Source organism: Hyperolius riggenbachi, chromosome 1 (genome assembly GCF_040937935.1).
Source record: "Hyperolius riggenbachi isolate aHypRig1 chromosome 1, aHypRig1.pri, whole genome shotgun sequence".
In the NCBI taxonomy this organism is placed as follows: domain Eukaryota; kingdom Metazoa; phylum Chordata; class Amphibia; order Anura; family Hyperoliidae; genus Hyperolius; species Hyperolius riggenbachi.
The window spans coordinates 476402804-476979519 of NC_090646.1; the positions used below are offsets into that span (position 1 = coordinate 476402804).

A 576716-nucleotide genomic window follows, 5' to 3' on the forward strand; every position below is an offset into this window, starting at 1 on the left:
AGTCCACCAAGCAATATATTGCAATAGTCCAATCGAGATATAATAAGAGCATGTACTAACATTTTGGTTGTGTCATGAGAGAGAAAAGGTCGGATACGTGCTATGTTTTTCAGTTGGAGATGACAGGAGCTGGTTAGGGAGTTAATGTGAGGAATAAATGAGAGAGAAGAATCAAATACTACCCCTAAGCACCGTGCTTTGGGAACTGATGTGGTGTGATGCTGATTAGCGCCGGTAGTAATAATTCATCTGTTGGGAAAACGCCTGCGTTGGGAGATTAAGAGCTCCCGGGTGCGTCGAATCGCAACGCACCAAAACGCAGCATTGGTTGTGAAAGGTAAAATGAAAGTCTATGGAATTTCATTTTACCTTGATTAACCCTCGGGGCGATACAATTATATCACCCAGGAGGTGGCGCAGCACTATTTTAAAATTTTTTTTTTTTTTTTAAATCATGTACCGAGCCCAGAGCTCGCTACATGATAGCCGCAGCGCAGCAGCATCCCCCCACCCACTCCGATCGCCTTCGGCGATCAGAGTAAGCAGGAAATCCCGTTCAGAATGGGATTTCCTGCTGGGCTTCCCCGGTCGCCATGGCGACGGGGCGGGATGACGTCACCAACGTCGTGACGTCAGAGGGAGTTCCGATCCACCCCTCAGCGCTGCCTGGCACTGATTGGCCAGGCTGCGCAAGGGGTCGGGGAGGGGGGGCCGCGCGGCACCGGCACGGCGGGTAGCAGCGGATCGGCGGCGATCGGAAGTTACACGCAGTGTAACAAAAAAATTATGCAAATCGGCCCATCAGGGCCTGAGAACTACTCCTGCGCGACATACCCCGAGCTCAGCTCGGGATTATCACTCAGGAGGTTAACGTGAAGTATTGACTTCGTGTCAAAACACAGTAAATGAGCGCAGATGTGAAAGAGCCCTGAGGAGCAAGTGCAAGCCTGTCCCACACAGAGAAGGGAGCTGGCAGAATCTTACATAAAAGCTTCCAGTTTTCTCCCCAGGCTTTTTTAGCTGTGTGCTCCACCCGGCTAGTTTTGGTGAGCACCCGGATGTCATCAGCTCATCTCCTCTGCTGTAAGCAGAGAAGCGCCAGCCCTGCATTCTATCATCTCACCCCTCCCGGCTACATTTTCATGCCACCCGGCTAAAAAAAAATTCTGGGGAGAACACTGGCTTCCTTGAAAGATGACAAGTCTCTTCTGTGTGCACCATAGGAGATGCACACAATATAAACAGGTACTGTGTATTGCAAGCAGTTTTCGACTTGGTTCACTCATAAAAGGTGTGCAGTTCCATTCCAGTCCTGTCAGTCTTGTATGAGTTTTCTATGGCTGGGTTCCCACATAAAAAAGTGTACAGATCCATTCCCGTCGGGCAAAACTGATTCAAAACGGACAGGACTGGAACGAAACAGTATGCATTTTATGTGTGAACCCAGGTTAAGGCCACGTTTGCAGTGGAATGTTGCTTTATGTTCCCAGTATAACACAAATGCAGTGGATTGAAAAAGTTGTATGTTGCTGTGTTGCATCTTCTTCAGTAAAGCATACAGTCAATGAAAAGTATGCTTCACTGTACTTGTTTATGCGTGCATTTAGCAGTAATGCAACACATGCAGTGTATTACCATGCTGCAACCTGTTTAACCGCAGCACTACCGCCTCACTGTGAACACTGCATAGGTGGTGCAATTGCAGTGCGCTACGCCATGTTAAAAAGTGTCCGTTACCGTTCGACCGAGTCCACTGGATATTTTTGGAACACACTTTAAAGAAGTTCGGCTTCTCAGGGAACATATTGAGGGGTATAATGGCGCTTTACTCCTGTCCGTCTGCAAAAATTAATGCCTCTGGCTATCATTCTGATACTTTCCACATCTCAAATGGGACTCGGCAGGGGTGTCCACTCTCTCCGCTCATTTTCACGCTGATCATGGAGACCCTTGCCGAGTCCATAAGATCTAACGGGGATATTCAAGGGGTTAATATTGGTGGTAAATCTTACAAAATCGGATTATTCGCCGACGACGTAATCCTCACATTAACAAACCCTATGTCTTCCCTACATAATACAGTGCTCGCCTTACAAGCTTTTTCCAATGTGTCATATTACAAAATTAACAACTCCAAATCCTTATTGTTGGATCTAAATTTATCTCAGGAAGTTAAAAATTTAATCTCTACCAGATTTCCATTTCCGTGAGCTTCCAAGTCTATACAATACCTAGGAATCCACTTAACCAACTCGGTAACGGGCCTATACGATGTCAATTATGCCCCCTTAATTTCCTCAGTGAAGAAGGAATTAGAAGACTTGGTTAAGGTGGAAATCTCCTGGGCGGGCAGATTGAACTCTTTCAAGATGTTAATTCTCCCTAAAATATTATACATATTCCGCTCAATCAATATCCCTCTTAAGAAATCCTTCTTTGCTACCTTAAATGCCTTAATATCCAAATTTATCTGAGCAGGTAGAAAACCTAGGCTCAAAATGGAAATCTTACATATACCCAAAATTAAAGGAGGCTTAGGCCTCCCCAACATGGAACTCTATTATCATGCCTGTATATTAGACTTATCTAAGAATTGGTGGAACAACACACAAGACAAACCTTGGGTGGACATAGAAAGTTCGGCTTACCCAATTCCACTTAAAGATGCCATTCTGGGCACAATTATGGATATCAATATCCCTCCCCCCTCCCTAATCACCGGTAAAGCCACTATTAAATCATGGCAATTCTTTAAAAAATATATTTCCCAAATGTCATCCAACAACACCCAAATTAAAATTGATTTAAGAACAGTTTCTAACTTAATGGGACAAATTGATTTCTCCAAATGGATGAAGGCGGGAATCTCTTATTTAAACGACATTTATGAAACAAACAAAGTATGGAAGTTTGACAGACTCCAACGAGTGTTTAACCCATTCAGGTTCCGTGATTTTCACGAGAGAAATGTTCACCTCCCATTCATTAGCCTATAACTTTATCACTACTTATCACAATGAACTGATCTATATCTTGTTTTTTCCGCCACCAATTAGGCTTTCTTTGGGGGGTACATTTTGCTAAGAGCCACTTTACTGTAAACGCATTTTAACAGGAAGAATAAGAAAAAAATGGAAAAATTCATTATTTCTCAGTTTTCAGCCATTATAGTTTTAAAATAATACATGCCTCCATAATTAAAACTCACGTATTGTATATGCCCATATGTCCCGGTTATTACACCGTTAAAATTATGTCCCTATCACAATGTATGGCGACAATATTTTATTTGGAAATAAAGGTGCATTTTTTCCATTTTGCATCCATCACTATTAACAAGTTTAAAATAAAAAAATATAGAAATATTTCATCTTTACATTGATATTTAAAAAGTTTAGACCCTTAGGTAAATATTTACATGTTTTTTTTTTTTTATTGTAATGTTTTTTTTTATTTATAGTAAACATTTTATTTGGGTAGTTTTGGGAGGGTGGGGGGTAAACAATAGATTTATAATGTAAATGTGTGTTGATTTTAATTAATTTTTATTTTCAGGTGTAGTATTACTTTTTGGCCACAAGATGGCGGCCATGAGTTTGTTTACATGACGTCACTCTAAGCGTAACACACGCTTAGAGTGGCGCATCAGGAAGTGAATGGCCAGAAAAAGCACAGCTTCCGAGAGAAGCTGTCGCTTTTTCAGCGGGGGAGAGGAATCAGTGATCGGACTTCATAGTCCGATACATTGATTCCCTGACTACCGAATCTGCGGCCGGGAGTGCGAGTGCGAGTTTCTACGTCCAGAAACCAAAATAGGTTAAATTAGATGGGTCACAGTTATTTTCATACTTAAGACTACAACACTGGACAAAGACAAAGAATTTCTCCCTTCCATCTCTCCCTAAACACATCAATGCTTTCTTAAACAGCTCAACTCCCCTAAAAGGAGGTATCTCAATGTGGTATAGGTCCTTCTCTAAGGATACGCAGACACTATTATCAAAATATACTAAATGTTGGTCTTATGACCTTAAGGCCAACATTGAAGTAAGACATGTAATCAAGGCTACACGGGTCGCGTCCAAGCTCTCATACTGCCTCACCCACTGGGAGACACTTCAAAAAATCTTCTTAAAATGGTATTTAACACCCAGGAAACTGGCTGCCATTTACCCCTCACAATCTCCACTCTGCTGGAGGCAATGCGGACAGGTGGGCACCTTGATTCATCTCTTATGGGATTGCCCAAAACTAGACGACTACTGGTTCGAAATACAAGAAAAAATAACCTCCTTTTTACATCATCCATTCTCACTTTCCCCAATGCTAGCAATCCTTAATATAGGCATAGAAGAGGTGGAAATTAAATACAGAGTAGGAATCTTCCACATCCTAGCAGCCGCAAGACACCTCATTATGACCAATTGGAAGTCCACGGAAATACCGACGATAACCCAGCTAATAAACTTAACACAATACAATCTCTCCCTGGAAGCGAGATTAAGAGCACATAGAGATCAGTTGGGTCCGGAAAGCATTATGGAATTTAACTAAAAGGTCAATTGTTTACCCCAAGTTCCAGCTCGGTCGAACAGGAGTAAAAGGGGCCTATGACGGATAAGCATTAATTACACTTCATATACGCTGTACTCTAGTACAGTCCAGGTACACCACCATTCATACCCACAGAGGTGATAGCTGTGTTATTAGTTATAGTAGATAAGTTCCTGTTTTATGTTAATTAATCTACGAGGAAGTGCTCCTCTACCATGAACAGATTTGCTTTTTCCAGCAATGAAACCCTTCAGCTCGCCTGGCTGAGGTTTCCCAGACCAGAGGGTTTACCTTAGTTACGCTACCGATGAGATGGCAAGGCCAGACGCTATTAAAGTATGTAATGGTAATCCTCTGTATAGAGTGGCCCTTAACCTCCTTGCCGGTCTAAAAAATCCGGCAAGGAGGCAGCGCTGCACTTTTTAAAAAAATATTTTTTTTTTAAATCATGTAGCGAGCCCAGGGCTCGCTACATGATAGCCGCTGAGCGGCGGCATCCCCCCACCCACTCCGATCACCTTCGGCGATCAGAGTATGCAGGGAATCCCGTTGAGAACGGGATTTCCTGCAGGGCTTCCCCGGTCGCCATGGCGACCGGGCGGGATGACGTCACCGACGTCATGGACGTCGTGACGTCAGAGGGAATCCCTATCCGCCCCTTAGCGCTGCCTGGCACTGATTGGCCAGGCTGCGCAGGGATCTGGGGCGGGGGGGGGGTGGCGGCTCGGCGCGGCGGGTAGCGGCGAATCGGCGGCGATCGCGTACTACACGCAGCTAGCAAAGTGCTAGCTGCGTGTAGGAAAAAAAATTATGCAAATCGGCCCAGCGGGGCCTGAGAAATCCTCCTGCGCAGGTTACCCCGAACTGTGTTCGGGATAACCGGCAAGGAGGGCCCTAAGCTATGCTATATGCATCACTGCATGCATTGTATTTGAAAAAACTCAATAAAAATTTATTGAATTAAAAAAAAAAAAATATTGGAGGAAAAAAAAAAAAAAGTGTCCGTTACACCGCACCACTTTGAACGTGGCCTTAACCAGTTAAGGACCACGTGGATTTTTAATGATCGGTGCTGCGCGGGCTCTCCAGCCCGCAGCACCGATCAGGTAAAAGGCAGGGCGATCAGACTTCCCCCCTTTTTTCCCCACTAGGGGGATGTCCTGCAGGGGGGTCTGATCGCTGCCGGCTGCCTGTGATTTGCAGGGGGGGCTCCTCAAAGCCCCCCTCCGCAGCGATATTGTGCGCTCCCTCCCCTTACCTCCCTCTCTCTTCCCCTGTGTGAGGCGCAGGACGGATATCCGTCCTGCGCCGGATAGGATAGGCTTCAGCCTATCAAATGACGGCGATCCCCGGCCAATCAGAGGCCGGGGATCTCCGTCACGGCGCTGCTGCGTAGCAGCGCCGTATTGATGTAAACAGCGGGGATTTCTTCCCCGCGTGTTTACATTACGTGTGCGAGCCGCGATCGGCGGCTCGCACGCTGTTCACGGAGACAGCCTCCGTGAACTACCATGGAAAGGCCGCTCGATCGAGCGGCCGTTTCCATGGGAAACCACTATCGACCCGCCAACGCCTATCGGCGTTAGGTGGTCGTTAAGTGGTTAAGGTACATACACGCTTGCCTGAACTTTTGTCTGAAATAATATTTGCGGGTTGTTTTGGATGGCGGTGTTTGATTGCTGTACAGACATGCTGTTTGAGTCCTGGCTGGAGTAGTGACTACTGCTCTGTGGGGATTTGGAGTACTCCCAGGGAACAAAAGGCATTATTTATACGTAGCCTATAGTTACTTGTATACAATTTCTATTTAGGGCTCGTTTCCAACGCATGCGGATTCACACATGTAATGCAAGTGGTTGGGCCTGTCTCCACTGTAGCGTTGTTGAGGTGCGTTTTTTTTTTCAGCGGTGAAGAAACGCACAAAAGAGCCGCAGAATTCGCCTGCGAGTGGAATGCATGCGAATCGCATGCAATGTATTTAATAGGGAAATTGCGGTTTCCCCATGCGTTTTTTGCCACGAATTCGCATGCGAATTCGCATAGGTACGAATGTAAATTCACACAGGCGGTGACATGGTTAAAATCGCATATACCATCACCTATGCGAATTCGCGGCAAAAACCGCATGGGGAATCTCATCCGCATGCGATTTCATCAGCGGTGGAATCCAGGCGATTCTGCACCGCAATAGTGGAAACGAGCGCTTACCGATACAAGGATCAGAGATGATTATTTTAACCGAGGGATATCTAAGGTGTGAATGTCATGAGAAGAACACTATTCATACATATCTTTACTAAAAAGGAAATGAGCAGATTTACAGAAAAGATCATTCGAAATTCAGTAAGCCAGAAATCTTACCAAACGTGAACTGGATGCATAAAACACATTTTATTACACCTCAAAAAAACCTATCCAATGTACAATGCAGAAAGTAAAACCATATTGTGTATAGCACAAAAAATGCTTATCTAGAGGAAACTCCCCAACAATCACAAATACAGTAATAAACGGAATTCCGGCAGAACAGACTTTCCTGTCTCATACAATTTTTAAAGGAGCCATAGCAGGAGAAGTTTTTACCTCAGTGTTGGATAGAGTGGGAAAGTAACCCTTTACCAGCCAAACTTCCTCTGGATTTGGTTTGCTGTGTTTCTGCATGGAAGAAGTTTCCTCACTTGTAAATAAACAGATTTGTGTTGGCGTCTCCGAGGAAGTGAGGTAACATTTACAACATGAGGAAGCAAATAGCAGAAGTTGATCTTGAAAACACAACCTGCGTGAGAACTTGTTTCTGAGCCTCTTTTAGACAGGCAGCTCACCGCCTGTCAGCTGCTCTACTGCAGCAGTTGGGCTCTTGTTAGCACTTGGTACCTGGGCTGGACAGGCGACCCCCGCCCCCCCCCCATGGAGTCACATCTGAGCGAAGCTGTGCACAGACACGACATGTCGCGGCCCTCCGCCGCTGTGCAACACCAGCGCGTGTCAGCGCTTGACGCATTGGGGCTTGATTCACAATGCATTGATAACTGTTATCATGGCTGTGAAAAAGTGCTTTGCATGCGTTTTAGCGCGTCGCATGAAAAATGGTTATCGCATGCAAAAATTCAAGTTCACGCATTAACGCAAATTTTCGTGCGTTATCTTCATAGGCAGCCGGCGGTATAGGCTTCCTCTTCTTCTGCTGTGACTACACAGTGCGTCATGTGACTAGCCACATGACGTGTCATGTAGTCACATGACGCAGAAGAAGACGGAAGCATCTACTGCCGGCTGCCTATGAAGATAAGGTATGTATAACCCCTCCCTAGCCCACCTGCCCGGCTGCTGCACCCGCCCGTCGCTAGATTCGCGTCGGCCCATGCCCCTATCACCCGTAAAACGGTCCGTTTCTTCACTAGTGTGAAGAAACGTTTTGTTTCTCATTGCCCCCAATACTGCAGTTTTTTTGTCCGGATCCGTTTTGCTAGGCAGAATGGTCCGGAAAATCAGGGCCTGCAGCATTTTTCAGATCCGGGGAGCGGTAGGTATCCATACTAACGGACGCATGTGAATGGATCCATAGGTTAACATTGGATCCATTCACATGCGTTCCGTTTGTACAGTATACGTTCCGGGAAAAAAATGCAGATATGAACCGGGCCTAAATGTGATAATTAGTGAGATGCTAAGTAATTAGTGAGATGCTAATTATTATGGCTTGCATGCAGATGAATTGCGAATTATGTACAGTTTAGAATGGGACTTGTCAAAATCAGCAGAAGGTACACTACAATTTTTAGCTGCATATGCATTTTTATTAAAATGTACCTGTAGGGAAAAAAGTGCCCCATTTTGACAGTTATCCAGATAGTGGTTAATCCAGAGGCTTCCCCTCGTCGCCTCCACCAATACACCGCAGGGCCCCCCAAACCTTATCAACAAGGGTCTTGTTGGAGAGTGCATGTGGCTCTGCTCCCACCTATGTACAAGAGCAGCTGCTTTTTCCACCAAGCCCAAATGACTCCATGGTACTGAGCAGGTGCGGGGCATCCGGCCCAGTGTGGCCACACTCATTCACAGATGGGATCCCTGAGCGTGACTGCTAACTTCCAGAGGGTCCCAGTGCTGGATTGGTGGTCTCAAGGAGGCTGTGGTAAGTATGTGGCCTTCTCTTTCTTCAAAGTCACAGGTTTCCTTTAAATCTATATTAAGGCTGTATTCACAGTGGGACGTTGTGGGTTAATGCGACGTTAAAGTCACAACGTGCCTGCGTTAAGAGGTAATGCACTGCAAGCAGTGCGTTACCACAACGCAACATTTTGTTTTTTTAATGTGACTTTACTGTTGCACTGTGAACGGCCCATAGGATTAGCAGTGCAGTAAGCTGCGTTATAAGACTTTAGAACGCGCGAACATAACGTCCCACTGTGAATGCGACCTAAATCTGCACGCAAGATAAAATTATTAGCATCTCACTGACCATCTCTAATAATAACTGTTGGTTCTTCTTATGCTGAATACACACGGTGCGTTCCCGCACTCGATTTCCCACTCGATTCCCGTCTATTTGTTTATTTCCAACATGTCCGATTTTCATTTCGATGGATCGTTAGGTAATTTTGGCATACTTTACATGTGAATCAACCTAACGATCCACAACAAGTAATTATGGCTGTATCCTATTTTAATTATAAAGGGCAGTGGAGGGACACTGTATATGTGCTTTAAACACTAGTACTGTAATCATAATAAACTGTACCGCTCCCCTAAAACACTCTGACACTGCAGCTGTCCGTGGCAGGTTGTGATTGTATCAATTGTTAAAGTAAACCTGTCTGGAATAAAAGTGCCCTGGGGGGTACTTACCTGGAGAGATCCTAATGAGGCTTCCCCCGTCCTCCTAATGAGGCTTCCCCCGTCCTCCTCAGCCAACCGGATCCAGCGCTGACTCTCCCAAATCGCTCTAGCGACTGCTCGGGCTTCGGCGGAAATAACTGAGCCAAATCGGGTCCACTCTACTGCACAGACTGCTCGCCGCCTGTGCACTGCAGTAGAGCCGACCCAATTGGGCTCTGCTATTTCTGCCAGAGCCCAAGGGGAAGCTAATGCTGCACCTCCGTGAGGCACCCGTCAAGCTGCAATAAGGGGATTTTCAGGGAAGCCAGCACTGGTTCCCCTCTGCTAAGGAGGAAGGGGGAAGCCTCTTTCAGGATGCAGAGGCTTCTCTCTCCTGAGGTAATTACCCCCCAGGGGCACTTTTTCTCACTACAGGTGCACTTTAAAATGAACTGCACATTGTTTTTGTTTTTTCTCTTTTTAAAAAAAGAATCCCATAAGGGAATCCCATAATGGTGTGTGCCACAGGGGGTTGGGGGGAGCACCATTGATTCTTTGGGGTGCTGCTCCTCTGGTACCTGGCCCATTTGGGACTCTCCATCTTCTCAAGCCGACTGCAGCAATGTATTTGCATCACTTGGATTACATATCCCAGCGTGCATGCGCGCATGACATCCGCTGAGAATTACAAATGCTGGCTGAAGCTGAAAAAGTGTACCTGAGATGTTAATGGGTGTATTTATACTTACCTGGGGCTCCCTCGCCATCCTCTCCGTTCACTTGTTATCCCCCCTGGTAATCTGGCCAGTCGTGCGCTTTTGTGCATGCGTGGCCTGGTTGGGCGTGTGCCACGCTCTCATTCCGGGACCATCCTGCGCAGTACTACTGTGCATGCACAGAATGCTCCCTGCTGCGGGAGTGCACATGCAGCCGTGAGGAAGGCCACACATCTGTTGGGGCTGAAGGAAGCCCCAGGTAAGTATAAATACACCCATTATCAACATCTCAAGTTTCCTGTTTCCAGTATAGAGTGCTTGAGGGAGCCCTATATAAAACTTACACTCCATAGCTTCTTGGCTTACAGTGGATACACTCCCACTCTGGCATAGTGTGAACCAACACACACATTACGGTTCTGTGCACCATTACAGTGCTGCAATACCAGGGGCGTAGCAATAGGGGGTGCAGAGGTAGCGACCGCATCGGGGCCCTTGGGCCAGAGGGGCCCCGAAGGGTCCACCCTCTATCACAGAATTAGCTCTTTATTGGTCCTGTGCTGGTAACAATCACTTCTATAGATGCTTTGAATAGTAGTAATCCTTAACAAACTGTTCCTCATCCCCTTCTTGCAACTCTGACACTGTGGTTGTCCGTGGCAAGTTTTGGTGCGCCGTATCAATTGTTATGTGTAAAGTTCTTGGGGGGGCCCCATGTAAAACTTGCATCAGGGCCCACAGCTCCTTAGCTACGCCACTGTGCAGTACACATTTTCTTGAACAGCATAATGTGTTACCATTCATCAAATTAACTACACACAAATCTGCACCTGTTAGTGCAACACATATATGTGAATTTTCCATGGCAGTTTGGGATGGACTATTCTCCACACTAGGGACGTGCACTGAAATGCTGTGATGGTTAATGACCAGGCAGCTGATCAGAACACCAGGGCCAGCCGCTCTCGCAGCTCAGAATGAGGCGCGTGCATAGAACGTTACGGGGCACGCGCTCTGATATAGGATGCCGGGGATATAGCTTTTTCTGTACTGGTGCATAAGTGCGTGGGCGCGCCCTTTAATATGCGGCATGAACGCGCCTTGTCATCCGTACATTATTGTGCTCGGCCAGCCAGAACGCGCAGAGCTGGTACTAGCGGCAGCAGACGATGTCTGGCGGGTGTGATGTGTTTGTAGCGCGGTCCTGGGGAAGGTGTAATAGCGCTGCACTAATGTAAATCTGTCTACTGGGTTGCACTGACACTACAGTATGTTGCATGTGGTTAGGAGAGGAAGTGCAGGATGGCATAATGGAACAAGCTTCTTATATTCCTCTAGATTCTGAAGATGATTTTTTTTTCCATTTGTTTCTTTTGATTTAAAGTGAACCCAAGGTGCATTTAAAAAAAAAAGATACTTAGGCCCCTTTCCCACTTGGCCACATTGGGAAACGGAAGTGCCAACACAACAAACGGTACTTTTCCATTAGCCGGGCGCATCCGATAGGTGGCACTAATTGTATTAAGGGCCCTTTTCCACTAGAGCGTTTGCAATTGCTGAATCGCAAATCTCTAGCGATTTTAAAATCAATACGGTTTGCTAAATAACAGAAATCGTGGTAGGTAATTTCCACTACCGCGATTCATTTTTTACTAAATCGCGCCGCGGAACGCTTTTTGCCACGATTTTGCTATGCAGTGCATAGCATAGCAAAATCGCGATCGCAAACATCAGGAAATCACTGGGAAATTTTGGACTTTTTCTAAATTGCCAGCGTTTAGCGCGAACGCTAGCAATTGCTAATGGAAAAGGGCCTAGTCACTTAACAAAAGTGTAATGTAACCAATTCTATTGTGTTTTTTACTGGCTGTCTCAAAATTATCAAAAGTGAGTTAATTTAATTAAATTAAGCCGCCAGCTTTGGCTCTGCCTCCTCTCCTCCCCCTGCCTCTCTCCTATAGAACAGTGGCAGCCGGGGAATACTCGTGTCTCCGAGAGTCGTTCGTCGCAAGAAAATAAGCAGGGAGGCTGCAGACATTGCTTCTGCCAGCACCCGCTCTGCAAGAATGAACGGCAGGATTCCCTGCCGCGACGAATGACTCTGGGGGTACACGCATATCTCCGGCTGCCAGTATTGTATAGGACAGGCAAGGGGGAAGAGAGCGAGAGCCAAATTGAATTAACTCAATTTTGATAATACATTTGGCTGCAGCGAGACGGCCAGTAAAAAAACACAATAGAATCGTGACAATGTAATTAGCGCCACCTATTGGATGCGCCGGCTAACGGAAAAGTACCCAACAAACTTCCATGTTTTTTTTTTTTTTTGTCAATGCGATTCAATTATTGGAAATTGCAATGCATTTGCGATAACTTGTCGGTAACTGTGTTGCAATTATGCAATGAATCACAACACATGGATGGTGTCGTCTGTGCACTTTTGTTGTCCCTACAAAGCAAGTTACCGCAAATTGCAACAAAAACTGCAAGTATGGGTAAGGCGGAGCAGTGCTTTTCAGCGTTGCTAGATTTGGGCGCAGCCAGCGCCGCCATAGACTATAATGGGAATCATTGAGTAACATCGGCGCCGTCAGAAGACGGAGCCGAAGTTGCTTAAAAAAAACATAATAATTCAGCCTCAAGCAATCGCTGGAAGCCGAATTATATCATTCCCCCACTATCCATGGCGGCCTGGAGGGGGAATAGTAATTAACACGGCCCGGACTTGTGCAGAAGCAGGATCATATAATAGCTGTATCCTGCGCCCAAGTCTACCGACGCCGTTTTCATATGTATGCTGGGTAAGGGGCCCCACCTAGATAGTCCAGAGTCTTCCCTTGTCTTCATCCCCACCGTTGCTGAGCACAAACCCTCTGACCATATCCAATAAGGGCTTGACATATACATTCTTGAGGCCATATGGCGTGAGTTTGCCACACTTGTACAGTAAGCCATTAGTTCAGAAACGGCTTTGTACTTTTGTGCATGCCTGGCTGTACTCATGCAGATGCATTACAGCCACACTCGTGCAAGAAAGGGAACCTATGTCCAGTCTCCATTGCATTTCACACTCATTATAATGCAAGGACGTCAAACCGGTTCTACGAGGGCCGAGGTCCTTACACATTTTTGACATAGCTCAAATGAATTGATGGGTCTGAATCAGGGATGGTGTGGTCTATCAGGTAGAACACGTTCCTCTCTTTCTCAGTCCATCCTAAACACTGGCATGGATCAGGCCCTTTCAGGCCTGGAGTTCGACACCTGTGCATTATGAAATGGACCACTGGGAATCCACATGCAAGACCCTGGGTTCACACAAACAGTACATGATGGCATGTTCTTGTTTCTAATGCTGGAGGAACACTGGGTGGGGAACAAAGTTCTGAGACTACTTGACAAATTGTTAATGTCTGACTTTACAAAGGTTTTGGTCATGTTTGGCAAACACTGCATGCAGTATCTTCTGTTCTTTAAAGTTCTTGATAACATTAATTTCCTCTTCTGAAAAGTTGTAGGGCAGCGTTCCCCAACCCTGTCCTCAAGGCCCACCAACAGTGCATGTTTTGTGGAAATCTACAGAGGTAGTAACACTAATTACCCCCACCTGTGTAAATGTTTGTGGTTTCCTGCAAAACATTACTGTTGGTGGGCCTTGAGGACAGGGTTGGGGAACTCTGTTGTAGGGTATCTGTAACTTCTAAAAAAGAACAAAAATAGATACTTAACTTGGGAGGAGGAAGCCTCAAAATCCCAATGGTGCTTCCCCCCCCATCATTCTCAGCCAACCTGATCCAGCCCTGGTACCCCCTAACGATTATAGCAATCATATCAATATCAGTGACATGCCTGCGCAGGTACACTAGCGACTTTCCGCTCAGGCGGAAATAGCCAAGCCGGAATTGGTCCACTGTACAGGCTTGTACCTGTGCAGTACAGCAAACCCAATCGGGCTCTTCTATTACCTCCGGAGCCTGAGCAGAAAGCTGCTAGTGTGCCTGCATGCAGCTGCGACAAGCAGACTTTTGGGGGTTGCACTGCTTGATTGCCTTCTGCTGACGATGGGTGCAGCTTCCACCTCCCAAGGTAAGTACCCCTTAGGACATTTTTTTTTTCCTTTCAGGTTTTAACATGAAAAATTGACAGAGCAGTTGCACAGTAGCATCAATACTGCATTTCTTTCTTCTTGATATTCTCCAGGTCTCTAATGTGAACCTTACCTGAATCTAGCCATGCACAATAACTGCAATAAATCTGACCCATGCACCATCTTGACACCCTTAGGCAGTGGTCCTAAAACTAAGGCCCGTGGGCCGAATGCAGCCCTCTGAGGCTTTTTTACTGGCCCCCCCCACTTACAGAAGGTATTATTTATAGATGCAGTCCACTGCATCTTTATATATTAGTTGCCCCGTATATAGAATAGCAGTGCTGTACCACCATAAATCAAAGGTCAGCACAGGTTTAGAAAGTAATTTTCTAAAGGTTTCGCAGTCTTGCGTCATCAGGGGAGAACAGGCGGCAGGCACCAAATTTATAGCTTTTAGTCTGGGAAAAGAGGGTGGGGTGAAAGAAAACTCCCTCAGAAGGGCATCACTAATCAAAGTAGGAAAGAGCCACCCAAATGTGTAAATAAAGTGAAAAACAGACCAATATACAAATAGCATATTAATAGCAAAGAATGGTGTAAAAAAATATAATTATATCAGTAGTAAAAACAAGATTACAAACAAAAACCACCTAGACTTTAAGATCAATAGGCAGCATGATTACTCTAGTCTGCACAGGGAGCAGAGCAAGGGAAGAAAAAAAAAAGGGGGGGGGGGGGGAGGGAATATTGGAAGGGAATATTGGAACATACACTTCCTCTCTACACAAAATAAGGAAGTGTCTATTGGGACATACAGGCACCCCTGTATATCAGCAGAAGAGGCATATAGAACACCCAAAAAGAGATTCATTTCCACTCTGCAAGTGCAATGGTCAAGGGCTCAGACTACGACACAGGAGACCCGGGTTCAACTCCCGGCTCCTCCAGCCCAACAAACTACACCCATCAAGCAAGGGACTCTCGAAGACAAGTGGAAAGCCACATGGGGCACAAAAAAAAGCCCCCAATTTTAAGGGGGAGGGGGGGGGGGGAGAAAAAAATTACGGGAGTAAAAGCGCTAATAGTGCTGTACCACCCCCATCAATAGGGAAGCCAGTGAGCAGTCATTCACTGGCTTCCAATCCAATTCTGCATCAGTTGACACTGCTGTCAATTGGACAGCATGTTGTCACCTGGGTATTCTTCAATGTCTGACGCAGACTTTTTCAAGTGCTACGTGAATGAATGGCTGCTGCTGGGAGCTTTCCATTGGGTATGGAATTTGGGGGGGGGGGGGGGAGTCAGAGGTAATGTAATAAAAAGACTGTAGGTAGGGGTGGTTCATTTGCAGTTCATGTGATTATTGGGGAAAGGGGGTGTTTTTTTTGGGGGGGGGTACTTTAAAATATGTATTTTAACCACTTGAGGACCCACCCTTTACCCCCCCCTTAAGGAACAGCACAGATCAGGGTGCACGCAGAGCGATCAGATCGCCCCCCTTTTTCCCCCCTATGGGGATGATGTGCAGGGGGGAGTCTGATCGCTCCTGCGTGCAGGCTAGTTGCGGGGGGGGCACCTCAAAGCCCCCCTCCGCGGCAACATTCACCCCCCTCCCTCTCCTACCTCTCCCCCCGGTGATCCGGGCTGCACAGGACGCTATCCGTCCTGTGCAGCCAGTGACAGGACGTCCCGTCACATGGCGGCGATCCCCGGCCGCTGATTGGCCGGGGATCGCCGATCTGCCTTCGTACAATGTAAACAAAGCGGATTATTTCCGCTTGTGTTTACATTTAGCCTGCGAGCCCCCATCGGCGGCCCGCAGGCTATTCACGGAGCCCCCCGCCGTGAATTGACAGGAAGCAGCCGCTCACGCGAGCAGCTGCTTCCTGATTAATCAGCCTGCAGCTGGCGACGCAGTACTGCGTCGCTGGTCCTGCAGCTGCCACTTTGCCGACGCACGGTATAAGCGTGCGGTCGGCAAGTGGTTAAACACTGATTGCTTTGCGTGTGGGGTTTGTGTGGAGCGGATAATTAAAAAAAAAAAAGTATAATCATGTATTTTGGTAAGTGATGTGCTGGAATTTTATGCTTACTTTGCAAAGGAGAGACAGAGGGTTGTGCTTTACATGTTGTTTCAGTGATTATGTGTGTATGGGAAAGATTGTGCTGCAGGCTTTTGCATGCCATTGGGAGAAATTTAGGCTCACATGTGACTTGCTAAGTTAGGGCCCGTTCACACTTAAAACCGCAGAACGCCGGCGGCTGCGGGAGTGATTTTCCCGCGATCATCGCGGAAAAATCACTGGACACTGTGGCGGGTTTGGAGCGATCGCGATTAGCATGCTATGCACGCTAATCACAATCGCAAATCGCGGAACGCTCGTCGCCGGCAAACCGCTGCATGCAGCGCGGTTGCGGTTATCGCTAACCGCGGCAGTGAGAACACTGCCACTCGCTACATTGTGTAGCGGTTCTTGCAGAACCGCTAGCGGTTTGCCGTGAGCGGGAATCGTGCGATTCCCGCTCAGGTGTGAATGGGCCCTTAGGGTCACAATAGCTGCACTTGCTGTGTTGTTTTTTTTTTTTTTTTTTTAGGCTATACTGCCACATTTCTGTAAAACTTTACAGCCAAGCTGACATCACTAGGGAGGGATTTTATGTGCCAGAGTTGCCTTCCATTGCAACTACAGCAAACAGATAAATGCTGCACATCTAAAAATACTCCTATTTCTTACAGCAGCAAGCCAGCAATGTTTGCCAGTCCATTTGCTATTTGTGTCCCCAATTTGCCAACAACCTCAGCGGTTACTGACAGAGTAAAAATTTGTGTTAATCACTATAAATATGCAAATTTCTACTGACCCAAGAAGGGGATTCAATACAGCCTCTGGCTGCAAATTAATGAACCAGCTAAGAGCTAATTAGTGGCTTGGAATGATCTCTTCTTGGGGGAGTAATGCTGGGCATACACAGTAAGTTTGTTTCATTATCAATCGAGCTGCTGATGCCTCGATTGATAATAGCCGACAGGTGCAATGACCTGCCGGATAGATTCCCCGCTCGATCCCCACGGGGGGACAATAGCAGGGAATCAAGCGGCTGATAAGGCATGCCCGCGTGGACGAGCGAGAATCGATCCGCGCGGACAAGCTGTGACGAGCTGGCTCGATACCAGCGCATAAACTTAGTGTATGCCCAGCATAAGAAAGGCTTGCTCATCAATAGTGTATGAGAACAGGTTTACTTACATAGTATAGCGCATTCAACAGTGGACTCAGTCAGCAATCTGCCCAGAAAATAACCTGAGAGTAGTGATGTATCTGTACAGTATCGGTGCTGCTACGATACCCAGGGATGGAGTCCCCAATCCCTGACAGACAACATGCCTTATGATCATGTATGAGGCTTAAGAACCTAAACCAATCTACTAACTGGCTGCACACTTGCTAGTTATTATTACTGGTAGCAGCTTTAACCACTTTACCCCCGCGCGTACGGATTTCTCCGCCCCTTTTTCCATCCTTTCACCCCCAGGGACGGAGAAATCCGTACTCTGCGCACTCCCGCCGCTGTCCGCGCTCCCGCTCGTAAACACGCTGCCCGCCGCTAGTAAACACGCCGCCGCCCGCTCGGCCAGAGATCAACGAACGGGAAAATCCATTCCCGTTCGTTGATCTAAGCCCCGCAATGATCTGCTGCCGCTCGGCTGAGCAGCGCGATCATTGTGAGCAATAACAAACTCCCAGCCTCTTTCTACTTCCTGCAAGCGTCCGGAAGGACGCTTGCAGGTCGCATGAAACAAATTGGTAATGTTGCCATCTTGTGGCCAAATAGTAAAACTACACCCCAACCATTTTTTACACACAAATAAACTTGTTTTACACAAAAAATTAACTCCTTACCTCCCACACTCCCCAATTTTTTTTTTTTTGTAATTAAAAAAAAAAATGAATAATTTACAATTTCAAAAAAATACATAAATAGTTACCTTAGGGACTGAACTTTTTAAATATTTATGTCAAGAGGGTATAACACTTACTTTATAAACTATGGGCTTGTAATTAGGGATGGACGCAAAACTGAAAAAAATGCACCTTTATTTCCAACTAAAATATTGGCGGCAAACATTGTGATAGGGACATAATTTAAACGGTTTTATAACCGGGATAAATAGGCATATACATTTAATGGGTTTTAATTACTGTACCATGCATTATTTAAAAACTATAAAGGCCGAAAACTGAAAAATAATTTTTTTCCCACATTTTTTCCTATTTTCCCATTAAAACACATTTAGAATAAAATTATTCTTGGCATAATGTCCCACCTAAAGAAAGCCTAATTGGTGGCGAAAAAAACAAGATATAGTTCATTTCATTGCGATAAGTAATGATAAAATTATAGACGAATGAATGGAAGGAGCCCTGAAAGGTGAAAATTGCTCTGGTGGTCAGGGGGTAAAACCCCTCAGTTGGGAAGTGGTTAAAGCATGCACCTGTCAGTCAGAATATCAAATTATACATGTCAGTGAGCTATGGAGGCTGCCATTTTACCATTGGTCTATGTAGCTCTTCACCACCTATAAATTGCTGGGTTAAAGGTACCCATAGATCTAGCGATGTATGGGCAGTTTTAACCAATGGACAAATCTCTTATCAAATCTAAGAGAGATGTCTGCTGCCTATACACCACAGGCCGATTCATGATCAATTTCCACATGAAATAAATCCAGAATCGTCCGTGCGCCACCTCGCCCCCTAATGTAATGTCCCCCCTCTGCTCTTGTTCCCCCGCAGGCTTCTGGGATTCCTCTTCCGCATACACCCGTGCCACACGTGGTTTCCTAGTAAGGGCATGCGTGTGACGCCACATGCCCTTACCAGGAAGCCACGTGGGGCATGTGTCTGCGGAAGGGGAATCCCGGAAACCTGCAGGGAACAAGCGGAGGTCACAGACAGGTAATGTGTACTTTATACGGAGCACATTACACGCCGGCAAGGTGGCGGATGGTTTCATCGACCTTCAGGAAATTGCGCGCCGTTCCCGCCACGCACCCGACCAACCAACTTTGGCCCTTATCTTGCAGCAGGCGCAAACAATGCAACCAATTTTCGTCCCAAAATTGGTCACCTTGTTGGTCGGGTAGGCACTTAGCAGCAATGATTATCATCCAATTCGATTATAATAATCGAATTAGATGGTCAATCGGCTGCCAAATCGCTTGATTTATGGCCACCTTAACTTACCGGACTGCTAATGTAAACAACAGATGTGATAGCACCACTTTGTGAAATGCTAATAGGAAACATTGCAGACAAATCACAGGACATTTGTATTTTATAGTTCAAATTTCAATTTACAGAAACTGAAACATTTCCCCATAATTGTATGTTATAGGATTACTGTATAAAATGAAATAGGATACAGATTCATAAAATGTATTGAAAATTATGTAATTGGGTAGGACAACTGCAGTGAAATCACCAATAAAGAAATCTTGAGTACAAAAGTCTCTTGAGAAGTCGATGCATAAAACTAAGAGGCCTGCAAACGTCCTCAATCCAGAAAGTCTTTCTGCATACAACAAAAGCTGCCACTTCTGAAGGCTCACAGGATGGGTCTTGGTTGCTGTGTTAGAAGCAGACCAAATCGTTTCTTGATAGTAATGCGATGGCGTGAATACTTGTCATCTGGAGAAAAGCGTGCTGGATGTGCCGAGGACGTCGGCTGTCCATCTGGGCATACTTTCTAAAAAAGGAACAAAAAAATTAAAAATGTTAGACATCGAAAAAAAAAATCTAAGCCCATTAACTGAAAAAAAAATATTGGAGAGTCATAATTCTATAGCATGGTGGTGGTGGGGGGGGGGGGGGGGGGGGGGGGGGAAGAGCGGTGGTGTGGGGACACAGAAGAATGTTATTTATAAGGCAGATCTGTCCCATCTGCCCACGTCTGGTTCTCTTTAACTACTTTGGTCTCCTGGACGTACTAGCTACGCCCAGGAGGCCATGTGCGCGTCCGCGGATCGTTAGCCCATGAATCAGTGAATCGGGCTTTGGTGCCCAATCACTGATTCCTCTCCCCCGCAGAAAAAGCGACAACTTCTCGCTTACGCTTAGAGTGACGCCATGTAAACAAACTCATGGCCGCCATCTTGTGGCCAAAAAGTAAAACTACAACTAAAAGTAAAAAAAATAAAACTCAACCCACATATTTACATTATAAAAGTACTGTTTACATCCCACCCTCCCAAAAAAAATACCCAAATAAAAGGTTTATTAAAAAAAAAAAAAAAAAAAAAAAAATTTACCTAAGGGTCTAAACTTTTTAAATATCAATGTAAAGATGAAATATTTCTATATTTTTTTTTATTTTAAACTTTTAAATAGTGATAGATGCAAAACAGAAAAAAATTCACCTTTATTTCCAAATAAAATATTGTCGCCATACATTGTTATAGGGGCATAATTTTAACGGTGTAATAAGCGGGACATATGGGCAAATACAATACGTGAGTTTTAATTATGGAGGCATGTATTATTTTAAAACTATAATGGCTGAAAACTGAGAAATAATGAATTTTTTCAGTTTTTTTTATTCTTCCTGTTAAAATGCATTTACAGTAAAGTGGCTCTTAGCAAAATGTACCACCCAAAGAAAGCCTAATTGGTGGCGGAAAAAACAAGATATCAGTTCATTGTGATAAGTAGTGAAAGTTATAGGCTAATGAATGGGAGGTAAACATTGCTCGGATGCATAAAGTGAAAACGACTGAAGGCTGAAGTGGTTAAGCTTTTTCTACCGTCAATGAATGCCCTTGATTGGTGCTGTATTATTAGGGTACCATTGCGTAGAACAAGTACTGACCAGGCTGCTTGGCTACAGTTGAACAGCGAAGCAAGTACTGCACACATTGAGCTCATTCATTGCTTGTTGTTAAGTAACTACCAGGGTGGATCACTAAATGCCGTTGAAAGGCAGCCGAACACAGATTCTCAGAGATGGTGCATAACGACTGCTTCAGCCAAGGGTTATCTATGGAGATTACATTAAGATCTCATTATAGTAAACTTATTGTCCAGGTCCCGACTAAGCAAGTATATGGGAGTAATGCCGGGCATACACTGCTCGTTTTTTGCACCGGATCAAGCCAGCGGCTCGTTGCCGGCGCATCCCCACCGGCGCTTCCTTATCACCGCTCGATTCCCTGCCATTGTCCGCAGGCGGGAATCGAGCGGGCGCGGGTCGAGCAGCATGATTGGGCCAGCTGAATATTATCAGCTGGTCGATACACGGTACAGAAACGTACCATGTATCCCCAGCATAACACCCTGTATAGTAACCTCTAATATAATGGAACTTGTGTTGTGTTAGTGTAAAAACTTTACTGCACAAGCTGTAATCCACCTTTGGCCTGTACCATTCACTATTATTTATATTGTATTGTTATACAGTCGCCACATAAGATGCAGGTGCTATATAAATCAACAACTATCTGTTTTTGTCCCCTGTGGTATTCTGTATCCAGATATACCAAAAAAGTGGGTGCGCATGCATCTGAGTCAGTCTTAGGCCACATACAGACATCAGACCATAGTCTTTGGAAAATGAAAGATCACAGACCAATCTTACCACCCTTCCTGTAGTATAAGAGCCATACTCTACACAGTCTTTTCTATGGAGCTGAACTCCACATCAGGAAAAAATCTTGGCAAGATGCTGCACACACAGATGCTGTACAGACACAAAAGATCAGTATCTGCAAAAGATCTGTTCCTGCCAAAAATCCATTCCTGCAAATTGCAATGATAGTCTATGAGATCTGCAGATCATCATACACACAGGATTTAACTGACATTCATCTGCAGATCTGAAAATCCATCCTGGTGGATCTGATCTGCAGATGAATGTCAGTTAAATCATGTGTGTATGATGATCTGCAGATCTCATAGACTATCATTGCAATTTGCAGGAATGGATTTTTGGCAGGAACAGATCTTTTGCAGATACTGATCTTTTGTGTCTGTACAGCATCTGTGTGTGCAGCATCTTGCCAAGATTTGTTCCTGATGTGGAGTTCAGCTCCATAGAAAAGACTGTGTAGAGTATGGCTCTTATACTACAGGAAGGGTGGCAAGATTGGTCTGTGATCTTTCATTTTCAAAGACTATGGTCTGATGTCTGTATGTGGCCTTAGACCCATGAGCAGTGGTCGGGATGGCAGACATTTGTAGTCTGCTCACGATCTGCACATTATTCTGTGCCAGAGTGGATTTACCTCAAAAGCACCAGCTGATGAGACCTATGCTTACTGTGTAAGCTCCTTCCTAATTACTGAAATTCTGTGCATCTGTAAATTATTCACAGCACATCGCTTTTTCCACATTGTTATGGTTACAGCCGTATTCCAAAATGGATTAAAAGAGAGCCCGAGGTGGGCTTTCGTGACCTTTGGGTCACAACGCTGGAAAGAGATTAATTCTCTCACCTGCACGCAGGGAGGCGGAGGAGAGCAGCAGGGGGTGCAGCTAGGGAGACCAGGTAGGAAAGCCCCTGGCGGGAGTTTTGAACAGGAAGCTCTCCCCTGAGATAGCGACAAATACTGTCACTATATAGCGTGGCGGTGGGGGATACACAGGCATGTCATAAGGCAGAGAACATGCCTCTGTGTCCCATCTGCACCCCCCCCCCCCCCCCCCACCTCCTCAGGACTAGCTCAGGTTCTCCACAGAAGCCTTCCACAGCTCTGACAGAGTGGCTATTTTGCTCACTGGGACCTTTGAAGCATTTCTCTATCCTTCCCCAGAATGCTACAATTGAGACAATCCTGTTTTGGAGGTGTATAGACCATTCCTTTAACTGCATGCTTGGTTTGTGCTCTGACATGAACCCCCAATCGTGTGACCTTATATAGATAAGTGTATGCCTTTCCAAATCATGTCCAATAAACTGAACTTACCACAGGTGGACTCCAATTAAGATGCAGAAACATCTCAAGAATGATCAGGGCAAACGGGATGCATCTGAGCTCAATTTTGATCATCATGGCAAAGGCTGTGAATACTTATGTACATGTGCTTTCTTAATTTTTAATACGTTTGAAAAAAACCTCAAGTAAACTTTCACGTTGTGTATAATTCTGAGGAAACTGATCCACTTTGGAATAAAGTTGTAAAAAAACAAAAATGGGGAAAAGTGATGCGCTGTGAATACTTTCCAAGTTTGACAGCGCTCTTCCACTCAAATAATCACTCACCAGATGTATTCGACCCAAAAGTCAGGTGGGTCTAACCTTAATGTAAGTCACAGCAGGGATGCCATCACTGAAGATCCAGCTCCAATATTTTAAAAAATAAAAGCATAAACTAATCATAGCGTACCACATTATAGTACTGTTTAAGTAAACTGCCTGCGCTAACTAGCACACTTTCCCTTGCTGAGCTTGTACACACTCACGTGTGTACAAGCTCAGCAAGCCTATCAACATGTGCCAAGCAATGACTGCTAATGATGATGTGGCTCGAACACCCTTCGCCACTCATTAGGCACGCAGGGTTCAGCAGTAACCAGCCAGTATCCTCCTTCCACCTTGGTAACGTCAGACACCTAAAAAGTATTGATTTCTCCTCATTTCCTGTACTCACTCCTAGGGCTAATTCACATTGCTGAGTAAATCAAAGCACTCCAGTAACCCTCAATAGAATTAGCTCCTACTAGTGATGTCATTGAAATACAAAAAATGCTGGCTTACATGCAAATTGTATGCTGCTTGAAAACTAGGCAAATCAAAAATGTACTCGCTGCTAATTTTGACTTGCCCAACCTCACACTCCATTAAGTTTGAAGGCCCGAATTAGTTAATTGACCATCTCTAGTTCCTCTCGCCATTAGATGCACTATATATGTAACAATTGGGTACTTTTCCGTTAGCCGGGCGCATCCGGCAGGTGGCGCTACTTACATTAATAGTTTGCATAACAAAAGTGTTAATGTAACAGATTGTATTGTGTTTTTACTGGCCGTGACACTTTTCAGACTCTTTCCTATAGCCAGGATTCCCTGCCGCGACGAACAACTTTGGGGGGACACGCATGTCCCTGCCAGCTGCCAGTATTGTATAGGAGAGAGGGCAAGGGGGAGGAGAGCGAGAGCAGAAGCCGGCGGCTTCATCTGTTACATTGCCGCAAGCTTAAAGGGGTTCTGTGGGGGTTGTGGAAGAGAAAAACTGACACTTACCTTGGGCTTCTATCAGCCCCGTGCAGCGGTAATGTCCCACGCCGTCCTGCTCCCATCCGCCGTTCCCCGCAGCCGGCACCGGGCTATTATTCGTCTGACATACAGACGAATAATGCGCGTTGCCGTGCCTCCGCTCACGTCATCTGAGGCTTACTGTGCAGGCGCAGTACAACTGAGCCTTGTACTGCGCTTGTGCAGTAAGCTTCCGATGACGCAGGCGGAAGCGAGCGGGTGCGCGGCCACTCTAGCGCAGCCGCAGTTGGATCCCATGCCGCTTAGACCGGGGCCGGCGGCGGAGAACGGCAGATGGGAGGAGGACGGCGTGGGACATTACCGCTGCACGGGGCTGATAGAAGCCCAAGGTAAGTGTCCGTTTTTCTCTTGCACAACCCCCACAGAACCCCTTTAATTTTAATTCAATTAACTTACCTTTTTACAATACATTTGGCTACAGCGAGACGGCCAGTAAAAACACAATACAATCTGTTACATTAACACTTGTTACGTGAACTATTAATGTAATTAGCGCTACCTGTCAGATGCATCGCTCAGCTAACGGAAAAGTACCAACAATTGTAACCAAGTAAAAAAAATAAAAATAAAAATGCTTTAGCCCAGAGTTCCCCAACCCTGTCCTCAAGGTTCACCAACCGTTCATGTTTTGCAGGAAACCACAAGCATTCACAGCTGGGGTAATTAATGTTCCAGGAGAGCTGATTAAAGTCGATCCGAGATGAAAAACTAACTATACCAAGTAACTAGTCTATATATCTTATCTAAAGTTTAGATAGTTTACACAGCATATCTATCTGCAAACAGCTTCAAAAGTTTATGATTATTTATTCCTGTGATACATTGGCTATCATTCATAGAAGTGCTGTCGGTAAATGAAATCGGAGCAGTGCTTTTCAGCGCTGCTAGATTTGGGCGCCTGCCAGCACCGTCAGACTGTAATGGGAATCAGTCTATAGCGGCACTCAGTGAGTAACGTCGGCTCCTTCAGAAGACGGAGCCAAAGTTGCTTAAAAACACAATAATTCGGCCTCCAGCAATCGCTGGAAGCCGAATTATTTCATTCCCCCACTATCCAGGGTGGCCCGGACTTGTGCAGAAGCAGGATCAGCCATATACAGCTGTATCCTGCGCCCAAGTCTACCGGCGCCAATTTCAAATGTACTCAATGAAATCCGTGCGGGGAAACAACGCTGTCGGTATTTCAGCCTTCTGGGTGGTCATTCATAAAAATGTTGCCCGTTGCGGTAGGAGTGCAGAGATATCCCGCTGTAGGCATGCGGAAACAGAAGCTGGCCGAGCCCCTCCATGCGGTGTTCTCTCTGCTGCTGCTTGGGAGGTCTGTCCCATTAACTTACATATACTCCACATGCCTATCGCTACATCCAGGGGATCGGTAATCCCCGTCCACATACCGCCTGTGTTAGTTTTTATGAATTGATATTTTGTTACATTTCCGCTTGGAATCACCGCATAATGCGGTAATTTATCGCTCTGCTCGAGAAAGTCCGCTTCGCATGCGTAAACAGCCTTTATGAATACACATTTTGCTTGGTGGTCGGTAAAGTCGGCTGTTTTTAGCATTTCCGCATGCGGGAATGCTTTATGAATTATAGCCAATGAGAGTGGCCATGTTCTGTTTGTCACAGGCTGAGGGCTGGAGATGCTATCACCTTGCCTGTGTGTAAGCTCAGTCCCCTCTCCTCCTCCCCTCTGCCTCTGAAATCAATGGCTAGTAACCTCCTGCTCCTCCTCCCAGACTGACTTCCCATAAGCTCTTGCTACAGTGCCAAGGCACTGTGAAAAGCTGTGGGTGAGGCTTATTTATTTTATAGGAAATTGGAGTATTAAAACAAAAAAAAATTGGCTTGAGGAATGCCCTATAAACTATATGAAAAGAACACAATTATGCAATGAGTAAAAGTTTATCTAGGATCCACTTTAACTACCTCTCTGCAGGTTTATACAAAACGTAGTGTTGGTGGGCCTTGAGGACAGGGTTGGGGAACACTGCGCTTAGCCAATTGGACCTGTAGAGGCATAGGTAGTACAAAACTGCCGGTGAGCTTGGCACAGGGCGTGCCAAACAACAGCTCATCCTGCTGCCACTTAAATCCCTGGCTGTGTTAAATGCTATAGTAGCAACTTGGTGGGAGAAGTAATTCGGGGACAGGTGTTCCAACATTTTAGCATACCCGTTACAGCGATACCAGCAAAGCAGGTGGTTTTGGCGCTCAGTACCGAGCACCCCTAAAACTAGGCATCATTTATGTTATACTGTGCAGAGCGTGTATATCCTTTTACACCGGTTTTGCCTTTTCAGGCCAGGAACGTCTTGCATAATCCCTGATGCTGATTACCTAATTTACCTTACCTGTAAGAGACAAGACTGCACTACAGCCGAATTATCAAGGGAGGTGCAAAGATATCTGGCGTAAAAGGGAAGATGCTGCAGCTGACTTGTGTAGCTAAGCATGAACTCGGAATTCTAATAGGTTTATCTGCTCCACTTTTCGGGTCACCCTTGTATGAGAAATATCCAAGAAGTAGCAGGATGTGCACGCAGACCACTAACTCCGTCGTGACTAAAAAGAACCGCACAGTGCTGGCCATATATCGCGCTCACCTTCATAGTGTACACCCGGTCTCCTTGCTCGTTCAGATAATACTGCAAGAACATTTTCACACCACTGCGCCACCTGAACAAGCCGAGAATAGGACAATGTGCCCACCACAACACGCTGAGTATCAAAGCTCTTTACACGTGTTTCCGGCGGAACTAATTTATCCACTGCTTCCTCCGTTCCACGCAGCCTGCCAGGACTTTATTTCACCGTTCAATGTGCTTCCGCCCATATGCAATTGACGTCATTTCCGTCACATGCGGTTATGGGTAGTGTAGTTTGTATTGTATTATAGTACGCTGCGGCTATAGCTGTAATGTAATTGACGGAAATAAGACACATAACATTTATATAGCGCTTTTCTCCTGGCGGACTCAAAGCGCCAGAGCTGCAGCCACTAGGACGCGCTCTATAGGCAGTAGCAGTGTTAGGGAGACTTGCCTAAGGTCTCCTACTGAATAGGTGCTGGCTTACTGAACAGGCAGAGCCGAGATTCGAACCCTGGTCTCCTGCGTCAGAGGCAGAGCCCTTAACCATTACACCATCCAGCCACGATAAAGTAGGCGTTGGACGTTGTTTACAGTTGATTAAAGCTGGCCATCCATGGGACCATTATGACCCAACATGCCTAACCAACCAGCATGAAAACGGTCCAATCAAATCTAACCACTTTAGCTTTTAAGTTTTAACGATGCATTTGCGAAAAATGATCATAACTATTTGCATCTTATTTACCATTCCTGGTTCATTGCATTTCATGAGATTTTATTTTTTCCTAAGATATCCACGGACTTATTGGCCAACAAACAAGTCTCTTTTTTATTACAAATACAGCCAGTAACAGTGAAAAACGACTCGACATATAGGTCACATCAGTTCAAGTAAACAGGGTACTGTTTACACTACATGCGTAGTGCTTTTTTACTTTAATATATTTTAGTGGAGCCCCTTTTCTCCACTCTAAAGGTACCCATTATGGTACAGTCTGTGGACTGTATGCTGCACTGTACAGGTTGCATAACACAGCGAAAGGCTGCAATACGGTGTTACATCACTATCGCATTACAATCCTATTTTTTCAGATTTGCAATGCAACATATATAGTGTGAAAGTAGCCTTGATGCTGTGGACAATCTTTTCTTTCCATTTGATCTAATAAAAAATGTTATAGTTTGCTAAAGCTGGCCACTAACGGTCCAATTTCTAGCAAAAAATCGTTTGAGCGATCAGAAATTCTGATCGGTTTGGTTGTAAATAATATCAGTTGATGGGTAAAATCGATAATGAATGATTATGAAAACAATCGTCCGATTTAATTTTCGTCGAACCAAAATTTAGATTTTCTTGTTCGTCGTGATAGATAGGAAGCAATGATTGGTTAGTTGATGGTGTAGTGAACGATTTTTCGTCCGATCAGAATTTTTGATCGCTCAAACGATTTTTCGCTAGAAATTGGACTGTTAGTGGCCGCCTTAAGAATCACACCATAAAAGTGAACCTGAAGAGAAAATTTGATAAAAAGATTGATACTTACCCTAGAAGGGGGAACTCTGTCCCACAGCCTGTTCATCATGCTCTGAGCCTGGAAACCTTCAAACATACTCTAAAATGGAGGCTCACTGCTTCACAATGCTTAAAGCGGATCCGAGGTGAAAAACTAACTATAACAAGTAACTTGTCTATATATCTTATCGAAACTTTAGATAGTTTACACAGCAAATCTAGCAGCAAACAGCTTCAATAGAATATGATTATTTCTTCCTGTGATACAATGACAGCAGCCATGTTGTTTGTAAACATTACACACAGAAAGCTTATCTGCATCTTGAGCACTCAGCCAGTGAAAAAAACCTAATTCCCCCTCCTCCTCCCTCCTCCCCTCTGCCTCTGAAATCTCTGGCTAGTAATGCCTCCTCCTGCCCAGACTGAGCTCCCATGAGCCCTTGCTACTGTCTGAAAATACCTTAGCTCTCTGAAAACCTGTAGGCGAGGCTTGTTTAGTTTATAGGGAATAAAGGTGGCCATACACTTACAGATTTGCAGCAGATTCGACCATCAGATAGATTTCTGTCAGATGCCTGTCAAGTTGAATCTGACAGGAATCTATGTGATGTGTGCCCCACACTAGGAACAGATTTCCAATAGGTTTCAGACTGAGATCTATTGGAAATCTATTGAAAAATCTATCTAAATGAATTATTGTACCATTAGATCCAATGCAACTCTATGGGCCAGCAGCAGATCGACCTAGATTTTCCATCCTGTCAGATAGATCAAATCGATCTAAATCAATTGCAAATCGATCGAATGGCTGATTTGAAAGAATCGATTTCTGATCGATCGATTCTATAGGATCGATCGACAGATCGATGGCTGAGATCGACCAGTGTATGGGCCCTTAAAGCGGAATATAACCCTGCATTTTAACTTTGCTCTAAAACATTATTTACATCATTATATGCAACCAACATTTTTTTTCTTACTAGACCAGCATTGGAAGGGTTACACACAGAGCTTTAAAGTTCCATGGAGAGAACTGCTCCCCGCAGCCGAAGTTTAGATAGATACATTTAAGTAAACAGAATGTAAGAAGTGAGGAATGTTACACACTCTTTGGCTGTCCTCCAGCTCCTGCACAGTCAGAGAGAGTGAGTCACATTCCACACTTGTTACATTCTGTTTACTTAAATGTATCTATCTAAACTTCGGAGCATTTCTCTCCACGGAACTTTAAAGCTCTGTGTGTAACTCTTCCAATGCTGGTCTAGTAAAAAAAAAATGCTGGTTGCATATAATATGCTGTAAATAATGTTTTACAGCAAAGTTGAAATGCAGGCAGGCTCGGCCCTAGACTTTTTGCCGCCTGAGGCAAGCTTTAAAGAAATCGCCCCCCCCAAGCCGTGGGTGTGGGGGGCAGCCCGAGCTGGAGGGGATAGCGGGCGGGAAGGGGGTATTGGGCCTAGTGGCAGGGAGGGGGGTTGGACCCCCCTCCCTCGCCTGGGTCCCCCGTCCCCCGCTCCCCTCCAGCTTTAAAAAGTTACGTCGCTGGCTGCAGCTATAAGAGGCAACGGGCGGGGTTCACTCACCTCTTCCTCGTTCCAGCCTGCGCTCCACTGATGTCACTTCCTGCTACACCGAAGGAAGTGACGCCAGTGGAGCGCACGCTGGAACGAGGAAGAGGTGAGGGATCCCCGCCCATTGCCTCTTATAGCTGCAGCCAGCGACGTAACTTTTTAAAGCTGGAAGGGAGCGGAGGACTGGGGACTCAAGGGAGGGGGGGGGTCCGACCCCCTCCCCGCCGCTAGGCCCAATACCCCCTTCCTGCCCGCTATCCCCTCCAGCTCGGGCGGCCCCCCACACCCACGGACGGGTGGGTGCCGCCCCCCAGAAGTGCCGCCTGAGGCAAAAATTTCACCCCGCCTCATGGCGGAATGCAGGGTTATATTCCGCTTTAAGAGTATTAAAACAAAAACAAAAAAGTATTTGGCTTGAGGAATGCCCTATAAACAATAGGAAAGGAACACAATTATGCAATGAGTAAAAGTTCATCTCTGATCCACTTTAACTCTTGTGTCTTTTCCCCTAGTGTTTCCACCCTCTAGTATAGATTGTAGGCTCTCAAGGATACTGACCTCCTCCTATTGCTTATTATTTTGCTGTAATTTATCATGTGATGGTGTACCGATTTTAGTGGCATCACTAAATTAACCACACATCAACTATGTATGTATTTGTACATGTATTGCTGGATGTCATCATCGTACAGTGTCTTTAACTTGTCATGCATATTTGTTACCCAATATTTGTTTTCTACTATGTACAGCAATATGTAATATGTTGGAGCTATATAAATAAAGAATAATAGTAATTACCTCTGGATAGTCCTGAGGATTCCCCTTTTGTCCTCAACCCCATCGATCAAGCATGGGTACCCTCTAAGCAAACCCATCCAGGGCTTGTCGGATTTGCTCTCTGGTTGCACTCCCGTTTTCTGTACAAGTGTGACCGCACTGTGTCATGCAGTAGCAGGGAGCCACTTATGCACAGCTTTTTTTCACCAAAAAGCTATTGAAAATGATTTATTGGGCAGTAGAGAGGATCTTGGTCGATTTTGCGGTGGGGCAGTAGTGGTAGTAGATCATGTTGCACTGCATTAAACAGTGTAACGTTGCAATATGATCAATTTTCAATAGTTTCCCTGCTGAAATCTATTAAAGATTGACGTGCAGAGTGTGGTAAGGATTAGGGCTGCTCAAATCCGGTTGCTATCCGGATACCTCCCAGTAAACGTGGGCGGGGGGGTGTCAATCTTACCAGTCTGACGTCTTCTTCGTCAGTCCCTCGTCGCCTCCCACGGTGCGCTCCACATGCGTCACATGATTACAAACACTTCCTCCTTCAACCTGGAAGGAGGAAGTGTTTGTAATCACGTGACCGCCGCTTGGACCACATCGTGGGAGGCGCCGAGGGACGGACCAAAGAAGACGACATACAGGTAAGATTGACCCCACCCCGCACAGGTAACTAAGAGATATCTGGATAGAACTATCCGGATGTCTCCTGGATCCGGATTTGAGCAGCCCTGGTAAGAATCAATGCCTTCCTGAATTCATTTTCACATTGTAACGAATGTGGAACTTTCTCCGTGATCAGCGCACAACGTGTGCGCTGACACGGCGGAAATCCTCCACAAGCGTGTAATTTTGCAGGCACCCAGCAAAAGGTGCTACGCACCCGTAGAGGGAAAATTCCTGTCGGCAGATGGCGCTGGGGAGTGCAGAGGAACCAATCCTCTGTACCTCCACAAATGCCAGACAGGAATTGTACGAAGCGCAGAACGCAATTGCAAGAGAGGCGATTGCGAATGAGATGAGCAAAGGGACAGGTTGTATGTGTGTGCGCCAATCCAGTCGCCACCCCGCGACCGCGCACACACAACAGCAGATATGAAATAGGAACGTGGTCGCGAGAGGTGCGATCGCCAGACATGACACAAGGCAGATCAGAATAGAATACGAGGGTAGCAAAGGCACAGCAAATAATACAATAAGGAGATACGGAAAATAACAAACGCTAGCTAACCACGAACACCGCACTCATTCGCAACAGTGCACGCGGTTATGTGCGATCTCCACGTGATAAGCACAATAGAGACAAGCATGCCTAACTAACCATTAACAGACAAACATGAAACAGAGGACGCGAGCGCTTGCTTAACGGTTACCTCACCGAGCCTCCAGCAAGCGTAGCAGACAGACACACGAAAACAGGGACAAACGAGAGATAGGATCCACAGCACTAGCGAAAAGTGGCTAGCGCGATCCAAGTACAGAGTAGCAGAACAGAAGGATCCCCAGCGCTAGCGAAAAGTGGCCAGCGCGATCCCAGAAGACAGAACAGAAGGATCCCCAGCGCTAGCGAAAAGTAGCTAGCGCGATCCCAGGAGACAGAACAGAAGGATCCCCAGCGCTAGCGAAAAGTAGCTAGCGCGATCCCAGGAGACAGAACAGAAGAGATAGCTGGTAGCAACCGCTGCACCAGCTATACTCCAAGAACAGAGATCAGAACCATTTCCTGTCGACCACCATAGGGACAGGACAATGGCACCAGGCAAGACAAGACAGAACAGGCAATACAGATAATACAATCCTAACTGCACTAGGGAAATCTGCCTAGCGCAGATTCAGGAATTACTCTAAGCTGATGTTCAAACAGAGAGCAAGGCTGACACCCCACCAGGAGTGTTACATAGGACGAAATGCTTATGAACAGCGAAGCATTGTGGGAAAGACATAGTACTTATAGTACACGCCTCCAATGAATGTGGCCAGGCAATTTGCATGACAACAAATGCAAATTCCTCTGCAAGCACAAGCTGCAAAACTGACAGAAGCTGTTCTTTCCAGAGTCCTGCAGCATGCAAACCTACATAATGGTCAAAAGGCTGCCTGCCTGCACAGGCAGCTGAGCAAATCATCACACACATCAGGTCAGGTTATGATGGGCAGATTCGACCAAGAGACAGATCTCTCATCTGAGTGGAGAGAGATCTGTCGGCTGCCCATACACCACAGGCGATTTCAGCATGTGCTGCCTCAACAGTGTATAAATGTGTCCCCCATGTGTGCATTTATACATTACCTGTCCTCCCCCATGTGTGCATTTATACATTACCTGTCCTCCCCCATGTGTGCATTTATACATTACCTGTCCTATGTCACCCATCACACAGTGGTTTCTACCACTTCCTATTCCTTGCGCCTCACATGCCACAAGGAGCGCAAATCCAATTTGTTAACTTAAAGGGACTCCGAGCACCTCTCATGGGTTTGCCTTTAAGACTCTGACCAGTACTGCAAAGTACTTAAAGAGGCATACCTCTATGTAGCTTGTGCTCTCCTCTTTCATTTGATGCCTGAATCGCCGTTCTACACCAAAATCGTTTTCTTTCGACTTCAATTTAAAAATTATGGCTGCCATCTTGGCTATGGTATAACTCCCTGTCTTTTCTGTTAGAGAAGTGCGTCACTGAATGAAGAAGGAAGAGGAAGTGACACGCATGGCCATTGCAAGAGGCTCCTCCAGAGGGGTCATATCACGTCTTTGTTGGAAGAAAGATCTACAACATCATCTTGCTGCAGATGGAGTCACTGTGCATTGTTCAACCATTTGGCACACTTTACACAAGGAGATGCTGTATGCGAGAGTAAAGCAGAGGAAGCCTTTTCTCTGACCACAGCACAAGGTATGTTAAAGCTCATTTGGACAAGCCAGCTTCATTTTGGAATAAGGTTTTGTGAATCTAAAATTGAGTTATTTGGGCAGTACAAGGGGTGTTATGCATGGAGGAAAAACAACACAGCATTCCAAGAAAAACACCTGCTACCTACAGTAAAATATGGTGGTAGTTCCATCATGCTGTGGGGCTGCGTGACCAATGCAAGGACTTGGAATCTTGTCAAAGTTGAGGGACGCATGGATTCCACTCAATATCTGAAGATTCTGGAGACCAATGTCCAGGAATTAGTGACAAAGCTGAAGCTGCACGGGGCTGGATCTTTGAACAAGACAACGATCCTACACAGTGCTCAAAATCCACCAAGGTACGGTGACCATACGTCCCGCTTTGCCCGGGGCAGGTCCCGGATTCGGGGTCCCCTGTCCCAGGCTGTGCTATGTCCCAGGAAACATCCCGCTTTTAGCCACGGGACGTCAGAACTATTTGTGTCTCCAGTACAGGGCTTCGGCGCCATCTACCCGTAGCCCTGCTATTCCATTCAGCACGGGATATATGCAGGAGCAAGATGGCCCGGGGAGCTGCACACCAGAGGCCGGTCGGGAGAGGAGACTTCTGTCAGGTGAGTAAATTCCTTTTTTTGCAGGTGAAATGTTGCCCACTGCGTTATTTTCTGCTGAAATGTTGCCCACTGCGTTATTTTCTGCTAAAATGTTGCCCACATTGCGTTATTTTTTGCTGAAATGTTGCTCACATTGCGTTATTTTTTGCTGAAATGTTGCCCACTGCGTTATTTTCTGCTGAAATGTTGCCCACATTGCATTTTTTCTGGTGAAATGTTGCCCACATTGCGTTTATTTTCTGGTGTCTGGGGTAACTGTTGCTGCATTTATTATTTAATGGTCATAGTTGGCTATTTTTGCTGCTTTGGGGTTACGGTTATGCTCCACCCATACAATGTCATGGCCACCCCATTTTTCGGCGCGCGCCGCAAACGCTCCCCAATCCCCCTACGCCTATTTTTCGCCTTTTTTATAATATATATATATTTTTTTAATTCAGTGACAGTTCCTTTTGAGGGTTTCATGTAAATATGACTTTGCACAGTTTCTACACTCAGATTAAGTACAATCCTGCAGCGCCAAAGGTAGAAGAACTATTGGCTCAGTTATGATGATGTGACGCAATTATACTTTTTTTGCTTGTATATCAAGACGTTGCTTGTACATCAAGTCAACATTTCACAAAAATTGGTGCTGTAGTGGTTAGCATGCTCGCCTTGCAGTGCTGGGTCACTGGTTCTAATTCCAGCCAGGGAACTATCTGCATGTAGTTTGTACGTTCTCCCCATGCCTGCGTGGGTTTCCTCCAGACACTCCTGTTTCCTCCCACATGCAAAAAAATACAAATAAGTTAATTGGCTTCCCCCTGAAAATAGGCCCTAGACTACATTAGATACACTACACATTATAGACATATGACTATGGTATGGATTAGATTGTGAGCCCATCTGAGGAAGACAATATAGTCTGCACAGTGGTGCTGAAGATGTCAGCACTATATAAATACTAAAATAATAATAGAATGAGATCTATAGATACTGTGGTAGATATTAGTACCATCTAGTGGTCAAAATTAGGAATTGAATCAGAATCAAAATCTTCATTTCGCCAAGCACTAGGTTGTGTTCAGCGAAATTGCTACATCTATTATAAATTTCCAGTGACTGTCTTCAATTGAATCCATTGCAGAAAACATTGCGTAAAATATTTCAAATTGAACTCCGTGTCTAAACCTTTTGGCACAGGTAAGTTCATAAATCTAAAAACATTTATTTTGTAGGTGCAACCTATTGTGTCCCTACTTCTCTACCATGGTTGATGAATGGTTGAAATTTAAAGGAGTCCACATTCCCTTCATGTATTTATAAAATGTTCGGCAACTGGACTTTTTGCATTACATATCCACCAAATACTTTGCAATTCTACATTTTAGATTCCTTTTGGTTTTCCCAATGTACAACTTTGGGTTTGAACATGTAAGCATACACAGTAGATCACACCTTTCAAGTTATTCAAGATTTTTTTTAATCTCATATGTTTTGAATGCCTCATAATTCAAAAAATGTTTTCCTACATCCATGTGCAGTCCTGGCCAAAAGTTTAGAATGCCACAAATACTCGTTTTCAAAAAAATTGTTGCTTCATTGTTTTCAGTGTTTTTAGATCTTTTTGTCATTTGTTTCTGCAGTGTATTAAGGTTAATTTATAAGCCTAAAATGCCTAAAATTTTTTGACAATTACATCATGTTTATGCAAAAAATCAATACTTGCAGAGCTCTTGATTTTCAATGCCTCTGCACTTTCCCCTGGCATGCTGTTAGTCAGCTTCTGGTCCAAATCCTGACTGATGGCAACCTCTTTTTTCATAATCAATTCCTCGGGTTTCTCAGAATTCGTGTTTTTTTGGTCCACCTGTCTCTTGAGGACTGTGCACTAGTTCTCAGTTGGGTTAAGGTCTGGGGAGCATCTTGGCCATGGACTTCAATGTTTCATTCCGACGAGCCACCTTGGCCTTATGGCACAGAGCTTGGTTGGAAGAAGTTGCTCTCTGAGGATATTTTGGTACCATTCTTTAGGCCTCTTTTCCACGGGCAGTTGAATGGTGTGCTTAGCAAGCAGTTGCCAGGAAGCAGTGAGCAGTTACCAGGCAGCAGTGAGCAATTACTAGGCAGCCGCGAGCAGTTGTGAGCAGTGGCGTAGCTAAGGAGTTGTTGGCCCCAATGCAAGTTTTACAATTGGGGCCCCCAAGCACTGTATACATAGCAATTGATACGGTGCACCAAAACCTGCCAATGGCAACTACAGTGTCTGAGGTGCAAGAAGGGGATGGGGAACAGTTTGTTAATAATTACCAATATTCAAAGTGTCTATAGAAGTGATTATTATGAACACAGGACCAATAGAGAGCTAATACTGTAGTTGAGGGAGGGCCCTTCGGGGCCCCTCTGGCCCCGATGCAGTCGCTACCTCTGCAACCCCTATTGCTACGTCCCTGTTTGCGAGAGTTTGAGAGGCATTTCACTGCCTATCAACTGTCCGTGGAAAAGAGGCCTTATTCTTTATTCACTGTTATGTCCTTAGGCAAAATTGTAAGTGAGCTTATTCCCTTGGATGAGAAGCATCCCAACACATGCTTTAGGTACCTTTCCCACAGGCAGTTGATAGGCAGTGAAAAGCCTCTCAAACTCTCACAACTGCTTGCTGCTGCCTGGCAACTGTTTGCTGAGCACACAGTTCGACTGCCCATGGAAATGAGCCCTTACTGTTGCCATGAGGCAGAACTGCTGGTATATGGCCATGACCATACTAACAATACATACTCTTTTCACATAGGAATTAAGTTCCTTGTAATTAATCTATCAGAATTATCTCTTAGGTTAGGGGCTCACCATGCTACTGAAGGATATGGGACTACTTTAGCATCATTTGTAGGACAAGAGCAAAGAACATTTCTATATAAGAAAAAAGTACTTTGAGTCCAATGTGTACCATAAGGTGTAATCAATGGTGGTGGGCAATGTTCCTGCACCCTTCTTGCTTTGCATTGATTTAGGCATAACTTCCACTGTTGGTATTTGTTGCACGAGTTAGTTCACATCTTATCTTATAAATGTATCTCTCTCAGAACAACCTCTGTCGAGTGTTATGAATAGGCCCACAAGAATTCCATTCTTTAATGAGGTAGGATAAAAAACTGTTGGCAATCATCATTTTCAATATGCTTGTGTACTCAAACTCTCTTACACTTTCTTGATCATCAAAACTCAAAGAATTTCTGTGAGGAAACGCGGAAAAGCCGCAGCGTGTACTGACGGCAGGATGGCTGAGTCCGCGTCCAGCACAGCGGCTGGCATGCGGAGACGTGCGCCTGGCACCACGAGAGAACGCTGAAAGGCCGCCGCAGGTACTGACAGCAAGGTGGCTGTTTCCGCGTCCAACGCGGCGGTTTGTACGCGGCGGCATGCGTTTGGTGTGGCTGGGTCTGTTAGTTCACATAGGCGGATGGAGAGCTACGCGCGCGCGGCCCAGATTTCAGGACCTTTATACCAGCAGGGGAAGTGTCAGCTGATCAGGAGGATCAGCTGATTCCTGCTGGACTCATGATCGGCTGAGTAGCTTGGGCGGGGCGGCAGACTCCAGCAACTATATATTCAGGTTGCTTGCCAGTTGCTGGTGGTCTGCCATTGCGAACACTTACGTGGAAGCATACAGACCTTAGTCAGATCCTAGTGTGTTTGAACCAGGAGGACCTAGGAATTCACACTGAGCCAGATTACTTTTGTTTATCATTGTATTATTGTATAGACTAGTTCCAGGGTGTTGTGACTACGGACCTCACACCCAAGCCTAGGATACTGTGTCATTGCTATGTTATGCTATAGACTAGTTCCAGGGTGTTGTGACTACGGACCTCACACCCAAGCCTAGGATACTGTGTCATTACTATGTTATGCTATAGACTAGTTCCAGGGTGTTGTGACTACGGACCTCACACCCAAGCCTAGGATACTGTGTCATTGCTGTGTTATGCTATAGACTAGTTCCAGGGTGTTGTGACTACGGACCTCACACCCAATCCTAGGATACTGTGTCATTTCTATGTTATGCTATAGACTAGTTCCAGGGTGTTGTGACTACGGACCTCACACCCAAGACTAGCATTGTGTACTTGTATTACTTTAGCCCGCTTCCAGGGTGTAGAGAGTTAGGATCTCACATCCAGTTAGGGCAAGTCTGTTCATCTTAGCAGCAGGGCATCCTGCAACCTAGCCTAGGCCCCTCTCCTAGGGAACCTTTAGGCTATAGGGATTCACCCACAGTCTGGGGTGAATTCCCTTCTTAATCTAACCTCCAGCTCCTCTGGTGGTCCTTACTCAAAGTGGTACTGTTACACCAAACACTCATATCTCAGGTGTCCAGAGGTTAGCAATATATCTGATTATCGGTGATTCTGCAGATCATCAATAATCGGGTATATATCTGCATTCTTGGTGATACTGCAGATCACCAATAATCAGATTCTCTCTGCGTGCTGACACTGATCGTTACAATTTCCCATGTTAGTTTGTTATGATACTCAATTCGCCCAAAATTGATTCAATTCATCCTTTTCCCCCTCCACACCATCTACATAGCAAATCCACAAGGTGACATCTCCTCAGCTAGAGAGGTGAATCAGAAACTTCATCTGTCATAACGTCAGAATGGTAAGGTTTCCAGATGTACAATTAGTCCAGGTGAATTGTACTTAAAGAGAGTCTGAAGCGAGAATAAATCTCGCTTCAGACCTCATATATAGCAGGGGCACGTGTGCCCCTGCTAAACCGCCGCTATCCCGCGGCTTAACAAGGGTCCCTGTCCCCCCAAATCCCTTCCGTAATGCGGGGGAGCACTTCCTGGTTGGGGCAGGGCTAACCGCCGCAGCCCTGCCCCACGCGCGTCTGTCAGAGCGTATCTCCGCCTCTCCCCCGCCCCTCTCAATCTTCCTTCACTGAGAGGGGCGGGGGAGAGGCGGCCATGCGCGGCTGATAGACGCGAATGGAGGCAGGGCTGCAGCCATTAGCCCTGCCTCCAGGAGCGACCAAGCCTGCGACCAAGTGTCGCAGTGGGGGGTTTGGGGGTGAAGGGACCCCCGTTTAGCGGCGCGTATGCGGCGGTTTAGCAGCTAACTATGAGCTCTGAAGCGAGATTTATTCTCGCTTCAGAGTCTCTTTAATTGCTTCAGGCAGCAAAAAATCGAGAACCTGCCCTGCTGCCCAGGTCCGCTTATTTTAATGGTGACCACGCTCCTCCTAATGCACGAATGCGGCCATAGTGCACCTGCACAAGTAAGGCCTCTTTTCCACGGACTGTTGAATTGTGTGCTCAGCAAGCAGTTGCCAGGCTGCAGTGAGCAGTTACCAGGCCGCAGCAGGCAGTTGTGAGAGTTTGAGACATTCCACTGCCTATCAACAGTCCGTGGAAAAGAGGACTAAAGCTGCTTCTTAGCAGTAGCACAGAGCCACTTGTGTACGAGCTGCTTTGGCTTACTGCATAGGTACGGCCATACATTGCATTCCAGATTAATCAAGCTCTCAGTCTTGAGCAATGGAAAGTTATGATAAAACCAAGTGGAAGAATAATGGTTCCATACTGCATTAAGCAGTGCAAAAGCATGCATACCTGCAGGATCGATTTTATTTCAATTTCTGAAAAAAATACTCTCCAGTTAATAGATCATAAAACACATAAAACAAAAGATATTTGTAATTATTCAGGTTGGAGTAAGCATATGAGGTATCCCAGAGTGCATCACTGCTGAATATGCAAATCATCTCTTTGTTGCCCCTGAAAGCTAAACACACCTCCAAAACCACTGGTATGCAATGATTAGGGATGCAGTTTTTTTAGCAGCTACCAGTATGCAGATGTGGGTAAGTAGTTAAAGAGACTCCGTAACAAAAATTGCATCCTGTTTTTTAACATCCTACAAGTTCCAAAAGCTATTCTAATGTGTTCTGGCTTACTGCAGCACGTTCTACTTTCACAGTCTCTGTAATAAATCAATGTATCTTTCCCTTGTCAGACTTGTCAGCCTGTGTCTGGAAGGCTGCCAAGTTCTTCAGTGTTGTGGTTCTGCTATGAACTCCCCCTTCCAGGCCCCTCTATGCACACTGCCTGTGTATTATTTAGATTAGGGCAGCTTCTCTTTTCTCTTATCTTTTACAAGCTGGATAAATCGTCCTCTGAGCTGGCTGGGCTTTCACATACTGAAGAATTACAGACAAGGGCAAAGCTGTTTGCAGGAGAAACAGCAGCCTGAAACTTCAGTGCATGAGAACTGCAGGGGGAAATAAACACACAATGATCTCTTGAGATTCAAAAGGAAGGGTGTATACAGCCTGCTTGTGTATGGATGTATTTTCTATGTGTGGACATACTGTACATCAACCTACTTCCTGTTTTGGTGGCCATTTTGTTTGTTTATAAACAAACTTTTTTAAACTGCTTTTAACCACTTTTAATGCGGCGGGGAGCGGCGAAATTGTGTCAGAGGGTAATAGGAGATGTCCCCTAACGCACTGGTATGTTTACTTTTGTGCGATTTTAACAATACAGATTCTCTTTAAGGAGGGGGGTATTGCAAGGGTATACCTGCATGTGGTGCCTCCTTTTGGTGACCTAATCTATGATTATGTCTGACCGAACCCTCTCACCTGAATGTTGCTGAACTTATGTTATTTCTGCTAGATTTGGCACTGCAGACATGGGTGTATACCATTACACTTGATTGGCTGACAAGCTGTTTGTAGACCATATAAAATGGTGATTTGCATTCAACATTTAGATAGAGGCAGTGTGGGTGAATCCCCTGGTGGTGGCAGCGCCAGGCAGGGCCGCCATCAGAAATTTTGGGGCCCCTCACAAATCATCAGTCCGGGCCCCCTAGTTGGAGGCTTGCTGTCCACAAATTAATCACGAATAACCACGGTGGATACTCGTGATTCAAGTTAGCTCTAATTGCCACAGCTGAGCGGATAGATGCGGCGGGGTTAATTACACAGAACGCCGCTCTCCGCCCAGCGTTTCAACGAGGTGCAAGTGTCCAAATGGACGCGTTGCAAGCCTCGATATCGAGCACTTCCTCCTTCAAGCCGGAAGGAGGAAGTGCTCCATCATTTTTTTAGAACCTCCCAGTTTTATTTTCTGTTTAAAAAAGCTAAAAAAGTAGGTTTAATGCTATTGTCTCATATGGTAATGATTAAGCTTTTCCCATAGTCTCGCAGTTAGCAATCATGTGACCCCCAACAAGACAAATTCAGCAATCATGAGGCCCCCAACAAACCATGAGGCCCCCAACAAGACAAATTCAGCAATCATGAGGCCCCCAACAAGACAAATTCAGCAATCGTGAGACCCCCAACAAGACAAATTCAGCAATCATGAGGCCCCAACAAATCATGAGGCCCCCAACAAGACAAATTCAGCAATCTTGAGGCTCCCAACAAATCATGAGGCCCCCAACAAGTAAAAATTCAATCATTAGGCCCCCAACAAGACAAATTCAGCAGTCATGAGGCACATAAATAGACAGCATTTCACATAAATAGGCAGAATGCCCCCTTATTATGGTAAACACCTCTCACCTGGATTCTGACAGGGACCCCCAGGTTAAGTAGTGAGTGACATGGAGCCCTTTTAGGTAGTGAGTGAGTGACAGGGAGCCCCTTTAGGGAGTGAGTGAGTGACAGGGAGCCCCTTTAAGGAGTGAGTGAGTGAGTGACAGGGAGCCCCTTTAGGAAGTGAGTGAGTGACAGGGAGCCCCTTTAGGGAGTGAGTGAGTGAGTGACAGGGAGGCCCTTTAGGCAGTGAGTGAGTGACAGGGAGCCCCTTTAGGGAGTGAGTGACAGTGAGGCCCTTTAGGCAGTGAGTGAGTGACAGGGAGCCCCTTTAGGGAGTGAGTGACAGGGAGCCCCTTTAGACAGTGAGTGCCAGGGAGCCCCTTTAGCTAGTGAGTGAGTGCCAGGGAGCCCCTTTAGCTAGTGAGTGAGTGACAGGGAGCCCCTTTAGCTAGTGAGTGAGTGACAGGGAGCCCCTTTAGCTAGTGAGTGACAGGGAGGCCCTTTAGCTAGTGAGTGAGTGACATGGAGCCCCTTTAGCTAGTGAGTGAGTGACAGGGAGGCCCTTTAGCTAGTGAGTGAGTGACAGGGAGGCCCTTTAGCTAGGGAGTGAGTGACAGGGAGGCCCTTTAGCTAGTGAGTGAGTGACAGGGAGGCCCCCCCCAGCCGCCGCCGCTTCCCCTACCTTGCCAGGCTGCCAGCAGCGTCAGACCTCAAGATCAGCGGCGACCCGACCAGTAAGAGCGGGCGCTGGACGCACCCGCTCTATATGCGGAAGTGACGTCACTTCCGCATATCAGTGCGGGCGCTGGGTCCTAGCGCCCGCACTATTGTCGCCGCCTGATCGGGGTCTGATGGGCGGTGCTCCAACGTTTTGTCCTACATTGTCGAAATGACCTACGCTAATGACAGAATGATGGAGAACTCCATCGAGGTGACCAACAAATCGAAATATCCTACTATGGATATAGGGAGATTGTTTATGAGTTTCACTGTATTTTATTGCTATTAAGGTAATAATGGAAAGAAGTATGAAAATGTAGCAGAAATAGATGATTCATCTATGCTCAGGGCGGCTGCACGGACCCTAGAAAGGAGCCTGCTCATTGGGACACACTTGCCGCTGCACTCCCTCCAGCCACAGGCTTACTCTGCACACCCGTAGGGTAAAACGATGAGGGGAAATCAGAAAACCTAAATGCGCATGTGCAGAGTGGGCGTGGAAAGTACTGAGCACGCGCAGAAGGGAATGTAGGCAAAATCGACGCGTAGGTCAAAACGTTGGAGCAGCGGCGGCGGCGGTTAGAGGGAGGGAGCAGCGGCCAGGGGAGGTTGAGCGGTGGCCGGGCGGCACCCGCCAGGGCCGCGGCGGGGATGGGGCCCCCTGCAGGCCCGGGGCCCGTGACGGGAGTCACGGATGTCCCACCCTGATGGCGGGCCTGGCGCCAGGGCTCATCTTCACTCCCCCTCTTGGTGTCGCATAGGGATTTGGGGGTCCCGAGCAGTGGCAGAGCCCCTTGCCCCCTTCTGTCAGGTGCACCAGTGTTTGTGAATGATATGCAAAAATGTCCAAGTTCATGCAAGATTATGTAACTTTTTATGCAAATTTATGTATCTTGAAAATGGACCAACTAAGTTGATTTGGTCTATTTTCAATCTGCATATATTTGCATAAAAGTTACATAATCCTTCATGAACTTGGAAATATTTGTGTCTTATTGACCATCCCTAGCAATTATGTGTCAGCTTGTTAACCTCCCTGGCGGTATATTAAAAACCGCCAGGGGGCAGCGCTGCCGTTTTTTTTGCTATTTTTTTTTTCAAAATCATGTAGCGAGCCGAGGGCTCGCTACATGATAGCCGCTGCTCAGCGGCATCCCCCCAGCCCCTCCGATCGCCTCCGGCGATAGGCGATCAGGAAATCCCGTTCAAAGAACGAGATTTCCTGGAGGGCTTCCCCCATCGCCACGGCGACGGGGCGGGATGACGTCACCGACGTCATGACGTTTAAGGGAGTCCCGATCCACCCCTTAGCGCTGCCTGGCGCTAATAGGCCAGGCAGCGCAGGGGTCTAGGGGGGGGGCTGTATGGCGGCGCGGATAGCGGTGATCGAGCGCGGGGCGGTGGCGATCGGTGTGCTGGCGCAGCTAGCAAAGTGCTAGCTGCGTCCAGCAAAAAAAAAATTACGCAAATCGGCCCAGCAGGGCCTGAGAAAACCTCCTGCGCGGCTTACCCCGAACTACGTTCGGGGTTACCGCCAAGGAGGTTAATATTACATTGCCAAACTAATCCAACATACATACAGTTTCGGATTGGTTGATCCTCACCAGTGCATGGCATGGCTTAATGTGGCTGTATGGGGTAGAACTTAAAACTCCCAGAGTTACAGATTGCCCAGCAAGCTCATGGTGAACCAGAACTCCTAGGAGTGTGTAAAGGGCTTAAAGGGATCTAAAAGTCTCCTCACTAAAATGCTATGTGAAGCAGGCAAAATTCTGTTTTACACAGCATTTTAGTGAGGAGACTTTGTGATCTCTCTCAGCCCTTTACACACTCCTAGGGGTCCTGGTTCACCATGAGCTTGCTGGGCAATCTGTCAATAGAGCGACTTGGTTGTAATGCTTGGGAACAGACAGGTCTTAGCCAGAGCAGGGACAAGGTCCTCCAGCACCCAAGGCTGAGACACCAAAGTGCGCCCCTCCATCCCTCCCACCCCAGCTGTCACACACTGATTGCTCTTACACTAAGAGGGACACAGGGCCCACAACCTCTCGAACACCTTAATATCTAGTTATCTGGCTTGCAGTCACTGCTATGTATCCCCTTTTCTTATTTCTTTATGCTTCATACACAATTAGGAATGACAGCTGAATGAATTGTGCGCCCCCTCCTACACTGCGCCCTGAGGCTGGAGCCTCTCCAGCCTATGCCTCGGCCCTGGTCTTAGCTTCTCTCTTCTCGCTAACTTGTGCAAGCCTTCATAGTATGGTGACTCTAGAGCCAGTGTTTTTTTACATTACAGCTTTCCTGATCAGGCTCTGTAAATCTTATTATCTGTTGAACACAAAAGGCAAGGCCGTCCCTGGGTGGGCTTGAACCACCAACCTTTCGGTTAACAGCCGAATGTACTAACCGATTGCGCCACAGATTGTGCATGCAGTGGCTGCTAAAAGATTTTATGGGGATGTATGTGTGTCTTTTGGAGGGAGGAAGTAAGTCTGCTCCAATAAGTTTAACGGCACTTTTTCCTACAACGAAGCATTTACTGTGTGGCAGCAGAGCGGTGCAGCGGAAGCGTGCTGGGCCCATAACGCAGAGGTCGATGGATTAAAACCATCCTCTGCTAGGTGTACTTTGTTTTTTACACCTTGCTTTACCACATGGGCCAATCGGTGGCCATAGCCCCTTAAGAGAAAGTGTCATTAGGGCCTTGCTGTAACAAAGATTGTAGTGTAACTATTTCAACTAATGTACCCTTCTTAAACTTGAACATTGTATACAATTGTAAGCAGAGTGGTGCAGCAGAAGTGTGCTGGGCCCATAACCCAGAGGTCGATGGATTGAAACCATCCTCTGCTAGACATGATTTCATTTTTGCACCTCGCTTTATCACATGGGCAAAACAGTTTCCATAGCCCTGTAAGAGAAAGTGTAATAAGGGCCCGGCCGCAACATAGATATTACGGTAGCTAAGACTACTTCTGGGCCTTTCTTGTAGTTGAAGAGATGCGTGAACTGTGACACCACACTTAAAAAAAAAAAAAAAAAAAAAACCCAGCAAACAGAGAAGCTTCCCCATATTGGAGCACTGGATTTGGTAAAGTCTTAAGCCAATTTGTTGTAAGCCACAAGTAAGCTTTAGGTTAGTAGGAAGGGTTGCATGGCCACCTAGCTTTTTATCCTTCCCACCATTGCCCTGGAATCATCCAGACTTCAAATTGCTGTCCTTTGCTGTGTGTGTTACACCAGCATCATCCAGGGAGGCACATGATCTTTCTGAAATCTTGAATTGAAGCCTGTAAGCAGTATCACCATATGTCCCACTGCTTTCATCTAGCAAATTATGCAAATAAGCAAGCTCATTTTTCTCGGATATATCACAATGGTACATGCTAGGCTGGCTTCAGCATGTAGTGTTGGTGGTATAGTGGGGAGCATAGCTGCGTTCAAAGCAGTTGACCTGGGGTCAATTCCTGGCCAATGCATGTGAGGTTGCTTTTGACATCCTACAAATCCCTGGAAGACAAGATCCATGAACAGTTAGGGCATCCCCCCACCTGCTGAGGAGAGAGAGAGTGAGAGATTTTCCACGGAATTTGGAAAAATTCAGACGGTATGTAGCAGTTACAGAATTTTGTGTCGGCGTAATTCCGGCGGAACAGAAATTGCATTTTCCGATCATCCCTATCTGTGGGTGGCAGTTCTGATAAATTCTAATGGCTAAGCCACGTGTAACACATGTATGTTTATTTAAAAGCCGTAGAGTGGAGAAAAATGCAAGAAGCAACTCAATAACCTCAAAATAAATACAAACCTCCGTAGCTGCATTTAGACTCGGTTCCCCATTCTAATGGAAAAGTAATGATATATAGTATATTTTAATGGCATGTAAGTTAAAAAAAACAGTTTTGAGTTAAAATTGTGTTTCCAATTAGTGTTTTTGTTGCAAGTTTTTTTCTTTTTGAAATTTGCCTGGTGATGATGTGCAGATCCGGAGATGGCAAGTCCTATTGATTTAGTCCTTTTATTATTGCTGGACAGGGGGTTACATACAGTCCATGCGAGATTCTAACATGACATTGAGAGAGTTGTCTGAGGCAGGCCAGCCTTTTGAAGCAGATGGCATTGCCTCTGTGGAAAGCATAGACTGTAGATTGGGATTGCTGTTGTCTAGGTCATCTAGCTTCTCTGTGTTGTCCTCCCAGTTTATGTGGAATCTCGTTACTCTAGGGTTTGATGCCAGTATGTTTCTTTGCAGCTGTGACAAAACAAAAACATTAGATCATTCCACAAATATAACTGCATTAAATCAGCCACAGCTGGAAGATTAATACATTTTCATAAATTCACTAGTATTAACCCCCTTGGCGGTATGATTCTTTCTGGATTTTAGGGTCTAAAAGCGGCACAATTCTTTTGCATGTTTTTAGACCCTAAAATCGGGGAAAAAAAATCAGGGAGATATGCAGCAGCTCAGCACTCACTCACCTCCCTGGGATCCAGTGCTGCCGTTTTCCCTCCGTCCTCCGGGTGGCGCTGTAACCCTATAGTGAGATTGCTGGCTGTCGTCATTACGACAGACAGCGATCTCACCAGGGGAAAGCAGAGCCTTGGAGGAGAGGAAGGAGAATGGCGACCAACGTCGGGATCCCTCGGGAGGTGAGTGAAAAAACGCCCGCTGTGCGCATTGCTCTGAATAGACTTCAGGAGGCTACCATAGGTTCAGCTCGGGGTTCCCGCTCCTGGCATGTTTTTTCCACCCTGAGCTGGACTCGTGATTACCGCTAAGGAGGTCAATATAAAAAGCAGGAGCTGCCAAGGGACAATTCAATTTATTTAGAGTGTAAGTGCATTTCCCTTTACAATATACATATTATAATCTGTAACAGCATTTACAAGATCGACCTCTGTTTTTGCAATATGGCTTCACTTATGCGCAGTAGTGTGTGTGTGTGTGTGTGTGTGTGTGTGTGTGTGTGTGTGTGTGTGTGTGTGTGTGTGTGTGTGTGTGTGTGTGTGTGTGTGTGTGTGTGTGTGTGTGTGTGTGTGTGTGTGTGTATACACGCACACACACATATACATACACACACACATGCACATACACCGTGTTTCCCCTAAAGTAAGACATTCCCTGAGAATAAGACCTAGCTTGAATTCCTAGCATGCTTAAAATGTAAGATATCCCCCGAATTTAAGCCCTAGGAGCAGCCAACATGACACCAGCAAGTCAAGCTCAATACAAAGCCTGGATGCAGGAGAGCAGCAGTATAATGTGAAGTCTATGTTCCTGTATATGTGTGTCAGGCAATTTGTGTTTTTGTTGGAGACAGCCCTCCTGATCTGTCCTGATAAGCATCAGCAGCACTTCACCTCTTCACCTTTTCCCAAGACACACAGCTTATCCTATCGTAGCTCTGGGGAGCCAGACAGAGTTCTTTGCCTGCAAGAAATAAACTCTTACCCACATGATCAGCAAAATCAATTTCTTGTAATGCTGGATACACACCATGCGTTTCCGCGTTCGATGCGATTATTTCCGACATGTCCGATTCAAGCTTCGATGGATCGTTAGGTCGATTTGCCATACTTTACATGGCAATCGACCTAAAAATCATCGAAATGCGATCGGAAATGCTCGAAAATAATCAAATCGACGCGTATCGACGGACGCATTCGACGCGGAAACGCATGGTGTGTATCCAGCATAAGTGAGAGCCAATATCTGCAAACCACAAGCTCTGTGCATGCTGCTTGTGTTTCAACATGGCATGCAGTATATGCATTTTGTATAGAAATACTACCAGTGTATTCCCCAAAAATAAGACATTTTCTGAAAAAAGGCCCTAGTACATCTTTTGGAGCAAAAATTAATATAAGACAGTGTCTTACTTTTGGGGAAACACGGTATATATATGTGTGTGTGTGTGTGTGTGTGTGTGTGTGTGTGTGTGCGTGCGTGCGTGCGTGCGTGCGTATATACATACATAATTCCTTATACACTTTTACTAACATTGAAAAATCCAGGAGGTTGACCTAAAGCTTTTAGCTGGATTTACAGTGGTCCACTGCACAGTGTGCATGTTACAAATGTGTGTGAACTGCAATGTAGACTGGACATGGACTTTAATTCAAAACCTAATTGTAGCAAGTTAGATTAATGCGATCAGTTACAGCGCAGTACTGTGAATAGCCCCATAGAATTGTATGGGCAGTAAGTTGACATGCAGAATTATTCTGCAACGCAACTGAGCACTGTGAACAGGGTCTTAATTCTAACAAAGCAGAAATAATCAGTAATTTTTTAGAAGAGAAACTGTAACAAAAAAGAAGACCTGGGGGATACTTACCTGGTGGGGGGGGGGGGGGGGGCGCTTCTCTGGATCTTAATAAGACTTCCACCATCTTCCTAAGCCTTAGGGATCCAGAACTGTCTCCCCTGAAATCACTGCCAAGAAGGATGTCGGCTGTGGCACAGGCACAGTAGCGTCTGCAATATTTACCTTCGGCAATCCTGCGCAGGCGCAGTAGTGTCTTTCCGATCGGGCAGAAATAGCTGAGCCCAATCAGGTCCACTCTACCGTGCAGACACGAGTCACGGACCCTATTGGGCTTGACTATTTCCTTCTGATACAGATTGGAAAGTTGCTTCTGCACCTGCGCAGAATCGCGGAAGGTAAATATTTACCTCGCCGGTGTTCGGGGCCTTCCAGCACTGGATCGCTGGGACAGAGGAGGACGGGAAAAGCCTCATTAGTATCCAGAAGCTATTCCCTCCGGAGGTGTGTTTCCCCTAGGGGTTTTTTTTTTGGTTACATATTTTAAGTATCTGCCTGGGATTAAGTGACAAAGAGGCCAATATGGTGCAAAACAACATATACTTGTTGCTAAATTCTGAAAATGCTATTTTGTTACCGTTTTCCACATATCTGCTCTTCCTTCTTTGAAATTCTGTGTTCTACCTTAGTGAAGTATGGTCACATTTACTTGTAACTGCTTTCATGCGGTTACTCCTTAATATGCAGCAGTGGCTTCTGGGAATAACTAATCTTGCAGTTTCCTAGCAAGTAATTACAAGGAAAAACAAAGGGTGCTTTCAATTGATTTCCCTGAATTTCCCTGAATCTATGAATGGCACATGTGCCGTTGCCTGTCATATTCCTAGAATGCCCCATTATAATTCAGAGCAGCTGCAACTGTTCTGTGAATAACGGCAGCCTAGCCATCTTGTTGATCTTCATTGTGTTATTATCTGAGATGGATATACTCTGTTCAAATGAAGTTTACCTGCAAGACTCTTCTGTATTCTGCAGTACAGATGATCAATGAGATGCTCATTTTTCCAAGTTTGTTTCAAATTTACTGCAGCTTGGAATTAGGCCAATTAAATGCAATTGTTGTCAGTCTGGATTGGCTCAGTTCCAGGCTACACAGAAATTGTACCTACATTTGCATCAAGTCAGAATATCAGCATCTCATTAATCATCTCTATTCAGTTTTACACGGAAAATCTAATTCTGATAATGCGCTTAAAGCAAGATTAAACACTAACATATAATTCAATAAAAACGTTTTTATCCCCTCTTTATTACCCATACAGTTATATTTGCTTTTGTGCACAAGTATCATCCCTTTACAAACTACAAGTTCCAAAAGTACAGTTTATCTACTCTGAAAGCTGCCATTGTAATGTACTGCATAGCTACTGTGTTTATATATTATAATGTATCTGCTGCGAATTGGTCTACTGTTTCACTTTCTGCTTGTGTTAAAGGGGTTCTGTGGCCCTTTTTCAAAAAGCAATTTAAATGAAGAGACCTGTGGATTCTCACTGTGACATCTCATTGGCTGTGTTCCGCATTGTCCCTTTAAGTGGGCTTATATATATTTATGAGGTGCCCATATGGGCACTATCCCCATTGATGTGGGATTGTGCGCTTCTGTTGCACTGCTCCACGATAAAAGATGGGCTCAGTTTAGATAGTATTGTTGAGCGGAATGTTTAATACTGTGCTTCATATTTTTAATTGCTTGTCACCTCTGGCCATCACTATTTATGGGTGGTCATTTCTGCATTTTTCTGTTCTGAAATAGTGCGTGTCACGCATTGTGCATATATGTAGTATTTACCCTTACGAGAACGTTGTACGTTTGTGGCTTCCTGCTGCCGCCGTCTGATCTGGCTGCTCTGGCGTCTCCCGCCCCTTCCCCTGGGCCTGATTGGATGGCGGCCTGCACTTAGCTGCAGCGTCATTCATGGTTGGGCACGCCTCCTGAAGAAGCCGGCAGAGCCCGGCGAAATCGATCGAGGACGCAGTCCTCCACCATGTTGGGGTCTCTCTCGCTCTCCTGTGCCGTTTGATCCGGGCCCCCGGCCTCCCTCTCCATATGACCACAGCCTGCTGCTCTGCAATATCCTACGGAGTCTCCACTGACTGAGCTCCACCAGAGAGCCGTACATCAGCAGATATAGTAAGAGCCCATTGGGCACTGCTTTGCTATCCCTATCAGCTGCCACTGCTTGAATGCACAAGGATGTTACAAGGCTGTCTATGCATGCAATTGTGCTAACACTTCATGAGACTGTCAATCTGCCCCTGCTATGCTCGCTATAACCAGCTACAGCTAATCCTTTATGCTGCACTGATGCATGTTGAATCTTTGCTTTATGAGCTGTGTCTAAGCGATTATCTAACTGACTGACTCTCGCTGAGAGTGCGAGCTACAGCAGGCTTTGCCTTTTCAAACTGTTACATACTGCTTTGGCAACTCTTTCAAGCCTGTGGAGAGGTGGTTAGCCATGTCTTGCTCTGTTGGGGGCTTATGTGCATGAACTGTATTGAACATAGAACTCTATGTGGCGTGGAGGACAATATTCATCTGTGTTTGGGAGCCATAGTCCAAGTTGAACTCTGACAGATCTATATCAAAATATTTCCTTTGTATGACACCCACAGGGTCACTGAGATTAATGATCATCAAAATCATCATTGGATGGATCCAACTGTCCCAATTAATTACACTTCTTAATTGTTGGCTGCGCAGCTATAATATCTAACCATGTGCACATGATCTATTGGGAATAATCAGTGGTTAAGAGTGGGAGGTTTTTGGGGGCTCGGGGGAGAACAGGCCTGGTGGGTGTGGGGTGAGAGGGTATCATGGTGGAATTTTTATCTTGTATGTTTCAATAATGAACAAATGTTTAAATAAAGTTTTGTATTTTGAATAAGAGTTGTTTTGTACTCAGTCAGGTCATACCCCTCCTTTTCTCTATCTCAAAGTTTGTTTAAATGAAGAGATATGTTCCTTTCATAAGTACTAATCTTTTTTCCCTGTCACATGTAGAAACAGCTGTGCTGTCTCTCTCCTGCTCCTTTCTAATTATTTGTCTAGTTAGACGAATATTGTGCTGCAGGAAGAGGCAGACAGTCTAAAAGCTGTTCTTCCTCCCTGCTATCTGCCCCCCCCCCCGCTCCCCCTACTGCACGTCATCTGATGAGTCATCCCTCTGCAAGCTCCAGACAGCAGGGGGAGGGAGATCTGCCTCTTATGGCTTCAGCTCAGCTCATCTCTCAGCTCCCAGCAGTACAGGGAGACTGTGTACTGACCTGGAAGCACTTCACATTGCAGCCATCTTGCCCAAAGGTTTTAAAATTATATTTTATTTATAAATTAAGTTATTTATTGGCAGCGGAGAGCAGCAAAAATAGGAGAAATAAGAAGGTGGAATAATGGGGGAAACAGTAATATGTTTATTTTATTGCGCTGTAAATTCACCATAGATCTTCTTTAAGCTAAACACTGCAAGGTATATTTACGAGTTGTGGTTGAAAAGGAAACAAAAACAAGATAATGTAATCACTTCCTCAACTTTGGATTCAGGAGAAATGCTTCTCACTAAAGAAGAAAGTGCTGTGTTTCTGGCAGTAGGTTTTATGCTGTAAAGAATATTTTAGAGCAAACAAGAAATGTGAAGTTTCATACCACTTTAAGAAGCTGAATGCATGTATAGATATACAGTAATGGGCGTAGCAAAATAGAAACAGAGTGTAACGATTGGTGTCAGCACACAGAGAGAATCTGATTATTGGTGATCTGCAGTATCACCAACAATACAGATATATACCTGATTATTGATGATCAGCACAATCACCAATAATACAAGTATGACTAACCTCTGGACACCTGATAAAGTGTAAGTGTTTTGGTGCAACAGTAGGCTGTCTCCTGTGGGGCGGGAGACGCAGATAACAATGAGCATGGACCACCTGAGGAGCAGATGACCCTTGGCTGTGTGTGAACTATCTCCTAGGAAAGGGGATAGAGATAACCTGCGAGCCAGCGATTCCCTGCAATACTGGAAATCAGACTATACTGCAGCCAAAGGACTCCTAAGGGATAGAGCCCCTGACTGGACTGCAGAGAGGCCTCTCTGAGGAACAGGAGGTCTCTGCAGCTACCGGACACTTGGCGGGGTAGTGTCACAGGTAGTACAAACAGACTGAACACTCAAGGTATGAGTGACAGCCAGAAGGGTCGGCCAGGCCAGGTCGGCAACACACGAGCAGATAAGGTACAGAGACAGAAGGCTGATTCGGTAATCAGGTACAGGCAGGGTTTGGCAACAGGTAGGCAGATATGCAAAGGTACCAAATCAGAAAGCAGGAGAGAGGTTGAGAGAGCAATTAGTCATAACAGATAAAGCAGAGGCCTAGTCTAGAGTGTGAGGTCCGTGGTCTCAACACCCAAGAACTGGTCTAAGGTATAACACAGCAATGACACAGTATTCCTAAGCTTGGGTGTGAGGTCCTTGGTCACAACACCCTGGAACTGGTCTAAAGTATAACACAGCAATGACACAGTATTCCTAAGCTTGGGTGTGAGGTCCTTGGTCACAACACCCTGGAACTGGTCTAAAGTATAACACAGCAATGACACAGTATTCCTAAGCTTGGGTGTGAGGTCCTTGGTCACAACACCCTGGAACTGGTCTAAAGTATAACACAGTAATGACACAAGCGTAATCTGGCTAAGTGTGAATTCCCAGGTCCACCTGTTTCTAACACACTGTGGGATCTGACTATGGTCTTAGTGCTCACACGTATGTATTCGCAACGGCAGACAACCTGAGACTGACCAGCGAGATCTATATATAGTGCAGCGCTCCTCAGCGCCACCCAGCGCTACTTAGCCAATGACTGTCTGCGCTGGGATCAGCTGACCAACCTGATCAGCTGATCCCTCTCCTCCTGGCATAAAAGTCCTGCCGTAGCGCTCCATCTGTGTGCACTAGAAGGCTCAGACAAACCAGACGCATGCTGCTGTGCGGAAACCGCCGGTCTGAACGCGGAGACAGCCGCCCCGCCGCCAGACCGCGCGGCGGCATCTCCGCAATCCTTTACACAGAGGTTGGCACTACTTAAGTGCAATTTATTGCAAAATGCTAAGTGCAAAATGTGTTTATGCATCTTCCATGCAAACAGGCACATACTGGCGTAGTTTGTAATAAAGATGGGTGGTGGTTTAGGGGTAAAACATAGCCTGATAGCTGCTGTTTTACGCTGGTGGCGCTTCTTTGGAGACTATGCTGGTGACACTCAGAAGAAGTGCCAACAGCACGAAACAGCTGTCAGACTACTTTTTCTCCTGCATTCACCTTTACACCATCCATGCTGGTATGTGCCTGTTGGCATGGAAGATGTATGCACATGTTATGCATTGAGCACTTTGCAATGAATTGGACTCATGTAGTGCCGACCTCTTTTGCTATGCTGCTTGTGCAGCCTGTACGCACTGCCATTTTGTTAGTGTTTACACAATCCATATAACCTGTGTTGTGCACATCATGCGTTGCTTTTATAATGTGAGCTACCCAAAGCAAAGTGCAACATGCATTGTAGAAGCAACACACGTTATGTGGGTTGCTTAAATACCAGTAAAATTGCTGAGAACTCTATGGGCATTGCAATTTTACTGTCATTGAGTGAATCAGCCCCTACGGCCAGGTTCACAGTGGCCATTCTTCATAGTGCGCAGGAGAGTTACAACGTGTATACAAATCACAACTCTCCAGTGCACTGTGAGCTGGGACAAAGTTATATCGGGAGCGAGCAATCGGGGGCGGTAACTATGCCGCAAGGGGGGGCAACTGAGTGGTGTAGGGGCATTCTTATGGACAGACTGGGCGTGTTCAGAGGAGGAAAACTGCCACTTCCACCCTGCTTATAATCGACATGCGTCCCAGTCCAAAATGTTGGCTGAGCAGTGTGGGGACCCCCGGGGGCAGTGGACGGTGAGATCGCTAATGTGGCATATGGTAAGTCACAGCAACACACACAAAGCGTTATTCATAAGACGTAAACCTCCGCTCTCAGTACAGGGGTATATTAAAGAGACTCTGTAACAAAATTTTCATCCTTATTTCTTCTATCCTATAAGTTCCTATACCTGTTCTAATGTGGTCTGGCGTACGGCAGCCTTTCCTACTTGCACAGTGGCTGTATTATCTCTGCTATATGATCTAATCTTCCTCCTTCTGTCGGCTCTGTCGGGCTCAGGCTGGAATGTGTGGAATGTGCAGGGCTGCTTGTGATTGGATAGAAGCTATACAAACCCTCTCCAGGCCCCCTGCAGGCTCTGTATGACTCACACACTCTGCTTATGTGAGCCTATCACAAGCTGGTTAGTTTGTTTGTAAACACTGCATAAAACTTGGAATTACAAGCCAGGATTGCAGCAGAGAGTGGCAGAAACAGCACAGTGGGGCCCAGGAGAACATAATGAATAGAATGGTGTGCTTTTTGTTGTAAGAATTTTAGAGTACAGATTCTCTTTAAGGTTTTTGTCACTTCATAGGATTTGGACACAAGAGGGGCAAATGAAAAAAAGTCTAATAAAGTTGTTGTACACAGAGAGTGCACAACAATGTTATCATTAACGAGGATGACAAGGTAATTCTTGTAGCATATCTCATGTTACCTGGGTAACGCGAGTGTTGCAAGAGTAAAGCAGCCCATACACTCAGCCGATTTTCTGGCCGGCCAATCGACCGATCGACGGCCGATTTCGATCGATTTCGATGGATTTCCATCGAACTTGCAGGGTGGAAAATTTAGGTCGATCTGATGAGATTGCTTATCAGTTTGCATTGGCCTTAATGGAAATCTGATGGCAAAAAAATGCCATCAGATCGAATTTCAATAGATTTCAAACTGAAATCTATTGGAATTCTATCCTGGTAAAAAATGTTCTAAAAACGCATCAGATAGATCATCAGATGCATTTCTTATCTATCTGCTGCCAATCTGACGAGTGTATGGGCACCTTAATGCGTACTATGCAAGTAGCATACCACATGTTACCCTAGTAACAGTCATGTTACCCAGGAAATGTGAGTCATGCTAATTGTGCTGCCTTAGCAGCGAGGTTAATGATAAAATTGTACTGCACTCTGCACATGGCAAGTTTACCAGACTGTGCATATGCCTCAAGGTGACTTTCAGCTTTATGCACTCATCCCAGACTGACATGACCTTAGTCTTCTAGTACTGAAGCATGTTACGTTTACTTTGCTGGGGTTAAATTAAAACAAGTCTTACCTTACAAAAGTCTGGTTTTACTGGTGGGTTTTCCCGCAGTTCTGTTTCAGTGTATTCATTATTGACATAGTAGCCTACTCTGATGAATTCCTGTCCCCGGTATGTGCATGTTATTAGGACCACTGTAACACCAACAGCATCTGCATCTGGAATAATCCCTGCGTTGGGAGCATCAGCCTAGAGAAACAACAGAAACGTAAATGTAAGGGAATGTTTTTCCACTAAACATACAACATATTTGTGGAGAAAATAGCTGTGAAAATACAGAAGAAGGAAAACTTATAGTGTATCAGAGACGAGAAGCGTCTCAGGTACCATACTTAACTGGGGCTTTCTAAAGCACCCTCAAGGCCACTCGTCCCTCGCCTTCTCCCCAGAGGGTGGCTCTGGTTCCCCATAAAGGGTGTTAACCGTTCACCAGTTATCACTAAAGCAATTGCCAGCAAATAGCAGGCCATGCTTGCTGCCTTATGACCATGTGTTTTGTATGTGAAGATTCCTAACCAATATATATTGTGGGTGTCGTGTAGGGGTCCCCATATGCAGAGTGCACTGCGGAGCTTGTTGCTGTATGTATAGCTACCTATCCTCATTCTGGCTGGCATCCTCTACCGTTCTGTGCAGCTTTCAGAACTGGCCACTTAGAGCTCCAGGCTCACTGCGGTCACATGACAATGAGAGTGGAGCTCTAGTGTCCATTTCAGAAGCTGCATGGGACACTAGAGGATGCCAGCTGGAGTAAGGGCAGGTAGCTATACATACTGCAGCACGCCTGCACACTCCAATGTGGTTTGCACGGGGGGCAATGGTAGTACATTGGGTGTCGGCCAATCAACGGGTCATAGCCAAGATGGGGGAGGGCGTGTGTGAGTGTAGTGGGTATAAGAACAAAATCAAGCAAAATATAAAATGTAACTTACAGTTACAAAAAAATGCATCAAAATATAAAATGTAACTTTGCTTGCATAGATCTAAACTTGCTAGCCAAAGTGCATTTGTAGTAAATATTGTTTGATGAGCTTGAAAAAAAAACACACTACTGTAAAATCAACCACAAGCTCCTATTCAGTTATGTGGAAAGGAAAATATGATGACTTTATTGGTAAATAGGCGTATTAAGAAGATATTTATGGAATATCATGTATTACTGGGGAGAATGAGTAATGTTAACATAAAACAAAGCTTTGTAAAATGTTGTCTTCTAGCCATAAAAAATAACATCATAAAGAAATCTAATATTATAAGTCACTCCTGTGCATCCTGTTGGATTGCATTATTTGTGCGCTGTGAGATGGCAGCAGCTATTCGCCTGGAGAAGTAAACGGAAATATTACACTTGGCTTCTGGGGGCTGCAGTAAATCAGGAATATGTCATTATTCATAAATAAATTGGTGAACTGGATACTGGATACATATGCTCTCTTGGACTACTGTGAATTTTTGACTGGAATATGTGGGTGCGAACTTGGCAAATGTGCAGGGAAAGGAACTGGGGAATCATCAATTTAAGGCCTGTTTCCAGGCACGTATCTGGATAGAATATCTGTCAGCTCAGTAAGTAGAGTGTTCAAATGTTTCCTTTTTACGCCAAGGGAACCTTCTGCAGCTAAATATCATGTTTTGTTCCACAGCAATGTGCACTATAAGGCTACATTTTCACTGTAGCCGATTTGTGACTTTGGAAGCAAAATCGCTGCCTAGTGAAATCAAATGGCTGCTTCCAATTCGCATGTGGGGAAAAAAAAATAGAGCCTGCTGCATTTTCTTTGACAATGCATCCAAAACTCCATAGCATCAACACAAGTGGAAGTGTGGCCTTCACTTTTTCCTTATGTTGCTGTCATTTACGGTAGGTCTTAAAAATCTGGATTAGTTCATCTCCTTATGGAAGATGTTCAGCTTTTCCTTGAGACCCCTTTCACACTTAACCCATTTCCGTGCGTTGCGGTATGCCCCATCACAGTGACCATTAGTTTCTGTGAGACTGCCCACACTAACTATGTAGCGATGTGTCAGAAGTGGTTCCGATTATGCAGAGGTGGCGCAGACTGCAGTGCATTGCCGAGCGGTACTATATGGCAGGCATTTGCATTGGCGTCAATGGCACCGGAACAATTTATTTAGATTGTTGTGGTGCAGCATGCATACACCAATCAGATGAAAACAAAAATTGTGAGGCCTGGCAGATCTCCTGCCTTCCTTCAGTCCTTATGCTCCAATCTACCACAACGCTCTTCACCTCACACCAGACCACACCCCACAGCAGCCACCAGAAAACACTTCCTGCACATCATTCATACATAGCAATGAGCTAGTTAATCAACCACAGTCAACGTCTGCGATGTAATGCATCCTACCTAATAAAACCTAAGTGTCGCTGTGTCCAGCGGTTTGCAGCGTCCCTGTGTCCCTGGTAATTTGTTACACAGCTGGAGGGACCAGGGAGGGAGGTAGGTGGGCGAGCAGTTGCATGCGATCAATGGGTGTGCACTGCGGGGGCGCGCGCATGCGAATTGACTAGTGGTGGAGGCTGCGTTAAAAAAAAAAGACCTTTAGGAGGAATAAGTGATCACACGTGTCCGCCTCTTAGAGCGGACACCATGAGAAGCTCTCCACATGTCTACAGGAATGCAGGAAACTGTCTTGCAGAGCATGCCGTCTGGAATTGCCAAACTATGCAGGCTGTTGCACGTCTGCAAGAGTGCTGGGGATGCCATCTGCAGCCTTAAAGAAAATCAAACTGAGGCCTGGAACCCACTAAGAGCGTTTTTCTGAGCGCTTTGTGATTTGAAAAGCTCTTGCTAATGTAATGCTATGGGTGTGATCCCACTTGAGGGATGTGATTTTATAAAAATCACCCATAGCATTGCATTTGCAAGAGCTTTTTCAAATCACTAGCAATTAGAAAAGGCCTCTAGTGGGATTGAGCCCTCACACTGACTTCCTGAACTGCTAGAACTATCGCAAATTTTCAGAACAGGTGAGTTCATGACAGACGTACTTTCTGTCCAGCAGGGAGTGTGTAACTGTTCAGGGGCAGCGCTATGCATATTACCCTGTTAGTGCACTCTGCCATGGAGTACAGTTCAATGGTGCGGTGCAATTTTCCTGCCTCAGGCTCTCATGCTGCAGGACAATCGCACCCACACTATATGTGAAACTAGCCTAATTCTTTAAAGAATTACTCCATTGAAAGGACCTATACAATGATACTGGCAAGTTTGTCTCCTTGTATGCACACTATTCTAGCGTGTGTACAGCGTGGCCCCTGACTCTCTCCAATGTGTTGCCAATTGATCCGGAGTGCCAGATTTTCTCAGCTGAGGGCATCTAGGCTGAGGGATCATGTTTCGGTGCCTGCAGGCAACAGAAATTGTGCTTGTATACTTACGGCTCAGTGAGAGCAATTGCTGCTTGGCTCAACCTTGCCATGCTGTTCAAATCGCAAAAAGGCGAGACATGGACAGGTCTTTCTCAGAAGCCTGCAGCTTATAACTAAGGAGGTCTGTGCTGCAGCAAGTGACTGTTTGAGGGACCTCTAACCAGGTACTGTATTTTTCCGAATATAAGACAATTTTTCTTCCCCAAACCTGGGGGAAAAAGTGGGTGCGCCTTATATACAGAATATACGGTAAAAATGGTGCAGAGTGCACAGGGACACCCTTCCCGCATCCTGCCGCCGTGCTCCTCTCCTGCTTCTCCTCATGTTCCTCCCACATGCGTCAGGTCATACATAACATGTGATGCACGTTTACTGCTTGGGCCATGCAGTATGGGGGAACCATTCATGTGGAAGTATGAGCCGACGAGGAATGAGGACCAGAACTGTATTGCGCAAGCAGCTGCAATGTACCCTGAAGAGGAGAAAAGGAATGCACGGAAAAGCAGGACCGGAGTGAGGGGGAATGGAGTGCGGCAGCAGGATAAGGGGAGAGCTGAACTACTGACGTGAAAATGTAGTGTAGTGGGTAGTGTAGTTTAGCTGGTGGGGCAGCAGACGTTAGTGTAGTGTAGTTTAGCTGGTGGGGCAGCAGAGGTTAGTGTAGTAGTGTAGTGTAGTTTAGCTGGTGGGGCAGCAGAGGTTAGTGTAGTGTAATGCGTAGTGTAGTTTAGCTGGTGGGGCAGCAGGGGTTAGTGTAGGGTGTAGCATAGTGCAGTTTAGCTGGTGGGGGCAGCAGGGGTTAGTGTAGTGTAGTGCAGTGCAACTTGTGGGGGCAGCAGAGGTTAGTGTAGTAGTGTAGTGTAGTGCGTAGTGTAGTTTAGCTGGTGGGGGCAGCAGGGGTTAGTGTAGTGCGTAGTGTAGTTTAGCTGGTGGGGCAGCAGGGATTAGTGTAGTTTAGCTGGTGGGGGCAGCAGGGGTTAGTGTAGTAGTGTAGTATGTGGCGTAGTGTAGTTTAGCTGGTGGGGGCAGCAGGGGTTAGTGTAGTGTAGTGCAGTGCAACTTGTGGGGGCAGCAGAGGTTATTGTAGTGTGTAGCGTAGTGTAGTTTAGCTGGTGGGGACAGCAGGGGTTAGTGTAGTGTGTAGTGTAGTTTAGCTGGTGGGGGTAGCAGGGGTTAGTGTCGTGTAGTGCAGTGCAACTTGTGGGGGCAGCAAGGGTTAGTGTAGTAGTGTAGTTTAGCTGGTGGGGCAGCAGGGGTTAGTGTAGTAGTATAGTGTAGTTTAGCTGGTGGGGCAACAGGGGTTAGTGTAGTGTAGTTTAGCTGGTGGGGCAGCAGGGGTTAGTGTAGTAGTGTAGTGTAGTTTAGCTGGTGGGGGTAGCAGGGGTTAGTGTAGTGCAGTTTAGCTGGTGGGGGTAGCAGGGGTTAGTGTAGTGTAGTGCAGTCCAACTTGTGGGGGCAGCATGGGTTAGTGTAGCATAGTTTAGGTAGAGATAGTTTGGGGGAAAAAGGTCTATAAGATGCCCCTGCACCATAGACGCACCAGGCTTAGTATTTTTTTCCTGATATTTGACCTCTAAACCTAGGTGCGTCTTATAGTCCAACAAATACGGTATTTTATAAGACATATGATAATTAACCACTTCAGCCTTCAGTCGTTTTTCACTTTATGCATCCGAGCAATGTTCACCTCCCATTCATTAGCCTATAACTTTATCACTACTTATCACAATGAACTGATCTATATCTTGTTTTTTCGCCACCAATTAGGCTTTCTTTGGGTGGCACATTTTGCTAAGAGCCACTTTACTGTAAATGCATTTTAACAGGAAGAATAAGAAAAAAAATGGAAAAAATTCATTATTTCTCAGTTTTCAGCCATTATAGTTTTAAAATAATACATGCCTCCATAATTAAAACTCACGTATTGTATTTACCCATATGTCCCGGTTATTACACCGTTAAAATGTTGTCCGTATAACAATGTATGGCGACAATATTTTATTTGGAAATAAAGGTGCATTTTTTCCGTTTTGCATCTATCACTATTTACAAGTTTAAAATAAAAAAAATATAGAAATATTTCATCTTTACATTGATATTTAAAAAGTTTAGACCCTTAGGTAAATATTTACATTTTTTTTTTAATTATTGTAATATTTTTTGTTTTTTTTATATTAAACATTTTATTTGGGTATTTTTTTGGGAGGGTGGGATGTAAACAGTACTTTTATAATGTAAATGTTTGTTGAGTTTTATTTTTTTTACTTTTAGTTGTAGTTTTACTTTTTGGCCACAAGATGGCGGCCATGAGTTTGTTTACATGACGTCACTCTAAGCGTAACATACGCTTAGAGGGACGAATGGGGGACGCAACAGCCAGAAAAAGCGGAGCTTCTAAGAGAAGCTGTCGCTTTTTCTGCGGGGGAGAGGAATCAGTGATCGGGCACTATAGCCCGATTCACTGATTCGTGGGCTAACGATCCACGGCCGGGAGCGCCCGTGCACGATCAGCCGCGGGAGCGAGCGGACGTGCACATGGCCTCCTAGGCGTAGCTAGTACGTCCAGGAGGCCAAAGTAGTTAATGCTTTGTTTTACTGGCTGTAACATTTTTACCCTTTAAAGATATTAATTCATAAGATATCTAGTGCTGATATTTTTACTTATTGTGAATACATTGGGTCAGGGCCGGGCCGAGGTAGAGGCAAGAGAGGCTCCAGCCTGATGGCGCAGTGTAGAAACTCACTCAGCTATCCTTCCCCTATTGTGTTTGAAGCAGAGAGAAATAATAAAAGGGAATACATGGCAGTGACTGCAAGCCAGATAACTAGAGATTAAGGTGTTGGGGGCCCTGGGGCGCCTCTTAGTCTAATAGCAATCAGTGTGTGACTGCTGGGCTGGGATGGGATGGAGGGGCGCACTTTGGTGTCTCAGCCTTGGATGCTGGAAGACAATGTCCCGGTTCTGCATTGGATGTTTTATGTGAATGTATGCTTATGTTGTGAGTGCTAGTATATTGTGTAGTGCCACTTATGCGATATATCTCATACTAAGGAGTGATGTAAAGGAAGCACAGCATAAATTACTGAACAGGGCCACTGTCACCATGCAGCTGCGGGCTCTCTCCCAAGCCTCAAGTCACCCCACTGCTCTTCCTCCGCTCCTATGTATCAGGGTGGCTACCCCACCAGCTGAGCTGCCTGCAAGTTAACATAGGCAATGCAATGCAGTGCAGACACAGGCAGCAGAGCAGGGTGGCTGGCTGTGGACTAGCGGAGCTGCTTTCTGTTATGGCAGGTGACAGGTATAGTTAACCTGTCATTCGCCCCACAGATTAAGGTGAATTTCGACGCCCTAGCCCCAGGCCTTGGAGGCCTTCCCCCCAAATCTGGCTCCGTTACTGAAAGTGGCTTTTCATCTGTCAGCCAGCCCACCCATATTACTTTGATGGATAAGAACAATTTGTGTTCTTATCCATCAAGCAATGTTCATTCAAGATCTATTGAATGTTGGCTTATTGATCACTAGCAGATTCAATGAAAGTGATGGAATCATGAGACCTGCCACAAATAATTGACCTGTTCATTGTCACTTTAGAGCCCTTTTATACTTAATGCATTGCACAGTGTTGCGTTGTGTTGATTCCCATTCGGCAAAATGGGACACCCTGTGACGCAACGCAACTTAACCCAACGCATTAAGTGAAAATAGGCCCTTAACAAAGATATAAGCTGTGCTGTGTTAATACGTTGAACTTATTATGGTTGATTAGATGCATCCTCACCTGAAACACAAACATGTGTCGTCCTGCTGGAACAGGTCCTACCAACACTGAGTCCAGGACCTGGTCATATTCTTCACTTTCAGCTGAACCCACATAAATGATTTTCCATTCCAAGTCTGTAGGGGAAAAAGCATTGTTTGTTAACCCTTATTATGCGATGTGTAACACTAGAGCTACAGGTTATGGGGCAGCTTAATTTGTACTATGTGTTAATTTCCACAAATCACTATTAGGACATAATTAACATGAATGCCTATTCCTTCCTTCATGTAGAGCAAACTCAAACTCAATTTACCTGGGGGGCCGCAGGAGGCAAAGTCAGGATGAGGCTGGGCCGCATAAGGGATTTCACAATCGCGGCGCATTGCCGCTTCTGCCCGCCCCTCTCACTCTTCCTTCACAGAGAGGGGCGGGCAGAGGCGGCTATCCGCCGCAATTGACGTCAGGAGGGGCAGAGCTGAAGCTGAAAGCTCTGCCCCTTCCAGGAAATGCAGAAGGATTGCCCCCTGGGTGATTTGGGGGCTCTGCAGCCCTCGTTTAGCGGCGGGGATGCGGCGGATTACTTGGGAGCACTGAAGCGAACTATAAGGAAGCTTTTGCCGGTGAGGGCCACAAAATATTGTATCGAGGGCCGCAAATGGCCCGCGGGCCGCGAGTTTGAGACCCCTGATGTAGAGGCTTCCCATCCTCTGTCTGGACCTTTGTTGGACCCCCAAAGAATTCTGACAAGAGCTTGATGCATGCAAGCTCTATGTGTACGAGTGGGGCCATACTGCGATTGTGTGAGTACGGGCGCACCTGCGCAGTAAAACATGCACGAACAGCTCTGTGCTACTGCACAGGCACAGACGCGCTCATGCATGAAGAACAATGGTGCCCGGATGTTCCAAAAGGTCCCAGCGAGTGGTAGCAGAGAAGATAAGGAGGACACAGGAAGCCTACACGATCTCTGACTTACTTTAAAGAAAACCTGTAACTAAAAAAACCCTCTGGGCGATACTTACCTCGGGAGGGGGAAGCCTCTGGATCCTAACAAGGTATTTCCTGTCCTCCGCAGTCCTGGCAACCCAGCGCTGCGACCCCTTGAACAGCGGCTAGGTAAATATTTACTCACAGCGATCCATCGCAGGCGCAGTAGCGGCTCTTTGTTCAGGCTAAGGTGGAAATAGCCGAGCCCGATTGTATCCGCTCTACTGCGCAGGTGTAAGTCCTTTGCACCTGCACAGTAGAGCAGATACGTTCGGGCTCGGCTTAGTTCAAACGAAGAGCCGTTACTGCGCCTGCGCTGGATCGCGGTGGGTAACTATTGGCAGCGCAGGCGCACACTTGTAAAAAAAACTCTTTGGAGGCGATTGTTCTGCAAGTTCTTGAGCAAGAATCTGGTGTGTGTACAGCAGCCATAATGCCAGATCGCTAAATAACATAGTTACATAGTTATTTTGGTTGAAAAAAGACATACGTCCATCGAGTTCAACGAGTACAAAGTACAACTCCAGCCCATCCCCCACATACCCCTGTTGATCCAGAGGAAGGCGAAACAAAACCCACAAGGCATGGTCCAATTAGCCCCAAAAGGGAAAAATTCCTTCCCGACTCCAGATGGCAATCAGATAAATACAATGTTTTTTTTTTTTTTTTTTTTACTTAACCCATCCTGTTGGATGCCAATCACTCATGAGGCACCCTGTTGCTTGTCACCCTTCTTTCCTTGTACACAATGCCAGATGCCATGATCTTCTGGCATAAGTAGTGTCTAAATCAAAACCCTGGAACAAGCATATGGCTAATCCAGTAAAACCTAAGTCAGCCGAGTCAGAGTACTTGATCTGCTGCATGCTCGTTCGGGGTCTATGGCTAAAAGTATTAGACACATAAGATCAGCAATGCTACCAGGCATCTGGTTATTTTTTAAAAAGAAATAAATATGGCAAGCTCCATATCCCTCTCAGCTTAGGTTCCATTTAAGTCCCATTCCCACTTCCTTCCTGGAGACTGTCAGCAAGTCTACAGGCAGGAAGTGGCATCTAAGGAATTAGATTTCAGAAAGCCAAAGTAAAGGTATGTAGCTAATAATATTAATATATAATCAAACCTATATAAAAAATGTAAATAATGTGTGTTCTACTAATACAAGTGGAAAGCAAAAGATGACATTACATAGCAGCATAAAGCTAAATGTAAAATTAAAAAAAAAAAAATACGAAACCTATTTTTGGGTGATTTTTGGTTATGCTGAATAGTTAGTATGTATGCTAATTTATTTATCCTACTACACAATTTACCAGTGCTTCCTACTGCATATAGTGTGTATGGAGATGGCGATAAATTATTGCTCACATAATATAGGTACAGTGATACATTAGATATGAAAGAAATAGTTCTAACTGTTCCTAATCATTAAAATAAAATACAGGAATGTCATTTCATTAAGCAATATGCAGGATTAGTGTCAGTAGTGTTTATAAATAGCAGCTGATTGCTGTCACAGTGCACAACAGTCAGCACTGATGTGGGTAATGTGGCAGGAATAGGTCTTCCTGTTGATTTTCCCCATAGTATTTAGCATGTGCTGGCTATGGAAGGCGGAGTGCAGAGGTCAGGGTTAGCTGTCTCTTCCTGTGTGTGTATTGTCAGCTCTGTCTGCAGCTCATTGCTCCAACCAGTCACACATCACGGCTGCTGCCACCATGGCACTCCTCGTTAAACTTTCCCTGCGCCTGGCATTCCCATACACCCAGAGACCAGGCTGCACTTGTACCCGCCTCTGCTGCCGATGCCCCAGTGTGGCTGCTGTGCTGATGCCAGGCAGCAGGGCTGTGGGAAGGGAAGTTGAACCTCTTGTTTATGAGGCTGCAGGCTGGTGGCCACCATTAAAGCTGAGGCAGTAACTCACCTTCAGACAGGTCCTCTATGCATTCAAAGGTAATTTCGAACTGGAAAGGGTTGTAGAATGGAGAAGGGTTATCCAGCACCACTACATTGTTCACCTGAACCTTTGCCATATTTTGGAAGCAGAAAAACAATGGAGATGGTGTCTGGGAGCAGACAAGCTACAGCAGCGCTGCTCCCTCTGCAGAGTCCTTGTCTGTCACTGCTTCTCGCAGCCCATCCACACAGGAGAAACTTTCCTCCAGCCTCTCTAGTATCTCCAGTCCATGCATGAGCTGCTATGGGAGCCACTCCACGCCGCTTAGATTATTTTAGTTTTCTTTTTCCTCTGCTTTCCTATCTCACTTCACTACAGCACATTCTGCTCTGTTGCTATAACAGCATGTGTCCGTATTGGCTGCTCCCAAGCCCTCCCCTTCTAATGCTAAAAGCTGCACGAAGGAAAAGACAGGCTCCTCGCGGCCAGTGGAGCTGGAAATGTTTAGCTGCTGCTCCACCTGCTGGCTGACAGCTCTGGAGTGGCTCACATAGATTGGCAGACCTGGGTAGCCATCACATGTATTGACTCTATTATAACCTAATAAACACATAAACTGTGCCTCTTTTGGAAGTACTGTCCCTCTTATTTAAGCAAGACTCACTGACCTTCTTTTAGTCCTGCATACACATTTGTCTATATAAGTATGTTTGTTAAAAAGTGGGAATATTTTGTCCAGTATCCAAATTATTGCCTTGCTTATCTCCAAACGCTGATATAAAGTAAAGCTAAGTATCCACGTGAAGATGGATTGGGGATCAGCAGCAACCAATGATCATTCCCAGATCCATCATTACAATTGTGGTAACTAGGTCGCAAACGATTGTTTAACCACTTGCCGACCGCGCACTCATACCGCGCGTCGGCAAAGTGGCAGCTGCAGGACCAGCGACGCAGATCTGCGTCGCCGGCTGCAGGCTAATTAATCAGGAAGCAGCCGCTCACGCGAGCGGCTGCTTCCTGTCGAATTCACGGCGGGGGGCTCCATGAATAGCCTGCGGGCCGCCGATCGCGGCTCGCAGGCTAAATGTAAACACAAGCGGAAATAATCCGCTTTGTTTACATTTGTACAACGCTGCTAACAGTAGCAGCGTTGTACTGGATCAGCGATCCCCGGCCAATCAGCGGCCGGGGATCGCTGTCACATGACAGGCAGGAGCCTGTTAGAGGCTGCACAGGACAGATCCATTCCTGTGCAGCCTCGGATCTCCGGGGAAGGGAGGGAGGAGAGGGAGAGGGGGAATCCTGCGGTGGAGGGGGCTTTGAGGTGCCCCCCCCCCCCCGCCAGCCACACACAGGCAGGAGCGATCAGACCCCCCCAGCACATCATCCCCCTAGTGGGGAAAAAAGGGGGGCGATCTGGTCGCTCTGCCTGGTGTTTGATCTGTGCTGGGGGCTGTAGAGCCCACCCAGCACAGATCAGCAAATACAGCGCTGGTCCTTAAGGGGGGGGTAAAGGCTGGGTCATCAAGTGGTTAAACGATAGTAAAATGTCTGTGGCAATCAATGGGGATCTGCATGATCATCGTTCAGTGATCCAACATGACGGTCGTCATCGCTGCACGTCGCTAAACATTGGTTAACTAATTTCAGTTAAATGATGTTACACGATATCACGAAAAATGGTCGTTCATTGAGGAGAAAGGTCACCCGTCATGAAAAAGTTAAGGTCGTGGGTTCAAACCTTAAAGGGCTGGTTCTCACTACTGAGCAGAAAAGCATTTGGCAATGGTTCCTGGCGTTTCATCGTCACATCGCAGCTTGATCTCATAAGGGGACACAGAAACAAGTGAACACAGCCAACACTGGACAATACAGGTAGCAATACAAGTAGTGGGGCAGCACGGTGGTGTAGTGGTAGTGCTCTCGCCTTGCAGCGGAGTTTGTATGTTCTCCCCATGTCTGTGTGGGTTTCCTCTGGGCACTCTGGTTTCCTCCCACACCCCAAAAACATACAGATAAGTGAATTGGCTTCCCCTTTAAGTGGCCCTAGACTATGATACATGCACTACACAATACATATATAGACATTTGACTATGGTAGGGACTAGATTGTGAGCCCCTCTGAGGGACAGTTAAGTGACAAGACAATATACTCTGTACAGCGCTGCGTAAGATGTCGGTGCTATATAAATACTAAAATAAATAGTGTCAAAAACAAGCTGATGGGATCGCTTCCATACATTTGAATGAAACAGCAGTTTTAAACAATGATTTGGGCTGCCTCTTGGACTAATTTATGGCCCGTGTGAACCAGCCCTAAGACTAGTGATGGAAAAAAGGACCAGTATGATTTGAAAAAGGAAAATGTCTTTTGCTCATAAATCCTTCATGGCATGCCTGACTGAGGGTGTGACTGGAGATGAGGCGGGGCACGTCTTTTACCCAAATATGCTTACCCCAAAAAGTTGAAGCTGGGAGGTATGCATGAAGGCATCTGCTGTGAGGGAGAAATCACACTTGTAAAAATGTGAAGCGTTTTTCCGCATTAGGAAAACGCATGAGATAATGTAAGCAAGGATGGTCTATGGGGTCGCTGCGTTTTCAGGAGGCATCTGCAATTCTGCATAGTGTTAAAAAAAAAAAAACTACCACCTGCACTTCTTTTTGGCACAACGCATGAATTTTCTAATTGAAATCACTGGCTAAAAAAAGCATGCTTTAAATGTACTAATGTACAACACTCCTTGGTGTCTAGATTATTGCAAGTCTCATTTGCATCTGAGCCCTCTGGACTGAGTTGGTTTCTATTATGTTATGATGAGAGGGCAAGGATGCTTTTGGCCTTGAGGACTGATACAAACAATGTCTGATGGTTGGAAGGGAAACAAATACCTAATGCTGGGAATCCACGGGTCGATTTTGCCGCTCGATTCCGCACCCGATCGTTTTCCGCGCTTGATTCTGCGGGCGATTCTCTTATCTTCCATTCGTTTTTCTTATCTTTTCCCATTGTCCTCCATGCAGAATGGAGCGGGGAAACGATCGGGCGCGAGATCAGGCATGTCGGAAATTATCTATCGAGCCATCTAAATGGCTCAGAATCGAGCCGTGTATTCCCAGCATAAGAAGAGAGAGAAGCCTCTGGATCCTAATGAGGCTTCCCTCAGTGTCCTCTGCCACTTGCCAGCACCCTCTTGCTGATTGGGGACACACAAACATGGACACGCCTGCACAGTAGGAGGGAGCCACACAGGCTTACTGCACAGGCACAGCTGTACTCACGCAGGCATAGCAGCCGGCAACGCAGGTAACATAGTGCTTTGCTAGCCAACGCACAAGTGTAGACAGGCTTTTATCTTCACCCTTTACAATCCGTTAATGAGATCACCCATACCCCCCACCCGACCCCCAGCACTTACTTTCCTTCCAACGTGTGTGGGACAGTGAGTGTAAGATCTCAGAGATCTGTTCCAGGGAGAGCTGGTGGGGTCTTTACCTCTACGCCCTAGTGTGAGGGGGTGACCTGTCAGAGGCAATGCTGTAGCTCTGTTCCACAATGCCTGTGTGTCGGTGTAATATGTAATTACATGGGGCAGTGTGGTGCCGAAGGAGATCAATGTGGCAGACGTACTCATACTTTGATCGGAAGGGCCTGATGCCATACTGGAATGCATCCAACGGCTGTGCAGGCAGCGGGAGACCAGAGGGGACCAAAGTGTCGGATTTAGACGCTTTGATCAGAAGGCTTTATGCCCTGTTGGATTAGGCCTGAAGGCGGCATGGCCAGTGGCAGCCATATTTCTCCTTGACATAGTTCGACATCAGGAGCAGGGGAGAATGGTTCACTGTTGGACCAAGTCCGACAGTATAGCAGAAAGAGTCACAAGTTGGGCTAGTGTACATAGGCACAGTATAGTCAGTACAAATTCAGTTTGGCCTGGTTCAGACCCGATTCACACTGGACTGGACGGATCAAAAACTGACAGTTTTTATTAAGTATCAGTTTTTGATCCATGATCCTCCGTTGTGTTAGCGTGAATGCAAAGCCTCCATCAATCCAGAAAAATGTCTCCCTCCCCAAAATTGTGGCCCATTCGGCGGAACGGAGCAATGTGAACAGACCAATCTGTAAGCATAGGATCTGTTCCGGGTTGCTCCGCTAAATGGACCGTTTTAACTGCCAATGTGAACCTGGCCTTATTTACATATCTGGGAAATCAGGTGACATTTCCAGCGAGGCAGTCATGTGATCTTTGCTGCATCTAGTGCTTCACATCCAGCAATTAGTGGGAGGGTACAGTTGCTAAATAATGTGGGAAAAATCAACAGGGGAACCTGTTCCTGCCACATTATCTACATAAGTGCTGGGAGCTGTGAAAGCGATAACCCTGTAAGCTGCTATTTATATAAACACTTCTTATCCTCCCGCTGTCTGAAATGTTTGTTACAGCCGCAATCAAGTTTTTTAATCCTGTTGTTAGGAAGAATTGTGCTGCAAGCCCACCTAATGTGTTTGCAGGGAGATTGGGATTCATAGTAATGGATTATTAAGCTTTACAGTGAAAAAATATAGACGTAATGCAGGGAAGTTCTAAATAGGAATGGTACTATATCTACATATTTATTTCATCATGCTACATGCCAAGTCCCATACATTTTAAATTGGGCTGGTTAATATCCATTGTTCTTCTTTTGGGATACACCTTAGACTAGATCGGTCAGGACTCATACTGGACTCATTTGCATGCGCGCTTTGAATGTGTAATATTCATTGTGCCAAAGTACACAAATTTGTTGATAAAAATAAATGCAGATATGTTAGAAATATTTACCACTGTGATCTAAAAGATATACTGCCATTTTTGCCTTCTACGGTAACTGGAGTTAGTGGTGGCTGAGGTAGAACATTTCACTTTTGGAAAAGTAATGATTAAGTGCATGACAGGAATTGCCTGAGGAAGGGCAGTGTGCAGGAAACATTGTGCCTGTCTGCACTGTGTATTTTGCTGCTATGAGCCCAAAAGTCCGCCACTTTGATCCCCTCTTGGAGCAACAAATGCTGCGTAAAAACGATATTACCCTGGCGCTTGTGCGAGGAGGTGGAGCTGGTGCTGGCCCCACCCCTTCAACTGATGCCGGGCCACACCCCCACCCCTCCCCCAGCTCATAGCTTCCAGGGCCCTGGTTCTGATCCTTTTTTAGTATCACCAACTTCCTCCCCAGTACCCTGGAAAAAAGTAGGTGCTGGGGAGGACGTGGGTGATCCTGAAAAAGCATTAAAAAGGGGGTTAAAGTCAAAATTTCAATTCCTCTCCATTTAGTATGTATGTACCATGAAAAGGATGCACCACATTTGTCTTTTAACATGGCTGCTTCAGTTTTCTTGTGTCGCTGCAGACCAGATCCTAAAATCTTTTTTTTTTTTTTTAAATAAGTATTTATTGGGTCATCAATAAAAACACATTAACAGTTACAGCCGAATAATGCATTGTGCACACTAATTTCACAAAAACATATATCAATTGCTACATTTTGAATTGTAAATACAATCATGGAAATTTGGACTCATTTTTGGCTACATAAGGTATGTAGCAATTATCAGAGGAGGGAAAAAGAAAGACAGAAAAAGAAAGGTAAAGGAGAAGATGTACATAGCATGGAAGAAGTGATGGTAGTTCTTGGGCCTCGGGCTCAGCGGATCCACCCAATTAGATATAGTTTGTGGCGTTAAGAGTATCGAGTCTTAATGGAATGTCGAGTTTGGGCTTTTACCTAGCAGGTGAGGGTGCTAGAAGCTCACCTAGTCTAGTATAGCCTGTGAATGAACCCCGTATATCTATCCAGCAGGCCCAAGTCTCGAGGTATTTTTCAAATCTGTTCTTTGAGAAGTGAACTGGTTCTTCCATTTGCATTATGTGATTGATTGTTGTTATTAATTCAGGTAATTGTGGGGCAACATTTGATTTCCAATGTCTTGCAATTAATTGTCTGTTATTGCTATAGAACCCGGGATACAAGACAGTCAGATCCTAAAATCTTAGTGAGACTCTTTTTGACTCTTTGTTTTAACATAGAGCAGCCACCACACCCTGAGCAGTAATCACAGTGTCGCCAGGAATACTAATGACACATGCCCTGACACATCAGCATGCTGCTGCAGCCATTGTATCCGGCAGTTTGGCTGTAGAAAGAGCACTGACTAAGGTTACAACATTTACGTTACTAAACATGTATGTTATGTATCTGCATTTTACTATGCTTGGTAGTATTCTGGTACAGGTTTTTCAATTTAGAAATGTCTGTTGTGCATTAGTGTACTTCAAGTTATAGTATATGAGATTTTCTATGAGATTTTCCATGTGTAAGATCTACAGTATCTCAAATCTTTTCTCATGTGAGAGACCAATCTTAAAGGTGGCCATACATCTATTGATTTTGCATCCTGAAAATTGGTGTAGCAATAAGCATGCAGTCAGTGTATTGATCGAGCATGCTGTAAAGATCCCAGGCCAACGTGGTTGATAGAGTGCGCGGCGGTAATGAAGTGTAAAATGGCGATGACCGACGAAGGTGATAGACCCCCAGCCACTGTCCACCAAATTGTAAATGTGCCCCCCCCGGTGCCCATGCATCTAAATCCCACTTGTTCCAGATGCCTGGTTCACTGCTTCTTCTGAGCGCCATCACATGTGCGCCATGTGCTATACATGGCTACCATGTGGTATCTGCTTGTGATAGCTGCGCTCATGGGGAAGCACCAGACTAGGAGCAGTCTAAATATCTAAATATGATACAGCGGTTCAGCTGGCCCCTATTCTTATGTTATACGCACAGGCCCAGACCCCCAGATGGGTTGAAATAGAGAACACCCTTCTGGAATGATACACCTGGAAAGGAGCGCTGTGGGCAAAGATCCTTATAAAGATAACTCCTCAAAATAGCATTTTCTCCTTTCATAGTCCATACCCTGAAAATTTGGCAAAATCCAAATTTAAGTTTGAGTTATAATTTAAACCATCCCAAATGATCAAACTCATTCACAACCCCTACTTTCAACCATGATGCTGCCCGTTCTCCTTTTTATAGTGGAAGTCCAATGGCCTACTTACTACACACTATTTTTTGGAAAACTACAGTCTCAAATCTATCACTTCCTACATAGCAACCTTAAGAGTAAACTTCAGAAGTCATATTTCAGAACTCATTTTTTGTTTTTTTTCTCCATCTGATCATCTCTGCAAAGGTGCACTATCCTACCTTTACTCCATAATGAATCAAAAGCCCTCTAATGGGAAACTAATGGGAAACTCAGATTTATGTCCCTTTGGGAGAAGGTTCTTAATTGATCTATGGATGCAGTGGGCCCAATGATGAGCAGTGAGCCCAAAGGTAGTTTACAAATGACTAACATGGAAGTGCCCCTTAGGGTTCTATATAGGACTTATTTGATCCCTGAAAGAGTTCATGAACTTGATCCTTCCAGTTCCTTCTTCAAGGATATATCAGGCAAATTAAACTGTAACTTTACTTGCCTGGGACTTCCTCCAGCTCCCAGGAGTCTCTGTTTCCCTTGCCACAGTTCTGCTTTCTCCCATTCTTCTATAGTACTGTCCGTAGCAGCAACCGACGTGGCCAGGTCGGCAGCTTCTGTGCTTGCACGGTCACCCTCCCTTGGTCAAGAGCACTCTGTATAGGTGCAATAGTCCTGCGCAGAATGCTCCTGACCACAGGAGTAAAACCATGAGCGGCTCGTGCAGGTCAGCAGCTGCTACGGAGAGGACTACAGATGAATGGGAGACAGCGGAACTGCGGCGAGGGGTACAGAGACTCCTAGGAGCTGTAGGAAGTCCAAGGTAAGAAAAGTTATAGCAGTTTAATTTGCCTCATGTATCCTTTAAGTTTAGAGGCAGCAAGGCAACTGGCACAAGCTTCCATGTATGGTGGGCGTGCCCAGTACTGGCCAAATGATGATCTGGGGTACATGGTATGGGAAATGCTGAATATTGCCCTCATTAAGTACCCAATTAAGGACCCCAAGTTGTTGTTACTGGGTTATAAGCTGCCTAAACTTAAGCACACTCAACATAACTTGATCCATTACTTGGCGGCGGCCACTAAAACCTGCATGGCTTCACAGTGACGGTGTAACGATTTGGTCATGCTGATCATTGTCAGGACTAAACCCGACCAACAGAACAATGGTCTTTGCATGCAAATCATTTATTTACAAGAGTGCAATATAGAGGAGCACAGTTTGCACAATAAATGAGCTGGAGAGAAATCAGACAGGCGAGAGTCAAATCAGAATATCAGATAAACAGTAGGCAAGGAATTGTCAGGCTTAGCAAGGTTCAATACCAGGGAGTCAAAGTATCAGGAGCGGGGAGTGAGCGATACAGAACCAATGACAACAATCACAAGGATATGAACAACAACGATCTAGTAATGCGCTGCCGGGAGAAACTGCCTTAAAGCAGATTCCAGCCTAATTTTTTTGTAAAATAGGCCACTGCAGCTTTAAGGCCAAGCTGCAGGGCCGCACAACACAGCACACAAGTGATTCCCCCCCCCCCCCCCCCTCACCAACAGAGCTCTCTGTTGGTGGCGTCTGATCACACCCCAGGTGTTTGTTGGTTTTTTTTAAATAAATATTTATTTTGTTTCTTTTGTTAATGTTTTAAACTATTTTTTTTAATTATATCCTCTTCCCCCGCCAGCCAATCACTGTGATCGGCTGTCATAGGCTTCAGCCTATGACAGCGGATCACTGCGGAGACTCTGGAGGGGACAGCAGTGTCACACGGCTGTTCCCAGTACAGCGCTGCTGTAGATCGCAGGGCTGTACACCGGTAAATAGACGGCGGTTTCGAGGTCTAACAGTCTCCGAGCAGTGGTCTCCGCTGGGAGACTGAAGGCGGAGCGGAGCCAATACATCGTTGTGTCTTGTGACTAAGCTAGTTTACATTCCTTAAGGGCATAATGCCCAATGTTATTATGTCTTGCAAAGGTTTGCAATGTTTTTTATGTGTGAAATTAATTCATTCCAATAAATATCTTTGAAACTAAAAACACAGATGTAAATGCATTAGATAACATGAACATAAGTATGCAAGCAAATAATTGTGAATGGATCTAGCTCAGAGGTGTCAAACGTAAATGCAAAGTGGGCCAAAATTGAACACTGGGAAATAGTCGCGGGCTAACCTCAATGTCTACTGGCCACCATCCTCCCTTTTAAAGTTCCCTGGTGTCTAATGGTTCCCTTCCTATCCCTATACAGTTACCCAATGTCTAGTGGTCCTCCTCCCTCCCCTATACAGGTCTAGAGTGGGCCAAACATAATGAAAAGTGGGGAAACCACTTGGGGGCAAAATTTAATAGCTCTGAGGGACAGATTTGGTCTGCGGGCCGGAGATTGACATATATGATCTAGCTGGACTAAGAACCCAATGTCTATACAGTTATGCACTGATGTCCTGGCCTGAGTATGCTCTGCAAAAGTGACTGGTGGAATTATACCTCCTCAGCCAAGCACTGTGTTATTTCTCAGAGAAAGCAATGCTAGGCAGTGTTTCTCTCATCATGGATAGAAGGAGTAAGGTTGCCTGTTTTATAGCTCAACGACAGGAATTCACTGGCTTTAATGTTATTGGGTCTGATGGTTTTACCTGCTTTGAGGGCTAATGGATTAAATCTGCATATTACCGTTGAAACTCTTGAAACTCTATACCAGGCATAATGAAACTGGGTGTGTCTGCAGGTGATCTGCTGAGACTCTGCTATGGAAGATTTGGGCGTGGCATTTGCCAATCATTGCACACTGTCAAAGGTGCAAATAAGCATGTTTTGAATAATCTGAAAAACCATAGCTAGCTTCAGACTAAAAATATAAACATTACATTACAAAACTTGTTTAACACTTCTATGTGTTTTATCAAATATTAAATAAAAAAAAGGTTTTGTTTGTAAAGGAAACCTATAGCTAGGAATAATAAAGAAAAAAAAATCAAGAAAAAGAAAAGAAAACAGCAGGGTGGTACTTAATGAAGCTGCAGACGCTATAAGGTGCTACTTACCCAAAATACGAACAAGGAGAGGAACAGACAACGCACTGAGGTATGTGGATCCAGCATGAATGTACCTCTGTGCTTAAAGGAATCGTCAGGCAAAAAAAAAAGTTTCACTTACCTGGGGCTTCTACCAGCCCCATGTAGCCATCCTGTGCCCTCAAAGTTGCTCACTGCTGCTCCGGTCCCCCGCCGCCAGCTAGTTTCATTTTTGCCGACCTCAGGGGTCGGCGGGCCGCCACGCGTACATTTGCACGCATTCCCGCTGGTGCATGAACACTAACACATACATTTTTACGCGTTAGTGGTGCAACGTGTAATGTGTAAAAATGTATGTGTTAATGTTCCTGCACCAGCGGGAATGCGTGCAAATGTACGCGTGGCGGCCCCGATGACCCCGAGGTCAGCAAAAAATGAAACTAGCTGGCGGCGGGGGACTGGAGCAGCAGTGAGTGACTACGATGGCACAGGATTGGCTGCATGGGGCTGGTAGAAGCCCCAGGTAAGTGAAACCAATTTTTTTTTTTGCCTGACGATTCCTTTAATTTAGATAGCTTTGCATCAAGTCAGATCTTCTAGAGTAGAATAATAAAATATTTTTTGTGCTTTACTAACAATTGAATATACTGTAGGTATGACAGGCTGCTTCTTACCCAATGTATCAGCATGGAAATATTGCATTGCTTAGCCTGTACCATTGGAGCAGCTAGCTATATGCTGAAATACTCTCCATTTCTGGGTGGTTGTAATTCATTTGGATCACAGCTTTATAATATACATTTTAATTGACTGACATGTAGTGCCAAGGTTCTCAAAATGTGGCATGCATACCATAGGCTCACTTATGGTAGCTCAGTGGGTACTTGAAAATTTCACAGTCTTGACCTATAAAAGTACATCTAATTAAGTATTTTAGTGAATCAAAAGCACAGTATAGGCAAAAACAAATACATGTGCATAAAGTGGTACTTATGATATAATTATAATTTGTATGTGTAGTACAGCTAATAAATAGAACAGTAGCAAAGAAGAGAGTCTCATGTTGTTTTCCAGTACAGGTAGAGTTAAGAAACGTTAATTGTTATTTATACAAAAGAGCTATTGTTATATTGGTGTCAGCAAGCACCGCTATTCTGATTATTGGTGATCTGCAGTATCACCAATAATACAGATGCTATACCTGATTATATGGTGATCTGCAGAATCACCAATAATGCAAATATAGCATGACACGATACAATCGTATGCAAGAGGGTGCTTGGTACAATAGAGTATCTCTATAGGGCACAGAGATACAACCTCCAGCAAGCTGGAACAGCAGATAACAATAATAATATACAGTGTAAATTCAAGTCAGTGGAAATATCCACCACACCGTAATTCCTCAGAGGTGTGGTTACCTCTGAATGGGAACCCTGTGTGTGAGATCCTCCAAATTACGGAGTGGAGGAGTCTTGGCCTCTAGCAGCAAGGGTTTGCTAGTGGCGGTCGTCTCAAAGAGGCAAGCCTCTGATAGAACCCTACAGTGGGAGACGTTCCACTGAAGGGAGAAAGGTCAGACAAAATGAGGATCGGCAACAGATCAGGCGGCAGCAGTACAGAAACGTGAGACAAGAGAATAGTCAGAAACCAAGCCAATAGTCGATAACAGTACGGGCTGGCGAAGTACAGAATCAGGAAGGAGAAGAGTAGTCAAGACTCATACACGATAAATCAAACAGTATAATATGTGTATATATTGGCGATGAACCAATATATAACACAATATCAGAGACAAGGCTGACTAGGTCTGAGTGCTGACACAGGGTATCTCAAACACAGACGAAGTGTGACTGAAAAGCACTTCCTTATATACTGCCTGGGAGAGAAGTCTCCACCCCAGGCAACAACCAATCAGAGCAGGCTAAAATGTCAGCTGACCTCCAGCTCAGCTGACACGCTTTCTAAGAGTATAAAGGTGTGTCTGTCGTGTGCGCACGCCCCCTAGAGGCAAGATGGCAGAGCCCTGGTGAGCAGCATGCTGGTGAGTTTGGAGCAGAGTGCTCGGACGGGTTTGCGCAGCGGATGCGGACGAATTTCCGCATCCCGCGTTGGAAAGTCCGCTTGCCGGATTGGATGCGACCATATTTCCGCAATCCATCCGGCGTTGCGGATTTTTCGTTACAGCTTCCCTGAGCTTGACCAACTTGGGTCAAAGACAGTCTTATTTTCTGAAGCACTTATACATCAAATAAACAGTGAGAGACATGCTGAGATAAAGTTTTAGTGCATGAAAGTTCAAAGGGTCATTATCTCTGTTCTGTTTTATAGTTTAAAATACAGAGTGTGATATGTAAGCTGCAAAAATTACAGAATGATGCAATGTTATAAAAAAGCTATATAACGTAAAATAAAAATATGAGTCTTTACTTTGCTACTAATGTTCTGTTTCTTATATGCAGTACACATACAATTCAATCAATTCATTATATCATACGTTTTATTTTTTAGTACCTGAACTGTGCTTAAACTTTTTATACTTTTACTTACCTAGGACTTCTTTCAGCCCCCAATAGCCTGTGAGATCCCTCACCGTTGACTGGGTTCCTGCTGTTATTCCTCTGATGGCTTCGTAAGATGTGCGACCTGGATGTAAGTCCTGCCTACTGTGCATGGCTGTTGCCCATCTCAATCCTGCTCCCCGTGTCGGGAGCATTCTGTGCATGCTTCTTTCTCCAAAGAATGAACCACGCATGTGCAGAACCCTCCCAGAAATGTGAGCGCTTTTGAGACAGGCTCGCATACGGGGCCACATTTGCACAGTTGGCAAGACTTGCATTCGGGTCACACATTTTACAGAGCCACTGGCGAGAGAACGGAGGGGCCCAGAGTGACCTTACGGACTACGGGAGGCTGGACTATGGGAGGCTGAAAGAAGCCCCAGGTAAGTAAAAGGCTACAAGTTTAAGCATAGTTCAGCTGTGCTTTAAAGGGACTCCAAGCACCTTTCATGGGTATGCCTTTAAGACCCCAACCAGTACTGGAAGGTACTTAGATGCATACCGTTCAGTAGCTTGTGCTCTCCTCTTTTATTTGATGTCTGAATCACCATTCTACACCAAATAGTTTTCGTTCGATTTCAATTACAAAATTGTGGCTGCCATCTTGGCTATGTTATAACTTCTGGGTCACCCCTCTCTTCTCTGTTAGAGAAGTGCATCACTGAATAAAGCAGGAAGAGGAAGTGACATGCATTGCCATTGCAAGAGGCTCCGCTAGAGGGGTCATAGCATGACTTTGTTGGAAGTCGTCTGGCTTAAAGGCATGCCCATGAGAGGTGCTTGGAGTCCCTTAAGGTGATGTTACCTTACCCACAGTAAACAAACACTATCTTTCACAAATAGGCACATTTGTACCAGAAATACATGTCAGTATGCTGCACTCCACACTATCCGTCTTCTAATACAATACCACCTCTTCTTATCAATATATGTTTCCTCCTCAGTATGCCTCAGAGAAAGCAAACATATTTTCATAGTGTAAACGCATATGATTCCCTTCACCGCCACTGGGTGTACACATAAACTCTCCTTCACCATCTAAGGTGCTATCACAAGCTGCTAACCACAAACAATGGCTGCCCCAACTCAAAGACAGCTGTGGTAACATGAAACCATGTGACAGCACTGTGTGCCTGTCACCTGCTCCACAAACCTGTCATTTCATAGTTTTAATACAGCATAGATAGCCTCTCCTTATCCTAATACTTGTGGGGAAACATGAAGCTGGACTGTGTCTAAAATTAAAGACAGACATTAATAAATAATCATCAATAAGCAGGTGTAAGGGACTTACCTAATGGATTCCGCGATACGATTGCTCCCGCCGCAAGTCAGGCTGCTATGTCCATTTCCACAGCTGCACAAGCAACTCCTGCACCTAGCAACCCTGGCGTCCTTCCCAACGGGGCTGCGCAAGCACTCACAACTCCTCCGCATAGTAACCCTGGTGTCTGTTCCAACGGGGCTGCGAGCGCATATCCTAGGGTTGAAAGAGGACGGACATTCGGGTACAAGCGTCCATCCTATTCGCTGAGAAACCAGAAGAGTTAGTGTCAGCTGACATCGCTAGCCACCTGACAATTAGGCAGGATCATTTGCTGTGGTGTGATTGGTGCAGAGTGAGAGTGGCCGGCCACTGCGCATCATCCGAACAGCGGAAAGGATAATTGGCTGTAGCTTACCTTCCCTGCAAGATCTTTACATTAGCAGGTGCAGAAAGAGAGCAACCAAGATTGCCTCTGATCCCTCTCACCTTGCTCACTCCATCTTCCAGCTTTTGCCTTCAGGAGTAAGATCCCGTTCAATCGCAACTAAAACTTCTAGACACAGGAAAAGCTTTTTTCCTCAGGCGGTAGCCATGCTTAATGCAGGACCATGTTAGAGCTGCTAGGACTTGAAAGTAATCAGCACAGAACTAAAAAATGAACAATTCTCACCTTGCTTACTGGCACTATACTTACATACTGTTCTTGACTTGTAATATACATACTGCCTGTCCTTGTATTGTTTTTCTTTGTGTTTGTTAAGCAACTGCCAAGACAAATTCCTTGTAAGTGCAAACTTACTTGGTGAAATAAATTAATTCTGATTCTGATATTTAAAGCCTGTGAGTTCACTCAGTCATTGCCCGTGATAGCATTAGCTTTGGCTCATTGCTGGGTGCGCTCCTGATATTTTGTGGATTGTTATTTGAATTTTGAGCTCTTGCTTATTTACTGGATTTCCCTTGTTTGCTGCCTGGGCCGACCTTCTGCTTGATACTGGATTACTATTGTTTGCTGCCTGGACGGACCTTGGACTGTACTTTGACCTGGAAATGCCTAAACCCTCGGAACTGTGTTTCTCTGATATCAAGTGTATGACCTTGGATTGTTACTGGACTGTTGAACTATTGCCTGTGTCTGTCTGGTTCTGGTAGTTTATTTGATCACCATTTTCAGCTTCAATACCCTGCACATCAAAGGCCTGGGTGTAACCAAAGTCAGGCAGGTGTTATTTCCTCACCTCCTGTTCAAGCGGGGATGGGACACATAAGGTGAAGACTGTGGAGGTAGATTGGGGCATTGGAGCTGAATTGTGGGTGGATATTCTGCCAGGCCTCACAGTAGGCTTGTGAGTAGCACTGAGTGAAGGAAATGGATGTAGTCAGTCAGCACGGATATATGGAAATTATCCCATTCTTCGACTTGGACTCCTCCCTGGTGTGTCTTGTTTTCTAATAGCGATCAGGGCATGGATAGCCACACATGACCTGCGAGCAGCTGAAGAATAGTGTGAATATGGTTTCTTCTACAGCTGCATATTAGTATTTATATCATCAGCGTTTCACACAGGAATATTAATAAGCTGATCTGTGACTGAGCCGTACACACTGCTGTGGTTCAATCACTTTAAAGGATACCAGAAGGGACGTGGGACATGATGAGATAGACATGTGTATGTACAGTGCCTAGCACACAAATAACTATGCTGTGTTCCTTTTTTTCTTTCTCTGTCTGAAAGAGTTAAATATCAGGTATGTCAGTGGCTGACTCAAAGACGGACTGTCCGTACAGAAGCTCTTAAAATAGAGCTGTCCGTACTGCCCGTATTTCCTGGGCAGTCGTCCGTCCAAATGCATACATTTTCTTCTAATCTATTCTGCGCATGCGGCATGCGCGCTCTATTTCCCCCTCCCTCAGTAACTCAGTCTCCCCTCAGCCGCCCTCTCCTCCCCGGGTGTCCCCTCCAATCAGCTAGCGTCTTTTTGCCACTCGCTGCCCAATAAGAGAAGATGCAGGCAGCCGGGAGCCGCCCCAGCCCACTGAGCACAGCAGCCAGCGACTCGAGTGTCACGAGGAGGAGCCGAGGAGTACGGCAGCCAGGTCGGAGCTTAGGTCGCAGCACAGCAGCCGCAGACTGGTCTGGCACACAGCTGCCGAGCCACCCCACCCAGCAGCAGCAGCCAACGACCAGGAGCAGCTCAGCAGCCTGCTGTGCTGAACCTTTGGAAGAGAGAGTGAGTCTACTCTACACAGACAGCAGCTGAGCAGCAGACTGATTGCAGGAGCCCACGCACACAACCAGGCCAGCCCAGCAGCTGCCGCCACCCGCCAGGAGGAGGGACCAGTGACCAGGCCAGCCAGGGTAAGGAGACAAACAAACAGCCGAGTCGACCCAGCAGCCAGCACACACACTCACTGTGTGAGTCTCTCTCTGTGTCTGTGAGGGAGGGGGGAGGAGAGAGGCACCCCTGGGGACTGGTAGTCTGTCTGTGTAAGTGTGTGACTGGTTGGGGGACAGACAGGGGGAGACTTAGTTGCAGCCAGGGACTCAGGAGACAAGCAGGCGACCCAGCACACTCACTGAGTGTCTCTGTGTGTCTGAGAGAGAGAGGTACCCCTGGGGGCTGGAGGGGACTAGGCCTGGTGGGGATTGTATGATAGGTGGGTAATGTAAATGTGAGTATGGTTGTCAGGAATGATAGTGCAGGACAGGTAGACAATGTTGACTGCATGGTAATGGCTGTTAGGAATGATAGTGTAGATAGATAATGTTGACTGTATGGGTGGGCTGGGTTATGTGAGTTATGGCTGTTAGGAATGGGAGTTGGGGACTTGTCGTTCTGTGAGGTAAGCATCATCATGGCATGCCAATTGTAGTCCTGTGCATCATCTGACAGCATGCTGCCTGGGACTTGTAGTGCACTGCCCCCTCTTATTTTACTGACATGATTGCAATGCATGCTGGGACTTTTAGTACTCCTCAGACAGAGCAGGGTACTGAACTTGCACTGCAGTGCCCCCCTGTCATCTGCTACTGACAAAGCATGCTGGCCTGGGACTTGTTGTACCTTTACATCATCTTCTAGTGACAGTCAGAGCAAGAGCGTGCTGCTTTCACCTGCTGCCAGCCAGAGAGAGAGAGAGAGAGGCCACACAGCAGCAGAATTCTATGACCAAGCGAGTGGGTGTCGGTGAGTCTGAGAGTCAGTCAGTTTGGTCACTTCACTGGTGGTGATGCTGGGTCCCCCCTCCCTACCCTGAGTGCTACTAGTGCCACTGCCTGACAGCTAGGCCCACTGCCACAAGGAGTCTCAGACTCAGAAAGGCTACCAATGGGGTACCATGCTTGGTAAACTTAAAGTGTACCAGAGATGAGACACACTTACCTTTTTATACATACCTCCTGGGGCTTGCTCCAGCCCCATGCGCACGGATTGCTACCACGCCGCCGTCCTCCACTGCCTGCAGCAGTTCTGGTACCGGGTCCCATAACTTCCTCCAGTTGCGGCCAGTCTGAGGCTATTTATGTATTTCTCCAGCTCCCGCTGGTGAGATACGTAGAGGGTGCACTTCTCTTGTGCAGAGTGGCTGTGACAGGAGGAAGTTACAGGACTCAGTAGTGGGAGCGAGCGATCTGTGCCCATGGGGCTGGAGCAATCCCCAGGTATGTATAAAAGGTAAGTATGTCTTGTCTCTAATTTCTTTTTACATGTGCGCATGCATACTTATATAACCACTGCAGAACCTCTTGGAGGACAGGAGTTTCCCCAGAACCTGCATAATTTAAGGGAACCTAAACGTAGAATGGTATGGACATTTCCTTTTAAAGTAATACTAGTTGCCTGACTCTCCTGCTGATCCTGTGTCTTTAATACTTTTAGCCACAGCCTCTAAACAAGCATGCAGATCAGGTGCTCTGACTGAAGTCAGATTGGACTAGCTGCATGCTTGTTTCAGGTGTGTGATTCAGACACTACTGCAGCCAAAGATTAGCAGGACTGCCAGTGCCAGGCAAATGGTATGGTTTAAAAGGAAGCATCCACATCCCTCTGTTTAGGCTCCTTGTGAGTATCTGCACTGGACACTCACACTTGAGTAAAACAAATTACGTGTGTATTGTATATGGTAATTTCCAAACCTAAAACCTAATTTTAAGAATTTTACTCTCAGTTTCGGTGACATTTTTGGTTTCTCCATATTTGTTGCACACTGATTAAACAGGTGGTGGCTAAGGGAAAAACTGTTATTGCTTTTGAAAATTGACTGTTTTTGGATGAGTTTATTTTGATCACTGTCAATGTGAAATATTGTTCTCTTTGAACATTCCGGTTATGCTAGGAAATGGTCAATGGAATGCTAATGCTGATCTGATGCTACTTTTTATGAAGATTGAAAATGGTGCAAATGCTGCTTGCTTGATTGGTTAGTTTACAGTTTACAGTGTACATAGTGTTCTATACAGTTGGCATCATCTTGGAATTCTGATCTGCTGCATGCTTGTTCAGGGGCTATGGCTAAAAGCATGAGGCAGAGGATCAGCAGGACAGCCAGGCAACTAAAAGGAAATAGGGCAGCCTCCATATCCCTCTCTACAGTTTGAAACACGTAAGCAGTTACAATCTGACAGGATTTTGGACTAGCACATCTCCTCATGGGGGATTCATAGGGTTTTGTTTGTTTTTAAAAGCACTTTCAAAAATGCATTTGCTCAAACCAAATGCTTAAAATGGTGTGTTAGCAAGTAAGGAGTCTGGCTAGTGACTGGTATCTTACTATTGTGACAGTTAGGGAATGCTTTTGGAAACAAAGAAAACCTTGAGAATCTGCCATTAGATGGACTAGTCCAAAACATGTCAGATTTTTAACTGCTTGCTTGTTTTGCTGTACTGGTCCATTAGGAATTCAGTGCAATTTCGTTTTTATTGAACAATGTTGCTGGTACACTGGTTTCTGCATTGATGCCTGAGATTATTGCTGTTTAAAAGAACTTTTTGGCATTCTGTTAAAATTTCAGTGAAGTTTTGTTCTTATTGAACAATGTTTTTTGGACTAATGCCTGTGGTTAATGCTGTTAACAAGAATAAAATCTGTTCACAACAGTTTTTTGTTTCTCTATTCAGTTTTAGGTTTAACTTTGATAATGCCAAAAAGACATTTGAAAGATTATCTATCTAATCTCTATCTAGGCAATCTTACTTTGGGTAAGAAAGTCTTCTCAGTTCAGGAATGCTGTTTCGCATGAGCCTTATGCAGTAATCACCTGCTTCAGCTATATTTCTCCCCCCCCCGAAATCATAAGAAGTTCCCCAAAAAGCCCGCTACTGACTCCGCCCCTGACTCCGCCCCTGTCCATCCAAAACTTGGGGTGTCCAGATTTTTTGACCAATTTGTCCAGCAAAAATAAGAAATTGGGTTGGCAACCCTGTATGATCCTCACTTCCAGGCGGCTGCTACGCGCGCATGTGCCGCCGCCCCGTTAGCCCGGAGATCAATGAATGGGAACATAGTTACCATTCATTGATCTAAGTCCCTGGCAGAAAAAACGACGGCTTCTTATCAAAGGCTGCGGTCTTTCTGGAAACAAAAAAGTTTCCCGTCCTCCTCATGCTTCCTGGAAGCGAGCACTTTGCTTCCAGGGCTAAAAAAAAAATCTCCAGTTTGCCAGTTTGAGGCCCCTTTCACGCTAGCAGGCTAAACCTGCATTGCATTGCCCTATTTTGCTGTGAGGGGCCGCAAAAGCAATGAAAGTCAATGGAGACTTTCACATTTATTGGGGTCCCTTGCAGTGCACCGGAAGTATGCATTCCGACGCAAGGGCAACAGCACATTAACTCAAGCACCGTGCTTAACATATGGTGCTTGGGGTAATGTAAGTCGTAACCAGCAGGGAGTATGTCACTGAGCGGGGATGGCGCTATGCATATGACCCTGTCGGCAAAGTCTGCTGCAGGATCATATGTTGCAGTGGGATGTGACAGGAGTATTGTATCCTCGCCACAACACAAACAATTAGTGTTTATCCGGCCTCAAGGACATTCTGCGGGCATCCCAATTACTGAAGAGCAGTTAAGTGCCACAGAGAATGTGACAGCTTCACTCACATAGCACTCATTTGACCCCTCTGTACCTTACCCTATATATTGTGTATATGCCTACTTTATGTTTATTTACTATATGCTTATTTATTGTACCATCCCCGACCCTGTATGTGCCCAAAATAATTCCGGGTACAACCCCCGTTGTAAATGACAAAATAAATGATTCTGAGAAACACTGTCTTTTGTGACTTTAATAACACTCCACCTTTCCATGCAGCCACTAGATGGCAATCTATTCCTGTCTTAATTGTTCACTGTAATTAAAATCTACAACAAAAATATTTAAAGGGACCCTCAGCAGCTCTAAAAAAGGAAATCTGGACTTACCTCGGGCTTCCTCCAGCCCCCCCTAGCCGTGAGGTCTCTTGGTGTCCTCTGGGTCCCCTCCGCGGTCCCGCTGGCGGCTCCGTTAACCCAAAAACTTCAGTTGAAGCCATGAATGCATGGCCCATCCGTGCATCTGGTGCGATTATGCACCCATCGCCGCAAGCATCCTGCGCATCTTTCGAGAACCACACATGCACAGGGTGCTTACGGCGACCGGCGTGATGATGCGCCGGGTGCGCGGACAGGCCATGCATGCATGACTTCGGCTGAAGTTGGCAAGTTATCTGAGCCGCCAGAGGGACCACTAAGAGGACACAAAGGACACCAAGGGACCTCACGAGCTACTGGGGGCTGGACAATGCGCCAGGTAAATCCAGATTTCCTTTTATTTGCACTGCTCAGGGTCCCTTTTAAAGGCAATTTTCTTCTTCAGAATTCAGCTTATAAATCTACTTCTCTAATTAAACAGCTGGATAAAGAATAAAGTAGAACTAATATAATGTCTAAAGTAGAGTAATATAAAGTCTTCAGTAGAACTCTCTACTGAAACATTTTCTCTGCAGATTTGAACATCTCAATGGCTAATACGTTTCCCCATCCTGTACACCTCAATAAGACCTTTAGGCTTCAGTTCACAAATTTAAAAAAAATTCAGGTTGGTAAAATACCACATTTGGTATTTTAGACTTTTTTTTCCTAATTCACAAAGATTTTCACAGGAGTGGTAGAAGTTTGGATATTTACCAAAATATATAGCTTCAGTTCAGAAATAACTGTTTGGTAACAGTAGAACTAGCTGTGGAGTAGGTCTCTGTTCTGTTATGGGGATGCTCTCCCACTTCTGTGCTGTGACAGCATTACAATAGTGAGAGGCATCCCTGGCATCCCTTTAGATCTACATGTCCTCTTATAGTCACTCTGAATCTGTCTATCAGTCTTTCTTAAAATTGTATTAATTAGCCAGAGTTTAGATGAACTTTCAGTAAACATAAGACGCACAATGCTTGGATGATTTCACCAGTTGCTCCTCTGCATCTTGAAACAGGTTTCTAAAGGGTTACTGTCTAAAGGCTTGCCGGGGAAACCTCTTTCTGTGCCGGCTCTCTTCTCTGCTGTCTAGCAGAGAGAAACTTGTCCCGCCCGACAGCATATAGCACCAAAGGAAAAAGTAGCAGGGTGGGGAAACTCTTCTATTGGTTCTCTGCTTTAGTCTGTCAATGTTATCACATGCTGATAGATATTTTCCGACAGATTAGAGATGGTTTTAAATACAGAACATCTTACTTGGCTTTAGCACATGCTCTAATCTTTGTGAATTGACATTACTGATGTGTTGAGGTATTTGCTGCACAAGTCGGTCATTTACCTCACTGGTAGGTAATTTTAGTGTGCCATGCTGTAACAGCCTTGGGGCTTGATTCACAAAGCGGTGCAAACTGTTTAGCACGGGTGTGCTAAACAGTTAGCATGTGAAGTGGCGTTCGCGGACTTTTGCGCGCGCAAAGTGCCGCGATTCACGCGATCGCGGACTCTTGCACACACGCAATTTGCCGCAAATTTCGCACGCAAAAGTCAGCGATCGCGCGAATTGCGGCACTTTGCGTGCGCAAAAGTCTGCGAACGGCACTTCACGTGCTAACTGTTTAGCACATCCGTTCACAACTGCTTTGTGAATCAAGCCCTTGGTGTATTAATATTTACTAAGATGGTTGGTAAAATCAGCAGTTTTCTGCTTTAATGCTTTGTGAATTGAAACATTAGTGTGCTGCGTATTTAGAGGACCATTCAGAAGTCAGAACAAAGTGAAATTGTACATATTAGGCAATAGAGGGTTAAGGTATATTGGGGTAATGGGTGGGAGGTTCAGCTGAAACCTAAAAGTTCACCAATATCTACCAAACAGCAATGAAAAAGAAGTGACAAGATGAAACTGGAGCGAATGGACACAGTATAGAGAACATCAGGAGATGGGGAATCCAAATGGCAGCAAGAAGGAATGGCCAGTGAGCACACTGCTAGCGCACAACAGTATTAGTCCCAGTTCACACGGCAAGAGCATATTAAATGTTAGTTATTTGAAAAGGGAGAAGCAGAGGACCCAATGAGCACACAGGTCTCATTTTCCTAATTATGTGTTGAGTTGACACAGAGATATGATCACTTCAGATATTCCATATGTCTTTCTCCCTCTGATGACTGGGGGTGGAACTGGATCATGCCTGCCCATCTCTGATTACATTATCCACCCTCCAGTGGAGAAAGAGTTAAATTGCTGGACACACAGGCTGTCGGTAGAGACCTTGCTTTGCCTATCCATATACCATCCAGGATCTGCGCTTTTACCATTCGGCTATTACCCACTTTATATCTTCTGTTTGGACTTACAATCCCAAAGGAACAGTAATTCTACAAAAATTTTCAGCCTACAACTAGTTATCCAGTTATTTTGACTTTTGATCCCTATTATTTTACTATATCAATCTGTTAACTTCCTGTATTAATTGTATGCATTATTTTAATTATAAAATAAATGAGTACAAACATTTTTCTTGTTCTTGTTCTGAATATTTCTGAAAAGAGTTCCGCTTTTCTGAGGAGAATGTTACCACAGCTGTTTTTATTGAAATTGTAATATTTTGCTATCTCTGAAGAGTTTGTTGAAATAACCCATTTGCTTATAGGACTAGCTAGAATTAGGTTTGTGTATTTGCACGTTAATGAGAATTTGTGGCAACTACCTGATCCCTATAGGAGATCACAAATAGTACCGATTGTGCGTACAAATGAAATTGCATTGTGTGTTGACTCACCAACCAATCCAGGAGGTTACTTTGCCTGCAGTGTTGAATGTCTTCAGGATTCCCTCAGGGTCTGAGGCGGAATGGTAATCTGAGGCAAAGGGAACAGGAATTGGAGGGTGATGTCACAAGGAGATGTTCTTCTCTGGCCATGCCTACCGCTCAGTAACTGGCAAGAACAAACCTGAAGAGTGGGAGTCTGTATGTGTATTGTAACAAAGTAGTCCTAAGTGGGGAATGAGGGGACCATTAAGCACCCCACAATGTGCTGGAAAGCTTTCCAGCATCAGAATAACTCTTATCACTGGCATCAATAAAAGAAATGCTTATATCGATGAGAAGGGTAATTCAATATAATTTCAATTCAATCTCAACACAGGTCAAGCCATCTAGTGCTGATGTAAGGGACTGGGTTTCCCAGACAGATCACAGAATGCCTGAACCGGCTGCAGTGCACAGTGAGGTAACTGACTCTTAATGACTGTGAGGAAGAAGTAAAAAGGTTCAAACTTAACATTGCAACATGGGGACAGAACTAAACAAAACAGTGTGAAATTATGTGGAATCCCTGAATTGGTCTTCTCAGAGAATTTTAGAGCTTACCTCCCCAGACTTGTTAAAGCACTTTTGCCTGAAGTAAACACTTCAAAACCAATAATATCCAGACAATGATTTCTTCATTCTATCATGTCCCTGAAAAAAGGTCTCAAGCCAGTGAGAGGTTGGTTTATTGTACCAATGCCAGAAGATCTTCAACCACTCAAAGGTCCACATACATAACACCTCCCACTAAAATCCAAGAAACAGGCCTAACATTAAGAAGATTATCATCACTTAGAGCAGGGCTTCCCAAGCCTCTCCCCAAGTACCACCAACAGAGCATATTTTGTGGACATCCACAGAGGTAGTTAATCAGCTCTGTTGACACACTAATTACCTCACCAGTGTATGTTTGTTATGCTCTGCAAAACAAGTACTGTTGGTGGGCTTTGAGACTGGGGTGGGAAGCTCTGACGTAAAGAGCATGAAACTTTGATATATTTCTATCCCTTAAAGAGAATCTGTATTGTTAAAATCGCACAAAAGTAAACATACCAATGCGTTAGGGGACATCTCCTATTACCCTCTGACACAATTTCGCCGCTCCTCGCTGCATTAAAAGTGGTTAAAAACCGTTTTAAAAAGTTTGTTTATAAACAAACAAAATGGCCACCAAAACAGGTAGTAGGTTGATGTACAGTATGTCCACACATAGAAAATACATCCATACACAAGCAGGCTGTATACAGCCTTCCTTTTGAATCTCAAGAGATCATTTGTGTGTTTCTTTCCCCCTGTTCTCATGCACTGAAGTTTCAGGCTGCTTGCTTCTTCCTGCAAACAGCTTTGCCCTTGTCTGTAATTCTTCAGTATGTGAAAGCCCAGCCAGCTCAGAGGACGATTTATCCAGCTTGTAAAAGATAAGAGAGAAGAGAGAAGCTGCTCTAATCCTAAATAACACACAGGCAGTGTGCATAGAGGGGCCTGGAAGGGGGAGTTCATAGCAGAACCACAACACTGAAGAACTTGGCAGCCTTCCAGACACAGGCTGACAAGTCTGACAGGGGAAAGATACATTGATTTATTACAGAGACAGTGATAGTATAAAGTGCTGCAGTAAGCCAGAACACATTAGAATAGCTTTTTGAACTTGTAGGATGATAAAAAACAGGATGCAATTTTTGTTACGGAGTCTCTTTAAAACACAACATTGAGAAAAGTTTACTTATGTTCAATTATATTCTCTTTCTTTTGTCACTTATGCCCACCAACAGATGAATTCTGACATTTATACCCTGCCTTTTTATTTGTCTTGGGAGTTAGCCTAACCAAGTTTTTATTTGGGTGTTGGGCATTGAATGGTGGGCCTGATAGCCGTTTTGTACCATGCAGCGCTTCTTTCAACATCACAGCATTGCTAGATCTGTATTTTTTTTCAATATCAAGTTGCTTTAAAAAAAGGCTGTAAACTACTAACAAAACAAAAAAAACAATAAAATCAGGTCTATGGGGGCAAGTTATTTAAATGGTGACAAGAGTCATGATCTGAACTTAAGTAGTTAAAATGCATATTTAAGAATAAAGCAAAATAGCAGGGGCTTTTCTACTTAGGAAAATTAAAGGTAGCTAGCTAAAATCAACACTCTCCCTATTAATATGCCGTGATACTAAACAGAAGCCAAATAACCCACAGCAGATCACTGACACAGGCAGCAACTTTTATAGCTATTTCTACAGTCAATCAGGAACAGGAGACTTCTACTCTTCACAAGTGTCTACTTTGAAGGACCTCTGTCACGAAAATCTTAAAATGTAAAATATATGTAAACTTATACAATTAAGCAGGACATTTCTTCCAGAGTAAAATGAGTCATAAATCACTTTTCTCCTATGTTGCTGTCACTTACATTAGGTAGTAGAAATAAGACAGAACCGACAGGTTTTGGACTAGCCCATCTCCTCATGGGGAGTTCACAGGGATTTCCTTATTTTCAAAATGCACTTAGTGAATGGCAGTTGCTCTGTCCAACTGCCAAAAAAGTGTATGGTGAGCAGGGAGGCTGGCTAGCATCTTTGTATAAGAATAAATGTCATGCTGAGAATCCCCTGTGGAGAGATGGACTAGCCCAAAACCTTTCGGTAATGTCAGATTTCTACTACTTACTGTAAATGCCAGCAACATAGGAGAGAAGTAATTTATGGCTCATTTTACTTAGGAAGAAACTTACTTTTTATCTGTATTTGTTTTAAATTTTAAGATTTTCGCGACAGTTCCTCTTTAAGTATCAATAATTACCATGGAGAAATTCAACCCTAACCAAGCAACATCCAGCAAACTTAAATAAACCATTTACTCCAATGGAGCTTTCAAGAGTAAATTAAATCTCCACCATTTAACAAAACAACTAGCCCAGATGGCATTACTAATGAATACCACTATAGGGTTGGCAAACTGCAGAGTTAATATTTGGTACAACTATTTCAATCTGTTTACACAGTCAAAAAAGTTTCCAAAAGAAAGGTAGAGGGCCACAATTTCAACTCTTCAAAAGCCAGAAGAAGATCCAGGTGAGCCTAGAATATACTTACCCTTCCCACTTCCCAATTGTGACACTAAAATGTATGGTAAGCCAAAAATACATGGACATGATACTGTCTTTGTCGAAACTGAACAAAGCTGGTTTAATTAAAGGCAGACACATCTCAAACAGAACTAGAAGGTTTATCAGTGTGGTCCAATAGACTATTGTAAGGCACCTTGTCTACTCTTCTCTTTGGATGTGGAAAAGACATTCAGCAGGATTCACTGGGGTTCCTTGAGGAGGTACTAAGGAAAATTGGGTTTAATGCTCTTAATAAGCCAGCAATTCCAGCACTGTGTTCATGCTATAACCCTTCTATGGCTATTGCATGTATATGATGTATATGTGTCTCTGTTGCATGAGGCATGTTTTGATTCCATGCAATCATAATGGTGATCCTCTGTTTCTGCTTGTGTTTTTATGTCAGGTTTGGAGTTAGGGAGGAAACTGCTCGGTCTAGAAATGTTAAATAAAATACAAATATGGCTAGCTGTGAGATGAGGTGCTTAATACTGTTTTGTTGAGATATTTATCTAATTTATGAATATGGTTGCACTTCTCCAGTGAGGTACTGAGAGGGTACATCTATTCTTCAATTGATCGCTGAGTAAGCAAATGTCATGCTTGGTAGGAAGAACCAGGAAGCACTGGAAATTTGGAGTCCAATGGTGTGACAGGGCTGGATTGGGAGGGTACTGTCTACAGCCAGCACCATGATGTTGCAAGAAATGTACTTGAATCAGGAAGGGGACAGAGAGTTTGGAAGTTTTACGTTAACTTTACAGCTCTTTTTATTCCCAATGCTCTTTCAGTGCATTGTATGGGAGTGAGAGGCTCTGTGTAGTAGGCCTTGAGAAACTAGAGAAAAATATCCAATTGCATTATGGAAAACTGCCAACATTTAACTGTCTAATTGTTTTGATGAATTGCACAAATCGTGGTGGTCCTCTAGAATGGAATTGTATACCTTGCTATGGCAATATTGCCAAACTCTATTTTTTTTTACATCAATGCATTTCCGCAACTGTCCTGTGGATGGCACAATTGTGATATATCAGTTTTTGTTTTACATAAATAGCCAAGTTGTATGTGAATCAAGGAACCACAAAGCTCAAAACCAGTAAGGCAGGCAGTTATTTTTGGCTGCAAAATGTTTCCATCTCAGGCATTTTCTGTTATCTAGGTCAGTGTGCTTAACCTCGTAGCATGCCGCATTTCAGCTATGAAAAAACATTGTTGTCAGAGTGGATTTTGTGTTAAGTTATATAGAAATGTTTGTTTCCATGTAGGACTGTACAGTGGCGTACCTAGGGCTTTTGGCACCCGGTGCTGGGTATTAAAAGACACCCCCCCCCTTAAAAAATGGGCGTGACCACAACGGGCAAAAAATTGGGCGTGGTCATGACCGCATGAGGGCGGAGCTAACTGTAATTTAAAGTATTAGCTGGTATAGTTGCCCCCAGTATAGCTAGTACAGTTGCCCCCAGTATAGCTGCCCCAGTGAAGCTAGTATAGTTGCCCCCAGTATAGCTAGTATAGTTGCCCCCAGTATAGATAGTATAGTTGCCCCCAGAGCTGCCCCAGTATAGATAGTATAGTTGCCCCCAGTATAGCTAGTTTAGTTGCCCCCAGTATAGCTAGTTTAGTTGTCCCCAGTATAGTTGTCCCCAGTATAGCTAGTATAGCTGCCCCCAGTATAGCTAGTATAGTTGCCCCCAGTATAGCTGGTATAGTTGCCCCAGTATAGCTAGTATAGCTGCCCCCAGTATAGCTAGTATAGATGCTCCCAGTATAGCTAGTTTAGTTGCCCCCAGTATAGCTAGTATAGATGCCCCCAGTATAGTTGCCCCCAGTATAGCTAGTATAGAGATGCCCCCAGTATAGCTAGTTTAGTTGCCCCCAGTATAGCTAGTATAGTTGCCCCCAGTATAGATGCCCCCAGTATAGTTGCCCCCCGTATAGATGCACCCAGAATAGCTAGTTTAGTTGCCCCCAGTATAGTTAGTATAGATGCCCCCAGTATAGCTAGTTTAGTTGCCCCCAGTATAGCTAGTTTAGTTGCCCCCAGTATAGCTGCTCCAGCAGGGGAAGAGCAGCGCTGGAAGGAGGGGTGACAGGGATAGCGGCGGGGAGGGGGGAAAGATCCCCCCCCCCTCCCTCACCTGGGTCCCCTCCTTCCGCCTCTCTTCCCCTCCAAATGACAGCGGGGGGGGGGGGGCAGCGGGCAACTTAGAGTAAGGGCGGGCGGGCAGAGACGACTACCCACTTTACGTCTGGCTGCGTCCCAGCAGCTGGAGCGCTCCGTCGCCGTCACGTGCCTCTTCTCCGCCTCCAATGCTGTGACACGCATTGGAGGCGGAGAAGAGGCATGTGACGGCGACCCAGCGTTCCAGCTGCTGGAACGCAGCCAGACGTAAAGTGAGTAGTCGTCTCTGCACGCCCGCCCTTACTCTAAGTTGCCCGCTGCCTCCGCTGTCATTTGAAGGGGAAGAGAGGCGGAAGGAGGGGACCCAGGTGAGGGAGGGGGGGATCTTTCCCCCCTCCCCGCCACTATCCCTGTCACCCCTCCTTCCAGCGCTGCTCTTCCCCTGCTGCGGCTGCATGGGGGGTCGTGGCGACACCCCCCTGGCTGGCTGTCACCCGGTGCGCCACGCCCCCCTGCGCCCTATTGTAGGAACGCTACTGGGACTGTATTCAATTTCAGATTGCTGCTTTATGTTTTTAGTAGACTGGATATGTTCACTCATGACATCGTTTTACGTACGTACACTCTCTGGGCGGTAGCAGGAAAAAAGGGCACCGGCTGAGGGTGGACGAAAATGGCGCCGCCATAGACTTTAATGCAATTATTGTTAATATGGCAAAAAAGCAGAAAAAAGGGCGCCGCAATAAATATCGTTAACAACATTAGAACATTAAAGTTTTTGAAGTATGTTATCGTTTTAGAAGCTTGCAACGATATAGTTTTTATCATATTATTTTGTTTGTATGTACAGATTTTACGTTATCAAAGATATTAGGGTTTCTATGTGGAAAAGGTTGTTTCTGCAGAGGGAGTGGTTAGGATTAGGCAACACCAGGAGGAGTGGTTAGGTTTAGACACTACCCGGGCGGCAGTTAGTTTTAGGCACCACCAGGGAGGTGGTTAGGGTTAGGCACCATCGGGGGGAGGGTGGTTAGGGTTAGGCGCCACCTGGGGGTGGTTAAAGTTAGGCACCACCAGGGGAGTGGATAGTTTTAGGCACCACCAGGGGAGGGTTCTGTGTGAGAGTAGGGTTGGGTTAAGCAGTATTATTGTATTACGTAACGATTTTTTACGTTGATATCTTTTTATAATTATTTCCCGTCTGTTTTAACAACCGTATTTATCGTTAACCAAGTTTGGCAAAAATGTTTATCGTGATTAGATTTCGTTATCCACTGGCGCCATTTCGTTATCCAGCCCGGGCCCTTTTTTAATGCACACGCGGAACAATGTGTGCCAAGCTTGTGATGAAAAGTGATGGATCTTCTATCAAGCACGTGAACAGAGGAAGAGCTTGAAAATAGACGAAAGCAGGAAATTGTGTCTGTTTTCATTTTATTAAAACGAAATCCTCTTTGTTATTATTTTCTTGACTTAGTTGTGGGAATGGATCTGAAATTACCCAGTTTATTTTCTCATCTCGGTAAGGATGGTTAGTTATTATCTTATAATCCACCATTTTATTACCCCAACAACCCTTTTTAAGGAATGGGCTATGGGGTAGAAAGTCTTTATCTCAGCATACAGTACAAAGTATATTGTCTTGTCACCTAACTGTCCCTCAGCGGCTCTCAATCAATTCTCTACCATAGTCATATGTGTGTGTATGCATCGTAGTCTAAGGCTATTCATGCTACATAATGTTTTAGAGGTGTAACTACAATTATAGGGCCCCCAGCAAAATTTTGATGTGCCCCGAACATTTAGACCCCTTTCGCTGTTTCCCCTTGGTAGCCCCCACTGCCTGTGGTCCCATCTGCCAGAAGCCATATATCAAGTGTGGGCATCATGATTCCTGTAGAAAGTTTTCCCGGCCTCAAGGACATTTGATCATTAATCACGGGAGTCCTAATTAGGTGTTGTTGTGGCTACACTTGTTATGAGTGGAGGAATCATGGTGCTGTAGTGCAACAACCTCCATACAACCCCTGAATTGGATGCCCAACTCAACTGGGTGCCTGATTATGGATACTCTGAGCTGGCGTCAATTAGACACCTTATTCCAATACAAGGATTAAGGATATGTATATCAAGTACATTGAAGAAACTTGAAAAATATATATATAAAAATACAATAAATCTTTATTGAAGACAACACTTGAGCAAAAATATTCATAAAAAGTATCCTTCAAGGAACATTTTCCATGGGAAAGAATGGCAAACATACAGCAGTGATTAACATCAAGATTAGTGCAAATGTAAATATTGAGGCGACAACGTCGACTTGTTTCGGGATAGACCCTTGATCAGGCCTCCACATGTAAAGATAAATCTGTATAGTTAACACTTGTTCTTAAAAAAACATCTGGACAATATGAAGCCAGGTATGACCACTCATCCAATATTCAAATACAGGAACCGCACATGGCAGGAGCTGGAGGAGAATGGCAATTAGACACCTGCCAAGCCACATGCCCAGATCCCCTGTTTTACACTGGAGAACATAAGTGATCCAGAAAAGGTCAACTGTATTTTTGGGGGTAAATGCCTGCTATTGGGTGACATAACTTTGCCTAAAGCCCAATCTACACGATACGATTCTGTGTAAGATTCAATTACGATTCTATTTCCGATTCGATTAAATCTGACATGTGCGATCGGGATTCGATTCGATTCAGTTCGATTTGCAATTCAAAACAAAGGCAAATCGAATTGCGTTGAATCGAATCCCAATCGGACATGTCGGATTTAATCGAATCGTAAAAAGAATCGTAACAGAATCGTACAAAGAATCGTATCGTGTAGATTGGGCTTAAGTCAAATCTGAATATAATGTGTTTGCTGTTTGCTGAAAAGATAGAAAAGTAGCAGTTGTGCGACTGTAGTTATGTGGATGCACCCACAATAATAAAAAAAAAAACTTTATTTTAATAAATACAAGGTGTATTTACAAAAAAAAATCTTGTTGTAGGTGCACAGGCAGCAACTGTTAATAACACATGTTGATTGGACAACGCTTCAGCAGTCTTTGTCGTATTCTGACTTGCTCCAGGCAAGACATTTGCTAGCGCAAAGCAGTCTCTTTTTAAAGAGACACTGAAGCGAGACTAAATCTCGCTTCAGCTCTCATATATAGCAGGGGCATGTGTGCCCCTGCTAAAACGCCGCTATCCCGCGGCTTAACGGGGGTCCCTTCATCCCCAACCCACCCCCCGCAAACCTTGGTCGCAGACTTGGTCGGTGTTTTCTTCTTCCTGGAGGCAAGGGCTAACGGCTGCAGCCCTGCCTCCCAGCGCGTCTATCAGACGCGCATCGCCGCCTCTCCCCCGCCCCTCTCAGTGAAGGAAGACTGAGAGGGGCGGGGGAGATGCGGAGATACGCGCTGACAGACGCGCGTGGGGCAGGGCTGCGGCAGTTAGCCCTGCCCCAATGCGGAAACGCTCCCCCGCATTACGGAGGGAATTTGGGGGGACAGGGACCCCCGTTAAGCCGCGGGATAGCGGCGTTTTAGCAGGGGCACACGTGCCCCTGCTATATATGAGGTCTGAAGCGAGATCTATTCTCGCTTCAGATTCTCTTTAAAAATCAATGTGTGCTGAGGATTCCCATTGGTCCAAGCCTCTAGACCATGCATGGGCAAATTTGGTCCTCCAGCTGTTAAGGAACTACAAATCCCACAATGCATTTGCCTTTATGAGTCATGACTGTGGCTGTCGGACTCCTGCAATGCATTGTGGGACGTGTAGTTCCTCAACAGCTGGAGGGCCAAGTTTGCCCATGCCTGCTCTAGACTAGTGTTGGGCGAACATCTAGATGTTCGGGTTCGGGCCGAACAGGCCGAACATGGCCACGATGTTCGGGTGTTCGACCCGAACTCCGAACATAATGGAAGTCAAAGGGGACCCGAACTTTTGTGCTTTGTAAAGCCTCCTTACATGCTACATACCCCAAATTTACAGGGTATGTGCACCTTGGGAGTGGGTACAAGAGGGAAAAAAAATTTAGCAAAAAGAGCTCTCTCCTCTCTAAAGTCTCCACAAGGGCCTGCTGGTATTCTTCCATTTTGACCTGTCTGGCTCTTTCTTCAAGCAGTTTTGGAACATTGTGTTTGTACCGTGGATCCAGAAGGGTATAAACCCAGTAATTGGTGTTGTCCAGAATGCGCACAATGCGTGGGTCGCGTTCAATGCAGTCCTAGGCCGAAGAGGTCTATGAGAATGAAAGCCTATGGGGGATTTTACCAATTTTGGACCCCTGTAACTCTGGTTTGCAGAGATGTAGGGACCCCATCTTTGGAATCCAAGTCTAACAATATGTCTTCTACCTGCATGAGACATTTCGTGAGATTCAGACGTTGCTAACGGCCATGGCTGAGATTTATGTACGCCACCATCACTACCATTGAAATAGCCCAAATAAACAGGTTTTTGTGACCCTAGGCTATGACCTCTTCGGCCTAGGGGCCTGAAACTCACCAGTCTTGTTCCCCCTAAGGGTCCCTACAATGCTAGAAAATTTGGTACTGCTGAGCCATTGCCCTTTGAAAAGATGTGAGATTTTGGAAAGTGAAATAGGGAGGCAATGAAATCCTATGGGGGATTTTACCAATTTTGGACCCCTGTAACTCTGGTTTGCAGAGATGTAGGGACCCCATCTTTGGAATCCAAGTCTAACAATATGTCTTCTACCTGCATGAGACATTTCGTGAGATTCAGACTTTGCTAACGGCCATTGCTGCGATTTATGTACGTCACCATCACTACCATTGAAATAGCCCAAATAAACAGGTTTTTGTGACCCTAGGCTATGACCTCTTCGGCCTAGGGGCCCGAAACTCACCAGTCATGTTCCCCCTAAGGGTCCCTACAATGCTAGAAAATTTGGTACTGCTGAGCCATTGCCCTTTGAAAAGATGTGAGATTTTGGAAAGTGAAATAGGGAGGCAATTAAATCCTATGGGGGATTTTACCAATTTTGGACCCCTGTAACTCTGGTTTGCAGAGATGTAGGGACCCCATCTTTGGAATCCAAGTCTAACAATATGTCTTCTATCTGCATGAGACATTTCGTGAGATTCAGACTTTGCTAACGGCCATTGCTGCGATTTATGTACGTCACCATCACTACCATTGAAATAGCCCAAATAAACAGGTTTTTGTGACCCTAGGCTATGACCTCTTCGGCCTAGGGGCCCGAAACTCACCAGTCATGTTCTCCCTAAGGGTCCCTACAATGCTAGAAAATTTGGTACTGCTGAGCCATTGCCCTTTGAAAAGATGTGAGATTTTGGAAAGTGAAATAGGGAGGCAATGAAATCCTATGGGGGATTTTACCAATTTTGGACCCCTGTAACTCTGGTTTGCAGAGATGTAGGGACCCCATCTTTGGAATCCAAGTCTAACAATATGTCTTCTACCTGCATGAGACATTTCGTGAGATTCAGACGTTGCTAACGGCCATGGCTGAGATTTATGTACGCCACCATCACTACCATTGAAATAGCCCAAATAAACAGGTTTTTGTGACCCTAGGCTATGACCTCTTCGGCCTAGGGGCCCGAAACTCACCAGTCATGTTCCCCCTAAGGGTCCCTACAATGCTAGAAAATTTGGTACTGCTGAGCCATTGCCCTTTGAAAAGATGTGAGATTTTGGAAAGTGAAATAGGGAGGCAATGAAATCCTATGGGGGATTTTACCAATTTTGGACCCCTGTAACTCTGGTTTGCAGAGATGTAGGGACCCCATCTTTGGAATCCAAGTCTAACAATATGTCTTCTACCTGCATGAGACATTTCGTGAGATTCAGACTTTGCTAACGGCCATTGCTGCGATTTATGTACGTCACCATCACTACCATTGAAATAGCCCAAATAAACAGGTTTTTGTGACCCTAGGCTATGACCTCTTCGGCCTAGGGGCCCGAAACTCACCAGTCATGTTCCCCCTAAGGGTCCCTACAATGCTAGAAAATTTGGTACTGCTGAGCCATTGCCCTTTGAAAAGATGTGAGATTTTGGAAAGTGAAATAGGGAGGCAATGAAATCCTATGGGGGATTTTACCAATTTTGGACCCCTGTAACTCTGGTTTGCAGAGATGTAGGGACCCCATCTTTGGAATCCAAGTCTAACAATATGTCTTCTATCTGCATGAGACATTTCGTGAGATTCAGACTTTGCTAACGGCCATTGCTGCGATTTATGTACGTCACCATCACTACCATTGAAATAGCCCAAATAAACAGGTTTTTGTGACCCTAGGCTATGACCTCTTCGGCCTAGGGGCCCGAAACTCACCAGTCATGTTCTCCCTAAGGGTCCCTACAATGCTAGAAAATTTGGTACTGCTGAGCCATTGCCCTTTGAAAAGATGTGAGATTTTGGAAAGTGAAATAGGGAGGCAATGAAATCCTATGGGGGATTTTACCAATTTTGGACCCCTGTAACTCTGGTTTGCAGAGATGTAGGGACCCCATCTTTGGAATCCAAGTCTAACAATATGTCTTCTACCTGCATGAGACATTTCGTGAGATTCAGACTTTGCTAACGGCCATTGCTGCGACTTATGTACGTCACCATCACTACCATTGAAATAGCCCAAATAAACAGGTTTTTGTGACCCTAGGCTATGACCTCTTTGGCCTAGGGGCCCGAAACTCACCAGTCATGTTCCCCCTAAGGGTCCCTACAATGCTAGAAAATTTGCCACTGCTGAGTAATTGCCCTTTGAAAAGATGTGAGATTTTTGAACTGTAAATAGGAGGCCCAATGAAAGCCTATGGGGGATTTTACCAAATTTGGAGCCCTGTAACTCTGGTTTGCAGAGATGTAGGGAACCCATCTTTGGAGCCCAAGTCTAACAATATGTCTTCTACCTGCATGAGACATTTCGTGAGATTCAGACGTTGCTAACGGCCATTGCTGCGATTTATGTACGTCAGACTCGCCACCATTGAAATTGCCCAAATAAACAGGTTTTGTGACCCTAGGCTATGACCTCTTCGGCCTAGGACTGCATTGAACGCGACCCACGTATTGTGCGCATTCTGGACAACACCAATTACTGGGTTTATACCTTTCTGGATCCACGGTACAAACACAATGTTCCAAAACTGCTTGAAGAAAGAGCCAGACAGGTCAAAATGGAAGAATACCAGCAGGCCCTTGTGGAGACTTTAGAGAGGAGATTGACATCCTCCCCCTCCTCTAGCCAGTTGTACGCCGACAGACTGACTTCCGCAAACCCAGGACGACCAGGAGGGCAGCAAACAACACAAGCCGCAGCTAGTGCCCAAAAGGGAATGGTATCGGCAGTGTCCTTGGAGTGGGAAAATTTTCTGACACCCATGCAGCAGCACACAGAACAGCAAGCGTGCAGATCCACCTCCAACACCGATCGCCTGGAGAAGATGGTCAAGGACTACATGTCAGATGGCGTAGCTGTGTTGAACAATCCATCTGCACCCTTCAACTATTGGGTATCGAAGCTAGACACCTGGCACAAACTGGCAATGTACGCAATAGAGGTGCTGGCTTGCCCGGCAGCCAGCGTTATGTCAGAACGCTGTTTCAGTGCTGCCGGAGGCATCGTCACAGATCGGCGGCGTATCCGCTACTCCACAGAAAATGCAGACCGTCTGACTCAAATTAAAATGAATCAATCCTGGATTGGAAACGACTACGCAACACTCCCGGACCCCAACCAAGTAACATGAACAATGAACATCTGTGATGGGTTAGCGTTTCCGGTCCCTGTTTATTGAACCTCTCATCTGTATTACATTTATGACTGCATGGCGACAAAATGCAAATTGCTATCCGCACGCTTCTTGTCCTCATGCAAGGCCTGGGTTGTTGTGTCTCAAAGCGTGGCCTTCTCCTCCTGCGCCACCCTCCTCCTGTTCCATCACGTGTGCTGCTGCTGGGTTAGCGTTACCGGTCCCTTTTCCTGGAACCTCTTATATGTATTACATTTATGACTGCATGCCGACAAAAAGCATGTTACCTGTGCAAAGAAAACAGACATTTCCCGCATTTAAAAGACAGTTTTCCCTTTGAAACTTTAAAATCGATTTTCTCAAAAACTATAAGCTCTTTTTGCTAAAAAATTTTTCCTCTTGTACCCACTCCCAAGGTGCACATACCCTGTAAATTTGGGGTATGTAGCATATAAGGAGGCTTTACAAAGCACGAAAGTTCGGGTCCCCATTGACTTCCATTATGTTCGGAGTTCGGCCATGTTCGGCCCGAACCCGAACATCTAGATGTTCGCCCAACACTACACGTGACCCGTTCGGCCAATCACAGCGCTAGCCGAACGTTCGGGTAACGTTCGGCCATGCGCTCTTAGTTCGGCCATATGGCCGAACAGTTTGGCCGAACACCATCAGGTGTTCGGCCGAACCCGAACATCACCCGAACAGGGTGATGTTCTGCAGAACCCGAACAGTGGCGAACACTGTTCGCCCAACACTACTCTAGACCAATAAAATACCTCTTAAGGAAGTGCACATACAGTATATATGTTTCTCCACTGCTCTACAACATTAGTATATCAACCTTCATTTCATACGAGAAGTGCAACAAATACCAGCTTGACATATACTAATTAGATCCATGCATTTCAAAAAGTGACACTTCAAAAGGTGTATTCAGATTTGCTAATGCTCTGCTAATGCTATAATTTTTATATTTATTTAAAATTCTGTGCAAACTCCTAGCCTTTGTTAATACCGAATGATTGCTTCAGAGCACTCTGCGTTTTGTTTTTGGCCTGCCACCTGTTCTAAGCATTTCCTGTTGCTAGTAGTTAACCGCTCTATGTGATATACCTACTCAGTCACCAGAGGATGTGGGTTTTTGAAAAAGTCTTCAAAGGCTGCCTTTATAATTTGCCCACACATTACATTAGAAGCCAAACTCCTAGCAGCATCTGTTTATCTTACAGGTAAAGCTCAAAAAATTAGAATATCATGCAAAAGTCCAAGGGTTCCTATTTCATATATTAGTTTCACCTTTTAAGTTGAATTACTATAATACATGGACTTTTGCATGATATTCCAAATCTTCAAGTTTCATCTTTATTCTAAGTCAGCTTACATGCATTTCAAAGTTCATCTAAACGGTAAATTGAAGAAGAAAAAAAAACAACGGCTAGTTTTGCACTTCCCTGTATTGCTCACAGCTCTTTGGTGCGTGTTTCTGTAGGTAGTGGGAGTACAGCCTCTTCCTAGGTGTCCATGTCCTTCATTTGGAACAAGGCACAGGCTGACCCTGCCTAGTTCCAGTAGTCCACACCCCCATAAACTAATGATAACTGATGTATCATACTGGAAAGTTCCATTTACCATTTGTCTATTGGAGCAAGGGCCTGCAAAAACTAGGCAGTTACTACCTGGCACTAGTTTTGAGAGGTAGATGCAGATGCCCAGGAGGGGAAGAGGTCACATGCCCCCATTAGTTGTGCAAATATGCAGTCAGCACTTGCCCTCTAAGGCCTCATTACCACTTGATGTGGTTCCCAAACAAATCCTAGGCACAAACTCATATAAAATTCACATCAGGAGTAAAACCCCATTTGAACTCATTGGGCTGTTTTCACCTAACGTGGGAATTTGCGTACGTCGTTCACATCCAGAAAACAAAATCAAGCTTACTTACAAAATGTAATGATGGTGCATTTGGATCTGTATGTGAACATCTTTGGGGAAAAGCCACATTGGACCTGTAACACCTGCCCCTAGCTAGGAGAGGCGAGCCCTTAGGGTTTTCTTACTCAGCCAGGCCCCTCACTAGCCAGCAACACCAAAATTCTGATCAGCAGCAGCTGTTACCATAATTTCTTGTAATTTCTCACTAACAATGCATCACTGTCAAAGAATTGTCGGTGTGATTCCGGCATTGCTCAAACTCATAATGTTTTACATATAATAGAAATCAATGCAAATATTAATGATTAAACTGTTTATTCATTAGAAAAAAGACCATAGATTATGACTGAGAAAAAAAAGTAGATTCACATATTATGCCACTGAAGCTCAGTTCAAAGACATCAGTACAATTTTGTATATTTATAGAAAAAAAGAGAATAGAATTGATTATATGTAGGGCAACTTGTGAATAGAGTTTCTGTTTGGAATTATACTGGATATTGTGACACAGATCCCAGGTGTGATGTCTTCTATGTTGCATCCTAGAGAGACAGAAAGACAGTTTAAATTCCAACACTGGGTTCCCACTGTGTGGGTTTCCTCTGGGCACTCCCGTTTCCTCCCACATCCCAAAAACATACAGATAGCTTAATTGGCTTCCCGTAAAATTGGCCGTAGACTATGATGGACATATGACTATTTTAGGGATTAGATTGTGAGCTCCTCTGAGGGACAGGTACTTTAAGGTGGCCATACACTGGTCGATTTGCCATCAGATTCGACCAACAGATAGATCCCTCTCTGATCGAATCTGATCAGAGAGGGATCGTATGGCCACCTTTACTGCAAACAGATTGTGAATCGATTTCAGCCTGAAACCGATCACAATCTGTGGAGCTGCCGCTACTGCTGCCCTCCCCCCCCCCCCCCCCCCCCTCATGCTCCGGCCGTCGCGAGTCCCTCTCTGCTGTCTTCTTCTCCGCTCCGGCTCCGCTCCGCTGCTGAACTTTCTGTCCAGAGGAAGTTTAAACAGTAGAGGGCGCTCTACTGTTTAAACTTCCTGCCGGGGCAGGAAGTTCTGTGTAGCTCTGGAGCCCAAAGCGGAGAAGAAAACCAGGGGACTCGCGCCGGCTGGAGCAGGTAATGTATACCCGCTGTATTGCGTCGGTCGTCGGGCATTCAAACGCCGCTAACGACACAATCCCGACCTGCCGGCGACCGAGAACAATCTTCCGCATGGATGGGTCGACGGGAACGATCGATTTCGGACGGAAATCGATCGTTCTGTCAGCGGTGTGCGCGGCGATTTTCACAGCCGTTTCGATCAATGTGATCGAAACGGCTGTATATCGGCGGGAAAATCATTAGGTGTATGGGCCCCTTTATACTACGTAAAGCACTGCGGGAGATGTCAGCGCTATATAAATAATAAATGTAATAATGTAATGTAATAATATCGGCGTCCAAACCAATCATCTTTCATGATAAGTTGACATGAAGAAGTATTTATGCATGAATTTAGAGAGGATTATGTTTTTCTTTTTTTTATACTTTCAACTGTACAAATAACTAGATAAATACAGATGTTAACAGTTTGAAGTGAAAATGTATAAAAGGATATCTGTCACTACAGGAAAAAACGGTGTGATTTAAGCTACCATCTCAGAGGAGAAGTAAACCTATTTATTGAAAATATTCTGGAACTACGCTAAAACGCAGAATTTAAAGGGACCCTGAAGTATATGTAGGCTGCCATATTTATTTCCTTTAAAAAATATTAGTTGCCTGGCAGTCCTGCTGATCTATTTGGCTGCAGTAGTGACAGAATCACACCAGAAACAAGCATGCAGCTAGTCTTGTCAGATCTGACAATAATTTCAAAAACGCCTGATCGGCTGCATGCTTGTTCAGGGGCTACAGCTTAAAGTATTAGAGGCAGAGGATCATCAGGATAGCCAGGCAACTGATATTGCTTAAATGAAAATAAATATGGCTGCCTCTACATCCCTCTCACTTCAGGTCAGGTGTCCTTTAAATAATAATTCCATTTTAGTACAAAATCTCATATAGGACATCACAATACAATCCATTTTGCAGCTGGATACAATTTTATATTATCTTTTAACTTCACTCTACTGTCGCTTTAACTTTCTAGTACATTTACTGTTAACTGTAACTATAAGTAGTCATCGGAACAATTGCAGATATGTCATAGATGTTTTGAAAGGATTTTAGTTTCTTTGGAAAAGTGAAAACTACACTTTTAGGGGACCATTTGTAATGATTTGTGGCCTTTATGTCCTGTGGCTGACCTCACCTGTGTAGTCACAGCCATCAAGGAGATTATGATCTTCCCTGCCTCAATGAGATAGAAAATTCTTATGCAATTGGTGACAAAGCAGGTCATTTTGGCACCAGCATGTTTGGCATCAGCAGAGGGAGGGCTAGTGAGAGAATAGTTAGGATTAGTTGTAAATATCGTCAGATATTGCGTAGGGGTGTCAGGTGGGGTGTCGGTTAGTGTTAGGCATTGATAGAGGGAGGGCTCATTTGAGAAGACCATATTAAAATATCAGTAAAATTTACCAATATTCTACCGTCAAAATTACCAGCTCATCAATACTAGTGGCCTTGTTGCTCTCATGAGTAATCACGAGTGATTATCCCAGTGATTTAAATGAGGCTTAATTGCGCAAGTGTGCAGCGGGAATACAAGGCATTATTTACCCATAATTCCCCCATCCTCCCTGCGTTCCAAACAGCTTGCACACGTCCTATTGGTCGCGTTGCAAGCCTCACACCGGCGCACTTCCTCCTTCCGGCTTGAAGCTTGCAACGTGACCAATATGATGCATGCAAGCTGTTTGGAACGCAGGGCGGACGGCGGAATTATGGGTAAATAACCCCTTGTATCCCCTCCGTACACCTGCTCCAATTAAGGCTCATTTTAATCACGGATAATCACTTGTGATTACTCGTGAGAGCAAACCTGCTAGTAGCTACACCAGCCCAAATTACCGCTGCACTTTTTTTACATACATATGTAGAATTTTTGCACATTTCTGCATATTTTTTGCACACATTTTCACAATGGTTGCATTTCTTTGCACCCATCAATAGCACTTTTGCATGGTAGCAGTTTTTTCTGTAATTGGCCCTGGCCTTGCACCTAATTTTTGCATTTTTTGCACAATTGTTGCATACATGTTATACATTTGTTGCAATGTTTTCATTTCTTGCAAAATGTAATAGCATTATTGCACTGGAGCACCTTTTTCTGTAATTGGCTCAGATATTACTATTTAGGATCGGAACTGTGTAGTCATGTTTTTCTTTCTACACACGCCACTTCAGGCATTGTATCTTTTAAAATAAAAGGAATCCCAGTATACATAAAAGAAAAGTATATTTTCTTTTGTTTTACCTAAGATGACCATAGATTTGCTGTTGTTATTAAGTCTATTACTATCCCCTTGATGACCAGGAATCTCAGTCCAAGTACTGAAAAGGACAATTTGTTCAGGTGTGCATCTGAAAGAAGATAAAATGTTGGAAAAAACAACAACTGTAAGCAGAGGTGAATAATAGCTATGAAATTCCTTATGGCAGCCAAAATGATCTTCATTAAGTAACATTTGATTAAAGAAGTCTTTTCGCACTAAAGGGCTGCCCACTGTTTCCAACCCGTGAACAATGCATAAACATTGTTATTATAAATTATAAAAGTTTAGAAATATAGTATTTTAAAGCTGCACTCTGTGGTCATATCATTTGGGTTGTTCTCCTGTTTTCCTGGGACTGCTAGAATCTAATCTGGACCATCTCCATATGCTTCATTTAGAAGTAAGAAGTGTGGCATCCAGGGTCGGATTTCTGGAAAGGCCACAGAGACCTGGGCCTTGGGCGGCTACAGTGGATGGCAGCCACGCTCCCAGACAAGGAGGAAGAGCCAATGTGGCTACCTTACTAAGGTCCTCATTTTTGATTTAGTCCATCTTTAGTACAGGGTTTCAGAGGAATGATTAGTGCAAAAGTAATAGTCCTTAAAGGGACCCAGAGCAGGTCCTAAAAATACCCTATTGAACTTTCCTGGGGCTTCCTCCACCCCCTTGAGGTCCCACAGCGTCCTCTGGGCTCCCTCCGTTCTTTTGCTGGCGGCTCCATTAGCCACGCAACTTCGCCAGGAGTTGTTTGCAACTGCCCATGCGTGGCCCCCCCAAGTCTTGCTTGTGCGCCATAAGCATCCTGTGCACGCACGGTTCATTCTTTCGAGACATGGTTCAGGTGGTCTGTAAAGCTTACATTTCATGATTTTTCAAGCGGTTTTTCCTGCGACTGGTGATTTATTCGCGAAAAGCAATTGTTTCCACGATTTTGCAACCAGTGTATGTATGTGCGATTAAGTTATTGAGACTGTCAGAGTGGATTGGATATTTAAGATCCCCAATGGCGCACCCGCAAATTTCTGCAATCATTTGAACTGTCATTCACGCCCGTTGTGTGCCGTTTCATGTTCCCACGGGCAGGAAGATGGATCTGGGGATGCTCATTCGTAGAGTGGCATTGCTGTGGAGTCCCTGATCCATCTTCCAGTGAGTACGAGCCTTGAGGCTTTTGACTGCACATTTTGTAATTGGGGGAAAATTGACAATCATTTATTTGGGATTTTGGACTTTGCTTGCATGTACCCTGACTATGAAAAAATCAATCTACAGTGTGTACAGTATTATATTATAACTTTTTTTTTACTTGCATTAAAATAAAATACTTGTTTTGTAAATCTCAAATATTTTGTAAAACGCTTCTTTATATTAAATGCATTATTAGTACACTACGGAGTCTTGAAGGTTCCTACTTAGTATGTGGGGTATGACCAGGGGACCTATCCAAATTATGCCCCAGGTTTGTTCAAAATGTTCAATTAAAAAATACCTGTTTTAACACTCTCATCAACAGATGTGAATTGACATTGCTGAGTGGGTAGATCTGAAAAAAAAACAAGAAATAGCTAGTATAAATAATTTAGTATTGAACAGCTTAAAAATGCTATGCAGGAGAACAGAGGCGCCAAAAGGATAAAAGGAAGCTAAATGAGCTTAAAAACCAAATTCTTGGTAAATAGAGGAGGTAGTGGTGGACTTACCTCCTCCAAGTAGACACACAACGACTGTAGTAAACACAGTCAATATATTTTATTTATGAACTCCAAATATGCAACGTGTTTCGCAGGTTTGATCCCGCTTCATCAGGCAATAACAACGGAGCAATAGCATATGTGGTCAGTAGAAGAGCCAGGCACCTCTTCTAGGTGTCTGGCTCTTCTACTGACCACATATGCTATTGCCTGATGAAGCGGGATCAAACCTGCGAAACACGTTGCATACTTGGAGTTCATAAATAAAATATGTTGACTGTGTTTACTACAGTCGTTGTGTGTCTACTTGGAGGAGGTAAGTCCACCACTACCTCCTCTATTTACCAAGAATTTGGTTTTTAAGCTCATTTAGCTTCCTTTTATCCTTTTGGCGCCTCTGTTCTCCTGCATAATATTGAGTCCACCCTGGGTGGAGGGTTGAACCCCCTTTTTCTCATCTACAGAGATCGACTTCTTATTTCTGAGTGGGGTCAGGAAAATCTCCCCACCTGCCTTTACAGTGGTTGCCTAATGGTAACCCTGGTTTGTGAGTATTAATATTTACTCTATCTAGTAACCATTTACCAGTACATATTACACTATTGGGGCTCTTGGTGTTCCTTGTTTTTAGCTTAAAAATGCTACTTGAGTACTTTAAGCTTCTCCTGTAAGGATTCACCAAATGTATATTTAATTTTATGAGCAGGCAAGCGTCACGGATGAACCGTGAAAAACACATTCACAATCGGTTTTCTGCACTGATTGTGATTCACGTTACAATCCAGATTGTATGTGCAGGGGCTAAGCACTTGGGGTTACTTCAGGAGGAGCATTATATTTAGATGACAGTGTGTCTTTTAATTGCCTGGGACAAAAGCAAGGCACCCTCTCCCCTTCAGCTCCCAGCTGCGTGGTAACTCTAGCATGAAATGGACCATTTGGCATGCTGCTGCCAGATAAAACCACCAGCACTGCAGGAGACAGATGAAGTGGAGATAGCCCTAGCCATATTGAATAGCTGTATTATATTATTGTTGCCTTTTTAAAAAGATACCGTACTTTTGATCTATATGAAAAGTATACGGTTTGTTCGCTAGTAACCTGAAAAACATTTTCCTATCTCTTTTATGTGGTTGACATAAGCCACAATCCCGTTATTCCACTTCTCACTAACAGAATGTCCTATACTATTCATGTCTGTTATTAATGTGATATATATTCTTTGAGGGTGCAGAATTTGCTATTATTATTTGTGTACGATGCATATTGCTGGGGATATGGACCGGTCATATATTTGAGGCTAGTATTTCCCCCCAAATGTAAGGGGTAGTTAACCACCACAACAGGAGTTGCCCCTGAGTTCCGCCCTCAAAGCTGGATCCTACATAAGGAAGAGACTGAAATCTTATCGAAATTCTCTAGTTTAACAACACCTAAGGATTGAAGCTAGGGAGAGAATCCAAGGCTAGCTTCCCTTTTTTCTTAAAGAAGGGAACATTCTTGGACTTCCACACAAAGGACATATTTCTTCCAAATCTTAAAGTATTCATCTTCTTTGTTTTTTTTATTTTATCATGTTGCTACTGTCTTCACAATTATTACTTATAATAATTTTCTGTATATATTATCTATATTCTATTTACAATAAAAAGACTTAAAGAGGAACTGTCGTGAAAATCTTAAAATTTAAAACACATACAAATAAGAAGTACATTTTTTCCATACATTACTTTTCTCCTATGTTGCTGTCACTTATAATAGGTAGTAGAAGTCTGATATTACTGACAGGTTTTTTGGGTTAGTCCATCTCTTCATGGGGGATTCTCAGCATGGCCTTTATTCTTTATAAAGACACTCCCTGAAAAAGATTTATACAAAGATGCTGGCCAGCCTCCCTTCTCACTGCACACTTTTTTTGGCAGTTGGACGGAGCAACTGTCATTCACTAAGTTCTTTTAAAAATAAAGAAACCCGTGAGAATCCCCCATGAAGAGATGGACTAACTCAAAACCTTTCACTTCTGTCAGATTCCTACTACCTACTGTAAGTGACAGAAACATAGGAGAAAAGTAATTTATGCCTTATTTTACTCTGGAAGAAATTTACTTCTTATTTGTATATGTTTGCATTTATTTTACATTTTCAGATTTTTCACGATAGCGGTCCTTTAAAGAGACTCTGAAGTCTCCCGAAAATAAGGTTTTTATTTTAAAAACCTCATTAACATTATTCTCCCTCCTAAAATGCCGCAGAACCGCGGCGGAAAACCCCCTCAATCACCCTAAACTCACCCCTTACTCGGCAGGCAAAATCCACGACTTTCTTGGTCGTGGATTTTGCTGCCACCTCTATGTACGTCAATCAGCGCGTATCTCCGCCTCTCCACCGCCCCTCTCGGTGAAGGCCCAGCCTCTGTTGCTATCCCAAACCCCACTAAGGTCCCCCTGCACTCTGCAATCCCTCATAAATCACAGCCGTGCTGTGAGGCTGTGTTTACATCTGTAGTGTCAGTCTCAGCTGCTCCCCCGCCTCCTGCATAGCTCCGGTCCCTGCCCCCGTCCCTTCCCTCCAATCAGCAGGGAGGGAAGGGATGCAGGCGGGGACTGGAGTTCTGCAGGAGGCGGGGAGAGCAGCAGACTGACACTACAGAGATAAACACAGCCAGCTCTGACAAGCTGTTTGTCAGCAGCGTGGCTGTGATTTATGAGGGATTGCAGAGTGCAGGGGGACCTTAGTGGGGTTTGGGATAGCAACAGAGGCTGGGCTGTATAGGCAGATCCAGCCTCTGTATGCAGATAATATTCTTCAAACCCACCTCAGGTTCTCTTTAAGGTCATTTTTACGGCTACATACTTGATTTGACCACCGCAGAAAGAATCCTAGCTTTTTTTTTTGCTTCCTGAAGTATTGTATTTTTTCAATCAGACTATGTTGTGTTAACAATCCTATCAGTCCTTATACAGAGGTGGTGGCAGCTACCTGAAATATTGTGTATTAAAGTGTTTGTGTTGCTCGCATGCATATCCTTTTAGTCCTGTAAACTGTGAGTTGGGGCTTCCGTGAATTTATTTTTCCAACACATTCAACAGATGTTCAATAGAATTGAGATGTAAGAATTTTGCAGGCCAAAGAAAATGTAATTCATCCACCCCTTTCCATTGCTCTATGGTTCTGTTCTGCTCACGTGCTGATTGCAAGCTCTTTGGTTTGGGCAGGGGAAAAAAAGGGCACTCTTACTGGTCTGCAGCTACATTGTCAGGATTCCTCCTGTGGCGTGTTCTGTCAGTGGAGCTGCAAACGGACAGTTCTGGCTTATTTGCTTGCATTCGGTTGTGCATTTGCAATAAATCTCATTGTCATTTGCAATCGCTCTGCAGTTCTGGGCAGCTCAGGATGCTGTCATCATTCCACCAATTGCTTGTTGCAGCTGAGCTGCGGCCAGATAGCCCTGGATTTCCTGCATGCATCTTGTTACATAATACTGCATGTATTTCTATATGGGAGTCCTTTGCATTCACATCCAGCTAGCAAATGGTAATCAAGCCAGTTTAGGATTGAATGATTACCATTCAGCTGTGTGGAAATTTGCATGCTTGCATCCATTGGTTGATGCCGGCATAAAAGTCTTCCTCCCATTTTAGACTTTGCCTGACATATCGGTCAGTACGCTGGTCTGCTGGACACTTTGTCACTCTGTAAAAGATCTGTTATTGTAGTTCAATGCGACCTTAATACTTGTGCTTTAGCTAGTTTCTTGTTAAATATATATGCAGACTTGCTAATATATATTTATCCATTAGTTTAGCTGTTTGTTATTTTTCTTATCATTGTGTATTGCCTAGTTCCATGCTTGATGGACATTCACTGCATCCGCGGTGGATCAGTGAAGTCCATTATCCTGATAGCTTGGATTCTGCCATCACCACGTTGGTGACTGGTAGTATTCCTGCTACTCTAGTTTCTGGGAACGTAACTATAGGCTGCAGTTGCTATTAGTTACGTTCTATCCTGGAGTCTTGCCTGGGTGGATGCTTGCTGGTGACTGTTGTTAGCCTGCTTGCTCTGCTTCCGTGGACATGACTGTGAGCTGCGGTTGCTACTAGTTACGCTCCGATTTATAGTCCTGTCTTGTACCTGTCTGAATGCTTGCTATCGCTAAGGCAGCGCAACATCGCACTGCGCTGCCATTGTGTCTTATTTGTAGCGATATCGGAAGCCCAGAGCTGCAGTTGTTCTGGGCAACCTGTGTAGCCTCTTCCATTATTCAGCTACCAGCCTTGTTGCTCTGGGTGGTCAAAGTATAACCTGCAGGCATTACATACATGCTTTTCACTCAGATAATTCTGAGTGGAAAGCACATAGATCAGATAATTCTGATCGAATGTGATCGGATTGATTGTAAATAATTTCAGTTAATGGGCACAATTGGTTACTAATGATTATAAAAACAGTCGTCCGATTGGATTTTTATCGACATAAAATTTGGATTTTCTTGTCAATTTTGATAGATAGGAAGGAATATTGGATTTTCATCAATCCAAAATTTGAATTTATTGTCGAATTTGATAGATAGGAAGCAAAGATTGCTTTGTTTATGGTGTAGTGATTGGTGTATTATGATATTTCCCTTCCGAGCAAAATTATTTGATTGCTTGAATTATTTTTTTTGCTAGAAATTGGACCGTTAGTGGCCACCTTTACAGACATCTTTGAAGGCAAGTTGCATCTAAGTGTTCTTCTGTAAGATGAACAGTATTAGACTAGAGTATTTTAATATCTCACTGGCTAATATTTTTGGGGGTTTTAAAGTTATCCTTTCTTTCTTATTCATCTTTAAATCCCTTTTGGTAGGTACTAAGTTAATGCATAATAGAAACACCCCACAAGTTTTGTCATTATTATGTAGAGGGAGAGATAGGTATGCATAAGGATGGGGATGGGGGTGTTTCCTTATATTCTCTGATAGTACAATAGATACAATAGATATTTCAAAATTGCAAGCTGCTCTGTATGCTTGGTTATCGCATTTATACTTAGAGACACCCACTCCCTTCAGTAAACGGCTGACATGCAGGGGCGGGCCTACCATGAAGCCACCTGAATCAGGTGATTCAGGCGGCAAAATGTAGGGGGTGGCATTTGGACAAACAGTTTGGTCGACCTGACGCCTGCCTTCTCCCCACTCTCCCACCTGTCTTTCTAGCACACACACTAAGCCCCTCATTCACGCATCCCCGAATTCCCAACCTCATTGACGGTTGGCACCTGCGCCCCCTCTCTTATGACATCATAGGGTATACTACAGTGAAACCCCATCACCGGCAAGAGATCACCATGGCCAGAGGAAAAGCTTTGTGACGCGACCAATCAGGCGGGGTGCTGGCGCATACTCTAAATTTTGCTTCAGGCAGCAGAAAGTCTAAAACCGGCGCTGTTGACATGTACCAGTTATGGCAGATGCTGTCTTTGGTTTCACTGTTCCACAGATCCCTAAATCTCTGACATAAAGTCCCTCCATCCAACATGGCACATGCTCTTTAAGTGACATACAGGGGTAGAAATGGCTATCCAAGTCTAAAGTGTTAATACTTCCACAGAAGGGTATCAAGGTCCCAAAACACAATACAGGAATTAGGTGGATCTGTGTTTGTCCAAGTAGACACCTGTGCTAACTTCGTATTTGAAGGAGTTGTACGATTTTTACAGATTGAGGTGAAGTGTGTCCTTTCATAGGAATTACTTTTAATATAATTATTATACAATTAATTAATGCTATTATGCAATGCTGATTATGATTTTAATATTATACCTGTTATATCTGGCAGGACAGGTTGTCCATTATATTCCATGTAACAAGGAAGGTTTCTGGAGGGGTTTTCATTATCCCATATGATTGTACTATATCTCCACACATCATTTACAGACTTATCTAGCACAGCTGCTGTAATTAGGTCTACATCACTGCCATCGTGTAACTTTAGGGTTGTATTAGGCGTTGGAAAATCTGTTAAAAGACAGACTGAATCTGGCAGACCAGCAACTTTTTGAGATGACTTGAGTTCATAAACAGAAGGCTTCTAAAACATAAAAAGAGACAAAAATCAATGAGACAACTACATTTACACAATATTATACAATACCACAGGACATAATGATGATGTGCTGGATTTTGTATGATCCACCATTAAATGTAGATGGTTCTGTCTAGCAGGTTTTGAGATTGTAAGCTAAAGTAAGTAGGTTCTTCTTCTCCTTTTGTGTTGTAGTCTATACTGTACTTGTAATCTACATAAGTAATTTACACCCAAGACCATGCAGAGGATCCTTAAAGCGGTATTGTCACCATAAAACTAGGAGGATGCGCGAGCAGCAGCAGCACTGAGTCAGCGCTAGGAAGTGATGCTACTGCTGATGGAGGCGGGGTACAGAGACTGAGCGGCCATAGCGTGATAGCGTGGATAGGATGCAGAGTGAGGCGGTCTACGGCAACGGCTGCGCTGTCATCGTCAGCTGACGGGGAAGGAGGTGGCTGAGGAGGAAGAGGGAGAAGCGGATCGCTTTGGCGTCTGACGCATTGCTGGTCTGGCACATCACCGCGTGCACAGCGGCTCCTGTCCCGACTTCTGGTTTCCAGCTTCCAGCTCCCAGCTTCTTCCACCTTCTGGTGTCCAGGCCTCCGTCTGAGCAGCTGGCCTCCAGCCCCTGTTCCGCCTGTCCAGCTGTCCCCGTTCTGGCACTTCAAGAGATGGTGATATGGGGGTATATTATGGTGGAGGGTGGTGGGCGAGCCGGGCTCGATACATGAGCGTATGAGCTGATTGATAGCTGGGCAGCTGGGCAGCAATAGGGCAGCACCAGCTCCACTGGTATTAATGCCACCTCCACTACCATTACTATTTAGTGTCATACTTAGTGTCATTACTTGTCATTACTTGTCATTATTTGTACTTAGCACGTGTAACCAGCAGCACTTGTATTTAGTGCTTGATGCTTACCCAGTACCGGTAGCTGTATCAGTATATAGTACCAGTATCTAGTAGCTGTCTAGCTACCTGCCTAACATCTATATCTGTGTTTGTATCTGTACCTAATACCTGTTTAATATCTGCATATAGTCTGGTGGCCGCTGGCGAAGAGGCTATGAGGCTATGAGGTTGTGAGGGCACTGGGGAGGTGATGTGATTGAGCACTGTAGGGCTTAGTGCACTTGCTTGCTGAGTACTGTAAGCGTTTATACATCGGTTAATACATCTGCCTAATACCCTTGTATGCTTGATGAGCATTGATGAGCACTGCAGGGTGGTAGGTATCGATATATGCACTATAGCCGTTGCGGTATTGCCTGATCCTTAATTTATATTGATTGAGTGTGTGCTGGTGTGAGCTGGTAGTGCTGTTTTAACGGCTATGGGTGTATTGCTGTATTGCTGGATCTGAGAAATTAAAAATCTGATTTAAACATTAATAGATCTCAATAGATAGAAACATCATTTCCATATACTCAGATTAAACTACTTCTTTACCAGCATTATATACCTATTGCTACCCATTACTACCTATCACTTTTTATTATTATTGCCTACTGCTCTGCCCTATCCACCTTTTGAAGTATTAGAGACCTAATTTAGCTGCTTGGTGGAGGGGGAGGGAGCGGGGGGGGGGGGGGGGAAGGGAGAGAGGAAAGGCCTTCCTCAGACAGAAGTCAAACGCATAGTCGCATTGTGGGGAATCATTAGGAGAGAGCAGCAATGACAACTGCCAGATTTATGACATAAACTTTTTACAACACAGTCATAACATTTAGGCTGTTATACTTACCCTCTTAGGGCACCACCACTTCCTATTGCCATTATTTATTATTATTGTTCAATAAATTACCGTACCTCCCATTGGAATATTAGAAGAACAAATTATTGATTAGGGTAGTCTTCCGCCTCTGACCACTGATACTGTGAACTAAAATAGTCTCATTACTAAATCTTTATTTCAAGGAGATCTAGGCCCTAAGAACTGAAATATCAACGGAGTGGGAGGAGGCTATAGCAACTGCCGGGTGAGGCTGAATTGTTGCTGAGATACATAAGTTCCAGCATGGCAAAAGTAGTTAAAAACAGAACGAGGGCTAATCAGCAGGAAAGAGACCTAAATGATTTTGGGTTCAGTTTAAGCCCTCAGAACGATGGTCAATCTAAACAAACGAAACAAGTAGTTACACCTCCTAGAGCAACTATATCTTCCCCCCGCTTATTGATGGGGGCACATGGTGCGGTTACACCAAAGGAGATTAATACTCATATTAGAAGATTAAATGAAGCATGCAAAGCCCTTAGCCCAGGAGGTACAGAGAGGAAGGGAATACAAACAGCTGAAATACAAACCCCGAACAAGAAACAGACAAAACAAGAAAAAACTAATTTTATAGAAGGAGAAAGAAAGGTTGAAGGAATCTCTGAAATAAAAATGAGAGAAATCCTAAAAGAATTTTCAATAGGGATCCAATCAACAATGGTGGAAACGGTACAGACAGCCATTAAGGAAGCAGTGGTCGAAGAAATGAGACCAATTAAGGAAGCAATTGCAGGAATAACAGAAAGAATGGAAGCCCTAGAAAAAGAGGTGGAGTCACTAGGCCCAGATACTAAACGTCTGTCAGAAAAATTACTGGCACAAGAACAGCAGTTATGGGCCCTAAGCTGTAAAATGGATGATTTGGAGAATAGGGGGAGACGCAATAACATCAAGATTAGGGGAATTCCAGCAACGGTTCCCCCTCAAGACCTATATGCTACTGTGCAAAATATGTTTGCAGAGATTCTGGGAGAAAAATCCCCGGCAGTTATTGAACTCGACAGAGTGCATCGGGTAGGAAAAGAAAGAACTATCAGTACAGGGAGAAGCTTCGATGTACTATGTAGAATGCATTTCTTTAAGAAAAAAGAGCAATTGATGAATACCGCCAGGACCAAGGGGCGACTGCAGTATCAAGGATACAATATTGAACTGTTTCATGATAATTCAATACGAACAATTCAAAGAAGACGGTTATTAAAGCCCATCCTAGAGGCTGTAAAACAAAAGGGAGGTCGCTATAGATGGGGCTTCCCCCTATCAATCCTCATCACAGTGGATGGAAAAAGCTTCTCTATCCAAGATGGTGATCCGATAGTTGAAGTGCTATCATTCTTAGGGCTAGACGATGTGAAAATAGAGGGATGGGAAAGACCACAGAACTTGTCTAGTAGATAGGAGTCTTCCCCTTACTTATCCGACATGCATTTTTTTTTTCTCTCTCTCCCTCTCTCTCTCTCTCTCTCTCTCTCTCTCTCGCTCTCTCTCTTTCTAAGAGGGTATAGTAATATATCCCCGTCATTCCATGGTAGTAGCAATCTATAAGATCAATGCGTGGGCAAGAGTGTCTCAGAGACACAAGTCGACCACTTAAAGAAATCTGGTGCGGCCGACCATTTGATAATGACTTTGCTGTTGGTTGCATGAGGAATGAATGGTTAGTATGTATGAACCGGGTCTGGCCTCTATATCACGGATTTTTAACTTTTCTATAATAAATAAAAATGAATGTTCTAAGAATTGAAACATTGAATGTCAGAGGTGCAAACTCGCCATTAAAGAGGAGTAGAATTTTAGAAGAATTAAATAGAAACAATATTGATATAGGCTTCTTACAAGAGACACATTTTAAAGAAGGGAAGATCCCATCCCTACTAAATAAAAAATACACGACCTGCATAAACAATGCAAATTCAGTTAAAAAAACCAGAGGACCAGAGGAGTTTCGATCATTTTCCATAAGAAATTAAATTTTATGATAGAAGAGATATATAAAGATGTGGAAGCTAGATACGTGATAGTATTGGGTAAAGTTGAGGGTCATGTAGTAACATTGGCTAATATTTATGCCCCGAATAAAGGACAAACTAAATTTATAAAAAAAATTTTGGGCGTAGTAAAACAGAGGGGGAAAGGGAAAATTATTATAGGAGGCGACTTTAATATGACCATGGATACGAGTTTGGACAGCACCGGGGGGATTGGGAACATTTCAAAAAAAGAGAAAGATGTATGCCTGGATTTAATAAAATCTCACAAATTGATGGATGCCTGGCGTATATTTAATCTGGGAATTAAGGATTATACCTATTACTCTGAAACGCATAATATGTTCTCGCGTCTTGACTATTTTCTGATCCCCCAGGACCAACTCCGAGACATAGTGGATATAAGTATTGGTAATAGATCCTTTTCAGATCACGCCCCAGTAAGACTGTCCATAAACGGTTTTAGCGAAATTCATGGTCCCAAAAGTTGGCGTTTGCAGACAGAATTACTAAAAGATAAAGAGGTTATAGGAGAGATTCAAAATGCTATAAAGGAATTTTTTGAATTTAATTGCTCCCCCAGTATATCACATAGTTTATTATGGGACACGCTAAAATGCGTATTAAGAGGCATATTTATTAAAATAAACGCAAGGAAAACAAGAGAAAAAAAAGTGAGCTTAATAAGTTATTGGATGAGTATAATAAATTAGAAATGATTCTCAAACAAAGTCCGGGAGAACCTGTCCGGTCAAAATGGAATACTGTCAGAACTCGGATTAATAAGTTATTAGATGATCAATGTCTAAAATATTATAAAGATACTAGGAAAAAATACAGAATTGGAAGGAATAGATCAGGAAAAATTATGGCATCCTTACTAAAAAAAGAAAAAAGTACAGTGTTTATTGAAAAGATAGAGGATGAGAGAGGTGATCTTCAATTTTCAACGCAAAAGATAGGTACAGCATTTGTGCATTATTATCAAAAGCTATATAATCTAAACAGTAGTTTGGGAACAGAAAATGAGTGTCCTTTTTTAGATAAAACTGACATGCCACATATTACAAAAGAGTCACTGGAAGCCCCAATAGAAAAAGAAGAATTTTTGAGAGCAATTAAGGTCTCTGCTAAGGGGAAATGTCCGGGGCAAGACGGATTCCCATTGGAATTCTTTGAACAATTTTCAGAGTCCTTGGCTCCGTTCTTTTGTGCAATGGTTAATGAAGATGATCGTGAGATGATATTCTCTGATAGAACAAATGAAGCTATAATCTCTTTAATACCAAAGGAGGGCAAATCACTCTTGAGCTGTTCGGACTTTCGTCCGATCTCCATCATTAACTGTGATATTAAGATCTACTCTAAGATACTAACAAATAGATTGGAAGAGGCGGCGGAGTTGGTCCTGGGGGAACAACAGTCGGGATTTAGGAAATGTAGGCATATGAAATACAATATCTATACGGCCATTGATGTCGCACATAGATTTAGAGCCAGTAAAAAAGAAGCAATACTTGTAGCAATAGATGCAGAGAAAGCATTTGATAGAGTGTCAAGATCTTTCTTGATAAACACATTAAAGAAGATCGGACTAGGGCCATTATTTATATCTAAAATAGCTCAATTATATAGTAATCAATCAGCCAGAATAAAAATAAATGGCTATATTTCAGAACCATTTGGGATAACAAATGGGGTACGACAGGGCTGTCCCCTCTCCCCGGTGCTGTTCAATCTCTGTCTGGAATCATTAATCAGGAGTATACAATTGGATTCTCAGATAAAAGGTATTGAAGTGGGAAATGAAGAAGTTAAGATAATAGCCTATGCGGACGACATACTCTTAACTTTGTCTGAGCCTAAAAGTTCATTGGAAAAATGTTTGAGCTTATTTGTCGAATATAGTAAAGAAACGAACTACAAACTAAATCGACAAAAAACATATGTTTTGGACTTGGGCTGTTCGTCACAGACAAAAGAAGCTATCAAAGAGTACTCCGGGTTCCAATGGGAAAAAAAATCGATCAGATATCTGGGGGTGAATGTATGCGCACACTCACAGGATCTGTACAACTGTAATTTTGGGAATATTTTGAGTGAAAGTAAAGTGGCATTACAAAATTGGGATCGCTCAATTTTTAATATTATGGGAAGAATTGCGATTATTAAGATGATGATCTTACCGAAGATGCTGTTCCGATTGCAGTGTGTGCCTATATCCCTCCCCGGTAGATGGTTTGAGGAATGTAGCGCCATATTACAAAAATTCATTTGGTCTAGGACTCGGCGCAGATTGTCGTACTCCATGATCTCGAGAGGTAAGAGGTACGGGGGTTTGGCTGCTCCGGATATATACAGATACTATGTGGGTATTCACTTGCTACGGGTATTAGAACTGAGAATTGATGATAATAGTAGAACTTGGGTAAGACTGGAGGGTGACGATCTGCGCCGTGAGTCATTTGAGTCATGGGTACCACAAAAAATTAAACGAGCTGTTCTATCTACCTCGCATCCATTGTTGACACCGTCATTAGAAATCTTTTCGGGGATAATTAAGCAATGGAACCTTAGTGAAGGTCCTTCCCCGATGATGACTCTTGCAGCTGACCCGGATTTTGCTCCAGCTAAGGACAGAGCTTGGTGTAGGGCCAATAAACTAGATACAGATATGAGATTTATTCACATTATAGGTTGTAAAAAACTAAATATCATATCGGTCCTAGATAGAGGGGAGTTAACAGCCTTTAGCAAAGTACAACTCCTTAGTTTCTGGAGAGAGTATATAAGGAAACACGTAGCGTTAAGACAGGATATAAACACATATGAACAGTGGTTCTTGAGAAAATTTAGACCACCAAAGGCGCTATCAAAGATCAATAATTTACTAGATGAGATCTCACATAGGACATTGCCCGCATATGTGACCAAATGGGAAAAAGAGGTAGGCCTAAAACTGGATAAGAGGTTATGGGATAAGATCTTCCACTCAATTTGGATTACTTCAGATACAAGTACTCAATTAACGCAATACAAACTCATAACGAGATGGTATCTTACACCGGCAAGGATGGCAAGTAGTGGCCTAATAGCAAATGATCTATGTTGGAAGTGTACTAATCAACGCGGTACTTTGGTACATATGATGTGGGAATGTCCTATAGTGAGGAATTTTTGGATGGAGGTAGAACATTTTTTAAAAAACAAATTTACTAAGCAATTAACCATCGATATAATGGGGGCGCTGTTTGGAGTACTGGATGGAGCTCAAGGATTGGGTCAGGTGTGGGAGTCATTGTTGATCCTGGGAACAGCAGTTGCGAGGAAACTTATTATAAAATTATGAAAAACACAAGGAGCACCATCGGTTCAGGAATGGGTATCTGAGATGACAGCAATTTTGGAGGATGAAATAGGTAATGAGGTGGTAGAAGAAGCAGAAGATAGAATACAACCTACTTGTAGAATAGGGAAAGAAATGTGTATACTATGGAATAGTAGGTTATAATTTGAATTTAATGATGGAAGAGGCCAGTCCCTGAATAAATGGATAGTTGGATGGGGTGAATGTATAGGTAAATGGTGAATGGATGTGGTAAGAGGAATGAAGTAGGAGGTGGAAGAAGGGGTGGGAGTTATCTATTGCCTTATGTGTCCATTTGCTACGGCAAAGGAAGCAATAGGCCCTTGTAGCTAGTAATGAAGTGCGGACAGGAATAAGATGGGGGGTCTAAAACAGGTTTCGGGCGGTAGAGGGGAGGGGTGGGATTGGATTCAGAGGACCTAGTGTTTGTTTTTTGTTTTTTAGCTTAGTCGATTATATAATAAAGATGTTAACGCAAACTATGATGCAAATTACTCCCAACTACAGGAGGTCTCTGATGAAGCCAAGTTAACAGGTTGGGACATGGCTTTTGTTGAGCTGCTGATTGTTTGCAAAAAAAAAAAAAGGAAAGGAAAAGAAGAAGGAGAAGGAAAAAAAGGAAGGAAAAAAAAAAAAATTTACACCCAAGACCATGCAGAGGATCCTTAAAGCGGTATTGTCACCATAAAAATAAAATTTCAACAGCAACTGGTCTGAGTGTATTAAGTGATAAAGATGCTAATCCTGTATTCAAAACTTTTTCTGCTGTTATGAGTTGGAGTTATATACCTTAGGAGCACTGGCTCTTTAGTAGTCGGTGCCAAAGAATTGCATGCTGTGAGTTCTTTTTATCTATACTATATACCTCCTCTTCCCTTTATTTCCCTGCCTGCTGCTTATCTGAAACCTGATCCCCTACTCACTTGTGTATACAAGCAAGGCTGAGGTGACTCAGTGATTGGAGGAGACAAGAAAAAAAGTAAAGGGCAGAAATGACATTACGAGTTAGCCTTAACTGTGGGCAAAAGACATGGCCCCCACCAGGAACAGAATTCTCGTCATTTACTATATAATATTCACTAAAATCCAAATGTGGACAGTACAATACATGTGTTATGTAAGTAGATAAAGTATTTATCTACTTATATATAAGTTTTTTTCCCTGGCATAGTATGGCTGATACTACTGCTTTAAAGAGAATCCGAGGTGGGTTCTAAGAATTCTAATAGAAGACAGAGGTTGGCTGTGCATATAATCACCAGCCTCTGTTGCTATATATCGTCCCTCCAGGGCCCCCCTGCGCTCTGCTCTACCCCCATAAATCGCAGCCGCGCTGTCGACACGCAGCGTGTCACCACTCACCAGCCGACTGTTTACAATTGCCTATCAATCTCCGCCGCTCCTCCGCCTCCTCCATAGCTCCAGTCCCCGCCCCTGTCCCTTCCCACCCCTGATGAGTCATGTGTTTGTGACGAAATCAATAGGGCGGAGCTACGAACGGCATGCTTGAGACACTACAGACCAGAGGAGGAAGCTGGAGGGTCTCCACACAGAGGGATTGAGAATACTTGCTGGCCAGACCGGGAGGCCAGACAGGGGAGAGCCCGTGGCAAAAACTCTAAAGCTGGCCATACACTGGCTCGATTTGTGCCCGTTGCGACAGCAGATTCGATCACTGGGATCGAATCTGCTGCCCATCGTTTGCGCTAAACGCACCCGCCGATCCGATTTCCTCCCGAAATCGGATCGGTCCGTCGATCGCGGCGTGTGGGAAATTACCGTCGATCGCCCGCGGGTAGGGAGCGCGTCGTTAGCGGCGGCCGATCCAATCAAGTATACATTACCTGACGCTGGCTCCCGGGCATCTTCTCCGCGCTGCACTGCTCTGTTCCTGCTTCCATCCCAGCGTACATGAACTTCCTGTGTCACTCCAGTGACCATTGAAGTTCATATGGAGGGCGCTCTATTTGAACTTCCTGGTCACGGAGTGACACAGTGTACACTGGGATGCGGTGCGGGATGCGATGCAGCGCGGAGAAGAGGACCCGGAGCCAGCTTCAGGTAATGTATATGGGGGGGGGGGGCGGGGGACAGGCGGCAGGAGCAGCTCAACAGATTGTGATCGGTTTCAGCCTGAAACCGATTCACAATCTTTTTGCAGTAAAGGCAGCCATACGATCCCTCTCTGATCAGATTCGATCAGATAGGGATCTGTCAGTTGGTCGATCTAATGGCAAATCGACCAGTGTATGGCTACCTTAAGCTTTCAAACTCTGCAATATCTGTAAGTGCAAACCTGGAATAAATTTTAAAGTTTTTATACAGTATTGCACTATGAGCGTTATTTTTTTCATTCTGAGGAAATGCTAAGGTGCAAGTATTGGGTCTCAATCTGCATATGGTGACTGCTGCAAGGGTGGAACGGATCGTTCAGGCGAGGGGAGCCTTGAATGCCCCACATGCGCATCTGACCATTGTGATTTGTGGTCCAACAAACTTGGTGAGCCGCTCTCCATTAGGTGTTGGTGGTGGGAGTGACACACTGTTTACTACGCAGCGCTGGTCAAGTTTATGTGGATATATCCCATTGTATGCCTTTCCCATTTAGTGCCCCTTCTCCATGTGATCCCCTTCTCTCCCAGGATTACCTTAGTGTGTTTTCTACCCTTTTTCCCTGAACCAGAGAAAAAAGATTGCATTTGGTACACAAGACTAGACATGGATTAAAAAGAATCTTTTTTTTCCAGGTGTCAGCTTTTAACAGGAATGGAAAAGGAGAACTAATTTACTCCTATGCTTATTCCCGCTGAAGAGCACTGAGCTTTTCGACTGCACCATAGATAACCCCTTAGGGCTGTCTCCACATCTGTGATGGTAGGTACCCACACATCCTCCTGGGAGCCAGTGGTGGGGTTAACCCTTAGTCCTAGTTGATTGTATTGCAAAGCTTCTTGGTATCAAAAGAATGAATACTAGAAAAGAACAGAAAATTGCTAGAAAAAGATGATACAGACAAAGTGCTTGGAAATGTAAAATAAAGTAGGTGAAGGTAGAAATTACCATTGTGTTAAATCCAAGCCCTTAAATGTATTAATTATCTGAGTATTTAAAGGACAGATGCAAGATAATTAAAAAACAAAAAATCTACTTACCTGGGGAATCCTCCAGCCCCTGGCAGCTTTCCTGTGCCACAGCTCTGCTCCCAGCCGGTGGCCCGGGGGTCCCATCTGGTGCAAATGCCGACGGGCATCTACTGCTCCTGCACGAGATCCACTCGCGATCGTGCTGACGTTATCTTAAGTGTTTGGCGCAGAACTACTGTGCCTGTGCAGTTCACTCCAGACCATTTCAGCGCGGCCCCGAGCAGCTCTTGCGCAGGCGCAGTAGATGCTGATCTGTTAGGTTGACATATGCACTAGAGGGGACCCCAGGCCACTGCCTGGGAGCAAAGTTGTGGCGAGGGCACAGGATGGCTGCCAGAGGCTGGAGGAAACCCCGAGTAAGTAGATTTTTGTTTTTTTTAATTACCTCGGACCTTCCCTTTAAACAGCATCCATGGAGATGGACCAAGTCTATGTATATTGCCTATGTCTATCCTTGCCTGTGAGAATAATTTCCTCCATTCATTTCAGTTTCACCATGACAGAAGGAAATACTGATTAGCTGATTAAGAACGATAAGTAATTTGCAGTGCAGCCATTGATCTATTATAATTAAAAAATGTTCTAATAAGTCTAAAATCGGAAATAGTCCCAACCCTGACGTCCCTTTACAATTTTATCCTAGATAAAAGACTGTTCCCCCCAGCTAGCAATGAAGCGTTTATAAAGGTGATACCAAAAAAAGATAAAGATTTATTTGATCCTGGTTCATATCGGCCCATTTCTCTTTTAAACTGTGACTTCAAAATCTTGTCCAAAATCTTAGCTGACCGCCTAGCAGATATCCTTCCTAGGATTATTAACATCTCTCAGGTGGGGTTTATTCGTGGGCGTTCAGCAGTAATGAATATTAGAAGGGTTCTAGCAGTATTGGAAAATCATAGGCTGGTGGGGCCTTCTCGGGGTCCGGGGGCGATTTTGTCCCTGGACGCCGAGAAGGCCTTTGACAGTATAGATTGGAACTGGCTAGATCTGGTGATGCAACAGATGGGATTCAGTGGATCATTCTTAAACTATGTACACCTAATGTACACGTCCCCAATTGCTCGTTTGGTCATAGGGCCCACAGCCTCGCCTACTTTCCCTTTGAAGAGGGGGACGAGGCAGGGCTTCCCCCTGTCACCCCTCCTATTTAATCTGGCCATAGAGCCATTGGCAGAGTATTTTAGGTCAAGTGGGTTATTCAAGGGTATACGTATTGGGATACAGGAAGTTAAATGCTCTCTCTTCGCAGACGACATACTACTTTATCTGGGCAGCCCGGAACATGATCTAGACAATGTCTTTAAGCTCTTAGATAATTTCCGTATGATATCAGGATTGGCCATCAATAGATCTAAATCGGTCATTATGTTTCTAGCAGGCCCTACTGGCTCTGGAAAGGGTCTAGAAAAAGCCAACTCCCTGGGCATCTTCATAGCTCGGAGCTACTTCCAATATTTGGGAATTAAAATTCCAAGACTACCCGCACAGTTATACAAACTTAACATCGCTCCCATTGTAGATAAGGTTGTGTTAGAACTGTTGGGCTGGGAAAATTTGCCCCTTTCTCTACTAGGTCGGAGCCACCTGATAAAAATGATAAGTTTTGGGAGACTACTGTACCCGATACAAACATTGCCTTTACTGATCAAACACAAAGATAATCAACGACTGATAGCAGCATTTAAAAGGTTTCTTTGGCAGGGGAAGAAGGCAAGGATCCCGCTTCGACTTCTACAAAATCCCATAGAAAAGATGGGAGTCAACTTCCCTAACATTCGTGCCTACAACCTTGCAGCGATTCTAAGACATGTCAGAGACTGGCTAGGAAACAGACAATCAGTTACCAATACCCAGCTAGAAGAGGAGATGGTCAAACCATGGTCTCTTGCTGGAGTTTTGCATACTAAACTCTCACACCTTCCCTGGCACATTAAGAACAATGTAATTCTCCGAGACACGTGTATAGCCTGGTGGGAATTCCGCTAATTTCTAGGTCTCCCAGGCCTTTTATCCCCTCTTGCGCCCCTTTGGTCGTCTCCTGATTTTCCAGGCGGGAGATGGAATGCTATGGCAACCTATTGGAGAACTAAAGGTATAACTCATTTGGCCCAAATAACAGGCCCCAATGGGAGAATACTTGATTTTGATTCTATAAAAGCGCAATTTAAGTTGACAGATTCGCAATGTTTCTTACATCACCAGATTAGAACCTATGTTTCCCACACTTTGGGAGGTTCCCCTATGCCTGATCACAGGGGGCTGTTGAAAGTTCTGGGCAATTTGAAAGATCACAGGTCTATATCTGAGTTATATTCTGACTTGCGCTCTTTCAAGATTAAACTCCCAACAAAAACATATTTAAGGTTTTGGGCGGATTCTCTGGGATGTGATGTAGATGACTTAAGTAAAGCAATGGAGATGGGTTGGTTAGACATGAAAAGGGTGGTAAAGGGGGAAACTTGGAGGGAGATGCAGTTGAAAATTATGACAAAAGGTTATTATGCCTTTAATTTCAAGCACCTCCCTCCGAATTCCACCTATCTTACTCATTGCCCGAAATGTAACTTGCAGCTTCCGGATTTGGCTCATTTACTATGGAAGTGCCCTCAGATTGAACGATTTTGGAAAAAGGTAGAACAAATGTGCTCTATAATAACTTCAAAGAAAAGATCTCTGACTTTTTGGGAGGCCCTGTTTCACGCTAGCAACCCCCTAGCTAAGAAATATTAAACCTATAGAACACTTTATTTTTGTGGCAGCAAAAAAATGTATAATGACTCAATGGGTTCATTCTCTCCCCCATCCCATAAACAACTGGTAGACACAATGCATACCTTAATGTACATTGCCAAATTTGATGCAGAGCAACATAAGACCAAGGCAACTGCCAAATTTTTCAAACTCTGGGGACATTTCATTAAGAAATACGTTCCGAGAACGCAATTGTATAATATTATGCAACCCTTCAAATGGACGAGGTGGTACCTACTTGGACGTATAGCCGGAAATCTGGGTATATTTGATGTGGGAGACTAGGATCAATGTAGCATTCCTACTTATTTCCAAATAAACTACTTGGGGGATGAAGCAATATTTATTGATTTCCTTACTGGAATTTGGGGCCTTGGTCTTATTCAGGCTTATTTAGGCCTCTGTTCTGGGTTCTGGACGCCTGCGGTATCAGACTAGAAATAGTTTAGTGGTTTCCTGCTAATGGCTCCCTCAGGTTGAGGTTCTGCCATCTACAGGTTAGTTAAAAGGGAAAAAAATTACTTAAAAGTGGACTGATCTTTGTTTCCATGTAGTGTTATCTATCAGATTAGCCGCTCTAAGAAACAATTTTTCTATATGTCTCAAGTTTATACTGTTCTACTGTTTTGATCATTCGCACTATGTGAACGGATAATTATTTTTATTGTACTGCTTGTATTTCAGTCTAATAAAAAATTTGTTAAAAAAAAAAAATGTTCTAATGATGCAGTTATGAAGAGTGGGAAGGCTGACAAAGATTATTGGTATCAAAAAAATGAGTCCTAGAAAAGAACAGAATATTGCTAGAAAAAGAAGATACAAAGTGCTTGGAAACCTAAAACAAAAGGTAGTAGAAGGGAGAAATTAACCTTGTGCTAAGTCTAAGCCCTCAATTTTTCTATTCATCTGAGCTGGAGTTGATTATTGAACATAGTATTAAGCTGTAGTGTTTTTGACTAGACAGGAAGAGGTGATAGAAAGAGCCTTTGTTAAGGTTTAGGTAATAATAATTAAAAATAAATAAATACTAATGATTAATAAGTTAATAATATTACATGTACATCTATTATAATTTAAAAAAATGTTCTTATGGATGCAGTTATGGAGAGTGGGCTTGGGCTGGACCACTTCCCTTGTGTCGCACAGTAGCTACTGTGGCATGTCTCATAGACATTAATGGCCACTGGGACGAGCTGCAAGGGAGAGTCCCGCGATGGTGTGCAGCAAGTATGAAAGGGGCCTTAAAGGGACTCCGAGCTCTGAAAAAAAAGGAAAGTTGTACTCCCCAGGGGCTTTTTCCAGCCCAGTGCTGGTCGGGAGGTCCCACGCCGGCGTCCTGGCTCCTCTCCTTCTCCCCGCTCCGGAATGGCTGGCAGGCCGCAGCCCGGGCGACACTCTCCCGAGTGTCGGGCTGCTTCTTCCGCATATGACGCGGATTACGTCACACGCCGGCCGCCTCACGTCATCACGGCGGCCGGCGTGAAAGTACTGCGCATGTGCCTTTTGAATAAGGCAGTACTCAAACAGCTGAATTTCGGATTACGACAAACAATTTATTTGCCCACAGACTACCAGGAGAAAGATAATAATTACTGGGGTACGTGAAAAATATTGTTTTATTTCTTTTTTTTGTAACTTGACTTTAATGTATTTTTTACCTTCTGATTTGGTATTTATGTCATTAAAAGCAGAAAGTACAAGATAAAAAATATTGAACAAAAGGTAAAAAAGACTGTTTTTGAATTACTGTACATTTTTGTGTCATTTAAGGATTTCATGATGAGAGATTTTGATTGTAAAACTGCTTGGTGAATTAAGCCTAGAAGGTTTTGCTAAATAGATTTATACATGTTAAATTATTGCTATACACATTAGTATTTACAGGAAGTAGCTTAGATTTTCAGTGAATGCACATGTATATTTTGAAGTGTCCAAATTCAGCGTAAGTGTTTAATATTGTAGATCATATTTCATTCTTGTGAAAAAAATAAAAAATCTAAATCATTTCCATGTAGTAAATACTTACTTGCTGAAACTAGGAGAATGGTACCTTTTCCGAACACAAATCTTGCACGGGCTCCTCCTGAAAGCACAGTGAAATGGTTCTTGACAAAATCTATGGTGTGCATTAATCAAATACACTGGCTGCTTCATTACTGCCTGTTTCAAAATTACAATTTATTTTATAACAAGTAAGATTATAGCTGCAATCACATTATTATTACCTTTACTTTAGTGCTGCATTATCTTTGGGAATACTTAATTTATGTGATCCTAAGGACTATATAGGCTTGTTTACATGGTTAACCTATGTGTTTTTCTCTTTCTTGAAAGCTATATGCACACACACTATATAAAAGTTGGTGTAAAAGTCTGATGAAGTACAGATTTCGCCTTATCGGGCGACAATCATTGTGAAAAAAATTTAACCAAACAGCAACACCGATATCAGACATTTTTGCCTGATTCATCCAGAAGATCAGATATTGTGCAGTGTACAATTTCGTTTAAATGATGCTGTTCTACAGAATGTGCACGTGTTGTGCGTAGTGTTGCTTCTGCTTGCGTACACAGTATATACATAAGTTGGTCCTTTGCAGTATCAGTGTGTGGACAACGTGCAGACTCGTCTTTGTCACCGGTAGTGGTTTCCGCAATGAAGGCCGTTTGTTTGCAATGACCTTTGTATAGCATGCGGGCAGACCTTAAGCTACTGCATTTTGGATTACATGGATAGAATGCATTAACTAAAGTAAATTTCACTTTACCCGTTCCCACTTCAAATGTATCCAGTCAGCTTCATAAACATGTATGTTTTTAATTTTTCCTTGAATTTGGTTGGGTACTTAAAACTAAAATGAGGAAAGTAAAAGTTGTTTTCCTCCATATAGCAGGCTTCATGTTTCCTAAGCAATAGTTTTGTGTTCATTCTGTGTTTGTGGGTGCAAAATTTTTTTTTACACAATTATCTTTAGTTATATCTTTATAAGGCAGTAAAAATAAAGACGTATATACTGCAGAGCAGATTTCATATTCCTGTGTATGTGTGACCTTATAAATACCCCTGGAAGAATTGGTGGTTGTTACAGTCATAATAACAGTTTGACGTTTTATCAAGTAGCACATCCTATATTAACCACTTCACCACTGAGGGGTTTTACCCCCTGAGCACCAGAGCAATTTTCACCTTTCAGCGCTCCTTCCATTCATTCGTCTATAACTTTATTATTACTTATCGCAATGAAATGAACTATATCTTGTTTTTTTCGCCACCAATTAGGCTTTCTTTAGGTGGGACATTATGCCAAGAATTATTTTTTTCTAAATGTGTTTTAATGGGAAAATAGGAAAAATGTGGGGAAAAAAATAATTATTTTTCAGTTTTCGGCCATTATAGTTTTTAAATAATGCATGCTACTGTAATTAAAACCCATGAAACGTATTTGCCCTTTTGTCCCGGTTATAAAACCATTTAAATTATGTCCCTATCACAATGTTTGGCGCCAATATTTTATTTGGAAATAAAGGTGCATTTTTTTCAGTTTTGCGTCCATCCCTAATTACAAGCCCATAGTTTATAAAGTAACAGTGTTATACCCTCTTGACATAAATATTTAAAAAGTTCAGTCCCTAAGGTAACTATTTATGTATTTTTTTTAATTGTAAATTTTTTATTTTTTTTTTAATTACAAAAAAAAAAAAATGGGGAGTGTGGGAGGTAATGAGTTAATTTTATGTGTAAAAGTCATTTATTTGTATGTGAAAAATGTGTAGGGTGTAGTTTACTATTCGGCCACAAGATGGCCACAGTAACTTTTTGTTTTAATGCGACCTCCAAGCTTCCTTCCGGAAGCTTGGAGGAAGTATAATGAGCATGGACACGTGAGTTTTTTCTCACAATGATCGAGCTGCCCATAGGAGAGCAGCTGATCATTGCGGGGCTTAGATCAACGAACGGGAATGGATTTTCCCGTTCATTGATCTCTGGGCGAGCGGGCGCCGGCGGTTTTACTAGCGGCGGGCGGCGTGTTTACGAGCGGGAGCGCGGGCAGCGTCGGGAACGCGGAAAGTACGTGTTTCTCCGTCCCTGGTTTTTAAAGGATGGAAAAAGGGGCGGAGAAATACGTACGCGCGGGGGTAAAGTGGTTAATAGTAACTAGGGCTTACCTAATATTTGTTATCTGCACCAAGGTTGCAGGCCAGAAATGGCCCATCTGGAAGAGCACATGTAATAAGTTGGAATGCTACAATAGTAACTTTTACTTCTATTGTAAAAAAAATAAAAAGGCACCAACAGTAATGAAATATGCCTAAAAAAATAATATAAAAACTTACTTTGCAACCGTTTGGTTCGTTAATAATGTAAGAAACCTCATTATTTGCTTTTCTTTCCTAGTCCAGGTTTTCTTTGTTGCACTTCAGTGTATGTCAGTTTATCGAGTTGCACCATAATATTTAACCTTTTTTTGTGTTCTCAAGCTGTGTATTTGTATATATTACTATAGAGTGTGTATTGGAGGAGACTGCTGACCTACTTTTATCAATTGTATCTGACCTGCTTTTCTCATTTTTCACCTGTTCTTTAGTTTGCTACAGAAAATGTGTAGTTCAACTTTTTAATCAGTTGTGACTTTTCTTTGCCCTTTTTTAAGTCAATGTTCTGCGTGTTTTTTTTTCACTTTAATAATCATGTAAAAGTATGTATAGAGAAGAAGAAGTTGATAACACATACAACACATACAAGGAAAATTGGATGTTGGTCACATACTCAACATAAATATGCAGTGAATATGCAGTGATATGAACAGGGCCGGATTTGTACTTTTCGCCGCCCAAGGCCCACTATCAAAAGCCACCCCCCCCCCCCTCCCTCCTGACCAGCAGCATTGCAGGTGCCGGTGTTCCTCAATGCCTCCGAACGGAACTCAGATTTAAACTGTTGCGCATGTGTGTGTGTCAGGGGGAGATATTTACTAACCCTTGTCACTGCTTGTGTGGATTCTCCAGCTACTTCCTCCTTCAGTCAGGTGGATGTAACTGGAGAGCTGCAACGCAACATGAAGGGCAGCGCACAGAGGCAGCGGCAAGGGTGAGTTAAGCCCCTCCTGCTGCCATGCACAATTATGAGATCTGTTTGTTATCTGTTATTTGAGATCTGTTCAGAAGCATTCAGAACACCAGTACCAATCAGAACACTCATCCCTACTCCCAACAAAGGAAAACAATGAGCTTCAGTTAGTGTGATTTTAAATCATACCTGAGACGGGAAAAATATCTATTTTACTTACCTGGGGCTTCTTTCAGCCCCCACCGTAGCCTTACAGATCCCTCTGTTGTGTCACTATCCCCCTCTGAAAGATCGCCAGTCGTGGGCTACAGCGCATGCATCTCCTTGTTTGTGCTCCCATGACTGGGAGCATTCTGCTCATGCACAGAATGATCCAGGCTGTGGGAGCACGACTGAATAGGTGCACAGCCTGGGTTGCATGCGCAGTAGCCCATGACTGGTCTAGCGGGCAAGCTTTTGGAAGGGGACAGCGGGACAAAGAAATGGACCAGAAGGACCTGTAAGGCTACAAGGGGTTGAAAGAAACCCCAGGTAAGTAAAATAGAACTTTTCCCCCCTGTTTAACCACTTTCCCCACTGCTACAGTATATCTACGTCAGCTGTGGCACCCTCCATGCCACAGCGACATAGATATACTGACCTCCTTGCAGCCCTGCTGTGCACGGTCGGGTGCGCTGCAGAGTGCACCCTCCGGCACTGTCAGCTGCATTACTAATTGGTGGAAGGGAACATGTTCCCTTTTGGCCAATTAGTCCACCCCCCTCCCATGAACGATCGCCGCAGTAGTGAACTGTAGCGATCCTTCATCTGTCCCTCTCGCCGCACAAATAGTTAATAAAAATGCACAAGCAAGCAGCCACACTCACCTACCTCGGTCCTGCGATGATCCTGAAGCCTGAAGCCTGATCCTCCGATCACCGCTCTGAAGTCAGCCGCATATTGCCGGAAACCCGGGTCCCGGCTTGATGACATCATCAAGCCGGGACCTGGGTTACCGGCAATATGCGGCTGGCTGCAGAGCGGTGATCGGAGGATCAGGCTTCAGGATCGTCGCAGGACCGAGGTAGGTGAGTGTGGCTGCTTGCTTGTGCATTTTTTTTAACTATTTCTGCACGGAGGGGGCTGCCTGGTGGTGGTGGGGGGGGGGATCTGGCTATGGATTCTTGGGGGGAGGGGGGGATATGCAAAGGGGGGTATACAAAGTTACTGGGGGACATCTTATTAACAAGGTAAAGGGGAAGAGGCGCCCAGAGCAGATAAAATACGTTAAAAACAAATAAAATGAAAAAAGTGAGGTGGCTTACCTCAATGAAGACAAATTCACGTATTAATAGAATTTTATTGCACTGGCAACGCGTTTCGTGGGTGCATACCCACTTCCTCAGGCCAAATAGCAGTGCCTACAATCATCAGACAAGGCACTTAATGCCACAGCACTAACAGCATATCAAAAACATAACTCTACCTTTAACAAATAGTACAGACAACATTGTATAATGAGAATCAAAAAATAAATAACAGCATTCAAACAAATTTATGCATATAGAATTTGATTTCAACTACCAGAGGCAACTATCAGTGCCAGAGCAGTTACATGCAATTTAAATAAGGTTATAATATGCACACAAAATACATGACTGTAGTGCATTCAACGCTCAAATGCTTTGCATAAATTTGCATGCACGTGTAGCGGATATGGTTCCATTTAAACAAAAGTTATTTTAGTACATGAGGTCATGCTAAAATATGTGCATAATACACAAGTATAAAAGCTAATGCTATAGGATCGCATAAAAAATATATATAAAAGATTAAACATTAAATCTCATAGACTAGGCATACTACACATTAAACAAATGCAGCTGCACTGGAGTAGGTCCCCAGTGTAATACTGCTTATAAAAATAGCATGTCATTAATAAATAAGAACAAAAACATGTGCCTAAAGATAAATGTGCTAAATGGTCCTGTAATGTATGGTTCCAGGGAGGGCTGCATGAATGGAACACTCCAAAAGGGTAAAAGGGGACAGAGCAGTGTGCATCATATCAACAGGATTGGTAAATGCACCATATAAACAGCATTCTGTGGTATGTGCTGCACTGTATAAATGACAGTCTGCGTGACGTAAATGCTTACATAGAATGTTTAGTATAGGGAAAAGGGTATATGTTGTGCTGTATAAACAGCACTCTGTATAAAAAGAGATTAGCATGGCAGTGGAAGGGGATAAACACTGTGGTAATAGTACTCTATGCCCATAGGACAATATAAATGTAGTAGGAGCATAACAACATAAGAGGGAGCAAGTTGATTAATTAAGCAAGTACATTTCTTACCTAATAGTGCTTGTAGCCACAAATAAGGCGCCTCTATTTTTCCAGGTAGTGGTGCCTCTCCTAAATAGCTTTGGATTTAATCAGCAGCTGTCTCAGATCAGAGGCAGACTGCTGTGATTGGATAGTGTCATGGTGTCTGCCTCTGATCTGAGACAGCTGCTGATTAAATCCAAAGCTATTTAGGAGAGGCACCACTACCTGGAAAAATAGAGGCGCCTTATTTGTGGCTACAAGCACTATTAGGTAAGAAATGTACTTGCTTAATTAATCAACTTGCTCCCTCTTATGTTGTTATGCTCCTACTACATTTATATTGTCCTATGGGCATAGAGTACTATTACCACAGTGTTTATCCCCTTCCACTGCCATGCTAATCTCTTTTTATACAGAATGCTGTTTATACAGCACAACATATACCCTTTTCCCTATACTAAACATTCTATGTAAGCATTTACGTCACGCAGAGTGTCATTTATACAGTGCAGCACATACCACAGAATGCTGTTTATATGGTGCATTTACCAATCCTGTTGTTGATATGATGCACACCGCTCTGTCCCCTTTTACCCTTTTGGAGTGTTCCATTCATGCAGCCCTCCCTGGAACCATACATTACAGGACCATATAGCACATTTATCTTTAGGCACATGTTTTTGTTCTTATTTATTAATGACATGCTATTTTTATAAGCAGTATTACACTGGGGACCTACTCCAGTGCAGCTGCATTTGTTTAATGTGTAGTATGCCTAGTCTATGAGATTTAATGTTTAATCTTTTATATATATTTTTTATGCGATCCTATAGCATTAGCTTTTATACTTGTGTATTATGCACATATTTTAGCATGACCTCATGTACTAAAATAACTTTTGTTTAAATGGAACCATATCCGCTACACGTGCATGCAAATTTATGCAAAGCATTTGAGCGTTGAATGCACTACAGTCATGTATTTTGTGTGCATATTATAACCTTATTTAAATTGCATGTAACTGCTCTGGCACTGATAGTTGCCTCTGGTAGTTGAAATCAAATTCTATATGCATAAATTTGTTTGAATGCTGTTATTTATTTATTTTTTGATTCTCATTATACAATGTTGTCTGTACTATTTGTTAAAGGTAGAGTTATGTTTTTGATATGCTGTTAGTGCTGTGGCATTAAGCGCCTTGTCTGATGATTGTAGGCACTGCTATTTGGCCTGAGGAAGTGGGTATGCACCCACGAAACGCGTTGCCAGTGCAATAAAATTCTATTAATACGTGAATTTGTCTTCATTGAGGTAAGCCACCTCACTTTTTGCATTTCATTTGTTTTTAACGTATTTTATCTGCTCTGGGCGCCTCTTCCCCCTTTACCTTGTGCCTTCACCCTCCTTTTGGAGGGGGATCAACCCTCTTTGACCAGTTTAGGTCATTTGAGGTTTGCTTTTTATCAAGAGTACGACCATCACCAGCTCCGTCTGGTCACCCGAGTGAAGTCGGGGTTATACATCTCCACCTGCTTCTAGTGGTCGGTTGCCCTTCTGCAACCCACCTTTGTGAGTATAATACATTCGCATATTTTACATACTTCTGGTACTGTGACATACTGCACCATTTGGGCTCCTGTTGTCTCTGTGTTTTCTTCCTGCAGGGTGCAATTTTTATTATCCCTACTTTTTGTCCATCTTATTAACAAAGGGGAGGAGGGTTACAAATTTTGCACATCTGGGCACCTAGGGGGGGCCCATAACGTAATACTGGGGGCACATTTGGCTATAATGGCGGGCAGCACTAATCCTGGGGGTACATCTGGCTATAATGGGGTAATCCTGATCCCGGGGACACATCTGGCTATAAAGAAGGGCACTATTCCTGGGGGTGCATCTGTCAATCTATTCTAGGGGTGGCAAACACAGGGGACTCATCTGGCTATGCTGGGGGGGCTGATATTAGGGACACATCTGGCTGTACGGGGGGGTTGATACTGGGGACACATCTGGATATCTATACTGGGGCGACTTTAACTGGGGGCACCGTTTTTATGTCAATCGCAATTTTTATTTTTAAACAGAAATTGATCAAAATTGAGAAATAATGAATTTTTTTATTCCCCCCCCCCCTTTTCCCATTAAAATGCATAGAGGGGAACATTTTATTTGGGACCAAATACCCCCCAATGAAAGCTTAGTTTGTCTTGAAAAAAACGATATATAGATCATTTAAGTGGCACGAGTACAGGTGAAGTTATTGGTGATTAAACAGGGACACCGCTAAAGCGTAAGAACTGCTCTGGTCAATAAGGGGAAAACAAGGTCTGGATGCGAAGTGGTTAAGGACAAAAAGCCACTACCCTCCCAGCACTCACACATGCCATGCACAGGGTTCTTGCAGCTTAATGGGTATGCACAGCAGCTGCATTCTGGAATGTAGTGAGCATGCGCAGTTTGGCCACTCTCGGCTGTGGCTGCTGTGTGTACAGCTGAGTAGGAGGGTGATATCACAGGGCATGGAGTGGGTAGAGCATTAGAGGGCCACAGTGTGCCAACAGAGGGGACTACAGCAAATCAGAGTATGGGGAATAGTAAGATTTCCCCAGGGTGGGGGGAAGGGGAGGAGACACAGTAAGCATCACTAAGATAAATATTGTTATTTTAACATGCAGAAGAAGTTCTGTTTACTTACAGCTGGCTGAAGAAGGAAACACCTGAAAGCTGGAGGGCCATGCACAGCGCTGGCAGCAGTTACATTATTTTAATAGAGGCAAGTAGTTCTCTATGTCCTCTGATCCTGCTCACTGGGGCTCTCATGTAACCATCAGCCCCAGCGGCACTGCGAAACTCCCATCTGCTACAAACTCCTGTGAGCCAGGAGCTGTTGTCACATGGTGAAGTCACGTCATGTGACTTGATTGACAGCAGGCGTGGGGCTAAGAGATCCGCCTGTTGCCCACCACAAAACTAGAAGCTGGACTGGCCGTGACCCGAGCGAGAGTCAGCCTGCAGGCTCTCTTGCTCGCTCTGCTCCAGCCTCCAGCTTTACTTCATGCCACACATACTCATCATAGCCGGTAATCACAGCCGCCCCCACCTGACCTGCTGCTCACATGACAGAGTCAGTCACAGAGCAAAGCGGGGCGGGAAGCTGCGGACTTGATGAGACAGAGCGAGCGGCTTACGGGTGCATCATATTTATGAAGGGTGACAGGTGCAGTTAACCTGTCACCCACCCCACAGACTTTAAGTAATTTTGGTGCCCTAGTCCTGGGCTTTGGGGACCTTCCCACAAATCCGGCCCTGGATATGAAACAATAAGTGTGCACTTCAAAATTCCCATTATTGTATATTTTACACACTGGATTGTAATTTTTTTTTAAAAAAAGCAATGTTAGGCAAATGGTAATGTGAATGTACCAAAGTTTTATAATTATTTTTTTAAAAAGTCTCTTCCATTACCCCTCTTCCACCACCGGGTGGCGACACACCACGGACACTATCTTCTGAGCCCCGATCACATGTAATAACATGTAATCAGAAGTCAGAAGAGGTTGTCGGGAGTGTATTGCCGTGGTTGGATGAAGAGAGGAAGCCAGTCCAACGTCCGGAACAGGTAACTTTATAAACTCCCTGTGCCACTTAGCATACCCTGCCAAGCCTGCCAGTCTGGGGAAGGCACACTTATCCAGCAGCAGGAAAAATTTAGCCCTGCAGCCAAAAAAAGTTTTACTTTATATGGCTGCGAAAGGATTAAATGTTTGGCTTTTAATTTCTTTACCTTAAATGTCATGTTGAACTTTTAATTTGCCTTGGATGTGCTATCTTATCTTGTAATTCCAACACCAGATCTATCTTTACTTCACATACTAATTTATTGTATGAGTTATGAAGGGAACAAATACAAAAATACATAAAAGTTATGCATCAGGAACATCTGAAAGCATCAAAGGCAACTCTTATGTTTAAAACATGTACATATTTAAAATATGTTTTATTTTGATTTAAATGTAGACAGGAAGTAACTTAACAAATACAAAAACTCATACAAGTTATGCATTAGGAATATCTGAAAGCATCAAAGGAAACTCTTCTGTTTAAAACTCTTGTAAATATTTAAAACATGTTTATTCTAAATTAAATGTAGACAAGGAGTAACTTTGGATCCATGGCTGTGTACCTATTAGGACTGTTCAAAACAGAAAAGCTCACCCCCCTGGAATTGGGTGTGTGTGAATTCAGCGCTATCGGGCTGGATGGCTATGGGTGCTGAAATTCCACTATGCAGGGTTGTTTTGTTTGGGCTCTCAGTTACGCAATGCTCTTATTTGTAAACGAGCCTGGCAAATGTAATTTGTAAGTAATAAGTGAATTTGTGGATGGAAAAACAATAATGGTCAAAATAATAATAACAACGATGACACTAATAAGTAATACAATGATAAATATCAAAATGCCTTCTCGAAAATGAATGAATGAATTAAAGTGTTTATTACATTATTTTACAATATTACCTGATGAGGCTGTGTCTGCTTCTTTAAAGAGTAACTGTCAGGCTGCAAAAGCTAATTTAAGCCTCTATTCTCCTGTGTTAAACTGTTCAGAAGGAAGCCAAAAAGGCAATACTGAAGTTAAAAATCTCTCTTACTGTGACGTGTGCTGAACAGCAAGGCTGTTATTCCCAAGCTCTGTAAGGAGGCCGGCAGGACGCATAACAGATACTGCAAAGAATTCTGGGGCTGCTTCTCCCCAGTGCACTACTTTGGGTCATCCCCTTCATTTCCCTATCACGCCCTAAGACTTCTTCACAGGGTCATGTTACAGCAGCTTCTAACAGCAGCAGCCTAAACTCACAGCACTGAAAAATCACAGGACACATGTTCCATTAGAGTATACTGCATGAGTCTGCTATTGTTCCTAGCCACATGGCTAATTAATATTCACTGCACAGTAGTGTTGTCCATTAGGATCTTTTTTGTGAGTCGAATCATCAGGAAGCAGGGAGGATATGACATCACAATTGGCTTCACAGGAGACAGACAAACATGGAACCTGCCATGAGCTGTCAGGAGCATCATTCTCTGCAAATCCTATATAAAAATTCTGTGAAATCCAAACGTGGATAGTGAAATGCATATGTAATGTAAGTAGAGCCAATATTTAGCTACTGATATATGTGTTTTTTTTCTCTGAGACCCTATACCTAACAGCTCCTCTTTAAACACAACCTCATCAGTACATTGTTGCAGTCCTCTACTAATGGGCTGGGAAGTTGCAGTGGAGTTGCCGAAGCCACCAGAACATACCAGCTGATGTAATTCAAGTGAGCCAGGTTTTCCGGGGGCCAAGTGAACCTGGAGACTCTGCATCCATGTATATCAAACCTGTACAGCTAGGCACAGCTGGCAGTTATCGAGGTGTGAACTGTGAAATACAGTGGTGTTGTATAAAAAAAGGGTTGGGGGAGGGGGTATAGCAAAAGAAAATGTCTGACATTTTCATACTGTCTTACAAATGATAAACTTTGCCTGCTGTTAAATGGACTAACTTTATGAGAAAGAGGGCTGGGATGAGACTTGTATTGCTCCTGGGTCTCCTGTGTCAGAGTCCGAGCCCTTAACCAGTACACTATCCAGCCACTAAGCCCCCTGATGCCCATCCGCACTGTCAATTTATACAGATGTCTGGAGCTCCATTATCAACATGTTTGAATTTTCTAAATATTTATTGTGATGCAGCATTCAGCATGATCTGCATCACAATAAATATATGATCAGCTACTTGGTGTGCTGAGATTGGATATTTGTTTGATTGACTATTGGCAGTACTGTTGTACACCATTTTGTTGGAGCACCCAGCGTACATCATGGTATATACCCTATGGTGTGCGTGAGTACACTGCATTTTCTGAATTTCCCAAATGACTGGCAGGAATGTCAAACATGACAATGCCACAGTGCCCTCTCAGTAAGGAGGTGATGGTGCAGGGAATTCAGGGTCAATAAGGCCCCTTGGTTGGGGAGGTGGACAAGTAATTTTTTTTTAGTAATACTAAGAAATTATAAAAATAATATTGCCTACAATAGAGTTAGTAAGACTATGGGAGATACAGTAAGTTATCTGTATTGCAAAATATAGCAGGTGAAGTTGTGGACAAACATGCCTAAAACAAAATCTAAAGAGTTTTAGTGTATTGTCAATTCACCTTGTAATATAGGGATTGAATCAGTGGAAAAATGTGTGTGATATTTTTGTAAATAATTTGCAATGCATGATGAGGATTTATCTGTGCTTTGAATTAGGCCTAAGCTCTCCACAGCTCTCAGCTGCTCTCCAACCTTCGTACAACATACCATCCTGAAATAGTCCACATGCCGTGTTCAAGGCAATACAGAATCTGCCTGCTTCCTCTGCTGCTGCTCTGGGTAACTGTGCAGTGCATATATTTCATGATAAAGAGTAATGCAAAAATATGATCAGTGTACTTTGCCCTTTTATTCATTTATCGCCTGGGTGAGCTTATTTTGAAAAGGAGACATCAATAGTAAAAAGATTGAATGTTCAAATGATCCATTAACTGAAGAGAATACTGAAAGGATTATGCCTTTGATAAGGCAGGGGTGGCTCTGCGAGTTTTAAACCTCTTCTTTTCATGCAAAAGTGCTTCAGTTTGGAAGACTAAATGGAAAAAAAAAATAAGAGAGATCACTTCAATTGTTTATATTCAGTTTACAGTATATCATTTACTTATTAGTGTTCTTAAATTAAACACATCCTAACTTCCTCTTTGGTCTTCTTCCTTGTTCACCCCAAAGGCCAGACCATGCCTGCATGCCTTTGTCACTCACAGCAGCTGTTATGCATCTTGTTTACATAGGTCACTGCTGCTCCTGCTGGCAGTTAAATGGTGCTGTACATTTTAGACACGTTCTTGATTCATTTCAGTGGAAATCCTTTCTAGCAAATATAAATAGAGCAGCAATATGATAATTAATCATACGCAACATCCCTCCAGGACCCATTGTGTTATGTTCTCAGGAGCAGGTACTGTAATCTGGATGTAATAGTGGGCAAAATTTAGGATGAAAATATTGGGAAGAAGAGGCATCCACTGTATGACAAAATAGCGCTGGAGCGAGCTGGAGTGTGTGGCGGCAATAGACAAATATCTATGTCCCTGCGACTTCAGATGAAGTTTCCCAGGGCGTAGATATAGTGCACAAGGTGCTGTAAGTGGATAATATAATATTAATTTAAGGTTGCAGTTATGTTTTATAAGCAATGTCCTGAAAAGCAACATTTTCTGCTATCTGCTGAAAATCCATGCAACTGTTACCTGCGGCATAACACCCCACAGTAATTAGTAGGGAGATGGAGATGGGTAAGACATCTGTGATATGGAGTCTGCCATATTTATTTCCTTTGAAATAATACCAGTTGCCTGGCAGCCCAGCTGATCTCTTTGGCTGTAGTAGTGTCTGACTCACACACACGAAACATGCATGCAGCTAATCCAGTCACATTTTTGTCAGAAACACCTGATTGGCATATGGTTGTACAGAGTCTATGGCTAAAAGTATTAGAGGCAGAGAATCAGCAGGACAGCCAGGAAACTGGTATTGCTTAAAATGAAATAAATATGACAGCCTCCACATCCCTCTCATTCCAGGTTCCTTTTATTTACAGAGTGTTATGATTTAGCTAAAGTAACCACCTCCCACAATATCAACAATACATGATAGATATACAGGTAGAAAGATTTAGAGCAGAAGGCAAACAACACAATGAGCATAGAATAAAGGCTATTTTCATGTGACATTGGCCTCAATTCACTAAGCAGTTTAGACTAGTCTACTGATGGTTTTTAATCTACTGATGGCTTGGTCAGTTGCATCAAAGGGAAATTCACTATTACCAAATGTTTTAGATCTGTTTTTAGACCTGGTCTAAACCATTTGGTAATTAGGTGGGTAAAGCAGGGGAAATTATCAAAAGATGCAATTCACAAATGGGTAGCTATGACTGACATACTTCTCTTTTGATGAGCTCTCTTCTGCATACAATTAAACTCCTGCCTAATTCATTCAAAAGGTTCCATCCTCACATCTAAAATACCTCACAGAATTACTTTAGCTACAAAGCAGCAGATTTCTGGCAGCACTACAGGACAATTACTTGACTCAAATGGTAACGGAACCAACTAGGGGGAATGCGTTACTGGATCTGATCATTTCGAATAGACCAGATAATGTATCAAATGTGCAGGTTCAAGAACATTTGGGAAATAGTGATCACAACATGATAACGTTTGATCTGGTGACTGATAGGCCACGGGGCAGCGGGACCACTAAAACTATGAATTTTAGAAAAGCAAAGTTCAATCAAATTAGGCAGGCACTAAGTTTGGTGAACTGGGATAATGTACTACAAGGGGAGGACACTGAAGGGAAATGGCAAGCTTTTAAACGTATTCTCAATCAATATTGTAGTATGTATATCCCATATGGAAACAAAATGTCTAGGAATAAAAAAAGGCCTCTATGGATGAATAGAAAGGTTAGAGATAAAATGAAGAGGAAAAAGAATGCCTATAAGGTCCTAAAACAGGAGGGGTCCGAGGCTGCACTCAGCAATTACAAGGAGTGCAATAAAAATTGTAAAAAAGAAATTAGGCTAGCAAAGATCGAAGCTGAAAATCAAATCGCTAGGGATATCAAATCTAACCCAAAAAAGTTTTACAAGTACATCAACTCTAAAAAAAGAAAGGTTGACTGTATAGGACTCCTAAAGGATGAAGGTGGAAACTCAATGGTGGATGACCAAGGTAAGGCAGAGTTATTAAATGCTTTCTTTGCTTCTGTCTTTACAAAGGAAACAGCACTGTTGCAAATTACAGAGGCGGAAGAGTCTCAATCTTCTAACTGTAATATTAAATACTTAACGCAGGAAGAAGTAAAGGCAAGACTAAATAAATTAAAAATAGACAAGGCACCTGGCCCGGATGGTATGCATCCTCGGGTCCTAAGGGAATTAAGTTCAGTTATAGATAAACCCCTTTATCTTATCTTTTGTGACTCTCTTGCAACTGGCAGAGTCCCAGTGGATTGGCGTACAGCCCACGTTTTCCCATTATTTAAGAAGGGCAAAAAATCAGATCCAGGAAATTATAGACCTGTAAGCTTAACATCAGTTGTATGCAAACTATTTGAGGGGTTACTAAGAGATACTATACATGACTTCATAGTAGAAAATAATCTTATTTCTCAGCATCAACATGGGTTTACTAAAGACAGGTCCTGTTTGACTAACATGCTCAGCTTTTATGAGGTAGTGAATGCTAATATGGATATTGGGAATGCTGTAGATGTGATATACTTAGACTTTGCTAAGGCCTTCGACACTGTTCCCCACAAAAGTCTGGTGCAAAAGATGAGGATGCAAGGACTGGGGAAGAGTCTGTGTGCTTGGATAGGGAACTGGCTAATGGACAGAAAACAAAGAGTTGTGGTCAATGGATCATACTCAAAATGGGAGACTGTTAGCAGTGGGGTCCCACAGGGGTCTGTACTGGGTCCAGTGCTCTTCAATTTATTTATTAATGACCTAGTGGATACAGTAGTGAGCAATGTTGCTATTTTTGCAGATGATACAAAATTGTGCAGAATCATCAACTCTAAGGAAGATAGTGTTATATTGCAACAGGATCTGGATAGGATGGCTATATGGGCACATACATGGCAGATGAAATTCAATGTTGACAAATGTAAAGTCATGCATTTTGGTCGTACCAATGGTCTAACACCATACAAAATAAATGGGATACAGTTGGGGACATCTAACTTGGAGAAGGACTTAGGAGTACTCATCGACAACAAGTTAAATAATCGTACTCAATGCCAAGCCGCTGCAGCTAAAGCTAACAAAATTTTGGGATGCATTAAAAGGGAAATAAAAACTCGAGATGCTAGCATAATATTGCCCCTGTTTAACTCTCTAGTAAGGCCACATCTGGAATATGGAATTCAGTTCTGGGCACCACATTACAAAAAAGATATTGCAGTTCTAGAGCAGGTGCAGAGACGAGCAACAAAATTGATACGTGGGATGGAAGGTCTCACTTACCAAGAAAGGTTAGATAAACTGGGTTTATTTAGTCTAGAGAAAAGACGCCTTAGAGGAGATCTAATTAACATGTATAAATACATCAGAGGGCAATATAATAGCTTGGCGGATGAGCTTTTTGTCCCTAGGCCTTCTCAAAGGACTAGAGGACATGATCTGCGCATGGAGGAAAAACGTTTTAGCCATTTATTTAGGAAAGGGTTCTTTACAGTAAGAGTGATTAAGATGTGGAATGCATTGCCACAGGAAGTCGTTATGGCAAACTCTATACCTGCATTTAAAGGGGGCTTAGATGCTTTCCTTGCGTTGAATGACATCCATGGCTACAATTACTAGGTAATGCCAATGATGTTGATCCAGGGATTTTATCTGATTGCCATCTGGAGTCGGGAAGGAATTTTTACCTTGTAAGGGTTTTTTCGCCTTCCTCTGGATCAACAGGGATATGTGAGGGAGCAGGCTGGTGTTGTACTTTGTACTGGTTGAACTCGATGGACGTATGTCTTTTTTCAACCAAAGTAACTATGTAACTATGTAACTATGAAATCAGCTGGTCTAATCTCTGTCAGAAAAAGTGGGCGTGGTTACGCCTTGTTTGCCTTTGTGAATTGTGTAATTACTGAATATTAGACCAGGTCTAAAAACAGGTCTAAAACATTACACCAAACCATCAGTAGACTAAAAACCATCTGTAGACAAATCTAAACTGCTTAGTGAATTGAGGCCATTGTGGCTAGTTAGTTATTATTTTACTTGAGAAATGAACATTGTACCATAATAGATCTTGTTTCCTTTGTGAACTAAATCAGTTATATTACCTTATATCCCAATGAACTTTGCCGTCATAATAAGATTGAAAGCCACGGCTTTGGTGAAGAGTACTCTAAGTCCCAGCACAGTTAAAGAAAACATATTATTTTTTTCTGAAATGTATAAAAAGAGTTAATTAAACATTCAGTATTATAATTGAGCAAGCTGGTTGAAGTAAAAGACCGCTATCACGAAAAACTGTACAATTTAAAATGCATGTGTAAACATACCTATGAAATATACATTTGTCACAATACAATGCACTATATATTCTGGCCTATTTATTCACTGCACGATTTTTTGGCAGATGATTGTGTGACTGCTGTTCAGGGATACCATTTACTTTTCATGAAAACTCCTACCTATATTTGTGGTGCTCTGTAGTACAAATTATGCCACTAATAAAACATTGACGCCACTGTGTTAACAGTCCAGTAAAGTTCCTGTTGGATTCATTGTTGGGAAATTTAAATATGTCCCAGGTGAGTAATTCAATATTTGCATTTACTAATGATCATTTCTTTTGCACCATTCAAATAAACAACAAAGGACGTAAAATACACAAGAACTAAAGAAGATTTACAGCGAGTGAGGTATGGTTAGCCAATTTAGTAAAGTTAGTCAATAAAACAGACTAAAATTACTTTATTAAAATTACATTAAAACAACACACAAAAAAACCTTTCTTCTTATATTCAATATTCATTTGTACCATTCAATTATTGTCTGTATACTGTGTACTCCTTCTGTATAGGTCCATAATATGTTGTCATCTTCATCAGTATGCTTTCCTTTCCTTTAAATCTTTTGCTGTCATCAAACCAACAGACATTGATTTGAGTAATATCGTTCATCACTTTTGTACATTGGCCTCAATTCACTAAGCTTATCTCCTGTCTTTAAAGAGACACTGAAGTCTCATAAAAATCATCTTTTTATTTGAAAAATGTCTTTAACATTATTGCCCTAACGAAAACGCTGCATTACCGCAGCTGAAATCTAACTAAATCCCCCCTAACTCCCCCCCACCTCTCCCCCGCAAAATCCACGACTTTCTTGGTCATGGATTTTACTGCTGGAGGAGGCAGAGCTTTCAGCCGCAGCTCTGCCTCCTTACGCGTCAATCAGCCGCGGATCTCCGCCTCTCCCCGCCCCTCTCAGTGAAGGAAGCATTAGAAGGGCAGGCAGAGTCGGCAATCCGGCGCTGATAGACGCGTGTAGAGGCAGAGCTGCAGCTGAAAGCTCTGCCTCTCACTGAAGCGCTGTCCGGATTGCCCCCCGGGAGTTTTGGGGGATTTAGTTAGATTTCAGCCACGGGAATGCAGCATTTTAGTTTGGGCTATCGTGTTAAAGACATATTTGAAATAAAAAGAAGATTTTTAGGAGACTTCAGAGTCTCTTTAATAACGTTTCTAGAGTTATCACCATGGTGATAAGGCATGTAGTATTCAGGAAAAATTTTACCTCAGGCAAACCTAAAGTTAACTCTTCTGTCTTTAAGTTACGGTGAGATCTCTAATGTTAACTCTTCAATCCTTAACCTCCCTGGCGTTCTATTAAGATCGCCAGGGAGGCTGCGGGAGGGTTTTTTTTTAATAAAAAAAAAACTATTTCATGCAGCCAACTTTCAGTTGGCTGCATGAAAGCCCACTAGAGGGCGCTCCGGATGCGTTCTTCTGATCACCTCCAGCGGCCAGAAGTAACACGGAAGGCCGCAATGAGCGGCCTTCCGTGTTTCGCTTTCCTCGTCGTCATGGCGACGAGCGGAGTGACGTCAGCCAACGTCCTGACGTCAGCCGCCTCCGATCCAGCCCTTAGCGCTGGCCGGAACTTTTTGTTCCGGCTACGCTGGGCTCAGGCGGCTGGGGGGAGCCTCTTTTGCCGCTGCATGCGGCGGATCCCCGCGCTGCAGCGGCGATCAGGTAGCACACAAGGCTGGCAAAGTGCCGGCTGCGTGTGCTGCTTTTTATTTGAGCCAAATCGGCCCAGCAGAGCCTGAGCGGCAGGCTCCGGCGGTACTGGACGAGCTGAGCTTGTCCAGACCGCTCAGCAGGTTAAAATAACTCCAGAATTCTAAAGTTAAAGACAGGCTTTTAATTAACTGCATGTGAAAATAACTACAGATGAGGTAACTTAAGGACTACAGAGATAAGATAACTCTCTCAATGTGAAAACTTATCTCTACACCTTATTAGGGCAAGATCGATGTGTGGAGGTAAGTTTTCTCTTGCCTAATTATCTCCAGCACAATCTTAGTGAATTGAGGCAATAGTTTTCCTGTAAGTTTTTGAAGAAGTTTCTTCTTCAGGTATAATACAGTGCTGAGTCAAAATTATCCACAGCTGAAGGTTACATGCACAAGCTTACATATGACTTTGATGGTGACTTCAGCAATCTGATACCTACTGATTGATTAATGAACACACATACAAAATCATATATAAGGTGCATGTATCATTCAGCTTTGTATGGTTTTGACCCAGTTTTATGTTAACGTTGAACGTTGTTTATGTTGAAGAAACCTAAAGTTACCTTGCAAGAAAACTATTTACAGTTAATCAATAAAGGTATTATCCGACTCAACGTTTGTTGGTTTGATGTCGGAAGAAGATTTAAAGGAAAGGAAGTGTACTGAATAAGATGATTTAACCACCTTAGCGGTAACTACGAGTTCAGCTCGGGGTGGAAAAAAAATGCCAGGAGCGGTATCCCCGAGTTGAAGGTAGGCGCCGGGAGGTTACTGCAGAGCAATGCGCGCAGTGGCGTTTTAACTCACTTACTGGGGGATCCCGACGTTGGCCGCCATTCCTCTCCTCCAAGGCTCTGCTTCCCCCTAGTGAGATCGCCGTCATTCGTCATGACAACAGCCGGAAATCTCACTATAGGGTTACAGCGCCACCTGGAGGATGGAGGGAAAACTGCAGCGCTGGATCCTAGGGAGGTGAGTGAGTGCTGGGCTGCTGCAGAACTCCCTAACAGCATGATTTTTTTTCCAGGTTTTAGGATCTAAAAGCATGAAAAAAATTTGTACCACTTCTAGACACTAAAATCTGGAAAGAATCATAACGCCAAGGTGGTTAATACTACACTACACATAAGCATAAGTATGCAGATAAAAAAAGAAGAAAAGTATTTTGTTATTAAAATTAACAACATAATTTGAGTGTGTTTTATTGATAATAAACTATTATTGTTTATTGCTATTAGTACTTACTGTTTATTATAAAAACATACTGTAGATGGGGTAAAAATTACCCCTTTTACTGATTTATCCAAAAAGGGGCAGATATCTCAAAGTCACTTTATTATTAAAGGGGCATCTAGATTCCACCTCTGGAAGTGCTTAGAAGACAAGGAATGATATAAACTGAATATCTGAAAAACAAGATTTACTAACCAGATGGCCCATAATGCACTTCTGCTGACACGCATTTTTCTTCTGGCTGTTCCATTGTATCTGATTAAAAAATAGAAATACAATTGTGACTCTTGTTAACTTTTTATACATAAAATTATTTATTTTAATAGTATGTAAAACATAATTACTTTGCAGTAGGCTTTTGCACACAGCTTCTCTCCAAACCATCCACTCACCCTCTCTACATAAACAGACCGTATTGTGAATGCCATTTAAAAAAAATGGTAAACACCATTTTTAAATCTTTCAAAGACAAGTTACATGATAATTCTGGTTTTAGCTTTCCACATATAGTCTATTTATTTTTTGTGAGTGTATGCCATGTACCCTTAAAACTAAGACCAAAGAGTCTACCATCTGAAGCTGATGGTGTTCAGTAGAATGGCAGTGCCATGGCTTAGTTTGTTCCCAGCTTCTATTCAGGGTGACATAGTAAGCTGGACATGTGCAAAAGGGAAGCAACAGAGAAGGCAGTAATTATTCCGAGTGCTTAATTTGTCTCCTTTCAGTGTGGTAAGGATGTTATCACAATTTTAGCTGTCTGATATGCTATCCCTGCTGAAGATTTCTTTAATATATGTTCTAGTAGGTCATACTAATAATTGAATTATTTTGGCTCAACTACTATAAGAGTAGACTGATTCTCTTATAGTAGACTGCACACAGTATTAACTCTCAAAACATATACTTTTATTTTGGAAGTGTCTACAAAAATGTTTAAAACCAATTAAAAATAATTATTTTGAAGAGAGAGTATATGAGAAGAAAACAATATATCCAAATAAGATATTAAAAGTTACTTGTTTGCCTCTACAGTTACTTATAAAATACACAATATGACCGGATCCACACTATAAGCGCTTTTGTGAGCGCTTGCGTTTGATTAGCGCTTGCTGAGTGCTTGTTAAAAAAATCGCTCCCATTCACTTTCATTAAAATCACGGTAAAAATCGCTGTGATCGCGTACGTTTTTTCACGTACACGATCATGGTGATTTTTACCACAATTTTAATGGAAGTGAATGGTAACGATTTTTTAACAAGCGCTCAGCAAGCGCTAATCAAACGCAAGCTCTCCCAAAAGCGCTTACAGTGTAGATCGATTTATGGAGATCCTTGCATGGTCAGAAACATATAAATGTAATTAATAAACAATATAATCAATGGAAAAAAGACAGAGGTTGTGTTATATCATTTGAAATATATAGGTAGAAATAAATAGTAGTTAGTAAATATTATTATATTTTTGTATGATGTTATCTTACAATTAAACTTTATTTATTTTTTTAAGAATCCTTTTGTTTCAGCTTTAAACATTACTGCAATTAATAATAAATATTTTTGTTACTGCCTTACATTCTTTTTGTGCATGCAGATTATGTTGTACCAAAGTTGCTGCCAGTCACTTAATTAGTAAAATATGGTGAAAAAAACAATTGTTTCTGCTTTGTGCAGCATAATTCATTATGTAGAAAGATTATAATATCTCAGCAGCCTGTGCTGCAAACAGTATGGATAACTTGTTTAAAAAGAAGCACTTGTATTTTAAGGTCATGATTTGAAATTCTGGCTGCAAACCGTACCAGATTGGTAAATAATTACAAAAAGAGATTGCACAGCACTGATACATGTGTAGCATTTTTTCTAGCAACAGTAGACTTTCTAATTTCCCAATTCACAATTCATCTATGTCAGATTCAAATCTAGACAATTTCCTTGAAGGACAACTGAAGTTGAGCTATATGGAGGCAGCCATACTTATTTCTTTTTAAGCAATACCAGTTGCCTGGCTATCCTGCTGACCCCCTGCCTCTAATACTTTTAGCCATAGAGCCTGATCAAGCATGCAGCAGATCAGGTGATTCTGGCATTTATGTCCGGTTTGACCAGATTAGCCGCATGCTTGTTTCTGGTGTGATTCAGACACTACTGATGCCTAAAAGATCAGCAGGACTGCCAGGCAACTGGTATTGTTTAAAAATAAATAAATATGGCAGCCTCATATTTTTCTCACTTCAGTTGTCCTTTAACCACTTAAGGACTGCAGTCATAAAACCCCTTAAGGACCAGAGCCTTTTTTTCCATTCGGACCACTGCAGCTTTCACGGTTTATTGCTCAGTCATACAACCTACCACCTAAATGAATTCTACCTCCTTTTCTTGTCACTAATACAGCTTTCTTTCGGTGCTATTTGATTGCTGCTGCGAGTTTTAGTTTTTATTATATTCATCAAAAAAGACATGAATTTTGTCAAAAAAATGACTTTTTTAACTTTCTGTGCTGACATTTTTCAAATAAAGTAAAATTTCCTATACATTTGAGCGCGAAAGTTATTCTGCTACATGTCTTTGATAAAAAAAACCCCATTCAGTGTATATTTATTGGATTGGGTAAAAGTTATAGCGTTTACAAACTATGGTGCCAAAAGTGAATTTTCCCATTTTCAAGCATCTCTGACTTTTCTGCGCACCTGTCAGGTTTCATGAGGGGCTAAAATTCCAGGATAGTACAAATCCCCCCCAAATGACCCCATTTTGGAAAGAAGACATCCCAAAGTATTCAGTGAGAGGCATGGTGAGTTCATAGAAGATTTTATTTTTTGTCACAAGTTAGCGGAAAATGACACTTTGTAACAAAAAAAAACAAAAAAAAAAGTTTCCATTTCTTCTAACTTGCGTAAAAAAAAAATGAAATCTGCCACGGACTCACTATGCTACTCTCTGAATACCTTGAAGTGTCTACTTTCCAAAATGGGGTCATTTGTGGGGTGTGTTCACTGTCCTGGCATTTTGGGGGGTGCCTAATTGTAAGCACCCCTGTAAAGCCTAAAGATGCTCATTGGACTTTGGGCCCCTTAGCGCAGTTAGGCTGCAAAAAAGTGCCACACATGTGGTATTGCCGTACTCAGGAGAAGTAGTATAATGTGTTTTGGGGTGTATTTTTACACATACCCATGCTGGGTGGGAGAAATATCTCCGTAAATGACAATTGTTTTCTTTTTTTAACACACAATTGTCAATTTATAGAGATATTTCTCCCACTCAGCATGGGTATGTGGAAAAATACACCCCAAAACACATTATACTACTTCTCCTGAGTACGGCGATACCACATGTGTGGCACTTTTTTGCACCCTAACTGCGCTAAGGGGCCCAAAGTCCAATGAGTACCTTTAGGATTTCACAGGTCATTTTGAGAAATTTCGTTTCAAGACTGCTCCTCACGGTTTAGGGCCCCTAAAATGCCAGGACAGTATAGGAATCCCACAAATTACCCCATTTTAGAAAGAAGACACCCCAAGGTATTCCATTAGGAGGATGGTGAGTTCATAGAAGATTTTTTTTTTTTTGTCACAAGTTAGCGGAAATTGATTTTAATTGTTTTTTTTCACAAAGTGTCATTTCCTGCTAACTTGTGACAAAAATAAAATCTTCTATGAACTCACCATACTCCTAACGGAATACCTTGGGGTGTCTTCTTTCTAAAATGGGGTCATTTGTGGGGTTCCTATACTGCCCTGGCATTTTAGGGGCCCTAAACCGTGAGGAGTAGTCTTGAAACCAAATGTCGCAAAATGACCTGTGAAATCCTAAAGGTACTCATTGGACTTTGGGCCCCTTAGCGCACTTAGGGTGCAAGAAAGTGCCACACATGTGGTACCGCCGTACTCAGGAGAAGTAGTATAATGTGTTTTGGGGTGTATTTTTACACATACAGATGCTAGGTGGGAGAAATATCTCTGTAAATGACAATTATTTGATTTTTTTTACACACAATTGTCCATTTACAGAGAGATTTCTCCCACCCAGCATGGGTATGTATAAAAATACACCTCAAAACACATTATACTACTTCTTCTGAGTACAGCGATACCACATGTGTGACACTTTTTTGCAACCTAGGTGCGCTAAGGGGCCTAACGTCCTATTCACAGGTCATTTTGAGGCATTTGGATTCTAGACTACTCCTCACGGTTTAGGGCCCCTAAAATGCCAGGGCAGTATAGGAACCCCACAAGTGACCCCATTTTAGAATGAAGACACCCCAAGGTATTCCGTTAGGGGTATGGTGAGTTCATAGAAGATTTTTTTTTGTCACAAGTTAGCGGAAAATGACACTTTGTGAAAAAAAAAAAACAATACATATCAATTTCCGCTAACTTGTGACAAAAAATAAAATCTTCTATGAACTCACCATACTCCTAACGGAATACCTTGGGGTGTCTTCTTTCTAGAATGGGGTCATTTGTGGGGTTCCAATACTGCCCTGGCATTTTAGGGGCCCTAAATCGTGAGTAGTCGTCTTGAACCCAAATGTCTCAAAATGACCTGTGAAATCCTAAAGGTACTCATTGGACTTTGGGCCCCTTAGCACAGTTAGGCTGCAAAAAAGTGTCACACATGTGGTATCGCCGTACTCAGAAGAAGTAGTATAATGTGTTTTGTGGTGTATTTTTACATATAACCATGCTGGGTGGGAGAAATATCTCTGTAAATGACACATTTTTGATTTTTTTTACACACAATTGTCCATTTACAGAGAGATTTCTCCCACCCAGCATGGGTATGTGTAAAAATACACCACAAAACACATTATACTACTTCTCCTGAGTATGGCGATACTACATGTGTGACACTTTTTTGCAGCCTAGGTGCGCTAAGGGGCCTAACGTCCTATTCACAGGTCATTTTGAGGCATTTGTTTTCTAGACTACTCCCCACGGTTTAGGGCCCCTAAAATGCCAGGGCAGTATAGGAACCCCACAAGTGACCCCATTTTAGAAAGACGACACCCCAAGGTATTCCGTTAGGGGTATGGTGAGTTCATAGAAGATTTTATTTTTTGTCACAAGTTAGTGAAAAATGACACTTTGTGAAAAAAACAATAAAAATCCAATTTCCGCTAACTTTTGACAAAAAATAAAATCTTCTATGAACTCATCATACACCTAACAGAATACCTTGGGGTGTCTTCTTTCTAAAATGGGGTCACTTGTGGGGTTCCTATACTGCCCTGGCATTTTACGGGCCCAAAACTGTGAGTAGTCTGGAAACCAAATTTCTCAAAATGACTGTTCAGGGGTATAAGCATCTGCAAATTTTGATGACAGGTGGTCTATGAGAGGGCAAATTTTGTGGAAACGGTCATAAGCAGGGTGGCCTCTTAGATGACAGGATGTATTGGGCCTGATCTGATGGATAGGAGTGCTAGGGGGGTGACAGGAGGTGATTGATGGGTGTCTCAGGGGGCGGTTAGAGGGAAAAATAGATGCAATCAATGCACTGGGGAGGTGATCGGAAGGGGGTCTGAGGGGGATCTGAGGGTTTGGCCGAGTGATCAGGAGCCCACACGGGGCAAATTAGGGCCTGATCTGATGGGTAGGTGTGCTAGGGGGTGACAGGAGGTGATTTATGGGTGTCTCAAGGTGTGATTAGAGGGGGGAAATAGATGCAAGCAATGCACTAGCGAGGTGATCAGGGCTGGGGTCTGAGGGCGTTCTGAGGTGTGGGCGGGTGATTGGGTGCCCGCAAGGGGCAGATTAGGGTCTAATCTGATGGGTAACAGTGACAGGTGGTGATAGGGGGTGATTGATGGGTAATTAGTGGGTGTTTAGAGGAGAGAATAGATGTAAACGATGGATTTGGGAGGTGATCTGATGTCGGATCTGCGGGCGATCTATTGGTGTGGGTGGGTGATCAGATTGCCCGCAAGGGGCAGGTTAGGGGCTGATTGATGGGTGGCAGTGACAGGGGGTGATTGATGGGTGGCAGTGACAGGGGGTGATTGACAGGTGATCAGTGGGTTATTACAGGGAAGAACGGATGTAAATAATGCACTGGCGAATCGATAAGGGGGGGGGGGGGGGTTTGAGGGCAATCTGAGTGTGTGGGCGGGCGATTGGGTGCCCGCAAGGGTCTAATCTGATGGGTAACAGTGACAGGTGGTGATAGGGGGTGATTGATGGGTGATTGATGGGTAATTAGTGGGTGTTTAGAGGAGAGAATAGATGTAAACGATGGATTTGGGAGGTGATCTGATGTCGGATCTGCGGGCGATCTATTGGTGTGGGTGGGTGATCAGATTGCCCGCAAGGGGCAGGTTAGGGGCTGATTGATGGGTGGCAGTGACAGGGGGTGATTGATGGGTGGCAGTGACAGGGGGTGATTGACAGGTGATCAGTGGGTTATTACAGGGAAGAACGGATGTAAATAATGCACTGGCGAATCGATAAGGGGGGGGGGTTGAGGGCAATCTGAGTGTGTGGGCGGGCGATTGGGTGCCCGCAAGGGTCTAATCTGATGGGTAACAGTGACAGGTGGTGATAGGGGGTGATTGATGGGTGATTGATGGGTAATTAGTGGGTGTTTAGAGGAGAGAATAGATGTAAACGATGGATTTGGGAGGTGATTTGATGTCGGATCTGCGGGCGATCTATTGGTGTGGGTGGGTGATCAGATTGCCCGCAAGGGGCAGGTTAGGGGCTGATTGATGGGTGGCAGTGACAGGGGGTGATTGATGGGTGGCAGTGACAGGGGGTGATTGACAGGTGATCAGTGGGTTATTACAGGGAAGAACGGATGTAAATAATGCACTGGCGAATCGATAAGGGGGGGGGGGGGGTTGAGGGCAATCTGAGTGTGTGGGCGGGCGATTGGGTGCCCGCAAGGGTCTAATCTGATGGGTAACAGTGACAGGTGGTGATAGGGGGTGATTGATGGGTAATTAGTGGGTGTTTAGAGAAGAGAATAGATGTAAACGATGGATTTGGGAGGTGATCTGATGTCGGATCTGCGGGCGATCTATTGGTGTGGGTGGGTGATCAGATTGCCCGCAAGGGGCAGGTTAGGGGCTGATTGATGGGTGGCAGTGACAGGGGGTGATTGACGGGTGATTGACAGGTGATTGACAGGTGATTGACAGTTGATCAGGGGGGATAGATGCATACAGTACGCAGGGGGGGGAGGGTCTGGGGGGGTCTGGGGAGAATCTGAGGGGTGGGGGGGTGATCAGGAGGGAGCAGGGGGCAGTTTAGGGACTAAAAAAAAAAATAGCGTTGACAGATAGTGACAGGGAGTGATTGATGGGTGATTAGGGGGGTGATTGTGTGCAAATGGTGGTCTGGGGGGTGGGCAGGGGGGGGGTCTGAGGGGTACTGTGGGCGATCAGGGGGCAGGGGGGGGCAGATCAGTGTGTTTGGGTGCAGACTAGGGTGGCTGCAGCCTGCCCTGGTGGTCCCTCGGACACTGGGACCACCAGGGCAGGAGGCAGCCTGTATAATACACTTTGTATACATTACAAAGTGTATTATACACTTTGTAGCGGCGATCGCGGGGTTAACAACCCGCCGGCGCTTCCGATTGGCCGGCGGGTTGACGTCGCGGGTGGGCGGAGCCTATTGCCGGTGGATGCGCGCGCATCCCAGCGCGCGATCCCCGGCCAGAGAGTGCCCCAGGACCTGACACCAATCTGCGTTACGTGGTCCTGGGGCTGCCACTTTGCCGCCGCCAATATGAAGTAGGCGGTCGGCAAGTGGTTAAAGCAAACTCTTTGCAATTATGAAGCCAAAATTCACCTTAAGTTTAATTGTTTGGGGGAGTTGCCTATTTGCTTTTCTCCCAATATAGTATTCCCAGGAAACCTTGCAAAGGAATCAGAAGATATGGAGCCTGCTGCTAGCAACTAATAGGAATTAGGACAGCCTCACAGGGGCAGGTTTTCTTATTCTAGTTCATGCTTTCACCAAAACTGTAGAAGGAAAGAGATACAGGGAGAGTTGTATTGGAGTGACGGTCAGTGAGAGTATAAAGACAATAGTAGTGAATAGAGTAATTGTGCATTCATCTACAGAATTGCAAAGCTTTTCCAATGTGTAGTGATTTCACAAGTCCGTTTTTTTCTCATCCCTATTAGCTAGTCATAGACAAATAACACGTTTACCATATGTGAAAAAATGAAAATAGAAAATTGTACCTTCTGAAGTTTGAAGATTGTCTTGCATTGTCACCCACTTCTCCTGGTGCTTTGCCTGGCACTGCACATTCTTGGTTCCTAAGTCTGCCACCAGCACAGCACTGTACTTTCCCTGCCGTGTCAAAACTGGAGAAACCTCTATAGGACCAACATTGCGTTCAGTGGAATTCATGTAGATCTGAACATCCTTGGGATAGAAATCTTTTGCTAAGCAAGCTGAAGTGGAAACCTTTGTCTGAGACTTCAGGACAAACATGGAGGGTGTGGAGGGGTCATTATCAGCTAGAAGAGAAAATAGTTTGAAGGGTTGAAGAAGTTTAATGAAGTCACATCTTTCTGACAGTCCTTAGCCTTAAACATAGAATTGTTTGGTCAAATTGATTGATATTGACTAATTTGGCCAGTCATTAGTTTCAAAAAATAGTGATCACTGCCAATTGCAAACTGAAACTGCTAAGGGCTGGTTCACGCTGCAAGAGCTTTTTAAGCGCTAGTGTACTTAAAAAATTCTTGATAATGCGATGCTATGGGTGATGTTTATAAAACAACATTGCTCCAGTGAGATCAAACCAATAGCATCACATTAGCAAGAGCTTTTAAAATCACAAGCACTTAGAAAAAGTTCTTGTGGTGTGAACCAGGCCTAAGTTGTATTTTTTAACACAAGTGTTATTTAGGCATTCTGACTTTGGAATAGCTGGCCAATGCTGCATGGACTTTCCCCATTCACAGCTGCACACACATCCTTTAGTTCTGTGCTGAAACAGCATCAATGTGCATTATTTCAGCAAACAATAGTCTGTAAAATTAGTGGCCATGAACCCTTCATAGCCGAACCACCAACCTACCATTATATAACTGAAGTGTAACATCTATGACTACCTTTACTCAAACTGATTATTTTAAAAGGTATTCAAAACGATGTGCTTACCACAGTTACCCAATGCAATCACTAATTTTATGGTACTCATGGATATAAATGATTATTACCTAACCTTGCCAGTATCAACTGGAGTGTATTTCTATTGACATCCTCATACATTCCCAGCCAACCCTTCTCAAGATATGATCTGATCAAGCAGGTCGCACTTTGCCACCTTGTTGCTATTTTTTACTTTAATACATGCTAGGAACTTCTTGCTTACTTCCCTCCATTAAAAGGTGGAATGTACATGCACATTTGCAGCTCAAATTTAATTATGCTACTGTGATTTAAATCCATAGTGAATTGACCTCTCTGAGCTCACCTGTTTCCACTGTCAGCCTAGTACCCTTTCCAAAAACTAGAGACCTCGCTCCAACATGCACAGTGAATCAATGCTTTGTAGAAATCAGCTTCTTTATGTAAGTTACAAGAACCTACAAGTTTCAACTGATTTACAGCAGGGGTTCAATGCTGCATTCAATGAACAATCCCACTGGATTCGGTTTTTGTTTGTTTAGTAAGTGTTTAAAAAACTAGTTCACATAAAGCAGCAATGTCTATAAAATGACAGCAGCAATGTTTATAAAATTAGGCAGGAATTCTTAACTACATTCTCAGCACTGGTGAACTGAACACCAACCAGTATGTTGGAGTCTAAAATAAATGACAGTGATACGGTGAGAATAGTTTTATATCCTGTACATACTATGCAAAGCTGCCTTCATGTGGTCACATGTGTATCATCTTTCTACCCTGGATGTGGAATAGACCGTTATAAGCCAGGAAGCAGAATTAACCCAAGTAGCGCTACAGAGGAATCTAGCTACTTGTATAATGTGTTTAAAGCTTAAAACACCTTTTTTTCTATACTTTTATGCACAATTTATTCTTGGTACATGAAGGCAGTTTGACCAAAAATAATTTTTACTTGTGAAAAAGTAAACTATACATGATTAAGAAAACTAAAACACTATCAGCAAGCGAACTATTTCATAAAAATATTCACATTAGTGTAAATTCTGTCTTATTTATATGAAATGTAAGGCATATTACAATCACATTGCATTATCCTTTATTTATACATTACAAATCTTTAACAATAAGTGCAGTTGTTACGCATTTTATAAAGAGAAGAAAAAATGACTTACATGGCAGTATCTCCAGGACTGTACCTCTCCGAATTGATGCTTATCAGCCATAGCCCACAGTGAAACACTGTAGTCTAAAAACTGGTTGCTGTATATGAGGAAACACATTTCTGTGGAGAGCAGAACTGCTACTTATCTGCATAATGCATCCACCATAGGATCTCATTTTCTTTTTTTGATGTAGCAGAGAGCCCAGTAAGTAATGTATAATTGGCATCATTAGTGAAGGACTACTTTTGAAGAGGAAACGTTGTTTAAGTGCCATATGACATGAAATGGAAAGAGCCAACATTGGAAAAGTAAGAAGAGTAGCAGTCATTTAGAATGAATTTACTAAGCGTGTGTGTGTATAAAACATGCAATCTCGCTGGGTACACACATCAAATAAAAGTCTTTGGAAAATGAGAGCTCAAAGACCAATTTTACCACCTCCACATAGTATGAGGGCCAACAGATTTTGAATACTAAAGATCAAGTCTGCAGATAATCTTTGTAAAAAAAGTTCACAATAAAAGAGCCAGACCAAAGATATTTATCTCTCACTCTTTCAGATCTATCCCCATGGGTCTGATCTGCAGGTGACTGTCCGTTAAACAAGGTGTGTATGAGGATCTGCAGATATCATAGACTATGAATGCATTTTGCAGGAACTGATCTTTTGCAGATACTGATCTTGCATGTGTACAGCATCTTTAGAAAGATCAGTCTTTCAAACCCCCCCTGACAGACCTCAGTGACAGATAAAATCCTGCAAAGATTTTCATCTGATGGGTGTACTCAGCTTAATAGAATAGACTGGGTAGATATGCTCTTATACTACATGGAGGTGGTAAAATTGGTCTTTGATCTTTCATTTTCCAAAGACTTTTATCTGATGTGTGTACCCAGCTTTAGTTTACTCTATATATATTTTTAGAACATAGGAGGAAGCTGATGTGCCCAGAGGAAACCCACACAAAACACCCGGAGAATATACAAACTCCTCACAGGTAGTGTCCAGCCTGGGAACTGAACCCAGGACTATTGTGCTGTGAGTGCTAGTCCTAGCTATGATTAATTATGTTATGGTATTCTCCATACACTACACAAGATTTACAGAGCAAAGAAAAAAAACAGCAACTTTCCAAAAATAGCACCAATTGATTCACTAAGGGCCCGTTTCCACTATTGCGAATTCGCATGCATTTCCCGCATGCAAATTCGCATAGGCAATATAAGTGGATGGGGCTGTTTCCACTTGTCAGGATTTCTTTGTGGTTTTGTGTGCAAGAAAAATCTGCACGGCAGAGCTATCAGAATTCGCTCACTGCACACCGCTAGACGATTTGCATACAATGTATTTAATAGGAAATTCGCATGCGGTTTCGGTATGTGAATTTTCATGCGAATTTGCATACAATTTCGCATAAAACCAATGTAAAAGCACACAGGCACTGACATGGTTAAATTTGCATACATACAAACATATGCAAAATCGTCTGCGAATGTGCGGTCAAATTCACATGCAAACGCTAACTAATTCAAATCTGCATGCAAATTCGTTAACGCGGTTTCCTGCGACAATTCCGCACAGCACAGTGGAAACGGGCCCTAAAAAATACTGACTCATGATTACACATCAGAAAGATACAAAGTGACATTGATACACGACTGACAATTGCTGTAGCATTTGCCAGCTATGCTTTTATATGAACATACATGGATGCTTTAAACATTTCCCTGTCATATATGATACAGAAAATGTAAAGAGAACATCATTGTAAGTTGCAATAATAATAGTAGTGTAATAATAATTTCTTTAAAAAAAACAAAAAACTATTCCTCCCAAAACTTACTAACCACTTATCTCCCAGGCAAACATGGGACTCCACTCTCTGAGCAAGACAAATACCTGATCTGCATATACTTGTTCAGGGTTTATAGCTAAAAGTATTAGAGGCACGGGATTAGCAGAAGAGCCAGGCAACTGGTATTGTTTAAAAGGAAATAAATATGGCAGCCTCCATATCCCTCTTGCATCAGTTGTCCTTTAACAGATACCAAAACACATGCCCACTGCTATTGCTATCCAGGATACACTGCTGATAATTACAGTTATCGGCAATACACTAAACATTGTTTAAAGGAGATCTAAAAAAAAAGATTCTCTCTTGGGCAGCTGTATATATTTGTAATCATTTCAACAAACTATAGATCCAGACTCTGTGAAAAAGTGAGTTTTGGGTGTGCGGTTCACCAGAGTACTGCCATCATCATTATTATTATTAAGTATTTATATAGCGCCAACATCTTCTGCGGTGCTTTACAGAGTATATTGTCTTGTCCCTTATCTGTCCCTCAGAGGGGCTCACAATCTAATCCCTACCATAGTTATATGTATATATCGTGTAGTGTATGCATCCAGGCCCAGATTGACCTCACAGGGGCCTATAGGCACAGATGTCCTGGCACCCTAGACTCCGCCCTCCATGAACCTACAAACCCCCGCCTAACCGCACTGCACGTGTGCTGGCTGACCCAGATATTCACTTTTTACTTACTTCCCTGGCCCATCATAGGTAGCTACAGATGCCCCTTAGTATTAGGTAGCCAGAGGTACCCTCAATATTAAGTTTTCCCCGACTGAAGGGAGATCACATAAGTGGAATGCTGAGAGCCGGGTGAGTAACCTCTCATTTACACTCTGCTCAGGATTCTACATAGCAAAGGAGGGAGGGAGGCGCTGTGGGAGGGGAGTGAGCCGCCTTTCCATCACCAGGCGCCTGTAGGCACGTGCCTACAGTGCCTTATGGTAAATCCGGCCCTGTATGTATGTAGTCTAGGGTCAATTCAGGGGGAAGCCAAATTATCTGTATGTTTATGGGATGTGGGAGGAAACTAGAGTGCCCAGAGGAAACCCATGCAGACACGGGCAGAACATACAAATGGGCAGGTATTGCCCTGGCTGGGATTCAAACTGGGGACCCAGCGCTGCTAACCACTACGCCACCGTGCTGCCCTGTGCCACTGTGCTGCCCAAATGACTGGAAGCACGTATACCCTGAATCATCTGCCAATTCTGGAGAATCATAGATGGCCGCAGACTGAAATGTTCAAGTCATTTTAATAAAACTGACTTAAGCGGCAATGATGTGTTGAATCAAATTAGGTAAACCACATTGCTCTGATGTTAAAGGTCCATGTGGCATGTGTAACACATAGTGATAGGTTAGTGTGATTGAACAGTTTGCAGCCTTTTACCTGAATGGTTTTGTTCCCTTGTTAATGAATGATATTTAAGGGACATCTGAAGTGAGAGGGATATGGAGGCTGCCATATTTATTTCCTTTTAAACAAGTTGCCTTGCATACTGCTGAACGTTCATGCATCAGTAGTGTCTGAATCACACACTTGTAACAAGTATGCAGCAAATCCAAACTTCAGTCAAATGTTGTTCAGAGTCTATGGCTAAAAGCATAAGAGGCAGAGGGTCAGCAGGACAGCCAGGCAATTTGCATAGTTTAAAAGAAAATATATATGGCAGCCTCCATATTCCTCTCACTTCAGTTGTCCTTTAAGGTAAGGTGGCTTGTGCACGCTGGGCCAAAGCATATGCGGCATTATCCTGGGGCCCTGTGTGTAGGATGGCTTTTCTGTAAATATATGAAAATGTGTGCAGTATGCTATCTTTCTTGGATGCTGTGGTGTTAAAGAAATCCACAGAGCTAATGGATCACTCCACTTCACTTTTTCTGAGATCTTGTAGTTGTATTCCTGTGGGCATAAATTGATTGTTTTGTAAGGGAGACCATGTTCAACACTCATTTCCGACAAGCATTTTGTAGGTGGGTTAGACATACCCAGACATCTCATGGTGACATAGAACCACCTGGAAGGTAGAATGGGGTTAAAAAGCCCAAAAAGCCTTCTATTATGCCTTTCGAAGTCTCTAAATGGGAGTCTGGATACAACCAGTCAACTAGGCAGCTCAACAAATCCACAGTGTAGAAAAGAGAAAAGACAGAGGGCCAGATTTATCAAGAGTGTCTGAGACAAAATATTAGTAAGTTCCTTGAGGAACTGTCTCAGACATCCTAAGAAATCACTAGATAGTGCAGATTCCTTCTTAAACTGTAAGGACTAGAAGGAGCTAGGAACGTCTCTTAAGCTGGCCACTAACGGTCCAATTTCTAGCGAAAAATCATTTGAGCGATCAGAAATTCTGATCGGATTGGTTGTAAATAATCTCCATTGGTGGACACAATCGATTATGAACGAGTGAAAAAGATGTTACCCGTAGACGTCGAACGAAAATTTGGATTTTCTTGGTGGTCGTGATAGATAGGAAGCAATGATTGGTTAGTTGATGGTCTAGTGAACGATTTTTCGTCCAATCAGAATCCCTGATGGCTCTAACGATTTTTCACTAGAAATTGGACCATTGGTGGCCACCTAAGGCAGTGCAGTGTGTGAGGGGAATTGCTGTTGCTGAGGTAACCAACACACCTGCTGCCAGCAAGCTCTGAGTGAGGGGGGAGGAGCCCTTCACAAATCACATTTTGCCTGCACTGTCTTTAGAACTGCTAATGAGCACTTCTTATCAGCAGCAGTTAAGGAATGGATTTACACTTTTCTTAACTGTAGTGTAGCTCTAGAAATCCACCCTAAACTGCCGCTATTACATAGGCTTTGGGAAGGTTCTTACTATCATGCAGAACTGTTCTTCTGCTGGTTAGAACAGTTTTAGAAGAAAAAACTGTCGGTAATGCTTTGATAAATCTGGCCCAGAGAGTGCTCTAAAACAATAGGTACAAAGCACATTTCCCTGTCCAAGACAGGTCTCACCTGGATTCAGATGGCTGTCGGTGAGATGCAGCCTGTGTACGCTTCCGTCCCTTTGAAAGGCCAGGGACCAGGCTCTCAGGATATGTAGCGTGGTGGACTCCTCCAGGGGACGCAATCAGCTTTGGATTCCAGGGGGACTATCCTGATGTCCCATGGGTTGGAAGGAAGCGGTGGCACTTGTCCCACAGTGATACTACCAGCTCTCCTGTGGTGGAGACGGTAGAGCGGTGTTTGTGTATCAAGCGTCATCATAAGCTGTATGCAGGAGAGGTAAGCGTCACACGGTTGTTTGGCAATACCGTGGTGACTGCAGATAATGGGCGAAGAAGTGTAAGAGGTGGTTTATTGGGCAAATAGACAACGCGTTTCTCGGAGGTCATAAAACAAACAATATGGCGGCATGCAAATTTATACATTTGGACAGAATCAATTAATTCAAACTGGCCGATCGGCATAATTTGGATGGGAGGAGAAGAGGAAGTGAGGTAACGGGTGGGAATGGATATGGAAAATAAGTCATTGCATATTCATTAAGAGCTGTGATGCCACTGTTCTATTGGGTGGGGTATGCAAAACACCACATGGGCATACTCGGAAGTAAAAAAATAAAAACTAAGTGTGAAAAAACACTGAAAGATTGATAGAGAACTATATAAAAGGATTAAATGCTGGTATTAAAGGGGAACTTTAGCCTAAACAAACATACTGTCATTAAGTTACATTAGTTATGTTAATTAGAATAGATAGGTAATATAATTTTTTACCCACCCTGTTTTAAAAGAACAGGCAAATGTTTGTGATTCATGGGGGCTGCCATCTTTGTCATGGGGGCAGCCATCTTTTTGGTTGAAAGGAGGTGACAAGGAGCAGGAGACACAGTTCCAACTGTCCTGTGTCCTGATAACCCCTCTCAGCTGCACACGCTAGGCTTTAAATGTCAAATTCAAAATGTAAAAAAAAAAAAATTTGCACCAAAACAGCAGAACGAGAGCAACAACATCAGAAATCCCATCATGCTTTGCACAGCATCAGGGGAAAAAAGCCCGGGCAGTTTTCTTCTGTGCAGCTAAAAATGAGGCTTGGATAAGAGAAACAAAGTTCTGATGCTGTGAAACTGTTAAAGAAACACTAGGCCTTTTCAGTGCTGCTGAGTCGATTTTTAGTCCGGAGGTTCACTTTAAGGGCTTACTTTCGCTACAAAAGTGACCCTTCCTTTTTATCATGTCACCATAACATAAATAGGTTATTTCCAACGGTGCTATTTTAAATGGGTCGTATAGAGAGAGACTATGTAAAGTAAAATGGAATTCGTGCCATCTACAAGATCTCAGAAAATTACTATTTTACATTGCTTTTTAACCTTTTAGCAGCCCTGCCCAAGTGAATTTGATAAAAAGTCTAAAATATTGCATGCGGTATTTTACCATCCTATAAGGCTCGGTTCACACTTGCTTTAAAAAACGTATCTGTGAGAGACGTTTTGAAAGCTCTTTGAAAACACAGGAAAAATAGGACCTGCTTCCATTTGTTAAAAGCATGGATCAGTTTGCCACGGTATGCAAGACGAAGCGTAGTGTCCGGACTTGCCATCTTTCCCTGGACTGGATGGGAAAATGTGTCCAATGAAAGCCTATGAGAACAGACACTGTCCGTTCTCACTAGGCTAGTCGCCACATCCACGTCGTTTGTTTTGCTTGCATCCACACCCTAGTCGTGACATCACACTCACGTGTCCCGCTGCCAACCACCGCTGCTCGGTCCCTTCTGAACAGCCTGGTGGTTGGGGATTCTCCATTGAGCTACAGCAGACCAATGGAGATTCTTTGCAACAGGGAGAATTCTTATTGGTTCATGTTGAATGAAAACTCTCCCTGTTGCTAGGGAGAATTGGCCTGTTGCAGCCTATTGAGAACCATGCTTCTGCAGGCCTCCGGGCTGCAGAAGAGACCGAGCGGCAGGATGAGCGGTGGCGGCGAGACAGGTGAGCGGCGATGTGTACAGGCTGACGTGAGAGACGCTGTAGACACGAAACAGACTCAGAACGGTCTTGAATTTTGCGCAAGACGGATGCAGAATGGATGTAACTTAGCCGCTTTGCGGATGTGCGTTCCGTCTCCGTTCTGCATCCGGACCAATGTGAACCGAGCATTACTTGTTACCATAAAGCCCTTAGTAAATTGACGCAATAGTGAAAGGATTGCTGTATGGAAAGGAAGCTGATGCTGAATTAAGTCAAAACACTGCATCAAGTCCTGACTCCTGGGTGTAATGGATTGCGGAGATACCGCCGCGCGGTCTGGCAGTGGGGCGGCTGTCTCCGCATTCAGATCGGCGGTTTCCGCACAGCAGCATGTGTCTGGTTTGTCTGAGCCTTCTAGTGCACACAGATGGAGAGCTACGCGCGCGCGCTGTGAAGAAGGACCTTTATGCCAGTAGGACAGGGATCAGCTGATCAGGACGATCAGCTGATCCCAGCGCAGTGGGTGATTGGCTGAGTGGTGCTGGGCGGCGCTGAGTAGCGCTGCACTATATATAGATCTTGCAGGTCAGTCTCAGGTTGTCTGCCATTGCGAATACTTATGTGTGAGCACTCAGACCTCAGTCAGATCCCACAGTGTGTTAGAACCAGGAGGACCTGGGAATTCACACTTAGCCAGATTACTCTTGTGTTATTCTTTAGACCAGTTCCGGGGTGTTGTGACCAAGGACCTCACACCCAAGCTTAGGATTACTGTGTCATTGCTGTGTTATACTTTAGACCAGTTCCGGGGTGTTGTGACCAAGGACCTCACACCCAAGCTTAGGATTACTGTGTCATTGCTGTGTTATACTTTAGACCAGTTCCGGGGTGTTGTGACCAAGGACCTCACACCCAAGCTTAGGATTACTGTGTCATTGCTGTGTTATACCTTAGACCAGTTCCGGGGTGTTGTGACCAAGGACCTCACACCCAAGCTTAGGATTACTGTGTCATTGCTGTGTTATACTTTAGACCAGTTCTGGGGTGTCGAGACCAAGGACCTCACACCCAAGCTTAGGAATACTGTGTCATTACTGTGTTATACTTTAGACTAGTTCCTGGGTGTCGAGACCAAGGACCTCACACCTCAGGCTAGGACTCTGTTCTATTTCTGTTATGACTATTTGTTCTGTCGACCTCTCTATTGCTTTCTGATTCGGTACCTCTGCATATCTGCCTACCTGTTGCCAGACCCAGCCTGTACCCGGTTACCGAATCAGTCTTCTGTCTCTGTACCTCATCTGCTCGTGTGTTGCCGACCTGGCCTGCCCGACCATCCAGGCTGTCATTCACCCTTGAGTGCTGAGTCTATCTGTACTAGCAGTGACACCATTCCACCAAGTGTCAGCTGCACTTAGGACTCCCGCTCCTCAGAGAGTCCGGCCTGTTAGCAGCCAGTGGCCTCTTCCCCTGGAGTTTCCTGGCTGCAGTACAGTGTATTATCTGAATTATTAGATATCCCTGGTTGCCAGGTTCTCACTATTCTCCCTCTCAAGGAGATAGTATCTGCACTGCCCAGGGCCACCTGCCCCTCAGGTGGTTCTTGGCCGAGCTGCCTATATCTCCCGCTTCTCGGGAGATAGCCTACAGTTACACCAAACACTTACACTTTATTAGGTGTCCAGAGGTTAGTCATACTTGTATTATTGGTTATTCTGCAGATCATCCACAATCAAGTATACATCTGTATTGTTGATGATTCTGCAGATCATCAATAATCAGATTTTCTCTGTGTGCTGACACAGATCGTTACAGAATGGCAGACCTGAAAAACAAAATGGACGCACTCAACAGCAGTCTTGATGCACTCACCACCTCGGTGGAGAATTTCATCAGGGTGCTGGACGGTCATCAGACCCAGATCACTGCTTTGTCTGGGTCCATACAGGTCCTTCAGACGGCTGTAAATGCAGTGCGATCCCCTCCAGTTACAGACTTGCGTATGTCTGTACCCGAAAGGTTTTCTGGTCATAGATCTGACTTTCAGAACTTTAAGAATCGAGTTATGTCGTATTTTGAGTTAAGACCCAATTTATCAGGAACTGAGGCACAGAGAATTACATTTATTAAGACCCTTTTGTCAGGGGATTCTCAAACTTGGGCATATAGCCTTCAGGTAGGGCATGAGGCTTTAACGTCAGTTGAGGAATTTTTTAAAGCCATGGCCATAATTTATGATGATCCGGACATTGCCTCCACTGCTGAGCGGAAGCTTAAGACTTTGCGTCAAGGCAAGGATCCGGTAGAGGTCTACGCAGCTGAGTTCAGGAAGTGGTCTGTGTCAGCTAGGTGGGGACATTTGCATTGTTAGACTGTTTTCTATCAGGGTTGTCAGACGCAGTCTCTGATTTGATGTTGGGACACCCTGAACCAAAATCTATTGATGAGGCAATCGCTTTAGCAGTACGGGTTGATCGCCGTTTACACTATCAGAAACAAACCCGGGGTAAGAACACTGTAAGGTATGTCTCCTACGCCTCTCCTCCACCCGTCTCACCTCCGCCAGAGCCAATGCAAATTGGACAGTCAAAATTGACATGGGTGGAAAAGAATCGCAGGAAAACAGAACAGCTCTGTTTACACTGTGCAGAGGAGGGTCATAAGGTGCAGAATTGTCCAAAAAAGTCGGGAAACGCTGCCGCCTAGGTGTAGTCAGAGGTAATACCCTAGGCGCGCAGTCATTACCTCTAAACAATAATCGTTTGCTCCTTCCCTGTTCTGTCACATGGGAGGGCCAGACTGTTACCACTGAAGCTTTCATAGACTCTAGTTCAGCGGCTAACTTTATAGATTACGAGTTTGCAAAAAATTTGGGGGTTCCTATACTCCTATTAGACCAACAGGTTTTGGTCACTGCAGTAGACGACTCTCCTCTGCAAAGTAGACATCCCCTGTCCCGGACCCCGAATTTGAGGTTCAGTGTTGGGGTGCTACATAAGGAGAGTCTACAATTTCTGGTCCTGCGTATGGCAACCTCTACCGTCATTCTTGGCATGCCATGGTTACAACTTCACTCCTCTCAGATAGATTGGGTTTCAGGTCAGCTAACGAGCTGGTCTACCCATTGTCATCATCACTGTTTAGCGAAAGTAACCGTGGGTAACACCAAGATTCAGGTTAAAGGTGTGCCAAACCAATACGCAGAATTTGCTGACGTATTCTGTCCCAAATCAGCAGATAAACTTCCCCCCCACCGTACCTTCGACTGTCCCATCGATTTAAGATCGGGTTGTATGCCTCCCAGGGGCCACCTCTATAATCTGTCTGGGCCTGAGAAACTGGCAATGCAGGAATACATCAAAGAAAATTTGGCTAAAGGTTTCATCCGTCCCTCTTGTTCACCAGCAGGGGCAGGATTCTTTTTTGTAAAAAAAAAAAAGATGGAGGCCTTCGTCCCTGCATTGATTATCGAGGCTTAAACAAAATTACAGTGAAAAATCGTTATCCTTTGCCCTTGATTGACGATTTGTTCACTCAGGTTACCAACGCCAAGATTTTCTCGAAACTAGATTTGAGAGGTGCATACAACCTAGTTCGTATTAGGGATGGTGACGAATGGAAGACGGCCTTTAACACACCCGACGGGCACTACGAGTATCTGGTGATGCCCTTCGGGTTATGTAACGCCCCGGCCGTCTTCCAGGAGTTGATTAATGAGGTATTCAGGGAGGTGTTGGGGAAGTTTGTCTTAGTTTATCTGAACGATATACTGATCTTCTCTTCCAACCTCTCGGAACATCGAAAGCATGTTAAGTTTGTTCTAGGAAAGTTAAGACAGAATCTGCTTTACGCTAAACTAGAGAAATGCCTTTTCGAAGTAACCTCTGTTGCCTTCTTGAGGTACATTATCTCTACTTCTGGCCTCTCTATGGATCCTGGAAAGGTTTCTGCTGTCTTGGAGTGGCCTCAGCCTGTGGGACTGAAGGCGCTCCAAAGATTTCTGAGCTTTGCCCACTACTACAGGAGGTTTATAAAGGGGTACTCTACAGTAGTCTCGCCCCTCACCAGTCTCACCAAGAAGGGGACTGATACTTACCACTGGTCAGCAGAGGCACCTGCTTTTGCTACACTGAAAAAACTGTTCTGTTCCGCACCCATATTAAGACATGTGGATGTCACCTTCCCCTTTATCGTGGAGGTTGATGCTTCAGAGGTGGGGGCTGTATTGTCTCAGCGATCGGGCTTGCAGGGCAAACTCCACCCATGCGCCTACTTCTCTCGTAGGTTTTCACCCGCAGAGAAAAACTACGATATAGGCAACTGGGAGCTTTTAGCCATCAAGTTAGCTTTTGAGGAATGGCGACATTGGCTAGAAGGTGCAGAACATACTATCACAGTTTATACAGATCATAAAAATCTGGAGTACATAGAGGGCGCCGAGAGACTTAGCCCCTGTCAGGCCCGGTGGTCCCTGTTCTTTTCAAGATTCAGATTTGTAATTATGTATACCCCTGGTAGTAAAGACATCAAGGCTGACGCCTTGTCCAGGTGTTTCGAGCCCGAGACAGTACAGCCCTCAGCCCCTGAGACCATTCTACCTCAGAAGGTAGTTTTGACAGCCACTGAGACCTGGAAGGATTGGACAGTCACTCTGAGTCCTTACCAACAGGATGTTCCAGAGGGGAAGCCTGATGGGGTCATGTTTGTGCCATTACCTTTCCGTCTACAACTCTTACAGCTGTTTCATTCCCACAAGAATGCTGGTCATTCCGGGCCACCAAAACTCAGGATTTACTGGCCAGATGTGCTTGGTGGCCTACATTGGCAACAGATTGTAAGGAGTTTGTAAGAGAGTGTGCAGTGTGTGCTAGGTGTAAACCTTCTCATCAGGCTCCTGTTGGTACTTTACAACCCTTACCAGTCCCAAGTGAACCATGGACCCATTTGTCCATGGATTTTGTGGGAGAACTCCCCAGGTCTGAGGGCAAGACGGTCATTTGGGTGGTAGTAGACAGATTCAGTAAGATGGCTCATTTTGTTCCTTTGAAAGGACTCCCCTCGGCCCAGGAATTGGCTGATCTCTTCATCCAGCACATTTTCCGGCTGCATGGCATTCCGGAAAATGTAGTGTCAGATCAAGGAGTCCAATTTGTATCTAAGTTTTGGAGAGCCTTTTGCCATCAGCTGGATATGGACCTTGCATTCTCATCAGGCTACCACCCACAGACCAATGGCCAGACCGAGAGAGTTAACCAGTCCCTAGAACAATTTCTCAGATGTTATGTTGCAGATGCGCAATCCGATTGGGTAAAATTTTTGCCATTTGCAGAATTTGCGCACAACAACCTGAAAAGCTCCTCTTCAGGATTTTCCCTATTCCAGGTAGTTTCGGGAAGATCACCTAAGTTTGCCCCATTGCCAGTGGCGTCTACACCATTTCCGGCCCTGGAGGATTGGCAGAGGGCTTTAAAGGAGATTTTGGGAATGGTTAAGAGGAACCTGGGGAAAGCCTTCCAGACCCAGAAAATACAGGCAGACAAAAGGCGGTCCGTAGAGTGGAAGTTCTCTCCCGGAGACTTGGTGTGGGTATCCACTCGGCATTTGGCCTTGAAGCAACTGTCACCCAAACTGGGTCCTAGATTCATAGGACCATTCCCAGTGACCAGAAAAATTAATAATGTCACTTATGCGATTGATCTCCCAGCCAGCATGCGAGGTGTGAGATCATTCCATGTGTCTCTATTGAAGCCAGCAGTGTACGTGGATTCCTCTCTCCCCCCCCCCCCCCCCCGTGTTGGTTGATGACCAACCAGAATATGAGATTGAAAAGATTCTGGACTCTCGGTTAGTGCAGAATTCCATGCAGTATCTGGTCCACTGGAAAGGATAAGGTGTGGAGGAAAGAACTTGGGTGCCAGATTGTCGCATGCATGAGGAAGAATTAAAGAAAGAATTTCATGACTCACATCCTGGGAAGCCTGGTGGGAAGTGTCCGGAGTCCACTCCTCAGGGAGGGGGTACTGTAATGGATTGCGGAGATACCGCCGCGCGGTCTGGCAGCGGGGCGGCTGTCTCCACGTTCAGACCGGCGGTTTCCGCACAGCAGCATGCGTCTGGTTTGTCTGAGCCTTCTAGTGCACACAGATGGAGAGCTACGCGCGCACGCGCGCTGGGAGGCAGGACCTTTATGCCAGTAGGAGAGGGATCAGCTGATCAGGACGATCAGCTGATCCCAGCGCAGTGGGTGATTGGCTGAGTGGTGCTGGGCGGCGCTGAGGAGCGCTGCACTATATATAGATCTTGCTGGTCAGTCTCAGGTTGTCTGCCGTTGTGAATACTTATGTGTGAGCACTCAGACCTCAGTCAGATCCCACAGTGTGTTAGAACCAGGAGGACCTGGGAATTCACACTTAGCCAGATTACTCTTGTGTTATTCTTTAGACCAGTTCCGGGGTGTTGTGACCAAGGACCTCAAACCCAAGGTTAGGATTACTGTGTCATTGCTGTGTTTTACTTTAGACCAGTTCCGGGGTGTTGTGACCAAGGACCTCACACCCAAGCTTAGGATTACTGTGTCATTGCTGTGTTATACTTTAGACCAGTTCCGGGGTGTCGAGACCAAGGACCTCACACCCAAGCTTAGGAATACTGTGTCATTACTGTGTTATACTTTAGACTAGTTCCTGGGTGTCGAGACCAAGGACCTCACACCTCAGGCTAGGACTCTGTTCTATTTCTGTTATGACTATTTGTTCTGTCGAGCTCTCTATTGCTTTCTGATTCGGTACCTCTGCATATCTGCCTACCTGTTGCCAGACCCAGCCTGTACCCGGTTACCGAATCAGTCTTCTGTCTCTGTACCTCATCTGCTTGTGTGTTGCCGACCTGGCCTGCCTGACCATCCAGGCTGTCATTCACCCTTGAGTGCTCAGTCTATCTGTGCTAGCAGTGACACCATTCCACCAAGTGTCAGCTGCACTTAGGACTCCCGCTCCTCAGAGAGTCCGGCCTGTTAGCAGCCAGTGGCCTCTTCCCCTGGAGTTCCCTGGCTGCAGTACAGTGTATTATCTGAATTATTAGATATCCCTGGTTGCCAGGTTCTCACTATTCTCCCTCTCAAGGAGATAGTCTCTGCACTGCCCAGGGCCACCTGCCCCTCAGGTGGTTCTTGGCCGAGCTGCCTATATCTCCCGCTTCTTGGGAGATAGCCTACAGTTACACCAAACACTTACACTTTATTAGGTGTCCAGAGGTTAGTCATACTTGTATTATTGGTGATTCTGCAGATCATCCATAATCAAGTATACATTTGTATTGTTGATGATTCTGCAGATCATCAATAATCAGATTCTCTCTGTGTGCTGACACCGATCGTTACACTGGGCCTATGAAATTCAAACAGCAAATAAAGCCACACTATTTGAAATTATTGAAAGTATTAATTTTAGTCCCACTTTAATGAGTCTATTGTGGTATGTTGGGCGGTGTTACTCTGATAGTATGAATAAAGCACAACAAAGAAAGAAGAAGGGAGTGCATCTGCCACCTGGAAGTTTATATAACAGGATGTAACTGTTTTCTTCTACTGTGGTTATCATAGGATATATAATGTAGCAAGCTGCGTAAAGCAGTGTCCTTTATATCTTCAGTAAGCCATTCAAAAAAGGAAAAGTCCTAAAGGCAGAACAAATGTTTGTTTCAGAGATAGAATTGCCTAGTCTGTATGCCATTTAATCATAAAATATTGAATTTATTAAAAGTGACCAACCTCCTAAGACCAGCCAGCGTCATTTTACTATTAACACTTCAATGCCAGCTCCTTATGTATTTATGAAATCTTCTTTTCACACTCTAATGCTTACCACTACTATCTTTAAAGTGGAGGTAGAGGCACCTTCTGATATTAATACCAACAGACTTTTCTTATGGTAAATTGTGTAATATTCCTGTGTTTAGATGAGCAATTATGCTTTTTTATGTTTATTGGGTTTTTTTTTGTAGAAATTATGATGTTCTGGTTCTTTTTCCATTAAGTGTTACAAGAGAGACTAGGGGCAGCCATTGTTGACTTTTACAAAAAAAATGCTACTTTTCTGCTTGTAATCCTGATCATGTGTCACTAATACTTAAAGCGTTCTTCAGGAGTGAGCATGCAGATCAGGTGTTCTATCACTTCTATCTACATACCTGATTTTTGGAAGGAAGTTGGCTCTGACTGCCCCCACCTGTCAGGGTCCCATTGATCCCGGCACTGATGAAAAACGTGGAGCTTTCTGGGGCACAGTGACAGTGTCTATGTGATCTCTAATCTTCCCCAGAGCATCCCTCAAGGGTCCATGGACTTTGCTGCTAATGATCACCAGGTTGTGTCTCCCAGGATTGCCCCTACCAATGAAGAATAAGATAATATACAAGGACCTGGACCAGTGGGGTGGACTGGATGGACTGCCTGTGAACTAGACTGGCGTAACAAGCCGGCAAGACAGGCTGTGGATTGGGGCTGGTGGAAAAGACTGACAGGACAGAATGTAGGCTGGACAGGTGGGCAGCCATCCACACAAGTGGGTTAAACCATGACTGTGTCACTAACCATGATGAGCCAGATCAAATACGTATTGATCTGAAAGACATCAACGTAGCTCAAATCTCTTCGAAGCTTCAGCCATGTGCTTGGTCAGTAGTCTCAATAAAGACACAGTCAGGAAGCACCTAACTATTTAAAGGAAACCAGAGCTGTGGGATCCTAAAGATTTTATATTCACCCGAATCTTCCTCCAGCTCCATAAGCTCCAGGTGAGTATACAATCTTTAGGGTCCCTCAGCTCTGGTACACTTAAGCACATGTCACTCCAGGGAACCAAACCATTCTCACAGACATATTCCAGGGAAAAAAAATTATACCATGGGGTTTGGTACAAGCAGAGGTAGAATATAATTCCAAATAAATGCTAGACTTCTACATATCGGAGGCTAGTGGCTCGACCCTTATACTTTAAAATCACCTCTATTTAAATATGTTAAAATTAAATTACGAAATTGTGTGGCCTATGTAATTGTTCATATATATACTGAATTACTCATAGACTAGTGTTCAGAAAAGATAATCCCTTCTACTTTGTTGTTATGGTTTTTAACATTGGTTAACTTGAACAGAGATATGTCCATTAATAAAACCAATACTTTTTTGACAAATAAATTATGTAGTTGATCCTGGTAACTGTATGAATAGGATTTTTTTTCCTGGGATGGTCTTTTTCTGTTACAGTTTTTCCTTACAGTTCCACCAATACAATAATGTTGAAGTACAGCATGACCCCCTTACACTTCCCAACACCCCTGGAGTAAAAACATCTTGCCATCCTCAGCCTGTGCCTGTCATTTTCCTCTAACCATAACTGACCACCCTAGCTTGACCCACACCTACAACTTGAAGAATTAAAAGGCGTAACAGTAGCCTCTGCGACCCCCCACTGTCATGGAAAGGGGGGATTACCAAGGGGCTAGGGTAGTCTGGTTGCAGAGGGTGGCAGTGGAAGTGGCATACATTACCTGTCAGCAGAGCATGCAACAATTCCTCTTCACTCCTCTCATTAACCGTGCCCTACAGTGTAACTCCTTGCAGTGCCTGATGCACATGACATGACATACAGAAACAGGAGCCATGAGAAGTTACACTGCATGGTGCAGCTGAAGAGAGGAGTGAAGAGAATGCGTCACTCGCTTTGCTGACAAGTAATGTATGCCGCTTCCGCTGTCATCCTGTGCTTGATCGGGAGGAGGGGCAATTACCTAGAACAAGGGTCCAGAACACAACTTTGAACCGGGGGGGGGGGGGGTATGGGAGGGGGGAGAGGAAGATGGGAGACCGGGGGCGGGGAGTGTTTGGCAGATGGGGGAAGTTGGCTCAGTTTTGCTGGGGTTACTGGCCTGGTCCTAGTTTTGCCTCTCCGACCCATATTTAAATTAACCACTTAAGGACCACAGTGTTAAACCTCCCTAGTGACAGGTCATTGTTTACTAAATAGGCCACTACAGCTTTAACCTCCTTAGCGGTAACCCCGTGTGTGACACGGGGTAAGCCGCCGGAGGGTGTCGCTCAGGCCCTGCTGGGCCGATTTAAATAAATTTTTTTTTGCTGGACGCAGCTAGCACTTTGCTAGCTGCGCCAGCACCCCGATCGCCGCTATCCGGTGCGGCGCGCGCCCCCCCCCCAGACCCCGTGCGCTGCCTGGCCAATCAGTGCCAGGCAGCGCCGAGGGTTGGATCCGGAGTCCCAATGACGTCCCGACGTCGCTGACGTCCGTGACGTCATCCCGCCCCGTCGCCATGGCGACGGGGGAAGCCCTCCAGGAAATCCCGTTCTTTGAATGGGATTTCCTGATCAGAGATCGCTGAAGGCGATCGAAGCGGGCGGGGGGATGCCGCTAAGCAGCGGCTATCATGTAGCGAACCCCTGGGCTCGCTACATGATTTAAAAAAATTTTTTTTTTAAACTGCTGCGCTGCCCCCTGGCGGTATTTTTCATACCGCCAAGGGGGTTAAGGCCCTGCTGCAGGGCCGCACAACTCAGCACACAAGTGATTCCCCCCCCCCCCCCCCTTGTCTACCCCCAACAGAGCTCTCCGTTGGTGGGGTCTGATCGCTCCCCAGATGTTTTTTTTTTTTTGATAAATATTTATTTGCGTTTTTTTTAAATAAAAATGTGTATTTTATTTTTGTGTTCTTCCCTCCCTCCCTCCCCCCGCCAACAAATCAGCCTGATCGGCTGTCATAGGCTTCAGCCTATGACAGGGGATCACTTCCCTGCCTACAGTACAGCACTGCCTTAGATCGCAGCGCTGTACATGATTATTAGTAGGCAGTTTCGCCATCTAACAGTCTCTGTTGGGAGACTGAAGGTGGAGTGCAGCTCCGTCATTCCAGCGGGGATGCACGTGCGATCCGCTGCAATCCCCGCCCCTAACCATTCACGCCAATCAGCGTTGAGTTCGTCCTGGGGCTGCCTCCGCATTCACGCCAATTGGCGTGGAGCGGTCGGCAAGAAGTTATACCACCCAGAATGTTCAAATACTTTTGACATAACATAATAAAGGAGGAGATATTTTACAGTTTTTTCTTAAATGAACAGTGTATTATTGTTGTGTCATAAAAACTGTAAGGTCTAATGAAAAGGATCAGTACCGTATTAATGGATCATATTGATCAATGTCACAATAGGGAAACACGTGTACATGTATACCTGTGTTTGACTATTGGGAAATTGGCTCTTACACCTGCTCTTTTATGTCTGGCAAGTTATAGCTGGTTTCCTGTTCCTGTCACATTATATGCAGAGATCCGGCAGGCTGCACAGAATGTGAGCTCAATGTTTCGGGCGGGTGCACTTTATCAAGAGCCACTTGTCTGTACTATCTGTGCTTGTCTGTACTGTGCACACCGCAAAATAAAAAGGAAATTCTTTCTGCATTGGTAGAAGAGCTCAAGTCATTTTGTCTTTGCTACATTATATAGAACTGTCGTCTACACATCGTCTACACATCCATTTGGTGTGTCAAGCATGACTGATCCCTATTTTCTGCCGATGCCTAATTGCTCAGTTATTTCTGATCAGTCCACAGGAAAATTCTGATACATAAACAATACGGTCATTTCAGCCAAATCCTTCATTGGAGTATTAGCTATATTGAAGTTAGAAGAGTTCTAGTGCTACTCAGACTGCACATTGCATGTGGTGCCATGCTCCAGGGCACAGAAATAAGCCCCAGTGTCTGACAACTGTAGGTTTCTCATTGTCAGCTGAAAGATTTTCTTCTGTGCATCATGATGAGCAGAGATTCGATCCCGGTACTCCTGGTCCAGATCACTTTTCTTGGATTCGTCATGCAGAAGAAATCTGAGCCATCCATCGGGCTTCTGTAGGTACCAGATTAAGACGTATTTGGTGGACTCATAAGTACAGCCCAAGGTTACAGTAGCTCCTTTTTTTGCTGTTATTTCAGAATCTGTTTGGATCACATCTCTGCCTGACACAAAAGCTGTAAATAAAAAGTAGCAGGCAAGGGCTGAAATCAAAGGCAAGCAGTATTTTCTACCCATAGCAGTAAACTTGGTCTATGCAGCTGTGCGCTTCCTGCTCCTCCAGTAGACTTTTTCAGAGTTCACAGCTCTGATCATCTCTCTATAACCACTGTTTACACCACACCTACTGTGAATTGTCTTTGTCACATTAGGGAGGTGTGTAGAGAGATTTTTAGACTTATTAGTTTGAGACTGTTAACCTTCAAATCACTGAAGCATTAGCTAGAGTAGTTACTAGTGTTAGGCAAACAAAGACAATTTTCAAACTTCTGTAATGCCTTTGCTTAAAGTGGTATGAAAGTCAGCATTTCTTCTTTGCTCTAAAAAATTATTTACAGCATGATATCTAGAGTGCTAAAACACAAAAAAATGTTAGTGGAACACCATTCAAACAGTTAAAATTTTCTAAAAACAGTATACGCTTAGGAAGTCCACCTAATGAAAAAGAAGATTGCACACGTGGTTCGCGTTCTCAAAAACTGCCTGTGTAAAACAATATATGGTAAAACAATCAAACTAAGATTGCGCACACAGTCTCAAAGATAAAGAGATACACTCTCTCATAGTCTGTAGCCCAAGAAGATCCAAAAATCGTCAAGGCTGGGTTCACACTGTAATAGATCGACACTTGTTGTCTGTCGCTCTCTAGATGCAGACTCTCACATTGTATGCAATAAAAAACAAACAAATAGCATCACATAGCGTATAACTGCCAGGACCAATCTCCAAACACCTTTCCTAGGTGTCTTACTCTGTCACCAAAAACCTCCACTAGTTCAGGGACGCTCTCCCCCACCTGCCCGCACTCACCCTAGAAATCTCCAAAATATCCGGAGGCAGGAATGACAGTATTGGGGGATAAAGATCCAGCAGGCAGATACTCAGATGCCACTCTTCTGAACAAGTTACTGCAACTAAAAATGCTCATATAGTGTAAAACCAGCGTTTAATTCAAGATAAAAAAGATATTGCACTCACATGCGTTTAGTGGAAAACAGGCACATAGTATACAGTGATGGTCCCCGGGAAACCACTCAAACTGATGCTGCCTCAGGTCCACGCACTTTCAGAGCAAATCTACCGTACTTTGGTCATTTGTAATTTGTAAATTAATAATAATACTTGTGCACAAAAGCAAATATGATAACTGTATGGGTTCTACAAAGTAGGAAAACACATTTTTATTGAATATTATGTCAGAGTTTAATACCGCTTGAAGTTGAAAGTTCTGTAGCAATTTTTATTATACCCAAACACATTTAGTCTTTTTTTTCCAGGACAAATGGGGCTTTATTTTGACAACAAATTAATTAATTATAATAAATCTGTAATTTGCTGGTTTTTATAAGAGAAAAGACGCTTAAAAAAATGAATTTTCTGAAATTTTCAACCAATTTTGAAATGTCAAATTAAGTAGATCATTTATTTTTTAAATATACTGCAGAAACTCTAAATAAAGATAAAAATCAAGAGTTTAAAAGCAAAAAAATGCTAATTATGTGATCCTAGTGATCAGGTGATCAGGAGCCAATCAAAATTCACTCCTCATTTATTCCAGTGCACAAGAATGCTGGAGAAAAAAATCTACTATGGGCATGATTCACAAAGCTTTTTCCCCTGTTTTCCTCAGTTTTCACCTTATCTATGTTACATTTTAAGCTCTCAAAGAGGAAAAATATAATATAATATAATCAGTGTAAGAAAAGTAATATTAAACTGAAGTTAATCAGGAACAACTTACTTTCAGTGATTATTATGCTTATCAATGTGCTGAAAGGTTATTTTTATCAGGTGATAAATAAGTAATTTATAAGAAGTTTTGTGAATAGAGTGTCATAAACTAGCATTCATAGAAAGGCAGTAGATTTTAATATGCACAGTCCTTAAGTGATATTAACTACTTTGGCCTCCTGGACGTACTAGCTATGCCCAGGAGGCCATGTGCGCGTCCGCGCGCTCCCGCGGCCGATCGCGCGCGTGCACGCGCGCTCCCAGTCGCGGTTCATTAGCCTGGCAATCAGTGAATCGGGCTATGGTGTCCGATCACTGATTCCTCTCCCCCACAGAAAAAGCGACAGCTTCGCTCAGAAGCTTCGCTTTTTCTGGCTGTTGCGTCCCCCATGCGTCTCTCTAAGCGTATGTTACGCTTAGAGTGACGTCATGTAAACAAACTCATGGCCGCCATCTTGTGGCCAAAAAGTAAAACTACAACTAAAAGTAAAAAAAATAAAACTCAACACACATTTACACTCTAAGGGCTCGATTCACAAAGCGGTGCTAACCCAGTTAGAGACTTTAGGCATGATAACCATTGCACCATGCTGGTGAAAAGTCAGTTTAGGCGTGATAAGTTTAGGTGTGATAAGTTTAGGCGTGATAAGTTTAGGCATGCTAAGTTTAGATAAGTTTAGATTGCACGCAAAGTCCCGCACGCAAAGCAGCGCCATTAAACTCTATGCAAAGTGCACCAGACTTTGCTAGCGCAAAACTTTTGATCAGCTGTGCACTGCAGTGCTAACCCAGTTGGTGCTTAAACGTATCATGCCTAAACTTATCACACCTAAACTTAACATGCCTAAACTTATCACACCTAAACTTATCACACCTAAACTTATCATGCCTAATCTGAGTTTATAGAAAGGCAGTAGAATTAAAAAAAAATTACAAAAAAAAACATGTAAATATTTACCCAAGGGTCTAAACTTTTTAAATATCAATGTAAAGATGAAATATTTCTATATTTTTTTATTTTAAACTTGTAAATAGTGATAGATGCAAAACAGAAAAAATACACCTTTATTTCCAAATAAAATATTGTCGCCATACATTGTGATAGGGACATAATTTTAATGGTGTAATACCCGGAACATATGGGCAAATACAATACGTGAGTTTTAATTATGGAGGCATGTATTATTTTAAAACTATAATGGCTGAAAACTAACGTTTTTTTTTCTTATTCTTCCTGTTAAAATGCATTTACAGTAAGGTAGCTCTTAGCAAAATGTACCACCCAAAGAAAGCCTAATTGGTGGCGGAAAAAAACAAGATATAGATCAGTTCATTGTGATAAGTAGTGATAAAGTTATAGGCTAATAAATGGGAGGTGAAAATTGCTCGGATGCATAAAGGGAAAACGACTGAAGGCTGAAGTGGTTTTTAAAAGCCGTTTAAAAATTTAGGAGGTAAACCTTAACTTACTTCCTCTCGGGGAAAACAACTCAATGGTGAGGTTAAGAACTGTAATTTTTTGTCCAAATAAACAAAACTCTCATAGATTTCAAGGCGTTTCTCATGACTAGATTCCTGCTTCGTTAGACAAATAAAGAGAGCAAAATTTGAGGAACGTAGTAGACTTGATTTAAGATTATTTCATGAAGTTAAACAATGGCCTCAATTCACTAAGCTTATCTCCTGTCTTTAACTTATTGAGGACCACAGTGCTAAACCCTCCTAAAGACCAGGCCATTTATACTGAAATGGGCCACTGCAGCTTTAAGGCCAAGCTGCAGGGTCGCACAACACACTGCACAAGTAATCTCCCCCTTTTCTCCCCATCAACAGAGCTTTCTGTTGGTGGGGTCTGATCGCCCCAGTTGTTTATTTTTTTTTTACAAATATTTATTGTTTTAAATAAATAAACTCCCCCCCCCCTCCCTCTCCCGGCCAGCCTATTACAGCGATCGCTGTGATAGGCTTCATCCTATCACTGCCGATTGCTCTATTGTGCCCCAATAGCTGCCTCAGATCGCAGCACTGTACCCAGTAAAAATACGGCGGTTTCGCCATCTAACAGTCTCCCGAGCGGCAAGACTGAAGGCGGGGTGGAGCTCTGCCTCCCAATCAGGAGATGCGCGCGCAGGCTGCCGCGATCTCCTGCAGTAGCTGGCCCCAGGACTTGACGCCAATTGGTGTTAGGCTGTCCAGGGGCTGCCGCCGCGGTCACGCCTCTTGGCGTGATGTGTACTTTAGGTAGTTTATAACGTTTCTGAGCTCTTTCTAGTGTTATTATGATGGTGATAAGGCATGTAGAATTCACTAAACAATTTACCTCAGGAAAACCTAAACTTAACTCTTCTGTCTTTAAGTTAAGGAGAGATCTCTAACGTTAACGTTTCAATCCTTAAAATAACTACAGAATTCTAAAGTTAAAGCCCTCAATTCACTAAGCTTATCTCCTGGCTTTAATAACTCTTCTAAGCTGTTTCTAGAGTTATCACAACGGTGATAAGGCATGTAGTATTCATCAAAACATTTTACCTCAGGCAAACCTAAAGTTAACTCTTCTGTCTTTAAGTTAAGCTGAGATCTCTAAAGTTATCGTTTCAATCCTTAAAATAACTACAAAATTCTAAAGTTAAAGATAGGCTGTTAATTAACTGCATGTGAAAATAACTACAGTGGAGGTAACTTAAAGAGAACCTGAACTGAAAATTAAAAGTCAAAATAACCATACACAGGTCATACTTACCTCCTGTGTAGTCTACTACTCAATCTCTTTCTCCTCTCCTGCGTCCTGTTTGTCCACTGTGATCGATGGAATTCTCCGTCCTCCATTTTGAAAATGGCCATTACCCCATAACAGCTTCCTGGTCAGCACACAGTTAAACTGTAATATCGCCCACTTGAGCCATAGGGAAACATGGGCATTACCTTGCACATTCGGTTGTAACTGACAGCAACTGGTTTATTTCAGTTCTGACAAAATCTTGTCAGAACTGGAAGGGATCGCTGTAATAAAAAAAATAGTGAGCTTCTGAGAGGAACTGATGGCGAGGTAAATATGTAATATTCATTTGCAGCTACATCATGTGTTTATTTTAAATAATTTTACTCAGTACAGGTTCCCTTTAAGGACTGAAGTGATAAGATAACTCTCTGACTGTGAAAACTTATCTCTACACCTTAACTACTTTAGGACCTTGATGATTGAAATCTACGCTCTGTTTTGATGGCTACCTGGCTGCCAGGGTGTAGATTTCAATCCACCGACGCCGCGCGTTCTCGCTGCTTCATCGCTCCCGATGATCTCGTCGCTGTCTCCTTGCCGCAGCTCACTCGCTCTGCCGTTTATATAACGGTAGAGCCCTGTGAGCGGGTCAGGAGCTGATTTAATTGGCTACTGACAATGTCTATCAACATAAGCAGCTCCCATTGGCTTACATTGATAGGCAGGTTCATGAGCCAATGAAAGCGGCTCTTGACCGTCTCACAGGAACGGCAGAGTGGGTGGCCCAAGTCCCTGACAGTGAATGCGGTGGGTAAGTGCGGCGATTCGTCGGTATTCATCGCTGTTCCGCCGTTTCTTGTAACTGCGGTCTCTGGTCCTTAAGGGGGCAGAGACCACTGGTACTTAAGTGGTTAATAAGGCAAGATCGATGTGTGGTGGTAAATTTTCTCATGCCTTATTACCACCAGCATGATCATAGTGAATTGAAGCCAATATGTTAACTATGACTGGAGTATTTGCATAAAAAATACAAATTTGTATGATACATAAATATACATATAAAAATATAAAAAATTACACTGATTGATGTCAGAGGAAGAAAAGAGCTTACATATTGTAGGTTGGACTAAACGAAATGCAGTAATACATATGCTAATAAAAATTGGTCTGTAAATGTGGGAACATTCAGTCGAGATAGCAGCGCCAACACAGTCCGCTTGTAGCCTCCACAGGACCTTAAAAATAAGCAGAATACAAGAGGGAAGCCCTCATAGCGAGTAACGCTTTATCACAACACCCCTGTGCTCAAAAGGTAGTGCTGAGATGATCAAGGCTATCACCAATAGGACAGGAGGATATCACACTCCCCCCCGTTTTTCCCTGCTCACCAGATCACTGCTTGGCATATAGCGTATCAATTCCCAAAAGACAGCTTCTAAAAAGTATAGGAGAGACAGCCTCGCATAGTGTAAATCAATTTAATAGAGCGCCCATGGCCCCGCTTAAAATCCACGTACATAAAAACTTCTTGTTAAAAGCATATCATAGTTACACATCCAAATGCAGCTCCGGTCGCCTCCTGCGCGTCCCCGGCTGATGTCCTGTATACAGCGTGCGTGCGTCTCCCAAGCTCCGCCCTACGCGTTTCATCACAGGTTGTGACTCAGCAGGGGCTGGAGTACGCACGCGTCCCACCGCATTAAGTATGCGTGGCCCAACCCTCCCCTCGTGACCCAGCCAACCAGCCTGAGCACTAACTGGAGCCTGGATGACGCAAGAGGCGGGCGGCTCACATAATCTCGCATCCCCTGCATCCCTCCCAACCCATTTGTGGGAACATTGCAGGCGATTTACTCATCTCTATCTCATTCATTGCAGTGTATCTTCACCTTCTCAAAGAGAAAAGAAAAACAACGCTTTTCAGACATATCCGGGTCTCTTCTCAGCAGCTCTGCATGTTATATTGTGAAAACTGCTATGTTTTGTTCTCGGGAGATATGGGAGTAATTACTTAAGCTTCCATGTGTAAAGATCCAGAATGAATCCACATTGATGTGTATGATAAACCTTGCTAAATGAATGCGTTATTACAATAAATCCATCAAAGCAGAAGGATCACGAAGAGATGTAATACATTTTACTTCCTGCTTTGTGAGGCCTTATGAACCACTAAGGGGGTAGAATTCTGAATTTCACTTACACCACACCATATACTCTAGCCGTGTATTCCATTATTCCCCCCCCCCCAAAAAAAAATTCATAATGCCGGGAATACACGGGTTGATCCGGCGGGCGATTAGCCGCCGGGTCGACCCCAGCCGCGTCCCCGCCGGCGCTTCCTTATCAGCGCTCGATTCCCTACCATTGTCCGCAGGCGGGGATCGAGCGGGCGGGAGTCGAGCGGCTTGATCGGGCAAGCTAAATATTATCAGCTGACCGGATCAGCTGGTCGATACACGGTACAGAAACGTACCGTATATCCCCAGCATTATAGCCACTAAAGAGACATTCAGTTAAAAATTGCTTGTGCAGTGATGACATATGTACATTTTTGTGCTAAAGTGAACTGAGCAGTAATGTAGCAACCCCAAACAAGATGGACATCATTCAGTATTACTGATCCTTATTCCGAGTGATACCCCTCATATTACACAGTCCTGTACTTGACTGTCTGTCTCCTTCACGAACCACTATGAAATTCAGCAAGCGCTGCAATGACTTGTGGACTCTAGACTTGAAAGGTATCTGCTACCAACTGTAATAAAAATTTATGTAAATGGATACACTGGGAGAAATTCCAACTATTCGGCCCAGGGGGCCCTGGACCCGCCCTGGTGCTCTGGAGGAGATTTATAGATGACGCCTTTTTTATCTGGCAGGGGAGTAGATCAAGTCTTGATGTTTTTTTTAGGGTGGCTTAACCAGAACAGTTATAATTTGAGATTCACGGACAACTGTAGCCAACAGCAGGTACATTTTTTGGACCTCACGGTTTATATAGAAGAAGACCAAATACTTAACAAGACTTATTTGAAGCCAGTAGATACTAATAGCTATATCAAAGTGGATAGCTGTCATCACATTAAATGGCTCATGAATATACCCGGAGGCCAGTTTTTGAGGCTTAGGAGGAACTGCACTAAGATGACTGACTTTGATGCAGAATCAGAAATACTGCAGGAGAGGTTTGACAACAAAGGATACCCTGGAGAGTTGGTCATGAGAGCAAAGGAAAGGGCTAGGAATACAGCGAGACAGAGATTGCTTGAGGAGAGGGAGGTGCAGAACAATCACAATGACCACCAACCAAGTTTGATCATGCAGTACTCTTCCCAAGCCCCCCGTGTTAGGAATATAGTGGGTAAACACTGGCATTTACTAAGAGAGGACCCCTTACTCACATCCATTTTATCAGAAAACCCCAGAATGATTTTTAGAAAATTAGAGAATTTGGGCAATATACTGGCTCCCACTGTAAAACGAACTGGAATGAACTCAATGAAGAAGCGGAATGGTTATTTTAAAAAATGTGGATTTTGTAGGGCCTGTCGAGAATCAGGCCCACCTGTGGAAAGAATCTACGATATTACATCAACATCTAGTAAGGAAACATTTCAAATTAAAGATGTTACTAATTGTGACACAAAAGGAGTCATCTATGTGCTAATCTGTCCCTGCCTAAAACATTATGTAGGACGGACCAAACGTCCGCTAAAAGAGAGACTTAGTGAACATTGTGCAAACATCACAAAAGGAAACAAAAAACATCCTCTTTCAGCACATTACAAGAATGAACATGGATGCTCCATTAAGGGAACGAAATATTGCATAATTGAGCAGGTAAACAAATCGTGGAGAGGGGGAGATTATCTGGCAGAAATGTCTCGACGAGAGACCATGTGGATTTACAATCTTAATACTTTGACACCACATGGATTAAATAAAGATTTGGATTTATATGCTTTTGAATAAGAACTATTCCATCCAGCAAGGCTTCATAAGAGAGCCTCCTATTCCCCTCCGCAGCCTAGCTTTGAGAAAGGGAGGCGTTCCTCCCGAAACGTCAGCAGAGGCTGCTTCCGTGACGTCACTTACACAGAGGGGAAGGAGGCGTATCGGAGCTACGCGGTTGCATGCACCGCTCGGAAGGAGGACACTCCGGACACCGTTAAAGTGCACCATCATCCGCCACCTCCGCCCTCTAGGGGAGCCGGGCTAACCAGTCTAACCAGCCCGATGCAGCTCAGCCGTCTAGACTCTCTTGCCCTGCCGCCGGCCGGGGCGGGTAAGATCGAGCGGCTCCCGGGAAGAACACCCTGCCATCTACACTCCAGGACTGGTGAGATCGAACCTCTGTACCACTGCACAATATTATTGTCGGAGACATATTGCTACAACTACCAACAGGAGCGAATGACACTACAAATCAGTCCAACTAGCACAGACTGGTTACTATAAAAGGTCCAATTCCATGGACATTGCTCCTTGGACTCTTATCCATAAGTCATTCTGAAGTGCCTTCCCCACAAGGAAATCAAGTTGCAATACATTTGCTGTTAGCATTGTGCAATACAGCCTCCACGCACTGCGTACTTTTCAAGCTATAGGAGATTTACACATCCTCTTAGTACAAGGAGTAATCAAATCCCTTATCCACCTCAAGTTGAAGTTGTTTTAAATTATTTTATATTCCATTATTAAAGTTTTAATGATACTATATGAATGTTCACCTAGCGCAGTCTGTTACGTTTTTATGTAATAAATATTTGTTGGTTGGTTACTATGGGCAACAACACTACACCTTTGTTTGGCACCGTATCACAGAAAGTGTGATAACATGACACTCCTCACAGCAACAGCACAGGAGATAGAACTGCTTAGACGTCTTCAAAGGTTAAAGGATACCCGAAGTGACATGTGGCATGATGAGATAGACATGTGTATGTACAGTGCCTAGCACACAAATAACTCCTTTTTTCTTTCTCTGCCTGAAAGAGTTAAATATCAGGTATGTAAGTGCCTGACTCAGTCCTGACTCAGACAGGAAGTGACTACAGTGTGACCCTCACTGATAAGAAATTCCCCTTTTTATCTCTTTTTTGCTCTCAGAAGCCATTTTCTGCTAGGAAAGTGTTTTATAGTTAGAATTTCTTATCATTGAGGGTCACACTGTAGTCACTTCCTGTCTGAGTCAGGACTGAGTCAGTCACTTACATACCTGATATTTCATTCTTTCAGACAGAGAAAGAAAAAAAAGGAACACAGCATAGTTATTTGTGTGTTTGGCACTGTACATACACATGTCTATATCACCATGTCACATGTCACTTCGGGTATCCTTTAAGGTGTTTATTCAGAAAACAGATATACAGATGTGTTCAGCAATCTTATCTCTTCGATACCTCAGCAAAGCAATCAGTCTGTAGAATCTTAAGCTTTCCATGCAAACTTGGTCTATCCCTGGTGAATAGACCAGGCTTTCTCTTATGTTACATCTATACTAATTGCACTTAGACCTATATACAGTATACAAGTAGATGAATGAAAGTAGAAGTGAAGTCTGAAGTTGAAAAGAAAGTTGGAAGTCAGAAGTGGCTCTCTGCAGCTCATTGGCTGTTTTATACTAGCCTCTAAAGAGTTAAATGGGACATCATCTAGCAGGAATGGATCAATAACCCCTCACCTGCTATTGGCTGATAAGAACACGTGATATAATGACAAGCACAGTCTTTACTGTGCATGCACTGGAAAATTCCATTTTCCAATGACCTGTCGCCTTGTTCTGAGGAGAACGTCAGGGACGTCATCTCCGTGGTTACCCTATCTGGACCGGGTACTCAAACTAGGTATCTGGACGGATTTCCGGATACCTAATATGTATCCGGATTCGCTCAGATACTGCATTCCGGATTTATGCAGCTATCTGGAATCCGTATCCGAGTTTGGATACCAGAAAAGCGTTCAGATATCTGGGTAGTTCGGGTATCTGGAATCTGGATGAGCATCCCTGGCTAGAATATCTTTGTGCAGGATGAGGCTTAAAATGCATACACATGGCCAACTGATGTCGCCCCTCTGGGATCAGGATCCTCTTGGACGACACGCTGTGTTGCTATGCGGGGAGTCGTCAGATGGCCAACGAGCAGCGCATGCATGATGTCACGCGGTGGGTGGGGGATCAACGTGAACAATGGGATGACCGTCGCTGAGGTTGAGTAGTTCCGTCCAGCGGACCGCTCACAGGTTGGGCATCAAAGGTTGTCAGGAGGCGTGCACATGCCAAATTTTTGGCTGAGGCGGTCATTATTGGCTGCCTCAACCGACTTAAAGGGAACCTGAACTGAGTCAAATTATTTAAAATAAATACATGATGTACTTGCAAATGAATACTATATACTTACTTCACCGTCAGTTCCTCTCAGAAGCTCACAATTTTCTTCTTACAATGATCCCTTCCAGTTCTGACAAGATTTTGTCAGAAGTGAAATATATCAGTTGCTGTCAGTTACATATCAGTTGCTGTCAGTTATAGCTAAAAGGGCAACGGATGTGCAAGTTAATGTGCATGTTCCCTATGGCCCAAGTAGGAGATATATTGCAGTTTAACAGTGTGCTGACCAGGAAGCTGTTAGGGGGTAATGGCCATTTTTAAAATCGAGGATGGAGAATTCCATTGATCGCAGTGGACAAACAAGACACAGGAGAGGAGAAAGTGATTGATGAATAGACTACGTGGGAGGTATGTATGATGTGTATATGTTTATTTAGACTTTTAATTTTCAGTTCAGGTTTTCTTTAAGTCAGTCATGTGTATGAGGCTTTAGAAGTTGATTGTCACAACTGCCACTTGTTTAACTCACGCCCAGTGGCGTACCTAAGGAACTTGACACCTGGTGCTGATTATTTAAAGACCCCCCCCCCCAAAAAAAAATCGCCCCCCCCATTTTTTTGATGGGAGGGTTGAAGGGTTGGGGTGCAGAGCGTGTCGCCGCAAATTTTGAGGGATTTTTTGGAGAAAAGGAGTCGTCAGGATGTGGATGGTGCTATATAAATACACAATAATACTATAGTAGGACATTAGACTATGACTATGATATGATGAGATTGTGAGCTTCATGCATAGGAGGAGGGGGGATAAAGAGGTAGAGGCACAAGATAGTGCCATCTCTCCCTGCTAATGTCCCAGCTGCAGCACAGCAATCATTCTCTCTACTCACCCTACTGCTCTGAACATTCACTCACTGCATGCTGTGTCTAGCGTCTGTGTCTATTTTGTACTTCGCTTTTGTGCTAAGGGCCGGCCTTAGGTTTCACAGCGCCCTGAGCGAAACCTGATTTTTGTTTCCCCTCATCCTCTTCAGTCACGTGCACACGCACACACACACACATGCCCGCCCATATGCAATTCACCTTTTTCCTGAGCTACCTCATAGGACAGTGGTTTCCAACCTTTTTGAAGTCGAGACACATCACATATGTATAATAGAAAAATACTATTAATAACCACAAAATGGATGGAAAGAGTGCATTATTCTGAATACACTTAAAACTGAAGGCTTGAACCTTTCAGGAATATTAATAAAAACAATCAGTGGGACAGTTAGCCCCCCCCCCCCCCCCCCGCCCCTTTGGAATGATAACACAGCACCGACAATTTTCACCACGCTTTATAGCCGCTGTGCGCCCCCCCCCCAAAAAAAAAAATGCCCTCAGACTCAGTATAGGTAGGTAGCCAGGTATAGGTGCCCCAGTATAGGAAGTCAGTTGTAGGTCTCCCCAATAGGTAGCAAGGCGTAGGTGTCTCCAGTATAGGTAGCCAGGTGTTGGTGCCCTCAGTATATGTAGCCAGGAGTAGGTGCCCTTCCTGAGTATAGGTAGCCAGCTATAGGTGCCCTTAGTATAGGAAGTCAGGTGTAGGTGCCCTCAGTATAATTAGCCAGCTATAGGTGCCTCCTTGGAAGCCGGCGCCCTGAGCGACTGGAAGCGCCCTGAGCGACCGCTCCAGTCGCTCAGGTCAAAGGCCAGCTATGCATGCACCCATGTTTTGTATTTAGCCTACCTTGTATGGCACTATGTTAATCAATAACAATAGTTTAATTCATAATAACTAGCTAATAAACATTTAAATCACATGCAAATGTCAGTTTCCAGTAGGATGAGCACATCATGCGGTTTATACTGAGCATTTCTTACACAAGTTAGCTGCTATTATAAATGTAATCCAATCCAATCTGTGCAGGTGGGCTTCATTTCCTTTTTGTAGACTGAATAATTTTCTGCCAAGCAGTATAAGCATATGCAAATTGTAATCAAATATCTTATTATTTCTTAATGTAAATTCTGCATCTTCTTAAAGAGTGATCTCTTTATCAGGTTGTCTTTTCATTTGTCTTCATTTTAAACAGCAGCATCACCTGGTGGCCGAGAATGACTAAATAGCCATTATCGAATAGAAGCCACATTGTAAACGTTTCATTTTGTAATATGGCTAATGTGTGTCCAAACCCAAATACCGGGGTAATCATAGGATTTGAGATGTGCCTAAAATACACCTGGGAAATATGCAATCGGTATGCTGATTTGGATATAAAACAGAGACATACAATTCTATGTTTAAATTGAAATTTTATTTGCAGTATTTCGATTTCACATAGAGCCATCTTGTGGAAAGATTTGAGTATAACACTTACCAATCCCAAAGTGAAAGAACCATATTGACATCTTCTACATAACAAGTTTTGAATACAAGATATGTTACTGCTATATGTCTAGATTTAAAGAGGAACTCCAGTGAAAATAATGTAATTAAAAAAGTGCTTCATTTTTACAATAATTATGTATAAATGATTAAGTCAGTGTTTGCCCATTGTAAAATCTTTTAAATCCCTGATTTACATTCTGACATTTATTACATGGGGACATTTTTACTGTTGGCAGGTGATGTAGTTGCTGCAAGTTTTTTGGCTGTTGGAAACAGCTGAAAACAGCTATTTCCCACAATGCAGCAAGGTACCACAGACAGGAAACTGCCAAGAGTACGTACTCAGAATTTCTTTGTGGGAGGGGTTTCACCACAATATCAACCATACAGCGCCCCCTGATAGTCTGTTTCTGAAAAGGAATAGATTTCTCATGTAAAAGGGGGTATCAGCTACTGATTGGGATAAAGTTCAATTCTTGGTCGGAGTTTCTCTTTAAGTGCTGCTTCCATCATCATTTACTAGCAATGTAGATTGTTCAGCAAATAAATGGAAAGGGTTTTAAATAGGCCCAGATGTGTGTGATAAGATGCGCTTTGAGTCGTATGGGAGAAAAGCACTTTAGAAATGTTATTGTGTTGTATATTGTATAAGGCTAGCCACACACAGGGAGATGTGGTCTGAAGACAGATCCAAAATGTTATATTTATTTAATTAACAGACTACAAGCAATCATTGTTCTCACTACAAGCATCAATTGTTTTATCATCTATTAAAGCCAATCTTTTTTCTTGGATGAAATCTTGTCTTCAAGATAATTTTGCTTTTCAATCTGTGTGATTTCTTAGAGATAAGATTAGGACAGATTAAATTTTGGATTTATATTTAGAAAACATCTGTCTATGTGAGTGACCAGCATTAGAAGAAAAACCAAATACACACAACCAATTTTGATTGGCCAATGACTGGCCAATTTTAAAACTTCCAAGTAGTATGAGAGCTTACCAGGCCCGTTTCTACAGGCGTGCAAATAGTGTGACCTCCCGGGGCGCTCGGCGCAGTGGCAGGGAGGGGCAGGTGCAGCGACGGGGGAGAGCAGGCATACCGGAGTTACAACTCACCTTCCGCAATCTCGGCACACACGCAGCCTCTTTCTCCTTCTGTTACCAACGAGTCAGTCACGTTGGTAACAGCGCCTCCTGTGATGACATAACTGCGTGTCATCACAGGGGGTGCTGGTACCAACATGACGGATGCCAGGGAGAGGAAGTAAAAAGAGGCTGCCGGGGATCGCAGAAGGTGAGTTGTAACTCCACTATGCCCACTCTTCCTCGCCGCATATGGGGGTTCCTACCTATCTAACCTATACTTGCACCACCTACCTAGCTAACCTATACTGGGGGCAACTACCTATCTAACCTATACTGAATGCACCTACCTAGCTAACCTATACTGGGGGCAACTACCTATCTAACCTATACTGAATGCACCTACCTAGCTAACCTATACTGGGGGCACCTACTTATGTAACCTCTACCGGAGGCACCTACCTAGCTAACCTATACTCGGGGCACCTACCTATCTAATCTATACTGGGGGCAACTATACTGGCTACCTATACTGAAGACACCTACCTATCTAACCTATACTGGGGCACCTACTTATCTACCCTATACTGGGGGCACCTACCTATCTAATCAATACTGGGGGGGGGACCTATAGCTGGCTACCTATACTGGGAGGGACTGATAGCTGGCTACCTATACTGGGGGCAACTAGACCTGGCTAACCTATACTGCGGGCACCTATTCCTGGCTCCATGGGGGGGTGCAATTTTTACATCCTCGCCCAGGATGCAATTTAGCCTAGAAACTGCCCTGGAGCTAACCTACACAAATTGTTTATATTATTTAAAATCTGTTGGCCCGCATACTACATGGAAGTGGTAAAATTGGCCAATCATGGGCCAATCAAGATTGGATGTGAGTACTGGGGTTAAAGGGACTCCGAGCACCTTTCATGGGCATGTCTTTAAGACAGATGACTTCCGACAAAGCCGTGCTATGATTAAGGACCAGTAGGTCTGAAACATGTTAGCTACAGATGCGTGATTGGTGTTTTTGGATACGTCCACAATAAAGGATCATTTTAGGACATGTGCGGATCCCTTCCTTTTTCTACAAAGCCGTGCTATGACCGCTCTAGAGGAACCTCTTGCAATGGCCATGCATGTCACTTCCTCTTCCTGCTTCATTCAGTGATGCACTTCTCTAACAGAGCAGACAGGGGTGACCCGGAAGTTATAACATAGCCAAGATGGCAGCCACGATTTTTAAATTGAAATCGAATGAAAACTATTTGGTGTAGAATGGCGATTCAGGCTTCAATTAAAAGAGGAGAGCACAAGCTACAGAAAGGTATGCATCTTTAAGTACTTTGTCGTACAGGTCGGAGTATTAAAGGCATGCCCATGAGGGGTGCTCGGAGTCCCCAACTATACCCAAGGTGACAAATGACATGATGAGTTAAACGTGCATGTACAGTGCAAAACATATTAATAACCAGGCTGATTTTATTTTTTTATTTTGCTGCCTGAAAGAGTTAATTTTCAGGTATGCAAGTGACAGCTTCTGTCTTGTTGGTACCTTATAGGGAATAAAGTAAACCTCACTGATAAGCAAATTACAGCCATAAAAGTTTGCTGCCAAAATATAACTTCTGAGGGCAGGGGAGATATAGAAAAAGGTCAATAGCGCATGTATTTTAACCCTGGGATCACTTAATAGACTGCCATTGAGCATAAAATATTTCATCTACTTTGTAAATGTGTAAATATAAAATAAAACCATGGGATATCTAAAAAAAGGCATTTTTAGTAGCAGTAGGATCAGTTCAATTGTTTATCTTATCAGTTGATTTTCACCTCGGGTTCACTTTAAGATTTCTGCTTACCATAGTTAGATCAATTAAGTGATGAATTCTGTCAGGCTTCTCTGGTTTATATACATGTCTTTAGTGTAATTTACTCTGCTTGCAGGTTTATGCACTGGATTACAATCTGTGTTTATAGCAGTGTGGACTCCGCAGCACACAGGTACATGCCTGAATCTTGCATTTCCATTGAGTTCTTAGACAGGACCATTAACCTGTCTTCTCTCATCATCTCCATGTGATACCGATCCATGGTATTGGTAACATGACCAGAGATCACCAGTTCCGGTGGTGAACCATCAATAAGCTGGTACCAGTAAAAACTATTGAAGTGTCTCAAACTGTGATTGCATGTGATGACAGCTGTCTCTTGTTCAATAACCATCACATATGGAGTCTGATCCACTTGCTTAGCATGTATACCTATACAAAAATAGAAACATGAGCATAAGCTGAAAGGAAACTATCTAAACTGTTCTATGGAGATAATGTAAAATCTAACAAAAAAAATTCACAAATCTGATTGAAAAAATAAGCAAGCGTATACAAAGTGGCTGAATGTAAACAAATGAAACAAATACAAGAACTCTTACATATGAAGAGTAATCCTACTGCAGTCCAGGAACATGTTGTGAAGGAATTGTTAGGTGACATTTTGTGTCAGTGGAGATGTAGTTGTGACAGAAATGAGTTACAGGAAGACACACTTATTTTATGCCTTCTAGATGAGGTGGGATGTTACATTGCACTCATTGGCTTCAATTCACAAAGGATTACCTCAGAAAACAAACTATTACCACATGTGTGAAAATCATTGTAAATACTCAGAAACAAAATTACTGCATGAGGTAAATTACCAAATGTGACATTTTTACCACACAGGTCCTAGTGAATTGACCCCATTATAGACAATCCTTTGTTTTCAGTTGTATAAGAAGCAGCTTTAAAGGTGAATTTTACTGGTTGAAAAGGGTAGACCGGAATATTTGCTGCCAGACAGTAGGTTAATGCAAGTGCTGAAGCTTAGCATACATGATTCCTAGCCTGTGGCCCTTATTACTCATGCAAGGCTGGCCCATATGGGTAATCCATACTCTAACAAACAGCATTTTTGCCATGGAGGCAAAGAACTACAGTTTAAGCTTAGCTTCAGTTTTAGAAATTCTTAGTTGGCTGCACATGGAATTGCCAGGGTGTTCTTTTCATAACATTCATTTCACAGATCCAGTGTCGTAACTAAGTAGCTAGGGGCTCCAGTGCACATTTTCCATTGGGCCCCTCTAAAACAATTGAAATTGAGCACTGAAATCTGCCAAAACAGCTGTAGGTACAGAGAGTTGTAAGCAGGAGGAGGAAAACAGTTCACTAATGGTTCCCACTCTTGAAAACACATATAGAGGTGATCATTACCAGTATAGAAATGAAGAGAAAATACAGAAGTGGAAGGAGGGCCCTTGATGGGAACCTCTGGTTCAGGGGCTCCAGTGCGGTCACTACCTCTGCATCCCCTATTGCTACGCCACTGCACTAATAGTTTTTATGGCTAATGTATAACAAACGAAGAGTTTCCCTTTTATCATTACTCTGCACCTCTGTTTAGCCTTATTTTATCATTCTGGTCCCTATAAAATAGTACGGGTAATCCCTGCTTTACAAACACCTGAGGTACGAATTACCCACCAATACTAATGTGGCACCAGGCACAGTGCCACCACTTCAGAGTCAATGATCATGAAAGAGACTGTGATAGAGTGGTATAGGGGTTTCTTGGAGGTGAGTAAGCCCTGGAAGGAAGGGGAAGCCAGTGAAGGCTGGAGGGGGACATTGGTCGGCAGTGGAGACACAAAGGGAGCAAAGGTGGCACAACCACTCATCGAGAATTGCATTATTTAGAGAGCCTTTTTTTTAGGAAAGTATACATGATGTATAAGTGACCCTTTTGGTCTTCTCTGCCCCAAGCCCCCCCTCCCCCAAGAAAGCCCCAAGCCCCCCCCTGCTTCCAGAGAAAGAGACGGATGGAGCACACTGCGCATGCTCTGACTGACCAAGACTGCCCAGAGTTATGGGACCTGGTACCAGAGCTGGGGAATGCTGAGGACGGCGGCGTGGGAGCGATCCGTACGGATGGAGTTGGAGGAAGCCCCAGATATGTATAATACTTTGACTATTGCTCGTCTCTGGTACACTTTAAAGCGGTACTGAAGAAAGTTGAAAAATAAAAGTCTGCCAGCCCCCTGAAGCCTCCCTGTGCCCACGCCGTTACCATACAATTCTCCGTTCCCCCGCCAGGGCTCCTTTTATTCACCTCCGACTTACAAGGTGACGACCACTGCACCTGCCGCTCACGTCGCCGGAGGCATCTTGTGCTAGCGCAGTAGGAGAAAATCTCTACTGTGCCTGCGCAGAACGCTCCCGAGGATTGTGTACAAGGATGCGCGCGGCCAGGGCCACGCAGGTACAGTGGACGGTGGCTGCAAAAGTGAAAGTGATCCACAGCGGGGGCCTGGAGGATTGTATGGTAATGGCGTGAGCATAGGGAGGCTTCAGGGGGCTTGCTGAAGCCCAAGGTAAGTGAAACTTTTTTCAACTCTCTTCAGTTCTACTTTAACCTCTTGCCGACCGCGTCACGCCGATGGGCGTGGCCGCGGCGGCAGCTCCAGGACCACCTAATGCCGATTGGCATAAAGTCGTGGGGCTCTGTTTTGCAGGAGATCGCGCGCAGGCTGCACACGCATCTCCTGTTTGGGGGGCGGAGCTCCGCCCCGCCTTCAGTCTCCGAGCGGCTATTGCCCTGGGGGACAAGAGAGCGATCGGCTCTCATAGGCAGAAGCCTATGACAGCCAATCGCCATAATTGGCTGGCTGTGGGGAGGGAGGGTAGATATTTAAAGAAACAGTTTTTTTAATAGAATACAGCAACAATATTTATTTAAAAAAAAATAAACACGGGGGAGCGATCAGACCCCACCAACAGAGAGCTCTGTTGGTGGGGAGAAAAGGGGGGGGGGATCACTTGTGTGCTGTGTTGTGCGGCCCTGCAGCTTAGCCTTAAAGCTGCAGTGGCCTATTTTACAAAAAATGGCTTGGTCACTAGGGGGGTTTAGCACTGCAGTCCTCAAGAGGTTAATAGGCTGCCACTGAGCAGAGACAACAAAACATTCAATCTACTTTGTAAATGTTTAAATATGAAATAAAACCATGAAATATCTAAAAAAAATACCTAATTTTTAGGCGTAGGAGGAATAAATACAATTATTTATCTCATCAGTTGTTTTTCACTTCGGGTTCACTTTCAGCTTGCATTTCAATGGGTCAATTATTTTGACTCCCAATCAGTTGTACCTTGTCTTGCATGTGTTTTGAGTTAAGTTGTTTTTATCATTGTTAGAGTGGGTTATTTGTTATGAACATGAGGGGAGAGGGGTGGGCCCAGGGTCGAGTCCTGCGTGAATGCAAGTGGACAATGTCCACCTGCTTTTCTTAGAGCGTGGACGTTGTCAACCCTAGCACGTAGAGTGGAGGGAGGCAGCGCAGTGAAGAGGGAGCGTTGGGCACAACGGCGGAGAAGGGGTGACGTCTCCCCCCTTCTCTCACCTTGGGGCTCCCCCTTCCTCACTCTCCCTTCCAGAACTAAAATTTGCAGCCGGCTGGCAGTGGGCGGTACTTACCTCCTCCTCGTTCCAAGGGCCGGGGAAGTTCTGTGTGCCGCTGCTCTTGTCTAGACCAGACCACACTAGTGGCAATGGAGAGCTCCCTCTTGTGCCGCAACGAGGAAGAGGTAAGTCCCTCCCGCTGCCAGCAAATTTTAGTTCTGGAGGGGAGAGTGAGGAAGGGGGAGCACCAAGATGAGGGAAGGGGGGGGGGAGACGTCCCTTCTTCTGCGCCGCTGTGCCCAACGTTCCCCCCCTGCGCTGCCTTCCCTCCTGCTGGGGGACACATAAACTCCTTGCCACCTATTCTGAGGATACCAATAGATCTGGCTACCTATTCTGGGGACATCTATATACCTGGCTACCTATTCTGGGGACATCTATAGACCTGGCCACCTATTCTGGGGACATCTATACACCTGGCTACCTATGGGATATCTATACACCTGGCCACCTATTCTGGGGACATCTATACACCTGGCTACCTATTCTGGGGACATCTATACACCTGACCACATATTCTGGGGACATCAATACACCTGGCTACCTATGGGACATCTATACACCTGGCCACCTATTCTGGGTACATCTATACACCTGGCTACCTATTCTGGGGACATTATACACCTGGCTACCTATTCTAGGGACAACTATACTTATGGCTACTTATACTGGGACACCTATAGACCTGGCTACCTATACTGGGGGTACCTATTTTGGGGGAACTGCTGTCAGATTATCTGTATTTTTGGGGAACTGCTGTTGACAGATTAAGTGTATTTTGGGGAACTGCTGCCAGATTATGTGTATGTTAGGGGAACGGCTGCTGCCAGATTACGTATATTTTGGGGAACTGCTGCCAGATTGTGTATGTTTGGGGGACCATTGTTGCTAGATTACATGTATTTTGGGTGATATGTGTATTTTGAGTGATCTGCTGCCAGGTTTCACGTATTTTGGGGAATTATTGTATGTTGGGGGAACTGCTGCTGCTGCCAGATTGTCTATTTTGGGGGAACCACTGCCATATTATCTGTATTTTGGAGGAACTTCTGACAGATTACGTGTCCTTTTGGTGAAATGCTGTCAGATTACATCTATTTTTGGGGTATACACTACGGCAGAGCTCAAACTTCCCTGGCAGACCTCTTACACCACTGCTAAGATCATGTATATTTGGCCCCACCCATGACCACACCCACATTCTGCTTGACCACACCCGTTTTTCGGTGTAGGGGTTTTTAGGGTGGGACCCCTTGGTGTGTCATTATCTTGATGATTTTTTGTTTGTTGGTGAGAAATATAGGGCATTTTGTTTATCTTTGCTGAACACCTTTTTTAGTATTATGGCCTATTTTGTTGTTCCGCTAGCCCATAAAAACGTTTTTGTCTTGGTACGTACATTTGATTTTTGGGACTATGCATTGAATCAGTGAGGCAGGGGTTTAATTTGCCTAGTGAGAATATTGCTGATTTGAATTCAAAGCTGCATTTCTTGCTACTCAAGAAGAAAGATAAAGTGCGGGAAGTGCAATTTTGGGTTTGTTGGCCTTTGCAACTAGGGTTATGCCCATGGAGAGGGTATTCTCTAAGAAGCTTGCAATGTCTATACTAGGCCTAAAATCCCCTTCTTTGCCTTTCAGGTTACCTTCTGAGGTGAGACGTGGTCTTTTGATGTGGAAACAGTTTTTGGATTGTTACAATGGAAAGGCCTTTTGTCATCCGATTTTCAGTCAAGCTACAATTTTGTACAGATGCTGCGAGTTTAGTAAGGTTTTGTGGCTTTTGGGGATGGTAAATGGTGTGCTGAGTCCTGGTCAGTGTCCTGGGTGGTGCTACACAATCCATTGTTCTCTAGCTGGTTGCCTGGTTATCTGGGGTGAGCATTTTGAAAACCAGTGCATAATGCTGCATACTGATAACAAAGGTGTAAACCTCATAAGGGAGGTTTGTAATTGTGTGTGTTGTTGGGGGTGCGAGGTTTGGGGAGCACCACTTCTTACCTATGGAATGCTGCTCCACTGGCCCTCGGCCCATACGACTTGTGCCATTTTCTCAAACTGTCCACAGCTTCTGCTGGCAGTTGTAATTCCGAGCGCGGGTCACGTATGCGCATACATTGCAATGTATGCCGGAAGATGTAGTCTGGGAGATGCGAGTTCTGGGCTGGGCTTGCATCTCTCATTCTACATCTCCCAGCATGCATTGGGGGCGTGCATGTGATCCCCAGAATTACAAATACCGACAGAAGCTGTGGTCGGCCAGAGGATCAACAGCCCATAGGTAAGTAATGGTGCTCCCCCCAGCTGCACACACCATTACAAACCACCCTTATGGGGATATTTGTTTTTTAAATAGAAAAAACACACTGCTCAGGTCCCTTAAAAGCCAGTTATTTGCCTGGACAAAACAAATGTTGTGGCTGATTGTTTGTAACGTAAATTTTTATGACTTTCTTTTTTGTGAATACAGTGCAATATATCTGTCAGCTAGCTTTGTGTATATAATGTAAATAGTGTATCACATATTACATAGATTGTGTAACTCCCAGTAAAACTTACATGTGCTGTCTGCACACATGAACTTGAATGACTTTGTATAAATTCTTGATTCTTGAATTGCTTCTTTGTTGGATGCAATAAGTGGTTCAACCAGAGCGAGCTCAAAACACCCGAAGCCGATTACTGAATTCTTCTGGGATGGGCTTGATGTAGGCAATGCAGGAGCAGGCAAGCTATTACCAATCATATCCACTTCTGGTCTTCACTCTGGGGCCTGTCCCAGTGTTACCGGCACTCAGTCTCCACAGGCACCCCACCCAGTGCTATACAGTTGAACAAATTCCAGTAAAGAGACGACATACAATAGGTATAGCAACCTTGCTGTATTGGAGTAGGTTGTGAGAATGCACAACTAGTTTCCACCTGAAACTAGTTGTGCATTCTCATGGCTTACTACAATACAGCACGGTTGCTATACCTAATAGGTGCCATCTTGTTATTGGAATTTGCAGGCAAGGTGTGTTGCACAGCAGATGGGAAAACTAGAAAAGCAATTTGAATGCACATTTTTGACAATGCATCGCATGCAGGATTTTGTTCTTATATTCTGCACAGCACCGTTCACTATAGCATGAGCTGTGAAACTGGACACAAAAGTGGACACTGACATATACTATGCACAAGGCCTTATTGATTTTTTATCAATATTATGTCAGGCAGGTAAAAGCAATGCAGAAGATGCAAAAAGAAAAAAGTAGCAGTAGAGCATTGTACCATGTTAGGCATAAGTAAAAGCAAGAAGTTTGGGGTAAGGATGATACCATTAATTAGCTGACGTAAAATAATAAGAGTAAGCTTTCAGCTGGGCAGCCTTTGTCAGACTTCAATCCTGGTAAATTGTTGAAAAAGAAAAAAGTGTTTATAGTTTTGTTTCTCTTTTTTTTTTCCTTTAAAATTGCTAATTCTTGGGCAGAAACATCTTATTGTGTCCCAAAACCCCAAAATATATTATTATGTCACTTGTAGTGGTAATAGAAAGCAATCATACTCTTCAAAATTAAAAGGAGGACTCTTGTATTTTCACAATGCAACTTATACAGTGACAGAATATCAACAGTTCAGAAACCTTTCTTACTATTTTAAGCTTGCAGATAAAATGGTTAACACACTCTTGTCTGACTGAGACAATACAATACTTCTGGTAGAGAATCTTTGGAAAGGCTAGGATTCGTTCTGCGGTGCTCAAATCAGGTATGTAGCCATAAAAATGACCTAAAGTCGTTTTATTTTAAATGCAATATACATAATTCATATATACAGAAAATTATTATAAGTAATAATTGTGAAGACAGTAGCCACAGTATAAAATAAAGGGGAAAAGAGGGAAAATTAATACTTAATGATGATTGTCCAGTCCATGTAGGAGTCCAAGAATCCTTTGTCTTTAAGAACGCATTCATATTGGAAGCTAGCCTTGGGTTCCTTTGCTAGCTCCCAGTCCATAGGCGTTGGTAAAAATGGAGAACTGAGGCTGAAAATGCAGTATTCTCTTTTATACACCCCTGCTCTGAAAGTGTAACTCAGGCTCCTCCCCTAGGCTCGAGGTTGGGCGCCCCCTGACATTTGGGGGCGAAAATTCAATTCCAAATATAGGACTTGTCTATATCTCAGGCAATATTCATCACACACAAATAATAACTGTAAATTCTAAAACCTTAAAGAATATGGATCACAATAATACCAGACATGGATAGGGTGTGAAATTCTATTCTTGAGAAGTTTAATAACAGGGTTGCTGTTTAAGTCAGCCCCTTGAAAGACATATGAAGATGTTTGTCAGGTTACTACTAGCAATGAAACAATATACCTTTCATATAGCTCACAAGTACAGTATCTCTTAAAATGACAAAATAAGAATAGTACATTTATTTTAAATCCGTTCATAGCCAGGTATTGGTGTCTCCGCCCTGCCAGCTGGGACCCAGGTCTGCTAGCAGCATTGTACTCCACCAAATGGCTTGTTCACACATAGTTTTTAGCTGGGGGATGCTACTTCCCAGAAAAGAGATGCCACATTGTTTCTTAGAATATAATCTTCCTTATCTAGCTTAAATAGCCAGACCCCAGTGTTCTGTTACAACTAAACATGCAATCTGGATTGGCCGTGATGGGCAATCGATGTAGAAAACCGATTGTGTTCATGTTTCCTCATGGGTCATCCATAACAGTGAGTACTTCTGAAGACAAGACATCCGTACTGCTCATATGTGAATCTAGGCTCACACATGCACAGTACAGATGCACTTATCTTTGGAAGTATTTGGGGGGACAAGTACTCCTGAAGACTGCCGAGGAGTCCCAAAGGCGCGTACCTTTACTGGGAAGACAACGGAGGAATAAGGACACATAGCGAGGACCAGGAAGGCTCTGTGGGATCCAGAGCCTTTCCTCTCCATAGCTACCTCTTTTGCTTAGTACTGCTTCAAATTTGCTTTAAAATGTATCATTGTTACATAGGTGACAGTTTATATTTAGAGTCTTCAATAAAGACTACAGTAGCAGGTGACAGAAATCATATAGTTTTATGTGGAGATCATAATTTGTCAGGTAATTTTTGAAAACAGAAATATGGATGCAATCTATTTTTCCACAATATACAGTATTCATTCATTGGAAATTAGTTTGTATTGATGAACTTGGACTGTTGCGGTGACAGTTTGTTTCTAAATAATTTCTTGATGGCAGCCTTTACCTCTTGGTTTCTTAGCGTGTAGATAATAGGATTTAAGAGAGGAGTTAACGCTGTGTACAGAACAGACAGTAACTTGTCTCCTGCAAAGTCCCCTGGTGGCCTCAAGTAGATGAATGCTGATGGTCCAAAGAAGAATGCAACAACCAACAGATGAGAGCCACATGTAGAAAAAGCTTTCTGTCTCCCTTCTGATGATCGTATCTTAAAGATAGTGATTATGATTCCAGCATAGGAGAACAGCAGCACCACTAAACAGCTAACCGATATCATTCCACTATTAGCTATAATGAACATATCAATCACAAAGGTGTCCGAACATGCTAATGCAGCCAGTTGGTGGACATCACAGAAAAAGTGATCTATGTTGTTTGGACCACAGAATGGTAGCTGGTAGGTTAGAAATGCCTGGGTAAATGAATGTAAGAAACCTGCCAGCCAAGTAGATGCCACCAACCAATAGGAACATTTGTAGCTCATGACAACATGATACCTTAATGGATTACAGATGGCCACATAGCGGTCATAAGCCATGACAATTAGAAGGAAACACTCTATGCCTCCAAACAGATGGAGGAAGAACAGTTGGGACATGCATTGCTTAAATGAGATAGTCTTTTTGTCTGATAGGATATTGACCAGCATCTTTGGGATGGTGACAGTTGAGTAACATATATCTAGGAATGACAAATTACCAAGAAAAAAATACATAGGTGAATGCACATGTGGATCAGTATGAATTGCTGAAATTATGAGAAAATTGCCAAATAAAGTCAACAGATACAGAACTAGAAACAGTACGAAGAAAGTTATCTCTACTTGATAAGAATTGGAGAGACCACTAAAAAAGAACTCCACGACAAAGCTTTGATTTCCATGATCCATTGTCTTATTTTGCCTTCAATTATGGAAAACAAAGAAATATTGAATAATGTTCACTTGGATCTAGCAAGGAGCAAGAAGGATTGAAATAGTTTATGAATATGTTCCATATTTAAAGGCTCCATTTAAACAACATAAACTTTAGCGTACATGAGTGAATGTTAGTCAGCAAGCTTCACCAGGACAGAGCATATACCCATATTTCCACAAAGTGTGCATTATATATCCTTATATTGCAAATGTATTCAAATATTCTAGGATTTGTATAAAAACTTTACAACTTAAAGATAAACAACAAGAGCACCCAAAACTTTCAAACTCATCCCACAAGACATGAGGATACACTGATAGAACTGCCCTTCCAAGATGATCAATTTCTCAAATTGAAGACTTAATGCACACGCATCTATCACCATTAAATAAAAGGAACTCAACCATTCAAGGCTTAGTGGATATTTAGCACTTAGTGAATACTCAGCAATCAATTATAAAAAACTTACATACAGTGGTAGAAGGGTATGAAAACATTTAGAAATGGCCTTGTAGCTCTTTCCTGACTTGTGAACAGCCACGATGCGCACCCGCAGGTCCTCACTGAGCTCCTTTGTCTTAGCCATGACTGTCCACAAACCACCTGAAAAGAGCTTCTGTTTCTCACCTATTGAGTTGATTAAAACAGCTGTTCCCAATTAACCAGGGTAATTAGGATGCTTTAGAACAGCTTGGACTATTTGGAATGGTATAGAACTTTGGATTTTCCCACAGACTGTGACAGTTTGTGAAGGGTATGGATAATTTTGGACTGGACACTTGTTGCTCAAATGTAAATAAAAGCAGAGAAATGTTTTTTTTTTTCCACAATAACGCCTCTTGTAGATCGTCTTATTTTCTTTTGGTAAACACCTATGTCATTTTCAGTCAAAAAATTACTTCCTGGTTGAATAAAAGTAGCTTTAAGTCAAAATTTGTCAGGGGTATGAATAATTATGGGCAGCACTGTAGATATTCTGGCACCACACCTTACAAAAACATTCAATGGTCTCGGGCATGACTCACCCCAGTGTCTTCCTGCAGTGAACCTGGAAACATGATTACACTCCTCTCTAAAACTGCTAAAGACAACTCAGTATATCTAAGCTGTTGCCTTATCCACCCCTAAATTCATAGAAGAGAGAAAAAGAATCATGGTTGTAGGGGATACTTTTCATCGGCTAACCAAATATATTTACAGTAGCAATCTTCAAAGAGGACTCATCTATCTTACAGGCCTGGTGTTATACAAAAGTCTTGTCTTATCGCCGGGAGCATACTGCGCAGGTGCAGTAGAGATTTTCTTGTGCTGTGCCTGCGCAGGACGCTCCCAACCATGGGAGCGCATACGAGCATGCACACGGCCAGGGCCGCACAGGCGCAGTGGACATCAACTTGCAAGTCAGCGAGAACGAAAGTGAGCCCAGCAGGGGACCCGAAGATTGTTTGGTAACGTCGCAGACACAGGGCGGCTGCAGGGGGATGGCAGAAGCCCCAGGTAAGTGAAATGTTTTTTTTTTTTTTTTTTTTAATTCTTCAGCTCCGCTTTAACTTTTGGGATATTTTTAGTTATTTCTATAGCATCTTGTCTGAGGAGGAAGGTAAACGTTTTTGAAATAATGCTCTTGAAAATATATTTTTTACAGCCAACAAAATGTATCACCTACAACAACAAATCTTTTTCACGCTCTTAAAGGGAACCTTAACTGGCGTGGAAAAAATAATTCACTTACCTGGGGGCTTTCCCAAGCCTCCTGCAGCCGTCCTGTGCCCGCGCCGGTCCTTCGGTGCCCTCCGGTCTCCCTCCGCCGCTAAGTTTCGTTTTCGGACGACTGCCAGTCGTCCTCGGGCAAAGCGTCATCTTCTTCCGCATTCCCCGTCGTAATGAGCCGTAAAGCGCGTCCGCATGACGCCAAACGCGTCATGCGGACGCGCTTTACGGCTCTTTACGACGGGGAATCCGGAAGAAGATGACGCTTTGCCCGAGGACGACTGGCAGTCGTCCGAAAGCGAAACTTAGCGGCGGAGGGAGACCGGAGGGCACCGAAGGACCGGCGCGGGCACAGGACGGCTGCAGGAGGCTTGGGAAAGCTCCCAGGTAAGTGAATTATTTTTTCCACGCCAGTTAAGGTTCCCTTTAAATTTGTGCTAAGAGAATGAAACAGTAATGTTAAATGCTATGCTGCATTAGCAAGCCTTAAGGGCCCATTTCCTCAACAATCGTTTTTGCATATTTTTTGTGCATGGGATTTGCATTAGAATCCATGATACATGAAAGTATAGGGGATAGTTTGCGATCTCTGTGAATTTTGCATGTGTGAAGAGCACAATGCAATTTTCTGGATGCAAATGTATTTCGTATCATGTATTTCAATAGAAAACGCATGTGTAGTTAGGTGTATGCAAATTTCGCATGTGTATTTTTGAGAAAATAACCAGAGATGAATATTGCCCTATGTAGAATTGCATAGTAGAAAAAATGCAACACATGCAAAAAGGCACAAAAAAGCATGGAAACGTGTAAAAATGCATGCGTTTTAAAATCACACTCAAAATCCCATGCATTAAAATGAACGCAATTTTATATTTTGTAGTGGAAATGGGCCCTTATGCATTAGTGTGTGTGATTGTGAGTTCCTTTTTTAAGCCAAAACAAAATGAGGAACATGAATGGAAAAAAAGTGCCTTTATTCCCTTTATTGCCTGGCTGTCATGCAGATCCTTACAGACATCCAATTTTGATTGGTCAATGATTGGCCTAGTTGACCACTTCTATGTAGTTTGAGAGCTTACCTATACAATCTGTTCATAGTATTCAAAATCTGTTGGCTCTCCTGCTAAATGGAAGTGGTAAAACTGGACAGTTGTTGGCCAATCAAAATTGGATGTGTGTAGCAGGCTTTAGGCTTCAGCAGTGTATGAGTCTCAGGCATACAACAAGCAGGCATAAAGTGATTCAGAGGGAAGACCTAAAAGCAGAGGATGTACAGCCAGACAAGTGTCATTTTAAAGAGATGTCTGCAATAGCATTTTCCATATTCCTTTCTCTTTCAGCACCATTAAAATATAGCTTTTTTTGTATTCTGTTCAGTAAAATAAATTCTAAGATGAAAAAAATATTTGCAGCTGATAACACAATAACAGTAATGTACTGAATGAAGGTTTAACAAATATTGAGAAACTCAGTGCCAACCACCAAAAGAAGATCATTGAAATGAACGTAGGCGCTTACATGCTTTAGACAAGCATTACATTGTGGTGTGATTTCTGTGATCTCATATTAATATCATCCTTTATATTGCATTGGGCCTGGTAAAGAATTCCCTTAGAAAGCTTTTGAGAAAAATGACCTATTTAATTAATCTAATAAGGCATGTATTTTTTTTTAAAAAACAGAAACTGTTTTAAATTAAAGCGGACTCAAACCAAACATTTTTTTTAATCAAAATATTTAGTTGCACCACTCTGACCCATACAAAGATAAATAAACACTCCTTCAAGCATTTCAGTGCATGCTTTTCACCCTTCTCTTTTCATAACTAGGGTTATACAGGTGGCAGCCATTAGCAATTCCACCTTTGCTGGACACCACCTACTCCACCAGTTTGCCGGATTATTTGCCGGCAATATGAAAGGAAGAGAGGGGTTCCTCCAATAAATGTAAAATATTGTATATTTGTCATCATGCAGCTGAAAAAAGGCTGCTATTTATTATTATAATTTACAAAATAGATTTTATTTCTGAAATCTTGTATTTTTAATTTGGGTCCACTTTAAAATAAGAAAATAAAAATATTGTTTAAAGCCCAGGTGTGCGGAAAAAACCCCAAAACACACATTTTGTAGGTGTGTAGAAGTGATCCCATTTAGAGATACAGGCCCAGATGCAATTCACTTTTTCTCATAGGAGATATTATTTCAGGTTCTGTTTAAAATAAGTTTTCAGCACTCTTCAAATTAAAAAGTACCAACAAGTAGGGGAAAACGTAATGTCAAAAAATATTCTTTCTTGCTTGCTGGTGGCTAAATGTATTTTATTGAAAAGATGTGAAAATATCAGCACGGAGAAAACTTGGTAGAAAAAGTGAATTGAATAAAGGCCACAGGGCTTGAGCAGGCAAATACATGCTGAGCTGAGACGGCAAAGTCCTTGACCAGTCGTACAGTACTGCAATGGCCAGCCAGCCTTCCCCTCCTCTCTCATCCTTCGGACATTTGTAAAGCTGCAGTGCCAACCCTTTCTCCTTGCTGCTAGCAATGGAACCCACGGACATGTAACTCTCTAGCCAGTACCTATAGTAAACCGTTGTCTAGAAGGGGAATGGGGCTGAAAGAAACGGTTTAATAATGTATTCTTGTGAAGTAAATAATTAAATAAATAAACTGCTTTGTGACTTCTTTCAATACAATACAATACAATAACATTTCTATAGCGCTTTTCTCCCATAGGACTCAAAGCGCTTAGGCTCTCTCAGATTCAGTAATTAGTAGGATGAAGTATTCACACAACAAAAGTTATATTTCTGCAAATGCCAAACTGAACAGGTGGGTTTTCAGTCTGGATTTAAACACGTCCAGGGATGAAGCTGTCCTGATCTGTTGAGGTAAGGAGTTCCAAAACGTAGGGGCAGCATGACAGAAGGCTCTGGGACCAAAAGTTTCCAAGTGGACTCTGGGTATGACTAGATTATTAGAACCTGTTGATCTGAGAATGCGGGGATTGCTACGCAGCTGCAACATATCTTTCATGTATCCAGGGCCTAAATTATTCAGGGATTTAAATGTCAGTAGGCCGATCTTGAATAGGACCCTCCATTCCCAGTGAAGGGAGTGCAGGACTGGCATTATGTGGCAGTGACGGGGTTGGTTGGTTAGCAGTCTAGCAGCAGTATTCTGTATCAGCTGTAGTCGGTACAAGACCTTTTTTGGAAGGCCAGTGTAGAGAGCATTGCAGTAGTCCAGTCGGGATGTGATGAAGGCGTGAACTAAGGTTGGCAGATCTTCTGGGGGTATGAGGTGCTTGATTTTTGCAATGTTCTTCAGGTGAAAATAGGATGATTTCACCACAGCAGAGATTTGAGTTCTGAAGTTTAAATCCCAATCAATTAGAACTCCCAGGCTACGCACATGATCAGAGCTGCGCAGATCCGTGCCTCCTATTCCCAGTGGTGAAGACTGCAAGTTAAGTTGATTTGTTATCATGCTCTGCCCTCCTATCAGAAGGACTTCAGTTTTGTCTGCATTTAGTTTCAGCCAGTTGTCATTCATCCATTGCTGTAGTTCACGTAAGCAGGCGTTTATAGTTAGAGTTGGGTCTGTCACACCAGGCTTGAAGGAAAGATATAGTTGAGTGTCGTCTGCATAGCAGTGGTATGTCAGGCCATGTTTTTGGATTAGTTTTCCCAGCGGTAACATGTAAATCGTGAAAAGCAGGGGAGAGAGGATTGAGCCCTGGGGCACCCCATACCTAAGTGATACAGGGGTGGACAGGAAGGGCCCCATAGACACTTTGTGGGTTCTGCCACTCAAGAAGGATTGGAACCACTGAAGAACTATGCCATCAATGCCGCAGTATTCCTGTAGCCTGTTTATCAAGATGTCATGGTCAACTGTATCAAAGGCTGCAGAAAGGTCTAGCAGTATGAGGATGGAGCACTCTCCTCTGTCTCTTGCCATGAGCAGGTGGTTGCATATTTGGATGAGGGCCGTTTCAGTGCTGTGGTGTTTCCTGAAGCCAGACTGGAATGGGTCATAACTGTTGTTTTGTAGGATTTTGGCTTCTAGCTGGAGGTAAACAGCTTTTTCAATTAGCTTGCCCAGAAAGGGAAGGTTAGAGACAGGTCTGTAGCTGGTCATTGCATCTGGGTCCAGGGAGGGTTTTTTGAGGAGAGGCCTGATGATTGCTTCCTTCAGTAAAGCAGGAAATATCCCTGATTTTAAGGAACAGTTAACAATTTTTAGGAATACCGGTACGAACAGGTCGGGGCAGTTCAACATGAACTGTGTTGGGCCAGGATCTAGGTCACAGGTAGTTAGGCGGACGTGAAGGAGGATGCTTGATGTGACTTCTTCATCAATTTCTTTGAAGTTTGACCAAGGTGTTACATTGTCTCTGCTAATGGTCTTCGGCGCTATATTAGGCTCAGATGCTGTAAGTTGGATGGCGGACCTTATAGCGGAGACTTTGTCTGTGAAGAAATGGGCAAATTGGTCACAGAGGTCCTTTGAAGACTCGATGTTAAGTTTTTGACATGCCGGGTTGCAGCGTTTTTCCACTATGCGGAACAGTTGGGCTGGTTTGTTAACTGCATTTGCAATCTCTTGTGATAGAAAGGATGATTTTTTTCCCGTGATTACCTTTTGGTAGCTCTTCAAGTGGAGGATTAAGGCATGTTTGTCTTCTGGGGACTGAGATTTGCGCCACAGTCTCTCAAGTTTTCGGCCTTGTCTTTTCAGCTCTTTTATAGCGTTATCAAACCACTGTGCATGATGGTGTGGAGTAAGATATTTGGTGCGCAGAGGAGCAATGGTCTCAAAGGTTCAGGACACACATTTGTTGTATTTAAACACCAGAGTATCAGGGTCCAAGCTGGAGTCAGTCAATTAATCAAAGCTAAGGTTGTCTCGGATATGTTGAGGTGTTAGCCCTTTTAAGCGGCGATATTTTATTTGATTCTTGACCTGGTGTTTGACAGCTGGTATTGAGAGGGAGAAGTGGATAGTGTGATGGTCTGACCAGGCAACAGGATTAATTTCCACATTGGCTATTGACAGCCCAGTATGGAATATAAGGTCCAGAGTGTGGCCTTTCCTGTGAGTAGCAGAGCTGATTGATTGGAGGAAGCCCAGTTCATGTAAGGCACGAGGTAGCTCTATTCCAAGTTTTGAAGAGGAGTCATCCACCCATGTATTGAAATCTCCAAGGACAATCCATCTGGGGTGTTCCAGTGTTAGGTTCCATAGGAGGTCTACAAGTTCCTTAAGGAAGTCTGAGTGTTTTTCTGTACTGTACTTCCATTAGCGACCTTCTCTCTACAGTTGCTGGCCAGAGGTGTACAAGGTCACACCAGCGTACAAGGTCACAAAGCTACCCATAGTTCCATTTCCCCTTCCTATTGCAATTAAAGCGATATAAAACCGTGACATAATATTCAATAAAAACATGTTTACCTACTTTTTATATGCCATACGGTTATCATATTTGCTTTTGTGCATAAGTGTTAATATTCATTCAGAAATTATATGTTGCGATAGTACACTTTTTTTGTTCTGAAGGCTGACTTTGCATTATTTTTATAACTGCTTTATTCATGTTCTAACAAGGAGAAATGCTTTCTAAATTGTCTGACTTGGTTCAGGGGACCCAGCAGTGCAGGAGAAGTGTTTATTTACATTCCTCACTTGATACAACTAAACACTAACATGATCTACAACTTTGGATGCATCCAGATTTCTCTGCACTGAACTTTTAAGTCCTGTGTGTAACCCTTTGAATGCTGTTCTAGTAAAAAATGGGAATGGGCATGGTTGGTGATATTAACTTCCTGTTTGTGGCACATTAGTATATGTGAGGGGGGGAAACTTTTCAAGATGGGTGGTGGCCATGGTGGCCATTTTGAAGTTGCCATTTTGAATCTAACTTTTGTTTTTCAGTAGGAAGAGGGTCATGTGACACATCAAACTTATTGGAAATTTCACAAGAAAAACAATGGTGTGCTTGGTTATAATGCAACTTTATTCTTTCATGAGTTATTTACAAGTTTCTGACCACTTATAAAATGTGTTCAATGTGCTGCCCATTGTGTTGGATTGTCAATGCAACGCTCTTCTCCCACTCTTCACACACTGATAGCAACACCGCAGGAGAAATGCTAGCACAGACTTTCAGTATCCATAGTTTCAGGTGCTGCACATCTCGCATCTTCACAGCATAGACAATTGCCTTCAGATGACTCCAAAGATAAAAGCCGAATGGGGATCAGATCGAGAGACCTTGGGGGCCATTCAACTGGCCCACGATGACCAATCCACTTTCCAGGAAACTGTTCATCTAGGAATGCTCGGACCTGACACCCATAATGTGGTGGTGCACCATCTTGCTGGAAAAACTCAGGGAATGTGCCAGCTTCAGTGCATAAAGAGGGAAACACATCATCATGTAGCAATTTTGCATATCCAGTGGCCTTGAGGTTTCCATTGATGAAGAATAGCCCCACTATTTTTGTACCCCATATACTACACCATACCATCAATTTTTTTTGTTCCAAAAGTCTTAAAGGGATCTATCCAATGTGGGTTAGTGTCAGACCAATAGCGGTTATTTTGTTTGTTAACTTCACCGTTCACATAAAAGTTTGCCTCATCACTGAACAAAATATTCTGCGTAAACTGAGGGTCCTGTTCCAATTTTTGTTTTGCCCATTCTGCAAATTCAGTGCGCCAATCTGGGTCATCCTCGTTGAGATGCTGCAGTAGCTGGAGTTTGTAAGGGTGAAATTTGTGAGTAGCTAATATCCACCGAAGAGATGTTTGACTAATGCCACTATCCAGTGACATGCAGCGAGTGCTACGCTGTGGGCTCTTGCTCAATGAAGCTATCCGCCACTGATGTTTCTTCATAAGTGACAGATTTTATGCGTCCACATTTTGACAAATCCAACACTGAACCAGTTTCACGAAACTTAGCAAGCAGTTTGCTAACTGTAGCATGGGAGATGGATGGTCTTGTAGGGTGTCTTGCATTGAAATCTGCTGCAATGACCCAGTTACTGCGTTCACCAGGGGCGGACTGGCCTGGGGGGATGGGAGGCGTTTGCCCCCCGGGCCGCCGCCTGCTCACACATGGAGGGCCGGTGGGGCAGCATTAGTCATCACAGCTGCCACTGCCCCCGCTGGTAGTATTTACAATACCAGCGGATCTGCAGCGTCCCTGCTGTTGCGATGGCTACAGAGCAGAGAAGTGTAGGGGGCGGATGCTTCCAGTCGTCCGGGATCACATGGGGCCGGGCAGCCAATGAGGAAGCAGAGCCTCTCATACCACGTGATCAGAGGGCTCCGTAAGCTGGAGTCCATTGGCTTGTGTGCTGTCCTGCTCTCTCTCTCCCTGGCGCGATATTTAACACTGTGGCCTGACAGGGAGAGAATGTGAAGAGCAGCAGCAGCAGCCTCGCAGAGAATTCCTGGCAGCACAGACCACAGAGTGCAGCTTGTGCTGCTGGAGTCAGGCTGGATTGCACAGGGAGACTGCTGTGAATACACAGCACGTCTGAATCCTGTGTGTAGGAGACAGGAGTTCGCTATAACTGCAAGGATGTGCAGTGAAGGCTGGTGATAAAGTTGTCATTCTTCTGCTTTTTTTTCTCCCCCTTTCATCTCCTGCTCTGTCTCTCCACCCCCCTCTGTTTTCATACCCCCCCCCCCCCCCCCCCTCCATCTCGTGTTCTCTTTTCCTCCCCCTGTGTTTTCATAGCCCCCCTTTACATCTCTACAGCACACTCTCCCTCCCCCTCTTATCCTATACATAGTAATATGACTCCTTGTCTTCAGAGGAGCTCACACTCTAACCCTACCATAGTCATAGCCTAATGTCCTACCATATTATTATTATGTATTTATACATCACTGACATCTTCTGCAGCACATTACAGAGTACATAGTCATGTCACTGACTGTCCTCAGAGGAGCTCACAATCTAATCCTACCACAGTCATAGTCTAATGTCCTACCATATTATTATTATGTATTTATATAGCACTGCCATCTCCTGCAGCACATTACAGAGTACATAGTCATGTCACTGACTGTCCTCAGAGGAGCTCACACTCTAACCCTACCATAGTCATAGTCTAATGTCCTACCATATTATTATTATGTATTTATATAGCACTGACATCTTCTGCAGCACATTACAGAGTACATAGTCATGTCACTGACTGTCCTCAGAGGAGCTCACACTCTAATCCTACCATAGTCATAGCCTAATGTCCTACCATATTATTATTATGTATTTATACAACAGTGTCATCTTCTGTAGCACTTTACAGAGTACATAGCCATGTCACTGGCTGTCCTCAGAGGAGCTCACACTCTAATCCTACCATAGTCCTAGTCTAATGTCCTCCCATATTATTATGTATTTATACAGCACTGACATCTCCTGCAGCACATTACAGGGTACATAGTCATGTCACTGACTGTCCTCAGAGGGGCTCACAGTCTAATCCTACCATAGTCATAGTGTAATGTCCTACCATATTAATATTATTATGTATTTATACAACAGTGTCATCTTCTGTAGCACTTTACAGAGTACATAGCCATGTCACTGGCTGTCCTCAGAGGAGCTCACACTCTAATCATAGCATAGTCCTAGTCTAATGTCCTACCATATTATTATTATTATGTATTTATATAGCACTGATACCTTCTGCAGCACTTTACAGAGTACATAGTCATGTCACTGACTGTTCGCAGAAGAGCTCACAATCTAATCCTATCATAGCCATAGTCTAATGTCCTACCATATTATTATTATTATTATTATGTATTTATATAGCACTGATACCTTCTGCAGCACTTTACAGAGTACATAGTCATGTCACTGACTGTTCGCAGAAGAGCTCACAATCTAATCCTACCATAGCTATAGTCTAACGTCCTACTATATTATTATTATGTATTTATATAGCACTGACCACTTCTGTAGCACTTTACAGAATACTTAGTCATGTCACTGACTATCCGCAGAGGTGCTCACAATCTAATCCTACCATAGCCATAGTCTAATGTCCTACCATATTATTATGTATTTATATAGCACTGATACCTTCTGCAGCACTTTACAGAATACTTAGTCATGTCACTGACTATCCGCAGAGGTGCTCACAATCTAATCCTACCATAGCCATAGTCTAATGTCCTACCATATTATTACTATTATTATGTATTTATATAGCACTGATACCTTCTGCAGCACTTTACAGAATACTTAGTCATGTCACTGACTATCCGCAGAGGTGCTCACAATCTAATCCTACCATAGCCATAGTCTAATGTCCTACCATATTATTACGATGTATTTATATAAATAGCACTGACACCTTCTGCAGACTTTACAGAGTACATAGTCCTGTCACTGACTTACTTTAGTCAATTTAATCTTTGTAATCTTGTAATCAGTAATCGTAACCTGATACTTAATTTCATCCGCTTTTCTATAATTCTGCTCTCAAATTCCTAGCATCACCCTAAGTTGCCCAAAAGCCTAGCCTTTAATCTTTTCTAACCGCCTTTATGTTTCTTTTACCTAACTTTAACTCCCTTTTTTTTTTGTAAATGCCTAACCCTGATCTATCAGTTTCCCTAACCTCCCCCCCCCCCCCCCTTCTGATGACTGTATCCTAACCCTGCTGTTGTCATGGGGTGGCTGGTGATAGTGGTACAAATCTGGCCCTACTGCCGGTAGGCACACAGGGATCCTTCACAGCATGCCAGCAAGCCAGCCCTGAGCCCAGCATCACTGCCAGCTTGGCCTGCATCATTGCAGCATAACCACCAGCCAGGCCGCAGCATAACTGCCAGCCAGGCCAGCACAGCATCACAGCCAGGCCAGGTAGCCCAGCAAGCACAGCATCACCACAAACCTAGCACAGCATAACTGCCAGCCGAGCACAGCGCCCAGGCCAGCTGAGGATAAGACAGAAGCCAGGTGAAAAAAGTCTACCTATTTTAAATACTGCGTATTTATCATATTTAAGTTACACCATTGCTAGGTTCATGTATATTTGACCCCACCCATGACCACTCCCACTTTCTTGCTGCATAACCATGCCCATTTTTTTGGCGCGCCGCACGCTTCCTCTCCCTTCGTGCCCAGGATCTTCCAGGATCCTAGCAACGCCCCAGCAGTGAACCTGGGCACTCTGGCTGTCGCTCAGTTCAATGGGGGGCATAAGGCCACCACCCCTTTTCAAGCAAAATATTTGATTTCACTGGAAATTTTATTTAAAATATGATTGAGCAGCAATGATGGAGCATCAGTTTCCAGCAGATTTGATCACAGTGATCGAATCTGCTGTGGAAAATCAATTAGTGTATGAGCAGTGCACTATATACATTTGGGCTCCAGAAAGATATGGATTGGGGCTGGGACTACCGTGAAAGGGCCTCTAGGTTGTGTTTCCCCCCAGGCCAAAAGGTCCCAGTCCTCAGACATTTAGTATTAACCTCTTGAGGACCGCAGTACTAAACCCCCCTAGTGACCAGGCCATTTTTAGTAAAATAGGCCACTGCAGCTTTAAGGCTAAGCTGCAGGGCCGCACAACACAGCACACAAGTGATTCCCCCACCTTTTCTCCCCACCAACAGAGCTCTCTGTTGGTGGGGTCTGATCGCTCCCCCATGTTTATTTTTTTTATAAATATTATTGTTACTGTTTTTATAAGAAAAAACTGTTTCTTTAAATATCTCCCCTCCCTCCCCCCTCCCTACCCACAGCCAGCCAATTATGGCGATCGGCTGTCATAGGCTTCTGCCTATGACAGCCGATCGCTCTCCTATCCCCCAGGGGGACAGCCATCTAACAGTCTCCCGAGCAGCAATAGCCGCTTGGAGACTGAAGGCAGGGCGGAGCTCCGTCCCCCAAGCAGAAGATGCGCGCGCAGCCTGCGCGCGATCTCCAGCAAATCCTAGCCCCAGGACTTTACGCCAATCGGCGTTAGGCAGTCCTGGGGCTGCCGCTGCGGCCACGCCCATCGGCATGACGCGGTCGGCAAGAGGTTGAGAGAGAGAAAAGAAATCCTGGAAAGAGAGGCTGCACCACCACTAACAATGTAACAAATCTTTATTGAACAATCTGTAAGAACAATATAAAATCATTTAAAAAGAGCTGAACATCAGCAACTCACCAACCCTTGTCCATCATTATTATCAGAGGATGTGTTCTTTGAGCATAACCTTAATGTATATGCACTTTATTTATGCACTTGGGCTTCTCATTTTTTCTAACCTAATCTGATAATAGCACAGCACTTTTTTAGACCCGGGTCTAGGACTAGTGCCCAGTATATAGCTAGTATAGTGCCCAGTATAGTGCCCAGTATATAGCTAGTATAGTGCCCAGTATAGCTAGTATAGTGCCCAGTATATAGCTAGTATAGTGCCCAGTATATAGCTAGCATAGTGCCCAGTATATAGCTAGTATAGTGCCCAGTATATAGCTAGTATAGTGCCCAGTATATAGCTAGTATAGTAGTACAGTGCCCAGTATATAGCTAGTATAGTGCCCAGTATAGTGCCCAGTATATAGCTAGTATAGTGCCCAGTATAGTGCCCAGTATATAGCTAGTATAGTGCCCAGTATATAGCTAGTATAGTGCCAAGTATATAGCTAGTATATTGCCCAGTATATAGCTAGTATAGTGCCCAGTATATAGCTAGTATAGTGCCCCCTCTCCCCCTGCGCGGCCGCCGTTCCTGTTACCTTATGAGCAGGCGGCCGCTTCCTTTCTTAGATTCCCCCAGCCGCTCTCCTCTTAGCAGCATCTCGTATTACAGCAGCGCGTCTTGCGGCTGCTGTAAGGAAGGGAAGAAAACGGGGCAGCGGCTTCCTGTAGCGGCGATATGCATCGCCGTTACCATAGGAACCGCTGCTCTGCTTTCTTCCCTCCTTACAGCAGCCGCAAGATGCGCTGCTGTAATACGAGATGCTGCTAAGAGGAGAGCAGCTGGGGGAATCTAAGAAAGGAAGCGGCCACCTGCTCATAAGGTAACAGGAGCGGAGGCCGCCGGGGGGAGGGGAGGGGCGAGATGATAGACCCGCCGCGGCCCGGTGGTAACTGCCAACGGACCGGCAGTGGGCCGCGGCCCCGTGGTTGGGGACCCCTGATATAGGAGACACACACAGTGATATTTGAGAGGTGAAATGAAGTTTATTGTATTTACAGAAAGTATGCAATAATTGTTTAAAAAAAATTAGGCAGGTGCATAAATTTGGGCACCACAAAAAACTAAATGAAATCAATATTTAGTAGATCCTCCGTTTGCAGAAATTACAGCCTCTAAATGCTTCCTGTAGGTTCCAAAGAGAGTCTGGATTTTGGTTGAAGGTATTTTGGACCATTCCTCTTTACTCTAGTTCATTTAGGTTTGATACCTTCCGAGCATGGACAGCATTTTCAATTATATTCAAGTCTGGGGATTGAGATGGCCATTCCAGAACATTGTACTTGTTCCTCTGCATGAATGCCTTAGTGGATTTTGAGCAGTGTTTAGGGTCGTTGTCTTGTTGAAAGATCCAGCCCCGGTGCAACTTCAGCTTTCTCCCTGATTCCTGGACATTGGTCTCCAGAATTTGCTGATGCTGAGTGGAATCCATGCGTCCTTCAACTTTGACAAGATTCCCAGTCCCTGCACTAGCCACACAGCCCCACAGCATGATGGAACCACCACCATATCTTATTATAGGTAGCAGGTGCTTTTCTTGGAATGCTGTGCTCTTTTTCCTCCATGCATAACACCCCTTGTTATACCCAAATAACTCAATTTTAGTCTCATCAGTCCACAGCACCTTATTCCAAAATGAAGCTGGCTTGTCCAAATGTGCTTTAGCATACCTCAAGCAGCTCTGTTTGTGCTGTGGGCAGAGAAAAGGCTTCCTCTGCATCACTCTCGCATACAGCATCTCCTTGTGTAAAGTGCGCCGAATGGTTGAACGATGCACAGTGACTCCATCTGCAGCAAAATTATGTTGTAAGTCTTTCGTGCTGGTCTGTGGGTTGACTCTGACTGTTCTCACCATTCATCGCTTCTGTTTATCCGAGATTTTTCATGGTCTGCCACTTCGAGCCTTAACTTGAACTGAACCTGTGGTCTTCCATTTCCTCAACATGTTCCTAACTGTGGAAATAGACAGCTGAAATCCCTGAGACAGCTTTCTGTATCCTTCCTCTAAACCATGATGGTAAACAATCTTTGTCTTCAGGTCATTTAAGAGTTGTTTTGAGACCCCTAGGTGGCTACTCTTCAGAGAAAATTAAAAGAGGATGGAAACTTACAATTGATCACCTTAAATACTCTTTCGCATAATTGGATTCACCTGTATATGTAGGTCAGGGTTCACTGAGCTTTCCAAGCCAATTTGAGTTCCAATAATTAGTTCTAAAGGTTTTGGAATCAATAAAATGACAACAGTGCCCAAATTTATGCACCTGTCTAATTTTATTCAAACAATTATTGTGCGCTTTCTGTAAATCCAATAAACTTAATTTCACTTCTCAAATATCACTTTGTGTGTCTCCTATATGATATATTTAACTGACATTTTTTATTGTAACAACCAACCAAGGTTGCCCAAACTTTCACATCCCACTGTATGTGTGAACATGCACATTTATCACAAGAGCAAATAGAGAAAATGTGTGTAGTGCTTCACTGCTATCTGTTTTTACCTGCATGGGGAAAACACATTACAGTATGCACTAGCCAACTGAATAACATTGCTTCTCAGTTTACCTGTACAGAAGGCAAGGGGGGGGGGGGGGGGGGGTAGGAGGCCCCATCCAAAGTTTTGCAGGGGGGCCCAGTGATTCCTAGTTACGCCCCTCCTGATTCCCATCCTCCTGCGTTGTAGTCATCTGTTTATTGCTCACTTTGTAATATATTGGCACTTTAAACTCCTTGCCGGTCCGGGAAGGTTTTTTTTGCATTTTTTTTGTATCATGTAGCTAGCCTAGCGCTAGCTACATGATGCCCCCTCCCTGCGGCGTCCCTCCCACCCCTCCGATTGCCGCCGGCGTACTCGCCCATAAGGAAATCCCGTTCTGAACGGGATTTTCTTTAGGGCTTCCCCATCGCCATGGCGACGTTGTGACGTCAGCGGGAGTCCCGATCCACCGCTCAGCGATGCCTGGCACTGATTGGCCAGGCTGCGCGCGGGTCCTCGACGGGGGGCACTCTAACGCGGCGGGTAGCGCCGAATCGGCGGCGAGCGGCGGCAATCGCAGGTAACATGCAGCAAGCAAAGTGCTTGCTGCGTGATTTTAAAAAAAATTATGTAAATTGGCCCAGCAGGGCCAGAGCAATCCTCTGCGGCGGGTTACCCCGAGCTCAGCTCGGGATAACCGGCAAGGAGGTTAAAAAATACTGTAGAAAACAATAATAATAACCTCCTCCTTCAAGTCTACCTTAACTGGAACAACTGAGGGTGAATGATTGTTGGGTAATTAGATTTATAAGCATGATTTGAATGTTTTTTGGAGAATTTTATTAAATATGAAGTCAAAAATGAAGTCAATCAACAGAAACATTCTACAGAGTTTATGGATTTATGGATAGGGAAGGGAGTAATAGAGATGCTGCTGGAGACATCTATCTTGTGAACAGACCACATACATTTACTGCTCACTACTTGAGTACTGTACTTGACTTGTCTACTGCACTAAGAGGTTCCTGCATCCCTGGAGGTTCACTCCCTCTCTGATATTCCACCAAACATGTAGGTTATCCATTTTAAGCTATAATCTAACTAAAAGGACTATCAGCATTATAAAGGAGTACGTTGCAAATGTGAGAGGTAACACCCTTATGAGGTGCTTCAGCAAGCCTGTGTCAGCCAAAAAGGATGCTGTGGTAATTTAATGAGAGGGGCTTATGGTGCTCTCTGGTCACCTCATTTATCAGCAGCTGATCAAACGGCCCTCTCCGTTCCCTATTGGGGGAGAAGGGGGGGAATCACAGCATTCCATTGTTTCATAACAATTAAAGCACAGACATAATAATATATACTTTATATTACTGACAAAGCCAAATTTACCTGCTTTTAAAAGTATTGCATTAAGAGTAAACTCAACATTTTAACATTTCTATTTTCCAAAATAAATCATTTTCATCTGTATTATTCTGTAATTTTCTTACTTGATCACTACATCTGCTGACCTCTGTCTATATTTGCTGCATCTCCACTACATATGCAGATTAGAATTTACTTCCCATTGGTTCAGACAAATGGAGCCTCACTGAGGCTTGTTTGATTTTCCTACCAGAGCTTATTTGTGTATGACTAAGGCCACATACACACATCAGACCATAGTCTTTGGAAAATGAAAGATCACAGACCAATCTTACCACCCTTCATGTAGTATGAGAGCCATCCTCCACACAGTCTTTTCTATGGAGCTGAACTCCACATCAGAAAAAAAATCTTAAGATGCTTCACACACAGATGCTGTACAGACACAAAAGATCAGTATCTGCAAAAGATCTGTTCCTGCCAAGAATCCATTCCTGCAAATTGCAATGATAGTCTATGAGATCTGCAGATCATCATACACACATGATTTAACTGACATTCATCTGCAGATCAGATCCACCAGGATGGATTTTCAGATCTGCAGATGATTGCTTGATCTGCAGATGAATGTCAGTTAAATCATGTGTGTATGATGATCTGCAGATCTCATAGACTATCATTGCAATTTTCAGGAATGGATTTTTGGCAGGAACAGATCTTTTGCAGATACTGATCTTTTGTGTCTGTACAGCATCTGTGTGTGCAGCATCTTGCAAAGATTTTTTTCTGATGGGGAGTTCAGCTCCATTTTAAAGACTGTGTAGAGTATGGCTCTCATACTACATGAAGGGTGGTAAGATTGGTCTGTGATCTTTCATTTTCCAAAGACTATGGTCTGATGTGTGTATGAGCCTTAAGGGCCTGTTTCCACTATATGCCAATTCTGGATGCAGAAAAGCTAACTCCACTTAATAATAATCAATAGTATCGCTGCGCAAAATATGCAGAAAAGTACTTGACAAGTGTCCCAGCCGCAAGCAGTGTCCTCTGTATAGGAAGTCCAAACGTTATGTATTCAATGCTGCTGCGCTTTAAATCCTCATAGGTTCATCCATTAGCATATGTGGGGGGAAGAAGGAAACAACATATAGTGTGTAACGTTTGCTTAATAACACCCTCAGTGATAAGCACACACTTCCGAATAATGTGATAAAGCCCCCAACCAGGAGAACCTCCACCACTTGCTATAGAGTGGCCGCTCACCCTCAGTTTTCTTGTAAACAAGCCCAACTCCTGGCAGCCATTGCCTCTGTAAAAAACTTCCTAGAGCCAATATAAAGGTAAAACATAGCGTAATTCCGTTTATTAAAACAAAAAGATCCCTGCTAACAAAGCTGCTTACAATGTAATCACTTGGGTATGAGCATATCGTATAGTATACTGCACCAGGTCATCAGCGCGTCCGCCGGCCAAGTGTGACTGTAAACCTCGCTCCTTCCCCAGTGTGCGTGCGTACGTCCAAGCTCCGCCCTACGCGTTTCGTCACTAGGCGTGACTCATCAGGGGCTGGACGCACACACGCAGTCATCATTATTTATACCACCTCTCGCAGTGCACTCCCAATGGCCAGGAGGCGTGCGTCGTGCGCCTATGCATATTCATAACATCACATTGCACACCCCCCGACCCACACATGAGCTGTAATGCAGCATATATAAACCACTCCATTACCATTTATAAACGCGCATACAGCGCTGGGAAAACGCATGCAACACGTGCATATTGCGTCCTATGCCCCATGCATACAAACCTTATAATCTAAACATTAAAAACACCATCATGTAGTCTATCTGATATGGTTCAACTGCGGTTTTCGTTATGTTGGACGTACTACTAGGCAGCTTAAAAAACGCATCTCAGAACATATATACAAAATAAGAAAGGGCCATGAGGACCATAGTGTTTCAGCCCATTTTAAACAGATGCATGCATGTGACCCAAACCAGATGCATTACTGTGCAATTGATAAGCTGGTACCCTCTTGGAGGGGTGCAAACAGGTTGCGGGAATTATGTAGAATGGAAACCAAATGGATTTATATGTTACGTACACTCACACCTGAGGGACTGAACATTGAGGTTGATATCAACTGTTTTATAAGTAACGATTAAAAGTTGGGGTTGTGGGGGGGGGGGGGGTTGAATTTCTGAGTTGTTAAGTTGCACATGTTTAAGTCTTAAACAGTGGGGGGATTAATGGTGGGGAATGCTGACATATAGGGAATGATTACATGGGACTAGATGCTAATTTGTACACAGCTAAGGTTTAACAGTGGGGGGGTTCTCTGGTGGGGGGTGCTGATATATAGGGAATGATTTATGTGCATTTCACTAGATTGGTCATATTGATTGTATATTATGCTATGGGCTGTGGTCCTTTAAGAGATGGTTCATTTAAAAGATGGTTTTTAGAATACCTCTAAGCTTAAATCTTCTTTTTATTAATTTTAATTTTATTTTATTATTTTTTTATTTTTGCATTGTTTTTAATGTTTAGATTATAAGGTTTGTATGCATGGGGCATAGGACGCAATATGCACGTGTTGCATGCGTTTTCCCAGCGCTGTATGCGCGTTTATAAATGGTAATGGAGTGGTTTATATATGCTGCATTACAGCTCATGTGTGGGTCGGGGGGTGTGCAATGTGATGTTATGAATATGCATAGGCGCACGACGCACGCCTCCTGGCCATTGGGAGTGCACTGCGAGAGGTGGTATAAATAATGATGACTGCGTGTGTGCGTCCAGCCCCTGATGAGTCACGCCTAGTGACGAAACGCGTAGGGCGGAGCTTGGACGTACGCACGCACGCACACTGGGGAAGGAGCGAGGTTTACAGTCACACTTGGCCGGCGGACGCGCTGATGACCTGGTGCAGTATACTATACGATATGCTCATACCCAAGTGATTACATTGTAAGCAGCTTTGTTAGCAGGGATCTTTTTGTTTTAATAAACGGAATTACGCTATGTTTTACCTTTATATTGGCTCTAGGAAGTTTTTTACAGAGGCAATGGCTGCCAGGAGTTGGGCTTGTTTACAAGAAAACTGAGGGTGAGCGGCCACTCTATAGCAAGTGGTGGAGGTTCTCCTGGTTGGGGGCTTTATCACATTATTCGGAAGTGTGTGCTTATCACTGAGGGTGTTATTAAGCAAACGTTACACACTATGTTGTTTCCTTCTTCCCCCCACATATGCTAATGGATGAACCTATGAGGATTTAAAGCGCAGCAGCATTGAATACATAACTCCACTTAATGCCTATGGGCCTGTTTCCACTAACGTGTTAATTGTATGGGAAACGATGCATGATGCAGAAATCTGCAAATCGCGTTTAGTGGAAACAGGCTCATAGGCATTCATTGGAGTCAGTTTTGCTGCATCCAGAATCCGCATGTAGTGGAAACAAGCGCTAAATAGGCACATCCAGAAATCTGGATGCAGAACAACTGATGCAGGTCCATAGCTCCCAACTGTCCCTCTTTTGGAGGGACAGTCCCTCTTTGGGAGCACTGTCCCTCTGTCCCTCTTTCCTCCTCCTTTGTCCCTCTTTCAGGACGTTGTCCCTCTTTCTATGTAATTATATAAATTCCTCTACTAAAAAATCAGTAAATCCACATGGAGCAGGCACCAGCGATGAAAAAAGTAATCTCTTTATTGATCACATGGATTAAAATCAGCAGTGATATTACAACGACAGACCGCTGTTTCGAGCCATAGGGCTCTTTATCAAGTTGTCAAAAAACTGCAATACAAACAATCACCTTCCACCATTCCTTATATACACAAGTAGCACCAATCGGTGGTCAGTGTTTGAATCAACGAATCACAGTGCATAAACAGCATGGAGGACCTGATGGGGAACTGTGTAATACACCAAAATGCACACCCCTTTCAGATCAGACCACTCCCACAGAATATGAATTTGGTAAAAAAGTACTTAAAATTCTCACCTATTGTAAACAAAAATATTCTCCAGCTTCCCTGACTTCATGTCTGGACATGGGGAGAGCCTCCAGCCCGCCGCGCAGTTTGCAAGATAAAAACGCCGTTTTCGCCAGCTCCAGCCAATCAAATTGTGACTAGTGTCAACCAATGAAAGGCCCCTATGTCTCCAAGCGGCGACCAATCCGCTTCAACATACGCATCAGCCAATGGGCTATGCGTACGTCACAACGCGTCTCACGCGGCGGTCAATCCGCATAGACCTGCGGCCAGACCAATAGGCAACGCGTATAAAACGACGCTTGGGCGGCGATGACCAATCCGCATGCACATGCGGACCAGCCAATAAACAATGCGTACATCGAGACAAAACAAAGGAGGCGGCCAATCCACAGTCATCAGCAGCGCATATACTGTAAACAATGCGTACTACGTGACGCAACACAAAACTGGCCAATAAGTATAAATGACCATTCATGCGTTCCTGAGGACTGCATAGTAAGCATAAGGAGAGAACCGCCTCCTCTAAATAAAGCAGCCAATAGATTTCACATTAGCAGCTCAGACAACCATATATAGTGACCAGATACTCTCCCCACCTCCAGCAAAGTACAAGCCAGGAATCTAGATCAGGAAAAAAACTAAGAAAAAAAACTAGGAAAAACCCATGTTCTCTTACTGTGTTATTAAAAATTTGACTCAGACACCACACACCGTCTACTACATCAACTAATAAAAATTCCCCTGTAATCAATATAGAGACAAACAAGCCACATGGATCCTAACAATTTCAGATGCAAAAGGACAGATCATAGTCTAAGTTTAAACCTCCATTACCCAGAACACCCAATTTTTTAATCCAGAACGCTTCACGTCTGGATAGCTCTTTATAAAAAATGTGTTTGATTGACACTAAACTTTATTCAACATCCTTAAAATTGATATATTTCTAATTTAAAAATGTTAATATGAAGGAAAATGAACCAAATAGAAAGGACCAGAGTGGTTTGAATTAAAAAACAACATATTATTCTTATGAAATCTTTATGGTATGCGTGACTAGGGGTGTGACGGGGGTTTGAACAGGGGTGTGGCAGGGGCATGGTTTAAGTGTCCCTCTTTCTCATCTCAAAAAGTTGGGAGGTATGCAGATCTAGTGGGAATAGGCCCTTCAAGGGAACCTTAACTGAACGGGGAGTAAAGAGTCTCACTTACCTGGGGCTATTACCAGCCCCCTGCAGCAGTCCTGTGCCCTCGGAGCCGCTCTGGAATCCTCCGGTCCCCTGCTGTCACTCAGTTTCGTTTTTGACGACTCACCAGTCGGCCGGCCAAAAATACGCGTTGCCGCATTCCGCAAGCGTAGGTATGCGGCAACGCGTATCTTTGTACGCGTTGTGGTCCGCAACAGCGCTAATTGCAGTAGGGAATGCGTCCAATAATACGCATGGCGGCCGGCCGACTGGTGAGTCATCAAAAGCGAAACTAAGTGACAGCGGGGGACCGGAGGATTCCAGAGCGGTTCAGAGGGCACAGGACTGCTGCAGGGGGCTGGTAATAGCCCCAGGTAAGTGAAACTCTTTACCCCCCGTTCAGTTAAGGTTCCCTTTAAGATACCCATTGGATCTCTTTATTTTATAATTAATGGGAAGCCTCAGTTGGAAATCAAACATGATGACTGGTGATGATCAGGCAAAGATCACAAAGTCAAATTTGTGGCAAATCGGGCAGATTCACATGAGTCTACATTTTTGTGAATCACCAATCTAATTCACCACTAGGCAAATTGTTTGGGTGGAGCTGCCCATCTCCTTTTTTACATTTAATTAGTTTGCGTTCCGAGGTTTTTACCCCTCCAGCTTCCTAACAATTTTAACACTTTTGCTGTGTTACCTTTGATACAGCAGTAAGTTTTGAATTTCTTATTCCATCGTAGTGATATATATTTTGTTTTTTTTTTCACTACAATCCAGGCTTTCTTTGGGAAATATGTTTTTTCAAAAAATTATTTTTATAGTAATTTTACAGGGAAAAATTAGGCAAAAATGCAGAAGATACAATTTTTTTTTTCATTTTTCACTTTTCCTAATTTTCACATGACAAGCCCCGCAGTTATAAAACACATACAAATATATACTTTGGCCCTTCCTAGTGAAAATGATACCACATATGCCATATGTTATTACTAGCTGGGCACGTGGTGTACTGTTATCCACAGTCTGCGTGTCTGAAGCAATGGAATGCATTTGCTAGGGCAACAGTTCAGGGGTCCCAGTGCTGTACAGATGTATCACTAGGCAACGACAAATCAATGCACCTGTAAAGCATTGAGGCCCCAAACTGTCGTCCTAGTGAACGCATCCTATCGCTACATGCGGCTATCATTAAAAGTGTATAAACAATTATAGGTATTGCAGTGGTAACAAGGGTTTAACCACTTGAGAACCGCAGTGTTAAACCCCCTAGTGACCAGGCAATTTTTTACTAATTGGGCCACTGCAGCTTTAAGGCCTATCTGCACAACTCAGCACACAAGTGATTCCCCCCCCCCCCTTTTTCTCCCCACCAACAGCACTCTCTGTTGGTGGGGTCTGATCGCTCCTCAGTTGTTTATTTATTTTTTTATAAATATTTATTTTATTAATTTTTTATTAAATGTTACTACTTTTTTTATTTATTTTATACTTCCCCCTCCCTTCCTCCCACTGCCAGCAAATCAGCGTGATTGGCTGTCATAGGCTTCAGTCTATGACAGCCGATCACTTTTGTGCCTGACAGGGGGACAGCCATGTCATACGGCTGTCCCCAGTACAGCGCTGCTGCAGATCGCAACGCTGTACAATGTTTAAAGACAACGGTTTAGCCGTCTAACAGATGAAGCGAATCGGTCGGCATGAAGTTAAGAGGCTAGGCTAGGTAGGGTTGACACTTAACAGGGTAAAAAAAAAAATATTTTATTGAGACCTTTTACTTTAATTTTTTTTTTATTTGTAAAACTTTTTATTACTTAACTTTATTGAACAATTGTTTCTGTTTGCTGAAGTGTAGGAACCAATTTAGGATAGAAATTTGATTTATTGCAGAGTGCACTTGTGTCTGTCAATTGTATCATTTTATTTTTAGTTCCTTTTGCTTGTTGTTTGCTAAAACTGTTGTAGAATACAAGATGAAAAGGTAAAAGGTCCTGATGCATTAAACTTTCATCACAAGTTCTCATCTTTGTATTGCTTATTTATATGATAAGAAATCTATCTGATACCTTTATTAAGCCCCATACACACACTCAACAGCGGTCTTTTTAGAGTACAATCAGCACAGTTGAAAGATAGATAGACACAAAGACAAACAGACAATTAAAATACTGATGTGCGCGATAGATACCTTTATTTGGCAATGCCTTTTATTGATGATAGGAACCATATCGCTAACATTTCAAAAATATAAAATACACATGTACATATATTTATAAAATGTACTTTTCTCACAGAGTAAAATGCACTATAAATTATGTTTCTCCTATTTTGCTGTCGATTACAATAGGCAGTAGAATTCTTTACAAAAGCAGTGGCACTCCATGGAAAGGATTGATACAAACATGCCGGCCAGCCTACCTAGGTGCTTGTTCAGTATTTTGGCAGCTGGAATGAGCAAATGCCATTCAGTAAAAGAACTTTAGAAAATAAAGAAAACACTAAGAATCCCTTTGAGGAGATGGAACTGCCCGAAACCTGTCAGGTCTGTCACTTTTTCACAACCTATTGTAAATAACAGTGAGGTAGGAAAAAAGAAAGTCAGTGCATTGTACTCTGGAAGAAATGCACATTATATATACAAGCATACACATGCATTTTACATTTACAATTTTTGACTAAGGTGGTCCTCTAAAGTGTACCTGAGGCGTACAGTGCAAAACATATCGTATTAATAACCAGGTTGTTTTACTTTTTAATTTTGCTGCTTAAAGAGGAGCTGTTAGGTATAAGGTCTCAGAGAAAATAAACACATATATCAGTAGCTAAATATTGGCTGTACTTACATTACATATGCATTTCACTGTCCACGTTTGGATTTCACAGAATTTGTATATAGTATTTGCAGAGATTGATGCTCCTGACAGCTCATGGCAGGTTCCATGTTTGTCTGTCTTGTATGAAGCAAATTGTGATGTAATATCCTCCCTTACCCTGCTTCCTGATGATACGACTCACAAAAAAGATCAGGATCAAAGATCCTAATGGTCCATGATCCGGACAACACTACTGTGCAGTGAATATTAATTAGCCATGTGGCTAGGAACAATAGCGGACTCATGCAGTATACTCTAACGGAACATGTGCCCTGTGAACAGCACATTGATTTTTCAGTGTTGTGAGCTGGACTGCAAGATACAAGCTGCTGTAACATGAGCCTGTAACTTCTCACTGTGAAAGCAGCCTTAGGGTGGGATAGGGTAATGAAGGGGAGGACCAAGGGAGTGCAGTGGGGAGAAGAAGCAGCCCCAGAATGCTTTGCAGTATCTGTTATGCGGCCTGACGGCCTCCTTAGGAGCTTGGGAATATAGAGGCTTGCTGTACAGAAAACATCAAAGTTTGCCTTTTTGGCTTCCTTCTAAATAAACTGTTTAACACAGGAAAATAGAGGTTTAAATTAGCTTTTGCAGCCTGACAGTTACTCTTTAAAAGAGTTAATTTTTAGGCATGGAAGTGACAGCTTCTGTCTTGTCCATTCCTTGTCGGGAATACAGTAAACCTCACTGATAAGCTAGTTACAGGCATAAAAGTTTTCCTGACAGAATACAACTTCTAACTGCAAGGGGAGATAGAAAAAGGTCAATAGTTTATGTATTTTAATTTAGGGACGCTTAAGCCTGAGCAGAGACAGCAAAACATTCAATCTGCTTTGTAAATGTTTAAATATAAAATAAAACCATGGGATAGCTTTAAAAAGGTAATTTTAGTAGTAGAAGGATAAATACAATTGTTTATCTCATCAGTTTATTTTCACGCCAGGTTCACTTTAATCTTCCCTGGGAAATATTCCTACACAATTAAGTAATATAATTAACAAATACATGCTACTGTCTAGCTGAATTAATTTATCTTCAGCATTTTCCTCAGAACTGTTTTCACCTCTTGGTTTCTCAGACTATAGATGATCGGGTTCAAGACTGGAGTGAGGAGAGTGTAAAATACAGCTATGGAACTGTTCCCTGAGGAGCTAGAATCAGGCCTCATGTATATCAGCACACAGGGAACATAGAATAACATAACCACTGTGACATGTGATCCACACGTGGAGAAAGTTTTCTTCCGTGCTTTCAAAGATTTCTTCTTCATAATGGCAATGAGAATATGGACATAGGAAGTGAGGATTAAAATAAAGCAGAGTAAGGCAACAGTTCCAATGTTGGCCAGAGTCACAGTCTTGTTCACGGTGGTATCAGCACAGGCCAGCTTTAGAATGGGAATGATGTCACAGAAGAAATGGTCTATTCTGTTATGGTGACAATAGGGCAGAAGGAATGTTAGGACTGTATGAGACATGGAATGGAGCGATGCTATCAACCAGCATCCAAATGCAAAGCCCATACAAACCTTCCAGCTCAACAGGCTGCTATAATGTAAGGGCCGACATATCGCTACATAGCGATCGTACGCCATGACGGTGTACAGAAAGCACTCACAGCTTGCCAGGAAATGGAAAAAGTATAACTGGCATACACATTCACGGAAGGAAATGGTCTTCACAAATAAAATGTTGGCCAATAATTTTGGCAAGGTGACTGAGGAGAGACACATATCCAGAATGGAAAGATTTACTAGAAAGAAGTACATGGGCGTGTGGAGAGCTGGCTTCTCTTTAACTGCTATGATAATGAGAGAGTTCCCCACAAGTGTGAGTATGTATATCAAACAGAAAAAGCAAAACAGGGGCAGCTCCAGGCTTTCAGTGTGTGGAATTCCTTGCAGTATGAATTCAGTCAACACAACAGAGTCATTTCTAGACATGATTATATAAAAATCAGGCTTAATTAAAGCAGAAGACTTTGAACTGAACACCAGGAAAAAAATGATGCTGCCTGATGATTCTTTCCATGGAAAGTTGCAAAACATTCTCCTCTGTGATCATTTCACAAGTATCTGTGGATGTGAGGTGCTGTATAAGTGTGTGCGTGTGTGTATACAGTGTGTGCAGGGCCGGTTCTCTCATGAGGCAAGGTGAAACATTGACATCAAGTGGCCAAGATTACAGGGGCAGCATGTTTGCACTGTGTTCACACTAACAGCATGCAGTCAGAGTAGGAGGACAAGCGAGAGGAGAGCGAGCGAGGTGAAGAGGTCATCATTGGGAAAAAACAGCTTGTTGTGCTGTGTGAGGAGTCTGACAGTGAGTGAGGAGGGGGAGGCAGGAGAGCAGCAGTGTTTCATTTGACTTGCACAGCAAAAAGGAGGAGGTGGCACTGAAGTACTGAATGAGGAGGAATGGAGGACGGCCAACTGGCTGAGGGTGAGCAGTTTATTTGTCACAGACTCGCAGCTAGTCAGCCAGCCAATGTGTTATTGTGTTGAGCTGTGGCATGCCACTCACATCTCAAGTTATTGCATATGCTTCTTTGCTGACTGAAAACATGAAATTATGCAGTGTAAATTTTCAGGTGCTGTGCGATCATTCCAAATCAGGAAAGGGGGGGGGGGGGTGTGCATCCTCATAAGTTTGCCTCAGGCAGCTAAAAGTCTACAAACGGCCCTGAGTGTGTGTCTGTGTGTGTGTATACAGTGTGTGTATACGGTGGGTGGGTGTGTGTGTGTATACGGTGTGTGTGTGTATACAGTGTGTGTGTGTGTGTGTGTGTGTATACGGTGTGTGTTTGTATACAGTGTGTGTGTGTATACAGTGTGTGTGTGTGTGTGTGTGTGTGTACGGTATGTGTGTTTGTATACAGTGTGTGTGTGTATATGTGTTTGTGTGTTTGTAAAAACAGAAACACTGTCAACACCCTTTTAAAACAATACAATGTGATGGATTTGGACGGAAGCTGTTTTCATTATCCCCTTTCTTGCTTGGTTGTCATGTAGATCCTCAGGCTTTGACAGAGTGTCAGACATACAACAACTTAACAAGCATGCAGGCAGTAAATCACAAAGGCAAATAATATGCACAACAGCCAGACATTTGTCATTTTTAAGGACAAGTCTTGCTTTTGCTTATGGCTACCACTGTACAATACTCTACTGCTAAGGACAGGTCTGCAATAGAATTTTCCATACTCCTCTCTCTTCCAGCTCCTTTAAAGCACATCGACGTGTTCCTTTTTCGGTATATTGTTTAGCAAAATAAATTCTATGTGATAAAATCTTTGCAGCTGGTAACGCAATATTCTATCATGAAAAACAGTAATATATTGAATTCGGGTTTAAAAAATATTGAAAAGCCTCCAACCCCAAAAAGATAATCATTGACATGAACTAGGTGCTTGCTGGCTCTGACAACAAGTATCACGTTGTGCCGTGATTACTGTCATCCATATTAATATCATCCCTTAGAGTGCATTGGGGCTGGTGAAGAATTCCCTTAGAAAGCTTTTGAAAAAATAAGTCATTTAATTAAACTAATTAGGCGTATATTTATTTTCATTAATAGAACCTGCTGTTAATAAAGAGAAAAATAGTATCTGTGTTTAAAAGCTCAGTAGAGGGAGAACAAATAAGAAAACACCAAAAGTGGTCCCATCTCAGGGATGCAGTACAGTAGCAGTCCCATACAAGCTGGGTTGACACCGCAAAATGTTTGACCAATACTACAGTACTGCCATGGAATCTGGAGCTTCAGCTACTATGGCGATGGTATGGGACCCCTGTGGCTACCTATACTGAGGGGGCTATCTATACTGAGGGGAGCTTCTTCTTGTTACCTATACTGGTCTGTCCCTTTGGCTACCTATACTTGGGAGGCTACGTTTGTCTGACTCTACTGGAGGCCTTATTGCTACCTATACTGAGAGGGATACCTCGGACTACCTGAACTGGGGATACACCTATACTGTAGGAGGGGGAGATCTAACCAAAACTTTGCCGTGGGGTCTGCATAATTTCTGGAAATTAGTGTAATGGACACTCTGACTTAGGGGTTTGCGGTAAAGCTGACCACACATGTTTTTAGTGGGGGGTGGAGTGCAATTAGCTTAATTTGCTAGGGGGTTAATCAGGGGGCTAGGGGTTTAAGGTTGTTAACTTCAGGTGCAGGGTGGAACTTAGGTAGGGGAGCCCCCGGGGGTGGGGAGGGGTGTTGTGCTTTGTAGCTACAACCCTGCATGGTGGCCTTGTAACTCTCTGACCAGTACCTATATTGAAGAGCTGGCTAGAGGAGGAGTTGAGCTGGAGGAAACCATTTATTTGCTTATTTCTTATATAAGAAATTATTTTATAAATGAGAATTTATGTAACTATTTTGCAAGCTTCTTTAAGTTGTGCACCTTCTTCAGCCACCTCTTCCCTATAGTTGCTGGCCAGAGGTGGACAAGGTCACAAATAACCCACTTGCTTTTGTATACTACAGTATGTTCCCCCCACTTTCTAGATTGTAAGTCTGATTGGGCAGGGTCCTCTTAATCACCTATTTCATCATTTGCTCTTTTTATGTATGCTGATTTGTCATCTCTATTTATATGTTTATTGTTCATTGTGTAATCCTGAAAATTAAACCTGGATAAAACTCCTAATATTCCCACCCCGTTCTATCTTACCAACTGCAAACACCTTTTGTCACTGTCTATGGTACAACCATCTGCCAAACCACACAGGCCGCTGCCTGGGTGTCACTCTGGATTCAGCCCCCTCCTTCACCCCCCACATCCAAACCCTGACTAGGGCCTGCAATTTTCATTCATGCAACATCTTCAGGATTTGCCCCTTTCTGACCCCGGACACTGCCAAACTCCTCATCCATGCTCTTATCATCTCCTGCCTAGACTACTGCAACACTCTTCTGTCAGGCCACCCTCTGAACCACATTGCCCCCCCTACAATCCATCATGAACGCAGCAGCCAGACCACATGTCCCCTATGCAAATTCCTCCACTGGCTCCTGATCAGCTTCAAGATCCTATGCCTGGCCTACAAATCTATACACAAGTTCTGACCGACCAACAACTCTGACCTGGTCAGCAGATACAATTACCTCCTCCTAACCACCCCACGCATCTTGCACTCCCATGTGCAACTACAAGACTTCAGTAGCGCAGCCCCCATCCTGCGGGAGTCTCTCCTACTGTCCATCAGGCTTGCCCCTTGCTTCAGCACCTTCAAACATGCCCTCAAAACTCACCTTTTCAAGAAGGCCTATTCCACCTCACTGATGCCCTAACTCTCTCTGCCAATAACCTCTCAGTGCAGCCCCCTTCCTATCGTGTCACCAGCTCCTCCCATTAGATTGTAAGCCTTTGTCCCTCCCTCCTTGTGTATCATACTTGATTATGCAACCAGCCCACAGAATAACATGAACTTGAATTACTGGGGCTGCTGCCCCAGTGCATGATCTGGCATTGTGTATTAAATTTCGTATTACCTGTATGGTGTTGTCTGGTCCCCCCTATTATCATTATCTTATAACTTTATTTATTTTCCAGCGCTGCGTAATATGTTGGCACTATATAAATCAAACAACTAATAATACAATACCTGAGTACTATAACACTGTCTTTGGTATTTAGACTAATAAGCGTGATTTTAATGTCATAAGATCATGGATACAGCAGAGAGAAGGTTGCTGATACCACACCTCTCATGAGAGGAACAACAGAGCCTGGGACTGGTTTTGTGAAAAGGCTGCTGCTGCTGGCCTCTGGAGGGAGGGGGCACTGAGGTGACCAGGCATCTGAGGGAGGGGGCAGGGCCACGCCAACTCATGCACTGTAGCTCCACCCCTTACATGCATGCCAGTGTAAAATGATTATTATGTGGCGCAGTATGGGCCTGAAGAAGATCAAAGTGTCGGACAAAGGGTAACCCTGTGCTGAATAAGATATTTACATTACAGTGATCATAAGCATCGGACTTAGTCCAACACTTTGATCTGAAGAGAGTGATGCTGCTCTGTAGTTTATCTAGCAACAGCAACACCTAGTGGCAGTCACTTTTACTATGTTGGACTATGCCCGACATTGAGGCAATGCAAGAAAATGCCAATGTTGGACTGACATAGGTTCGGAAAGGGTTAGCCTTGTAATCAACTATGTAAGTCTTGTGGCCAAGAGAGAGGAACCACTAAATGCATTGGCCTTCCACTTGAAGCCATAATCAACTTATATGGCTTTCAGCAATGGTAAGCGGGACCTTGAAAATATGGGAAAGGGCAATAAAATATTCCCACTTGGGAAGTAGCCTTGTCCCATTCCCCACCCATGTGTGCCCTAAAAAGGATGTGATAATCTAACAAAGGAGGTGCTTGTGGTGTTATCTGGTCACCTCCTTAATTAGGGGCTGATCAAATTCTCCCACTCCCTACGTTGGGGAGTTGTCACGCTTACTGCCCAGTTCTGTTGCATCATACATTACAGCCACAGCATGTGTCCAAGCTGTCCCTGCCAGTCAGTCCTGTCATGCCAGTCCTATCATGTCAGTCCTATCACGTCAATCCTGCCATTCAGTCCTGTCACGCCAGACCTGCCAATCAGTCCTGGCAGTCAGTCCTGCCACGCCAATTCTGTCAGTCTCGCCAATCAATCCTGTCACGCCAGTCCTGTGACGGACGAGCCATGAGACCAGAAAATGCAATCACAATCTGTTTCCTGCACCGATTGTCATTGCGTTGCCAAATCTGGATTGTCTGTCTGTGGATACCAGGCAGTCAAACCTGGGGTCTCTCCCTCCCTCAGCAGAGAAATAGTTCAGTAACCTAAGGTACAGGATGCCTGTGATTTGTAATTAGCATGTGACTGGAATCTGGGCCTTAGCACAGGTGTCAATTGCTTCAGCCATATGGCTGCCTGAAAGGAAGCCAAGAATGGGTGCAGATTTGAATGCATGTGTTGTATGATTTCTGTCTGTTACATGGAGACCGTGTATAGCACAGCTATGATATTCTTATAGTCTTATTCGTTAAAATCTGCCCAATGTGCTGATATAAAATTCATCGCAATATCCCGTCCGGTTATTGGTGTATGACCCTTCCCAGGAACTGGACCCACTGCCCTAATCACGTCTGATGTCATATTAATCGGTATTTTCTGACAATTATGAATCTGCTATCCACCTAAATATGACATGTATCGTTTTATGAGTTACAGCATTTTATAATTTTAAGCCTAAAATCTCTCTCAGATGGAATGAACTGTCATTGGTGGGTAATTCAGAGAGGGCAGGCGTTGCCACGCACCCAAACCAGCTTCATCAAAAGCACATTGCCAGCAGGCAATGTGCTTTTGATGAAGCTGGTTTGGGTGCGTGTACCATCACCTGATCAATCCAGCCAGAGGACCATGTAGCTGGCGGCCATTTTCCTGAACTGAAACAAAGGACATTTTCCATGTGCTCAGATTTTCCCAGAAAGGACATATTTCCACGAACCTAAGTATTTTATTCCATTTTTTTTTATTTCATACTGCGCTATTTTTTGTCTCTATAATTGTTGATTTTAACGATTTTCTGTATGTATTAATTATTTATATTGCATATTTAATAAACAAAGCTAACGTCCTTTATTTATTCAGCTACCCTATTATTCAGCCGCACAAACTGAACCCTGGTTTCTGAAGAGTCGCTACTATTGTTGATAGCTAGATAAAATAGAGTGTGTTTAACCGTTTCTATTTGCAGGTCTAGAGTCAGTCGGTCAGTGGGCTCCTCTGTCCCAAGGTAACAGAGGTGGTGGCAGTTATACCCTGAAATAGTGTGTAATTTGTATTACCGTAACTCACCGGCTCCCCTCTAGTCCATCTGCTGCCAAAATTCCCATGGTTTCTGTGCACCAATTTCGACCACAGATTGCATGGTCTGCGTGCTGAAACTGATTGGAAGGCATTGTGCGGTCCGGCCACTAGGGGCCCTGTGACAAGTCCTGCCAGTCAATCAGTCCTGTCACATCAATCCTGCCAGTCACTCCTGTCACGCCAGTCCTGCCAATCAGTCCTGCCAGTCAGTCCTGCCACGCCAGTCCTGCCAGTAAGCCCTGCCACGCCAATTCTGTCAGTCTCGCCAATCAGTCTTTTGATGTCAGTCCTGTTATGTCAGTGATATCACGCCAGCTTTGTCATGCAAGTCCTGTCCTCAGAGCTGCCTTTAGTCATATCACTTCAGTCCTCTTTCTTGTATTACAGCAAGGTAACCCCTCCTGTTCTTCTGGTCTCTGGTGGGGCAGTCCTGGGGTTGTGAAAGGTGAGCACCAGGAAGCAAAGTAGTGCACCACCCATTAGAGGTGGCTGCCCATCATCTTTTGCGAGGTGTGCTGGTGAAGACCCGTGCTCACTTAGATTCCACGCCCTGGAAGTGCCCACACCAATCACTGGTGCCGAGATGGTCATCCAAGATGGCGCCGGACTCGGACGCCACGGCCACAGGGCTCCGGCTTTATCTCTTTTTTTCCTAGTAATCTCTCACCTTTGCTCACTTCTGAGCCCCCCTGCCTCCGGGGTGAGATGTGGGGATCACGGGCATGCCGGTTTTTCTGCACCAGCCATCGGGTCCAGCTGATTCGGACATCGGCGGACGGGACCCACGTGCTCTGCAGGATAGGAGGCTCACCACGTGGTCGGCTCAGCTGATAACCCACATGGTCTGCCATCATTTCGCCTCCACCGCTGCCTTATTCTCCGCTGCTGCCTGGGGACATCTTGCAGCTTGGAGATGTGACGTCAGGCCAGCTGCTCTGGAGGAATCCGGTCCCTGCTGCCATCGGGCTCAGCTGCTCTGGAGGATTCCGTCCCTGCTGCCCCGCACTCCCGCTTGTCATCGCTGCTGCGGGGAGGATCAATGGGCCACCACCGGGGAGTCCAGAAGAGCCAGTGATGCAGCTGTGCCCGGGTAGCTGCGAGGACTGCGCGTTGCTCCAGCTGGGGAGTTCAGAGGGCAGTGGGATGCTGGCGCCCACTCACTGCCGATGTGGCTGGTCTGCGGATTCACCAGGGGAGGTATGTAGGCCCATCAGTGGCCTGAACAACAGGGGCAAGGGGGCACTCTCTGGCTGGCTGCATGCACTTAGCCATGGACATTGCTGCCTGCCCATCCAGTAACGCAGCGCTCCTCCATCACCACCAGATTGTCCCCTTGGCCTCTCTCCCCCGGCCCCTGTACATCCCAGCCAGGGCCACAGCTCCAGTTGCCTGTCCATCCATCCATCATGGCAGCCACGCTCATCCACCCACCAGCTGTCCCCTCTGCCCTTTATCCTCCGGCTCTTTGGAGGCAGCTCGCTCCAGCCTCTAACAGCCTTCCACTGCAGAGTAAAGGTTGCCAGCCTCCCTTAGCAGCTGTACACCGGCACAAAGCAGCTACACAGGGACTAAGACGATGCCAGACCAGCAGCCGTGGTCTCATTGCTGTTACCGGGTTTTTTGGGACACTAACCGGACAGATCAAGTCACAACCCCAGGGGACTCACCTCATTTTTCTACTTTTTCTACATACTCTCTTTCTTTATCTTTCTCTCTCTCTTCCCCAAGATTGTCCAAGGGCATCTGATTCAAAGTATCGCTATAGAAGCGTTTTGAGTGCCTTAGACGGCAGCGGATGTCCCCTGGTCCTGCTCTTGGGCCCATTCCTTACGAGTTCTTTACCTATGCTTTACTCTGACTGTATTATGCATTGTACCTACTGTATGTATCCGCTGTATATATGTATGCGCTATATGTATCTACTGTGTACCTACTGTATGCTGTTCAATTTCTGTACTGTACCACCACCGACCCTGTTGTGCAAAAACCAATTACGGGTACAACTCACGTTGTACTTGACGAAATAAATGATTCTGATTCTGATTCTGATTCTGAGATCAAAAGACCCCTGATTTGAGTCAAAGCCTTTACTTGTTTACAAAGAGTTAAAACAAAAGCACAGTGAAAAAATATATTTGAATAAAAAATAAAACGTATGTGTAGTAGAAGAATTTTACTATAATCCAACATTGTAACAAGTCTACTTTCCAAAATTTCAACTTCTTTTCTTCATCTGTACTCTCCTGTGTTTTTCTTTCTGGATCATTAGAACTGCAGACTGCTGACCATACTTGCTGCATCTGTGCTGCATTTGTATAATAGGGGTAGTGGTTTTATCCATTGTTTTTTGTTTTTGAACAGAGAAAACCAATCAATTTTTCCACTTGCTATAATCATTTTAAAAATGGAATGAATGTACTTATGATACATTTTTCAAAGATTTCAAAAAATTGATTGAAAAAAAGTTTTTGTAATTTTCTGTGTAATATTTCCAATACATCCAATCAAATATTTATCAATAAATTTGGAAAAAAACATAATTTTTTCCTACAAAATGTTTAATTGGTTAATTTGTGTATGACCACTAGTGTTGGGCGAACAGTGTTCGCCACTGTTCGGGTTCTGCAGAACATCACCCTGTTCGGGTGATGTTCGAGTTCGGCCGAACACCTGACGGTGCTCGGCCAAACCGTTCGGCCATATGGCCGAACTAAGAGCGCATGGCCGAACGTTCCCCGAACGTTCGGCTAGCGCTGTGATTGGCCGAACGGGTCACGTGGTTCGGACCCGAACGCGCTCTGATTGGCCGAACTGTCACGTGGTTCGGGTAAATAAATACCCGAACCACGTCATATCTCCGCCATTTGTCTGTGGGTTTAGCTTTGGGTAGGCAGGCAGGGTAGTTCGCGCTCCAGCCACGCTAGCCAGGGTCCCCCCTGTCATTGTGACACTGCTGGGAACAGTAGTACACCGCTTGCTCAGCCACACTATATAGCATTCTGTTTACTGCCACTCTGTGTACCTCGCTCAGCCACACTATATAGCATTCTGTTTACTGCCACTCTGTGTCTGCTGGGAATAGTAGTACACCGCTTGCTCAGCCACACTATATAGCATTCTGTTTACTGCCACTCTGTGTACCTCGCTCAGCCACACTATATAGCATTCTGTTTACTGCCACTCTGTGTCTGCTGGGAATAGTGGTACACCGCTCGCTCAGCCACACTATATAGCATTCTGTTCACTGTTCTGTGTCTGCTGGGAATAGTGGTACACCGCTCGCTCAGCCACACTATATAGCATTCTGTTTACTGTTCTGTGTCTGCTGGGAATAGTGGTACACCGCTCGCTCATCCACACTATATAGCATTCTGTTCACTGTTCTGTGTCTGCTGGGAATAGTGGTACACCGCTCGCTCAGCCACACTATATAGCATTCTGTTCACTGTTCTGTGTCTGCTGGGAATAGTGGTACACCGCTCGCTCAGCCACACTATATAGCATTCTGTTCACTGTTCTGTGTCTGCTGGGAATAGTGGTACACCGCTCGCTCAGCCACACTATATAGCATTCTGTTTACTGTTCTGTGTCTGCTGGGAATAGTGGTACACCGCTCGCTCAGCCACACTATATAGCATTCTGTTTACTGTTCTGTGTCTGCTGGGAATAGTGGTACACCGCTCGCTCAGCCACACTATATAGCATTCTGTTTACTGTTCTGTGTCTGCTGGGAACAGTAGTACACCGCTCGCTCAGCCAGAGTATATAGCATTGTGTTTACTGCCACTCTGTGTACACCGCTCAGCCAGACTATATACCATTGTTTACTGACACTCTGTGTACACCGCTCAGCCAGACTATATACCATTGTTTACTGACACTCTGTGTACACCGCTCAGCCAGACTATATACCATTGTTTACTGCCACTCTGATTCTGCTGGGAACAGTAGTACACCGCTCGCTCAGCCAGACTATATACCATTGTTTACTGACACTCTGTGTACACCGCTCAGCCAGACTATATACCATTGTTTACTGCCACTCTGATTCTGCTGGGAACAGTAGTACACCGCTCGCTCAGCCAGACTATATAGCATTGTGTTTACTGCCACTCTGTGTACACCGCTCAGCCACACTATATAGCATTGCGTACTCTGCCAGTCAGTGTGTATATTGCTGGGATCAGTAATACTCCACTCACCGTCAACCACTATATGAGCTCAACATGAGTTCCCCAGAGACCTCCGCTGTGAGCAGCACTCCCAACAACAGCAACAGCCAACGCCCCACGCAAGCTATAACATCCACCCCAGCAGCCAGTGGTCAGCAGCAGCCCTCCCCGGAGGAGAACGTTGTGTCCATCAGTCCGTCGCCAGAGCGATTAATGAGGGCTGCCATTGAGGAGATGATGGGGCCTGATGTGGAGGAGGAGGTCTGGCTCAGGCCAGCATCCCAAGTTAATGTTGAGGACGATGAGGGGTCTGTGTCTGGGGATGTTGGGGTGGCAGAGGTGGTGGGTGGGTCAGACTCAGGAGAAGAGTTGTATGATGAGGATGATGATCGGGACCATCTGTATGTGCCTCAGAGTCCGACCCCGGAAAACATGTTGTATCGTGTGTTTAGGTACTAAAATCTGCGTTCCCTCCCAGTAGTGTTGGGCGAACAGTGTTTGCCACTGTTCGGGTTCTGCAGAACATCACCCTGTTCGGGGTGACTATATAGCAGACTATATAGCATTGTGTTTAATGCCACTCTGTGTACACGGCTCAGCCACACTATATAGCATTGTGTTTACTTCCACTCTGTGTCTGCTGGGAACAGTAGTACACCGCTCACCCGCCACTGTATAGCATTGTGCTCTGTGTCACTGCTGACAATAGTGGTACACCGCTCACCCACCACTGTATAGCATTTCTGTACTGCCACTGTACTGCTGCCAGTCAGCGTGTACTTTAAGGATAAGTGAAATGAGGAAGAAATCCGGTGAAAGAGGGAGGGGCAAGGGAAGAGGTGTTTCCCCTGACGGTTCACGTACAGGCCACAGGGGAGCACCCAAGAAAACCCACTCAATACTGCCCATGTTGTCCAGGACAACAACCCTCACAGATCCAAAAGAACAGGACCAGATAATTACTTGGATGACCTCTCAAGCGTCCAGCAGTGGGTTAAGCAGCACCAGCACATCACGCACGAGGTCCGAGTCCTCAGCCAGTTAAAGTCTGGGCTTTCTTTGAAGACTGCACTGAGGATGTTACCATGGCGATTTGCAAGGTGTGCAAGACCCGCCTGAGCAGGGGGAAAAGTATTAACAACCTCTCCACCACCAGCATGAGCCGCCACATTCTATCCAAACATCCCACTCTGTGGGCAAACGCGGCAGGACAGGGTACCACCAGCAACACTGCCTCCCTTGGGTTCACCAGACTCACCACCAGACCCGCCTCAGCAGCAGCAGTAGCCCAGCCATTGCGTGGTTCACAACATTCACAAACATCAGACGATGCTGACACTGTCACTTTCCGGACTAGTGCTCTTGAGGTCTCCCAGTGTTCATCAAACACAACAACCAACAGCCCTTCGGTGTGCAGCGCTACGGTTGAGTTGTCTGTCTCTGAGATGTTTGAGCACAAGAGGAAATTGCCAGCAAATGACCCCCGGGCCGTGGCAGTAACAGCCAGCCAGCATAGCCAAGCTTCTGGCCTGCGAAATGCTGCCATATCGAGTGGTGGAGACAAACAGCTTCAAGGGCATGATGTCAGTGGCCATCCCACGTTACGTGGTTCCCAGCCGCTACCACTTTGCGCGCTCTGCAGTGCCTGAGTTGCATGAGCACGTGGTCAGCTAAATAACCCGAAGCTTGAAGAATGCCGTTGCCTGCAAGGTTCACCTCACCACTGACACCTGGACGAGTGCGTTCGGCCAGGGTCGATACATCTCCCTTACCGCGCACTGGGTGAACCTTGTGGAGCCTGGCAGCGATTCCTCACCTGCTACGGCGCGGGTGTTGCCCACGCCGCAAACAGCTGGATAACAACAGCAGCACCTACCTCTCTGACTCCTTCTCCTCCAACGCATCTCAAAGCTGTACCTCATCCGGAAATGCTAACCCAGCACCAGCAGCAGTAGGATCGTGGAAGCAGTGCAGCACAGCTGTTGGCATGCGTCAGCAAGCGTTGCTGAAGCTGATCTGCCTTGGGGATAAGCAGCACACAGGGGAGGAAATTTGGAGGGGAATAAAGGAACAGACGGATTTGTGGCTGGCACCGCTGGACCTGAAACCGGGCATGAAGCTAGACACCTGGCACGAACTGGCAATGTACGCAATAGAGGTGCTGGCTTGCCCGGCAGCCAGCGTTATGTCGGAACGCTGTTTCAGTGCTGCCGGAGGCATCATCACAGATCGGCGTATCCGCCTCTCCACAGAAAATGCAGACCGTCTGACTCAAATTAAAATGAATCAATCCTGGATTGGAAACGACTACGCAACACTCCTGGACCCCAACCAAGTAACATGACCGATGAACATCTGGGATGGTTTAGCGTTTCCGGTCCCTGTTTATTGAACCTCTCATCTGTATTACATTTATGACTGCATGGCGGCAAAAAGCATTGCTGCTATATCCGCACGCTTTTTGTCCTCATGCAAGGCCTGGGTTGTTGTGTCTCACAAAGCGTGGCCTTCTCCTCCTGCGCCTCCTCCTGTTCCATCACGTGTGCTGCTGCTGCTGCTGCTGCTGCTGGGTTACCGTTGCCGGTCCCTGTTTATGGAACCTCTTATCTTTATTACATTTATGACTACATGGCGGTACAAAGCATGCTATCCGCACGCTTTTTGTCCTCATGCAAGGCCTGGGTTGTTGTGTCTCACAAAGCGTGGCCTTCTCCTCCTGCGCCTCCTCCTGTTCCATCACGTGTGCTGCTGCTGCTGCTGCTGCTGCTGGGTTACCGTTGCCGGTCCCTGTTTATGGAACCTCTTATCTTTATTACATTTATGACTACATGGCGGTACAAAGCATGCTATCCGCACGCTTTTTGTCCTCATGCAAGGCCTGGGTTGTTGTGTCTCACAAAGCGTGGCCTTCTCCTCCTGCGCCTCCTCCTGTTCCATCACGTGTGCTGCTGCTGGGTTAGCGTTGCCGCGTGGTCCCTGTTTATTGAACCACTTATCTTTATTACATTTATGACTGCATGGTGGTACAAAGCATGCTATCCGCACGCTTCTTGTCCTCATGCAAGGCCTGGGTTGTTGTGTCTCAAAGCGTGGCCTTCTCCTCCTGCGCCACCCTCCTCCTGTTCCATCACGTGTGCTGCTGCTGGATTAGCATTACCGGTCCCTTTTCCTGGAACCTCTTATATGTATTACATTTATGACTGCATGCCGACAAAAAGCATGTTACCTGTGCAAAGAAAACAGACATTTCCCGCATTTAAAAGACAGTTTTCCCTTTGAAACTTTAAAATCGATTTTCTCAAAAACTATAAGCTCTTTTTGCTAAATTTTTTTTCCTCTTGTACCCACTCCCAAGGTGCACATACCCTGTAAATTTGGGGTATGTAGCATGTAAGGAGGCTTTACAAACCACAAAAGTTCGGGTCCCCATTGACTTCCATTATGTTCGGAGTTCGGGTCGGACACCCGAACATCGCGGCCATGTTCGGCCTGTTCGGCCCGAACCCGAACATCTAGATGTTCGCCCAACACTAATGACCACGTTAATGGGATATTTCATGTTTAAGGGATTGCTAGGAACGTTCATGTATACATATAATAAAAGTAAGTAAAGAGAGCATTACCCAACACCCAGTGAAGAATCTGGAGGTTGCTGGCTTAAAGAGGCCGCTTTGTGAACACGTGGATCGGGGCTGATTTGTTGGTATGCCCTGCACAAGGTCATTCTCAGCTGACTGTAGAAGTCACGAGACAAAACACCATGCTGCTGGAGTCTTAGATTAAATGGCACATGCAATTGGCTCAAACTGCCACATGAATGCATGAAAATCAGGTGCCAGAAATGACATGAATATACTGTACAAAGTGGATAAAGGGAAAGGGGGCCCAGGTGTTGGGTAAGCGTCAATGAAGTTGGGGGAGGGGGGGGGATTAAGATGGACAATAGCAATTTCTCTGGGGAGACAAAGTAATGCTATGTTTACTTCTTGAGTTCTTGAGTGATGAATAACTATCAAGGAGAATTAGGTATATTATGATTTTTGTGAGTAGTGAAAGATGTATTTCATTAATTGGAATGCATTCACTGGTAATTAAAAACATCTCAAGTTAAATTTAAAGCAAATGTGAAGCAACCTTAAAAAAGGTTAGACACTCACCTATGGCACAGCTGTCACCAACTGAAATGCCTTTGGGAGTCCTCAGAAGGCGTCAGAAGCACTCATGTCCCTGAGTGCATCCAAAAGATGGGCATGTCCACACTGTGGACTCATGCATGTGCAAACCCACTCATCTACGAAAATACTCGGGGGCATGAGTACTTCCAAAGCCTTCATAAGGGACCCCAGAAGATGTATTTGACCAGTTGTTTGAATAATTTAAATGGGGGGGGGGGGCACATGGTGATCGGAGGACACAGAGAAAGAGATCTGGTGAAGGATCTAAGGATCTATGGAATCAAGAGCCTTTCTTCTACAGAGGTGAGTATCTAACTTATTTTTCAGATGGCTTTTATATGCACATTTTTTTATACATACATTTATGTAAATTTTCTTAATGAGCAACCCAGAATTACCACATTTGCCATTGCCATAAATGTTAACCTCGGAATTGGAATTCAGAATTCAACCATCCCCTATATGTGATCAACTGTCCTTATTCAGTGTGTTAGACAGACCACCCAGCCTGTAAGAGCAAGATTATAACAACACAAATGAAACATTACCAAAGGCTACACCCTTCACAGTGTATCAAGGACTTCAGTGATATTCACACAAAACAATCAAATTTGGTGCTTACCAAACAGAAGTGATCTGGACAAAAGAGAATTGTTTCAAACATTCAGCGTAAGTACTCTTCAGCCTGAGCATTTAAATAAATATCTGCAGTCTTATTTCAAGTTTCAGAGGGATTTATTATGCAAATATAATTAAGCCACCGGTAGAGATTTGGGCGCAGGGTAAAGGCGAAAAACGTCTCACCCTGTTCCTGCACAAGTCCCAGCGGGTTAAATTACTATTTTCTCCTCCATGGATAGTGCAGGAAAGATGTAATTTGGCTGCCAGCTATTGCTAGCAGCTGAATTAAAGTGACTTTATAGTAGTTTATGCTTGGTCTTCTGATGGCGCTCAAATTACTCACTAAACGACGCTATAGCCATAATTCTTATTATGGTCTATGGTAGTGCCGGCTTCTTCCTAATCTCCGGCACTGTTTTTACAGCGCTCTGTTAATATAGTAGTCTAGAGAACATGGCGGAGACAGCTAGACGGTTATTATTATTTATATACATCATACTCATTACTACTACTAGTAAAATTATTATCATTGCTATATAACCATTATGGTTATAAAGAACAATATTTATTAATACCTACTTCCATGAAAATAATCTATATATATGTTAATGCATTTATTGGTCTCTATTATTTTTTATTAATTATGTTTTATTTTATAAATTCTTATTTTTTAATAGAGTTTTTTTTTTTTATGATGATTAATATTATTATAGCTTTCATTAGGTCTTTCAAAACTGACAATTTATTCAGGTAGGAGATACATTTATGTAGTGATCTTAAAACTCTTTTTCCTCTGTAGAATTATATATGTACATTTTATTAGCTTTTATATTGTTAGAGAGACACTTACACAGGCTTAAAACTGTGATTCCTTTATGAACTTTTTGTGTCTCTAACTTCCATTTTAACATTGTATTGCTGTAAAAACAATTTTTTATGGAATTCTTCATTAAAGGAGTACTATCGATTGAATCGACTTTTTTTTTTAATACTCTATATTAGTGTACACATTACCACTAGTGCTAGGGGCACTTTATTTATTCATCCAGGTCTCTCTCTCACTATCCCTGCTTAAAAATTCATTTCTCACACAGCTCATAGTAGTTTGGGTCACCCTGAGCTGCTTGGTTACTCTGTCACACAGCTCACAAATATATTTCACTGTGTCACTCACAGCATGCAGAGGACATGAGGAGAAATACGCTGATCTGAGGTGGTAACAGGTAACTAAATGAGCTGTAATATTGCTGGAATATAACTAGCTATTGTGTTTACACTCAGACTGCTTGCCTGGCTGTCTGCTTGAGGTGATACACTCCAGGCTGCATCCACTTTACAAGCTGCTGAGAGGGGCAGATCACTGTTTACAATTAGCATTATTAGTATCTTTATCAGTCAAGAGAAGCAAAGATAATAAACACACATTGCTAGAATCTTTAACCCCTTACCACCATATCAACAAGATTCTTTCAGCAAGGTGATAATTAAACTATAAACTGAGGAGTTAATAGCAACTCCCATGTGCAGACATGGTCTAGCCCTCTGGGAGCCCTCAGTATTTAGATACATTTTGTATCCAACACTGACGCCAAAACTGATGGAGGATTTTACAGCTGAGAGGAACAGCTGTGTGAGGAATCAAATTGCTCCTAGTACTTGCCCTAATGTGTGCTACAACATACAGCATTTAAAAATAAATGCATACATCGATAGTATTCCTTTAATACATTATTTTTTTAAGGGCTAATTATCCCATTGCACCCATTGCTAAAATGCAAGCTAATGGTCTTCTACCACAAAACTGACTTTACTTCTGTTTCTGCTTGCAGGAACTCATTGTGCATACTCAAATGCATACATGCTCACATACAGTTTTCTCTTGCAAATTGTTCCTGTCCATTCTTTGGGATCTCACTGCATATGCACTTTCTATGTTTTTCCCTAAATAAGCAACAGGCTACCACAAGAATTTCTATGAAAATCACTTCGCCCATCCTGTGGCCCTGTATTAGTGGTCAGTGCTAGGATTTGTCAATGAGATGCAAATAATTCCAAGTTGATGCAGGATAATTCACATTTTGCGTGTAAATCTAAGCAACTTAAAAATGGCCTGAATGAATGCCATCTTTGCAGGATTTGATCAGTCAATTTTCAAGCTGCATAAGTTTGGAAAGAAAAGTTGCACAATTCAGTATAACCCAACATCTCATTGACCATCCCTAATAATAATAATAATAATAATAATTAGTCCAAAGGTTTGTTATTAAAGTGATTATTTTCATTTTGCAAGAAAAGAGATATTTTTAACTTGAGATTAAAATGTCAACATTTTTTATTTGACATTTTATTATTTGTACAATGACTTGGCTGATATCAACTGGTATTATTGGATTTGTATTTAGTTCATATCACTAATGTTTCATATTATTTGATATCACTATGTAGTCCTCCCATTTCCAGTCCTGCTAACTATCCCACATATGTCATCTCTACATCCTGGACTCTAGATCCCCTCCTTTTTTTTCCTCTCTGTCCTCTATTTTTTCCTACCCCATCTCTAACCCTCTCACCCCTATTTGTCTCCTCTCAAACCTCCTTCCCCTGTCCCCTCACCTATCATGTTTTCCCCCTTTCATACTCATTCCCTGGGCATGTTTCCTGCCACCATACTTTCCTTCCCTCACCTCCTACCCTACTTTACCAAATTTGGAATCATAGAATCAATTTGAAAATTACAGATTGTAGTTTGCTGTAAATATAAATATTACATGAGTACATGTGGGCTCCCCACTGCCTATGCTGCTGCTGTAACTAGTCCCGCACAGCATCAGGCCCCTCTTTGGCACCACCCATTATGCCAGTGTGTAAGCATTGCAGGGCAGAGCTACAGTGCACAAGGGCACAATCACACTTTCCTTCTCAATGGGCAGTGTAAGGTAATGTTCCCACTAGCAAAAAAAAGTACACATTTCATGAATCTTATGTTATTTATAGGATTTGTGCACACTTGTCAGTCTGCAATGGATCTGTTTGATCCGTTGCGGTAAGCGGAATGTAAAATTGGAACGTGCACAATAATTCCCAGATCACTGATGAAGTGGATGCCGATGGAATCAATGCAAGCCTATAAAAACAGAGTGTCCTTTCTCACTAGGCTTGTCACTAACCCAGGCAGAAGCATCAGGCTCCCGTTGGATTGCAAAAGACCAATAGGAATGCTCAATCCCCAAGAGGATTTTCATTGGTTCACTGATGAATGGTGGACCAATGAGAATCCTCCCAGTTGCTAGGCAGGATTTGCATTGGCCTTTTGCAATCCAATCAGAGCCCGATGCTTCTGCTCAGGCTCACATACCAGAGCTTGTCCTGTGCAGTGGAGCCAAGCGATGGTGGCAGAAGTGGCCGAAGGGCCTCAATGACAGTGGAGAGAGCGGAATGGATGCACAATAGTGAATGGTGGGAATATGTCAATGGACACATGACAGGGGTACAGCGAATCCACTTAGTATCTGCTATAAAATCACTGTTGTTCATCTGCTGAAATGGGAATCTATCCTAATATCTATATTTCCAACCAAGTTGACGTGGGCGACACATGTTCAGGGTACATACAAGCTGCCAGACCATCTGCGATAAATACGGGAGCACAAAGACTGATGGAGAAGTGCACAGGCCAGACAGGTGAGTTTTCTCAGCTGCCAAATACTCTGCGGGGCCCCTGGGGACCACAATTTACTGGGGGGGAAAGAGTGAGAGCTGGGGGTCTGCTTGCCAGTTCTGGGGCACCGGGGGAAGGAAGAATGCCACCAGGGGGTCCACATGCAAATTTTGCCTAGGGCCCCATTGTAACTAGAACCGATTCTGCTGGTAAACCTGACATGTGCTGCCTGAGTTTTCTGGGGTTTGGTGAATGTACCCCATTGTCTCTTAAGGTGTGTACACACACACTACAGAAGCCAACGGCGGGTCCGTCGGACCCTCCCACTGGGCGGACTTTCAGCAGACAGTGGTGCGTGTGTACGCACTGTCAGCGGACTGATAAGGCTGTTCCTGAACGATCCGCTCAGCGGATCGTTCAGGAACAGCCTTATTAGTCCACCAACAGTGCGTACACACGCACCACTGTCTGCTGAAAGTCCACCCAGTGCGAAGGACCGACGGACCCGCCGTTGGCTTCTGTAGTGCGTGTGTACGCACTTTTAGGGTTAATTCGCTACATTTTTGGCTGAAGCAAGTGGATTACCTGAACAAAGTGTATAAAATGTCTAAGAATTTCGGTCACCTTATTAGCACTGTAGAGGTTACTCTGTAGAAGTCATGAAGTGTCTTCTAACAACAGTTGAACCAATTTTACTTTTTTAAGTATACCATGGCCTGGACAAGTAAGAACGTTCACAAAAATACAGTGGTGCTTGAAATAAATATTGTGAATTTAGAAATTATTAAGGGGTTTACAGGCTTTTAAGAATCACTGTATAATGACAAATCCTGTAAAAATGATTATATGTACTAGCCTTGCTTTTAATCCCTTCACCTGAAATACAGTAGTTCTATTCCATTTTGACACATCTCTAACAAGCTTTTGCAAATTGCAATAAGCAGACAGAAAATGTTAAACTGTTTTACGTTATTTACCTGCCGAACACAGGTGACGTATTAGCGATACACATTTCAGAAGTGTTTTAACACTGCAGAAATGTTTTTGTTTTTAATGTGCTTCGGCTGTTGTAATGATAATTTTATTTTAAAAGATTTCTTGATGGCAGCCTTTACCTCTTGGTTTCTTAAAGTGTAAATAATAGGATTTAGGAGAGGAGTCAGCGCTGTGTACAGAAAAGACACTAATTTGTCTTCTGTGTAGTTCACTGGTGGCCTCAAGTAGATAAATACACATGGGCCAAAGAAGAACGTAACAACCAACAGATGAGAGGCACATGTAGAGAAAGCTTTCTGTCTCCCTTCTGATGATTGTATCTTTAAGATTGTGATTAAGATTCCAACATAGGAGAACAACAGCACCACAAAACAACTAAGTGATATCATTCCACTATTGGCTATAATAAACATATCAATAAAGAAGGTGTCCGAACACGCTAATGCAGCCAAGGGGTGAACATCACAGAAAAAATGATCTATGTTGTTTGGACCACAGAATGGTAGCTGGTAGGTTAGAAAAGCCTGGGTAAATGAATGTAAGAAACCTGCAAGCCAAGTAGATGCCACTAACCAATAGGAACACTTGTAGCTCATGACAACATGATACCTTAATGGATTACAGATGGCCACATAGCGGTCATAAGCCATGACAGTAAGAAGGAAGCACTCTGTACCACCAAACAGATGGAGGAAGAACAGCTGGGACATGCATTGCCCAAATGAGATAGTCTTTCTGTGTGATAGGATATTAACCAACATCTTTGGGATGGTGACAGTTGAGTAACATATGTCTAAAAATGACAAATTACCAAGAAAAAAATACATAGGGGAATGCAGATGTGGATCAGTATGAACTGCTGAGATGATGAGAAAATTCCCAGATAAAGTCATCAGATACAGAACTAGAAACAGTACGAGGAAAGTTATCTGCACTTCATATGAGTGGGACACACCACTGAGGGTAAACTCTGTGACTAAGCTTCGATTCCCATAATCCATCATCTTCTTTTGCTGTGAATCATGGGAAATGAAAGACTAAACGATAATAGCTTGGAGCTAGCAAGGAGCAAGAAAGGATTGAGAAATGTTAATTAATATGTTGCATAGTTACCAATTTTATTTATGTAATAAAACAATGGATACCATGTCAAAAATGTTAACCATAAAAGCTTCAAGGTACATGGTGTCCAAGACCATTCTTCAGGTTGTGTTCAGTACTGCCTGGCCTGCACAGATGCCACAAATGACCTTCAAACACACTAAACATGAAGTTCACTCAACTCTGCCAGACAGGGCTCCAGCAGTGTGCACTGATGTTCTGTAAAGAAATATGTTCTAAAATAGATAAATAGTAGTGGCGCTTGAAATTATTGTAGCCGGAAAAAAAAAACTATGTACAGAAACTCTCCAACTGTTTGTTCTAAATATTTCAAGTATAGATTTTAGATCCTACATCTGTTGGCCATCTATGAGACACACAAATGCAATCATCGCCCTTGCTTAGTGGCTGGTGGCATAAAAAGCCATGGAAAAATTGCACATCTGTCAATGTCTATGTGGTACAGTGTTATTCATAATTACTAGAAGAGAGAATAGGTAATGTTGTTGTAAGGGATGAGTTTAATGGCCAACAAATTATTTTGTGTGTGTCCAAGTGTCTGGGATTTATTCAGTCATTTGTAACATCTTGCCAGAGAAGGAGATGTCAGTGGTCTTCAAAAAGTGCTTGTGGAAATATATATAAACAGCAACTAAAATGTATCACCTACATTAACAATTATTTTCCTCTAGATGTGTACTAAGAGAAAGTAGCTGTAAAAGCTAAACACTATTCTGTATTAGAAGATGAGCATAACAAACAGACAAGAACCATTGTATAACAGAAGTCTGTAATAACATCTTCTATATTCCTCATGCTTCAATTTCCCTCAAACGGACACCTGAACTAAGAGGAATATGAAGGCTGCCAAATTTAGTTCCTTTAAAAAAAATACCATTTGCTTGGCATTCTGCTGATCTCTGGCTGTAGTAGTGTCTGAATAGACAAAATAAGACAAGACAAATAACATTTATATCGCGCTTTTCTCCCGGCGGACTCAAAGCGCCAGAGCTGCAGCTACAAGGACGCGCTCTATAGGCAGTAGCAGTGTTAGGGAGACTTGCCTAAGGTCTCCTACTGAATCAGTGCTGGCTTACTGAACAGGCTGAGCCGAGATTCGAACCCAGGTCGCCTGTGTCAGAGGCAGAGCCCTTAACCATTACACTATCCAGCTAACTATCCACTAACACACCTGAAACAAGCATGTGGCTAATCCAGTCAGATTTCAATCAGAAACATTGGATCTGCATGCTTGTTCAGGGTCTATGGATAAAAGTATTAGAGGCATAGGATCAGCAGGACAGCCAGGCAACTGGTATTGTTTAAAAGGAAATACTGTAAATTTGGCAGCCTCCATATCCCCTCTAAGTTCCTGTGTCCTTTAAAGCCCTTTAAAATATTACTTTTTCTGTATACTCTTCAGCAAAATAAATCCCAACATGGGAAGATCTTTGCCACTGATCTGACAATACTCTGTAATGAAACACAATCATTTATTAAATTCAGCTTTAACATACCGGTACATTGAAGAATGAAGAATGACTTCTTAAAAAAGATCATTGGTGTGAACTAGGTGCTTACGTGCCTCAGACAAGCATTACATTGTGCCATGGTTTCTGTGATCTCATATTTATATCATCCCTTATGTTGCATTGGTGCTGGTGAGGAATTCCCTTGGAAAGATCTTGAGACAAAATAACTTAATTAAACAAATAAGGCATATATTTATTTTCATAAATAGAGGCAACTGTAAATAAAGAGAAAAATATATCTGTGTTTAAACCCCAGCTGTAGGACAACTAAAAAGAGAACCCCAAAACACAACTTTTGTAAATGTGGAGAAGTGGTCCCATCTCAGAAATGCAGCGCTTCAGCAGTCCCATACAAGCTGGGTTGAGACAGCAAAATCCTTGGCCAATCCTGCGGTATTGGCGTACTGCATTCTTAACCCCTTGGCCATTAACCAGGCCATTTAAAAAAAATAGGCCACTGCAGCTTTAAGGCGAAGCTGCAGGGCCGCACAACACAGCACACAAGTGATTCCCACCCTCCTTTTCTCCCCACCAACAGAGCTCTCTGTTGGTGGGGTCTGATCGTTCCCCTGTGTTTATTTTTTTTTTTATAAATATTTTTGTTATTTATTTTTTAATAAATATACCTATTTTTTTCCCCAATCATGGTGATCGGCTGTCACAGGCTTCTGCTCTGTAGTGTCCCAGGGCGACAGGCATGTCACATGGCTGTCCCCAGTACAGCGCTGCTGCAGATCGCAGTGATGTACAAGGTGATTAGATGAACAGTCTCCACCTACCAAGCAGGAGATACACTGGGAGCCTCAAGGACCTTACGCCGATCTGCGTTAGGCAGCCATGGGGCTGCCGCTGCTGCCATTCCCATCGCCGTGACGCAGTCGGCAAGCAGTTAAGGAGGGAGTGGCGCCACAGGAGCCCTGGTAAAAAGAGCCCAGCCATAGAGCCTAATGTTAATGGCCATGATTAGTGGCTAACACCGGAAGTGCCTGATAAAAGAGCAGTTATAGCGGCTGCTCACTTAGCACTTGTATAGGGTGCTCAGTATTTGTAGCCACACTTTGCTTGTTTCTATTTGTGACTAAACTATGGATATCCATATCTATTGAATATGAACTACTATATTGTGGCTATTAGAAACTGTATTTATAATAAGATAATGAAATGAACTACTAAAATAACTTTATATTTCTGGCTACTACTGCATTGAATTTGAACCACTACATTGACTATTAAATATGAACTACAATATTGCAGCTACAAAAAACTCTTTCTTATAATAAAACTAAAAAGGATGGGGTGGGAGGGGGCATTAAAGGATACCCGAGGTGAAATGTGACATGATAATATAGACATGTGTATGTACAGTGCAAAGCACACAAATAACTAGGCTTTTTTTCTTTCTCTGCCTGAAAGAGTTAAACATCAGGTATGTAAGTGGCAGTTCCTGTCTAAATCAGGACTGGGTCAGACTACAGTGTGACCCTCACTGATATGAAATTACAACTATAAAACACTTTCCTAGCAGAAAATGGCTTCTGAGAGCAGGAAATAGATAAAGAGTCAATAGTTCATAGATTTTAGCTCTGGCATACTTCAATGAATCTGTCATTAAGCAAGAACAATAAAAAAGTAAAAACTTAAAAAGTAGATTTAAATATAAAATAAAACTGTGGAATATCTTAAAACGTCATTTTTAAGAGAAGGGGGATAGATACAATTATTTTATTTCATTTGTTTACTTTCACCTGGGGTGTCCTTTAAGATTAGGCACCATCAGGGTTGGGAATTAATTTTAGACACCAACTGGAGGGGGCGGGAAAAAGTTAGGGTAAACCACCAATATGGGGGATATGATTAGGCATCACCATGGGGGTTAAGGTTAGGCATCACCATGGGGGTTAAGGTTAGGCATCACCATGGGGGTTAAGGTTAGGCATCACCATGGGGGTTAAGGTTTACAGGCATTAGGGTTAGGCATTGATAAAGGGAGGGTTCTGTGTGAGAGTATATCCTATATCCTATTAAGTTTTCTCTTGCGTTCTCTCCAAGGATATATTTGTAAACCTTACCAATAAATCAATGTTAAAGCTCCCAGCATGCAAGAAAGTATTTAATATGGTATTACTTTTTTGCCTACTTGTTTAGTACTTTTTCAATTGCTAAGTGCTTAAAAGTTATTTTTTGATAAGATGAAAAATGTTCTCTTCTGGGAGAAAACGCAGGAGAAAAAGTTAATTGGATAAGGTCCTTTGTTTGATCTGTCTGAAGAGGACTGAACTGTCTAAATGTTATCGAGATATATGAAACTTGGTTATGTCACTAGAGGTTTTCCTAATTATTTTAGCGCCTTACACACTTCTAGGAGTTCTAGTTCACCATGAGCTTGCTGGGTACTCGGTAACTCTAGGTGTTTCAAGTCCTACCACATAGAGCCACATTGATCCATGCCATGCACTGATGAGGACCAAACAGTCTGAAGCAGCCTGTATGCATGTTAGATTATTGTGGCCCTGAACAATTAACAGTTGAAACATCATTGCATTTTTAGTGGTTCTGGAGCTGTGTTTAGCTTACAGGGACCACAAAGGAACAACTTCCATATTCAGCAGTGATGCATTGTGGGAGACATCATATGCTCAGTTGCTCATGCCAATCTGAATAATCGCAAATACATTATGTTTTAAGAGGGCAAACTTTTGCATAGCATTTTAGTAAAAGGTCTTTTTGGTCCTTTAAGCCCCTTCTGGTTCTGGTTCACCACAAGCTTGCTGGGCAATCTGTGCTGTAGCTCTAATTATTAGGAGCCAGTACAGTATGGGGATTATCTCTAGACTTTGTAAAAATCTGGCAAGAAGAGCATATTGGATATGGAACGTGGACAATGGTAATTGTGCTTGCAACTAATCAGTATGGCTTGACTGAAAGTAAATTACTGGTGTTAAAGAACGAACTAAAATCTCATGTAGACCAAGAGACAAGTTTTCATGAAATATAAAGGTTTTCATACCTTATCCAAGGCATTCAACTATTTAACACTTTTCGGCAGCAGAGAGAATTTTTCTTTCTCATATTGCTTGAAATTGGTCTGCTTAAAAATGTTTAACACCCTTTTTAGTAGTTTTTCCTTTAAATGAGGCTCAACTGGCAAACTAGTTGTCAAAGGTGTCTGAGATTGATTTCAGTGATCAAAAGAGCCCTGAGACACAATACCATCAATGAGTTTAATTGAAAAACATAATATTTAATCTTTATGACACTTAAATAAAATTTTCATAATAATTTGGGGCGCAGTGTATTTAAATGTGGCAAAATGACAGATAACGTATCAACATGTATCTAAATGTAATTTTTTATATATATATGTTCAGAGTATGGGAACCCCCCCCCCCCAAATTAGTGGGGTCCCCCTTCCTGAGCCTCTTTAATCCCTTGTCCCCCATGCAGGCTGGGATAGCCAGAATGCGAAGCCCTGGCTGCGTGGGGATTCACACCCTGAGCTATACCAGCCCACATAGCCCATGGTATGGTGAGGGCTCTGGAGGAGAGGGGCGGCAAATCCTTCCCCTCATTCCCCGAGCCCTTGTCTAATCCATGGACAAGCCTCACCTCCAGTGCCCCAGGAGGAGGTGGGGGCCAATGTCAGCCCCCTCCCCAGGTGAAATGAGTATAGGGGTACATGGTACCCCTTACCCATTTCCACAAAGAGTTAAAAATAAATAAAAACACAACAATGAAACAAATTCCTTTAATATTAATAATTAACCATGAATACTTATCTTTAAACAAATGTTCCCATGTCAATATCCTCAGAAATGTCCCACGCCAATATCCTCCCTTAGATACCTTGATTGAAGATCTCCGCGCACCCCACACCACACACACTGCTCCCACCACAGCTCTATCTATACTAAGGATAGCTAGAGTCTAAGCATCTTTTTTTTTCTCCAAGGAAACAGACCAATGGGATAGGGAGCCCTGGCAGGAAATTTAAAGATGTTTAGGGCACTAGAGCCCCATCCCCAAAAACATAACAGAGCCGAGAGAGATGGATGAGAATGAGGGAGCAGTTTTTAAATGTGTGTCAGCGCTAAGGTATCCTTTAAACTGAAGGCAAAGAGTGGTATGACGTCACCCAATTCACCCGTCTCCAATTCCTGTTCCCTTTACCACAGTTTACCATAGTCTCAGAGGGAATCCTGAAGGCATTCAGCACTGCAGGCAAAGTAACCTTTTGGATTGATTGGTGAGTCCACACACAATACAATTTAGATTGTAAGTACAATTAGTACAACCTGTGATCTGTGAGATCAGGTAGCTGCCACCAATTTGCATTAGCGTGCGAAAATGCAAATATAACTCTAGCTAGTCCTGTGAGGAAAAGGGATTAATTCAACAACTTTTCTAGAGACAACAAAATCAATAAAATGGTTATGGTAACGTTCTCTTCAGAAAAGCGGGACGTTTTGCAAAGCTATTCAGAACAAGCACTTAGACAAACGATTTTTAATCGTTTATTTTATAATATAACAATGCATAAAAGGATTACAGAAAATAAACAGATGGATATAGTAAAATGATAAGGATTAAAGGGGAAAATAATAACTAGTTATAGTCTGAGCAGTTACTAGAAATTACCATGTCCTTTTGGGATTGTAAGACCAAACAGAAGATATAATAGTCCAATTATGGAAAGCCCAGATCCTCGATGGAATATGGATAATGTCAGGGACTCTGACAGCCTGTGTGTCCAGCCATTTAACTCTTTCTCCACTAGAGGGTGGATATGGTATCCAGAGATGGGCAGTCTCTACCACATGATCTAGTTGCACACCCGTCATCAGAGGGAGAAAGAGATATGGAATATCTGAAGTGATCATATTTCTGCGTCATTTCAACACATTATGTGGAAAATAAGACCAATGCTTGCCTTGTGTCCTGGGCTTCATACAGAGAGTAAACGCATATGAATTATGATATTTCATTTCAGAGAATACCATATCTCTGTGCCAGAAAATGGTAGACAAATGCTTCGTGGCTTAAACACCTCCAGATTTGGGTCTAGTGCACATCTGTTAATTTTGATATGGCTGGCATTTATGGAAAGCTGATTAATTTAGTAAAATGAATACTTTTTATTGCAAGATTAATTATAAGGCATTCCCTCTGTCAGAGCATGTGGAGGAATGTAGCTTTAGACAGCCAGAAATTTACGACATGTAATCTGGTTTCTGGGCTCTCGGACTCTCCTTATCAATATCCTTTGAGGTAGACTTAAAGAATGTGAGGGGAGTCATTAGGTGGAGAAACCTGACCCGTTGAGAAGTTAATGGTTTTTACAGGGCTTTCTACAGTGGGGACAATAAACAATCACTTCCTCCAGAGCAGAGGCCTATGCTGAAAGAAACACTCTAAAAAAAAACATGCTAACAGTTTAAGGGGTACTCCAAATCATGCTTTGTGTGCTCGATTGCGCAAGTAGCGCAGGGAAATCTGTGACAAGTGGCGGTAAAACTCAAAATGTGTGGGAAAATGATAGCAGTGGGGTCATGCAAGAGTCAGTCCTAGGTCCAATTCTTTTCAATTTATTTACTAATGATTTAGTAGACAGACTAGCCATTTTCACAGATGATAGAAAATTATGCAGAATTATTAACACTAAGCAAATAAATGTGCAGTCATGCACCTTGGAAATACCAATGGTAAACTACCATATAAAATAACAGGCATACAGCTGAGAACATCATGTTCAGAGAAGGACTTGGGAATACTGGCTAATAACAAGTTACATAACCATATACAATGCCAAACAGCGGTAGCTAAAGCAACCAGAGTCTCGAGATGCTAGTATACTACTCACCCTGTATAAATCACTTGTGAATTCACATCTAGAGTATGGGATACAGTTTTAGCCACCGCACCACAGAACGGACATTGATCTTTAGAACGGGTACAAACACAGGCATCTATGGTAAATTAATCCGAGGGACGGAAGATCTCAATTACCAAGAAATGTTGGACAACTGGGCTTATATAGTTTGAAAAAAAGACAACTGAAAGGTGACCTGATTAATATGTTTAAATACATCAGAGGACAATATAAAAGCTTGGCCTATGAGCTTTTTGTCCCTAGGCTTGTGCAAAGGTCAAGGGGAAGAGGACATGATCTGCGTACGTTTTTGTCATCTTTTTGGAAAGGTGTTCTTTACAGTAAGAGTTAAAATCTAAACTAGAGTTAAAATCTACAATATCTCACCACATTTATAGGTGCATTTAACCACTTCATGACAACACAACGTATATATACGTCATGTGTATTTGTCGAGAGTGCTCTACCAGTTTGTTAATAAATGTGGCACATGTGGTATCATTTTAACCGTGACAAGTTGTAGAATACATTTTGGAGCTTCTTAAACCTTGGATCTATGTCACATAAAAAATAGGTAGGGACAAATGCAATCAAAACAGAAAAAGTACATTTCAAAATTTTAAAAACACTTGGGAAAGTCGTAGGAAAACTACAAGAGACATATATGGTAACATTTTAACCGTGATAGGTAGTAGAATAAAGTTTAAGAGTTTTAAGGTTGAGGCCCATGTCTTGTGCATTCTTTTTAGTCACAAACTTATTCAAAAGCAATAAAATCTTTGCATATCCTGTACCAAAATAAAAATTAAAACAAAGTTACAGAATATGAAAGAAAAAAACATATATTTTTACCCTAGAAACTTGGCTTTTTAAATATGTATGCCATGAGGGTATATTACTACTATTTTTGCAAATAATGTCTTAGATAGACACCTGTATTTCCAAATACAATATTGTCACCATACATTGTACTAGGAACATAATCTACATGTTGTTATAACCAGGATGGATAAGCAAATACAATGTGTGGGTTTAACTTATAGTTAGCACTGTTTATTGTAAGCTAAACCGGATGTAAATTGAGAAATAGTGTGTTTTCTCTATTTTTCCCATCCTTTTCCCTTTAAAATTCATAGAAAATAAGGTAATTACTAAACAAAAGTATTACCCACTAAAAGCCTAATTTGTCCTGAAAAAAACAATATATAGATCATTTAGGAGTGATAAGTAAAAACGACAACTCAGGAGCACCACAGAAAATAATCAAAAGGAATGATGTGCCTGGTCCTCACCCCTGTACCGAGGGGTTTAAACAATAAAGAACCCCAAAGGACCGGCACCACACAAGGTTTAAATAGCTCAGTGGATGTTTATTGCAGCATCTAGCAATAAAAGGGCAACGACAGCCCGCTGTTTCGGCCTGTAAGGCCTTTGTCAAGTTGCACCTTGACAAAGACCTTACAGGCTGAAAACAGCGGGCTGTTGTTGTCCTTTTATTGCTAGATGCTGCAATAAACATCCACTGAGCTATTTAAACCTTGTGTGGTGCCGGTCCTTTGGGGTTCACTAGGAGTGATAAGTAGTAATAAAGTTATTGGTGAATGAATGGGATCAGCGCTGATATGTGAAAATTGCTCTCGTCCTGAAGTGGTTAAAGGCTTGGATTCTTTCTTCACTTTGAAGACATTCACAACTACAATTACTAGGTAATTCCCAGCAGAGTTGATCCAGGGATTTATCTGACTGCCATCTGGAGCCATGAAGGATTTTTTTCCCTTCTAAGGCTAATTGGCCCAAGCTTCATAAGTGTTTTTCACCTTTCTCTGAATCATCTGGGATATGGGCAGGTTTAGGCCAGTGATTTTTTTATTTCTGGATGAACTTTTCAACCAAACTAACTATGTAACTTTGCAACTATCTCTCTCTAAATCTCTGTGTGTGTGTGTGTGTGTGTGTGTGTGTGTGTGTGTGTGTGTGTGTGTGTGTGTGTGTTTGTGTGTGTGTGTGTGTGTGTGTGTGTTAACCTTCACTGAGTTCACCTTTAAATGAAAGGTCCAAAACTCAGGTAATATTTATTTGTTGACTGACAGTGTTCCCTTCCTCCTGATAGTAACGATTGTGTAATTATTTCCGAGGTCAGCGCACTGACACTGCGGAAATCCTCCACAAGCGTATAATCGGAGAGAATCCAGCAATGGTGCTATGCACCTGTAGAGAGGAATTCCTGCTGACAGATGGAGCTGTGGAGAACAGAGGAACAACCCCTCTGTACCGCCACAGATGCCAGATAGGAATTGTACGAGGGGAAGCAATGCAGGACAAGATAGCCCTTAAAGAGAGAGAGCACAGAGACAGGATGTATGTGCGTCCACCAATCTAGTAGCCACCTAGCGACGATGAACACACAACAGTGAAGACCAAGTGGGAAAGCAATCGCAAGAGATGGCGATTGCTAACAGCGACACAAGACTGAATAAGCACAGAGAAGGAATGTATGTATGTCCACCAATCTAGTCGCCACCCAGCGACGGCAAACACACAACAGCGGAAACCAAGTGAGAATGCAATCGCAAGAGATGACGATTGCTAACAGCGAAACAAGACCGAGTAAGCACAGAGATAGAATGTATGTGTGTCCACCAATCTAGTCGCCACCCAGCGACGGTGAGCGCACAACAATGGAAATGAAGTGAGAATGCAATCGCAAGTGTAGCGATTGCCAATAGTGACACAAGACTGAACTAGACAGAGCACAAGTATAAAGAAAGAGGACAGTGACAGAATGAATGTGTGTCCACAAATCTAGTCGCCACCCAGCGACGGTGAACACGCATCCGCAGAAACAAAGTATGAACGGACAAAAAACTGAGCAGGACAGAGCAGGAGAGTAGCAAAATGCACAGCAAGCAACAACAATAAGAACATCAAGGAAAATAACAAACGCTAGCTAAACGCGAACACCGCACTCATTCGCAACAGCGAACGCGTTTAAGCACGATCACCGCGCGTTAGGCGCCCAGTGATAAGCGTGCCACCCTAACTAACCAATGAAACACAAACACGAAATAGAGAACGCGAACGCTTGCTAAACGGTTACCTCACCGAGCGTTCGTACCAGACAAGACAGACAGACAGATGGGGCTACCAGTAGCAACCGCTGCTTTGGCTAGCACCCCTAAGGCGGAATATAGAAGGAACCCCCCGCTGCTACCGCTAGAGCGGATGCGATCCAGACAGACAAACAGATGGGGCTACCAGTAGCTACCGCTGCTCTGGTTAGCACCCCTAAGGCAGAATACAGAAGGAAGCACTGCCACTACCACTAGGGCGAATGCAATCCAGACAGATGGAGCAGCCAGCAGCAACTGCAGCTCTGGCCTACACTCCCAGACAGACAGAACGATTTCCTGTCGACCGCCGCTGGCGACAAGACAATCGAAGCAGAGAAAGAGAACAAGGCAATATAAGTAATACAACCTGACTGCACTAGAGGGATGCCTAGTGCAGTCCCCAGGAATACTCTAAGATAATCTTTAGCAAACAATAGCAAGGCTGACACTCCAGGAGTGTTTAGCAGTAACAAACCATCATGACCAGCAAAGGATCCTGGGAAAACATGGTATTTATACTGCAAGCCTTCAAAGGAGGCGGCTAGGCAATTTGCATGACAAGTGTATGCAAATTCCTCAGTGACAGAGCAAGTCTGAAACTTGCAAAGTAAAGACAGGTCTCTTTTCCAGAGACCTGCAGCCCTTAGACTTAAGGAATGGTCAAACAGCTGTCTGCCTGTGCAGACAGCTGAGCGGATTATTACACTGATCCAATCAGATTAGAGGCAATGCAGAGCAAGGACTCAATAACACAGTGTTCATAAATCTATTGAACCTATCCCAAACTCTTCGGGCACAAGCCATTGATGTGTTTTGCTATTAAAAAACTGTGAGGCTTTAAAAACTGATACCACCCTGTGTTGAAATGTATAATTGTAAAATAAAACATCAACTGAAAATACAAAAATACTAGCCTGTAAACAAAGCAGTTAAAATGGGCGCAAAGCATACCTGGTAGATTGGGTGCCACCATAGGCCTCAATGCAATTTGTGGATATGGCGGCACAGACTGTTTAATTTGGGTGCCAGAGTTTGACCATTGTACAGATGAACTCCAGCTAGCAGTGGTGCTTTGGCAATAGGTGCTTGAAGGTAGTATAGCTGAGGACTGGGGGAGGGGGTAGTTTGGGTTCCGGAGGTTTGGCTACAGTGGGCGCAGAGAGTTTTGGTGCTTCAGCTGTAAAACCGTTGGTTTGCTTTCGGGTGTAGGTAAGGGGGAGGTTAGTTTTAGACATAGGTGGGGGGGTTAGTGTTAGGCATAGAAAGGGGAGGGTTAATGTGCGGTTTAGGTTAAAGAAGTAAATAGTAGAATATTGGTGACATTACTGATTTTCTACTATTGGCAACATTCCAAACCCAAATTAAAAGGCACCTTTATTAAATATACTGTATTTCTGGACTATAAGACTCACTTTTTCTCCCCCAAAGGTGGGGAAAAAAGTCACCGTGTCTTATAGTCCAAATGCAGGGAGTTCCTGACTTGTGAATGCCTGCCAATACGAACCTCCAACCCGCCGCAATGTCATAGGACTTCCTATACTGTGCCCATGCAGAGGAGGACACAGGGGGACAAACGGAAAACACAGGGGGACACAAAGGGGTATAGAGAGGGACACAAAGGGGCATAGAGGGGGACACAGGACACAAGGAGGCAGAGGAGGACACAGGGAGACAAAAGAGGTACAAGGGGGTATAATCCACAAGATGCCCCTTCACCATGGATGCACCAGGTTAAGTATATAGTTTCCCCCCGGGTTTTTGTCCTCTAAACCTTGGTGCAACTCATGGTCAGGAGCGTCTTATAGTCCGAAAAATATGGTATATCCCTGGAAATATGCAAGCATTACAAAATCCAATTAAATAAAATAGAAAAACAGTATAGTTCCATTTAAAAGCCAGAAGAACACATCATTTGGGGGGGGGGGGGGGGTTCTACTGCACTTGAACATGTATCAAACAGAAAAATAGTATTTATTTAAATTAATTTAAAAGATAGTAACTAAGCTTTCTCTTAGTTTTCACATTGCTCCTTAATGTTGGTAGTCATACAGTCCAAGTAGAGCAGAGATCCTCAGTGTTGTTTGATCACTACTCACCTGCAGACACACCTTAACGATCACAATGGCCTGTCTCACTTCTCTCTAATATAGTAGTACTGCAGGTGAGGGATTTGTACTGTATTAGAGCATGTTATGCTGCCAAAGACTGAAGAATAACATTCATATTCTGTACAACGAGCAGAAACTGATGACAGATATAACATAATTTGGTTACACTTTCATTTAAATCATTAACAAAAATTAAACAATATATATTTTGTACTCAAATTATACCAAAAGAAAACTATCAAATACACTTAAGCAGGGAAAAGTTTTATGCAAACTCCAGACTTTCTTTTCTAAAATATAAAGCAAATACAATACATCATGGAAGTTCAAAAATAAGTTTCCCTATTCCATAAGGAAAAAAACAGGCTGGCTCATTGCACAGAGGGATGTCCCAGTGGACCTGCTCTTTGAATAAAGCAGGTGGATATTTGGCATTTGCAGCACATTGCAGAAGTGACTGAAGATCATTTGTGCAGCAAGAAGCCACACGGAGATTCCATCTCATGTCATGACAGAGAGCAGGTAATGCACACTGTCTATCTTCACAAGAAATAAATGTTTGCTCTAAAAACTGATCATTTGAAACGGTTGGTCAGTGACACAAATATTGAATTCAGTATTAAGTTGTGTATATTTTTCAGAAGGCCCCTGAACTGATAAAACATGAAAGGATGCAAAGAGAACAGGTATGGTATTATTAGCAGTCTGCTTTCCCAGGTCTCCACATATACCGGTTATGGTATGGACACTTTCTGGTCAGTATCATAAGTTGTGACGTAATACACCTCCTGGGCGTGCAGCTGTTCTGAATGTATGTAGAGCAATGTATTGTCACCAGCTTTTAGTTATTGGGAAAATATTACTCTGAGAAACTAAAGCCATTCTAGCAGAATCTACAAAGAACAATATCAGTGACCTCAAGGCACAGAAGGCTAATTTGCAGCTCTTAGCAGAATTTTCCATTTATTTCAGTAAAAGGAATTAAAATGGTAAGTACTTGGTACAAACAGCTGGAATAACAGGAAATCTGGAATCAGAAGAATATGGAGACTGCCATCTTTTTAATGTAAAATTTGACTCTCACTATGGACGCTAAATACAAGTATCAGTGTTGCGCAAATGTTTGCAACTGAATGCTTTTAAAATGAAATTTCCTTTCTAATTTGCAGGAGGTAACTATTAATTTCCAAAACGTATTTTTACCCTGTGTTGCATTAGTTTTCATTACAAACAACACAAGTATTCTCATTTTCCGGCATTAATAATTAACTGCACCCAGCAGGAACAATTGTTGCTCATTTCCCAACACCTGCAAAAACTGAATAAGGGTCTGAGCACACTAACGGGCTTCTGTCTACTTTTCAGTAACCCATCAATGTTTAAGATGTTGAAAAAGTGGCATCTTAGTGTGTTCAGGCCCTTAGTGGCAGGAGATAAGCTATGGCACTCTCAGTCTAGACAAAGTCTATTACAATCAGTGTCAAGTGGCTTAGCATTTGAATGTAAATAAACAAGGCAAGTAATCTGAAATAATATTTGCTTTTTATCTTTTTACAATTTTTTTGTCAAAATATGGTATTTAAGAAAAGCTAATTGTCTGGCTCATCTTTGAGTTAAGTAGCCTATCACACAAAGACATCAATAATGCAGCTAGCGGAGTAAGTAAGGACACCTGATTTGCATACATATTCTGAGCCACTAACATATAATTCAGAGGACTGAAATAAAAGTCAAGCAAGTAGCATTTATTTTTAAAAAAGGAAGTTGCCAACGGCAGCTTCTATATCCCACAAACATTGTAATTCTCTGGGCAGAGATGCCATTTATTGGCTAACTCTGGGAGATGATAGTGCCATAGCTTGCGACCTGCCGCTAGATGGGAGTGCCAAAGCTTGCCTCCTGCCACTAAGGGCCTAAACACACTTACCATTTATTAGATAACCCAGAAGAAAAGGAGTAAGCTTTCGGCTATGAAGCATTCCTCAGACTTGATTCCTTTATACTGACATCACAATCACCAAGGCTTCATAGCCAAAAGCTTACTCAATTTCTTCTAAGTTAGCCAATAAATGGTATCATCCTGATTCAAAACTTCTTTCTTTTACTGATGGCTAACACGGTACAGTTTTTGGCCAAATTATTTTTGTTCTCCTTTAAATGTCTATGATATCTTATTAACGCAGAATTGAACCTTGAGTACCTGGTCAGCAACTTCAAAACCACCCAGACACACTCCCATTAGTAGAGTGAAGACCATTCTCTACACCCACAAACGCCCAGCATTAAGCGCTGCACAAGCGGTTGGCTGTAAGCACAAGCACAAACAGGTGACCAGGACACAACAGTACAATGCAAACTATAAGGCTAGTTTCACACTGGGGCGTTGCATTTCATTACAACACATAACACCATCAAAAACAACATGTGTTTTCAAGTGCTCTCCTGCTGCCTCTGCATACTGTCCTAAATTTTCTCTCCACCTTATGTGGTAGTGTCCTCCATTGGAGGATCTCTGGAAGCAGGTAGTCAGTTAGCTATGCATACTTAACCTCACTGATGAAGACTTATCAATATATGACAAATTGTTCCTGACAGAAACTGGGTTTGTCACCAAACAATGTATTGCATTCCAATGGCCATCCCCTCTCTGTCCTCTCTTGAGGACTGGATAATAAAAAAAACCCAACAAACAACGGAAGGGGGGGGGGGAATCAGACCCCACCAACATAGAGCTCTGTTGGTGGGGAGAAAGGGGGGGGGGGGTTAACACTGCAGTCCTCAAGAGGTTTAAGAGGCTGTGTAGCGGCCAGAGGAGCAGGACAGAGAGACACGCTTGGATGTTATGTCACACACACTGTCACACACTTGCATGTTATGTTATATGCTGTGAAAATACAGAAAAGGCCTTAAAGGGAACCCGAAGCAAGTACAATTATTTAAAATAAACACTGCAAATAAATATTACATACTAACCTCACTGTCAGTTCCTCTCAGAGGCTCACCATTTTCTTCTTACAATGATCCCTTCCAGTTCTGACAATATTTTGTCAGAACTGAAATATACCAGTTGCTGTCAGTTATATATCAGCACCTGTCAGTTACAACTAAATGTGCAAGGTAATGTCCATGTTCCCCTATGGCTCAAGTGGTTGATATTACAGTTAACAGTGTGCTGACGAGAAGGCTGTTATGGGGTAATGGCCATTTTTAAAATGGAGGACAGAGAATTCCATTGATCACAGTGGACAAATGGGACGCAGGAGAGGAGACAGAGATTGAGGAGTAGATTACATAGGAGGTAAGTATGACCTGTGTATGGTTATTTTGACTTTTTATTTTCAGTTCAGGTTCTCTTTAAAAGAGGTGAGCATCAATCTCATACCTGCACGTCCCCCCACCCGCCCTTCCACCCATGCCATTTTATGTGGGTGGAGTTCTACTTAAAAACTTTCCACTATCATTATTCATAACTGGTTTGTCATTCTTAAGGTGTGTCGGTTTAGAAATCTTGCACCACCCCCAGGGCCGGTTCTAGACTTTTTGCTGCCTGAGGCAAACTTGTGAGGATGCGAACCCCCCCCCCCCCTCCACCTGATTTGGAATGATCGCACAGCACCTGACAATTTGCTTTGCTTCAATTAACTAGCTGACGACCGCATCACGCCAATGGGCATAAACAAGGCGGCAGCCCCAGGACTGCCTAACGTCAATTGGCGTCAGGTCCTGGGGCCGGCTACTGCAGGAGATCGCAGGGTGCGCGTGCATCTCCTGCTTGAGGGGCGGAGCTCCGCCCCGCCTTCAGTCTCCGAGCGGCAATTGCCGCTCGAGAGACTGTCAGACGGCATAATCGCCGTCTAATTAGCATGTACAGAGCTGTGATCAGCAGCAGCGCAGCACTGGGGACAGCTGTGTGACACGGCTGTCCCCCTGGGGCACAAAAATGCGATCGGCAGTGATAGGCTGAAGCCTATCACAGCCGATCGCTGTGATAGGCTGGCTGGGGGAGGGAGAAAAAATACTTATTTATAAAAAAAAAACAATCGCTTGTGTGCTGTGGGAATCATTTGTGTGCTGTGTTGTGCGGCCCTGCAGCTTGGCCTTAAAGCTGCAGGGGCCATTTTCACAATACAAGGCCTGGTCTTTAGGGGGGTTAATCACTGTGGTCCTCAAGAGGTTACGGTTCTCACATGACATGCTGCAGCTCAACACACTAGCACACTGGCTGGCTGTGAGTCTAGTTCTCTACTCTGTGTATATGTTGTTAGTGTAAGCACAGTACAAAAATGCTGCCCCTGTAATCTCTGCCACCTGATGCAAATGTTTCACCTTGCCTCATGAGAGAACCGGCCCTGACCACCCCTAATTTTCCTCCAAGAATAGTAAGTGTTTTCCATATGGATATCCAGAACATATATGGTTATACATGAACCTTGGCAGAAAAATCTAATTTGTACAGTGTCTTGAGCTTCTCATGTTCTGTATATATAGTATGTTCCCCAATATTTGTTTTGCACTGTGTACAGTGCTACGGACAGGGCCGGATTTGTACCTTTCACCGCCCAAGACCCACTGTTACCGAGCGCCCCCCTTGAGGCTAGTGATGCCTCTGTGCAGCATCAGTTCCCAAATTGTTGCCTGAGAGATCGTTTCATGATCCCCAATGGGTAACAATTGTTGCATGTTGGAAAGTCCAGGACTATCCAGAAGCATCCCACTAAGGCATTATCTATATATAAAAAATAACTAAAGGTAAGTATTTATATATTAATAATGTGCAGAAGTCCTCGACTTTCTGGCAGAACAGAGGGGCATAGCAGTAGAACAAAGGGGCTGAAGAGGACGGCCACTGTGCTCATGGGGCTTGAGAAAGCCCCATGTAAGTATAAATAGGAGCTAATGAACCATCTCAGGTTCACTTTACAGTGTACCTGAGACAAAATAACCTCAAGGAATTATACTTACTGGGGCTTCTTCCAGGCCCCTGTAGTCTGTTAACTCTTTCACTGTCTCCCCACCTCCCTAAGTGTTGCTGCTGTCAGGCCCCTAAATTTGGCAACTTGGCTATGGCACAGGCCATTGCGCATTCACGGTCCTGGCCGTGCACAACCTCTGATTGTGCTCCTGTTGCCAGGAGAGAACTGTGCATAGTCAGTTCTTATAGACGATAGCTACATTTGCGCAGAACACTTCCAGTTATGTGATCCTGATAGGGGTGAGCACGGCTGGGACCCAGACTGCGCCATGGCCCCCAACCCAGGTAAATTGTGTATCCGACTGCAGGAGAACCGAGATGACTGGCATGGAGGGAACTAGCCGACTACAGGGGGCTGGAGGAAGCCCCAGGTAAGCATAACACCTTGTGGTCATTTTGTTCTAGGTTTACTTTAAAGGCTGGCTGTGTCCTGTGTATATGGCAATGCTCATTTTCATTTACAGCACAGGCAGGGGAAACACACCTTTAAATCACCTTACCAAAGGCTGTGCTTTCTTCTTCCTCCACATGCTTGATCCACACTGTGAGTCCCGTCAGCACAGATGCAAGACCTTTGACCTCATCTAACCTGCTGTAAAATGTCCGGACTTCTGAGCAACTTAATCTGGCATAGATAGCCAGTAGAGGGGAGAGACATATGCAAAGCATGGTGAGCTAGGCACAGGGGAGTCTGGAGGTGACAGAATAGTGTCTGTGTCTTTATGCCTTGCAGAGAAGAGGAAGCCAGAGATCGTCAGCAGACACACAGGCAGCAGGAATTCCTTTTCTTTATGGCTCCAGTGCCCTGCAAAGACAGCTGAACGGGAGAAGTTTGTAAAGAGGGCGGAGCTGGATACACACTGCAGCTACAATTACCGTGCAGCCGATGCCTGCTGTTTCCGTACATGCTGCTCTGCTCGCTCTCTATTCTAGTGCCGATTGACTTCCCAGCTGCCCGGTGCACTTGCCTGCACACGCACACAGCAGGTTTCAGTGTGTGCAGCACAGCAGGTGAGGTGACTTTGGACGGACTGGGGCGACATGTGGAATAGTGTGAATAGCTCTCAATCCACAGCGCCCTTTGCATATCCCCGCCCTAGTCCCGGGCTTTGGGGGCCTGCCCAGAAATCCGGCCCTGGCTACGGAACATGTTGGTGCTATATAGCTAAAAAATAATAATAAGCTCAGACTAGGCTTGCACATGGGATTATCATACATGGCCATGTGTCCTTCATATCATAAATTTTCTCCCTATATTTCTACTTTTTTGTTTTTTCTTTAGAAGTCTGCTCACTGGGGATTGCATTTTGGATTGATAAACAATGGCACCACAAGGTAATATATCACACATCCGTATAAACTTGCAAGAGCCTAATGTTGGGTACACAACTATGAATAACTGCAATGCCACCGAAGTGACAGAATTTGTTTTCGTGATGTTTTCCTTTTCTCCCCATATTCAGTACTTTTTATTCTCAATATTCTCACTATTCTATATACTTCTACTGACTGGGAATGTAATGATAATGCAGACCATCAGGATCGATTATCGTCTCCATAACCCAATGTATCTTTTCCTAAGTAAGCTGTCCTTCATTGATCTTTGCTACTCCTCCGTTACTGTGCCCAAGATGTTAGCAGACTTCCTGTGTGACAGAAAAACCATTTCTGTCAGCAGTTGCATCGCTCAGCTATATTTCTTTCACTTTTTTGCTTGTGCAGAATGTTTTATCTTTACCGCTATGGCTTATGATCGCTATGTAGCCATCTGCAAGCCTCTACAGTACTCCACCATCATGAACAAGCAGCTTTGTCTGTGGATGATCGCTGCAACCTGGGCAATTGGTTTTGTCCACTCCAACATCCAAACAACATTGGCCATGGGACTGCCATTTTGTGGTCCTAATATAATAAACAGCTTCTTCTGTGACGTCCCACCTCTAATTAGGTTGGCTTGCACTGACACCACCATGATTGATGCCATGATAATTGCCAACAGTGGTATAGTGTCACTGGGCTGTTTTCTGTCTGTTCTCATTTCCTATATTAGTATTGGAAAATCAATTTTCAAAATAAAATCAGTTGAAGGAAGACAAAAAGCTTTTTCGACCTGTGCCTCACACCTTACAGTGGTGACCTTTTTCTTTGGACCTTGTGTTTTCATCTACATGAGACCTTCAACGAGTTTTCAGTCGGATGAAGTGGTGATGGTGTTCTATACTATCATAGCGCCAATGCTGAACCCCTTTATCTACACGCTGAGAAATGAGGAAATGAAGACAGCCATGAAAAAACTGTGGGGACCAAAAGCTAAATTAAATAACAATGCTACATATAAATAACATTGTAGGACATTGAAGGGGTTGTACTCTTCCTCACCATACCTTTCATGTGTTGAATAAAAGACAGCATAATGTAATCCATCTGTAAAAGAGTAAAAATGTTCTCTATTGTAATAAAGATATTTATTCTTACTTTTCATGGAATTTTTACACATTCACACATACATGTTAGCTATATGTTAGGCTAGGTCATTTACATTTTTAACCAATCTGTTGTCCTGGTTGACATATATTTTTGTATCTATTGGTGTCCATTTGACATTTGTTTTGCATTTTTGACAAAAGGCACTAAAGGTGGAGATCTGATAACAACTTCCTGCTTTTTTGTAGGAAGTCTCACAACTAGACCCCTCCAATACAAAAAAGCAGGAAGTTGTTATGAGGTGCAAGACTTTAGTGTCCCTTGTCAAAAATGCAAAACAAATAACAAACGGTCACCAATGGAAACAAAAATATATGTCGACCAAGACAACAGATTGGTTAACAGGGCTTTTTTCTTTGTTGCTACATTACTTAGGCAGACCAGTCATGGGGCTGCTGCAGCCTTTTTGTACAATATTGTTTTTGTTGTCTCCAATTTCCATTGAAAGCAGTAGCGAGAACAGTGGTAGTGCATTGCTATTAACTTTCATTGATTTCTTCAGCATGTTTAGAATATGGAGTATCCAGAAAAGTCGTATAAGGTGATACTTTGCATTCTGCTAATGTAATGTAACAAAGACACCAGATACACTGCAAATGGACATGTCTCAATGAATCCTATACTCAATATTTTTATAAAAAGACAAAGGGGAGGGGTTGGGAAAAAAACTAAGAGCCAATATGGTGTAGTATGTTTAGGTGCAAGGATAATAAAATGGGAATAGTTGGTGGGGAGAACAAACACAATCCCACTTGGCTTAAAAAGTGCAAAGATGTGCCAAAGACCAAGGGTAACACCCTCCATCCGAGACGGTTACAAATTCTCACTCAATAGTTCAGTGGCGCAAAATAGTTATAAAAAACTATACATAACAAAGGATCTGTCTATTTGTCTATTTATCTGCTTGTCTCTATGAAACAGTCCATTTTTAGATCTAGTGTGAATCTAGCTTTTTTTCATCCAACAAAACCACTAAAAAACAATGTATATAAAAACTGTAAATATCTCCTAGATATGACTGTACTCTACTACATTGTACACATGTATTTCTACCATCACCTGACTCATTTGAAGAACAAAATTAAAGAAGCACTAAAAATACCTTGTGAGTTGAAAAACTGGATACAGTCATTACCAGTGATGTACTATTTTGTTTATCTGTGGTAATGAGACGGTAGGGACTGACGTGTGTCACAGGATGATTATATTCAATATTATACGATAATATACATTATTACAATATCCAGTATTTAAACAAAAGAAATGTTTTTCATGAGTGTGGTTATTTAAAAAAAAATAAAATAAAAAATCCTTTGGAACTCACCTACTGGGCCTCCAAAAGGGGTGTTTACTGGACCAATCAGCTGCCTTTTGCCTAGGAGTTGGGCACTTTACTATATGCTAATTGCTAAAAATGCAGGACCGGTAGGGTATAGAACTGTGCTATGCATAGCACTGAAAGTATGGGGGAAAAAACTAAGCAGGTCATTTTGGTGCCACCGCAGCACCAAATTTGGGTGCCGCTATTAAATCTATGTGATTTGGGAGTCGGCAAAGCTGGACCCTGAATTACTTGCAGAGGGGGTGAAATTAGGTAGCAGAACATATTTTTTATATTCCCCTAGATTACCTTGCTCAGGGAGAGCTAACCTTTGGCTACTCCTTGCACCCAAATCAAGTGCAACGGTAACATACATATGCAGAACAAACCATTGCACTTTACATATTTGGGGTTCCCAAAGTAGAAGCGAGTAATGGCTCTGTCTCTGTTTCTAGCACGTAGCTCCACACATCAGTTCCCCAGGAAGGACAATAATTGGGTTAATTTGAGCACATTCATAAGCTGTAATGTAAATTATGGTTGATAGCTTAAGTACAAGAATTGGATGCCGGCATTCAACTATTATAAATCTAAGTGCAAAAGTAAGTGCTTGACTTTGTAATAGCTGAATGTTGTTCTTGTGCTTTAAAGGGGTTCTTTCGCGAAAAAAGTAGGCAGTTAAAAATGTGACAGATGACAGGTTTTGGGCCAGTCCATCTGTGTAAGGGGGATTCTCAGGGCTTTCTTTGTTTTCAACAGCATTTCCTGAACAGCAGTTCAACTGCCAAAATAGCAAGATACCAGCCGGCCTCCCTAATCACTTGCACACTATTATGTCAGTTAGATTTTGCAACTGTTGTTCAGGAAATGCTGTTGAAAACAAAGAAAGCCCTGAGAATGCCCCTTAAAAAGATGGACTGGCCCAAAACCTGTCATCTGTCACATTTTTTAACTGCCTACTTTTTTCGTGAAAGAACTCCTTTAACTGATATCTGGCACTCTCATTAGTTACTGTTAATATTGTTCGCTATAAATCAACAGAATCTCTGTCTACTTGGGGAGGTAAGTCCACCACTACCCTCTCTTTTTAACCTCTTGAGGACCGCAGTGCTTAACCCCCCGATCGCAGCGCTGTACATGTAAATAGACGGCGATCACGCCCCCCAAGCAGGAGATGTGTGCGCAGCCTGCGCGCGATCTCCTGCATTAGCTGGCCCCAGGACTTTACGGCAATCGGTGTTGGGCGGTCCTGGGGCTGCCGCCGCACCCACGTCCACCGGCGTGACGCGGTCGGCAAGAGGTTAAACGGTTTTTAGACAATTTTATCCTGTTTTGGTGCCTCTCTTCCCATGATAAAGTCAAATGCATCATACATGTTATTAAAGAGTGTTAAATATAATCGCGTTTTGTCAGCCTTTCCCAACTATTACACACATTCAAAACTTGGCCTCTTTCTCATAAACTGTTCAGCTTGGATCCCTTTTTTGAAATTCACCCTTATGGGAAAATACAGCTTTTTCTAATCTATGTAAAATATGAACTGCAAAAACTATGGTTAGACAAGGGACTCAAGTACCAACATCAAGCAACAGACTCATAAATCTTTATCATCTTTGAGCAATTTTGCTCTGAATACAACCTGTCTTTGTTAATGCATTATTTCTATCTCCAACTTCGACATGCACTATATGCCCAATTTGCAAATATCCCAACTGATCTTCCTGACTCTGAACCACTAAAACATTATCAGGGGCCCTTTATCCTTTAAAGAGGAACTGTCGCAAAAATCTTAAGTAGTAGAAATCTGACATTACCGACAGGTTTTGGGCTAGTCCATCTCTCCATAGGGGATTCTCAGCATGGCCTTTATTCTTTATAAAGACATTCCATGAAAATGATTAATACAAAGATGCTGGCCAGCCTTTCTGCTTGCTGCACACTATTTTGGCAGTTGGACGGCGTAACTGCCATTCACAAGTGCTTTTAAAAATAAAGAAAACCCTAAGAACCCCACTATGAGAAGATGGGCTAGTCCAAAATCTGTCGGTAATGTCAGATTCTACTACTTACTGTAAGTGACAACAACATGGGAGATAAGTAATTTATGGCAACTTTTACTCTGGAAGAAATGTACTTCTTATTTGTATGCATTTTAAATTTTAAGATTTTCGCAACAGTTCCTCTTTAAGATGATAGCAATACTAAATGTAGCTCCGTCTGGCCCAAGTGCTAACTACAGTATAAAGCTTTGCTTAAAAAGCCAACATGGGATTGGGTCCTGGGGGTAATTATTGATGAAGAGTGGGAGGATACCACTCTATTTCCCTTTACTTACCTGATAGGTTTACATACCTTGTGGTCCTCAGGACCTTACTTAGTTAAACACTCTCAGATGCCCTAAGGGCCCATTCACACTAGAAGCGCTTTTCTGAGCGTTTTGCGATTGATTAGCATTGTTTAAAATCGCTCCCATTCACTTTCATAAAAATCGTGGAAAAATCGCCACCATTTTCGCATACCCGATCGCAAAATCATGGGGATTTTTCCGTGTTTTTTACCGCGATTTTAATGAAAGTGAATGGGAGCGATTTTAAAAAATGTAAATCAATCGCAAAACGCTCAGAAAAGCGCTTCTAGTGTGAATGGGCCCTTAATGAAGTAATGCACTGGGAGCTTTCTTTCACTTTGGGAATGTCTAATCCCCATTACCAATATTTTTCTTTTATGGTGTGATGGATACCCCAATAGCATGTGATGCTAACCTATGTTTACCAAGCCTATTTCCAGAGGTAAAAATGGGTAAACACACTAAACTCTTTCTTATGCCAGCCTGTGATCTCTACACACTAGGACATGGACTTCACATCTGCCTATACACATTGCCATAATATCTGTGGATAGATTGTACACATGAATACAAGTAAATAGATATTTCCAATAAGAAACTAATACAACAATTACTTTGGAACATTTGTCTGGTCATGGCAACATGAAACCATGAGCTTATAAATAAATATGTGACCATAGAGGCTCATATCCTGCTCATAAACAAGCTGATTCACTAACTGCATTGAGATAAACCATTTACACAAGTGTGGAGCTTTATGTATGCTTACTTATGTAAGGTAAACCCACTGGGTGGTGCACTGGAGGGTCAATTCAGCCACTTCAAAACTTTGGGGTCTTTTTTTTTTTTCTTTCTCTATAGTCATGTGTAGTGCTTTATATGTAAGTCTGGTCAAAATACCTTTATCATGTATATATGATATTTTGGAGACTTACCTTCTTGTTTCTAATGTATATTAAGGACCCGTGCCTCAGTCCCACACTGACCTTTATTCAAACCGTAACCCAAAAATTACTTACTTTTCTAAAATATTACTATTGCCTTGGTTTTGCCCTCATGTTAAACTATAAACACAACTTTCAGTTGATTTTATCCTTATTTATTCTTGTTTAACCACTTCACATTCGCTTAATGCAGGATGGCAGTGGAACAGCGGCTCTTTCATGCCTCCTGGACGCCTATTGGCGTCATCTTGTGAGGAGCGAGATTTGATTGGAGCTCTCGCTCGCACAAGCGCACTCTCCCGTCACTGCACACAGGGGACCCCAGCGATCAGCCTGGCAGCAAGCGATCAGCGCTGGCAGGCTGTTTATTTTATTAACCACCCTGGCATTCTATTAAGATCGCCAGGGCGGCTGCGGGAGGGTTTTTTTTTAATAAAAAAAAAACTATTTCATGCAGCCAACTGAAAGTTGGCTGCATGAAAGCCCACTAGAGGGCGCTCCGGAGGCGTTCTTCTGATCGCCTCCGGCGGCCAGAAGTAGCACGGAACCGCCTTCCGTGTTTCGCTTACCTCGTCGCCATGGCGACGAGCGGAGTGACGTCATGGACGTCAGCCGCCTCCGATCCAGCCCTTAGCGCTGGCCGGAACTTTTTGTTCCGGCTACGCTGGGCTCAGGCGGCTGGGGGGACCCTCTTTCGCCGCAGCACACGCGGCTGGCAAAGTGCCGGCTGCGTGTGCTGCTTTTTATTTGATGAAAATCGGCCCAGCAGGGCCTGAGCGTCAGCCTCCGGCGGTGATGGACGAGCTGAGCTCGTCCATACCGCCCGGCTGGTTAATAAGCAATTTAAGTGTTTATAAAGCGCTCACATCTTACGCAGCGATGTACAGAATATAGTCTTGTAACTTAACTGTCCCTTGGAGGGGCTCACAATCTAATCCCTGCCATAGCCATATGTCTAAGTATGTGTAGTGTAGTGTATGTATCTTAGTCTAGGGGAAAGGGGAAGTCAATTAACTTACATGTATGTTTTATTTTTTTTTACAAAATTTCTGTCTTTTTTATTAATGTACAAAAACTACAAATAGCAGCAGCAATCAAATTGCACCAAAAGAAAGCTCTATTTGTGAGAAGAAAAGGAGGTAAAACTCATTTGGGTGCTAAGTTGTATGACCGAGCAGTAACCGTTAAATTTATAAAGTGCAGAATTGTAAAAAATGGCCTGGTCACTAGGGGGGATATAAACCTCTGGGACTCAAGAGGTTAATGGGTATGTGGATTGAAAAGCCTTTGAGCACAACTAAGGGCTCAACTTAGGCAACGCATATGGCTGTGCGTTCGGGACGCAAGCGCACCCGATCGCACGCCATCTGCGTTGGCATGTGTTGCGCTGGTGATCCCATTCATTATAGTGAATGGAATCAGCAATGCACTTTGCCAAAAATACATGCAGCAGTGCGATAAAATTGCACTGCTGTGCAGCCTGCATAGGCTGAACGCAGAAGTGCAGTCTATTCACTTCTGATGTTCTTGCTGATCGCTCACCATATGTGCTGCCAAAATGTGCAAAGCAGCGTATATAGTGTGAACGAGGCCTAAGTCTGAAAGATGTATATAGAACGTGGTCATTGCTATTATTTTTATCATGTTAGTTTGCATATTAATATGTGAAATTTTACCATTTTATACATATGAAAAATAATTTATATTTATTCCACTACTATCTGGTTTGTTTTTGCTTCCAATCATTATTTGTACACATGTCTATAAAAAAATTAATTGTGCCACTGAATGTAATCCCATGGGTGCCAATTAAGCTGCTTTATATGTTTTAAAATTAGTGTTGCACAGCAGTAAACAATAACATATGTCAGTATATATCCTCTGTGCAGACTTCCTCCCTGTGGTCCAACAATCGCCTCCAGGGAACTGCAGTTGTGACTCTGGATCATTTCTACTGCAGAAAACTCACATTTTTAGTTGCTGTTTTACATACTCTTTCTTTCTAAAATGAAGTGCTCAGTAAAATATAGCTTTTTCTGAATTTTAATTATATTATGGAGTAATACTGTTAAAGAGAACCCGAGGTGAGCATTTTACTAAAAAAATAAATAACATGCTACCTTATCCGAGGGTAGCCGGATAAGGTAGCATCAATTACCGCCACTCCTGCTTTCTGCAATCAATCATTTTTTTAGATTAAAAAAAAAACAATAAACACGACTGCGACCTCTGGGCTCACTACGCTGCAGCTCTGGATCTGTGTATTTCAACACAGAACTGGGAGATGGAGGAGAGGCAGAGCTGCCCAATCAGGGAAGGGGCGTTTCTAATGCCAGAGTGGGCATTTTGAAGCAGTGCCTCACCTGCAAGGGACGCCCCTTCCCCTTTTACATTGCCGACAATCTGCATGCCGGACTTTTTTCTAGGGTGGAGGGGGGTGACAGCACGGTGCAGGGGAGCTGACATAGGGGACACAGAAGCATAGCATAGAGCAGGGAACATGCCTTTGTGTCCCATCTGACACCCCCCCCCCACACACACACACACACACACACACACACACACACAACACCTTGGGTACACTTTAATGTAATTGTATGAAATCCTTGATAAATGAGCAGAGCCCAGTTTACAACAGTAGGTGTTAAGTATCCTGACCTATAGATTGTGTTTTAGCTAGGATGTGAAAGCCTACATTGAAATTAATAATAATAATCAAAATAATAATAATAATCTGAACATTTATATAGCACTTTTCTCCTGTTGGACTCAAAGCGCTCAAGAGCTGCAGCCACTGGGACGCGCTCAAGAGGCCACCCTGCAGTGTTAGGAAGTCTTGCCTTGAACTCCCTACTGAATAGATACTTGACCTAGCCAGGATTCGAACCCTGGTCTCCCACGTTAAAGGCGGTGCCCTTAACCAGTACACTATCCAGCCACTAAATTCTCTGCTATATAGTAATTCTGGTACATTCTTCCATTTCCTAGTAAACAGTGTCTGATTATTTGGCTGATAATGGAATTTTCTTTTACGTTGTTATGTTCCTCTGTTCTCATTGCTGCTCTCGTGGGTTCTTGTATTGCACTCATGTCTGAGCCAATTAGTGGGCTCAGTTCACACATTTCCGCATTGCAAATATTTTACAGCCAACCACATAACACATACCTTTTTGTCAATCACAAAGGTTTTTACATTATGCTTTATTTTCAAGGTTAAATTATTATTTTAAGAATTCATGTGGTCTTTCATACCAGGACATTTGTGGATCTGTGGATGTGTTTCCTTTTCTCCTTGATGAATACTGTGTACTGACAACCAGGGCTGCTCAAATCTGGATCCGGGAGACATCCGGATAGTTGCTATCCGGATATCTCCCAGTTACCTGTGCGGGATGGGCGGGGGTAAGTCTTACCTGTCTGACGTCTTCTTCGGTCGGTCCCTTGGCGCCTCCCACGATGCGGTCCAAGCAGTGGTCACTAGATTACAAACACTTCCTCCTTCCGGATTGAAGGAGGAAGTGTTTGTAATCACGTGATGCGCACAGCGTGGGAGGCGGCGAGGGACGGGTGAAGAAGACGTCATACAGGTAAGATTGATCCCCCCGCCCACCCCGCACAGGTTTACTGGGAGATATCCAGATAGCAACTATCCGGGTATCTCCCGGATCCGGATTTGAGCAGTCCTACTGACAACCTGGCAGCACGGTGGCGTAGTGGTTAGCTCTCTCGCCTTGCAGCGCTGGATCCCTGGTTCGAATCTCAGCCAGGGCACTATCTGCAAAGAGTTTGTATGTTCTCTCCGTGTCTGTGTGGGTTTCCTCCGGGCACTCCGGTTTCTTCCCACATTCCAAAAAACATACGGATAAGTTAATTGGCTCCCCCTAAAAAAAAAAAAAATTGGCCCTAGAATACATACACTACATAATATAGACATATGGCAATGGTAGGGATTAGATTGTGAGCTCCTTTGAGGGACAGCTAGTGACAAGACAATATATATATATACACTGTACAACGCTGCGTAATATGTCGGTGCTATATAAATACTAAATAATAATAATAATAATAATAACAACCTTATAACTTGGCTTGTCAGTGGCTGGTAAGCCTCCTTTCTTACATTTGGCATGGGACAGACTCTTGAATATATTAGTGAACATTTGGGCGTTTGTGAAACTGACATTGCTGGAAATGTATCTATATTGCCTCATGCAAGAATAATTCAGCATGTGTACAAACGGGTCCTGACATCGCCTGAAGGCCAAACCCCCAATATTGAAAAATGTTCAATGACTAAAGATAGTAACATTAGAGCTGTAACTTGCTAAGGGCTCTTTCACATTAGGGCAGATTTTCTGCGTTTCAACGCAAAGGATAAAGTTTGCGTTACCCAAGGTGAAATGAAAGTCCATAGACTTTCATTTTAGCTTTCACATATAACGCAGCCTTTTTGTGCGTTGCGTTCCACTGCACCCAGGCGCAGTTTTTTGGCCAACGCTAGCTTTATGCGTTACAATGTTAGTCAATGTAAAACGCACACTATGCGCGTTTTTAATCCGTTAACGCAGGCAATCAGTCCCAGAATGCAACAGAGGAACAATGTAGAAAGTTGACAACTAAAAGAAAAAAAAATTACCTGCGTTTTTCTATGTGCAGTAACGCATTGAAAACGGATTAAAAACGCACACTCACTGCAGTGCAACGCATATCAAAACGCAGTAAAAGGCATACAACAAAACGTATGCTTTGAGCGTTCTCCAACGCAAGCTCTGATGTGAAAGAGCCCTAAACAGGGCAGAAACTGCATATAAGAGTGTGCTGTACAGCTGTACATCCTCAACATTTTTGCTGTTATAGATTGATACAGGAATCTAAAAGCTTTATGTTGAGGCCTAAAGGAACCCCATATAAACACAAGAAGAACATAGAAATGCTATATAGATTGTGTTTTAGCTGGGATCTAAACCTGGTACCTGGGTGGTGAGTGGTGACTACTCCAAAGAGAATGATGGTAGATTTATACATTTAAGGTTACTGTTTTTCCAATCCTAGCTGAAATCCTTTTTTTTATTACAAATGTTTCCAACCTATCCTCCCCACATTTCCTCTCTGGCCTGGCCTCACTGAAGACTTCATTTATAAATATTTTGGGTAATCTTCCCTTTATCCTCATCTGTGTTAACCCAGCCCCCCCCCCCCCCCCCCCCATTCACTCATGCCTCTCCATATATTCCCCCTCTTTCCTACCATTTTCCTTCCACCATTTCCCCTTCCACCTTTTTTCTGTCTTAGATTTTCCTGTCCATTCCACCATCCCTTCTTTCATCTACTTTTTTTACATGCCTAGTTAGCTAAATTCTTGCTCTACACTTAAAGGGATACTGTAGGGGGATCGGGGGAAAATGAGCTGAACTTACCCAGGGCTTCTAAAGGTCCCCCGCAGACATCCTGTGTTGGCGCAGCCACTCACCGATGCTCCGGCCCCGCCTCCAGTTCACTTCTGGAATTTCTGACTTTAAAGTCAGAAAACCACTGCGCCTGCACGCCCGTGTCCTCACTCCCACTGATGTCACCAGGAGTGTACTGCGCAGACACAGACCATACTGGGCCTGCGCCGTGCGCTCCTGGTGCCATCAGCGGGAGCGAGGACACGGCAACACAGGCGCAGTGGTTTTCAGACTTTAAAGTCAGAAATTCCAGAAGTGAACTGGAGGCGGGGCCGGAGCATCGGTGAGTGGCTGCGCCAACACAGGATGTCTGCGGGGGACCGTTAGAAGCCCCGGGTAAGTTCAACTCATTTTCCCCTGACCCCCCTACAGTATCCCTTTAAGCTTTGTGCTGCCGCAAATAGATAAATGTTCTGCATTGATTATCATTTAATCTGCTTATTGTAATGTTCTGGATTGTAGCTGCACACAATGTAGTCTGAAGATATGCTGTACTAACTGACAGGATGGTTGTTGCCTTACTATGCAGACAACTTTTTCAGATATAAGGGGGTGGGGAGAAAGGTAAGTAGGCCATGCCAATAACACACATTATGATTATTGTGCATTGTGTTACATATACTGCGGGGCAGTGGCATATTTAGGGTATTTGACACCTGGTGCTAATTATTTCCTCCAAGTTTCCTCCTAAAACACGGTTAGGCATTTTTTTCTGACTACGTGGTGGAGGGCCAACTTTAATAAATAGTGTTCTTGCTACCCCGTCAGGAAAAAAAAACAACAAAATCTGTCAGCAGCCTCCCACAAAATACACATAATCTGGCAGCAGCTTCCCACAGAATGCACATAGGCCTCTTTTCCAGGGGGAGTTGACCTGTGTGCTCAGCAAGCAGTTATCAGTCAGCAGGGAGCAGTTATCAGGCAGCAGCAAGCAGTTGTGAGAGTTTGAGAGGCATTTCACTGCCTATCAACTGCCCTTGGAAAAGAGGCCTTTATCTGGCAGCAGCTTTCCACAAAATGCAATTAGATTGGGTGCAGCTTTCCACACAATGGAATTAGATTGGCAACAGTATCCCACAAAACGCATTTAGCTTGTCACCCTCTATATCTCTTGTCCCACTTTTTTTCCCCTGTGCCACCTCTTGTCACCCTGTGTCCCCTATGTTCCTCCTGTGCCCCTCTGTACCCCTGTGCCACCTATTGTCATCCCTTTGTTCCCCCTGTGCCACCTCTTGTCTCTGTTTCCCTTGTTCCTCCTCTTGTGTCCTTCTGTGCCACCTCTTGTTTCCCTGTGTCCCCTATGTTCCCCCTGTGCCACTTCTTGCACCTCTGTGCCACATGTTGTGCCTCTCTGCTCCCCCTGTGCTACCGCTTGTTCCCCTGTGTCCCCTATGTTCCCACGTGCCACCTCTTGTCATTTTGTCCCCTGTGCCACCTCTTGTCACCCTGTGTCCCCTATGTTCCTCCTGTGCCCCTCTGTACCCCTGTGCCACCTATTGTCATCCCTTTGTTCCCCCTGTGCCACCTCTTGTCTCTGTTTCCCTTGTTCCTCCTCTTGTGTCCCTCTGTGCCACCTCTTGTTCCACTGTGTCCCTTATGTTCCCCCTGTGCCACATCATCCCCCTGTATCCATCCCCCCATGCCACCTCTTGTCCCTGTGTACCCTCTGTTCGCCGTGCCTCCTTTTGTGTCCCTACGTGCCACCTCTTGCCCCAATGTGTCCCCTATGTACCCCCTGTGCATTCTCTTGTCCTCCTGTGCCACCTCTTGTGCTCCTCTGTTCCCATGTGCCTTCTCTTGTCAGTCTGTGCCCCCTCTGTTCCCCCTGTGCCACCTCTTGACCCGTGTACCCTTTGTTCCCCTGTGCCAGCTCTTGTCCCAATGTGTCCCCTATGTACCCCCTTTTGCCACCTCTTGTCCCTCTGTGCAACCTCTTGTGCTCTTCTGTTCCCCCTGTACTACTTCTTGTCAATGTATCCCCTATGTTCCCCCTGTGCCACCTCTTGTCCCCTGTGTTCCACCTGTGCCTCCTCTTGTGCCACCTCTTGTCCCAATGTGTCCCCTATGCCCCCTGTACCACTTCTTGTCCCTCTGCACCACCTCTTGTGCGCTTTTAATCTCACTGTCCCACCTGTTGTCACTCTTTGTCCCCATGTTCCCCCATGCCACCCCTTTTCCCCCTGCGCCTTCTCTTGTGCCCCTGTGCCACCTCTTGTCCCTCTTTGCCAGCTCTTGCGCTCCTGTTCCCCGTGTGCCAACTCTTGTGCCTATAAGCCCCCTATGTTTCTCCTCTTGTCCCCCTGTGTCCCTCAGTAAACTCTATACCACCACCTGTGCCACCCTGTCCCCCTCCTTGTGCTCTGCCTCCGTGGCCCCCTTCTGCCATAACTCACAAGCCACCAATCCAGCGTGGAACCTTAACGATCTCCTGCAGGCTGCTATGCTCCAGTCACCAGTTACTCCTGACTGCGCTGACGACATGAGAGACGCAGGCTGGAAGTAACCCTTATTTTCAAAAATAACAATAATATACCCTCATGACCTACATATTTTAAAAAAAGTCCCTAAGGTAACTATTTATGTGTTTTGTTAAATGATGTCATGTGTTGTTTTTTTTTGGGGGGGGGGGTGAAGGGGGTAACTATGGGGGAGAGGGGGTAGGAGGGGTTAAAAAATGTTGGGATTTTTTAATGTATTTTATTGTATGTAAGTCTAAGTCTATGTAAGTATTTTTACTTTTTGTCTACTAGATGTCCCCACGCTTTATTCCTGTGTACAGTGAACAGTACACATGAAGTGTTGTGTATGTGTTTTTTACTTTCATTTTCTGAATGACCATCTTGCTGATGCTGGTGATCATCCAGTACAGGCACTTTGATTGGCTTTGGGACATGTGTTCCCATTCGCCGATCATGGAGCAGCGGGATGGCGACGAAGGCAAGTGGGTACGCATGTGAGCGGCGAGGTAAACAAGCAAACATGCATATATACGCCCCAGATCCGCAAGTGAAGTTTTCAGGGGTGCCCCTGAAAACTTCACTTGTGCATCTGGAGCGTAGATTTGTGGCAAGGATACCGAACCAATTAATGTCCACTTTAAAGCTACAGTATGAGGATTTTTTGTAACTTAAAACTTAAACTGATAAAGTATAAAATATGTAATCGCTACTTATTTATAGTTACAGAACAATCAACCACATTTTTATTTAGCATTGATGTGCACACAGATAAAAGTAAAGAAGGAGTAAGTGCTATCTCTTGTCATCTCTCCCCCCCCCCCCCCCCCTCCATTCTTTAGATTGCAAGCTTGCAAGGGCAGCGCTCTCTCACCCTTTTGTGTCTTTGTTGAATTTGTTGCTTAATTTTTAGTCTTGTGTAGAAAGAGATCTAATGGATCAGATTCTTGCAGCAGAGAATCCTCTATTAGTGTTAGTGAACCATGTTTTGGTCGGAGACTTTCTATACAGATTTTCTTTTTTAAGAGCATTTCTTTTGGAGAGAAATAGAGGCATTTCAAAAAGCACAAGGTTCAGTAGAACATTTTGTGTATCTTCCACAAGGACACATACCAGCTCATAGGCCAGACACAGTGACAGCAGTGCTAGCACAACATGGTGCTTTGAAAGGTAAACAATGGCCAGTGAACATTAAACAATGGAACTGGGACATATTACCTCATTTTCGGGGTATTAACAGAGGAAAAGCCATTTTTGGCTTTTCCCATCTGAGCAGGTGCGGGCAGCGTCACCAATCACATGCTCTTATCAGCTAATTGCAGGCTTGAGATGTGATGGGTGAATGGTCCGCCCCTGCCGATTGATGTCAAAGTTTAACTCTTTAAAGGCTACTATAAAAAGCCAAACCTGAGCTGCAGAGCTGACTTCTAGTCATTTCAACTTCCTGCTACGTCCTCTTTCTGCTTCACTACACTTGTATCTTTGTACATAGGCGGCATTGGTTTTAGGGTGAAGTAACACACGATGAACCTAAAGCTAGTACTAGGCTTGCTTTAAGATGCCATGAAATGCTTAAAGGCCCACGATCACGAAAAAGTAGGCAGGTAAAATCTGACAGAACCGACAGGTTTTGGGCCAGTCTGTCTCCTCATGGGGGATTCTCAGGGTTTTCTTTGTTTTCAACAGCATTTCCTGAACAGCAGTTTAACTGCCAAAAATAGTAAGATGCCAGCCAGCCCCCCTACTCACTCGCAAACTATTTTGTCAGTTAGACTTTGCAACAGCTCTTCAGGAAATGCTGTTGAAAACAAAGAAAACCCTGAGAATCCCCCGAGGAGATGGACTGGCCCAAAACCTGTCAGTTCTGACAGATTTTAACTGCCTACTTTTTGTGCGATAGTGGTCCTTTAAGATGAACTTCAGATTCCTGCTTTGCAGAGTCACCCTTAAAGACATATGACTGCATTTCCTCTGTATATCGATCTTGTCAAATAAACTCCTTAAAGTTTGAAGATGTTTATCAGTTCTATCTCCTTTGCTGCTGCTTTGACGAATGTCAAGTTATCACAGGTTCTGTGATATGGTACCGAACAGAGGTTTGGTGTTGTTGCCCATAGCAACCAACAAATATTTATTACATCTTGCAGTTTGTTATACATTTTATTCATCATGTTACTTTTGTCACTGCAATTGTGAAATTTTGTATTTTGTACTAATCCTGTATTGGTCTACACCAGCGGTGGCGAACCTATGGCACGTGTGCCGGGCCCGGCACGCGTAGCCTAATCTGCTGGCACGCCACCGCTGCTTATGAACTGGCCGCAGCGTCTATTAGACGCCGCCGTGCCAATTCATAGCCCGCAGCCCCGCAGTCTCCCGGGAGGCAGACCAGGGCTACGGCAAGATGGCCGCCGAAGCCCTGTACTGGAGACTATTTGTCTCCAGTACAGGGCTTCGGGCGCCATCTTCCCGTAGCCCTGCACTCTGCCTGTCAGCGGCAGCGCGGGAGACTCAGCTGCAGAAGGAACGTCCGGGGGAGATGCGTGCCAGAGCCCAGCCGAGAGAGAAGACTTCTGTCAGATGAGTACATTACTTTTTTTGCAGGTGAAATGCGGCTCACTGTGTTATTTTCTGCTAAATGCTATGTTTCCCACATTGTGTTTATTTACTGTGAAATGCTGCCCACTGCGTTTGTTTTCTAGGGAATTGTGGCCCACTGCGTTTGTTTTCTGGTGAAATGCTGCCCGCTGCGTTTGTTTTCTGGTGAAATGCTGCCCGCTGCGTTTGTCTTTTGGTGAAATGCTGCCCGCTGCTTTTGTTTTCTGGTGAAATGTGGCCCACTGCGTTTGTTTTCTGGTGAAATGCTGCCTGCTGCGTTTGTCTTCTGGTGAAATGCTGCCCGCTGGGTTTGTTTTCTGGTGAATTGTGGCCCACTGCATTTGTTTTCTGGTGAAATGCTGCCCGCTGCGTTTGTTTTCTGGTGAAATGTGGCCCACTGTGTTTGTTTTCTGGTGAATTGTGGCCCACTGCGTTTATTTTCTGGTGAATTGTGGCCCACTGCGTTTGTTTTCTGGTGCTGCCCGCTGCGTTTGTTTTCTGGTGAAATGCTGCCCGCTGCGTTTGTTTTCTGGGGAAATGCTGCCCTTTGCGTTTGTTTTCTGGTGAAATGTGGCCCACTGCGTTTATTTTCTGGAGAAATGCTGCCCGTTGCGTTTGTTTTCTGGTGAAATGTGGCCCACTGCGTTTATTTTCTGGTGAAATGCTGCCCGCTGCGTTTGTTTTCTGGTGAAATGTGGCCCACTGCATTTGTTTTCTGGTGAAATGCTGCCCGCTGCGTTTGTTTTCTGGTGAATTGTGGCCCACTGCGTTTATTTTCTGGTGAAATGCTGCCCACTGCGTTTATTTTCTGGTGAAATGTGGCCCACTGCATTTATTTTCTGGTGAAATGTGGCCCACTGCGTTTATTTTCTGGTGAAATGTGGCCCACTGCATTTATTTTCTGGTGAAATGTGGCCCACTGCGTCTGTTTTCTGGTGAAATGCTGTCCGCTGCGTTTGTTTTCTGGGGAAATGCTGCCCGTTGCGTTTGTTTTCTGGTGAAATGTGGCCCACTGCGTTTATTTTCTGGAGAAATGCTGCCCGCTGCGTTTGTTTTCTGGTGAAATGTGGCCCACTGCGTTTATTTTCTCTTGAAATGTGGCCCACTGCGTCTATTTTTTGGTGAAATGTGGCCCACTGCGTTTGTTTTCTGGTGAAATGTGGCCCACATTGCAAGATTTTCTGCTGAAATGTTGCACACATTGCATTTATTTTCTGGTGTCTGGGGTAACTGTTGCTGCATTTATTATTAAGGGCTCATTCACACTACAGAACGTATGCACGAATGCGATTTCATGCATGCACTGCCAACGCACAGGGATCGCACGGAATGCACGTTGTGGTGCGCTAAAGCATGGACGTCGGCAGCTGTACCAATCGGGGAAACGTATGCGTTGTGCGTTAAAATGTTCCCAGATGCGTTACAACGTAACGCATGGGAACGCACACCTGTAGTGTGAATGGTAACATGGAAGTCTATTGACTTTCATGTTACCATATAAATCTTACATTATGTGCGTTGCGTCAAAACTGACAGCGCAGCACATAGTGTGAATGAGCCCTTAATGGTCATAGTTGGCTATATTTGCTGCTTTGGTGGTTACGGTGGGTATAAATAGCATCATACAGTTTCTGCACACCCATGATGCGAATCCTCGTTTCACCACATCATGGTGGAAACACTGCTTTCTTATGCCTTGCTGTTACATCATGGCCACGCCCATCTTTCGCGCCCCCCATTGGCACTCGGAGGTAAATAAGTCAGTGTTAGGTCGCAGTTTGGGCACTCGGCCTCTGAAAGGTTAGCCATCACTGGTCTACACCATTGTCTGTATTATTGTGTCCCCTATGTTTGTTTCTTACTTTGTACAGCGCCACAGAATATGTTGGCAGTTTATAAATCAATAATAATGATCTCTTCAATAAAACATTGCTTTGTTTTCTCCCAGCATAAGCAGAACAAATAATGGTAGGTGTCCAAGTACGTTGTTTTTTTTTAACATTTGTTATTTTATTATTTTAGTTTTGTAATAATATCTTCAGCTAGTGCCCCAAGATTCCCAGGAGATCCTTTAAATGAGCCACATGAGTTTGCAGTAACATTAAAAACAGGACTAATCACAGTCCTGGAAATCATTTCCCAAAGGCCAAAAAAATGCATAAAGATACAAGTAATGCTTGTTGCTACATCTCCGTGGTATAGACAACTGAGAACTGAAGCTACACAATCAAATATTGGAAGTGCAACAATAATCATACTACATTACACAGACTGGCAGTCTGAAACTTACAGTGTGTCCATTTGAAGGATGTGTATTTATTCTACATGTTTTTTTTTCTAGTTTATGGTTACATTATAGTGATTAATATATTTAAATGGATATTATTGTAGCTGAAAAGCAAGGTATTAAATTGCATAATATTGTGTAGTGAATCTAGAATGAGATGGAGAGGAAATGATCGTGCCAATAATAGAATTGTGTTTAAACGCAGGATAGAAAAAAAAAAATTAACAATGTTTCTTAATTTCTACAGCTAAAGAGTTCCACTTATAAAGGTAACTATGACATCCAGTTTTCAAAAAAATATCCCAAAGATATCCATGTGTCGCTTTTTCCCTCTTTCTCTTTTTTAAATTCCTCCCTCCCTGAATTTGCCATGGACCAGTGCTGTAGTTTATTATAATACTACCCTAACAGCTACTTAATTGGAAGAAAAAAGTAGATTTTTACTTACTTGGGGCTTCTATGTCTTTCAGGTCCCTCTGTGTCCTCTGGGTCCCCTCCACTGTGCTGCTGTTCCGATAGATGTGAGACTGGAATTCAAGTCGCTCCTTCTGTGCATGCGCAGTCCCATACATGTGCCTCCTTGATCACGCTTCCATGACCGGGAGCATTCTGTGTATGCTAAGTAACAAGTATATAAGAACTGCACGTGCACAGAACGCTCGTTCTTTAGATATGTTACATCCCATTTTGGAAATTCCTTCTGCATTCCTTCTACAAAAATTATTATTCATTTTTCATTGTTTTTTTCCTATGTGTCCATCATCCTTTCCAGCAAAGACATATTCTGCTCTTCTTTTTTGGCTTTTGATTATCATTCAACTCCCAACCCCTACCCATCTCTCTCTTTCCCGTGTCCTAGACACTACTTGATTTAGTCGTTTTAAGGATGGATAAATGTCATTCAAGACAAAGACCCTAAAATGCCCTAAATTGCTTAACAAATGCAAGTTCTGTGGCTTTGAAAAGCAAATTAAAAACTATAAAAGCTTAAAAAGTTGAATGAATGAAATAAATAATCCTACCAAAAACACTGTACATTCAAAATATAAATCTGTATATAAAAAAGGGGGATGGTGGGGAGAATTTTGGGGCATGCCCACTACTTCCCTTATTCCTGTCTGTTGACCAACCAACTATACAATTGTATAACCATAAGCCATATAACTGTGTGTTCATCAATTATCATTCATCATACAGCACTGAACTGGTTCTGTATATTTCCTTCCAGGATTATGTACAATTTGATGGTCATAATGTGGTTCCAAGAGTGCTGGGTGCACACAAACTGGATTTGCCTATCAATTGTTATCAGGAATTAACATCACCTATTGAACACCATGCCAGTGCTTGGGTTTATGTGGCTTTTGAACAATATATTTTCTTACTGAAAGTTTTTTGTCTACAAACTTCGTAGCATAGCTTACTTACCAACAGAAATAACAAAGGTTCTTGACACTAGTGAGGAGCTTATCACAAGTGATAATTTATGTGGCTTTTGGTCTTACGGCTGTACAATTGCAAGACTGGGTGATCAACTGGCAGGAGCGTCAGGAGAACCCACCTCCAAAAATTCCCCTTCCTTCCCACCCTCTTACATATGTTACAGCCAGACCCCAAAGTTCGACTGATGCGGCCACTGCAAGATGAACTTACTCCTTTTGGACTTTGGTTAGCCAGAACGTGGTCTGACAAGAGCCTGCTGGTCAAGTCCTAAAGAAAGGCTTTCATAGAGCACGGAAGCGGAGCAAACAGCAAAGTTCAGCAGCGGCATCTATATTCCTTGGCTCCTCCCTCTGCCTCTGGAATGCAATGATGTGTCAGCTTGTTAATTGTACAGAGCCACAATAATCCAGCATGTATACACTGTTTTGGATTGGTTGATCCTCATCAGTGCATAGCATGGATTAATGTGGCTCTATGGAGTAGGACTTTAAGAAGGCTTTTTGGTCCTTTGAAGCCCCTTACGCACTCCTAGGAGTTCTGATTTACTATGAGCTTTCTAGGTAATCTGTAACTCTGGGTGTTTTAAGTCCTACTCCATAGAGCCCATTAATCCATGCCATGCACTGATGAGGATCATATGCTTGATAAAGCAGGGGTGCTCCTCTGGGAAACGTGTCGCAATAAAGTTTTTAAACACAGCCTTTGCATATCTTTGCGGCTAACACCACTTTGCTTTGCTAGCTGTTTTTAACTCCTACCACACTCATAGCCGGGGAATCAGGCTCATACCGCCCGAACGCAGAAAAACTTTTACATGCCCACCGCAGCGTGTTCCAAATAACCACCATGGAATCCCGACTGGATCACCATCCAAGACCGTGAGGACATCCGTGCAAGCCAGGTCATATAAGAGGGACACAAGCGTGACAGCTGGCAAACCTATATAAGTTTCTCCAGCCTCGATAACCAAGTGAGACCTTTCCTATAGGGCCTAGAGCCCTCACCTACTACTACGGTAGTATCACAGTGTGTGCTTTTTTTCTCCTTTCTGTCTCCATATCCATCACTGATGAGGTTCAAACAATCTGAAAAAAGTCTGTATGTATGTTGGATTATTGTGTCTCTGTACAATTAACAAGCTGACGCATCATTGTATTCCAGTGGTTCTGGCGGTGTGGTTACCTTACAAGGACAACAAAGGATTATTTGCATATTCAGCAGTGATGCATCGTGGAAGACATCATATGCACACTCCAACTTGAATTCCCACAAATGACTTCTGTTTTAAGAAGGCAAATGTTTGTTTTGGGTAACATTTTAGTAAGAGGGTTTTTTGGTTCTTTCTAGCCCCTAACACGATCCTAAGAGTTTTGGTTCACAATGAGCTTGCTGGGTAGTCTATAACAACAAAAATAAGTAATTATAAAACAGTTTTTGCACATGGAGACAATTTTGTTTGAATTTGAGTTGTTTGTAAGTAGGAGACTGCCTGTACTAGAGGAGCCTTCCTAGTAAGGGGGGGGGGGCATTTATCTTCCTATACTAGGTGGGAACTTACTTAATACTGGGGCAGATCTGGCTATCTATAGTGGGAGGGGCATACCATCTTAATACTGAGGCCACATATGCTACCTACACTGAGGTGCACACAATCTGAGGATGGGAAAGTCGCACTTTGGAATCTTCACCTCTAGTGCTGGAGAACCTTATCCCGGCCCTGATTCAAATCAGATGTTTCTGATTAAAGTCTGAATGAATTAGCTGCATGCTTGTTTCAGGTCTGTGATGCCAGAAAGCTCAGGGGGACGGCTAGGTAACTGGTATTGTTTAAAAGGAAATAAATATGTCAGCCTCCATATGTCTCTCACTTCAGTTTCCCTTTAACTAGTCACTGGCCCACCAGTGTGCCATCAGGTAGTACACACCATAGAGCCTACTGACTCCCCTTAAGCTATATAAACACACTATGGGCCTGATTCACAAAGCGGTGCAAACACTTTGCACGCCTGTGGAAAGCCCTTTATCATGCCTAAACTTAGTTTAGGCGTGATCTGAAGGAATTCGCGCGAACTCCCGCGCACACCGTGCTTCGCGCGAAGTGCCCATTAAGCCCTATGGGACTTTGCGCGTACGCGCGGTAAGTTCGCGCGAGTTAGAGCACAAAGCGGTGATAGCTTTGCTGGTGCAAAGGTTATCACGCCTAAAGTCTTTTAGGCGTGATAACTGAGTTATCACCGCTTTGTGAATCAGGCCCTATATGTAAGTTGTCCAAAACGGATGATAACAACCACTTCAGCTGACATCATTCACTCATTTAGTGTTAAGTGGCCGCCCAACTTCACTTAAGGATCTGACATATCCAATTCTTAATGACCCCTGATGCCGAAGCAGCCCTGATCTCGTTGTTGTCCCCCTCCATAGCAACAGAATGCATGCGTAGTCTGAAGGGTTCGCAATGTGTCTGTACAGCATCAGGCCCTTAATTGTCGCCTGAGGGATCATTTCCCGATCCTCAACAGGCAATAATAATCAAATGTGTGTACCTAGCTTTACCTCTTGTTTTCTACCACTTCTTCCCTTAGGTTGGAAGCTGAAAAGGATAGTGCTGTTTTGTTCAGTGATATGTTATCAATGGTGTTATATGAGGTAACTGCAGTGAAAATAACATAATGAAAAAAATTGCTTACTTTTTGCAATAATTATTTACAAATGATTTAGTCAATGTTTGCTCATTGCAAAATCTTTCTTCTCCCTGATTTACATTCTGACATTTATCACATGGCTACATCTTTACTGCTGGCAGGTGATGTCTGTGGAAAGAGATGATGCATTTTTGGCAGTTGGAAACAGCTGTTATTTCCCACAATGCAACAAGGCTCCCACAGTGTAATGTCAGTACCCTGGTGCTGACATCACACTATGGGAGAGGTTTCACCACAATATCAGCCATAAAGAATGCCCTGATGATCCATTTGAGAAAGAGAAAATATTTTTCATGGGAAAGGGGGGGGGGGGGGGTATCATCTACTGATTGGGTTGAAGTTAAATCTGTAGTTACAGTTTCTCTTTAAGTAAATTATGGTATATGACATTAATGTTCTCTATGATGAAAAGGACAGTGTCATTTACCGAAGAGTTTAACAAGTTTTTCTCTCACATCATAGAAGGAAAACTTAGCACAGCAAATGAACCACTCCTTGGTGACTGAGTTTATCCTTATTGGGCTTCCACATCATGAGAAGATGAAAATTCCATTATTTCTGTTCTTCTTATGTATTTACCTATGCACTCTCTTGGGAAATGTTGCCCTAATTCTAGCTGTACAGGGAGATCCTCGCCTCCACAGACCCATGTACCTCTTTCTGCTGAATCTTTCTTTTCTTGACATTTGGTTATCTACAGTCACATTGCCCAAAATGCTGACAAACTTCCTCAATAGTACAGGAACCATCTCATTCCAAGGCTGCATCGCTCAGCTGTATTTTTTCCATTTCTTCGGAAGCACAGAGTGTTTTCTGTATACTGTCATGGCTTATGATCGATTTCTAGCCATTTGTCGACCGCTCCACTATGAAAACTTCATGAACTTAGATCTGTGTGCTCGCTTTGCAGCTGGTATTTGGCTAGCTGGTTCAGTCCATTCCATGATACACACTATGTTAACTTACCGACTCCCATTCTGTGGTCCCAACAGGATAGACTATTTTTTTTGTGATGTTATCCCATTGCTGAAGCTGGCATGTGCTGACACGACCATCAACAAAGCAGTCATCATCACCAACATTGGGGCTGTGGCTCTAATCTGCTTCCTTATGATCTTGGTATCTTATTTTCACATCTTAAAGACAATCTTGATGATCAAAACTTCTGAAGGACGAAGGAAGACCTTCTCCACTTGTGCATCACACATGATTTCTGTCATCTTCTACTATGGACCACCTGTCTTCATTTATCTGAGTCCTGACTCCATGGATTATTTAACAGAAGAAGCTATTGCTGTTTTCTATACTTTAATGACTCCAATGTTAAATCCCATCATTTATTCTCTGAGAAATAATGATGTGAAGGCAGCACTGAAAAGAATGAAATGTAAAAAGGTTGATACATAAGTTACTGAAATATACTATGAAATTACGGTACTTATTTTGGAATTATTCTATTATATATAATATTTATATAATCAAAATATAAATAATAACAAAATAAAAGCTACCTTCAGAATCTTCTGATTTATGGTTCAAGAGTGACTTGTGATGTCCCACACAGAGATGTTCTGTCAGCTATTAAATTGGTTTAACAAGATATTTGTAATCTTCTGGTACGCAGGCTTAATAAATCCAGCAAAATCTCACTTCTAACAGTCTTTATATTCTCTGTGAAAACCAGGTACTGGTCATCAGTCAATACATTTGAGAACCATCAGGAATTTGCAAGAAAACTATTAGATAACATAATATCGTAAATTGTCAAGTGACCCCTCAAGCATGAAACTGATCCCATTATTACTCATGCCTTTTCTGTAGGTATTCTTGTCAGGCATCTCAGAGATTTCTGGATTATCTTATGATGCCAGTGATACATAGATTGGCAAAAATTCACAAATCTTTTTATAATTCCCATGTCTTAATGTGGCTGGTACAAACTCCATCTTCAAGTCTCTGGTCAATGTATTGTATGAAAAGGTGCCCTGTGCAATAGTATCTAACATGACTTCTGTAAATCAAATCCCTCACCCTTCCAACTGGAAGTTGTGCATAATGGACATTAATGAACCTTTACACATCTATTCCATACTCTAATGGGTTATCAATTCTTTGATTTACAGAATACTTCTTTTCTCATTGACTGCTTTCTGACCATACTTCCCCTTGTATACAAATGCAATTAGTTTTGATACTTTACTTCTTGCTATCTCAAATTACAGGGAACAGCTATGAGTGGTAATGTAGTGTCTAGCTGCGCAAGCTGTTCTTGAATGCATATGCAACCCAATTTGTGTGCACACGTCTCCTGTACCCCTACCATACATTACAGGGCATCAATCATTTTTTCTTCATCCTTTAATGTTGTGAGGATTTCCTCACTTACTTTGTCAGCTATCTCAGTCATTGCTTTCAAATGCTTCTCTTTGGGTTTAGTAGAACATACTTCATTGTTTCTCTAATAAGAAACCAACAAACAGAAACATTTATTTTCTGCAGACAGATCCCATCCACGCCATCTTAACTATAATGTACCATCCGCATACCCAGTTCTTGAGGATTAGGAGAGTATCATCAATGTATGAACATATCCCTTTACTTTGTACCTTCTATATTTGAGATTTCAACATGTATACTTCTCTTCTAGACTTTGCATGCACACACTTCTAGATGCTATCACACCTTTGGATCTTCCTATACTTTGTTTCCCTCCACAGCCACCATATTGCTTGGTATACAGCACAATGGCTGGAGTTAAGTTGAGACTGGCTGCTGCTACAGGAAGTGGTGCCAATGTATAGTATAATGGTATAGGTGTCACATATAATGCATCAATCAGGCCATCCCAGGTGATCTAATCCACTCTAATCCACGCTACTGTTTAGAAAATGAATATCTCATTATTTGGATATCAGAAACAAATCATTTTGATAAAGGAGGCCTTAATGCCGGGAATACACGATGCGTTTTTTGCGTTCGTTTTTGCCGTCGTTTTCGCTTTCGATAGATTCTACTCTCGATTCACTGCTCGATTCCCCTCTCGATTCCTCATCTTTTCTTATCAATTACATTCACTTGAATGAGGAGAATCGAAACGAAAGTAGAATCGACCAGATCCGACAGGTTGGAATTTATCTATCGAACCCATCTATCTAAAGTAAAAACTTAACGTGTATTCCCAGCATTAGATGAGTACACACCTTTGACTGTTGGTGCCTGTCAGGGATCAGAACCTGATCCCCTTGGGTGACATCACTTGGCCGGCCAATATAGACATGTGCCAGCTTTGTAGCTGGATGAAGGAGCAGTACATGCATGAGGTCATGATGCAGTGGGTGGGGGAGTAGCATCTTCAAAGAAGTTAGCCATCCATCGGTTGAGTTGATCCGCCGGGCCAGATCACTTGCATGTTGATGGCCGGGGGCTGCCAAATACATGCTTTATTAGCTGATGAGGCTGTCGTTATTGACAACTTCACCCTACTTTAGTCATGCATGTGTACGAGCCTTTAGCCCACTGAAATGAACATTAGCTGTTTTTAATCCTCTTTTGCCTGACTGCTCATATATCTCCTCCTCCATTGGAGCAATGCATTGCAATACATGTAATATTATTTGCATGGGCAGTAGCACATGTTATAGTGTGTTACATAAATCTTATTACCCATATATTGTTGGATTAAAGGTCTACTGCTTTGCTTTTGTCAGAGCTTTCTCCAGGTAGCTGTAGTTTGTTTACCCATTGTGTACATCTATGTATTAATATTTATGTTAGCTTACTATTGTCACTACAGTGCCTACCTGTTGTTCACTTCAGTGCACCCACCTACCTACATGAGCACACGCAGTGTCACTGTGCCTGTCCGGTACCTGTCTGTGTGTGACAGGTGCACATTGTAATACCCATCACTGCATATACCTACCTGTTGTTCACTTCAGTGCACCCACCTACCTATGTCCAAAGAAAAAAGATGAAGCTGGCACACCTTCCAGTTCTGGGTGCTTGATGTAGTAGCAAGGCAAAGCTACTGCGATAATGTCATATAGCTGTAGGTCACATCAGCACACCAGTCTTATTAAGATGCAACGCACATTTTATTGTGCAAAGTTCCACATATCATCCCACCTACCTACGTGAGTGCACGCAGTGTCACTGTGCATGTCCGGCACCTGTCTGTGTGTGACAGGTGCTCATTTGTAATACCAGTCATTGCATAATTGTTCACACTACCTGTGTGATCGTACGCTGTGTAATATACCACTCCAAGCATACCTGTTAACTGCACCTGTGTGACAGCAGCACATTGTATTGTAATACCAGTCACTGCATACCTTTCACTGCACCTGTGTGACTGCACATTGTATTAGTCAAGTCAGTGCATACCTTTCACTTCATCCCCCCCGATATGGACAAAACAGGTAGAGGTAGAGGCAGGGGCAGACCCAGAGGCAGGCCACCCGGCAGGTCTGTTCGAGGTCATGCTGATGTGATTTTGTGCGGCCCTGGCCCAAAGTACAGTGCTTAGAAGAAGGCACGTCCCATCAACTCCCAAGATTGTCAGGACGTGGTTGACTATTTAACACAGAACACCTCATCTTCCGCAGCCACCAGAGCTACTACTAGCACCACATCCACTGCATTTGACACTTTGCAGGAGTTATTTGGTGGGGAAATCACTGATGCACAGCCATTCTTGTTACAACAAGATGAAGGCGCTAAGCAAGTTACACCACCTCATATGTCTGAGTTAGGCGACACTATGGACGTAAGGTGTGAGGAGGAGGAGGATGAAGTACCTGCTGTTGGTGCAGTTTATGAGGTGTCTGAGGCAAGCGAAGCTGGGGAGGATGATTATGATGATTATGATGATACGGATGCCATGTGGGATCCTAAGAGACATGATGACCAGGGGGACAGTTCAGAGGGGGAGTCAGAGAGGAGTAGGAGGAGACGAGTTCCTGTAAGAAGCAGGGGGAGCTTGTCATCAAACAGCTGGTGGTCGTGCCCAGCACCATGTATCGCCACTATGTACAGCCAGCCAACATGCCCTTCAATGTCAGCTGCTGAGGCCACCATAGTGCCCACACCCCAGGGTGGCTCAGCGGTGTGGAAATTTTTTAGTGTGTATGCCAAAGATCAGAGCAATGCCATCTGTACTCTCTGCCACCAAAAATTGAGCCGTAGAAAGGCCAACACCCACGTAGGGACAACTGCCTTACGAAGGCACATGCAGAAAAGGCACCAACTGCAATGAGAAGACCACCTGAGGAAAAGCAGCACACAAAAGCAAAGCCACCCTCCTCTTCCTCCATCAGGTGCATCATTTTCAGTCGCTTTCTCCCTTGCACCTTCACAATCACAGCCTCCCTCCTCCACTCCACCTCTCACCTGCCCACAGCAGCGGCCAGGTGTCCGTGAGGGAAATCTTTGAGCGGAAGAAGCCAATGTCTGCCAGTCATCCTCTTGCCCAGCGTCTCACAGCTGGCTTAGCGGAACGTTAGCTCGCCAGCTGTTACCATACTAGCTGGTGGACTCGGAGGCCTTCCGAATATTTGTGGCCATTGGGACACCACAGTGGAAGATACCAGGCCGCAATTATTTCTCCAAAAGGGTGATACCCAAACTTTACCATGAAGTTGAGAGGCAAGTGGTGTCATCTCTGGCACACAGCGTTGGGTCAAGGGTCCATCTGACCACAGATGCCTGGTCTGCCAAGCACGGTCAGGGCAGGTACATTGCTTACACAGCCCATTGGGTCAACCTGGTGACCGCTGGCAAGCAGGGAGTACATGGCTGTGCAGCAGACCTAGTGACACTCCCATGGCTTGCAGGCAGGCCTGCTGCAACCTCCTCTCCTCCTGCTACATCCTCTTCACTGTCGTCCTCCTCCTCCTCCTTGGCTGAGTGGCAGTTCAACTCTACTGGTGCTGCGATCTCCTCTCCAGCTACACAGACCCAGCTCCCAATGGCCTATACTGCATGCCAGGTATGACAGTGTCACGCCATATTAGACATGTCTTGCTTTAAAGCTGAGAGTCACACTGGAGCAGCTCTCCTGGCTGCTCTGAACAAACAGGTGGATCAGTGGCTGACCCCACACCAACTGGAGATCAGCAACATGGTGTGTGACAATGGCAGCAACCTCATTTCTGCTTTGAATTTGGGAAAGTTGACACATGTACCCTGCATGGCACACGTGCTGAATCTTGTAATTCAGAGATTTGTGTCTAAGTACCCAGGCTTACAGGACGTCCTAAAGCAGTCCAGGAAGGTGTGTGGGGATTTCAGGTGGTCTTACACGGCCATGGCATGCTTTGCCAATATACAGCAGAGAAACAACTTGCCGGTGAGACGCCAGATTTGTGATAGCCCCACTCGCTGGAATTCGACCCTCCTGATGCTGGACCACCTGCTACAACAGGAGAAAGCCGTCAAACAGTAGCTATACAACTATAGTCAAAGGACACAATCTGGGGAGATGGGGATGTTCTGGCCGAAGAACTGGACACTGATGTGAAATGCCTGCAGGCTCATGCGGCCGTTTGAGGAGGTGACAAACCTGGTGAGTCGCAGTGAAGGTGCCATCAGCGAATTGATCCCGTATGCCTTCTTCCTGGAGCATGCCATGCGTAGAGTGGTGGATCATGCTGTGGAGGAGCGTGACCAGGAACAGGAGGAAGAGTTGTGGGATCAATTCTCAGCAGAAGCAGATGATTCCTCAACACCTGTGGCAGCACAGAGGGGGGAGGAGGAGGAGGAGGAAGAATCGTGTGGGGAAGAGGAGTCAGATGATGAGGAAGGTGTTGTTTTGGAGGAAGAGGATGAGGCGGAAGAACAACCACAGCAGGCGCCGCAGGAGGCTCGTGCTGCTCAACTTTCCCGTGGTATTGTTCGTGGCTGGGGGGAGGAGGAGAACTTAGCTGACATCACTGAGGAAGAACAAGAGGAGATGGATAGTATGTCTGCATCCAACTTTGTGCAGATGGCGTCTTTCATGCTGTCCAGCCTGTTGAGGGACACACGTATAAAAAAACTCAAGGGGAATGAGCTGTACTGGGTGGCCATGCTACTAGACCCTTGGTATAGGCACAAAGTGGCAGATATGTTACCAACTCACCTGAAGGCAGAAAGGATGCAGCACTTGCAAAACATGCTGGCAACTATGCTTTACAATGCGTTTAAGGGTGATGTCACAGCACAATAAAGGTACCACTACCAGTAATCCTTCTCCCATGTCCACGCAGGCAAGGACAGGATGCTCCAATGATCTCATGGTGATGTCGGACATGCAGACATTCTTTAGTCCAATGCCTCGCCTTAGCGCTTCCGGATCCACCCTCCACCAATGCCTCGACCGGCAGGTAGACGACTACCTGGCCTTAAGTCTGGATGTAGACACTGTGAGCAGCAATGAATCCTTGGACTACTGGGTGCACAGGCTTGACCTGTGGCCAGAGCTGTCCCAATTTGCCATCCAACTTCTGTCTTGCCCTGCCTCAAGCGTCCTGTCAGAAAGGACCTTCATCGCAGCTGGAGGAATTGTCACTGAGAAGAGAAGTTGCCTAAGTCACAAAACTGTTCATTACCTCACCTTTATCAAAATGAATGAGGCATGGATCCCAGAGGGCTACTGCCCGCCGAAGACTAAGTCAGTCCCCACACACAGCATCTCTGCCTGCACGCCGTGTGACTGGCTGCCTGCCCCAAGACTAACTCGCTCCCCACACAGCACCTCTGCCTGCAGGCCGCTTGACTGCCTTCTCCGCCACCACCAACAGGGTCCCTCCAGGCGGATTCCTGAACTGCTATAATAATTTTTCTGGTGCGTGTACATGCCTGCCTAATTTTTCTGGCTGCAATGCGGCTGCAACAACAAAATAAAAGGCATGTATATGTGTCAATTCCCCTTTGTGATCGTTATCTTGCCACGGTGAAGGGGCTTGCGTATCCCAATGAAGCAATGACCGCCGGTTATATGAGTGTCTCGGGGGGATGGCACACCAAATATAATAAGGTAGATGCTTCATTGTGGACAGACCAAATTCGATCAGCTGTACAGTCACTGTTGTTCTGTCATTTAGCTACCTCAGCCCGACGATCATATGGGCTTGAAAACCGCCATGGCCTGCACTCTCGCCATGGTGCGCACCAGTCCAGCACAGCTGTCACAACACAAACAGCTGTTTGTGGTGTGTTACACAGTGAGTTTGGTGTGTCAGTGTGAAGCAGTACACTAATTACACTACCTGATTGATGTATTCTTATGCAAGATGTTTTAAAGCACTTTAGGCCTCCAATTTAGCATGCAATGTGATTTCTGCCCTTAAAAACCCTCCTGGCGGTTCATTTTTTCTGCCAATTGGGCAGAAATCCATTTATTTATTTATTTATTTTTTTGTTTCATGTAAAGCTACCAGAGTGGTAGCTACATGAAACACCACTAGAGGACGCATGTGTCCCTCTAGTGCGATCGTCGCCGGCATCAATAGCAAACAGGGGAACGCGTATATAACACGTTCCCCTGTTTGGCTTCTCCTGTCGCCATGGCGACGATCGGAATGACGTCATGGACGTCAGCCGACGTCCTGACGTCAGACGCCTCCGATCCAGCCCATAGTGCTGCCTGGAACTCATTGGTCCGGGCAGCGCAGGGCTCTGGTGGGGGGGGCCTCTTCCGCTGCTGCGTGCGGGCGATCGCCGCAAAGCGGCGGCGATCAAGCTGTACGTGCGGCTAGCAAAGTGCTAGCTGCGCGTACAGCACTTTGAATGGGGCAAATCGCCCCACCAGAAGCTGAGATAGCCTCCTGCACGACATAGCCCGAGCTCAGCTCGGGCTTACCGCCAGGAAGGTTAAAACGCTGCTTTGTGTCAAATCCAGATTTTTCCCCAGGACTTTTGGCGTCTATCCCACTCATCCATGCAAAAACTCAGATGTTAGAGCCCTTGAAACATCTTTTCTATCACTTTTGTGGCCAGCATAAATGTTTCTAGTTTTCGAAGTCCGCCTCCCCATTGAATTCTGTTGTGGTTCGTGAACATTCGCAAGTTCGAAAATGTTTGCGGAGGTTCACGAACCCGGTTCGCAAACCTAAAATCGGAGGTTCGGGCCATCTCTAATTTTGGACCATTCCTCTTTACAAAACATCTCTAGTTCATACAGGTTTGATGACTTCCGAGCAGGGACAGTTCTCTTTAACTCACACCACAGATTCTCAATTATTATCAGTTCTCGGGACTGAGATGGCCATTCCAGAACGTAGTGCTTGTTCCTCTGCACAAATGCCTTAGCGGAATTTGAGCAGTGTTTAGGGTTGTTGTCTCGTTGAAAGCTCTAGCCCCTGCACAGCTTCAGCTTTGTCACTGATTCCTGGACATTGGTTTCCAGAATCTGCTGATACTGAGTGGAATCCATGCGTCCCTCAACTTTGACAAGATTCCCAGTCCCTGTACTGGCCACACAGCCCCACAGCATGATGGAACCAGCACCATATTTTACTGTAGGTAGCAGGTGTTTTTCTTGGAATGCTGTGTTTTTTTCCTCCCTGCATAACACTCCTTCTTATGCCCAAATAACTAATTTTTAGTTTCACAGCACCTTATTCCAAAATGAAGCTGGCTTGTCCAAATGTGCTTTAGCATACATCTAGCGGCTCTGTTTGTGCTGTGGGCGGAGAAAAGGCTTCCTCTGCATCACTCTCGCATACAGCATCTCCTTGTGTAAAGTGCGTTAAATGGTTGAATGATGCACAGTGACTCCATCTGCAGCAAGATGATGTTGTAGGTCTTTGGTGCTGGTCTGTGGGTTGACTCTGACTGTTCTCACCATTCGTCGCTTTGGTCGCTATCCGAGATTTTTCTTGGTCTGCCACTTCGAACCTTAACTTGAACTGAGCCTGTGGTCTTCCATTTCCTCAATATGTTCCTGTGGAAACAGACAGCTGAAATCTCTGAGACAGCTTTCTGTATCCTTCCCCTAAACCATGATGGTGAACAATCTTTGTCTTCAGGTCATTTGAGAGTTGTTTTGAGACCTCCATGTTGCTACTTTTCAGAGAAAATTAAAAGAGGAGGGAAACTTACAATTAACCCCCTTAAATACTCTTTCTCATAATTGGATTCACCTGTGTATGTAGGTCATGGGTCACTGAGCTTACCAAGCCAATTTGAGTTCACAATATTAGTTCTAAAGGTTTTTAAAACAATAAAATGACAATAGTGCTCAAACTTATGCACGTGCCTAATTTTATTTAAACAATTATTGCATACTTTCTGCAAATCCAATAAACTTCATTTCACTTCTCAAATATCACTGTGTGTGTCTCCTATATGATATACTTAACTGACATTTTTTATCGTAACAACCAACAATTTATACAGGAAAATCATGACAATTAAAAAGGTTGTCCAAACTTTCGCATCCCACTGTACATATTAAAAAGTTTTGTCCCTAAGGTAACTATGTATTTTTTTGAATTGTCAATTTTTTTTAATGCTAAATTTCTATGTGGGTACATATGGGAGAGTATGGGAGGTAAGGAGATAATTTTAATAATATGTGTAGGTGTAATGATCCGCTCAGCGGTCTGCACAGGCAGACAACTGTTTGACCATTCTTTAGGTCTGAGTGCTACAGGTCTCTGGAAGAGAGACCTGTCTTCCCTTTGCAAGTTTCAGAGTTGCTCTGCTGCTGAGGAATTTGCATATACTTGTCATGCAAATTGCCTAGCTGCCTCCTTTGATGGCTTGCAGTATAAATACCTTTTGCTCCCAGAATCCCGTGCTGGTCATGAAGGTTTGTTCCTGCAAACACTCCTAGAGTGTCAGCTTTGCTGTCGTTTGCTAAGATTATCTTAGAGTAATTCCTGGGGATTGCACTAGCATCCCTTCTAGTGCAGTCAGGTTGTATTATCTGTTTTGCCTAGTTCTGTCTCTCTGTCTCGATTGCCTTGTCGCCAGCTGCGGTTGACAGGGAATCGTTCTGTCTGTCTGGGAGTGTAGGCCAGAGCTGCGGTTGCTACTGGCTGCTCCATCTGTCTGGATTGCATTAGCCCTAATGGTAGTGGCAGTGCTTCCTTCTGTGTCTCGATTGCCTTGTCGCCAGCAGCGGTCAACAGGGAATCGTTCTGTCTGTCTGTCTGGGAGTGTAGGCCAGAGCTGCAGTTGCTACTGGCTGCTTCATCTGTCTGGATTGCATTAGCCCTAATGGTAGTGGCAGTGCTTCCTTCTGTATTCTGCCTCAGGGGTGCTAACCAGAGCAGCGGTTGCTACTGGTAGCCCCATCTGTTTGTCTGTTTGGATCGCATTCGCTCTAGCGGTAGCAGCAGTGGTTCATTCTGAATTCTGCCTGAGAGTGTAGGCCAGAGCTGCGGTTGCTGCTGGCTGCTCCTTCTCTCTGTCTTGTCTTGTACGAACGCATGCTGTAGGCTCGGTGTGGTAACCGTTTAGCAAGCGTTCGCGTTCTCTATTTCGTGTTTGTGTGTCATTGGTTAGTTAGGGTGGCGCGCTTATCACTGGGCGCCTAATGCGCGGTGATCGTGCTTAAACACGTTCACTGTTGTGAATGAGTGCGGTGTTCGCGTTTAGTTAGTGTTTGTTATTTTCCTTATGGTTCTTGCTTGCTGTGTCTTTGCTACTCTCGTGCTCTGTCCTGCTCAGTCTTGTGTCACTTCTGGCAATTGCCTCTCTTGCGATTGCGTTCCCACTTTGTTTCCACTGTTGTGTGTTCACCGTCGCTGGGTGACGACTAGATTGGTGGACACACATTTATTCTGTCTCTGTGCTCTTTCTCTATTAGGGCTATCCAGCCCTACATTGCTTCAACTCATGCAATTCCCATCTGGCATCTGTGGCAGTACAGAGGCTGAGTCCATCGGTACTCCACAGCTCCATCTGCCGGTGGGAATCTCCCTCTACAGGTGCATAGCACCATAGCTGGGTCCTATATAATTACACGCTTGTGGAGGTTTTCCGCAGTGTCAGTGCGCATTCTGTGCGCTGACCACAGAAATAATCCCGCAAACGTTACAGTAGGGTTTTTATTGACAAAAATGTATGTAGGTGTAATATTGCTATTTGACCACAAGATGTCCATGCACATTATTTTTGTTAGCGTACTATAAGTACCCTAAACAGGAATTAATGCGTGGACATGTTACTTCTGACATCACAATCACGCAGGCATCTCATTGATGCTGGCGATCATTGACTTGGGGACTTAGATCAATGAATGGGAACTGTGTTCCCATTCATTGATCTCCGGGCTAATGGGAGTTCATGAGTGGGAGCACGTGCAGCGGCGGGATTGGCAAGATACAGATATCTATGTGTAACGATCGGTGTCAGCTCGCAGAGAGAATCTGATTATTGGTGATCTGCAGTATCACCAAGAATACAGATCTATATCTGATTATGGATGATCTGCAGAATCACCAATAATACAGATATAACGCTAACCTCTGGACACCACTATATATATATATATATGGTGAGTGTTTGGTGTAACAGTATGACTTTGAGCAACCCAGCTGATGAACAGGTGACCCTAAGCAGTACAGAAGATACTGCTATGGAGGGTACAGAAACCTTCCAGCAGCCTGAGACTCTCCAAGGGGTGGAGTCAGGCTGCAAGTAGGAAGGACCAGAGAGTGAGTGACACCTGAAGGCGGATGTCACTGACTGATCTTGGAGACTATCTCTTGAGTGGAGGTCGGGCAAGCCAGGTCGGCAACACACAGACAGATAAAGTACAAAGACAGAAGGCTGATTCGGTATCCAAGTCAGGCAGGGTTTGGCAACGTGATGTCAGATATGCGTGGTACCGAATAAGAAAGCAGAGGGATAGTCAGGAAAGCAACAGGTCATAACAAATATCAAACAATGCCTAGTCTTGGGTGTGAGGTCCGTGGTCTCTCCACCCTGGAACTAGTCTGATGTATAACAGAATGATAATACAAGTTCCCTAGTCTTGGGTGTGAGGTCCGTGGTCTCTACACCCTGGAACTAGTCTGAAGTATAACAGAATGATAATACAAGTTCCCTAGTCTTGGGTGTGAGGTCTGTGGTCTCTACACCCTGGAACTAGTCTGAAGCATAACAGAATAATAACACAAGTAATCTGGCTCAGTGTGAATTCCCAGGTCCTCCTGGTTCAAACACACTGTTGGATCTGACTAAGGTCTAAATGCTTCCACGTAGTGATCGCAACGGCAGACAACTTGAGAGTGGCCAGCAGTATCCATATATAGCGCATAGCTCTCTGGCGCCACCCTGAAGTGATCAACCAATGGTTACCAGCTCTGAGGTCAGCTGACCAGCCTGGTCAGCTGATCCCTCCTTGGCTATCATAAAAGTTCTGCCTTTCAGCACGTGCGCGCGTATTCCTAAACCTGTGTGAACTAACAGGCTCAGCCACACTAGCTGCACGCTACTGCGTGCGAACCGCCGCGCTGGACGTGGAACCAGCCGCCTTGCTGTCAGTACATGCGGCGGCTTTTCCGCATTCTGCCATGTCACTAGATGCACGCTTCCGCGTGCAGACCACCACGTTGGACGCGGAATCAGCCGCCTTGCTGTCAGTACACGCGGCGGCTTTTCCGCGTTTTCTCACACTATGCCACTGGAGCTTAGATGAAGTCTTCAGGTGCGTAGATATACTGTACTAAAAACATAATCTGGATAATAAGGTTGTGAATAGTTCCGATGTAGATACACATGAATGCAGCTAGTCATAAGTAGACTTACATTTTTGTACAACAGCTGAAACAGAGTTGTACAATAGAGTTGACCAGCTGCACATCTATGCAACTTGGGTGCAGCCTGTATTTGGCAGCACTGCCAATATCTCCTGTTGTAAAAAAAAAAAATGTAAGTCTACTTATGACTAGCTGCATCCGAGTGTAGCCGTTTGCATTTAATTTATTTAGATTAGGTTTTAGTGCATCGTTTTGCATTTGATTTGTATTCAAGATGTGTATTTAAGTCCCTGTAGAGAACTGCACACCTCTGTTGGTTTCATTTCAGTTGCAGCCTGATTAGGAGCACTGCCAATCTTTTCCCTGTTCTTTAGAAAATGTGTAGACCATTTATGGCTAGCAGCTTTAGGTTGATACTATGTTTCAACTGTTAGCTAGTGGTTAGGTTTAGCAAGTGGTTAGGTCTCTTCTGTAAGGGTACGTCATCATCGTGGAAGAGTCTAGAACCTAACAATCTGCACGCAAACTGCTTTGGAAGCTAACATCCTCCTTTGCTGCATCTGTTTTGAATAGAAGTTGTTTAATCTGCCCGTGTTTTGGGCTCTGCACATTTATGCAGCTGGTCAACTCGCTCCACTACCTGGGCTTTACTCTATCAGACCTGTAGAAATCAGCATGGCTCACAGTGATGGGTGAGACAAGCGGCGCCCAGCTCCCCGACACTCTCGGCACTGGCCTTGGTGGTCTTCCTACAAATCTGGCCATGAGTCCCACTACAAAGAAGATGGTTTCTTTGCTGGTGGCTCATGCACTATTGCACTGCTCTCAGGTAGAGTTTAACTCACAACATATCACCTTAAAATTAAGTTTCCATATTAGTCTGTCTGTACATACTGTACTTTGATTGACAAATGCTAAGCATTTAGTATTAGAAAGGAGGAATCCACACAACAGTCTTCAGGAACAAAGCAGCAAGTTTATTGGCTCATTGCACACACATGCAATAAAGATCTGACCAAATGGCAGATGATCGTTTTCCGGCCCCTGGGGTCCTTTTTGTCAAGGCACAGGACAACAAAAACATGTACATGTTTTTTATGTCCTATGCCTTGACAAAGGGGACCCCAGGGGCCCTGAAATGATCATCGGCCATTTGGTCAGATCTTTATTGCATTTCTGTGTAATGGGACAATAAACTTGCTGCTTTGTTCCTGAAGACTGTTGTGCAGATTACTCCTTTCTAATACTAGATTGTCACTGCTTTGGAATCCTGCACCAGCTGATTGACACACTAAGGTGTGCTTTTTTTTTTTGTTTTCTTTGCTATGCATTCTGGGTATTTTTTAGTAATAAACAAGATGTTTACGATGATATCTGCCATGCATCATAATTGCAGCTGTAATGATTCCCCTGTTGTATTAGAATATATTTTCCCTCTGGATTTAATACTACTTATAAATCCAGTAATCAGAAGCATGATACTGTCCATGGTACAGTGGCTGCTGCAGAATTCTGTGCTATCTAAAACTCAAATACTGTATTTGATCTTTAGAGATAAAAAATACTGGTGAGTTTCTTCAATGAAAAAAATAAAAGGGTCTTTAAAAATAAGATCAGCTTATAGTTTTCTATATTTGTGTAATCATTTCTGGTAATTTATTACTGCTGTGCCTTGCCACATCCAACAGCACATAACATATCACTCCCTAAAGAAGTCAGGTCACTTGTTATTCAAGTAGCACAACATAAAACTGCATAATGGTAAGAATGGTAAGTACTGGAGCAATGAGGTGGCTTAAGGGAAGAGAAACCATTGGAGATCACTAAGAACATAGGTGATAAAACAAACCTGGACTGGATATTAATAGCTGTCTGTTGTTAGGTGATACAAATTTCCAATGCTACCCGGTGGCATATCAGAAAATAGTGAGACCTGCTGAAAGCTTGGTGAATTAGTAGTTGTGTTCTAGCAGTTGTGCTCTCACCCTCAGTAAGACCTTTTAAATCACTTGTCTTTACCTGGTTTTTACCCCTTCAAGGGAACCCAAGGTGAGAAGGATATTGAGACATATTTGTTTATTTCCTTTTAAATAATGCATATAGCCTAGCTGTCCTGCTGACTCCCTGCGTCTAATACTTTTAGCCACAGATGCTGAGCAAGCATGCAGATCAGATGTCTATGACATGAATCTATGAATCTGACAAGATTAACTGCATGCTTGTTTAATGTGTGTTTTAGATTCTACTGACCAGAAAGATCACCTGGACTGCCAGGTAACTGCTATTGTTTAACTTCATTGGCGTGAACGCGGCAGCAGACCCAAGGCCGCTCAATGCCAATTAGCGTGAAGTCCTGGGGCGGAGATCGCAGGGGATCGCGTGCATCCCCGCTTGAATGATGAAGCTCCGCTCCGTCGTCAGCCTCCCAGCGGCGATCGCTGCTTGGAGACTGTTAGACAGCGAGACCGCCGTCTATTTACATGGTACAGTGCTGAGATTTATGGCAGCGCTGTACTGGGGTCAGCCGCGTGACACGGTTGTCCCCCTTTTCCCCCCATTTTTCACCCTTCCTAATTTTCACATCACAAGATCCACTCAGAATACATTACACTAAACCTTTGACTGAGAGTAACTTGGTTTAAGAACGCTTTGCAAAACAAGGAAACATTTTTGTGGAATTTTGACTTGATATACAAGCAGGGTCGGACTGAGAGCTGGAAAAGCTGAGGAAATCCACCTGTTGGCCAAGCAGCAGAAACCCTGTGTTATCATTCCCAATAGAAAACTGCAGCAAGTCCTCACTGTGAGCAGCAACACCTGATTACTGCTGCATGGCCAGCAAGTGGATTTCCTCAGCTCTTCCAGCTCCCAGTCCAACACTGAAAAAAAGTATACATGCCTCAAATCATCACAACTCAGCCCATAGTTCTTCTTCCATTGGTGCTGCAGGATTGTATTTAATTGTGCTTAAAGTGAACCTCCAGACTAAAAATCTACTCAGCAGCACTAAAAAGGCTTGGTGTTTCTTTAACAGCATCAGAACTTTGGTTTTCTTACCAAGCCTCATTTTTATCTGCACAAAAGCTAAGCTCTACCCCATCAAAGGCATTTTCCCCTACTGCTGTGCAAAGCATGATGGGCTTTCTGATGTTGTTGTTCTCCTTCTGTTGTTTTGCCGCAAATTTGTTTTTTTACATTTTGAATTTGAGATTTGAAGCCCAGTGTGCACAGCTGGGAGGGGTGATCAGGACACTGGACAGTTGGAACTGTGTCTCATGCTCCCTGTCACCTCCTTTCAACCAAAAAGATGGCTGCCCCCGTGAAATCACAAACATTTGCCTATTCTTTTAAAACAGGGTGGGTAAGAGAAGATATTACCTATGTATTTTAATTAACATAACTAATGTAACTTAATGACAGTATGTTTGCTAAGGCTAAGTTTAAATTCCTCTTTAATGTTAGTGTAGAGACTGTGCAAAGTCACATTTCCATGAGATACTCAAAAGGAACTGGCATTGGTTACGTTTCTTGTTAAAGTTACACATAAAAAGGTTGGGTGTTGAAAATATTCTTTGTATCTCTGAATGGTAAAAACTGCTTACTTTGTCCACAAATTCTTTTTCACCTGCTTCCATGTTATGTGAAAAAAGTAGATACTTCATGCATATGTAACTGCTGGTATACTTGGAAAACCTTAATAAAAAAAAAATGTTGGGTGAGCCAACAGATCGCAATGATTCTGATAGTTATAGTCTTGTTTACATTTTTATTTCATACTATTTTACTATAACTGTTTTTTGATTGTGGAACAAAAACCTGGGTTTCCATTAATTCTTATGGGGAAATTTGCTTTGATATAAGAGTGCTTTGGATTACAGGCAGGTTTCTGGAAACGACTTATGCTCGCAAACCAAGGCTCCACTGTATTTGGCCTGTCCCAGTTAAAATAAACACATATGCCATATTTCATCACTAGTTGGGCATGTAGCATACCATTATTGTCAGCCTGTGTTTCTGTAGCGATTGGATGCGATCACTAGGGTGCACAGTTTGAGGACTCCAGTGCTGTACAGAAACATTGCTAGGCAACAACACAGTGATGTCTCCATACAGCATTAAGCCCCAAACTGGTGACACAAGGGATTCATTAGTTAGGTTGGGGTTAACACTTCACTACAGGAAAAGAAAAAACGAAATTCGCTTTAATCAACTTTTTAAAAAATAAAAATTATTTACAGCTTTTTTGTTTTAACTTTAAATGAATGATTGCTGGTATTTACTACAGAGTGCAATGACGATAGGGGCGGGGCGTGCACATCTACTCACAGCTGAAGCTTTTTGTAGAGGATGCGAGTCTCATGTCCTGGAAACTGCAGAATCTATTAATGAATACAGGCTGTCCAGGATTATTAAAAAAAAATTACATTCTTGCAGTAGGTGTGTGCATGTGACAGCAATAGCACAGACATTAAATTATTCACCCTTTCAGCAATCCTTTCTCTGATCGGCTATGACTCAGGTAAGGGCTACCAACTTTAGTTGCCTGATTGCAGACTATTTAAAAAAGAAAGAAACGCAAATCCTGGTTTAGAGGTTTTCTTAGGTTTTCTGGTCATCCTTACTGTTCTCCAGCTTTAGTAAATAAAGGCCCATATCACCACACCATGTTTTTAATTTAATTTCAATAATTTTTATTAAAAAAATTTCATAACAGAGTGATTTAATAACAGACATTATCTACTATAATGTGAAACAGGTAGAAACAATAAGTAGGATAATACTGATACAATTATCACAATCAGGTTGACTGATTGACATAAAAAACAGAACAGCCGAACAGAACCAGGCCAAGTGTGTAATGTTCAGAAGTGATCTATCTAAATTGGAATCAATGCACACACATTAATACGTACCAATTACCATTACCATTACACTAAACCTTCAATTGTAAGATTGTAGGGTCTCCCATAACAGAAGAAAAAGGATGGGAGAGCATATGTAATGTTAGTGTCATATAAGTTGGCGACAGTGGCGTTCCTACCATGGGGCGGCAGGGGGCGCCCCGCTCCGGGTGTCGGGTGTCCCAGGGGGTGTCATGAAGGCTTCCCACAGAGGGGGAAGCAGGGGCGGACATACGCCAGTGCATGCTGTGCAGTAGAGATGGGAAGTTCGGATCTTTTCAATGATCCGGATGATTCGAATCGGATCATTGAAGAGATCCGGATCTTTGATCCGAATCTCGGATCATTTTACTAATGGAAGCATTCGGGGGTGAAATGAATAGCAGGACAGGTCTGTGGACAGGAGAAGGGGAGGGAGTGGACACACAGAGAAGGGGAGAAGATGGACAGAGGGCAGGGAGTGGACAGAGATGGGAGGAGGGACGAGCAGAGAGCAGAAATGTTTGCACGTAATACCCACATGCTGCAATCATATGCTTTACATGTATTTCACCTATATGCTCATCTGTATGCTTTGAAAGAAAAGGTCGCACAGTGAAAGAAAGCATTCCCAGAAGTGAAGTGCAGCTGTTTAGTGCCGAGTGCACTGTCTGCAAAGTTACTGAGCTGTGCTGAGCCAAAAGCTTCCCATGTGTTCACTGTGCAGCACTACGGAACAGACAGCCTATAACGAGCAGCACGTTATAGCCAGTATGTGTGCTCTACACATATCTGGCAGTGGCACCCATGTCCCCTCTCTCTCATCTACCTGTCTCCCTGCAAGGCTGCCTCCCATCCAACAGAGTGATCCATCTCTGCTCTGCTTCCAGGACCCCGCTGCCCGCTGAGAGGGGGCGTGTCGCTCCTGGCCCCGCCCCTTTTGCGATCCGAATCACTCATTTTGATGATTCGGATGATCGACTCATAAAATAGATTCGGATCAAAGATCCGAATCGTTCATGATCCGGACAACACTACTGTGCAGTGACACGAGGGCCCATCCGCCTCTAGGGCCCATGCGGCTGCAGCCTGCACCACCATCTCTCTTCATTCTTCTGATCGCAGCGTTCAGGAGAAGAGATTCTGGGAAGAGCCGACAGCTAGGAGAGGAAGCGGAAACAAACCAGCGGCAATGACACACACACAGGCACGCAGAATTGTGTGCTCCTGCAAAAACTACTGTGTGTGAGAGCTGAAGAAGAATGGCATCGGAATGCCGGGGAGATAAGGGAGCCTCAGGAGGGAGGGGGGAGAAGAGGAGAGGTGTGGAGCCCATCCTGACACTGGACGGGGAGGAGAGGAGCCTGAGATTGAAGGGGGAGAGGTGAGCTGACACTGGAGGGAGAAGGCTGGACGACAGAAGGAGAGAGCATCAACTAGTGTCTTGCATGCTGTGCACTATGTAGGTAATGTAATGTAAGGTAGGTTGATGTAACTCTAAGCCCTTGCCAGCCAGTATATCAACAAAAGCTGGACTTTCCCAGATCATTTCTTATCTACCCCCTAACATATGGCCAGTACCAGGATTATGGGAGAAGCGTACACAGCAGAGACACACTGGCCAGATACCAGTATGCATGCATGTTATATGCTATTTGTTAAAGGAGTCATCAGTTAAATGATGCTACCCCCAGTAATACTTACCCGAGGCTTCCTCGAACCCCTGGCAGCCGCTATGTCCATCACCGCAGCTCCGCTTTCAGCCACTGGCCCCTGACTGTGTGCAGGACGACCTCTAGGTCAATCACCTCCACGTGGTCCGGAGCATGCTGCGCAGGCGCTGTAGGCTCCAGACCATATGGAGGTGATTGACATCAGCGCTTGCGCAGTAGAGGACACCTGGCAAGGCACCGTTGGGGACTGGGAGCCAGCGGCGGAGAGCAGAGCTGCGCCAAGGGACATAGTGGCTGCCAGGGGCTGGAGGAAACCTCGGATAAGTAATTCTGAGGATAGCATCATTTGACTGATGACTGTAAGGAAACCTGAGATGTTAAATAGTGGTATTTTTATACTTATATGGGGCTTCCACCAGCGCCATGAGGTGTGTGGGCTCCCTCGACGTCCTCGCCAGCCGCTCCATTATCTTATTACTGCTGGTAATCTTGCCAATTGCGCTCTTCTGTGCATGTGCGGCTCAGTTGCCCCGGTGCCTGGATGCGTCGCTCTCCCACAACCAGGATCATTTTGCCCCTGCATAGATAGTAGTACTGTGAAAGTGTAGACCGCTCGCATTAACACACGCACAGCACAGCTGCATGTGCACAGAACAGCGCAAATGGCCAGATTACCAGTGGGGATACTGAGATAATGGAGAGGATGGGGAGCCCATGCACCTCATGGGGCTGGAGGAAGCCCCAGGTAAGTATGCATACAGCACCATCAAACATCTCAGGTACAGTTTAACCTTTCTTCTAAGTACTGTACAAGAAAGTCCTGAGGTGAAGATGCAGTGGGATATGCCATTAAGAAATGGGGAATACACATGCTTTATTTCTGCATCCAGGTCATAGAAATCTGTGCGTGAAGCAGGAGAATAAAGCACATGTTTAGTTAGGAACTACTACACACCTAAGGCCTCTTTCAGATGAAAAGGTGAACTGGGCCAGTGTCGTGGCTAAGGAGCAATGGGCCCTGGTGCAAGTTTTAAATTAACCCCCCAAACCTGCCAAGGATAACACAGTGTCTGAAGTGCAAGAAGGGGATAGAGAACAGTTTGTTAACCACCCTGGCGTTCTGATTAAATCGCCAGGGTGGCTGCGGGAGGGTTTTTTTTAAATAAAAAAAAAACTATTTCATGCAGCCAACTGAAAGTTGGCTGCATGAAAGCCCACTAGAGGGCGCTCCGGAGGCGATCTTCCGATCGCCTCCGGCGCCCAGAATAAACAAGGAAGGCCGCAATGAGCGGCCTTCCTTGTTTTGCTTACATCGTCGCCATAGCGACGAGCGGAGTGACGTCATCGACGTCAGCCGACGTCCTGACGTCAGCCGCCTCCGATCCAGCCCTTAGCGATGGCCGGAACTTTTTGTTCCGGCTACGCTGGGCTCAGGCGGCTGGGGGGACCCTCTTTCGCCGCTGCTCGCGGCGGATCGCCGCAGAGCGGCGGCGATCGGGCAGCACACGCGGCTGGCAAAGTGCCGGCTGCGTGTGCTGCACTTTATTTGACGAAAATCGGCCCAGCAGGGCCTGAGCGGCAGCCTCTGGCGGTGTTGGACGAGCTGAGCTCGTCCAGACCGCTCAGCAGGTTAAGGATTACTACTACTCACAGCGTCTATAGAAGTAATTATTACCAGCATAGGACCAAATAAAGAGCTAATACTGCGGTTGAGGGAGGGCCCTACGGGGCCCCAGTGCAGTCACAACCTCTGCACCCCTCTGTTGCTACGCCACTGTGCTTGTCGGGCAGTTCAGCATCCTGTCTGCCGCCCAAAAGTGTAATTTAGGTGAAATTAAAATACAGCTGAATTGCTGCTTTTAAAGCACCACGCGTGTCAGCGCTTAACATGCAATGCCGTTTCCTGGTTGCAGAGGACCACGACATGTCATATTTGAGCACAGCAGGGTGCTCAGATGTGACTCCATGGGGCTGACTCTTCAGTGCTGGTACCAATTGTCAGCAAGCGCTAAGCCAGTGCAGGAGAGCAGCTGACAATTGGTGAATTCACCACCTGTCAGCTCTCTGTCTGAAAGAGGTCTAATGGAGATTATCAGCTATATGTCACTTTGGGCGCAATGCAATTGACTTTAAAGGGGTTCTGTGGGTGTTTGCTTAGGATAAAAACCGCCACTTACCTGGGGCTTCTATCATCCCCCTGTAGCAGTAATGTCCCACGCAGTCCTCCTCCGATCTGCCGTTCCCCGCCGCTGGCATCGGGCATTATTCGTCTATCCTAGCTGAATAATTTGTGCTGCCGTTTGCGTCCTCGGAAGCTTACTGCGCAGGTGCAGTACGAAGTTTTCTTGTACTGCGCCTGCGCAGTAAGCTTCTGATGATGCGGGAGCGAGCACGGCCGCGCAGCCGCAGTTGGACGGCGTGATGTGCTAGACCAGGACCGGCAGCGGGGAACGGCGGATCGGAGGAGGAAGGCGTGGGACATTACTGTTACAGGGGGCTGATAGAAGCCCCAGGTAAGTGATGGTTTTTATCCTAAGCAAACACCCACAGAACCCCTTTAACAACTGTGTATCCAAAATACGTTCAGTTATAGCACTTGGCATTCAGTTAGAGCACTTCAGCTGGGCTCTGGTGCTTTTCTATATTATAGCTGAGAGTTGCACCAAAATATAAATGTGCATACACAAATTAAATTTAGTCAATCACTGGCCAGTTTACCACCTCCATGTAGAATGAAGGCCAACATATTTTGAAACTATGAACAGATTGTTTAGGTAAACTTTCATACTACTTGGAAATTGTAAAACTAGCCATTCATTGGCCAATCAAAATTGGATGAGTGTATGCGCCCTAAGCTTTATCTTGCTGGTAACACATCAGGAGATTGAGTGCCATACACACTGGGATGCTGCCTCTGACATGCAGTGCCCAATGTGTTGCTGTGTAGTGAGGAGGTGGGGCCAATGGTGCTTACATGCAGGAGCGCTTCCTGTGGGCATGGTAAGGAGAGGTAAAGTGGGCTTTTTGCCCCTAGGCGGAAATATGGGCATGCTGTATAATTGTGTGTTTTTGCTGCATTACTGTGTTAATTGGGTGGTCATGCTGCATAACTGTGTTATTCGAGTGGACATGCTGCATAACTGTGTTATAAGGGAGGACATGCCACATAACCGTGTCCATTGCATGGCCATGCTGCATAAATGTGTCAATTGTTTGGCCATGCTGCAGAACTGTTATTTGGATGGCCATGCTGCATAACTGTGTTAATTGGGTGGCCATGCTGCATGGCTGTGTTATTTGGATGGCAATGCTGCATAATTGTGTTATTTGGATGGCCATGCTGCATAATTGTGTTATTTGGATGGCCATGCTGCATAATTGTGTTATTTGGATGGCCATGCTGCATAATTGTGTTAATTGGGTGACCATGCTGCATAACTGTGTTAATTGGGTGGTCATGCTGCATAACTGTTATTTGGCTGGCCATGCTTCATAATTGTGTTAATTTGGTGGCCATGCTGCATTACTGTGTCAACTGGGTGGCCATGCTGCATAACTGTGTCAACTGGGTGGCCATGCTGCATAACTGTGTTATTTTGGTGAACATGCTGCATAACTGTGTTATTTGGCTGGTCATGCTGCATAACTGTGATTTGGCTGGCCATGCTGCATAATATTTGGCTGGGCATGCTGCATACCTGTGTTATTTGGCTGGGCATGCTGTATAACTGTGTTATTTGGCTGTGCATGCTGCATAACTGTGTTAATTGGCTGGACATGCTGCATAACTGTGTAACTTGGGTGGTTGCTGCAATTGTTATTTGGGTGCCTCATGACTGCTTCATTTGTCATTTAGGGGCTTGTCCTATTTTTAAGGTAAGAAAAGATAAAAACCAATTGAGGATTATATTTTTATGACCAACTGTCAGAGACCAAATCTCCTTTACTTTGTCAGCACTTTTGGGGCTCCGGGAAGGTTACCACAGGCTGTTTTCATAAATATGTGTAATGTTCAACTGCACCACGTTCTGTTGTTGCCACACCCACTTTTTGCTGCTTGAGAGGGGGCCCGCAGTTGGTAATTTGCACAGGGGCCCACTGTTGGCTGTGTCTGCCACTGGGGGGAAGCAACACAGAATGGAGGGGTGGTGCGGAAAGCGGCGGGGAGGGGGGACGGACCCCCCACCTCCCTCACCTGGGTCCTCTCCTACTTGCGCTTCCCCCCTCCTAATTAGTAGCAGCTTTAGATATGTGGCAGGAGCGGGCGGAGAGGACTTACTCACCTGCTTCCTGCGTTCCAGGCGATGGCGCACAGCGTCATCGTCACGTGACGCTGCTCTCCGCCTTCTCCAGGAAGCAGGTGTGCGCCATCTCCAGGAAGCAGGTAAGTCCTCTCCGCCCGCTCCTGCCCGCATATCTAAAGCTGCTGCTAATTAGGAGGGGGGAAGCGCAAGAAGGAGGGGGCCCAGGTGAGGGAGGTGGGGGGTCTGGCCCCCCTCCCTGCCACCCCTCCTTCCAAGCTTCCCCCATACCGGGGGCAACTATACTACTGGGGCAACTATACTAGCTATACTGGGGGCAACTATACTAGCTATACTGGGGGCAACTATACTAGCTATACTGGGGGCATCTATACTGGGGGCATCTATACTGGGGGCAACTATACTACTGGGGCAACTATACTAGCTATTCTGGGGGCAACTATACTAGCTATACTGGGGGCAAGTGTACTAGCTATACTGGAGGCAAGTGTACTAGCTATACTGGGGGCAAGTGTACTAGCTATACTGGGGGCAAGTGTACTAGCTATACTGGGGGCAAGTGTACTAGCTATACTGGGGGCAAGTGTACTAGCTATACTGGGGCAACTACACTAGCTAATACCTTAAATTACAGTTAGCTCCGTCCTCATCTGGTCATGACCACGCCCATGTTTCGCCGCGGCACGCAAAACACGCCGCAGGTTGTGGCCACGCCCATTTTTCCAGGGGGTGTCTTTCAATACCCAGCACCGGGTGCCAAAAGCCCTAGGTACGCCACTGGTTGGCGAACGTGAAATTGGTATTAGAAGAGTAATCACTAAGAGGGGTTGTATTTATTAAAGTGACAGTAAGCGTAGGGTGTAAAATCCTGATATAAAAGTCATCTAAGGGCTTGTGCAATCCTGAATAAGCAGTGTTATACAGAAATAGGATTGTAAGTAGAGCTTTTTGCTCTAGCAGAGACATACTTTTCTATAGCAGTGTTAGCGTTGGCATTAGCTATTATCAGATGTATTGTGGGTATTTCCACCACACCATGTTTTATTTTATTAGAGGGAGTAAAACAACAGATCATATAAGTAACAGCTAATATACATTGTGATGTTTCCTCTATATCATTTGATATTGGGATACTAGGGACAGATGGATGGAAAGAACTCAACACTTGTGACAGAATTCATTCTTAAAGGACTCCCGTGTGTCGATGAGTTACGAATTCCTCTTTTTATTTTTCTTACTGTTGTGTACATTTGCACTTTGCTTGGAAATGCTCTCCTTATTTTCACGGTTAGAAGAACGTCATCTCTTCACACTCCAATGTATTTTTTTCTTATAAACCTGTCCCTCCTGGACATCTGCCTGTCCTCTGTCACTTTACCCAGACTACTGAGGAACATAATATACGTGAAAACGATTTCCTTCAGTGGCTGTGCTGCCCAACTATACTTCTTCCATTTCTTGGCAAGTGCAGAGTGTTTCCTATACACAGTGATGGCCTATGATCGCTATATGGCTATATGTCGGCCATTACACTATAATAGCCTGGTCAGCTGGCGAGTTTGCATGTGCTTAGCTTTTGGATCTTGGCTGGCTGGGTCTCTGCACTCCATCACACACACAGTGTTAACCTTTTATCTTCCATTTTGTCACTCTAATGAGATTGACCACTTTTTTTGTGACATAATCCCGGTGCTGAAACTTGTGTGTGCCGATACCTCCATCAACAAAACTATGATACTGGTTAATATTGCAGCCATCTCCTTGAGCTGCTTCCTTCTGACTTTAACTTCATATGTGCACATTGTCATAGCTGTACTCAAAATCAAGACGGTGGCAGGAAGGAAAAAGGCTTTCTCAACTTGTGTTTCCCACCTAATGGTAGTGTCATTATTTTATGCCCCTTGTATATTCACTTACATGCGTCCCAACTCAGACTCTCCATTAGATAAAGCGGTAGCTACTTTTTACACAGTGATCACCCCCATGCTAAATCCGGTCATATACAGCTTAAGGAATAAAGACATGAAGGAAGCCTTGAAAAAACTATGGTGGTATGAACTGTAATTCTGTGAATGAAGATGTGGCTTAACTCCAGGTAACACATTATTATTATTTTTGTTATTGTTATTACACATTTACAGTCATAAGAAAAAGAAAGTATAAACTCTTTCAATTATAAGGTTTTGGGTATCAGGACATAATGAAAAAAATCACCTGTCCCATAACAGGTCTTACATTTAGGATGAGCATTTAACAAAGATTATGTCAAAATGCAAAAGCAGAAAACATAAACTCTTTTATCGCTTCCATGGGAATTAAGGGCTCATTTCCATGGGCAGTTGAACTGTGTGCTTAGCAAGCAGTTATCAGGTAGCAGTGATCAGTTACCAGGCAGCAGTGAGCAGTTGTGAGAGTTTGAGAGGCATTTCATTGCCTATCAACTGCCCATGGAAAAGAGGCCTAAGAGGGAAAGCAGAAGCCAAGTGTTGCTAAACCAAATGCACTTGATTAAGTGATAATGAACAATGTGACCTATTTTAAGGCCTCTTTTCCATGAACTGTTGAACTGCGTGCTCAGCAAGCAGTTGCCAGGCTGCAGTGAGCAGTTATCAGGCAAGAGTGAGCAGTTACCCGACAGCAGCAGGCAGTTGTGAGAGTTTGAGAGGCATTTCACTGCCTATCAACAGTCCCTGGAACAGAGGCCTAAAGCAGGTGCTCTGGCAATCTGCTGTACTGGAGCAATCAAGTGTGTATTAACACAATGTCAAAGAGAAAAGACGTTAGCAAATGTCTTAGATAATCAACTCTTGCTGACCATCAATCTGGGAATGGTTATAGGAACTTTTCCAACCAATATGAAGTGCATATTTCTGTGGTGAAATATTATTCACAAGTGGAAACATTCAAGACAGCTTTTAATCTTTCCAAGAGTGGAATTCCCAGAAAATTCATTCTAAGAGCAAACAATGTTCACATATTTTGCAGAGCTCAATAACTCTGTTTTTATAAGCTAAAGTTTAAAAGCAATTCGGAAGGGTTACCAAGAGAAACCTCCTTTCTTAAAAAGAACATGACTGCACAGCTTAAATTTGCATTATGGTCAGCTGGCCATAATGTCATGTGATGTTTGGCAAGAATCAAACACAGCATGATAGCTCAAACACCTCATAGCAACTATCAAGCATGGTATTGCAGTTGAGATCATTTAGGCTTGTTTGACAGCCACAGTATTTGGGTGTTCTGCACTTGTTTATTTGCACATGAACTCCTCTATAAAGTCAGAGGCACCAAGCTTTTTTTGACAACGCATGAGTTGTTTGTACTCCCTTTTATTGCCTGATGAGGTTGAATGTGCCCACGAAATGCGATGCATCTACCCTGAGTATGTAAATAAATTGTTTATTTGTTGAATTAAGCAACACCCCTTTTTTGTGTCTATCTTGGGGAGATGAGTCCACCACTAACCCCCCCCCCCCCCCCTCCCCCCAGTGTTCTCTTTTAAGAAAAATGTCATCTTCTTGTTTTTTTATACTTCTGGCGCCTCTGTACAACTGTATAACAATTGTGTCCACCCCTGGTGGAGGGGACTTGGTTTCTTTTTCTGACCTAAAGATAGCGACTTCTTAATCCTGAGTGGAAACAGGTCTAATACTCCCCACCTGCCTACAGAGTGGTTAGTTACCTGGACGGTAACCCAGACTTGTGAGTATAAACTATACTTACCTTTCACATCCACCATTTCCAGTACATACTACACTATATCAGGCTCTCGGTGTCCTTTTATCCTCTATAAAGTGTTGTATAATGAAACAGCCTTCTGTGTGACAGCTAATGCTTGCAGAAACCGAGACATACAAGTCAATGATCATGAGCACACCAGTAAAACTACAAAAAATACCTGAAAATGAACAGAATCAATGCTCTGTAATGCTTTGTAATGGCACAAAGTCTAGACCTCAACCTAATCAAATGCTGTGGTGGGACATTAAGTGAGCAGTGTATAAATGCATGCCCATAAACCTCAATGAACTGAAGCAATTTTTTAAAAAAGAGTGCCAAAATTCCACCACAATGGTGTGAGTGAAGTTATTGCTGCTGAAGTGGAATCATGGGGCATACTTAGTTTTCCATACATAGCCTGTCAATTTCGGCTTTATTTTTTTCAAATGACAAGTGAAGGAGCACCCAATGAAGAGGACTGTGTGCCAAGACCCCTACCACAGTGTCTCCAAGGGTAAAAAGATCAATGAGTCAAAGATGGTCGGCACCACCAAAATGTATTATAGCTCTTTTGTGCATAAGAAGCAAAGCAGTGACAGACGCTGTTTTTGGCTAGTATGCCCTTTCTCAAACTGCAAGAAGGCTGCAGTGTGAGAAAGGGCATACTAGCCCAAGGCTGCAGCTCCAGGGATGGTCGTAGGCAGCCAACTTCGCTACGCTGAAACTACGCGTATTTTTACGCAAATACACCTTGCAATCTACGGATCCGAAATCAGCCACTTCGCTACGTTAGCATACTGTAGACTACGCATTAAAATATGCAAGCTTCACGTATTGCGTAGCGTAGTTGATGTGACCGCTTATGCCCTTATGCGGAAAAATTTCCGCAATAATCTGCTAACTATGCGAATACACAAACTAATTTAGGCATACATTCCAACATCCAATGCGAAATTGTATGCGTACAAAGGGCAATAAAATTTCTGCGCATGCGCAATGACCCATATCAATGCAGTTACCGCACGCGTAGTTGACTTTGCAATACATACGTCAACTACGCGTAGCGGACGAAGCTACGCATAGCGGGACTGCGACTACGCGGAAATGCGTAAGTGTAATTCTTAAACTTCGCCTACGAACTACGATGCGTAGTTGCGTACTACGATGCGTAGATTCGCGCTGGCGTAGTTTACGAGCAACCCTGTGCAGCTCACTGGTGGGTGGCACGATAATATGTACGCATTGGCATATGTTGTGTTTTCTTTTACCCCTGAAGTTGGTTTTAGATAATTTTAGGACTTGCAAATGATGCACTGCAATGATTTTTTTCTCAGTATGCCCTGGTACATAAAATTCTTAGAACTAATAGTGGAGATACTTTCTTTATCGGGGAACGATTGTGGAGATCCCGGATCCATCTAGCCGTGATCTGCCCATGAGTACTTAGCTTTAAATTCAGTTTATTAGCTCCAGTGTATTTGTGCTGCAGAAATAATTGCACAATATATGACTGCCAATTGGCTAAGAGGCCTCTCCTGCAGCCCTATACAAGCAAGGTGCTGCTTGGTTTCAGAGCGACTGCATTTTTCACTCTTAAAGAGAATCTGTACTCTAAAATTCTTACAATAAAAAGCATACCATTCTATTCATTATGGGACATCTACCCTGTCCACAAAATAAAGTTCCAGTTTCGCCCTGTAACATGGATAGTTCAGAATACTTCATAGAAAACTTGAAAAATGATGTTCCTGAGGTCTTGCCTGATGTCCTGGAGACCTCCGAGTTCCTCCCAAAGGGTGCAGAACTTGTAGGAGATGTCTCCTGCCCCCCAAGTCCTTCTGAGGTGTTGCCCACTTCAGTAGGCATTGCTGCCTTGCTGGCTACTTTTTCAGCTCTGGTGGAGCTTCAGTTATGCATAGTCAATGATGAGTTTTTGTTAGATACCATTACAGTCACTGAGACTTCTAAGCCTGAGTCCGAGTTTTTTTTGAGAGTCCAGTGCTTGAGACCACTGCTCATGATGATTCTCTGCCCGGTACTGGTTTTGGTCCTGTCGTGCCGGATTCTGAGGTTGGCAGTTCCCCGACATGTTCTGAGGTTTCTCCTGTGCTGGTGTATCCCAATGTGCTCTGTGACCCAGAAAGCCCAAGTGTGCCTCGGTTACCAGCATGCTCAGATGCTTCCTCGGTGGAGACATGCTCTGATATGGCCTGCCTGCTTGCATGCCCAGAAGTGGTCCCTGAAAGTCTTGATCTTGATGGGTGTCCTCGTAATTCTGAATCCAGAATAGTCATTGGTTCCTTAGGAGGGCTTGATAGTTCTCCATGTGAGCCTGGTGATTGTTCTGCCCTCTTGGGATCTCTGTGGAGTTTAAAAGGCTCTGAGAGATTCCGGGAGAATTTTGCTTGGTACCCTGGATAAGATCAACAGTGGCTTTTGTGTTGTAAGGGACACTTTGAACAGGTATTGTGGCAGGTTTGGTATTTTCGGACGCTCCTTGGAAGGTGGTGGGTATTGTCTGGAGGGTGTCGATGGCTTCTTCTCTGGCGTTCACAGTCCTGATGGGTGTTATACTGAGACTGGTAGTACTGATGGATATGTTTCGGTGGCGTTTGCTTCCGATGAGGTCGGTTTCGGCTGGACTGACTCTGGAATTGGGCCTTGTCGGGCTGCCCCGACCTACATGAGTCTTCAGTTAGAGTCTTTTGTTAATATCAGTTTAGAGACTCGTCTGGAATCTGACCCTAGAGGGGGGGGGGGGGTACTGTGAGGATCCGCGCGGCTGCCTGCGCAGGCAGGCAGCCTTTTGACCACTGTTCAGGTCTGCATTCTGCAGGTCTCTGGAATAGAGACCTTTTGTCAGTTGTGCAGCTTGCTGCTGAGGAATTTGCACACTTTGTCATGCAGATTGCCTAGCCACATCCTTTGTGGGCTTGCTCTATAAAGAGCTATGTTTCCCACAGTAAGTGGCTGGTCATAAGGATTAGTTCCTGTGAAACACTCCAAGTATCAGCCTTGCTCTTTGTTTGAAGATTAGTTTAGAGTAATTCCTGGAACTGCACTAGGCAGATTCCCTAGTGCAGTTAGGATTGCATATCTGTTTTGTTTGTCTAGTGACTAGTCCTTAAGAGGGCTGTTATCTGACTTTTATTATCTCAACTGTAAGTGAACTGTTTACTTTTTCTCTGATAGAGGAGAGGTCATTACTTCACAGACTGCTCTGAAAGACTCATTTTGAATGCTGAGTGTTGTGTAATATGCACATATTATAGAATGATGCAATGTTAGAAAAAACACTATATACCTGAAAATAAAAGTATGAGAATATTTTCTTTGCTGCTAATCTTCTAGTAATTATTCATAGTACACAACCAATTCACTATATCATATTTTTTTTTTCGCTTCAGTGTCTCTTTAAGGGAAGAGAAACCATTGGAGATCACTAAGAACATAGGTGATAAAACAAACCTGGACTGGATATTAATAGCTGTATGTTGCTAGGTGATAGGTGAAGTTTCCAATGCTATCCTGTGGCATATCAGAAAATAGTGAGGCCTGCTGAAAGCTTGGTGAGTTAGTAGTTGTGTTCTAGCAGTTGTGCTCTCACCCTCAGTAAGACCTTTTAAATCACTTGTCTTTACTTGGTTTTTACCCCTTCAAGGGAACCCAAGGTGAGAAGGATATTGAGACATATTTGTTTATTTCCTTTTAACCTCCTTAGCGGTAACCCCGTGCTGGACACGGGGTAAGCCGCCGGAGGGTGCCGCTCAGGCCCTGCTGGGACGATTTTCATAATTTTTTTTTTGCTGGACGCAGCTAGCACTTTGCTAGCTGCACCAGCACTCTGATCGCCGCCGGCCCCCGCCCGATCGCCGCTATCTGATGCGGCGCGCGCCCCCCCCCCCTGACCCCGTGCGCTGCCTGGCCAATCAGTGCCAGGCAGCGCCGAGGGGTGGTTCGGGAATCCCAATGACGTCCCGACGTCGCTGACGTCGGTGACGTCATCCCGCCCCGTCGCCATGGCGACGGGGGAAGCCCTCCAGGAAATCCCGTTCTCGATCGAAGCGGGCGGGGGGATGCCGCTGAGCCTCAAATCATCACAACTCAGCCCATAGTTCTTCTTCCATTGGTGCTGCAGGATTGTACTTAATTGTGCTTAAAGTGAACCTCCAGACTAAAAATCTACTCCGCAGCACTAAAAAGGCTTGGTGTTACTTTAACAGCATCAGAACTTTGGTTTTCTTACCCAAGCCTCATTTTTATCTGCACAAAAGCTAAGCTCTACCCCATCAAAGAAATCTGCCCGGGCATTTTTCCCCTACTGCTGTGCAAAGCATGATGGGCTTTCTGATGTTGTTGTTCTCCTTCTGCTGTTTTGCCGCAAATTTGTTTTTTTACATTTTGAATTTGAGATTTGAAGCCCAGTGTGCACAGCTGGGAGGGGTGATCAGGACACAGGACAGTTGCAGCTGTGTCTCATGCTCCCTGTCACCTCCTTTCAACCAAAAAGATGGCTGCCCGCCTGCCCCCATGAAATCACAAACATTTGCTTGTTCTTTTAAAACAGGGTGGGTAAGAGATGATATTACCTATGTATTTTAATTAACATAACTAATGTAACTTAATGACAGTATGTTTGCTAAGGCTAAGTTTAATTTCCTCTTTAATGTGAGTGTAGAGACTGTGCAAAGTCACATTTCCATGAGATACTCAAAAGGAACTGTCATCGGTTATGTTTCTTGTTAAAGTTACACATAAAAAGGTTGGGTGTTGAAAATATTCTTTGTATCTCTGAATGGTAAAAACTGCTTTCTTTGTCCACAAATTCTTTTTCACCTGCTTCCATGTTATGTGAAAAAAGTAGATACTTCATGCATATGTAACTGCTGGTATACTTGGAAAACCTTAATAAAAAAAATGTTGGGTGAGCCAACAGATGGCAATGATTCTGATAGTTATAGTCTTGTTTACATTTTTATTTTATACTATTTTACTATAACTGTTTTTGGATTGTGGAACAAAAACCTGGGTTTCCATTAATTCAAATTTGCTTTGATATAAGAGTGCTTTGGATTACAAGCAGGTTTCTGGAAATAAATTATGCTCACAAACCAAGGCTCCACTGTATTTTATTTTATACTATTTTACTATAACTGTTTTTGGATTGTGGAACAAAAATGTGGGTTTCCATTAATTCTTATGGGGAAATTTGCTTTGACATAAAAGTGCTTTGGATTACAAGCAGGTTTCTGGAAACTAATTATGCTCGCAAACCAAGGCTCCACTGTATTTGGCCTGTCCCCGTTAAAATAAACACATATGGGAGAGCATATGTAATGTTAGTGTCATATAAGTTGGTGAACGTGAAATTGGAATTAGAAGAGTAATCAGTAAGAGGGGTAGTATTTATTAAAGTGACAGTAAGCGTAGGGTGTAAAATCCTGATATGAAAGTCATCTAAGGGCTTGTGCAACCCTAAATAAGCAGTGTTATACAGAAATTGGATTGTAAGTAGAGCTTTTTGCTCTAACAGAGACATATTTTCTATAGCAGTGTTGGCATTGGCACTAGCTATTATCAGATGTATTGTGGGTATTTCCACCACACCATGTTTTATTTTATTAGAGGGAGTAAAACAATAGATCATATAAGTAACAGCTAATATACATTGTGCTGTTTCCTCTATATCATTTGATATTGGGATACTAGGAACAGATGGATGGAAAGAACTCAACACTTGTGACAGAATTCATTCTTAAAGGACTCCTGTGTGTCGATGAGTTACGAATCCCTCTTTTTATTTTTCTTACTGTTGTGTATATTTGCACTTTGCTTGGAAATGCTCTCCTTATTTTCACGGTTAGAAGAACGTCATCTCTTCACACTCCAATGTATTTTTTTCTTATAAACCTGTCCCTCCTGGACATCTGCCTGTCCTCTGTCACTTTACCCAGACTATTGAGGAACATAATATACGTGAAAACGATTTCCTTCAGTGGCTGTGCTGCCCAACTATACTTCTTCCATTTCTTGGCAAGTGCAGAGTGTTTCCTATACACAGTGATGGCCTATGATCGCTATATGGCTATATGTCGGCCATTACACTATAATAGCCTGGTCAGCTGGCGAGTTTGCATGTGCTTAGCTTTTGGATCTTGGCTGGCTGGGTCTCTGCACTCCATCACGCACACAGTGTTAACCTTTTATCTTCCATTTTGTCACTCTAATGAGATTGACCACTTTTTTTGTGACATAATCCCGGTGCTGAAACTTGTGTGTGCCGATACCTCCATCAACAAAACTATGATACTGGTTAATATTGCAGCCATCTCCCTGAGCTGCTTCCTTCTGACTTTAACTTCATATGTGCACATTGTCATAGCTGTACTCAAAATCAAGACGGTGGCAGGAAGGAAAAAGGCTTTCTCAACTTGTGTTTCCCACCTAATGGTAGTGTCATTATTTTATGCCCCTTGTATATTCACTTACATGCGTCCCAACTCAGACTCTCCATTAGATAAAGCGGTAGCTACTTTTTACACAGTGATCACCCCCATGCTAAATCCGGTCATATACAGCTTAAGGAATAAAGACATGAAGGAAGCCTTGAAAAAACTATGGTGGTATGAACTGTAATTCTGTGAATGAAGATGTGGCTTAACTCCAGGTAACACATTATTATTATTATTATTTTTGTTATTGTTATTACACATTTACAGTCATAAGAAAAAGAAAGTATAAACTCTTTCAATTATAAGGTTTTGGGTATCAGGACATAATAAAAAAATCACCTGTCCCATAACAGGTCTTACATTTAGGATGAGCATTTAACAAAGATCATGTCAAAATGCAAAAGCAGAAAACATAAACTCCTTTATTGCTTCCATGGGAATTAAGGGCTCATTTCCATGGGCAGTTGAACTGTGTGCTTAGCAAGCAGTTATCAGGTAGCAGTGATCAGTTACCAGGCAGCAGTGAGCAGTTGTGAGAGTTTGAGAGGTATTTCATTGCCTATCAACTGCCCATGGAAAAGAGGCCTAAGAGTGAAAGCAGAAGCCAAGTGTTGCTAAACCAAATGCACTTGATTAAGTGATAATGAACAATGTGACCTATTTTAAGGCCTCTTTTCCATGAACTGTTGAACTGCGTGCTCAGCAAGCAGTTGCCAGGCTGCAGTGAGCAGTTATCAGGCAAGAGTGAGCAGTTACCCGACAGCAGCAGGCAGTTGTGAGAGTTTGAGAGGCATTTCACTGCCTATCAACAGTCCCTGGAACAGAGGCCTAAAGCAGGTGCTCTGGCAATCTGCTGTACTGGAGCAATCAAGTGTGTATTAACACAATGTCAAAGAGAAAAGACGTTAGCAAATGTCTTAGATAATCAACTCTTGCTGACCATAAATCTGGGAATGGTTATAGGAACTTTTCCAACCAATATGAAGTGCATATTTCTGTGGTGAAATATTATTCACAAGTGGAAACATTCAAGACAGCTTTTAATCTTTCCAAGAGTGGAATTCCCAGAAAATTCATTCTAAGAGCAAACAATGTTCACATATTTTGCAGAGCTCAATAACTCTCTTTTTATAGGCTAAAGTTTAAAAGCAATTAAGAAGAGTTACTAGGAGAAACCTCCTTTCTTAAAAAGAACATGACTGCACAGCTTAAATTTGCATTATGGTCAGCTGGCCATAATGTCATGTGATGTTTGGCAAGAATCAAACACTGCATAATGGCTCAAACACCTCATAGCAACTATCAAGCATGGTATTGCAGTGCAGATCATTACGGGCTTGTTTCCACTGTTGCGACGCGATTTCGCCGGCATTCCGACGCTTGTAAAAACGCATGCGGATGCGTTTCCGCATGCGTTTTTACCCGCGATTTCGCGTGCGATTTCGCATGGCAGGGTGCCATGCGAAATTAACCATGACACTGCCAGGGCAAAATAACATTGAAAAAGGTGCGAAATCGCGGGTAAAAACGCATGTAACAAACGCATGCGTTTTTACTATTAAATACATTAGCGGCGATTCGCATGCATTCCACTCGCAGGCGAATTCGTTGGCTCTTTTGTGCGTTTTTTTACCGCTGAAAAAACGCACCTCAACAACGCTACAGTGGAAACAGGCCCATCCACTTGCATTACATGTGCGAATCCGCATGCATTGGACGCATGCGGATTCGCGATAGTGGGAACGAGCCCTCCGGCTTGTTTGACAGCCACAGTATTTGGGTGTTCTGCACTTGTTTATTTGCACATGAACTCCTCTATAAAGTCAGAGGCGCTAAGCTTTTTTTTGACAATGCATGAGTTGTTTGTACTCCCTTTTATTGCCTGATGAGGTTGAATGTGCCCACGAAATGTGATGCATCTACCCTGAGTATGTAAATAAATTGTTTATTTGTTGAATTAAGCAACACCCCTTTTTTGTGTCTACCTTGGGGAGATGAGTCCACCACTAACCCCCCCCCTCCCCCCAGTGTTCTCTTTTAAGAAAAATGTCACCTTCTTGTTTTTTTTTTACTTCTGGCGCCTCTGTACAACTGTATAACAATTGTGTCCACCCCTGGTGGAGGGGACTTGGTTTCTTTTTCTGACCTAAAGATAGCGACTTCTTAATCCTGAGTGGGAACAGGTCTAATACTCCCCACCTGCCTACAGAGTGGTTAGTTACCTGGACGGTAACCCAGACTTGTGAGTATAAACTATACTTGCCTTTAACATCCACCATTTCCAGTACATACTACACTATATCAGGCTCTCGGTGTCCTTTTATCCTCTATAAAGTGTTGTATAATGAAACAGCCTTCTGTGTGACAGCTAATGCTTGCAGAAACCGAGACATACAAGTCAATGATCATGAGCACACCAGCAAAACTACAAAAAAATACCTGAAAATGAACAGAATCAATGCTCTGTAATGCTTTGTAATGGCACAAAGTCTAGACCTCAACCCAATCAAAATGCTGTGGTGGGACATTAAGTGAGCAGTGTATAAATGCATGCCCATACACCTCAATGAACTGAAGCAATTTTTTAAAAAAGAGTGCCAAAATTCCACCACAATGGTGTGAGTGAAGTTATTGCTGCTAAAGTGGAATCATGGGGCATACTTAGTTTTCCATACATAGCCTGTCAATTCCGGCTTTATTTTTTCAAATGACAAGTGAAGGAGCACCCAATGAAGAGGACTGTGTGCCAAGACCCCTACCACAGTGTCTCCAGGGGTAAAAAGATCAATGAGTCAAAGATGGTCGGCACCACCAAAATGTATTATAGCTCTTTTGTGCATAAGAAGCAAAGCAGCAGTGACAGACACTGTTTTTGGCTAGTATGCCCTTTCTCAAACTGCAAGAAGGCTGCAGTGTGAGAAAGGGCATACTAGCCTAAGGCTGCAGCTCCAGGGATGGTCGTAGGCAGCCAACTTCGCTACGCTGAAACTACGCGTATTTTTACGCAAATACGCTTTGCAATCTACGGCTCCGAAATCAGCCACTTCGCTACGTTAGCATACCGTAGACTACGCATTAAAATACGCAAGCTTCACGTATTGCGTAGCGTAGTTGATGCGACCGCTTATGCCCTTATGCGGAAAAATTTCCGCAATAATCTGCTAACTATGCGAATACACAAACTAATTTAGGCATACATTCCGACATCCAATGCAAAATTGTATGCGTACAAAGGGCAATAAAATTTCTGCGCATGCGCAATGACCCATATCAATGCAGTTACCGCACGCGTAGTTGACTTCGCAATACATACGTCAACTACGCGTAGCGGGCGAAGCTACGCATAGCGGGACCACGACTACGCGGAAATGCGTAAGTGTAGTTCTTAAACTTCGCCTACGAACTACGATGCGTAGTTGCGTACTACGATGCGTAGTTTCGCGCTGGCGTAGTTTACGAGCAACCCTGTGCAGCTCACTGGTGGGTGGCACGATAATATGTACGCATTGGCATATGTTGTGTTTTCTTTTACCCCTGAAGTTGGTTTTAGATAATTTTAGGACTTGCAAATGATGCACTGCAATGATTTTTTTCTTAGTACTAATAGTGGAGATACTTTCTATATCGGGGAACGATTGTTCGTTGGTGGAGATCCCGGATCCATCTAGCCGTGATCTGCCCATGAGTACTTAGCTTTAAATTCAGTTTATTAGCTCCAGTGTATTTGTGCTGCAGAAACAATTGCACAATATATGACTGCCAATTGGCTAAGAGGCCTCTCCTGCAGCCCTATACAAGCAAGGTGCTGCTTGGTTTCAGAGCGACTGCATTTTTCACTCTTAAAGAGAATCTGTACTCTAAAATTCTTACAATAAAAAGCATACCATTCTATTCATTATGTTCTCCTGGGCCCCTTTGTGCTATTTCTGCTTCTCCCTGCTGCAATCCTGGCTTGTAATTGCCAGTTTTAGGCAGTGTTTACAAACAAAAGACATGGCATGTGATAGGCTGAGAGGAGTTCAGTCTGTGACTCACACAGAGCCTGCAGGGGGTGTGGAGAGGGTGTGTATAGCTTCTATCCTATCACAAACAGAGCAGCACATTCTACCTGAGTGCCTGAGCCCGACAAAGCCGTCAGAGGAAAGAAGATTAGATTATATAACAGAGATAATACAGCCACTGTGCAACTAGGAAAGGCTGCAGTAAGACAGACCACATTAGAACAGGTATAGGAACTTAAAGGATAGAAGAAATAAGGCTGAACATTTTGTTACAGAGTCTCTTTAATGCAAAAAAAGAATAAGGTGAAAGCATTGAATCTAATCAGAGAGAGATCTGTTGGCTACCCATACGCCATAGGCCGAATCCCGATTGATTTCAGCTTGAAACCTTTAGTGAAGCGGCTTTGTGATGCAGCCTGGCTGCTTTTTGACATCACACATGGGATGTGAATGCAGATGTACAGAGTTGACACTTGGGGCAGCGGACAGGTAAATATATACATGCGCGCACACCAGGGGGGGGGGGGGGGGGGGCGGTGTTGTATTAACATTTGGAGGGACAGTGGCCAAGGGTCCTATCACCTTTGCTAGTTATCACGATAGCACACCAGCATATCACACAGGATTTACCAGCATTTTTGAGCCGAAACAGGTTGACTCGTTATTCGGGCATGCTTTTGTGGCACCAATTTTCCAATTCGATAATAATCAAATCGCATGGCCGATCGGCCACAAAATCAACAGATGTATGACCACCTTAACATTTTCGTATTGATGATATCTTGAGAAATCTAGATTTTTCAAAACACTTACCTACAATACTATAAATATAGTAAATACAAGTGTTTCAAGTGTTACAATCATTATTTTAGTTAATTACGGTACATTGAAATGCCTGCAACTGAAAAACTGTTTTGAATTTTGCTGTGAAAACTTGAATAAAAAATGGACTAAAAGTTAATAAAATGACTGTTGGCCGAGCAGAGCCTTATATACACAGGAGAGAACACACTGGCTAAAGCAGCAATAAGGATGGTTATCCACAGGGATCCACAACCAGAGCCAAGCTTCTCATGAGCAGGGCCGGATTTGTACTCTTTACCGCCCTAGGCCACTGTCACTAGCCGCCCCCCTTCAGTATAGGTAGCGAGATTACCCCTTCCCTCCAGTATAGGTAGCGAGATTACCCCTCCCTCCTTACCTCTATTATAGGTAGCCTGATGACTCCTCCCCTTTCCTCTAGTATACTTAGCCAGATGACTCCTCCCCCCTTTCACTCCAGTATAGGTAGCCAGATGACTCCCTTAATCCCTCCCTTTCAGTATAGATATGTGAGGATGGGCAGGAAGGCAGCCTTTTGACCACTGTTCAGGTCTGCATTCTGCAGGTCTCTGGAAGAGAGACCTTTTGTCAGTTGTGCAGCTTGCTGCTGAGGAATTTGCACACGTTTGTCATGCAGATTGCCTAGCCACATCCTTTGTGGGCTTGCTCTATAAAGAGCTATGTTTCCCACAGTAAGTGGCTGGTCATAAGGGTTAGTTCCTGTGAAACACTCCAAGTGTCCGCCTTGCTCTTTGTTTGAAGATTAGTTTAGAATAATTCCTGGAACTGCATTAGGCAGATTCCCTAGTGCAGTTAGGATTGCATATCTGTTGTGTTTGTCTGTTGCGATTGTCCTGTCCCAGCAGTGGTCGACAGGAAGTCGTTCTGATCTTTGTTCTTGGAGTATAGCTGGAGCAGCAGTTGCTACCAGCTATCTCATCTGATCTGTCTTGCCAGGATCGCACTCGCCTTGCACTAGTGCTGTGGATCCGTCTGATCTCCATCTCTCTTTCTATACTTGGATCGCACTAGCCTCTTGTGCTAGTGCTGTGGATCCTATCGCTCTCTTTTATTCCTGTTTTCGTGTATCTGTCTTGTCTGCTACGAACGCTTGCTGGAGGCTCGGTGAGGTAACCGTTAAGCAAGCGCTCGCGTCCTCTGTTTCATGTTTGTCTGTTGGTGGTTAGTTAGGCGTGCTTGTCTCTGTTGTGCTTATCACGCGGAGACCGCACATAAACGCGTGCACTGTTGCGAATGAGTGCGGTGTTCGCGTTTAGCTAGCGTTTGTTATTTTCCTTATCTTCTCATTGTATGTTTTGCTGTGCCTTTGCTACTCTCGTGCTCTACCTTGCTGTAGCCTTGTGTCACCTCTGGCAATCGCCTCTCTCGCGATTGCATTCCTACTTCATATCTGCTGTTGTGTATGCACCGTCGCGGGTTGGCGACTAGTTTGGTGCACACACATACAATCTGTCCCTGTGCTCATTCTCTTCCGCAATCGCTTCTCTTGCGATTGCGTTCTCACTTGGTTTCTTCTGTTGTGTGTCCACCGTCGCAGGTTGGCGGCTAGATTGGTGGACATACATACATTCCACATCTGTGCTTATTCGGTCTTGTGTCTCTGTTAGCAATCGCCATCTCTGGCGATTGCCTTCTCACTTTGTCTTCATGGTTGTGTGTTCATCGTCGCAGGGTGGCGACTAGTTTGGTGAACACGCATACCCTCAGTCGCTTTGATCTCTCTCTTTCAGGGCTATCTTGCCCTGCGTTTCTTCCCTTCGTGCAATTACTGTCTGGCGTGTGTGGCAGGGCAGAGGAGCTGTTCCTCTGCACTCCACAGCTCCCCCTGTCGACAGGAATTTCCCTCTACAGGTGCATTGCACCTTTTGCTGGGTTCACGCAAATTATACGCTTGTGGAGGATTTCCGCAGTGTCAGCGCACGTCTTGTGCGCTGATCACGGAGAGAATTCCACAATCGTTACAAGATATAGGTAGCCAGCTCGCCTTCACACTGCAGCAGCCATCTGTGTCCAAGCTACCTCTTCCTTTCCGTCTCCAATGCTGCCCAAGTCCATAGCCGCCAGCCACAATGCAAACGTGCACAGAGAGAAAGGTGGCTGCTGCATAGACGGCTACCAGCTGAGTACCGTGGTCAGGCACTTGCCTGATCTCCCTGCATTGCAGCATTTGCAAGCTTGCAAATGCTGCACCAGTTTAACCTGCTGCTTTGGTGCCCTTGCCCCTGTGGTGCCCTACGCCATGGCCTAGGTGGCCTTGGCCTAAATCCGGCCCTGCTCATGAGGCAAGGTGAAACACTTGCATCAGGCACAGAGATTACAGGGCAGCATGTTTGTACTGTGTGTTTACACTTACAACATGCAGTCGGAGTAGGAGGAGAAGCGAGAGGAGAGCTAGCGAGGTGAAGAGGTCATCCTTGAGGAAAAGCAGCTTGTTGTGCTGTGTGAGGAGTCTGACAGTGAGTGAGGAGGGGAGAGGCAGGAGAGCAGCAGTGTTTCATTTTACTTGTACAGCAGAAGGGACGAGGAGGCACTGCTGTCCTGACTGAGGAGGAATGGAGGACTGTTGACTGGCTGAGGGGGAGCAGTTTGCTTGTCCAAGACTCCCAGCCAGCCAGCCTGTTATTGTTTTGAGCTGCAGCCAGGGGCGTAACTAGACTTAATAGAGCCCCCCTGCAAATATGATAGTATGGGGCTCCCTTGGTGTGCAAATCTCATGACGGTCACATGATTGGCAGCAGGGAGTGTTCTGCTGTGAAGCAGCGTCTAGAAACGTGAAAAAATTACAGATGCCCCCACTACTTGCTACTCTGCATGGAGGGAGGAGGTGGCAGGGATGGTTTTTGTGAGCAAACGGGATTTTTTTTTGCTAATTGGCTGCATTTGGGGTTGGGGAGATTGAGGAAGAGGGACCCCAAAAGCCCCAGGACCCCCCTGCAGTGGCAGGGGTCACAGGGGTGATGATATGCCCATGGCTGCAGCATGTTATGTCTCAAGTTGTTGCATATGCGCCTGCTCCCTTGCTGACTGAGAACATTAAATGAAGCAGAGTAAATGCTGTGCTGTGTGATCATTCCAAATCAGGAAGGGGGTCGCATCCTCACAAGTTTGCATTCGGCAGCAAAAAGTCTAGAACCAGCCCTGCCCACGACAGCATGGGTGGGTCCTCAGAAGACACTCCAATAAAGACTTTGCAACCCACCAGGATTACACAATTGTATTAAAAAAATATAAATAAATGTGACATCAATCTAATGTGAACTTCCACAAACTGCAACAATTTGCAGGAGCAATCCCAATATAAAAAAGTGGAATAATGTCACTAAATTGGTCGCTCTCACTGAGGTAAAAAAAGGTCTCTTATTTAAATCATAATTAAAGAAAACACAGAGTAAGATAGCAATTAAGTTATAAAAACAAAATCCTATAACAAAAGCGCTCCACACATACCACTGCAACTCTCATGCAATCTACATAACCAATATGTAATAATGTGTGACTTCATGTCAAATGTAAGTTGAAATGCTGCATAATTCAAAAAATGTATTCAAAAAGAGGCAAAAACACACACAAACAAAATAGAAAGAAGGCATATCGGTGTTTCCATTTCAGCTGAACCAGGTGTCTCTCAAAATGAAGTGCTCCTCTGTGGGAAACATAACCACTGAGGGTGAAGCCAAAGACCATATTTTTGGACTATAAAACCTAGGTTTAGAGGACAACAACCAAGGAAAAAAATTATACTAAACCTGGTGTGTCCATGGTCCAGGAGCATCTTATGGACCTTCTCCCCTCAAGTATTGTCCCCCTTTCGACTTCCTTGTAACTCTTGTGTCCCCATTTCCTCCTGTGTTCTCTATCCCCCTTTGTCCTCTATCCCCCTGTATCCTGCGTCAATCTGCATCCTCTCTCCCCCTGTATCTTCCTCCCTTGTTATTGTGCATCTTCTGTCCTTTGTCATCCTGTGTCAGTTATCACCCTGTCCTCCACCCCCCTTTCCCAATCAGTGTGCTGTCCCCCATCTTCCTGTTGCCTCCGGTGTACTGTCCCCCATTAACCTGTGCTGGATGAATGTGCTGTTTGGCCCCGTGTATGAGTTCCCCCTGCTCCTGTCCTGGGGGGCATGGGCATGCCTGGCTCTAGATACTGATACGCCTGTCGGGAGTTCCAAGTCGGCTGAGCTGCAGCCATCTTCCACATAGCCGGCTGACCATCGCTGCTCCTCTGCTTTCACAGGCACTGAGGGAATCATAGACTTACCACGTGCCCCACCAGCTTCAGTACTTTGAATGTAAGTCATAGTATTGGTATCTGCCCTAGCTTATGGCACCCACTAAACAAATGATACACATGTGAGCCGAGTGTCTATGATTTTCTCAGTGTTTGTTTGTTTTGTCCCTGCATATATTTATCTAGGAGGGGGTAGAAATTTGGGAAGTAGGTTATTATTAGCTCCACCAGGAGGTTGACCTGAGCCCTGTGTATGTAACAACTGTACAAGGGTGCTTTGTAAGGAGTCTGGGATTTTCCACTTCTGCTCTTACAAGATATCCTAAATGTTAAGAACCAGATGGGCTGGTATTTGCATGGGAGCCCTATGTTTGTGGGCTGCGCCAGCCTGGTTGCTATTATCCTGCATGGAAGACAAGAGGTCAATAAGGCTAGAGAGTTACTTTAAAAAAAAAAAGCCTAAATAATAATAACTGTATTGCCATTAGTCAGCCAATAAGCTATATAAGCAATGTGTGTGGCCAAACATAGCTTGCTAAAATCAATAGATATTGCCCACTAATACACATACTATAATAACAAGAACAACTAGCTGGTGTTGTTTCTTAAGAAACCACATGATGTTGGCTTGAAAATGCTAGAGGTGTCATGCCCAATTGCCCCTTGTGCATAGAGAGTACACAAAGTCGGGGGCAACTGGTTTAACTGTTTAACTCCGCCTTCAGTCTCCCAGCAGCGATCGCCACTTGGACACTGTTAGCAGGCGAAACCACAATCTAATTACCTTGTACAGCGCTTCGATCTAAAGCAGCGCTGTACTGGGGACAGCCGTGTGACACGGTTGTCCCCTCCATAGGCTGGGGAGTGATTGGCTATCATAGGCTGAAGCCTATGGCAGCTGATCACACTGATTGACTGGCGGGGGGGAGGGAGAGAGGGAGCGGGGTAAAAATAACAAAAAAATACACAAATTTATTAATAAAATATTAACATAAATTTTTATGTAAAAAAACAAACATTGGAGGAGCGATCAAACCCCAGCAACAGAGAGCTCTGTTGGTGGGGAGAATGGGGGAGGGGGGGGGGAATGGGGGGGATCACTTGTGTGCTGAGTTGTGTGGCCCTTAAAGCGAGCCCTTAAAGCTGCAGTGGCCATTTTTGTGGGGGTAAAGCCTGTGGTCCTGAAGTGGTTAAAACTGTGAAATTTAAAGCAAATAAAATGTTACCATTGAAATCAATCAAAACAACCTGATTGGCTATTTTGGCTCCACTCACTTTTTAAAATTTGCATCCTAGTCACCCAGTGGCCAAATGTACCAAGCTTGAGCACTCGGACATTAACAGTGTAAGAATGACAGCAATTTAATTACTTCAGCCTACAGTGTTGTTTCACCTTATGCATCCGAGCAGCTTTCACCTCCCATTCATTCGCCAGTAATTTTACCACTACTTATCACACTGAAATGATCTATATCTTGTTTTTTCTGCCACCATTTAGGCTTTCTTTGGGTGGTACATTCTGCTAAGAATTATTTTATTCTAAATCCATTTTAACAGGAAGATTAAGAAATAAATGGGAAAAAAATCATTATTTCTCAGCTTTCAGCCATTATAGCTTTAAAATAATACATGCTACCATAACTAAAACCTATGTATTTTATTTGCCCATTTGTCCCGGTTATTACACCATTTAAATTATGTCCCTATCACAATGTATGGCGCCAATATTTTATTTGGAAATAAAGGTGCATTTTTTCAGTTTTGCGTCCATCACTATTTACAAGCTTATAATTTGAAAAATGTTCACAATATACCATCTTCACATGTATATTTAAAAAGTTCAGACCCCTAGGTAACTATTTATGTTTTTTTCCATTAAAAATTTTATTTGGGTAATTTTTGGTGTGGGAGGTAAACAGTTATTTTAAATGTAATAATGTGGGTTTATTTTATTGAAAAATATATGTAGATGTAGTTTTACTATTTGGCCACAAGATGGCAACAGTGATTTTTTTTATGCCCTGTTCGCTTCCAGAAAGCATATAGAGGACGGGAAACTATTTTTTTTATCAGTAAGACCGAGGCCTCTGATAAGAAGCTCGTTTTTTGTGCCGGGGGTTTAGATCAATGAATGGAAACAATGCGGCGGGAGCGTGCAATCGCGCACCCAGCGCAGCGGCAGCAGGGCAGGCTATCTGGATGGATATATTCATCCAGATAGACTGAAGTGGTTAAATATTCCCATTGAATAGCATTGGGTAAAATTTGATTGGCTGTCTTAAGCTCCATCCAGTTTTATGAAGTTTAACCCCAGTCAACCATTCATGGTCTGTGCCAAGTTTGGGGCCTCTGGCTTTAAAACTGTGAGAACAAAAGTATTTGAAAGTTTTACATTTTTTACAAGTCAATAGGTTAAATCTGATTGACTGTTTTTGGCTCCACCCACTTTTCCTAAACTTTGACCACAGTCACCCAGTGAGTAATTGAGCCAAGTTTGGGACACATGCCATTTAAACTGTGATAATAGCAGCAGTTAATCTTTATTTTCATTAAGGTCAATGGCTAAAATCTGATTGGCTGTTGTTTCCCTGCCCCTCCCCTTATTGTGAACTGCAGTCACCTAGAGACTTAGGCTGCTTTCACAGTGCGACATTAAAGTTGCACTTTATTGAAAGTAATAACGCAGACTAACGCACAGCAGCACAAAGTATGTGTGACATTCACAGTGCTCACATTGCGTTGTGTGTAACGTGTAGCAATATTTAGAAAGTGCTGCATGCAGAGCGTTGTCTGCGTTATTAGCTACGTTGGACTGTTTGCACATGCTCAGTAATGTTTTTGATTTTTTTTTAAAATGTGACGCATGCGCCGTTTTCGTTCTATCAGTACACGACGAAAATTATGCATCAAGAGACACATAACGCAGTTCAATATAACGTCCAACTTCAAAACTAACATGTGTTGCATTAGGGGCACGTTATGCGACCTTATCGTCGCATCAAACACAACGTCTTAGTGTGAAAGAGCCCTAACACTCCAAAGTTTGTGAATGCTGACATGAGGTAGGGAACACACTTGACTGTTTTCATACGCGTTTTCTTTGCAGAAAACCTGAGAACTCATGTTACTCAATGGGCTAGTTCACACTTAATGCGTTTTTCGTGCGCAGAAAAAAAACTGACATTCTGCGTGATGATTCACGCAGTCACTCAGTGATCCACGGTGCCAAGTTAGGGGACTCTGGTCTCTGGCTTTAATACTGTGAGAATTACAGCTATTTACATTTTCTCATTGAAGTCAGTTTTCCGTATCAAGTACATTAGCTGCTGTGAAACACGCATGTGTTTTTCTGCATAGAAACACACTTGGTGTGCAGAAACGTACAAACTGAAAACTGAAAGACAAATGTGTTCCCTGCCTGAACGCGTAAAAATGACAGCATTTTATTTATTTTAATTTTTTTTGAAAATTAATGAATGAAATTTGATTGGTTGTTGGTGGCTCCACCCACTTTTTTTTTCTAAATGTCAAGTGGAAACACCCAGTGACCGCATTTGCGATATTCGAGGTCCATGGCATCAATATTGTGAGAATGGCAGCCTTTTTAATTGTTCCCATTAAAATCAATCAAAGAAATCTGATTGGTTGGTTTTGGCTCTGCCCACTTTTCTGAATTTTAATCCAAGTCTCCCATTGACCAACTGTGCCAAGTTTAAGGGCCCTGCCATTAACCTTCTATGAGTGCTAGCAGTTTTACATTTTCCTATTTAAACACATGGCTGAAATTTGACTGGCTATTTCAGACTCCACCCACTTCTTCTTCTTTTTTTTTTTAATAAACTGCAGTCACTCAGTGATCCACAGTGCCAAGTTAGGGGACTCTGGTCTCTGGCTTTAATACTGTGAACATTACAGCTATTTACATTTTCTCATTCCCAAGTCAATAGGGAAAATCTGATCTGGTTGTTTGTGGCAATGCCAACTTCTTGGGTCCCCATATTGTGACAGAATTTTTCAGCTTCACCCCATGACTAAGTGACCCAAGCTTGGTGAGTGTGACTTCAAATCTGCACGAGTGGCAAAAGTTTAAAATTTTCCAATGAAAGTCTATGGGAAAAAAATGAAGTTACAGGGGCATGGAGGGTGGGATTGCTTAAAGAGACTGTAACTTTAAAAAGATCCCCTGAGGGGTACTCACCTCGGGTGGGGGAAGCCTCCGGATCCTAATGAGGCTTCCCATGCCGTCCTGTGTCCCACGGGGGTCTCGCTGCAGCCCTCTGAACAGCCGGCGACAGGCCTGACTGTAATTTCAATATTTACCTTTGCTGGCTCCAGCGGGGGCGCTGTGGCTGCATTCGGCTCGGTAATAGACGGAAATACCCGATCTCCGTCGGGCCCGCTCTACTGCGCAGGCGCCGGAGACTTGCACCTGCGCAGTAGAGCGGACCCAACGGCGATCGGGTATTTCCGCCTACTTCGGAGCCGACAGCCGTCAGAGCGCCTGCGCAGGAGCCAGGAAGGTAAATATTACATCACCGCTGCACGGAGGGCTGCAGCGAGACCCTCGAGGGACGCAGGATGGCGTGGGAAGCCTCATTAGGATCCGGAGGCTTAGGATCCGGAGGCTTCCCCCACCCGAGGTGAGTACCCCCCAGGGGATGTTTTGCCGTTACAGTTCCTCTTTAATAGAGCACAAGCAACCTATTTTGTTATGAGCTGAACAATAGAGGTGGGCCTAACGGTTCGCCGGCGAACGGTTCCAGGCGAACTTCGGGTGGTTCGCCTTTGCAGGCGAAGGCGAACTTTCCCGGAAGTTCGATTCGCCCCATAATGCTCTATGAGGGTCAACTTTGACCCTCTGCATGACAGTCAGCAGGCGCATTGTAGCCAATCCGGCTATACTAAGCCCTGGAGCCCCTCCCCCCTTATATAAGGCAGGCTCCGGCGGCCATTAGCCTCACTCGTGTGCCTGCTAGAGACAGAATAGGGGCAGCTGCTGCAGACTTGTTCTCCTAGGGACAGATGAGTCAGGCTCTTGCCTTCTTAGATTGCTTAGCTGAATCTTATTGCTATAATAGCGCCCCAGAAAAGCTCTTTTCAGAGCTCATCCTGCTGTGATCAATTTTTTTTTCTGTGTTTGAAACTGACACTTGTGTTCTTTAGACAGCATTGCTAATTCATACTGTGTGTCCCACTGCCAGCAGCAGCAGCACATTCAGTGACTACTACCTGTGTGTGTGATACACTTGTGTTGTTTAGACAGCATTGCTAATTCATACTGTGTGTCCCACTGGCACTGCCAGCACAAATGGCAGACTTGCCCGCCTCCATATGATTCTCGTGAAAGGAATGTGGTGTCATCTTTGCCCGCCATTACTGGTTCTCGTTAAAGGATTTAAAGTACATTCATTTCAAATACACAGCAGGGCCTCGAAAGTCCTCCTCCTGTATTGTTATTTTTGGTCACTACCTCGGGGCGGGCGTGCATGCCTGCCTGCTGCCCTCCTTGGATGTGTAGCGTTGCTCAGGCTCCACACCGGATTCCATCCCTCATTCCCCAGCCTTTACCCGGGGTCACAATGTCAGACTTGCCCGCCTCCATAGGATTCTCATTGTAGCGGTACTGAACAAGTACACAGCAAATAGAAAATGTAATTTTAAAAAAAAACGTAAGCTTTTTAACAGTGCCATGGAAAGTTGAGAAGGAAGTCATACATTACCTGACATCACTGAGTGAGGAAGAGCAATCTCGCCATGTTGCGCAGTAGTCCAGCACGGTCGTCACAACACACAACAAACAGCTGTTTGCGGTGCGTTACACAGTGAGTTTGGTGTGTCAGTGTGAAGCAGTACTCTAATTACACTCCCTGATTGATGTATATGTTACGGCCAGAACCCGAAGTCTGGCCACTTCGGGTTCTGGCCGGTCAAAGCTAGAAATGGCCGGCTGAAGCGGCCAGTGTGCGAAACGGGGACTTTTTGCAGACTTTGGCCGGCCAGAACGCATTCTGGCTAGATGTGGCCGGCCAAGTCCCGAAGTCCCCGCTGCCTTGTGTCAGCTCACCGCTCCGCGCATTGTCTCACCAGCTGTTCTCCGCCGCCACCTAGCCTTGGCCCACAGTGGTGTTTCCCTTGCCATCCAAGTCCTGGAGGGCCTGGGACGAACATCCGGAATACTGCCCTGGCTGGTTAATCATCTGGAGCTCGCCTCCTCTGCCCCGGGGGAACGGGCACGCCTCCAACTGCTCTGCATCCAAACAGTTGTACCACGTGGCTGCCAGAGCACCGCCGCTAAGGACACGAGACTTGGCCGCCCATGTGCTGCACCAACTTGTCTGTCACGGAAGAACATGCGTGCTGCTGCCCGGAGTGCTGACCCATCCATCGCTGCTGCCCGGACTGCTGCTGTGCTCAGAACGGAGGTTAGCCTCCCACGTGCAGCAGGCTCACACAGGCTCTGTGCCTGCTGCCTCCCAGCCTGCTCTGCCGCCTCCCGGTCGTCTCCTTCTTGAGGAAGTCACCCTTGTTGCTGCTGAGCCCACCAGCTGGCCCTTCACCCATCTGGATCAAGGTGAGGAACCACTACCACCTATCAGTTGGATCCTCAATCCTAGGACTTAGCCCTGCCTGCTCCATATCATGCTATAGAGAAATGCATCCTGTATGTATTTAGAGAATGTAGCCCGTCCAATTCACCCTCATCTGTGACTAACCACCATTGTAATTTGATCTCTCAGCTGTGACAGCTCAGGAATCTCCTTTGCCACAGCAGAGCAGCTAATTGGTAAACACAGGGTGATAACAATATGTCTGCTCCCATGAAAGCAGGATGTAGACACACTGCAGATTTATTGCAGGATTTATATCAACTGTAACAAAGAAGTGTTTTTCTTTAAAGATTATGCTGTTTCGTATCTTTCAGAGCAGAGAGGTAGTTCTGAGTGGCATTCGTGGTGCTGGACAGGACCCGGGATGTTCTGGGATTTGTGCGTTTTGCACTTTGGCCGACTGACTTTGGCCGTTTCTAGAACTGGCCGGCCAATGTCAGAAATTCCCAGCATTTTGGACTTTGGCCGACGTCAAATCGGCCAGTTCTAGAAACGGCCGGCCAATTCTAGAATTGGCCGATTTCTGGTTTTGGCCGTAACATATACACATGCAAGATGTTTTAAAGCACATTAGGCCTGCAATTTAGCATTCAATGTGATTTCTGTCCTTAAAACGCTGCTTTGCGTCACGTCCAGATTTTTCCCGGGGACTTTTGGCGTGTATCCCACTCCGCCATGCTCCCCTTCAGGTGTTAGACCCCTTGAAACATCTTTTCCATCACTTTTGTGGCCAGCATAATTTTTTTTATTTATCAAAGTTCGCCTCCCCTATTGAAGTCTATTGCGGTTCGCAAACTTTTCCGTGAACCGAACCTTCCGCGGAAGTTCGCGAACCTAAAATCAGAGGTTCGGCCCATCTCTACTGAACAAGTGTGCAAAGTTTCAAAATCATACTTCTAAAACTGTGGGAGGAGTAGTGTATAGAAAATCGCAAAATATTAATTGGCAATTACTAGCTCCGCCCACTTTTGGGTGTCCTCCAAAATTCATATTTTTATCCGTGGTGACACCAAAAATATATGGTCCAAGTTTAGGGAATGTAGCTTCAAAACTGTACGAGTGGCAGCAATTTGAAAATTTTCCCTGTCAAAGTCAATGGCAAAAAAGGGGTCTTCGGTGGTCCGCCGTACGGGCGCGGTGGGTGGGATCCCTTATTAAAACACAAGTAATGTACTTTGCTATATGATGAATTTGTGTGGAAAGTTTGGTGCTTGTACCCCTGAAACTGTAGAAGGAGTAGTGTATAGAAAATGGGGTGTAGAGATGGGCCAAAGTATTCACCAGGCGAATAATTAATTGCAACGATCGCGTATTCACATTCGCCTCCTCAGACGAATACTTGGTGGATTCGATTCACCCCGTATTCATCATCATTGAGCTAAACTTTGACCCCTTACCTCACAGTCAGCAGACACATGGCAGCCAATCAGCTAGCACCGCCTCCTGGACTGCCCCCCCCCCCCCCCACCAGAAAGCCAATACAGAAGCCATTTTGCAGTCTGTGCTTGTCTTCTGTGCTAGGCAGATGAAGGATAGTGTGTTGTGACAGGGAGAGAGTTAGTTAGGCCTGTGTTCTGTGTGCTCTCAGTGCAGATTCTTGTTTCTAACACATTGTCCTGAACTGCTAAGCCTTCCTATGCTGATACATAGAGATGGCCCGAACCTCCTATTTTCGGTTCGCGAACCGGGTTCGCGAACTTCCGCAAAAGTTCGGTTTGCGAGAACTTTCGCGAACCGCAATAGACTTTAATGGGGAGGCGAACTCTGAAAACTAGAAACACTTATGCTGGTCAGAAAAGTGATGGAAAAGATGTTTCAAGGGGTCTAACACCTGGAGGGGGGCATGGTGGAGTGGGAAAGATGCCAAAAGTCCAGGGGGGAAATCTGGATTTGATGCAAAGCAGCGTTTTAAGGGCAGAAATAACATTGAATGCTAAATTGCAGGCCTAAAGTGCTTTAAAACATCTTGCATGTGTATACATCAATCAGGGAGTGTAATTAGAGTACTGCTTAACACTGACACACCAAACTCACTGTGTAACGCACCGCAAACAGCTGTTTGTGTAGTGACGGCTGTGCTGGGCACCATGGCGATAGTGCAGGCCATGGCGGTTTTCAAGGCCATATGGTCGCCGGGCTGTGGTAGCTCAATGATAGAACAACAGTGACTGTCCAGCTGATCAAATTTGGTCTGTCCACAATGAAGCAACGACCTTATTATTTTGGGTGTGCCCCCCCGAGACACTCATATAGCTGTCGGTCATTGCTTCATTGTGATACGCAAGCCCCTTCACCGCGGCAAGGTAATGATTACGAAGGGGAATTGGCACATGTACATGCTTTTTGTTTGGTTGCTGCAGCTGCAGTGCAGCCAGAAAAATTAGGCAGGCATGTACACGCACCAGAAAAATTATTATAGCGGCCTTAAAAATTCAGGAATCCACCTGAAGTCCTGGACCCTGTTGGTGGTGGTGGAGAAGGCAGTCAAGCGGCCTGTGGGCAGAGGTGCTGTGTGGGGAGCAACTTAGTCTTGGGGCAGGCAGTCACACGGTGTGCAGGCAGAGATGCTGTGTGTGAGGACTGACTTAGTCTTGGGGCAGGCAGTAGTCCTCCGGGATCCATGCCTCATTCATTTTGATAAAAGTGAGGTACTGAACACTTTTGTGACTTAGGCGACTTCTCTTCTCAGTGACAATGCCTCCAGCTGCACTGAGGGTCCTTTCTGACGGGACGCTTGAGGCAGGGCAAGACAGAAGTTGGATGGCAAATTGGGACAGCTCTGGCCACAGGTCCAGCCTGCGCACCCAGTAGTCCAAGGGTTCATCGTTGCTCACAGTGTCTACATCCACACTGAAGGCCAGGTAGTCGGCTACCTGCCGGTCCAGGCGTTGGTGGAGGGTGGATCTGGAAGGGCTAAGTCGAGGCGTTTGACTAAAGAATGTCCGCATGTCCGACATCACCATGAGATCGCTGGAGTGTCCTGTCCTTTCCTGCGTGGACATGGGAGAAGGATTACTGGAAGTGGTAACTTTATTACGCTGTGCTGTGACATCACCCTTAAACGCATTGTAAAGCATAGTTGCCAGCTTGCTCTGCAAGTGCTGCATCCTTTCTGCTCTCAGGTGAGTTGGTAATATGTCCGCCACTTTGTGCCTATACCGAGGGTCTAGTAGCGTGGCCACCCAGTACAGCTCATTCCCCTTGAGTTTTTTTATATGGGGGTCCCTCAACAGGCTGGACAGCATGAAAGACGCCATCTGCACAAAGTTGGATCCAGACGTACTATCCATCTCCTCTTGCTCTTTCTCAGTGACGTCAGGTAAGTCCTTCTCCTTCCCCCCAGCCATGAACAATACCACGGGAGCGTTGAGCAGCACAAGCCCCCTGCGATGCCTGCTGCAGTTGTTCTTCTGCCGCCGCCTCCTCCTCCCAAAGAAACACCTTCCTCATCGTCCGAGTCTGACTCCTCTTCCCCACACGACTCTTGTTGAGGAAAAATCTGGTTCTGATGAGAATTGATCCCACAACGCTTCCTGCCGTAACTGTTCCTGTTCACGCTCCTCCACAGCTTGATCCACCATTGTACGCATGGCACGCTCCAGGAAGTAAGCGTACGGGATCAAGTCACTGATGGTGCCTTCACTGCGACTCACCAGGTTGGTTATCTCCTCAAACGGCCGCATGAGCCTGCATGCATTTCACATGAGTGTCCAGTTGTTGGGCCAGAACATCCTCATCTCCCCAGACTGTGTCCTTCTACTGTAGTTGTAGAGGTACTGGGTGACTGCTTTCTCCTGTTCTAGCAGGCAAGAAAACATAAGGAGGATCGAATTCCAGTGAGTCGGGCTATCACAAATCAAGCGTCTCACCGGCAAATTGTTTCTCCGCTGAATGTCCGCAAAGAGTGCCATGGCCGTGTAAGACCGCCTGAAATGCCCACACAACTTCCTGGCCTGCTTCAGGATGTCCTCTAAGCCTGGGTACTTTGACACAAATCTTTGAATGACTAGCTAGATTCAGCACATGTGCCATGCAGGGTACATATGTCAGCTTTCCCAAATTCAAAGCCGAAATGAGATTGCTGCCGTTGTCACACACCACGTTGCCGATCTCCAGCTGGTGCGGGTTCAGCCACTGATCCACCTGTTTGTTGAGAGCAGCCAGGAGAGCTTCTCCAGTGTGACTCTCCGCTTTTAGGCAAAACATGTCTAAGATGGCATGACACCGTCGTACCTGGCATGCAGCATAGGCCCTGGGGAGCTGGGGCTGTGTAGCTGGAGAGGAGATCGCAGCACTAGTAGAGTTGAACTGCCACTCAGCCAAGGAGGTGGAGGATGATGACAGCGAAGAGGATGTAGCAGGAGGAGAGGAGGTGGCAGGAGGCCTGCCTGCAAGCCGTGGAGGTGTCACAAGTTGGTCCGCTGCACAGCCACGTACTCCCTGCTTGCCATCGGTCACCAGGTTGACCCAATGGGCTGTGTAAGTAATGTACCTGCCCTGACCGTGCTTGGCAGACCAGGCATCCGTGGTCAGGTGGACCCTTGACCCAACGCTGTGTGCCAGAGATGACACCACTTGCCTCTCAACTTCATGGTACAGTTTGGGTATCGCCTTTTTAGAGAAATAATAGCGGCCTGGTATCTTCCACTGCAGTGTCCCAATGGCCACAAATTTACGGAAGGCCGAGGAGTCTACCAGCTGGTATGGTTACAGCTGGCGAGCTAACAGTTCCGCCAAGCCAGCTGTCAGACGCTGGGAAAGGTGGTGACTGGCAGAAATTGGCTTCTTCCGCTCAAAGATTTCCTTCACAGACACCTGGCTTCTGTGGGCAGAGGAGCAGGAACTGCTCAAGGTCAGAGGCGGAGTGGAGGAGGGTGGCTGTGAAGATGCAAGGTAGAAAGCGGCTGAAGATGCTGCACCTGAAGGAGGAAGAGGAGAAGGAGAGTGGCTTTTCTTTTGTGTGCTGCTTTTCCTCTGGTGCTCTTCCCATTGCAGTTTGTGCCTTTTCTCCATGTGCCTTCGTAAGCAGTTGTCCCTACATGGGTGTTGGCCTTTCCATGGCTCAATATTTGGAGGCAGAGAGAACAGATGGCATTGCTCTGTTCTGAGGCAGACACATTAAAAAATTTCCAAACCACTGAGCCCCCCTGGGGTGATGACACTATGGTGGCATCAGCAGCTGACGTTGAAGGGCATGTTGGCTGGCTGTCCAAAGGTGGCGATACACGGCACCGGGCACTGCCACCAGCTGTTTCTAACGACGAGCTCCCCCTGCTTCTTTCAGGAACTCGTCTCCTACTACTCCTCTCTGACTCCCCCTCTGAACTGTCTCCCTGTTCATCTCCTCTATTGGGAACATACGTGGGATCCGTATCATCGTCATCATCATAATCATCCTGCCCAGCTTCGCTTGCCTCAGACACCTCAAAAACTGCACCAACAGCAGGTACTTCATCATCCTCCTCCTCACACGTTACGTCCATAGTGTCGCCTAACTCAGACATATGAAGTGGTGTAATTTGTTTAGCGCCTTCATCTGGTTGTAATAATAATGGCTGTGCATCAGTGATTTCCCAACCAAATAACTCCTGCGAACTGTCAAATGTAGTGGATGTGGTACTTGGAGTAGCGCTGGTGGCTGCGGAAGATGAGGTGTTCTGTGTTAAATAGTCAACCATGTCCTGACAATCTTGGGACGTGCCTTCTTCTGAGCACTGTACTTTGGTCCAGGGCTGCACGAAATCACATCAGCGCGACCTCGCACAGACCTGCCGTGTGGCCTTCCTCTGGGTCTGCCTCTACCTCGGCCTCTACCTGTTTTGTCCGTTTTGTCCATATCGGGGGGGATGAAGTGAAAGGTATGCACTGACTTGACTAATACAATGTGCAGCCACACAGGTGCAGTTAACAGGTATGCACGGAGTGGTATATCACAGGGGTCCCCAACCTGTGGTCCGTTTGCAGTTGGGCAGCGAGACTGTCCTCTTGCTCTTCCCCCCCCCCCCCCCGTGGCCCCCGCTTCTTCTCTTATATTCCTCTCTCCTGCCGGCGTGTAGCTGATTCACAGCAACGCGTCTCCCGGCTGCTGTGATGAGGAGGAAGCAGGAGAGTGGTTCCCATAGTAACGGCGATCCACTTCGCCGCTACAGGAAGCCGCGCTCTATCCTGCTTCCTCCTGCCGGGTGGCCTTCTTTAGCTCCAAGCCTAGCCCTGTGTATTCAGCCACTGATAGAACTTATTTGTATAGAAGCTTCTTGATCAGCAGCCCCTCCAACATAGCCTACTGTGTACTCTTTCAAAAATAGCATTTTAGTTCATTTTAGTTCATGTGATATAGATTTTTAAATCGGGACTGTTATCCACAGAAACCTGTTTTCACAACTAGGCAACATCTAGGCCCTTTGATTTCTAAGCTATAAGACAGTATAGCTAGATATGCATTTACAGAAATTCTTTGCCATGTACCTAGTCAAATGGAAAAATAAAATCCACCACTAGATGGCAATGCTGATTAATGCACTGCAGACAAAGGATTGACATTTAAAGGGGAACTGAAGAGAGAGGTATATGGAGGCTGTCATGTTTATTTCCTTTTAATCAATAGCAGTTGCCTGGCAGCCCTGCTGGTCTATTTCTCTGCAGTAGTATCTGATTAAAACCAGAAACAAGCATGCAGCTAGTCTTGTCAGATCAGATTTATAAGTCTGAACCACTGAAACACCTGATCTGCTGCATGATTGTTCAGGGGCTATGGCTAATAGTATTAGAGGCAGAGGATCAGCAGGGCTGCCAGGTAACTGGTATTGTCTAAAAGGAAATAAACATGACAGCCTCCATATACCTCTCTCTTCAGTTCCCCTTTAAGGATTAGATATTTTACTAAAAGTGGAATTTAACCTCTATTGTTTATATAATTATTTTCCAGGGAACCTATGCTGGCAGATGGAAATGCATACATACCAATAAAATCTTTTTTTCTTCAAGGCTTCATTCCCTTTCTTCCCCACTGCTGCTATGGAAGTGACTGTCCATTCCTGAAGAACTGTCCACTGCCTCTCTATTCCATGATGACACATGTGTGGCCCAATCCCTCATGCCTACACGCTCACTCACCCTCACACACTCCATTCTCCATTTTTATGTACTAGGATGAGGGCATGTGCACTGAAGGGGCCAGAAGCAGCCAGAGGAGGAAGCAAGAGGCATGAGATCAAATAATAGTACGTTTGGCTCAGTCCAGCCTTAATAGAAAAACAGTTGCCGTATAACACCTTTCTCCAGGCACAAATATTTCGCTATAGGTAATTCAATTAGTAGAAATGTTAGTGGAAAGATTCAGTCTGTTCCTGCCCCTTCCAGCCTAAACTTTAGGATGATGTAAACTTTCTGCACAGGTAAAGTGAGAACCAATGTTATTCAATTGACTAGTGCAAACTTCAAAGTGTGCTCCAGCTTCAGCATATTACACTCACTCTGTCCATCTCTGATGGAGCAGAACTGGCTCTGCAGACTCCTCCAGCATCACTGCACTGCAGTACACAGCATTTGGGGAAGGGTAGAGAGCTTGGGGGCAGAGCTGGCTCTGCAGACTACCCCAGCATCACTACAGTACACGGCGGCTCACTTCAGAAGGGGGTGGAGAGGTACACTTCAGAAGGGGGTGGAAAGGCTGCAGCTGGGGATTGGGCACTATACACAAGAGCCTGCTGAACACTGAACAGGGACTGTCTACAAATCTTTGTCTACAAAACTTTGGCGGATTTATCATTGGCTGAGCAAATGCAGTCATTAGAACAATTGTGCAGACAACAGAACATTTTATCTCTCTGTGTCCTTAGTTGTCAGCCTCTCAAGACAGGGAAAATAAACTTCTCCCCCCCAACGGGGGCCCCTTGCGGCTTCTGCCCCCCCTGTGGCTGCATCCCTTGCAGGATCTATTGTTACGTCCCTGGAAGTAATCCAAATAGTAGTGGCTCCACCCAGCTAGTTTGAAACTGCTTGAACTCAATTGTTTCTGATCATGTGACATGATTGCGAGCTCCTTTGAGGAACAGATAGTTATGTGAATTTTTTCCATTCTAGACATGTAGGAAAGCTGACATTAGATTATCCAGCCACCATTACTACGTCATCATATTTGTCATATGAATGCTTGATGTTGTTAGTTAGGATCAGCCAATACAGAGCAGCAGCAGAGTAAAGAAGCTAATACATTCATGTGGCCTGTCTAGATAGAATATAGCCTATACAATATAAAATATACATCATATAGGCCTACTGACCCTATGCGGACTGTTGTTTGTATTTATGGAATAATATTGCCTCATGTAAGCAATTTTAGCACTCCTCACCCCATAGATAAACAGAGAATGCTATTAGGCATAAAGCTTTGAGTTTGAGCTGTTAGAAAACAAATCAGACAGCCGCAAGTATCTTACCAACAACTTAAAGGTGTCTGCAACTTCCTCCTTGGCTTTTGTCATGTGGATGACTCAGAGCAAAGCAGACACACAGCATAGTTCACAGTCTGTTCTTGGTAAAGTGAAGCCACAATGAAGATTATGTTTCTTTTACTTGCAGTAGCAATGTTAACCTGGGGTGAGGTCTATTATTTTTAGTGTGTAAAATATTGCAAAGAAAAAGTTTTGAAAATGTTAGAATTGTTTCACATCGTGTGTTTTTACAGATCTCACCCAAAGTCAAATTGTGACCCAAACAACCAATGATTTTGTAAGTAAAGAAGGAGATACAGTGACTTTCAATTGCACCTTCAATGGAGGGAATCCATCACTTATGTGGTACCTACAAGATCCAAGCAAGTCCATGACCCTGGTACAGCATGATGAGTCTACCCCTGTGGACTTGATGCCAAGGTTCAAGCTCCGGTTCTCAGCAACTCTGATAAAATCAGAAAATGTGTTTTCTCTAAAAATATCTCCAGTGAAAATTCAAGATTCCGGTATATATTACTGTGTCCTGAGGCACACCATAACTAATTGTATTACACAATGCATACAAGAACACTTCTCAAAACCAAGACTGCACTGAAGTCATATGTTGAATTGCAGGCAGCTGAAGAAAGGGGTGGCTTGCTATGATCTTTCTGTCAGATGTAGATTTAAAGTGGGATAAAACTCTGACTTAACATTCAATAAAAATGTGTTATCCTACTTTTTATTTCCCATACTGCTATCATATTTGTTTTTGTCCACACGTAATATTGTCTGTTTACAAATTACAAATTCCTGAAGTATGGTTTATCTGCTCTGAAAGCTGCCACTGCATTTTATTGCATAGCTGCTGTATTTATACTGTATATTAAAATCTGTCTAGTGATCACTTATCAACTCTTTCTGCTTTTTAGTTCAGTACAGCTCAGTTTCGGCAGTTTGCTAATGTTTACTAAATGTATCTGACAAAGGAATGTAAACAAAATATAATGTTACCACCTCTTTGGATGCAGCCAGAAGCTGCCCACTGAAGCAAGGAGCTTTCCACTGAAAAACAAAGTGGTGTGTTTAACTGTTTGAATTCTGTTCTGCTACCATTTTTTGTGTTAGTAGATTTTATGCTGTAAATTCTCTTTTAGAACAAAGAAGAAATGCTGAGTTTCATACCACTTTAACTACAGTTTCCAGTCACAATTAAAAATATAAAAGCATGCCCATGTTAATCTCATGCATGAGGAGTGCTTACCATGGATTATGCTCTCATTCAGATGTGTATAGCAATGTTCAAGTATCCTGATCCCATGCTCTTGACACTTCTTATCATACCCTACTTGGTCAGTGGCAGCAGGTCACATCATGTTCTTATGTCAGGGCAATGCCTTTCAAGTGTTTTGGTTAGAGTATGGGCATTCAAGTATAGTGGTAGTCCATGATCGCCTTGTCACTCGTAGAGTGGACCCAGGAACCACAATGCGGTAGTTACTGGCAGCAAAGTAGTTCCTTTGTCCATTATAGGTTGCAACTCATCATCCCTTGCAAGGCACTGTTGAAGACCCACAGCAGCCAGCCAGCAGTGCTTAGTTTGGGCACATGCTCCCTTAAAGGTGCCACTAGCCTAAATGGAGAGTGTAAGGAAGTGAGTACTGATGGCAACATCTAAAGATGGCCACACACCATACAATTAAAAGATCCAATTTTACACCAATTTGATAATTACGATCTGTTGTCCCAAAAAATCGAAAGCTTTTTTTTTTTCATTCATTCGAGAAATCTGATCAAGTTTCCCGTTTTTATTCAATAAAAGAAGATCGACAATGTTGGATTTTTCTGATCAATTTTTATCAAAATTGTATGATGTGTGGTAGATTGTCAATTACTTGATGTACAGACCCGAATAATTTTTTCTGAGTTTTCAATCATTTTTTGCATGATTGGGGAAAAATTTAACATGTGTATGGTACATTAGTCAGATTTTTAAAATGTTACAATCAGTCAGAAAAATTTATTTCAATTCTTGAATTGAAAAGATATTTTAAACAAATCCTACGCCGCCCTTGTGGCCACCTAACTCTGATGCGGCATAGGATTTACGCCACCCGCCGTTTCCGCTCCCGACGCGATAGTGCGCATCCGAGAGGGGAGATTAAGCTGTCATATGACAGCTGACATCTCCCCTCAGTGACCAGAAGCCATCGCATAGGGCTTCGTTCTGATCACATGATCACTACGATCATCGGCGGATCATAGTTGTCATGATATAGCAGCTAGTTATGATGTTGGGATAATACAGAAGCATACTTTCACATTTTCTGTCTGCTGTGTATTATGTCAGATGTGTATGGCAGCTGGCTTCAGGGTATAATTGGTCACCTGGCTGATGGAAGCTGCTAAGGCCTCGTTTCCATCTATGCGCTTCTGTCAGCTTCTGTCCGCTTTTCAGCAACAACATTGATGTGCTGTTAAAAAGCGGACAGAAGCGGATAGAAGCGCACTAAGTGGAAACAAGGCCTAATGTGAGTTTCTGTATGTCAATGTAAATTACATTTCCATTCAGTGTCCAGCAAGGAAGCTACCATTGTCTGCATTGAATAGACCAGTTACATTGAATAGGCAAAGGAACCTGGACATTTAATTAGGAAATGTCTACCTAGCCTCTAGCAAGGAAACGCTTAATTAGACAATTACCCGACCACTTTTGAAGCCTATACAGGCGATCGGCTACCTGTTGGTCTGAATATTGGGCTGAAAGTGTTTGAATTGCTTTGAAGTCTGTACATGTAAACAGGATACTTGTTGTTCTCAAAATACAATTGGACTGATTGAGTCTGCAAAGTTCAAAGTGGGACAGGAAAGCCTTGGAATTTGCATGTCACAGCTAGCCCAGATGTGACAGGGGGCTTGGCAGATGGTGTTGTCACACTTTGGGGAAAATTGCATTAGTTGTGGGACTGAACACCAATTGCCCCGGGCAACAAATCGGCCTATAAGAGCCAGCATAAGACTTTCACAAATCATCTTCTCTTGGAGGTAGCGCATAGCTAGAGATGATCCTGATCGAATCAGAAATTTGTGTCTTCCCACGACCAAGTTAGACCTCATACTGGTAACGTTTACTCCCGTTTTTATTTTTATGCAAACGGTCTTGGGTGTATCTTTTTTTCCTGTGTATCTTTGTAATTTTTACTTTGTTTTTGTAAATCTTCTGTATATATTCTTGTCTGCACTGTTCCACTTTTTGAATATTAAATATTTATTTAATAAGCCTGACTTCTGATGTACTAAGCCAACGCTCATAGCCTAGAGAGAGTCTGCCGTGTAACTTGCGTTACAAGTTCAGTGCCTGATTGTGCCTTGCTACTGTACAATTGTATTGTGTGTGTGGCGTTCCCGTATTTGGCCTAAGCGCAAAGCTGACCCAAATACGAAAATGCTGGAGTGCAGACCACTCGACAGCAGAGTGGGAATTGTTGAAGTGTCTAGCAGCAGCTAGTGGTGGCAGTGAGAAGTGTTTCGAGGGGCGACAGTCTTGTGGTAGCTTGAATAAGGCTGCTTCCCCTCTCTGGTCAAACCCGCAGTCGGGAACCGTATCTGCAGGCGTGCCGTGGAGCCGGTTCCTGACAATAGTGATCGCTGTTACTGATGCGGCGGTAGGGTGGTAAAGAAGAGGATCCACTCACCTTGCTACCATTCCCATGATGATTGGCACTCCCCTCCGCTCTGGCCGGCATTGCCACTCGCTCTGACATCAGGGTCCTGGCTTGATGACGTCATCAAGCCGCGACTCGAAACTGAGTGGCAGTACGAGCGGGGATGCCGGTTGGAGTGGAGGGGTCCACTGAGGCTCATCGCTGGAGCTTGGGAGGTGAGCAGCTACAGGGGGGTCATCTGGCTACAGGGGAGGCACCAAGCCTTGCCATCTGCACTGGGGATCCGGCTGCCTGACCTCCCCCCCCACAAGCGCTTTCCCCCCGCATGCAAATTCACCTGTTCCTTAAGTGGGGTTAGGCAGCTGGTCCCCAATAGGTTAAGGATCAATGCATTTTAAAGGGAAAAAGAAGAAAAACATTAAAAATACACGGTTTCTTAGTTTTCACATATTTTTGTTTTAAAATAAAAAGTGCTACGGTATATAATTAACGCAGATTACATTTGGCTATTTCTCCCATTTATTAGAGAACTTAAACTTTGTTCCTGGTACAATGTATGGTGAAGAAGATATTTGATTTTGAAACAAAGGTACTGGTTGATTTTTCTGCATTTTGTATTTCTTTCCCCTAGTACTACAATGCTAATAAAAACATCTAGGGAGAAACTGGAATAATAAAAGTTTTATAGGGATTGTAATAAGTTGATTTATTGTGAGCAGGGTTATAGGAGATGGCAAAACACTATTTCCATAGTAACAACCCCCTCTTCTTTTTGCTAAAGCTTGCCCTGATGATGTAAGGGTATGCCTATGTTATTTTAAAACTGTCCCTGTGGTCTAGTTGAGCTTTTTCTGGGGTCTAGTGAAGCATTCCCTGGGGTCTAGAGCCCCTCCCCTTTATCTTTTTTTCAGGGGTAATCTACTAGTCCCCCTTCCCTTGAAAGCATTTTCTGGCAAAATCAAGATTTCAAGCAAAATCAGAAAAATAAAGCAAAATTGCACAAAAGTAGTACTATCCATTATAATCAACACTAGTAGGAATCAACACTAGTGGTAGGCTTGATATCTCAGCAGGAGAAAGGCCAATGCACAGCATACAGTCGCAAGCACCGGAGTGCAACTCACCAATCTGTAGTCAGATCAACTTGAAGAGAAGAAAAAGCTGTGATGCACTTCCGCTAAAACATCAGTTTTATTGCTTCATTTAAAATTTGTTCATCCACAAAAAACAGAATCCATCAAAACAGAGAGATGTAAAGGCAGTAAGAGATCTACAGCTGTTTTGCACCATGCAAAGTGTGGAGCATCATCGGGACCAAGTGGTAGGCTTGATATCTTTAGAGTTTTAATGTAATCCTATATGGATAAGACAAATAGGACAATAATGTGAGCTATTTGTGTGATAGTGTGAGGGTCTTGCTTGTGAATGCTCTGCAAATCAAATCAGATCAGCAAATGGGAGAAACTCACTGAATAATAAGTATGAGGTAATACAGTTGTATTTTGGCCATAATATGGCAGATCACCAACCACTTTTGGTTTTCTAAAAGGGTACCCTGCACATTTACCGTACTTATAGAATCCATTCAAAAGGAGTATATTTGAGAATATTAATTGGTGGATGCACCACCTGTGAGCTGCCCATGTGGAGGAGGTCTGAAGTGACAGCATAAAGTGCAGGGGCAGAATGGTTTTGGTGAGCTAGGATACAGGAGTCTGTCAAGGGGAGAAAGGAAGTGAGGAAGCCAGGGTGGAATGTGTCATCTACAATACAGCAGTCAGCTACAATGGAGTGACGGGCCTAAGTGTTTGTGTTGGGAGTCAGGGGAGGAAATGGTAGTCGAAGTGTAGGGGGTTAGCCAGGATGGAGGAGATCAGGCAGCATGGAAGGTGGGGGACTGGCAAGGTGGCAAGCGTTCAGCCAGGGTGGAGAGGATCAGTCTGGATGCAGAGACTCAACCAAGGTAAGGAGGTCAGACATGATGGTGGAAGATGGTCTGAATGAAGGGTTTTAGCTAGAATGCAGATAAAGATGAGCAAGGGCAGTCAGTATGGAAAACATCAGCAAGATTTGAAGAGGATATTTGGGAAGTATAGGTTTCAAAAATCAAGGTGTCAGCCAAGATGGAGTAGGATCTTATTGTATGTAGAGCCAGAGAAGCAGAAGATCTTCCTGCTTTAGTGAAATGGGCTTGCCTGCTCTGCTTTTCCATGCAGTGAGCTGACGTTAATGCATTTGGAGGATACCACTTGGAGTTGGCTGGGAAAGGATGGGGAAGGAAAAAAGGAACTGCTTCAACCTGCGCATATCCTCATGACAACGAGCATCTCTTCCTGTGGCCATGTATTACTCACTCTTCTGACATGGAGGTGGGAAGTAAAGTAAGCTTTGCTGCTTCTGTGACTCTTTCTTCTTCCAACGATTTGCAGCATATCCTTCTGAATCCATGCCCCTTCCCCTACAGCTGCAGGGGTCGAGAAGTAATTGTTATGCAATTGGCTTTAATACTGTTTGAGCCACTGAATCAGGATGAGAAAGCAAATTCTGAGATGTGGCTTTACTGGTGGGTGGCTAAGAAAGCACTGGAGCCAAACAATCAGCATGTGGCTCAGACACAGCATTTTTAAAAACTCAGCAACAGAACCTCCATATTTCCTGAATATGTGTCCTTAAAGTTCATGTCTGAGAGCATGAAAAATATAGTACTATTTTAGCATATTCCAAAATGCAAATTACTTTGTAATCTTTGACGATCAAAGGAAGTTTGAAATAAAACTCTTCTAAAATGCTTCTCAATCATCTCTGAGTGTTTTGCTGTGTGAGTGCTCTTCACTCCTCTTCCCACGCTAAGCAGGAGGTGTTAGGCATGAGGGCACACATAGGTGGGCAAGAGATATTCTCTAAATTGGCCACAAGATGGCCATAGTGCTAGTAGCAGCCAGAGCTATGACCTCGCTAGTGCCATTACTTTGTAACGGCAGGGACAAGACCGAGGGTTGGCCGCGTTGGCAAGCGGAAGTAGGAGGAGACAGTAAGATGCCAAAAGGCTGATCTCTGCCACACTAGAAACCAACGAGTGCCGGGACTGGCTGCAGATTGCTCCTCTGATGAGGCCCAACACTAATGGGTGAAATGGCTGTTAGGACACAGTGGAGGACGCTCACTAGTGTGTTGCTACTCCCGTCTTTGCTTAGCACCAACAAGCCACCACTGAGTTTCGACACGAAACAGTATCTCATAGTCTGCACTGCTAGCCCTGCTCCATGCCAATACCATGCTTTGCTGTGCTGCTATGATGTCAAGCTATGCAATTGCTGTGTATGCCTACTGACAGTAGATTCCTGTAATGATGGGAATACAGCTTGTGGAATATTGTCATTTGAAGGACAGCCAGTAAAGTGGTGAAAAGTTTACTCATTGTGTGCCTGCTTGCTTATTTCCTCTGTTTTTGAGTCTAATGCTGGGAATACACGGTACGTTTCTGTACCGTGTATCAACCAACTGATCCGGCCAGCTGATAATATTCAGCTGGCCCGATCATGCCGCTTGACCCGCGCCCGCTTGATTCCCGCCGCAAGCGGCAATCGATCCGTGCGCGGACGAGCTGGGATGCTCCGCCATCGAGCCGCTGGCTCGATCCGGCGCAATAAATGAGCCGTGTATGCACGGCATTAGTGTGGTGGTGTCACTTATCCTCTCCAAGCTGTACACAACATATGTTAGCAGCAGTTTGCTGAAGTGTTCACAGTGATACCTCGCCTGCTCAGCTATGCCTCCCAGTATGTCTCTTTTATGTTTTTTCTTAACATGGTTCTTATGTCAGACTTCTACAATCCAAATAGCACAAGATGATGCAATAATAACAGCAAGGGCTAAGGAATCATTGACTTTTAAATGCAGCACCTTGAGGGGCAGCATGGAGGATATTCCAAACTTGGTGTCTTTATTGTGTCCTTAGTGGTTAAGCATTTATAGTATGTATTTATTGCCGTTATGTTTTGTAGTGGGGGGCGAGGTCTGTGGGCCTGTGCTGTCCCATGTGTTTTCTTCACATCCAGAAAGTAAAGGTTACATATCAGGGAGTGTATTACTGTGCTGCGGGCGATGCATGCAATCACTGAAGTCAGTGCTAGAACATTACTTCCCACATTAGTTCTACACATCACACATTAGAGACCACCCTGTCCCACACTGCCTACAGTCTATATTTGTGGTCTATATACAACCTCATCAGCATCTCATTCTCTACTCTATCTTCAATACCCCCTTTCTGTACAGATAAGAGAAGCCATATGCTTGCTTTGATCACAGAAAGGGGCCATTTAAGGTGAAAACAGACAAATATACATGTATATAATGTGCCTTTGAGACATGTGCCAGCTTACAGAGGGATTTCAGACAGAACACTTCTCACTTTGGGGTTGAGTCACGAAATCTCTTTAATACTCTTGTGCACAGACAGTGCACACCAGTGTTACCCTAATTTCCATCCACAAGTACTGTATGTTACGCCATTAGCATGACCCGTGCTACTCAAGTAGTGTGACCGTTGCTACGGTAATTTGCATTACTAACAAGCATTACCATTAGTAACACGCATTACCTTAGCAACAGTCATGCTATTCAAGTACGCGGGTCGCGCTAATAGTGTAACTCTTGGTACTTGTGGCCGGAGATAAAGATAATACTGACGTGCGCTGTCTGTCAAAGGCAGCATTACCTTGATTTTGTGAATCAACCCCCATAGGAGTCACCGCAACGACATACAGAAGACTGTGCTAAATTATTCTGGATGGACACTGCTGCATGCATTTGAGCTGTCCTATTCAATATACTGTAGGTGGCTGGGGTCAGCTCTGCAATGGAGAGCAATGCAGTGGCCAAGCATTTGTGTACAACTATGGCCATCTACATTAAAAACCCTTATTGAGCTACAAGGACCCACTTGGGTCAGAAATGCATCAAGCTTGCATGCTGCCATATTCTTGCTACATTTTCTATGATGATATTAATAAAGATTTTGTAATTTTTATCTAAGGAGGAGTGCGGAAGATTTTGTGGAACATTTACAAAGCCCTTATTGGGTTGATTGGAACTAACACTACCTAATTACCGTATTTTGTTTGGTAGTCCCAGTGCTAATTGTGATGTTTGGTGCACACACTGCTTAATTCTGTGTTATGTACAGGACCTTCCTGCTTAATTATATTCTTAGAAGTGGATGTCAAATGTCTGTTTTATTACATCTCATATGACTGTTTCTATGGTAACTATACCATAGGATATTTTTATAATATTTTTCTTATTAAAGGAGAGAGGGCTTCACCTGAAGTTTTGCTGGGCAGGCCCAATGTCTTTAAATTACACCTCTCCTAGGTTCATGTACATTTAACTCCACCCATGACTCTGCCCACTTTCAGGTACATGGCCATGCCCAATTTTCTTTTTTATATATATATTATCTTTTTATAAACATTTTTCAAAACGATTAGAAATTTACATTGACAAAGAAGTCAGATTACAGAAAACATAAGGAGGAACGTCTATACATACAAGAAACTATCAGTAAGAACAAATATCAGCCTGTCAGGAGGAGGTTCAGGTAATATCAGGTACAATTATACTCCAATCAATCAGAGTGGAGACAGAGAATATGTAAAGGTCTGAATTGAATATCTACTCAATCTGAACTGGTTACGCAATAGGCCCATAATCATGCCCAATTTTCACCACACCTTAGCACATTAGTTCTTTCCTGGTGCCCAGAGGAGACCCGGATCTTTCAGGACCCTATCAACACCCTAGTATCTATGTTACTTAAACACATATTCTCTTTATCACTAATGGAATCTATAACAACACATGCTGCGTTCTAACCTATTATCATATCTCCCAATTTTTGACACAAAAAGAGGGACACGTCTCCGTGAAAACATATGTGGATGAAAGATAGAAGATTTTTCTCCCCCAACATATTTACAGTTCAGCACATCATGAAGAATTGATGAGCAAAAGATTATTTCTTTTTTTAAATCACAGATGCCCTTTCTTCTATCACTAAGTTTCACATCTTGTGGTCCCTCGAGTGACACTGCAGGCTAGTGATGCGATCTGATGCTATGTGCAAGGAGCATGTTACAGTGAGAGGGGTGAGTAGCAAGAACAATGCTGTTGCACAGCGCTTGGCCGAATCCATGTACCTGATTGCTGTCCGGCACAGCGGGGGGGAATAGGGGGCTAGATTCTCGTCAGAGGCAGTCGTTATTGGAAGCTTCAGCCGAGTTTCATTTGGCATGTGTGCACAGCTTTACAGTTTGTTTAGTAAGTAAATGCATAAGGTCTTTACATAAGGTCAAAAAGGGGTAATTAAAAGAGGAAATGGGAGTGGGATATATGCTTTCAAAACAGGGACTGACTATCCAAAAGAGGACAGTTGAGAGCTATGAGGTTACTATAGCTATTTCCTGGGTTATAGCACAGTAGCTACTGATTGATAACCACATATTTCCTGACTTCATTGACTCAGAATCCAGAAAATGACCACAGAGAAGATTTGTTATCAAATATGCAGCATAGACACAACTGCTACTAACACACTTGTCTGCAGTTCACACAAAGCTACTCGGAAAAAAATGAATACACATTTAACTGCAGGCTTTTGAATTGAGTGATGTTATACAATATTCTGTGTATCCTGGTATGTGAAATGCTAGCACTGGTTGTATAAAAGTAGCTGTGAGTGGTTAGTGTCTATGTCTTACCTTATATTATGCATCATGTGCTATTTGCATATTCGTCTATTTAAAGAGCGGGGTGTTTTCAGCAAAGCAGTAACACATTGTGCATGTCGGTGGCACTCACTCCAGATCCCTGGTGTTTGGATCAGGTATCAGACTGACAGTGGAACCAGGTAAGAGCAAAACCTAACAAATCTGTTTATTTATATGTATTTTAAGTAATATCACATTCTAAAAAAGATATATATATATATATATATATATGTGTGTATATGTGTATATATATATATATATATATATATATATATATATATATATATATATACAGTGGAGGAAATAATTATTTGACCCCTCACTGATTTTGTAAGTTTGTCCAATGACAAAGAAATGAAAAGTCTCAGAACAGTATCATTTCAATGGTAGGTTTATTTAAACAGTGGCAGATTGCACATCAAAAGGAAAATCGAAAAAATAACCTTAAATAAAAGATAGCAACTGATTTGCATTTCATTGAGTGAAATAAGTTTTTGAACCCCTACCAACCATTAAGAGTTCTGGCTCCCACAGAGTGGTTAGACACTTGTACTCACCCTCATTAAGGACACCTGTCTTAACTAGTCACCTGTATAAAAGACACCTGTCCACAAAATCAATCAATCAAGCAGACTCCAAACTCTCCAACATGGGAAAGACCAAAGAGCTGTCCAAGGATGTCAGAGACAAAATTGTAGACCTGCACAAGGCTGGAATGGGCTACAAAACCATTAGCAAGAAGCTGGGAGAGAAGGTGGCAACTGTTGGTGCGATTGTTCGAAAATGGAAGGAGCACAAAATGAGCATCAATCGACCTCGCTCTGGGGCTCCACGCAAGATCTCACCTCGTGGGGTGTCAATGGTTCTGAGAAAGGTGAAAAAGCATCCTAGAATTACACCGGAGGAGTTAGTGAATGACCTCAAATTAGCAGGGACCACAGTCACCAAGAAAACCATTGGAAACACATTACACCGCAAAGGATTAAAATCCTGCAGGGCTCGCAAGGTCCCCCTGCTCAAGAAGGCACATGTGCAGGCCCGTCTGAAGTTTGCTAATGAACACCTGAATGATTCTGTGAGTGACTGGGAGAAGGTGCTGTGGTCTGATGAGACCAAAATAGAGCTCTTTGGCATTAACTCAACTCGCTGTGTTTGGAGGAAGAAAAATGCTGCCTATGACCCCCAAAACACCGTCCCCACCGTCAAGCATAGGGGTGGAAACATTTTGCTTTGGGGGTGTTTTTCTGCTAAGGGCACAGGACAACTTAATCGCATTAACGGGAAAATGGACGGAGCCATGAATCGTGAAATCCTGAACGACAACCTCCTTCCCTCTGCCAGGAAACTGAAAATGGGTCATGGATGGGTGTTCCAGCACGACAATGACCCAAAACATACAGCAAAGGCAACAAAGGAGTGGCTCAAGAAGAAGCACATTAAGGTCATGGAGTGGCCTAGTCAGTCTCCGGACCTTAATCCAATAGAAAACCTATGGAGGGAGCTCAAGCTCAGAGTTGCACAGAGACAGCCTCGAAACCTTAGGGGTTTAGAGATGATCTGCAAAGAGGGGTGGACCAACATTCCTCCTAAAATGTGTGCAAACTTGGTCATCAATTACAAGAAACGTTTGACCTCTGTGCTTGCAAACAAGGGTTTTTCCACTAAGTATTAAGTCTTTTATTGTTAGAGGGTTCAAAAACTTATTTCACTCAATGAAATGCAAATCAGTTGCTATCTTTTATTTAAGGTTATTTTTTCGATTTTCCTTTTGATGTGCTATCTGCCACTGTTAAAATAAACCTACCATTGAAATGATACTGTTCTGAGACTTTTCATTTCTTTGTCATTGGACAAACTTACAAAATCAGTGAGGGGTCAAATAATAATTTCCTCCACTGTATATATATATTAAAAATGTGTTCTTTTTAAATGTCATAACTGCTGTAAAAGTTTATGATGGCTTTGAAATGTTTGTGCACATATTTCTGAATGTAACTACAGACAGCATTGATATTGGTGCTATTTATCCATTATCATTTACATTTTTTTATTTTAAGTATTAAATATGGACATTAAATGACTTCAACTCTGACTATAGCTGTACATCATGCTGTTTTTATATATATATATATATATATATTATATATAAAAACAGCATGATGTACAGCTATAGTCAGAGTTGAAGTCATTTAATGTCCATATTTAATACTTAAAATAAAAAAATGTAAATGATAATGGATAAATAGCACCAATATCAATGCTGTCTGTAGTTACATTCAGAAATATGTGCACAAACATTTCAAAGCCATCATAAACTTTTACAGCAGTTATGACATTTAAAAAGAACACATTTTTAACATGCCGTTTGACCACTTTTATTGTTTATGTTTGGCTGAATGCCGTTTACACCAGCAGAGATAAAACCCATTGGTACAAAATACATTTAACCACCCTGGCTGTATGATTATTTCCAGATTTGCTTTCCAAAAGCGGTGCAATTTTTTTACAAGCTTTCAAACCGTAAAAATCATGCCGCTAGATAGAGCTGCGGCAGCCCTGCGCATTCCACACTTCCAATGGATGCAATTCGGGATTACTGCTCTTAGCTGTGGATTTCCGTCCCGAGCCTGACTCAGGGTTACCGCTAAGGAGGTTAATATTCCATCATTTGCTTGGCAATGGGCATCTATGATCAGGGGCGTAGCAATAGGGTTTGCAGAGGTTGCGACCACATTGGGGCCCTTGGGCCAGAGGAGCCCTGTAGGGCCCTCACTGAACTTCAGAGTTAGCTCTCTATTGGTCCTGTGTTCATAATAATCACTTCTATAGATACTTTGAATAATTATTTACAAACTGCTCCCCATTCCCTTCTGTGCACTGTAGTTGTCATTGGCAGATTTTGGTGCACCTTATCAATCTTTAGTGCTTGGGGCCCCAATGTAAGCTTGCATCAGGGCCCACAGCTCCTAAGCTACGCCACTGTCTGTGATGTACCAACCTTTTGAGAAAACCTGCTACAGAAAACTGTTTTACTACAAAACTAAGAAAAAAGAGACAATTAAAATACACCAAAGTGATAGGAACCTGAAAATTAACTGATGAAAAATACATTTAAACACTGAAAGGTGGCAGAGAAACTTACAGGAAGAGGGTGTTTAACCTATTTTGGTTCCTGGACGTAGTTTCTACGTCCAGGAACCATGCGCGCTCCCGCGGCCGATCGCGCGCGTGCACGCGCACTCCCGGCCGCGGATTCGGTAGCCAGGGAATCAATGTATCGGGCTACGGTGCCCGATCATTGATTCCTCTCCCCCGCTGAAAAAGCGACAGCTTCTCTCAGAAGCTGCGCCTTTTCTGGCCGTTCCCTTCCCGATGCGTCACTGTAAGCGTATGTTACGCTTAGAGTGACGTCATGTAAACAAACTCATGGCCGCCATCTTGTGGCCAAAAAGTAATACTACACCTGTAAAAAAAATTTTTTTTAATTAACACACATTTACATTATAAATCTATTGTTTACCTCCCACCCTCCCAAAACTACCCAAATAAAATGTTTACAATAAAAAAACAAAACATTACAATAAAAAAAAACAAACATGTAAATATTTACCTAAGGGCCTGTCCATACTGGCTGCGTTTGCAGAACGCATGGAATTAGTACAGAAACGCATGTAAAAAAACGCATGCGGATGTACGCGCTTTTTACGCGTTCCAACGCGTTTTTTTGGTCCATTGTTGCAGCAAAGCGTTTTTGTCTAAAAGGGGAAGTGTATAATAAAGATTGATGTGTGCAGCTGACATCATATCCTGGGTGTGGGTTGTGAAGGTGTTTTGAAGGAGAAAGGAGTGATTTGTTTGTGCTGAGTGTGGAAAATGTCGTATTTAGCTGCATTAGCTGTGATTATTATCATTGCGATTTACATTCAGAAGAAATCAAGGCCCAGGAGGTTCTGGGTACACCCCTTATTGATGGAGCGGGGAGAAAAGGGGCAATTTTGGACGTTATATGACGATTTGCGGAAGCATCCAGACAAATTTTTCAGTTATGCCCGGATGTCCATTGTCAGGTAAGATGTTAGCTACTTTATGTGCTTCATCACTTGGTAGTGAACAATTATGTTATGTGCAAGTATATGCAAGTAATATTAATGTTATAATATTTTGTATGTTTCTTTGTAGTTTCGACGAACTTTTGGAAGACCTGTTTACTGAACTGCAGTATCAGGATACCACTTTCCGGCGTGCTGTTCCTCCGTGTGAAAGACTTCTGTTAACTTTAAGGTACATATATTAACCATGTTGTCAGTATGAAGCCTCTTATATTGTATGCAACCTTGTTAAAGTGAAGCAGAGACGAAGCACCCTCTTGTATTTCAACATATATATCATTGGGAACATTAGAGAAAACACCTGCCCTGCTCTCTGTTAACTGTTCAGCTTGCTTGTTGTCAGCCCTGATATAATCCTCGACTGAGCATTCAACCTGGATTTGCTCATGATTCATTACAGTTGAGTCATTATAGCAGAGCCAGAAGGGGGCAGGCTTGGGTTGAAGAAGACAGTAGAGAAGACAGACTCAGCTATACACTTTGCGTATAAAGTTAGGCTGAATGCTCAGTCGTGGATTGTTATCAGAGGTGATAACAGTCAGATGAAGCAGAGAAAAATTAAACAATCAGCTGAATAGGTGTTTACTGACATGTTCCCAGTAATGTATAAATTACAAAACATGCGGGCCCTTCATCTCTGGTTGTCTTCAAACATGAAGCTAGCCCAGTCATGAACAAACTTTGCCCTCCTGCTGTTACGGTACTGCAAGTCCCACAATGCATTGCAGGAGTCTGACAGCCACAGTCATGACTTAGAAAGCCAAATGCATTGTGGTACTTGTGGTTCTGTATCAGCTGGAGCAGGGGTGTAGCTCTAAATGACTGGGGCCCATAGCAACATTTTTGTATGGGCCCCCCACCCCCATGACCTTCCAACCGCACGGAGTTTTAACCTTCTACCCAAACATTCCTCCAGGACCCTCTAACCACACATTCCCACACCCCCTGTAAGTATAATTAGCCAGGTCTATAGGTGTCCCCAGAATAGGTGGCCAGGGTTAGAGATGTCCCCAGAACAGGGAGCCATGGGTATATGTGCCCAGTATATGTACGCAGGGGTACAGGGCCGGTTTTACACCGGCACATATGAGGGGGCAGTCCAAAATGGTTATGGGGAAACATGTTTGAGGGAATTTATTTTAAATGAGCATGCCCATGATGTCATGTGTGTGGGGCAAACTAATATAGTTATAATATCTAATGTACTTACATTAGTCTGTCAGCTGGGTGTGCGTAACTTTGTAGGCCGCAATGACATTATTGTATGTATACTCCAGGCCCCTACCAGTCTGAAGTTTGTTGACTCAGCGCTTGACCCAAAATGTGTCGGGAGCCCTAAACCATAGTACTTACCTGGTACTCCTCATGATTGATGTAACAGTAGTGGTAGATATCAGACCGGAAACATAGTAGCTGACATAGTAGCTGATGTGAATGCTTGTTCAGGGGCTCTTCATAAATTACTGTGGTTCATAAACAGGATCTGCCGGTCAGTCTGGCCACAGTTATAAATGTAACACTAACAAGTCATATCCTTCTCAGTGTACGTTCCCTTGAAATCATATGACTGGCATGGATGCCATTATGTTGTAGATCAATGTAAATCCCTTTCCTCTTCTCTCTCTTCTCTTATTGTAAAAGTTTTATGTATGTAATTGGTTGTTTTTACAGATTTATGGGCTCTGGACACTCGTACACCTCATTGCATTTGGAGTTTCGACTGGGGAAAAGTACGATCCAGTCGATAGTTTTAACAACATGTCAAGCAATTTGGAGAAAGCTTCAACCAAAGTACATGCAATTTCCTAACCAACAGAAGTGGATTGAAGTAGCGGATCTTTTTTGGAGGCGATGCAATTTTCCGCATTGCATTGGTGCAATAGATGGCAAACATGTTAGAATGGTGTGCCCCCCTTGCAGCAACAGCAAATTTTTTAATTATAAAAAATTTTTTTCAGTGGTTTTACTTGCCATTGTGGATGCGGACTACAAATTTCTATATATAGATGTAGGTTCGTACGGTAGTAGCTGTGATTCAGCTATATACAACAGATCAAAATTTGGTAGATTGTTGCAAGCTGGTAGATTGCACTTGCCTGACCCCAAACCATTGCCTGGGACGAGTGAGCCAACTTATCCTTTTTTTTTTGTTGGTGACGAAGCCTTCGCCCTGTCCACTCACATTATGCGGCCCTACTCTAACAGAGCTATGAATGGGAAAAAAGCCATCTTTAATAAACGCCTGAGTATAGCACGAAGAATGGTGGAATGTACTTTTGGAATTCTGGCAGCAAAATGGCGCATCTTTCAAGCATCTATGCATATGGCTCCTGAAAATGCTGTATGTGTCATTAAAGCAGCATGCATTTTGCACAACTTTGTGAGAGAGAAGGAGGGCGTGAATTTGGACGATTCCAACACCACCATACATTTGGCTGCTCATCGTGCCGCTCCTAGAGCAACGAATGATGCCATACGGTTACGTGACCAACTTGCTGATTTTGTTTACAGTACTATTGTGAACCTTTGGAAAAACTGGTACAAGTCATAACCTGAAATAATTGTTTTTAAAGAGACCCTGAAGCGAATAAAAAAAATGCATATTATGCTTTGTATGTGTAGTACAGCTAAGATATAAAACATATCAGATACATCAGTATAATAGTTTCCAGTACAGGAAGAGTTAAGAAAAATCAGTTGGTATCTCTATGCCAGTTAGCCATTTACCTCGACGACTGTAGAAGTCGTGGAGAGGGCTGCTTTTTGTCTTTTATTATCTCAAATGTTCATGAACTATTTACTTTTTCTCTGCCATAGGAGAGTTCATTAGTTCACAGACTATTCCGAATGAAAGATTCTGAAAGCTGAGTGTTTTGTAATCAGCACATATTAGAGAATGCTGCAATGTTAGAAAAAACAGTATGTACCAGAAAAAATAAAATATGAGAATCGTTTATTTGCTGCGAATGTTATAGTAATTAATCATAGTACACAACCAATTCAGTATATCATTTTTTTTTTTCAATACTTACCTGGAACTTTGCTCAGACCCAATCTTCCACCACGTCCCTCGCCGCAGGTCTCCTCGCAGCAGTGAGATAACTCCTCCATCCCAATCTGCTTGATTTGTTGACTGTTTTCTTGTGTGCACTATCTTTTTGTGTGAAGTGTAGCAATCAATTGATATTACAATTTAAGATAATCGATCAGATTTTATTAGGTAGTAGATGCATAAGAAAGAAAGTAAACACCTACAGATTTGCATTTCAAAGGTTTTATTAACTTATAAACGAAGTTCTTCAAAACCATGTACATGTGATGTCCATTACAAACTTCTGGAAGACTTCCGTGTAGAAATGTAATGCTCACACAATTATTACCATCTCGTACAAAAAATTAACCTTTGTACAGTCCCATAAACTAAACAAAAGCTTACTAGTAATTAAACAAACATTTGCAATAGCAAATAGTAATACAACTGTGCAGAATTATTGAACATCAATAATTAAAACAGGGTAACATAAGAGAAGTGCTAATACTTTTAAAAAAAAAAAAAAGTACTGTTTACCTCGTTTTCAACATAGTGCTACATAAACACTAGGAAAATTATTGTAAGATCGTACACCATTTGTACAGTATTCCATAGGAGCCATACTTTACACATTGTACTCTTTGGAACTGAACCTTTTTCATAAAAAATCAATGGAAAATGCTGCACAAAAGTATGTTATATAGATTAGTTTGTGTAACAGACCACTATCTGCTACTGATCCCTTTCAAATGCAAAGCGTCTAAAATGCATCCAAACTGCAAGATATGTACACATCCTCATACACACCTTGTTTCCTAGACATTCATCAGCAAATCTAACAATGTTTTCAAGATTTGTCAATCACTACTGCTGGATTACATGTGCACATAAACTGTAGATGAATGCCTGCTAAACTATATATGTATGAGAATTTGCAGTAATTTTGCACTATCAATACATGTAACAGGCACAGTAATGTAGGGGGAACCAATGTGTGAAAGAAATTTATCTTTACAATCTGCACAATAAGGTTATATACAGCATTTTCCAATTTTTTTGTGTATGGTGGGGAGTTCAGCTAAATAGAATGTATTGTGTACATAATGACTGTGATAGTACATGCAGGAAGATACAATTGGTGAATGATCTATAATAACTTGTACAAATGTGTATAGACCATAGCTGAAAGGATCTTTCCCGCAAAATAACTAAAATAAGTGCTACTTAGGCTGACCTTCCTACAGCCCCAAGTTCGCAACATATCCCTTGGCGCAGCTGTGCCTCTACTCTAGCTGCAATAGATTTCCATTCCCCAGCAACGGTGTTAGTGCGACTTCAAGGTTGTGCTGTACTGTGCCTGCGTAAGTAGTGCTGTCAAACACTTCCATGTGACGTGGAGAGGACTGCACAGGACAGTATTAATACTGCTGTGCTTCTAATACCCCTTCCCGTTACGTGGCAGTGTTTGACAGCACCACTCATAGAGGCGCAGTGCATGACAACCTTGAAGTCGCCGTCACTGGTGAATGGTACTCAATTGCAGCTAAAGACTGCAGGCACAACTGCACCAAGGGACATGCTTCGAATTTGTGGATGCAGGAAGGGCAACCTAAAAGGCAATTATTATGTTTCAAGATACCTCTTTTCACCTACGTTAACCAAAACATAGTGATGTAGTGGGTTGAACATTACGTTTCGGTGATGTTTTAAACAGAACCCGAGGTGTGTTTAACAAATGTTATCTGCATACAGAGGCTGGATCTGCCTATACAGCCCAGCCTCTGTTGCTATCCCAAACCCCACTAAGTTCCCCCTGCACTCTGCAATCCCTCATAAATCACAGCCATGCTGTGAGGCTGTGTTTACATCTGTAGTGTCAGTCTCAGCTGCTCCCCCGCCTCCTGCATAGCTCCGGTCCCTGCCCCCGTCCCTGCCCTCCAATCAGCAGGGAAGGAAGGGATGCAGGCGGGGACTGGAGTTCTGCAGGAGGTGGGGAGAGCACCAGACTGACACTATAGAGATAAACACAGCCAGCTCTGACAAGCTGTTTGTCAGCAGCGTGGCTGTGATTTATGAGGGATTGCAGAGTGCAGGGGGATCTTAGGGGGGTTTGGGATAGCAACAGAGGCTGGGCTGTATAGGCAGATCCAGCCTCTGTATGCAGATAATTTTCTTCAAACCCACCTAGGGTTCTCTTTAAGGGGATATTGCAGGGGATACTTCTAATGAAGTATAAAGTGTAGCACAATGTCTTGCATTTGGTAAAAGATACTATAGGAATGCAGGTTTGTGTTGGAGTAACCTCAAATAATCATTTCAAGACGCAAAAGAACCCAATTACATCCCAAGAAAGAAGGGGTGTACTGCATGAATAATAAAAAACAGTAATTTAGCAATAGGTTCTGCATATCCCAGTGTCTGTGTAGGGAAATTAGCAACAAATGAGGTAACAGTATTGAAAACATTTAAACGTACTACATTACTGATTCTTGTTATAGTGCTTGTTCCCAAAATTCTTTTACTATACTATGAAGTAATGTCAAAAGTACTTAACCTTAAAAATAGAGTTACAATCTTAACAAGAATTCGAGAATTGTAAACAATATACTGTTCAACAGAACAGAACATAACTAAGGTAACACAAAGGCAACCGTTCGAGTTATTTTAAAGATCTGTTAGGTACAATGATTCGGTCAGCGAAGATGAGATAGTATTCATCGCTGTTGCACCTTGCCCACTCATGTCACCATGTTGCTGACCTACTTGCTGTGGCCTATTGTGTTGTGCATCACCTGCTCCCAGTGTGTGCATGTATTGTGGAGAATATGCGTGACGTGGAAGTTGCATATAAGGTGCATGTTGCGACTCATGTACCTGTTCAAAATCAGGACGCACATTAGATTGTGCAATACCCTGATAGGGGTAGTTAGGTGTACGTCCCATTGATTCACCACCGTAAACGCTAGTACGAGGCATGGCACAGTGAGAGTATTGCACATTGGGTACATTGGTTGGGACTTGGTGGCTTAACATTGGTGGTGGAGCAGTTGTAGGAGCCTGTTCTGTATCCTCTGATACACAGCTTTGAATTGTGTCTATTAAAGCATGACGTAAACGAAACATGTTACCTTTTGGTACAGTCTCGATAAGTGGGATTAAACTAATTGCAAGTGTGTAGGCGGGATTCTTTTCTCTTTCCATCACATTCATGACAGATTTGAGAGAGGTTAGTAGCTCGTCACTGTCACTTTTCTTACTTTTTTTCTTTGTATGTTCACTTGCTATGCTTCTAGATGCTGTAGAAGCAGCCTTGCTAGCAGTATTCCCTCTGTCACTAGTAGATTGAGTTTCAGAAGTTGATGGACTTGGAGTATCGGAAATGGTACAATCACCAACAGATTCCAACATGGTACTTTCACTGTCTGAGTCGCATACAACCATTGTCAGATTATCCTCCGTGCTAAAAAACATGAACAGACATTATTAATAATGTATTCATATTAATGAAAACTAAATACATAAATAATTATCCAAAACAATGAGTTGGAAACATGGCGGATTGGGATTACATCTACAGTGCCATTTAAAAGCACAAAGACCCACGACAGTGGCAATAAATTTCATGCTTGGGACAGTGAAACTCCCTCCCTCTCCGCTGTCTTCTAGTAATGGATGGTCTCCAGGTTCCGGTGGCTTCAACCAACTTCCTGTCCCGGCAACAACTTAATAAAATTGACCAACCTCTACTGTTTACACTTCCCATGGAAGGAATTGAAGTCCACCCACCAGGACATGCAGAGCAACGCTTACAAGAAGACAGCGGAGACGGGAAGAGTGACATTGGTGGGAGCAGATACTGCATACAGGGTCTGCGGGTAGGTCGGAAGTTAAATAGATTGGGTTCAGGTTTATGATGCAATCTATTCACAATCTGTGTAAAGTAAACGCACTCATATCATCCCTCTATGTTCACATTACATCAAAGAGGGATGTATTTGTTGGCCGATCGGATGGGAAATTGCGCTGAAAACACATACAGATCCATTTGTATCACAGAGGATAAATAGCCACCAGGAGAGTAGTAAAGCAGTGATGACTCAACTATACAGGATATATGCGTATACTGTGTCCCATTTTTCCATGTAACTTCCTTTTCAAAATTTTACACGATGCACAAACAGTGAAATAGTTACAATATACCTACTTTCGTAATTCCACACAGGGGCGTAGGAACTCCATATTTTGGGCGAACTTGTATGGTTTTCTTTTTGACAGTCCAGAACCACTTCTTGATTCATGAATCTCCAGTTTAAGATCTTTGATATAAGCGTCTTTGACTGATCTCCACCGTGTTTTGCATTCAAGCACTATTAAGAAAAAAACAACAACAAATTGGACTAGGCATATAAACCAACATCCTGATATCAGCTACAACAAACATAAGCATAGCACTACTTGAATATTGGTTACTATAAACACATACAAAACGGCAACAAATACACATTATATGGCTAGCTGGGGTGCCACTGCTGGGCTGAGGTAGGTATAGGTGCCATTGGTGAGCTGAGGTAGGTATAGGTGCCCCTGCTGGGCTGAGGTAGTTATAGGTAGGTATAGGTGCCATTGGTGAGCTGAGGTAGGTATAGGTAGGTAGATATAGGTGCCCCTGCTGGGCTGAGGTAGTTATAGGTAAGTATAGGTGCCCCTGCTGGGCTGAGGTAGTTATAGGTAGGTATAGGTGCCATTGGTGAGCTGAGGTAGGTATAGGTAGGTAGATATAGGTGCCCCTGCTGGGCTGAGGTAGTTATAGGTAAGTATAGGTGCCCCTGCTGGGCTGAGGTAGTTATAGGTAGGTATAGGTGCCATTGGTGAGCTGAGGTAGGTATAGGTAGGTAGATATAGGTGCCCCTGCTGGGCTGAGGTAGTTATAGGTAAGTATAGGTGCCATTGGTGAGCTGAGGTAGGTATAGGTAGGTAGGTATAGGTGCCCCTGCTGGGCTGAGGTAGCTATAGGTAGGTAGGTAGGTATAGGTGCCCTTGCTGAGCTGAGGTAGGTAGGTAGGTATAGGTGCCCCTGCTGGGCTTAGGTAGGTATAAGTGCCACTGCTGGGATGAGGTAGGTATAGGTAGGTAGGTATCGGTAGCTATAGGTGCCCCTGCTGGGCTGAGGTAGGTGTGGGTGCCACTGCTGGCCTGAGGTAGGTATAGGTAGGTAGGTATCGGTAGCTATAGGTGCCCCTGCTGGGCTGAGGTAGGTGTGGGTGCCACTGCTGGCCTGAGGTAGGTATGGGTGGGGCAGATCATGGCAGCAAGGTATTTAACAGTGACCCCCGACTGTACCCATCTACTACACCACTATACAAAATACAATTGACCATATGTCAAAAAGATAACAATTACACCAAATTAGTACTCACTTAGTTCCTCTTTCTCTGCATCTTGAAGGGTGGTGTACCAATGTTCTGCAAAGAAATGTTCAGCTATCTCGAACCACACAAGCCTGGTGTGGCTAGGGTCTTTGTACAGCGTATGACCCTTGTCATATAGCTGAGGGTACAGCTGTACCCTCACTATGAGCTCCTCTGTGGAGAAAGTTTTTCTCCCTACATCCACGCCGCTGCTTTTTGCAGGAGCAGCGGCGCGCCCTCCTCTCTTCTTCTTCGGCGCCATCTTGAAAGGAACTGACGTCATCCAGGAAACACAAAAGAATGCTGGGAACCGCGGAGGAAAACGCACGCTAAAACGCAATAGTAGGCGTTTTTGATACGCGTCCATAGACTTTCATTGCGTCCGTTTCTATGCGTGACGCACAGAACTGCATGCAGCAATGCGGATAAGAAACGTATGCGTCTCATACGCATACATGTGAACTAGCCCATTCAAAACCATTAGGAGCCGTTTCTATGCGTTTTTGCTACCCGTACGCGTTCCCTGAAAACGCCTAGGAACGCGCATAGTCTGAACAGGCCCTTAGGGTCTAAACTTTTTAAATATCAATGTAAAGATGAAATATTTCTATATTTTTTTTATTTTAAACTTGTAAATAGTGATAGATGCAAAACGGAAAAAATGCACCTTTATTTCCAAATAAAATATTGTCGCCATACATTGTGATAGGGACACAATTTTAACAGTGTTATAACCGGGACATATGGGCAAATACAATACGTGAGTTTTAATTATGGAGGCATGTATTATTTTAAAACTATAATGGCTGAAAACTGAGAAATAATGATTTTTTTCCGTTTTTTCTTATTCTTCCTGTTAAAATGCATTTACAGTAAAGTGGCTCTTAGCAAAATGTACCCCCCAAAGAAAGCCTAATTGGTGGCGGAAAAAACAAGATATAGATCAGTGCATTGTGATAAGTAGTGATAAAGTTATAGGCTAATGAATGGGAGGTGAACATTTCTCACGTGAAAACGACGGAACCTGAATGGGTTAATGGGGGAAGGATATTTTAGAAAATGTTTGCCTTAAATTCTCTGTGTAGCTATGTACTAAGGATTCCAAGTTTAAGGGCACTTGTACACTGGGGCATTGCATTGCACAGCCTTTAAAAACAGAATTGCAACACAACGGAAGGGAAAAGTATCATTGCATGTTATGCTTATGATGCGAAGTATGCAGTGAAGCATACAGTATATAAAAAGTATGCTACCCCACAACTGCAGCGGGCATGTTTCTCAGTAATGCACAGCATGCCTCGCGTTATTCTAATGGATTCCATCACACCACACTGCCAGCGCGCTGATTTCAATGTACCATTACAACATAAATGCAATTGCGATGCGACTATATTGTTGATTATATTGTTCAATTGTCTGTATGTAAATACCCAAACTCCTGGATGAGGGTGCAAAAAATACCCCAAGAGCCACCTAACCTTGTGTGTAATTTCTGGGTGGAACCACAGATTCCCATCTGGACTCCTTCTAAAGGTGGCCACTAATGATACAATTTGTTGAACAATTGTTTACAAAAATCGGATCGATTGAATTAATCTGATCAGATTGTTTGGAAGATTTTTGTCTATTAGTTTGTCCTAAACAATCATTTCCAATCATTCATATGAAGAAACATTCGTAAATGATTGTTTGGCAAATTGTATCGTTAGTGGCCACCTATAAATAAATCCTTCATTGGTTCTCAGCTACTGTATGTAACGCCCATGGATCCAGAATAATACAAGTGGGCAAGTGATACCTATAACCCCCTTCCCCTAAGAGACACATACACCCTTCTGATTAGATGTAGCATAGACTATATTTTTTTAGTTTTATAGTATGGTAAAAATATTACTGATCTCTCATTCCAGAAGAGAAATCCTTCACAGCTGCATCGGTTTTTATGTTAACGCCCAAAGGACAAGCTTCCTATACTGCATGCTTGGCAAAGGACTTCTATCCCCGCAATCTGCAATTCTTCACTAATTCTGACCACGCAGCAGGAGTCCTGCCAGTCCTCACCAAAAAGGGCCTGTATAGCAAAGTCCTTGTTGAAAACACCACCTCATGCAGCTTGCGGTGCAAGGCCAGACACCTTGACAAATGGGTGACAGAGCCAAACGTGAAAGGTAACAATTAGTTTTATCATCTATTTTTGTGTTATGAATTATATCTCTTGTGTGTGCTTTTAAAAGGAAACTAGACTCTCATATTGGTAAATCAGTGTTTGTCCACTTTCATATAAAAACACAATACACGTAGTAGTAACTATAAATGATGATTATCATTATCGTAAGTATTTATGTAGTGCTGACATCTTCTACACTGCTTTATAGAATACATAGTCATATCATTGATAGCCAAGTCTCTCATAGTCTAATGCCCCTACTATAGCCAAGGCTACCATAGTCTAATGCCCCTACTATAGCAAAGGCTAACATAGTTTAATGTCCCTACTATAGCCAAGGCTAGGTTATCATAGCCTAATGCCCCTACTATAGCACAGGCTATCATAGTATAATGCCCCTACTATAGCCAAAGCTATCATAGTATAATGCCCCTACTATAGCCAAAGCTACCATGGTATAATGCCCCTACTATAGCCAAAGCTATCATAGTATAATGCCCCTACTATAGCCAAGGTTTTCATAGTCTAATGTCCCTACTATAGCCAAGGCTATCATAGCCTAATGTCCCTATTATAGCCAAGGTATCATAGTCTAATGCCCCTACTATCATAGTCTAAGAACATTTTTTTAAAGAGGGAAGCCGCTAATTATTCATGCTGTGTGTTACTGCCCACTATGCCCTGTGCAAGCAAAAATTTATGGACTGTATGCTGTACTGTATGGGTCGCATTGCAGCCATAGCCTGCAATGCCACTTCACATGACTGTTGCATCGTGGTCCTATTTTTTAGGATATGCACCATATATAATGTGAAAGTACCCTTAAAGGAAAGCAAAAAGTTACTTTAGTAGCTGTTGCTGAATTCTTTGCAATACATATCGTTGTCCTGGAGAGAATTGCTTTTTTCCCTTGAAGGTGGAGTTACACTTTAAATAACTGGTGTTATACCCACAACATTTGGAGAAGAAAATCAATCTGAAGATCCTGCTCAGAGGCAATGTGCATCTTTCCTTTTCTTTCCTATTTATCCTTCAACATGTTCATTAGAATCACTAAATGTAATATTTTAATGTGAATGGAAGTATAAAAAGTCAAAGTAAATTGGTTATAGGCTACAACACAAGTATACATTACAGTAACTAATTTAACAATAGTATACATTTGTTTTTAAATTTAAAGAAAATATATTTTTTATGACAGGGGTTTTTCAACAGCCTGATAAACAAGATGGCTCTGAAGAGATGGAGTGTGAAGGAACAAGTGTCTCTTCTGGTAATGTCTGTCCATAATTGAACTAGTGTATTAACTAATACATTAATTACTTGTGCCTCGCATACAGTATATCAGTGCTGGTGGGACTTCACTATTGCTGCAGAAACATGACCACTTGGTGTATGCTAGGACATGCCTGTAACAATTTTTCCCCTCAAGTGGATTGATTGATGTTGGATACCCTTTGTAATTTCCAAATACTGTACACTCATCTTCCTCCGCCTTGTCCTTTTGTGGATCTTCAAATTCCATCATGAGTTGCTCAACACCACTGATTTGCCTGGGGGATCTCCATTGAGGAGGTTCACCAAAGCTCTCCCTGACAAAAATATTTGAGGGGCTACATCTCCACATGTTATGTAGGGCAAAGAAAGAAATGGCAACCTTTGGCACTTTAATTGGTCTGAGGAAGCAAAACACATTGCCAGTGCATAATAACATTAATTTATTACATGAACTTGTCTTCACTGAGCTAAACCACCTCATCTTCCTTTCTCATGTATTTGTTCTTAACTCAGTTTTATCATACCAGTTACAAACCTGAACGGGGGAACAGGCGATGACCACAGTGCACAGCGATACAGACACTAACACGAGGAATAATGTGCAATAATAGTTTATTGTAACCAAATTGTGCACACAAACTGATCAATTCAAATAAAGTGCAAACCACATGCAACCACTCCAATACACAATTATATACAATGAATCTCCCACAAACCAAAACAAAAAATGTGCACACAACCAATACCCTGACTATCTAACTAACTATTTACAAAGCAATGTAAAGGAGATATATACAGATATATACAACAACAAATATATATATCTAAGCATACGCAGTACTAAAGGAATTAGACAGAATCAGTATCAACAGGGGAGCAGGGTCAGCAACAGATAATCATATAACACAGTACCAGGGTTTAAGCAAGATTGAGGTCAAAGGCAGGATAAACGGGTCAGAACAAGGAACAGATGCATATTGGGTAACAGGTATACGGAATGTCCAGAGGCTCAGGTCTGCAAGGGACTACAAAGTTCTGGCAATTGCCTGGAGCAAACAGCAGTCTTTATATAGGCTATGCAATCAGTGGGATTAGTAACAGGAAGCAGCTGGTAATGTGATCTTGCACAATGTGCTCCTGAGCCACCTGCAGGCCAGATCAGGAACTGAAGGTCTTTTCCACAGATAGTGAACAGCCACCTGCTGGTGGATGGCAGAACTCCAGGGCTGCTTAAAGAGACACTGTAACGAGAAAAACGTTCCCTGGGGGGCACTCACCTCGGAAGGGGGAAGCCTTAGGATCCTAATGAGGCTTCCCCCGTCCTCCTCTGTCCCACGGGGGTCTCGCTGCAGCCCTTCAAAGCCGGCGCGACAAATCCGACAGCCTGTTCAATATTTACCTTTCCAGGCTCCAGGCGCTGGAGACTTGCGCCTGCGCAGTAGAGCGGCCCGCCGGAGATTGGCTATTTCCGCCTATCATCGTGGGAAGAGCGGATACTGCACCTGCGCTGGAGCCACAGAGGTAAATATTTACATCGCCGGCGTTCCGGGAGGATTTTCGCCGCCACCGTGGGACCGAGGAGGACAGGGGAAGCCTCAATAGGATCCGGAGGCTTCCCCCACCCGAGGTGAGTACCCCCCAGGGGACATTTTTTCGTTACAGATTTTCTTGAAAGTCCACACAGCCATCTGCTTGAGGCACAATGAAAGTCCAGAGCAGTCCAAGCCAATAGTGTCACCAGCAGGCAGGAGAAGGCAGTATATAATTCCTAACAATACCCCTGTGCGCCTCTTCTCCTCCCTTTGGGCTTGTTCACCCTCCTTTTGAAGGGTGTATATTGGCCTTTTGGGGTTCTGCCACCATTAGGACTATTGGTTGTTTTATAGGAGGAGAACAACCACATCCAGTACTCCTGGTCACCTGAGTGGAGTCGTTTTTATGCATCTCCACGAATGGTTCCAGGCGAACTTTGGGGGTTAGATAGATAGAGATATATATATATTTGTTTGTCAAGATACAGATATGCTACAGATATATTTGTTAAGCTACAGATATGAAATTGTATGAGATCTGTGTTCACTACAATTACCAGGCCTTTTGCTGTCTTTAAGTTAGGAAAAATGAAGACGTTAATAGGCTTTTCATTCTGTTGATGGGAATACGACTGTTATTAGCCAAAACAGTGGCTTTCAACCTGCTCCTCAGCTTCAAAGTCTTCATCATGTAAGGTGAGGTTTCTCCTAAAGACTAAGTCAATTATTTGAGGTACATGGCCAGGAAAATGGTCCAGAGCTGGAGTTATGCTTTTTGGCCCTGCACCATTTTAACCCCTTCTTCAATGCTACCACCCACCCCCTCCAGACAGCTTTTTTTTGTCCACTCTCCGACCTACCAGCACAGACATAGAAGATCCTATATCCTCTCCTATATCCCTCTTACAGTATGTAGTCAGCCAACCCTGTGTAATCAACCCTCACTTCCATCAGCAGTCAACCATTCTATGGTTCCCATCTTCTTCTTCTCTCCCCTTATAGTGCATGTTAACCATTCTAGAGGCTTGTCCCAACCTGATGATGCAGTTGCTCAGAATATCTATATGCCGCTGCCTCATTAGATCGGAACAAGCCTCTAGAATGGGCAAGGTGCACCATGCGGGCAAGGAAGTAGATGGAGCTCTGCATTAGTGCAGCTGAGTGGCGCAGAACTGTGGATCAGTAATGTCTACCTCCCAGACAACCTGCACTTTCACTAGCTATCTGTTTCTGGAACCTGCTTGTGTTTGAAGTGTGGACTGTAAGTCTGATAGGGGGTGCCCCAGATCATCTCAGATTCTAGGAACGCCCCTGCTATTACAAGCACTGGAGTGACATGTAGCAGCTTTCATAGCCTCAAAAGGAAATGTGTTGTGTGATCTGCTGATAGTTCTTTCACTGCTTCTCAATGGCAAGAACAAGAGTCACAGAGACTGTTATCTTCTGATTCAGAGAGGTCCCACTTAGTATAGATCAATAGTAGTATATAGTGGAAATGATTACCATTACGCTTACTTTAACCACTTGAGGACCGCAGTGTTAAACCCCCCTAAAGACCAGGCCATTTTTCTGTTAATAGGCCACTGCAGCTTTAAGGCATCGCTGCAGGGCCGCACAACTCAGCACACAAGTGATTCCCCCCCCTTTTCTCCCCACCAACATAGCTCTCTGTTGGTGGGGTCTGATCACTCCCCATTGTTTATTTATTTTTTTATAAATATTTATGTTTATTTTTATAATAAACTGTACTATTTCTTTATTTTTTTTTTTAAAAAAAACCCTCCCTCCCCCCAGCCAGCCAATCACAGCGATCGGCTGTCATAGGCTTTAGCCTCTCCTGTGTCCCAGGGGGACAGCTGTGTCTCCAAGCGGAGATGCATGCACATCGGCACGCGCAATCACCTGCTAGCCCCATAGAAGGCCGTTCACGCCAATCGGCATAGAGCGGTCCTAGGGCTGCCGCCGCGTTACGACAATTGGCGGGAGTGGTCGGCTAGAGGTTAAACTTGTGAGCAGAGCACATTAGGATGTTTTCAGCAGGGCACCATACTCACTAACTGTTGCATTCTCTTTGCAGATTCTGGTAGTTGGTCAGGTGATGGTTGAATATGTCTACAAGAATACGTCACATCATATGAGGAAATTTTTCAGCCATTTAAACGTCCCTTTCCCTGCCTCTTTCCTGTGCTTTGGTACATTTTTATCTGGAAAAATTATTATTTTGCCATCCCAAATCCAGTTTTTATATAATTGTCAGTAGCTTTGTTTGAGTAATGCATAGATTATCTCTTGATGCTTAGTATAATGATGAAAATGTAAAAGCAATAAATAGCATTTTACTTGTCTTTTTTATTTCATTTTCATTACTTGCCATGAATGCAGTAAATCCACCCTCACATGAGTTTCACTTACCTGGGGCTTCTACCAGCCCCATCGTGCCTAAGTTTTGTTTTTGGCGACTTGCCACTGCGCCTGCATGGCCCTGGCTGTGCACATCCTCGCTCTCACCACCATCCTGCACATGTGCAAGAATAGAAAGCTCGTACTTTGTATGCGCAGGATTGTGACGGAAGCGAGACCAAGGACTCGTACGCAGACACAGTGGCTCGGTGACTGGCCAGTCACCAAAATCTTTGTTCTTTGGTTGAACTCGATGGACGTATGTCTTTTTTCAACCCAAATAACTATGTAAAAACAAATCTTAGCCACGGTGGGGGACCGGAGCATCGTTCCAAGACGGCGAGGGCACAGGGCGCCTGCAGGGGGCTGGTAGCAGCCCCAGGAAAGTGAAACTCTTTTTTTGGCACTTTGCTTTAGGTTCCCTTTAATAGAAGGAAGAAAGCCTCTGGATGGTCCTGAGGATCGTGTAAATTTGGGCACGATAAACGCCGTACCATATGGGCGCAGCCATAGGTGCCCATTAAAAATTCAGCTATTACTGTAAATTTCGACGTGGGAAATTCATGATAAAATAGCGAGAGAAGGGGGGGGGGGGACTGTAGGGCTAGGTGGGGTAAGTTGATGATAAAGGTTAGCTGCCCACAGTGGAGTTTTAGTGTTAGGCACCACCTGGGGAATCGGTTAATGTTAGGCATCAAGAGGGAGGGTTCTGTGTGAGAATAGGGTTAGGTTAGGACAAAGTAAAACATCTGTCAAATTGATATTGTACAATAGTAGATAATAGAATATCTGTAAAATTACCGATAGTCTATTACTGTTTTTTCCACCCATTTTTACTCGTGCTGCTATTATCAGTACACGGCCCAGTGGCTTCTCCCATCCTCCTTCCCCCCACCAATCCAGTGCTGGACCCCCCAAATATATTTGACAAAGGTTTGTGGGAAATGTTTGTACAGCCGTACTCCTGCTGTCCGTGTATGAACACAGCTGCACTGCTCAGGCGCAAGGAAGACCTGCACAGTAGCACAGAGCTGCTCATGCATGGCTTTTCCAGTACACAAGCAGCTCCCCAGTACTGCGCAGGTGCAGGCCATATTTGTGTCTGATCGGTGCGACTGTAGAAGAGGGTCCCAGGGAGTGTCGGCAGGTTGCAGGAGAATTGAAAAGGCCTCTGAATAATCCAGAGGGTTCTTTTCACTGAGGTAAATCTACTTTTGCATAACTTTTTACCACTGGTTTAGTTTAACTACCTGAAGACCGCGTCACGTCAATGGGGCGTGACTGCGATGGCAGCCCCAGGACCGCCTAACGCCAATTGGCGTCAAGTCCTGGGGCCGGCCACTGAAGGAGATCACACGCATGCTGCACGCGTATCTCCTGTTTGGTAGGAGGAGCTCAGCTTGGTAGGTGGAGCTCAGCTCCGCCTTCAGTCTCCCAGCGGCAATCGCTGCTCGGAGACTGTTAGACGGCAAAACCGCCGTCTTTTCACTTAGTACAGTGTTGCAATCTGCAGCAGCGCTGTACTGGGGACAGCCATGTGACACAGCTGTCCCCCTGGGGCACAAGAGAGCAATCGTCTCTCATAGGCTGAAGCCTATGACAGCCGATTGCCATGATTGGCTGGCTGCAGGAAGGGTGGGAAAAAAATAGCAATATTTATTAAAAAATAAATGACACAAATATTTACAAAAAAAAATAAACACAGGGGAGCAATCAGACCCCACCAACAGAGAGCTCTGTTGGTGGGGAGAAAAGGGGGGGGGGGAATCACTTACGTGCTGTGTTGTGCGGCCCTGCAGCTTGGCCTTAAAGCTGCAGTGGCCTATTAAAGTTGACCCAAACCAAACATTTTTTTAATTCAAAATATTTAGTTGCACCACTCTGACACACACAAAGATAAATATATACTCCTTCAAGCCTATGAGCATTTCAGTGCATGCTTTTCACCCTCCTCTTTGCATAACTAGGGTTATACAGGGGGCAGCCATTAGCAATTCCTCCTTTGCTGGATACCATTTACTCCACCAGTTTGCCGGATTATTTGCCAGCAATATGAAAGGAAGGGAGGGGTTCCTCCAATAAATGTAAAATATTTTATATTTATCATCATGCAGCTGAAAAAAGGCTGCTATTTATTATTATAATTTAGAAAATAGATTTTATTTCTGAAATCTTGTATTTTTAGTTTGGGTCCACTTTAAGAGAAAAATGGACTGGTCTTTAGGGGGGTTTAACACTGTGGTCCTCAAGTGGTTAACTTATGTGTTGCTGGTGCTCTGGAACTGGCTATAGGTTTCCCATGGCGCTAATTTTGGACACTGGCTCTCTGCTTTTGTGAAGTTGAGTGATGGTTGTTAGCGTTGGGAGTTTATCAAGGGCTCAGAGCTCAGACTAAGCACTGGAGAAGGAAAACCATGAAAGGTGAGTATCGGCTAGATTTAGTATTTTTTATGAGTGTTAGTGTTATGTGATAGGGTTGGGAAGATTAGGGTTAGATTGTTAACCACTTAAGGACCATGGGCTTAAATCCCCCCTAAAGACCAGGCCATTTTTTGAAAAATAGGCCACTGCAGCTTTAAGGCCTAGCTTTAGGGCCATACAACTCAGCACACAAGTAATCCCCCCTTTTCTGCCCACTAACACGCTTTCTGTTGGTGGGCAATGATCTCTCCCAGGATGTTTATTTTTTTAATATAAAAATTGATTGTTATTTTTTTTTATAAATAAACCTATTTTTTTAAATTATTTTACTAATCCCTCCTCCCTCCCACATCCAGTGGATCGCAGCACTGTACAGACTAATTAGACAGCGATTTCACCATCTAACAGTCTCCTAGCGGCGATCACCGCTGGGAGGCTGATTATGGAGCGGAGCTCCGTCAATCAAACAGGGATGTGCACGCATCAGCGCGCGCGATCTCTTGCAAAACAGGCCCACAGGACCTTACACCAATCGGTGTTAGGCGGTCCTGGGGCTGACGCTGCAGCCACGCCCATCAGCGCGACGCGGTCGGCTAGAGGTTGATAGTATGGACTATGTTGGTGTATGGAAAGAATGAAGGAGGATGGTCTTACTTTGGGGTGGGGGGGATTAATATGTGTTAGGAATCAGAAGGTCTTTATTCAGGGAACAGTGTGCCAGAAATACTCACAAAAGTAACATTGCAAAGCCATTTGTAGGATTTAAAAGTTTTGAAAATGTAAGCAGCTTAAAGTGGATCAACTGAATACAGCTGCTGCAGGATTTGATTAGTCCATTTTCAAACTGCATAACTTTGAGTAAAATGACCATAAAAGTTGCATAACAATGGATTTATTTGCATCTCATTGACAGTCTAATCTTCTACTACTTTTTTTATTTATATAACACTGACATCATCTACAGCACTTTACAGAGTACATAGTCATGCCACTGACTGTCCTCAGAGGAGCTCACAGTCTAATCCCAACCCTCGTCTCATGTCCAACTAGATTATTATTATTAATTTATTTATTTATTTATTTAGCACTGTCATCCTTAGCACAGCACTTCACAGAGAACATAGTCATGTTACAGAATATCTGTCAAAGTAATCCTGCGCTCACATGTATCTCCTCCACTCCGTGTTTGTATCATTCATAAAAAAGAAAAACAAAACAACATAGCGTGATACTGTTTCAATAGCCTATCACTTATTAAATAGATCCAAAAGCCTTAATCCACCAACATTCAGTTGATATATGTTCCCACCATGTGCTACTGCTGCCGAGCCACAGACAGCAGAAAAAGCTTTGTGCAGTAAGCATGCACTCAAAAATGTCCAAACAGTGAAGTAGACACCCTCACAGTGATTGAACCACAGAAAGAGTCTCACAGGTCCTCACCATCTAAAGTAGCTGCCCAGACACAGACAGCAATAAAGGCATAGACCCACGAGTTCAATTCACCTCCTCCTGTGTACAAATTGTGACACCACCACCGCTAGCCTCTCACCTTCTTGGTTGCTGTCCAGATTATAAGACAGCAGCCACACTTTAGCTATATCCCCAACGCTCTCCACAGCGTTACTTCAGCGGTACAGACAGATCTCCCAGCTTTAAAAGGCTTGTTAGACCTAATAACTGAAGGAGCTTGACATAGTGTAAAACTGTATCGTTTATTAAAAAGTTGAAAGTAGTGCACTCACATCTTCCCAGTAAAAAATGCGCATATCAGCAAGACAAATCCAGCATGTTGACTCGCCCACGCCTCTAAGCTCCGCCCAACGCGTTTCGTACCTCCGTACTCATCAGGGGCTGGAGGCGTGTGGGTAATCGTAGTTTTTATATCCAGTATCCTTGTTCATTCGCCCTATCGGCATTATGCCCATCTCCAAAATGGCCGCTATGGGACTTCCGCCCTTAAGTTTACCCAGCAGCCTTCCGCTGCTTCCTGCCCAGCAATACATTGCCCAATACAAACGTCCACGTCAGACTGGGCGTGCCTCCAGTCACCTGCCAATCAACAGCAGGGCTCCAATCCGCCCTCGCTCTGGACCTAGTGAGGCTCCGCCCCCCGCATCATTCCGTGGACGTCATATAAGTTATACGGAATCGGCTTATAAAGCCAATTAAAAACCAAGAGTCAACTCCTATAAGATACCAACAAGCTTAATACATGGCTATACCCTCTCCTCAAACCCCGATGGGCAAAACGATCTGCTTAACACGGCATGTACAGATCAATCATAACATGTTAGCAATCTACCTAATACATAAGTCAACTAACTGTTACAGAATATAGATCACATTTTTTGCAATGTTGGGCCCTCCCTTGTATGTGTGGGCTACCTCCTGACACACTGGTTTGCTAATAAATACAAAAAAATATATACATTGAGGTAATAAAACATAGGGACATAACACTGACTATGGCAGGGTTTAGAACACGATTTGGCCACACCCACAATTTAACCACACCTCTGGGTTTTTAGGGTGCACAGAGGTGCACTGAGTTTTTCTTTTTGGACCCTAAGAACGCCCCTGAGATAGACTACCGATATTATTCTACTGTTGATAGCAGGAGATAGTAGGATATCGGTAACATTACTAATATTCTACTACTGACAATATGTTGTGCCCATTTTTCCTTGCAACACTTTAAGAGATGGACATCAGATTTTGGGTTCGCGAATGCAAACTTCCTCAAAAGTTTTAGTTCGTATGAACCGGGCAAACCACCATAGACTTCAATGGACAGTATTTCTGGCCACAAAAGTGATGGAAAAGTTGTTTCAAGAGGTCTAACAGCTGGAGGGGGGCATGCCGGAGTGGGATACATGCCAAAAGTCCCTTGGAAAATTAGGTATTTGACGCAGAGTAGGGTTATAATTCCTAAAGGGCAGAAATCCTATTACATTCCTAAATTGGAGGCATAAAGTGCTTTAAAACATCTTGCATGTGTATACATTGATCTGGTAGTGTAAGTAGTGTACTGCTTCACACTGACAGACCATACTCACTGTTTAACGCACCGCAAACTCACTGTTTAACGCAAACAGCCGCAAATGGTTGTCGTTAGTTGACACTCTCCGGACATAAAATGTCAGTCCTCTCAGCGGCAATGTTTGTGTAGTGATGGCCATGCACATGTTTGTCATGTCTGTCCACAATGAAGCAACGACCTTATTATCTTGGGTGGGCCCCCAACACACTCATATAGGTCATTGCTTCATTGTGAAATGCAAGCCCCTTCACCGCGACAAGGTAACGATCACAAAGGGGAATTGACACATGTACATGCCTTTTATTTTGTTGTTGTTGCAGCCACAGTGCAGCCAGAAAAATTAGGCATGTATACACACCAGAAAATGTTTTATTTGTGGTAGCGGCCGCTGCTAGCAGCAGCCTTAAACATTCAGGATCCACCTGGAGTCCTGGACCCTGTTAGTGGTGGCGGAGAAGGCAGTCAAGAGGCCTGCAGGCAGAGATGCTGTGTTGGGACTGACTTATTCTTCGGGCAGGCAGTCATGCGGTGTGCAGGCAGAGATGCTGTGTGGGGACTGACTTAGTCTTCGGGCAGAAAGAAGCCCCCTGGGATCCATGCCTCATTCATTTTAATAAAGGTGAGGTACTGAACACTTTTTTGACCTAGGCGACTTCCCTTGACAGGGACAATGCCTCCTACTGTGCTGAAGGTCCTTTCTGTCAGGACAATTAAGGCGGGGCAAGCCAGAAGTTCAATGGCAAATTGTAACAGCTCTGGCCACAGGTCAAGCCTGCGCACCCAGTAGTCCAGGGGTTCATCGCTGCTCATAGTGTCTATATCCGCACTTAAGGCCAGGTAGTCAGCTACCTGCTGGTTGAGGCGTTGTTGGAGGGTGGATCCCGAGGCGAGGCGTTGGACTAAAGAAAGTCTGCATGTGCTTCCCGTCCTGTCCTTGCCTGTGTGGACATGGGAGGAGGATTACAGCCACCTCTTTCCCATTGTCCTGTGACATCACCCTTAAAGAGAGTCTGAAGCGAGAATAAATCTCGCTTCAGACCTCATAGATAGCAGGGGCACGTGTGCCCCTGCTAAAACGCCGCCATCCCGCGGCTTAACGGGGGTCCCTGACCCCCCAAATCCGCTCCGTACAGCGGGGGAGCGCTTCCTGGTTGGGGCAGGGCTAACCGCCGCAGCCCTGCCCCACGCGCGTCTGTCAGCGCGTATCTCCGCCTCTCCCCCGCCCCTCTCAGTCTTCCTTCACTGAGAGGGGCGGGGGAGAGGCAGCAATGCGCTGCTGACAGACGCGACTGGAGGCAGGGCTGCAGCCGTTAGCCCTGCCTCCAGGAAGCCATAAATCACGACCAAATCTGCGACCAAGTGTTGCAGTGGTCGCTTTGGGGGTGAAGGGACCCCCGTTAAGCTGCGCTATAGCGGCGGTTTAGCAGGGGCACACATGCCCCTACTAACTATGAGCTCTGAAGCGAGATTTATTCTCGCTTCAGAGTCTCTTTAAACGCAGTGTAAAGCCTACTTGCCAGCTTATTGTGCAAGTGCTGCATCCTTTCTGCCTTCTGGTAATTTGGAAACTTCTCCGCCACTTTGTGCTTATACTGAGGGTCTAGTAGCATTGCCACCCAGTACAGGTCTTTCTCCTTGAGTTTTTTTTATACAGGGGTCCCTCAACAGGCTGGACAGCATGAAAGACCCGATCTGCACAACACCTAGTCGTCATCTCCTCTGCCTCTTCCTCAGTGATGTCAGAGAAGTTCTCCTCCTCCCCCCAGCCATGAACAATATCACGGGTACCCGAAAGGTGAGCAGCACAAGCCTACTGCAATGTCTGTTGCGGTTGTTCTTCCATCTCCTCCTCAAAGCCACCTTCCTCCTCTGATGCCTCTTCCACAGACTCCTCCTCCTCCCCCCTCCTCTGTGCTGCCACAAATCTGGTTCTGGTTGTGATGGTTCCCACAACTCTTCCTCTTCCTGTTCATGCTCCTCTACATCTTTATCCACCACTCTACGCACAGCATGCTCCAGGAAGAAAGCGTATGGGATCAGGTAGCTGATGGCATCTTCACTGCGACTGACCAGGTTTATCACCTCTTCAAACGGACGCATGAGCCTGCAGGCATTACGCATGAGTGTCCAGTACCTTGGCAAGAAACGTCCCAATTCTCAAGAGGTAGCGTTCACAGTTTGCATATACTATCCACTTAAATTCAGTCCATAAAACAACATCTAGTATATTATATCCTAAAAAATACCAGTTGCACTCTCTGCATAGACAGTTCAGCAACAGCCAGTGTGAACCAGTCCTCTCAATTCCACTTGCACCACTATTTCAACAAACAGCAATCCTTCCTTTTCCTTAGGTAGCTGCTTAACTGTCTATGCAGAGAGTGCAATTGGCATGTTTTAGGATATAATATACAGTACTAGATGTTGTTTTATGGATTGGATTTAAGTGAATAGCATATGCAAACTGTGAGCGCCACCTCTTGAAAATTGAATTAATTGTATACAAGAGGAGGCGAATTGGTCTATGCTGATATTATTACAGCTGTGAGCACACATCTTTTATAGAATTAAGAAAATCCCCAGCTCCCCAGAGCTTGCCCTAGCACCGTAGCTCTACAGATACTCATTGACGGCTTTCTCTTGTTGTAGCCTGCGGTCAAATATGAGAAGCTTGAAATCCAGCGAGTCGGGCTATTGCAAATCAAGCACCTCACTGGCAAGTTCTTTTTCCGCTGAATATCAGAGAAGTGCAAAATAGCTGTGTAGGAACGCCTTAAATGCCCACACACCTTCCTGGACTGTTTCAGGACCTCCTGTAAGCCTGGGAACTTACACACAAATCATTGGATCATAAGATTCAGCACATGTGCCATGCAGGGCACATGTGTCAACTTGCCCAAACTCAAAGCCGTCAAGAGATTGCTTCCGTTGTCACACACCAAATTGCCAATCTCTAGTTGGTGCGGGGTCAGCCACTGATCCACCTGTTTGTTCAAAGTGGCCAGGAGTGCTGGTCCGGTGTGACTCTCTGCTTTGAGGCAAGACATGTCCTAGATGGCGTGACACCATCATACCTGGCATGCGGAATAGGCCCTGGGGAGCTGGGGGTGTGGAGTTTGAGAGGAGAGTGCAGTAGTAGAGTAGGATTTATTTGAGGAGGATGACAGCGAAGAGGATGTAGGGGGAGGAGTAGGAGGAGGAGAGGAGGAGAGGAGGTGGCAGCAGGCCTGCCTGCAAGCCGTGGCAATGTCACCAAGTCCACTGCACAGCCACGTACTCCATGCTTGCCAGCGGTCAGCACTGGGGTTTACCCAATGTCCGGGGCAGAGCTAAGGAGTCACGTGGGACGGAAGGAGGAAGCTAAGCGGGGACTGTGGTGTGCAGCGGAGATCCGACCGCGGCGGTGCTGACACGCACATACAAGCGCTTATGCTTTGGAATCTGGTACGCATGTTTTTATGCAGTTTTAGTAATAAATGAAAAAAGTTTTTATGCTATGCGAGTTCCCGTTTTATATATTCAAAGGTCCTGAATTGTGATTGCCCAGGATGGAGGGTTTATATGCTTGAAATACAAGAATAAATCTGGTGAGTGAGACTCACTAAGGGGGTGAAAATATTCCCCCGTGTTTCCTCTGTATACTGGTGGAGGCTGCTTTCACACTATCATATGAAGTGAATCACTGGGTGGTTCATTGTAGCAATATTGCACTATATTTGGAATTTTTTACAGGGAAATCCTATGCCACGCTGAGAGGTCAGGATTGTGATCGCAATTTTTTTTGGACTGAATCTATAATGTAAGTGCGTTCACAAATACAGTTGAAATATATGCACTGGTAGTAGAGTGTGCTGGTGGACTACAACAAGGGCCAGCTGTGTGGACTGTGGGCTGTAAGCATTGTTTCACCCACACAGAGAGCTATGCTACAGTATCATAAGTGCAATCACAAATACAGTTGAAAGATATGCACTGGTAATAGAGTGTGCTGGCGTGGCAAACTACAAGGGCCAGCTGGGACTGTGTGCTATATGCAGTGTGTCACCCACACAAAGAGCTATGCTATAGTAAGTGAATTACAAATACAGTTGAAAGATATGCACTGGTAATAGAGTGTGCTGGTGGACTGCAAGGGCCAGCTGGAACTGTTTGCTGTATGCAGAGTGTCACCCACACAGAGAGCTATGCTATAGTAAGTGCAATCACAAATACAGTTGAAAGATATGCACTGATAATAGAGTGTGCTGGCGGACTACAAGGGCCAGCTGGGACTGTATGCAGTGTGTCACAGAGGGAAAAAAAACACATCAGAACAATATTAGCCCTCAAAGGGGCTTTTTTTGGGGTGCTTTCAGCAATACATTTCTGTGAGGAGCAAGCTGAACAACAGCCTAGCTAACTGTCCCTGTCTCTGCAGCAACCTTTCCCTTCCACTCACTATTCAGAAGTCGGAAACTGAGAACATGGCCAGCGCTGCTGCATTTTTATAGGGGGGCGGGGGGTCCGTGGGGGAGTGCAGCCTGATTGGCTGCCATGTGTCTGCTGACTGTGATGTAGAGGGTCAAAGTTTAGCCCAGTGACGAGGTATAGGGGGCAGGTCGAATGCACTATGTGTTCGCTTTCCGCCGCAGATGCGAACAGCTGAATTTTGCCGGGTACTGTCCACCAGCAAACCATTCGGGCCATCTCTAAACACTGTTACATGTACACCTCATGAAGGGCCTGTTCACACTTGTGTTGCTGATTTCAGCAATGTAACATTAGTGTGACCCGAATGGACCACACACAGTTTATAAACAGCCCTGTCTGATGTTCTCTTCACTCATGTGCTGTGCAGCAGTGGCTCTGACAATACACAGCTTGCATACATTTTGGTGCACCTAGCAGTGTGATCTCACACCAGTGTAATTGAATGGGGACAAGCAGAGTAGCTGCTGTTAGTGATCAATACTAGCCATTCAGTACAATCCTGCATTCAGTATAATTTCTGGTTGTACACACTGGCATGAATTATCTGTGTCTGCTCAGCATTATTTAGAACAACTGTGTGAATAAGCTGCATACAGCTCAGCCACCGTAATGTACTTGAATGTGGACAATTCCTAATCGCTTCTCATATGAGCATTTGTATTTCATCTTTTTTCAGTATTTTGTTGCTCCACTATATTTAGAATCAATGCAAGCTATATTTAGAGAACAAGAGCTCAAATATTTAAACTATGTTTAAAAACCATGAGCTACTTTGAAAAACCATGAGCTATTTTTAGAAACAAAGAGCTATATTTAAAAACTATGAGCTATTTTTTAGAAACAATACGCTATTTTTAGAAACAATTTGCTAAATTTAGGAACTATAAGCTATATTGAAAAAAGATGCGTTAGAACCTATATTTACAAATAATAAGTTTAAGGTATATTTAGAAACCGTGGGCTTGATTCACAAAGACAAATAGCGCGCCTTACCAAAGTTAACACAATCAATCACTTACAAACTTAACACACCTTATCAGAGTAGGATAGTGAGCGATACGAACCAGCGGAGGCGAGTGGATTGCCAATTAGCAGGCATAAGTTCGTAGCACTCGCTATGCTACTCTTATAAGGCGTGTTAACTTTGATAAGGCGTGTTAACTTTGATAAGGCATGCTATGTGTCTTAGTGAATCAAGCTCCATGAGCTATATTTAGAAGCTGTTCGCTATTTTTAGTATCCAAGAGCTATTTTTAGTAACCATGAATTATATTTAGAAACAATAACTAAGCTACAGTATATTTAGAAAAATAAATGAGCTATATTTAGTAACCATGAACTATATTTAGAAACAATGAGCTATGTTTAGAAAAAATAAGCTGTATTTAGAAACCATGCGCTAGGACCTATATTTATAAGCTATGTTTAGAAACTATGAGCTATATTTAGAAAATATGCGCTCAAACCTATATGCTATGTTCAGAAACCATGAGCTATTTTTAAAAACCATGAGCTATTTTTAGACACAAAGAGCTATGTGTAAAAAACTATGAACTATTTTTAGAAACAGTGAGCTATTTTTAGAAACAATGAGCTATATTTAGAAACAATAAGCTATTTTAACCACTGACTAACAGGTTCTTACAGATGGGGCTATGACAGTACAGGATTGGAGAAGGCAAGAGAAAAAGCCTTGACCACCCCAAGACAGAATCTGGTAATTACATCGTAAAACCAAAAAATTGGATGATCACATCCGTATGATCACAAGATATGGTACACATTGGAGCCAACTGAGAGGGATTCTATCCCGCCATTGGCACCTTCTTACCCTTGATCCTGTAATTGCAAAATTGGTGGGACACTACCCGAAATTGACTGCAAGGAGGGCACCTAACCTACGAGACATATTACTAAGGACTGACTATCAGAGCAAAAGGGCCATTCCATCTACAATGTGGCTGGGGCCCTCTAGACGACCGAAAGGAATGTTTCCATGTTCAAATTGCAGTGTATGTCATCTTGTTGAGAGAACAGATGTATTCATGGACTCTGATTCCAGACATGAGTATGAAATACGGTCCTTTATTAATTGTAACAGTAAGTATGTGCTATATATGGCTATGTGTCCGTGTGGACTAAAATATGTTGGTGAAAACACACGTCCACTAAAAACCTGAATACAGGAACACACCAGCAACATTAGGAATGCAGTAGTTGTGACCCCTTTAGGGGAACATTTTCAGGTACATCACTCAAGTGATCCCGATACATTATGATTCAAGGGATTCTATAAGATGAACATCCCTCAAGAGGTGGTGATCTTGAACGATCCTTGAGGCAAATGGAGATTAAATGGATCTTCAGACTCCATACCCTTGCACCACGAGGCCTTAATACAGATATGTTGTTGGTTCTCTTTTTGCCCTCAGAAAGGTCGGGTGTCCATAGCCCCCCTTTTGTTTGGGAGTGGGTGCCCACCTCAGTGTGAATTTTAAGGGCCAGGTGGGTCCCACACCTAGACGGAGGTGTCCGGTTACTCAAAAAAGAGTTGGTGCCCACCTCGGTGTGAATTGTAAGTGCCCGGTGGGTCCCACACCCATATTTAAAAACTACATAGGGTAATAAGAGAGGTATGACCATTTGGTATAACGAGATCTATTTTGACTCAATGATAATAATACAAAGTCTCTATGCTACTGCTGCTTTAATGTCTTCATACATTACACTGTCTATGAGAAGTAAGTGGTTAGGCTTTGGTGTTGTATTAGGTGACTCTTGAGATATGTAAACATTTGTCAGTGTGGATTTAAAGTACTAGATGCCTGTATGTCTCGGTGTTGTCATCTGGAGATAGATAGACCATCCATCCAGGTATCCGCTGCAATGTGAATATGTAAATCTTCATTCTACCACTATACCATGAAAAACAGGTTAAAATGCAAATGATAATTGGAAGTTACGTGCAGTATAGCTTGCATAACTATAGTTCATGTAATGAAGAGATGTTTTATGTAGAGCAGTCCTGTTTTTAGTCTGAAGTTCATTGAGGACAGTGATTAGATAACAGTGGGACATTACTCATTAGTTGTTAAGTAGAATAGGAATAAGCTATGATTGGCTGGACTGCAGCCTGACTACCCTAAAATAAAGAGCCAATCCCACTTCCTGTTTTACGTTCGAGAAAGCCTGTTGCAGCAGGCGAAACATTTCACGTAACACGGCTCCGTGACGTCAGCAGATTCCAGCCGGCTACGTGGCAGTTCAGCTCGCGCCTCTCCGGATACTGTGGACCCCGTGTTAATGCAGATGAGTCCTGACGCAACATGCATTGATGTGGACCCCTCCTGTGCAGTCTACCCTGGGGATTGAGAGGAGTGCCTGTCAGCAGTGGTGAGAGCCCTCAGCAGCAAAAATCTCTTTGTCCCATTTGGAAGTTACATATCAGTGACTGTATATGGCAGATATGTACAGCCAGGTACAGCACACTGAATTTGATTAAGTGGAGTGGGCCCATGATACAGGCATGGACATACGTCAGCACGGTGGATGGTAGTTACTAATGCAGTGACACAATTCTAATGACTCTATAGACACATATCAATTACACACTGTAACGATTGGTGTCAGCGGCACAGATTTTTCTGATTATGGGTGATATGCAGTATCACCAATAATACAGATGCTATACCTGATTATGTGGTGATCTGCAGAATCACCAATAATACTAGTATAGCTAGACACAGGACAACCAATGTAGAATAGTGTTTTGGTGCAACAGTAATGAGAAGAGGAGATCTCCCGAGAAGCGGGAGACTCAGACAATACTGCAGCCAAGAATCCCCTGAGGGGCAGGGAATTAAGACTGCACTGCAGCCAGTGGCACCTGAGGAGCAGGAAACCACTGACTGTACTGCAGCCAGTGGATACCTGAGGAGCAGGGACCACTGACTGTGCTGCAAGGATGATCACCTGAGGAGCAGGTGATTACAGATGATACTTCAGCCAGGGATCCCCTGAGGAGCAGGGGATTCAGACTGTGCTGCAGCTAGTGGACACCCGAGGAGCAGGGACCACTGACTGAGCTACAAGGATGATCACCCGAGAAGCGGGTGATTAAGACTCTACTGCAGCTAGCAGACACTTGAGGAGCAAGTGTTGCAGACAGTACTGGCAAGACTGATCACCTAGAGAGTAGGTGCCAGCTCTAGAAATTTCTCACTTGTGGCTAGACCCACTAGTGGGAATAGGAAGGTCAGACAAGCAGGGTCAGTAACGTACAGACAGATAAGGTACAAAGACAGAAGGCTGATTCAGAGTGAGGTACAGGCAGTGTCGGCAGCAGTAATCAGATAGGCAGAAGTACTGAATCAGCAAACAGGAGATTAGTCAGGAAAGCAGAGGATCATAACAGATAATGGTAGCAATATAGCAATATCCTAGTCTAGGTGTGAAGTCCTTGGTTTCAACACTTGGGATGGGATCTAGACTAAAGAATAGTACACAAATATCACAATGCAATTAGTACTTTAAGCTATCAACCGAAACTGGCTAAGTGTGAATTCCCAGCTCCAGCTGGTTCTAACACACTGTGAGATCTGACTAAGGTCTGAGCGCTAGCACGTTAGCGTTTGCAACAGCAGACCACCAGAAACTGACAGGCAGGTCCTTTATATACTCAAAGCGTTTCACAGCGCCGCCCCAGTCACTCAGCCAATCCGGAGCACAGCTGGAGTTAGCTGACCGGCTGATCAGCTGACTCCCCTTTTACTTGCATAAAGGTCCTGTCGCCTGGCACGCGCGTAGCTCTCAATTTATGTGCAACAGAAGGGCCAGGCAAAGCAGCAGCATGTAGCTGCGCGGCAGAAGCCGCCGGGTGATACGCGGAGATAGCCGCCATGCCGCTTGCCCATGCGGCGGTATCTCCGCTATCCTTTACACACACATATGGGAAATCTAATCCATTGATAACAGAATAGACGCTGGATATTGGACTGGATAAACTCAAACCTATTACTGGCTGAATAGCTTATATTGCATGAATTGGGACTGGTGCACCGAAATTGCAATCAAAGAGTGCACAATGTGTTTCAGTGGCAAGAATAAGATGCACTAGGTTGATTGTGTGTATATACGTGTGTGGAGTCAGCTGACGTCATAACACGGCCGTGTTATTTTAGGGGGGGGGGGATAAGGGGTTATATGTGGTTGCTATTTTGATAGATTTAGTGAGGACTGTGAAGAAGACTTTTTGTGCTTTTTGTTGCAGTACCGTTGATTGTTGTTGCCCAAACAGGGGACAGGCAAAAATGGCGCACAGCGCCAATAGTGTCAGAATGGCGCTGCACTTAAAACGATATTTATCGTTTTATATATTTTTTTTTTGCAGGGATCGGGCTGGAGGAGAGGCAGCGGGCAGTAGGCTGGCAGCAGGGGTCGGGCTGGAGGAGAGGCAGCGGGCAGTGGGCTGGCATCGGGGGTCGGGCTGGAGGAGAGGCAGCGGGGTGGAGGGAGTAGGATTAGGTAGCATGTGTATACATTACATTGTCCCGGCCGGCGATCGCTCCTTCACTTCATAGCTTGCAGGAGTCCTGCATCCAGCCAATCACCAGGCGGAAACTGAAGCCGCATGGTGATTGGCTGGATGCAGGACTCGTGCAAGCTGTGAAGTGAGGAGCGAACGCCGGGCCGGGACAATGTAATGTATACACATGCTACCTAATCCTACTCCCTCCACCCCGCTGCCTCTCCTCCAGCCCGACCCCCGCTGCCAGCCCACTTCCCGCTGCCTCTCCTCCAGCCCGACCCCTGTTGCCAGCCTACTGCCCGCTGCCTCTCCTCCAGCCCGACCTCCTCTGACTAGCTCCCTGAATTTTTCAATGGCGCACTGTTCTGTTTTATAAAACGCTATTTACCGTTTTAATGTATTTACATTAAAACAGTAAATAGCGTTTTATGATCGGCAGAACGGTGCGCCATTTTTTACTCTGCGCCATTTTTGACTGTATGCGCCCAAACAGGCTCCCCTATACCAGGGTGTCAGTTCATTTTTTATAGCCTAAGCGCTCCTCAAGTGTTTTTTTGTATTGTAGCTATGTTTAGAAACCATGAGCTATTTTTAAAAACCCTGAGCTATTTTTGGAAACAAATAACTATATTTAGAAATTATGAGCTATTTTTAGAAACAATCAGCTATTTTTAGAAACAATGAGCTAAATGTAGGAACTAAGAGCTATATTTAGAAACCATGCGCTAGAACCTATATTTAGAAATCATGAGCTATATTTAGAAACCAAGAGAGATATTTAGGAAGCTATTTTTTAGAAACCATGAGCTATATTTAGAAACAATAAGCTATATTTAGAAACCATGAGCTATTTCAAGAACCATAAGCTATATTTAGAATTAGTGAGCTATATTTAAAAACAGAGAGCTATATTTAGAATCCATTAGCTATATTTAGAAACTATGAGCTATTCTTAGAAACAATAAGCTATATTTAGAAAAAGTAAGCTATTTTTAGAAACAATGAGCTATATTTAGAACCTATGAGCTATTTTTAGGAAAAATTAGCTATTTTTAAAAAACAATTAGCTAAATGTAGGAACTAATAGCTATATTTAGAAACCATGCGCTAGAACCTATATTTAGAAATCATGAGCTATATTTAGAAACCAAGAGCAATATTTAGGAACCGTGAACTATTTTTAGAAAGCATGAGCTATATTTAGAAACAATAAGCTATATTTAGAAACCATGAGCTATTTTAAGAACCATAAGCTATATTTAGAATCAGTGAGCTATATTTAGGGGATCGGTTGAAAAGGGCGCCCGAGCTGCCTGTATGAAAAGGGCGCCGCCATAGACATCAATGTTATTTCTGGAAATATGGGCTACAAGGTGTAGAAAAGGGCGCCCGAGTTTTGATATAGGCTACAAGCGGGCTCCCCTTTGTAGCCCATATTTTTTCGGCTACAAGGTTTTCGGCTACAAGCGGGCTCCCCTTTGTAGCCCGTATTTTTTTCGGCTACAGTAAGGTGCCCCTCTGTAGCCCATATTATTGCCTTTTTTTTGTAGCCTAAGTTTTTATATGGGCTACAAGCACTGTAAGCCGAATTATTTCATTCCCCCACTATCCATGGCGGCCTGGAGGGGGAATAGTAGCTAACACATCCCGGAGTTTTTTTCTAGCCAAAGTTTTTATATGGGCTACAAGCGCTGGAAGCCGAATTATTTCATTCCCCCACTATCCATGGCAACCTGGAGGGGGAATAGTAATTAACACATCCCGGAGTTTTTTTCTAGCCGAAGTTTTTATATGGGCTACACCAAGCGTCTTTTTTGTAGCCGAAGTTTATATGGGCTACACCAGGCGCCTTTTTTGTAGCCGAAGTTGGTATATATATGGGCTCCACCAGGCGCCCTTTTTTACCGGCACCCTTTTCATGTAGACCCATATTTAGGAATAATAAGCTATATTTAAAAATAGTGAGCTATATTTAAAACACATTAAATGTTTTTAGAAACCATGAGTTATTCTTAGAAACAATTAGCTATATTTAGAAAAGGTAAGCTATTTTTAGAAACAATGAGCTATTATTTAGAAACCATGCACTAGAAACTACAAGCTACATTTAGAAACCATGAGCTATATTTACAAACAATAAGCTATATTTAGAAACCATGAGCTACATTTAGAAACCATGAGCTATTTTTAGAAACCAAGAGCTATTTTTAGTAACCATGTGCTATATTTAGAAACAATAAGCTATATTTATAAAAAAAATGAGCTATATTTAGAATCCATGAGCTATATTTACAAACCATGAACTATCTTTAGTAACCATGAGCTATATTTAGAAACCATGAGCTATATTTAGCAAAAAATACCTGTATTTAGAAACCATGTGCTAGAACCTATATTTACAAATCATAAGCTATATTTAGCAGCCATGAGCTATATTTAGAAACCATGAGCTATTTTAAGAAACCAAGAGCTATTTTTAGTAACTATGAGCTATATTCAGAAACAATAAGCCATATTTAGAAAAAATGAGCTATATTCAGAAACAATGAGCAACTTAAAAACCATGACCTATCTTTAGAATCAGTGAGATATGTTTAGAAACAATTGTGAGGGATAGCGGACTCGCTGCCAGCAGGCATGAGGCAGCGGGCTCTGCTTCCCGGATTCTCACCGCCGGCGTGCTGCCGAGCGGGGCTGTGCAGTCGGCGGAGTCCGTATGCTCGGCGGACTCTGCCGCGCAGTTACCTCCTGTGGGGTCTCTTTCACCGGCACTCACCCGGCGCATAACGCGCGCAAGGAGGCAGGATCTTTATGCTTCAAGACGGGGAGTCAGCTGACCAGGCTAGTCAGCTGACTCCATCTCCACTGGGGATTGGCTGGGGCTCCAGGGCGGTGCAGGGCAGCTCACTTGCTACAAATAGGACTTGCTACTCAGTAGCAAATTGTCTGCTGTCGTGAATACATTTCTGTGTTAGCACTCAGACCTTAGTGCAGTTCCCTGGTGTTGATACTAAGGATTTCACACCTTAGCTTAGGAATATTATTCTATATTGATCTGTGTTTTGACTCTGGCTATCCCTGACTACTCTATCTCTTGCTGATCTTGTACCTTTGCCTATCTGATCCTTGTTGCCTACCTCTGCCTGTTTACCGATTACCCTTCTGCCTTCCGCTCCTGTACTGCCACCGTCATCTCTGTTGCCGAACCCTTGCCTGTCTGACCTTTCTCCCTTCAGTGGAACGTCTCCCACTGGAGGGTTATCTCTGAGGCTTGCCTCTCCGAGACGCCTGCCCCAAGAAGACGATTACTGCTAGGGGTCGAGATTCCTCACTCAGTCTGGTTAGAGGATCTCACTCACGGGGTTCCCATTCAGAGGTAACCACACCTCTAAAGAATTGCCGTGTGGTGGACATTTCCACACTTTCTGATATATTACTGTCTTTATTGTGTTCTTTTGCTGGTGTCCAGAGGTTAGCAATATATCTGATTATCGGTGATACTGCAGATCATCAATAATCGGGTATACATCTGCATTCTTGGTGATACTGCAGATCGCCAATAATCAGATTCTCTCTGCGTGCTGACACCGATCATGACAACAATAAGCTATAGTTAGAAACAGTGAGCTATATTTAAAATCCATTAGCTATATTTAGAAACTATGAGCTATTCTTAGAAACAATGAGCTATATTTAGAACCTATGAACTATTTTTAGGAAGAATTAGCTATTTTTAGAAACAATTAGCTAAATGTAGGAACTATTAGCTAGATTTCAAAACCATATGCTAGAAGTTATATTTACAAATCATAAGCTATATTTAGCAGCCTTGAGCTATATTTAGAAGTCGTAAGCTATTTTTAGAATCTAAGAGCTATTTTTAATTACCATGAGCTATATTTAGAAACAATGAGCTGTATTTAGAAAAAATGATTTATATTTAGAAACCATGCGCTAGAACCTATATTTAGAAATCATAAGCTATATTTAGAAACCATGCCCTAGAACCTATATTTAGAAATCATAAGCTATATTTAGAAACCATGAGCTATATTTAGAAAACATGCACTCGAACCTATAAGCTATGTTCAGAAACCATGAGCTATTTTAAAAACCATGAGCTAATTTTTTGAAACAATATGCTATATTTAGAAACTATGCGCTATTTTTTAGAAACAATGAGCTATTTCTAGAAACAATTAGCTAAATTTAGGAACTATGAGCTATATATATAGAAACCATGCGCTAGAACCTATATTTAGAAAATATAAGCTATATTTAGAAACCATGGGCCATATGCAATTCACCTTTTCACCTGAGTTTTCTCCTAGGAGATAATTTTTCATCTTCAATTTAAAATAACTTTTAAGCAATTTTCAACTAAAAAAGTACCAAAAAGTAGGTGAAAAAGTACTATCAAAATTATTTAAAGTATTTTCTTGCTTTCTGGTGGCTTAAAAATCATTTTATCGACAAGTTTAAAATTATCACCTAGGAGAAAACTCAGGTGAAAATATGAATTGCATATGGGCCCATGAGTGATATTTAGGAACCGTGAGCTATTTTTAGAAACCAAGAGCTATATTTAGAAACCATGAGCTATATTTAGAAACAATACGTTTTATTTAGAACAAAATGAACTATATTTAGAAACCATGAGCTATTTTAAGAACCATAAGCTTTTTTTAGAATCAGTGAGCTATATTTAGCAACAATTACATAGTTACATAGTTATTTGGGTTGAAAAAAGACATACGTCCATCGAGTTCAACCAAAGAACAAAGTACAACACCAGCCTGCTCCCTCACATATCCCTGGAATAAGCTATATTTAGAAACAGTGAGCTATATTTAGAATCCAATAGCTATTTTTAGAAACCATAAGCTATTCTTAGAAACAATTAGCTATATTTAGAACCTATGAGCTATTTTTAGAAAGAATTAGCTTTTTTTTTTTAGAAACAATTAGCTAAATTTAGGAGCTATTAGCTAATTTTAGAAACCATATGCTAGAACCTATATTTACAAATCATAAGCTATATTTAGCAGCCATGAGCTATATTTAGACTCCATTAGCTATTTTTAGAAACCATGAGCTATTCAAAGAAACAATAAGCTATATTTAGAAACAGTAAGCTATTTTTAGTAACAATTAACTATATTTAGAACCTATGAGCTATTCTTAGAAACAATTAGCTATATTTAGAAACAGTAAGCTATTTTTAGAAACAATGAACTCAGTGCAGTTTCTAGGCTAAAATGCACCCAGGACGAGGGTGTAAAAATTGCGCCCCCCCCCCCCGAAACAAGGTACGGGTGCCCGCAGTATAGGTTAGCCAGGTCTAGTTGCACTCAGTATAGATTCCCCCAGTATAGGTAGCCCAGAATAGGTACCCCAGTATAGGTAGCCAGCTATAGGACCCCCAGTATAGGTAGCCAGGCATGGGTGAGCCAGTATAGTTGCCTCCGGTAAAGGTTAGCCAGGTAGGTGCCTCCAGTATAGGTAGCCAGTATAGTTGCCCCCAGTATAAGTTATATAGGCAGGCGCCCCTGGTATAAGTTCGATAGGTAGGTGCCCCCAGTACAGCTTAGCTAGGTGGGTGCCTCTAATATAGGTAGCCAGAATAGTTGCCCCCAGCATAGGTTAGATAGGTAGATGCCCCCAGTATAGGTTAGTTAGGTAGGTGCCTCCAATATAGGTAGCCAGTATAGTAGTCACCTATATAGGCTAGCTAGGTAGGTGCCCCCAATACAGGTTAGATAAGTTAATGCTCCCACTATAGGTTAGATAGGTAGCTTCCCCCAAGTATAGGTTAGATAGGTAGGTGCCCCCCAGTATAGGTTAGATTAGGTAGCTGCCCCCTCAGTATAGGTTAGATTAGGTAGCTGCCCCCCAGGTTAGATAGGTAGCTGCCCCCCCATATAGGTTAGATAGGTAGGTGCCCCCCAGTATAGGTTAGATTAGGTAGGTGCCCCCCAGTATAGGTTAGATTAGATAGCTGCCCCCCAGTATAGATTAGATTAGGTAGCTGCCCCCAGTATAGGTTAGATTGGGTATGTGTCCCCCAGGATAGGTTAGATAGGTAGCTGCCCCAGTATAGGTTAGGTAGGTGCCCCCCATAATGGAGGGGGAGCCGCAGCCCAACCTCTCCCTCCCTTCCTCTCCCCGGGCCACCCTCCGTGCTCCCCCAATCGCTGCTCACTTGCCGCCAGTCTCCTCTCTGCATAGATGCTGATACACACGCTGCTTCCTGTTTAGCAGGAAGCAGCGTGTGTGTGTGTATCAGCATCTACTCTATGCACAGAGGAGACTGGCGGCGAGTGAGCAGCGATTGGAACCAGGGAGGTGAGTAGTTTTGTATAGCGCTTCCTTGCGCATTACTTTGCAGTCCGAGGGGGGAGCACGGAGGAAGGGAGGGAGAAGCCGGGCTGCCCTCCCCGCCGCTGCGACTCCCCCCTCCATTACAGTGCCCTCCTCCCAACAGCGTTCAGGGCGCCCGCAAGGGCCGCACGGCCCTAGAAACGGCCATGAATTAACTATATTTAGAAATTATGAGCTATTTTTAGAAACAATTAGCTATTTTTAGAAAAAATAAGCTAAATGTAGGAACTATAAGCTATATTTAGAAACCATGCGCTAGAACCTATATTTAGAAATCATGAGCTATATTTAGAAACCAAGAGCGATATTTAGGAACCGTGAGCTATTTTTAGAAAGCATAAGCTATATTTAGAAACAATAAGCTATATTCAGAAACCATGAGCTATTTTAAGAACCATAAGCTATATTTAGAATCAGTGAGCTATATTTAGAAACAATAAGCTATATTTTAAAATAGTGAGCTATATTTAGAACACATTAAATGTTTTTAGAAACCATGAGTTATTCTTAGAAACAATTCGCTATATTCAAAAAAAGTAAGCCACATTTAGAAACCAAACTATATTTACAAACAATAAGCTATATTTAGAAACCATGAGCTATATTTAGAAACCATGAGCTATTTTTAGAAACCAAGAGCTATTTTTAGAAACCAAGAGCTATTTTTGTAACTGTGAGCTATATTCAGAAACAATAAGCTATATTTAGAAAAAATGAGCTATATTCAGAAACAATGAGCAACTTTAAGAACCATGACCTATCTTTAGAATCAGTGAGCTATGTTTAGAAACAATAAGCTATAGTTAGAAACAGTGAGCTATATTTAGAATCCATTAGCTATATTTAGAAACTATGAGCTATTCTTAGAAACAATGAGCTATATTTAGAACCTATGAACTATTTTTAGGAAGAATTAGCTATTTTTAGAAACAATTAGCTAAATGTAGGAACTATTAGCTAGATTTCAAAACCATATGCTAGAAGTTATATTTACAAATCATAAGCTATATTTAGCAGCCTTGAGCTATATTTAGAAGTCGTAAGCTATTTTTAGAATCTAAGAGCTATTTTTAATTACCATGAGCTATATTTAGAAACAATGAGCTGTATTTAGAAAAAAATGATTTATATTTAGAAACCATGCGCTAGAACCTATATTTAGAAATCATAAGCTATATTTAGAAACCATGCCCTAGAACCTATATTTAGAAATCATAAGCTATATTTAGAAACCATGAGCTATATTTAGAAAACATGCACTCGAACCTATAAGCTATGTTCAGAAACCATGAGCTATTTTAAAAACCATGAGCTAATTTTTTGAAACAATATGCTATATTTAGAAACTATGCGCTATTTTTTAGAAACAATGAGCTATTTCTAGAAACAATTAGCTAAATTTAGGAACTATGAGCTATATATATAGAAACCATGCGCTAGAACCTATATTTAGAAAATATAAGCTATATTTAGAAACCATGGGCCATATGCAATTCACCTTTTCACCTGAGTTTTCTCCTAGGAGATAATTTTTCATCTTCAATTTAAAATAACTTTTAAGCAATTTTCAACTAAAAAAGTACCAAAAAGTAGGTGAAAAAGTACTATCAAAATTATTTAAAGTATTTTCTTGCTTTCTGGTGGCTTAAAAATCATTTTATCGACAAGTTTAAAATTATCACCTAGGAGAAAACTCAGGTGAAAATATGAATTGCATATGGGCCCATGAGTGATATTTAGGAACCGTGAGCTATTTTTAGAAACCAAGAGCTATATTTAGAAACCATGAGCTATATTTAGAAACAATACGTTTTATTTAGAACAAAATGAACTATATTTAGAAACCATGAGCTATTTTAAGAACCATAAGCTTTTTTTAGAATCAGTGAGCTATATTTAGCAACAATTACATAGTTACATAGTTATTTGGGTTGAAAAAAGACATACGTCCATCGAGTTCAACCAAAGAACAAAGTACAACACCAGCCTGCTCCCTCACATATCCCTGGAATAAGCTATATTTAGAAACAGTGAGCTATATTTAGAATCCAATAGCTATTTTTAGAAACCATAAGCTATTCTTAGAAACAATTAGCTATATTTAGAACCTATGAGCTATTTTTAGAAAGAATTAGCTTTTTTTTTTTAGAAACAATTAGCTAAATTTAGGAGCTATTAGCTAATTTTAGAAACCATATGCTAGAACCTATATTTACAAATCATAAGCTATATTTAGCAGCCATGAGCTATATTTAGACTCCATTAGCTATTTTTAGAAACCATGAGCTATTCAAAGAAACAATAAGCTATATTTAGAAACAGTAAGCTATTTTTAGTAACAATTAACTATATTTAGAACCTATGAGCTATTCTTAGAAACAATTAGCTATATTTAGAAACAGTAAGCTATTTTTAGAAACAATGAACTCAGTGCAGTTTCTAGGCTAAAATGCACCCAGGACGAGGGTGTAAAAATTGCGCCCCCCCCCCGAAACAAGGTACGGGTGCCCGCAGTATAGGTTAGCCAGGTCTAGTTGCACTCAGTATAGATTCCCCCAGTATAGGTAGCCCAGAATAGGTACCCCAGTATAGGTAGCCAGCTATAGGACCCCCAGTATAGGTAGCCAGGCATGGGTGAGCCAGTATAGTTGCCTCCGGTAAAGGTTAGCCAGGTAGGTGCCTCCAGTATAGGTAGCCAGTATAGTTGCCCCCAGTATAAGTTATATAGGCAGGCGCCCCTGGTATAAGTTCGATAGGTAGGTGCCCCCAGTACAGCTTAGCTAGGTGGGTGCCTCTAATATAGGTAGCCAGAATAGTTGCCCCCAGCATAGGTTAGATAGGTAGATGCCCCCAGTATAGGTTAGTTAGGTAGGTGCCTCCAATATAGGTAGCCAGTATAGTAGTCACCTATATAGGCTAGCTAGGTAGGTGCCCCCAATACAGGTTAGATAAGTTAATGCTGCCACTATAGGTTAGATAGGTAGCTTCCCCCAAGTATAGGTTAGATAGGTAGGTGCCCCCCAGTATAGGTTAGATTAGGTAGCTGCCCCCTCAGTATAGGTTAGATTAGGTAGCTGCCCCCCAGGTTAGATAGGTAGCTGCCCCCCCATATAGGTTAGATAGGTAGGTGCCCCCCAGTATAGGTTAGATTAGGTAGGTGCCCCCCAGTATAGGTTAGATTAGATAGCTGCCCCCCAGTATAGATTAGATTAGGTAGCTGCCCCCAGTATAGGTTAGATTGGGTATGTGTCCCCCAGGATAGGTTAGATAGGTAGCTGCCCCAGTATAGGTTAGGTAGGTGCCCCCCATAATGGAGGGGGAGCCGCAGCCCAACCTCTCCCTCCCTTCCTCTCCCCGGGCCACCCTCCGTGCTCCCCCAATCGCTGCTCACTTGCCGCCAGTCTCCTCTCTGCATAGATGCTGATACACACGCTGCTTCCTGTTTAGCAGGAAGCAGCGTGTGTGTGTGTATCAGCATCTACTCTATGCACAGAGGAGACTGGCGGCGAGTGAGCAGCGATTGGAACCAGGGAGGTGAGTAGTTTTGTATAGCGCTTCCTTGCGCATTACTTTGCAGTCCGAGGGGGGAGCACGGAGGAAGGGAGGGAGAAGCCGGGCTGCCCTCCCCGACGCTGCGACTCCCCCCTCCATTACAGTGCCCTCCTCCCAACAGCGTTCAGGGCGCCCGCAAGGGCCGCACGGCCCTAGAAACGGCCATGAATTAACTATATTTAGAAATTATGAGCTATTTTTAGAAACAATTAGCTATTTTTAGAAAAAATAAGCTAAATGTAGGAACTATAAGCTATATTTAGAAACCATGCGCTAGAACCTATATTTAGAAATCATGAGCTATATTTAGAAACCAAGAGCGATATTTAGGAACCGTGAGCTATTTTTAGAAAGCATAAGCTATATTTAGAAACAATAAGCTATATTCAGAAACCATGAGCTATTTTAAGAACCATAAGCTATATTTAGAATCAGTGAGCTATATTTAGAAACAATAAGCTATATTTTAAAATAGTGAGCTATATTTAGAACACATTAAATGTTTTTAGAAACCATGAGTTATTCTTAGAAACAATTCGCTATATTCAAAAAAAGTAAGCCACATTTAGAAACCAAACTATATTTACAAACAATAAGCTATATTTAGAAACCATGAGCTATATTTAGAAACCATGAGCTATTTTTAGAAACCAAGAGCTATTTTTAGAAACCAAGAGCTATTTTTGTAACTGTGAGCTATATTCAGAAACAATAAGCTATATTTAGAAAAAATGAGCTATATTCAGAAACAATGAGCAACTTTAAGAACCATGACCTATCTTTAGAATCAGTGAGCTATGTTTAGAAACAATAAGCTATAGTTAGAAACAGTGAGCTATATTTAGAATCCATTAGCTATATTTAGAAACTATGAGCTATTCTTAGAAAAAACTGAGCTATATTTAGAACCTATGAGCTATTTTTAGGAAGAATTAGCTATTTTTAGAAACAATTAGCTAAATGTAGGAACTATTAGCTAGATTTCAAAACCATATGCTAGAAGTTATATTTACAAATCATAAGCTATATTTAGCAGCCTTGAGCTATATTTAGAAGCCGTGAGCTATTTTTAGAATCTAAGAGCTATTTTTAATAACCATAAGCTATATTTAGAAACAATGAGCTGTATTTAGAAAAAATGATTTATATTTAGAAACCATGCGCTAGAACCTATATTTAGAAATCACAAGCTATATTTAGAAACCATAAGCTATATTTAGAAAACATGCGCTCGAACCTATAAACTATGTTCAGAAACCATGAGCTATTTTAAAAACCATGAGCTATTTTTTTAGAAACATTATGCTATATTTAGAAACTATGCGCTATTTTTAGAAACAATGAGCTATTTTTAGAAACAATTAGCTAAATTTAGGAACTATGAGCTATACATATAGAAACCATGCACTAGAACCTATATTTAGAAAATATAAGCTATATTTAGAAACCATGAGTGATATTTAGGAACCGTGAGCTATTTTTAGAAACCAAGAGCTATATTTAGAAACAATAAACTATATTTAGAACAAAATGAACTATATTTAGAAACCATGAGCTATTTTAAGAACCATAAGCTTTTTTAGAATCAGTGAGCTATATTTAGCAACAATAAGCTACATTTAGAAACAGTGAGCTATATTTACAATCCAATAGCTATTTTTATAAACCATAAGCTATTCTTAGAAACAATTAGCTATATTTAGGAGCTATTAGCTAAATTTAGAAACCATATGCTAGAACCTATATTTACAAATCATAAGCTATATTTAGCACCCATTAGCTATATTTAGAATCCATTAGCTATTTTTAGAAACCATGAGCTATTCAAAGAAACAATAAGCTATATTTAGAAACAGTAAGCTATTTTTTAGTAACAATGAGCTATATTTAGAACCTATGAGCTATTAGAAACAATTAGCTATATTTAGAAACAGTAAGCTATTTTTAGAAACAATGAGCTAAATTTAGGAACTATGCGCTATATTTAGAAATCATAAGCTATATTTAGAAAACATGCGCTCAAACCTGTAAGCCATGTTTAGAAACCATAAACTATTTTTAAAAACCCTGAGCTATTTTTAGAAACAAAGAACTATATTTCGAAATTATGAGCTATTTTTAGAAACAATTAGCTATTTTTTGAAACAATAAGCTAAATGTAGGAACTAGAAGCTATATTTAGAAACCATGCGCTAGAACCTATATTTAGAAATCATGAGCTATATTTAGAAACCAAGAGCGATATTTAGGAACTGTGAGCTATTTTTAGAAAGCATGAGCTATATTTAGAAACAATAAGCTATATTTAGAAACCATGAGCTATTTTAAGAACCACAGGCTATATTTAGAATCAGTGAGCTATATTTAGAAACAATAAGCTATATTTAGAAACAATAAGCTATATTTTAAAAATAGTGAGCTATATTTAGGACACATTAAATGTTTTTAGAAACCATGAGTTATTCTTAGAAACAATTAGCTATATTCAAAAAAAGTAAGCTACATTTAGAAACCATAAGCTATATTTACAAACAATAAGCTATATTTAGAAACCATGAGCTATATTTAGAAACCATGAGCTATTTTTAGAAACCAAAAGCTACAGCGGCTTGCAAAAGTATTCGGCCCCCTTAAAGTTTTCCACATTTTCTCATATTACTGCTGCAGACATGAATCAATTTTATTGGAATTCCACGTGAAAGACCAATACAAAGTGGTGTACATGTGAGAAGTGGAACGAAAATCATACATGATTCCAAACATTTTTTACAAATAAATAACTTCAAAATGGGGTGTGCATAATTATTCAGCCCCCTCTGGTCTGAGTGCAGTCAGTTGCCCATAGACATTGCCTGATGAGTGCTAATGACTAAATAGAGTGCACCTGTGTGTAATCTAGTGTCAGTACATATACAGCTGCTCTGTGATGGCCTCAGAGGTTGTCAAAGAGAATATTGGGAACAACAACACCATGAAGTCCAAAGAACACACCAGACAGGTCAGGGATACAGTTATTGAGAAATTTAAAGCAGGCTTAGGCTACAAAAAGATTTCCAAAGCCTTGAACATCCCACGGAGCACTGTTCAAGCGATCATTCAGAAATGGAAGGAGTATGGCACAACTGGAAACCTACCAAGAGAAGGCCGTCCACCTAAACTCACAGGCCAAACAAGGAGAGCGCTGATCAGAAATGCAGTCAAGAGGCCCATGGTGATTCTGGATGAGCTGCAGAGATCTACAGCTCAGGTGGGGGAATCTATCCATAGGACAACTATTAGTCGTGCACTGCACAAAGTCGGTCTTTATGGAAGAGTGGAAAGAAGAAAGCCATTGTTAACAGAAAAGCATAAGAAGTCCCGTTTACAGTTTGCCACAAGCCATGTGGGGGACACAGCAAACATGTGGAAGAAGGTGCTCTGGTCACATGAGACCAAAATGGAACTTTTGGGCCAAAATGCAAAAACGCTATGTGTGGCGGAAAACTAACACTGCACATCACTCTGAACACACCATCCCCACTGTCAAATATGGTGGTGGCAGCATCATGCTCTGGGGGTGCTTCTCGTCAGCAGGGACAGGGAAGCTGGTCAGAGTTGATGGGAAGATGGATGGAGCCAAATACAGGGCAATCTTGGAAGGAGTCTGCAAAAGACTTGAGACTGGGGTGGATGTTTACCTTCCAGCAGGACAACGACCCTAAACATAAATCCAGGGCAACAATTGAATGGTTTAAAACAAAACATATCCAAGTGTTAGAATGGCCCAGTCAAAGTCCAGATCTAAATCCAATCGAGAATCTGTGGCAAGATATTAAAACTGCTATTCACAAATGCTGTCCATCTAATCTGACTGAGCTGGAGCTGTTTTGCAAAGAAGAATGGGCAAGGATTTCAGCCTCTAGATGTGCAAAGCTGGTAGAGACATACCCTAAAAGACTGGCAGCTGTAATTGCAGCAAAAGGTGGTTCTACAAAGTATTGACTCAGGGGGCTGTATAATTACGCACACCACACTTTGCAGTTAATGTGTACACCACTTTGTATTGGTCTTTCACGTGGAATTCCAATAAAATTGATTCATGTTTGTGGCAGTAATATGACAAAATGTGGAAAACTTTAAGGGGGCCGAATACTTTTGCAAACCACTGTATTTTTTAGTAACCATGTGCTATATTTTGAAACAATAAGCTATATTTATAAAAAAAAGAGCTATATTTAGAATCCTTGAGCTATATTTACAAACCATGAGCTATTTTTAGTAACCATGAGCTATATTTAGAAACAATGGCCCATATTCAATTCACTTTTTCACCTGAGTTTTCTACTAAGTGATAATTTTTCATCTTCAAGTTAAATTAACTTTTTAGCACTTTGCAATGGAAAAAGTACAAAAAAGTAGGTGAAAATGAACTGTCAAAATTATTTTGAGTGTTTCTTTGCTTGCTGGTGGTGTAAAAGGCATTGTATTTACAAGTTGTGAAAATACCACCTTGGTGAAAAAGTGAATTGCATATGGCCCAATGAGCTATATTTAGCAAAAAAATAGCTGTATTTAGAAAGCATGTGCTAGAACCTATATTTACAAACCATAAGCTATATTTAGCAGCCATGAGCTATGTTTAGAAACAATAAGCTATATTTAGAAATAGTGATCTATATTTAGAATCCATTAGCTATATTAAGAAACTATGAGCTATTCTTAGAAACAATAAGCTATATTTAGAAACAGTAAGCTATTTTTAAAAAAAACAATGAGCTATATTTAGAACCTATGAGCTATTTTTTAGAAAACAATTAGCTAAATGTAGAAACTATTAGCTAGATTTAGAAACCATATGCTAGAAGCTATATTTACAAATAAGCTATATTTAGCAGCCATGAGCTATATTTAGAATCCATGAGCTATATTTAGAAGCCGTGAGCTATTTTTAGAATCCAAGCGCTATTTTTAGTAACCATGAGCTATATTTAGAAACAATGAGCTATATTTAGAAAAAATGATCTACATAGAAACTATGCGCTAGAACCTATATTTAGAAATCATAAGCTATATTTACAAACCATGAGCTATATGTAGAAAACATGCGCTTGAACCTCCAAGCTATGTTCAGAAACCATGAGCTATTTTTTAGAAACAATATGCTATATTTAGAAACTAGGCGGTATTTTTAGAAACAATTAGATATTTTTAGAAACAATTAGCTAAATTTAGGAACTATGAGCTATATATATAGAAACCATGCGCTACAACCTATATTTAGAAAATATAAGTTATATTTAGAAACCATAAGTGATATTTAGGAAAAGTGAGCTATTTTTAGAAACCAAGAGCTATTTATAAAAACCATAAGCTATATTTAGAAACAATAAGCTATATTTAGAAGAAAATGAACTATATTTAGAAACCATGAGCTATTTTAAGAACCATAGGCTTTTTTAGAATCAGTGAGATATATTTAGCAACAATAAGCTATATTTAGAAACAGTGAGCTGTATTTAGAATCCATTAGCTATTTTTAGAAACCATGAGCTATTCTTAGAAACAATAAGCTATATTTAGAAACAGTAAGCTATTTTTAGAAACAATGAGCTATATTTAGAACCTGTGGGCTATTTTTAGAAAGAATTCGCTATTTTTAGAAACAATTAGCTAAATTTAGAAGCTATTAGCTAGATTTAGAAACCATATGCTAGAACCTGTATTTACAAATCATAAGCTAAATTTAGCAGCTATGAGCTATATTTAGAATCCATGAGCTATATTTAGAAGCCGTGAGCTATTTTTAGAATCAGAGAGCTATTTTTAGTAACCACAAGCTATATTTAGAAACAATGAGCTATATTTAGAAAAAAATTAGCTATATTTAGAAACCATGCGCTAGAACCTATATTTAGAAACCATGAGCTATATTTAAAAAACATGCGCTCAAATATCTAAGCAATGTTCAGAAACTATGAGCTATTTTAAAAACCATGAGCTATTTTTTAGAAACAATATGCTATATTTAGAAACTATGTAATATTTTTAGAAACAATCCTCCGACGGCTTTCTTCTTCCTGGTCACTGCGCCCCCTCACTGTGACCTGACGCACGCACTCACGCACACCGTCAGGTCACACAGTGAGGGTGGCGCAGTGACCAGGAAGAAGAAAGCCATTGGAGGATTCGTATTGCAGCATGGGGGAATTTGCGGCTATGACAGGGCAGAAGATGGCTTGGGGTGGCGCCCGGAGTGCGCGGGGGAAAGGCAGCACTCTACCTCTTACAGTGGGAGCGATGTTTGCCGGGCCCATGGAGCAAATCACAGTGCAGGAGAGGACCTGGAGCGACACCCGGAGTGTGCGAGGGACAGGCAGCAATCGATCTCTTGCAGCTGCAGCCATATATCCGGGAGCCCACGGACATCAGCGTCTTGCACTGCGCCTGGAGAGGGGGATATCCGCTGGTCTTTGGGATTCCCAGGTTTGGAAATAGCGCGTCTGTACTTGTAATGGCTTCTGCACATTATCGGGGGGAGGAAAAGTGGGTCATTAGGGCATACATTCGGACCATAAGACGCACTGACTTTTCCCCCCCACTTTTGGGGGAGAAAAAGTGCGTCTTATGGTCCGAAAGATACGGCTAAATTTAGGAACTATGAGCTATATATATAGAAACCATACGCTAGAACCTATATTTAGAAATTATAAGCTATAGTTAGAAACCATGAGTGATATTTAGGAACTGTGAGCTATTTTTAGAAACGAAGAGCTATATTTAGAAACAATAGGCTATATTTAGAAACAGTGAGCTATATTTAGAAACCATTAGCTATATTTGGAAACCATGAGCTATTTTTAGAAACCATGAGCTATTCTTAGAAACAATAAAAACAATAACAATAATATTTTTATAGCGCTGTTCTCCCTCGGGACTCAAAGCGCTGTGACCCTGCATTATGTAGTCTCAAAGACTAGGGAAAAGAGGTGAGTTTTTAGCCTTTTTTTAAAGCTGTCCAGAGAAGAGCCTCTCCTACTGATTGTGGAAGTGAGTTCCATAGAGTAGGGGCTGCATAGGAAAAGGCCCGAGCACCCAGTGTTAAGTGTATCCTTGGAATAACCAGCTTCATCTTGTTGGCAGAGCGGAGGGTGTGTGGAGGGGCATAAAGTTGCAATAGATCCGCTATGTATTTGAGTCCCATGTGGTTTAGGGCCTTGAATGTCAGCAGGCAGATCCTAAAATTGATTCTCCATTTTACTGGCAACCAGTGAAGAGTTTGCAGTACTGGGGTGATGTGTGAGCTGCAGGGGGCATTGGCTAGGAGCCTGGCTGCAGCATTCTGTACTAGTTGTAAGGGGAACAGAACCTTATCTGTAGATCAGATGAACAGGGCGTTGCAGTAGTCTAGGCGGGAGGATACAAATGCATGAACCAGGGAAGGTAGGTCTTCAGCTGGGATAAGGTGTTTGATTTTCGCTATATTTCTTAGATGGAAGAAGAAAGACTTGACGACAGCTGATACCTGCTGTCTGAGTTTTAGATTTCCATCCAGGATCACCCCAAGGTTTTGCACAGAGTCTTTATACTGTACAGTATCTCCCCCAATTGCTAGTTTGAGGTGGTGAACGTTTTGAACTTTATCCATCATGTGTGGATCACCTGCCACCAACACCTCTGTTCTGTTCAGCCTCAACCAGCTGGACACGCATTTATGGATGCTGATGGGTCTTGGGTGCCAGGCTTGAAGGACAGATACAGATGTGTGTCATCTGCATAACAATGGTATCCTAGGCCATAGTTCTGGATTATTTTGCTCAGTGGGAGGATGTAGACTGCAAAGAGTAATGGTGATAGTACCGAACCCTGTGGAACTCCATAGGCAAGTGGCAATAAGCTATATTTAGAAACAGTAAGCTATTCTTAGAAACAATGAGTAGAGATGGCCCGAACCTCCGATTTTAGGTTCGCGAACCTCCGCAAATGTTCACGAACTTGCAAACTTCCACGATCCGCAATAGACTTCAATGGGGAGGCGAACTCTGAAAACTAGAAACATTTATGCTGGCCACAAAAGTGATGAAAAAGATGTTTCAAGGGGTCTAACATCTGAGTTTTTGCATGGATGAGTGGGATAGATGCCAAAAGTCCCGGGCAAAAATCTGGATTTGACTCAAAGCAGCATTTTAAGGGCAGAAATTACATTGAATGCTAAATTGGAGGCCTAAAGTGCTTTAAAAAAACATCTTGCATGTGTATACATCAATCAGGGAGTGTAATTAGAGTACTGCTTCACACTGACACACCAAACTCACTGTGTAACGCACCGCAAACAGCTGTTTGTGTTGTGACTGCCATGCTGGACTGATGCACACCATGGCGAGAGTGCAGGCGATAGCGGTTTTCAAGCCCATATGGTCGCCAGGCTGAGGTAGCTCAATGACAGAACAACAGTGACTGTTCAGCTGATCGAATTTGGTCTGTCCACAATGAAGCAACGACCTTATTATCTTTGGTGTGTCACCCCCTGAGACACTCATAAAGCCGGCGGTCATTGCTTCATTGTGATACGCAAGCCCCTTCACCGCGGCAAGGTGACAATCACAAAGGGGAATTGACACATGTACATGCCTTTTGTTTTGTTGTTGCAGCCGCAGTGCAGCCAGAAAAATTAGGCAGGCATGTACATGCACCAGAAAAATTATTATAGCGGCCGCTGCACTGCTAGCAGCGGCCTTAAAAATTTAGGAATCCGCCTGGAGTCCTGGTGGACCCTGTTGGTGGTGGCGGAGAAGGCAGTCAAGCGGCCTGCAGGCAGAGATGCTGTGTGGGGACCGACTTAGTCTTGGGGCAGGCAGTCACACGGCGTGCAGGCAGAGATGCTGTGTGTGGGGACTGACTTAGTCTTCGGGCAGGCCTGAGCGTGCTTTGCAGACCAGGAATCCGGGGTCAGATGGAGCTTTGACCCAACGCTGTGTGCCACAGATGTCACCACTTGCCTTTCAACATCACGGTACAGTTTAGGTATCGCCCATTGCAGTTTGTGCTTTGTAATCATGTGCCTTCATAAGGTAGTTGTCCCTATGCAAATCTTGGTCTTTCCACAGCTCAATTTTCGGTGGCAGCGAGAACAGATGGCATTGCTCTCATCTGAGGCAGACACACAAGAAAATGTACACACCGCTGAGCCCTGGGGTGATGGCACTTTGGTGGTGGCGGCCGACTGAGTGTTAAGTGGGGTGCCAGTATCAGAGCAGGAGGAGGAAGATATGTCACGCTTCTGTGCGGAAGCTGAGAAAGATGAGGTGTTTTGTGTTAAATAGTCAACTACGTCCTGACAATATTGGCGGTTGATGGCACGTGCCTTCTTTTGAACACTGTACTTTGGTCGAGGGCCGCACGAAATCACGACAGCGCAACCTCGAACAGGCCTGCCAGGTGGCCTGCCTCTGGCTCTGCCTTTTGTTTTGTCCATATTGGGGGGGATGAAGTGAAAGGTATGCACTCACTTGACTAATACAATGTACGGTTACACAGGTGCAGTGAACAGGTATGCAGTGACTGCTGGTACAACAATGTGCAGTTACACAGGTAAAGTGAACAGGTTGCAGTGACTGGTATTACAAATGTGCAGGTGTCTGTCACACACACACACACACACACACACACACACACACACACACACACACACACACACACACACACACACACACAGGTACCCTGAACAGGTGCAATGACTGGTGGTATTAACAATGCGTGCACTCACGTAGGTATAGGTAGGTAGGTGCACTGAACAGTGAAGAGGTGCAGTGATTGGGATTACAAATGTGCTGCCTGTCACACACACAGGTAGTCGCTGAATGTGCTGGGGCTGGCAGTGGCACAGTAGGAATTAAGGTGCCAAAGGCCAGCTGCGACTGACTGACAGGGCTGTTTATAATGCAAGTGGGCCACACAAAAAATAAAAAAAATAGATCACAAGAACAACATTAGCTCTCAAAAGAGCTGTTGAGGGGTGCTTTTTTTAGCAATAAGAATCAGCAAGGAGCAAGCAAACAGGCCTACAAGAGCATAACTAAGCTTTCCCTATGTAAGTCTGCAGCAGCTCTCGCTTCTCTAATTACTGTAGGCACATGAGTGAGTCCAATGCCTGACGCCGCCTGTCTTTTATAAGGGGGGTGGGGCCCCAGGAGGGAGTGTAGCCTGATTGGCTACAATGTACCTGCTGACTGTGATGTAGAGTGTTAAAGTTGACCCTAATAATGCACTATGGGGGCAAACCGAACTTCCGGAAAAGTATGCGGTTCTCCGCGATCGCGAACCACGGAAGTTCGCCGGTTCCCGTTCGCCAGCGAACATTTTGGGCCATCTCTAACAATGAGCTATATTTAGACCCTATGAGCTATTTTTAGAAAGAATTAGCTATTTTTAGAAACAATCAGCTAAATTTAGGAACTATCAGCTAGATTTAGAAACCATATGCTAGAACCTATATTTACAAATCATAAGCTATATTTAGCAGCCATGAGCTATATTTAGAATCTATGAGCTATATTTAGAAGCCATGAGCTATTTTTAGAATCCAAGAGCTATTTTTAGTAACCACAAGCTATACTTAGAAACAATGAGCCATATTTAGGAAAAATTAGCTATATTTAGAAACCATGCGCTAGAACCTATATTTAGAAATCATAAGCTATACTTAGAAGCCATGAGCTATATGTAGAAAACATGCGCTCGAACCTATAAGCTATATAGAAACCATGAGCTATTTTTAGAAACAATGAGCTAAATTTAGGAACTATGAGCTATGTATACAGAAACCATGCGCTAGAACCTATATTTAGAAAATATAAGCTATATTTAGAAACCATGAGTGATATTTAGGAACCATGAGCTATTTTTAGAAACCAAGACATATTTAAAAAAAAACAATGAGCTATATTTAGAAACAATAAGCTATATTTAAAAGAAAATAAACTATATTTAGAAATCATGAGCTATTTTAAGAACCATAAGCTTTTTTTTTAGAATCAGTGAGCTATATTTAGGAACAATAAGCTATATTTAGAAACAATGAGCTATATTTAGAATCCATTAGCTATTTTTAGAAACCATGAGCTATTCTTAGAAACAATAAGCTATATTTAGAAACAGTAAGCTATTTTTAGAAACAATGAGCTACATTTAGAACCTGTGAGCTATTTTTAGAAACAATTAGCTAAATTTAGGAACTATTAGCTAGATTTAGAAACCATATGCTAGAACCTATATTTACAAATCATAAGCTAAATTTAGCAGCTATGAGCTATATTTAGAATCCATGAGCTATATTTAGAAGCCGTGAGCTATTTTTAGAATCAGATAGCTATTTTTAGTAACCAAAAGCTATATTTAGAAACAATTAGCTATATTTAGAAAAAAAATGAGCTATATTTAGAAACCATGCACTAGAACCTATATTTAGAAACCATGAGCTATATTTAGCAAACATGCGCTCAAACATATAAGCGATGTATAGAAACCATGGGCTACTTTAAAAACCATGAGCTATTTTTTAGAAACAATATGCTATATTTAGAAACTATGCAATATTTTTAGAAACAATTAGCTATTTTTAGAAGCAATTAGTTAAATTTAGGAACTATGAGCTATAAATATAGAAACCATGTGCTAGAACCTATATTTAGAAATTATAAGCTATATTTAGAAACCATGAGTGATATTTAGGAACTGTGAGCTATTTTTAGAAACCAAGAGCTATTTTTAAAAACCATGAGCTATATTTAGAAACAATAAGCTTTATTGAGAACAAAATGAACTATATTTAGAAACCATGAGCTATTTTAAGAACAATCAGCTTTTTTTTAGAATCAGTGAGCTATATTTAGCAACAATAAGCTATGTTTAGAAACAGTAAGCTATTTTTAGAAACAATTAGCTATATTTAGAACCTATAAGCTATTTTTAGAAAGAATTAGCTATTTTTTAGAAACAATTAGCTAAATTTAGGAATTATTAGCTATATTTAGAAACCATATGCTAGAACCTATATTTACAAATAATAAGCTATATTTTGCAGCCATGAGCTATATTTAGAATCCATGAGCTATGTATAGAAGCTGTGAGCTATTTTTAGAATCCAAGAGCTATTTTTAGTAACCATTAGCTATGTTTAGAAACAATGAGCTATATTTAGAAACCATGCACTAGAACCTATATTTAGAAATCATAAGCTATATTTAGAAACAATGAGGTATAGTTAGAAGCCATGAGCTATATTTAGAAAACATGCACTCGAACCTATAAGCTATGTTCAGAAACCATGATCTATTTTAAAAACCATGAGCTATTTTTTAGAAACAATATGCTATATTTAGAACCTATGAGCTATATTTAGAAACAGTTAGCTAAATTTAGGAACTATTAGCTATATTTAGAAACCATTTGCTAGGACCTATATTTACAAATCATAAGCTATATTTTGCAGCCATGAGCTATATAGAGAATCCATGAGCTATATTTAGAAGCCATGAGCTATATTTAGAATCCATGAGCTATTTTTAGAAACAATAAGCTATTTTTAGAAACAATGAGCTAAATTTAGGAACTATGAGCTATATATATAGAATCCATGCGCTAAAACCTATACTTAGAAAATATAAGCTATATTTATTTCCGTGAGTGATATTTAGGAACCATGAGCTATTTTTAGAAACCAAGAGCTATTTTTAAAAACCATGAGCTATATTTAGAAACAATAAGCTACATTTAGAACAAAATAAACTATATTTAGAAACCATAAGCTATTTTAAGAACAATAAGCTTTTTTAGAATCAGTGAGCTATATTTAGCAACAATAAGCTACATTTAGAAACAGTGAACTATATTTAGAATCCATTAGTTATTTTTAGAAACCATGAGCTATTCTTAGAAACAATTAACTATATTTAGAAACAGTAAGCTATTTTAGAAACAATTAGCTATATTTAGAACCTATGAGCTATTTTTTAGAAACAATTAGCTACATTTAGGAACTATTAGCTATATTTAGAAACCATATGCTAGAACCTATATTTACAAATCATAAGCTATATTTTGCAACCATGAGCTATATAGAGAATCCATGAGCTATATTTAGAAGCCATGAGCTATATTTAGAATCCATGAGCTATATTTAGAAGCCGTGAGCTATTTTTAGAATCCAAGAGCTATATTTAGAAACAATGAGCTATATTTAGAAACCATGCGCTAGAACCTATATTTAGAAATCATAAGCTATATTTAGAAACCATGAGTTATAGTTAGAAAAAATGCACTTGAGCCTATAAGCTATGTTCAGAAACCATGAGCTATTTTAAAAACCATGAGCTATCTTTTAGAAACAATATGCTATATTTAGAAACTATCCACTATTTTTAGAAACAATGAGCTTTTTTTTTTAGAAACAATGAGCTAAATTTAGGAACTATGAGCTATGTATATAGAATCTATGCACTAGAACCTATATTTAGAAAATATAAGCTATATTTAGAAACCATGAGTGATATTTAGGAACTGTGAGCTATTTTTAGAAACCATGAGCTATATTTAAAAACCATGAGCTATATTTAGAAACAATAAGCTATATTTAGAAAAAAAATGAACTATATTTAGAAACCATGAGCTATTTTAAAAACCATCAGCTTTTTTGGAATCAGTGAGCTATATTTAGCAACAATAAGCTATATTTAGAAACAGTGAGCTATATTTAGAATCCATTAGCTATTTTTAGAAACAATGAGCTATTCTTAGAAACAATAAGCTATATTCAGAAACAGTAAGCTATTTTTAGAAACAATGAGCTATATTTAGAACCTATGAGCTATTTTTAGAAAGAATTAGCTATTTTTAGAAACAATTAGCTATATTTCACAGGCATGGGCGTCCCTACGTCTGGCAAAATGGGGCAGACGCCACCCCCTGGCCAGCTGCTGCCCCCCCCCTAGCCACCCGAACTCGGAAGTGTTTGAAGCCGCGGCTGCCACTTGCTCCCCGAGACTGACAGGCTGCTGCTGTGCTGCCCATCACCCACCCACTCTCCCCGTGCACTGGGCGGGTGGCTGGCAGGTGAACAAGTCCCGGTGCCCACCCTCCACAGAGTCCCCCTGCGTCCCTGTACCTATGCACTGCAGCGCTATCATCAGACAGATGACAGGCGCTGCAGAGACTGTAGCATTACTGTTGCTAGGCAACAGCAGGAAGCGGTGTTGCCTGGGTCTAGGAGTGGCCCCACTTGCTTGCCATCCAAGCCATCATGGGACACGGGAACTTCTGGAAGTCTGGCACTGTGACTGCACAGTGTTCAGCATCTGACAGGAATCCCCAGGCAGCAGACAGCAGTGAGCTCCTCCACATGACCTCACCAGCCAGAGCCAGGCAAACTTCACGTGCACTGAATGGCTAGTTGTCGCCCGTACTCTGCTGCAAGACGAAGGTATGGGGGAGGGGGTAATAGAGGCTGTAAAGCTGCAGCAGAGAGACGTCTGTGAGCATGTCCCCCTCCCAATCACATAACTGTGTAGGTGTTCTAAGTCTCCCTGCGCTGTAGAGCCCTCAGTGTAACTGCTTCCCCCTCTCACCTCAGGCATTCATTATGTGTAAGGGGGCTGGGAGTTGATTAGATGTGTGTGTCAGTGTGGTGTATGTGTGTGTGTCTGTGTACAGTGTGTGTGTGTGTCTGGTGTATGTATGTGTCTGTGTACAGTGTATGTATGTGTCAGTGTATGTATGTGTCTGTGTACAGTATGTATCAGTGTGGTGTATGTGTCTGTGTACAGTGTGTGTGTATGTGTGTCAGTGTGGTGTGTGTCAGTGTGGTGTACAGTGTGTGTGTCAGTGTGGTGTACAGTGTGTGTGTCAGTGTGGTGTCTGTGTACAGTGCGTGTGTATGTGTGTCAGTGTGGTGTGTCTGTGTACAGTGTGTGTGTGTGTGTGTATATTTTAGCATACATTCAAAGTGTACCTGTCACTAGGGGTAGAAGAGGATTTATTCTTCCAGCCATTCTTCCAGCCATCAGCTCAGCCATTCTTCCAGCCATCAGCTCTGTTATTGCCCTCCTGGTGCCCTTCAGTGCCAAACACTAACCTTTCCCCTAACTACACCTACCACCAACCCTCCTCCTCCCTACACCTACCACCAACTCTCCCCCACCTACACTTACCACCGACCTTCCGCCAACCTATACCTTACAACAACACCACAACTAACACACACACACACACACACACACACACACACACACACACACACACACACACACACACACACACACACACACACACACTACTCGGAAAAAGCACCGGTGGAATTTACACACCTGAGGCGGGAGGCCTCAGGTATGCAAATTCCACCGGTGCTTTTTCCGCTGTTCCTGTCGCTACAGAGTTATGTTCCAGAGTAGCAGGAATCCACTGCTGCTATTGTGCTGTTCCCGCCACTAAAAATGTTAGCGGAACTCCTCTGCTGCTACCATGCTGTCCAAACAATACACGTGCCCTTAGCAACTGAATTACTGGCAGTGGCCGGTAAATCTACCATTTAACATGGGCATCTATGGCGTCGCTCAGTTTCTCGGCCGCAAGTTGCTTGGGGGCGCACTTTGGAATCTCTGCCTCTGGTCAGGACAAGGTCCTCCAGCACCCAAGGCTGAGACACCAAAGTGCGCCCCTCCATCCCTCCCACCCCAGCCGTCACACACTGATTGCTATTAGACTAAGAGATGCCCCAGGGCCCCCAACACCTTCATCTCTAGTTATCTGGCTTGAAGTCACTGCCATGTATCGCCTTTTCTTATTTCTCTCTGCTTCAAACACAATAGGGGAATGATAGCGAGTGAGTGAGTTGTGCCCCCCTCCTACACTGCGCCCTGAGGCTGGAGCCTCTCTTGCCTTTGCCTCAGCCCTGTGTGTGCCCCCCCTACACTGCGCCCTGAGGCTGGAGCCTCTCGCGCCTCTGCGTCGGCCCGGCCCTGCTGGAGGACCTTGTCCCGGGCCCTGGCTGGATGATTGATTTTGATCGGCGAAATAGCCAATTGTGGGGGAAGGGCGGGTGGCCATGGAGACGGCGGGTCACGTGGTAGCAGGCGGCAGCACAATCTGACAAGGGCCGCTCTGCTCCTGATGTGACGTCACACACCCACACTCTGCACTCCCGCAGGGAGGGGGGTGCGGCTAGAGCCCAGCCCACATGCAGAAACAGTGAGGGCCTATTTCCACTATATGTGTGGATTCTGGATGCAGAAAACTGACTCCAATGAATGCCTATGGGAAATCTGCTTCAAAAAAATTGCGTTTAGTGGAAACAGGCCTATAGGCATTCATTGGAGTCAGTTTTTCTGCATCCAGATATTGAATCTGTGTGTAGTGGAAACAGGCCCTTAGACTGTCTGTCTGTAATGTCAGCAAGGAGGCGGGCATGGCCAGGGAGGGACTGTGTCATGTGCAGACTGCAAATGAGTCGGGCGGCAGGCCAATCTGCAACTGATTACAAGGGGGGAGGGGAAATAGGGGTGGAGTACAGGGAAACTGTCTGTCTTTGTACCTACTGCTGTGCTGTGGTTAGTTCTGCCCCCCCTGTCACTACCTGAACTGGGGTGCTTCTGTCACTACCTAAACTGGGGGGCACCTGTCACTACCTAAACTAGGGGCTCCTGTCACTACATACACTGGGGGGTCCCTGTCACTTCCTGAACTGGGGGGCACCTGTCACTGCATACACTGGGTGGCTCCTGGCACTACCTAAACTGGGGGTACCTGCCACTAACTGAACTTGTGGGCTCCTGTCACTACCTGAACTGGGGGGTACCTGTCACTACCTAAACTGGGGGGTACCTGTCACTACCTAAATGGGGGGGGGTACCTGTCACTAACTGAACTGGGGGACACCTGTCTCTAAAAGGACTGGGGGTTGGGGCTCCTCTCACTACCTGAACTGTGGGGCCCTGTCACTACCTAAACTGGGGGGCTCCTGGCACTACCTAAACTAGGGGGCACCTGTCACTACCTAAACTATCAAGGCCAGCCAGCCCAGCATCACCACCAGCCAACCAGCCCAGAATCACTGTCAAAAAGGCCACAGCATCACCACCAGTCAGGCCAGCATTTACTTCAACCAGCCAAGCATAGCCTAGCATCACCGACAGCCAGTTCAGCCACAGCATCACTGCCAGCCAGGCCACAGCCCACACATCACCCCCAATCCAGCCAAAAACAGTATTGCCAGGCCAGCCAGGCACAGCAGCCAGTAGAGGAGAATTCAGAAGCCAGGTGAGAGGTGTCTACCATATTAAAGGATACCCGAAGTGACATGATAATAATTGCCTCATGGTTACTGAATTTGTCTTGTTGGGGGCCTCATAATTGCTGAATTTGTCTTGTTGGGGGCCTCATGATTGGTGAATTTGTCTTGTTGGGGGCCTCATAATTGCTGAATTTGTCTTGATGGGGGCCTCATGATTGCTGAATTTGTCTTGTTGGGGGCCTCATGATTGCTGAATTTGTCTTGTTGGGGGCCTCATAATTGCTGAATTTGTCTTGTTGGGGCCCTCAGGATTGCCGATTTGTCTTGTTGGGGGCCTCATGATTGCTAACAGCGAGACTATGAGAAAAGCTGAATCATCATCATAAGAGAAAATAGCATTAAACCTACTTTTTTAGCTTTTTAAAACAAAAAATAAAACTGGGAGGTTCTAAAAAAAGAATATATTTTTCAGGAGTAGGATGGATGAAGTTATTTATCTTCACAGTTTATTTTCAACTTGGATTTTCCATAATGTTCATGTATGAGTTAAAACATTTGTATTTAGTTTAAATTGCTGTTGCCACTTTGCGATAGATAAGTGACTTTTGGGTTGCAGTTTGGGCACTCGGCCTCCAAAAGGTCCCCCACCACTGTCCTAATCTGATGTCCCACATTGCTAAGTTCATGTAAATTTGTCTCCACCCATGACCACACCCACATTCTGGTCCATGGCCACACCCATTTTTCGGCGCGGCGCGCTAAGCGCGCCGCACAACTTCTCCAACATTTTCGGCGCGGCGCGCTGCGCGCGCCGCACCACTTCTTCCTCCCCTTCTTGCCCCCCCCTGGAAACATTTCTGCGGACGCCCATGTTCACAGCCATGACCTATATTTTTAATCCATGAGCTATATTTAAAAGTAGGGCTGCTCAAATCTGGATCCGGGAGATACCCAGATAGTTGCTACCTGGATATCTCACAATAAACCTGTGCGGGCTGGGCGGGGGGTCAAGCTTACCTGTCTGACGTCTTCTTCGTCCGTCCCTGGTTGATGGAGAAAGTGTTTGTAGTCACGTGATGCGGGTGGACCGCATCGTGGGAGGCGCCAGGAACGGACGAGGAAGACGTCAGACGGGTCAGCTTGACCTCCCCACTCAGGTTTACTGGGAGATATCCGGATAGCAACTATCCGGGTATCTCCCGGATCCGGATTCGAGCAGCCCTATTTAAAAGCTATGAGCTATTTTCATAATCCACGAGATATTTTTAGTAACCATGTGCTATATTTAGAAACAATGACCTATATTTAGAAACCATGCGCTAGAACTTTTATTTAGAAACCATAAGCTATATTTAGAAACCATTAGCTATATTTAGAAAATATACGTTCGAACCTATAAGCTATGTTCAGAAACCATGAGCTATTTTAACAAACCATGAGCTATTTTTTATAAACAATATGCTATATTTAGAAACTTTGCACTATTTTTAGAAACAATGAGCTTTTTTAGAAACAATGAGCTAAATTTAGGAACTATGAGCTATATATACAGAAACCATGCGCTAGAACCTATATTTAGAAAATATATAAGCTATTTTTAGAAATCATGAGTGATATTTAGGAACCGTGAGCTATTTTTAGAAACCAAGAGCTATTTTTTAAAACCATGAGCTATATTTAGAAACAGTAAGCTATATTTAGAACAAAATGAACTATATTTAGAGACCATGAACTATTTTAGGAACAATAAGCTTTTTTTAGAATCAGTGAGCTGTATTGAGCAACAATAAGCTATATTTAGAAACAGTGAGCTATATTTAGAATCCATTAGCAATTTTCAGAAACCATGAACTATTCTTAGAAACAATAAGCTATATTTAGAAACAGTAAGCTATTTTTAGAAACAATGAGCTATATTTAGAACCTATGAGCTATTTTTAGAAAGAATTAGCTATTTTTAGAAACAATTAGCTAAATTTAAAAGCTATTAGCTAGAGTTAGAAACCATATGCTAGAACCTATATTTATAAATCATAAGCTATGCAATGAGCTATATTTAGAATCCATGAGCTATATTTAGAAGCCATGAGTATAATGCTGGGGGGGGTCATACTTTCTGACCACCCAGCGCAGCAAGGCTAAGAGCTGGATAATGGAAGAGGTTACACGGGCTTCCCAGAGCAACTGCAGCTCTGGGCTTCTGACATCGCTACAAATAAAACACAATGGCAGCGCAGTGCGATGTTGCGCTGCCTTAGTTTGCACTGTGCTGCCTTAGCGATAGCAAGCATTCAGACAGGTACAAGACAGGACTATAGATTGGAATGTAACTAGTAGCAACCACAGCTCACAGTCACGTCCACAGAAGCAGCACAAGCAGGCCAACAACAGTCACCAGCAAGCTTCCACCCAGGCAAGACTACAGGATAGAACATAACTAATAGCAACTGCACCTGTAGTTACTTTCCTGGAAACTAGAGTAGCAGGAATACTACCAGTCACCAACGTGGTGATGGCAGAATCCAATCTATCTGGGTAATGGACTTCACTGACCCACCGCGGATGCAGTGAGCGTCCATCAAGCATGGAACTTGGCAATACACAATAATAAGAAAAATAACAAACGGCTCAACTAACGGATAAATATATATTAGCAAGTCTGCATATATATATTTATCAAGAACTAGCTAAAGCACAAGTAATAAGGTCGCATAGAACTACAATAAAAGAACTATACAGAGTAACAAGGTGCCCAGCAGATCAGCATACTGACCACTGTGACGGGTGGGGTATGAAATGGGAGGCAGACTTTTATGCTGGCATCAGCCAATGGATGCAGGTATGTAAAGCTCCACACAGCTGAATGGTAATCACTCAATCCTTAACAGGCCCATTTCTCCTGAACCACCCAAACCAGAAAATCAGATGTAGAAAGTCCAGCAAACTGATCTGACTGATAACTCATGAAGGTCGGGACAGCCTGACAAGACCAAATTCCAGAATCAGGCACACCAAGACTGAACCAATCGGAACCAAAACCTCCAAAACCATGGCCATCAGTACTACAAGCCCCAGTGTGATACCCATCAGAACTGTGATTCCCAGGAAAAAGCCCCCTGAAACTCTGATACCCACCACCTTTTAAGGGACTGTCCAAAAATGCCAAACCTTTTAATGCAATGCCTACCAGAACTGTCCTTTCCAACACAGTACCCACTATCAAACCAGTCCAAGGCACCAGGACAAGTTTCCTCAGAAATCTCCCAGAACACTTTGAAGCTCCATAGAGATCCCAAGAGGTTAGAACCCCCTTTAGGCTCACATGGAGAACTATCAAGAACCCCTATGGAACCTAGGGCAATTCCAGAGTCAGGGTTACAAGGACAAACATCGAGATCAGGGTCCTCAGGGACCAGAACCATCTCTGGGCATGCAGGCAGACTGGCAAAATCAGAACATATCACCACTAAGGAAGCATCTGAGTACGCTGACACACAAGACACACTTGGGCATTCTGGCACACCGAGCACATCTGGGCACACTGATACAAGAGAAACTTCTGGGCACGTCAAGGAACTGCGGACCTGAGAGTCACGATAGGACCGAAACCAGGACTGGGCAGAAAATCATCATGATTAGATTTTACAGCTACTGGACTCTCACTAAAGAATACAGAATCAGACTTAGGGGTCACTGATTCCACCAAGGTTATTAACAAGTCATGTTCAGGGGCATTAACAGGACAGGACCAATCTTCTGATGTATGCACTGAACTAGATAGAGTCTCCACAACTTCCTCTGAACTGGACAGAGACTCATCGCCAGCTACACTGGATTGGAGCTCCAAAAGAGCTGCCAAACAAGTCAGTATTGCAGCAACCCCCACTGAACTGGGCAAGACTGAGAAACTCACTGGACAGGAAGGGGACTCTGGAACCTCTACCACACTGGACAGAGAACCAGAATTTTCCAAGATACTAGGCATAATTTCAGGAACACTCACTAAACAGGACTGAAATTCTGAGACTTCTGTTATTTTTACAAGAGAGTCAGAATTATCCATGTTACAGGGCAAGACTTCTGAAACATTCAGAGGACAGGGCTGGAGTTCCCTGGCTGCTACAACATCAGACAGGGATTCAACAACATTAGCCAAATCAGACTGTGTACAGGGCAAGGCATGCAAAAAACTTGCTGACGAGGACAATGCTTCAATGGCTTCTGCTTCACTGCACAGAAATTCATCAAGTTTTACTTGAGTGGACTGTAATTCCAAGACAGCTGCTAAACAGGTGAATATTACTGCAACACCAACTGAAGTAAGCAGAGCCTCTGAGTCCTCTGCTAGAGATCTTGAGGCATCCAAAGTACTGGGTGAAGCATAAGACTATGCGACCTCAGCTACACTGGACAGGATCACTGAACAGTCCATGTTACAGGGCAGAACCATGGAAGCACCTTCTGCACAGCATAATGAGTCTGTGACCTGATCTTCATTGGACAGAACTACTGAGCAATTCATGGTATAGGGGGAATTTACTGGAACATTTTCTGGATAAGGCAATGATTCTGTGATTTCAGGTTCACATAACAGATGCTCTGAACCATTCACGGAACTAGAGCAAGGTGTGGAAACAGAAGTATCATAACACAGAGTTTGTGAATCTGAACCACAGTTCTTCAACTGTAACGTTGGAAAATTCAGATGCTGGGGTTCTAACTAAGGCTACCAACTAAACATGATTGCTGTGACTCAGGAACTGATGCAGTGCATCCGTTGGTGTCTCATATGGTTTGCAGGATGCAGAAAACAAATCAGTAGGGATTTGTTTGTATTTTTTCGCAAAACGTTTTGCAATCAATTTAACAAATTCCAGGGCGTCATCAAAAACCTTCTCGTTTTCCTCAGCAACTTCCTCAGCCTAGGTTCTCATCTTGCTTTCAAGCATAAACATACATATATCCAGGCACATCGCCTCTAGTTAGGACATTAAATAAATTATTAGGGAAAGGGAGGTGCTGAAGGGGGTGTGGCTAGAAACAGCAAAAATCAATTAACCCTTCGCACACTCACATGCAAATGTTCAAACAAATGCATTCACAGATTTACTCATCCAGGCACAACTGTTATCCCTACAGCTAAATTAAAAGCCAGGGTTTTAGTTCACAGAAGAATGCATTCTTATGCTTAGTCACCTATACTGCGTAGAAGTACCCAGGTAAACATAGGTGTCCTAACTCTGGCCCTGTAACATGCATAGTGCAGACATGCAAACACATTCATTGCATCAAACCTATCAATGGATTAGGAGCACACATCCTAACTTCCTCTCCTGGGAAAGACAGTGCATCTTACCAATTGCACAAGGGAGCTAACGTTATGTGTCCATGTGCACCATGCGCATACACCAGCATAAGCTGTCTGCATGCTGACAAACATACAGGGGAAGGGGGGAGTGCACCGAATTGGACCCTAGCCACAGGGGTCAATGATAAGAATACACATACATATATCCAGGCACATCGCCTCTAGTTAGGACATTAAATAAATTATTAGGGAAAGGGAGGTGCTGAAGGGGGTGTGGCTAGAAACAGCAAAAATCAATTAACCCTTCGCACACTCACATGCAAATGTTCAAACAAATGCATTCACAGATTTACTCATCCAGGCACAACTGTTATCCCTACAGCTAAATTAAAAGCCAGGGTTTTAGTTCACAGAAGAATGCATTCTTATGCTTAGTCACCTATACTGTGTAGAAGTACCCAGGTAAACATAGGTGTCCTAACTCTGGCCCTGTAACATGCATAGTGCACTGTGAATGCATTTGTTTGAACATTTGCATGTGAGTGTGCGAAGGGTTAATTGATTCTTGCTATCAAGCAGGTATAAGATAATAGACCTGGACTGCTGAAATGCTGTAGCTGATCTGAACAAAGAATATGAATTCAAAATTTTGCAATTCTGCAATAAATTCAAAAAAGACTTATTGCCACCATTATAACGGGCTAGAGAGGCAAGATGTGCATCTGGAGCAAGGCTAGCAGGTGATGTTGTTGCTAGGGGCAACGGAGAGACCGAATTGAAATTGGTTACTGAGTGTTGCTCACACTGACTCCCAGAGCGATCATTCAAGATATCATTCCATGCATCAATGAACAGAATCACAAAGGCATGCACACACAGATTCATTTCAATCAAAGAAGAAGCAGACTCAATGCATGCATGCAAAATTATGTTACTCTTAACAGTGTAAAATTATTAGAAATGTTTTCGATCATTCTCCAATTCATAAATCAAAGCTTCAATTTCCCATTTTTCAAACAGAGGATCCCATTCATTCTTGTCAGGAACTAAACAATTATTCTGGGCATAATTTACAGTTGGACCAGTCTGCAGGAAGCTAGCTAGACTTGGCTTGGTTCACTCCTGACAGAGAATCAACTCGATTAACGGGATCATTACTAGGGTATTTCCTATTCCTAAGAATGTCCAGGACTTGTAACAAGTGTTGAACTGTTGAATATGCAAATTTTCCTTGCTGCACAAACAATTTGATTTGTTCAATACTTCCTCATAAGAATATTCAGAAAATTATTTTAAACAAAAATCTTTATTCTCCCTGGCTAGCAAGGAAAGTTCATAGATAGTTTCATAGGTCCATTTGACTCCCATGAATGACAATTGCATTTCATTATCTGCTAATGACCGAGTTTGACCATAAGTCTGATGCGCAGTTACTATGGACGACACTGCTGGTTGTGAACATTTTCTGGAACGTTTACGTTTAGTTTTATGCAAGCCTTTAGACTTTGCTGCATACAGATTGCTTTTAAATACTGCTGAAGAGATATCTGATTGACTAGCAATCAGGAGTTCATTAAGAGGAGATGATAATGGAGATATTCTTAACCAGTTATGGATCACAAAAGCTATGAAATCTAAAGGCCTTTCTCTCAGAGAAGTGAGATTCAAAACATCAACTGCCCAATCAAAAAGCTTGCCCTTAAACAGAGTGAAAACTATCTGATCAGCCCAGGTAGAAAATGCTGAAGACTGAAAATCTAGATTTAACAAGAATCTAACCAATTCTGGCAAAAATGTGCTTGCTGTTTCACAGTCAAGCTTTTCAAATCTTTCAAAAGACAGGGAACCATAACACATGTGATTTTGTGTTTGGCCCATCATAATGTAATGCTGGGGGGTCATACTTTCTGACCACCCAGCGCAACAAGGCTAAGAGCGGGATAATGGAAGAGGTTACACAGGCTGCCCAGAGCAACTGCAGCTCTGGACTTCCGATATCACTACAAATAAAACACAATGGCAGTGCAGTGTGATGTTGCGCTGCCTTAGTTCGCACTGTGCTGCCTTAGTGATAGCAAGCATTCAGACAGGTACAAGACAGGACTGTAGATTTGAGCGTAACTAGTAGCACCCGCAGCTCACAGTCATGTCCACAGAAGCAGAGCAAGCAGGCTAACAACAGTCACCAGCAAGCATCCACCCAGACAAGACTACAGGATAGAACGTAACTAATAGCAACTGCAGCCTATAGTTACGTTCCCAGAAACTAGAGTAGCAGGAATACTACCAGTCACCAACGTGGTGATGGCAGAATCCAAGCTATCTGGATAATGAACTTCACTGACCCACCGCGGATGCAACAAACGTCCATCAAGCATGGAACTAGGCAATACACATAATAAGAAAAATAACAAACGGTTCAACTGATGGATAAATATATATTAGCAAGTCTGCATATATATTTATAAATATAACTTTATATTAAATAGCTAAAGCACAAGTAATAAGGTCACATAGAACTACAATAACAGAACTATACAGAGTAACAAGGTGCCCAGCAGATCAGCGTTCTGACCACTATGACGGGCGAAGTATGAAATGGGAGGCAGACTTTTATGCTTGCATCAGCCAATAGATGCAGGTATACAAATCTCCACACAGCTGAATGTGGTAATCACTTAATTCTGAGCTGGCTTGATTACCATTTGCTAGCTGGCTGTGAATGCAAAGGACTCCCATAAGAAATACATTCAGTATTATGTAACAACATGCATGCAGGAAATCCAGGGCTATCTGGCCACAGCTCAGCTGCAACAAGCAATTGGTGAAATGATGACAGCATCCAAAGCTGCCCAGAACTGCAGAGTGATTGCAAATGACAATAAGACCCATTGCAAATGACAATAAGACCCATTGCAATTGCACAACCGAATGCAAGCAGATAAGCCAGAACTGTCCGTTTGCAGCTCCACTACAACGGACAGAATACGCTACAGGAGGGACCCTTACAGTGAGCTATTTTTAGAATCCAAGAGCTATTTTTAGTAACCATGAGCTATACTTAGAAACAATGAGCTACATTTACAAAAAATGAGCTGCATTTAGAAATCATACGCTAAACCTATATTTAGAAATCATAAGCTATATTTAGAAACCATGAACTATATTTAGAAAACATGCGCTCGAACCTATAAGCAATGTTCAGAAAACTGTTAGCAGTGGGGTCCCACAGGGGTCTGTACTGGGTCCAGTGCTCTTCAATTTAATTATTAATGACCTAGTAGATGCAGTAGTGAGCAATGTTGCTATTTTTGCAGATGATACAAAATTGTGCAGAATCATCAACTCTCAGGAAGAGAGTGTCATATAGCAACAGGATCTCTGGATAGGATGGCTATATGGGCACATACATGGCAGATGAAGTTCAATGTTGACAAATGTAAAGTCATGCATTTTGGTCGTACCAATGGTCTAGCACCATACAAAATAAATGGGATACAGTTGGGGACATCAAACTTGGAGAAGGACTTAGGAGTACTCATCGATAACAAGTTAAATAATTGTACTCAATGCCAAGCCGCTGCAGCTAAAGCGAACAAAATTTTGGGATGCATTAAAAGGGAAATAAAAACTCGAGATGCTAGCATAATATTGCCCCTGTTTAACTCTCTAGTAAGGCCACATCTGGAATATGGAATTCAGTTCTGGGCACCACATTACAAAAAAGATATTGCAGTTTTAGAGCAGGTGCAGAGACGAGCTACAAAATTGATACGTGGGATGGAAGGTCTCGCTTACCAAGAAAGGTTAGATAAACTGGGTTTATTTAGTCTAGAGAAAAGACACCTTAGAGGAGATCTAATTAACATGTATAAATACATCAGAGGGCAATATAATAGCTTGGCGGATGAGCTTTTTGTCCCTAGGCCTTCTCAAAGGACTAGAGGACATGATCTGCGCATGGAGGAAAAACGTTTTAGCCATTTATTTAGGAAAGGGTTCTTTACAGTAAGAGTGATTAAGATGTGGAATGCATTGCCACAGGAAGTCGTTATGGCAAACTCTATACCTGCATTTAAAGGGGGCTTAGATGCTTTCCTTGCGTTGAAAGACATCCATGGCTACAATTACTAGGTTATGCCTAATACTGTTGATCCAGGGATTTTATCTGATTGCCATCTGGAGTCAGGAAGGAATTTTTCCCTTTTGGGGCTAATTGAACCATGCCTTGTGGGGGTTTTTTCGCCTTCCTCTGGATCAACAGGGGTATGTGGGGGACGGGCTGGAGTTGTACTTTGTACTGGTTGAACTCGATGGACGTATGTCTTTTTTCAACCAACAAACACGATGGAGGCTGGCACTTCCAAAGATATAAAGCTCTTTATTGTGACATCAATAAAAATGGCTATGCGGCGACAGCCCGCTGTTTCAGGTGTTAGCCCTTTCTCAAGCCGTTACAACCATACAAACATTAACACAAGTGACCCTTTAAATAGTACACATTTAGTCCCCCGACCAATGAATTTAAAATACCTACAGCCAATCAGTTCGCCAGCATCGCAGGACGGACCAGAGTGGAGACTGACAACCTAATATGTTAATCCGTCTTCTACACAAGAAGATCCGGATAGCGCTGTGTTATACACCAGCTTCATCACCTCTCATTGGCCAAAGAGCGTCAGGTGGTCATGTAAACAGATGACGTCACCGTGGAGCGCTGTACCAGCCTATGTAAAAGCAGCCCCATAATGCCTAGCGGGCCATGCCGATACTCATGCGGCCAAACGTAAACAATGACGCATGTAACCCCGCCCTCCAAGGCGGAGGCCAGCATACGTCATATGTAAACAAAACATCGTTGTACCCTAAAGGCAAACGATCACGCTGTATACGCGCTTACCACAGTAAGCCTCCTGCACAAAAACAACACACTCTTACCATACGCTCTGAAGCCAGGGCAGGATAACATACCACTCATTCTCCCCGATGCTGGAAAGCTGAAAGTTCTGTAAAAGAGCAAATAACAGTAAAAAACATGCATCTAATGTCCTCAACAGGAACATATCTATATACAAAACCCAGCTCATATTCCTTGTTCAAACCCCACTCCCCTAACAAACCCAATTTTCTTATCCACCCAGCCTCCCTTCTAAGTAATTCCTTCAATCTACTATGTCTGCCCCTCCAAGAAGTTGGAACCCCATCGATGATTTGTACTTTTAACTGAGATATACTGTGATTCATTTCAACAAAATGAGAAGATACTGCCTGTTTTCTATCCCTATTCCTAATGGCACTCTTATGGGAACAAATCCTGTCTCTAACCTTCTGCGTGGTCATGCCTATGTATCCTAAGCCACACGGGCATTTCAGGTAATAAACAACATAGCTGGATTCACAGGAATAAAAATCCCTAATCTTATATCTTGTACCTTTCGATGGATGGCTAAATTCAATGCCCTTAGTAATGTGTCCACACAGATGGCATCCTAAACAAGGAAAAGTTCCCACTTTTTTATTAGACTCCATCATTGTAGGGGCATGATGGAACACTTTGTCTCTCACAGTAGGGGCTTTCTTAAAGGAGAGCAAGGGAGGGTATCTAAATTCTGGAATAGTGGGAAAGGCCTGACTCAATAGGTGCCAATGGCGCCTCATAATTTTCCCAATCTCAGCACTACAGGTGTTGTACGTGGATACGAAGGGAAGGCGGAATTGTTTATTCACTTTTTTCTTTTTGGCAGTCTCCTGTTTTAGAATCTGTTGTGGATAACCCCTCTGTCTAAATTTGACTTCCATGTCCATTACCCGCTGTTCCAATACATCAGGAGCAGTCACAATTTTGCTAAGTCTGGAAAATTGTCCCTTAGGGATGGCATCTCTGATGTGGGGAGGATGGAAGCTATCATAATGAAGAAGGGAATTACAGTCAGTGCTTTTTATATAAAGGTCAGAAACTAGGGAATTGTCTTTCTTACTAATGGTGGTATCCAAAAAAGTCACCTGTTCATTATCTATGTGACTTGTCAATTTGATCTCATTGCAGCATTGGGACAAATAAATCTGAAAATCGTTGAGGGTCGAACGCGGCCCCGCCCATACACAAAAAATGTCGTCTATATATCTAAACCAGCACCTTGCATGCTGCTGAAACAGACGATTTGAATACACAAAAGCCTCCTCGTAGAGGCCCATGTAGAGATTAGCATATGACGGGGCCACGTTCGACCCCATCGCTGTGCCCCGTAGCTGCAAGAAGAAATCACCCTTAAATGAGAAATAATTACATCGTAACACCAAATCTAGTAGTTCCAAGGCAAAGAACCGCTGATCATTGGACAAGTCAGATCGAGTCATCAAGAACCAGTCTATAGCCTCTACACCACCATCATGTGGGATGGAGGTGTAGAGGCTCTCCACGTCAAACGTCACCAACAGGAGATCATCCCCCTCCACATCAAGGTTCCTGATCTTATTGAGAAACATATCTGTATCCCTGATATATGAATCAAGCATCACCACCAGTGGTTGTAATAACCTATCCAGAAACTGTGCCAAGGGTACAAATATCGAACCCGTGCCGGCCACGATGGGTCTCCCCGGTGGACGGCACGGGTTCTTATGTATCTTGGGTAGTGTATAAAATTTGGGTGTCACTGGATTTTCCTGCATCAAAAATTTCTCAATATTCTCATCAATAATTCCCTTAGACCTGGCCTTTTCCACAATGCTTTTAATTTTCCTTTGTATAGAACACACAGGGTCTTCCTGTATCCTACAATAAACTTCTGTTTGAGCTAGTTGACCCCTAATCTCCTCCTCATAATAGATAGTATCTAGTACCACTACGGCTCCGCCCTTATCGGCGGGTCGTATGGTCAGTTCAGTTCTCTTGCTGAGATTATTCAATGCCAAACGTTCATCCCTTGTAAGATTAAACTGAATCCTCTTCTTTTGATGCACGTCCTCCAACCTTTTCACATCCTCCATAACCAGACTGCAAAATTTATCAATCACTATGTTTCCAGAGGGAGAAAAAGAACTTTTGTTCCTAAGTCCCAGTTCCTTTAAATTAAATGCAGATTCAGTCGTCTCCCTGGTAGGACCATTGAAACACGGGGAAACCCCAAAGAAATATTTCAGTTTAACAGTCCTGAAGAACCTGAACAACTCTTGGTCTAGTTCAAAAAAATTGGGTAAGTTAGTGGGGCTGAAACCTAAGCCATAATTGAGAACTCTCTCCTCAGTTGGTGTCAAAGTGTGACCAGATATATTCACCACCAACTGCGGTTGCTCAACTAATTCCGTTTGCGCAGCTCCATCTGGCTCCTGACAGGATCTTTTCGTGCGCCTACCCCTGGCTCTACTCCCGCCCCTCCTTGTGCCCCTCTTCCTACGGGTGAGTTCTCCCGTGAGGACAAAAAATCTGAGGCTGAGGATCCCGGATTCCCTCCCGGATTCCCACCCCGTGGGCGAGGTAATCTGCCTTTCGGCTTATTTGGTTTGCCTGGTTTGTTCCATCTTCTCAATGAATTAGCTGGAACCATTTTCTGCCATGGGTAGACATATCCTTCAGTGTAATCCAAAGTATCCCGATGGAACTTAGATCGCTTAGTTTCTTCAATGTTCTTTGTATGTGCTGTGATCTTTTTGGAAAGCTGTTCCACAAACGTTTGCATATCCTCCGCTGTGAGGGTAGCCGTGAGCTGAGCAATGATTGTCAAACTTTTCTTCTCCAATATGGGGAGCTCCTGATCAATCCGTTCAATTGTAAGAATCATAGTGTCAAAAGCAGCCTTGTTCCATATCCTCTCAAAGGTTGAACAGAACTCTGGATCTCCACCAAAAATCATAGGTGACACCTGGGAGCGTACTGCCCGTGGTATTCTCCTGGTACGACAATATTCAGCCAGAGTTCTGGCATGCATGTCAAGCTCGACCCATCTCTTTTTGACAATCTCCAACTCACGCTTCAAAGGTTTGGCATCGGGTGTTTGTAAAAACGGAGCACAAACACTTGTCCTTGCTAAGACACGAGCTGCATGTTCCTCTGTATACGTAAATGTATCAGGTAAACCTCCCGATAAATCATCTCCTGTGGTGCTCATCCTCTGAGGTGCGATCACGTCCTTAGATCCAATGGTAAAAAGAGTGGCACTCTTTCAAAACAGGAGAAGTGGGTGCCCAAGCCTCAATAGATCCTCACACCTCCAGATCACAGTTGCAGCAAACACGATGGATATAAAGCTCTTTATTGTGACATCAATAAAAATGGCTATGCGGCGACAGCCCGCTGTTTCAGGTGTTAGCCCTTTCTCAAGCCGTTTTTCAACCAAAATAACTATGTAACTAAGGGCCCTTTTCCACTAGCAATCGCTAGCGTTCACGCTGAACGCTAGCGATTGCTGAATCGCAATTAGCGGCGATTCCCCGACGTTCGCGGCCGCGATTTTGCTATGCTATGCACTGCATAGCAAAATCGCGGCAAAAGTCGCTCCGCGGCGCGATCGCGATCAAGTAAAAAACGAATCGCGGTAGTGGAAATGACCTACCGCGATTCCTATGTTAAAAAGCAAACCGTAGCGATTGTAAAATCGCTAGCGGTTTGCGTTTTTGCGATTCAGCCAGCGCAAACGCGCTGGTGGAAAAGGGCCCATATGAGCTATTTTAAAAACCATGAGCTATTTTTTAGAAACAATATGCTATATTTAGAAACAATGTGCTATTTTTTAGAAACAATTAGCTATTTTAGAAAGAATGAGCTAAATTTAGGAACTATGAGCTATATATATATAGAAACAATGTGCTAGAATCTATATTTAGAAACCTTTCCGCCATGCCCGCGAGGATTGGAGACCTCCTTCACAGCCGCGCATCTCGCTCTAGTGATCGGCATGTGATGATTGCGTCATCATCACATGCCGATCACTAGAGCGAGATGCGCGGCTGTGAAGGAGGTCTCCAATCCTCGCGGGCATGGCGGAAAGGTAAGCCGCTGCAGATTAACACCCGGGGGGGCCAGCATTCACATGGGGGAGGGAGATAAGGCAGGCGGGGGAGCGGGCATATTAGACACTCGCGGGGGCACGCAGAGATCAGCCACACAGCGGGAGGGAACTGATTACACACGCCGACACATTACAGGCATGGGGAGCGGGCAGAGGCAACGGTCGGGTGCAGCCACACAGGCAGGGAATTCCCGACGTGGCGGCGGGTCGCGGTCCGTATCGGCGGGCGTTTCTAAGTCGGGAATTCCCTGCCTTTGCCGTATAAGACGCAGGGACTTTTTCCCCCTATTTTTTGGGGAGAAAAAGTGCGTCTTATACGACGAAAAATACGGTATTTAGAATCCATTACCTATTTTTAAAAACCATAAGCTATTCTTAGAGACAATAAGCTATCTTTATAAACAGTAAGCTATTTATAGAAACAATGAGCTATATTTTGAACCTATTAGCTATTTTTAGAAAGAATTTGTTATTTTTAGAAGCAATTAGCTACATTTAGGAACTATTAGCTAGATTTAGAAACCATATGCTAGAACCTATATTTACAAATCATAAGCTATATTTAGCAGCCATGAGCTACACTATATTTAGAAACCATGAGCTATTTTTGACACCATGAGTTATTCAAAGAAACAATAAGCTATATTTAGAAACAGTAAGCTATTTTTTAGAAGCAATGAGCTATATTTAGAATCTTTTAGGGCTTTTTTTTTTTTTTTTTTTTTTTTTAGAAACAATTAGCTAAATTTAGGAACTATTAGCTAGATTTAGGAACTATATGCTAGAACCTATATTTACAAATCATAAGCTAAATTTAGCAGCCATAAGCTATATTTAGAATCCATGAGCAATATTTAGAAGCCATGAGCTATTTTTAGAATCCAAGAGCTATTTTTAGTAACCATGAGCTATATTTAGAAACAATGAGCTATATTTAGAAAAAATGGGCTAGAACCTATGAGCTATATTTAGAAACCATTAGCTATTTTTAGAAACCATGAGCTATTCTTAGAAACAAATAGCTTTATTTAACAGTAAGCTATTTTTCTCGAAACAATGAGCTACATTTAGAAGCCATGCACTAGAACCTAAAAGCAACATATACAGTAGATGCCATGTGCTATTTTTAGAAACAAGGAGCTATATTTAGACACAATAAGCTATATTTAGAATCAATGCTCTATATTCAGAAACAGTGAGCTATTTTACAAAAAACATGAGTTATGTTTAGAAACCATCAGCTAAATTTAGTAAACAAGAGCTATATTTAGAAGCTATGCACTAGAAATTATAAGCAACATTTAGAGATTATGAGCTATTTTTAGAAACAATGAGCTATATTTAGAAAGAAGGAGCTATATTTAGAAATAATAAGGTATATTTAAAATCAATGCACTATATTTAGAAGCCCTGAGCTGGGGAGCATGGCCAGCCAACAATGGAGTGAGATGTGCCTCTCTGCAGCTCCCAGTGGTCTCTGCTCCAGCTAGCCTTAATACGCCCGGGTGCCCACCGAACTGTATCTTGAGGCAGCAGAAAGAGACGCAGCCACCCTCTGGATGAATTGGCAGCAAGGCGGACCCACAGTATGTCACGGAAAGGCCGTGAGAAGGCCCGGGGGCACAGAGCTCAGTAATGCCCAAAATGGCTCCGGCAGCACTCCAGCTCCAAAACTTTCTAAGGCCGCAAAAAAAACAAGGAAGGCAGCGGCAAAACTGCAGCCGTATGCCTGCCAGATGGCATCAGCGTCCTGGAAGGAATCCGCAGGTAATGAGGGGAGAGGGGAGGGAGACAGTTGGGACATGGAACCAGCGCAGAGTAGGGCAGCAAGTCCTGATGCTGAAACACCACACTCCTTAGATGCGCAGCAATCTTTTACACAGGCTGAACCAGCTGCAGACACCCAGCCAGAACCCACCCTGGCTGACATTTTGACAGCAGTTACCTCGTGTAATTCTGCAATAACAGCATTTGCCACTCAGACTGGGGGTTGAAAGGAAGAAATTGGTCTCCTGAGGCAAGATTTATCAAACATCAGGGAACGCACTTGCTGACTTGGAGGGCAGAGTAAGCAAAGTGGGAGATAAAATGGCACCTGCTTTTCGTGATTTAAAAAAACAGTGATTGCTCATGCTATGGCTAATTCAGATAAGAATGATGACCTGGAAAATAGGCTGAGAAGAAACAACATAAGATTTATAGGTTTTCCAGAAAAATGCGAATTGCCTGATCCTACATTGTTTATTTAAAAATGGCTGGCAGAAACATTTGGTGCTGACTATTTAACAAGGTTATTTGCAGTGGAAAGAGCTCACCGCATCCCATTCCGTGCTCTGAAACTGGGAGCCATGGCGAGACCTATAATTGCTAGAATCTTACACTATCGGGAAAGAGAGCTGATTCTACAAAAAGCTAGCTAGCTTGAGAACATCACGTTTAATGGTCAAAAGATTTCTGATTTCTGATTCCTGATTTTTCCGCTGAGGTGCAGAAACAGAGGGCACAGTTCATTGAAACTAAGAAAAGGCTCCAGAAGCCGAATTTAAAGTACGCTATGTTATACCCTGAGAAACTCAGAATTATCAAGAATGATGAATCCTACTTTTTTCAAGAGCCAATAGAGGGACTCGACAGTAATGAACAGCACATTAGGACCCAGTCTAGGAAAGAGGAGACCTGAGTTACTGTGATATGAGCAGGGAAAGAATATTTGAGACACCCTGCAGTGTTGTTTTGACATCTTCCAGTACTGAACTTATCTAAAAGTTTCTACACGTTCACTGGAAATACCCAGTACATATGTTCTACTTGTTGATGGGTGGTCACCCACGGTTGATCTGCTTATGCTATATGTCATGGTTGGCTGAGGCACGAATTTCTATTTGTTATGGATATTTTTTGTATACTTATTAAAAATACAAACTGAATTATGATACGTCATTGAAAGTTGAAATTGTTAACATGTTCTATCACTGTTTGCTACACCGGGAAGCTCTGCCTCACAAACTTGGACTGATTCTTCTCGAGTTTTGACAGCGTTTGGAGGTTGAATTTGCGCTGTCGGACTTGAGGAGTTTCTACAATATGTTCGTTAATAGGAACTTTGGGAGTAACTGGGGATCCGGGACTCCTATTCATGTTAATATTTTCTGTTAATGAAGGCATGGAACCCATGGTTAAGAGTTTAATGCTGATTTTGTTATTTTTTTTAGAAACTATGAGCTATATTTAGAAAACAAGAGCTCGAACATTTAAGCTATGTTTAGAAACCATGAGCTACTTTTTAAAAACCATGAGCTATTTTTAGAACAAAGAGCTATATTTTAAGAGCTATTTTTAGAAACAGTAAGCTATTTTTAGAAATAATTATCTAAATTTAGAAACTATGAGCTATATTTAGAAAACATGCGCTAGAACCTATATTTAGAAATCATAAGCTATAGTTAGAAACCATGAGCTTTATTTTGAAGCCGTTCACTATTTTTAGTATCCAAGAGCTAGATTTAGTATCCCTGAGCTATATTTAGAAACAATTAGCTATATTTAGAAAAAAATAGCTATGTTTAGAAACCATGAGCTATTTTAAGAACTATGAGCTATCTGTAGAATCAGTGAGCAATGTCTAGAAACAATAAGCTGTATTTAGAAACAGTGAGCTGTATTTAGAATCCATGAGCTATATTTAGAAAACATGCACCAGAACCTATAAGCTATATTTATAAACCATGAGCTATTTTTAGAAACCATGAGCTATTCCTAGAAACAATTATCTATATTTAACCACTTAAGGACCGTGGTGTTAAACCCCCTAGTGACCTGGCCATTTTTTACTAAATACAGTATATACTCGAGTATAAGCCAACCCGAGTATAAGCCGACCCCCCAAATTTTACCTTAAAAAAACCTGAAAAAGTTATTGACTCGAGTATAAGCTGAGGGTGGCGCGGTGCAGGTGTCATTTCCTTTAATAGTGAACACAAGTCCTAGAGCATTGGGATGAAGAATCCCAGGATTATAGCTGTGGCTGTGTCATTCATGAATATGTGATAGTTGTGACCCATATGTTCCTCTAAAACATCTAATATGGCCTGCCTAAATCTATTTGAGATGTATAGGATTCTGTCTGTGCCAGGGGACTGGAAATCCACACTCTAGAGAGCCCCCTGTAAAAGTACATACAGCATGCAGATTTGGGCTGCAGATGGTTGTTAACTCACAGCAAGATGTGGCAGACTAGCTTTGGCAGATTAATGACAATCTGGGAGGCTGAAACCTTTTATTTTCACACAATAGTATCAATCTCCCCCCACCCTGAGTGCATTACCCACATAGACACAGTGGGGCTATTCGGTAATGGCTGCCACTCAACCCCAGCCGTGGGATATTTGTGGGCTGTGTGTGTCCTGCCCAATCATCAGCCAGCCACAATGCGGCAGCATGCAGAGCTGATGTTTGTCAACTCCCCAGCATGTGTAGATCAGTGTGTACTTCAAGCTTACCGATCCATGCCACCGGGAATCCTCCTGAGGTCCGGGTCTGTGCAGCAACGTGGTCGGAGCCCGCCGGCTATAGCACATGCAGAGTGGTGAGTGTTTCACTCTCACTGCTGCTTTGGTTCCGTCTCCTGTCACTCTAGTCGCATTGTAATGACGCCTTCTAGTGGTGCCTGTGCGCCTGTGCGCCACTCAGACATCATTACAAAGTGACTAGAGTGACAGGACACGGAACCAAAGCAGCGGTGAGAGAAAATCACTCTGCATATGCTATAGCCGGCGGGCCCTGACCACGTTGCTGCATAGACCCTTACCTCAGTAGGATTACCGGCGGCATGGATTGGTAAGCTTGAAGCACACACTGATCTACACAAGCTGGGGAGGGGACAAACATCAGCTCTGCATGCCTCTGCACGTGGCTGGCTGATAATTGGGAAGGACACACACCACCCATGCCGGGTGGGGGATGGGGAACAGCCGTTACCACACAGCTCTGTTCTGCCTATGAGCAGTATACACATATGGGTCGGGGGAGAGAAAGTTAGTGTGCATGACTCAAGTATAAGCCGAGATCCCCACTTTTTGGCCACTTTTTGGACCCAAAAACTTGGCTTATACTTGAGTATATACGGTAGGCTGCTGCAGCTTTAAGGCCTCACTGCACACAACTCAGCACACAAGTGATTCCCCCCCCCCCTTCCCTTTTCTGCTTCCTTATGAGCTCTCTGTTGGTGGGCAATGATCGTAATGTAGTTTTTCCACAGAAATCTGATGAGTTATTTTTTTTACGTTTTCCGAGTAGTGTTTTTTTGTCATTTTTTGCATTCTGATTGGCCAAATACTTCCAAGTTGACTCTGCATTCTCTGATTAGTCCAATGCCTCCAAGTTCTGTCATTAGGCTAAAATTAGCATTTTGCAGTATTGCTGTATTTCTGCAGAAATCCGAGTTCCGTTTTCCGATCGGAAATACAGATTTCTGATCTGAAATGAGGAAGTTTCAATTCCTTCGAAATCTGAATAAGCATCCCTGTTACTCAAATATTGGGCCAATAATCTATCCCAGATTGACTCCATACAGGATAGATATCTCTAGACTTGGGATCCCATGGCCCATATGCAATTCACTTTTTCTCCCGAGTTTTCTCCTAGGAGATACATTTTCATCTTCATTTTAAAATAACTTTTCAGCACTTTCCAATTAAAAAAGTACCAAAAAGTAGGTGAAAAAAGTACCATCAAAATTATTTTGAGTATTTCCTTGCTTGCTGGTCGTTTAAAATGCATTTTATCGACAAATGTAACAATATCACCTAGGAGAAAACTCAGGAGAAAAGGTGAATTGCATATGGGCCCATATCTCTGTTCTCCACCAAAAGATCCATATTCCTAACCTGCTACAGCCAATAGTTCTAAACTTTCTTTTATAATCTCTTGCATGTGTGCAGTGCTGCCGTCAATTTTTCCAGAAGGGTTTTTCCAAATGTTCACCTACTGAACCTTTCACATAATCCGCATCTATGGAGGAAATATTCTGGAAAACATCCTGTACACAAGAAACAGCATGCAGTACACGACAGCTTTAAAACCAAAAGTTGAAATGCTAAACTTGCAGCTATAGAGACACAATTTAATATTCAACTACAAACGGTTGCAACCTGCAGAGTAAAAATCAGGGGCATATGTAAAATTATTTAAATATACCCCTAAGTTTTACATATGGCCTCCACCTCCCCTACAGCCAAACCTCTTCTCTCCAAACTGGTGCTAAGAAATGTAAATATGGTTGTCAACTGTTCATGAGAAAAAGTTTTACCGTCTATATGTCTGTTATATACCTGCATTTACAATGTATAAGTGTTTTCAGACCCACCAACAATAAAATATTTAAACTAACTGGCAAGATATTACAGTAGTACAGTAACATAGCATTTTAACCTCTAGCCGACCGCTTCACGTCGATGCGCGTGGCAGCCCCAGGACCGATAATGCCGGTCGGTGTAAGGGACTGTTGGCCTGTTTTGCAGGAGTTCACGCGTGCTCCGTTCCATCATCTGCTCCGTCATCAGCCTCCATGTGGCTATCCGGTGTCTAATTAGTCTGTACAGTGCTGCGATCCACGGCAATGCTGTACTGGGGACAGCCGTGTGACATGGCTGTCCCCCTGGGGGAGACAGAAGCAATCTTCTGTCATTATGACAGTCGATCGCACTGATTGGCTGGCTGAGGGAGGGAGGGGGATCAGTAAAATAATTAAAAAAAATGGTATATTTATTCAAAATTAAAAACAATATATATTTATGTAAAAAATGTAAACATCCTGGAGAGATCATTGCCCACCAACAGAAAGCTCTGTTTGTGGGCAGAAAAGGGGGGGGGGGGGTGGAGGGGAATCACTTGTGTGCTGAGTTGTAAGGCCCTGAAGCGAGGCCTTAAAGCTGCAGTGAACTAGTTTGCAAAAAATGGCCTGGTCTAAAGGGGGGTTTAATCTGTATTTACAAAAAAAAGGGTTACTCACATATTGGGTCAATTATCCATCCCAAATTGACCCCATATAGGATAGAGAGCAAGAGATCATCCTTCCTAATCTGCTATATCAAATGGTATCAACCTTTTTTTGTGATCCCTTGCATGTGTGCAGTGCTGTCGTAACATTTTACAGAAGGGTTTTTTCCAATGCAATGGAGGAAATATTCTGGAAACATTCTTGTACACAAGAAGCAGCATGCAGTACACTACAGCTTTAAAACCAAAAGTTGAAATGCTGAAACGTGCAGCTATAGAGACTGTGGAAAGAATCAATAAAGGTTCATAAAGGTTCATAAAGGTTAATAAAGAATTAGTAAAGGTTTTATACTTTATAATGTTATACTGTTGAAAGAATTGTTATGATATAACCAAATCGTGATGCTTTCAGGATGGGATATTGAACTCAGTTACTTTGCCAAGGACTTTTGTAATTTCAGAGATTCCTGAAGCAGAAATAGAAATGGCCTATACTGGAATTTCCTGGAGAGGAAGTCGAAAGTCAGGAATAGCCAGAGGGAAGAAACAATACCAGAATACAGTGACGGACAGGGTTGCCCGCCCAAACAGAAAGTGAAAGTAGCAGAAAGCCAGTCCTGATTGGATGTAACAAGGTGACGTCGCCTGAAAGGAGGGAGCATGCTAAGGGACTTTAAAATGGACTGAGGGAGGGACGAACTTTGCTTTTTCTGTGCCAGTGAGGATGAGGTCAGACCTTTGCCTTTGATTGCTGGCATAGAATGCCCTTCATCAAGAATAAATATATTGATTCCATCGCTCATTGGCATTGAAGGAGCAAAGTCTGTGAGTTTTATTTTTTCCTATCACAAGAAACAATTCAACATTCAATTACAAATAGTAGCAACCTGCAGAGTAAAAATCAGAGGCATATTTGAAACTATTCAAATATACACCTAAGTTTTACATATGGCCTCCACCTCCCCTGCAGCCAAACCAATTCTCTCCACACTTATTCCCAGGAAATGTAAAGTGTACCAGAGCTGTTAGAATACAAATAATCGATCCTTACCCGGGGCTTCCTCCAGCCCCATAAGCCCATCTGAGCCCCTCGGCCATCCTCCCCCGGTCTGCCGTTCAGCTGCAATCAGCCCTGGTAACTGGTTCAGTGGGGTCAGTCAGGGTCTTCTGCGCATGCTCTGAAAATGCTGCATGCATTTCTGCAAATTGCAATAGCCCCTGCGGATTCTGTTTCAGCAGCGAATCACTTTTAAAATCGCCGGCGATTTCAAATGTCTGCTGAAAGACACCTAGCTGTGACGTCATATTGCCTATTATTATTATTATTGATTTAAAAAGCTCCAACGTATTCCATGGCGCTGTACACAGTAAGAAATTAACATGGGGTGCATAGTAATACAGACAAATGGAATACACCAAGATACAAAATACATAATTGGTGGCAAAATACAGAATCAATACAAAATAGTGAATTTTTGATGACAGTGACAAAAATAACATGATGAATAAATGGGTGTGACATTCTGCGCATGCTCTGAAAATGCTGCATGCATTTCTGCAAATTGCAATAGCCCCTGCGGATTCTGTTTCAGCAGCGAATCACTTTTAAAATCGCCGGCGATTTCAAATGTCTGCTGAAAGACACCTAGCTGTGACGTCATATTGCCTATTATTATTATTATTGATTTAAAAAGCTCCAACGTATTCCATGGCGCTGTACACAGTAAGAAATTAACATGGGGTGCATAGTAATACAGACAAATGGAATACACCAAGATACAAAATACATAATTGGTGGCAAAATACAGAATCAATACAAAATAGTGAATTTTTGATGACAGTGACAAAAATAACATGATGAATAAATGGGTGTGACATAAGACAGCCACATGACCTTATATTAATATATAACTCATATATTTTGCTAAAACTATGGCATGACATGCATTGTCAGACTGAAGCATCTTAAATGATAAATCTCATATGGTTAACACATGTATGATCATGATTTTTACTGTTGATATATTCTGGTGAACTATTTTTACACGGTTACATAGCACAGTCCATTTTTGTTTTTTTGGGGGGTGGATAATGTACTGGTTAAGGGCACTACCTGTGACACAGGAGACCAGGGTTTGAATCTCTGCTCTTCCTGTTTTGTAAGCCAGCACCTTTTCAGTAAAGGGCCTTTCACACTGGCACGGTGCAGCATTTTACCACAGCCTAATGCAAGAGCAATGAACGTCTATGGGGAATATCACACTGCACGCAACGAGTTGAAATACTCCGGAAGTTCCTAATCTATCGCAAGCGCATACCTACATTACTGTGCAGCTTGTGTGGTGGGCTGCATGTCATGTAAGCCTATGGCTACGTGTGTTTTTTTTTTATTGACCGCTCAAGAGTCGCAGAAGCATACTTTAGCAATATGCTTCGGAGCGAGTCATCGATTCACCACAAGAAGTGAGCATCATTTCCTGCTTGGCCTGCTGCTAGACGGAGATAATCGCGGTAATCTCCTAAGGCCTGTTTTTGCCTGCTGCCGCCAATACACAGTGTGAAACCAGCCTCAGGAGTCTTGTTTTAAGGACATTACATCAAAGTTGGATCAGCCTATAGTGTTTTTTCCACTTTAGTTTTGAGTGTGACCCCATATCCAGACCTCTATGGGTTGATAAATTTGATTTCCATTGAAAATGTTTGTGTGATTTTGTTCTCAAATATGTAAAGAACAAAAGTGTTTAAAGGATACCAGAGATGACATGGATTGGAGAAACGGGGGAGCAGGCATATACTACCACCATTCCCTATATCCACCGCTCCCCCTGTTCTACTCTCTGCCCCCAGTAGCTCACCTAAAAGCCCACCAGGATCCTCTTCTGGTCGGTCGGGTTGGGTCTTACTGCGCAGGCACTGGCCGGGTTGCGCACATTCTACAGCACACACCCGTGGCCAGGAGCACACTGCGCATGCGTATGACTTCACTATGTGATACGCATGATGTCATACCCATGCTCAGTGCGTTACTGGCCATGGGAGCGCACTGTAGGATTCGTGCAGCCTGGCTGGCATCTGTGTAGTAAGTCCCGACCTGGCCGACCGGAAGAGGGTCACGGGGGGCTTGAAGGTGAGGAACTGGGAGAGCGGTGGGCATAAGGACAGGTGGTAGTATATGCCTGCTCCTTTTCATTTCTCCAAACCATTTGAGCTCTAGTATCCTTTAATAAGAATATTTCATTCATTAAGGTCTAAGATGTCTTATTTTCACAATCCCTATTTTTTTTGAGCAGTGTAAATTTCATGCCAATTTAGCAGTTAATAGTAAAGCACTCATACATGCTAGCATCGCCAAAAGGAAAAATATTTTTAAACTCAGAAAAATAACAGTTTGAAAACCATTTTTCCTTTGCATTTTCAAATCGATTTTCTGAAAAACTACAACTTGACTTGTTCCCACTATTTCCATTAACATACGTATCCATTTTAGTGATTATAGCATGTATGGGGGCTTTGCTTTTAACCACTTAACCACTAAAGTGGCCTACAAATCTGTCCACAAAACCTGCCCAACCTACATTCCCAATCTTACCCAGAGGTACACTCCTAGCCGCTCACTCCACTCTTTCAATGAACTTCGCCCAACTGCCCACCGCATCACCCAATCCCATGCACACCTCCAGGACTTCTCAAGAGCTGCTCCAACACTATGGAACTCCCTACCTCCCTCCATTAGGGTTTGCCCCTCCTTCAACATCTTCAAGAAGGCCATCAAAACCCACCTTTTCACTCTGGCCTACCCCCCTCTCTCCTCACTGGTGCTCTAAACCCGCAGCTGAACTCTGTTCCCCTACCTTTTTTGTCCCCACTTCTCCCTCTAGATTGTAAGCCTTCAGGCAGGGCCCTCCTCCTTGTGTCTCCTACCTGCTCACGCACCTCCATCACCGTTCACCCATTCTATCGATCTGAGTCAACTCTTGAGTGAACTCGACTTGCCTAATCCCCATGCTCCCATCCAGTAACTGACTAAGCATTACCTTGTACTCATACTGTGCTGCGTGGCCTGGTTTGCATGTATTCCTGTATTGTCTTATTGCTGTATGTCACCCCTAAATATTGTCTGTAACCTTAACTAATGTACAGCGCTGCGTAATATGTTAGCGCTTTATAAATACAATAAATAAATAAATAAAGTTGGCAGAAAATTATGCAAAATGGCAAAATTACACTTCTGATTGTGGTTACTATTTTAGCTAGCTTTAACTAGCTTTATTTGTGATACTCAGATGAAGCCCTCATCTCCACTCACACTGATGTACCCAGAGTAGTCACCTCTTTATAAGGTATATTTATGAATATATACATTTATATGCCCCCTACTCCATATATAATACTCTCTGCTAAGTGGATAGCCTGTCATCTGCAGCATCCCATCCCGATATAACTCTGTATCCAGCCGCCCTATTCCTTCCTGTACAGCAGCCCCAGTACGGCTTTCATAATACTCCCACTGAACCATCTGCTGTCTCCTGCCATACTATCACTATCGGCCACAAGGGGGAGCGCCAGACATAATGAATGCAGTCTCCTTGGCTAGCATCCGAGGACCTGATTCCCCACTACTCCGATACACGCCCCGAGTGAGTAGGCGGAGCCTCATCCCTACCTGCATCTCCAGAGTGTTACCATTCCTGTCAAGTGCAGGACAAAAAAAACACGTCCTTCTCCTCTGCCCTCCGGGACTACACTGTCTGCAGAGGAAAGGTACTCTTATGATATCATCTTGTGACAGTATTGTGACATCATCTTGCTGATCGGTGGGGCTTAAGACAGTGCTGTTTGGGGGCGGGTCTTCCTGGGAGTCATGGTGATCTGCCAGCCAATGCAAAAAAAAAAAAGGTGGTAACACATATTAACCTCCTGGGTGATAATCCCGAGCTGAGCTCGGGGTATGTCGTGCAGGAGGATTTCTCAGGCCCTGGTGGGCCGATTTGCATATTTTTTTTTTGTTACACGCAGCTAGCACTTTGCTAGCTGCGTGTAACTTCCGATCGCCTCCGCTCACCGCCGATCCGCCGCTACCCGCCGTGCCGCGAAGGCTCCACCCCAGACCCCAAGGGGTGGATCGGGACTCCCTCTGACGTCACGACGTCCATGACGTCGGTGACGTCATCCCGCCCCGTCGCCATGGCGACCGTGGAAGCCCAGCAGGAAATCCCGTTCTGAACGGGATTTCCTGCTTACTCTGATCGCCGAAGGCGATCGGAGTGGGTGGGGGGATGCTGCTGCGCAGTGGCTATCATGTAGCGAGCCCAGGGCTCGCTACATGATTTAAAAAATAAAAAATTAAAAAAAAAGTGCTGCGCCACCTCCTGGGCGATGTAATTGATTCGCCCAGAGGGTTAATGCTGGTTTTCCATTGCATACAGTAGGTACAGTAAAACATACAGGCAATGAGAAGTATGCTTTCCTATGCCTGGTAACGTGTGTGTTGAGGTAACCCGCTGCAGCAGTGCATAACCATAAGGGCCCTTTTACACTTAATCAGTTGGTGTGCGTTAGTACGCGTTGGTACGCGTTTTTTTCCATAGCAGTGCATTGTGACAAAGATTTCAGTTAAAACGCGTTAAGTGTGAAAGGTGTCATAGGAAAACATGGGACTTACTTTGAAAATCAGTTTTCTTTCCGTTTTAACTGAGAGCAACTGATTAAGTGTAAAATGGCCCTAATGCTACAAGTTAAAATGTGACACTAACGATGCACTGTGACTGTCCCACAGGATTATCATTGCAGTGCAGTAAGCTGCGTTATAAAACATAACGCAGCTCCGCAATATCCCACTGTGAATAAAGCCTAAAAACACAAAGGATTTTTTTTTTTTTGCTCCAAAAAATGACAGTTTAAAAAACATTTTTCCTTTGCATTTTTTTGCAATTTTCTCAAAAATTAAAAAGTCTTTTTTTAAAAAAAGAACATTAATTTTGACTTCCTCCCACTATTTCCCTCCCTTTTCTTTCTTCCTCCCTTTTGTCCTCCTTTTTATATGTGTATCTCCCGATTGGAGGTGAGCAGTTTGGGAGTAATTTCTAGTCCAGGTTATGGCTCTCATAACCCGTTTATCTCACATATACTGTAGGAATAATTTGAAACCTACTAATGTATAAATATTTTGCATTCCAATAGCTTAAAATGTATTATGATGGATTGATAAGAAGGAAGAAGTGAATAAATAAACCCAGAAGAGATGAAATACTCATTTACATGGCTTTGAAGTAGTAAAAATGTTTCTGAATGGCTTTGAAGAATTTTCTAGTTGTGATACCACTTAGACCCCAGTAGAGGGCAATATGTGTCTGTTTTGTAAGACGAATGATACTATGTCCTTATCAGTATAATGCTATTTCCTGAATAAACATGGCGGCATACTTATGGGTTAGGCTCCGCCCCCTGACCCCAATAGGACTGACTACTCTATAAGTTTAGAAACCACCGCCATTCTTTTTTTTTCTGTCCTTGATGGACAGACGCTCTATTAGTTTTTTTTTTCTCTCTCTTTTTTCTCTTCCCTTTTTTTTTTTTAATTGGGGGATTTTGTTTTTCTTACCGCGGGTACTTACGGCTTTAAAGTATCCTTAAATAGGATACAAGCCGGGATACTGCTGCCCCAAAAACATAGCGCAGCTCCGAGAGTCATGCCAGTTTGTAAGATGGCGCCGCAGCATCTATGACCAAGTCTCGCATGAAGCGAGATTTGCCCTTTGCACTGTGATTGGCCAGCAGGGTTTTTTGTACAGGAAGTTCGACTTTCTCCGCCGATACACAGAGAGGAAGCGTGGAGGGTCGGCGTGCTGCGGCTGTCTCCACGAACCTTTTCCTTTGGGTTTCTTGGCTCCAAACAAATCTGAATGCTGGCAAGTAGCACTCTGGTCTCCTATTCTTCATCGGATCAAGGTATGCTGAATAATTGTAATATAAAGCATTGTGAATGCAGGAGGTAATATGAATTAGTTACTTATAATACAAATATATGTATTTAAAGGTGACATGGAGGACTCAGCGCCAGGCATTTCTGCTGGGGCATCCAGGTAATAGGATGCTAAATGCATCCTACACACTGGTTTTATGCACAGAGTGTTTGTTAAATTCTAATTTCTATCTGTTCACCTGGTTGCTTTTGGGCAGTATCTAAAAGAGTGCTTTCTCTCTCTCTTTTATTTTCATGTGTTTTTTTTGTATGAAAACACTATTCTTTGTTTTTTTGTGTTTTCACAGTCCGTATGAGGGAGAAGAAGGATTAATGGTCGCTAAAAGTAACCTAAAACTCGGCATCGTTCTCAATCCAGAGACGATCACAATGTTTATCTTCAGTCAAATTCTGCTAAAAGAAATTCCCCATATGTGGACTATTATCATAGAAGGAATTCTTCAAAAATGCATATGAGCAGAAAGAGTTCACCAAAAAGGCATTCACCTGAACAACGTTCTAGGATAAGCCACTATAATGAAATCAGTCACAGATCTTCTAGAGATATGAGTATGATCATGACTACAGACGTTCTCCAAGAGTCCTGCGCCATATGATAGATATGATTCTGATCGTTTTTCTCCAGTAAGATACTATTATGCTAATCATTCTCCAAGAAGACAATATAGATCAAGATCCCATTCTTCAGATTCAGATGAATTATCCCGGCATAAAAAAATGGACCCAACCTATGTTGGTCTTGTGCCCAGCCAGCCTTATCTAACAAAAACGTATGTGAGTCATGCTTTACGGAACTGGCCAGGGACAAAGAAACAGATAATGAACAAGTATTATCATTCATACAAAAAGCTGTTCAGGACACATTTCAAAAAATGTCAGCCACTCAATTAGCTGCTCCTACCACTACACCGGTGGCGGTGGATGAGTCAAGTTTTCAAGCAGATTTACCTCCAGTAGGATTTGACTTTGCATTGGTTCCAGCTTTTTTAACAGCAATTAAGTCAGCAATTGAATGGCAAGAGGAAGGAGAAGAGGGGCAGGTACAGGATAAATACTATCCTCACTTACAAAGCCAACCAAAAGCTTTCCCTTTTATGAAAGTAATTAAGGACCTTATACTTAAAGAATGGAGTAAGCAAGATCAAAAACCTTCACTTACAAATAGATTTTCTAAGTTGTATCCATTAAAGGAGGATGATGCAAAATTAATTGAAGCAGCTCCAGTAGTGGATGCATCTATAATGAGACTTGCAAAACATGTGACATTGCCTATTGAAAATGCTGTATTATTTAAAGATCCATTAGATAGAAAAATAGATATGGATATAAAAAAATCTTTTTTTTATCTGCTGAGGTGGCATGTAGACCTGCGGTTGCTTTAACTTCCTTGGCAAAACCGATAAAAGTTTGGGTAGATAGCGTAGAAACAGCGTTAAACTCAGATACTGATAAGCAGGAAATTATTAAGGCACTTGATGAGTTAAAATTAGCCAGGGACTTGATACAATGATGTATAGTGTTACAGCAAAAAGGGCTCTGTGGTTGAAACCGTGTTCTGCAGACCAATCATCAAGAAAAAATTGGTGTAAAATCCCATTTGATGGGGTACATCTGTTTGGCCTGGTCATGGATAGTGCCATTTCAATGGTGACTGGCGGAAAGCCAGGACTTCTTCCTCAAGATAAAAAGCAAAGAAATTATAGACAGCAAAACTCAAAAAGATCTTACTCATATAGATTTCAGCAGGCAAAGTCTTAAGCCCAATCTACACGATACGATTCTTTATACGATTCAATTACGATTCTATTTACGATCCGAATAAATCCGACATGTCCGATCAGGATTCAATTCGTTTCAATTTGATTTGCCATTGTTTTGCAATGGCAAATCGAATTGAATCGAATCAAATCCTGATCGGACATGTCGGATTTAATCGGATTGTAAATAGAATCGTAATCGAATCGTATAAAGAATCGTATCGTGTAGATTGGGCTTTAAAGACCAGGCAGACAATTCGGTAGAAAATAGAAGGGAACTCAGGCTTCATTTCTCAAGAACAAATGAAAACCGGCTACAACGATTTCCCAACAGAATAAAAAATCGTTTTGAAGGTACGTCCACTCAGGGCTCTCCAGTAGGAGCCAGACTTTATCTATACTGGAAGTTTTGGGTGGAAATAATAGAAGACCCGTGGGTCCTAAAAACATTAAAAAGAGGACACATATCGAAATTCAAGAAAAGATCTCCAATGAGACGAGTTGTAGAGACAAAGGTGCCAAGGAAGGAAGGAAAATGTCAGTCGTTACTGGACTATGTTCATCAATTAAAACAAATAAAGGCAGTAATAGAGGTTCCGGAGAGAGAATGCTTCACAGGAATTTATTCACCGCTATTCTTAGTACCAAAGGCAACAGGAAACTGGTGACCAGTATTAGATCTAAAGTTTCTAAATCATCATATAACAGTGAGACATTTCAAGATGGAATCACTACAATCAATAATTACAATGATTCAAGAAGGAGATTGGACATCCGTCAACCTGGCAGACGCATATTTGCACGTCCCTATCAACAAAGGTTATCAAAAGTATCTTCGATTCTCAGTTCAAAAAAGACACTATCAGTTCCAGGCTCTGGCATTTGGCATATCAACAGCTCAGAGGATGTTCACAAAAATTCTCCTTCCGGTTATAGCACTGCTGAGAACTCAAGGTATTCACATATTTCATTATCCAGATGATATACGTCTTCTTCATCAAGACAAATTAAAGCTTCTAATTCATCAGGAAAAGTTGTTGACAACATTGAAAGATTTAGGCTGGTTGGTGAATCTAAAGAAAAGCCAACTCCCACCGACACAGGACATGATATTCCTAGGAGCAAGGTTTCTAACAACAGAAAACATAGTTCTTCTACCAAACCAGAAAATAGTGTCAATCAGCAAAAAAATCGACCAAGTTCTGAAATCCCACCAGTTTTCTGCGAGACAGTGTATGAGCCTACTGGGCACTTTATCATCGATGATCCTAATGATGATATGGGCTCATTGGCATCTGAGAAGTTTTAAAATATTTTTTCTAAGGAATTAGAACAAACGGAGCCTCAATCAAAATCTAAAGCAGACATGGGAAGTGAAACAGTCACTATCTTGGTGGATCTGCAGGAAGCATCTATTGAACTGTCATCAGATCCAGCCCCCGACTCCAATAGTGATAACATCGGATGCAAGCAATTCAGGTTGGGGGGCTCACTGCAACAACATCTACATGCAAGGGAAATGGTCTTTGCAGCAGAAGTACACCCCATCGAATATACTAGAACTGAGAGCAGCTTTCATGGCTCTAAAAGCATTCCGTTTCCTGATATTCAAAAAGACGGTATTATTGAAGATAGACAACATCACAGCAGTTACATACATACGAAGGCAAGGTGGTACAAGGAGTTATGCCCTGCTACAAGAAACAAGTCAGATAATGATTTGGGCCCAAAAGAACCTATGCGACTTATCAGCAATTCACCTACCTGGAAAAGAAAATAACATAGCAGATGCCTTGAGTCGAACATTTGCCAATCCAAACAAGTGGCAGCTGAACGATCAAGTGTTCAGTTGAATCATAAATAAATGGGGGATGCCACAAGTGGATCTATGGGCATCACAGAACAATGCAAAAGTAAAAAACTTTTTTACACGTTTTCCACATCCACAAGCCATTTCCGATGATACCCAAATTTCTTCAAAGACTTGCAAAGGAATCCTCAACGATCATAACTATTTTACCTTTTTGGCCCCTGAGGCCCTGGTTTGCGATGGCACAGAAGTTGAGTATAGAGGAACCGATGTAATTGCCACAGTATCACAATCTGCTATTTCAGAGGAACCTTCTTTACCCCAGTGTAAAAGCTTTGCATTTAACAGAATGGAAACTGCGAGGCAAGGATATCTAGACCAAGGTTGTTCAGACAAAGTAATACAGACACTTCTTACAGCCAGAAAGGCTTCGACCAACTCAACATATCACAGAATTTGGGAAAGATTTGCTAGTTTTGCAATAGAACACCTGTTTGACAAGTTGACTCCGACAGTGGCTATTATCCTGGACTTTTTACAGTCTAGTAGAAAAGGATTTAAGTTTATCGGCTATTAAAGTGCAAATATCGGCTCTTTCAGCGTTAACAGGTACAAAATGGGCACAGCATCCTTTAACACTTCAATTTCCAAGGGCAGTAATGAAAATTCGTCCACCTAGGAGACCATTTTTTCCAAAGTTTAGTCTTGGATGTACTTTCCTCGTCTCCATTCCGTCCAGTGGAAACAGTTTCTTTGCAAGACATCACCTTAAAGACTCTGTTTCTCATAGCAATTTCATCGGCAAAGAGGGTCTCTGACCTACAAGCATTGGGGTGTTCAAAAAACTTGCTAGAATTTTTTCCAGACAGAGTGATAATTAGGCCAGTTCTAAACTATATTCCGAAGGTGGCTTCTAACGTTCATATCAGGGGCGTAGCAATAGAGGTTGCAGAGGTAGCCACCGCATCGGGGCCCTTGGGCCAGGGGGGCCCCGAAGGGCCCTTCCTCAACTACAGTATTAGCTCTCTATTGGTCCTGTGCTCATAATAATCACTTCTATAGATACTTTGAATAGTGGTATTCATTAACAAACTTTTCCCCATCCCCCTTTTGCACCTCTGACACTGTAGATGCCATTGGCAGGTGTTGGTGCACCGTATCAATTGTTATGTATGGAGTGTTTTTGGGGCCCCAATGTTAATATTGCATCGGGGCCCACAGCTTCTTAGCTACGTCACTGGTTCATATAAATCAAGAACTGACACTTCTGACTTTTATGTTGGGTGAAGGTGCTCATCCGTTAGATGTAGGAAGATCCATTAATGCATACTTGGAATCTACAGCCTGTTTTAGACTGTCAGAACACTTGTTTATTAACTGGCAAGGGTGTAATAAAGAAAAAAAGGTAACAACAAGAACTCTTTCAACTTGGCTAGTTAAGATCATTCAAAGGAGTTACCAAGTTAAAGGTCTACCAATTCCACAAGAAATAAAGTCACATTACACCAGGGGGATGGCAGCTTCATATGCTTGTTTCTCAAAGGTTTATCTTGAGACAATATGTAAAGCGGCCAGTTATGACCCATTATCATGTTGATCCTGCATCACTGTCTTCTCTAAATTATGGAAAAGCAATTTTGTATGTGAAAAAGTAAATGATTAAAATGTGTATATACTGCAATATTTCCCTCCCTCTGTGGTGATATTTACATCCCATAAGTATGCCGCCATGTTTATTCAGGAAAAAGGAAAATTGAATACTTACCTTCCGTAATTTTCCTTTCCTGGATAAACAATGGCGGCATACGAATCCCTCCCTCCTGTCTATTCGAGGACTGATTTTTACCAAGAATGGGGGGGGGGAGATTTCCTAAACTTATAAAGTAGTCTGTCCTATCGGGGTCAGGGGGCGGAGCCTAACCCATAAGTATGCCGCCACTGTTTAAACAGGAAAGGAAAATTATGGAAGGTAAGTATTCAATTTTCCGGTTTTGTATAATATTAAAGCGGACCCAAACCAAATAATTTTTTTTAATTCAAAATATTTAGTTGCACCACTCTGACACATACAAAGATAAATAAACACTCCTTCAAGCCTATGAGCATTTCAGTGCATGCTTTTCACCCTTCTCTTTGCATAACTAGGGTTATACAGGTGGCAGCCATTAGCAATTCCTCCTTTGCCGGACACCATCGACTCCACCAGTCTGCCGGTCTCTGTCCTGGCAATATGAAAGGAATATATTTTATATTTGTCATCATGCAGCTGAAAAAAGGCTGCTATTTATTATTATAATTTAGAAAATAGATTTTATTTCTGAAATCTTGTATTTTATTTTTAATTTGGGTCCACTTTAAGCAAATCTTTGTAATTTAATTTGATGATAATAATATTGTATATAAAATATAAAATATATGAAAACTGTCACATTTATCTCTGCTGTGAAAGTAGATAACAGTAAATTGCGCCCCATGTTCCGGCGTAGAACATAAATAGCGCAGGTGCAGACAGGTTAGGTAGGGTAGAATGTTGCTTACCCTGGTCACTATGATGCGGATGACATGCGCCAATAGGAGCGCACGTCCTCCATCATCAGGAAGCGCAGCCGTGCTGAACGCCAGCAATAGACCGGGGATGTTTAAATTAGCCACGTAGCTCAGTATAGCAGCCTCCCTCAGAAGCAGCCACCAGCTGCGATCGCGTAAGGCTTTCTCCCGGGCTCCCCCCTCGGCCATCTGTCTGGTAAGCTGTCACTCTCGCTCACACAGGTTCACTTTTACTGTGATATATTCCTTTTGCACAGGGCTACTTGACGCTCTAAAGGCGCTCATTATTATATATGAAATGTGTACATGGCTGCATAGGTTGTTTTTGTAGCCACTGGGTAGTTGTTGATTTAGATATTATTGCCATGGTTGGATGCGTGTACGCACATACCCACAGATTTCTGGGGGGTGTGGGCGTGCACGCGTCTGGCCATTGGACATGCTGTAATTTTTTTGTTTTGTTTTTCAAGGATTTATGAATTTTTGGTACGCTTTCTGCACAGATTGCATTTGGTTGCACATAAGTGTGTATGCACACGCCCGCTTCCTTTGCTGTTGGGGGCTTGGGCATGCACACTAATCACTGAATTTCACAATTGTTTATAGCACAGAGCACTTTATATTTATGTAATGGTATGAATTGAAGTTTAATTATCGCATTGTGCCAGTCTTACAATATGAGATAGATCAGTATATATGTTATTTGTCTGGACACATTTATTTAGAGGGGGAGTGACCCAATTACATATGGAATTATCTGGGAGATTTTAATAGTATTTTAAATGTTTTTATGTCTAAGATTAGCTTACAATAAAGATTGTGTTTTTCAATGGAGATTGTTGTGACAGATTCTTTAAGATAATTTTGTACGATACACCCGATGTGGCTTTGCCTTTTCTTTAATGGTCTATAGTGCTGTTTGGGCATGAGGCTTCCTGGGAGTCATGGTGAACTGCCAGCCATCCCCAGCAAGCATCTTGTGACACTATTGTGACATCATCTTGCCACTGGGTGGTGCTTAAGACATAGTGCTGTTTGGGGGCGGGGCTTGCCAGGAGTCATGGTGATCTGCCAGCAAAAGAAAAAAAATGTGGTAACGCACATTAATGCCGCCTTACCGTTGCATACAGTAGGTACAGTAAAGCATACAGGCTATAAAAATATGCTTTCCTATACCTGGTAACGTGTGCTTTGAGGTAACTTCCGTATTGTAACATCATCTTGCTGCTGGGCGAGGTGCTGTTTGGAGGTGGTGGTTCCTGGGAGTCATGGTGATCTGCCAGCCATCCCCAGCAAGCAAGCCCCAGAGTGAGTAGGTGGAGCCTCGTCCCTACCTGCATCTCCAGAGTGTCACCATTCCTGTAACATGCAGGACACCAAAAACACGTCCTTCTCCTCTGCCCTCCGAGACTACACTGTCCACAGAGGACAGGTACTCCTATGATATCATCTTGTGACACTATTGTGACATCATCTTTCTCAGGGGTGGGGCTTAACACAGTGATGTTTGGGGGTGGGGCTTCCCGGGAGTCAAGGTGATCTGCCAGCCAATACAAAAAACAAAAAAGGTGGTAACATATTAATGCTGCTTTACCGTTGCATACAGTAGGTACAGTAAAGCATACAGGCAATGAGAAGTATGCTTTCCTGTGCCTGGTAACTTGTGTGTTGAGGTAACCCACTGCAGCAGTGCGTAACCATAATGCTACAAGTTAAAATGCAATGCTAACGATGCACTGTGAATGTCCCAAAGGATTATCATTGCAGTGCAGTAAGCTGCATTATAAAACATAATGCAGCTCCGCAATGTCCCACTGTGAATGTAGCCTAAAAATGCAAAGACATTTTTTTTTTTGCTCAAAAAAATGACAGTTTAAAAAACATTTTTCCTTTGCATTTTAAAATCGATTTTCTCAAAAACTACAAGGTCTTCTTTAAAAAAAACACACATTAATTTTGACTTCCACTATTTTCCTCAATATACGTAGCAATTTTGGTGACAATAGCATGTAAAGGGCTTTGCTATTAACCGCTAAAGTCGACACAAAATTATGCAAAAATGCATTCTTATGGCTCCTAATTGTGTTTACAAACTAAAAAACGTTTTGTCCCTACCTGAGTCTCCAGTGTCACCATTCCTTTGAAGTGAAGGACACCAAAAACACGTCCTCCTCTGCTGTCTGGGCCTAGACTGTCCGCAGAGGACAGGTACTCTTATGATATCATCTTGTGATACTATTGTGACATCATCTTGCCACTGGGCGGTGCTTAAGACAGTGCTGTTTGTGGATGGGGCTTCCCGGGAGTCATGGTGAACTGCCAGCCATCCCCAGCAAGAATCTTCTGACACTATTGTGACATCATCTTGCCACTGGGCGGTGCTTAGACAGTGCTGTTTGGGGAAGGGGCTTCCCGGGAGTCATGGTGAACTGCCAGCCATCCCCAGCAAGAATCTTCTGACACTATTGTGACATCATCTTGCCAATGGGCAGGGCTTAAGACATAGTGCTGTTTGGGGGTGGGGCTTCCCGGGAGTCATGGTGATCTGCTAGCAAAAGAAAAAAAAATTGGTAACGCACATTAATGCTGCCTTACCGTTGCATACAGTAGGTACAGTAAAGCATACAGGCTATAAAAATATGCTTTCCTATACCTGGTAACGTGTGCATTGAGGTAACTACCGTATTGTAACATCATCTTGCTGCTGGGCGAGGTGCTGTTTGGGGGTGGTGGTTCCTGGGAGTCATGGTGATCTGCCAGCCATCCTCAGCAAGCAAGCCCCAGAGTGAGTAGGTGGAGCCTCGTCCCTACCTGCATCTCCAGAGTGTCACCATTGCTGTAACATGCAGGACACCAAAAACACGTCCTTCTCCTCTGCCCTCCGGGACTACACTGTCCACAGAGTACAAGGTACTCCTATGATATCATCTTGTGACACTATTGTGACATCATCTTTCTCAGGGGTGGGGCTTAACACAGTGCTGTTTGGGGGTGGGGCTTCCCGGGAGTCAAGGTGATCTGCCAGCCAATGCAAAAAACAAAAAAAGGTGGTAACACATATTAATGCTGCTTTACCGTTGCATACAGTAGGTATAGTAAAACATACAGGCAATGAGAAGTATGCTTTCCTGTGCCTGGTAACTTGTGTGTTGAGGTAACCCACTGCAGCAGTGCGTAACCATAATGCTACAAGTTAAAATGCAATGCTAACGATGCAGTGTGAATGTCCCATAGGATTATCATTGCAGTGCAGTAAGCTGCGTTATAAAACATAACGCAGTGCCGCAATGTCCCACTGTGAATGTATACTAAAAATGCAAAGGAATTTATTTATTTTTTTGCTCAAAAAAATGACAGTTTAAAAAACATTTTTCCTTTGCATTTTAAAATCGATTTTCCCAAAAACTACAAGGTCTTCTTTAAAAAAAAAAAAATAATTTTGACTTTCTCCCACTATTTTCCTCAATATACGTAGCAATTTTGGTGACAATAGCATGTAAAGGGCTTTGCTATTAACCGCTAAGGTCGACAAAATATTATGCAAAAATGCATTCTTATGGCTCCTAATTGTGGTTACAAACTAAAAAACGTTTTGTCCCTACCTGAGTCTTTAGTGTCACCATTCCTTTGAAGTGAAGGACACCAAAAACATGTCCTCCTCTGCTGTCTGGGCCTAGACTGTCCGCAGAGGACAGGTACTCTTATGATATCATCTTGTGACACTATTGTGACATCATCTTGCCACTGGGCGGTGCTTAGACAGTGCTGTTTGGGGAAGGGGCTTCCCGGGAGTCATGGTGAACTGCCAGCCATCCCCAGCAAGAATCTTCTGACACTTTTGTGACATCATCTTGCCAATGGGCAGGGCTTAAGACATAGTGCTGTTTGGGGGTGGGGCTTCCCAGGAGTCATGGTGATCTGCTAGCAAAAGAAAAAAAATTGGTAACGCACATTAATGCTGCCTTACCGTTGCATACAGTAGGTACAGTAAAGCATACAGGCTATAAAAATATGCTTTCCTATACCTGGTAACGTGTGCATTGAGGTAACTACCGTATTGTAACATAATCTTGCTGCTGGGCGAGATGCTGTTTGGGGGTGGTGGTTCCTGGGAGTCATGGTGATCTGCCAGCCATCCTCAGCAAGCAAGCCCCAGAGTGAGTAGGTGGAGCCTCGTCCCTACCTGCATCTCCAGAGTGTCACCATTGCTGTAACATGCAGGACACCAAAAACACGTCCTTCTCCTCTGCCCTCCGGGACTACACTGTCCACAGAGTACAAGGTACTCCTATGATATCATCTTGTGACACTATTGTGACATCATCTTTCTCAGGGGTGGGGCTTAACACAGTGCTGTTTGGGGGTGGGGCTTCCCGGGAGTCAAGGTGATCTGCCAGCCAATGCAAAAAACAAAAAAAGGTGGTAACACATATTAATGCTGCTTTACCGTTGCATACAGTAGGTATGGTAAAGCATACAGGCAATGAGAAGTATGCTTTCCTGTGCCTGGTAACTTGTGTGTTGAGGTAACCCGCTGCAGCAGTGCGTAACCATAATGCTACAAGTTAAAATGCAATGCTAACGATGCAGTGTGAATGTCCCATAGGATTATCATTGCATTGCAGTAAGCTACGCTATAAAACATAACGCAGTGCCGCAATGTCCCACTGTGAATGTAGCCTAAAAATGTAAAGACATTTTTTTTTTTACTCAAAAAAATGACAGTTTAAAAAACATTTTTCCTTTGCATTTTAAAATCGATTCTCTCAAAAACTACAAGGTCTTCTTTAAAAAAAAACAAAACATTAATTTTGAATTCCTCCCATTATTTCCCTCAATATACGTAGTAATTTTGGTGACAATAGCATGTAAAGGGCTTTGCTATTAACCGCTAAAGTCGACAAAATATTATGCAAAAATGCATTCTTATCAGAGCCGGCCTTTGGGGGTGGCAAGTGGGGCAATCGCCCCAGGCCCCGCGCCTGAGGAGGCCCCGCACCCTCTGCAGTGCTGGGGAGAGCGGGCATAGTTGTTAAAACTCACGTGTCTTCACCAATGTTCACACTGTGAGTCACAGCTACCATCTATTTCCTCTCCCGGCATCTGTATATTGGTAACAGCGCCCACTATGATGACGTGACCGCATGTCACCACAGGGGGGCACTGTTACCAATACACAGATGCTGGGAGGGGAAATAGATGGTAGCTGTGACTCACAGTGTGAGCATTAGAGATGGGAAGTTCGGATCTTTTCAATGATCCGGATGATTCGAATCGGATCATTGAAAAGATCCGGATCTTTGATCCGAATCTCGGATCATTTTACTACCAAAGCATTCAGGGGGTGAAATGACTAGCAGGGCAGAAGAAGGGGAGGGGGGTGGACACACAGAGAAGGGGAGAAGATGGACAGAGGGCAGGGAGTGGACAGAGAAGGGAGGAGGGACAAGCAGAGAGCAGAAATGTTTGCTTGCACACAATACCCACATGCTGCAATCATATGCTTTACATGTATTTCACCTACATGTTCATCTGTATACCCTGAATGGAAACGTTGCACAGTGAAAGAAAGCATTCCCCAAAGATAAGTGCAGCTGTGCCGAGTGCAGGAGGATCATATTACGCTGCAATCACAGTGCCTGCAAAGTTACTGAGCTGAGCCAAAACTTTCCAATGTGTTCACTGTGCACAACTACGGAACAGACAGCCTATAATGGGCAGCACATTGCAGCCAGTATGTGTGCTCTACACATATCTGGCAGTGGCACCCATGTCCTCTCTACCTGTCCCTGCAAGGCTGGCTGCCCTGAGTCCCCTCCACCAGAGCGATCCATCTCTGCTTCCAGGACCGGGGACCCCGCTGCCTGCTGAGAGGGGGCGTGTCGCTCCTTGCCCCGCCCCTTTTTCGATCCGAATCACTCATTTTGATGATTCGGATGATTCGACTCACAAAATAGATTCGGATCAAAGATCCGAATCGTTCATGATCCGGACAACACTAGTGAGCATCGGTAAAGACACGTGAGTTTTAACAACTATGCCCGCTCCCCACCGCTGCAGCCTTCTTGCTATCTAACCTGTATTGTGGGGCACCTATCTAACCTATACTGCAGGCTGGCACCTATCTAATCTATACTGCATACTGGCACCTATCTAATCTATACTGCAGGCTGGCACCTATCTAACCTATACTGCAGGCTGGCACCTATCTAACCTATACTGCAGGCACCTATCTAATCTATACTGCAGCCACCTATCTAACCTATACTGCAGGCTGGCACCTATCTAACCTATACTGCAGGCACCTATCTAACCTATACTGCAGGCTGGCACCTATCTAACCTATACTGCAGGCTGGCACCTATCTAATCTATACTGCGGGCACCTACCTATCTAATCTATACTGCAGGCTGGCACCTATCTAATCTATACTGCAGGCTGGCACCTATCTAATCTATACTGCATACTGGCACCTATCTAATCTATACTGCAGGCTGGCACCTATCTAACCTATACTGCAGGCTGGCACCTATCTAACCTATACTGCAGGCATCTATCTAATCTATACTGCAGGCACCTATCTAATCTATACTGCATACTGGCACCTATCTAATCTATACTGCAGGCTGGCACCTATCTAACCTATACTGCAGGCTGGCACCTATCTAATCTATACTGCAGGCTGGCATCTATCTAATCTATACTGCAGGCTGGCACCTATCTAACCTATACTGCAGGCTGGCACCTATCTAACCTATACTGCAGGCTGGCACCTATCTAACCTATACTGCAGGCTGGCACCTATCTAATCTATACTGCAGGCACCTATCTAACCTATACTGCAGGCTGGCACCTATCTAACCTATACTGCAGGCACCTATCTAATCTATACTGCAGCCACCTATCTAACCTATACTGCAGGCTGGCACCTATCTAACCTATACTGCAGGCACCTATCTAACCTATACTGCAGGCTGGCACCTATCTAACCTATACTGCAGGCTGGCACCTATCTAATCTATACTGCGGGCACCTACCTATCTAATCTATACTGCAGGCTGGCACCTATCTAATCTATACTGCATACTGGCACCTATCTAATCTATACTGCAGGCTGGCACCTATCTAACCTATACTGCAGGCTGGCACCTATCTAACCTATACTGCAGGCATCTATCTAATCTATACTGCAGGCACCTATCTAATCTATACTGCATACTGGCACCTATCTAATCTATACTGCAGGCTGGCACCTATCTAACCTATACTGCAGGCTGGCACCTATCTAACCTATACTGCAGGCACCTATCTAATCTATACTGCAGCCACCTATCTAACCTATACTGAAGGCTGGCACCTATCTAATCTATACTGCAGGCTGGCACCTATTTAACCTATACTGCAGGCACCTGTCTAACCTATACTGCAGGCTGGCACCTATCTAACCTATACTGCAGGCACCTACCTATCTAATCTATACTGCAGGCACCTATCTAACCTATACTGCAGCCACCTATCTAACCTATACTGCAGGCTGGCACCTATCTAACCTATACTGCAGGCTGGCACCTATCTAACCTATACTGCAGGCACCTATCTAACCTATACTGCAGGCTGGCACCTATCTAACCTATACTGCAGGCACCTATCTAATCTATACTGCAGCCACCTATCTAACCTATACTGCAGGCTGGCACCTATCTAACCTATACTGCAGGCACCTATCTAACCTATACTGCAGGCTGGCACCTATCTAATCTATACTGCGGGCACCTACCTATCTAATCTATACTGCAGGCACCTATCTAACCTATACTGCAGCCACCTATCTAACCTATACTGCAGGGACCTATCTAACATATACTGCAGGCTGGCACCTATCTAATCTATACTGCAGGCTGGCACCTATCTAACCTATACTGCAGGCACCTATCTAACCTATACTGCAGGCTGGCACCCATCTAATCTATACTGCGGGCACCTACCTATCTAATCTATACTGCAGGCACCTATCTAACCTATACTGCAGGCTGGCACCTATCTAATCTATACTGCAGGCACCTACCTATCTAATCTATACTGCAGGCTGGCACCTATTTAATCTATACTGCAGGCTGGCACCTATCTAACGTATACTGCAGGCTGGCACCTATCTAACCTATACTGCAGGCTGGCACCTATCTAATCTATACTGCATACTTGCACCTATCTAATCTATACTGCAGGCTGGCACCTATCTAACCTATACTGCAGGCACCTATCTAATCTATACTGCAGCCACCTATCTAACCTATACTGCAGCCACCTATCTAATCTATACTGCAGGCACCTATCTAATCTATACTGCAGCCACCTATCTAACCTATACTTCAGGCTGGCACCTATCTAATCTATACTGCGGGCACCTATCTAATCTATACTGCAGGTACCTATCTAATCTGTACTGCAGGCTGGCACCTATTTAATCTATACTGCAGGCTGGCACCTATCTAATATATACTGCGGGGTACCTACCTAACTAATCTATACTGCAGGCACCTATCTAATCTATACTGCAGGGTACCTACCTACCTATCTAATCTGTACTGCGGGGCACCTACCTGTCTAATCTATACTGCGGGGCACCTACCTATCTAACCTATACTGCAGGCACCTACCTATTTAACCTATACAGAGTGTGTGCTTCCACAACGTGTGTATCCACAGTATATGTCTCTAGGCCCCGCATATGACAGTCGCCCCAGGCCCCACGTACTCTAAGGCCACCTCTGATTCTTATGGCTCCTAATTGTGGCTACAAACTAAAAAACGTTTTGTCCCTACCTGAGTCTCCAGTGTCACCATTCCTTTGAAGTGAAGGACACCAAAAACACGTCCTTCTCTGCTGTCTGGGCCTCGACTGTCCGCAGAGGACAGGTACTCTTATGATATCTTGTGACACTATTGTGACGTCAACTTGCAGATGAACGGGACTTAAACAGGAACTGTTACAAAAATGTTAAAATTTTAAACAAAAATAAGAAGTACATTTCTTCCAGAGTAAAATGAGCCATACATTAATTTTCTCCTATGTTGCTGTCACTTACAGTAAGTATTAGAAATCTGACATTACCGACAGGTTTTCGGCTAGTCCATCTGTTCATGTGGAATTCTCAGCATGCCCTTTATTCTTTATAAAGACATTCCATAAAAAAGATTTATACAATGATGCTGGCCATCCTTCCTGCTCACCATACACTTCTTTAGCAGTTGGAAGGAGTAACTGCCATTCACTAAGCGCTTTTAAAAATAAAGAAAACCCTGATACCCCCCATGAGAAGGCGGGCTAGTCCAAAATCTGTCGGTGTTGTCAGATTTCCACTACTTACTGTAAGTGATAGCAACACAGGAGAAAAGTAATGTATGGCTCATTTTACTCTGGAAGAAACGTACTTCTTATTTGTATATGTTTACATGTATTTTACATTTTTAAAATTTTGCCGACAGAGGTCCTTTAAGAGCCTGAGCCTACTAACGCAGTTGTGCGCAGTTGTGTCCGCTTTTCAGCAACACATCAATGTTGCAGATGCGACAGAGCGGACACAATTGCGCACAACTGCATACAACTGCGTTAGTGGGCCCAGGCCCTAAGGCATTGTGTTTGTGTGTGGGCGGGGCTTTGTGTGGTTTGTGGGCAGAGGTTTGCATATGTTTGGGGCGGGGGTTCCTGGGAGTCATGGCGATCTGCCAGCCATCACCAGCAAGTAAGCCAGCCTGCCAGCCAGTCAGCCAGCTGAATTTAGCAGCCAGCAGAAAAAGCTAGCAACACAGCCAGGCAGCAATGCAGGTAATTAGAGCTCCATGCAATGCCTCCACATTGTCTGATGCTTTAAATTGAGCGTAACCATAGGCTGCAATTGTATGAAGTACTTGTGAGAAAAAAATTGCCAAAGACAGACCGGATCAGGAAAAAAGGGCGCATGGGGCCATAGTCGCCAGTACAAAATAGCGGTCATTGGGCACCAGAGCGGAAATTTGGGCATCTGATATATAGCAGGCGCTGATATAGCGCCCGCTGTATAGCGGCATCGCAGACGCTCAAATGCTGCTATTCTGTAGCACATATTTAACTTTTTTTTTTTACTTTTTGGGCACCCCGGCTGCTGGGGGGGAGATTTGCATGGTTAGCTAGCTAGTGTGTGCGGAAGGGGGGGGGAGGAGGGTGTTTTAGGCATTAGGTAGGTAGTGTGTACGGGTGGGAGAGTTAGTTTTAGGCATTAGGTAGGTAGCGTGTGTACAGGTGGGGGTTAGTTTTAGGCATTAGGTAGGTAGTGTGTGCGGGTAGGGGGGTTAGTATTAGGTAGGTAGTGTGTACGGGTAGGGGGGTTAGTTTTAGGCATTAGGTAGGTAGTGTGTACGGGTGGGAGGGTTAGTTTTGGGCATTAGGTAGGTAGTGTGTGTACAGGTGGGGGTTAGTTTTAGGCATTAGGTAGGTAGTGTGTACGGGTAGGGGGGTTAGTTTCAGACATTGGGTAGGTAGTGTGTACGGGTAGGGGGGCTAGGTTTAGGCATTGGGTAGGTAGTGTGTATGGGTAAGGGGGTTAGTTTTAGGCATAAGGGAGGTAATGTGTATGGGTGGGGGGGTTAGTTTTAGGTATTAGGTAGGTAGTGTGCACGGTTGGGGGGTTAGTGTAAGGCATTAGGTAGGTAGTGTGCACGGTTGGGGGGTTAGTGTTAGGCATTAGGTAGGTAGTGTGCACGGTTGGGGGGTTAGTGTTAGGCATTAGGTATGTAGTGTGTGTGTGGGGGGGGGGTAGTTTTAGGCATTAGGTAGGTAGTGTGTACGGGTGGGGGGGTTAGTTTTAGTCATTAGGTAGTCAGTGTGTGCGGGGGGGGTTAGTGTTAGGCATTAGGTAGAAAGTGAGTGGGGGAGGGGAGGTTAGGGTTAGGCGTCAAAGGGGGAGGGTTCTGTGTGAGAGTAGGGTTGGGTCTGGCCATAGTAAATTATCAGTATTTAATAGCGATATTTATGTTTGTATAGTTAAATAACTATTTAATACTAATGTTTTACTGTTTTACCGTTACTAGGCGCTCTTTTTTTCACACACCCTTTTTGCATGTATGCAAGATAGACTCCTTAAAGGGAACCTAAAGCAAAGTGACAAAAAAGAGCTGGTCTTACTGAAAACACTGGAAATGTGTGTATGTTACGGCCAGTACCTGAAGTCTGGCCACTTCGGGTTCCTGCCGGCCAAAATGCAAAGTGGCCGTGTTACTACATCCAATGTGAAGAATTAATTGATTCTCTCCTCCCCCTGCCCCCTCCAATTTCCCTCTTGCAGACGAGGACACACACAGAGTTGTTCATCACTGACGGCATCTGATGAGCAGACAGAATCAGAGCAGCGGACTCGCACACTTCAACTCGCACACTTCATCTCACGTTGGCACCAAAGCCATGTGTCTCATTCATAATATTTGTACCGTATTTGTCCCTCCACAGTCAGCTCACAACTACTCGTCTTCTCATTTCCATAAACATGCCCTTCCCACTCGCTGTGGGACACGTCTTCTTGGCCCGCTATTGGCTCCCGCATGATGTTTATGGAGCACTTCTCATTGTGCAGCAGCTGATTGGTTTATTGGGGTTATCTTCTCGGCATCAGATTTTTACAGCACTGGCACATAACGCTGTTCATCGCTGCAGGGATTCGTGCCATTCGTTCCTATAGGTGGGCACTGCAGAGCGGGTTCTGGAAGAAGCAATGTCTGCAGCGTTCCCGATGTGCTTCCCTGCAGCAACGAACAAGGCCGCAGTAACATGGCCACTTCGCATTTTGGCCGGTCAGAACTTTCATGGAAGCAGACATACTGTTTACACACACAGTGGAGGGATCAAATTAAAACTTGTGATTAGTCACAGATGAGGGGGAATTAGATGGGCTAAACTCTCTAAATACATACAGGGTGCATTTCTCTATGTCGACCTTTTTTTCCTGTGGAAGAGGACTTGCACTTTAAGCTGAGAACACAGAGCCAGAGTTTGCTTCACATCTGATCTGCCAGGTCAGTATTCTGTGTGTGGTGTAAAGTCCTTTTATAACATTAGCATTATTTTCTGCAAGCATCACTCTACTGCAGCTAGCAGAGTCAAGCAAAACTTTCTGATGTAGGCGGAGAACAGGAAAACCAAATATCTGTAAGTCGACTGAAGTCACTTTGGAAACACCCGTATAATACTATATACTGCAGCCGTTGTGCTGAGGTTTCCCATGAAGCAGCGCGGTGCTGAAGCTGTGGTTGAACTCTGCAGATTGACTGTAGAAAACTCAAGCATTAAAAACTTGTGGGTGGCCATTTATTTAACTTTCTTGTTCTCACTTAGCAAAGTAACAGAGAGCATCAGATGGCATACTTTGTTGACTACATTCTGAAATGATAAAATATAAAATCATTATATAAACAAGGCATTGATCTGTATAAGCACAGGCTAATTGCCACCATCCACATAAACAGGGAAGGTCATGGCAACTCGTCAGTTGTGTTTATGCTATAGACAATGGAGTGGGAAGCCACTTGCAGATGCAACAAGCACCAGGGGGTAACAACTGCATCCAGAGTTCTTTAGGCTTTCCACTTGCTCCACCCAATAGCAGTCACCTAGCCACGTCTGAGTGGCACCAATAGATGTTACAGTGTCGTTTCAGGTTTGGATACTTATGGTCCAATTTCTAGCGAAAAATCGTTTGAGCGATCAGAAATTCTGATCGTATTGGTTGTAAATAATCTCAGTTGATGGGCACAATCGATTACGAACGATTATAAAAATGTCGTCCAATTGGATTTTCATCAAACCAAAATTTGGATTTTCCTGTTGGTTGTGATAGATAGGAAGCAAAGATTGGTTTGTTGATGGTGTAGTAAACAATTTTTTTTCCAATCAGAATTTTCTGATCACTCCAACGATTTTTTGCTAGAAATTGGACTAGTGGCCAACTTTGCTGGGTTGCCATGGTAACCTACAAAGCAGTAATAACAGCCTGGTCACACTGGCTGCAGTCCTGAGCAATGCACGCTGCTAGCTGTCTCTTTCCACCTCTTCAAAATGCATCCAGAGGCAATTTCTTCACAGCGCCACACCACCAGTGGGGTAAACATGCTATATTAGTGAAAGAGGTGGTGTAGTGGATAGCACTCTCGCCTTGCAGCGCTGGGTCCCTGATTCAAATCCCAGAATTTGTATCTTCTTCCCGTGTCTGACACTGTGGTTGTCCTTGGCAGGTTTTGATTCATTGCATCAATAGTTATGTTTAGAGTGCTTGGGGGGAGGGGCAATGTAAAACTCGCACTGGGGCCCATAGCTCCTTAGCTACGCCACTGATCACAGGTAATGCAGTACAGTACCCTACCCTTTAAAGCACAGCGGCACTGATTTTCATGCGCTGCAGCACAGAATCATTCACTGTAGTGAATGGAGTATGTTTTAAATCCTACACCAATGCAGTGAGCCTCAGTGACTGTGTATTGCAGTACCAAGCAAGGTAACCAGTGTTGTTAATGTGAAATAACAGCAGGCTCAAAAAAGGGGTGGGATTTATCCTATTAGCCCTGCTTATTGGATTAATATAATGCTATTCCAGCTATTCAAACAATAAGGTAGTGTGCAGCTCTGTTGCAGAAAGTGACTGGAAAAGAGGCTTCTGATAACCATTTTAAAGTGATTTCTTTGACATCATCTGATCGAGGGGTTTCTGATTTTAGCTTTTAGGACCCATTCACACTTGAGCATTTTGCTGGCGATTTCGGCAAAACGCTCAAACGCTAGCACTTTTCAAAGCGATAGTATAATAAAAGTCTATGGGCCCGTTCTTACTTGGGCGATTTGGGGCGAAACGCGAGACGCAAACGCGTCGCCTGCACCATTTTCAGGCGATTTCCCGGCGATCGCGTTTCAGTGCTATAGAAGTGCTAAACGCGATCGCGGAAAAATCGCCGCAGTGTTCAGTGATTTTTCTGCGTGAAATCACGGAAAAATCAGTCCTGCAAAACGCCAGCAAAAATCGCCGGAGTTTTGCGAACGCAAGTGTGAGTGGGCCCTCAGGCTGGTTTTACCCTTGAGTTGTGCATTGTGGTGCAATCCCCCACCCTGCCCCACCAAATCGCAAATGTATGACTCTGTGGCAGAGTACGCAGACAACGTCATATGCATAGCACACTCCCTGCTGAACGGGAAGTACATCACTGGGATATCCCGGGGACCCGTCGTATTCCCATCGTCCTGCGCATGCGTGCCGCAAGTTAGGAATAAAGTTCCTGTTTTATGAAGGTATTATGCGGATTCTGTTGTACTGCTGGAAAAGCTGATATTGACTGAAGTGGTCTGCGTGAGTCCATAGCTTGCACATCTTCTGAATGATTGTTACTAGGGTTTGAGTCGTTTAAATCTATATTACTTTACTAAGTACTGAAATGTTATCATTTACTGCCATCTGCTGGGGAACAAACTGATTGCGTTTACACCCTTATTCCTATTTGCACCAATTTCCAAACAGTTTTGCTGCATGAGCACTTGTTAAAGTGAACCAGAGTTGAAGCTCGGGTTCAAAATCAGATACTTACCATGAAGAGAGGGAAGCCTCAGGATTGTATTGGGGCGTCCCTCGGTTGTCGGAAGCCCCCGTTGCTGAGCGCGGACCCCTCCACTTCGGGGCCGCACGACTTCTCTTCCACTATCATGGCCGCGGAGTAGCCGCGTAAGCCGGCCCGTGCATGTGCAGTAGCACAGAGCCCCCAGCTCCGCTTTACTGTGCATGCGGGCTTGCACGGCTACTCAGAGGTCATAATAGAGGAAGAAGATCTGTGTGGCCCCGATGTAATTAGCAACAATGCCTTGTCGCTAATCTTCTGGAGGCGCACTCAGCAGCATGGGAAGCCTCAATAGGATCCTGAGGCTTTCCTCTCTTAAGGTAACTGTCTGATTCTGCACCCGAGCTTTGGCACCACTCTATCTATACTGGGAGCACCACTCTATCTATACTGAGGGCACTACTCTATCTATACTGAGGGCACCACTCTACCTATACTGGGGGCACTACTCTACCTACACTGGGGGCACCACTCTACCTATACTGAGGTCACTACTCTGCCTATACTGGGGATACCACACTACCTAGACTGGGGACATAAACTATATATACTGGGGACACCACACTATCCATACTAGGGGGATCTTACTACCTAGGAAGAGAGACTCTGGGAAGTTTAAATTTTGATGTGAGGGTCCCAGACCACTGGGCTGGTTGCCAGAGAGTTACAGGGGGAAGGGGTGGGAGACTGACTTTGCTTTAGTGTAGGGGGCCACGGGGCTACCTTTGCCTACTGATCAATGGTCAGTAAAGTAGTAAAACCATCCAGGGGTCTCTAGGTACAATAACTCAAAATATGTAGTGTATGAGTCCAAATAAGTGGACCCCAAATCAGAATAGCTTTGGACATGACCAAAAAGCATGGAGCATATCTCCCCCTTGACTGCAGCCCTGGAAGCAAAGGCCTTTGTTGGGCTAGTCTGGAGATCTGAGAAACATTTTATAGGCAGATTTCACAGTAGTATAGTGATGGGGGTCCATGGAATAAGGTTCCAAACCTCATCCTACTCCTCCAAGCTTTTGGATCCCACTAGGTTTCTCTCCTTGTTGACAGGGACTTAAATAAGAAGGGTGCAGCACCTGCAATCACAGGGGGGCCCAGAGCTGTTGGGAGCTCTAACTATTAACCTTCCCTTCCTCCGATACAGGGTACTATACTTCAGATCAGGTATTTTTGTGGCTACACTTTTTGTGGGTGTGAAGATCATGGTGGCCACACTTGTTTTATGACCCTGGTGAAAAGCTTTCACATTGAGTGCAGTGTGGCTCGATGCTGTGGATTCCGACAGAGCAACACGCAGCATGCTTTGTGTTAACCCAGAAAATGCTAGTTTACAGCGGCTATGAAGCATACTTTAATAGTCCTGTATGCTTCACAGTAACACTGCACGTCTTAATGTGTGGTGTGACTTTTTGGCAGCCTTGCAATGGTATTGTAATGCAACGTGCACAGTACGAAAGGACCTTTAGCCACAGACCCTGAAGAAGCATGCAGATTAGATTTTTTCTGACTGTAGTCTGACTCGATTGTGTTTGTTTTAGTTTTGTAACACAAACACTTCTGAAGCCAAGGAGATAGATCAGCAGGACTGACAGGCAACTGGTATTGTTTAAAGAGACACTGAAGCGAGAATAAATCTTACTTCTTGTCTCATAGTCTGATAAAACGCCGCTATCCCGCGGCTAAACGAGGGTCCCTGACCCCCCAACCCCCCCCCCCCCTGCAAAATCTACGACCATCTTGGTCGTAAATTTTGCTGCTCTTGAGGCAAGGCTAATGGCTGCAGCCCTGCCTCTCAGCACCGTCTATCAGCGGTGCATCGCCGCCTCTCCCCCGCCCCTCTCAGTGAAGGAAGACTGAGAGGGGCGGGGGAGAGGCGGAGATACGCACTGACAGGCGCGCATGAGGCAGGGCTGCGGTGGTTAGGCCTGCCTCAATCCGGAAGAGGGGATGCGCTGCTCAGAGGGGATTTCGGGGGGTGAGGGACCCCCGTTTAGCCGCGGGATAGCTGCATTTTAGCAGGGGCACGCATGCCCCTGCTGACTATGAGGTCTGAAGCGAGATTTATTCTCGCTTCAGACTCTCTTTAAAAGGAAGATTGATAGACCAGGTTCGCGCCGGGGTACGCCAACATCTTCATGGCCCATTGGGAACAGTCCCATGTCTATGGGCGTGAGGGACCTGGTCCTCTGGAGGAGGTTCATTGATGACGTCCTGCTCATTTGGAGGGGGACAGAGAGCTCCCTAAAAACATTTATAGAAGGTCTTAACAGTAACTCTATTAATTTACGGTTCACTTCTGAAATTAGTGACCGAGAAATAAACTTTTTGGACTTAAATGTGTATGTGGCAGGCAACCAATTAAAAACGCGGACATATACAAAGCCCACCAGCTGCCATTTGCCATCTTGGTTAAATAACATCCCAAAAGGACAATTTATACGCCTCAAGAGGAACTGTATGGAAGAAACAGATTATGCGAGAGAGGTAGAAGCATTAACCGCTAAATTCCAGGAGAAAGGATATAGTGAAGTAGTTATAGAGAAAGCAAAGGGGAAGTTGATTTGATAAAACGGGAGGAGTTACTAGTGAAAATAAATGATAGATATGTAGAAGATAATTCCCTGAAGTTGAACCTGAGGTATGGTTCCCAAAGTAATAAGATTCAAAATATTATCTCAAAACACTGGTCCATACTAAGGGAGGATACATTTTTAAATTAAATATTACCATCAAAACCGTTATTTATATATAGAAAACCTCAGAGTATTGGCTTTAGGGTGGCAATGGTGGCTGGTGGATCAAATTGAGGGATCAAAGATGGAGAAGGGGGTTTTGTAAGATGTGGGAGATGTTTGAATTGTAAAAGGACCAAGGGGCATGCAAAGCTCTTATATGTGGAGAGTAACAGGGAAAGGTACAAGATCAAAAACCTGATCACCTGTGACTCCACGGGGGTTATCTATGTACTCTCCTGCCCATGCAGTAAAAAATATGTGCGTCGCATAAATAGGTCCCTGTCCAGCAGAATAGGGTAACATTTAAATAATATCAGTAAGGGCTGGGAGAACCAACCATTATCCAAACACTTCAAAACCTTTCATGGTTGTAGTGTTTGGCATGTAGTTTATTATGAGATAGAGGTGGTGTGCAGGGATAGTAGAGGGGGGTTATATAGCCATAAATGTCCAGAAGAGAAAGTAACTGGATTTTTTATTTCAACACTCTAGCCCCTAATGGGCTTAATGAAGAGCTTGAATTGTTTGGCTTCTTCAAATGAAAAATGAATGTAATTATTTTATTCCAATATACTACAAGAGTCATTGTGTATGTAAGGAGTGGAGGAGCATTGTGGTTTCTTTATAGGCAACTGGTTCCCTTATTTAATGCTATTGTAATGATCTGTGGGCGATTTCCAGTCAGCGCACACCACATGCGCTGAAGCAGAAGGAAATCCCCACAGTCACAGAAGCAAAGTACCCAGTATAGATTTGTAGAGGAGAATTCCAACCACCAGATGGAGCTGTGGAGTACAGAGGAATAAGTCATCTGTACAGCCACAGATGCCAGATTGAAATTGCACAATTAAGCAAGACTGGGCAACAAAGTAGCAACTCATAAGAAAGCAAGAACAGAGACAGACTATGTGAATGTCTACCAATCTAGTCGCCACCCAGCGACGGTAGACATGTCACATCAGAAGAGACCAGAGTAAGAAAGCTAATCGCAAGAGAGGCGATTGCTATGAGCAACACAAGACTGAGCAAAGACAGAGCATGAATTGAGTAAGGAAGACACAGCAAGTAACTACAATCTAAACGCTAAGGAAAATAACAAATGAACTGGCTAAACACGGTCACCACACGTTATGCGCAACAGTGACAAGCGCGTTAATAGTACGGTCACCGCACGTTAAGCGCAACAGTGACAAAACGTACCAACCCTGACTAACAAATTAACACGGAGAACAAAGACAAACAGATAGCAGGAACGCTTGCTAATCGGTTGTCTCACACCAGACAACAGCAAGCGTTCGTTCCAGACAAGACAGACTGAAGGAGTAACCAGTAGCAACCGCAGCTAAGGTTATACTCCAAGATACAGACAAGAGGGGAACGCTTGCTAATCGGCTGCCTCACACCAGACAACAGCAAGCATTCGTTCCAGACAATACAGACAGAAGGAGTAACCAATAGCAACCGCTGCCAAGGTTATACTCCAAGATTCAGACAAGGGAGATCCACCGCCTCTAACGCTAGGGTGAATGCGATCTAGGAACAGGACAGAACGATTCACTATCGCCCACCGCTGGCGATAGTACAATCGCACGGACAAGACAAGACAGAATAGGCAGTACAAATTATACACAAACCTGACTGCACTAATAGGAGTGCAAGGAGCACTCCCCAAGAATTAACTACACTAGAATATAGCAACAAAGATGCTGAGGCTCTAAAGTTAGTCTCCCTAAACAGGAGCTATGACGAGCAAGGAATTCTGGGAGGAAGTGACATTTTATACTGGAAACCTTCAGAGAAAGCAGACAAGCAGATTGTAAGATAAGTAGATGCAAATCAGTCAGCCTTGCAAACTGACAGAAAGGCCTCTTTTCCCTGGACTGAACTATGCAACCTGCATAGGAAACAAAACTGTCCAGTGAATCAAGGCCAGCAGAGCGGATTCTGACAGATATTTTATCATTTTTTAATTCTTGATTTTTTACTTCTATATACTTTTCTTATTTTTTATAATTTTTAATAATTTTTAATATTTTTCATTATAATAAAAAATAAAACATTTTTATAATTTTTTTATATTTTGGATATTTTGTGATTATATAGCACACTAGAATATGGACTTTGAAATTGATGGAAGGAGAGTTTAGGAGCTGGAATAGGCCATTCCTCTACATAAGTGTGAAGCGGTCTAATGATATTAGGTGACCCACGATATGAAGTGAGATGCAACCTAAATGAAGAGTATACTACTTTAACCACTTTGTCCTCCTTGACGTATAAAAACGTCAAGGAGGACATGCGTGCTCCCGCGGCCAATCGCGCGTGCACGCGCACTCCCAACCGCTGATTCGGTAGCCCAGGAATCAATGTATCGCCTATGGTGCCCGATCACTAATTCCTCTCCCCCCCAGAAAAAGCGACAGCTTCTCTCGGAAGCTACGCTTTTTCTGACTCTATGTCTCTCTAAGCGTACATTGTACGCTTAGAGTGACGTCATGTAAACAAACTCAAGATTTTTGTGGCCAAAAAGTAAAACTACATCTAAAAGTAAAAAACACATTACAATACACAAATATTTCCCCAAATAAAACACTATATATATCCCACCCTCCCAAAAATACCCACATAAAATGTTTAATAAAAAAAACAAAAACATTACTATAAAAAAAAAAAAAAAATATTTACCTAAGGGTCTAAACTTTTTAAATATCTATGTAAAGATGAAATATTTCTATATTTTTTCTTTTTATAAGCTTGTAAATAGTGATGGATGCAAAATGGAAAAAATGCTCTTTTATTTCCAAATAAAATATTGTCGCCATACATTGTGATAGGCTGGCTCATGCACCATTGTTTTTAATTATTGTAGTATCCCATGCAGTTTAGTTAGGAGGGGGGCAGATGAGAGGGAATATCCTGCACGCTGGTGCCCCCTGCTGGTCATATAGCCATTGTCTATATGCAACTGAAGCCCTCTCCTACTAATTGGCTGACTTGCTCAGCTTTTGCTTGATTATCACTGCAGGCTAGGTGTATTATGTGTGCATTTCTCATTGGCTTATAAGCAGCCTGCAGGCTTTATAAAGCAGCAGAGAACTGTTTGGGAGTGAGGTTCTCCAATTGTGTGTTTGATACATTGTGATAGGGACATAATTTAAACGGTGAAATAACCGTGACAAATGAGCAAATACAATACGTGGGTTTTAATTATGGAGGCATGTATTATTTTTAAACTATAATGGCCGAAAACTGAGAAATAATGAATTTTTTTTCTTATTCTTACTGTTAAAATGCATTTACAGTAAGGTAGCTCTCAGCAAAATGTACCCCCCCAAAGAAAGCCTAATTGGTGGCGGAAAAAACAAGATATAGATCAGTTCATTGCGATAAGTAGTGATAAAGTTATAGGCTAATGAATGGGAGGTGAACATTGCTCGGATGCATAAAGTGAAAACGACTGAGAGCTTAAGTGGTTAAGAAAAGATGGTGAGCAAGGAAGAGGGTGGACCCTCTTTTGCATATAAATACGGCGATCAGTCTGATATACAGTAACGCAATGATTCTGATGCAGACAGTCAATATCTGACGAAATATGTCAATCGTTTCCCGTTCTTAGCAGTAAAGGGGCACCCCGTTTTTCTCCCAGGACGTAAAACACTTGCATCTACCATATACCGCCTACTATACAGTATATCTTTCTATGAGCGGCAATCCGAATAGGAGGTGGAACACAAGGAAGTAATGTGAGTGAGCGGGTGAGACGCAGAACAGGAAGTGACGTCTCCCCGCCGGACCGGAAGTCATTTACCGGTGCTGATCAATACGCGATACGGAATGTAAGTGGCGTATCTCAGCATATGAGAGAAAGTTTATCTCCACTGTGGACATTAACATAATTTTGGAGGATCCATACAGGCTGTGGATGCGTCTACTAAATCTTAAAGGGGCACTATGGCTAAATTCTTCTTATATTCTCATTTAATATAAAATATGTGCAATTGTAGCAATGTGTAAGACTTGTATTGTGGCTGAATAAAACTCTGCTTCAATATTGCTTTACCCTAAATCACTGCTGGAGTCCCGTCGCCAGAGAAAGCTAAGCGACGCTGAACCAGCACATTCCATTCTGCAGGAGGAGGCTGCCTTATCAGTCGTTTCATCTGAAGTTGTAATCTCCCCCTTTGATGTATCGGGAGAGGTTTCACCCAACGTCTAACTGCACATTAGTGCTGTTACAGCTCCTCTGATCTGCCATACTTCTCAGGACAATGACTTACGGCTCTGATGAAAAAAATGCTCCCCGCTGAGGCCCCCCTTCAGAGAAGCTGGCACAGGCAGGGTCACCACTTGTTGTCAGTTGCCATGGAGACCAGCTTCTCTTATGCACAGGATTCCAGCGTCTTGATTCAGCACACGCAAGTGCTGTGTAGCCAGTGTCCTGCGTGTGCCTCTGAAGGGGGGTCTCAGCTGGGAGCATTTTTTTCATCAGAGCCGTACGTCATTGTGCTGAGACTTACGGCAGATCAGAGGAGCTGTAACAGCACTAATGTGCAGTTAGACGTTGGGTGAAACCTCTCCCGATACATCAAAGGGGGAGATTACAACTTCAGATGAAACGACTGATAAGGCAGCCTCCTCCTGCAGAATGGAATGTGCTGGTTCAGCGTCGCTTAGCTTTCTCTGGCAACGGGACTCCAGCACTGATTTAGAGTAAAGCAATATTGAAGCAGAGTTTTATTCAGCCACAATACAAGTCTTACACATTGCTACAATTGCACATATTTTATATTAAATGATAATATAAGAAGAATTTAGCCATAGTGCCCCTTTAAGGATCTTTACAGGTAATTGGAGCACTCCAGCGTGGACAAATTTTACCAGCTTGTGGTGAGACTCTCTAATATATCTATACAGTAGTGTAAGGAAGCCTGGCACATTATTTAAAGATCTGATACCATTTAAAGATCTGAACCTGGTGTATTGATCAGATCAACTACAGGAACTGATTTACAATTTTCTCTGTGACTGTTAGTTACATCTTCTAGTGCCCATTCATCGTCCGTGTGCACAGTATTTGTCCACTAGAGATCACTTTTTTTGAACCCTATATATATTTTGGGTGATTTTAAAGAATTGAATGAAATTTAATTTCTTTATATATACAATTTTTTAGTTTTTTTTTTTTTATGGGAAACCAGTATGCCTGTGTATGAGTAACGATTGGTGTCAGTACGCAGAGAGAATCTGATTATTGGCGATCTGCAGTACCACCAAGAATGCAGATATACGCCTGATTATCGATGATCTGCAGAATCAGCGATAATACAGATGTATTGCTAACCTCTGGACACCAGAATAGTGAGAGTGTTTGGTGCAACAGTAACAACTCTGAGTGGAGACCACCAGAGGAGCTGGCGGCCTAAGACTCCTGAGGAATTCACCCCTTACTGTGGGTGATATTCCTGTAGCCTGTGGACCCCTGGGCAAGGGACCGAGGCTGGGTTGCAGGAAGCCCTGCAGCTAATATGAAAGGTATTGCCCTGGACTGGGCTAATGTAATACAGTAATAGCACAATCCTAGTCTGGGTGTGAGGTCCGTAGTCACAACACCCTGGAACTAGTCTGGAGCATAACATAAATGATAATACAATTCCCTAGTCTTGGGTGTGAGGTCCGTGATCGTCAACACCCTGGAACTAGTCTGGAATATAACATAAATGATAATACAATTCCCTAGTCTTGGGTGTGAGGTCCGTGATCATCAACACCCTGGAACTAGTCTGGAATATAACACAAAGACAATACAGTTCCCTAGTCTTGGGTGTGAGGGCCTTGATCTCAACACCCTGGAACTATGCTAGAGAATACACAGAAGATACACAGTATTCCTAGTCTGGGGTGTGAGGGCCTTGATCTCAACACCCTGGAACTATGCTAACAAATAAACAGTACAAGGTAAACACACTGTAAGGATCTGACTATGGTCTGAATGCTTCCACAAAGTGTTTGCAATGGCAGACAACCAGCAACTGACAAGCAAGCAGAATATATAGTAGCTGAACACTGCTGCCCCGCCCGAGCCACTCAGCCAATCATGAGTCCAGCAGGAATCAGCTGATCGTCCTGATCAGCTGACACTTCCCCTGCTGGTATAAAGGTCCTGACTTCTGGCCCGCGCGCGCGTAGCTCTTCCTCCATCTATGTGGACTAACAGACCCAGCCACTCCGAAGGCACGCTGCTGCATACAAACTGCCACCTTGGACGCGGAAACAGCCGCTTTGCTATTAGAACATGCGGCGGCTTTTCCGCGTTCTGCCACACTACCGGACGCGTGCCTATGCGTGCAAACCGCCGCGTTGGACGCGGAATCAGCCGCCTTGCTTTCAGCAGACGCGGCGGCTTTTCCGCGTTTTCTCACAGTACCCCCCACCCCTGAGGAGTGGACTCCGGACATCTCCTTCCTGACTTTCCAGGATGTGAGTTAGAGAATTCCCTTTTTATCTCATACTCAGGCCGGTCATCAATCAACACAGGGTGGGAGGGAGTGGAAACCACCTGCACTGCTGGCTTGAGCAGGGGCACCTGAAATGATTTCTTGTCAGCTTGTCTTTCCGGTGATAGAAAGATTTTGGGCCCAAAACCCCTGTCTAAAGCGTCAACTTTTGCGCTTTTGCTATCTGATTCATGCATGAGAAGTAACCGTGAGGAACAGGATCCGTTAGAAATATCTGTACACTGTCCTGTCTTTCCTGCGACCTGTATCTTGGTATTATCCGCCTCACCCCTCTTTAAACAGTGCTCCTGACAATGGGCTGACCAGTTCAGTAGCTGCCCTGAAGCCCAGTCAATCAGCGGCGAGTGAAGCCGCAACCAGGGCATACCGAGAACAACAGCAGAGCCCTTCATCGGCAGGACCAGGAACTGTAAACTCTCTTCATGCACTGCCCCTAAACAACATGACAGTAGGGGGGTCTGGGCAAGAAACTGGGCACTGCGCAATGGAGAGCCATCCACCGCGGTGACCGAAATCTGCCGGTCGGGTGCAGATAAAGGTATCCCCAAGCTTTTAGCAAAATCGTAATCTATGAGGTTTGCTGCTGAACCTGAGTCCACCATGGCTTCTGCGGACTTGGTCCGACCTTCCCACGTAACCGAACAAGGAAGGATCAGTCGACCATCGTTCAGCGATGAACCCTGCTCACCTATGGTATTGACTCCCCCCAGGTGGTGGCATTTGTCTGGTCTAGAGGACCCATATAAAGCATTCTTCTTTAGGCTCCTGTGACTCCTCTTTCCCAGACTCAGCCTTGTGTACCCAATTTGCATAGGTTCGCCTGGGGGTGAGGGAGACCGAGAAGAGTCGCGTAAGATAGACCTTCTGGCCACTCTACCACGAACCTGTCTCTGGTGGCGCAAACGGCGATCTATCTGTATCGCCAAAGAAATTGCCTCTTCCAATGATTCGGGCTCAGGATGGCCTATCATTACCTCATGAATAGTATCTGACAATCCGGCCAAAAAACAGTTCAGGAGGGCAAATGCGTCCCATCTAGCCGAGACTGCCCACCTCCTGAACTCCGCAGCATAATTTTCTACCGGACCTTTACCTTGACGTAGAAGCTTGAGCTTCCGTTCAGAAGTCGAGGCAATGTCTGGGTCATCGTAAATCATAGCCATAGCCTCAAAAAATTCATCCACTGAGGTCAGGGCTTGATGCCCAATAGGAAGACCATATGCCCAGGTCTGGGAATCCCCTGACAACAGAGTCTTAATGAATGTAATTCTCTGTGCCACGGTTCCAGACGAGTTAGGCCTTAACTCAAAGTATGATAACACTCTATTTATAAAGTCCGGAAAGTCAGATCTGTCACCAGAAAACCTTTCAGGTACAGGCATACGTATGTCTGTGCTAAGAGGAGATCGCACTGATTGAAGTTCCTGAACAGCCCCAAATATCTGACATATCTGGGTCTGTTGGTTCAAAACTGCCGCGGAAAGTTGGTTTACCGCGGTGGTCAGGACTTCAACATGGCTATACAGTGCATCCATTTGGGTATGGTCTGCCATTCAGTAACGATTGGTGTCAGCACGCAGAGAGAATCTGATTATTGGCGATCTGCAGTACCACCAAGAATGCAGATATACGCCTGATTATCGATGATCTGCAGAATCAGCGATAATACAGATGTATTGCTAACCTCTGGACACCAGAATAGTGAGAGTGTTTGGTGCAACAGTAACAACTCTGAGTGGAGACCACCAGAGGAGCTGGCGGCCTAAGACTCCTGAGGAATTCACCCCTGACTGTGGGTGATATTCCTGTAGCCTGTGGACCCCTGGGCGAGGGACCGAGGCTGGGTTGCAGGAAGCCCTGCAGCTAATATGAAAGGTATTGCCCTGGACTGGGCTAATGTAATACAGTAATAGCACAATCCTAGTCTGGGTGTGAGGTCCATAGTCACAACACCCTGGAACTAGTCTGGAGCATAACATAAATGATAATACAATTCCCTAGTCTTGGATGTGAGGTCCGTGATCGTCAACACCCTGGAACTAGTCTGGAATATAACATAAATGATAATACAATTACCTAGTCTTGGGTGTGAGGTCCGTGATCGTCAACACCCTGGAACTAGTCTGGAATATAACATAAATGATAATACAATTACCTAGTCTTGGGTGTGAGGTCCGTGATCATCAACACCCTGAAACTAGTCTGGAATATAACACAAAGACAATACAGATCCCTAGTCTTGGGTGTGAGGGCCTTGATCTCAACACCCTGGAACTATGCTAGAGAATACACAGAAGATATACAGTATTCCTAGTCTGGGGTGTGAGGGCCTTGATCTCAACACCCTGGAACTATGCTAACAAATAAACAGTACAAGGTAATCTGGCTCAGTGTGAATTCCCAAGTCCTCCTGGTTCAAACACACTGTAAGGATCTGACTATGGTCTAAATGCTTCCACAAAGTGTTTGCAATGGCAGACAACCAGCAACTAACAAGCAAGCAGAATATATAGTAGCTGAACAATGCTGCCCCGCCCGAGCCACTCAGCCAATCATGAGTCCAGCAGGAATCAGCTGATCGTCCTGATCAGCAGGGGTGCAGCTAAGGTTTTTGTGGCCCCAAGCGGACTGTAGCAAGAGGCCCTATCCTGTGGCGCGCGAAGCGCGCCGCGGCGAAAAATGGGTGTGGTTATCCCGCATAAGTGGGCGTGGCCATGACATGTGGGTGGAGCAGGAGGGCGGATTGGGGCGGGGCTGTTTGCGGGGAAAAAATGGATGTTGGGGTGATTGAGGCGCGCGTAGCGCGCCGAAAGATGGGCGCGGCCATGACATTGTATGGGTGAAGCTTAACCGTAGCACAGCAAATATAGCCAACTATGACCATTAAATAATAAATGCAGCAACAGTTACCCCAGACACCAGAAAATAAAAACGCAATTTGGGCCACATTTCAGCAGAAATCAAACGCAATTAGGGCACATTTTCAGCCGAAATCAAACGCAATTAGGGCACATTTTCAGCCGAAATCAAACGCAATTAGGGCACAGTTCAGCAGAAATCAAACGCAATTAGGGCCACATTTTCAGCAGATATCAAACGCAATTAGGGCACAGTTCAGCAGAAATCAATCGCAATTAGGGCCACATTTTCAGCAGATATCAAACGCAATTAGGGCACAGTTCAGCAGATATCAATCGCAATTAGGGCACATTTTCAGCAGATATCAAACGCATTTAGGGCACAGTTCAGCAGAAATCAATCGCAATTAGGGCCACATTTTCAGCAGATATCAAACGCAATTAGGGCACAGTTCAGCAGATATCAATCGCAATTAGGACCACATTTTCAGCAGATATCAAACGCATTTAGGGCACAGTTCAGCAGAAATCAATCACAATTAGGGCCACATTTTCAGCAGATATCAAACGCAATTAGGGCACAGTTCAGCAGAAATCAATCGCAATTAGGGCCACATTTTCAGCAGATATCAAACGCAATTAGGGCACAGTTCAGCAGATATCAATCGCAATTAGGGCACATTTTCAGCAGATATCAAACGCATTTAGGGCACAGTTCAGCAGATATCAATCGCAATTAGGGCTGCAAAAAGAAAAGAATTTACTCACCTGGCAGGCTGGCACTGGCAGAAGTCTTCTCTCCCCGTCTCCTCTCCCGGCCGGCTCCTCAGGCGCACAGTTCCCACGGAGCTCCCTCCCTGGCCTCCTCCTCCAATCTCCCGCGCTCGCGCGCTGATTCATGCAGGGCTACGGGAAGATGGCCACCCGAAGCCCTGTACTGGAGAGTACAGGGCGCCATCTTCCTGTAGCCCTGCTCTGCTCTGCCAGTGCCAGCCCCGCGGGGCTGCGGGGAAAAAGTGACGTCACGCCGACGTCACGGAGCCGCCGAGGCCCCTAAGATCATGAGGCCCCAAGCGACCGCTTGGTTCGCTTTATGCCTCGCGGCGCCCCTGCTGATCAGCTAAAACTTCCCCTGCTGGTGTAAAGGTCCTGACTTCTGGCCCGCGCGCGCGTAGCTCTTCCTCCATCTATGTGGACTAACAGACCCAGCCACTCCAAAGGCACGCTGCTGTGTACAAACTGCCACCTTGGACGCAGAAACAGCCGCTTTGCTATTAGAACATGCGGCGGCTTTTCCGCGTTCTGCCACACTACCAGACGCGTGCCTATGCATGCAAACCGCCGCGTTGGACGCGGAATCAGCCGCCTTGCTTTCAGCAGACGCGGCGGCTTTTCCGCGTTTTCTCACAGTATGAGAGTATGTGCGTGTGAGGTATATATTGTAATAATCCTGCATTAATCTTGCCATTAATAAACTTATTTGGCCTATAAGTGGCAATAAATTGTATATGTCCAGCGCTCCTACTTGGATAATTTTAACTGTTTTCTTTGGATTGGTGGGAACAGGGGAAATCCGACCAAAGTTGATAGCAGCAGGAAGAAGTAAGTCATGTGAGATATAGACGTAAATAGTGAGCTTGTATCTCTGATAACCTATCACCTCCTACACACACTTTATATACGTAATATAAGTATATCTATACTAGTATAAATGACTAGTTGCATAACTAACACCTTAGCAGCGCCCCTTGAAATCCTCTAATTGTTTAAAAGGAAACAATTATGGCCGCCACCATATGCCTCTCACTTCTGGTTCCCTTTAAGCAGATATGAACATTTTCGCTATATATATCAATCACACAATGGAATTGTAAAGTTTACAGTCACTTGCAAGTTACAAAGTACCCAAAATAAACTTCATAGTAACTGTTCACCTTGCAAGGTACATGTCTTACTTTTCAGTGGTATGTCCTAGTGTACAAACCTTTCAGTATAAGAAACCCCTTTGTGGCCTCTACATTTTGTAAAGAGCCTTATGTTGCCTTGACAGCATTTATATAACACATGAAAGGCAGAAGTCCTGGATTGTTTTTATCCTTTGTTCATATCTGTGGCTTTTACAATGGTCAGTAATGTGCTTCGGACTTTTGAGTTTGCAGTGCCGGACACGTTGCTTGCTATGACAGAGTGACATAAAAAGCTGTTTCAAGGGACATTTGAGAAGCATCATTGTTCATTGCTAATCTGTTGGGGGAAACTTATTTTTTTTATTGTTACATTTGAGTTAAAACAGGCAGATCCAAAGCTCTATTGCTACTCTATCTTAGAATAATTATTTGCCAAACTTTCATTAAATTCCTTCTTACAAAATTCTGTATTTTTTCTCTGCTTTTAAAGAAGGTATTTTTAATACACGTAATAAGTATTTTATTGAAGATTCAGGATTCATTATGTGCTCAAACATTACATTTCTACTACAGTTTTTTTTTTTTAAATATACAAAAATATATCCCCATATCACATAGCACAGGTATGTTTCATATTCATTACAGTACACTTTTATCTGTGTTGGTTAAACAGAGTAGTTTTTAAATATTCTTAATACAGTTGTGTTCAAAATTATTAAACCCCCAATGCTGTAAAGGGTTTTAGGGAATTTAGTGTATATTTGTAATTGTGTTCAGAATGAAATCTTACAAGATTAGTAGTCTATTTATGTCCTAGTTCTGCGCCTGCGCAGTAGAGACCTGACGACGTCTCTACACCACGTGACCCCCCGCCGTGGAGCGCACAGAAGCCGACCTGGAAGCCGGCCTGGCGAGGTCGGCTTCTTCACCGATGGACGCCGGGAGGGAGAGGAGGTGCGGCGAGGGCACCGATCAACTACCAGGAGCTGGAAGAAGCCCCAGGTAAGTGGCGTTTGTTTTTTGTAATCTGCGTGAACCTTCCCTTTAAAAGGTGAAACTTAGTGATGCTCGGATACTCCTTTTCAAAATCCGGATCCGAGTCGGATCCGGATACCCCGATATCCGATCCTGTTATGATCGCTTCTGCAGCGTTTACTGCTGACTGCACTGGTATTGCAAACCAAGCAGTTCTAATGTCATTACATGCATTTGCTTGCATAGTTTGGTTTGCACTTAAACTAGTTGCTGATTCCATCTGCAGTCGCTCTGAAGTTTATGACAGTTTAATATGCTTTTGTGTAAACAAACATTGTCTGCTGCAGTGGAGGGGCGGTCCCTTTCCTGCAGGCTGCATATCATTGTCTGCCTTTTCCTGCTATCAGCCTGTGATTAATTACCATTCACTTGTGTGGGAATCTGCAGGTCTGCTCCCATTGGATGACCTCAGTATAAAGAACTGCTTCCTGCAATGCCTCATGGGCTATCATAGTTTCAGACTCTATCTGTTACTCTGCTCGTGCCCCACCTCGTTCCTGGTCCGTGTGGACTGCGCTGACTCCTGCGAAGGGGTCAGCGAGTCCTCCTAGTTCTGCTCTTGTTCTAGAAGTTGCTACTTGCTTGTCTTGTGTCATATATTGGTTCATCGCCAATATATACGCATACTTGCGCATTTTGTTATTTTCCTTGTATTCGTGTTACGTTAATATATCAGTGTCGCTGATATATACGTACACGAACTGTTTATTTCCTGTGTTCAGCTAGTCAGTTTTCCAGCACGTTTTGGTAGTTTGCGCGTATCGTGAACACCCGTGCTGAGCTAGTTATCCTGTTCCTGGTCCTGTTTGTGGATTGCGTTCATCTCTGCGAAGAGATAACGAATCCTTCTGAATCCTGTTCCTGGTCCTGTTTGTGGATTGCGTTCATCTCTGCGAAGAGATAGCGAATCCTTCTGAGTCCTGTTCCCTGTATTACTTCAGTCTTAGTCAGAGTTCCTGCTTATGTCATATATCGGTTCATTGCCTATATATACATATGTTAGTCAGACGTTACGAATAGTTTCATTGATAGCTGTAATTGTAATACGCTAGGAAAACATACTTATTGTATATTTATCTGTGTTACGTTCATCTATCTCGATCCTGCTATTTCCTGTCTCTCCTGTCCTGTCTTTGTGAGGCACGCCATCGCCGCAACGCATTGGCTGCCTCATTCCAGTCTGTCTGGTTTTGGACGCTTGCTGTCGCTAAGTAATCGCTAGCTAGCAAGCGTTCATTCTGTCTACCTGTCCTGATCTCCTCAGTCCTGGTTTATGCGCTCAGCGCTACCTTGCGCTGAGACGTTATTACGAAAGTGTTTGTGGCTGTTCAGATCTGCACCGGCTCTGTGCACCACAATCTCCTATTGGAGTCAGTCCTCTCCTCCACTAAACTGGGGATATCCTGATCCCTTGTGCTGGTGTGTGTACCTCCTTCACGTCAGCTTATGTGTTGTATGCTGACTGTGGAGATTACACCCCCAAGCTTAACATGATGATAGCCCCATTACCAATCCCCATTGTGGGGGGGGTTCCCAGCAAAAATGACACTGTTTGTTATGGTTCCTGTTCCTTTAAGAAATTTGAGAAGCTCAATTCTGAAACAGAAAATGAGTTTTTTTCTGAATGTGCCAGGTTCCTGGCCAATCCTGAGCTCCAGGCTACTCCTGTTTCAACGTGGGCCCCCCAGCTAGTTTATGTTTTATTTAAGGGAAGATTGTTTCAGTGGGCCTACGATGTCTTGGATCATACCAATTTAAAAGAAAGACCACTGGAATTTCTAGCGTTTGTGATCCATAACTGGCTGCGCAAAACCGATTTGCCTAGCCCTTTTGATAAGCTCCTGGCAGCTTGTCAATCAGCTGCTCCTTCTACTGCCTACAAAAATAATCAGCAAGCAGATAATTGTTCTGATAACTTTTCTTCTGCTAAGGCAGCAGGGTCTAAAGCCAAACGTAAACGCTCCAAAAGAAAAGCGTTACAATCAGCGGAGTCGTTGCCCTTGGCGACTGCGCATCAGATCTGTAACGAGACTCCACCATTAGCAGATAATGAAATTCAGTCACCATTCAGGGGAGTCAAATGGACCTATGAAACTACTAATGAACTTTCATTGCTAGCCAGGGAAAATAAAGGTTCTTGTTTAAATGAATTATCTGAATATGATTATGAAGATATATTACAGAGTATTGAACAGATCAATTTATTCGTGCAGCAAGGGAAATTTGCATACACTACAGTTCAATACTTGCTACAGGTATTGGAGATCCTTAGGAATAAGAAATCGGCCAATCACCTGCTAAATAACCCAATGTATGTTTCTGCCACTAACACATTTGCAAACTATGATCAGCCGGAATGCTCAGCTGTTAAATATGCATGGGATCCTCCATTTGAGAAAGGAGAGATGGAAGCTCTGGTCTATGAATGGAAGAAAGATGCAAGTTCATTTTGTCAGTTTTACAGTGCAAAAAGTGAATTAGTATTGAATGCATGCATTAAGTCTGCTTATAACCTAATAAAAACTGGTGTGTGTGGGTATGACTTTGTGGCTCCATTGATCGATGTGTGGAGAATGATTCTGGACGATTTTTATGCAATTCAATCAGTTGATACCAGGGAAGACACACTGTCAAGTGGAGATTGTTCCACTTCCTCAGTTCCTGAGGACTCGCCTGCTTCAGCACCTTTGGCTGATTCAGCGAGTGATTCTGAGCTCCTTTTGTGTGAAATTGAAGTTCCTGTAATTCCACCCTGTACCATGGATAACTCAGTGTTACTTCCCAGTAAGACAGAAATTACTAATACTTCCTTAATCTTGCCCTGCACAAATTTCTCAGCAGAGGACCCAGAAGTCCTGCTGACTTTCGAGTCCAGCCTAGCCAGTACTCATGACTCTTTGTTTAGTGAAACAGACACCAGAAAAATCTTGCCTGTCTCTGCAAACACTTCTGCAGAAATTACCTGTGTTAATAAAGTTCAACTCCTGTCTGATCCAGCAGATGCCAATAGATGCACTATATCAGTTTCCGAGTCCCAGCAATCCTGTCTAGTAAACTCAGAACCCCAGCATCTGAATTTTCCAATTTTACAAATGAATGGTGATTCAGATGCGCAAACATTGTGTCTTGATCTTCCTGTTTCTACACCTCGCTCTAGTTTCGTGAATAGCTCAGAGCATCTGCTATGTGAACCTGAAATCGCAGAATTATTACCTTGTTCAGAAAATTTTCCAATAAATTTGCCCTGTACCATGAATTGTGCAGTAGATCTCTCCAATGAAACTCAGGTCACAGAATCATTATGCTGTCCAGCAGGTGCTTCCATGGTTTTGCCCTGCAATATGGACTGTTCAGTGATCCTGTCCAGTGAAGCTGTGGTCGCAGAGTCTTATGCTTCACCCAGTACTTTGGATACTTTAAACCCTTTAGCAGAGGAGGCTGAAGCACTGCTTACCTCAGTTGGTGTTGCAGTAATATTCACTTGTCTAGCAGCTGTTTTGGAATTACAGTCTGCTCTAATAAAACTTGATGAATTTCTGCCCAGCGAAGCAGAAGCCATTGAAATATTGTCCTCGTCAGCAAGTGTGTTAGATACCTTGCCCTGTACACAGTCTGATTTAACCAATGTTGTTGAGTCCCTCTCCAGTGTTGTAACAGCCGAGGAACTCCAGCCCTGTCCTCTGAATGTTTCAAAAGTCTTGCCCTGTAACATGGATAATTCTGACTCGCTGGAAAAAATAATAGAAATCTCAGAATTTCAGTCCGGGTTAATGAGTGTTTCTGAAACCCAGCCCTGTATCCTGGAAAATTCTGGTTCTCTGGCCGGTGTGGCAGAAGTTCCAGAGCCCATTTCCTGTCTAGTGAGTTACTCAGTTTTGCCTAGTTCAGTGGGGATTGCTGCAATATTGACTTGTTTTGCAGCCCTTCATGAGCTCCAGTCCAGTGTATTTGATGAGTCTCTGTCTAGTCCAGAAGAAGCTATGGGAACCCTGTCTAGTTCAGTGCATACATCAGAAGATTTGCCCTGTCTTGTAAATGCCCCTGAACATGATTTGTTAATAACCCTGCTGGAATCAGCGACATCTAAGTCTGATCCTGCAGTTTTTAGTGAGAATCCAGTAACTATGAAGTCTAGTCATGATGAATTTTTTTTGCCCAGTTCTGGTTTCGGTCCTGTCTTGACTGACTTTGAGGTTCGCAGTTCCTTGACATGCCCAGAGGTTTCTCTTGTGCCGGTGTGCCCAGATGTGCTTCGTATGCCAGACTGCCCAGATTTGTCTGTGTTAGCGTGCTCACGTGCTTCCCTAGTGGAGACATGTTCTGATGTTGCCGGTTGGCCTGCATGCCCGGAGATGGTTCTGGTCCCTAAAAGCCCTGATCTTGATGTTTGTCCTTGTGACCCTGACTCTGGAGTTGCCCTGGGTTCCATAGGGGTTCTTGATAGTTCTCCATGTGAGCCTAAGGGGCGTTCTGACCTGTGGGGATCTCTTTGGAGCTTCCAAGTGTTCTGGGAGATCTCTGAGGAAACTTGTCCTGGTACCTTGGACTGGTTCAACGGTGGGTTTTGTGTTGGTAGGGACAGTTCCGGTGGGCATTGCAAAGGCTTTGGCGTTTTTGGACAGTCCTTGGAAGGCGGTGGGTATCGCGCAGAGAGTTTCTTGGGGTTGTTTTCTGGAAGCCGTGGTTCTGATGGGTGTCACACTGAGGCTTGTAGTGCTGACGGGCATGGTTCGGTAGGTTCTGGTTCCAATTGGTCTAGTTTTGGTGAGACTGATTCAGGAATTTGGTTTTGTCGGACGGATCCGACCTTCATGAATTTTCAGTCAGATCAGTTTGCTGGATTTCCCACTTCTGATTTTTTGGTTTGGGTGGTTCAGGAGAAATATGTCAGTTTTCATAGGCGTCCAGAGGCCGCGTTTAAGGGAGGGGGTACTGTTATGATCGCTTCTGCAGCGTTTACTGCTGACTGCACTGGTATTGCAAACCAAGCAGTTCTAATGTCATTACATGCATTTGCTTGCATAGTTTGGTTTGCACTTAAACTAGTTGCTGATTCCATCTGCAGTCGCTCTGAAGTTTATGACAGTTTAATATGCTTTTGTGTAAACAAACATTGTCTGCTGCAGTGGAGGGGCGGTCCCTTTCCTGCAGGCTGCATATCATTGTCTGCCTTTTCCTGCTATCAGCCTGTGATTAATTACCATTCACTTGTGTGGGAATCTGCAGGTCTGCTCCCATTGGATGACCTCAGTATAAAGAACTGCTTCCTGCAATGCCTCATGGGCTATCATAGTTTCAGACTCTATCTGTTACTCTGCTCGTGCCCCACCTCGTTCCTGGTCCGTGTGGACTGCGCTGACTCCTGCGAAGGGGTCAGCGAGTCCTCCTAGTTCTGCTCTTGTTCTAGAAGTTGCTACTTGCTTGTCTTGTGTCATATATTGGTTCATCGCCAATATATACGCATACTTGCGCATTTTGTTATTTTCCTTGTATTCGTGTTACGTTAATATATCAGTGTCGCTGATATATACGTACACGAACTGTTTATTTCCTGTGTTCAGCTAGTCAGTTTTCCAGCACGTTTTGGTAGTTTGCGCGTATCGTGAACACCCGTGCTGAGCTAGTTATCCTGTTCCTGGTCCTGTTTGTGGATTGCGTTCATCTCTGCGAAGAGATAACGAATCCTTCTGAATCCTGTTCCTGGTCCTGTTTGTGGATTGCGTTCATCTCTGCGAAGAGATAGCGAATCCTTCTGAGTCCTGTTCCCTGTATTACTTCAGTCTTAGTCAGAGTTCCTGCTTATGTCATATATCGGTTCATTGCCTATATATACATATGTTAGTCAGACGTTACGAATAGTTTCATTGATAGCTGTAATTGTAATACGCTAGGAAAACATACTTATTGTATATTTATCTGTGTTACGTTCATCTATCTCGATCCTGCTATTTCCTGTCTCTCCTGTCCTGTCTTTGTGAGGCACGCCATCGCCGCAACGCATTGGCTGCCTCATTCCAGTCTGTCTGGTTTTGGACGCTTGCTGTCGCTAAGTAATCGCTAGCTAGCAAGCGTTCATTCTGTCTACCTGTCCTGATCTCCTCAGTCCTGGTTTATGCGCTCAGCGCTACCTTGCGCTGAGACGTTATTACGAAAGTGTTTGTGGCTGTTCAGATCTGCACCGGCTCTGTGCACCACAATCTCCTATTGGAGTCAGTCCTCTCCTCCACTAAACTGGGGATATCCTGATCCCTTGTGCTGGTGTGTGTACCTCCTTCACGTCAGCTTATGTGTTGTATGCTGACTGTGGAGATTACACCCCCAAGCTTAACAGATCCGGGTCGGATATCCGAGTTCAAAATTTTCCGATACGAATGCAAATCGGATATCCGACCACAGTATCCGGGCTGTCCGGGCAAATTCGGATATCCGGATAGAAAAACCGGAAGTGGCCTTTAAATTGCTTTTAAAACGTTTTTAGGGTATATGAGGCATGTAGCATCATTATTTTGTAAAGGGGAACACTGTAAATTAACATCAGGCCTAGGTTCCAGACAGCAGTCGTGCAGCCCACATTGTGTCCAAAGTCCAACCGCACAACTGGGACATGACAGTTTTCACCCTAGACACCTCCAAAAAATTATGCAGCAATTGTGTTTTGGGTTAAATATAAGTGGTATCAGTGGCCTGTGGCACCCTGGCGGTGAGAGCTGCACAGGCAGCAGGAGCAGGGCAATGCAGCAGCAGCAGCAGGTGTAACGTGTGCCAGGCGCATGCCGGATGTGGCACGTGCCAAGTGCCAGTCAGACAGCAGAGGAGAAGACACTAGTGCACACTAACTGTCACACTGGCACTGCTCACAGCACAGCAGTTCTGTAGAAAGCTAACACAGTACTACTACTCTAACAACTACTAGCACTGACTGCAGTACTACAGTACTAACTAAACAATAGAAGAATCTAGCTAAACAATAGAACAGGTGTGACTAGATTACAGAGAGCAGATACAGGACAGGTATAGCAGTAAAGCTGGGCCTGCTAACTACAAAATAGTACAATAATCTATCTAACACAGAAGTAGTACAGTAGTAGGACAGGTGAGAGCACAGGTAACTAGAGACTAGAGCACAGAGCAGGGCAGGCTGCCTTGCCTAGGCACAGGGCCTAGCTGCTGGCTGCAGCTGCAGCAGCACCAGTGACAGTCTACCTCCCTAGTCCCTAATCACACAAATTAAACTGCCTAAAATACAATCTATCTACAATACAAAGCAATACAGGTGAATATCAAGTGTTGGAGTGTAAAAACGCTAGGTGTATTGAACAATAAATGCACTTGCACAGACAAAAAGCACTGGAGCAATCTCTCAGTACAGTCTGTCAGTAAGTCGCAAGCAGGACAAGCGAGGCAACATGGTGCCCGCTATTTATAGAGGGGGGCTTGGCCAGGCTCCCCCTCTGTGATTGGCTGCAGTCAGAGGGCTGGGAGCCCTCTGATTCGCTTGTGAGGACTCGAGGTGACGTCTGACGTGACGCTATCTGAGCGGATGACGCTATCCGAGCTCGGATAGCTAGGATATCTCCGGATAGCTGATTGCTATCCGAGTGCGCTCGGATAGCACAGCCCGGATAGCTAATACTATTCGAGCTCGGTATTCGAGCTCGAATAGTGAAAAAAGAGCTAGGATATCCGAGTATCTCGGATATCCGAGCTCGGATGAGCATCACCGGTGAAACTAATATATGAAATAGGAACCCTTTGCAGGTGTTTTGGATTAATTAACTGATTAGAGTCTGACACTTTTCACAATAATCTGATGGTCTAAAATTAAGATATTGGGGTTCTCATAAACTGTAGACCATAATCATCAAAATTATAACAAATAAAGGCTAGATATATCTTGCTTTGCATGTAAGTTGAATTACGGAAATACCCTATATACTCACGTACAAGCCTAATTTTTCAGCATAAAAATTGTGCTGAAAAGTTATCCACTCAGCTTATATGCAAGTCAGTGAAGCAGAGAGGGTGGTGGAGCAGGTTTTGTTACCGGCAGAGGAGCGTACGGACTAGCGGTCCTGCTCTTGCCAGCTGGCACCCTGCTCTGCCCGTGCCCCCCATTCCCTGCAACATGGTGTTCAGAGTGCACTGCTCAAAAGACTACCAGTGTCCACTGACTTGTGGAGTGTGCAAGCAACGTGCCAGCGGTGCAATGATCGGGGATTGTTCCTGCCATCTAGTGGCATCTTGAGACACAGCTGTACCATCCTTGGGGCACATGTGGCTATGGGGAAGGGAGCTGACTTGTACTGGTGGTATATCTGGCTACTGTGGAGTGGGTTATTCTGGGGAGGGGGCTTATATGAGAGGCTATCACTTTTTACTGGTTTTTGAGGGAAAAGTGGGTACCTTGGCTTATATGCGAGTATATATGGTAAATTGAGTTTTGCACAATATTCTAATTTTTCGAGTTTCACCTGTACTTACCTCAATCGAGGCAAGGTTCTGGATAGTCCAGAGGCTTTCCTGATCTTCTTATCCTCCTCCATCCCTGCCGCTGATGCCCTTAGAAAATATTCAACATCAATACCAAATATTGCTTGCAGCTGCACACCCCTCCAAGAACAAGTGCAACCACACTGTGCAGGCGCAAAGTACAGCCAGTGCCTGTGTGCCATGAGTGACTTTTTTCCTCTGTGCATGAGCAGCTTCGTGCTACTGCACAGGCGCGGACCATAATGGCTCGTATGTGTATGAGTGCAGCTGCCAAGAAGAAGAAGACAGTCCGGGCAAGCAGCGGAGAGGTGGATGAGGATCGGGAAGCATCCAGAGGTTTCCCTCTGCAGTGAGTAGCATTTAACTTTTCTAACCTTATCTAAACTTATCTTTCCTTGCATACCCCCAGAGCTGTTTGTGTTATCTTTGTTAGATACAATATGTATATACAGCATTATGTCAATAGTTAGAATATTGGTAATGTGCTGTTACAAATTGCAACCGTTTATCAGCGTTTCCCTATTCACCTATTCCTAACCAAAGCCTAACCCCTTTCTAACCCCCTAACCCTAACCTCTTCTACAATGAAACACCCTTCCCCTATAGTCCATTACTTCCTGATACATAACCCCAATCTTCTACACCTCTTTCAAATATGGGAACCTCTACCAAAATCCCTAACCATTGCCAAATGCAGGCAACTAATAAAAGCTGTACTACCAATAGCTATATAATAGCACCAAAATATGTATATAAACAATATCTGGTCCGCAAACTAAGCAGCCTGCACTACATAGTTGCAAGTCTGCTAAAATCACCTGACTTGTTTGTTATTACTTCAGATTATACCAATGTAGCATCTGCATTCCTCTCAGATGTTAAAACTTGCAGAATATACTCAACTATAAGTCTAGAAATGTAGGTCTAACTCACTGAATAAAAATGTAGGGGTTGACTTATACACAAGTCACGAGCAATACTGAGCACACTGAGTAATGCGTATACTATTAGTGACATTCCCAATGGGTAAATTGCAGTAATTTACCCAGGGTTAAGTGAAACTTTCTTGATTAAGGAAAATCCAAGAAAGTACAGGTCTGAAAGTCCTGGCCACAACAATTAACAAGGAAAAGGGCGGGGAGGGGGGGGGTGGAATACTGGGCTGCAGGTAGAGGGCTGAATAATTGCTGCACCTGTGGTCCTGGAGGAGTTATTGGCTGCACTTAAGGGACAGGAGGGGTTAATGGCTGCAATACTGTATGCAGTGCAGTTATTAACCCCTCCTGGTCCCCAAGTGCAGCTGTTAATTCTTCCTAGTCCCCAAGTGTAGCCATTCACTTTACTAGGTGGACTTATACATGAGTCAATAAAAAATTCAAGCTTAAAAGGGTCAAATATTGTAGTCAACTTATACACAATGTTGGCTTATATTCAAGGATATACGGGTACCTTTGTTTCCTGGTGGTGCAACTGTGGAAGTGATATGTTTGAAGTGTTCACCATTTGAATAAATATTTTTTAGAAACTCTCATTTTCCTTATATTACGAAATACCTTACTTCCTGTCCTCAGAGGCTGACATCCTTCGCATCACAGATCCAAATGGCAATTTAAAATTGACAGAGGTTCTAAGTAACGTTTCTCTCTTTGTCCAAACAAAAACACTAAAAATAATTCTTTACAGGTAATCAAAGGTCTGAAAAAAATAGAAGATTGGGGAAACACACAAAGTGGGAAGAGCCGCTCTAAGAGTGGTAGGTCATAGTCTTTAAATTGTGTTTACTGGGTACTCAGACAACCACATCATTTCCCATAAGAGTTCCATGTTTGCTGGCAAAGTAAAAGAGCCAACCAAAGGTGATCATTTTAAAAGGCAACACCCCTTATTAGCAGGAACGTACCTCCAAAATAAAAAATTAAATGTGAAACACATTGAGCCCAATCCAATTCATTTTTTTCTCATAAGTTTTCCCCTAGGTGATATTCTCAGCCCCACTGCCCCTTATTCAATTCACCTTTCCTCCTACGTTTTTGCCTAGGAGATAATTTTTTATCTTCTGTTTAAAATAACTTTTCAACACTCTGCATTGTAAAAAGTATACCATAAAAAAATCTACTGCCACAATTATTCTGTGCATTTTTTTTGCTGATGGCTTAAAAGCCTTTTTATTGATAATGTACGGAAATATCACCTAGCATAGGAGAAGAAATGGATTGAATAAGAATAAATGTGTAAATAAAGCCCCTTTTAAAAAAATATTTTTATCCCTTTTGGACAGCTTTTATTCTTTTACATGCTTGGTTAGCTAGAGTTGGACTTTAGAAAGTTCTTGTACTTGTTCGTATGTGCAGTTGAAATGCTTTAGAATAATGATCTCACCAATAATGCAATACACTGCCATTACTGATTTTAGCTCATCTTTAATGTGAACCTGAGGTGAAAATAAACTGATGAGATAAACAATTGTATTTATCCTCCTACTCCTAAAATGACCTTTTTAGATGTCCCATGGTTTTATTTTATATTTAAACATTTACAAAGTAGATTGAATGTTTTGTTGTCTCTGCTCAGTGGCAGCCTATTAAGTGCCCTTAAATGAAAATAAATGAACTATTGACCATTTTCTATCTCCCTCTGCTATCAGAAGTTATATTCTGCTAGGAAAACGTTTATGGCTGTGATTTACTTATCAGTGATGTTTACTATATTCCCAACAAGGTACAAGACAGAAGCTGTCGCTTCCATGCCTAAAAATTAACTTTCAAGCAGCAAAATAAAACAAGTAAAACAGCTTGGTTATTAAAGAGAATCTGTACTCTAAAATTCTTACAATAAAAAACATACCATTCTATTCATTATGTTCTCCTGGGCCCCTCTGTGCTGTTTCTGCCTCTCCGTGCTGCAATCCTGGCTTGTAATTGCCAGTTTTAGGCAGTGTTTACAAACAAAAGACATGGCATGTGATAGGCTGAGAGGAGCTCAGTCTGTGACTCACACAGAGCCTGCAGGGGGCGTGGAGAGGGTGTGTATAGCTTCTATCCTATGACAAACAGAGCAGCACATTCTTGCCTGAGTGCCTGAGCCCGACAAAGCCGTCAAAGGAAAGAAGATTGGATTATATAACAGAGATAATACAGCCACTGTGCAACTAGTAAAGGCTTCAGTAAGACATACCACATTAGAACAGGTATAGGAACTTATAGGATAGAAGAAATAAGGCTGAACATTTTATTACAGAGTCTCTTTAATATGTTTTGCACTGTACATACACATACTCATCATCATGTCACATGTCGTCTCGGGTACACTGTAAAATACAAGCACATCACTGCCATTCTCATGTGCACATCTGCACAGAGATGATAAGGTAGACTATGGAGGTAAAAGAAAATCCTGTAGAAGAAATGATAACATTTTAGAACAAGACTTGAAATGTAGCTAGTTACCTACCAGAGTAATAGCTTACACTGGAGGTGACATGTCAATATTTTCAAATGGATACAAAATCAATAATGCAAACACTGTATATGTAAGACATTTTAAACATACTGTACTTATGTACAAGTGCACTACATCTTCTAGTGTTCTACTGAGGCAGTGCATGTGACAATGCCCCCCTGTTCCACATGTGCAGAGCATCTGATTCAAGATGACACAGACATTTTTCCTTGCTGCCCTTCTAAAGCCCAAAGCTCCTCACTGTCCATTTTCCTGCAGCCCTCACCCCCACCTCTGTTTCCCTCCTGCAGAGATATTGTTCAATGCCAGAACTTCACAACTTGCTAAATGTGAGGTGGATAAAAAAATACACTGTTGAAGTGGCTGTTTGAGACTTGCTGAATGCTGATATAATTTGAAACCAACCAGCTCAGTTATGTTTAAAATGTTATTTACTAGGAAAAATCATGAAATGTTAAAAGTGGGAAAAAAAATCGCTATTTTCTTGCAGTAGAATTTAGTAGTATTTTATATGTGTGCCTAATGCTAGGTACACACTCTGAGATTATTATAATAATATGAGAATATTATAATAATTGATCTGGCAGATTTACTGTCAGATCGATTTCCAACATCTCTGATCTGATTTTCAGTCAATTTCTCATAATTTTCCAACTGTTCTCCGTTCACTCCTATAGGAAATTGATCGGAAATCAGATCGGACATGTTGGAAATAATCGATCTTACAGTAAATCTGCCAGAAAATCTCATTGTGTGTACCTAGCATTATTTGGAAGCATATTGTATGAACCAGTGGCAAAAGTTTTAACTAATGCCAAGTACACACGATGCAATTTTCTGACAGATTTACTCTCAGATCTGCTATTTCCAACAAGTCCGATCTGATTTGCGATCGATTTTCTGTTCACTTCTATGGAAAATCGATCGGAAATCAGATCGGACACGGAAATAGTCGATCTGACAGTAAATCTGTCAGAAAATTGCATTGTGTGTACCTAGCCTAAGACATGCACATGGAGGTACTGTGCCTACAATTAAAAACAGGCTATTTATTTTACGTACAAAAGGATTTGTCAGGTTTTTGTTGTTTTCTGTGGCTGTAGCTCCTGCACCTGCTAATCTGGAGACTGCTTTGCAAACATCTGCTGCAAAATGTTTCATACATTGGCTAGAATCTGTGTACCTGCAAGATTGCTTCTGAATACAACAGCCATATTGCAATTAATCCGTCTCACACTCTGTCTTGTTGCTCATGGTTGGTACTTTCTTGCCATTCAGTAAAAGTGGTAAGCTCCCTGTTGGTGTTGACTTGCACCAGATTCTATGTCAGATGCTTGCCCTAGCAGGGGGCCCACTTAGGGGAGGAATATAGAAGAACACAGCTGCAGTGAAGACATTAGAAAACTGGATCAGGGCGGCAAAAGCCAGTCATTATTGATTCTCCTGAGAAAGTCAATAGTCAAGAGAAGTATGGCCACATTGCCACTGACTGCATATCTCAGAGCAAGTATGACTCAAACTACTTAAAATGTACTAAGGCTACCCCACCACCACCATCCATATTAACATACTGAAAGGACACACAGCAAAGCGTTGGCCAAAAGAAACATTTAAGAAGATGCGCCGGTGTGGGATCTGCAATAGGGGTCAACTGAGTATTACCCAGCTTGGCAGAACATTAAAATGGAAGCCAGTGACACTGGGGACACCAATACTCACCTGAGATTATCACAATTGATTTCTCTAGCCTATGGGTGATGAAAATCTAGTATGTATATGGTAGGTAACTGTACTGTTTCCATATGTGCATGGTTTATAGGTTTATAGTGTTTGTCATACTGGGTAACAGTCAAGGCTAGCAGGCTGTTCTGGTACTTCATCCCCATCCCCAGGAATAGAGAATACCTGCATGGAAGGATGTTGCGGGCCAAACAAACTTCAGTGGGGAGAATGATGTGGAAGACCAGGTTCAAAAGGAGAGAGACGATCCAGCATCCGGAACAGGTATATATGAAAGCGCTCCCTGCACCCACTCTGCATAATAGCCTGCTGGGGAGGCACACTGGGGAGGCACACTGGAGGGGAATTAAAGCAAAATGGTGCTGCAGCACATGTTGAAAAAACAAACAAAAAAGAAACGGCTGGCAAAAGGTTTAAGAAGCATAGGAACTCTAAACTGCAAAACTGGACTCGCCAGTCGATAATCAGATGACTTAGCTCTACTAGTATTGCATTGCGATCTAGTAGAGGTGTGTGCTGCTGTATAGACTATATAGACTGCTGTAGAGTGCACTGTCAGACTTTCTGTACCAGTGATGCAGCTCACAACTGCACTGTAAAACTTAAAAATGAATCCCCCTTAGTGATGCTTGATGTTTAATTTTTATGCTGCTATTGGATCGACTACCAGCAATCTCCTCTAGTGGCCAATGTCTTGGCAGCTGCCATATTAGAGAGCGGGAGTGGGAGAGGGAGTTTGGCTTAAACAAGAAACCTGTCTGCCAGAAAGGAGATCCAGAAACAGAATTAATCAGAGCTGGATTTCTGGAAAGGCCAAAAAGGCCCGGTTCTTGGGCAGCGGAAGCCTATGGGGGCACCTGGACATGAAACAGGAGTTGCTACATATTAAAGAGACGGCTGCAAATGGGGAGCAACACATGAAACCAGAAGCTGACACCCAAGGGAGCTGTAAATGAGAGAGAGGGGCTAAACTACATGGATGATACACATGGAAGAGGGGGCTGCACATGTAATGGAAGGGGTGCTGCTGCACATTGAAGGGGTGCCCCGACACACTTGGCCTAGAGGCAGGAAAAGTATAAATCCAGCTTACACTGAGTGGCAGAGAGAGACACATAGACAGGAACACAGAGCTCCAGCTGATTATTTACACACTTTTTGAAGCTATATTTCTGCTTCCTATCATTCTGAACAGATTCCAGTTACAGTATTAGAGCCAGAGAAGATTGTTTCTGTATGCTGGATGTGCAGGACACAGTCCTCCATAGTAATGCCCACTGTGCGAACTGTTCTCTGTAAATGTCATGTAAAACTTGAAAAGATGAAAAAAAGCCTTTGTATCGCTATTTGCTAGTAATTACTAGAAATATATGTGGCATTTAGATTTTTAGTTAACTTTGATAGTTGTCCTTTAAATCTGCTATATTTGCTGCTATATTACAACATTGCCTTTTATTTACATTACTGAGGCAGGGGGGACACTTTTTTTTCTGCACGTTTTCTGCACAGGAACACTGATTTACTGAGAACTCATGTTAATCAATGGGCAAGTTCACACTTAATGTGTTTTTCACTTGTAGGAAAAAAACTGACATTCTGCATCAAATGTGAAAAAATGCATGCGTTTTTCTGAATACAAACACACATGGTGCTTGATTCGCTAAACCGTGATAACTCATATCACGGCCACGCTAGCATCTTTGCATTTTCATTGGCGTTTTCGTTAGTGTTTCCGCACGCAATCGCCAATGTTCGTGCACAATCGCGAATTTGCTTCCGCGTTGGGCGCACAATGTGAAAATGCTAGCACGGCCGTGATATGAGTTATCACGGTTTAGTGAATCAAGCCCATGGTGCACAGAGAATTCATGCAGAAAAACCTGCGCAGAAAACTGAAAGATAATTTTGTCCCCTGCCGTAATGTTTTACCTACTGGTATCTGAAGAATTCTTTGGATTTTGCTTTTTTTATTTTTTTTTGAAGGGGGTGTTTTTGTTTTTTGGTTACTTTTTGTTTAGTTACTGTATGTTTCCTATCATTATTAGGTGTGTTTTTTCATGTAGTGAATATTCAACCATTGTGGAAGAAAATGTTTATTATCATTTTGTAACTGGTCAAGTCTGGCAAGAGCTTAGTTATTTCCACTGATAACCTAATGTGTGAACTCCATTACACTGAATAAGGAGACCTTTGACACAGGTACACTCACAAAGGTAGTAGAGCTTGCGCCGAAGATGGGAAAGAATAAGAGGAACTTAATCCATCTTCTAAATGGAGCTGAAAGCAAAGGGTAATGTTAAACATAGTGGCAGATTATACTGTGATGGGACAAGCTGTTTCTAACAGTCACACCCTGGACCTGTCATTAGTACTCCTGAATGGGAACTACTATACTTAAAAGAAGTGCTGACCCAATGTCACAGCCTTCAGCACCGCAGCCACCCTTCTCTGCAGCAGGACACAGCATGCATTGAAGTAATCACTCCGCTGAATGCTCATGTGTACAGAGCTATTTGTCTCAACACATCAGTTCAGCCCAGGCATCTGGTGAATGCCTAAGGGGTGTGAGCAACATGCCCCTTTTAATGACTCTGAAGTTGGGGCATTAAATGGATCAGTGAAGTGCTAACCTGCCCATGCTGTGTGGGTCAGATGCAGAAGGAAGATGTGAAGCTGTTTATGTCTGCTGTGCTGATGGGCTACCTGAATCTCAGAACTAGCTATACAGAATCCAACACTGACAGGTAAGCCACAATGTCAATGGTGCAAATAGCCACTGCATGGGGTCACTTGTAAAACATTCAGGAAGATGTTAAGCTCCCAAAACTGTTCTTCTAAAACGCTGAAACTTGTATTCCAGCAAGTCTGTCACTGTGTTGTTATCATGTCACATCCTAAATTCTATTCTATTCTATTCTCTCATACAAATCCTATAACACATTCTCAAGGGGGGATTTCTCATTCACATCATATCTCTTAAAGCAACATTCTTCAAGCCATCCTCCCATACTGAAAGGAAGGTGTCTCTGGGGGAGGGCTGGGCACCCATTTACAGGGCAATCAGTCAATTTCATGGAATTCTTGTCTTATTTGTCACAATAAGTGGGAGTTGGAAAAAGTAGGAGTGTCTGATTAGTAGCTGGCCAACTGTGATGTGCCTGAAGAGTTTGGGACAAGAGCTTCAGATAAAGCAGAGGGAGATTAAATATGCCTCAGGGGGAGAGAGGGAGACAAAGAAACTTCCTGATACTCTTGTAAGTGGGAGAGAGATAGGACACAGCATAGATAGATAGATAGATAGATAGATAGATAGATAGACAGATAGATAGATAGATAGACAGATAGATAGACAGATAGATAGATAGATAGATAGGGATTGTGATATGTGCGACGTGACAAATGCCATCCAGCCCTGAGCATTGCAGGGGGACAAAGAAGAAGAGTTTAAGCCATTGTGAAAGAGCAGTGAGATATCAGGTTCTACACTTGTTCTGTGGAAGTGAAGTTTCCAGCACAAGGCAGTGGCTAAAATGTCACGCAGGAAGCAGAGGAAACCCCAGCAGCTCATCTCTGACTGTGACAATTCCACCTCTTCAGAGAACGGTAAGGACAAACACAAGAGACAGAGAGACTGACCTGCTGTGTGCCTGCGCTGTGTGCTGTGTTAACCTGTACGCTTGTATCTCACTGAAATCTACACTCATAAGGGGAAATGGTTACTAATGAGGGGTACAAATGCTGGACGTAAGTTTACTTTCTTGTTACGTGCAATTATAGTGTCCTCATCTTTACTCTTATTTTTGTTAAATAACCCCTGTCCTAAATTGTGTTGAAGTAAGAGATGGAGAGGGGACATCTGAGAGTCTAAATTAATTGCAGATCAGATCCATGACACAGACTTACCTGCAACAACAGACAAATACACACTATAGGTTTATAGGTTTAGGTGCTTATTTAGCAGCGGTACCGGTCAGTTGTTTGAAAGGCTTTCTTTTACCTGCTTGGTGTAACTCATTTACAGATTAATACGAGTAAACCTTATTATTATGAAATGTATACATAGTATCTCATTCAACATGCTGTATGCGCCTGGAACTTTCAATGAACAATGGTGGTGATGTACATAAGAAGTACACTAAGCATCTCTTTATTAAGTGGTATCACTGAATTCTGCAGAACAGGATAACTAACATGATAACTAAAGACTTAAGGAAACCCTAACAGTGAATTTGTTGTGACCTCACTATAGAGACTTTGCTTAGTGTGTAAATATGGAATGACTAAGTGTCTTTCCCACCATACTCAGCGCAATCTTCATGACAGTAGAAACATTGCAACTCTGCTTGTGTATATAAGGATAGTAGGTACAGCAAGGCAATCAAATCCAGCGACTAGCCTACACGGGTATAGGAATATCTTGGCACTTGCTCATACGCCATTGTTCATGGTATGCTAATTGTGGGTGAGCACGCTGGCAACTTTACTTGGAGGAAGGCCGCACAGCTTTCCAAACTCTTTGCAAAGTTTATGTAAGTCAGGCTAATCTCAGTACATTGTATACCTGCTCTGTTATCTGCTCTGCCTGTGTGTTCTCTAATAACTACTCTGCAGTGTATTTGGCTTTATTAATGTTTCAACAATTGCTGCCATTTCTTGGACACAACAATGGCAACATTGACTACCTGGAGGCGAGACTTACAATGCTATAAAATTTGGCCAAGAACGCTGGATGAAATGAGCTTGCACACAATTCTGCTTGCTCAAAATGGAATAAATGTTAATATGTGTAATATTATTTATTGCTTTTTTTTTGTGCAAAACTTCAATTAGCTTGCCATTATTGATAAGCTAAAATTTTACATAGAATTAATTTTGCAGAAAAACTCACTATTAGAACTTTCAGAATTTCAAACGATTATTAATCATAATTAAAATGCGTAATTTGACTCGTATTGTGAAAATTCACATTGACTTCAAACCACTTAAGGACTTAAAGGGACCCTGAACAGCAATAAAAAAGGAAATCTGGACTTACCTGGGGCTCCTTCTAGCCCCCCGTAGCCCACGGGGTCCCTTGGCGTCCTCTGGGTCCCCTCCATGGTCCCGCTGGCGGCTCTGTTAAAGGGAACCAGAGAGGATGACACATACATACCTGGGGCTTCCTCCAGCCCCATACGCACGGATCGCTCCCACGCCGCCGTCCTCCGCTGCCTGGATCCGCCGCCACCGGGTCCCGTCATTGCCGCGAGTCGGCAAGTCGGCAGGCGGACGCGGCCAATTCTCCGCATCACAGGGTGCTCTCCCCATACAGATACGCATGTGGCTGCTTACTGCGCAGCCGCATGCGTACGTGTATGGAGGGAGCCCCTGTGATGCGGACAATTTGCCGCGTCCGCCGGAAGTGACGGGCCCGGTACCGGCGGATCCAGGAAGCTGAGGACGGCGGCGTGGGAGCGATTCAGGCTTATGGGGCTGGAAGAAGCCCCAGGTATGTATGAAATCCTTTTCCTTTTTTCACCCCCCGTTCCTCTCTGGTTCCCTTTAAGCTGGCAACTTCAGCTGAAGTTGTGCATGCATGGCCCGTCTGTGCACCTGGCGCGTCATCACACCGTGTCATCACACCGGTAATCCACCTGTGCATGCGCAGTTCAGTCTTTCGAGATAAACATAATTTTGCAAAACTTACGCGAAATAAAGATTACATGCAGAATCGTAATAACAATCAATTTTGTACTGCAAAAATGATGCAAAGTTTCACAGAAGTGAAATGATCTATTATAATTAACACTAATTGCCAAAAAGTTATAGGTAAAATAAAAATCTGTAACCCCAGTCAGTGCTGTAGCAATAGGAGATGAAGAGGTTCCAACTACAGCTGTGCTCCTGGCTCAGTGGGCCCACCTGGGGCCTTTCTTCAACCACTGCATTAGCTTTTCACTGGTGTTATAATGGTAATGGTCATCTCAATGTGTGCTTTCAGTAGTGTTAATCATTGATAAACTGCTCTCCTCCCTCTAATTACACCTCTCTCACACTGCAACTGTACTTCAAAGGCAGATTTTTATGCTGTCTCTGCAAAAAAAAAATAAAAAAATATATATATATATATATATATATATATACATATATATCCAGGAGATGGTAGATTGGCTATTTTTTTTAATCAGTTGATCTTTCTGGTCATATGGTCACTCACTTCTAATTTTTTATAATAACTTTTTCCAAAGGCAGATTTTTTATGCTGTCTCTGCAAAAAAAAAAAAAAAAAAATAAAAATATATATATATATATATATATATATATATATATATATATATATATATATATATATATATATATATATATATATATATATATATATATATATATATATATATATATATATATATATATATCCAGGAGATGGTAGATTGGCTATTTTTTTCAATCAGTTGGTCTTTCTAATTTTTTATAATAACTTTTATTTTTTTGCCCACCAAACATAGTAAGAGATATGGGCCCATATGCAATTAACCTTTTGTCTCGAGTTTTCCCTAGGAGATCATTTTTCATCTTCTCATTAAAATAACTTTCTAGCTGTTTTCAACTGAAAAAGTACAGAAAAATGGGTGAAAGAGTACTATCACAATTATTTTGAGTATTTTCTTGCTTGCTGGTGGTTAAAATGGCATTTTATTGACAAGTTTAAAATTATCACCTAGGAAGAAACTCGGGAGAAAAAGTTAATTGCATTTGGACATTTGGTGATATTTTCAAACTTGTGAATAAAATGCCTTTTAAATCACCAGCAAGCAAGAAAATACTTAGTTTTGCTAGTACTTTTTCACCTACTTTTTGGTACTTTCAATTTCAAAGTGCTGCAAAGTTATTCTAAATAGAAGATGAGAAAAATCATCTCCTAGGAGAAAACTGCATTTTTTTCTCCTGAGTTTTCTCCTAGGTGATATTTTCAAACATTGTCAATAAAAATGCTTTTAAAACCATTTACAAACAAGAAAACACTCAAAATAATTCCTATAGTACTTTTCCACCTACTTTTTGGTAGTTTTTTTTTCATAGTAACAGGGATGATTAAGTCTGTTCAATATAACATTAACCCTCTTATCTTGGAAAAACAGGCATGTTTGCTTTTGGAAGAAAAAAATAGAAAATCAAAAGAAAATTGTGGCAATGCATTTTTTCAATGTATTCCTTTGTGTGTAAGAAAGTGCACGTGTCGGTTCACTAACCTATCCAGGGCCATACTAGAAAAGTTTTTACATCGTGCTGATGGTCATGTTGTCATTGAGATCAGACCAGCAGGGTTTATATCTTCCTTCAGGTCTATGTTGTGTAACACTATCCATGCGCAATTAACTTTGATTGGAAAATGTCCTATTTCTTCCACGATCACACAGTTTTAGCTCATAGATTGCCAGGCAAGCAGACTTCAAACCATAATACACCTTATATCGCAATCCAGTTTTGTAATAAGTTTAAAAATCTCAGAATTCTGACGCAAAAAAAAACTTTATTGCATGCCACACATTTGCATTGAATCATCTTGAGTAAAAATCAAAAATATTATTTATGCCATCTGAAAAAGATAGTTAACTAAAGTAACACTCTTCAATTCACTTTTTCTCCTATGTTTTCTCCTAGGATATAATTTTTAATCTTCTGTTTAAAATAACTTTTCAACACACTGCACTTAAAAAAGTACCAAAAAAGTAGGTGAAAAAGTCCTGTCAAAATTATTCTGAGTATTTTTTTGCTTGCTGGTAGCTTAAAAGGCATTTATTGATAAAGTGTGAAAATATAGGCGAAAGCTTAAAGGACTACTGTAGGGGGGTATTGGGAAAAAGAGTTGAACTTACCCGGGGCTTCTAATGGTCCCCCGTAGACATCCTGTGCCCGCGCAGCCACTCACCGATGCTCTGGTCCCCCTCATCATACATTGTGGTAAAATTGGTCAGTGTCATTGGCCAATCAAAACTGGATGTGTGTATGCACCTTAAAGTGTACCTGAGACCGGGGATATGAAAAATGTATACATACTTGGGGCTTCCTCCAGATCCCTCCAACCAGATTGCTCCCACGCCGCCGTCCTCTGCTGCCTGCAGCCTCCGCAACTGGCCCCGGTAAGTCGGCCAGTTTGGGCCAGTCAGCGCAGGCGCAGTCAGGCTGTGCATGCTCCCGATCTCGCTCCCATGGCTGGGAGCATTCTGCGCCTGCTCTGTATTATTTTGAGCAGCAATTTGCGGAGGTTGCAGGCAGCGGAGGACGGCAGCGTGGGAGCGATCTGGCCTGAGGGGGCTTAAGAAAGGCCCAGGTAGGTATACATTTTTGATATTCCCCTCTCAGATTTCCTTTAAGGTGTCAACAGGACAGGCTCCACTAACTTTAACAACTTGAACTGCACAGCCATTTAAATTCACATTAAAGGGAACCTTAACTGAGAGGGTTATGGAGGTTTCCTTTTAAACAATACCAGTTGCCTGGCAGTCCTGCTGATCTCTTTGTCTGCAGTAGTGGCTGAATCGCACACCTGAAACAAGCATGCACCAAATCCAGTCTGACTTCAGTCAGAGCTCCTGATCTGCATGCTTTTTGAGGGGCTGTGGCTAAAAGTATTATAGACACAAGGGGCTCGATTCACTAAAGGGTGCTAAGTGTTAGCACGGCAGTGAAAAGCCGCTTTGCACGTGCAAACTACTTACCACCCAAGTTTGCACGTGCAAAGCCTTAACATTCGAGTTAGCACATGCAAAGCCTTTACACTCGAGTTAGCACATGCAAAGCCTTTACACTCGAGTTAGCACATGCAAAGCCTTTACACTCGAGTTAGCACATGCAAAGCCTTTACACTTGAGTTAGCACATGCAAAGCCTTTACACTCGAGTTAGCACATGCAAAGCCTTTACACTCGAGTTAGCACATGCAAAGCCTTTACACTTGAGTTAGCACATGCAAAGCCTTTACACTTGAGTTAGCACATGCAAAGCCTTTACACTCGAGTTAGCACGTGCAAAGCCTTTACACTCGAGTTAGCACATGCAAAGCCTTTACACTCGAGTTAGCACATGCAAAGCCTTTACACTTGAGTTAGCACATGCAAAGCCTTTACACTCGAGTTAGCACATGCAAAGCCTTTACACTCGAGTTAGCACATGCAAAGCCTTTACACTTGAGTTAGCACATGCAAAGCCTTTACACTTGAGTTAGCACATGCAAAGCCTTAACACTCGAGTTAGCACATGCAAAGCCTTTACACTCGAGTTAGCACGTGCAAAGCCTTTACACGTGATAACTGAGTTATCACGCTTTAGTGAATCGAGCCCAAGATCAGCAGTAGAGTCAGGCAACTGGTATTATTTTAAAAGGAAAAATCCATATCCTTCTCAGTTTAGGTTCCCTTTAAAGAGAATCTGTATTGTTAAAATCGCACAAAAGTAAACATACCAGTGCGTTAGGGAACATCTCCTATTACCCTCTGTCACAATTTCGCCGCTCCTCGCCACATTAAAAGTGGTTAAAAACAGTTTTAAAAAGTTTGTTTATAAACAAACACAATGGACACCAAAACAGGAAGTAAGTTGATGTACAGTATGTCCACACATAGAAAATACATTCATACACAAGCAGGCTGTATACACCCTTCCTTTTGAATCTCAAGAGATCATTTGTGTGTTTCTTTCCCCCTGCAGCTATCTTCCACTGAAGTGTCAGGCTGTTTCTTCCTGCAGAGTGCAGACAGCTCTGCCTGTATGTAATTCCTCAGTATGTGAAAGCCCAGCCAGCTCAGAGGAGGATTTATCCAGCTTGTAAAAGATAAGAGAGAAGCTGCCCTAATCTAAATAATACACAGGCAGTGTGCAGAGAGGGGCCTGGAGGGGGGAGATGCATCACAGAACCACAACACTGAAGAACTTGGCAGCCTTCCAGACACAGGCTGACAAGTCTGACAAGAGAGAGATAAGTTGATTTATTACAGAGATGGTGATAGTAGAAAGTGCTGCAGTAAGCCAGAACACATTAGAATAGCTTTTGGAACTTGTAGGATGATAAAAAAACAGGATGCAATTTTTGTTACGGAGTCTCTTTAAGACTGAGCTTACCCACGCAGTTTGAGGGCAGCTAACAGCAAGCATTGCCCCTTTTAAAATCACTGTTAGCGTTACTGAACTGAAAACCGCCTGGCCTATCCACACGTAAGTGGCTGATGGGCAGCATAGTTCTGGCAGCGTCTGGGGAGAGGTTAGCACCCTTCAGGTCATACATATGTACTAGTTGCGGTAACTAGTATGGCGGCTGAGACTTTTTCTCCTACGTTTTCTCCTAGGTGATATTTTCACATCTTATTAATAAAACACTGCCACTACTTTTTAGTACTTTTCTAATTACTGAGTGGTTGAAAGTTATTTCAAACAGAAGATAGCAAATTATTCTAGGAGGGAACTCAGGAGAAAAAGTGAAATAAAAAATAGCAGTTGTGTCTAGTGTAACATTCAGCACTATGTAAATGATGCTGTTTATGTAAACTTATCTTATATACTAAAAGGCAGTTGCAACAGCTTGGACAAATGCGTATTACAACTGGCACAGTAATGACAGCTCACGGTGAGAGAAGAAGAGAGAAGTCGGGGCGTGGGCACCCTCTGCAGCATGTGCAGTGTACACCTGGGGGGCGGGGGGTTTGAGGAGAGGATTATTCTTAAAGGACCACTATCATGAAAAATTTTAATATTTAAGGTAAATGGCAAAAACATGTTTTTCCTATGTTGCTGTCACTTACAGTAGGTAGAAGAAATCTGACAGAACTGACAGGTTTTTGACTAGCCCACCTCCTCCTGGGGGACTCTCTAGGTTTTATTTATTTTCTTTATTTCCACAATCATTTAATGAGTTATAACTGCCAGAGCAATGTGCGAAGAAGTGGTGCTGGTGTGTGTGTGTGTGTGGGGGGGGCTGCAACTTTGTATAGATCCTTTCCAGGGAGTGCTTTTATAAAGATTAAATGAAATACTGAGAATACCCCATAAAGAAATGGACTAGTCAAAATCCTGTCAGTTCTCTCAGATTTAAAGTAGATCCGAGATGAAAAACTTACTATAACAAGTAATTTGTCTATGTATCTTATCTAAAGTTTAGATAGTTTACACAGCATATCTAGCTACAAACAGCGTCAAAAGTTTACAATTATTTATTCCTGTGATACAATGAGGGCAGCCATGTTATGTTTGTCACATTGTCACAGGCTGAGGGCTGGAGAAACTATCAGCTTGCCTGTGTGTAAATTCAGTCCCCTCTCCCCCTCCCTCCTCCCCTCTGCCTCTGAAATCAATGGCTAGTAACCTCCTCCTCCTCCTGCCCATACTGAGCTCCCATAAGCCCTTGTTACAGTGCCAAGGCACAAAAGGAGCTGTGGGCGAGGCTTGTTTAGTTTATAGGGAATTAGAGTCTTACAATTATGCAATGAGTAAAAGTTTATCTCGGATCCATTTAAGTGACAGCAACATAGGAAAGAAAGTAATTTATGGTACATTTTACCCTTGTAGAATTTTTTATTTTGTGTTTTCATTTAATTTAAATATTACAATTTTCCACGATAGTGGACCTTTAAAAAAGAATCGGAGGGTTACTGGTCATATCTGAACAGCAAATGATCAGTGGATACATTTACCCATACATTTTCCATGTTTAATCATGTGCTGGTGTGATAATGTCAAGTGCACAGAAGTGCTTCTTTGTGTTACTACGCCACAGATTTACACCATAATTTAATTATAAAGATAAAAAGTCTTAAAGCTGAATTCTAGGCAGCTGACAAAATACAATGCCTCAATACACAGCCCTGTACTGCTGTACAAATGTTCACTGATAGAAAAACAGATGTGTAACACCTTGTTCTTTTACCATGAAAGTTACAGTCGCGTTTCTTGCTGGTCATTTCCCAGCTAGCGGATAACGTCCCTGCATCTTATCATTATGATACAGTGTCCCTTGCAAACTAGATGGTCAATGAGATGCTAGTAATTTTGGTTTGCATGCAAATTGAATGCATATGGTGTGCAGCTTGGAAAGATCCAAAGTGACAGAAAGTGTATTTACTTGGCCTAATTACAAACTGCATACAGTTTGCTTTAAACTTGCACACAAGCCAAACTGATTACTATCTCATTGACTATGTCTATAAGACAGAACCTGATAGGCTTTAAGGTAGCCATACACTGGTCGATTTGCCATTAGATCGACCAGCTGACAGATCCCTATCTGATCGAATCTGATCAGAGAGGGATCGTATGGCTGCCCTTACTGCAAACAGATTGTGAATCGATTTCAGCCTGAAACCTATCACAATCTGTTGAGCTGCTCCTGCCGCCTGTGCCCCCCCCCCCCCCATACATTACCTGAAGCTGGCTCCCGGGCGTCTTCTCCACGCTGCACCGCACTGCTCTGTTCTTGCTCCATCCCGGCGCTTCCTGTGTCACTCCGTGACCAGGAAGTTCAAATAGAGCGCCCTCTATTTGAACTTCCTGGTCACTGCAGTGACACAGGAAGCGCCGGGATGGAGCCGGAACAGAGCAGTGCAGCGTGGAGAAGACGCCCGGGAGCCAGCGTCAGGTAATGTATGCCTGATCGGATCGGCCGCCGCTAGCAACGCGCACCCTACCCGCGCGCGATCGAGGGTAATTTCCCGCACGGCGCGATCGACGGACCGATCCGATTTCGGGAGGAAATCGGATCGGTGGGTGCGTTTAGCGCAAACGTTTGGCAGCAGATTCGATCCCAGGATCGAATCTGCTGTCGAAACGGCCACGAATCGGGCCAGTGTATGGCCACCTTTAGTGTGGAGGTGTGTCCTAGTGTGGAGGTGTGTCCTAGTGTGGAGGTGTGTCCTAGTGTGGAGGTATGTCCTGGACCTTTACAGTGCCAAACCCGGACTTACCTAGATCTGCCCCTTCAAAGAAAGCGGATTATTATTGCCATGTGCTCACTGCTGGCCAAACTTTGAGGCTGTTTGCACACTATAGTGGTGCAACAGCCTAGGAAAATAGCACCGCTAGTTATGGCTGAGTTACAACTGTTAAAAATAAATTTAAACAATAACACGGGCCTTCTGGTTTACTTCCAGGAATTGCAGGGTAACACACTGCCGCTTGTACATTACTCTGCGGTGCCTGGAACACTTGTGTCGCATCACGTCACCCCACAGGTACTCTGGCCTGTCTCATAGAGACGAATGGCCACGGCGACGCACTGCAGGCGAAAGGGGGGGGAGGGGAGGGGGGCTACGGGGGAGAGTACTGTGACGCAATGTTACATGTGTGAAAGGGGCCTAAAGGACAACTAACGTGAGAGGGATATGGTGGCTGCTATATTTATTTCCTTTTAGACAATGCACATTGCCTGGCTGTTCTGCTAATCCTCTGTCTTTAATACGTTTATCTATAGACCCTGAACAAGCATGCAGATAAGATGTTTGACTGAAGTCTGACTGGATTAGCTGCGTGCATGTTTCAGGTGTGTGATTCAGACACTACCGATGTATAAAAGATTAGCAGGACGCCAGGCAACTGGTATTGTTTAAAAGGAAATAAATATGGCAGTCTTCATACCCCCTATCACTTCAGTTATCTTTTAACCTTTTACGGGCCGACGTAGTTGGAATCTACATCCGGCTGGTGGCTGTGCAGCTCTGACAGGATGTAGATTGCAACTATTCGCCGCCGCACACTCACGCCATTCGTGCTACTGTTCCGCAACTGAACTCGCCTGCTTTGTTGTCCCAGTGACAGCAGAGCTTCCGCATTTTGGTGAGTAGCGTTCTGCGCCCATCTTGCTCACATGCCCATCGCCCAGAACACTCACGGGTGCGGTCGCACAGTGGGGCAGTGCATGCACAGTTGCACACGACTCCTCGCGAAGTCGCACAGCTAATGGAGCTGCCAAGCGGAGGGAGCCCAGAGGATGCTGAGGGACCGCACAGACTACAGGAGGCTGGAGGAAGCCCCAGGTAAGTTCATTATGGCATTTTTGGGTGCAGTCACAGTTGGGTTGCACAATAATTTTGCATTTCATCTCACTGCTTATCCAATTCTATGGGCCTGTTCACATCTCTGCATTGTAACAGATCACACTGTTCTGCCTTGTTTTGAATTAACATGTATGGTAGAATGTGTGCAGTGTCCATTGCAGTTCAAAGACATTATAACAAGCGCATTATGCAATGTGCACAGTGTGGATCCAGCTTTATACTTATAATACTAGCTTTATCACCAAATCATCTGTTAAGGCTCCTTTCACAGTGCTCAGTTGCATTGCAGAATAATTCTGCATGTCATCTCACTGCTCATACAATGCTATGGGTCTGTTCACAGTCCACCAAATAAGCACAGCCCAACCAAATATTTTAGGCAAAGTTCTTGCTACAGAGTCCAGTATTTATAGCATGAAATCCATGTGTCTGAATCACTGATTGGGAACAAGCATGCAGCAAATTCAGTTAGAAATATATGATCTGCATGCTTGTTCAGGGTCTATGGCTAAAAGTACTAGAGTCAGAGCATCAGCAGGATAGCCAGACAATTTGCACTGTTTAAAAGGAAATAAATATATTTGTCTCTATATCCCTCTCACTTCAGGTGTGCTTTAACCACTTTATCCACCAATACAGTATATCTACGTCCTCTGTGACTTCATCTAAGCCACCAGGATGTAGATATACGTCTTGTGGCTGAAGCAGTGCTGTGCACAATTGGGCTTTCTCCTGTGCACACCTTCAGCACTATCTGATGCAGCACTAATTGGTGAAAGGGAATATATGTTCCTTAAACCAATAAAGTTGATTTTTACCATTAAAAATACTTTTATTTTCTCAGTTCATAATGAAAAATACACTCTGTAGCATTATTTCACAATCAAACATTCTCATCATAAATTGTGACAGAAACATAATCTAAGTTTTGTGATAAATGGTAGAAATAGCCAAACAAAATTTGTGTTTTGCGCTTTTTATTTTTAAACTGGAATTGGTAAAACTGAAAAATAATATTCTTTTATATTTTTTTCCTCTTTTTTCCATTAAAATGCATAGAAAGAAAAATTGTTTGAGGGAAAAATAGCATACAATGAAAGCCTTGTCTTGAAAAAAAAAAAAAACGACATATATTTAATTTAGGTGTCATAAGTGGGGATAAAGTTATCACTGATTAAATAGGGACATAGCTAAAATGTCAAAAGTGCTTTGGTCCATAAGTGGGAAACAAGATTTGGATGCGAAGTGGTTAGTTAACTTCAGTCCACCATGTGGAAAAAATGTTAAAGGGGACTTGAAGTTTGAAGTTTCTAGCCTTTTTCTCATTGTAGGGGCTCGTGTAACTCTTACTATTAATTACAGACTATAAAACTCTTGCATGGCAGAGAAACACTTCTAAGTACAAGGGACAGATACAAAGGTCGATAGTTCAGGATTTGTCTTTACAGGAGCAGTACACATCTTGAAAAAGGTTCCATTCACCTCAAACAATAAAAATCTTAAACTTAGATTTTAAACTTTTAAACACAAAATACAACTATGAGATTCTAGGGTAGTCCTATTTAGGATAGTATAGGATTACAACTCTAGATACAATTGTAAATATCATAAGTTTATTTTCACTTTAGGCTAGCTTTAAATGATTACTAGCTGATTTAAGCTCCTTTAAGCATTTGGTTAGAAACATTCACGAAGGCCTTGCTCATCTTGCATTTTGTAACTACTACTAATTTCTATTCCTATGTAACAAGATACTCTTCCTCTCTGGACTCTCCAGTCATTCCAATGAGATGGTAGGCTGTGATTACTAGTTTCTACAAACAAAGCATAAAACAATATTAGTTCAGTGAGGTCACAACATGATAGGTCTTGGGACTAGGACCTTCAAACTAAATAATAATAAGTCAGTTGAGCCTAACTGGTCTCCAGGCAACATTACAATTTTAGTATTTCTTTGAGTTAGATCACAAGAAGATCACAAGCAAAACCTGATCCCAAAATATACTTTTACCTGGATTCCTGAGATATACAAGATGGATTGGTTCAACAAAGACTTCAGTGCTGTCCTGTCTGTTCAACTTCTGCTAGCACCATTGGCAGTGGACAGCCTGCTGTCAGGTCATTGAGGAAGGCACGTGCTGTCTACTGACAAGGCAATACTAGTGGGAGAGACCAGGGCACAGGCGGGCATATGGGAGATTACTGACCTACAAGTCTGCTGGGAATATTTCGTTGGGGTTAAGAAAATAAAATTCACATATGATTCACTAATTATTTAAATGCATTAGCATTAAGTTGAAATAAATGAAAGGCAACCGTTTTATTGCCTGGTGATAAAAAGCCTTGATGACGAATGGTTCATTTTATCTCATACCAACATTACCGCAGCTCTGCTCATAAATATGGAACGCTATTGCTATAACATTTTTCAAGAATATAGTAAGCGCTACCTATAAATTGGTTAATGATGTCCGATGAATAGGGAAGTGTCTTTGATGACGTATTGCTATTGTCCCATCGTAACAATACATGCTTGTCAATTAATCATTTATGGATTACGTCCAGCAGGACATATGCTAGCTATGCCGGACGAACAATAGCGAAAGACTAGAGCATTTAAAATACAGGTATACACAAGCTTGTACAAAGAAACAAGTGGGGATTTCATTCTTAATCTCACTCTGTATGGTGCTGCGGAATATGCTGGCATCAGACAAATACATAATATTAATGCAAGGCCACACACAGTGTGGGTGAGATAAAGTCCCTTTGGCTTGTAGAGTCAGCGGCAAGGCTTGGATGGGAATTCAGGGGGTTGGCTCCATTCTCAGCTCATTGGGTTGGGACACTTTCTTTGCATTGTCACTGTGATGAGAGGGGGGCTTTGTGACTCACAACCTTAGTTCAGCCAGCTGCAAAATCTTTTTCCCAGGATCTGAATAGGAAAAACTGAGGGTAAAGGAGGGGGAAAGAGCAGAGAGAGGAGGGGGGGAGGAATGAGTAAGAAAGTGTCCAGGGATCCTCAACATTCAGGCAGAGAGGCCTCCTTAGTTTATGAATGTCACCTTAACTTAAATAAAGTTTCTTACCTGTATGAGACGGTTAGAGTTCTGTAACTATTTTAGTTATCCAAATATATTCCGGGTCTCCCTTAGCTTTTTGAATGTAGTTTTGCATGTTGTTTTTTTTTGAGGGACTGTTTACATGGAAAGTACACGAATGCTTACAAATTATCATTATTATCCTAATCATCATTATTATAGCACTGACACATTTTCCACAGCAGTTCATCATTCCCCATCATGATAACTGTCCCTCAGGAGTGCTCACAATCTAATGCCGCTACCACAATATAGGCCTTATTTTGTGGGGAACCCAATTAACTTGCTATTATGTATTTGAGGAAAGGAAACCATGCATACACAAGATGCCTACATAAATAAATCCATGCAGATTGTGGCGGGATGGGATTTGAATCCGGGACTCTAGTGCTGCATGTTGAAGCACAAAAACCACTTAGCCACCATACTGTTTAGAAGAATCACAGCAAACTGAAGTACAGGATACCTATATGAATGATAGTGCACTGATATGAACCACCAGGATTTTATGAAGTGAATTTTTTTTTAATTTTAAACAATACAGATAGACTTGTTGCCCTGCTTATCCTCTGTCTTGAATCCGTTTAGCCATAGACCCTGAACAAGCATGCAAATCAGATCTTTCTGACTGAAGTCTGACTATATTATCCCCATGCTTGTTTCAGGTGTATTATTCAGACAATACTTATGCCATGCAACTGTTGTTGTTTGAAAGGAAATAAAAATGGCAGCCTCTATATGCCTCTCACATCAGATTCACTTTAAGTAGAGCAGATTGTAACATCTTCACCTGTTAGTTCACCTCAGTTTGATGTTCGATGTTCGTTTGATGTCTGTTGGCTTTTTACATGACCTGTAAAAGGAAGTGTTGGTGTTCAAATTTGGCATAAATATTTTTAAACAGCCGAATACAGCCAGGCAAGCACCACACTTCAATACCATTTCAGTACTAAACATGCAGACAGAGTCAGGGAGAGTTAACAAATGTGCGCTTCACTGTGTATGTCAATACTTTTCCTTGTGGCTTTGGGAGGAGGGAACATCGGAGACATGTGAAATGCAACGCGAACCGCACAAAGTGAACTCCCCCTGACCCAGTCCGCTTGTTTGGTACTGAATTGTTGGTGAAGTGTGGTGTTCGGCAGTATTCAGGTGTTCCGAATTCGTTATGCCGAATTCAAACACCAACACTAGTAAAAGGCAGCATTGAGTATACCTAGTCCTGGGTTACACTCATGTTTTTTTGAGTGTCGGCCATATTCATCCACTTTTGTGGTGTTTATTTTCATTGCATCCATTTTGCAGAAAACAAAGTAAACTAAAAATCCAACACAAAGGAACATTAAATTGTGATGGCCATTGCCAGCGGTCTGACTTGTCAACACAAGAATAATATGGCCATCTTGTCAGTAGACAGGGCCAAGGTTCTCCAGCACCAAAAGCAGAGATTCAGAAGTGCGCCCCTTCTTCCTCCCCCACACAGTATTTCCTATTAGTTTAGTGGTCCCCCATATATTCTCTGTTATGTCTAGTGGCCACCACTCAATGCCAAGCCGCTGCAGCTAAAGCGAACAAAATGTTGTGATGCATTAAAAGGGAAATAAAAACTCGAGATGCTAGCATAATATTGCCCCTGTTTAACTCTCTAGTAAGGCCACATCTGGAATATGGAATTCAGTTCTGGGCACCACATTACAAAAAAGATATTGCAGTTTTAGAGCAGGTGCAGAGACGAGCTACAAAATTGATACGTGGGATGGAAGGTCTCGCTTACCAAGAAAGGTTAGATAAACTGGGTTTATTTAGTCTAGAGAAAAGACGCCTTAGAGGAGATCTAATTAACATGTATAAATACATTAGAGGGCAATATAATAGCTTGGCGGATGAGCTTTTTGTCCCTAGGCCTTCTCAAAGGACTAGAGGACATGAGCTGCGCATGGAGGAAAAACGTTTTAGCCATTTATTTAGGAAAGGGTTCTTTACAGTAAGAGTGATTAAGATGTGGAATGCATTGCCACAGGAAGTCGTTATGGCAAACTCTATACCTGCATTTAAAGGGGGCTTAGATGCTTTCCTTGCGTTGAAAGACATCCATGGCTACAATTACTAGGTTATGCCTAATGATGTCGATCCAGGGATTTTATCTGATTGCCATCTGGAGTCAGGAAGGAATTTTTCCCTTTTGGGGCTAATTGGACCATGCCTTGTGGGGGTTTTTTCGCCTTCCTCTGGATCAACAGGGATATGTGAGGGAGCAGGCTGGTGTTGTACTTTGTACTGGTTGAACTCGATGGACGTATGTCTTTTTTCAACCAAAATAACTATGTAACTATGTAACTATGTAACAGTATTACCTAGTAGCCTAGTGGTCCCCCACTGTATTTCCGGTTATGTCTTGTGCCCCCCCCCCCCCACACACACACAGTATACCCTGTTAGTCTAGTTGTCCCCCCACAGTATTACCTGTTATGTCTAGTGTCCCCCCCCCCCCACACAGTATTTCCTGGTAGCCCTCACAGTATTTGCTGGCAGTCTAGTGGTCCCTCATCCCCACACAGTATTACCTGTTATGTCTAGTGTGCCCCCCCCGCATAGTATTTCCTGGTAGCCCTCACAGTATTTCCTGACAGTCTAGCGGTCCCTCATCGTATTTCCTGGTCTGCCAGCAACTCTGACTGGATACTGAGGGTGTATGCACACACAAGGCATTTTATTTGTATCCCCAGGCATTAGTTTAAAGTCATTATATTACACCATTAAGCTAGATCAGGTGATGGCCCAATGACCCTGCTCAGAAGCAAGAGCTAATTCAGTAGGTTTGAAAAACTTGCTTGATCACAACTGTTGTCCCCAAAAGGTAAACCACAATGACCAGGTCTACTATGCACCTCCCACTCACCCCCCTCTTATCTTTATATACATAAATGTGAACACTCTGCCCAGCAATTGTGTTCAAGTCAGTTGGCCAACAAAAGGCTAGAAGGATTATGTTTCCTTTTTTAAGTCCCTTTCAATGTCAGTGTGGTGCTTAACTGTTGGCAAAATGTCACATGATAACTTGTGCGGCGTCTTATCAATCTGGTTCCACAGTGTGTGCATGTTTGTGATTGGGGTAGTGATCTTATGCATTTTGTAAGTGCTTATCATACACACAGCAATGGAAAAAAAATGTACCTACTCTACTATATTGGCCTGTGGAGGCTACTCAAACTGTACATAATGAAAAGCACAGAAGTCCAGTACTTTGATACATAACAGAACTCACAGAGCTGAGATCTCTAGTGAATGTTTTTTTTTAATGGCTGTAATCTAAATTTTGATAATAAAAATAAAGTTAAAACAAACCTGCACAAAACTTTCTCCCATTAAATTCCTTCTTATTTAAGTGCCCAGTGCCCTTTCACTGTGCTGGCCAGAGCTGCAGAATGTTTCATTTCTCCTCCATTGAGGCTGCAGTCTTGCTTTTTTGTGACATAAGTAGGGGTAAATGAGTTATGCTGGGAATACACGTTTCGTTTTTGCCTTCGTTTTAGCCTTCGATTCGTTTGGTAAACGAATCGAGTGTTGAAAACGTATATGTGAAAATAGTCATAATCTCATTATAGTTTCGATTAATAGACCCCAAAAACGAACGACTAGTGATCGAACATGTTTGATATTATCTCTCTTTATCCATCTAATCGAACCATTGGTAGGCTTGATGGCTGTTCAGATCGATTATATATTCGTTTATGCCATCCGTCCCTGTACTACGTTTCGTTTCTTTGCAGCCTTCGATCATTGGAAAAACGAAACCATCAGAATCGAAAAAAAACCCGAAACCATGGGTGGTGATATTAACCGTACGATCGATTATTTCGGGATCGAAAAGGACAAAAGGCACAATCGAAACGAAGGCAAAAACGAAACGTGTATTCCCAGCATAACAGCTAAGAGATCTAAGCACTTAAGGGATATCACTGCCTCTGCTGCTCCTCAGTTCTGTGTGGTGGTAAAGAAGGATCAGTCAGGCAGTGTTATTAACTACTGTACGCCTAATATAGTATTTCCTTCTTAACAGAGTAACAACTGAGCAAAGAAAAGATATGTGTGGAATCACATTTGTCAAGTGTTTAACTTTTGAAAAACAACAAAAAGAAAAACAATCAGGGCTAGCAGTAGCAGCGGGGAGCCATAATCATGAATCAGACAAGAGGTCAGAAATAGTGGCAAACAGGAATAAACAGGAGAACAGGTCTCAGTTATACATTGGCAAACTACAAGCTAAATAACACAGGGTCATGAAGCATCATTTATTTAAAGCTGTAGAGGTTACAGAAAATAGCACCAAATGAGAGAGACCTTTAAAAAGTGCAGGTGGTGGGCCAGGGACATACCAGATGACGAATTGAGCATTAAAATCATAGAAGGAAATAAACTGGTACGCTCACTGATCATAGATGAAGCATGGAGAGAATCTCATCTAAAAATGATACATAGGGCAAAATATGCTTTCAATATTAAATATAAAATAAATCCACCTGGCTATCGGCCGCGTTGTCCAAAATGCCTGGTAGAACATGCAAATATGTTTCACTGCTTATGGGATTGCATATACATAGCTGAGTTCTGGGGGAAAGTTCAAAAATATATACTTTTAATATGTAAACACACAGTAGTGCTATCCCCACAACTATGTCTCTTTAACTATCTCACCCAACAAGAAAATATAATGCCAAGGGTGAAAAAGAATACCTCGGGTCTTCCTCTTCTAGCTCATCTCATTATTATAGCAGCCCGTAAAGTTATCTATAATAAATGGATTTTTCCCAGTATCCCCTCCATATGGGATGTAAAACAAGAACTACTACATATGATGTCACTAGATAAACTAGAAACCCAACAAGATTTGGAAAAAAAAACCAAACGCTTCTTCATTGTGCGGAAAAGCTTTATTTTATACTCTTATTCGACAGCTGAAATTCAAACATTTATGACACCATTTAAATATACATCATGGTATGCTGAAAAAGATCTATCAAACAGCCTGGGCAAACTTAAAATTCACTAGTAGAAATATGTATGACTACCTGTAAAATTAGAGATGCAAATCAAAGTTGATAACCAAACAACTGCAAACTATACTTTATTTTGCTTTCTTGTACAAATTTACCTGCATTGCCACAAGGTCCTTTGGTAGAGACGGTGACAAAGGGAGGGAGGCGGGCGGGATGGGATTAAGGGTGAGGGAGAGAAAAAAGGGAAAAAGGGGGGGGGGTTTGTTTGACCTCTGCCTTGGAGTGCCCTACTTCATCAGGAATATGTGTGATTCCTTAAGATACATGTAATAGCTTTTCTTATATGCTTTGGACTCCCAAGGGAGAAGTGTTAAAATTGAAAACCCAATAAAACGTTTTAAAAAAAAAAAAGTGCAGGTGAACATGGGGATGCCCACCAGCACATGCCTTGAAGAGTTCCCACCATAATTCTATGCATGCACCTGTAGTACCAGATAATTCATGAATGCAAAGTTGAGATTGCTCCTTAGTAAATCAACACTGGTGTGCCCCTTCATATTCATGTTTGTGAGAATCCCTCTACATCCACCAATCATAGCTGAGAAGAAAGAAAATATATATATATATATATATATATATATATATATATATAATGTATCTACAGTATATATATGTATGCGCATCCATCTGAAAATGGCGCCTGTGAATAATGGCGCACAGTGTTGTCGCTAATCCGTTTGCCGCTTATTGCTATTTAACATTAAAGCCTTATTGTTATTTAGCGTTAAAGCCTTATCGTTATTTAGCGTTAACACACAGAACCCTCTCTGTACCTATCCCTAACCCCTAAACCCCTCCCCGGTGGTGCCTAACCCTAACCACCCCCCTGGTGGTGCCTAACCCTAACCACCCCCCTGGTGGTGCCTAACCCTAACCACCCCCCTGGTGGTGTATATTGTACTGTAACTATACCTAACCCTACTCTCACACAGAACCCTCCCTGTACCTAACCCTAACCGCCCCCTCGGTGGTGCCTAACCCTAAGACCCCCCTGGTGGTGCCTAACCCTAAGACCCCCCCCCCCCCCCACAGTGATGCCTAACCCTAACCTTGACAGTTTTACATTAAATCCATTTACCGTTTTGCAGTTAAATAACGTCTGCAGTTTGGCTTATGTAGGGCGCTATTGATAAATAACGTTAGTGTGTGCCACTATTGATAAATAACGTTAGTGTGTGCCGTTTTCCTTCTTTTTTCCCTGTGCGCCATTATTAAGCAGTACTAACGATAAATAGCGATAAGCGTATCTTTTTAATGCGGCGCCATTTTTATGCATAGGCGCTGTGCGCCATTATTCACTGATCCCATGTATGCATTCATATTAGGAAATACATTTAACTGATTTCAGCTTTATAAAGATATTTCTACATCTGGAGGGGTGTGACATTTGTTACCAAATACTGAAGTTGCAGTGTTTCATAGTATATGTAAAATTCTATATGTCCCAATTAGTGATAATGAAGAAAAACTAAAATCCATGTGGTCCTAGAGCAGAGGGAAGGAGGCTGAAGTGATTATAGTATTACTACTGGGAAATGTTTTCTGCATAAATAGATATTGCGCATACAAACTAAACTTCAAGACTACCGGTAATTGAATTGCTCTTCTAGCAATAAAAGCTGTCTGATCAAACCCAAGAAATCCTGAATAGTCTTTGCAAATCGCAGAATTGTTTACTGAGCGAAACAAAATTTGGAGTCAGCCAAACCTTTGTTAGATTCAGGAATTAATAATATCAACCCACGATGCATCAACGGAAGAGTTTTTCAATTTCAAGGGGTCTATTGTGCAGTTCTCCTACAGGATAAAATATAAAATTCAGCCTAAAACCATTCAGTTGTAATGTTTTTATGGGGAAGAGTCATCAAAGACAGGCTATTTCTTTTTCAGTTATTAGAGCATCTAGTTCCGCCTTTTGTTCTTGTTTAAAAGATGATAAGGACATTTTCTCCAGAAGTCATTATTTATATACTGCACACATTCATAATATAACTCTCTACAGAAAGGCAAAAAAGCCCCCCAAAGGTAATCATCATAGAAACAGAATACTTGAATTATAAAAATCTATGAGTCTAATAATCTACTATTTCTATCCCTAAATTCCCCAAAAATAGTTTTAGCCATTATAAAACCAATTATGGATATACCAGTACATTTTCTCTAAACTCTTTATTCAAGTACTAAGAAAACTAGCTCTTCGGGGGGCAGATGAGACACAGAGGCATGTTCCCTGCCTAATGACATGGCTCTGTGTCCCCCAACCGCCGTTCTCTGCCCCCCCTCCACCGCCACGCTATAGCCCCCCCCCCCCCCCCCGAGTTTAGGGACAAGACTTGTTGCTATCTCGGAGGTAAACAGAGGGGAGAGGAATTTCCTGTTCAAAACGCCTGCCAGGGGCTGTACCTGCAGGGTTTCCTGAGCTGCCATTGGGCAGCTCTCTCTCCCTGGTCACGCCTCCTGCCACTTCCCCACCTCCCTGCACACTGTGAGAGACAATGTCTCTCAGTGCAGTGTCGTGACCCCGAGGTCACAAAAGTGAAAGTGGGCCATTGCGGCCCACGGGATCAGGTAGCCTATTTTTTTTTTCATTTTTTGAGCCTAACTCGGGCTCTCTTTAATGGAATGTGCACTGCGGCAGGGAGGGTTAACTCACCCTTGCCGCTGCCCCTGTGCTCTGCCCTCCACATTGCGCTCCAGTTCTCCAGCTGAAACGCAACATGGAGAGCAGCACTTAAAAAAGCGAGAAGGGTGAGTTAACCACCCTGCCACAGTGCACATCCGTTTAAAATTTAAGTTCTGAATCAAGACCGCTCTTTCTTACTCACAAGTGGTCTGGGCATTCTTATATTAGTGCAATGGGTGGCAAAGTAGCATAGTAGTTAGAATTCTCACCTTGCAGCACTTAAAGGGAAGGTCCAAGCTGGCAAAAAAAATCCACTTACCTGGGGCTTCCTCCAGCCCCTGGCTGTCGTCCTGTGCCCTCGGCGCAGCTCAAGGGGCTCCTGGTGTCCTGCGCTGCAGAAGCCAGGTCAGCTTCCGGGTCAGATTCTTGTGCGCTCCATGGCGCAGGTCACGTGGTCCAGCTGACATCATCAGTTCTGTACTGCACAGGTGCAGTAGTTCTGTGCCTGCCCAGTACAGACCTAATGACGTCAGCTGGACCACGTGACTCGCTGTGGAGCGCACAGGAAGCCGACCTGGCGAGGTTGGCTTTTGCAGCGGAGGACAGCGGGAGCACCTTGAGCTGTGGTGAGGGTACAGGACGGCAGCCAGGGGCTGGAGGAAGCCCCAAGTAAGTGGATTTTGTTTTGTTTTTTCTAGCTTGGATGTTCACTTTAAGTCCCTGATTCAAATCTGGGCCAGGAAACTCTAGGCATTAATTTTGTATGTTCTCCTTATTTTTTACATCGGTTTCCACTAGCAACCCCAGTTTCCCCACAGAAAATTGACCTTAGTCTATGATAGGAACAAAAGACTATGACTATGGTGGGGATTATATTGTGAACTCCTCTGAGGGACAGTTAGTGACTGACTAAATACTCTGGAAAGTCCTACAGGAGATGTTAGCACTATGTAAATACATACTAATTAATATAATAACTGGCAGGAATATCCCAGTCAAGCAGGTTGAACAGATGTGTCATAAACTGAATAGGCTGTGATTCGGGAATACATAAAATGTGTTTATTAAGACAGTAGAGAGTGATAGGCACATAAGTAATAGCCAACAATACATTATGCCTATAAGCAAACACACCCAAGCAATTGACAAACTAGGTGAAATGAAAAGCAGACTAGGTATAAATGGGAAGACTAGCAGGGAAAGTGTGAGTGACAAGGCATGGCAAGGTTTGCAAGGGACGAGTGCACAAACAGCACCACAGATAAAATGCTATGGCAGTGCTGGAGCAGGTGTAAAGGATTCTCAGCACACAAAAAAAAAAAAGAAAGAAACTGCACATTTCCTGACCTGTCTGTCTGTCCTCTGCCTTCCCCTAATGTGATGTTCTTCAGGGAACAGGGAACTCAACTTATCTTTTACACCCCTGACCCCACTCACTTTCACCTTTTATTTTCTCCTGTGGAGCACAGTGAAGAGGTGGGCAAGCTCTGTCTTAACAGGTAAAGGCTAGCTGTTGCCCCTCCCAGCTCTTCTCCTGGCTACCTCATGTTAATATAGCCAATATATTCAATATCCTATATTGGATAGAAGGAGGGGTTTGGACATAGCACAAACTGCTGTACACTCCAGCCAAGCAGTATCTAACATAAGCAAAGAAAGTCAACATTGCATAGCTAGCCAGCCAGCCAGCCAAGTAATGAAAAATAATCATACAAAAACATGCTATGTGCCACTTGACAAAAGTTTGAGTGTTGAACATTATGTTCTATTATATACACTATGGATTAAATAATAATTTCAACTATGACTTTAAAGTTAACCAAGCACCATTTTAGCACTCAGGGCATCTCAATAGCACATTAAAAATGCATGCCAATAATGTGGCTAATTATAAAAAAAAAAACAACTTTAATATTACCTCTTCTTTTTACATTTAAAAGTTTAGAAGAGGCTTTTTACCCTTCTTCTGAGGCCTGCCCAACTGCAGGGAATTTCAAGCAGATAAGGACTGATGTAATTATTTTATTGCATCACACACTTAAGGTGGCCACACACCATACAATTTTTTAAATATCTGTTCAATTTAAGAATTGCAATCAATTTTTTTGACTGATTGTAACATTTCAAAAATATGACCAATGTACCACACACATATGTTCAATTTTTCCCCAATTATGATAAAAATCATTGGAAACTCTGAGAAAATTGCTAGGGTGTGTATATTAATAAACTGACAATCTAACACACACCATACAACCTTTAAAAAAATTAAAGAGAAATATCTGGCATTCCGGATCGATATAAATCGAAAAAAACAGGAAATGCGATCGGATTTTACAGACGAATGAAAAAAAAAACCTTTCGATTTTTTCCGGGAGATACGATCATTTTTATCCAATTGCTGTAAAATCAGATCATTTTATTGTATCGTGTGTGGCCACCTTAACATAGAGCAAACAAAATATTTCATCAGCAGGTGGGTGGGGACATAAAGCACTATGCTTCAAAGAGTTTAGAGAAGTCCCAGAAGCTATCTCTATACCCCCTCAATAAATAATGGGCAGCTAGAAAGGGGGGGGGGGGCAGCTCCTATAGCTATTAGAAACCAGGAAAAGAAGTGGTGCTTGGTTCCCTTTAAAAATGCCTAACCTTTCTCTTGAGCTTAAATCTAACCTTCATCCTTTAACGCATAGGCGTTAAAGGATGAAGGTTAGATTTAAGCTTTTTAAAAATGCATAAACCCCTTACCGTTCCCCATACTACTTATATGAATGTAAGTTATTTTTTTTATGTCTGCAATTTTTAATGTCACATGACTATCCACCCCACCCCCTGAAATTAAAATATATAACTAAAATATATTTCAATATATGCCCCAGACCTTAACTCCCTCCTTAAACGTGTTCCTGACTGCTTGTCTGCTATATCCTCCTTCATGTCCTCTCGCTTCCTAAAACTTAATATGAGTAAAACAGAACTAATAATTTTTCCACCGTCTCTGTCCACCTCTGAAGTTACAATAAATGTTAACACTCCCATAACTTCAGTTCCCAAAGTTCGGTGCTTGGGGGTGATATTCGACTCATCTCTCTCTTTTATTCCTCATGTTCACTCCATAACCAGCTCCTGCCATCTCCAACTCAAAAACATATCTCGCATCCGTCCCTTTCTCACTCAAGACACAACTAAAATGTTAATACATGCTCTCATAATTTCTCGTCTGGACTACTGCAACATACTACTTTGAGGACTACCGTCTAACAAACTGGCCCCGCTCCAGTCGGTACTGAACTCAGCTGCTCGTCTCATTCATCTTTCTTCTCGATCTTCCTCTGCCGACCCTCTTTGTCAAGCTCTTCACTGGCTGCAAATTAACCAGAGGATTCAGTTCAAACTCCTAACCCTAACCTACAAAGCTCTCCACAATTTCTCTCCCCGGTACATATCCTCACTAATCTCCAGATACAAACCCAATCGCAATCTCAGATCGGCACATGATCTTCTGTTGTCCTCCTCTAGAATCAACTCCTCACATTCATGTTTACAAGACTTCGCACGCGCTTCACCCCTCCTTTGGAATGCCCTCCCACAACACATCCGTCACTCGCCAACCTTTGTTACCTTTAAACGCTCTCTAAAAACACACTTGTTCCGACAAGCATATGCTCTACCTTAGGCCACTTCCCTTTGTACTAAGACCAAATTTCACTCCTACTAGGTATCCTAAAACACAAAGCCTCTATATATTTGCTGCATACTACCCCTCCTCCTGTCCCCCCCCCCCATTTCCTTTAGATTGTAAGCTCGCAAGGGCAGGGCTCTCTCCCCCTTTTGTGTCTTGGTAACCATTATACATTTTATTCATCATGTTAATTTTATCACTGTCATTACCAATTCGATAATTTGTATTTTGTATCATTCTTTGTATTTTGTCACTAATTATGTATTTTGTATATTGGTGTACACCATTGTCTGTATTATTATGTACCCCATGTTTGTTTCTTACTTTGTACAGCGCCACGGAAAATGTTGGCGCTTTATAAATCAATAATAATAATAATAATATATAGGTAAGAATAAGTAGGCTTTTCGTGGAAATTTTCAGCACTTTTTGGCTTTTTTTGAATTTGCAAATTGTGCATTAAAAAATATATTTTTCCAAATGTGAGCATGGGCTACCATGGTATGTTGGGACTATGTTTTCATTTCCATTGTTAAGATGCCCTAAAAAAAGAAAACAATTGCATGCAGGAAAAGCCCCCAATCAGCAGTAAACAGCCTATGACTGGCCAGACCTACTTGAAGGTCAAAGTATGATCCAGTGATGTGCAACAGTTCTAGGCAAATTAAACTTGTAAAAAGAGCAATCAAACCAAACAATCAAAAAAAATCTACATACATCACTAATAACAAAGTTCAACCATTTATGAAGAGGGTATGTTATTTCTTTTGTGTTTGACTCAAGTTACTTAACTCTTCATTTATGTCATTCTACTTTTGTAACAGTCAACACTTAAATGCTTTTTTCAGGCAGGGGAAATGGAAGAGGTTTCAGGGCAAGTATGGGAGTGGTAGGGTAGGAGTATACGAACACAAAAGGGGACAGGACCAAGACATAGCATGCACTTACCAGATGCCTAGTCTTGAACTTATTGTGACATTGACTCTGGCCAGGAGAAAGAGGTGATAGGTAATAATGTAAAAGACCCAAAATGGGGTGAAGGCATGGACTAGCAAATGATGGGCAGGGTTAAAGTGAACCCGAGGTGAAAATAAACTGATGAGATAAACAATTATATGTATCCACCTACTCCTAAAAATGACCTTTTTTTTTTAGCTATCTCATGGTTTTATTTTATATTTAAACATTTACAAAGTAGGTTGAATGTTTTACTATCTCTGCTAGTGGCAGCCTGTTAAGTGTCCCAGAGTTAGAAAAAGGTCAATAGTTCATGTATTTTCAGTTAATGGATAAAATATAACATTTATTATCTCTCCCTGCCGGGACTGACAAGACAAGAAGCTGTGACTTTCATGACTAGAAATTTTCTGGTCGATTTACTGTCAGATCGATTATTTTCAACATGTCCGATTTGCTTTTCAATCGATTTCCGAGCATTTTCCGATCGATTTCCGTGCACTGTAATAGGAAATCGATCTGAAAATGCTCGGAAAACGATCGTAAAGCAAATCAAACATGTTGGAAATAATCGATCTGACAGTAAATCGACCAGAAAATCTCATAGAGTGTACCCAGCATAAGGCAGCAAAATTAAACAAGTAAATCAGCCTGGTTATTAATATGTTTTGTACGGTACATAAACATGTTTAACTTATCATGTCACATATCGCTATGTGTACACTTCAAGAGGAGGAGGAAGTTACACAGCAGCAAAATCCACCAAATACCCATAAACATCAGGTGCTCTGCCATCTGGGCATTCTTTGAAGCCTTGGTTTGTGACCAACCAATCCTCTGCAACATCTGTCAGCTGCACTGGAAATGGGACAGGATTATTAAACTCCCTGGCTTACCATACCCCTCTACACAGTTGCGTGTAGGGCCCAATTAGCCCAATGGACACAGCAACTGGCTTACCATACTCCTCTTCCTGCCACTTGAGCTGAATCATCCTGCTCTACCTTGCATGTCACACGGGACAAAATCATGCAGGGAGAGAGGAGCTACCTCCTAGTGTATACTATGAACTTAAATCAAGTGAGAAAGAGGATGATGATGAGGTGGTACTTTTATATAATGATGAGGTGCATGACCCAACATGGGCTAAGTCAGGGACCAGTAGAGCAAAGAGCATGGGATGTAGGAGAATGTTACATAGCCCCAACATCCTAGGAGAGGGAGCAGGACCTCGGCTAATTGACCATTCTTTTATATCTCTCCTTGGGGTTAATTCACAAAGTTTAATTATTTTTCACCTTAACTGTAAGGAGAGCTAATGCATGAGATAAATAAGGAAAGATAATTCATGACATAAACAGATAAGGAGAGATAAATCATGAGTTAAGTCAAATAAGAAGAGAAAAACCATGAGTTAAGGGACTTTCGATTCGAGAAACATTAAACAGATTTTACTCACCCGGGCCTTCTTCCAGCCCCTAGCAGCAGTCTCAGTCCCTCGTGCCAGATGACGTGGACGCGCAGGCACGAATGCATGCAGGCGCAGAAGAGCCGACATGTCGGCGGGGTCGCGATCTTTACTGTTGGCCAGCTGGACAACGTGGAGGACTGGGGCTGTGGTGAGGGACTGAGACTGCTGCTAGGGGCTGGAAGAAGCAACAAGTGAGTAAAATCTGCTTAATATCTCTTGCATCGGAAGCCTTCAAGTAATTTAAGGCGAGATACATTTTGAGTTAATAAGTTGAGATAATTCCACAGAAAAGCTTTGGGAATCAGTCCCCTTGTTACAAAACTAAAGTCATCTGCCCCATCTGTGCTCAGTGAGTGAAACAATGAAAAAGCACTGGGCAACATGGGCAACATGTGCTTGTTTAAATATATAAAGATCAACTCCATGGTGTATCCCTATAGTCCAGAAGCAGAGGTCATAGAAGTTGGCTCATCCTACTCCCTCTCTCTGTAGCTGCACTCTACCTTCCTCCTGTCCAGGCCACACAAGTAGCCTCTACTCAGAGGGAGGCAAATGCTGGTCAGATTGTTGTAGGAAGACTTTTTCCAGGTACTTCTGTCTCTACTCTAAAGCACATCTAATCCTTTTAGGAAGACAACTCAAAGAGCCTTCCATTGCTCCTGTGGGGTCTGCCTTATTTTGTTAAGAAGACCACTCCAAGGGTCTTCTGCCTCTGCTCTGAGATCTGGTCAATGTTTTGTTAGGAAGGTGCCTCAAAAGTCCTTCTAATGCTGGGAATTAGATTTTTCAGTCGATTTACCGTCCGGTCTTATTTTTGATCGATTTTTCAATCGATTTTCTTATCTTTTCTTATCAATTTCCATTCACTTCTATGAGTAATCTATCAGAAAAAGGATCGAAAATAAGATCAGACATGTTGGAAATTATCTATCGAACCATCTATCTGCTGAAAAACCTTATGGTGTATTCCCATCATTACAGCTACTAAGAAATCAACCATTTTGCCCGTAGCCCGTGCTGAAATAAGGGGTAAGCCTCCCATACAACATTTTTGCACCTGGCTGCTGTGGTTGCTCTCCAGAGACCAGAACAATCCACTAGATTAGAACAATCCACCAGAATATTTCCTCATTGACTTCAATGGTGTTTGGCTTGGTGGTAATCTGAACCCAGAACATTTTATCCTGTTTGAACAGAAAGCAGTGTGTATGTACGTCAAATTAAGAAAATATTAAACAGAAAATATGTAAAAAAGGTGGCAGATGCAAAAAAAAATTAACTATCACTGGTGAATTGTACATTAGGACAAATGGGTGTAGGTCTATTCTGTGCTCTAATTTTCCTCCCAAAATGCTCAGCTGTATAATCCAATCGACTAGAAATTTCTGAATATGCCTAAAACTAACCTTGTCCCCTTCTTTAACATCTTTTACCAACGTTTACTTCTGTATGCCTAACATTATCCACTATTCATACGTTATGCATGTCACTAACCTTTATTGCTACAGTATGTCAAATTGATCATTATCCATACAGTATGCCTGTCACTGACCTTTACTGCATGTCAAACATTGACCATTATCCATATCTTATGTCTGCAACTAACCTATATGCCTAATACTAACCATTGTCCACACAGGTTGCCTGTCACTAATCATAATCTCTACTGTATAGCTAGCACTCACCTTTGTACACTTACCATCATCCATAAGTGAGTGGACTCACCCTAAAAACATGGCCGTGGTCAAGCATAACATGGGTGTGGTCACGGGTGGGGCCAAATATACATGACCTTAGTAGTGATGTAAAAGGTGTGCCGGGGAAGTTTGAGCTCTGCCGTAGTGTATCCCCCAAAAATAGATGTAATCTGACAGCATTTCACCAGAAAGACACATAATCTGGTAGAAGTTCCTCCAAAATACAGATAATATGGCAGTGGTTCCCCCAAAATAGACAATGTGGCAGCAGCAGTTCCACCAACATACACATAATCTGGAAGCAGTTCCCCAAAATACGTGATACCTGGCAGCGGATTACCCAAAATACACGTAACACCCAAAATACATATAATCTGGCAGCAGTGGTCCCCAAAACATACACAATCTGGCAGCAGTTCCCCAAAATACAAGTAATCTGGCAGCAGCCGTTCCCCTAACATACACATAATCTGGCAGCTGTTCCCCAAAATACACTTAGTCTGTTAACAGCGGTTCCACAAAAAGGCAGATAATCTGACAGCAGTTCCCCCAAAATAGGTACCCCCAGCATAGGTAGCCAGGTCTATAGGTGTCCCCAGTATAAGTAGCCATGAGTATAGTAGTCCCCAGTATATGTAGACAGAGGTATAGTTGCCTAGTATATGTAGCCAGCGGTATATGTGCCCAGTATTTGTAGTCAGGGGTATAGTAGTCCCCAGTATATGTAGCCAGAGGTATAGGTGTCCAGTATATGTATCCAGGGGTATAGGTGCCCAGTATATGTAGTCAGGGGTATAGTAGTCCTCAGTATATATAGCCAGGGGGATACGTACCCAGTATATGTAGCCAGGGGGATATGTGCCCAGTATATGTAGGCAGGGGTACAGTATATGTGCCCAGTATATGTAGGCAGGGGTATATGTGCCTAGTATATGTAGGCAGGAGTATATGTGCCCAGTATATGTAGCCAGGGGTATATGTGCCCAGTATATGTAGGCAGGGGTATATGTGCCCAGTATATGTAGCCAGGGGTATATGTGCACAGTATATGTAGCCAAGGGTATATGTGCCCAGTATATGTAGTCAGGGAAAAACAAATTATATATATAACATACGTTATGTACATATAGTTAATTCATCCTACCAATGTCTCATACATACCCCATTAATTCCCTTACATCCTTCCTCTACACCATCATCACCCCCTTGTTGTTGGGCCTTGAACCCCATCCTCCTACCTTGTGTCCCCTCATGTGTAACCATACAATCGTCCGATTTCCCCGTCTTCACCCAGTTATTACTTCTCTTCTCAGCCATTACTTATTTTTCCTTGTATCTCTCTGCTGATTCCCATATCTCCCTAGCTAGCTGAAGATTATTATTTAAACACCCTCTACTGTTCCCTCCTCTCCCATCTCCATCAGAGTATGATGCTTGTCTTAACCATTCTTTTATAGAGGGTTTATTTGAAGTTTTCCACTCTTTCACTATAATTACTTTTGCCGCTAAAAAAAAGAAAGTGGAGCAAAAATACAATGTTTTTATTTTCACCTTTTTGGCTGGGCCCAAAAACCGCCATCGCGGCATCTATACAAACACCCGGGGCTATGTAACTTTGGATGAATTGTTCAATTTCTGTCCAGAAGGATTGTATTATTGGACAAAGCCATAGCATATGTAATAAGTTCCCCTCCTCAGTTCCTCATCTCCAACATTGTTTGTTATCTTTAAGATTCATCTTGTACAATTTTTCCGGGGTGAGATACCACCTTGAGACTATCTTGAATTGTAATAGCTGAAAACTGGTATTTCTGGATACCCAGATATTTGGTTTAGTATTCTCCCATATAATTTCATCGAATTTCTCGCCAAATTGCTTGGATCGAGGAAGAGGTAAGTCCCGCCCGCTGCCAGCCGCCGCACATTTTAGTTCTGGAGGGGAGAGCGAGGGATGGAGAGCCCCAAGGTGAGGGAAGGAGGGGGAAGATGCCCCCCCCCCTTCTCCACCGCTGCCCACTACTCTCCTTCCACTGCGCTGCTCCCCTCCACACATGCCAGGGTGGATGGTGTCCACCCTCTGAAAAAAGCAGGTGGACGTCATCCACCCGTTTCCACGTCCCACTCGACCCCTGCTATACATGCCTGTTATTAATCATTAACAGGGCAAGTTCTAGACTTTTTGCTGCCTGAGGCAAGCTTGAGAGGATGCGCCCCCTCCCTCCCCCATTCGGAATAATCGCACTGCAACTGACAATTTACTCTGCTTCATTTAATGTTCTCTGATGACATGCTGCAGCTCAACACAATAGCACACTGGCTGGCTGGGAGTCTCTGACAAACAAACTGCTCACCTTCAGCCACTCCATTCCAGTCAGGACAGCAGTGCCACCTCCTCCCTTCTGCTGTGCAAGTCAAATGAAACACTGCTGCTCTCTTGCCATTCCCCTATTCACTCACTTTAAGACTCCTCACACAGCACAACAAGCTGCTTTTCCCCAATGATACCCTCTGCAACTCGCTCGCTCTCCTCTTGTTTCTCCTCCTACTCTGACTGAATGCTGTTATTGTAAACACAGTACAAACATGCTGCCCCTGTAATCTCTGCACCTGATGCAAATGTTTCATCTGGCTCATGAGAGAACCAGTCATGAGCATTATCCAACCACATGCCTGTCACAAAATTTTACTACTAACACTAACCATAAACCCTACTGTATGCCTGTCCCAAACCTTTACTTCTACTGTTCTACTGTATGCTTAACACTAACCTTTACGCCTACTGTATACCTAGTAATAGTAACCTTAAACCACACTGTATGCCTTATACTTTTGGGCAGCACGGTGGTGTAGTGGTTAGCACCCTTGCCTTGCAGCACTGGGCGCCCAGTTCAAATCTCAGCCAGGGCACTATTTGCAGGGAGTTTGTATGTCCCCCCCCCCCCCGTTCACTGCACTTCCACAGCTATGTGGTACATTCGGAGGCCTTGACTAATATTGGTCTTGACCTTTGATTCAGAATGAATGGCCCCTGCAGTAGCATCCTTTCAGACACCCAGGTGGCGCTGTCCACACTCCCATCCTGTCTCCTCATGCAGTCAATTGGTGATGGTCTGGTGGGGCGTGGTTTCACATGCACTGCTCGGAGTGCTGTGAGCAACCCCTAGGTAGGGGCTTCCAGCTGCTTTTGAAGTGACTTCTGGAAGTCGCCCCAAAGTAATGGCTTCCAGGCCCATTGTAAGCGGAGCATAAGGGAAACCAGCTTAAAGGACAACTGACCTGAGATGGATATGGAGGCTGCTATATTTATTTCCTTTTAAACAATGCATATTGCCTGGTCATTGCTGCTGATCCTCTCTGCATGCAGATCAGATGTTTGACATACGTTTGACTCGATTTGCTGCATGCTTGTTCCAGGTATGTGATTCAGACACTACTGATGCATGAAAGATCAGCAGGACTGCCAGGCAACTAGTTCTGTTTAAAAGGAAATAGATATAGCAGCCTCCACATCTTTCTCAGGTCAGCTATCCTTTAAGTAATGCATTGGAAAGGTGACTTAAGATATACACTAGTTTTTCACAAGAGCACATTAAGTTTGAGCTAGAACATTTTCCTATGTACAGTTCTCTACGCACTCACTGTTGCTTATAAATGACTATCTGTGTAATACTTATGTGTAGGGGACACAGGACACTGATCCTCTGCCTCTACTTTTAGCCATACACCCAGGGCCGGATTTGTACTTTTTACCGCCCTAGGCCCATTGCCACCAGCCGCCCCCCCCCCCCCAACCATATCAATACACAAATGCAAAACACAATAACCCCCCTCTTATATCCCACCATTTAGCAGTGGGTCCCTCTCTGATCGAATAGGTTTCTTTATTGTGCAAGCGTGGCTGAGGACAAGTATGTCCACACTGGGTATGCGTAAGTGAGTTTGGTGCATGCCCAGTAGAACTAAGGCACGTAGCTGTTTTCCTCCATGCATTTCATTTTGCTGGGCATGTGCGGACCTTATTTGCACATGCCCAGTACAGATACGGTCTCGCTTGTGTACTGAAGATACCTATTCGTCCAGAGAGGGATACAGCACTAGAATAGTGGGGTATAGGGAGGTATGGCTCTAGAGAATGTCCAGAGGCTCCCCACTACTAAGGGGTATCTGCCAGGGTAGGGTAAGAATAAATGGTCTAGCCAGGGTCAGTGTCTCCATAGGGGCAAACTGCAAACAGCCCCCAGCATGCCCCCCTCTATAGAGACACTTTAGCTTCCAGCATGCCCCCTCCTCTATAGAAGTACCACAACTCCCAGCATGCCCCTACCCCTCCATAAAGGCATTACCGTTCTCATCATAGGCCCCCCGTCCACATAGGCACTACAGCTCCCAGCATGCTCCTCCCCTTCCAGAGGCACCACAGTTCCTAGCATGCCCCTCCATCTCCTTATAGTATCGTGTTGTCCCCCAGGGCCCCGGAGCTGGCTGCCAGACCTCCTACAATGTGAATTGAGACCAGGGGGTTACGCCAGTCAGCTCCAAGGGACATGCCAATACTACATGGAGGAGGAGCATGCTTGGAACTGCAGTACCTCTATTGGGGGGGGGGGGGGGAGCACAGTGGTGCCTCTATGGAGTGAAGGGTGAAGCATGATGGGAGGAGTGGTACCTCTTTGGAGAGGAGGAGCATGCTGGGTGCAAGGGTACCTCTACAAGGGGGGGGGGGTGGACATGCTGGTAGCAGTGGTGCCGCTATGGAGTGGGGGGCATGCTGGAACCACTGGTGCCTGTATGATGTGGGGAGGGGGGCATGCTGGGAGCAGTGGTGCCTCTATGGAGTGGGGGTGGGTATGCTGGAACCACTGGTGCCTCTATGGAGTGGGGGCATGCTGGGAGTAGTGGTGCCTCTATGGAGTGGGGGTGGGCATGCTGGGAGGACTGGTGCCTCTGTGGAGTGGGGGGACATACTGGGAGCAGTGGTGCCTCTGTGGAGTGGGGGGGACATGCTGGGAGCAATGGTGCCTCTGTGGAGTGGGGGGACATGCTGGGAGCAGTGGTGCCTCTGTGTAGTGGGGGGACATGCTGGGAGCAGTGGTGCCTCTGTGGAGTGAAGGTGGGTATGCTGGGAGCACTGGTGCCTCTGGAGTGGAGAGGGGGGCATGCTGGGAGCAATGGTGCCTCTATGGAGTAGGGGTGGGCATGCTGGGAGGACTGGTGCCTCTGTGGAGTGGGGAGGGGGGCATGCTGGGAGCAGTGGTGCCTCTGTGGAGTGGGGGTGGGCATGCTGGGAGGACTGGTGCCTCTGTGGAGTGGGGGGACATGCTGGGAGCAGTGGTGCCTCTATGGAGTGGGGGTGGGTATGCTGGGAGCACTGGTGTCTCTATGGAGTGGGGAAGGGGGGCATGCTGGGAGCAGTGGTGCCTCTATGGAGTGGGGGGGGCATGCTGGGAGCAGTGGTGCCTCTATGGAGTGGGGGTGGGCATGCTGGGAGGACTGGTGCCTCTGTGGAGCGGGGGGACATGCTAGACGCAGTGGGGCCTCTGTGAAGTGGGGGTGGGCATGCTGGGAGGACTGGTGCCTCTGTGGAGTGGGGGGACATGCTGGGAGCAGTGGTGCCTTTGTGGAGTGGGGGGGGCTTTCTGGGCACAGTAGTGCCTCTATGGAGTATGGGGGAGCATGATAGGAGCACTGGAGCCTCTATGTAGTGGGGGTGGGCATGCTGGGAACAGTGGTGCCTCTGTGGAGTGGGAGGGGGAGCATGATGGGAGCAGTGGTGCCTCTATGGAGTGGGGGTGGGCATGCTTGAACCACAGTGTAGCCTCTAAGGAGTTGGGGGGCATGCTGGGAACAGTGGTGCCTCTGTGGAGTGGGAGGGGGGGCATGATGGGAGCATGATATGGAGTGGTGCTGGGGGCAGAGGTTAGAGGGGTATGGGGGACAAGCATGCAGTCACAGAAGCTACAAGCATAGCAGGAACTCACAAGCTGGCAGCTGCTGCAGTAGTCACAGGATGTATTCCCAGCCAGTAATCCGATCCTCCAGCTTCCTGCACTGAGGTGCCTCTTCTCTTCTCTGTGTATGGTGAAAGCTGCACCCAGAGCCATGCTTCTCTGCCTCGGCTCTTCCCACCATGTGAGCTCCACACACAACATCCGAGCAGCTGATCACTTCCTCCCCACTGATTTCCTGTGTGGCTGTGTCGGGACTCGGAAGGGAGGTGAGAAGGACAAACAGCTGCTGTGGCCCTGCGGATTTGTGCACGGAGATCTCTCTGCCTGACTGAGCCCGGGGGGTTTCTGGCTTGCTATCTGTGTAGCCCCAGCGGCGTGAGAGATCTCCGTGCAGGCGCAGCTGCTGTGTCCCTCCTTGCAGACTGACTGGCCACTGTAACAGCGCTGCCACTCCTCCCCAGACTCCTCTCTGTAGCCGCCCGCTGGCTGCAAACACACACGGACAGGCAGCAGTGTGCACAGCGGGCGGCTGTGGTTGAAACTGTGAACGGTCTGTGGAAACTGTGGGGATAGGAAATGGCAGAGGCGGCTCCCCACCCGCCCCAAACATTCTGGCGCCCTAGGAACCAGCCTCGGGTGCCTTTCCCTAAATCCGGCCCTGCATACACCCAGAAAAAGTACATTATGTTTGAGCTGGAAAATATTCAGTTCTCTATGCACTCACTGTTTATAAATATCTGTGTAATGTTTATGGGTACGGGACATAGACAGGATCACGTTTTTCACGTTTTTCTTCATTACAGCAGGTATCGTAAAACATTTCCTTTTGTCTTGACTAGGAAGAAGACACACAGGTACAGTCTATCTATAGTGCCCTGTACATTATTTCAATAAAACAGATGAAAGCAAATTGCAGAAATCAGTTTTTTGGTACTGAACACTCCCTCTTCTCAAGCTGTGCCTCAAAGCCCCCGGTACCCCCAACCAATTCAACAAGTTTAATTAAGCTCGAAGAACCCGGGAGTAAATTAGCCAGAACAAGGGACAGTTACCATGAAAGGATTACCATATCAATGCTTGGAAGTCGGTCCCCTTGGCTCTTGTGTGAATACAAATCAATTACCAGGAGCTGTGAAGCTGGCTTTTCTCTCCAGAGTATTAATGCTTGACAAAAGGAGGGATACAAAGAGAGCCCTGTTAAATGAAGAGAGAGTGTGTGTGTTTGTATGGGGGTGGAGGCACACAGAAATGGAGGCTTCACACAAAAATTAAAAGAAATTGATATTCTAAATTCCACTGAATTATATTTTTCTTTTTACAGTAAATACTGTCTCTAAATTCTTTACGATTACAAAACATTTTGTTCGCTTTATGAGATCTCAGTAGGTGTCCATGTGTTTTCGCATTAGTTTGTGTCAGTGAGCAGAATATTGGTACACGATGACTGATTTTTCTATATTTTTTTTCTTTTTTACAGGGGACACAGCAGGTGAAGATGTTCAAGTGTGCCAGAAATGCTGTGCCCAGTTTGATGAGCCTTCTGATTTTGCCCGACATAAAGAATGCTGTCCTCTTGACAACCAAGTTGTTGTAATCGTGGAGAACCAAGGAGAGTCTAAAAAGAATCAGCAAGAAAGCATAAACGAGGAATCCTCTTCACAGCCTAGTTCTCCAGAAAGTGTTGGGTCAAGAAGGAGAACAATGGTGACTGGGCAAAGGGAGCAGGGAATAAATTCTCAACTGTTGGGATCTGCAAGACCAGAAATGGACAAAAAAGGTGTAGGCCCATCTCAGAGGTTCCTCATTCCCAATGGAGGTCTGGTAATGGATGGACTGTCGGGGCCAAAGATAGGCCTAGCTCCCATGAGCCAAGAAGCTGTTTCAGGTGGTCAAACAGCTGCAGCTCCCATAAACATTCCCATGATTCTGGAAGAACTCCGAGTTTTGCAGCAGAGGCAGATACACCAGATGCAGATAACAGAGCAAATATGTCAACAGGTACTAATGCTTGGATCCCTTTCAATGACTCATCCAAATCCAACAACATCACCAAAAGAAATGGACATGCCATCCAAGCCTTTACCTGTCTTCAGTCCATCAAAGCACCCTGAATCCATTCCAGAGTGTGCAAAAACATTTTGCAGAGATGAAACCTCCAAACCAGTGTTCCTTCATGTTTACAATCCAATAGGGCAACCATTTGCAGGCAGAAGCATTCCAAACGTAAAAGACAAATTGATGGGAGGCATGTGTGACAAGTCAGCTCTAGGGCAATCTTCAAATCCCAGCTCACCATCAAGCCAACTTATTTCACCTCATGCAATCTTTCCACCAGGTTTACCAACGTTACCATCTGGATTATTTTTAGGCGCTAGGGTGTTGGAGAATACTCCAAGCCATTTAAAACAGAAAAACAATGACTCAGTCCGGGGTGAAAGCCAATTAGAAAGGTCATCAGGGAAACATAAATGTCGCTTTTGTGCAAAGGTTTTTGGCAGTGATAGTGCCCTTCAAATTCACTTGCGTTCTCACACTGGAGAAAGGCCATATAAATGCAATATATGTGGAAACCGCTTTACAACTAGAGGCAATCTGAAAGTACATTTTCATCGGCACAGAGAAAAATATCCCCATATACAAATGAACCCACATCCTGTTCCAGAACATTTGGATTATGTTTTGACTAGCAATGGACTCCCTTATGGAATGTCAGTACCTCCAGAGAAGGCAGAGGAAGAAACAGTAGAAAAAAAGCCAATTGTAGCACCTATAATGTCAACAGAGGGCATTAACTTTTTCTCCAACTCTGCTACTACAACGTTACCATCCCTCAACAAACTGGTCCTTGTCAAAGCTAATGATGCTGGTTTGAAAAGCCCTAATGCTTGCCCAAAGCCAAAGTCAGATGAAAACACACCTCCAGTGGAAAGAGCAACTACTGGCTCAGCTGAGGTCACTGGTGGTAGGATGCAACTTAGCAAGCTGGTTACATCCCTTCCAAGTTGGGCACTTCTAGCCAGCCACTTTAAATCTGGAAGCTTCCCTTTTTCATACACCGTGGAACCTTTGGCCTACTCAGAGACTTCAAAACTTCAGCAATTAGTAGAAAAAATTGATAAGCAGGCAACAGTTCCTAACCAGTGTGTCATTTGCTTACGAGTATTAAGTTGTCCCAGGGCACTTAGACTTCACTATAACCAGCATGGAGGGGAGAGACCATTCAAGTGTAAGATATGTGGACGGGCATTCTCTACTAAAGGCAATTTAAAGGCTCATTTTGTGGGTCATAAAACCAGTTTATCATCAAAACCTCAAAATTCATGCCCAATTTGCCAGAAAAAGTTTACCAATGCTGTCACTCTCCAGCAGCATATAAGAATGCATCTTGGTGGGCAAATACCAAATGGAGATATAGCTCCTGGAACTGGCAGCAAAACAGAAAGCATAGAAGATAAGAGCATTCCAGAATTTTCTGATGACATTAGCACTGATGATGACTCCTTGGATGCTAGTGAATCTGAAAGTGAAAAGGTAGTACTAGTAGAGTCAGAAATATCAAGCATGGATGATGACTCTACAGCTTCTGTCATGAAGAAAAATGATGACAACAATACATCATCCAACATCAATCTACAGCCTCTGCCTATTACTGACACAGAATTGGTTAAGTCATCTGACCAAATACCCACTACCCCCACTGAACCAGGTTCAAGTACTCCGAAAACGAATGAAGAGGGAGATAAAGTTGAGGAAACCCAAGATACGAAAAATGAGGAGCCCCCAAATGATAAGGAACATACAGAACAGAAGGAAGATCCAGATTCCAATATGAGCACCACACCTGTGAAAAGTCCAAACAAGGAGGATGTCCACACGTGCAATTTCTGTTCTGAGAATCTACCCAACAACGAGACACTGGTGGAACATGAAAAATGCCACACAAAAGATGGATTGTTCCACTGCTTGGTTTGCAAGCAAAGCTTCCTGGAAGCATCCATGTTGAAGAAGCATGTGCTACAGGCACACCAGGTGAGCCACCAAATCTTACCTCCTCTGCCAGTGAGCAGCCCCAAACACTCATCACCAACCCAAACATTACTGAAGAGTGAAGCATTAAGCCCATCCCAGACACTGGCACTGGTCCAGCTTCCAGGGCTACCACTGGCCACATCCCTATCCCCTCCTTTGAGACGCAGCCCTAAGCAGCATCTGTGCATAGTTTGTAAGAAGACGTTTTCATCAGCCAGTGCATTGCAGATTCATGAGCGGATTCATACAGGAGAGAAGCCTTTTTCCTGCAATATGTGTGGAAGGGCGTTCACCACAAGGGGGAACTTAAAGGTAGGCTCTCCAGACAAATCCATTAGACATTTAACTACTTCTCCACTACATCATACTACATAATTTAGTAATAAACAATACAGCACATTAAAAAATCCCCATAGTGCATACATGCAAACTGGCGGCAGTAAATTTGGGCGCAGGGTGAAGCCGAAAAATGGCTCACCCTGCTCCTGCAAATTTCCTGGTCGGCGATAATTACTATTAACCCTCCAGGCCACCATGGACTAAGAGAAAAGACGCAATTTGGCTGCCAGCTATTTCTGGCGGCCGAATTATGCTGTCATTAAAGTCTCCGTCTTTTGACGACACCCAAATTACTGTCAGAACGCCGCTATAGCTGTAATTTCCGCTATAGCTGTCCAAATTTCCCTGTGCCGTTTTGGGCTGTTTTGCACCATATTAATCTAAGGTAAAAATTATTACATTACATTAAACTATAAAAATAAATCCCAACAGTGATACTATTTAATTATATTGATATTTTTTAAATACATTTTTATTTGAAAATATAAAAGTTTACAGGGGTTACAGTGTAGAAAACTTAAATGAACATGCAAACATTTACCACATAAATGTGCCAAAATCATATATATAACAGAAAGTCATAAAACATAATAAACCCAGACAGACAATGAGTGCAGTGGATCTCAGAGATAGTAATATTAGTATTTTTTTGGACAATGTGGCCACCTTTGGATGCCTGCACACATTGTAGTTCTCACTCAGAGTACCTAGAAACCCCGACATCATAAATGTAAAGTAGTAAAAGGTAGTTTACAAACACATTTTGTCAATGGGACTATCCTCTGCAGAAATGGACAAGCGGTAATGTTCTGACGGTGAATGGAGTGGATAAGAGCAAAAACTAGAGGAAACCTAATATTTGAATATTGGAATGTCACAGGTTTCAGGATTGCTGTTGTGCACTTGCATAAAACTGTGCTTGTAGACATTTCCATCTGTGGTTTATTCATATGAGCCCAACTTTAAATTTATTTCTAAGTAGAGTTCTGGAAAATGTACAAAATCATACTGTGCACAGACAAGGCTAGTCTCAACTTCTCCATGGTAGCTCCCCCAATGTCTTCAGCCAACGGTATATTATTTCCCACTGACTGCTACAAGCTTCACAATAGTGATCGTTTAGTAGATCAATGCTGGAAGGTCACAGAACTGAAGCCTGCACTTGTCAGCATGGGAAGACCACTAAAAGATGAAGGTACTTGTGGACCAAGCAACATTGCCCCTACCATACAGTTGAGAAAAGCTGTGTATTTTTACAGAATGACACTGTAAAAGTTTACTTTAGAAGAAATTATGATATATATATATAAATTTTAAAGCAAGTTTGCTAATTTGGGCACCGCCACAGGGGGCCATTCAATTCATTGGTAAGGATGAGAAATTTGGGCACCCACTGCGTCTGCTAAATATTGGAAGTCAGGGGGCATGGGTACCCAAATTTCACCTCCTTACCGATAAATTCAATGGGCCCCTATGGTGGCAGACAAAAATTTATTTGTTTGCAGTTTCGGGGGGGGGGGGGGGGGGGCGGGGGTTAGCAGTGGTGAGGACAGTTAAAGAGAGTCTGAAGCCTTGCAAAATAGCTCTTTTTATGTTGTAGGCTTCTTCATTATTATAATCTACGCTGATTTACTGCGGCGATGAGCAAGGACAAGGTCTTAATCCCCCCCGAAATCCCCGGGGGAAGATTTGGGGCTTCTTCCAGGTAGAGGCAGAGCTTTGGGCAGTAGCTCTGCCTCTACTCGCATCAATCTGTGCTGATTGCCGCCTCTCCACGCCCATTTCAGTCTTCTTTCACTGAGAGAGGCGGGAAGAGGCGGCGATCAGCACAGATTGATTGGTCTGGAGGCAGAGCTAATGCCCAAAGCTCTGCCTCCCCCGGGCAACAAAATCCACAACTTACAAAGTCGTGGAATTTTGCTCGGGATTTGGGGGTATAAAGCCCTCGTTCTGCTGAGTCCCCATGGCAAATCAGCTTTGGATATATTGATAAAGAAGCCTGCAGCATAAAAAGATGTTTTGTGAAAGGCTTCAGACTCTCTTTAAGGTTAGCCATGGGGAAGGAAGAGTTAAGGTTAGTCATGGGGTGTTTGTAGCAGTGTGGACGGTTAAAGAGAACCCGAGGTGTGTTTAAAGAATGTTATCTGCATACAGAGGCTGGATCTGCCTATACAGCCCAGCCTCTGTTGCTATCCCAAACCCCACTAAGGTCCCCCTGCACGCTGCAATCCCTCATAAATCACAGCCGTGCTGTGAGGCTGTATTTACATCTGTAGTGTCAGTCTCAGCTGCTCCCCCGCCTCCTGCATAGCTCCGGTCCCTGCCCCCGTCCCTTCCCTCCAATCAGCAGGGAGGGAAGGGATGCAGGCGGGGACTGGAGTTCTGCAGGAGGCGGAGAGAGCAGCAGACTGACACTATAGAGATAAACACAGCCAGCTCTGACAAGCTGTTTGTCAGCAGCGTGGCTGTGATTTATGAGGGATTGCAGAGTGCAGGGGGACCTTAGGGGGGTTTGGGATAGCAACAGAGGCTGGGCTGTATAGGCAGATCCAGCCTCTGTATGCAGATAATATTCTTCAAACTCACCTCGTGTTCTCTTTAAGGTTAGCCGTGGGTGAGGGATGGTTAAGGTTAACTGTGGAGGATGGTTAGTAGGCATTGGTAGTGGGAGGGTGCAGTGTGAGAATAGGTTTAGCTATAGTAGAATATTGTTTTTGAAGATTGATATTTTATGATCAGTTTAACAGTATAATAATAGAATATCGGTAAATTTACAAATATTCTACTATCGGGTTTCCTGGATGCCTTTTTTGGCATACATGGCTTCAGATGGTATTTAGAGAATGGTATTTTTGCCAACTGATGCTGAAAAATCACTTGTGAAAGCTGCTGAAATCTTCGCCAGGAAAATAATAATCTCACATTGGCCACAGAGCTGGATGGTCCCAGACGCCAATAGGCATCACATCCCAATGATAATGCATGGGGTAACTGTGCCCAAGGAAATTAAAACGCAGTTATGCAGCCAGTATAAAATTATATTTCTGTCTCTGATACATGCTGGTGAGTCAAATCACCAACAGACTCCTTTTGTATTTCTCAGGGACTCTGGTACTTAAATCTTTGCACTTTAGTTTCCAGCTTGTATCTCCAAAACAAAAAAAATAAATTTCTGTGCCCGTGTTTTTATTTATTTACGTTATGGAGAAACAATAGCCATTATTCAGTTAACTTTTTCTCCTGAATTTTCTCCTAGAAGGCAATTTTTAATCTTTTCATTGAGATAACTTTTCAGCACTCTGCAATTAAAAAAAGTAAAACAAAAGCAGGTGAAAAAATATTGTCAAAAAGTATTTTAAGTAGTTTGGTGCTTGCTAGGGTGGCTTAAAATTCATTTTACTGACAAGGTGTGATATATCACCTAGGAGAAAACTCAGGAGAATATTACATCAATGAACAACTGGGAACATCTATTACTGTGGAAAAAGCTAAATCAGCAGCCTAGAACGAGGATGCGAAAAGAGAAACATTCTAGAGCAGAAAGATTTTCAACCAATAAGAAAAGTCTAATCCATACTGGCGCAAAGTTGCTAAAGCAACTATTTTTTTTCTTCAGTTTTTGTGGCTAATTAGTTTAGTTTGTCCATTAATGTCGGTCATTGATGAGGAATGATTTCTTATCCCTGATCAAAGTGTTATTTATCTTCTGAGAAGTTACAAAAGTTAGTTTGTGATTCACCTCAGAGATATCTTCCAAAAACGAAAACAAGTTTTAACTTGTAAAATTTTGGTGTGCTTTAAATTATTTCTTTTAAAAAAACATAAAACATGATAACAGTAATATATCAGTGCTGTAATGTTAGCCTTTCTTTTCTTCTCCAGGTTCACATGAGTACCCACGTGTGGAACAGCAGCGCCTCGAGAAGAGGAAGACGTTTATCTCTAGATAGTCTTGGCCCTCTGCTCTCAGGAACCCCAGTGAAGCTGCAAAATTTCCTTTCCAGAGATATTCCAACACAACTGGTGGGAGTTAGCCCACTATCAATTTGGAACCAATATACAGCTTATCTCACGGGCCCACCATCTGGAACTGCTAATATAACTTCAACAGCTGCTGTCATCTCACCCCCTGCATTGATTGGCTTGCGAGCAGGTAAAATTGGACACATTCCAACTGGAGGGCTAGTAGAAGTGAAAGAAAAGTGTCCAAATGGTGCAGAAACATCACATGAGAGCCCCATTAAAGAAGAAAAGTAAACTCATCTTTCTGAAAAAAACTGCAACAATACGCTTTGAAGACTTTATTTGTCTTACGGATTTAAAGTCAACCACAGCCTTCGCTTTCCTTAAAAGGCTGATGCTTCTTGGCTCAAACATCTGCGTTGTGTCCTATTAGATTTCAGACTACCAAGACACAGTCAAGTCTCAATGAGATATGCAAGGGACAAATAAATAGTACTACCATACGTCCCAAATTATTGAGAAGGACAGCCCTGACTTTTCGAAAAAAGGAAAATTCTAATTTGAGAAAGATTCATAGGTATTCATCAGCAACAAAACACTAAAAATCATTCACGGGGAAGCCTTTACTGAATAATCCAAATCCTGTCTTGAATTTGCTAGAGAAAAAAAATAATGATTGTTTTATAGTACTATCAACAGCTCGGGACACAGAAATGAAACACCCGCAGCAAAATTTTATACAGGTTAAAACTCAGTAACATCTGTAAAACATGAACTTTTACATGGAATATACAGTCATTTTCAAAACTGACATCAACACCAGGACTCAGCTTTTCATGTGGAATTTCTGCCACTATTTAGTTTTAGATAGACATGAGAAGAATAAGAAGCTCAACAGGTTTTAATTGTTGTCAGTGACTGAGGACATTTACTCTGCTTCTCAACATCCGGATAAAAAAGAGGCAAATATTAAAAGCTCTACAAAATTTGAGGTAAAACTCCAAATAGGGACATCTGTTCAGGTGACAGTTGTCAAAGGTGGGCTCTCCTCTACCTTTGGGTACATTTCACTCACCTTCCTGTCATGCTTATGGAGAAGGAAGCAAAAGGACACCTCTGTACTAGTACAGACAGCAGTAAAAAAATTTGATGGAGGTTCAAACCCTGGAACTCCATTGTAATTTTTTAATCATGTGATATTGTTAATTTAGCACCTAAGAAAAAATATTTCTGCGTTTCTTTGTCTTAATACAGGTGAACCACAGAAAGCTCAGCTAAAACCAAGTGTCAACAATAGCTACAATTATAGAGGTGTGAAAAAGTGTTTGCCCCTTCTTGATTTCCCCAATTATAAGTTTAAACACTGAATGGTTTCTGAGTTTAAATCAAATGTATTATGAGTCAAAGTGAATCTAGGGAATTACTTTGTGTATTTACAGAACAAAGGTATCCCGCACCCATATCAACCATGTGAAAATTCCCCACTTATTTTACTAATTTGCACCATCTTCAGCAGTAAAAATAACCAATGTGGTACAAATATTTGGCACATTTCAGCTCTGGAAGTGCTTAGTTCAGGTCCTGCCATAGCAAACCTACTGGATTTAAATCAGAACTTTCACTGGGCTAATCCAAATTCTGTTTACTTTTTCCTATGTTATTCAAATGGGTGTAGATGTGTTTTGTGCCTTGGAACATTGCATACCTATAAAACTCACTTAGTCAACACACTTTTGACAGATTTTCCTGTAAGTCCTAAATTAGAACATTCATAGAGGGCTAGTGCTGACTTTTTCAACACTGTCCTGTACTACTCTCTGCTCTCTGCCATGATTTTCCATAGTGCGGAACACCTTCTAGGACAGGGGTCAGGGACCTTTTTAGCTGAGAGAGCAATAAACAAAACATATTTTAAAATGTAATTCCATGAGAGCCATACAATATGTTTAAAACTAGGACAGTGCACATGCGCAGCAGAGGGCTGTCCCTGTTGCCATGGTGATGTGTATACAGTTCATCCCCCGGACAGCAGACGTCTCAGACACGTCTTCAGCTTCTCTTGGGTTTCAGCAACATCAGCAATTTCCCCGAGAGCCAGACAGGAGAAATACAGACTAACAGCTTGTACAATTGGCTAGCTGACTTGGGGGTTGACTCACTTTGTAGGACAAGATCCCCACACTTTGGCCTAATAGGCTCCTTGTCAAGTGACAGACAGCCTATTGGGCCAATCAAAGTGCAGGGATCTCATCCTACAAAGTCACTGGATCTGACAGGATCCAGGATGGGACAATTGGAGCGGCCGTTAGTTTTGGGGTAGCGCAAGTAAGTTAGTAGTGCATGCAACAGCAGTAGCATGCCTACTTTGAAAATGTTACTTTCGCTGTCACACTAAGCTGCCCTGCTTGAGCGGTGTAGCTTAGTGAATCAACCCCAACTGATTTGTCTGTGAGCCAGATGTAGCCATCAAAAGAGCCACATCTGGCTCCCGAGGCATAGGTTCCCTACCCCTGTTCTAGGAGATAACACTGTGTTAGTCTGTGGTGGTCTAGGCTCCCTTTAACTAACAATAGGAGGCATGTGCATGCACATGCAATGGCAACATGGTCCTAGCTCTGAAGTTAATGTTGAGTCTCTGGTACAGGGAGGAAGGAATCACACCCACTGTGCTAAAGAAAAAAGCTGTGGTGTTGCTGAGAAAAAACAGAGCTGTGCCAAACTTGTCAGCTTTTCTATTTTTTTTTTTAGTTTAGGGCAGTGATGGCTAACCATGGCACTCCAGCTGTGGTGGAACTACAAGTCCCATGAGGCATTGCAATACTCTGACAGCTCTAAGCATAACTTGGGGAGGCAGAGGCATGATGGGATTTGTAGTTTTGTCACAGCTGGAGTGCCAAGGTTAGCCATCACTGGTTTAGGGTATAAATGGGCCTAAAGATTTTTTTTCCCTGTAAAGTGTAACATGAATGGTTCCTTAAATAATGACAAGTTTTCCTTAGCCTGCAGCAACAAAGTTTTACCACAACAGCACCACCATGTTTCACTGGTTGATGTTCTTAGTATAGAATATTTGAATTATGTCAACGATAAGGGAATCTGTGCTGGCCAAAGGGTTCCACTTTTGATGCCTCTGTTCACAAAATATTGTGCATGATCCCAAAAGAGAGCTTTTTTGCACAATTTCCTTCTATTTGTGGAGTGATACAGTACACAATGACATTAGCTGAGACTATGGGAGAACTGAAGTCATTTGGATGTCCTTCTGAAATGTTTTGTGACTTCTTGGATGAGTTGTTGGTGCAATCTTGGACTTTTTTTTGGTGAAGTCAGCCATTTCTGGGAAAAAAAACACTGTTATTCCAAGTCTTCTTAGTTTATAGAAAATGCATCTCACTTTGGTCTGATCGTGTCCCAGAGATTTTGAAATGGCTTTATACTGTTTTCTAACTTATATAGTACTTATAGTACTGCAACCTTTTTTTCGTTTCTGTTCTTGCAGAACATTGTGCTGGGTTTTCAGAAGGGTCAGAATCCATATAAACAGAAAATATACAATAATAAGGGGAAATCAGGAAAATTGAAATACTTTTTCACACCACTGTATCATAATAAATAATAGCAATCATTCATAGCAATAGCCAACGCTATGCTCAGGAAGTAAGGAGGATAAACAAAACTGTTGTCTTAGGCAAATGTTAAAACTAGTCGGTTTCAGTATGTGAAAACAGTAACCAATCAAAATGCATCTTTCACTGTGCAAGTTAAATACATTTGTAATCTGATTGGTTCCCCTTGGTTACTGTTATTTGTGCTTTGCTGTTTCATTTGTCTTGTAGAATAAAGGCAAACATCTCAGATTCTGACAAAACTAAATGTAATAAATTGCCTATTCATTTAAAAGGGCAGTCTATTGTCTCTAAGGATATAAATTCACTGATATATGATATCCTGAAAAATAAGTGTTTTGTATAAGTTCTGTTGCTGTTTCTTACTCTGTAAAATTTTTATCATTTCCCTAAGCTGTATTTGAATTCAACCAGAGCTTGCTTGAATCTACAACTTTTCCACGCCTCTCTGCTAACTTCCTACTCAACCTCTCCCCTCTGATGAGTCATGCTGTCTGTCCCGAAGTGTGCAGACACAAGACAACTACTCTGTGTGCTCACTGCTGTCTTCAGGGCAAGCCTGTTTTTGACTCATGGAAAGCAGACAGCATGACTCATCAGAAAGGACGGAGTGAGAGGGGAGTTAGCAGAGAGGATAGGCAAAGCTGTAGATGAGACAACACAGTTTTCAATTGGCTGCATTAGGAAGGAAGAGGAAAACTTTTACATGGCAAGAAACAGCAACAGTTGGTTTAATTAATACTTCTCTTTTAGGATATAGTGGGGGATTAATATACTTGGATCCACTGCAGAATCTCTTTAAAGAGACACTGAAGCAAAAAAAAAAAATATGATATCATGAATTGGTTGTGTAGTAGGGGTAATTACTAGAACATTTTTATTTTCAGTTAAACAGCTTTTTTTTTTTATAACATTGCATCATTCTCTAATATTTGCAGTTTACACATTATTCAGCATTCTAAATGTTTTTATAGAACAGACAGTGAACTTTTGAACTGTCCAGAACTGTTCTCTGCAAAAGAAAAACACAATACAGCTGAGATAACCTAATCAGAAGTCAGAGCTCTCTGCGACTTTCAAAGTCGTGGAGCTCAATGGCAATTTGCATAGATAACAACTGGAGTTTCTTAACTCTTCCTGTACTGGAAACAAATATTAGACTTATGTCTCTGCTCCTAATGCTTTATTTCTTAGCTGTACTACACAACCAATTCATTATATCATAATTTTTTTTTCGCTTCAGTGTCTCTTTAAAGGTTGTCAGCTCGTCATTATAGGTATAGAGAGAATACAAAAATGGGACACTTTTGCTCCTCATTAGCACAGTACATTTGTTTATATCTGATATTAATAATACTGATGTTTATCAAACTTTGCAACATCACACCTTTTAATTTGCATACCGGTATCTGCTCTGTCTTCCCCTATCTGCTTTATTAATCTTATAGAGTACTTACTCAGGAGATGCATGGCAAAGTGTTGGTTTTGATTTGAATACAGGTTCTATTGAACAGTAGATTTTTATTTTTTGCTAAAAATAGTTTACATATAACATGTTTATGCTTAATAAACCTAATTTCTTCTAAAAGTATTTTGCCTGTTTTAATTAGAATGCATAAAATTTACTTTCAAAATAGTACCCAATTCCAGAGAAAAATATTGGGTAATAAAAAGTGTACCCGAGGTGACATATGACATGATGAGATAAACAAGTGTATGTATAGTGCCAAACATATCAGACTGTGTTCTGTGCTCCTCTTTTTTCTTACTCTGCCTGAAAAAGTTAACCTTCAAGCATGCAAGTAACAGTTTTTCTCAGAACCTTATAATGTAACCCTCACTGATAAGGGGTTACAGACATAAAACTGTTTCATGCAGAGAACAACCTCTGAGTACAAGGCAAAGATAAAAAGGTCAATAATCTATATATTTTAGCTCTGTGACACTTTACAGACTGCCATTGAGCTACTTTATATTTTTAAACATAATAATAAAACCATGGGATGTCTAAAAAAGTAATTATTACGAGAAAGAGGAAAAATACAATTGTTTATCTCATCAGTTTATTTTTACCTCAGGTTCACATTAAAGGACATCCAAGGTGAAAATAAATTGATGAGAAAAACAATTGTATCTATCCTCCTTCTCCTAAAAATGACTTTTTAAATATCCTCAAGTTTTATTTTATATTTAAAATTAGTTTTTAAGTTTTTACTGTTTCATTTCTCAATGACACCTTCATTGAAGTATGCTGGAGCTCAAATCTATGAATTATTGACCCATTTTATCTCTTTCCTGCTGTCAGGAGCCATTTACAGACAAGAAAAGTGTTTTATGGCTGTAATTACTTATCAGCGAGGGTAATGATATAGTCAGACCCAGTCCGATCAGGTCCCGACCCGGGCAAAAACTGTCACTTCAATACTTAATGTTTAACTCTTTAAGGCAGAGAAAGGAAAAAAAGGAACACAGCCTAGTTATTTGTGTGTTTGGCACTTACTGTACATACACATGTCTATCTCATCATGTCACATGTCACCTTGGTTGTCCTGTAAGATGACTAGAGCTTTCATTCTAATCCTGGATTTCCTTTCTAGTGAACTGAAATACAAATGTGACTTGTCTGTGCATTTTTTTCTGTGCAAGTCCTGAGCCCAAACCTGGTTTTGAGCAGGCAAGAACAGGCAATTTTCACAAAATCAATTTTACAGCAAATTGGGGTTACCAATAAAATACAAATTGAATTTTTCTAAAATCACTTCAATTTCAATTCAGTGAAAGTCAATACCTTCACCAAGAGAGTTTGGCACCACTTACTGGGTCCAAAAGCAGTTTATTTCCCTGCCAACTCTTTTGCTCAATGCGTAAGGCCTCTTTCAGATGGCCAGGTAAGGAATTCACAGTCTGTCAGCTGCTGTCCTGCACTCGCTGAGTGCTTCTTAGCGCGAGGTACAGGCGCTGGACAGGCAGCAAGCTCCATGGAGACACATCTGAGCGTGGCAGCAGCATGAAGCAGTTCTGACTGAGCCGCTGAGTTACCCCCGGCTATGCCACCGCGTGTCAAGCAATGACATGGGGGGTGTTACAAATGCTGCCATTCAGCTGCTTTAAATTGCACCCAAATGAAACAAGAAGGCGGCAGATGGGATGCTGAACTGCTTGGCAAGCATGCAGTTCAGCCATCCGTCTAAAGGCTAGTGCACACCAAAATCGCTATTGCAATCGCTAGCGCATAGTGATATGCGATAGCAATTTTGTGAAACGATTTTTGAATGAATGAACGTTTTTGCTCATTCATTCAAGCTGAATTGCTCCAAAAAATGCTACATGCAGTGTGTTTGTGATTTTAGAAAAATCACAGCACTGCTGAGGGAACACCCACAGAAACACTCTTGTGGCTTGATTTACTAAAGTGTGATAACTGCTATCACAGCAGTTATCACGCGATCTGCCACGCACAAATGTTTTCATGCGCATAGCGTTACTTTGCGTGATAAGTGAAGGTTTGCGCGTTTCACGTGAAATGCGCACGTGATCGCGCGCAAACCTTCCCTTATCACGCAAAGTAATGCTGTGCGTGTGAAAACCTTTGCACGCAGCAGATCGCATGATAACTGCTGTGATAGCAGTTATCACGCTTTAGTGAATTGAGCCCTGATGTGCACCAGCCCTAAATGAGGCCTAAGTTAATGATATTAAAGATATTAGTGTACCTAAGTGTGCCTTAAATGGAGCCCTGATCAATACTGCAACATTTCTGCATTATTGATTTTAGACCCATTTTATAATAATGGCACGTTACCCAAGTAGGTACCGTATACATTGTTATTCTGTGCCTATGCTGATTTTAAAAAGGAACTGAATATAACTTAATGAATTCAATTGCTTTTTTTACATCATTACTCTATAAATTATTTGGTCAATGTTTACCCATTGAGAGTCCACCGGGGCAGAATGCTGTGACAACATAGCCTAGGCTTAAACATCACTGGGAGGGTGGGATTATGTACTAATATACAGCAATATATACATATAGGAAGTGTATTTGATGCTTCTCACTGTTTCCTTCCTTCTATTTTGTTGTCAATGCTTTCTCTTCATTCCATGCCAGCCCTATGCAGATCTTATCAGCACTTTGGAAAACACTAAGGGCTGGTTCACACGGACGTTTGGCAGCTAAACGCTCCCAATCGTGCAGTTACCGTCGATTACCGTAGATTGTGCAAACGCAGCGTTCCGATCCCGATTTAACGTGTTGTCTCGGCCCTCCCTAGAAGCCGCATGCGATGTCCACGGTCGCCTAGCCGCTGCGGCTTCATGTCCCCTTGTGGGGACAAGAAACGCCAATTGCGACGGGAAGCCGACAATCGATGTACCACTGCCCCTGAACGAGACGTCACAGGACGTTGAGGCTTCCGGCCGCCCCAACGCCGGCCGCCCCAACGCCGCCTGCCGTCCGTGTGATCCAGCCCTAAGTACAGAGGAATATGAGCTAGTGATGAGTCAGCTCTGAATGTAATCAACTGACATGCAAGTATTTTAAAATGGAGCAAAAACTAGCAATGTACTTATATCAGTAAGATGGCTACTCCACAAAACAAAAGCAGGATAAATAGCTATTTCAGTAGGGCATAAGCAAAACAATTTTACAAAATGTATCAGAAAAAAAAGTGAAATAGTTTGCAAACTAAACAAAAAATAAGTGTTAAAAAACCTGTATTATCCCTTTTTAAACATGTGGTTGTGTAGCATATTACATCCCACAGGGGCAGAATGTTAGATTTGTATTGCTATTGTGTCTCCCTTCTGTAAGTATTTACATCTTAATGTGCTGAATGAAGGCAGTGCAGAGAATGCAGGCCCAGTGCAGCCTGCATATTAAAGATGCTGGGTTTCCATGGAGCCTGTCTTCTTAATTTTTAGGCATTACAGCAGCTGAGCATAGGCCTAACGTTCATTCTTCTCACAGATTGGGAGAAGAGGGGATCAAGAGGTCCCGGTTACAGATAATATTATTTAAGCGATTATGTTTGACTTGCCAGGCTCATGGTGCAGATATCCCCCACTGTTAGACCAGCTGGCCTCCTTTTCTCTATTCAGCCAAACTTCCTGCCAACTGAGCCCATCTTTAATCCCTTTAAAGCACTTGGATGAACATTTCCTCTTTATCTCTGGTTTTATGCCTCTCATCACTGTCTTGCATGGTATTTTCTTACCGTGTGCCAGTGAGATTTTATTTTTAAAGTAAACCTGAAATTACAGGAATATGAAAGGTGTCATCTGTTGTACTGATTTTCTATCTCAACTACTTTCTGAGTTACTGACACAAAATGCACATCAGGTGGTCTAACTCTGCAACCTTGTTCCAGGTGCTGGACCCAAAGGATTAGCATTACAGCCAGGTAACTGGTGTTTTCTAAATGGGAGTAAAGATGACATATTCATATACTTCTCAAATCAATAAGAGTATATAGGAGGTCAATTTGATAAAGGGGAAAAAATCATCCCAAACATGGCCGTTAAAGTGTGCCCAAGGCGGCGCAGGGGGGTGCAGATGGGATACAGAGGCATGTCCTCTGCTCCATGACATGCCTCTAATGCTAAAGTGCATGGGGCGCGTAAGGTTAATTTGAGGTTCCGGCGATTGCCAGACCCAGGATCACATATCCCTCGGAGTTGCTATGGTTTCCCTTGGAGTTGCTATGACTTGGAGTAGGAATAGTATTTAACATTGTTGGGAATTTGAGCAGCAGCAGTGTGAGCCATCATTTGGCTCACCCTGGTCAAAGCTCATCGGCGGCGTACTAATATGTACACTTTTATTTGCCCATTTGTCTAGTTATTACAACATTTAAATGATGTCCCTAAAACAATGTATGGTGATAATATTTAAATAATAAAGGTATATTTTTTCCATTTAGTGTTTTTTTTATACTATATCAATAATTACAAGCCTTTATTTGCAAAAATAACAGTAATATACCCTCATGACATACATATAAAAAAAAGTCCCTAAGGTAACTATTTTTTTTCTAAATTATGTATTTTTTTCTTTTTACAAGTGTTTTATTTTGGTAACTATGGGGTAGGAGTGAAAGGAATTAAAAAATTATAAACATGTATTCATTTTTATATAGAATAGTGTAAGTGTGTGTATTTTTACTTTTTGGCCACAGGATGTCACCACACTTAATTCCTGTGTACTGTGAACAGAGTACGTATAAAGTGTTATGTGTCTTTGTTTTACTTTCCCTTTGTGAATGAATACCAGCATCTCGCTGATGCCAGCTTTCATTCATTACAGGCACTGTGATTGGCTTTGGGAACAGCTATTCCCATTCACCGTTCAAGGACTGGTGGGATTGTGATGGAAACAAATGGGAGTGGTGTGCCGAGCGCGTGCAGCAAGGTAAATAAGCAAATACACATATCTACGCCTCTGGTTTAAGTGGCAAAAATATGCGTACCAGTGGTTGGGAAAGAGTTAAATTAAAATGCGATCAGTGGAAAAGGGCCCTAAGTGACATGAAGTCTTTATAAAGCGCTGCAGAATATGTCAGTGGCAGTGCTACATAATAAAACTAATGTACATATTTAAAAACTGCTTAACCAGAACTATTCTAAAGCAGTATGAAAGCATAAGGCTGGTATCACACTGTAATCTGGCGGTAGCGATGCAGCGCATCGCACCCGTCGCAATGCCACAAACCGGCCTACAGGGAGCACCGCGTTAGTACACGGTTTTCCCTGTCTGGCATTCAGCCAAGCAGGAAGTGAGAGTCACTTGCAATCACTTTCTGCTTTAGGTATGCGGAAGTGCACGGAAAAGTATTGTAAAAATACACTTCCACATATGCGCGCCGCGACATCAATTTAAAAAAAAAAAAAACCTGTGTCACCATAGACTAACATGACTTCCGGGCCGACGCAGATCGCCACAGGAGCCACACAGTAACGTAGTTCTGCGCTGGCATTTAATTGGGCACTTCAAGAGCAGCATACCGCAACGTGGGAAGTATGACCTTCCCCATAGGGTTTCATTAGGCTGCGGTAGCAGTGCGGCAATTTGCTGCACTGCACCGCGTCAGAGTGAAAGGGCCCTTACAATTTAACTAGTTTAGCCTTTTGGACGTAGCTGCTACGTCCAAAAGGCTGCTGCTGCGCATACTCTCGTGCCGCCACCTGTTAGCCCAGAGATCAATGAATGGATATGCTTTGGGTGGCCATACATGGCACAATTTTTTCATACAATCTTACCATTTCTACGTAGTATAAGGGTAAATCAACAATTGAATAAATAAATAAATCAAAAATAGTTACTTAAGGGTCTGAACTTTTTTAATATGCATCTCAAAGGATATATTACTATTATTTTTTTTTAAATTATAAGCTTGTAAATAGTGATGGACGCAAAACTGAAAAAATGCACCTTTATTTCCAAATAAAATATTGGCGCCATACATTGTGATAGGGAGGGACATAATTTAACCACTTCAGCCTACAGTGTCGTTTCACCTTATGCATCCAACCAACTTTCACCTCCCATTCATTCGACAATAACTTTATCACTACTTATCACAATTAATTGATCTATATCTTGTTTTTTACGCCACCAATTAGGCTTTATTTTGGTGGTACATTTTGCAAAGAATTATTTTTTTCTAAATGCATTTTAACGAGAATATTAACAAAAAAATGGGGAAAAAATTATTATTTCTCAGTTTTCAGCCATTATAGCATTAAAAAATCACATGCTACCATAATTAAAACCCACATATTTTATTTGCTCATTTGTCCCAGTTATTACACCATTTAAATTATGTCCCTATAACAATGTATGGCGTCAATATTTTATTTGTAAATAAAGATGCATTTTTTCAATTTGCGTCTATCACTATTTACAAGCTTATAATTAAAAAAATTATAGTAGTATACTTGCTTGACATGCAAATTAAAAAAGTTCAGACCCTTAGGTAACTATTTATGTTTTTTTTTATTGTAATTTTTTCATTTTTTTTTTTATTAAACATTTTATTTGGTTTTTTTTGGAGTGGGTAGGTAAACAGGTCCTTTTAATAGTAATTGATTGTGTATATTTAAAAAAAAAAATGTATGTAGATGTAGTTTTACTATTTGGCCACAAGATGGCGACAGTGATTTTTTTGATTTTTCACCCTGTAAGGGAGAGCTCTCGCTTACAGGAACTGAATGGGTGATGTGGGACATAGAAAAATTGTGGCTTTCCAGAGAAAGCCGTCGGTTTTTCTTAGGGGGACATAGATCAATGAATGGGATCTGTATTCCCATGCATTGATCTCAGGAGCAGCGGAAGGCGGCAGGAGCGTGCGCGGCGCTGCAGCAGCAGTGCAGGCTATCTGGATGGATATATCCATCCAGATAGACCTAAGTGGTTAAATGGTGTAATAACCGGGACAAATGGGCAAATAAAATACGTGGGTTTTAATTATGGTAGCATGTATTATTTTAAAGCTATAATGGTGGAAAACTGAGAAATATTCCCATTAAAATGCATTTAGAAAAAAAATAATTTTAGCAAAATGTACCACCCAAAGAAAACCTAATTGGTGGCAGAAAAAACAAGATATAGATCAATTCATTGTGATAAGTAGTGATAAAGTTATTGGTGAATGAATGGGAGGTGGAAACTGTTCGGATGCATAAGGTGAAAAAGCACTGAAGGCTGAAGTGGTTAATCTACACTGCTGAACATATGTCCAGACCACAACTAATAATAATAATAAAGTCCACTTCAGTTGTACAATCAAAAAGAACTATAGATTTTTTTGGTCTCAAACAGAAAATATAATTAAACATTTCCTACACATCTTACATATACATATCTCATTAATTTCTATAATTAATAAGTATCCTTTTCAGGCTGAGGGAGGAGCCAGTTGTAAGGAGCGGCAGTGCTGTGCTGTCATGTGATTAGCCAGGCAGACTGAGGGCGGGGCCAGTTGTAAGGAGCGGCAGTGCTGTGCTGTCATGTGATTAGCCAGGCAGACTGAGGGAGGGGCCAGTTGTAAGGAACGGCAGTGCTGTGCTGTCATGCGATAAACCAGGTAGGCTGAGGGAAGGGCCATTTGTAAGGAGTGGCAGTGCTGTGCTGTCATGCAATTAGCCAGGTAGACTGAGGGAGGGGCCAGTTGTAAGGAGCGGCAGAGCTGTGCTGTCATGCGATTAGCCAAGCAGGCTGAGGTAGGGGCCAGTTGTAAAGAGTGGCAGTGCTGTGCTATCATGTGATTAGCCAAGCAGGCTGAGGGAGGGGCCAGTTGTAAGGAGCAGCAGTGCTGTGCTGTGCTGTGATTAGTCAGGCAACAGTTGCCGTAGCTGCCCCCCAACCGCCTCTGGCAACAGCTGTGGATATTTTCAGTACCTTTGAGTCCTTCGGGAGAAAAGCGCTTTACAAATGTTATTTGTTGTTGTTATTCTATTTACAGTTAGTAATACGGAAACGGTTAACTTTGGTGCCCGCGGTGCTATGTTAAAATGGATGCTGCATAGGCCGCAATCAATTGGGAGTCAGTTAGGGCTAAGAATTACCAATATATTAGGTAAAGATTACCAATATTCTACTATTAGAATTATGCAGTGATGCATAGTAGAATAGTGGTAATAACACATGTGTTTAGATGTAACATACTGCTTGCAGTGCGTTATGATGCCGCAACCCATTAAAATACAACGCACCTGCAACACTGTGAACATCGCATAGGTGGTGCATGGCAGTGAGGTAAGCCATGTTACAATGAGGCCGTTACACCGCACCACTGTGAACATGGCCTTTCTATTATCCCACCATTTGTCCAAGTTCAAAATATCTGTTTTCCCTTACAGTTAGCAATTTGATCCCTGGATCCATGAAGGGCTTGCTGAAAGTGCCCCATGCCTCTCACAACCTCAGATCAGCAGGATCCATAAACTTGTCACTCTCAGTGTGCAGCACAAAACCTTTGGAGCCAGAGCCTTCTGTCATGCTGCCCCTATCCTTTGGAACCCTCTACCACACTCAGTAAAGACAGCCCCATCCCTGGAGGTATTCAGATCCAGACTGAAAAGCCACCTGTTTAGCCTGGCATTTGTGGACTTTACAAATATTGTTGTTTGTTGTTGTTGTTGTTGTTAGCCCCACATGTATAGATATACTTGTTAGAGCAGAGTGCTCTGTACACGCAGATAGGCACCCAGTATAATAAGTTAGAACTTTTTACTAAAGAAAAACATGCAGAGATAAATCATACACCACCATAAGGTAATGCAGCTTACTCAGAACAGAGCAAAACACAGAATGGATACAGGAAATCACAATACCATAGAGATCATTGCAGCACTTTGCATTCACAGTGACTTCTTGTGGTTGCTTTACTATACTGCAGTTTAGGTAATAATGTTGTTCCTACCAACAATCCTGTAGGTTTTAATACAGGCTTTATACACAGTAGATTTTTAAACTATTGCAAAATAATCTATAGTGATCTTCTGAACATTATCACATGTCTGATTTGATTAAATGTGATCACAATTTTTTAGAACTACCACTAGCTAAAAAAAATCACTTTCATCAATTAATTGATCAATCTCAACATGCCAATTTTATTTTCCGCAGATGCGATAATTTGATGGAATTGAAAGTGCGATCGGATGATCATAGCAGAGTAAGCTGTGCTTTTCCCTAATATACATGGTTATGCACACACTGTGCTAAAGATTATATTTAAAAAATGTGCAGTATATTCTTTTAGCCTTTTCGCCATACAGGACTACTTGAAAACCACAGTACAATGCCTATGCAATGCATGTTGTACAAATGTATGAGAGAAGCAGAAAATAAGGGACAACACTAGATATAATCAGCCTCTATTCTCCGAGCCAGGACACAAAATCCAACACATTCTATTCCCCTGAGCTGCTTTGGCCACTGAGCAATGTGAGATTAATAGAGAGGGGGTAGACATTAGTAGACAGCGGGTGCAGAGGGAATTAGTGGAGTAGAAAAAGAGAGACAAAAGAAAGAAGGAAAAACATGTAAAGAAAGAAAATCCTTGGGGGCTTGGACAATATAACAGTCTTGGATGACCAAGGAATGAATGCAAATTTTGTGTAAACCTCTCCAAAGGAATTCGTGGGAATGGAAAAGAGAACATTGTGAACTGAAAAAAAGGAGGTCACCTGTTTGAAATAAAGTGCCTGGCTGAAAAGGAAGCTGGGTAGATACTGCAAGCAACAGAGCTAAAGACAATGAAGAAACAGAAATTTGACATGAGGCTGAGCAAGATTTCACTGTGGCGGATCTGCTGTGCTGTATACTACAAGCTAGTGACACAGCCTTCTGCCATACACTGAATGGCATTTCCACCAATCTTCTCTCAGCAATGTGGTTAATTCCAGCATATATATATATGATAAATGAATAAAAAGGATCTAAGTGTATCCGTTTAAAAAAACTGACATTTATTAAGCACATAAACGATCCAATACAATACTCACTTCCGGGCCCTTATGACAGGGATCCGTAGTAGATATGCGCGTATAACAACAATGTAACCCCCAACATATCTACTACGGGTCCCTGTCATAAGGGCCCGGAAGTGAGTATTGTATTGGATCGTTTATGTGCTTAATAAATGTCAGTTTTTTAAAATGGATACGCTTAGATCCTTTTTATTCATTTATCATATATATGCTGGAATTAACCACATTGCTGAGAGAAGATTGGTGGATCTATGGAGATTTGAGACGCAGCAGGGAATCTGTGATTGATATGGTGAATACACATACGCTCAGGCCTAGTGCACACCAGAGCGGTTCGGCTGCGTTTTGCGATCCGCTTGCGGCTGCGGATACGCTTGGGTAATGTATTTCAATGAGGTGGTGCACACCAGAGCGGGAGGCGTTTTGCAGAAACGCATACTCCCGGGCTGCTGCAGATTTTGGATTGCGGAGGCGTTTCTGCCTCCAATGTAAAGTATAGGAAAAACGCAAACCGATCGGAAAAATGCCTGTTCAGATCGGTTTTGCCAGCGTTTTTGTCACAGAAGCTGTTCAGTAACAGCTTTACTGTAACAATATATGAAATCTACTACACCAAAACCGCTACACAAAACCGCAAAACGCTAGCTAAAACGCTACAGAAAAAGAAGAAAAAGCGTTTCAAAATCTGCTAGCATTTTGCGGATCTGCTAGCGGTTTTTGGTGTGCACCAGGCCTCAGACCTTATAATCTGGGTCTTTTTTTGGAAGCTGGTAAGCCTGCACTGTGATGGGTGTTGGTGATGGAATGATCTAATGGAGTACCAATTAGCGCTGAAGTTGTTTTACTGGATCTTAATGGAGTTTATCTGAGGACTTTTAACTTGTGGCCTGCTTTTTGGACTCTTTTATGAACTTTTGCGCGGATATTGTTGTATATGTACTGAATGGCATTTGCCATCGATTCTAGGCAGATTCGATCATTCTGCCTGAAATCTTTTTAGAAATTATACAGTAACCTCCATCAGTTTCAGGGTAAAAGTAATTTGGCAGAAAAATAATATTTTTTTCACTGAAAATCCCTGGCTTTGTACAGTTTTGTACATGCATGAAAACTCTTTAAAAGCAATGTTTTTTTTTACTTATGATGATGGATGCAATCGCATACATGCAAAAATAGAGCCGAGTAATTTGAGCACAGGGCGAAGCGAAAAAATGCTGCTCCTGCAAAAGTTTTGGCTGCGTTAAGTACTAATCCCCCTTCATGCAACCATGGACTCTGGGGAAACACGTAATGCAGCTTACAGCTATTGCTGGCGGCTGAAGCGCACTGTTTCCTTCATAATTTGGGCTCTGTCTTTCTCCGGTGCAAATTACTCTTTGAGCACCACTATAGCCGTAATTCACATTACAGCCTATGGCGGGGCGCGGCGGGGCTCAGCAGCTCCACCCAAATGTCTGTTTGCCTGCAATCACAGATTCGATTGTAACTCAAAGTGTCAACCCATAAGCAAATGGTCAAAAGATTATTTATATAGATTACTGTAGCTGAATGGCATATAACCCGCTTTAAGAAAAGGTACATACTGTATGTAGCTACTGAATCTCATAAAAAGCCCTGCAGAGATTACTTGTTCACCCTAACTGCTTTCATACTATTAACAGCATTTGCATATACAGTATGTGTTTCCATTGGCATTTTTTGTCACAAATAATGCATTTTAATACAAAAACATTGATGAACATGCAAAAAAAATAAAAAAAATGCAATCAGCTCCAAGATTTTTTTTTTTTTTTTTTTTTTTTTTTTTACATGAATGGAAAAATGCTTTAGATGAGAACAAATATTGACTTTCATGGGTTGTCACTTCTAATACTAGCGTAACAAATTGCTCAAGGTGTGAAAAAGGCCTGTTTTTTATTTATATGTTTTTATTTTTTTTTATAAAAAATCTACATATAACTATTTTTTTTTTAATTCATAAAAATGTAATAGTAAAAAAGTACATCTAAAGTAAATCCGAGATGGTGAGGGAGAAAAAAAAATATACATATCTGGGGTTTCCTCCATCCTTTTCCAAGCTTATCATGCCCTTGCCATCCTTCTGCACCACTTGGATCCTCTGCACTTTCACTGCAGTGTCCTTCGGTCTGGGGTGTACCGTGCATGTGCGTCCCGGCTGCGTACGACGGGGGAGCGCATGCGGCTGTACTTTGCCTGTGCCAACTGACTGGAGGATTTTCTGGGGCCAATCACGGACAATCCAGGCAGCAGGGGAGGACAGAGCGGAGAGATATCGATCAGACTGAAGGGGGCTAAAGTAAGCCCCAGGTATAATTTTTTTCTTCCTCGCCATCTCAGGTACCCATTAATATTGTTTTGACAAAATATGAAACTAAACAGATGCAGTGGATCATTGCTGGCTACTTTCTTACCAATGATATACTGAATCCTTTTCCCATCCCATAATAAAAAGTCCCTAGCTAACAAATAACCAGCCATGTGGGACATAATAAATTAACCAACTAGTATAGACAGTGTGAACTAAATAATAACTAGGCAGCATGTCCTTAAAAATAATGTAATCAAAGATACATGTCCACCAAATAACATCATTAGACAGCCATGCCCCGTATAACAATTAGGTGGCATTTTCCCCTAATAACATTGTTGAGCAGCACGTCCCCAGTGATAGACCAGACTCCTGTGACCCAAGTAAAAAAAAACTGACTCCAGTGATAGAACAACACATAATGAAAGGAATAGCATATTGAAATATTAGAACCCAGCATTGTCAGACCCCATTAAAAGATAGCAGACTCCAATTAAAGATGGATCAGGTCAGTTGCCCGCCTGTTGCGGAAGGTGTTCCATAGAATTCCAATGCAAATGCCATCTAACAGGTGCCCAATCAGTGATTTGGGCGCATGCGACGCCTGATAGTAGATAGTCTTTCAGTTTCCATTGTTTTGTACTGCGTGACTTCGCAATACTTGTTGCAATAACAGAAATGTCACACAAAGATCTGTAGCAGCTGCACATCTCCAGTTGTAGTTACAGCAAAGTCCAAGTTATCTGGAATTCAGGCCACTGGAAGTCTCAACTAAACGGCATGCCTGTGAGATAACGGGGACCTTCTTTTAGGGAGTTCTGGGGGCATTAAAATACTTACCCAGCCTCCAGCAATGTCTTCTAGTCTCCCTGCAGCTCCTAGCAGGCTTCTATAGGATTTTCAGCGCTGTGCACTGAACCCGCCATTTCACCTGACCCAATGCGGATCATGTGACACGCTGGCTTACATGCATGGAGGACGACGGAAAGCTGCCATGAGTCCACCATGAGCTGCAGGAGGACTACAAGACATTGATGGGGGCGCAGTGAGTATTTCTGGGGTGAAGTTTTTTTCCTGTGCTTTTTCAGCTGGTTGCTCAAGCAACCGGCAAGCTCATGTATTCGGCATAATTTTTCATAATTACGATCATTTTTGTAATTATGATCATTTTCGTGATAACATTTTCATACATACTAACATTTTCATAATTACGAGTATTTTTCGGGATACATTTTTGTGTGAGACACACAATTAAAAATTTGCGTTACCCGTAATTTAGTGCAATTTTCTTGTTTTGCAAGAAATTACGAGTAACACAAAATTAAACACGAATTACAATTTAACGTGAATTTCCAACACAAGATTCTGAATTATGAATTTTCTGATAATTACGAATTACAGTTTTGTGTCATAAATTGCAAATTTTGTGTCATAATTACGAAAACGCTAAATTTCGGCTCATCGCTACTTCTTAGCACTTTATTCAAAATAAACTGCCCCTGATAAATGTAACTGTTTTTATTTGTTTGTTGGGTTTACATGGATAAGGTGAAAAACAGAAGATACGCATTTTGTAAATCAAAAACTATGTTACACATGCATTAGCTTCTAGCTGCATGGACTTGTAGCCCACTACACACTGCTGGCCCAAACTTGTGGCTGTGGCCTTCACATGCTCACTTCACTTACTCCTTACTGGGGCGTTACGTAATATGCCACTGATGTCATGCTTTCATAGACCCTCCTCCAAAGCTGAAGGAGGAGGATGGGTCAGTGAATGCAACAGCATGCTAACAGTGGTTTCACGATAGCAATTAAAATACACAGTGTATCTAATTTTAAAAATGCCCATCACCAATGAAATCAGAGAGGAGAAAGCCATACTGATTTCAGTTGCATATGGAATTCAACTTTTTCAATGGTAGGAAGTAACCTTAGTGATTTCTAATGAAGCTGAGAAAGTCTGCTTTTAAAAAACATACTGTCAATTGTTTTAGCTTGAAATGCTCAGGAAATGTTGTTAAAAACATGATCTTCTTCCACAAAAGAACAAAGTATCCTCTAGAATGTTAACTGCCTTACTGAAAGGCCTTCTTCTTTTATGATCATTGATTTGTTTCCTTATTTGTCACAAAGCTAGACTGTGCCTTCTGTCTTTGAATGACCTTTATGGCAATAATTCTGCTACAGACTATGATTTTCATGTCTCCCAGACCTCACATTAAGTGCTTTATTCTGCTATTTAAATGTTATTGACCTTTTACCTTTTGACCTCAGTGTTTCCTTGTAGCAGCTATAATTTCGGAAATGGTCATCATTGTGATCATTTGGCATTCATTGTCCATCACTGTTATCACTGGCCATTCACTCACAAGGATGTGTTCTATTATGGACAAAAATATACTACAGTGGTTTGCAAACGTATTCGGCCCCCTTGAAGTTTTCCACATCTTGTCATATTACTGCCACAAACATGAATCAATTTTATTGGAATTCCACGTGAAAGACCAATACAAAGTGGTGTACACGTCAGAAGTGGAACGAAAATCGTACATGATTCCAAACATTTTTTTACAAATAAATAACTGCAAAGTGGGGTGTGCGTAATTATTCAGCCCCCTTTGGTCTGAGTGCAGTCAGTTGCCCATAGACATTGCCTGATGAGTGCTAATGACTAAATAGAGTGCACCTGTGTGTTATCTAATGTCAGTACAAATACAGCTGCTCTGTGACGGCCTCAGAGGTTGTCTAATAGAATATTGGGAGCAACAACACCATGAAGTCCAAAGATCACACCAGGCAGGTCAGGGAAAAAGATTTCCAAAGCCTTGAACATCCCACGGAGCACTGTTCAAGCGATCATTCAGAAATGGGAGGAGTATGGCACAACTGTAAACCTACCAAGACAAGGCTGTCCACCTAAACTCACCGCGCGAACAAGGAGAGCGCTGATCAGGAATGCAGTCAAGAGGCCCATGGTGACTCTGGACGAGCTGCAGAGATCTACAGCTCAGGTGGGGGAATCTGTCCATAGGACAACTAATAGTCGTGCACTGCACAAAGTTGGCCTTTATGAAAGAATGGCAAGAAGAAAGCCATTGTTAACAGAAAAGCATAAGAAGTCCCGTTTGCAGTTTGCCACAAGCCATGTGAGGGACACAGCAAACATGTGAAAGAAGGTGCTCTGGTCAGATGAGACCAAAATTGAACTTTTGGGCCAAAATGCAAAATGCTATGTGCAGGAAAACTAACACTGCACATCACTCTGAACACACCATCCCCACTGCCAAATATGGTGGGGGTAGCATCATGCTCTGGGGGTGCTTCTCTTCAGCAGGGACAGGGAAGCTGGTCAGAGTTGATGGGAAGATGGATGGAGCCAAATACAGGGCAATCTTGGAAGAAAACTTCTTGGAGTCTGCAAAAGACTTGAGAGGTTCACCTTCCAGCAGGACAACGACCCTAAACATAAAGCCAGGGCAACAATGGAATGGTTTAAAACACAACATATCCATGTGTTAGAATGGCCCAGTCAAAGTACAGATCTAGATCCAATCGAGAATTTGTGGCAAGATCTGAAAACTGCTGTTCACAAACGCTGTCCATCTAATCTGACTGAGCTGGAGCTGTTTTGCAAAGAAGAAGGGGCAAGGATTTCAGTCTCTAGATGTGCAAAGCTGGTAGAGACATACCCTAAAATATAGTTCCCCAACCATGTCCTCAAGGCCCACCAACAGTACATGTTTTTCAGAAAACCACAAACTTGCACAGGTGAGGCAATTAGTGTCTGAGCAGAGCTGATTAACTACCTCTGTGGATTTCTACAGGGCAGGGTTGGGGAACACTGCCCTAAAAGACTGGCAGCTGTAATTGCAGCAAAAGGTGGTTCTACAAAGTATTGATTTAGGGAGCTAAATAATTACGCCTAAGTAGCCTACATCGTCGAACTACCCTACATTCCATTTACTTTACTGTCCCCCTCCCTAACCCTTTGCCTATGCATTTGCCAATGCATGTAGGTTGGTTCGACGCATAGACAGAAATGATGGCAGACCTGGAACCCTGGTGGAAAAACTGTTTGGAGGCCAAGCCTGCATCTGGGTAGCTCTGCTGTCCTCCTTTGGTGATTTTGAGCATCTTCGGTATACTTCTGTGTATTCATCTGAATGCAGGTAATCATATTACCATGGGCTTGATTCACAGAGCGTTACTGCATTCGGCAATGCAGAAAACAGAAAGAAAGCAGCTGATTTTACCGAACATTTTATCAAATGTGTATTCACTAATGCTGTTAACGCATGGCAAGCTTAAATTACTGACCAGTGAGGGTAAATTACCGACTTATGCAAAAAATACCTCAATAAATGTCAATTCACAAAAATTAGAGTATTTGGTAAAACCAAGTGAGAAGTGAGGTATTTATCTCCAAGCTACAGCTGTCATTATCCAACACTCAGCATGAGATAAAATGTTACTGACAAAGGAGCCAGCCAATAGGATGAGTCACCATGTCCTGCTAATCCCTTCCTTGTTGATATGCTGGATATACTGTCTGGAAGGACAAGTTTCTCTCCCCCACACAGCAGAGAGGAGAACCAGCACAAGAAGTGGTTTCCCCTGCAGCCCTCTAGACATGAACCCTTTAGATTCCTGCTCCAAGATGCCAAGGATCAACTGGTGAAATCCTCCAAGCATGATGTGTCTTATGTTTATTGAAAGTAAACTCAGGTTATAAAAAAATTGTTAAAAGACTGATTCAGAAGGACTAGAAGGTCTAAAGCAGGTCTAAAGGGGGATGCCTCTTACCATTGTTTTGCTGTCACAGCACAGCACCTAGTTCTTAACCTTATACTGATGCTCAATGCCTTCAGGGTCTCTCCCTTTCCCTGTTCTGCTTTCATTTTTCTTTACAGTGTTCTGGATGTTCACTGGAACTGTGAAAGAGCGCATTTGAAGGGTGGCTTATGCATTGCATTACTCTATGCACATACACCCCTCGAGGCCTTAGACTAAGCCATGGCCTTGATTTACAGGTATACAGAGAATTCCAGCACCTGTTTCCTCAGAAGTCTTTAAAGGGAAAATCCAAGCATAATAAAAAAAGATCTACTTACCTGGTGCTTCCTCCAGCCCCTGGCGGCCGTCCTGTGCCCTTGCAGCAGCTCCATTCCCAGCCGGTGGTCCGGGATCCCCTCCGTTGCAGATGCCGACCAGCATCTACTTCGCATGCGCGAGCACACGGAGGTGACGCTTGCGGCAGCGCTCACGTAGCTTAGAGAGCATTCACTCCAGACCACATCAGCGGGATAACAAGCCGCGCTCACGCAGGCGCAGAAGATGCCGACCTGGCGAGGAGGGGATCCTTGGCCACCGCTGGGAATGGAGCTGCGGTGAGGGCGAAGCCCCAGGTAAGTATATCTTCTTTTTTTTCTTATGCTCGGACCTTCCCTTTAAAGACGAGTTAACGTGAACCTGACATGAAATATAATACAAAAAAACACATAATTACCATGGTAGAAAGACGCCTCTGGATAGTCCAGAGGCCTTCTATCTTCTCCTTGTCCCCACTGTTGTTATGTGCGGACTCTCTAAACATATCCAACAAGAGCTTGTTGGATATGTTCTTGTGGCTGTGTACAAGTGCAGTCATACTGCGCCTGCTTACGTACAGTCCGCTTGCACAGTAAGCCAAAGCCACTCATTCATGAGCAGCTTCGTGCTGCACATACAACTGTACTTGCGCAGGTGCAGTATGACTGCATTGGTTCAAGAAACGGACTGCGCATGTGGACTAAAAAAAAAGGTTGCGGCCAACAGCGGTGGAGTAGAGTATCTGTTTTATATCCCAGCTTGGGTTCGCTTTAAGGATGTTAAGACCTTAGACTAGTTTCAGGACTGTCAGACTTAAAGGGACTCCGAGCAGTGCAGAAACTATGGAAAGATGCACATCATTTTAAAGCTCTCTTTCTCCTCTTTCCAATGATATATAAACCGCCACCCTACGCCTTTTAGTTTTCGCTATTTTCGCGATTGAAATTGCAGCGGCCGCGATTTCAATCGCGAAAATAGAGAAAACTAAAAGGCGTAGGGCAACGATTTAGGTGTTGTCAGAAAGAGGAGAAAGAGAGCTTTAAAATGATATCCATCTTTCCATAGTTATATTGTATTACACAGGGCGACTTTTTGTCAAAGTCAGCAGCTGCATTCAGCAGAATAGAGCTGCTGACACTGGGGAAAGTGTCATCCTGTGTAATACAATATAACTATGGCTTGATGGATATCATTTTAAAGCTCTCTTTCTCCTCTTTCTGACGACACCTAAATCGTTGCCCTACACCTTTTATTTCAATCGCGAAAATAGCGAAAACTAAAAGACGTAGGGTGGTGGTTTATATATCATTGGAAAGAGGAGAAAGAGAGCTTTAAAATGATATGCATCTTTCCATAGTTTCTGCACTGCTCGGAGTCCCTTTAAAGCTAATTTGCATGCAGGGAAATGGCACACGATCCCCGTGTGAACCCTGCCTTTAGCATGCAGAATTGCACCACATGTGGCAGCCCATGTTATTCAATGGGCTCGGTCACATCCAATGCAGGCCTGCATGTGTGACAAAAAACCTGTTGCCTTCGTCATGTCGCACACTGTGTGAAATTCCTATTGCCGATAATCAGCTGCTGTCCACATTACTGTTGGTGGCACACTCTTTAAAACACGCATTGCGACCATCAAATCGTCTGCAAAAAAAGGCGTTTTTTTACAGAACCCTCCATCAGGCAAAATAACAACTTTGGCCTATGTTGGTGTGGTAAAGTGGGAGCCAGAATCAGAGGAGGTGTCAGCCAGGTCCCTCGATGCCCAGCAGGCTGTAGGCCATGATGTTCACATCTTTTGTAAGTGGGAGCTAGCACTTGGATTAAATCCCATGACTGTAGAGCCGGTATACTGAGGTGAATTCACCTTGACCTCCTGCATGCTTGAAAACTTAATTTGGCAGCATGCCAGATTTTGTCAACAACACATAGCCTTGAAAAAGAGGCCCTACATGATTTCAAAACAATGGCATTTTGACTCGTAACAATAGAAGTTTTATCGTTTACAAAGGAGGTGCCTTCTTGTACTTCATGGACCTGATCTATGAGTGGTGTCATCCGCTCATTGCACTAGCACTCCACTTATATTTTAAACTTTTTTGTGATTCTGCTGGCCCTAGGCATTTGCCTTAGGCAGAGGTCATCCTTAGGGAATGCAGGTGAATTCTTGCAATGCAAAATCGCACTGCAAAATGCAGATGATGAGTTTCTAGTATTTGCCTTCATTTAAACATAGGCAATTGGGCGCGAGTCTAGTGGACCTGGCAAGAAACCTATTAGGGAACCGTTCTCCAATAACTGCACACTGTTCCAGCACAAAGCACTGTGATTGGTTAAATAGTGTGGGCGTAGTTTACTACAACCTATTGGAAATATAGCAGTTCAAGAGGGTGCTGTCCACCCAATCACGTTAGCAACATTTCCTTATGAGGTTTCCTGCTGGGTCCCCTAGAGTAGACTAGCTCCGGCAGTTTACAATAGCAGCTAATGATATTCAGTGACAAATTGCATGCGGCATGTGATAAAGTCGTGCAAGTGCATGTATTCAGTTTTAAAAACTCACCAAAATCATATCCCGAAATGCAGAGGGTTCTTAAAAACACAATAGGCCTATAGGAAAACATGCGCATTGTCACAAGCTATTTTGCATTGCAGCAAAACGCACTTGATTTTCACAAGTGTGACCCCTGCCCGAATGCGTAGCTTTTTACTGCAAAATGTGATTCATTGCAGGCATATTAAAATGCATGAACAAATATATATTAATTTGCAGGCGTTCTACATACTACCAGTGTGAGAGCTCCTGAAAAGCTGAAATCAAATAGAAAAATGGGGTAGCAAGTGTGCCACCAGCCTTAGGTTGTTTTGGGGATGATCCAGCTTTAGCCACGTGGAGATACTTAAAAGGAACTCAAGGTGTGAGACCTATGGAAGCTGCCATATGTATTTCCTTATAAACAATACCAGTTGCCTGGCAGTTCTCCTGATCTTTCAGGTCACTAGGGTCTAAATCACACACCTGAAACAAGCATGCAGCTAAACTTGTCAGATTTGTCAAACATCTGATCTTCATGCTTGTTCATGGTCTATGTATGGTTTAAAGTATTAGAGACAGGGGACCACGAGGACAGCCAGGCAATGTGCATTATTTAAAAGGAAATAAACATGTCAGCTTCATATCCCTTTCACCTCGGGTTCATATAACATTACATGCATGAGCCCCCTCCAGCCTTTGCAGGAGGCCTAGCTGAAGTTCCCATTAAAGGTTGCTATTGCTTTGGGGTCTTTTTTATTTTCTAGCTACTGGAAATGTATTTTGTATATAAAAGATCCCCAGAGAAAAAGCTCAGCTGAAATGTTTTATGAAACACCAGCATTTAGTACAAAGCTAGTAGGGGGATAGGGAGAAAGAGTTGAACTTACTTGGGGCTTCTAATGGTCCCCGCAGACGTCCTGTGCCTGCACAGCCACTCACCGATGCTCCGGCCCCGCCTCCGGTTCACTTCTGGAATTTCCGACTTTAAAGTTGGAAAACCACTGCGCCTGCGTCGT

General features: G+C 43.4%; 11 protein-coding genes, 1 long non-coding RNA gene and 2 gene segments (V, D, J or C); 6 read left to right on the forward strand and 8 right to left on the reverse strand.

Moving 5' to 3' along the window:
- Positions 1-19615: 19615 nt before the first annotated feature.
- NOP10 (NOP10 ribonucleoprotein) lies at positions 19616-27225 on the reverse strand. Its single transcript, XM_068271506.1, has 2 exons — positions 27053-27225; positions 19616-19926 (listed from the first exon to the last, which is right to left on the reverse strand). Exons 1-2 carry the CDS (start codon positions 27104-27106, stop codon positions 19786-19788), a joined length of 195 nt encoding a protein of 64 aa, XP_068127607.1. The 5' UTR covers positions 27107-27225; the 3' UTR covers positions 19616-19785.
- A 7116-nt stretch (positions 27226-34341) lies between these two features.
- Positions 34342-383187, forward strand: LOC137528857 (T cell receptor delta constant-like). The segment is given in 5 exon segments: positions 34342-34408; positions 377849-378106; positions 379307-379378; positions 381495-381611; positions 382993-383187. Coding segments are annotated over 4 exon segments (513 nt in total).
- On the reverse strand, positions 46400-66734 carry ASF1A (anti-silencing function 1A histone chaperone). The gene is made up of 4 exons (XM_068271507.1): positions 66323-66734; positions 63430-63545; positions 56266-56442; positions 46400-46925 (listed from the first exon to the last, which is right to left on the reverse strand). Exons 1-4 carry the CDS (start codon positions 66429-66431, stop codon positions 46713-46715), a joined length of 615 nt encoding a protein of 204 aa, XP_068127608.1. The 5' UTR covers positions 66432-66734; the 3' UTR covers positions 46400-46712.
- On the reverse strand, positions 104804-109337 carry LOC137554526 (uncharacterized). Its single transcript, XR_011027370.1, has 3 exons — positions 109281-109337; positions 107773-107879; positions 104804-104890 (listed from the first exon to the last, which is right to left on the reverse strand). It is a non-coding gene; the product is annotated as an uncharacterized lncRNA (long non-coding RNA).
- Positions 142440-164781, reverse strand: LOC137554537 (T cell receptor delta constant-like). The segment is given in 5 exon segments: positions 142440-142642; positions 146905-147009; positions 150294-150353; positions 158286-158567; positions 164632-164781. Coding segments are annotated over 3 exon segments (420 nt in total).
- Positions 204128-205084, reverse strand: LOC137561828 (olfactory receptor 4E2-like). The gene has a single exon (XM_068273186.1). The coding sequence runs from the start codon at positions 205082-205084 to the stop codon at positions 204128-204130; it is 957 nt and encodes a 318-aa protein (XP_068129287.1).
- On the reverse strand, positions 230991-231908 carry LOC137561837 (olfactory receptor 10G4-like). The gene has a single exon (XM_068273196.1). It carries the CDS (start codon positions 231906-231908, stop codon positions 230991-230993), a length of 918 nt encoding a protein of 305 aa, XP_068129297.1.
- On the reverse strand, positions 251466-252449 carry LOC137561848 (olfactory receptor 4E2-like). Its single transcript, XM_068273207.1, has one exon. It carries the CDS (start codon positions 252447-252449, stop codon positions 251466-251468), a length of 984 nt encoding a protein of 327 aa, XP_068129308.1.
- LOC137561859 (olfactory receptor 4E2-like) lies at positions 271529-273166 on the forward strand. The gene is made up of 2 exons (XM_068273215.1): positions 271529-272433; positions 273133-273166. Exons 1-2 carry the CDS (start codon positions 271529-271531, stop codon positions 273164-273166), a joined length of 939 nt encoding a protein of 312 aa, XP_068129316.1.
- LOC137561870 (olfactory receptor 10G7-like) lies at positions 294650-297322 on the forward strand. Its single transcript, XM_068273226.1, has 2 exons — positions 294650-295546; positions 297278-297322. The coding sequence occupies exons 1-2, from the start codon at positions 294650-294652 to the stop codon at positions 297320-297322; spliced, it is 942 nt and encodes a 313-aa protein (XP_068129327.1).
- On the forward strand, positions 319816-320736 carry LOC137561881 (olfactory receptor 10G7-like). Its single transcript, XM_068273236.1, has one exon. It carries the CDS (start codon positions 319816-319818, stop codon positions 320734-320736), a length of 921 nt encoding a protein of 306 aa, XP_068129337.1.
- Positions 328108-329028, forward strand: LOC137561891 (olfactory receptor 10G7-like). Its single transcript, XM_068273242.1, has one exon. The coding sequence runs from the start codon at positions 328108-328110 to the stop codon at positions 329026-329028; it is 921 nt and encodes a 306-aa protein (XP_068129343.1).
- LOC137561902 (uncharacterized) lies at positions 372697-376200 on the reverse strand. The gene is made up of 3 exons (XM_068273251.1): positions 375948-376200; positions 374735-374897; positions 372697-373990 (listed from the first exon to the last, which is right to left on the reverse strand). The coding sequence occupies exons 1-3, from the start codon at positions 376198-376200 to the stop codon at positions 373195-373197; spliced, it is 1212 nt and encodes a 403-aa protein (XP_068129352.1). The 3' UTR covers positions 372697-373194.
- Positions 383188-507271: 124084 nt separating the features above from the next.
- SALL2 (spalt like transcription factor 2) lies at positions 507272-550919 on the forward strand. The gene is made up of 3 exons (XM_068271508.1): positions 507272-507344; positions 543772-546635; positions 550545-550919. Exons 1-3 carry the CDS (start codon positions 507272-507274, stop codon positions 550917-550919), a joined length of 3312 nt encoding a protein of 1103 aa, XP_068127609.1.
- The last annotated feature ends 25797 nt before the right edge of the window (positions 550920-576716 follow it).

Coding starts and splice junctions, on each gene's coding strand:
- NOP10 (XM_068271506.1), bottom strand. CDS start 27,106: ATGTTCTTGCAGTATTATCTGAACGAGCAAGGAGACCGGGTGTACACT. Junction 19,927..27,052: donor ACCGGGTGTACACTATGAAG/GTGAGCGCGATA, acceptor TTCCTTTTTTAG/AAAGTATGCCCAGATGGACA.
- ASF1A (XM_068271507.1), bottom strand. CDS start 66,431: ATGGCAAAGGTTCAGGTGAACAATGTAGTGGTGCTGGATAACCCTTCT. Junction 63,546..66,322: donor CATAGAGGACCTGTCTGAAG/GTGAGTTACTGC, acceptor TTTCCCCTACAG/ACTTGGAATGGAAAATCATT. Junction 46,926..56,265: donor TAAAACCAGACTTTTGTAAG/GTAAGACTTGTT, acceptor GTTTTGTCACAG/CTGCAAAGAAACATACTGGC.
- LOC137561828 (XM_068273186.1), bottom strand. CDS start 205,084: ATGGATCATGGAAATCAAAGCTTTGTCGTGGAGTTCTTTTTTAGTGGT.
- LOC137561837 (XM_068273196.1), bottom strand. CDS start 231,908: ATGTCTAGAAATGACTCTGTTGTGTTGACTGAATTCATACTGCAAGGA.
- LOC137561848 (XM_068273207.1), bottom strand. CDS start 252,449: ATGGATTATGGGAATCGAAGCTTAGTCACAGAGTTTACCCTCAGTGGT.
- LOC137561859 (XM_068273215.1), top strand. CDS start 271,529: ATGAATAACTGCAATGCCACCGAAGTGACAGAATTTGTTTTCGTGATG. Junction 272,434..273,132: donor AAGACAGCCATGAAAAAACT/GTGGGGACCAAA, acceptor CAGCATGTTTAG/AATATGGAGTATCCAGAAAA.
- LOC137561870 (XM_068273226.1), top strand. CDS start 294,650: ATGAACCACTCCTTGGTGACTGAGTTTATCCTTATTGGGCTTCCACAT. Junction 295,547..297,277: donor TGAAGGCAGCACTGAAAAGA/ATGAAATGTAAA, acceptor AGTAGAATCGAC/CAGATCCGACAGGTTGGAAT.
- LOC137561881 (XM_068273236.1), top strand. CDS start 319,816: ATGGATGGAAAGAACTCAACACTTGTGACAGAATTCATTCTTAAAGGA.
- LOC137561891 (XM_068273242.1), top strand. CDS start 328,108: ATGGATGGAAAGAACTCAACACTTGTGACAGAATTCATTCTTAAAGGA.
- LOC137561902 (XM_068273251.1), bottom strand. CDS start 376,200: ATGGCGCCGAAGAAGAAGAGAGGAGGGCGCGCCGCTGCTCCTGCAAAA. Junction 374,898..375,947: donor TGCAGAGAAAGAGGAACTAA/GTGAGTACTAAT, acceptor TTTTCTTAATAG/TGCTTGAATGCAAAACACGG. Junction 373,991..374,734: donor CCCTGTGTGGAATTACGAAA/GTAGGTATATTG, acceptor CATGTTTTTTAG/CACGGAGGATAATCTGACAA.
- SALL2 (XM_068271508.1), top strand. CDS start 507,272: ATGTCACGCAGGAAGCAGAGGAAACCCCAGCAGCTCATCTCTGACTGT. Junction 507,345..543,771: donor TTCCACCTCTTCAGAGAACG/GTAAGGACAAAC, acceptor TCTTTTTTACAG/GGGACACAGCAGGTGAAGAT. Junction 546,636..550,544: donor CCACAAGGGGGAACTTAAAG/GTAGGCTCTCCA, acceptor TTTCTTCTCCAG/GTTCACATGAGTACCCACGT.